Genomic DNA, 489,048 nt, shown 5'->3' with positions numbered 1-489,048 from the left:
TTGTGTCTGTTTCCATGTGTTAGGAATATCAGCTATGTCTCCTGTTCCTGAAAGTAGTGACCTACAGTGCAATGTCACCCATTCCCCAGAACCTGGTGCTTCAGAAGTGTCCCCTATGTTGTGTGCATCCTGCTGTTATGGCTGAGCTGCATTTGCCTTTAGTCCAGTCATTTGCAATATCTCCCTTTCCCTGTTGTGGGCAGTGTTTGGACCCTGTGTCATCAGTGGGCCAGTCTGGGGCTGCCCTGGGCTTCAGTTGCATCAGTCTAGTTAGTAATTTGTCAGAGATGCTGTAGCACCGAACTGCAGGGTGCTTTCCCTTGTTTTCCTCTGAGAAGCTTTTATTGGTAGGGGGCCCACAGTCAGACCAGAAGTCTGCCCCCTTGCTAGGGCTGCAGTTGAAATGGTGGTTATCTTATCCTCTCCCTAGGGCAGGAATCACTTTGGAGAGCTTCTGACCCTTGTTGGGTGCTTGCACACTGCCAGGATCCTTCAGCAACTGATGTAATGGAGGGGGCAGGTCTGCAGGAGATTGCAGGGACAGAGTGCACAATATTAGCAAGGTTTGGACAGATCTGTAGTGGGAGGGGAACTGGAGCTGCTTTAGAAACTCCTGGCACAGGGTTAGAGGGGGCGACTCCACAAGAGAGTGTGGAAGCAGGGTGCACGGTGCCAGCAAGTTATATAGTTTTGCCATGGGAAGGGACCTGCCGCTGTCAGGCAAAACTCTTGCTGGGTTAGAGGGGATGAATCCACAGAAATGTGCAGTGGTGGGGCACACTGTTCATAAGCAAGGTAGAGTGTGTGGACACTATGCTTATTCTTGCAGGCTTCTGTGTATCTAGACTAGGAGTCAGGGGAAGGAAATGGTACCCTCCAGAAATTTTGTTCTCAAAATCTCTCAAAGATCCCTCCCCCTCCAGCACACACACTGAGGATAGTAAACAAATCTCCCTCCTGTATAGCCCAGACTTTTTCACACTGCAGCATCTGTGCAGTATTTCTGTGGGGATATTTGTTGTGCTGTCTCTTTAAGGGTAGGGACTCAGATTCTTATTGCCCTCCTAGCTCGCCCAGAGGCCAGCCTGCTGATTTTTAAAGTTGCAGATTTTAAGCTCCACTGATTGTAAGACTCAGAAAATCTACCCCTCTGGTTTTTCAAAGCCAAACATTATAGGGATTCCTCTTTCTTGTGCAGGTACCCGTGTGTGGTATGCCTAGTGTGAAGTTTTACTCCTCTCCCCCTCCACACCCAGGACATCCCTCCCTCCTGCAGACAGTACTATTACAGGTCTGTTTAGTTCCCAAGGCATCTCTGTCCTTCCTACCCTCTTTGATGTGACCTACATTTGATGTGACTCTACATTTAGTTGTGCAGAGTCTGTTCTGTCAGTCTTTGGGTTCTATTCTGGGTTTTTTATCCTGATGTAGATGTTATCTGGCTGTATCCCTTGGAGGAGGTGAGCTTAGGATCTTCCTACTCTGTCATCTTCCCTGGAACTCTTGATTGCTTTCAAATGTGCCATAATAGTCCCCAGTCTTCCCAGCACAAAAAACATTACAGAAGATATTGCCAGATTCTGTGCTGTTTTAGCTACCTTTTATTCTTGGAAAGTTGTGGAGAAGTTGGCTAATTTGGCCCGAGGGTCCATGACCTTGATGTTATCCTGATGTCCAAGCCTTGTATAATGTGGTACTCAATTTTCATGAATGAATCAATCACATTTGTTTTAGTGAGGGATAGCTTTGTTTTCTGGGAGATGTATAGACTCACAGGGGCCAGAAGTAACTTAGGTCCTCAGAGAAGTCTTCAATATCCATGTTAGTTCTAACAGAAAAAACATGATATATGGACAATTACTTTGGGAAAGTAAATTATTCCTGCTATATTGGTAAGCTATTTATTTTCATCTGTAATTTACTGAATTGTATTCTTATAATCATATAGCTATATTTTAAAAACAAACATTTAAGGATAATATTTGCAAAAAAAAAAAACTGGAAAAAATGTCAAGACACCATTTCATATACCATGGTCTGCAATAATAATTTTAGTTCAATTTTGTCCATCTTATGCCAACAAAGACTGATTTATAAAGCATGTTCCCCAGCCCAGAACCAGATAATACTGGAGATAATTATTGTGCCTGGTTAGAGTTTAAGAGCAATTTCCTGAGGCACCACTTGTAAAAGTGAAAGAACATACATTGGAATGAGTGCTATTCATCTATACAGTAAAAGAAAAATACAGAATTGTTACACAGAGCCCATTTCCAATATTAGTTTAAATAATAACTGCATTTTGCCTGGTGATTCTCCAGAACCTTTAATAGTGTAATTTTAGTGTATGGATTCACAAACTTCTTAAACTTTGTAGGCAACACAGAAAAATCTAATCATAGTCTAGTTTCAAACACTTTAGAAATAGGATCAGTGCTTTATCTTCTAAAAGTAGGAGTTATTAAAATCTAAAGTAGAATTTAGATTTCTTCCAGAAACCAAACTATATTTTTATTTTAAGTTAGTAAGAATCACTAATTGTATTAGCATCTAATTAGATTTGGAACATTTTAAAAGAACACTGAAAACTGCAAGAATATTTTATGTTTCCATTGAAAAAATCCATTAAATTTTAAAGAAAAATTAATTTTGATGATTTAAGATAATTAAAAAACAGATTCTTACACATTTGTTAAGGAAGAGCTGGATGTAAAAGAAAACTTTTAGCTTAAGAGAAGCTATTGATAGGTACACTTAATCTTGTCTTAGAAAACGATTGTTAGTGTTCACATTTTTTAAACCTTCTCTAAATTCATCCCTGCCTTTAAAATGATGAGATTTGCTTCTTCCAATGTTGGTAAAACCAAATGAGGGACTGAGAAAACCTTTGGTAAATTAAAACAAAGACCAACTAATTTAGGCCACTGTTCGGGTTTTAAAAATCCATCTCTTATCCATTTAGTTTTGACCTATTCACTTCATATAAATTATCAGTTTCAGTTATTTGACAATGCACAGCTAGAGAAAAATGGAAATTTTTGAAAATATAAATGTAGTAAAAAAAAAAAAAACCCACAAAACCCTTAGTTGATACAGAGAAGATTCTGTCAGCCTATGGTAGGTTTTAAAAACTAAAGCTTTTCTCATTTTCTAGCTTAAAGAAATAAAAAGACGGGCTTTTTTTTTTTATCTAAATCTTTATTAGAAGAAAAAAAACAGATTTAAAATGATGAGTAACAACAAATTTCATTTAATATTAAACATTTTAGTTATCAAAGATATTTAGACAATATGTTCCTAATATTTCTGCACAGCAGAAGCACACTGATTATAGAACTCAGACTGTCATGTGCTCATGTGAGTTTGTTTTTGGCATAAAAGAATATCTAAAGTCACATTTAAACAAATGTGATCATAGATAAGCTGATAGTAACTTACAGTTGATTCTCAACCCTTTCACAAATTATCATATCTGACTGACATTCCCTTGGGGTGAATACTTTAACACTGAGTAACAAACTGAATTCATTTTCTTTAAAGTTAGTAGTACTAGTAAAATTACTTAAAATTGAATTAGAAATCATGTTCCTGCTTATATTAGCACAATAAAAGTTAATATTATTAATAAACTGATTATTTCATATCAAAAGTTAAAAAATGAAATAACATACATAGACCACTTCTTGATGATAATAAACAATCATTTAAAACACAGCGATTCAGTACATGACACCTGTGAGCACCCTTTCCAGGGGTAAAGTTTCCCTTTGTAATTTCTCAAAATGTCCTTTTCCAAACTGTGTAAAACATTGAGGAATGTAATCTTATACCTATTTTCAAAGATCTACTATAGAAAAGATTAGATTTTTAAACTTTTTACTTTTAGTAAAAAAAACTAACAAGCATCCTTTCACTTTTTTTTTTCTTGCGTGTAGTACACATTCATGAATGTCCACTAGGCGCAAGGGAAATTGTTTATGCTGCAAAACATATTCTATATAGTGAGGATATCAAACATACTGAAATGACAAGTGGTTTCTAACCAGTGAGCTAAGAGGAAAACAAATTCAAGAAGACTTATTTCAATCATTAAACATTGCAGGTTGTTTTTTTTTTTTAAACAACGTTTGTAAACTTGCCCACAAAAGCTGGGTAATATTAAACAGCCAGTAAGGCACTTTGTCAGAGAGGACTAAGTAGTAAAGGCTAGATGATTGGCAATTTGTTTAATAGGAAACATTCTATACTTAAAGAGAGCAAAATCTGGAGCAGGCAGTCCTTTTACCAATTTACTGTCAAACAGGAGTGGGGAAAACTTTAAAATTTTCTATTTCACTTTGTTGACCAATTTTCCCTGCAGAAGTCTTTTAGTTGTAATTTAAAAAATATATTAGGAGCTATCGGTTTAAATAATGTTTCATTTTTCAATGTAATATATAAAGAATATGAACATATTCAGTAGTGTTTTCAAAACATCCAAGCCACTGTATTTAAAAATGAATTACACAACAAAAGATCTTAGTATAAAAATGTACCATGTTGTTAACAATTCCCTTGCGACTTCTGATGGCTTCACATATTACAGTATAAGCTTTGGTATTAAACATGCAAATAAAAGCCAACAAGGTGGTGAATACAGTGTCCCAAATACAAAGCACTTATGAAACAAGTGTTGCGCAGACACAGCAGATGAAGATTAGGTTACACACCACGCTGCAGGATGACCACAGTTTGCGCTTCTAATGCTTCTTAGTTTGTATACTTGGCTCGTTCAGAATCTTCAGCAGAGACTGACTCATGTAATAGGGCCTTTCAGGAGAACCATCGTTTCTTTCTATATCTTCCACTAGGAGGAAGAATGGCACAGAGTAAATATCAAAGCAAAACTGTAAGAGAAGTAACGTCGCCATCTGCTGCACACTTGCTTTACAGCAGTTCAAAACTTTCTCTCTCTCTCTCTCTCTCTCTCTCTCTTTTTTAAATAGCATAGTTTGGCATCATCATTATAAACATACCTATGAGAAAACAAGCAGCCCTTGTTATTATGTTAGTAAAACATCATCTAATTCTGTGTACCAAGTCATAGTCTGCCAATAATGCATGCCTCTCAGGGGCATGATTGAGGAAATAGCTTTTACCTTCTTTTGGATGGCAAACTAACCAAAAATAACAAAAACAAAAAGCCTCATCTGGAATTTCTAAATTCACTTTCAAATTCCTGAAAAGTAGTATGTACTCAATTTACTTTCTAAATTATTGTGTTCGTTCAAAATTGCTTTTGTTTTGCCATCAACAATTTAAGTAGCATAGTTTTAAAGATTTGTAAAGTTTTAATGTATTTCAAAGCCTTAAACTGCAAGTTTTGAAAAATATTGTTTTGCAGTTAATTAATTTAATTGCTTTATAAGATAATAGCTTCTAATTCCTTCCCTCAAAAATAATGCTCATTTTTATTCTCTTCTACACAAAGAAGTAACTAGTGAGGAAAACTTTTTCTGACTAGAACTAAGTCCATAATATAGTTAAAACTTCTGTACTTAGAGATTCTTCCTTTAAGTAGTAAAGAAATTACTTAAAAATATTGAACCAAATAGCATTTCTTTTCTTATGATTTTGTACCCATGGGTTATATCCTTAAATTATAACCAGCTATAGAATGTGCCTCCTTATAATTCAGTGAACACTCTTACTCTAGTGAACTTTTTGGTCTGATCAGCAGATATAATGTTAAACATGTAATACATGGGCCCCACCTAGTCTAAGAATCTAAAATACAGAAGTAGTTATGATTATTCAAAGTCTCCAAATTAATCTTTGTCTTAATTTTCTAACTCCTGAAACAGCCAAAAATATAATACAGGCAACTAGTTTCTTGCGCGTTGATTTGTATTTTATTCAAGTGATTTTCCAACTTTTATGTGTATCAGAATCAACTAGAGAACTTTGTAATAATTTGCAAGCTACCCCATACCCAAACACAACATATCAGAATCTGTTAGGGAAGGAGCACAGACGTCTATTAGAAGTTCTCAGAATGATTCTGATGCCTACCAAAAAGAATTAGAATTGTGTTGTTTCATCATTATGTATCATTCAACTACTCCTGAAGAGGATATATTCTCTATCTTTTTTTAACACTTAAGAGAGAGGTAACTGGGACACCTGGGTAGCTCAGATGGTTAAGCCTCCTACTCTTGATTTTGGCTCAGGTCATAATCTCAGGGTCATGAGGTCCAGCATTGGGCTCTGCACTGGGTATGGAACCTGTTTAAGATTCTCTTCCTCTCCTCTTTCCTGCTGCTCATGTGTACACACGTGTACTTGCACTCTCTCTCTCGTTCTCAAAAAAAAAAAAAAAAAAAGAAAAAGAAAAAAAAAAGAGAAGTAACTATTTACTAGATCTTGGTTGAGACTTCTGTGTTGTTGGATAACAATAACCATCCAGAAAGACAGATTATCACTGTTCTCTGAATTTATACTTCAAGGAGAATGAGAGTGAAGGCCCTTTACCATGAGGTGAAGCCAGGTGATACTTCTGACTCTAATAATCTCAAGAAAATAAGCCAAGAACAAGATGGTAGCCATTATAAAGACCTATTTTGAAAATCTTCCATATTCATTGGCTTCTTGCTATTAAGCTGTCAGAGTCAGTCTAAATCTAGGTTCCCATGCTTCAGGATCATTAAATAAGTTGGTTTTTATATTAATTTGTAACACGATGATACATTTCTGACTCTTCTTAAATACATGGATCATAGTTAGATCACATTTTGACCACAATCTTAGATCAACACACTTCTTTCTATCAATACATAAATAATCCTTATACACAAGCTTAGTGTAAATGCCCAAGGATACTACTTGATTCAGTGTTCCTTTGGGGTAACTGTTAGCCAAATCATACACATGTGCACACAGGAGTAGACAGGCAAAGTACTTGAGTGTCTGATTCATGTTCTGCTCCACCATGCAAAAGACTAAGGTATGAATGCCAGCAACCAGCTTGTTGCTGTGACCAGCAAGGATGGAGTATAAAAATAATTTTCCTACTAAACTCTCAAGGGAGAGATTTCCTAATGCACAGTACACCCCTGTAAAGGTACAAGAAAAGGTAACAGTAGAGTGCTAGTAATATATTTCCTTAGGGTAAAATCTGTAGTGTCTTACTCATCTTTTCTCTTTCCTCATATAAGTTGAGCTACAACTAAACCTTTTGTAGAATGAAGTAAAAAAAATCTCTTTCATCTAGAAAAACAGATATGCTTGTGAAAGATAGAATCACTCTTCTGAAACAAATCCATTCCAATTTTCTGTATGGTGGAAATAGGAAAATAGGAATTGGTCTCCATCTGGGTTAGAGACAAAAGGTATAAGTTACGTATCTATTTCAGTTTTGTTCAGAATATTTTCATGGTGGCTAGATGTTCATATTATTGGAAATGATGTCCCAAAACCCAGATTCAACTTTACTACGAATATAATTGCACTAAAACAAAGTGGGCTATGAGGTTCCCCAGTAATTTTTACCTAGCAGCGTTCTCTATGGAACTTGTATAACATTAACATCTCTGTTTGAAACGGTCTTGAATCACACACTGAAATATACTTCCTAGGAAAACATTTATACAAGTTTAATCACAGTTGAGAAAGCTGTCCACTAGCTGGAGCAGCTATAACCATAGCACCATATTTACAAATTTAGTACCATATGCTGGTTAGCTATATCAATCTTTTTTATGGCTAATTGACTATACATTTATAGTGCTTTCAAAAAATTGCCTGAATATCCTTTACAAATATACATTTATAAAAAGAAAGGCGAGCAAAATGCTGCAACGGGAAACAGCCCTCTGAGTTATAAAAGTCTCATTTAAAACACTTTTGGCTATAGGCTTTAAAAATATGTTTGACATTTACACCTTGCTTACACCTTGCTTTTCAGCTGGGACCACAGTCTATAAAGTATGCTAGTTCACAGAGGCTACTGTCATCAAATGCTCGTCACCTCAGGTGGTACCATGTTCTGGCTTTCCAGGAATAAGCTCAGAAATTTCACATTACTCAAAAGCATCATTTCAAGTTGCAAATGATCTAATTTACAAAAGTTCTATTTAAAAACGAATGTCACTGTTTGGAGCTTTTCTACTCTTTCTGCTTCTGGGGAACTAGTTGCATCTTGTTCAGAGTTCCGTGCAGGGTAGGGGCTATGTAGTAGGGTTTTTCTCTGGATCCATCATTTCTTTCCAGATCTTCACCTGTAATGCAGCAGCCAAAGCAGGCAAAAGCAGCAAGCAGCAGCAGAATTAAAGGTATTTTTATGAATTGGAGAATCAAACAAGGAAAAATCAGAGAAATTAGTGTTAGAAAGTCAAATATAAGACAATTAGTACTGTTAAGTTGCTGGACCAAGTAAGAAACTTCAATCTCTGCCAGGAAGCACTGAAGCTTCCTAAATCCCACCAATGCCCAAAGAGGTTTATTTTGATAGTTTAAAGGTTAATAAGATCCTTCATGTGCTTTCAACAGAATCATCTCTAAATCTGTGACTGTTCATGTCACAAAGGTAAAATGCCACGTCTTCTGAGAGGAAGCTGAATAAAAAGTCTGTGATAAATGTAGAATGATAATTGAATTTCAGAGTCCAAAGTCACTTTTAATGAAAGTCCATACCTGTAACATTACAGATGAAGAAACGGAGACCCACGTATTGAAATGATTCTCCTGACGTCAAAAGCTCTGGAGCAGTCAGAATGAGGTGAGGACCCAGCCTCTTGACACCTAGTTCGGTTCTGGTTCTACTTAACTATAAGTCATCCTGTCTTAAATCTCCTCAGAATTGCATTAGAAAATTAGTGGCAGTGTTTTCTGACTTCACATAACATATGAATTTACCTTCCTGCTTTGCCTAGGCTAATAATAAAATGACGGAGTGTTCACTGAGCACATACTTATCGGGCGATTCAGGGAAAGCCCCAAAATGATGCTGAGGTGTAAGAAGTTGGCACAGAATTAAGCTTCCTAAAGATAGAATTCACAGCCGATAATATCTCTTAATAAGTATACAAGTACAACTTAACTCTATGTTTTCACTAAGTGTATTAAAGATTTTGTTATTCATAGCCTTTATTATGACAAAGGATAAGAAATATTATGTAAAAACATACAAGATAATCATAGATTTATGGAATAATTCTAAATTGTTTTCCATCCTTTTGGGGGAATGGTTGGATTACTGATTTAGATTTTTTATATTGGACCTCGCAGGGACCTTTCTCAGACAAAATGGAAAGCTGAGAAGTGAATATGATGGACACATTTTTTTCTTTCTTCCTTAACCATATTTCTATATCATATATAGTATATCTATATTGTTATTACCCTTGAAGCATTATTAGGAAGCCTGGTGTGAATCACATTAATAATCATCAATAACATTACTTTTTTCTCAAACTGGGACCAAAATTCTCATTGCCTGGTAATATTAAAAAGATGCCATGTTTCTATAAACACAGTGTTTGCAAATGGTTTGCATTTTTAAAAATACCAGCTGTCTGGCAGCCAAGAGAATAAGTATAAAAAGAGATTATAAAAGATTATATAAAAAATTATAAAGATTATATAGGTTCAGTTATACACAATCAGAATTTGGCTTACAGCACCATTTAAGAAGAATGTTTTCCAAAGTAAGATGTTGCCCATAGTGAAAGTTAGGGAGGGAGGAGAAATAGAATTTGGTATCCCTTGTTCTTTATTCTCCAAGACAAGAGTCTCCAGAAGGAAACTGTTCATGTTCAACACACAAGATTGAGTAAAGCTGAAATTATACCTGATTTTCAGAAGTTGGCAATTTTTAACATAAAAAATTGGGAAACAGTTCTTACCACTCAAATTTAAAATCCTTGTCAAATTTAAAATCCGTAAGATTTTTCCAAAGCTTCCAAAGATTGGGAGCTAGTGGCTTCTATGCATTTCCTGAGATACATTTTCAGAAACATTTTCAGTTATAAGAATGGGGAAGATCCTAAAGGGATCTCCCACTGTTGCTATAATTAGTATCCGAGATGAAAAAAGAGATCTTTGAACATTTAAGACCTCTGTCTCAGGCACTACAATTCTGTGCTCCTTCCTCCATCTCCAACCTGAGCTGAAGTTTGTTCATGTGGCATGTTGTAGATGGCTTCTCCTAATAAACCTCTGAGAGTGTCATTAGAAGATGATTAAACATATCTGTTTTGTTCATAGCCAGAGAGAGAACGAACTGCTATGTACAGTTTTCTTGATTTCTGAATTGTCCAGCTACTGAAAATAATTTTTAAATATTAAGGGAAAAAAAGGCAAACCACTTTCTAGGAGGTTTTTCTTTTCCCTTGAATATGTCTCCTTATAAGTATTATCTCCTCCCCTGACCCCTGTGTAAAGTTGGTGCTGTGAGTGATGCCAAGAAATAAACTTAATTTTATACAAGTGGATCACTCAGTAATGACCTATCATAGAATGTTTTCTCTGGGGCGCCTGGGTGACTTAGTGGGTTAAAGCCTCTGCCTTCAGCTCAGGTCATGATCCCAGGGTCCTGGGATCGAGTCCCGAATGGGGCTCTCTGCTCAGCGGGGAGGCTGCTTCCCCATCTCTCTGTTTTCTCTTCTGTTTCTCTGCTTCTCTTAAGAACAAGGTGCCAGAGAAATAATTTCTCTAGGGTATAGCTGGAGGGCTTAACAATTTGTTCTTTCACCTGCTGAGCCTACTTTCTCTAGGCTGAAGGTAAGGGCCAAGTCAAGTTCCTAGGGCACTAGGTTCTCCAAGGCTTTTAAGATGAGATACTAATAGAAAATCTATCCATTATGAGTTACAAATGCCACATAGAGGCACAGCAAATAAGTCAGTGATGAAAGCTCTCAAGAAGTATTTTAACTCTAAGCATCAGAATTGATCGAGCTGTTTCCCAGACATTCCCCTCAGTGAATTTAGTGTGAATTGGCTCTATGTGTCTCTGAAACCATTGCCAGCTTGGCTTTATCAGAATTATGAAAGCGCTCCTCAAAGTTTCATAGTCCGGTCTCAAAGCCCAGTTATGTCCTCAGTTCTGTTAATGATTCGATTCTGTTGTGGTTTATCATTAAAACTTGAAAATACTAAGAAATGAAAAAAACAGTTTCATGCTAACACCATGCAGTAGAGCCTGAGGTTCATTTCCGTAGCTGACTCTCCTGTGCTTTGCCAACTCCATTCTCTCATCTGTTAAGGTTTAAAGAGCATCTACTAAACAGAGTCTCTTTCCAAATAAACAATATTTGGTAGTTGCAGCCAAACCATGGCAAATCCACAAGCCAGCTAAGTACATGGGTCTTAACCTTCTTATCTTTCAGTTACTCTCCAAAGGGAGAAATCGCATATACTGAAAACTTACAGAAGCAGATGAAAATTGTATCAATACACATTGCATAGACGCTGAAGAATCCATGGGCAACTAGGTAAGATCCAATAATGACTGTCTGTAAATGAGTAAAGAACAAAATGAAGATGTCATTAACTTGTCCAGAAGAAAAATAATGCAGCTTTAAATGAAAGTCAGGATGAGAAACATTGAAGTACCCTATGTAGAAAAGATTTCAATATAGAGACCAAAAAAATCCAATAACAATTTTGGGTACTTTGTACTAGGATTTAAATATATTATATTACCTGTTAATTTTCTTACCACTATCCCCAATGCCTACAAAAATACCCCAGATTTAGGATCCTGTACACTAAGGCAGGAAAGCATGCGAGTTAAGAGCACACACTGCCTAGGGGTTGAATCACTTGCCAGGCACTCACTCAACAAGTTACTTAACCTCACTGTGCCTCCTGCCTCCTATAAAAAATTACTGGTGAGTGAGGGGAGAATGTGAATAATAACAGTATTTATGACATATGGATTGAGCGAATGAGTTAATTGCTATAGATGCTGCCAGGCTCCCATGAGGTCCTCTCCAACTGCTACATCTCTCCTCCAGTTGTTAGGAATGTAGGCTGCAGAAGACTGAGAGGCTTCCCTCACTAGGAATTGCCCTTGTTGCCGGGAACTGCCTCATCCCCCATCCAGGGGGCAACCCCTGGCCAACCACGACATACAGAGGCCTAATTCTTCCTTCAGAAGAATTCCTGCCAATATGTCTGAGGCCCCCACTCTAACTGGAGCTTTTTCCTTTGCCCATGCCTGCCCTCCCCACTTCCTTGTTACAAGGGTATCCCAGGAAAACACTTCCTAATAAGCATTCTGCATGCAATCCTGTCTCAGTGGTTGTTTCTAAGGAATCCAATCTGAAACAGAATAAGGCTTGGCACAAAGTAGAACCAATAATGTTAACTATTATTATTTTTCTTGTTCCCTTTTTTTTTTGCCATCTCTGATAAATCAGAGTCAATATTACCCAGTGGCTATGAATGAATTGTGTTCTCTCAAAATGCATATGTTGAACCTAATCCCTCATGTGATGATATCTGGAGGTGAGGTTTGGGGAGGTAAGTAGGTCATGAGGGTGGAGCCCTCATGAATGGGATTAGTGCCCTTAAAAGACGAGATAGGAGAGAGGATGAGATCTCTCTCCACCATGTTAGGATACAGTGAGAAGTAGGGGGAGAGGGGTGTCTCTTTGCAAACCAGGAAGAGAGCTCTCACCAGGAACTGAATCTGTGGGCACCTTAATCTTGGACTTCTCAGCCTTCAGAACCGTGAGGAATAAATTCTTGCTTAAGCCATCCAATCTATGATATTTTTATTATAGACACCTGAACTCAGACACCAGATCTTACCAGCAAAGGTACCCAGTAGTAATTTAAAGATGTCGGTCCTTCTATCATCGTTGGCAATCTGTGTGTGAAGAGTAAAAAGGCCAGCACACCTACATTGGACAGGCAGAACATGCATCTTATGTATTTGCAAAGAAACATAGTTTTTTATAGCAAAGAAGTTTTTCCAAGTACCTTTTAGACTTACTATATTTATTATTATTACTTACCTATACATCCAGCAACTAGAATTTTCCCCAGGATTAGTACAAAGTCTGTAACTTTATCCATAACTGCAACTCTGAGAATCAGAAAAAAAAGAAAGTATAATTTTGTGTTTAAATTACATTTGTCACTTGAAATTTATGAGAGTAAATAATTCATGAGCTCGTTTTGCTATGTCTTTGCTGGAAATTTTATTTGGCCTTTGTTAAATGCAAGAAATGAAGGTAGACCTCCCAAATGAAGTTCTGATTTATTTTTGATGAAGTAAACAGAAGATGGCATTGTAGGGCTATCTGGCATAATTCGATATGTCAGCCTCTGTTTCCAAGCCCAAGACAGACACCCTGAATTTTGAGAAGGTTTCATTTCTTCCCTGCTTTTGCTCACTCAGACTCTGTCAATTTGGGGAGAAGGAAATGGTCAGAGACATGATGTTTGTGTGGAGAATTTCTTGAGCAGAAGGGAGAATAAAAATCAATAAAATGCCAGTGAATGTGAAGATGTAGATGGATGATAGAAGCAACTTTCTAAGATGCAAAAAGAAATAGTGTGAGAGAGATTTAAATCTATCCAATTGAAAGATAATATTCATGTCTAATAAGATCACCATCAATTTAAATCACATGTGAAGTATTTGATGCTCAAGGTTCACCAAATTTTCTTTTGCAAATTCAACCTGATTACTTACTTTAAAACATTTCTCATCAGCAGATTGAAAGCCTCTCTTGCTGACCTGCAGAAGTTTTTGCCATATATTGCAATCTGAGGAAAACAGTTATTATTCTGGAGTCAGTAACATGCCCTAACAAGACCAACAGACAATCCAATGACAGGAAAATGAATTAATTCTCTTATCACCCAGCCTGCTACTGTCATTCCTCTTTCTAGCTGTTGGGTACATGTGAGACCAGAGAACTGTACATCCTCAACTCTGCACAGCTGTCAGGGGCGTTTACAATAAGGTGTGCTCCAGATGCTATATGCCTGTTAACTCCATGGGAATGCACACAGAGGTAGATCTTTTTCTCAAATCCCAGGATATGGTTTCTGTCTTTGAAGTGTCTGGGATATGTAGGGGCTGTTGTGAATAGGAGAAATGTTGCAGCATTCACTTTAAAGATTATTCTCAGGAAACCAACACCTTTCGATATATTGATTTATTGATTAAAAGGCTCAATACAGTATTTTTACTGGAGGTAAATTAATGACTATTTAAATCTTCAGGACTATTTGAATCACCCCTGCAGATTCTGTGTCATGGTGATAATAAGCAAGTATCATAAGGTTGTAGTTACTAAATTTTAGAAGAATTATGGTTTTGGAACCCCTGTTTTTAAAAATCTCCATATTCCCCATTGGAAAGAAGTAACACTTTAGTTAGACCTTATAGATTCCCAAACATTTCAACATAAGATTTACAAGAAGAAATAGACCATTCCCTAGAAATATGTAAATCCCAGAATTAGAAAGACATTTTTTTTTTCTCAGAGTGGAATATAGACTAACCTCTCCTTCCACTAAACAATGTCAAAGACACACAAAATCTTTTCAATCTAGCATATTTAAAAATTTCTAAGGTAAATAATATTTTCCCTCTTTAAAAAATATTAACAGTAATAGTGAGGTACAGTTAAGATGTTATCTCAACTAGGAAAGCATAGCTCTGAATCATACATGGGAATCACAAATCCTTATATCAACATGGTGATAAATTCAACCGCATGAGGTAAAAAGTGTTAGAGATGGAAATGTGCAAATGGGGTTTGGGTTTGCAAAGAAGAAATTAGTAAATAAAAAATAATCTACTTACCATAACATAGGCATTTCTGTTAAAAAACTTTACCATTCTTTCCAAACACCAGAAACAGCATTTTAGGCAGCATTGTAGAAATTTACAAACGTTGTTCTGGGCCTCTATGAAAATGAAATATTCAAATCTATTAATGATTTGTAACTAAACTTTATGATCAAAAAATAAAAATTTAAAAAATAGGCTTTTTAGGGGCGCCTGGGTGGCTCAGTGGGTTGAGCCTCTGCCTTCGGCTCAGATCATGATCCCTGGGTACTGGGATCAAGCCCCACATTGGGCTCTCTGCTCAACGGGGAGCCTGCTTCCTCCTCTCTCTCTGCCTGCCTCTCTGCCTACTTGTGATCTCTGTCTGTCAGTCAAGTAAATAAATAAAATCTTTAAAAAAAATAGGCTTTTAAAAAAAATTTGACAAAATATACAGTTACCATTTTAACCATTTTAAGTGTACTATTCAATTATGTACAATACTGTATAAGTCAATTCAATTCAATCCATTAAGTGCATTCACAGTGTTGCACAATCATCATCACTATCCATTTCTAGAACTTATCATCTCAAATAGAAACTCTGTACCTATTAAACAATAACTTCTCATTCTCCCCTTCCCTAAGCCCCTGATAACTTCTATTGAAGTTTGTATGAATTTGCCTCTTCTGGACACCTCATATAAGTGGAATGATACAATATTTATCCTTTTGTGTCTTATTTCACTTACCAAAGTTTTCAAGGTTCATCATTTCATCCTGTTTTAGAGCTAAACAACATTCCATTGCCTGTATATATCACATTTTGTTTATCCTTTATCTGTTCATGGAAATTTGGGTTGTTGGGTTGTTTCTACCTTTTAGCTACTGAGAATAATGCTAATGTGAATACTTGTATGCAAGTATTTGAGTCCCTGTTTTCAATTCTTTTGAGTTTATCTATGGTAGTGAAATTGCTGGATTATATGGCAATCCTACTTTTAACTTTCTGAAGAATCATCATAATGTTCTCCATAATGGCTATACCATTTTACATTTCTAGCAACAATACACAAAGGTTCCCAGTTTATCCTCATCCTACAAATACTTGTTATTTTACATTTTTAAAAAATAGTAGCCATTCTAATGGATGTGAAGTGGTAACCTTTTTATGATTTTGATTCGCATTTCCTGAATGAATTATATGGAGCATCTTTCCATGTGCTTATTCACCATTTGTATATCTTCTTTGGAGCAATGTATATGCCATTCCTTTGTAGAAGGGACCAAGGTGGTGACATAGGAGGCCCCTGAACTTCCCTCCTTCCACAGATGCACATAAAGTACAGCTACTCATGGAACAATTTCTGCTGCAAAAAAACTGGAAACTAGCTGATTGACTCCTACCACATCAGGCAACTAAAAAAAAATAACCACAGTGAAATGGGTAGGAAAGGATGAGACAAACATATCGTAAACCCATTTCTGGCACAGAACCATACTGTAAGGAAGATACCCCCAACTCTCAGCCTCTTCCTGAGGAGTAAAGCATTTGGACAGGACATATAGGATTCCAACTTTTAAGGCTCCTACCCAAAGGACAGGTCCCCAAAATTCCTAGCTCTGAAAGCCAGTGGAGTTTATAACCACAAGTACCACAGCACCACAGAAAACAAAGCTAGTTCTTTACATGCTAGCACTCCCTGTGACTGTCCTCCAAGAGGCTTAGTACAGAGGAAGCAGGGGGGAAAAAAAGGGTCCATTTTCCAGTCTTTTCCTGGAAGGGAGTGGACTACATCCTTTACAGCCCACTGCCTGAGGGCCTGGCTTATAATTTGCACATATCTAGTTGTTAGTTACAGTCCTTAATGGAGTTGTCCAGGGGAGCTAGTGGGCACTTCTACTACTTTCTCCCTCTAGCTAACTCCAGTTATATAATTAGGCCACCAACATCTCTTTGGAAGGAGATTTTACACATACCTACTGCCCTAGTTTTTACAGTTGCTGCCTGAGGATGGTCCACACCTTCCCTGGCTCTGATTGCCGGTGGGGGTTGCACTGGAAAGTCCTACAGGACTATAACAAACAAAGAAGCAGTTTTTAAGTGGTGCAGGAGCACCCTCCTCCAATCCCAGCATGGATACACACCCTGGCTCAGTGCAGAAGGAACAGGCAAATACCTACTTCTCAGTTTCTCCGTGAAAGAGGCTCACCTACATACTTTCCCACCTACTGCCTGAGGGTCTGGCTTCTAATTTAGCCTGCATATAGGTTCTGACTGTGATCCTTCTCTTTGGAACACTGAGGTCTTGGCACACATTCAGCTGTTGGGGAACATTAAGAATAACTGGTGGGTAGGAGAATCACAAATGCCTGAGAGACCTAGAAGCTTGAGCTTGGCTGACTGATGAAATTCATCTCCTGTATAAGACCAGTCTGTCAAGACTGGGAGAAGTGATTGTTTTATCTAATACAATGAATCCACCATAGAGACTCAAGGAAAAAATGAAGAAAGATGAGAATATATTCGAAATAAAAAACAGGATAAATCTCTAGAAACTGATATTTCAGAAGTAAGTTGTCTACCTGATAGAGTTTGAAATAATGGCCATAAAGATGTTCATCAAGGTCAGGGGAACAATGCATGAACATTGAGAATTTTAACAAAAAATATAAAAAAGCACTAAACAGAATTTATAGAACCAAAGAAAACAATAACGGACTTAAAAAATCCAATAGAGGGTTTTAATAGCAGACCAGATCAAGCAGAGGAAAGGATCAACAAATTCAAAGACAGGGCAGTGGAATTCATCCAATTAGAGAAGCAAAAGGGAAAAAGAATGGAGAGAGGGATGTATTTATTGGACACCAACAAGCAGATCAAATTGGAGGTCCCAGAAGGAGAAGAGAGAGAGAGAAAGGTGCAGAAAGCTTAATTGAAGAAATAATGGCTGAAAATTTCCTTAGTCTGGAGAAACAAACAGACATTCAGATCCAGAAAGTCTAAAGAATCTCAAAAAAAGATGAATCTAAAGAGATCCATATTGAAACACATACAAATAAATTTTCAGAAGCTGAAAGGCAATTAAAGGCAGCAGAAGAAAAGTGATTTCTGCTTTTTTCAGGATAAAAAAGTCACAGAAAAGTGACTTTTTCAGCAGAAATTTTGTAGGCCAGAAGAGAGTGGAATGATATATTCAAAGTGTTGAAGGAAAAAAACTGCCAAGCAAGAAACTCTATGGGGCAAAATTGTCCTTCAGAATTGAAGGATAAAGTTTTCCAGACAAATAAAAGCTAAAGAGTTCATCCTCTCTAGTCAGCCTTACAAGAAATGTTAAAGGGAGTTTTTACAGCTAAAACAAAGGAGCTAATTAGTAACATGAAAATATGTGGAAGTATAAAATTCACTAGTAAAAGGTAGACATATAATTAAATTCAGAATACTATAAAACTAATGGTAGTAGGTAAATCACAATTCTAGTATAAGGATTAAAATACAAAGTATTAAAGATAACTGTAACTACAGCAAGTTGTTAATGGATACACAACATAAAAAGATGTAAATTGTGATCATCAAAAATGTAGCATTAGGGACGCCTGGGTGGCTCAGTTGGTTAAGCGGCTGCCTTCGGCTCAGGTCATGGTCCCGGCATCCTGGGATCGAGTCCCGCATCGGGCTCCTTGCTCGGCGGGGAGCCTGCTTCTCCCTCTACCTCTGCCTGCCTCTCTGTCTGCCTGTGCTCACTCTCTCTGACAAATGGATAAATAAAAAAATCTAAAAAAAAAAAAAAAGTAGCATTAATGTGGGAAAAGTGTGAAAATGCAGAGCTTTTGTACACATTTGAAATTAAGTTATCAGCTTAAAATAGATACAAGATATTTTATTTAAGATATAAAACAGCCAGAAAACAATCAACAAAATAGCAATACTAAGTCCATAGTTATCTATAATATAAATGAATGAAATTCTCCAACCAAAAGACACAAAGTGGCTGAGTGCATTAAAAAAAAACAAAGACCTTCAGTTATAAGCTACCTATAAGTCTCACTTCACCTGTAAAAACACATATAGAATGAAAGTGAAGGACTAGAAAAAAATTTTTCATGCAAATGGAAACCAAAAGGAGAATAGTTAAGTCAAAAACTAACATAAAGGTCATTATACTGTGATAAAGGGGCCTATTCATCAAAAGAATATAAAAATTATAAATATTTATGTACCCAACATTGGAACACCAAAATATACAAAGCAAAATATAAACAGATATTAAGGGGAAAATATATAGCAATATATTTATAGTAGAGGATTTCAATACCCCACTTTCAACAATAGATAATCCATATAGAAGAGCTAAAAGGAAGTACTGGACTTAAACTGTACATTGACCAGACAGATAGACATTTACAATACAGTCCTTCCAAACACAGCAGAATACACATTCTTCTCAAGTGCATATGGAACACTGTCCAGGATAGATCATTGCTAGATCATAAAACAGGTCTTAATAAATGTAAGAAGACTGAAATCGTACCAAAAACCTTTTCTGACCACAGTGGTTTGAAACTAGAAATCAATTACGGGAAGAAAACTGGAAAATTCACCAGTGTGTGGAGATTAAACTACATACTACTGAACAACCAATGAGCCAAAGAGGAAATCAAAAAGGAAATCAAAGAGTATCTTGAGACAAAACTGGAAACACAGCATGCCAACATATGGAATGCAGCAAAGTAATTCAAAAAAGAAAGTTCATAGCAATGAACACCTATATTAAGAAAAACAAAAGATATCAATCTGACTTTACACCTTAAGGAACTAGAAAAAGAAGAACAAACTAGCACAAATTAGTAGAAGGAAAGAGAAGGGAAATTTCAGAGTGGAAATAAATGAAATAGAAATTAAGAAAACCATAGAAAACATCAGTGGAAATAATTGTTGGTTTTTTGAAAAGATAAACAAAATTAACAAACCTTTAGTTAGACCAAGGAACAAAAAGGAACATGCCGTTTCAGAAATGAAAGAACAGGTATTACAATCAATATCACAGAAATACAAAGGATCATAAGAGACTGCTATGAACAATTGTGCAAAAGTTAGATAACCTAGAAGAAATGCATAAATTCCTACAGATATACAACCTAGTAAGACTGAATTATGATGAAATAGAAAATCTGTAAAGACCAATTACTAGTAAGGATTTTGAATCAATAATCAAAAACTTTCCAACAAACAAAAGGCCACAACCAGATGGCTTTACTGGTAAATTCTATCAAACATTTAAAGAATTAATATTAATCCTTCTCAAACTCTTCTAAAAAACTGAATAGGAGAAACATTTCCAAATTCATTTTACAAGGCCAGCATCACTGTGATAATCAAAGCAAGAAAGACACTACCCAAAGAGAAAGTTATAGACCAATATCCCTAATGATCATAAATGTAAAAATTCTTAACAAAATATTAGTGAACTGAATTCAGCAGTACAGTAAAAGGATCATATACCAAGAACAAGTGGATTTATCAAGAGATGCAAGGATGGTTCAGTATATACAAATCAATAAATGTGATGTACCATATTAACAACATGAAGGATCCAAATCATGGTCATCTTGGTAGATGCAGAAAATTCACTTGACAAAATTTAGCCTTCTTTCATTATAAAAACTCTCAATAAATTGATTATAGAATGCCTTAAAATAATGAAAGCCACATATGACAAGGCCACAACTAACATGATACTCAATGGTAAAAAGCTGAAAGCTTTTCTTCTAAAATGAGGAATAAGACAAGGATGTCCACTCTTGCCATTTTTATTCAATATAGTACTAGAAGTCCTAGTCAGAGCAATTAGGCAAGAAAAAGAAATAAAAGGGATTAAAACTCTAAAAGAAGTAAAATTGTCTTTGCAGATCACATGATATTATTTATAGAAAACCCTATAGTCCACCAAAAAAAAAAAAAAAAAAAAACCACCAAAACCCCAACCTATTAGAACTAATAAACGAATTCAGTGAAGTTGCAGGAAAGATAATCAATATACAAACTCAGCTGCATTTCTATATACTAACAACTAACTATTGAAAAGAGAAATTAAGAAGATAATCCCATTTACAACTGTATCAAAAACAAGAAAATACCTAGGGAAAAATTAAGGTAGGGAATTACTTGTGCATTGAAAACTGTGAGTCATTGATGAAATAAAGACAAATAAGTGAAAAATATCCTATGATCATGGCTTGGAAAAAATAATATTGTTAAATGTCCATAATACCCCAAACAATTAACAAAATCAATGCAATACCTATCAAAATTCCAATGGCATTTTCCACAGAAATAGAAAAAACATCCTAAAATTTGTTTGGAATCACAAAAGACTCTGAATAGCCAAAGCAATTGTGAAAGATGAATAAAACTGAAGGTATTACATTTCCTGATTTCAGACTATATTACGAAGCATGATAATCAAAATATTATAGCGTTGGGAAAGAAAGAGACACACAAATGAATGGAACAGAATAGAGAACCCAGAAATACACACACACACACACACACACACACACACACGTACACATACATGCATACATATATGGTCAATTAATTTTCAAAAAAGAAGTAAAGAATATACAATGGAGAAAGGCTAGTCTCTTCAATTCTATGTTCTGGGAAAACTGAATGTCCACATACAAACGAATAAAATTGGACTCTTACATCACACAAAACAATTCAAAATGGATTAAAGATTTGAATGGAGATCTGAAACCATAAAACTCCTAGAAGAAAACAAGACATTGGTCTTAGCAATGATTATCTGGATTTGATGCTAAAAGCAAAGGCAACAAAAGCAAAAATAAACTAGTGAGACTGCATCAAAGTAAAAAGCTTCTGCACAGCAAAGAAAACCATCAACAAAATAAAAAGGCAACCCATGGAATGAGAGAAATTATTTGCAAACCGTATATGTGATGGTGAGTTAATACCCAAAATATACAAGGAACTCATAGAACTCAATAGGGAAAACACCAACAACCCAATTTTTAAAAAAATGAGTAAAGGACCCAAACAGACATTTTTCCAAAGAAGACATACAGATGGCCATATCCTTGGCAACATTGGCTGTTTCCTGTCTTATTAATTTTAGCCATTCTAATTATGGTTTTGATTTGTACTTCCCCCATGACAAGTGATATTTCCTGGTCATCCATATGTCTTCTTTGGAGAAGTGTCTATTCATGTCTTCTGGCCATTTCTTGACTGGATTATTTGGTTTTTGGGTGTTGGGTTTGATAAGTTCTTTCTAGATCTTGGATACCAGCCCTTTGTCATTTGCAAAAATCTTCTCCTATTCTGTAGGTTGCCTTTTAGTTTTGTTGGCTGTTTCCTTTGCTGTGCAGAAGGTTTTTGTCTTGATGAAGTCCTAATAGTTCATTTTTGCCTTTGCTTCCCTTGCCTTTGGAGGAGTGTATTGCAAGAAGTTGCTGCAGCCAAGGTTGAAGAGGTTGTTGCCTGTGCTCTCCTTAAGGATTTTGATGGATTCCTGTCTCACATTAAGTCTTCCATCCATTTTGAGTCTGTTTTTGTATGTGGTGTAAGGAAATGGTCCAGTTTCATTCTTCTGCTTATGGCTGTCCAATTTTCCCAACACCATTTTTTGAAGAGACTGTCTTTTTTCCATTGGACATTCCTTCCTGCTTGTCAAATATTGGTTGACCATTGAGTTGTGGGTCCATTTCTGGGCTTTCTACTCTGTTCCAATGATCTATGTGTCTTTTTTTGTGCCAATATCATACTGTCTTGATGATCATGGCTTTGTAATGTAGCTTGAAGTCCAGCATTGTGATGCTACCAGCTTTGCTTTTCTTTTTCAAGTTTGTTTTGGCTATTTGGGGTCTTTTGTGGTTCCATACAAATTTTAGGACTGTCTGTTCCAGCTTGAACAATATTGATGGTATTTTGATGGGGACTGCATTGAATGTGTAGATTGCTCTGGGCAACAGAGACATTTTAACAATGTTTCTTTTTCCAATCCACGAGCATGGAATCTTTTTCCATCTCTTTGTGTCTCCCTCAATTTCTTTCATAAGTGTCCTGTAGTTTTTAGAGTACAGATCTTTACTTCTTTGGTTAGGTTTATTCCAAGGTATCTTATGGTTTTTGGTTCAACTGTAAATGTAATTGATTGCTTAATTTCTCTTTCTTCAGTCACATCCTTAGTGTATAGAAATGCAACGGATTTCTGTGCATTGATTTTGTATCCTGCCACATTGCTGAATTGCTGCATGAGTTCTACCAATGTTGGGGTGGAGTCTTTTGGGTCTTCCACATAAAATATCATGTCATCTGTGAAGAGTGCGAGTTTGACTTCTTTGCCAATTTGAATGCCTTTTATTTCCTTTTGTTGTCTAACTGCTGAAGCTAGGACTTCTAGTACTATGTTGAACAATAGTGGTGAGAGTGGGCATTCCTGTCGTGTTCCTGACATTAAGGGGAAAGCTATCATTTTTTTTCCCCATTGAGAATGATATTTCTTGTGGGCTCTTCATATATGGCTTTTATGATATTGAGGTATGTACCCTCTATCCCTACACTGTGAGGAGCTTTAATCAAGAAAGGATGCCATATTTTGTCAAAAGCTTTTTCTGCAGCAAATGAGAGGATCATATGGTTCTTACCTTTTCTTTTATTAATGTGGTGTATCACACTGATTGATTTGGGGATATCGAACCACTGTTTAATCCCAGGAATAAATCCTACTTGGTCATGGTGAATAATCCTTTTAATGTACTATTGGATCCTATGGGCTAGTATCTTGCTAAGTATTTTGGCATCCATGTTCATTAGGGATGATGGGATATTGGTCTGTAATTCTCTTTTTGATGGGGTCTTTTTCTGGTTTGGGGATCAAGGTAATGTTGGCCTCATAGAATGAGTTTGGAAGTTTTCCTTCCATTTCAATTTTTTGAAACAGCTTCAGAAGAATAGGTATTATTTCTTCTTTAAATGTTAGGTAGAATTCCTCCTGGGAAGCCATTGGTCCTGGACTCGTGCGTTGGGAGATTTTTGATTACTGCTTCATATTCCTTGCTGGATATTGGTCATTTCAGATTTTCTATTTCTTCCTTTTTCAGTTTTGGTAGTTCAAAAGTTTCCAGGAATACATCCATTTCTTCCTTCCAGATTGCCTAATTTGTTGGAATATAGTTGTTCATAATATGTTCTTATAATTGTCTGTTTCCTTGTGTTGGTTGTGATCTCTCCCCTTTCATTCATGATTTTATTAATTTGGGTTCTTTCTCTTTTCTTTTGGATAAATCTGGCCAGAAGCTTATCTTTATCTTTTAATTCTTTCAAAGAACCAGCTTCTAGTTTCGTTAATCAGTTCTACTGATTTTCTGGTTTCTATTTCATTGTTTTCTGCTCTAATCTTTATTATTTCTCTTCTGTTGGTTTAGGATTTATTTGCTGTTCTTTCTCTAGGTCTTTTGAATGTTAAGGTTAGCTTGTATCTTTGGGATTTTTCTAATTTTTTAAAAAAATATTTTATTTATTTATTCAACAGAGAGAGATCACAAGTAGGCAGAGAGGCAGGCAGAGAGAGAGGGGGAAGTAGGTTCCCCACTGAGCAGAGAGCCCGATGTGGGGCTCAATCCCAGGACCCTGAGATCATGACCTGAGCCGAAGGCAGAGGTTTAACCCACTGAGCCACCCAGGTGCCCCTGGGATTTTTCTAATTTTTTGAGAGAGGCTTGGATGGTTATGTACTCTCCTCCTAGGACTGCCTTTGCATTATCCCATAGGTTTTGATCCGATGTGTTTTCATTTTCACTGGTTTCAATGAATCATTTAAGTTCTTCTTTAATTTCCTGGTTGACCCTTCATGCTTTAGCAGGATGTTCTTTAACCTCCAAGTGTTTGGGTTCCTTCCAAATTTCCTCTTGTGATTGAGTTCAAGTTTCAAAGCACTATGGTCAGAAAATATGCAGGGGATAATCTCAGTCTTTTGGTATCAGTTGAGACCTACTTTATGACCCAGTATGTGATCTGTTCTAGAGAAAGTTCTATGAGAAAGTTCTATTGAGAATAATGAGTATTCTGTTGTTTTAGGATGGAATGTTCCCTATATATCTGTGAAGTCCATCTGGCCTAGTGTGTCATTCAAAGCCCTTGTTTCTTTGTTGATCTTCTGCTTAGATGATCTGACCACCGCTGTGAGTGGGGTGTGCAAGTTCCCTATTATTAATATATTATTATCAATGTGTTTCTTTACTTTGGTTATTAATTGGTTTGTATAATTGGCTACTCCCATGTTGGGGCCATAAATATTTATAACTGTTAGATCTTGTTGGGTAGACCCTTTAAGTATGATATAAGGTCCCTCTTCATCTCTTATTACAGTCTTTGGTTTAAAATCTAATTTGTCTCATTATGAGGATTGCTACCCCAACTTTCTTTTGAGGACCACTAGCATGGTAAATGGCTCTCCAGCCCCTCAGTTTCAGACTGGAGGTGTCTTTAGGTCAAAAATGAGTCTCTTATAGACAGCATATAGCTGGGTCTTGCTTTTTTATCCAGTCTGATACCCTGTATTTTTTGATTGGAGCATTTAACCCATCTGCATTCAGAGTAACAACTGAAAAATATGACTTTAATGCCATTGTATTGCCTGTAAAGGTCCTATTTCTGGGTAGATTGTCTCTGTTTCTTTCTGGTCTATGTTACTCTTGAGGTCTCTTTTCTCTTACAGGATTTCCCTCAATATTTCTTGCAGGGCTGGCTTGGTGGTCACACATATTCTTTCAGTTTCCACCTACCCTGGAAACTCTCTATGTCTCCTTCCCTTCTGAATGACAGCCTTGCTGGAAAAAGAATTCTTGGCTGCATGTTCTTCTCATATCGTACCCTGAATATATCATGCCAGCTCCTTCTGTGGATAGGTCTGATGTTAATCTGATGTTCTTCCCTCTGTAGGCAAGGAACTCCTTTTTCTCAAATTCTCTAAAATTTGCAATTTGCAACTCCTTTTTCTCAAATTCTCTAAAATTGAGCAATTTGGAATTTGCTCAATACCTTCTGGCCCTCTCTCTTTCCCCACAGGTGTATCAATAGTTCTGACATTTGTTCATTTCAAAGCATCATTAAATTCTTGAAGCCTTTTTCATGGGCTCTGAGTTGTCTTTCTTTATTTTCCTCTATTTCCTTCCTTTCTATCAGCCGGTCTTCCAGATCACTTATTCTCTCTTCTGGCCTCGTTCACCCTAGCTGTTAGAACATCCAATTTAGACTGCATCTCAGTTATAGCATTTTAAAATTTGGCCTGATTAGATCTCATTTTGCACTAGGAGATTCTCTATTGTCTTTTAAGCTTTTTTTTTTTTAGCCTATTAACTTGATTTTTTAAAAGATTTTATTTATTTATTTGACAGAGAGAGAGAGACAGAGATCAAAAGTAGGCAGAGAGTCAGAGAGAGAGGGAGAAGCAGGCTCCCCGCTGAGCAGAAAGCCTGATGCGGGGCTCAATCCCAGGACCCAGAGATCATGACCTGAGCTGATGGCAGAGAGACTGAGACACCCAGGCACCCATAGCCTATTAACTTTATAATTGCTTTGTGTTAGAAGACACTACCTCTCAAAATTGCAAAGGAAGCAGAACTTATCTATATATAAAAATAAAATTGAATAGAGTGAAGATAAGGATTAAATGAAGCATATATCTACTAAACATATATGTAAAAAAAAAAGTTAAAAAGTGACTTGATACATTAGGAGGGTGCCTGGGTGGCTCAGTCGTTAAGCATCTGCCTTCGGCTCAGGTCATGATCCCGGGGATCGAGCCCCACATTGGGCTCCCTGCTTGTGGGAAATCTGCTTCTCCCTTTCCCACTCTCCCTGCTTGTGTTTCCTCTCTAACTGTGTCTCTCTCTGTTAAATAAATAAAATCTTAAAAATAAACAAATAAGTTGGTAAAATAAAAAACTTGTTGAAATGGGGAAAAGTTAAAAAAAAATGGAAAATTTTAGACTGAAAGATAACCAAATCATGAGAATGAACCTCAAGCTCAATATACTATTTTCCCCTGGCTCTGGAATTTTACAGTCTTGTGGGATTGGTAACCTAGTTTGTACCTGTTCTTCCAGATTACCTTCTTGGGCGGGGCCTGCTGTGCAGCTTCTCAGGTCTTTGCCTGGTTGGATTTGCATGGCCCTTTGCTAAGGGGCTGGGCTCAGTGTAAGCTGGTCCTCTGTGTGGCTTTTGTTTCCTAGAGGCTTTCTGCACCTCTTTAGATGTGCCCAGATCCCCAGTCCCAGACCTGAAAGACTGTAGCCCCTGCCTTCAATAAACCCTCTGGGACAAATAGTCTTCACTTCTGTGTGTGTCCATCTCACAGTCTCTTGCAGTGCATGCCCACTGTAATCCTCCTGGCAGGCACCCAAATGGCCTGTGTCGCTGCCTTTTGGGTGCCCAGGGACTGAGAGTAGTTGCGGGCTCATGTGCATACCCTGCTCCATTGCTCCCAGGGGACTGCTGGGTGTCACCGTACTGTCCTTTCCAGGGCTGCCACCTTGAGAGCTGTTGTTCAGTCATGGGTGCAGCCTTTTGCCCCCTTCTGGGGTAAGGCAAATGGCCACATGTTCCAGTTCTTTTCAGGGTGCTCAGGCAGAGTGGTCACCCAACCAGCTTGGCTTGCAGTTTATGGTGACCTGGGCTGAAAGTCCCCTCCCTCCTGGGCTCACTGACTATAACCAGTTTCCCCACTCCACTGTTTGGGCACTCTACCAGCTCAGACACCCCATTCATTCTGTGACTCCTGGGATCCTGAGACCACAATGACCCACCTAGAATTCTGCTCTTTTCATCCCCTGAGCCCCCTTCAGACAGGAAATCTGCTCACTGGAGCAGATTTCTAAGGTTTCCGATTTTGTCCTCTGGGGCTGTATCACATTCCAGTAGCTGGCTTATGGAAGCTCCCTCTCCCTCCATTTATCTTCAAATATCTCCCCGCAGATTGACGTCTCCATACCTCCTACCTTGCAAAATACAGTTGCTTTTCTACTTGTAGAGTTCCAGATATATTTTTCTTATATCTCAGGATGAATTCATGGGTGTTCAGCATGGTTTGACAGATATCCAGCTAAATTCACAGGACCAGATGAAATAAGGTCCCCTGTTCCTCCATCATCTTGCTACCGTGGAAGCTCTTTATGTATTCTGAGTATTAGTTGTTTATCTGGTAAATGACTTGCAAATATTTTTTCCTATTTTATGGGTTGTCTTTTCATTCTCTTAATAGTGTCCTTTGATACACAAACTTTGTGCATGTATATAAAGTCTGTTTTTTTTTTCTTTTATTACCTGTGCTAAGAGATCTTCAACAATTCCAAAGTCCTAAAGATTTCCTCCTATGCTTTCTTCTAAGAGTTTTACTTTTATTTTAGCTTTTAAGTCTTTGATCTATTTTTTGAATTAACTTTTGTATATTGTGTAAGGGTCCAACTTTATTCTTTTGCAGGTAGATATCCATTTTTCTAGTAATGTTAGTTGAGAAAACTGTCCTTTCCTCATTGATTGGCCTTATGTATGAGGGTTAATTTTGGGGTTTCTATTCTATTCCAGTTCTACGTGTCTGTCCTTATGCTAGCACCACAATGTTTGATTACTATAGTTTGATATTAATTTTTAAAATCATGTAACAGGGAATGTCCAACTTAGCTATGTTTGAAGACTGCTTTGGCAATTAATAATAAAACAAAGTGCATTCAAAGTAGAGTTTGTAAACTATATGTGTTATGTGTAAAGATTTATGCTGATGACACCCATATTTATATTTTAAGCCTGACTCATCCTGAGCTTCAGACTTAAAACTACCTGACATCTCCACCAAGCTTCTCAATATCAACATGCCCCAAACACTGTTTTTCATCTCTTCTTTGAAATTTGCTTCTCCTGGTTTCTACATCTTACTAAATGGCATCGCACACTTTTTGTCTTTTTTCTTTACCCTGCTTCTCTTCACATCCTCTCCTGTCCCATATCTTATCTCTCAGCAAGTCCTGTTGGCTTTTCCTTCCAAACATATCCCCAATCTGACCACTTCCATCCTTATTCCTTAGTCCAACTTGTAGTCATAATATTTCCCTTAACTCCTTGCCCCAAACCATTATTTTTACAAAAGTCAGGAAGTCTGAGAAAAGATGAATTCTAGAGTCTTACCTTTAAGACGGCGGTCCAGGTATTCTAGGATGAATTTAAACATTTGAACTAATGCAAGAATTAAAGATCCAAATGCTAGGGATCCTGTGTGATATCTGAGCAAAGATAAAATGAGAATCAAAGTTAAAATAATATCTTCATTACTAACTAATAGGATGCTAAATAATTTTAGTAGGTATAAAGGATCTGCAGAAGGATAAGAAAGGGCTTATCCACTTTCTTATTCAGGTTGATAAAGGTCTCCTTAGAGGATTTTAAATGACACACATCTATAATGCCCTTCATCTACAAAAATGATACCAATAGCCTGTCATCATAAAATACAATGTTTGGGCTAAGCAATAGAGAGACAGAGTCCAGTTAATTCTTAATTTTTATTTTGGTGCCCTCCCCTACTATTTGTCTTCAGCAACTTATGGCTTTTAGAAGGATGTTGGCCTGGGTAAGGATTGTAAAACTATGGCTATAAAACCAGACATAAGCAATGGACATCCATGAATCTTAAATCATAACTTTGACCTCATTTGTATTTTGCCACTTGAATTATATAAGCATAAGACTGAATTTTAAGCACACTAAACATAACTGGGATGATAGATGTAGGATTGAACGTGGAACTTACCGTATGGCTCGCCCAAATGCAGTAAAAAGTGGATATGGTGGGATGTCATCAGGTTTTTTCAAGGCCCAGTAATAAGAAGCAAAGGCACCAGCAAGGGCACACTGACCCAGTGCAATGACAAAGTTTATAAGCCAGAGAAAGACAAATAGATTGAAAATCTGGAAGGTAGGGACATATTGATGGTACAGACTCTTTCCACCATAGAAAGCAAAGTTACACTGAGCCCCAGGGCAAGCTTTGGCAATTTCAGTTGTATTAAAAATCTGTACTCAGAAAAAAAAAAAAAATACAGATAAGATAGTATGAAACGCCACTCCAAAATAACACCTTCCCTGCCTTCTCTTCTTTTGTAACCCTCAATTGCATGTCCTACTCTTTTCCCATTAACTTCCACTGTTAGTCCTATTTTTTTTTTAAACATATAGTGTTTTTTTAAGATTTGAGACTGAGTGAGCACAAGAAACAGCAGGAGCACAAGTGGGGAGATGGGCAGAGGGAAAAGGAAAAGCAGACTCCCCGTTCAGCAGGGAACCCAACAAGAGACTCAATCCCAGGACCCTGAAATCATGACCTGAGCCAAAGGCAGATGTTTAATGACAGAGCCACCCAGACACCTCTGTTATTCCTATTTTCTATCCCATCATTTTATATTATTCCTTAATGAGCACTGTAAAGTATTTCATTTTCTGTCATATGTTTACCACTCTGCACCCACTAAAATTTCACATTTATTAATGTTGTTGTTAACCATTCCTGCCTCTTCCATGGGCTCAGGAAATAATAGTGCTTTTCCTCTATTCTGCCTATCATTTCAGTGCTCTCCTGCTAACACCTGATCCACCCTGCCCTTCTTAACAGTTATTCCCATTAAGTTCTCTATTTCTGAATGGTTTTTATAACTGCTAGGTGAAATGTAGTAGAGTGCTATACTGAAGTAAGTAAAAGAGAGAGTTTCTTTGACTTACCTCTGGGTCACAGGTTGTATTTTCGTGTTTACATGTCCTTTCTGGGGATATGACTTTGTATATAGGTACTCCCGATGTAGCCAAGTAACTGGGTTAACCTATTAAGGAAAAACTATTTGCTGGTAGAAGGAAAGTAGATGGACAAGAAAATAATGCAAAAAACTCAAAAGTCTGCAGAGAGATTAACTTTGAAAAACTTCTAATCTTTTAATAATTCATACATTTTTTTCAGACCCGGAATAATATAACATGGGTCAGCTACACTGAGCGGCCCCTTCATAGTCAAATACAAAAGAATTTCCTTAGGTTATTGCCAAAAAGAAGCACCATATGTGAAGACAAAACAAAATCTACTGCATGACCTATCTGGGGGGGAGGGAAATTCAATAAGTAGACAAAGATTTTTTTAGAGCTTAGTAAAAAAACAGACAAATGAAAAACCTTTACAATGTTCCTAGACTTCCTAGGATGGAAAGCACCGGACACAATAGTAGTAGTGTGAATAGTAGTATGGATGTGAGGTTTAAAGATGTCAGTTAACAAAGGATACATTGCTGTCACTGCCCAGTAAGCAATACAGATGGAGAGGAAAATGAAAGTTAAAACTGGATAAATTAACGTAGTAGGGAGGTATCCAATGGCTCTGAAATAAAGCAAAATAGTTGAAATTTAAAATGATTCAGAGATATAATTTCTCAATTAAATCTTTACCTGTTAAAACTAGAAATAAGCTTTAAACTGAATCCATTTAAGAATGATGGTAATAACCATTGCCTCTTTTTTGCTGATTGTTCTGGCATTTTCTTAAACATTTTTAAATTTTTTGATTGGCTTTTAAATTTTACTTAAATATTATTTATTTGTTTTTAGTAATTAGAAGCCTTCCTCATTGTTCATATTTGATTCCTGTCAAAAGTTCTCCAAACTTCCCCCAAGTTTCTGTATGACTCAAAGATTTGATACCCTAAATCTTCTCCTCTTTGGTTATTTCTGTATGACTCATAAAGATTTGATACATTATAATCATAGTTCTTCCTTTTGTTAAGATTCTTAGACTCTCAAAATTGGGGAAGACCTTGAGATCATCTGATCAAATGTGAGAATCCCTTCCTAATTCAGGAAGAATAGAAGGGACTATACTATCTTTTAAATATGTTTATTAGTTTCTGGTGACCATATGGAGTGATAAAAACTTACTTTGTATGACAGCGCTTAACAACAACCAAAATATTAGAAAGTTCTTCCTTATCTGCTAGCCTGCTACTAATATCCACTACCTTTAAGAAAAGAAAGGATCACTTTCCCGTATAGCACTCCTTCAAGGAACTCCTTATTCTTTTATACTCCAGTATAATCATTCCTTTAATATTTCCTCATAAATTGTGGTGGTGTCAAAATGTTCACCATCCTAGTTCCCCCATTCCTACTTTTGAATGGTTTTTTCAGCATATGACATTGGAAGCCCAATACTCTTTGATATAACCACCAAGAACTATGATGGGACTATTTCCAGTTCTAATGTAATGCATTGGCATAGTTTAGATGCCTTTTGCATCCGTTACCTCATTCACCTCACTATTTGAGCTAAGTTCCCTCCTTTCTCCAGATTCTGCTATTAAGTGAAACTGAGCATCTCTATGTTTACCCTGTATTCTCACACCAATTTTTTCCAGCTCTTACTTTCCCTTGAAAAAAAATTGTTAACATGTCACAGTTGTATTGGCACTTTCACACACACACACACACGCATACACACACACGTGTAACAATGGGGCAAGTTACAGTGAATTGTATGGTATCATTTTATTTAAAAAATAAACAGCAAATCAGAGTTTTCAGGGGCTAATGATAGGGTTTCAGTTATGAAAAGGAGAGAGAATTTAAACTGCTTATTAACTAAACCATTGGATTCAAGTGGCACTATTACTATTATAGATGACAATTTTGTTAAAATAATCCTTACAGACTATTTAAAATAATTTTGGCTTTGGTCATTAATAACTTAGTTTTTCATCATTCTAAATAGAAAGAGCATGGTCTGTTGGCTTGATAGTAATGCTTTTTGTTTCTTCCATGCATTATTCAAAGGTTTAAAGTATTACCATCAAGTGACCTTTGGAATAGTTTAGAACCTGTAGGGATCATTATCTTCCAACATGAATTTTGGTGTTTATTTTACAGGATTTTTTAACCAAAAAGTCTCCAGGTATAAAGTGTTCTGAATTAAGAGCTATAGATACAAAATGTATAGTCTGGTGCTCCTAGGATCAATTATTCCATCTATAAGCAAATTTTGTCATTCATATAGAAATGGTAATAGCACATAATTAACTTCATAGAATTATGGTGATTTATGGCAAATGATCTCAATCATCAATATTAACATATGATTCAGCAGGGGAATAATACAATATATAATACAAGTTACCTTTATATAGCACTTTATCATACTTTCACACATTATTCTAATGTGTTCAAAAAGTGCTAATACCTACACTACACAGGTTTGAGCCTTAGTTCATCCTATGATAATTGAGGTGTGGAGACACTGAAGGATTTGTTAGAATGACATTTCTAATAAGTGGCAAAGTCTGAACTTCAGTCTTCTTGAATGGAAAGCAGATTTCTTCAACAAGTCTTAAAGGGGAAGTCATCTGGGGGCATCTACACAATAGGCAGTGACTGATTTGAATGACTGATGAAAGTTATGTGAGTTTCTCCATCAGGGCCTTACTTGCTCCCTTCCTTCAGCAGGGCAATGGAGATGCAGATTCGTTCCCTGAGGAAGATCAGCATGAGGATGATAAACACTTCAAGAAGGCAGAGTATTATCACTTTAAACAGGGAAAAAAAAAAAAAATTAGTGTGTGATTCAAATCAACCCAAAAAACAAACTTCTCTGCAAAAGTCAGGACTGAGTTGCATGACTTTTTCTCCCAATTCTGACACTCTAATTTAAGCAGTGCTATGTCTCCCAAAATGCTAATCTTAGAAATTCACTTTCAAAACCTCCAAGAAATCTAGATTAAAACATCTAGCTAGAGTTTGAGCAACTCAACTGGTCAGGCTTCATTTTATCTATAGAAATATTTCACACCATTTGTAGAAATGAGAGGAGGAAGGACTGCTATAGGCAGCTCTATTTCAGATGTTTTCACTTTCATTTCGTTGAGTAAGAGAGTCATTACAGGAGAAACTTTTTGAATTGCCCACCCCGTTCACAATGCCTCTTCATTAATTGACCTTGCAGACTGACAGGGCAGGCTCTTGGCTGCCGCATTTTTATTTTGTGACTCTACCCTTCATTGCTACCATTGATGGAATCAGGATGTAAACACAATAAAAGTCTCTAATAAAAGTCTCAGGATTAGAACTAAGGGAGTCTACTTCAGTTTTGAATTGAAGGTTATGGACCTCTTGAACTTTGAGTTATACAAACAATGAATGGTGTCACCTTTATGTGAAATAGGTGAATTTGCAAAGAAAGAATAAAGTGTATGTGTGTTAAAGAAACACAGCAGAGAGGCAATCTTGAGTTCTTTTGGCTTTCTGTTTGCTGGATCCAAGTACACTTGAAAGTCCAACTGTTTTTCTGGTTTTTTGACTTCGATGAGCCACTTCCATATTCTTATAATAAGTACCAATCCCTTGCCCCCAGCTTGTTCCAATTTTCTTTTCTTTTTGGCTACCCTCAATTAGCTTCTTTTTACTTTAAGCCAAATGGTCATAATCACCATATTTCCTCAATTTTATGACACATCTTTAATTAAGTATTAACTTTTCAGGAAAGGATTTTATTTTTCATTTTTCATCTTTTCATTGATTATAAGATGCATCCTGACTTCAGATATGTTGAAAAGTGAAAAGTCTGGATCTTAAAATTAAGGAAATACAGCACTGCTAATCATAAAATCTGAAATTATAGAAGAAACTTAATGGAAATTTAAAGTCCCACCTGCAAAAGAATCTGCTCTATTACATCCTTTGCTAGACAGTTATTCTGTTCATGTCTGAGCACTTTGAGTGATAGGCACTCATTATTTCATTCAATTGTTACACCACTAAGATCCTGATGTCACCAAACACATGTCTTCTTTTAGTTAGATTATGTATGTTGTCATGCATATTTGATTCTCTTAAAAAAATAAACTGAGTCCAAAATTATGGGGTATGGCCATATTAAGCTAAAATCATTATCTTCAGACAAACCTGAGAATACAAGATATACCCAGAATCATTTTATATTCTGAAATTGCATTGATGAACAACATTGCATATGAAGCTTATACAAAATTGCATATCCAAAACAATTAGAGAAATTTTATTGTCTTTTGAATTTATGTATTATATCCCTTTCTTGTGTTTGAAATTTATTTTTTGAGACCCTGTAGAAAAGCTGGTATAACTCTAACTCTTCTGAGGAGGAGACTGGGAAAACTCATAGCAGAAATGAGAATAGAACCATGTCCTAACACATCTAAGACTCATAAAAATGATAGTTTTTATATGTATAATTCTGCTTATTTTTTCAGCGTTTCCATCAAAGAGTATAATTTTACATTATGCCCTTCTCTCTGATACCTAGAATTTTGTCCATTCACAGAGTAAGTAATCAATTAATGTCCAGTAAATGGGTTGTGAAAGTGGGGACTAAAGGAAAGACTGGTATTGCCAGACTTAAAAATAAAAGTAAACTCTATATTTTCCTCAAAGGACATTTCTTAACTCCTCCAATGGCAGATTCTCATCATGTCAATAATTTTTGTGTTGAAAGCCCTTAAGAAACAACAGTGGAATGACCACAGAACCTGTAATTAAGAGCCACCTGAGAATAAAACTAGAGGTTTCAATACATAATGGATGAGATTCATCATCTCTAGATATGACAGATAATTGCAAGTGAATTGCTGAGAACGTATGGAATCACTCAAATTCAGGGAAAATGGTGAGAATATGAGTCCCAAGATGCCTGCTCTTTATAATTAAAAACAAATGGCTACAAATGAAATAATCTTTGTGCAACATATTTGAAAAAAAAATTGTTAAATAAAGGAACTAATCTGTACGTGAACTGAAGTGGGAAGCCAAGGAACAAGGCTGTGGCATTTTGATCTAACACTGCCCAAGGGAAAGAGAAAAACTCAATGTGGCAGACAAAAGGAATCTGGTGGGGGGCTTCTGTGCAAGGCTAGGTCATCAAGCTTGCCAAGAACATATAGAATAAAATCTCTTGAAGCAAAAACCTTTGCTAAAAAGGCTACTCATTATTAAGTTTGTTCCTCACATGCCTTGATTCCAGGAAATCAGTGTCCTAGATGGACTAGGTCTGCATTATGGTCAGGAAGGGTATCCTAGTATAGAAACAACTAAAATGGCACACTAGTTACATAACATGAGCCTGTCCTTGAAAGCCTGAAGACTTCTGGGGGAAGTGGTAAAACCAAGTTTTCACATTTATGGAGATGAGACCCATACGTGGACCCGTGATGCCCCCCATCAAAATACTGGTCATCTCTGAGGCAATCTCTGGGCTTCTTATCAGGCCTCCTTGAAGTGCCTTGTTTGGCTCTCTAACTTAAACAATATGAAGAATTCTTTTTTAAAGCAACATGTAATTAGAGATTATTTTAAATCTTGATTAAAGAACATGAAATTGGAGGAATTTTTTTTTTAAAGATTTTATTCATTCGACAGAAATCACAAGTAGGCAGAGAGGCAGGCAGAAGGGGGTGGGGGAAGCAGGCTCCCCACTGAGCAGAGAGCCAGATGCGGGGCTCAATCTCAAGACTCTGGGATCATGACCTGAGCCGAAGCCAGAGGCTTAACCCACTGAGCCACCCAGGCACCCCGAAATTGGAGGAATATTATAATAGAACCATTTTAGGAACAAATTAAAGCTATATAAATAAATGTAAATATAAATATAAATAAATTAAAGCTATCTCTGAAATCATCTTGCTTTAAATTTTTTGTTAATATTACCCTTAACTAATTCAATAATTTGAAATAAACACTTCAAAAATATAAATTTATTACTCATTATTTCAGTTCCTGTAATAGTTTAAAAGTCTTGTGAAAAAAAATTGGTCTTTTTCTGTTTTTAAAACAAGTTTAAAAAATCAAACATTTTTTTCCTTTTAAAACACCTTTCTTGGGTATCGAGTTAATGGCTATAAATGTCCACATCCAAACCATTCTAAGGTGTAAGCAAATAGCATGACATCATTGTCATGTACTATTTTCTTAGATTATATAATAAATTCCCCACAATGACTTTGCCATTTACTCTAGCTATAAAGATTACAGACACATTTACTTTAATGACATTGTGATAAGTGTATCGAACAGGTTACACCAACCCAAGATTTCCTTTAGACAAAGATTCTCTTTCATTATTACTACTTTAACAAAATTAGTTTTTTAAACTCCACTCACTAAATGCGAACCACGTTTGTTTCAGTTGGAAGTACATGCTTATATCAGTCTGAATCCCGATGTCATATATAGTTAAGTGAGAATTTGGCCGTCCCTGAAGATTGCTATATTCCTGGTAACAGTACCATATTCCTTGAAAAGAAAAGAAAAACAGACTAATATAAAATTCCATTTCCTGAAATATAAGCTACACACTTATACATATCTACATGAAATCGAATAGATGGTCATTTCTACGAAGGCAAGATTCATATTTACAAAGTAAACATTTTATATGGCTCTAATATTCTAACTGTATATTCTATATTCAAAATAAATGTTATCAGTATTTACCTGGCTGACTATGGTGACTTCTGGCTTTAAATGTCCTTTTGACTAGAAATAACCTCAATGTCCATCAACAGGGACTGGCTAAATAAATTATGGTATATGTGTACAGTAGAATACTAGCTTTTCATATAAATAAAAGAAAGTATACTGATATTCAATGATCACTAAGTTATTTTGATAAGTGAAAAAAGCAAGGTACAAAATGACATAAAAGTATGCTATAATTCACATAATAAGAATAATCTTTATATATATTTTCTTATATACACATAAAGTATCTCTGGAAGGATACACAGCAATGTATTTTTTTACCTCCAGGGAAGGAAACTTACCGACCAAGGAATAGAACAAGAAGGATATTTCACTGTATAGACTTTATACCTTTTGAAATTTGAAGCGCATAGATATATAATCAATTTAAGAAGCAAATTTGTAAAAATCATGAAGTTGAAAAAATACTTTAGAGTTCAAAAAAAATATTTTTTGGAGGGAGGAGCAAGATGGCAGAGGAGTAGGAGACCTAATATCATCAGATCCCAGGTGTTCAGCTGGATAGTTACCAAACCATTCTGAACACCTATGAACTCAACAGGAGATTGAAGAGAAGAAGAGCAGCAATTCTAGGAACAGAAAAGTGACCACTTTCTGGAAGGTAGGCTGTGCAGAGAAGTGAATCCGAGGTGACATATAAGACGATAGACCAAGGTGGGGAGGGGCCAGCTCCTGGCACGCAGTAGAGCAGCAGAGCACAAAATCAGAACTTTTAGAAGTCTGCTACACTGAGGGACGTTGTTCCAGAGGCTAAGCAGGGGGTGGGACAGTGTGCTCTCAGGACCTGTGGGGGTCACAAAAAGACCAGGGGAGTCTGAGAGTCCCAGGTGTCAGAGCAGGGAAGCCGGCTGCAGACAGAGCCAAGAAGTGGGCTCTCAGCTTGGGGCTTCCTTAAACCATGATCCAAGGCATAGTAGGGCCACTGCTCTTCAAGCAGGGACCCCACAAGTGGCAGATCCGGAGACACACCCTCCTTCCTCTGGGAGAGCAGTGCAGGAGCATGCTGCAGGAATATGCTGGGTTTGGAGACTCCAAAGGGGGCCATGCACCAGAGATACAAAATGCTCAGTCAAAGGCCTCAATCACAGGCCAGGTGAGCATGGAGTGCAGCCAGAGACCAGGGAGACCGGAGTAACTGACTGATTTTCTCTGAGGGTACACTGAACTGTGAGGCTCTGAGCTCTTGGCTGCACTGGGGCCAGAGATGGGAGGCCACCATTTTTATTCCTGTCCTCTAAGGCTATTCTGAAAGTGTTCAGGGAATAAAAGCTCCCAAGAGTGAACCCAAGCAGGTTACTTAGCCTGGCCCTTGGCAAGGGTGGTGCAATTCTGCCACAGGCAATGACATTTGAGAATCACTGCAACAGGCCCCTCCCCCAGAAGATCAGCAAGAACACCCAGCAAAGACCAAGTTTACAAATCAATGAGAACCGCGGAACTCCAGAGCTAGGGGAATGCAACACATAGAGTTCATTTTAAAATTCACTTGGAATTTTTCCCCATGATTCTTTAGTTTTTCAAAGCTAAATTAAAAAAAAAATGTTTAATTCTATTTTTAAAAATTATTCTTCTTTCCTATTTTTTAAACTATTTTATCAATACCTTTTTAAAATTCTTTTTAAATTTTCATTGTTATAGTCATATTCAATCCCTTTATTGTATTTAGCCTTATTTTTTTAATACATATAGGTTTTTCTTTCTTTAAAATTTTGGGAGATAGTTTCTTCTAACAGCTCAAAATATACCCTAAATCTAATATATGGCTTTGTTCTAGTCTCCAGCCTGATCACATTCTTTCCTCTTTTTTTTTTTTTCTTTTTTCAACCAACTTCTTTTCAATTCCTTTCTTAGGATCTTTTTTAAGTTTCACTTTTATAGTCATATTCCATCCCTTCATTGTGCTTACCCTTATTTTTGTATATATGTAAGTTTTTCTTTAAAATTTTGAGAGGCAGTTTCTTCTAATAGACCAAAATACACCCAAAATCTTGTGTGTGGCTCTGTTCTATTCACCAGTCTAATATATATACGTGCGTGTGTGTGTGTGTGTGTGTGTGTATATGTATATATATACACACATATACATATGTATTTTTTCACCTTTCTTCTCCCCTCCTCCCCACCAAAGGTTTCAGGTCTCTTCTGATTTGGTTAGTGTACATTTTTCTGGGGTCATTGCTACCCTTTTAATATTTTGTTCTTTAATTCATCTATTCTTATCTGGATAAAATGACAAGGCAGAAAAATTCACCTCAAAAAAAAAAAAAAAAAGAACAAGAGGCAATACCAACGGCTTGGGACCCCATCAATATGGACATTAGTAAGATGTCAGATCTAGAGTTCCACGTGATGATTATCAAGGTGCTAGCTGGGCTTGAAAAATGCATGACAAATACTAGATAATCCCTTTCTGGAGAAATTAACTAAAATCTAACCAAGTTGAAATTAAAAAGCTATTAATGAGGTGCAAAAAAAAAAAAGGATAAATGCTACTGCTAGGATAAATGAGGCAGAAGAGAGAATTAGTGATACAGAAGACCAAATGATGGAGAATAAAGAAGCTAAGAAAAAGAGAAATAACTACTGAACCATGAGGGGAGAATTCGAGAGATTAGTGATACCATGAGACGAAACAATATTAGAATAATTGGGATCCCAGAAGAAGAAGGGAGAGGAGGCAGAAGGTATATTGAAGCAAATTATAGCAGAGAATTTCTCTAATATGGTGAAGAGAACAAGCATCAAAATCCAGGAGGCACAGAGAACCCCCCTCAAAATCAATAAAAATAAGTCCACACCCCATCATCTAATAGTAAAACTTACAAGTCTCAGTGACAATGAGAAGATTCTGAAAGCAGCTTGGGACAAGAGGTCTGTAGCATACAATGGTAGAAATATTAGATTGGCAGCAGACCTATCTACAGAGACCTGGCAGGCTAGAAAGGACTGGCATGAAATATTCAGAGCACTAAATGAGAAAAATATGCAGCCAAAAATACTACATCCAGCTGGGCTATCACTGAAAATAGAAACAGAGATAAAAAGCTTCCAGGACAAAGACTAAAAAAACTTGCAAACACCAAATCAGCCCTACAGGAAATATTGAAAGAGGTCCTCTAAGCAAAGAGAGAGACAAAAAGTAACAGACCAGAAAGGAACAGAGAAAATATAAACAGTTACCTTACAGGCAATACAACGTCACTAAATTCATATCTTTCAATAGTTACACTGAATGTAAATGGGCTAAGTGCCCCAATAAAAAGACACAGGGTATCAGAATGGATAAAAACCCAAACCCATCAATATGCTGACTACAAGAAACTCATTTTAGACCCAAAGACACCTCCAGATTTAAAGTGAGGGGATGTAAAACAAATTACCATGCTAATGAACATCAAAAGAAAGCTGGGGTGGCAATCCTTATATCAGGTAAATTGGATTTTAAGCCAAAGACTGTAATAAGAGATGAGGAAGGACACTATATCATACTTAAAGGGTCTGTCCAATAAGAAGATCTAACAATTTTAAATATCTATGCCCCTAACATGGGAGCAGTCAATTATATAAACCAATTAATAATAAAATCAAAGAAACACATCAACAATAATACAATAATAGCAGGGGACTTTAACACTCCCCTCACTGAAATGGACAGATCACTTCAGGAAAAGATTAAAAGGAAATAAAGGCTTTAAGTGACACACTGGACAGGATGGACATAACAGATATATTCAGGACATTCCATCCCAAAGCAACAGAACACACATTCTTCTCTAGTACACATGGAACATTCTCCAGAATAGATCACATCCTGGGTCACAAATCAGGTCTCAACTGGTATCAAATGATTGGGATCATTCCCTGCATATTTTCAGACCACAATGCTTTGAAACTAGACCTCAACCACAAGGGGAAAGTTGGAAAGAACTCAAATATGTGGAGGCTAAAGAGCATCCTACTAAAGAATGAATGGGTCAACCAGGAAATTAAAGAAGAACTTTAAAAATTCATGGAAACAAATGAAAATGAAAGCACAACTGTTTAAAATCTTTGGGACACAGCAAAAGCAGTCTTGAAAGGAAAGTATATAGCAATACAAACCTTTCTCAAGAAACAAGGAAGGTCTCAAGTACACAACCTAACCCTACACCTAAAGGGGCTAGAGAAAGAACAGCAAAGAAAGCCTAAACCCAGCAGGAGAAGAGAAATGATAAAGATAAGAGCAGAAATCAATGAAATAGAAACCAAAAGAACAGTAGAACAAATAAACAAAACTAGGAGCTGGTTCATTGAAAGAATTAATAAGATTGATAATCCCCAGGGCAGACTTGTCAAAAAGAAAAGAGGAAGGACCCAAATAAATAAAATCATGAATGAAAGAGGAGAGATCACAACCAACACCAAAGAAATACAAACAATTACAAGAACATATTATGAGCAACTAAACACCAGCAAATTTGACAATCTGGAAGAAATGGATGCATTCCTAGAGACATATAAACTACCAAAACTGAACCAGGAAGACAGAAAACCTGAACAGACCCATAACCAGTAAGGAGATTGAAGCAGTCCTCAAAACTCTCCCAACAAACAAGAGCCCCAAGGCCAGATGGCTTCCCAGGGGAATTCTACCAAATATTTAAAGAAGAATTAATACCTAATCTACTGAAATTGTTCCAAAAAATAGAAATGGAAGGAAAACTTCCCAACTCATTTTATAAGGCCAGCATTACTTTGATCCCCAAAGCAGACAAAGACCCCATCAAAAAGGAGAATTACAGACCAATATTCTTGATGAACACAGATGCAAAAATTCTCACCAAAATACTAGCCAATAGGATCCAACAGCACATTAAAAGGATTATTCACCACAACCAAGTGGGATTTATTCCTGGGCTGCAAGGTTGGTTCAACATCTGCAAATCAATCAATGTGATACAATACATTAATAAAAGAAAGAACAAGAACCATATGATACTCTCAATAGATGCTGAAAAAGCATTTGACAAAGTACAGCATCATTTCTTGATCAAAACTCTTCACAGTGTATAACTTTTTGATGGGGTCTTTGTCTGGTTTTGGGATCAAGGTAATGCTGGCCTCATAAAATGAGTTTGGAAGTTTTCCTTCCATTTCTATTTTTTGGAACAATTTTAAGAAAATAGGTATTAATTCTTCTTTAAATGTTTTGTATATCTCTTAAGCAAATTAAATCCCTTCTATCTCTAATAATGCTTTTTATTTTTAAACCTGTTTTGTCTGGTTAATATGGCAACTGCAGCTTTCTGTTAATGATTTTAAATAAATTTATAACCATTTCACCAATTTCTTCCACCCCCACTCCCCACCTCCTGCCTCCGGCAACTACTCATCTGTTCTCTGTACCTACAAGCTTGGTTTTTAAATTTTATATTCTAAATTTTTAACTGCAATATAGTTAACATACAATATAATATTAGTAGAACAGTGATTTGACAAATTTATACATTACAAAACACTCACTAGAAAAAGTATAGTTACCATCTGTCATCATATAAAGCTATTTTAATATTATTATTATTTTTTAAGATTTTATTTATTTGACAGAGATCACAGGTAAGCAGAGAGGCAGGCAGAGAGAAAGAGGAAGGGAAGCAGGCTCCCTGCTGAGCAGAGAGCCCAATGCGGGGCTCGATCCCAGGACCCTGAGATCATGACCTGAGCCGAAGGCAGAGGCTTTAACCCACTGAGCCACCCAGGCACCCTATTTTAATATTATTGACTATATTTCCTATGCTGTACTTTGCATCCCCATGACTTGATGTACCTCTTAATCTCTTTCACTTATCTCACCCATCTCTTCATTCCCCACCCCTCTGGCAACCACCAATTTGTTCTCTGTATTTATGGGTCTGTTTCTGTGCTTGTTTGTTTTTTAGATTCCACATGTAAGTAAAATCATATGGTATTTTTCTTTATCTGACTTACTTCAGTTAGCATAATACTCTATAGATTCATGTTGTCACAAGTGGCAAGGTTTCATTCTTTTTAATCCATTTTTTTTTTATCAATTTCTTTATCCATTCATCCATTGATGGTTGTTTCCATATCGTGGCTATTGTATATAATGTTGTAATGAACATGGGGGTGCATATATCTTTTCAAGCTAGTGTTTTCATTTTCTTCAGGTAAACATCCCAAAGTGGACTTGTTGAATCAGATGGTATTTCTATTTTTAATTTTTCTTAAAGATTTTATTCACTTATTTGACACACACACACAGAGGGAGAGAGTACAAGCAGAGGGAGTAGCAGAGGGGAAGGGAGAAGTAGGCTCTCCACTGAGCAGCAAGCCCGATGAAGGGCTCGATCCCAGGACTCTAGGATCATCACCTGAGCTGAAGGCAGGCACTTAACCAATGGAGCCACCCAGGTGCCCCTCTATTTATAATTTCTTAAGGAACCTCCATAATGTTTTCCATAGTGGCTGAACCAATTTATATTCCTACCAACTGTGCACAAGTGTTCATTTTTCTCTACATCCTTGTCAACACTTAATCATTTTCTTTTTGATAATAGACATTCTAACAGGTGTGGGGTGCTATCATATCATGGTTTTGATTTGTATTTCCCTGATGAATAGTGATGTTGAGTACCTTTCATGTAACTGTTGGCCATCCTTAGGTTTTCTCTGAGAAAATATCTACTCATATTTTCTACCCATTTTTAAGTTGGGTTGTTTGAATTTTTTAACTTTACCTTTTTTGCTACTAAGTTGTATGAATTCTTTATATTAGCTCCTTATCAGGTATCTGATTTCCAAATATTTTCTCTATCCAATAGTTTATCTTTTCATTTGGTTGAGGGATTTCTTTGCTGTTCAGAAGCTTTGTAGATTACATAGTTCCACTTATTTATCTTTGTTTTTATTGCTTGTGATTTTTAGGTCATATTCAAAAAAATCATTGCCAAGACCTGTATCAAGGAGCTTAATGCCTATGTTTTATTCTAGGAGTTTTATGGTTTCAGGTCTTACATTCAAGTATCTAATCCCATTTTGAGTTAATTTTTGTGTATGCTGTAAGATAGTGGTCCAGTTTTATTCTTTTGTGTGTGCCTGTCCAGTTTTTCCAACACAATTTACTGAAGAGAATGTCCTTTCCATTGTATATCTTGGCTCCTTTGTCATAAATTGATACATGAGTAGGTTTATTTTGGGGCTCTCTATGCTGTTCCATTGATCTATGTGTCTGTTTTTATGCGAATACCATACTGTTTTAATTACTATAGCTTTGTAATATAGTTTGAAATCAGGGCATATGGTACCTCCAGTTTTTTTCCTCCTTTCTCAAGATTGCTTTGGCTTTTTGGTTTTGTGGGTTTGTGGGGTTTTTTGTTGTTGTTGTTGTTGTTGTTTGTTTGTTTGTTTGTTTGTTTTTTGTGGTTCCATACAAATTTTAGGACTATCTGCCCCACTTATTTTATTTATTTATTTATTTATTTATTTGCCCCACTTATTTTAAAAGTGCAGTTTGAATTTTGATAGGGATTGCACTGAATCTGTAGATCCTTTGGGTAGTATGCAGATTTTAACAATATTTATTCTCCCAATCTATGAGCATAGAATATCTTTCCATTTTTTGTGTCTTGTCCAATCTTTTTTTATTAATGTCTTATAGTTTTCAATACATAGGACTTTCACCTCCTTTGTTAAATTTATTACTAGTTATTTTATTCTTCTGATGCAACTGTAAATGGGATTATAAATGGATAGACCACCCACACAGAACATCAGTAAGGAAACACCAGCCTTCAAACAACACATTAGACCAGGTGGATTTAACAGATGTATATAGAATATCCCAACAAAAACAACAGAATACACATTCTTCTCAAGTGCACATAAAGTCTTTTTAAGGGCAGATCATATGTTAGGCCACAAAACAAGTCTTAATAAATTTAAAAGAACAGAAATTATATTGAGTGTCCTCTTTGACTGCACTGGTATGAAACCAGAAATTACATGAGGAAAACTGAAAAATTCACAAATATGTAGAGATTAAACAACATATTACCAAACAACCAATAGGTTAAAGAAGAAATCAAAAGGAAAATAATATCTTGAGACAAATGAAAACAGAAATATACCAAAATCTGTGGTATACGGTAAAAGCAGTTCAAGAGGGAAGTTCATAAGGGCACAGCTTTACCTCAAGAAATAAGAAAAGTCTCAAATAACCTAACGTTATACCTCCCTTGAGGTATAAAGAAAAGAACAAATGAAAGCCAAAGTTAGAAGGAAGGAAAAAGCAAAGATTAGAGCAGAAATAAATAAGACAGAGACTAAAAAGACAATACAAAAGATCAATGAGACTAAGAGATGGTTCTTTGAAAAGATGAGAAAAATGGACAAGTGTTTAGCTAGACTCACCAAGAAAGAGAGGACTCAAAATCAGAAAAGAGGAGAGGCAACTGATATTACAGAAATACAAAGGATCATAAGAGACTCCAGTCAACCCTTAAACAACAGGAGGGTTAGGGGTACCTACCCCAATGCAGTCAAAAACCCATATGTAAATTTTGACTCCCCAAAATCTTAACTATTAATAGCCAACTACTGACCAGAAGCCTTACTGATACCACAAGCAGCTGATTAACAGTTAACATTAACCCCTAACACTTAGTATGCTATATGTATTATGTTTTCTCATAATAAAGTAAGCTACTGAAAAGAAAACATTATTAGGAAAATCATAAGGAAAAGAAAATTCATTTACAGTACTGAGTTTATTAAAAAATCTGCATATAAGTGGACACATGCAGCTCAAATCCATGATATTCAAAGTTCAACTATACTATGAACAATTATATGCCAACAAATTCAACAACTAAGACACGAATGAATTCCTAGAAAGATACAGCCTACCAAGACTGAATCATGATAAAATAGAATACCTAACACACCAATTACTACTAAGAAAATTGAACTGGTAATCAAAAATCTCCCAACAAACAAAAGGCCGGGACCAGATAGCTTCACTGAAGTCTACCAAAATTCAAAGAAGATTTAATACCAACCTACTCAAGCTCTTCCAAAAAAAAAAAAAAAAAAAGTGGAGGGAATATTTCCAAACTCATTTTCCAAGGCCAACATTACACTGATAGCAAAATCAGACAAGCAAACCACAAGAAAAGAGAACTACAGGCCAATATCCCTGATGAACATAGATGTACAAATCCTGAACATATTAGCAAACTGAATTCAACACTACATTAAAAATATCATACATCATGGGATTTATCCCAGAGATGCAAGGATGATTCAGCATCCATAAACAAATAAATGTGATATACCACATTAATAAAATGAAAGATAAAAAATCATATGATAATCTCAATAGATGCAGACAAGCATTCAAGAAAATTCAACACCATTCCTGTGTTAACAACTACAACCGAGACTTTCTACTGAACAATTAGTAAGTACTAAGCCTCTTTCAAAGGGCTTTATGTACATTATTTTTTAAAATATTCACAGAATCCTATTGTATAGTCGAAGAAACTAGTAATTAGACCGTGTACTTGCAGAGCATCACATAGTTCATGTGCAATGAATCTGTGCCTTTTCAAACTCCAAATCCATGTCTGTAACCCCACTGTTCTATGACCTCTCCTGTATAAATCTTAACTAGTTCTGGTCAATAAGAATTGTTCCACTGATGTTCAAGGGCACTTGCCCACAAATAGCCTGGCTTTTTCCTATGTTGCTTGACCTAGGAAACAGGGTGTTGTTTGTAGGAAATGATTGGTTTCCCAAGATACAGAGAAAATCGGTTGCCCCAGGTAGTAGCAAAGGTGAGTCACACAGTGTTACACTTCTCAGTCTAACTGGACATTTCCCCACCCAACGAATGGCTTTAAGCTGACTTGCCACACCATTAACTGCTGAGTTAGAACTACCTAGGGAGTCAACAGGGAGCTGAAATTGGTTGTTTCTCCTGTATTTTTGACATATTGACTCTCTCTCTCCTTCTTGCCACTGTCAAACTTGAACTATAGCCAATCTCAGATTTTTCTCGCTCCCCCTACGACAAGTCACTGAAATAAGTATCAGATTTTACTGTCTTTCCCTTCTTGATGACAATAAGAGTGACTGAATCACATGCCGAGGCTATATAGTAGTAAAGGGCAGAGTTTATTTTGAGCTCCAAGCAGAAACATACACAAAAGACTTTTATACAAAAAGCTTTCTTGGGAGTCTTTGATTAAGGGTAGCAGTTCTTACATTCCTCCACCAGACTGACCCAACCTTTTCACTTGCAGCTGCACAGAGGGAGCAGATAAGGAAACCCTGAGGAGACCTGAAACTGTCTAGAAACCTATTGAGGATAACAAGGAGGATAGTAACAATAAACCAACACATACATACTGAGAGTTTATTGTTTTTCAGATATTGTTCTAAGAGCTTTATATTCATTGTCTCAGTTAATCTTCACAACCTCGTGAGAGGGAGATACATACCATTACTGTGCTGTTATGGATAAGAAAACTGGGTCTTATAATCATTAGGAAGCATTTCCAAAGTGCCTCAGTTATCCGTTATGAAGCTGGGATTAGAACTTGGCTAACTACACAACCCGGGGATTCAACATCATTCTTATATTGATATGTGTAAAGCTCTTCTTCAGGTGACAATAATAGGAAATTTCTCTTTTTGGTGTCTGCTACCATAAAAGTGCATTGTCAATCCAAATGGTGTTGCAGGGGAAATTTCTCCTGAATAGAAACCTTACAAACATTCATATATTGGCCCCATATGTTTATTAGCACTCTGAAGGAAGCTGCCATAAATGCTACACTGCTCCTTGGAAGAAACTTCAGTTCCTTTTTTGGTGTTCACACTGTACCTGTACTGCTTTTGAGGGGATTGGGTGACTGGTTAGATTTCAAACTCGATACAAAGTAATTCTCCACCCAAAGAGTGTAATTCAGAATACCTGCCTCTAGAGGGTGGTGCCTCATTATGGAGTACTGGTCAACTATTAGAAAGTGTGACAGTACCTGGATTAAAATTACTAAATTGAAAGAGAAAACGAGATCACACTTCTATAACTACACAGACCTAGCCTTTGATCAAACAAAAAAGTTAAAGGAATAAAATAAGTTTTCTGAAATGTTTCTCATTAACCTAAATGGTGTTCTTTTTATCTCCATCTTAATAACCATAAGGCATGGGACCAAAGGTCACTAAGGAAAACGTGTAGAACATTGTAATAGCACTTTTTTTTTCAAGATAAAGAAGATGAAAGTTATAGAAATAATATATGCAAAATTAAATAATTTTTCTTGATTTAATACTTTGGGGTGAGAAGTAAATAATTAAACTTACTGCAAGTTAAATGTTTTCTGGTAATTGATAATGGCAACTGGAAAGAAAAGGACTATTTTGATACTTAGTGATTTTTAAGAAGGGCGATACCTACCGTAACCTATAATTCCAATCACACCCACCATGAAGACCCAGAAAAGGAATCCAGCTATGAACCTCAGGAGTATCACAAACATCCAACTAAGGAGCATGGCGATAGTCAGGCCACTAGAGGAAAAAGCATACAACACACAGGGGTCAAATGTGCTAAACATAACATAAACAGCAAGACAACATTTCTATTCAGAATAATCTCAGATTATTCTATTTTAGCTGGCTATAGAAATATTTATAATATTAAAAAGTACAAACAATAGTTTCTATTAAGACTTTCATATGAAAGAGTAGGACCGTCAGGAACTTCACACCTGAGTCAAAATTTGTGTACCTTGCTAAATGGAAGTTCAGTAGCAACCACTGTTCAAAGAAAAACACAATTCCTTCAACCTACAGTTTTGGCCTACCTGCCACGGTTGTCATGCTGTATTTTTTTTCCCCTCCACACGTCTCACTAAGTGACAAATTATAAAACATATCCATGATACTAACAGAAGGAAACCTTATGAAACAGAACTGTCTAGAAGTAAGGAGCAGTCTTAGGGCACAAAAGAGAAGTAATTGCCCACACAGTTCCTGAATTCATGGCTTTGTAGTCATTATTATAGTCTAATTATTTTTAATAATTTGTGATGTTTGACATCACCAGACATCTATTTCAGGTCCCCGGTGATCTGTGGGCCATTATATGGAGCCATGATACAGCTTCTGTATCTCCTGGGCCATATGACTTTATCAAGCAATCAGCAGCATGACTCTGTTTTTCGTTTTAATTTTATCCTGGAGTTTGAAATACTAGAGATACTTCCCCACCCCCCCACCTGCAGCCCATATATCCAGGTTAAATACATATTGAATTCTTCTAGGTAATTTCATTAAACAGAATTCATTAAGATTAGAAATTTGGATGATGTTTCCATTAAGAACTGATATCTCTGATACTCTTTGTAAGTTTCCAAACAGAAACATTGCCTGGTAAATTTACTGAGTTTATGGTCTCTAAGTATTATCTTTAAAAAAAAATCTTAATAAATACTGTCACTGGATAGATGACAGCATTGTATCAAAGTAACTTCTAAGGTCACAATTCTTGCAAAGCCTATGCTTTCAACTCCAGAAGCCATTCCCTATTAAAGTCACAGATACTTTAATGCTTAAATATTCAATATTTAATTGAAAGATTAAATTTTGAAAAGATTATTCTATGGCATAGTCCCAGAGGAATAAGCAAAAAGGTAAGGGGGGAAGAAAAGAAATATAGCTGTTTATTCTCTGTGTTTTTAATTCCTGCATAAAATTGTAACTGAATAAACTAAGCCACAGCATATTAGTCTTTGACTTTATATTTGTGAGATAGATGGAGAACCAGAAGAGTCGAAGATAAGAAGTATTTATGTTCTAGTGGTGTGAGCTGTGCCTGGGTGGAGAGGGTTTCAGTGTATGTTGGGAGTGAGGTAAATAAAAAGGTCTATCATAATGCATACTTTTTCAGATAGTAGTTAAAAAGCCAAAATAAAGAAGAAATGTGCAAATTATCTAATGATATTTGAGTATGACAATAGGGGAACAAGTTTAACTACTGTCAAGTGTAGACTACAATCTCTGCTATGGAAAGAGATCCTGAAATACTGATACACACTGAAAATAATTATTGTGTTTAAGACAAAGCGTCGAAATGAGTAAAATCTCAAAAACACTAGCTAGTTTTACAGCTCTACAAACTAATCACTAGTATTTTACACACAAAACAATTTTGACTTTATTAAGTATTATATATTATATTATATATATTATATCTCTCTTGTTCCCCTCATGGTTTTATAACTGTTCCTTGAACCCACATTTTCTATGCATCTATGTTTCAAGGACCTCACTGGGAGGTAGAAAAATAGAAATGAGTTAGACATAATTATGTAAAGAATTCATAGTTTATCAGAGAGCCAGGTAAATAACATACAATTCTAGGTGCTATTTGGATGATAGGCATGTGTGTATGTATAGGTATGTGTGTGTGTGTGTGTGTGCGTGTGTGCATGTGTGTGGGTAGGAGGAACACAGAGGGGGAAATGTAATTATACCTGGAGAAGTCAAGAAAGACTTCACAATTTACACAAAAGATGATTTTAAATAATTTGACAGAGTTGCCCAGGTCACAGGAAGGATGTGCTAGGAAAGAGAATAGAATGTGCAAAAACAGGGGACTTGACAGTCTAAGAATGGGTGTGTTATTTCATGTGTTTATAGGGTTAATCAAGTAACATGGGTGGAGATGAATCTGGGAAACTAGCTCGACCAGGCTATAAAGGGCCTTATAACTATCTGAAGGAGTTTTCTCTTTGCTCTTTGATCACTAGGGAACCATAGATGCTTTTACAGCATAAGAAGGTGATATAAGCGCCAGAGAGTAACAATAGCCTTAAATATATCAGACACATGCACCTGCTCCAGTAGAGTGATTGCATTTTCCCATACCTTTCAGGGATGTCTAAAAATTTTTAATCTCCTCCTCCTTTCATACATATTTTTCAGCTCTTCATAACTACAGTGACCTTTGGTGATGACGATAACAAACATTATGTGGAAAGGATGTGTTAAAAAATAAAAGTGATCCTTTGGAGGTCAAGGGAAGTACAAATGAGAAAACAGACCCAGAGAAATAAAACTGCATTCACTGTAACGTAACAGTAAGAAGCAAACATACTACAGATGTTGTCCCCGCATGACTTCAAGTATATTTATACAAGTACTTTTATTGGGAATTTAATGAGTAAAGTTCAAATTTTCATTCTCATAACTTTTGTAACACTGGGTATATTTGCAAATATCTTTGCCCCATTTTCAGCCTCTATGAAAAAGAAAATGACAGGAACTGAGTCAAACTTTTATTCACAAATATGAATGGGGAATTTCTTTTTTAAAGATTTATTTAAAGATTTGAGAGAGAAACAGAAAGATCAGGAGCAGAGGGGAAGGGTAGAGAGAGAAGCAGCCTCCCCACTGTGCAGACAGCTGGATGTGGAGCTTGATCCCAGGGCTCTGGGATCATGACCTGAGCTGAAGGCAGACGCTTAACAAGCTGAGCCAACTAGACGCCCCGAATGGGGAGTTTGACAAAAGCGATAAAATAAAAACACAGATAAAATGGGGCTGGAGAAGAAACACCAACATTTGCACTTACATGAGAATCCAATACCAAGTTGTTGCATAGTCTTCAAATACTTTCATTCCAATTGCCCTTGCATCAAGGATTTTATTGACACGACTGAATTCAAAGAAGGAAAAAAATCAATTATTTTGACTGCCACTAAACAGAAATGTTCTTGTTATGATAAAAGGGGTTTTGCAAGATGCTGTTCAAAACATATTTTTAGAAACCATTTATCAAGAGGCACTCCTTCCCCAGCCACCACAATATGTGAGATGTCACTTTGGTATACTACAAAGGCAGCTATAGCTACACACACAGAGAACGGGGCTTTCAAGAATGGTGAACAGATCCCTTTTCAACGTATGTGACATGTCCTCAATACTGCAGAAATCTCACTGTAAGAAATGAATTTAAATAAGATCAGTTTTTAGCTTACAAAATCCATAGAATCAAGAATGAACATCATCCTTAATTCCCTTTTCTAATCCTCTGACAGCTGTTGCAGGAAGGCACCATGGAGCACATACAGAAAAGTGCACAAATCATTACTGTCCAGTTTGACGAATTATCAGAAGTGAATGTACTATGTAACTACAACACTGTTGTCCCTTTCTTTCCCAGTGTGCCCCAGTTACAAACACCTCCTCCTTCCACTAAGGTAACCACAAAACTGACTTTTGTGCTAATAATTCCCTAGTTTTCTTTTTCAGTTTTACCACTTACATATGCATCGCTGGGTAATTCAATTTAGTTGCACTTGGTTTTGAATTTTTCTATCAGTGGAACTGCACTTGTACTATTATTTTGTGATTTGGTTCACATAGATTTATATTCGTGAAATCCATCATGTTGCTATTACATTTGAAATATGCAGGGCCTATAGTATTCTACTTGGACTGCTAAACTCTTTGAAAGAGAAAAACATTTTTAGAGTATCTTTATGTTTCACTTTTAATTCAACAACTGAGCTGTACAATGATACTCTGTTTGTGCACACATGGGACTTTACCCATCCAGGGAATTATATTTCCCTATAACCTGAAACATCATGATGTGTATGCAAAGGGAAAGAGTAAACTGACTTCCTTGTAATTAGTACATAGAAACATTACCATGGTTGTCTTGACTTTCTTAAAGCCCTCTTCCCTTTAAGACATCTGGCAGTTTCATTATTTTAGTCAATTTTTTGAATGGTGATTTAAAAAGCATCTTTTTATTGTGTTCCCTCAACAAGTACATTAAGGTCTTTCAATATGCTTACTGAGATCTCATTTCTGTATCTGTTGATAATGAAAGATTTAGCCATTTAAAAAAACATCCTTGCACTTTCTAATTCACTTTGGTTTCTCCTTTATTGGTTTTTCTTAACAATACACACCAGGTTCTCCAAACCACGGTGACATGTGTATTTCATAATAATGCATATTCTTCCTCTAAACCCTTAACCTAACGGAAGTTTCATTTTTGTGTACAGTAATAGGATTCATCCAAACTGAAAATAAGAATGCAAACAAACATACTTTGCAGCTGTCCTGAGTTCTATAGCATTTCTTGTTTTTCCACTTCCATCTTCAAATGTTGTTTTATTTCCTACTGTCAAAGTGCCATTTTTAGTAGTGAAGTCAGGGAAACATCTCTGGAGAACTGTTAAAAAGATAAAATTATGGTAGTCATTTTTCTACTTCTTCTATGTAATGTTCTCCCTTTCTTAAGCTTTCTGTTATTTATAATCAAATTCTTGCTAGACAATGTATAGGCATATTGCTCAACATAGATAATTGCCCATTACTTTTCTTGATGGTCAGAAGGTTTTCTGATGGTTCTCAGACAGCTGTAGAAAGCAAATATGATCACAATCTGAAGCTACACTCTAAACTTGTTATTTTACACATGGTACATTCATCAAGTCGCTAATAAGATGCACAGCATAGTTTTTTTAAAAAGAGTAATACTGATAACATCTCACATGGTAAAAAATTTTTAATAAAAAGGCTATCTTTACTTGTATGACCAAGTTTATTTCTTTTTTTATAAAAGATTTTATTTATTTAAGAGAGAGAGGGAGGGCACATCAGCAGTGGGGAGGGGGAGTAAAATGGGAGAAACAGACTCCACGCTGAGCAGGAAGCCAGGTGTGTGGGGGGCTTCATCCCAGGACTCTGGGACCATGGCCTGAGCTGAAGGCAGATGCTTATTAGGCTGAGCCCCCCAGATGTCCTGAGTTTACTTTTTCTTTCTTTCTTTTTTTTTTAAGAATTTTTTATTTATTTGACAGAGAGAGACCACAAGTAGGCAGAGCAGCAGGCAGAGGAAGAGGAAGAAACAGACTCCCTGCTGAGCAGGGAGCTCTATATGCGATATGCGGCTCTATCCCAGGATCCTGGGATCGTGACCTGAGCTGAAGGTGGATGCTTAACCGACTGGGCCACCCAGGCACTCCTGAGTTTACTTTTTCTTATATAAGAAAAAAAAATTTTTTTTAGATACTCCTTGACTGAAACCTTGAAAACTGGAGATTAGTTAATAATTTCTTGAAAAATAAGAACTATCTCAAACTTCAGGCCATTAAGACAACTGAATTTTTATTTGTGAAGTCTTAATAATTTGTGTCTTCCAGCTTTCTCATTTACCTGGTTTTTTGGAGGGACTGGAAATAGAAATTCTAAAGCTATCAAAATGGCCCACACTTTGTAGACTAGCATAATTTCTCAGAATAGTTACTTCACTGTTCAATATTCCATATACTTATTTTGATTAAATAGAATCCTTGCTTCTTTACATATCTCTATTACTAAAAATATTTTAAAACTCCAATTTTAAATCAAGAGGGAAGAGAAATCAGAAGTGGATCATTTTCATATTTTTTCTTACAGGAAGCATCACAGATTTGCATGACTTTTCAGGGAATTTAAGCTTGAAAATATTAAAGTAGTTGATATAAGGAATGAAGAAATAGGTCTTTACCAAGCCTTTCCTGACTTTTTGGGCTTAAAATGATCTCCTGTCTACCTACTTTCATCTCCTAGAGCATTTAAAATAAGGCTGAGCCCTTCAGTATCTTCCTCATCTTTTTCTGGTTCTTCCCTGGCAAATTCGGACATAGTAGTCTTTACCAGCTTCTTCTAGTCCCTCTCAAACCAATCACATGCTGCCCCCACCACTCCAAAGAAATTTTCCTCCCAGTGATCCCATTAATCTTTTAATGGCCAAAACCTCCAAATATCTTTTAGTCATTATCCTGCTTGAACTCAACCATTACCTAGCACAGTGTTTGGTACATAGTATAACTCAGTCAATATTTGCTGTTAATTGAGCTAACTTTTCTGAGTCTTCAACATGGTAGACAAACCCTGTCTTTTGAAACTCTCTTCCTTTGGCTTACATACCCAGGCTCTCTCCTGCCTCCCTTTAGTTTTACTGTGCATTCTTTCCTTTGCCACACCTTAAATAGGACTGTTTCCACCCACAGAGTCCTCCAACCCTGTTCTGGGCAATTTTATTCAATCAGTTAACTCCAATGGCTAAATATGTCCATTATATATTTGAAAAGTAGAGAAAATAAGAAGGAAAATACAAAACAATACATAGTCCTACCACCCACAATGAACTCTAACATTTTAGATGAATTTCTAGACTAGAAGTCTTTCTCTACAAGAAAATTTTTTGAGAGTCATAACCATAAAATAAATGCAGGGTTTTCCTTTGTTTCTTTTTAAAAATATTACTTATTTCCTTTCATAAACTATTTAATAAGTGAATTTTATTAGCTGTATACTATTCAATTAAGTAGTATGCTTAATTACCTGTTGGGGGGATGAACACAAGTTGACTGTGATGTTTACTGTAATGTCTCCTTTACTGTACTGTGAGGGACTATGCCTTATTCATTTTTGTATCCCCAGTGTACATTTTATATTGTGTGATTTAACCAAACTATACTTGTAAGGGCAGGGATGTCTTATATTCTTATGCCTATTATATCTTCACTAAGGATTCGTTTTTATCCTTTTGTAACATTATTCTTGGCAACATGAAATTGTTTGAAAGACCTACATCTTTACATCAGGGTCCTCAATGACCCAAAGAAAAGGGAGAGAGGAACGTAAGGCATTGTGTTTGGTGGTAGGTACTTCAATGGTACCTGACTTTCTACTCAAATAGAAAATGGTACGTGACCTTCTACTCCAATTGAAAAAAGAAAGAAGAAAGGAAATGTCCACAGTCTTGCCATCTCCAAAATATCCATACTATTTTGGCATATTTCTTTCTAATATTTTTCTTTGAATAGCTTTTGTTTATTTTAATTTATACATTAAATTATTATAATTTATAATAATTTATATATAATTATATAATAATTATAATTATATAATATATAATTAAAATCATTATAATGTATATAACATATTATTAACATTATATTACATAGAACTTATATTTAATAACTCTAAAATAGTCCATTTAATGAATACATTATAATTTATTTAAGCACTTTCTTGCTCTTGGACATAAGAGTATTTCTTTTTCTTTTTTTTTTTTCTCTTTATTTTTAGTTCTTCTGAATAGCATTGTGATGGTCATCTTTATGTAACATTGTTTCTCTTGGGTAAGGATTATATTTGTAGGAATGGATATTAGTGATTGTGTAACTTTTTAAAAAAGAAAATGAAACAAAGTTTCATTTGTTCATTCATTTCAAACTTTAAATAAAATTTATAAATATTAAAAATATAAAATATCGATTCCTTTAAGAGATACATAAATATTTCAAATTTCAAATTATAGGACAAGTTTATGTCCCACCATCACACCCCAGGCAACTTCAGAATAAACTCTTTGGCTGAATTTGGGGATGAGTATGCAAGATTATGTCTGTGTATGCTTACATGTGCTTATAGAGCACCAAGTAATCAATCTGGGCTTTTAAAATCAGTTTTTAATCTTTTCTGTGTATCTTGATGCAGCAAACCCCCAAAACTAACAGATCTCTGTGGAAATGTCTCTGACTGGAGTCAGGAGAATAGGCTTTGGCTTTGTTTTCCTCCTACTTAATTCTGGGACACTGGGCCAGTCATACAACTATTCTTGGCTTCAATTTTGTCAACAGAGAAATTAAGGAAACTGAATTAAGTAACTTCTTATATGTTATAAGATAAGATAAGTAATAACCACTTACATGGTTTGCTTGGAAAAATTGCTGTTGGACAATCATCATCCAATAAGACTTGTGAGAGAGTCTAAAATGGAAAGAAGAGTATGTTAACATTTCAAAGGCTATGTAATGACAACTTTTATTCTCAGTATAAAAATTGTGTTCTTTGAAAATTTAACTCCATAATTATCTCATTATTTCATGTTACTCCCCTATAAGAATGATTTTAAGATTATTATACACACATACTTATTTGACAAATTCTCTAAAATGTTCTAACTGTAATTCAATCAAATCAGCAATAATAAAACCAGACCCACTAAAGTCAGGACACACTTGAAAGTGTGTATCTATGTCTTAGTCACATTTTGAGTCTCTAATTCTTCATTTTTTTTTTTCTGGAAAAACAGCATCTTCTCTAAGTTAGAAGCCATTAATACTATTTAACATAAAGGGGCTTTAGAATTCCTTCTTAAGCCTCAAACCTAGGTAGGGTTTGAGGATTTTTTTTTAAATGAATAATTATCAAATTGGGTTTGGAAGTAAAATTCTACTTGTTACTAAGTCATGGATCTTCATCACCACATTAATGAAATGATAATATTAATATTACCATTATTTAGCTCCTAGATCTTGATGACAGCGTCCAGCCAAGTAGAGAATTTGTTGGTTTCAGGGAATAATTAAAGCTAAAGGTAACTTACCAGGCTTAAGAGTTTTGCACAATACCCAAAGTCTACAAAATGATATGCTATAAATGGTGCATGTAAATTTGTATGTACACGTGCATTTTTGTCTTAATGGAATAATACATAATCATTTCCTAGATGATTTAGGAGCTTGTCCATTACAAATGCTCATCTTACACTTGAGATTGAAACAAGAGTTAAAGTCTTCTCTAGTTTTAAGCTTAAACACACATACCTTCACAGGCTTAACAAAAGGGGATTTGCAGAATTGGCTGTAGTATGTCCAATAGTGCTTGTTTGTTCTGTATGAAAATTGTATTTCCATGTAGGTTAGAAACTTTTCTGGGCACTTGGAGACACAGATCTGTGAGGAAAAGGAAAACACAGTGGTGGAGACTCAACTGAATTGAATAAACCAAGAAAGTATCTGTAAGATTAGATTTCTAAGCTATCTACCACTACAAGAAGCAAAGCACCATTTTCCTTCAAAGAAACTTACATCAATTTTCTAATTTACGTAAAAAAATAAAATTTCATGTAATAGTTATCAATCTCTACTTCTTGCCTTTTGAAAATGATTTGTGTTAGGACAATAGATGTTGTACAATGACAGGCTTGTTTTTAACATCTGATTTTGGAATAATTGTAGATCTACTTGTAGCTGTAGAAATAACATATTCCACCTAGTTTTAATCAGTGATAATAACTTGTACAATTACAGGACAATATTACAACCAAAAAATTGATATTGTTACCACCCACTAACCTTATTTAGATTTTACCAGTCTTACATCCACTCATTTATTTGTGTGTGTATGTGTGTATGTGCATGCATGCATATACATTCTTATGCAATTTTATCATGTTTAGATTCATGTGACCACTACCACAGGACAGTGATGGATTTTTTAATAAAATATTCCCTTATTAGTTTCTGAGTTAGTAGATAAGAGTATAATGCAAGATTAATTTTTTGCAAGATTAATTTTGCCTGTGTAGTTTATGTATTTTCAGGGTTAGAATCTTGCTTCCTTTTCTGTAGATGAATAAAATGGTCATTAAAAATGCTCCAAATATTGATAACTTATGCCACTAATAGCTATCCATGTCAGTGAATTCTCAACAATTCTCAAAATATAATATTGGACTCATTACTATAAGAAAATAACAAAATTGGGACAGTTTGTGGCAATCATTATTATAGTCTTTTACCAACAACACCAGCCAAATGTGGGCAGAGAGGTCACCAATGCAATTATTTTACATTAATGACCTTAGAGGGCCTATTAATACCAAACCAGATCACTATGCTAGTAGTCCACAGAGCCATTGTGGAGTGACTGAAATCTAAGTAGGAACTCCACAGAGAGAAAGCAGAATCCAAAAAGATACACTCTATTGGTTTTGCTTTTGTTTGTAATTTAAAAAAACAAAAAGCAAAGATCCCATTAAGCCATCAGAGTTGCAGTCTGTAGACATTCTCTCCCCCACCTTTGGTTCTTCCTTATGAAAGCCTTCTCAGCTCTGACTTGCTCCATAAGCCTGCTGTAATTTGTTAACTTCTCAATGGCCAGATTCTAGCTCAATCCATTGGCAGCTAGGTAAAAACAATGCTGCTGAGCTGCATTATTTGTGTCATGTTGCTACTGCACACAAAAACATTTGGTGTCAACTCCACAGCTAAGGTAAGAGGTGGAAAACTAAATGGATATGTTACATCTCACCGTTAATGTTGTTTTGTAGTAGCAGCAGCAACAACCGAATTTCTTCTACAAGTTCTGACATGGCAAACAACCTGTCTCCACATTCACACCTCTGTATGTATTTTCTCTTTGTCAGTTTCTCATATATACATAAGCATTCATGCGCAGGTGTGCGCGCACGCATGCACGCGTGTGCACACACACACACACACACACAGTCCCACACCTCTAGAGGAAATATTTAAATTTCACAGGTATCTTTCTGCAAAAGACAAAGAACTGTTTAGGGACATTCAAAGCCCCCAAGATGCTCACTTTTTTTTTTTTTCTTAAAAGAAGGCTTAGGTTATCATCAATACAAATGTCAAAATTTCACTCTGATTAGAGCTAAGCTGACTGAGTAAACCTTTAACATATTGGAAGATACTTTACATTTAGACTTTGACAATAATATGGTTTGAAACATAACTTCACTAGTTCCCCTATCAGGTAGATTTAAATGGATTTATAAAATGAATACTGAAAGTACTAATGCTTTCACAGGCCTTAAATGACAGTAGGAACTACTGAGTTGGGACCATGCTTTCTATATTCCTAAATATACACACATACAATGTATACTCCATATTAACAGTGCTGTGTAGGCAACGTATACAAGAAACTAATTAAGATGGCAAAAAGTGGTTTGTTAAAGAGAAGCACATCAAATTTCATTCCAGACACAAATGAGCTGTTAAAATACAATATAGCAACTGCTCTTTCCTCTCTCCCTCTAGCAGACCAATTTGTTCATTTCAAATACGATGCTGATTAGTAGCAATCAACATATAATTAGCCAAAAATGAAGGTCACATTGAGGCACAGTATCCTAATTGATCACAGTCTGTCCTCTAAACGCTTGTGACACATGTCTGGACTATGCTGGCAGTTAACAAAAAACATAATGCATAAAAATATGGCTTGGATCAGTAGATACACTAATGCCTGGCAGACTAAAAGCAAGTCTCCATGACTGGCAGCAAAAATACATTCGGACTCAATTCTGCTTCTTTGTGTGACCACAAAGGGGCACTTAAAATGTAGTTCTTCGTCATTATTTTTATATCTGCAATTCATATAGTTTAACATTCTAATACAAATCAGAATTTGGTGAGTAGAAGAGCTATCTGTAGGTTACAACACTATATTTGCTATGAAAAAAAGCATGATCTAGTGGGATACTTTACATAAATGTAAATAAGATGTACATGGGTATATTAAAAAAATATGTACAAAGATATTTTTGTTTCCTCATGGGAATGATGGATCTATACAGTGGAAAATTTCCTAGACTGGGAGTAGGAAGATATTAATTCACTCATTTATTCCTTCAGCAAATACTTATTGATCATCTACTCTGAGCCTGTTCTAGGCACTGGAAACACAGTGAATAAAACAAATAAAATTTTTGCCCTCAAGCTGTTTACTTTCTAATAGAGGAGAGATGGATAACAACAAATAAGTAAAATTGTTCGTTATAAGATGGTAATAAGTGCTATGGAGAAAAATAAGGCTAGAAAGTTTAGAGGCTAAAAGGTAGCTGAGTAAGATTCCAGTTTTATTTTATTTATTTTATTTATTTTCAATATTCCAAAATTCATTGTTTATGTACCACACCCAGTGTTCCATGCAATATGTGCCATCCATAATAACCACCACCAGGCTCACCCAACCCCCACCCTCTTCCCCTCCAAAACCCTCAGTTTGTTTCTCAGAGTCCATAGTCTCTCATGGTTTGTCTCCCCCTCTGGTTTCCCCCATCTCACTTCTCCTCTGCATCTCCCAATGTCCTCTATATTATTCCTTATGCTCCATAAGTAAGTGAAATCATAAGATAATTGACTCTCTCTGCTTGACTTATTTCACTCAGCATAATCTCTTCCAGTCCCATCCATGTTGATACAAAAGTTGGGTATTCATCCTTTCTGATGGAGGCATAATAGTCCATAGTGTATATGACCACATCTTCTTTATCCATTCATCCATTGAAGGGCATTTTGGTTCTTTCCACAGTTTGGTGACTGTGGCCATTGCTGCTATGAACATTGGGGTACAGGTGGCCCTTCTTTTCACTACATCTATATCTTTGGGGTAAATACCCAGTAGTGCAATTTCAGGGTAGAGGGTAGCTCTATTTTTAATTTCTTAAGGAATCTCCACACTGTTTTCCAAAGTGGCTGCAACTACTTGCATTCCCACAACAGTGTAAGAGGGTTCCCCTTTCTCCACATCCCTTCCAACACTTGTTGTTTCCTGTGTTGTTAATTTTGGCCATTCTAACTAGTGTAAGGTGGTATCTCAATGTGGTTTTGATTTGAATCTCCCTGATTTGCTAATGATGATGAACATTTTTTCATGTGTCCATTAGCCATTTGTATGTCTTCTTTGGAGAAGTATCTGTTCATGTCTTCTGCCCATTTTTTGATGTGGTAATCTGTTTTGTGTGTGTTGAGTTTGAAGAGTTCTTTATAGATCTTGGAGATCAGCGCTTTGTCTGTAGTGTCATTTGCAAGTGTCTTCTCCCATTCAGTGGGCTGCCTCTTTGTTTTGCTGACTGTTTACTTTGCTGTGCAGAAGCTTTTGATCTTGATGAAGTCCCAAAAGTTCATTTTCGCTTTTGTTTCCTTTGCCTTTGGAGACATATCTTGAAAGAAGTTGCTGTGGCTGATGTCAGAGGTTACTGCCTATGTTCTCCTCTAGGATTTTGATAGATTTCCTGCCTCACATTGAGGTCTTTTATCCATTTCGAATTTATCTTTGTGTATGGTGTAAGAGAATGTATGAGTTTCATTCTTCTACACAGAGCTGTCCAATTTTCCCAGCACCATTTATTGAAGAGGCTGTCTTTTTTCCACTGTATATTTTTTCCTGCTTTGTCAAAGATTATTTGACCATAGAGTTGAGGGTCCGTATCTGGGCTCTCTATTCTGTTCCACTGGTCCATGTGTCTGTTTTTGTGTTAGTATCATCCTGTCTTGGTGATCATAGCTTTGTAGTAAAGCTTGAAATCAGGAAACGTGATGCCCCCAGTTTTGTTTTACTTTTTCAACATTTCCTTAACAATTCGGGGTCTATTCTGGTTCCATACAAAGTTTAGGATTGTTTCTTCCAGCTCTTTGAAAAATGCCAGTGGAATTTTGATTGGGATGGCATTGAAAGTATAGATGGCTTTAGGCAGTATAGACATTTTAACAATGTTTATTCTTCCGATCCTGAGTATGGAATGCTCTTCCATCTTTTTGTGTCTTCTTCAATTTCTTCATGAGTGTTCTGTAGTTCTTTGAGTATAGATCCTTTACCTCTTTGGTTAGGTTTATTCCCAGGTATCTTATCGTTCTTGGTGCTATAGTAAATGGAACTGATTCTCTAATTTCCCTTACTATTTTTTCATTGTTAGTATATAAGAAAGCAACTGATTTCTGTACATTGATTTTGTATCCTGCCACGTTACTGAATTGCTATATGAGTTCTAGTAGTTTGGGGGTGGAGTCTTTTGGGTTTTCCATATAAAGTATCATGTCATCTGTGAAGAGAGAGAGTTTGACTTCTTCATTACCAATTTGAATATATTTTATTTCTTCTTGTTGTCTGATTGCTGTTGCTAGGACTTCTAGTACTATGTTGAACAACAGTGGTGAGAGTGGGCATCCTTGTCATGTTCCTGATCTCAAAGGGAAGCCTGTCAGCTTTTCCCCATTGAGAATGATACTCTTTGGTTTTTCATAGATAGATTTTATGAAGTTAAGGAATGTTCCCTCTATTCCTATACTTTGAAGCATTTTAATCAGGAACGGATACTGTATCTTGTCAAATGCTTTTTCTGCATCAATTGAGAGGACCATGTGGTTCTTCTCTTTTCTTGATTTGTTCTATCACATTGAGTGATTTGCAAATGTTGAACCACCCTTGCATCCCATGGATAAATCCCACCTGGTCATCGTGGATAATCTTTTTAACGTACTGTTGGATCCTATTAGCTAGGATCTTGTTGAGAATCTTAGCTTCCATATTCATCAGTGATATTGGTCTGAAATTCTCCTTTTTGGGGATCTTTGCCTGGTTTGGGGATCAGGGTAATGCTGGCTTCATAAAAAGAGTCTGGAAGTTTTCTTTCTGTTTCTATTTTTTGAAACAGCTTCAGAAGAATAGATATTATTTCTTCTTTGGATGTTTGGTAGAATTCTCCAGGGAATCTGTCAGATCTTGGGCTCTTGTTTTTTGGACAGTTTTGATCATTGCTTCAATCTTGTTACTAGATATTGGTCTAGTTAGGTTGTCAATTTCTTCCTGGTTCAGTTTTGGAAGCTTATAGGTTTCCAGGAATGCATCCATTTCATCTAGGTTGCTTAACATATTGGCATATAATTGTTGATAATAATTTCTGATGATTGTTTCTATTTCCTTGGTGTTAGTCGTGATCTCTCCCTTTGCATTCATAATTTTGTTAATTTGGGTCCTCTCTCTTTTCTTTTGGATTAGTTTGGCCAGTGGTTTATTGATCTTATTGATTCTTTCAAAAAACCAGCTTCTAGCTTTCTGCCCGTGGACGCCACCGAGTAAGCATCGTTAAAGTCTCCCCTCCCACCACCATCATGTCTAAGCCAGAGTCTCCCAAAGAGCCTGAACAGCTGTGGAAGCTCTTCATCAGAGGTCTGAGCTTTGAAACAACCGATGAGAGTCTGAGGAGCCATTTTGAGCAATGGGGAACACTTACGGACTGTGTGGTAATGAGAGATCCAAACACCAAGTGCTCCAGAGGCTTTGGGTTTGTCACATACACCACTGTGGAGGAGGTGGATGCAGCCATGAATGCAAGGCCACACAAGGTGGATGGAAGAGTTGTGGAACCAAAGAGGGCTGTCTCAAGAGAAGATTCTCAAAGACCTGGTGCCCACTTAACTGTGAAAAAGATTTTTGTTGGTGGCATTAAAGAAGACACTGAAGAACATCATCTAAGAGATTATTTCGAACAGTATGGGAAAATCGAAGTGATCAAGATCATGACTGATCGAGGCAGTGGCAAAAAGAGGGGTTTTGCTTTTGTAACATTTGATGACCATGATTCTGTAGACAAGATTGTCATTCAAAAATACCATACTGTGAATGGCCACAACTGTGAAGTAAGGAAAGCGCTCTCTAAGCAAGAGATGGCTAGTGCTTCATCCAGCCAAAGAGGTTGAAGTGGTTCTGGAAACTTTGGTGGTGGTCGTGGAGGTGGTTTTGGTGGGAATGACAACTTTGGTCGTGGAGGAAACTTTAGTGGTCGAGGTGGCTTTGGTGGCAGTCGAGGTGGTGGTGGATATGGTGGCAGTGGGGATGGCTATAATGGATTTGGTAATGATGGAAGCAACTTTGGAGGTGGCGGAAGCTATAATGATTTTGTAATTATAACAATCAATCCTCAAATTTTGGACCCATGAAAGGAGGCAATTTTGGAGGCAGAAGCTCTGGCCCTTATGGTGGTGGAGGCCAATACTTCGCCAAACCACAAAACCAAGGTGGCTATGGTGGTTCCAGCAGCAGCAGCAGCTACGGCAGTGGCAGAAGGTTTTAATTACTGTCAGGAAACAAAGCTTAGCAGGAGAGGAGAGCCAGAGAAGTGACAGGGAAGCTACAGGTTACAACAGATTTGTGAACTCAGCCAAGCACAGTGGTGGCAGAGCCTAGCTGCTACAAAGAACACATGTTTTAGATAATACTCATGTGTATGGGCAAAAAAAACCCGAGGACTGTATTTGTGACTAATTGTATAACAGGTTATTTTAGTTTCTGTTCTGTGGAAAGTGTAAAGCATTCCAACAAAGGGTTTTAATGTAGATTTTTTTTTTTTTTTGCACCCATGCTGTTGATTGCTAAATGTAATAGTCTGATCATGACACTGAATAAATGTGTCTTTAAAAAAAAAAAAAACAGCTTCTAGTTTCATTGATGTGTTCTTCTGTATCTCTAGTTTCTTTTTTTTTTTTTTTAAGATTTCATTCATTTATTTGACAGACAGAAATCACAAGTAGGCAGAGAGGCAGGCAGAGAGAGAGGAGGAAGCAGGCTCCCCGCCGAGCAGAGAGCCTGATGCAGGGCTCGATCCCAGGACCCTGGGATCACGACCTGAGCCGAAGGCAGAGGCTTTAACCCGCTGAGCCACGCAGGCGCCCCTGTATCTCTAGTTTCTATCTCATTGATCTCTGCGCTAATCTTGATTATTTCCCTTTTTGTGTGTGGGGTTGTCTTAATTTGATTCTCCAGTTGATTCTCTAGTTCTTTAAGGTGTAAAGAGAGTCGGTGTATTCTGGATTTTTCAATTTTTTTGAGGGAGGCCTGGATGGGTATCTATTTCCCCCTTAGGACCACCTTTGCTGTATCCCATAGGTTTTGGACCAAAGTGTCTTCATGCTCATTGGTTTCCATGAATTGTTTAAGTTCTTCTTTGATTTCCTGGTTGACCCAAGCATTCTTAAGCAAGGTGGTCTTTAGCTTCCAGGTGTTTGAGTTCCTTCCAAACTTTTCCTTGTGGTTGAGCTCCAGTTTCAAAGCATTGTGATCTGAGAATATGCAGGGAATAATCTCAATCCTTTGGTATCAGTTGAGCCCTGATTTGTGACCCAGTATGTGGTCTATTCTCGAGAAGAATGAGTATTCTGTTGTTTTAGGGTGGAATGTTCTGTATATATCTATGAGGTCCATCTGGTCCAATGTGTCATTCAATGCTCTTGTTTCTTTATTGATTTTCTGCTTGGATGGTCTGTCTATTAATGAGAGTGGTGTGTTAAGATCCCCTACTATTAATGTATTCATATCAATATGACTCTTTATCTTGATTAACAGTTGTCTTATGTAGTTGGCTGCTTCCATATCGGGGGCATAAATAATTACAATTATTAGATCTTCTTGGTGGATAGACCCTTTAAGAATGATGCAGTGTCCTTCTGTATCTCTGAGTACAGTCTTTAGTTTAAAATCTAATTTATCTGATATGAGAATCCATATCAGATGGATATTTTCTTTCTACCCCCGCTTTTTTTTGAGGCTCATTGGCATAAAAGATGCTTCTCCATCCCTTCACTTTTAGTCTGGGTGTATCCTTAGGTTCAAAATGGGTCTCTTGTAGACAACATGTGGATGGGTCCTGTCATTTTATCCAATTTGGAACCCTGTGCCATTTTATGGGAGCGTTTAGGCTATTCATGTTGAGAGTGGTTTTGAAAGATAAATTTTTGTTGACATCATGTTGCCTGTGAAGTCCTTGTTTCTACAGATTGTCTCTGTAAATTTCTATTCTATGACACTCTTAGGTTCCTTCTTCTTTTATAGAACCCCCCTTAATATTTCTTGTAGTGCCGGCTTGGTGGTCACATACTCTTATAAACCTTGCCAGTCTTGGAAGCTCTTTATCTCTCCATTCATTTTGAATGTCAGCCTTGATGGATAATGTATTCTTGGCTGAATGTTCTTCTCATTTAGTGCCCTGAATATGTCTTGACAGCCCTTTCTGACTTGTCAGGTTTCTTTGGACAGGTCTGATGTTATTCTGATGGACCTGCCTCTGTACATAAGGAATCTCTTCCCCCTAGCTGCTCTCAAGAGATCTTGTCTAAAATTATGATTCATCGGTTTCACAATCAAGTGTCTTGAGGTCTTTCTAGATTCATTGATTTGAGGGGTGATCTTTCTGCCTCTAGGACAGGAACAGTGGTTCCATTCCCCAGATTGGGAAAATTTTCATGGAGAATTTGTTCAGGTATATCTTCTAGTCTTCCTTCTTTCTCCTCCCCCTCAGGGATCCCAATAATTCTGGCATTGGAACATTTCATGGCATCATTTATTTCCCTAATTCTGTTTTCAAGGCTTCTAAGCTTTTTGTACCAGGCCTCCTCCTGATCCTTTTTCTCTATCAGTTTGTCCTCTAGATCACTAATTCTATCTTCTGCCTTGAAGAAGAAGAGAGTTCCGTGTGGGCACTAGCCAGTGGTCTCTAGGACTGGCCGAGAGTCTGAACACTCCCAGCCTGGGCTTGAAAATCTCAGCATGCTATCTCTAGTTGGGATCTCTCAGGAGGTCTGGACCCCAGACAGCAGGCCCAGCAAAGGCTGCCACTGGAAGTGGGATCCCCGGACCAGTATTGCTTATGGTTTTAGTGGCACAGGGGTGCAGAGATAAGCAGGTGCTCTGGGTGACCCCTGAGACAGTGGCTGGGGATGTGCACTGCCTGTGCGAGGTTGCCCGGCTCAGCAGAGTTTGCAAAAGGGGATTCTGTGTGTTCTGGACAACCCAGAGGGAAGCAGACTGAGGCTTCTCTCTGAGATGGAGGTCTGGGTGCAGTTTGCTTTTCATTAAACCTCTGGAAGGCCACAAAAAGCCACCAAAGGGAAAAAAAAAACCTCCAGAGAAGAAAAGCCTGAAAAAAACGGTTTCCACAGAGCCTAGCACCTTGAAAGGGAGCAGGAGGACTCAACCCAAACAAGACTGACTGAAAAGCAGCACAGCAGGCCCCTCCCCCAGAAAGCCAGCCAAAAGAACAAGAGGACAACCACCACAGGGTCCCCATAAAATTGTAAAACCCAAATATCAGGGGAAAACAAGATATTAAGCTCCCAGTATTGCCCTAAAACCTGTTATTTCATAGATACAACTTTTATTTTTAATTTCTTCTCACTATTCTTATTATTTTTAATTTTTTAACCTATTTACCATTACAATGAGAAGTTTAATACAACATATTCCATAATTACCTTTTAACTTGAACTTTTTTCACACATATACCTGTGTTTTTCTTTTGCTTTTCTATTTTTTTAAATATACATATAGGTATAAGCTTCAAGGTAATCCTCTTTCCCTAATCAACACTACCCCTATATATAAACCAGTTTTAATCTCCCTTTATCTCTGGAAAGTTGAGTCCTTTAACAAAGATATCAAGATACACCCAGGAAGAATCAAAATAACCTTCCTTGCCCACATTGAGGATTTATAACCACCCTCTCATCTTTTTCTTCCATCAGTGTTTCTGTGTATTTGTTTTTGTTCTGGTTTGTTTCTGTGTATTTGTTTTTGTTCTGTTCTTATATAAATCTTATCCTAGGGGTTCATTTTGGCTGGGTTCTTTTTCTTTTCTTGTCATTTACTTTTTTTTTTTAAGATTTTATTTATTTATTTGACAGAGATCACAAGTAGGCAGAGAGGCAGGCAGAGAGAGGGGGGAAGCAGGCTCCCCACTGAGCATGGAGCCCAATGCAGGGCTCGATCCCGGGACCCTGGGATCATGACCTGAGCCGAAGGCAGAGGCTTTAACCCACTGAGCCTCCCAGGAGCCCCTTGTCATTTACTTTTGTCGGTCTTTTTGTTTGTCTGTTTTTGTTTGTATACCTTATAAACCTTACCTTTGGGGCCCATTCTGGCTGGGTCTTCTCTTTTTGTTTTCTGTCTGTCTGTCTGTCTGTCTCTCTCTCTCTCTCTTTTTCTTTTTTCTTTCTGTTTGGTAGTGACTTCCGATTGCTCAGAAGCATTCCAGGGTGCACCTTTCCTGGATCATGGTTGATATATTCAGCTACACATCCCCTCAACCATCTCTCACCAAAATGACTAGGAGGAGGAATGCCTAACAGAGGAAAAATTCAGAGACTGTGCCCTCTCCATCAGAGCTATTGGATATGGACATAAACAGTATGTTGGAAAGGGAATTCAGGGTAACAATTATCCAGGCAATGGCTAGGTTGGAGAAAACCATTAATGACAGCATGGAATCGATTAAGGCAGAAGTGAAACTGCCCAGGAAGAAGTGAAAATTGCTATCAATGAGATCCAATCTAATCTAAATTCTCTAACAGCTAAGGTAACCAAGATTCCAGTTTTAAATGGGTAATCAAGGGAGGCCCTAAATAAAAAGGTAACATTTGAGGAAAGATGTGAAGACTATTCATCAAACCATAGTCATTTGGAGAAAGAGTACTCTAGGCAGAGAGAACAGCAAAGTCCAAGCCTCTGAGGCAGGAGCACTCCTGGATCCTTTCATAGACAACAGATGGGTAATATAACCTGAGTGCAGTGAGCAGAGAGTAACAGCAAATGTAGTCAAAGTTGGACAGACCGTGAAGGATCCTGTAAGGCCACTGTTAAGACTTTGCTTTTAATCTCAGTAACCTGGGAAGTTATGGGGACAAGGCCTGAATGAAGGCAAAACATAAATGTGACATATTTAATAGGATCACACTAGCTGCTGAGTAGAAAAGAGACTGTAAGGGGTAGAAATTAGGGCAAGGACAGAGTCAGAGACACCAGTCAGAAGGTCATTGAACTAATGTAGATAAGAGATGATGGTTTTTTTAAAAAAGGAAGAGATGGTGAAAACTAGTTTGGTCTAGACGTATTTTGAATGGAGACCAGAGGAATTAGCTGAAGATTCATACGTGAGTGTGAGAGAAAAAGAGGAATGAAGAATTGATTCCATGGTATCTGGAGCTGGCCTTAACTGAAAGAGGGAAGACAGCTACGATGGGAAAATAGTTTTAAGGATAAAGTCATAGGTTAGGAATTGAGTTTTGGAGATGTTAAATTTGAGATACCAACTAAATGTTGATGTAGAGACATTGCACAGGTGGTTGGATATAAAGATCAGGATTTTAGGGAGCAGATTTATCTGGAGATATAAATTAGGGAGGGCAGCATATAGATGATGTTAAAACCATGAGACTAGATGAGATCACCAAAAGAGTAAATGTAGATTTTGAAAAGGACTAAGCTTGGTGATGGGAGGGAACTCCAACATTTACAAGGTGTTGGAAAGATGAAGAAAAGCCAGCAAAGGAGATTAATGAGGCGTATCTAGAGAGTTGGGAGGAAACCTAGAAGAATGTTGTGTCCTAAAAGCCAAGTCAAGAAAGGGTTTTAAGGAGGACAGCTTGAATGAACAATGCTGTTAGAGCAAGTAAATGTGGAAATGAGAACTAGCCACTCATTTAATAATACAGAGTTCAATGGTATCACTTGGAAAAAATTGGAGTAGGAATAAAAGCCTGAATGAGAATAGAGGATTTAGACTCACTGAATAGAGACTATTGTTCTGAGGACTTTTGCAAAAAAGAGGTACAGAGATGTGAAGCAGTACCTGGAGGGTGGGGTGTGTGGGATCAAGGAGAGAATTCTTTGAGACAGAGAAATAACAGCATGTTTGTATACTGATGGAGATGATTTAGTAGAGAAGGAAAAATGGTAATTAAAAAAACAAACAAACAGAAAATTCTTGGAGTGCTGTTGCTTGAATATGTGAGATATAGTGCACAAATGGATGGGCTGACCTTAGGACCACAGGCAGTTCATCCACATTATGACAAGGAAAGGCTGAACAAATAAATGAACACAAATGATGACAGATAGGCAAGAGGATGTTACTATAGGAGCTTTTAAAAGTTGTCTTCTGAACGCTTACACTTTCTCAGTGAAATAGGAAGAAAAGTCAGAGGCTGACAAAGAGATTGACACAGAGTTCTTAGAGGTTTAAGAGGAAAAGGTGTGAAATTGTTTTCTAGAAGTCTAGGCTAGTGAACAGACACGGGGTTTGTAGCATGGTTGTGGGATAACACTAAGGGCCCACTGAGATTAGTGGTTCTGAATCGAAAGAACTATTATACATGTTTTCTCCAACAATTCACAGCTGCCTGCATTCAGGCATAGAATAGGCAGAGAGTTGCACTTAGCTAGGGATGAAGTTTTGCAGGGAAGTACAACTATGTGGGAGGGGGCAAAGGAATTGAGGGTTTACATAAGGGAGTTAATTTAAAGAGGGGTCATGAAATCTAAGTCAGACAGAGATGGAAATGAAAACATGAGGGAACTAAGGGATACTGTGAAGGGGTTAACATTAGGGATTGGTAGGTCCCAGTGAAGTAGAAGGATTGTAATTGGAATGTTAGATGGACTGAGATATTCAGATATAGGGATGCTTGAAATTGAGATGATGAAGGGTGGTAACTACTGGTATGAAGAGTTCAAAGATTTGATCTTGGGAGTGGGTGGCTGTGATAGAAAACAAAGTCTTGTGGCAGAGGTAGTCACAGAAGTAAGATGCCAATATCTCAAGTTAGCTTTTGTCTCAGCAGGAAATAAGATATCAAAATTCTTTGAGAGAGATGAGGAAAAGAGCAAGCAAGCAGATTTACAACTAGATCAGAGAAGATCTTTGGGTGTGGTTTACTAGTACATGAAGCAAAGAGGAAGCAAATAAGGTAGAAACCTATTACATTTTTGAGGCAGTTATGCTGCCAAAGAATTCATGACCTATTCTGAAAAGGTCTTTGACTATTAAAATAATCTCTGAGGTGCTACATTTGCACAACAGGAAGGGAGCTTCAAAGTTCTATGGCCCTCAAAAGAGCATATATCTCCAATGCTCAGTAATGAGGTGGTCTGAGGATAGCAGAGAGGAAATAACCTTCCACGTAGTTGAGTAAAGGACCATAGGATGAAATGGGGAATATAATGTAGGTTGAATAAGAATGTTTTCTAATGCCATGTACCAGAAACCACTGTGCATTTATCACTCTTCCTTTTCCGATCTGGAGTTTGTATTCTAATAGTCCTAGCCTCATTCCCCATTGTGCATTCAATGTAAAGACCTTATAGAGGACTTATCACCCAGAGATCCTGGACTTTGGGTTAAAGATAGTACTAAGTGGGATGCTGGGTTATCTCCCTTGGGAAGAAGAGTATTCTGGAGGACAGAGGGATAGACTATGGAAGACCCAACTAACTGCCCATTGAAGTCTGTGCTTTATCCCACAGTGGCAGTCCTTTAGTTCTTCCTTCTTGCATATAGGTGTGAACATATAAAAATAATATGCATGTTGTTTAAGTAGAAATGCAATGTGTGAACACTTCTAAACCAAGGCTTTTAGGAGCAGAGATGCTCAAATAGCCAGAGGAATGTTGAAAAAGAAAGCCAAGGTTGGTGGCATCACAATTCTAGGCTTCAAACTCTACTACAAAGCTGTCATCATAAAGACAGTATGGTACTGGCATTAAAACAGACACATAGATCAATGGAACAGAATAGAAAGCCCAGAAATAGACCCTCAACTCTATGGTCAACTAATCTTTGACAAAGCAGGAAAGAATGTCCAATGGAAAAAAGACTGTCTCTGCAACAAATGGTGTTGGGAAAATTGGACAGCCACATGCAGAAGAATGAAACTGGACCATTTCCTTACACTACACACAAAAATTGACTCAAAAGGATGAAGGACCTCAATGTGAGAAAGGAATCTATCAAAGTCCTTGAGAACACAGCATCTCTTTGACCGCAGCTGCAGCAACTTCTTCCTAGGAACATCACCAAAGGCAAGGGAAGCAAGGGCAAAAATGAACTATTGGGACTTCATCAGGATCCAAAGCTTCTGCACAGCAAAGGAAACACTTAACAAAACCAAAAGACATCTGACAGAATGGGGGAAGATATTTGCAAACAACATATCAGATAAAGGGCTAGTATCCAAAATCTATAAAAAGCTTAGCAAATTCAACACCCAAAGAACAAATAATCTAATCAAGAAATGGGCAGAGGACATGAACAGACATTTCTGCAAAGAGGACATCCAGATGACCAACAGACACATGAAAAAGTGCTCCACATCACTCAGCATCAGGGAAATACAAATCAAAACCACAATGAGATACTACCTCACACCAGTCAGAATGGATAAAATTAACAAGTCAGGAAATGACAGATGCTGGTGAGGATGCAGAGAAAGGGAACCCTCCTACACTGTTGGTGGGAATGCAAGCTGGTGCAACCACTCTGGAAAACAGCATGGAGGTTCCTTAAAAAGTTGAAAATAGAGCTACCCTACGACCCAGCAATCACACTACTGGGTATTTACCCTAAAGATACAAATGTAGTTATCCGAAGGGGCACGTGTACCCAAATGTTTATAGCAGCAATGTCCACAATAGCCAAACTATGGAAAGAACCTAGATATCCATCAACAGATGGATGGATAAAGAAGAGGTATATATACACAATGGAATACTATGCAGCCATCAAAGGAAATGAAATCTTGCCATTTGCGACAAGAGGCAACTTGGATGGAACTAGAGGGTATCATGCTTAGTGAAATGAGTCAATCAGAGAAAGATAATTATCATATGATCTCCCTGATATGAAGAAGTTGAGAGGCAACGTTGGGGGTTTGGGGAGTAGGAAGGGAATAAATGAAACAAGATGGGATCGGGAGGGAGACAAACCATAAGAGACTCTTAATCTCACAAAACAAACTGAGGGTTGCTGGGGGAAGGAGGTAGGGAGAGGGTGGTTGGGTTATGGACACTGGGGAAGGTATGTGCTATGGTGAGTACGGTGATGTGTGTAAACCTGGTGATTCACAGACCTGTACCCCTGGGGCTAATAATACATTATATGTTAATAAAAAAATAAAAAATTTAAAGAAAAAAACAGCAGGGATGCTTATTTATCTTCTCTTTCCTTCTGGCAGGTAGATACAGATGGTAAGGACTTAAGGCAGAGCCACCAGGTGAAAGGAGCTTGGAGAAGAGCTGCCCACTGACCATAAACACCAGCCTTATACTGTAACATGACCAGAAATAAACTTTATTGTGTTAAGACACTTAAAAAACTCAAGTTTATTCATTATACTAGCTAGCTTTGCTCTTCCTAATACTGACCTTAAGAAAAAAAAAATGCCATTTCTCATAACAGCAGTTTGTTCATTTTATAAAATCAGGTGGTTCAACAAAATCACTGACAATCTTTAGTGATACTACAATAATTAACCCTGCCTCATTTTGATGGTATATGAACAAACGTGCTCATGCTTAAGTCTTCCCACCTTCCATAAATTTATCATTAACTATACACACTCAGGATTCAAATGGAATTGCTTATTCTTTTATCCAAGAATGTTCAAAATTGAAACACATTTTCTGCCTTACCTGTGTAGTGGGGCACTGTAGGTTTACCACCACGGAAGGACTGGTACAGCTGAACAAGTTAAAGTAAAACAAAATGGTCTTGTTCCTGTTAAGAAAACAGCATAAAATAATCTTTTTAGTGACTGTGGAAATAAATCTATATCATTTCAGACCCTGTACACTTTTAATATAATGACCTTTAAAATTTGGCTTCATTTTCCCCAGATAGCTACAATATAGTCCCCAACTCCCCTTTAAGCTGCTTAACATTCAAAACTTTTTGTAAGAATAAAAAACTGAAATAATGAAATTGTCCATCAACAGTAGATTAGTTACAGAATTTTATGTCCACAAAGAAGACTATATTACCATTGAAAATAATATTGAAGAAAATGTTTAACAGATGGGTAAATTCACAATACATTAATTTTAGGAAGCAGGTCACTAAAAAGTATTAAAATATAATTAGATTTTAGTTTTTCAAAAACAGATAAAAAATATATAGAAACAAATTAATATATATGAATAGTAGGATAATATGTTTAGTTAATTTTTGTACCTTTATGGATTTTCTAAAATAAAGGTATCACTTTGGTAAACTAAAAAAAGATAAATAAATTCAGTGAAATGTTCTGTTTGAAATTGTGGGCAGTAGCATAATAATGAGGCAGGGTGATATTCACTATCACTAGCATTGTGTGGAGTAGTAATCTGCCATTTAGCAATCCATGATTCTCTTTCGAATCTCAATTTAATCTGTACAATGGGGGATAACACCTGCCCTACTAACTTCACAGTTGTGTTGGGAGGACATAAGAGAATATGTAGTGAACTCAAGACAAGTGGCTGTCCAACTCCAATATGTATCTCTAAAATTTGGAAGTCTTTGTTGAAAATCGTGATTCCTGACTCTTCCTCAACCCTTGAGAGCCAAATCTCAGGAATTTGGGGATTCACATTTTTTCCCCTATTCTCTCCAGTGGGTTTATTTTTCTATTTATTTTTATGTAATTTCAAATAGCCAACATATAGTATATCATTAGTTTCAGATGTAGAGTTCAATAATTCATCAGTTGTAATACCCAGTGCTCATCACAACACATGCCATGCCTAATGCCCAACACCTGGTTAGCCCATCTCCTACCCCTTTCCCTCCAGCAACCCTGTTTGTTTCCTATAGGTTAGAGTCTCTCATAGTTTTTCTCCCTCTGATTACTTCCCATTCAGTTTTCCCTCACTTCCTCTATGATCCTCCATGCTCTTTCTTACATTCTACATATGAGTGAAACCATATAATTGTCTTTTCTCTGACTTACTTCACTCAGTCTAACACCCCTCAGTTCCATCCATATCATGTAAATGGAGTATTCATCCTTTCCGATGGCTGAGTAATATTCCTGTGTGTGTGTGTATACACCACATCTTTTTTATCCATTCATCTGTCAATGGACATTCTCAGCTCTTTCCATAGTTCAGCTATTGTGGACTTCTATAAAATTGGGGTACATGTGCCCCTTCAGATCACTACATTTGTATCTCTGGGGTAAATACCTAGTAATGCAATTGCTGGGTCTCAGGTAGATCTATTTTTAACTTCTTGAGGAACCTCCATACTGTTTTCCAGAGTGGCTGTACCAGCATGCATTCCCACCAACAGTGTAAGAGGGTCCCCCTTTCTCCACATCCTTGACAACATTTGTTGTTTCCTGACTTAATTTTAGCCATTCCGAGTGTGACCCAGTATGTGTGAGGTAGTATCTCATTGTGGGTTTGATTTGTTATTCCCTGATGCCAAATCATGTTGAACATTTTTTCATGTGTCTGTTGGCTATTTGTAGGTCTTCTTTGGAGAAATGTCTGTTCAGTCTTCTGCCCATTTTTTGATGGATTATTTGTTCTTTGGGTGTTGAGTTTGATAAGTTCTTTATAGATCTTGGATACTAGCCCTTTGTCTGATTTGTCATTTGCAAATTGATTTTCAAATCAATGATTTGATTTGTCATTTACAAATATCTATATTACTTAATATTAATGTAGTATCCCACACTGATTGATTTGCAGACGTTGAACCACCTTGCAGCCCAGGAATAAATCTCACTTGGTCTTGGTGACCAAGACCTTTTAATGTACTGTTGGATTCTATGGGCTAGTATCTTGGTGAATATTTTGGCATCCATGTTCATCAGGGACATGTCTGTAATTCTTTTTGGAGGGGTCTTTGGTTTTGGGATCAAGGTAATACTGACCTCATAGAATTTGGAAGTTGTCTTTCCTTTTTTTTTTTTTTTTTTTTTTTGAAAAAGCTTCAGAATAATGGGTATTAATTATTCTTTAAATGCTTGGTAGAATTTCCCCTGGGAAGCCATCTGGCCCTGGCCTCTTGTTTGTTGGGAGACTTTTTTTTTTTTTATTACTGCTTCAATTTCCTTACTGGTTATGGGTCTGCTCATGTTTTCTGTTTCTTCCTGGTTCAGTTTTGGTAGTTTAGACATCTCTAGGAATACACCCATTTCTTCCAGGTTTCCTAGTTTGTTGGTGTATAGTTGTTCATAATATGTTCTTATAATTGTCTATTTCCTTGGCGTTGGTCATGATTTCTCCTCTTTGATTCATGATTTTATTAATTTGGGCTTTTTTTCCTTTTTGGTAAGTCTGGCTAGGGGTTTATCAATCTTATTAATTCTTTCAAAAAAACAGCTTCTATTTTCATTAATCAGTTCTATTGCTCCTTTGGTTTTAATTTGATTGATTTCTGTTCTAATCTTTATTATTTCTCATCTCTGGCTAGCTTTAGGCTCTATTTGCTGTTCTTTCTCCAGCTCCTTTAGGTGTAAGGTTAGCTTGTGTATTTCATACTTTTCTAATTTCTTGAGAAAGGTTGTATTGCTATGTACTTCCTCTCTTTGGACCACCTTTGCAGTATTCCAATGATTTTGAGTAGGGTTTTTGTTTGTTTGTTTGTTTAATTTTCACTTGTTTCCATGAATTTTTAAAATTCTTCTTTAATTTCCTGGTTGGCCCATGCATTCTTTGATAGGATGTACTTTAACCTCCAAGTATTTGCGATCCTTCCAAATTTCCTCTTGTGATTGAATTCAAGTTTCAAAGCCCTGTGGCTTAAAAATATGCAAGGAATAATCTCAATCTTTCATTACCTGTTGAGACCTGATTTGTGACCCAGTATGTGATCTATTCTGGAGAATGTTCCATGTGCTCTCAGAAAGAATGTGTATTCTGTTGCTTTAGGATGGAATGCTCTGTATGTATCTGTGAAGTCCATCTGGTCCAGTGTGTCATTCAACGCCATTGTTTCCTTGTTGATCTGCTTAGATGATCTGTCTATTGCTGTGAGTGGGGTGTTAAAAATCCCCTACTATTATTGTATTATTATCAATGTGTTTAATTTTGTTATTAATTGGTTGATAGAATTGGTTGCTCCCACGTTGGGCACATAAATATTTATAGTTATTAGATCTTGTTGTTGGATAGACACTTTAAGTATGATATAGTATCCCTCTTCATGCCTTACTACAGTCTTTGGTTTAAAATCTATATTTGCCTAATATTAGGATTGCAACCTAAGCTTTCTTTTGATGTCCATTATCATAATGAATTGTTCTCCACTCTCTCACTTTCAGTGTGGAGGGGTCTTCGGGTCTAAAATGAGTCTCCTACAGACAGCATATCAACAGGTTTTGCTTTTTTATTCAATCTAATACCCTGTGTTTTTTGATTGGAGCATTTAGCCCATTTACATTCAGAGTATCTATTGAAATATATGAATTTAGTGCCATTGTATTACCTGTAAAATCACTGTTTCTGTGTATTGGCTCTGTTCCTTTCTGGTCAATGTTAATTCTGGGCTCTCTCTTCACTTGAGAGGTCCCTTCTAATATTTCTTACAGGGCTGGTTTAATGATCACAAATTCTTTTAGTTTCTGTTTGTCCTAGAAGCTCTTTAGCTATCCTTCCATTCTGAATAACAGCCTTGCTGGATAAAGTATTCTTGGGTCTATATTTGTCTCATTTAGTACCCTGAACATATCATGTCAGCCCTTTCTAGCCTGCCGGATATCTGTGGATAAGTTTTTTTGCTGGTGTAATGTTTCTACCCTAGTAGGTTAAGGACCTCTTGTCTCAATCTGCTTTCAAGATTTTCTTTATCTCTGAGATTTGCAAACTTCACTGTTATTTGTCAGGGTGCTGATCTATATTTATTGATTTTAAGGGAGATTCTCTGTGCCTCCTGGACATGAATGCCTATATCCTTCCCCAGATTAGAGATGTTCTCAGCTATAATTTGCTCAAAGATATCTACCTTCTGCCCCTCTCTTTCTTCTTCCTCTGGAACACCAATAATTCTAATCCTGTTTTGCTTTATATTATCACTGATCTCTTTAATCCTGCCCTTATGGCCCAGTATTTGGTTATCTCTCTTTTGCTCAGTTTCTTTATTCTCCAAAATTTTATCTTCTATATCACTTATTCTCTCTTCTGCCTTATTTATCCTAGCAGTAAGAGCCTCCATTGTTGACTGCATCTCAGCATCAACCTTTTTAATTTCAATCTGATTAGGTCTTAATTCTTTTATTTCTTCAGAAAGGAATTCTCTTGTGTCTTCTGTGCTTTTTTAAAGCCCAGATAGTGTCCTTATAATCATTGTTCTTAATTCTAGCTCTGACATTTTACCAATATCCATATTTATTAAGTCTATTACAGTGATTACTTCTTCTTGTTCTTTTTTTCTGGGAATTTTTCCTTCTGCTCATTTTTTCCAGAGAAAAAATAGATGAACAAGAGAACAAAAAAGAAATAAAAAATAAAAATATCAACCATGACCCCAGTAAAATATACACTAGGCAAATCAGAAGAGATTAAAAACCAAAAAAGAAAAGAAAAAAAAAGGTAGGAGTAGAGACTATAATCAAACAGGTAGAACAGGGTGCTACCCTTGGTCCTGGATATACTTTTGTTTGTTTGTTAGAAGACACTTGATCCCAAAACTGTAAAGAAAGAAAGAAAAAAAAAATACACATACACACACACACACACACACACACACACACAAATAAAATTGAATACAGTGAAAGGAAGCCAGAAATGAAGAACATATCTATAAAATGTATATGTAAAAATGAAAATTGAAAAAAGACATAAGGAGTTGATAAAAGAAGCTAGTTGAAAAGGAAAAACAGAGAAAGGGCTGGCAAGACGTATTCAGGGCACTAAATGAGAAGAACATGCAGCCAAGAATACTTTATCCACCAAGACTGACATTCAAAATGGATGGAGAGATAAAGAGCTTCCAAGACCAGCAAGGTTTAAAAGAGTATGCGACCACCAAGCCAACACTGCAGGATATATTAAGGGGGGTTCTATAAAAGAGGAAAAATTCTAAGAATATCATTGAACAGAAATATATGAAGACAATCTATAGAAACAAAGACTTCATAGGTAACATGATGTCAATAAAAACGTATCTATCAATAATCACTCTCAATGCGAATGGCCTAAATGTGCCCATAAAATGAGACAGGGTTGCAGATTGGATAAAACGACAGGACCCATCCACATGTTGTCTATAAGAGACCCATTTTGAACCCAAGGATACACCCAGACTGAAAGTGAAGGGATGGAGAAGCATCTTTATGCCAACAGGCCTCAAAAGGAGACCAGGGTAGTGATTCTCGTATCAGATATATTAGATTTTAAACTAAAGACTGTAGCCAGAGATACAGAAGAACACTACATCATTCTTAAACGGGCTATCTACCGAGATGATCTAACAATTGTAAATATTGATGCCCCCAATATGGGAGCAGCCAACTGCATAGGACAACTGTTGATCAAAATAAAAAGTCATACTGATATGAATACATTAACAGTAGGAGACCTTAACACACCCCTCTCAGTAATAGACAGATCATCCAAGCAGAAAATCAATAAAGAAACATGAGAATTGAATGACACAATGGACCAGATGGACCTCATAGATATATACAGAACATTCCACCCTAAAACAACAAAATACTCATTCTTCTCGAGAGCACATGGAACCTTCTCCAGAATAGACCACATACTGGGTCACAAATCAGGGCTCAACTGATACCAAAGGATTGAGATTATTCCCTGCATATTCTCAGATCACAGTGCTTTGAAACTGGAGCTCAACCACAAGGAAAAGTTTGGAAGGAACTCAAACACCTGGAAGCTAAAGACCACCTTGCTTAAGAATGCTTGGATCAACCAGGAAATCAAAGAAGAACTTAAACAATTCACGGAAACCAATGAGCATGAAGACACTTTGGTCCAAAACCTATGGGATACAGCAAAGGTGGTCCTAAGGGGGAAATAGATACCCATCCAGGCCTCCCTCAAAAAAATTGAAAAATCCAGAATACACCAGTTGTCTCTACACCTTAAAGAACTGGAGAATCAACAAAAAATTAAGCCAACTCCAAACACAAGAAGGGAAATAATCAAGATTAGCGCAGAGATCAATGAGATAGAAACTAGAGATACAGTAGAATGCATCAATGAAACTAGAAGCTGGTTTTTTGAAAGAATCAACAGGATCGATAAACCATTGGCCAAATTAATCCAAAAGAAAAGAGAGAAGGCCCAGATTAATAAAATTATGAATGAAAAGGGAGAGATCACAACTAACACCAAGGAAATAGAAACAATCATTAGAAGTTATTATCAACAGTTATATGCCAATAAGTTAAGCAACCTAGATGAAATGGATGCATTCCTGGAAACCTATAAGCTTCCAAAACTGAACCAGGAAGAAATTGACAGCCTGAATAGACCGATATCTAGTAACAAGATTGAAGCAGTGATCAAAAACCTCCCAAAAAACAAGAGCCCAGGACCTGATGGATTCCCTGAGGAATTCTACCAAACCTTCAAAGAAGAAATAACACCTATTATCCTGAAGCTGTTTCAAAAAATTGAAGCAGGAGGAAAACTTCCAGACTCTTTTTATGAAGCCAGGATTACCCTGATCCCCAAACCAGGCAAGGAACCCACCAAAAAGGAGAATTTCAGACCAATATCACTGATGAATATGGATGCTAAGATTCTCAACAAGATCCTAGCAAATAGGATCCAATAGCGCATTAAAAAGATTATCTACCATGACCAGGTGAGATTCATCTCTGGGTTTCAAGGATGGTTCAACATTCTAAAATCAATCAATGTGATAGAACTAATCAATAAGAGAAGAGAGAAGAACCACATGGTCCTCTCAATTGATGCAGAAAAAGCATTTGACAAAATCCAGCATCTGTTCCTGATTAAAATGCTTCAAAGTATAGGGATAGAGGGAACATTCCTCAACTTCATAAAATCTATCTATGAAAAACCCACAGCAAATATCATCCTCAATGGGAAAAAGCTTGGAGCCTTCCCGTTGAGATCAGGAACACGACAAGGATGCCCACTCTCACCACTCTTGTTCAACATAGTATTAGAAGTCCTAGCAACAGCAATCAGACAACAAAGAGAAATAAAAGGTATCCAAATTGACAAGGAACAGGTCAAACTCTCTCTCTTCGCAGATGACATAATACTTTATATGGAAAACCCAAAAGACTCCACCCCCAAACTACTAGAACTCATACAGCAATTCAGTAACACGGCAGGATACAAAATCAATGTACAGAAATCAGTTGCTTTCTTATATACTAACAATGAAAATGCAGAAAGGGAAATTAGAGAATTGATTCCATTTACTATAGCACCAAGAACGATAAGATACCTGGGAATAAACCTAACCAAAGAGGTAAAGGATCTGTACTCGAGGAACTATAGAACACTCATGAAAGAAATTGAAGAAGACACAAAAAGATGGAAGACCATTCCATGCTCTTGGATTGGAAGAATAAACACTGTTAAAATGTCTATACTACCTAGAGAAATCTATACTTTTAATGCCATTCCAATTAAAATTCCACCAGTATTTTTCAAAGAGCTGGAACAAATAATCCTAAAATTTGTATGGAATCAGAAGAGACCCCGGATAGCTAAGGAAATGTTGAAAAACAAAAACAAAACTGGGGGCATCACATTGCCTGATTTCAAGCTTTACTACAAAGCTGTTATCACCAAGACAGCATGGTACTGGCATAAAAACAGACCCATAGACCAGTGGAACAGAGTAGAGAGCCCAGATACGGACCCTCAACTCTATGGTCAAATAATCTTTGACAAAGCAGGAAAAAATATACGGTGGAAAAAAGACAGTCTCTTCAATAAATGGTGCTGGGAAAATTGGACAGCTATATGTAGAAGAATGAAACTCGACCATTCTCTTACACCATACACAAAGATAAACTCAAAATGGATAAAAGACCTCAACGTGAGGCAGGAATCCATCAGAATCCTAGAGGAGAACATATGCAGTAACGTCTTCGATATCAGCCACAGCAACTTCTTTCAAGATATGTCTCCAGGGGCACCTGGGTGGCTCAGTGGTTTAAGCCGCTGCCTTCGGCTCAGGTCATGATCTCAGGGTCCTGGGATCGAGCCCCGCATCGGGCTCTCTGCTCAGCAGGGAGCCTGCTTCACTCTCACTCTCTCTGCCTGCCTCTCTGCCTACTTGTGATCTCTCTCTGTCAAATAAATAAATAAAATCTTTAAAAAAAAAAATTAAAAAAATTAAAAAAAAAAAAAAAAGATATGTCTCCAAAGGCAAAGGAAACAAAAGCGAAAATGAACTTTTGGGACTTCATCAAGATCAAAAGCTTCTGCACACATCGCTTCTTGGCCTTTTGGCTAAGATCAAGTGTAAAAGCTTCTGCACAGCAAACAAAACAGTCAACAAAACAAAGAGGCAATCCACTGAATGGGAGAAGATATTTGCAAATGACACTACAGACAAAGGCTGATTTCCAGGATCTATAAAGAACTTCTCAAACTCAACACACACAAAACAGATAATCATGTCAAAAAAATGGGCAGAAGACATGAACAGACACTTCTCCAATGAAGACATACAAATGGCTGATGCACATGAAAAAATGTTCATCATCACTAGCCATCAGGGAGACTCAAATTAAAACCACATTGAATATCACTTTACATCACCTTACACTAGTTAGAATGGCCAAAATTAGCAAGACAGGAAACAACAAGTGTTGGAAGGGATGTGGAGAAAGGGGAACCCTCTTACACTGTTGGTGGGAATGCACGTTGGTGCAGCCACTTTGGAGAACAGTGTGGAGATTCCTTAAGAAATTAAAAATAGGGCACCTGGGTGGCTCAGTAGGTTAAGCCTCTGCCTTCGGCTCAGGTCATGATCTCAGGGTTCTGGGATCAAGTCCCACATCGGGCTCTCTGCTCAGCAGGGAGCCTGTTTCCCCCTCTCTCTCTGCCTGCCTCTCTGCCTACTTGTGATCTCTCTCTGTGCGTCAAATAAATAAATAAAATCTTTAAAAAAAAATTAAAAATAGAGCTTCCCTATGACCCTGCAATTGCACTACTGGGTATTTACCCCAAAGATATAGATGTAGTGAAAAGAAGGGCCATCTGTACCCCAATGTTCATAGCAGCAATGGCCACGGTCACCAAACTGTGAAAAGAACCAAGATGCCCTTCAATGGATGAATGGATAAGGAAGATGTGGTCCATATACACTATGGAGTATTATGCCTCCATCAGAAAGGATGAATACCCAACTTTTGTATCAACATAGATGGGACTGGAAGAGATTAGGCTGAGTGAAATAAGTCAAGCAGAGAGAGTCAATTACATATGGTTTCACTTATTTGTGGAGCATAAGAAATAACACGGAGGACATGGAAAGATGGAGAGGAGAAGGAAGTTGAGGGAAATTGGAGGCAGAGATGAACCATGAGAGACCATGGACTCTGAAAAACAATCTGAGGGTTTTGAAGGGGTGGGGGGTCGGAGGTTGGGGGAGCCTGGTGGTGGGTATTATGGAGGGCACGTATTGCATGGAGCACTGGGTGTGGTGCACAAACAATGAATTCTGTTACACTGAAAAGAAATTAAATTAAATAAAAGAAAAGGAAAAACAGAAAAACAAAAGAAAAAGAAAATTTTAAATTAAAAGACTAAGGAATTATGAGAAAAAAAAAACCCTTCAAATTCTATATACTATTTTCCCCTAGTGCAGGAGTTTTCCAGTTCTGTGTGATCCATAAACTTGGTATTCGCCTAGTATTCCTGCTGATCTTCCATGGGAGGAGCCTGCTGTGCTGATTCTCAGGTGTCTTTTCCTGGGCAGACTACACCACCCCCTGCCAGGGGGCTGCGCTCAGTATAATCTGCTCTAAGTGGCTTTTGTACCTTGAAGCCTTTTCATGCCATTTTAGATGAAAAAAAAAAATGGTGGCAATCCTATCTCCAGCCCCTGGGCTGAATGATTGTGGCCCCCACTCTTCAGTGTACTCTCAGGGAAAAGCAGGCAATCACTTTTGTGTACATCAAACTCCACAGACTCTTGTGGTGCCCACAGACTCCTGCAGTGCACCAATCTTCCCAGGACTGGCCTCTCACCTAGCTGAGAGGCCACTCAGGGGCTTGCTAATGGTAGCTGGCTTTCCCGCACCAATGCTTGGGAACTCTGCTGCACTCAGGCACCCCCATTCTTTCTGTGACCCTGGGGATCCTGAGACCACACTGTCCTGCCTAGCTTTCTGCTCCACTTCACCACCTGAACACCTTTTAGGCAGAGATGTCACTCACCTGAGAAGACTTCCAAAAGTTCCGATTTTATGCTCTACTGCTATATCACTTTCCAGTTGTCAGTTTATAGAGGCTCCCTCCCCCTACAGTTTTTCTTCCAATATAACGCCCAAGATTCACTTCTCCACACCTCCATAGTTCTCTTTGCAGAAAGCGGCTGATTTTCTATTTGTAGAATTGCAGCCATTCTTTTCTTAGATCTCAGGTTGAGTTTGCAGGCATACAGAATGATTTGATAGATATCTAGCTGAAATCAAGGGACCAGATGAAACAAGGGCCCTACTGTTCTGCCATCTTCCCTTCACTTCCTTCCCAGATTTAGATACAGGTGGTTTATAAACCATACCTTGAGAAACACAGCCCTAAACATTCATGCATTTGTTAAGTCCCCATTAATTAATGTGACTACATACACAGCAGAATGTATAATAGATTGTTGACTCAGAATTGCCAAGTAGGATCCAAATGTAAAAATAAAGAAAGCTCTCCACAATAAATGATGGCTAGATTCTTGCATCATTTCTACCCTCTTCCTCCCCTTGAATGGGTGAATTTTTTCCCAATTTCAAATTGCAGAGGGATCTGAGAGAAGTTCTCATAAAGACTGAGGGTACCTATAGGAAGGGCAGACCAGCATCTCATTTTCAATTGTACGTCTTTTCTGTGGCAGACTTACTTTGTGCCCATTTTAGAAGTGAGAAATGAAACCCAAAGAGACCACAGAGGGTTAGAAAAGCCAAAGGCACAGAAAAAGGGCAGCCCTGAAGCAGCCTCTTAAGGGAGGATGTAGAATCAAGTAAATGGGCTTGTACTTCCCTGGTGATACCTCATCTGACACCAAGAGACAGGAGGTACGTCACCAGAGAAGGAGCTGAAGGGGTTTGGAGGGGGACAAGCCAGAGTTGATCTCTCAAACTAAAGTACTATTTAGTAAGGAGTTTCCCCCAGAGAATCACCATGAGAGAGCCAACTTTTAGATGCTTACTCCAAAGAAGGTGTTGATGTCTATTTAATCATGTCTTAACTGCAGTAGCAACAACCACATGGGACTAGGGCCATGGCCAGACACTCCTCCTCCTTCCATCCCTCATAACACAAAGAAAGAGCCAGAACCAAAAGAGAGGGAAGGGAAGAGAAATATCAGACCAGGCCCTCTCTTCCTCTCTCAGTTCCCTTTCAGAGTTCAAACTTGAGCTGGGGGATTGGAAGAAGAGAGATTCAAAGTTTAAACTGGGCAACACTAAACTCTGTAACAATAGAAAGGGTCTGGAAAAATACAGAATCTACCAGAAATGTTGAAGTAAGAAGACAGACTTGAAAGAACTTTGTTCAAGGCAAGGATAGGGGAAAAATAAACCCATTTCATGTTTATAATCGTATCAAGTTCAGAGACCTCAAGAATATTGCCATCATCTTACACATAGTATGCACACAGGTATTTCATGATTCCACAAGAGCCAACTTTGCTCTTTCACCAAACAGCCCTATCATCTACACAGTCTTGTGGTACAGGTGATTCGAATTTGCATCTATGCAAATGAATAAATTATTGCATGTCATGCATCATTGGAGTTCCTTGGGAGTAATTAAAACTGTGAATGGTAAATCACTAAGTGTCAAGAGTTCCCTATAGGTAAAATTGATTTATAAACGGCAAAATACTACGTAAACTCAAGTTATTCACCAGATTATGCTATTGTTAAGGGTAAGGTTTATACCTATTTCACCTTTATATCCCACTTTTCCAACACTTATCCTAGTACTTGGCCCATTCTAGATATTTATTAAGTGTTGCTGAATGAATGAGAATAACTCCAGAGTAAGTTGTTGTTTCATCTTAGAAACCTCCTTAGATTCCCAGTACAAATCTACATTCAACCCCGGTCTGTCTGACATCTTTAAACATCAGTGAACCTCATGGGGTGCCCCTGACTCTTGATTTCAGCTCAGTGTCATGATCTCAGGGTTCTGGGACAGAACCCCACGTTGAGTTCTGTGCTCTTTCTTTGCAATACCCACCACCCATGTACTCTTTCTCTAAAATAAATCTTAAAAAACAAAAACAAACTTCAGTGAACCTCATATGCCTCAGGTACAGCCTTGGGGATGGTGGTTGCAACTGAGCAATCCCATGGGAGTGAATGAGGGAGTAACTAACTTAAACTGTATTTCCATCAAGAAACAACAAAGTAAAATCAACTGTAAACTACTAGTTCGAAATGATGTACCATGCACTTAAGACTTCTCTCCTCTTTCCTGAGACTCACAGAAATAAAAGAATGGAAGAACAAAAAGGAATAAACCTCACCACACCAGCTGAAGGTGGGAAAGACAGGATCTGTTCACAACTGTATGAGAGTTCAACAATTTCTGGAAGATGGAAAGCATATGAGAGTATGTTGAGTGATGAATGCACCACAGAGGGGTAGGGAAAGGGTGAGATACAACTTGCCTGTTAGAAATCATGAGATGCTGGATTCAGAGTTGAAAATGAAAAATGCAGCTGATGACAAGAGTAACTGAAGGTTTATATACAGAGCTATAGTACAAACCAGCACCTCTCTGTTTTTCCCATATCTCGGCACTTGGAATTCCGGCATCCAAGAAAAACATGCAAAATTGAGGCCTCCGTTGTGGAATAAACCTTCTGGGGTTAGCAAAGGCTTTTATGGAATAAAAGTGTCCCAGCCTACATGCCTTCATATTCTGGCATTTTCGCAAGCACATGCCTAAGAGCCAGCTTCCCATCAGTTCATGCTGCAGTGAAATACAACAGCAAACATGGCTTCATCACCTTCTACAGGGCAGAGGTCTCACAGGAAAACGGACTTACTAACATAGCTGTGGGACCAATTCACACAAGTGACTTAGTTCTTTCTTTAATAATAATGGGTAATCAAGTAGAATCAGAAATGTAAGGAGGAATCAGAATATGAAAGAGAAACACTAAAGTAAAAAAAAAAAACTAAAACTGATGTTGAATGAAACAAAATAATTTAGTGCATAGGATGGATCTTGAAAGAAAATCCAGTATTTTCAAAGTAATTCAAGCAGACTGTCCATAAAATAAAAATATTATATCATTACAGAGGAATAAATGGAGGATAAAGCCTTTAAAGATGAAAAAAATGAGGAAAATGGAAGAGTAGGAAGACTGTAAGGTCACCACATCCCATGGATACAACAAGAGAACACCCCCATCAGTATAAATAACCCAGAAAGTGACCCAAAGACTGGCAGAACAGATTCCCCAGAGCTAAACGTAAAGAAGAGGTCACCCTGAAGAGGGTAGGAAGAACAGAGATACAGAGAGGAGTTAAACAGACCCACGGGACTGTCCCCAGAGGGACAATGCAAGTAAATCAGGTATCCCAGGCATAGAGAATCTGCATGGAGAAGATAAACCACCACAGCATTTGGCTTTGAAAACCAGACAGAACGAGTTTTGTGAGTTTTTACAGTCACTGGGGCTTAATACCTGGAACTTTAAAAGTCAGCAGAATGGACTCTGGAAGAGCTGGGAAAGCCTGGAAAACAGGAGGAAATGGAGTCCCCACCCTTAAAAAGATAGCCCAACAAACAGTCCCACTAAGATACAGTTTAGAAGCAGCAGTTTGAAAAACACCTGGGATACACAGGATGGAGATTTGTTTACTAATCTTGGAGTGAAGGCTGGAAGGGCAAGGATTTGGGAGGATTTCACCAAGAACAAAAGAGGACAGGTGTCATTCCTCCCCTGACAATGCCCCTCAGCTTAGACACAGAGACACCTGTGTCTAACCAACATAGTGCCAACACTTGATATCCTCACTTGCTAACACTGTACCCTTCCCTTGCAGTCTCCAGCAGACATGCCCCTCCACAGCCAAGCCTTTATTCTAGGGCCACTCCCAAGCAGACCTGAGCAAAGCTTCCTGACACCGTGCACCTCACCCCTATGTTCTCCTGTGGACTTGCCCCCTCCAATACAACCATGGAGAGACCATTCAAAGTCCTGCCATGAGCCTGGCAGTGTGCAAGCAGCCCTGAGAGATGCCAGCACAACTTCAAAGTGACTCCTGCCCAGGGGAGAGGGGGTGATAACCACACATACCAGACCGAATTTGGCCACAAAGTTAGGATGGGCAGACATCTGGTCTGACTACTGGCCCTTCCCACCAACAAAAGCTTCTCAAGGGACAGCAGAGAGGAAAGAACCCCACAGTTCAGTGCTACAGCATCTCTGGCAAACGTTTAGTCTGACTCAACTCAAGTGCAAGGTGGCTGCAGACTAGTCCACTAACACAGGGCGCAATGCTGCCCACAAAGAGAGAGCCATTGCAGATAACTGGACTAAAGGCAAATACAGCTCAGCCACCACAGCAGGGCACACGCAACACACAGAGAGACATTCCTAAAGTGCCAGGTTCTGGTAAACAGAGAATATTGCAGGGCAGGGCACTGCAGGACCTCCCCTTTACAAGGCCATTACTTTCAAGAGCAGGAAATATAGCTGACTTTCCTAACACATAAAAATAGACACAGAGTTCCATGAATTAAGGAGACAGACAAACTCGTTCCAAATAAAAGAAGAGGACAAAATTATAACAAGAGCACTAAATGTAATGAAATAATATATATACCTTCTCTTAAAAAGAGAATTTAAAATAATGGACACAAAAATACTCAGTAGACTTGAGAAAAGAGTGGAGGAACTCAATGAGACCTTCAACAAAGAGACAGAAAACAAAAACAAACCAGAGATGAAGAAATAACAAAAATTTAAAAAAAAAACCTAAATGGAATAAATAGTGGACTAGAGGAGACAGAGAAAAAAAATTAAAGATCTGGAGGACAGACTAATAGAAAGCAATCAACCTGAACAGGTGAGAGAAAAAATAATACAAAATGAAAAAGGACTTAGGGACCTCAGTGACACCTTCCAGTGTATCTACATTTGCATTATACAGATCCTAGAAAGAGAAGAAAGAAAAAAGGGAGGTAGAAAGTTTATCTGAAGAAATAATAGGTGAAAACTTCTCAAATCTGGGGAAGGAGACAAAAATCTAGATCCAAAACTCCCGGAGAACCCCCATCAAAATCAACCCAGGAAGGTCCACACCAAGACACATAGTAATTAAAATGGCAAAAAGTAGTGGTAAGGAGAGAATTTTAAAAGCAGCAAAAGAAAACAGGTGCATACATGGAAAATCCCATAAGATTATCAGCTGATTTTTCAGCAGAAATTTTGTAGGCCTGAAGAGGCTGGCGTGATGTATTCAAAATACTGAAAGAAAAAAACCTGCAACTAAGAATGCTCTATCTGGCAAGGCAATCAGAGAGAATAGAAAGAAAAAAAGAATTTCCCAGACAACCAAAAATTAAAGGAATTCATGACCACTACACCAGCCCTACAAAATATGTTAAAGGGGACTCTTTGAGTGGATAGGGAAAACCATAAGCAATGCCATTTACTGGACACTTTCCTACACCATACACAAAAATAAAAATGGATTAAAGACCTAAATGTGAGATAGGAAACCAGCAAAATCCTCTTTGATGATAACCTCTTTGACATCAGTTGTAGCAGCTTCTTACTAGACCTGTCATGGGAGGCAAGGAAAACAAAAGCAAAAATGAACTATTGGTACTTTATCAAGATAAAAATCTTCTGCACAGCAAAGGAAACAATCAACAAAACTATAAGGCATCAATAAAATGGAAGAAGATACTAGCAAATGACACGTCTGATAAAGTGTTGGTATCTAAAATCTAGAAAGAACTTATCAAACTCAACACTCAGAAAACAAATAATCCAGTTAAAAATATGGGCTAAAGACATCATCAGACATTTTTCCAAAGAAGACTTCCAGATGGCCAACAGACGCATGAAAAGTTGCTCAATATCACTGCTCATCAGAAAAATGGAAATAAAACTACAATGAGATATCACCACATTCCTGTCAGAATGGCTAAAAATAACAACACAGGAAACAACAAATATTGGTAAAGATGTAGAGAAAGGGAAACACTCTTACACTGTTGGTGGGAATGCACACTGGTGGAGCCACTCTGGAAAACAGTATGGAGGCTCCTCAGAAAGTTAAAAATAGAACTAGTCTATGTCCCAGCAATGGTACGACTAGGTATTCAGCCAAAAGATACAAAAATACTCATTTGAAGGGATACATGCATCCCGATGTTTATAGCAGCACTATCAACAATAGTCCATTGTGGAAAGAGCCCAAATGCTCCTCAACTGATGAATGGATAAAGAATATTTGGGGTGTGTGTGTACACACACATACACACACACACACACACACAGGAATATTACTCAGCCATTAAAAAGAATGAAATCTTGCCATTTGAAACAAAGTAGATGAAACTAGAGAGTATTATGCTAAGTGAAATAAGTCAGTAAGAGAAAGAAAAATACTGTATGAGTTCAGTCCTATGTGGAATTTAAGAAAACATGAACAGAAGGGGGAAAAAGAGAGGTAACACATAAAACCAACTCTTAACTATAGAGAACAAACTGAGGGTTGCTGGAAAGGAGATGGGTGGGGGGATGGGTTAAATGGGCACTGATTGCGAGCAGCATTGGGTATTATAGAAAGTGATGAATCACTAAACTACACCTGAAATTAACATTACATTGTATGTCAACCAACTGAAATTTAAATTAAAATGTGAAACCAAAAAAAAAAAAAAAAAAAAGAAGAAGAAATTAATCCAGGAAGTCCAAGGTGTGAATAACAGAATTCCAAAGAGACAACCAATAAAATGGAAAGAATGAAAACAGCAAAGAAATAACTGAAGAAAATTTTCCAGGGCTAATAAGAATCCTAGTTTTCCAGAATTAACAGACTCAGGACTGAACAAAAAGAATTTAAGAAGAGAAAAAGTTCTATGTCACATTGTGGGATTTCAAAACACTAAGGATAAAGAAATGATTTTAAATGTCTTTTCCAAAAGGAAAAATGTCACCACAAAGTATGTGAATCAGACTGGCATTAGCCATACTGGACTCCAAAAACACTGAAAAAATGTCTTCAAATCTCTGACAAAAATTGTCTTTCAAAGGAGAAGTGAGTTGGGGGAAATCGGAGAGGGAGACAAACCATGAGAGACTGTGGACTCTGAGAAACAAACTGAGGATTTTGGAGGGGAGGGGGGTGGGGGGTTGGGTGAGCCTGGTAGTGGGTATTAGAGGGCAGGTATTGCATGGAGCACTGGGTGTGGTGCATAAACCATGAATGCTGGAACACTGGAAAGAAATAAAATAAAATAAAATAAAATGAAATGAAAAAAAAGTACAAATCTTTCAGTAGGCCATCAATCAACTATAAAGAGAGAAAAGTATTTCTAGGGACTCGGGAAATATACTTCCTGTGCTTACTTTTCCTAAGAAGATCGAGAATGTTCTCCATCAAAACAAGGGTGTCAGCAAGGAATATGAATTGGCAAACAGGAAACAGTACATGGGACATGTACATACTTTAACAAGTGTCTGTTGTTTATCTGAAATTAAAATTTAAGTGGGCATTCTGTGTTTTTGTTCACTAAATCCGGCAACTCTAGAATCAGGATCCAATCTAATGGGGTAGACAAGTCCCAAAATTAAAGTTAAGCAGTAGATCTAAAATTTACCAGGTCCTGAGTGAAACAAAAGGACAGCGGTTCTGCAGGGTTGTCTTCAGAAAAAAGGGGCCTCTGAAAAATGGGGTGATTGGGTAGCAAAACTTGTGGTCCTGATAAAGGTTGTTCATTAAAAAACTTCACATAATACCTTCTAGTTCCATCCATGTTATTGCAAATGGCAAGATTTCATTCCTTTTTAATGGCTAATATTCCATTATGTTTATATGCCACAAAACAAGTGAACACATGAATACAACAAAAGAGCAACAGACTCATAAATACAGAGAATAAACTTGTTGTTGCCAGAGGGATAGGAGCAGAGAGATAGGCAAAATAGGCAGATGAGGATTAAAAGGTACATACTTTCAATTATAAAATAGATAGGTCACAGGGATGAGAAGCACAGCATAGGGAATAGAGTCAATAATACTGTAATAACTTTCTCTGAGGACAGATGGTAACTACCCTTGACATGGTGAGCATATGGAAATGTATACAGTTGTTGAATCACTACTGTTGCACACCTGAAACATTATGTCAACATTTTTACATATAATTACATATTATATTACATAAAAGGTAACACTATAAGTCAACTATAGGCCAGTTAAAAATTTTTTAAGGAAAAAAACTTGTTGGCAAACAAAATATAATTAAGAATGTTAATACCCTATGTTAAAGCAAACTAAAATGTGAGATGATACTAAGCCACTAATAAAGCAAAAGATTTGACTTTGATATGGCCTGGCATTGAATAAAGTTTATAGAGTTATAATACAGTCAAAGTCTTTTGCTTCCAACTTCTAAAATCAACCTACCAGTGGAACAAGAAAGTTTCTGTTAAAGTCACGGAACTGAACATCATAACAAATTTGATTACGTAAAAGGTAAATATAGAAAGTGGAAGGGGAAGGGAGAGCAGGGTAGCAGGATAATATCCTCCTTTTATATAAAGAGGAATCAAAACACTGACAAAAGTTAATGGAACAAGAAATAGAGGTGTTAGTATACTATTTAAAGTCACAGAAGTAACCATATGAAAATCTAAAGGTAATAATCTAACTGCAAACAAGGGAGGAGGAAAGGATCAGGTGAAGATCCTGAGTTAAATCTTCATTTTTCATAGCAGGCTGACAATGGATACTTTTTTTAATGCATACTTTCTAACATTAATAAAGCACAGAACAAAAGAGTAAGCATATTGCTTAAAGCTATGCAAAAAACCACCAGAGAACTAAGGCCAGTGTTACAGACTGAATGCCTGTGTCCAGCCACAAATTCATATGCTGAAATCCTAACCCCCAATGTGATAATCCTAGGAGGCAGAACTTTTGGGAGGTGAATGGGTCATGTGGGCGGAGCCCCCATGAACAGGATTAGTGCTCTTAGACCCCAGAGAGCTCTCTAGCCCCTTCCTCCATTTGAAGATGCAGAGTGAGGACTTCTGTCTGCACACTGGGGAGCAGGCCCTCACCAAAAGCCTGACCACACTGGCACCCTGATCTTGGACTTCCAGTCCCTAGAACTGTAAGAAATGAATTTCTGTCATTCACAAGCCACCCAGTCTATCGTATTCTGTTATAGCAGCCTGAATTCACTAAGTGAACCAGAGAAAGAAGAGAGGGTCTCTGGAATGAAATTGTCGGTAAGGAGTCATAGGACAGGAGACCATTGCTTTTATTGCCTTTATAAGCTTTTCATAAATATTCAGTTTATCTTTATATGCATATATTATACCTATTATATCAATATAGATTTTTTTAAATTAAATCAAGTAATACATCTGGGCTTGTAGTGTGTTCCAACAAATTGGTGAGAACTTCTTGCTATTTTAGGAGAGGTTCTTCAGTAAACTGAAGACAAGTTTTCTTGCTTGACTTAGATGCCAAAACTGAAACGGAAGAGTTTTGGCCTCTTAATCTTACCTGTGTCTCTAACTGAATCACATACTGGGGATGGTATTTCCCTCTGATTTGGTAACTGCTGCATCCATGTTCAAAACACCTCTATAAGCTGAAGTTTTTGTAGTAGCCAGAAGGTGGCATCAAAATCAATTGAGTGGAAATCCCAAAGAACAGGACCATATGCAAGTATCAGGAATAACTTCCCTGAAACTCAATAGGCAGAGAAAGTTACATCAACAGAGCACTCTGTTTTCCTTTGAGGTCTCTGTCTTATCTGTGTCAACATTTTAGAAAACTCCAGTGCTTCTCCAAGAGTCCTTTTGGTTAGGCATAGGATAAACAAAGCACAAAATGGCCAAATTCTACATCCCAAATATTATCATCATGCCATCTCTAAACACGAAATTTAAGCTTAGTTATAAGGAAGGTCTTTGAGAGCGGAGAATCTAAAAGTTGTTGTAAGTACATCATGACACTAACTTTAGTACAAATACTCTGTTACAATCTAACAAGAATTTCCTGGACTATTTCCTTTGGGGTTCTTAAATTAATTACACATCCTAACATAGATGCATTTCCTTTTACAACAGAAATGTGTGTGTGTGTTATTTTAATATTTTACCAGTTTATGTTCAAGATTTTTAGGACTGGTAAATATGCAACACTTTATCATAGGACTGTACTATAATTTATTTAATTAATCTCTATTGTTGGCCATGTAGGCTGTTCCCACTTTATTACTACTATTTCATAGTACCTGTATCACTGTAACATTAGGAAATTTTATGCAAATTTCCACTAGATAAGTTTCTAGGAGGAAAACTGCTGAATCAGAAATAACATACAAATTTGATGAGTATTTCGTAGAAGCTGCTTTTAGACAATAGGCTTGGGCAATGGAAACTTGATCAAGGCAGAAGGGCCCAAAGTGACCCTGACTGAATGAATACAACAGGCCCATCAGGGGACCCACCTCAAAAGATCCATAGGTTAGATAACCCATGGGCCACTTACAACCAGCCAGTTACCAAAACAGGGAAGTTCATGTTTCCATACCTCCTCACCTTCCCCCTTTAAAAACAGCCCCCACCCACTACCTTCCTTGCAGATCACCTCTCCTCTACTGTCTGGCCTGCCGCTCCCTTGAGGTGTATTCAATAAATAGCTGGGGGAGGGGCAGAAGGAGAGGGGGAAGAAGGCTCCCCACTGATCAGGGAGCCTAAAGCAGGCTCCGTACTGATCAGGAAGCCTGATGCAGGGCTCGATCCCAAGACCTGCAGATCATGACCTGAGCCAAAGGCAGATGCCTAAACATCTGAGCCACCCAAGCGCCCCTGCCTCAGATGAATTCTTGCTACTGCAGCGCCACTGGCTTCCACCTGATAGTAACCCCACACCTGGTGTGTCCCATTCCATCTCCTGAGAGGGAGACACCACATTTAGATACCACAGTTTTGATAAATATTATATTTCATTTCATATATTGTATTTCATTACCACAGTAGAAAATTAGATGCTTTTTCCCCACTTATTCTGATTAGCACTGTAAAATTTTAATGTTTTAAATCTGACAACCTAATAAACAAAAAAAGTATTAATTTGCATTTCTTTAACTGTGGTTGTACAGTGCCTCATATGATTACTGGCCATTATGTTATTTTGTTTATGACTTGTTTATGACTATGTTATTATGTTTATGACTTTTGCCAGCATTGATACTGAATTATTCTTTTCCTCTTTGATTTTGTCATGCAGTTCATATAATAAAGCTATTGACCCATTGTTAGATACATACATTGAAAATATTTTTTTCTGGACTGCCACTTATCTTTTAACTTTGTATACAATGAGTTAAGTGGCAATACAGTGGCAATATATTTTTAGATAGACTTCCTTACCCATAATTCTATAAACATACCTCTATGTTTTCTTCTGTTACTTCTTTTATTGTATATTTTATGTACAAAATCTTCAGTGTTTCAATATTCATTTTGGTGTAAGGTAGGAGATAAATACCTAATTTTTGAATAGTATTTCCATTAATCCAGTACCATATAACAATTCATCTTTGTTACTGATTCAAAATCCCACCTTTATCACATTCCAAATTTATATTTATAAATGTATTTACTTCTTTCTGCCTATTTCTATGATAGTTCCACACTGTTTAAGTGATTGAAATCTGACATTCTCATAAATATTTTCACTTACGATTAAAAACTAACAATCATTTAAACCTTCTTCATAAATTTTCATATTAATATACATTTATTATAAGAATTAAAACAATTGAGAAGCTTAAAAATATAAATTTATTATGTATTATGTAATTATTACATGATAATTATGGTATCAGAAATCAGTGGGGAAAACATATTGCTCAACCAACTATTCTCAGATAATTGCATCTGTAGTTAGAAAAAATTTGGATTCCTACTTCAGTCCATTTACAAAAAAGAAATTCCAAGTAAATTAGAAATTTGAATATAAAATTAAGGGAACCACAAAAATACTAGAGAAATAAAGGTGAATGTTATTTTCAAGAGTAGGAAAGCAGTTCTAGTCATGACACAAAATCCAGAAACTAATCAGTTGCTTTCTTATATACTAGCAATGTAACTGTACAAAGAGAAATTAGAGAATCAATTCCACTTACAATAGCACCAAAAACCATCAGATACCTTGGAATAAACCTCGCCAAAGAGGTAAAGGATCTATACTCTAGGAACTACAGAACACACTCTTGAAAGAAATTGAAGAAGACACAAAAAGATAGAAAAACATTCCATGCTCATGGATCAGAAGAATAAACATTATTAACATGTCTACGCTGCCTAGAGCAATCTATACTTTCAATGCTATCCCAATCAAAATAACAACGGCATTTTTCAAAATGCTGGAACAAACAATCCTAAAATTTGTATGGAACTAGAAAAGACCCCGAATTGCCAAAGAAATGCTGAAAAAGAGAAACAAAGCTGGGGGCATCACACTGCCTGATTTCAAGCTATATTACAAAGCTGTGATCACCAAGACAGTATGGTACTGGCAAAAAACAGACACATAGACCAATGGAACAGAATAGAGAGCCCAGATATGGACTATCAACTCTATGGTCAAATAATCTTCGAAAAAGCGGAAAAAATATCCAATGGGAAAAAGACAGTCTCTTTAATAAATGGTGCTGGAAAAATTGAACAGCTATATACAGAAGACTGAAACTCAATCATTCTCTTACACTCTACACAAAGATAAACTCTAAATGGATGAAAGACCTCAATGTGAAACAGGAATCCATCAAAATCCTGGAGAAGAGCACAGGCAGCAACCTCTTCAACCTTGGCTGCAGCAACTTCTTGCAAGACTCTTCTCCAACGGCAAGGGAAACAAAGGCAAAAATGAACTATTAGGACTTCATCAAGACAAAAACCTTCTGCGCAGCAAAAGAAACAGTCAACAAAACTAAAAGATAACCTACAGAATAGAAGATATTTGGAAATGACACTACAGAGAAAGGGCTGATACCCAAGATCTATAAAGATCTTCTCAAACTCAATACCCCCCCCCACAAAAACACAAAACAAATGATCAAGTCAAAAAATGGGCAGAAGACATGAACATACACTTCTCCAAAGAATACATAAAATAGGCTAATAGACACATGAACAAGTGTTCATCATCCTTAGCCATCAGGGAGATTCAAATCAAAACCACACTGAGATACTACCTTACACCAGTTAGGATCAACAAAAATCAACAAAACAAGAAACAACAAAGGTTGGAGACATTGTGGAGAAAGGGGAACCCTCTTACACTGTTGGTGGGAATGCAAGTTGGTGCAGTCACTTGGGAAAACAGCGTGAAAGTTCCCCAAAAAATTAAAAATACAACTACCCTATGGCCCAGCAATTGCACTACTGGGTATTTACCCCAAAGATACAGATATAGTGAAAAGAAGTGTCACATGCACCTCAATGTTCATAGCAGCAATGTCCACAATAGCTAAATTGTGGAAAGAGCTTAGATGCCTTTCAACAGACGAATGGATAAAGAAGATGCAGTCTATATACACAATGGAATATTAGTTAGCTATCAGAAAGGATGAATACCCAACTTTTGCATCAACATGGATGGGACTGGAGGAGACTATACTGAGTGAAATAAGTTAAACAGAGAAATCCAATTATCATATGGTTTCCCTTACTTGTGGAACATAAGGAATAACATGGAGGCCGTTAGGAGAAGGAAGGGAAAAACAAAGGGAGAGAAATCAGAGCAGAAGATGAACCATGAGAGACTATGTACTCTGGAAAACAAACTGAGGGTTTTAGAAGGGAGGACGTTGAGGAGATGGGTGAGCTGGGTGATGGATATTAATGAGGGCACAGATTGCATGGAGCACTGGGTGTTATATCCAAACAATTTCTCATGGAACTCTACATCAAAAACTAATGATGTACTACTGTATGGTGACCAACATAACAATAAAAAAATCTAAAAACTATAAAGGAAAAAATCAACAGAATTACCTCCTAAAAACATAAACATAATTTTTTTTTAAGATTTTATTTATTTATTTGACAGACAGAGATTACAAGTAGGCGGAGAGGCAGGCAGAGAGAGGAGGAAGCAGGCTCCCCATGGAGCAGAGAGCCCGATGTGGGGCTTGATCCCAGGACCCTGGGATCATGACCGGAGCCGAAGGCAGAAGCTTTAAACCACTGAGCCACCCAGGCACCCCATAAACATAATTTTTAATGGCTCCATTACATTAGAGGCATCATAATTTATCATCATCCACACATTGATGGATATCTGTAGAGTTTCCAATATATTGTTGTTATAAATAACATGTTAACGAACATGTCTGTGTTACACTAGGATTGTCTTTGAATGATCTTTAGGTGCTGCAATTTGTAGTATCCCATTTTTGTTGGAAATAAGTAGGTCATTGGCTTAGATCTAGAAAACTTACTGTTACACAGATCCTTTTAAAAATAGCCTATTTTAAGAACTAGAGATTTAGACATTTGTATGATTTTTTTTTTTTACACCATCTGGTGCTTTCTTTGTCCTTCATAGTGTAAAAGTTTTGTTGGCAATATCTAGGATTTTCTGAGTTACTGAGGTTAAAATAAGAATTACCGCTCTAGATGAGGATTTAGTCCAGTCTCTAATGGGCAACGAGGAAATTTTGTAGGAGTTTGCTCCTCTATCATAAACTCAATCTGATATGATTAAGGATTTGATCCTCACCCACCCGCCCAAATTTCTAGTTTCTCTCGATCATCTGTAATAATTCTACTCTGTGAATTTTAATACTTTCCTGAATCTATTTTTTAAATTTGTATCTCTTGGAATAATAAGCTCCAAAGTTATGGGTGGGCAACATACTGAACACAACAAACATTCACACAAAAGCACACAAAAAATGTTTTGGGACTTACAGTTTTGTTGTTTTTGGTAGAGGTGAGGGCTGCTATTGTTTTTGTATTTTACCTATTCAATGCCAACTTTTATAGAAACAGATTTAGCTATGAAGAACCAGGAGATCTAGTAAAAACCCAGGTATTGCCAGAAAAGAAATGGACCAATGGGAAAGGAGAGGAGAGTTTCTAAAAATGTGAAATTTATGTTATTTTGTTTTTTTAAGGTAAAGAAATAGAAAACTTGCTTTCAGAAATTGGAAACTTTTGTTATGATTAACATTAGAAAGGAATTTGATAGAACATTCTCCTTTATTTCAGCTAGTCAGAGCCATTATCTGTGGTAACCAAGAAGCCCTGAAAAGCCCACCACTCACTGAAGACTTCTGGGTGACACACATTTTCAAAAGCGAAGTGATTTGTCAGTAGGCACTGTGGCAAAAACAATTCTAACTGTATTGTTTAGCTAGTCAGAACTCAGCCTTCCAAAAGCCTATTTCATAAGGCATTTTAAAATATGGCTTCTGATAAAAATCATTCATCCAATTCATCCACTATAATTATACTTTTACTAAGCAGAGTCTTCATGCATTCTAATAAAATGCTGCATAACAATGACAACTTGTCCTAAGTCATATAGTACGAAATTTCCCAATTGCTTATAAAAGGTCTCTAAGAAAAACTGGTGGGAAAAACTCCTTTTCGAATTTCAATCTTCCTACGAAGTCTAGTAGGATTATTGTACAAATTATTTTCTCACCAGCGAGACCCCAAGTCCTGGCCATTACGGCTCACCTGCTTGTACCCACCAACATTTGTCCCACATTTTCCTTAAGCTCTCCTTCCCAACTTAGCTCTTAACTCAGACAAAGGACCTCATGAGCACAATGGCTCATGATGGACATTGAAAATACCTCAAGCAATAATGACTGCCTGAGGAAGAGCTCCGGTGGCCCAGACCACCAAGCCAGTTTGAGCTAAACCCTGACTCACTTCTGCACAGATGGACCATGGAGTGACCTCTGGAATGACCCACAATTAACTTTACTTCATCGTAATACTAAAATCTCTGCCCAAGATGGAGCATGAGCCTTATTTACATACCATATGATACATATCTCAAAAGTATATATATATATATGTGTGTGTGTATATATACATACATATATATATATCTTTAGGCATAGTTCTTTAAGGTTCATGTATGACCTTATACCTACCTCTGCATACGATGACAAGGCTTTCCTATCTAAATATTCATCCTAACCTTAAATAAAAGGAGCCCATTCATCCTTCCTCAGAGAGTTACAACTTTATTTCCTGTGATCAAGTTATTTAGTGCAAATAAAATTCCTTTGTGTGACAACTCACCTGGTGTAGTTTCTACCTGAGACTCACCAAGGAGTGAACTCACGCTGGTTCAGTTACAATTTCTTGGCTCCCCCTTAGACAGTAATATCAGACAAAGGAATGGCAGCCATACTCACTCATTGGGGGTGCCCTTCTGGCCACAAAAGTGACCCTTGCTGTCTGTAGGGTAGGCCACTCTCCTGGGGTCTCCATGTACCCAGGCTGCAGGAACAAGAAAGGACAAAAACTCTATCAGCGACAGCTGACTAAAGGCAGTCTGATTTGAGAAATTAGAATGCATGAGTGCAACACACTAACCTCTCCCCTCAGTCACAGGAGATATTGATTTTCTTCAAAGAGTAATTTCTTAATGAAAAGTAAAATAAAATATGGATGAATCAGTCAGAAAACACATTTCTCTTAATCTCTCAGGACTCATCTGGGTTGTAGCCAAAACCTGAGGTAATGCACTTAGAAAATGACATTTATTAGAATGTGAATTAGAGGGCATACTACAAATGCTTGGTTGGCTAGAAGTCACTTTTTTCCTAGGGCTTAAAACTAAATGACTTCATAGCAGAGCTAATAAATTTACAGTAAATATTATGATGTAATTCTTTTGGATTATATATAAGTGAAAACCATTTAAAAATTCAACCGAATGAAACTGTAGTACCCAATTCACATTGACTAGTTCTTTATGACTTTATGTGCCATTATGAAAGGCAAACATCAGCAACTTTAGCGGCAATATATAATAAAGACTTTTTCTACATCTTGTCAGATAATCTCAAAGCTTAGTATAAATATCAAGTGTTCTCAAACTTAAGGAAAACTGAAGGCTTGATTCTATATTCTCAGAAAATGCTGGGCTTTACATCATATAAATTCATCACCTTTATTTTCCAAGAATCATGAACTTGACCGACAGCGAAAATATAGAATGACAGAAAGTAACAGGCATTAGCTAAATAGTACCACCTAATTCTAACTGAATGTTTCTAACTTTTTCAGTTTGATTTATATAGTTCCTGAAAATCTAGAAAATGCACTAGCCATCTGAAAACATTTGCCTCTGCGTATGGAAAACCTATCTCTTTTTCCTTTTCTTCCTTTAACAGTTGCCCAGCTATCTCCTTACTCACATTTATTGGATTTGACAGTTCATGTAATAATTCAATCACCCTTATGTACATGGCCTGTGTGACTCAGGAAGATAAAAAAAAATCAATTCTGAATGAGAATTTTAATATGGAAGAGAAATTTTTCTCAATAATTTTTCTCATCCATCCAAGTCTTTCCTTTTATTATCTAAGTACCCAGAAAAGTCTTTGTTTCGTTCTTTCTTCAATGTCACAGAGCCAAATAGGTTTCATCTTCTAATACAGTCTTATAAAATCTGACTCACTCAGGCAGTCCTCTGCTGCCTTATCTTCCTGTCTGTATTTCCCAGAACAAAGATAGTGGACTGTAAAGAAAGCATTTAAATGTCATCTAAGCATTCAGTGGCCAATGTCTCTGGATGCTATTTCATTATACTCTGCTTTTATGTCTTTTTTTGGAGTCACATTTTAACTAAAACTAAGAGGTCCACTTTTACCTATTTCCTGCAATATTCTTCTTTTATCCTAAAATATTTTATTCCTTTCCTATACAAATATTAACTCAGAAATGGCATGTAAAGAAGTATTTAGATTGCTAGGTTGGCTTCTTAATGTACTTATGATGTTGAACAAGTCATTTAATTGTTTTAGTTTCAGCTTTCTAATTTGTTGCTACAAAATGGGCATAATAATACCAAATCCCGTAAGAATGTTGAGAATATGAAAAGATAATAAAGTATAATGCCTAACATGGTGCTTTGCATGCAATATAGACTTGGTAACGTTAGTTCCTGTTTTAGGTTTCCCAGATGTAAATCCCGGAGATAAGGACTTTGCTGTGGGTAGGTTAATTTAGGAGATAATTCTAGGAAGCGTAAGTGGGAATGAGACAGGGAAGGAAGCAAAGCCAACAAAAGGCATGTTCACAAGTGGGGTACTGTTGGGGGCAGTGGTGACCCCATCCTGTTAAGGACCTTCTGAGGAACCACATAGAACAAGCTTATTAGGGGGCATGGTGAAATAGCCCACCATAGCTGCAAGCAAACCCAGAAGAAAGGAGGGGCTGTGGGGGGCATTAGCAGAATCTACCATAGTTTCTTTCCCTTTTTCATCAATTAACCAAAGAATTTACTAAGGGACAACTATGTGTCCTTTACTAGAAGTCAATACCAATATAGTTTATATCAGACTTCTCAAGAAAAACAGGGAAAGGAGACAACAAAATTTGCAGAAGCAGGTACCTGAGTGGCTCAGCTGGTTTAGCATCGGACTCAAATTCTGCTCAGGTCATGATCTAGGGTAGTGAGATTGAACCTCAAGTTGGGCTCCACCCTCAACAAGGAGTCTGCTTGAGATTCTCTCTCTCCCCCTCTCCTTTTGCCCCTCCCTCATGCCCATGTGCACTCATGCCCTCTCAAATAAATAAATAAAATCTTTAAAATTTACCGAAGCCATAGAGAAGAGCTGAACCTGGCAAAGACTGAAAAATGACTAGAACTTGGACCAGGTAGCCAGGAGCAGGGAAGAATTTATAGACTGAGGAAACAGTATAATGATAAGAGCTTCAATGTATTAATTACTTACAATGGGTCAAGTTCTATGCTAAATGTATTGTATCCATTGTCTCATTTGAGTCTCGCAATAATTCTATAAGGTAGATGTTATTTCACTCAGATGTTATTTTCACTCAGATTTTGTAGCAGAGCTGCAGTAAAGAGATGGCAGGGAGGGACAGAGAGAGAGAGAATCCTAAGCAGGCTCCATGCCCAGCATGTAAGCCCGACTGCACAATCCCAAGATCATGACCTGAGCCAACATCAAGAGTCGGACATATAACCTACTGAGTCACCCAAGCGCCCCTCAGAATTTTATTTACTTCTCAGGGTCATGGTTTTCAGTGGCATGAACCGTGCTTGAAGTTAGGTTTGTTGCTGTCTAAGGCTTAAGCTTTAACCACCAGGCAGCTGTAATGCTGCCTGCTAGAGGATAAATTAGGAATGAGCTTGTTAGCAGTGGGAAACTACATGGATATTGGCTAGATGAGGATCAGCAGGATGTTGGACACATATGGTAGGAAAGGAGATGTCACAGGTAATTTTGGAACTCTTTCATTTGAAAAGAAAAACTTTGTACTTGGCAGGAGAGGACAAGTATCTGGTTGGGAGGGATCTGGTGCCTGGGGACAAAGAAGAAAGGGACAAAGATTTAATTATCAAGGGAAGAATGCCCTTCCATGGTTCTGTAGTTTTAAACTGAGACAGGTGGCTGTGATATGAAGTCGCTGTTACACCTCTCTTGGCAAACTCTGGCACAGAAGCTGTGTTGCCGACCATCTGTGCTTGAGCTGGAACGTCAAATCTTTGCTAGCAGCTGCAAGGACCAGTTCAACCAAGTCACCTCAGCCAAGTGTATCTGGTTTTATCTCCTCCATCAAGTCCCCATCTTGTCACACCTTCACTGGAGGAATTTGACAGGGGAAAAAAAAGGAGGAAATGGAGACATGCAGCAACAGCATTTTATCTGTTAACAAACTAAGGGACTGCCACATTTTACTCCCTTTCTTAGAATTTCTCTATTCATGGCACTTTTTGGAATCTGCTGTCCAATATGGTAGCCACTAGCCACTTGAGTCCACTGAACACTTAAATGTGTCTTATCTGAACTGAGACATGTTAGAAGTACAAAATACACATCAGATTTTAATGACAGTATGCAGAGAAAAAAGAATTAAAATTTCAATAATTTTTATTTGATCATATCTGAAATAATAGTTATTATTAAATACAATATATTATTAAAGTTAATTTTTCACTTATCTCTCTTTATTCTCTTAACAATGGCTATTGGAAAATTTGACATTACACATGACTCACATTTTTTGCTCCTAGATAGATCTGCTCTAAAATATTTCCCCACAAATGTCAAGGATTTGTTATATAAGCTGATTAATAGTGCCATTACATCAGAGATTTGTTGGGGCACCTGGGTAGCTCATTCGGCTATTGTTCAACTCTTGATTTCAGCTCAGGTCATGATCTTGGGGTCATAAGATTGAGCCCTGCATCATGTTCTGTGCTTGGCAGGGAGTCTGCTTGAGATTCTCTCTTTCCCTCTCCTTCTACCCTTCCCCCAACTCACATCTCTCTCTCTAAAAAATAATTTTTAAAATCTTTAAAAAAAAATAGTGCCATAACTTCAGATTTGCAGGTCAGTCCTTCTCCAACCACATCGTACCCCATGCATCCTTTTTGTAATAAATATTTTGCCATGTTCCTTTTACAATTTTGAAACAATACACATAACAAACTCACCCACGTACATAATTTCTTTTAAAATATCAATATCATGTCCTCATGTAATGTAAATGAGAAATAAAAAATAGTTTATAAAGTATGCATATCAATATGCAAATGCTTAAGTGGCTAAACCAAAAGATAGTGAATGAAGCTAGCTGCACACACCTATAGATAGAATCACTGAATGTAATAGCTATAACTACAAGAATATGTAGGTGTACTTACTATGTAAGAGACTTAAATAATACAAGTGTGTTGTTAATGATATGATTTTCTTAAGTGAATAAATTTTAGTGATTTTTAACAAAAAATTACACTCTTCAAATTCCCTTGGTATTCACTGAAACCATGCAAAAATAACATTTGTAATTTTAAAACAGAAGTTCTAGATTCAAAGACTTAAAAATGAGTAGTCATCTACATGAGGGATATGAGGAAGTCAGGCAGTAAGTGAGACAATTCTTGGTTGTATAGAACTACCCCAGATATTGCAAAACATCTATGTTTCCTGGCTCCCATCCACTAAATGCCAGTAGCAATCCCCCTCAAACACTATGACAATCAAAAAGTCAACCCAAATTTTTTGAAAGACCTCCTAGTCAGTGGTACTGCTTCAGTTGGGGTCCACTGGTTTATATGTTCATTCACACACTCAAAAATATATAAAAAAAAATACATATGTATGTATATCCCAGATTATCTTTTTTGCTTCCATATTTTATGGGGGTGCATATATCATGATGTTCTTTCTTATAACTTGATACCATTTACTTTTATTCAGCTGACCACCACCTATGATGACTTTCAGATAGGTCCATAAATTATTTGATGTTTTTCCTTCTAGAGATGGTGCATAATTCCCCATCTCTTCCGTGTGGACTAGACTTAGTGACTTGCTTCTAATGAACAGAATGTGGCAGAAATTACATTTGGGTGACTTCCAAAATTAGGTCATAAAAGGCATCCACAGCTTCATCTTTGCTCTCCTTCTGATCACTAGCTCTAGGGCTTGAGTTACTCAGAAAGTCCTATAGGAAAGCCCACATGACTGCCAGCTGTCTGTGAGTAGTGAAGCTTCCTGCCAACATTCATGTAAGTGAGCCATCTTAAAGCCTGATCCTCCACTTTAAACAAGCCTTCAGCTGACTGTAGCCTAGGCTTAAATCTTGACTGAAACCTCATGAAGCCATGAACTTGGAGCCAAAGCCACCTGGCGAAGCTGTTCCCAATTCTTGACCACAGACACTGTGAAATAAGAAACATTTGTTGCCTTATGGAGTGATCAGCTATGTAGCAATAAAGAAGCAATTACTATACAGCTTTTAAAAATATTTTATATACTTGAAATATTTAATCATTTTCTCTTCTCCGATCTAAATATTCATAATAATTAAATCCTCTTTTCTATTTGATTTGTTTTGTTATGTTTCTTAACCCATAGCTACAATTGCTAGGATTTTAGTAATTTTTGTTTCTTCACTATATGATTTAATACATGGAGTCCTCAACTTGATATAGATATTCCCTAGGTCCTAACCAATTATATAGCACCTGATACCTATTAACCTTAATTCTTAAAAGAAAGTTAGCATGAAAAGCTTTAAAGTGCCAGTCTAGAATATGATCAAACTCCCATTCACTCATTCATTCACACCGAATTGTCAATTATCACATTTCTATCCATTTAGTCATTCACTCATTGGGCCATACTTACTGTGGTAGGCACATAAAGACTCTGAGGATGTAGAGATGAACACATTCATATTTAGTATATTATTTCATAATTAACACATTCTCCCTAAGGAAACTATATTTCATCATGATTAGCCATTGTAGCAAGAGAATGGCTTCTGAAGAATGCTAAGAATTATCTTTAGCTTAATGAAGTCACAACCTTAATTTTAACTGTTCTTCAGGTTGTAGTCTTTACTAGAACACATCAAAGTGGTCTCCGCTGCCTTGAATGCAGCAGCTGGTCCTTTCCTCCTTTCCCAATAAGTGGAGAACACCAAGGGAATTTGCTTTCACCTGGAAGAGATAGTATTGCATCTCACTATCTTCCTTCAAGGTCCTAGGACATCCTAGCTCTTTGCCACAATTTAGTCTGCCGAGTTTTGATACTCTTATTCCACAGGGCACCACACAAATTCCTTACGTTGGTGACATCCTGAGATCTGGAGAATACTAGAAAGCATGTGATCTCAATGCTTCCAAAAGACTTACGTCTAATGAATGGGAAATAAATCTTAGGAAAATGCAAGCCTTCTAAAACAGATTTGAGGAGTCCAGTAAGACAGCTCCTCTAAGGTGAAAGATAAGTTGCTGCACCTTGCATTCTCTGTTAAGAAAGAGGCACAACTCTAATCACCTACCAGATTTGAGCAAAACCCAGAGGGGAAAAAAATGTTTTTCGACACAATCAATTCTACTGTATATGTAGATCTACCAGTAGGTATGGCATAATGTACTCAATGGTGCTCAAAATATCTGTCAGAACCGGATGCTGTATGCAACCTATGGAAAATGTCTTTTAGAGAATCATAGTTGGGGGTCCCTAGGGTTTTGGAGAAAATTCATGTGGTTTCAAGCAAATAATTGTTCTTTTGAGAAGTTGCTCCTGGACCCTGAATGATCACTCAATGACATAAGAAGCCCAGCATAAACTAGATGTTATCTGATCCATCAAGCCTAAAGTTAGCTGTGCTCAACAGCACTCCATTATTGAGCAGAAGTGGTATATTCATGAGAAAGTCATGAAGGCACGAGAAAGTTACATAAAAATACTGCTTACAATAGTGTGTTGACTCTTGAGGCGCTGTCTTAACATGGACCTGTGACTCATGAAAGGGACCTTATGATAGTTCACTGGGGGAAAAAATTAAACTAGATTTATAGACGGTTACAGAGAAACTGTTGGTACCTATCAGGGGAAATGCTCCTGGTTATCTACTTTGACTGGAAGAAGAAATGACTTGAATTACTTGTTTATTCATAAATGGAAGTCAACAATTTGGCCACATTATCATGGACTTGAAAATAGAAATATTAGACAATCGGTGGCAAGGAAGTTTGAGAAATAACTAGAAGGACTGAACTCAAAATGGACCTAGAATATGAAGATGTTGAGGTTTCATATGGTTACTGAGTAAAGACTCTTTTGTAGAGTATCTTTTTTTTGTAGGTATCTTTTAATGATTAAATGTTAAGACATTCATTTAATGATTTTGTTGAAAAGTAATCATGACAACAGGGATGAAGATTATGTGGGAATTTTGAAAACATAGTTTTATCCAAAAAGGCTGACTTGGCTCCTAACAATGCTTATGTGACAAATTTGCCAGTAGTGGACGACCAACCCTGAACTAGCCAACCTTATGAACAGCTGAATACCCTATCAAAGATCCATTTAAAGCACTACTTAGGAAGCAATACCTTTCAAGTTTGGGTTGTTATTTTTTTAGAGTACAGCAGGATCCTAGCAGGAAATACATGTTATATTCACACAGAAAATTGTAGAGAGTTTAGTAAATAAAGATATGGGTAGAGTTATGGGAAATAAGAGTTGATGCAGAACCCAGAGGCTAGCAACAATTGGGAGCCATTTTCACTTCTATGACTGAACTGGCAAAGGGGGAAGAGGTTACCCGGATCCAGAAAGAGAAGCCAAATGGAAACGCTGACTGACAAGACTGGAAACCTTAGGGAGAGAGGTATAGCTAACCTGAGAGGACTTTCCAGGAAGAGAGCCAGAAAAATACATTTCACAAACTCATTCTCCTACCCTCCAATCTATTATTGATACCTCCCACTGACCAAACCATATCAGAAGCTGCAGGATAAGAGAACTTGTTGATGTAATCCTTAGGGTTATATGTGAGTTTCTCAGAGGACAGAGCAGGCTGAAGAGCAAGTAAAGAAGGAAACTAGAGGGGACAAAGAAAAATACACAGCCTCTATTCTGAATAAGTGACCAGCCTACCCAAGGGTAGAACTTTAGATACAATCAGCAAAACATTTAGACATGGGGTGCCTAGGTGGCTCAGTGGGTAAGGTCTCTGCCTTCAGCTCAGGTCATGATCTCAGGGTCCTGGGATCGAGCCCCGCATTGGGCTCTCTGCTCAGCAGGGAGCCTGCTTCCCTCTCTCCCTCTCTCTCTGCCTGCCTCTCTGCCTAATTGTGATCTCTCTCTCTGTCAAATAAATAAATAAAATCTTTTAAAAAACCCATTTAGAACATTATTAAAAACAAAAGAGTAAACAAAATAACCAGAGGTATAAGATTTCAGATTTTCTTTTGTCAGAATTTAGTGCCACATAGAGGAGCAAGAGAAAAGAGCAGAAAGAAGAAAGACACACATTCTAAACTTCAGAGTCTGAAATGGAAGGGGTGACAGTAGGAGGTAAAAGTGGGAAATGCATATTTTTAAGAAATCTTTGAAAAAAAAATAGACAAAGCATTGAAAGAAAATGGGAAAACAACCAAATACCCAAGAAACTAAATAAATCTTTTTACATCTTTGTTGTTTTCTTTATTAGCAAGTCTGACTCTATGCTGTTTACTTTAATATACTTTTTCTAGTTTTCTAGGTAATGTTGATCTATCACATTCATAACCTGTTTAAAGGTTTTGATTCACATTGGAAAAGGAGGGTTGTTTTTTTTTAAGGTAAGGAAGTAGTTGGAAATAATGACAGAAATTTATTCATTCTTCATTCTTTCTACAGATATTTTTTGAGTGCCTGCTATGTGTCCTTGTTCTCTGAGCCTAAAGTCTATTGGGGGAAAGAGATCTTAATGAGTGAATCACACAAACATAAAATTATAATTCTGACAAGCACTGCAAATGAGCAAAAATGGTACAAAAAGAAGGATTCATAGAAGCCAATGACCAAATGAAAGAGGTCAGGGATGATGTCTTTGAAGAGGTAATGCAGGAGCTGAGACTTGAGAAATGAATGGATGCACAAAGAGGCTTCCGTTAGATGGACACCTGGACGAAGTCCCTAGGAGGGGCGTGATGGGTACTGCAAAGGAAAAGGAAAGCAGTGTGGTGCACACACAGGCTGACTCACGGTTCAGATGTGAATAGACAGGCAGTATCCTAGGTTACTTTCTATATGAACTACAGAGAGATGGTTTTAGCATAATATGTTTATCAGTGCCAGCATACAATCCACAGCAGAAGCTCTGTTCTCTTCCTATTCAAATTTTCCTTGAAAAACCTCAAGGTCATCACATATTCACTCATCTTGGTGTTTGCTTAATTGTAGTTCCATAATTGGCAACACCCCTTGTTTTATATGAAGGAAGAGCTCTCATCATTCTTGAAAATTGGTGTAATTTATTACATCTGAAAATTCTCCATGTAATATTCATTAATGTCTACTAATAAATACATCTTTTTTGAAAGATCCATGAAATCATTTGAGGTCTTCCTGGCCAAAAACCCCCAAAGAATGAGATACTGTCTGACATAATTTTTTTTACTCTATAGGATGAGCATTAACTGAAGGAAAAAAAAAATCAAGCCTATATTAGTAAGTGTCTATTAGCATAAAGACTGTGCTCCCCTTTTTAGTGTATACTTATTAGAGGCTAATTTTGCAAACAACCACGGAATGTAGACAATGACAGCGCAGTGAAGTGAACACACACTCAGTCCCATAGAGTTAAGACCAAATCTATTAGATTATTCATGGCTTTTGCTTGCCGAAGAATACCTGCTTTCCACTTATTCCCCTGACACTTGCTGTTTTAAGCCCAACTCTATGTGTGAAATTAGGAAGGGAAGAGAAGGAGAGAGAGAAAAGCATTAGGAGACTATCATGGGGTTCTGGTCAGTCCCCTTTCTTAGTAACCTTTATTACTTAAAAGATTTCTTATCTTCTTCTTCATTAAATAAAAGTCACTATAGTATGGTGGTTAAGAGCACAGGCTCTAGAATTAAACTCTCTGGGTTGTATTGGTGAATAAAACTAAATGACAAAGTGACACAGCAATTGATACAAATCTAGATCAATTGCCTACTCCCCTTAATTTTCGGCTTTAGAAATAACTTTGAAAGACCACTTTAAGCAAAATTGGTACATTCGTGTGTGTGTGTGTGTGTGTGTGTGTTGCATATAGAGAAAGAGAAGTTATTTGTAAAACACTCCTATTTGGGTAATTCATAGCAGATAAGCAAACACTGGTAAGAGATGGGTAAAAGCTTTATTCAAGTAAATTATCCTTTCACTCCTATCAAGGATATGCATGTTATTGAAGTACCAGGAGCAAGCATTATTATCTAGTATTATCTTTCATTTCCAACATTTGCAAAACATGTGCCTGTTGTGCTCTAGGGTTGAGTCAGAAGTTGCAGCCATTAAAAAGCCCTCTGTCAAGGAGAAAACGTGATTAGACCAACTGCTTGCACTGACACTTAAAAATTAACTACAAATCTGTTTGGGGCAGCTAAGGCATTCCCTAAACACTTGCTGGTTGGGAATGTTGGCTTTCAAATCATTATTTTGTATCCCTTAAAGGTACATTTTAACTGTCTTAATATGTGAGAAACAGGCCTGCCAAATTGTGCTTATGGCTTTTTAACACAAGCAATTTACAAATGCAATGAAGCAGATAATAGGACACATGATACCAAATTTGAAAATCTGTGTTGATGACACTTCTGCTGTAGAAACATTTTTGGAAGCAGCCCTATATTCAGTTGACTGGATAAGAAAAATGTTGTCTACCATTTCACAGGTGGCCTCTTCCACCCAATGGTGAGCTTCAGGTCATGTCCTTGAGCACAAATCAGTCTCTCTCATGCTAACAATATTCTACTTAAAAAGATCGAGAATGCACGCATTCAGCAAAATATAACAAACAGAAAAAAATCTCACCAAAACACTAAAAAAATCTGTTCAAGTAACAAAACTAGGTGCTATCTCTCTTAAAATGAAGAATTCCTAAACAAGAGGAAGTTTAGGTATCTAGTTTAATTTACAAAATATTTACATATTTGTAAAGATTGAAAAAAGACATTTAAAACTGATTTTGGTTAATTATAAATATAATAAATTTTTCCTAATAAAAGATTACTTGACTTTTGGGAAAAAGAATGGGGACGACCCTAAACTCACCTCGTCCCATGTATACAACTAGATAACAACCACAACAGTGTAAACATCCAGAAAACAACCCAGAAACTGGAAGAATAGACTCTCCACAACTACATATAGAGAAGAGACCACATCCAGAGTGTAAGAAGGGTGGAAATGCAGTTGGGAGCTAAACGGACCAACAGGACTGCCCACAGAAGAGAGGGATGCCACAGGCACAAGGAGGGAAAAGAAACAGAACCTTGCACTCCTAGCAGGGGGCCTGCACTTGGAATACAAATACCCATAATATTTGGCTTTGAACACCAAAGGGGCCTAACTTTGCAAGTTCTTATAATCATGGGGCTTAACACCTGGAAATTTAAAATCAGCAACTTGGCTCTAGGAAAGCTGAAGGGCCACAAAACACAGAGTTCCCACCGTTAAAGAGACAGCACAACAAACAACCCTACTGAGATTTAAATTAAAAAAAAAAAAAAAGTGCTGCACCTATGTTGTAAGATTTTTATTTTTAAGTAATATCTACACCCAACATGGGGCTTGAACTCAGAACCTAGAGATCAAGAGTTGTATCCTCTACCAACTAAGTCAGACAGGTGCCCCTAGAAGCAGCATTTTTATAAAATGCCTGGGGCATAGGAAATGGAGATGTATTCACTAATCTTAGAGCTGGTGCTGGAGGGGCAGGGATCTTTGGGAGACTTCAAGAACAAAGGAACTGGCAGGTGCCGTTTTCCTTCTCCAATGCCAACCTAAATACACAGACACCTGCAGGAACCAGTGCAGCCTGAACACTTTTCACCTAAATTGGTAACAGTGTGCCCACCCCTGTGGGTTTCTATAGATCTGCCCCCTCCATCCTCTTTGGCCTCTGCAGAAATTCTCCCAGGCAGTTGCAGGTCCACTCCAGAAGTAGACCAGTGAGGACATTGCTGGCACCACATGCTGTGCCCCCACATTCACCTGTGGACCTGTGCTTTCCCATACACCCTTGGCCAGAGAACATCTAAGGCAGTGCCACAAACCTGGCAGTGTGCAAGTAGCCCTGACAGAGGCCAGTACAATTCAAAGAGTCTCTAAACCAGGAAGAGGGAAAGATAACCACAAGCACCAGACTGACTGGGGCTCCAGTAGGGGGCTGGGGAAAGATACCTGATCTGACTGCAGCCTCCCCCATCCCATTAATAAAAACTTCTCAGGGGACAATACAAGAAAAGCAGACTGCAGTTTGTTGCTACCTCAACTCTAGCAAACACCTTGTCTAACTCAACTCAAGCACAGTGGTCCCAGAATGGCCCATTAACAACACAGGTATCAAATGCTGGTCACAACAAAGAGTCATTGCAGACAAGTAGCCTACAGGTAAATGTAGCTCAGCCACAATAGTAGGGTGCATGCAACACACACAGGAGATACCCTTGAAGCACCAGGTTCTGGTGAACAAGGGACATGACACTGCAAGGCACTATAGGACCTCTTTTTGATAAGGCCGTGGCTGTCAACAGTAGGAGACATAGCTGACTTTCCTAACACAGAAACAGGCAGTTACATAAAATGAGGAGACAGCGGAATTTGTCCCAAATTAAGCAACAGGAAAAAAATCATAGCCAGAGAGCTAAATGTAATGGAGATAATTAATATATACGCCTGATAGTTTAAAGTAATGGTCACAAAAATACTCAGTGGATGTGAGAAAAGACCCACATGTAATGGGGGTAATTATTATATATGCCTGATTGAGAATTTAAAGTAATGGTCACAAAAATGCTCAATGGGCTTTAGACCATTGAGAACTTCAACGAAGAGACAGAAAACATAAAGAACCAATCAGAGACAAAGAAACAATAGTTAAATTTAAAAATATAGAGATAGAATAAATAGTAGAACTAGAGGAAGCAGAGAAACAGATCGGTGACCTGGAGGACAGAGTAATGGAAAGCAATCTGACTGATAGGAGAGAGAGAGAAAAAAATAAAATAAAAAATGAAAATAGACTTGGGGAACTTAGTGACACCACCAAAAATAATATTTACATTATATGGACCCCAGAAAGAGAAGAGACAGAAAAGGGGGCAGAAAATTTATTTGAGGAAATAGGTGAAAACTTCCCAAATCTGGGAAAGAAAGCAGAAATCCAGATGCAAAAGGCAGAGAAGCCCCAATTAAATCAACCCAAGGAGATCCACACCAGGACATATAGTAATTAAAATGGCAAAATAAAAGGGGCACCTGGGTGGTTCAGTTGGTTAAGTGACTGCCTTCGGCTCAGGTCATGATCCTGGAGTCCCGGGATCGAGTCCCACATCGGGCTCCTTGCTCGGCAGGGAGTCTGCTTCTCCCACTGACCTTTCTCCACTCATGCTCTCTCTCTCTCTCTCATTCTCTCTGTCTCTCTGTCAAATAAATAAATAAAATCTTTAAATTAAAAAAAAAGAAAAATGGCAAAAAAAAAGTGATAAAGAATATCAAAAGTTGCAAGAGGAAAAAAAGACAATTACATATTAGTGGAACCCCAGAAGCCTATCAGCTGAGTTTTCAGCAGAAATTTTGCAGGCAAGAAGAGAGTGCCGTGGTATATTCAAAATGCTAAAAGAAAAAGACCTGCAACCAAGAATACTCTATCCAGCTAGGCTATCATTCAGAATAAGAGAGATAAAGGGTTTCCCAGGTGAACAAAAATTTAAGAAATTCATGACCACTAAGCCAGCCCCACAAGAAATGTTAAAGGGGACTCTATGAATGGAAAGGAAAGACCATAAACAGAAGCAAGAAAAGTAGGAAGCACAAAAGCAGTAAAATTAAGTATACCTATAAAAATCAGTAAAGGGATTCACAAAATTAGAGAATATAAAGTATGACACCGTATAATTAAAATGGGGGGGTCAGGGGAAAGGAGAAAATAATTGATTCAAACTTAAGCCATCAACTTAATACAGACTACTATATGCATAAGATGAACCTAATGGCAACCACAAATAAAAACCTGTAATAGAGAAGCAAAAAACAAATAGAAAGGAATCCAAGTATATCACCAAAGACAGCGAATAAACCATGAAAGAGAGTATGAGAAGGAACAGAGAACTACAAAAACAACCATAAAGCAGGTAACAAAATGGCAACAAGTACATAATTTTCAATAATTACTTGGAATGTAAATGGATTAAATACTCTAATCAAAAGACATAGGGTAACAGAATGGATAGAAAAGCGAGACCCATTTATATGCTGCCTACAACTCATTTCAGACCTAAACACACATGCAGACTAAAAGTGAAGAGATAAGAAGCACTGAATATGCTTCCATTGAATATGCAATCACTATGCAACCATAGTGAAAAGAAAGCTGGGGTAGCAATTCTTACATCAGACAAAATAGACTTTAAAACAAAGACTGTTAACAAGAGACAAAGAAGGACAGTATATAATTATAAAAGTAACAATCCAACACAAAGATAGAAAAATTGTAAATATTTATGCACCCAACATGAGAGCACTCAAGTACACAGAGCAGCTAATAACAAAGGAAATGAACAATTGTAATACAATAATAGTAGGGGATTTTAACACCCCATTTATATCAACGGATAGATCACCCTAACAGAAAATCAGCAAGGAACAGTGGCTTTGAACGGCACATTGGACAAGATGGATGGATCTAAATGATACATCAGAACGGTCTGTCCTAAAACAGCAGACTACACATTCTTTTCAAGTGCATATGGAACATTCTCCAGAATAGATCACATATTAGGCCACAAAACAATCCCCAACAAATTCAAAAAGACAGAAGTCATAACATGCTTCTTTCTGACAGCAATGCTGTGGAACTAGAAGTCAACCACAAGAAAAAAGCTGGAAAGAATACAAATTCATAGAGGATAAATAACATGCTACTAAACAATGAACAGGTCAACCAAGAAGTCAAAGAGGACATCAAACAATATACGAAGATGAATGCAGATGAAAACCCAATGGTTCAGTCTTTGGGATGCAGCAAAACTGTTCTAAGAGGCAAGTTTATAACAATCCAGGCCTACCTCCAGAAGAAAGAAAAGTCTCAAACAACCTAACCTTACATCTAAAGGAGCAAGAAAAAGAAAAATAAAGCCCCAAGCCAGAAAGAAAGAATAAAGATTAGATCAGAAATAAACAAAATAGAAACTAAAAAAAAAAAAAAGAACAAATCAGTGAAACCAGGAGCTAGTTCTTTGAAAAGATCAACAAAATGGATAAGATTACACCCAGACTCATCCAAAGGAAGGGAGGGAGGGGGGAGAAAAAGGGAAAAAGAGAGAGAGGACTTAAACATAATCAGAAATGAAAAAGAAATCAACAATCTCACAGAAATGCAAACGATTAAAAGAAAATATTATGAAAAACTATATACCTACAAATTGGACAACCCAGAAGAAATGGGTACATTCCTAGAAACATATAACATCCCAAAACTAAATCAGGAAGAAATATAAAATATGAACAGACTGCTACCATCAATGAAATTGAATCAGTAATCAAAAACCTCCCAATAAACAAAAGTACAGGACCATATGGCTTCATAGGTGAATTCTACCAAACATTTAAAGAGGCAATACTTATTCTTCTCAAACTATTCCAAAAAAACAGAAGAGGAAGGAAAGCTTCCAAATTCATTCAATGAGACCAGATTCACCCTGATACAAAATCAGATAAAGACAATACAAAGAGAACTATCAGCCAATATTTCCGAGGAACATAGATGCAAAATCCTCAACAAAATATTAGCAAACTAAATCCAACAATACATTTTTAAAAAGCCATTCACCATGATCAAAGAGGATTTGTTCCTTGGATGCAGTGTGGTTCATTATTTGCAAATAAATCAACATGATACATACATACATCAAGAAAAGAAAATCCCTATGATCATTTCCATAGATGCAGAAAAAGATGTTATACATCCAACACCCATTCATGTAAAAACTTTCAAAGAAATAGGTTTGGGGGGGAACATACCTCAATGTAATAAAGACCATAAATGAAAAACCCACAGCTAACATCATATTCAATGCTGAAAAACTGAGAGCTTTTCCTCTAACATCAGGAATAAGACAAGGATGTCCACTCACCATTTTTAGTCAACATAGTGCTAGAAGTCCTAGCACAGAAATCAGACAAAGAATAAAAGGCATCCAAAATGGTAAGGAAGCAGCACTATTTGCAGATGATATGATACTATAAATACAGCAAACCATAAAGACTCTGCCAAAAACTACTAGAACTGATTAATAAATTCGGTAAGGTCATGGGTTACAAAATCAATATGGAAATTTGTTGCATTTCTACACACAAATGATGAAGTAAAGAGAAATTAAGAGAATAATCCCATTTATAATTTCACCAACAATAATAAAATACCTAGGAATAAACTTAACCAAGAAGGTGAAAGACCTGTACTCTGAAAACTATAAAATACTGAGGAAAGAAACTAGAGACAGTACAAATGGAAAGAAATTCTATGTTCATGGATTGGAACAACAAATATTGTTAAAATGTCTATACTACCCTAAACAATCTACAGATTAATGCAATCCCTATACAACTACCAACAGATTTTTTTTTTAACAGAACTGGAACAAATAATCCTAAAATTTGTATGGAACCACAAAAGACCCCCAACAGCCAAAACAATCTTGAAAAAGAAAAGGCTGGAGGTATCATAATCCCAGATTACAATATGTACTACAAAGCTGTAGCATCAAAACAGTATGAGACTAGCAAGAAAATAAGCACACAGATCAATGAAATAGAATAGAGCACCCTGAAATAAATCCATGATTACATGGTCAAATCTTTGACAAAGGAGGCAAGAATTTGCAATGGGAAAAGACAGTCTCTTCAACAGATAGCTTGGGAAGACTGGTTAGCCATATGCAAAAGAATGAAACTGGACCACTTTCTTACACCATACACAAAAATAAACTCAAAATGGATTAAGGACCTAAATGTGAAATCTGAAACTGTAAAAATCCTAGAAGAGAGCACAAGCAGTAATTTCTTTGACATTGCCATAGCAACATTTTCCTGGATATGTCTCCTAAAGGAAATAAAAACAAAAACAAACTATTGGGACTATACCAAAATAAAAATCTTCTGCACAGCAAAGGGAAAAATCAACAAGACTAAAAGGCAACTTACTGAATGGGAGAAGATATTTGCAAATGACATATCTAAAAAGGAGTTAGTATCCAAAATATATAAAGATCTCATACAACTCAACACCCCCCCAAAAAAATCTAATTTAAAAATGGGCAGAAGACATGAACAGACTTTTCCCCAAAGAAGATGTACAGATGGCCAACAGACACATGAAAGGATGCTGAATATCACTAATCATCAGGAAAAACGCAAATCAAAACCACAATGAGATATCACCTCACACCTGTCAGAATGGCTAAAATCAAAAACACAAGGAACAACAAGTTTCTTGGCCAGAATATGGAGAAACAGGAAACTTCATGCACTGTTCATGGGAATGTAAACTGGTACAGTCACTGTGGAATGCATGTATGTATGTATGTAGGTAGGTTACACAAAAAATTAAAAATAGAATTACCATATGATCCAGTAATTCCACAACTGGATATTTCATATTTCAAAGAATATGAAAACACTAGTTTGAAAAGATATATGCATCCCTATGTTTACTGCAGCATTATTTCCAATAGCCAAATTATGGAAGCTACCTGTCCATGAATGAATGGATGAAGTGGTATGCGTGCATGCGCGCGCACACAAGCATACACATATATGCTTACACACACAAAATGGAATATTACTGATCCATAAAAAAAAGAAATGTTGCCATTTTTAAAACATGAGTGTTGAGAGTAGACTGCTAAGTGAAGTAAGTCAGTCAGAGAAAAACAAATATAATTTCTCTCACATGGGGAATTTAAGAAAAAAACAAACAAACCAAGAAACAGACTTAACTATAGAGAACAATCTGATGGTTACCAGAGGGGAGGCTGGAGAGAAGATGGGTGAAATAAATGAAAGGGATTAAGAGTACACTTATAATGAGCACTGAGTCATTTATAGAGTTGTTGAATCACTATCTTGTATACCCAAAATTAATATAACTCTGCATGTTAACTATACTGGAACTAACATTTGAAAAAGAAAAACCTTAAAAAAAAAAGATAAAGTTTACTAGAACAATTTTAAAAATAAAGGAACTAGAATTCTTCAAATTTCTTGCTAAAACAATGTTTCCAAGCTGTGATCTGATAGGAAGGCACGTTTTAGTTTTAGGGTAGACTAAAAGCATAGTGGGATATCCTGTCAGAGCCGCTGTCCATCACCAGTTTCCCCTTACCGTGAACATTAGGATCATACCATCAAGATCACAAACTGTAACAGGATGCTTGGTGAGGCATAATTCATATTTATATTACATTTATTTATTAGTAAGATAAACTTCACTATTTCTGTGTATAGACAGAATCAAAGTCACCTCGGAATTACCTCTGCTCTTCAGAAGCTCACCTGAGTGATTTCTCAGTTAGGAAAACATGGTTTCTCCTTTTTTTCCCGCATTCCTTGGGATGGGGAAGATCAACTTTCTTCATGAGAAATGGACAAGAACTCAAACCTTACTGAGATTTCAATTTATGACAGGTAAGAATGATCCTGAACTACGTCTGAAGGCCAAAAGGAATACAAATACTCCAAAAGGGAACTCGTCATGAAGGCAGAGACTGAGTTGGTCCCCTAGGCTGAATACTAGGGTCCAAGAGTAGGGGCTGCATTCAGACACTAGTAGTGCTTCAGGGAGAAATGGCTGAGCACTGTATAAAGACCTATAGGCTCTATTTTTGGATCCTAGCGTAGGAAACCACTATAGTAGTTGAAGGATCCAGATGAGCAATTGACTGAGAAAGGATACCAAATGGCACCAACAGAAATGTTAGCGCTCCAGTAGACTCTAAGGTCTCTCTTTCCACCTAGACACCAGAAGTAAGACTTCACCCTCCTTGGCATTTGGGGTCAGTCCAAGTTAGGGAAGAGAATGATATGCTGGATTTCCTGAAGCAATGAATAGCAAAGTACACATAACACCATATTGTTACCCCATATACTGTAACACCAGAAATGATGGAGTCAAGTTTGACCACATTTAGTTATTAATTTAGCTCCTTTGTTTATTCTCTACGTCATTCTAGGACGGATTTAAGACTGAATGATGCAAAGCCTCCTCCTTTCTTTACTTGGTGCTTTCAGTCTACTGGAGAGTGCAGGGGACCCATGATGGCCTTCCTTTAATCCTTTGCCACCAATCTATAAATCACTTGCACATCAAGGCCCCTAACTAGTCTTATTTGGCTTAGTTCACTTCTCTATTGAAGAAGGAATCCCAAACTTCACCAGCAAATCGAAGCTTGGGATTCCATACCTCTCCGCAGAAATAGGGGCAAAGAAGTCACAGCCATGTGTTAAAACTACCTTAGTCCAGCCTCTGGCAACACATTTGTTACATTCTCTCTGCAATCAAATATGTTTATATTCTCCCAAGATCCCCAGAAGCCTCATCCAATTAAAGCATCCGGCTCGGGTTCCAAGTCTGGATCTCATCACCCAAGTCAGGGCTAGGTGTGGATGAGGCCCTTCAGGGTTGGTTCCTCACACAAGCGCGCTCTTCAGCTAGATCACTGAATTCATTAGGTACATTTCCTACTTCCCACATTACCATCTGCAACAGCGTTGCCAAACTGCCCCTTCCATGTAGTAAAGTGACCTCTCCTGTTTCCAATTGCATTTTTCTCATTTTCTTTCAAACTCTAACTGTTTCCTCCAAACCCATTGGGCTTCTGAACATACCTTGGCTTAAAAACCAATGCCTGTGTTTTAGGTTTTGTTAAGCAGCATCTCACGTCCAGGTACAAAATTTTGTTCTCCTTATCTATTTTTACACCTCCAACCCCCCTGACTTAATACAACCATTTTATTCTGCTAGTGATTTTGGCAGTCAGAAATCTGGAGAAGCCTCCGCTGGGGCCCCTGCAGTCCCATGTTGACAGAGGCTTCAATCATCTTAAAACCCTGTAAAGTGGACAGTAAATACTGTTCCTGGGAGCTCAGCTGAGCCTGATGGTCGGACTCCCACACAGGGCTTCTCCACGTGGTTTGGGCCTCTCACAGCACTGGGAGAGTTCTCAGTTTGTTTACATTATTTTACTTTTGTATAAATGTCCTATCATTTCAACTAATAGGAATAATTATTCTTAAGACTGAAAAGCAAAGCCAAAAAACAAACTTTGGACCCTAACTCCAAGGGCTTCATATGTAAATACAACAATGCACTGACATACTCAACTGAAAATACATTTAAAAAGAAAAAGAAATATGGCAAATGCCATAGAATTTCACTCATACACAGAATTTAAGAAGCAAAACAAACAGGAAAAATGAAGAGACAAACCAAAAAACAGACTCTAACCTATAGAGACAAATGAGGGTGGGGGGATGGGGGAACTAGGTGAAGGGGATAAAGAAGAGTCCACTTTTCTTTTTCTTTTTTTTTTTTTAAAGATTTTATTTGTTTATTTGACAGATCACAAGTAGGAAGAGAGGCAGGCAGAGAGAGAGGGGGGAGGCAGGCTCCCTGCTGAGCAGAGAGCCCGATGCGGGACTCGATCCCAGGACCCTGAGATCATGACCTGAGCCGAAGGCAGCAGCTTAACCCACTGAGCCACCCAGGCGCCCCAAAGAGTCCACTTTTCTTATGAGCACTGAGTCACGTATAGAATTGTTGAATCACTATATTGTACATCTGAAATTCAAATAACACTGTATGTTAACTATACTGAAATTAAAATTCTTTTAAAAAGAGGATATAAGAACTAAAAATTTATTAAATGTTAAAATTGTGCTATTATTGTATAATGTTAGTACAAGGATAACAAAGGACAATTTGCATAATAAATATTCCTATTCATTTTTCTAGTTAGTACAATAATTGGATAGCAACCATCAGCAAAGTGGGATAAAAGATAGCGATTATCATAAACGTTAGTTTGATCTCTCAAGATGTGATTATCTTCTACCCAGACTCCACTTTACTCACTTGAACAGAAGTTCTGCTTTTCATTAGCCGAATGTCAAGTGCCTTTGTTGCATCCAAGTGTTACCCTAGCTGGCCATATTCCACATAAAGGGCACAGAACAGTTTTTTTCCCCCGCAGCAGAATTTGCAAGAAACGTGGCTCTTTTATGGTAAAACTTCTTATAAAAAGAAATGGACAAAAGATATACCTTAGAAGGCCCTGGTCTAACAAAACAGCAAAAGATGTCAAACTACTATGAACCTTAAAAATAAAACTGCCAGTTGTTTCACCAGCAAAAATGGGTTTAACTCGGGAATAACAAGAGCAAGCTACAACAAAACTGAGCAAAGGAGATGAACACGGCTTTATGAAGAGGAAAAGGGAAGCTGAGAGGGCTATTATAAAAAAAAAGAAAAGTCAATTGGAGTAACCTGGAATTTGAAGTTTAGTGGTTTCTCATTGGCTGAGTTATGACTGTCTCTCAGTGGTCATTGCTGGGCTGTTGCTGGGGAAGAGAACATTTCTTCCTCCTTCTGGGATAGTAAAATAGCAGCAAAAGTAGTACTGACCTTGTTGAATCACTATATTGTACATCTGAAACTAAAATAACACTGTATGTTAACTATATGGAAGTTAAAATTTGAAAATAAAATAAAAACACATATATCTTTTTCAATAAATAAATAAATAAAGTAGTACTGACTTGGGGTACCTCTCTTCCTGTTGGATTTGCAATCAATGAGGAGTGGCAGGCAGGAGAGCGACTTAAAACAAGGTTACCTTTCATTGATTTCACACTACTTGCAATACATCAGTGAAACTGAGTTAGCGTCATCTTTCATCAGGTGAGGTATATATTCTTGTCAAAAAATTTTTCACACTCCTAGTAATCTCTGCTAATTGTTTACCTTCATTCTTCTTTTAACCCAACATAGGACATAACTGAAGACTAAAGTTTATCTTAGACTATTTAGGCTATCTGTAGTTCAGGAATGAGGAAGTGTATATATATATATAGAGAGAGTAAATGTGTATATATATACACATATATATGTATATATATAGTAAATGTGTATATATATAACTGTGTGTATATATATATAAGTATATATATAGTAAATGTGTATATATATATAAATGTGTGTATATATGTATATATATAAAGTAAATTTTATGAGTCATTCATTTTAATCAGTGGCATCAGGATTAATTTGGAAGAATCACTAAATCCAATACCGAACACAGTTTTTCATTGAGGAACATTTATCCTTCAATTTCTTTATGTAAATGAAGGTATTTATAAACCAAATCTGGAGATCTTAAACCAAGAGGAAAAATTCTTATCTTGCTCCAGAGGGGATGATGGGGTGCACTCCCATCCTTTTTCTCTACTGTGTCAGAAGGTGAGAGAGTGGCAGTGGCTTTTCCAGCTCTATATAAGGACAGAACACATTTCTCTGTGGACTACAACTTTGTCCTGAGAAATGGAGGAGACAGTATGAGATCCTTACGAAGTTCCTGTGTGCATTCAAACTTTAATAACCCAAATTATGGGCTGCTGTAGAAACAATATAGTACATTACACTTAAAAGCAATTTATTAAAATTCAGAACAACTAGATTACACAATAATAGCAAAAGAAATACTGCCTAGTAATTTGTATGTACCATTATTGGTGTACCTGGATATCATTTCATTTACTCCACACAGCAGCCCTGCAAAGTAGATGGTGTTTATATACTTCACACATGAGAAAACCGAGGTTAAGAAAGTAGCCCCAGTCCACTGAGTAATATGAGAAAACCCTAGAACAACCTGACTCTAGTCTTCTTTCTCTTATGCAACCAAAGTCAGTTCTCTGACAAAAAGTAAAAGTAACCAAAAAAAAAAAAATTAAGGCAAGATGAGTCCCAAAGTTAGAGTCCCAAAGTTAGAGATGAGTCCCAAAGTTAGAGAAGCTAAAATTCTTTTAACTGCATAAGAAAATTTACGATATTATAATATTCAACATACGGACTGTGTATTGTGCTACAACTGCCTTAATGTTGAGAAGTTAAAATGCTTGGAAGAAATAACAAAGGAATCTTCAGAAGGTCTTAGAGAACATTATTTAGTATTGTGGTTTCTTCTCTTTTACTCTTCCCTCCCTACTTTTCTTCTTGCCTTACTTTTTTGAATTCTCCAATTCTGCATAGTTTTTGCATGGTATTACTGAGGTGATCTTTTGAAAATTACTTTCAATTGCTATTCTCAAAGTATTTCTCCTATTGGGAGATAAAACTGAAGAACCGGAAAGAGCATTTTCACTGTTCCTCTGGTAGGCACAGCCTTCTTTCTGCTTATGCATTCTGTCCACACACTCCAGCCCATTCATTATTGGTACTAGAATTACTGAAGTTTTCTAACCCCTGCTCTCATAATAATATGTTAAAGTCTCCTGAGTCAGCATCTAAGGAACAGGACTTCAGTCTCAAAGGGAAAAGTGATACATTCACATGCAATTATGAAAACTTTTTTTACAGAAACTATTCACTACCCTTTGGTAGGTTTTAAAAAATGTTAATAATTTGTATATTTTTCTCTTTATTTTCACTTCAAAGAAAAATCTTTAACCTAACAGTAAATAACAGAATATCTCTTCCTTGTAGTTAAAGACAATAAGACTTCTTAAACATCAATGAATTATGTGGTGAAATTCTTTTTTTTATTATTATTAACATAAATGTATTATTTGTTTCAGGGGTACCGGTCTGTGACTCATCAGTTTTACACAATTCACAGCACTCACCTTAGCACATAACCTCCCCAATGTCTATCACCCAGCCACCCCATCCCTCCTACCCTCTTCACCTCCAGCAACCCTCAGTTTCTTTCCTGAGATTGAGAGTCTCTTTAGGTTTGGCTCCCTCTCTGGTTTCATCTTGTTTAATTTTTTCCCTCCCTTCCCTTATGATCCTCTGTCTTGTTTCTCAAATTCCTCAAATCAGGGAGAACATATGTTAATCATCCCTCTTTGATTGACTTATTGCACTTAGCATAATACCCTCTAGTTCCATCCACGTCATTGCAAATGTCAAGATTTCGGGGGTTTGATGGCTGTATAATATTCCATTGTATATATACAATGTGGTGAAATTCTTAATAATTCTTCCTTCTTTTTAATTTGCTTATAAAAAAAAGTTTATATATTATCTAAAGTAATCTAGGCCTTAGTGCATACTAGTAAATAGCAATGTGAACATAATTAGCTGCTTAAGAGAATTTCATGAGTAAAAATGATTAAAAAGAAACCATAAAAAAAAAAGAAACCATAAGTTTTGGGGTTTTTTAAAGATCTTTTTATTTATCTATTTGAGAGATCAGAGGGAGAGGGAGAAGCAAGCTCCCCGCTGAGTGGGGCCTTGATCCTAGGACCCTGGGATCATGACCCAAGCTGAAGGCAGACACTTAACCAACTGAGCCACCCAGGTGCCCCAAAACCGTAAGATATTTTTCTTCCTTCTTTATAATTGTAGGTACTTAAGTAATATGGACTTGCCTTTGAATAAACTACTTTTTGTTTATTACTGTTTGAGTCTGCTACCCAATGAGTACCTGTGAGGCACAGTCATTCCAGAAGAGACAATAATCAATAATAACAAGGTTTTGGGAAGAAAATGATTAATATTAAAAATGTGACATTGACTTAGTTGTTATTCCATTAGCAAATTTTAAATCTCTTCTATACCTGTATTTACTCACCCACGAATCCTAAAAGAATGTAGGCAATGATAAACAGCACGAAGATGATGCAGCACAGGACATCTGTACAATTCCTAAAGACAAAAAGGAATACAGAATTAAAAGGGGCCCAAAACAACATCTTACCTAGTAAACAAATATAGGAAAGGGGGAAAAGTAGTAATAGTAATTATGTCATTTCATATCCAGTATTTCAAAAAGGTATATCAGATGTATTCCTGTAATCAGAGATTTGGCAGCGATGGAAAGGTCACAGTTCCATGATTAAAGGAGCTCCCTCAGAATTCTTAGTATTTATTTTCTTTTGGTTCTTTATTTGTATGATGTTTTTAGAGACAAGTCTAGCAATATCAAGTAAATTTTTTTTAATTTGAAGTTGTAATTTATTTGATTTTATGGTTTTCCTCATTGTGCCTCCCCACTGTATTGTATAGTTAAAAAAAAAAAAGCCAGTTTCCATTTCTCCCTCCCCCCCCATTATCTTTCTACATACACATTTATAGGGTACTACTTATTGGGGCACCTATATGATTCAGTCAGTTAAGCATTCAACTCTTGATTTCTGCTCAGGCCATAATCTCAGGTTGTGAGATCAAAGCCCGGGCTGGGCATAGAACCTTCTTAAGATTATCTCCCTCCCTCTCTCTCTCTGCCCCTCCCCCACCTCTCTCCTTCTCTTAAAAAAAGGGTACTATTTATTAAGTAAAGGACTGACTACATAAACTTCTACAGGGGGTAGATTTGCAACCAAACTCACAATAATGTATATAATGCATTAAAAAATGAAATGGCTCAAAACTGTAATTTTCCCAGCCATTCCATAAACTAGATATTGTCAGACTTGGTTTGGAGGAAAACTGGCTTGATAGACACTCATTGATTTGCTAAGGATCACAAATCAAGCTCAGATCCAGCAGGGATTCAGGCTCTCTGCTCAGCAGGGAGCCTGCTTCCCACCCCCCCCCACCCCCGCCTCTCTGTCTACTTGTGATCTCTCTCTCTCTCTCTCTGTCAAATAAATAAACAAATAAAATATTAAAAAAAAGATATTGAATTTTGGGCACCTGGGTGGCTCAGTGGGTTATTATCAGCCTCTGCCTTCAGCTCAGGTCATGATCCCAGAGTCCTGGGATCAAGCCCCGCCCCGCCTCCTCGGGCACTCTGCTCAGCAGGGAGCCTGCTTCCTCTTCTCTCTCTGCCTGCCTTTCTGCCTACTTGTGATCTCTGTCTGTCAAATAAATAAATGGAATATTAAAAAAAAAAAAAAAAAGATCCAGCAGGGATACTCAAGGCTTTCAATTAATTTCCTAATCCTAATATTATATCTTGTTCAGCTTGTAAGTGGTCTGGAAGGCCAAAACTGTATCTTGAAAGTGAGAAATAATCCAACAATTCTCTATTTGAAACTTAATGAAAAATTTATTAGTAAAGAAAAAAGATCAAACTATTTGGCAGGATTAAAAGTTGCACATGAGAATTTTCGTAGCAAAAACTTCTTTGTTCCTGAGAGCATAAGGATATATCCTCTAATGTTTTAGCGCAGACTGGATGAAGTTACACACTATTTTTTGTGAAGGTAGTAGGAATAATAATGAATAAGTACAGTAACAGACACCGTAATACCTTCCATTGATAAAGCCCAGCTATACCTTTACTGCTTTCACATACCTTGTGAGTTTCTTAAGAATACCTTTAGGTTTTTAGAGGTAGTAAGGTGAGTTGACTTATTTAAGGTCTATGACAGAGAAGTAGAGAGAGGGTAAAGTAGAACAAATATCTAGATCTCCAATTCTTAACCCTTTCATTTAGCAGTTGTTCTAATATCATTTCAGTTTTCTGTAAAGCCTCAAATTGACCATATCTAAAATGTCACACATATCCCGATTACTCTATCTGGCAATAGGAAATGAATCATTCATGGAGAAAGTTAATCATGCTCAATCCACAAACTATCATTTGCTCAAATCCAATTTCAACCCAGGAATTTAAAATTTTACTTAAAGAATTATGATAATAATAATAATAAAAAGAGAAGAAAACAGGTGCTCTAGCTTTCTTTGGTTAACAATCATTGAAAAGCAAAAACCTGCTTGGAGGTGAGGAGAGTATCTGGTTCACATGCATTCTGACAGACCCTATTCAAGATCAGGTTCTCATCCTACCAGGAGGTTGTTAAATTGATAGCAGTAGTTAAATAGGGTGAAATCTAATAAGAAACGCCTGTAGGTAAAGAACTAAAGGAGAGAAAACTAGAACACTGGTGTGCCTTAATTAGAAATTTTGAAGTTGTTAAAGCCCTTCTGTTTAATCAGAACCACCAAGAAGAGGAAGATCAGGTGTGACCAGAAGAACCAGATTGGCCAGCATCCTATAATTATATACTTATAATATGTTTATACCTATAATATGTTTATACCAATAATTATATACTATATATATAATTATATATAATTATTTATTATATAATTATTTAATTCTTATTTATAATAATCTAATGTTACATAGTATTATAATGTTATATATTTATAACGTTATGTAGCAAGCACAAGGAGAGGTAAACATATACTAGCAATGACTGGAAAAAACTTGCCAATCTCAAAGGACAGGGCACATAGAAAGCAGCAGAGCCCAAAAGGAAATTTTTTAAAACTAAAACCTTACTCCTCAGCTACTAGCACTGATGAATGGGCATCACCTGGAATTTTGGTTCCATATGGGGTTTTACACTATGGTTTCTCTCTCTCTCCCTTTCTCTCTCTCTCTCTATCTCTCTATCTCTCTATCTTCTGGTGCCAGGTATAGGCTACAGCACCAGGGACTACTCCATGCCCACATAACCATCCCCTCAGCAGTCTCCCACCATGGTGGGATAGCATTTCTCAGTAATTCACACTTTGAGGTGTTTAGGGATTATATTCTTGGACCAGGGAGGATAATGTATCCAAATATACTTTGCTTTTCTGGTACATTGCTTTGGAGAAAGTAGACCATACCCTCTGGCCAGACCAGTGAATTTTCCCCCATAAAAAGCAAAGGGATGGAAGATCAGTAAACTGGTTGTCACTTGATACAAGTAAGGAAGGTGAGTTTAAGGTCCCATATACTTTTCTGGTCTGTGTGCAGAGTCATGGTCCAAACTAGTGCTGTGTTCCCAAAGGGTAGTGGTTCAGATTCTCTTTATTCATCTTTATAGCCAGGCATGAAGTGACTTCTAACTCTCCCCAGGAAAAGGGGATTACTATCTCCCCAGGAAAAAGGTCTGGCCCTGATGGGGGTAAGAAACTTGGGTCTCTCATGCTCTCCATGAAGCAACTTGGCATGCTCACTTTCCCACTGAGGAGCACTAGAAGTCAGTGAGTGCCTTCCACATGCAAGCTGAGACCTCCCCCTCATGGGTGCCACTTGACGGCCCCAGCTGCACCCCTAGACCAACCTAGCAGCCCTGAAATCAGCAAGCCAGCTACCCCCACCTTTTTTCACCTGGATCACTCTTTGTTATTTTAGAAACTCCTTCTTAAAAATAGGGGGCAGGGTGGCTGGGTAGCACGATGGTTTAAGGGTGGGATTCTTCGTTTCAGCTCAGGTCATGATCTCAGGGTTGTGAGATATAGCCCCACAGGTTGTGCACTCAATGGGGCTCTGCTTGAAGCTCTCTCCCTCTGCACCCCCATGTGCATCTCCCCCACATGCTCTCTCTTTCATATAATAAATAAGTAAATCTTTTAAGAAATGGGGGATGTGTATGTGTGTGTGTGCTTTCAGTTAATTACAATTACCTGCTATTTTTTCCCCATTAATTCATCTGTTTTTCTCCCTTTCCTCAGACATAATTCCTCCAGAAAGAAAAATATTACTGTTAGGAAACCATTGGAAAATTGAATTTGGACAAAATATCAGATATAACTTGAGCACTGTTTTGTAAGTCAGGGACAAAGCAGAAGCTTAATTCAAATTTTTACAAGTTGTAGCATCTAATTTTCCCTTTCTTTTGGATTTCAGGGCATCTGTCACAATTGCAAGTATTTTGTGGGAAATAGGTTATTTTACTTTTCAAGTTTTTATTTAAATTCCAGTTAGTTAATATACAGTGCTGTATTAGTTTCCAATATAGAATTCAGTGATTCATCACTTACATATAAAAACCCAGTGCTCATCACAAGTGCTCTCCTTAATACCATAGCCCATTTAACCCATCCTACAAGCCCCCTCCCCTCCAGTAACTCTCAGTTTGTTCTCTATAGTTAAGAGTTTGTTTTCTGATTTGCCTCTCTTCCTCCCTTCCCGCCATGTTTATCTGTTTTGTTTTTTAAATTCCACATAGGAGTGAACTCATATGGTATTTGTCTTTCACTGACTGACTTATTTCACTTAGCATAGTACCCTGTAGCTCCATCCACTTCATTGCAAATGGCTAGATTTCATTCTTTTTATGGTTGAGTTATATATATATATCATATCTTCTTTATCCATTCGTCAGTTGAGGAGCATTTGGGCTCTTTCCATAATTTGGCGACTGTTGATAATGCTGCTATGAACATCAGGGTGCATGTATCCCTTCAAATAATGTATGTTCGTATCCTTTTGGTAAATACATAGTAGTGCAACTGTAGGGACATAGACTAGTCCTATTTTTAATTTTTTCAGGAACCTCCATACATTTTTCCAAAACGGTTGTACCAGTTTGCATTCCCACCAATAGTGTAAGAGGGTTCCCTTTCTCCACATCCTTGCCAACACCTGCTGTTTCTTATGTTGTTAATTTAAGCCATTCTGACTGGTATGAGGTTGTATCTCATTGTAGTTTTGATTTGTTTTCTCTCATGATGAGTGATGTTGAGCACATTTTCATGTATCTGTTAGCCATCTGGATTCTTCTTTAGAAAAGTATCTGTTCATGTCTTCTGCCCGTTTTTAACTGGATTATTTGTTCTTTGGGTGTTGAGTTTTAGAAGCTCTTTATGGGTTTGCAAACTAACCCTTTTACTAGGTATGTCATTTATAATATCTTCTCCCATTCTGTAGATTGTCTTTTAGTTTTGTTGATTGTTTCCTTTGTTGTGCAGAAGCTTTTTATCTTGATAAAATCCCAATAGTTCATTTTTGCTTTTGTTTCTCTTGCCTCAAGAGACGTATCTAGTAAGAAGTTGCTATGGCCAATGTCAAAGAGATTACTGCCTGTGTTCTTCTCTAGGATTTTGATGGTTTCCTGTCTCACATTCAGGTCTTTCACCATTTTGAATTTATTTTTGTATATAGTATAGGAAAGTGGTCCTCCAGTTTCATTCCCCTGCATGTGGCTGTCCAGGTTTCCCAACATGATTTGTTGAAGAGATTGTTTTTTTTCCCCCTTCCATTGGATATTCTTTCCTGCTTTGTCAAGATTAGTTGACCACATTGTTGTGGGTTCATTTGTGAGATTTCTGTTCTGTCCCATTGATCTATGGGTCTGCTTTTGTGCCGGTACCATACATACTGTCTTGATGACTACAGCTTTGTAATAGAGCTTGAAGTCCAGAATCCTGATGCCTCCAGTTTGCTTTTCTTTTTCAAGATGACTTCGGCTATTCAGGGTATTTTCTGATTCCATAAAAATTTCAGGATTGTTTGTTATAGCTCCTTTAAAAATGCTGGTGGTATTTTGGTAGGGATTGCATTAAAGTTATACACTTCTTTCAGTATCATAGACATTTTAACAATATTTGTTCTTCCAATCCATGAGCATGGAATGTTTTTCCCATCTTCAATTTCTTTCATCAGTGTTTTATACTTTTCAGAGTACAGGTCTTTTACCTCTTCGGTTAGGTTTATTCCTAAGTATCTTATGGCTTTTGGTGCAACTGTAAATGGGATCAACTCTTTGATTTCTCTTTCTGCTGTTTCATTATTGTTGTACAGAAACGCCACAGATTTCTGTCTGTTAATTTTGTATCCTGAAACACTACTGAATTTGTGTATCAGTTCTAGCAATTTTTGGTGGAGACTTCTGGGTTTTCCATATAGAGTATCATGTTATCTGCAAATAATGAAAGTCTGACTTATTCCTTGCTGATTTTGACGCCTTTCATTTCTTTTTGTTGTCTGATTGCTAAGTCAAGGACTTCCAGGATGATGTTAATTAACAATGGTGAAAGTAGACATCCCGTCTTTTCTTAACCTTAGGGGAAATGTTCTTAGTTTTTCTCCATGGAGGATGATACTAGCTGTGGGTTTTTCATATATGGCTTTTATGATATTCAGGTATATTCTCTCTATCCCTACTTTGTTCAGGGTTTTTATCATGTGTGGATGTTGTACTTTGTCAAATGCTTTTCCTGCATCTATTGAGAGGATCATATGGTTCTTATCCTCTCTTTCATTAATGTGTTATATCATGTTGATTTGCAAATATATAACTACCTTGCAGCCCAGGAATAAATCCCACTCAAATGTGGTGAATGATTCTTTTAATATACTGTTGGATTCTATTTACTTGCATTTTTTGAGAATTTTTATATCATGTTAACCAGGCATATTGGCCTCTAGTTCTCTTTTTAATGGAGTCTTTGTCTGGTTTTGGAATCAAGGTAATGTTGGCCTCATAGAATGAGTTTGGAAGTTTTCCTTCCATTTCATTTTTTTGGAATAGTTTGAGAAAATAGATATTAATTATTCTTTAAATGTTTGGTAGAATTCTCCTGTGAACCCATCTGGTCCTGGATTTTTGTTAATTTTAAGATTTTTGATTACTGATTCAACTTCTTTGTTGCTTATGGGTCTGTTCTAGTTTTCCATTTCTTCCTGTTTTAGTTTTGGTAGTTTATGTATTTCTGGGAATTATTCCATTTCTTCCAGATTGTCCAATTTGTTGGCATATAATTTTTCATAATATCCTCTTATAATTGTTTGCATTTCTGTGTTATTGGTTATTATTTCTCCTCTCTCATTTGTGATCTTATTTGTTTGGGTCCTTTCTCATTTCTTTTTGATAAGTCTGGCAAGGGGTTTATCAAATTTATTATTTTCCTCAAAGAACCAGCTCATGATTTCACTGACCTGTTCTACTGTTTGATTAGTTTATATATCATTTCCAGTCTTGAAACTTGAAGTCAACCACAAGACCAGAAATGGGGTGTGTTTTTTTTTTAATTTAGTTTAGATAAATTTTAAGACTCTTAAGATAGCTATTGTAATACCTGGGTGATACCACCTCATGACTGAAAATCATTCTGAATCATATTCTACCTAGAGGCCTGTCATTGTTGTGCCTTTACCTCAAGTGCATTCATTTTTACTTTCAAAGCAAGCACTATGAGTTACTGTACTAAGTTAAAAATGGGTTGCATCCCACGAGGACCCAGAAAGAAGAAAGAAAGAATAGTTAAACATAAATATGCCCCAACCCTCTCTGTCACCCTCTTTCCAAATCAAAGTCCAACTTTTTCAAAACAAGATTTATCAGAAAGCTATTCAAAACTCTATTCAGATCAAGCCACTCTGATACAAAAGTATTTTCAAAAGTTAAACGACAGAAATTCCATTGCTATCTTATACCTATTTTTCCAAATTACAATATGAAGAATAGGGTCCCAATTATAGATGAATTTGTAGATCGCTCCTTCCTTCCCATCTGGAACCCACAAATATACTATTTGTATAGTAACCTCCACTTAAATCATGGGAGTTTCCTTTGACTTTTCCTTTCTTAGCTTATCTTTTGTATTGAATTGACAAGTTCTCTTGTCTACTTCTCTCTGATGTGTCTTTCATTTACCCCTTCCTTTCTATTCCTGCTGCCTGGACTTAATCCAAATTCTCTTATCCTGTCTTCAAACTAGTGCCATGGTCTCCCAATTGGGCTCCTGTATTTAGTCTCTGCCTGATCTGATTCATTCTGTAGATCACTGATTGTCACTTATATGTGATGATATCATTCGATTGTTGAAAAAAATAGCACTGCCTCTCCACCACCTGCTTCATAATTTCCAAATGTCTTCGCTTTATGTTTAAGAACCTACACGTTCAATCCTAGTTCAAGCCCCAGACTATCTTTCTAGCTTTTTCTCCCATTATTCCTCTCAATGTGCTTCAACCAACTCAGGATTTTTCATTCATTGAATACACCTATGCAGCCTCCCTTAACTACACTCAGGGCACTCTGTTAAATGGCCCCTTTAGATTCCTCCTCCTGGAATAACCCATATGTTTGGATTTGCATGGAACAGCCAGGGTTTAAACCTAGTGTCCTAGTAACCTAGTAACCTAGTAACCATTAGCAATGCTCCATTTTACTCACAAAAGTGCCCCTGTGTGGATCTTCAACCCATCTACAAAATCTCATTCTTCATATGATAGGATTCCCTTCATTTTTTAGGACTGTGTACTACTCCATTGTATGTATATATCACATTATTCATTCATTTGGCAATGGATGTTTCAGTTGTTTGTACATGATGTCTCTTGTGAATAATACTGCAGTGAACATGAGAGTGCAGATACTTGTTTGTGATCCTGACTTCAATTCCTTTGGATGAACATGGCTGAACCTAGAGGATATTGTGCTAGGAGAAATAAGCCAATCACAAAAGAACAAATACTACGGGGCACCTGGGTGGCTCAGTGCATTAAGCCTCTGCCTTCAGCTCAGGTCATGATCCCAAGGTCTTGGGATCGAGCCCCACATCAGGCTCTCTGCTCAGCAGGGAGCCTGCTTCCCCCACCTCTCTCTCTCTGCCTGCCTCTCTACCTACTTGCAATCTCTGTCTGTCAAATAAATAAATTAAAAAAAAAAAAAGAACAAATACTACATGATTCCACTTATGTGAGTTCTAAAGTGGTCACACTTATAGAAACAGAAAGTAGAATTGTGGTGACCAGAGGCTGAAGAAAGGGGCAAATAGGGACCTGCTATTCAATGGTTATCAAATTCAATTACACACAATGAATAAGTTATAGAACTCTGTGGTACAGCATCGTGCCTATATGAAACAATACACATAAAAATTTGGTAAGAGGGTTGATTTCAGGTTTAGTGTTGTTACCATAAAAAATAGAGCATGGAAAAAAATGATAATCATTGGTAGGCTATAATATACAGGAATGTATTTGTTCAGTGTTATATGTTATTTGGTTTTAAAATTTTGCTATGAATAAGCTTAATATGGGTATCAAATGAGTGCATGTAAATGTAAAAGTAATTAAATGTAAATTTTTGTTTGCTTGTTTTTAGAGAAAGAGAGAGCATGTGTGATCAGGGATGGGGGCAGAGGGAGAGGAAGAGAGAGAATCTTAAGCAGGCTCCATGCCCAGCACAGAGTCCATGTGGGGCTCAATCTCACAACCCTGAGATTATGTCCTGAGCTGAAATCAAGTCAGATGCTTAACCAACTGAACTACCCAGGTGTCCTTACATGTAAACTTTGTTTAAATTAAAATTCTATCCTTCAGGTGTGCCTTGGTAAATCAGTCAGTTAAATGTCTGCCTTCAGCTCAGGTCATGACCTCAGGATCTTGGGATCCAGCCCTGCCCTGGGCATCCTGCTCAGCAGAGAGCCTATTTCTCCCTCTATCTACCTGCTGCTCTGCCTACTTGTGCTCTCTGTTTCTCTGCCAAATAAATAAATAAAATCTTTAAAAAAAATTCATCCTTCAAACCAGTTCAAATATCACCTCATTCATGAAGTTTTCAACTAGAAGAGATCCCTTTTATCTCTGTAGACTTACCGACATTTTGTTTGTACATCCCCAAGGCAACTAGCTTCCATTTATTATAATTTAGACCAGGGGGTTAGATTAACTCAAATCTGGCCTACTGCCTGTTTTACATAGCTTGTGAATTAAGAGTGTTTTTTACATTTTTAATGATTAAAAAAATCCAAAAAATAATATTTTGTGCCATACAAATTATACAAAATTCAAATCTCAGTTTCCATAAATAAAGATTTTTGGAAAATAGCCATACTCATTCATATATATTTTTTCTAAGCCTACTTTTGTGCTACAAGGGCTGAGTTGAGTAGTTGCAGTAGAAACCATCTGGCCCATACAACCTAAAATATTTACTACCTGGACCTTTATAGAAATTTTCGCCTAGACCATTAAATACTCTATGGCAGCATTTGATACAGAGCCTTGCATGCTACAGACATACAATCCCATGAATGATCAGTAAGACACACGTCTTACATCTGACAGGCAAATGTATCCTAAGCGGGCTCTTATGAAATTAAAAGTGCTGTGTTTCAAACTTCAGGGTTTTGTGGGAGGAGGAGCCCGACATAGTGAATATGTTGCCTAGGGATTCAATTTTGTGGTCAAGCTTAAGCTTATGACATTACTGTGTCCAGTAAAATAAATCAATCTCTTTTCCCCTCCCCCTCTCTCTCCCTCCCTCCTCCACTTCACACAACCCCCATGAGAGTAAATTAGGAGGTCATAAGAGAGTTTTGTTTGTTAAATGCATATTTCAGTTTCACACTAGTTCTTATTCTCCAGGAACTATCATTCTGCTTCCTTTTCAGGTACAGTTTTGTACCTTCATTCAGAAACTGATTCATTTACAGGTTTTCTTTCTTTGTAGCAGATGAGACCCCACTGATATCAACCATCCTGAAAGGTCATTAATATCAAGCATTAGAGTGAGAATGAAAGTCCTGAAAGTCATTATTCTCTGACAGATCATCCATTTGTGTTTAATGAGTCAGTTTAGAGACTGTCCACTGCTTGTAATTCCAGTCGGATGATCACCTCCCATTCTTAAGTTCTTAGTGTCACCTGGATACATCTGTCAACAACATGGCTGCATTTATAACTCACAGTTTAGAACCACTGCTCCTCTGTGGTTCTGCTGGCACCTGCACAATGACATTAAAGTCATCCGTCACCTCTCAAATTCTCCCTGCAGAAGTCTGTCCCAGGAAATAGAAAGACTGCTTCACTTCCTAGAGACTTTATTATGGAACAATGCACTTTGGGGCCACCCTCCAAGCTTCACTGAGATACACTTGGCACCTATGGAGTGTGGCTTGAATTGGACAGATCATCTGAATCATCTGAATTGATACTAATACATCAGCAAACTCAAAATTTGGGCTATATCAGGGTAAAGTTAAGTATGTTAAATATATTTTATATGTTATATTTTATGTGTTAAATATATTTTACCTTTATTCTTCCACTCTTCACTATTAGTGGAGAATTTGGTAATTTTGTGAGAAACATTCTCTAAGAACTTGTGTTTGAGGGGGTTAATTATATCCTTTCCACTTGTACTTACCACTTCTACAAGGATAATATGAGGTTAAAAGAGTATCTTGAAGAATTCCACTATTCTGAAATCAGAAATTTAACAGGAAGCTGCAAGTGAGTTTTTAATTACATGAACTTGTTTTTTTTCAGGTGTTCAATCTCAATGCAAGTTTTTCAAATCTCAAAAAAGCTTTAAGGATGACTCAAGGTTAACATCTACCTTAAAATTTAATTCCAGCATCCAATCATTAAGGAGTGTTAATTTTGTGAGATTATTATTTTTTAGCACATTTTAAACTTGTTGAAAAATAAAATATACCAAATTACTTGGTATCCTAAGAAATTATAGGATGATGTTGATAATGTCTTTCAAATTTCTTAGATCATATAAGATGATATTTGGATCTAAAAAGCTTCTCTATACTCTATGGTTAGTCTCTTCTTCCATCCCATTTGCATTTGGGTTTCCACTATCTTGAGAGAATAGCTTTAACTGGATGTGGTTTATATTTTCTACTTGTAAAGGGGAAATAAAACCTCATTTTCTTACACAGAGTTTAGTGATGCTTATAAAAATGTCTCTTTTGTTTAAAATGGGACAAGGTCAGACATAATTGGTCTTACTATGTTATTCATCATCGTTGTGAAACTTGCATTCAAGAACCTGTCAGTAGGTGGAAACCACTAAATAAATTGCTAGTAAAGTGAGAGCCAGATCATAGTCATTGCTCGTATTACATGTGGTATTCTGGATAAAAGGTATTATATAGAAGAGGTGCTAGAGTTCCAGCTTAGAACAAACAGCCTTGGAACATTAGTCCAAAGTTATCAACTAATTTTAGAGAGAATCTGTATCAGTTTAGAATGCTCTTTAATCTTCTGAGAATAGGTTAGAGTCCCTTCTGCACAGAAATACAGAGTAGGTGCTCAAAATATTTGTTGAAACAATGAACATTCTCATAACTGGGATGGCTACTGAAATTCAGCTATTAATTTTTTTAAGCTTCATGCCTTCTAATAAATAATAAATAAATGATAAATAAATAAATAAATAATAAGTAGCTGATGTTTTTAGTAACCAAAGGCATGCACATTAAATAGAGAAGATTACTATCTGTCACCAAAACTGTTAATAATAAAAATCATCGCTTATTGATGATAGGAGCCTTAGAAAATTGTATGCTCTTTGAGCTAATTTCTTTTCTAGTAATTTATACCATGGAAACACATATAGAAGAAGTAAGGATTTGTAAGGATTTAAAACACTGTACTCCTTATAATAAAGGAAAGATGGGAGTACTTTTTAGAATAATAATTATAGAAAGACACATTCATAATACATTCAGTAAAAAGTAGATTATAGAACATGTTAGTATGCTTATAAGTGTTTATAAAATCTATATAAATGCTTAACAAGACAAAAATATACAAAATAATTAGTGGTCATTATCTCTGGGTGGTAATCACACACAGTTTTGTGTGATTCTGTTTTCCTCTTTTGCTTTATCTGTTTTTTTCAAAACTTCCACAACCGACACCAATTGCATTTGCAATAGAGACACAAACTACATTTGACAACTATAAATAGATTGTTGACTTATCTCATTATATTAATTTCCTTCTGATCCCATCAAAATATGTTTAAAAATTGATCTTCTGCTTTCACTTTTTTCTTGACCATTATTGATTAAAATTCAAAACACACACCTTTGTGTAATCTTTAAACAAAAATTGCACTACAAGTACGTGAGGGGATGAGGGATTGTTTTCTGGTTAAACTTTCTTAATGCTCAAACATTCATAAGTGAGAATGGAATTGAAAATGTGCATCCATAAATACCTCATTAAGACATCTAACAAGTCACAATTTCATCAACCAGTGAACATAATAATCTCATAAGCTTTCTAAGACATAGTCGTTTGAAGCATGGCATAAAATGAAAACAGAGTTGGCCTTTAAACTTCCATTAATCAAGTCTTTACAATTTGATGTTATGTCTATCTTTTGTCATTTCCTCTATCTATATTTAGCAAAGCTGAATAATAAAAACACCTCTGTTAATTATCTTAAGATGATATTTATTCAGTGGAGATCTTAGAACTTTGCCTCTGCTTAGAATGTTTATTATGTCCACACTAACCTTTAACAGTGTCCTATAATCATCCTTATATTTTCTGAACATGAAATAAAACTTCAGTTTGGAAATTAATTTAGCAGAGCAATCGCCTCAGTTGTAAAACATTTTTATAGATATAATTGTTTGAGTGTCCATTAGGTAAAGGAGTAAATTTAAAATAATTTTAGGTCAGACTACACAAGTAACTGGGAATAATAGATGTCAGAAGAGACCCCAAATTTCTAAGGAAACATCGAAAAAGAGAAACAAAACTGGGGCATCACATTGCCTGATTTGAAGCTTTACTACAAAGCCGTGATCACCAAGACAGCATGGTACTGGCACAAAAACAGACACATAGACCAGTGGAACAGAGTAGAGAGCCCAGATATAGACCCTCAACTCTATGGTCAAATAATCCTCAAGAAAGCAGGAAAAAATATACAATGGAAAAAAGACAGTCTCTTCAATAAATCGTGCTGGGAAAATTGGACAGCTATGTGTAGAAGAATGAAACTTGAACATTCTCTTACACCATACACAAAGATAAACTCGAAATGGATAAAGGACCTCAACGTGAGGCAGGAATCTATCAAAATCCTAGAGAAGAACATAGGCAGTAACCTCTTTGACATCAGCCACAGCAACTTCTTTCAAGATATGTCTCCAAAGGCAAAGGAAATGAAAGCAAAAATGAATTTTTGGGACTTCATCAAGATCAAAAAGCTTCTGCACAGCAAAGGAAACAGTCAACAAAACAAAGAGGCAATCCACGGAATGGGAGAAGATATTTGCAGATGACACTACAGACAAAGGGCTGATATCCAAGATCTATAAGGAACTCCTCAAGCTCAACACACACAAAGCAGATTATCACGTCAAAAAATGGACAGAAGACATGAACCGACACTTCTCCAAAGAAGACATACATATGGCTAACAGGCACATGAAAAAATGTTCATCATCATCTGGGAGATTCAAATCAAAACCATTTTGAGATACCACCTTACACAAGTTAGAATGGCCAAAATCAACAAGACAATAAACAACAAGTGTTGGAGGGGATGCGGAGAAAGGGGAACCCTCTTATACTGTTGGTGGGAATGCAAACTGGTGCAGCCACTTTGGAAAACAGTGTGGAGATTCCTTAAGAAATTAAAAATAGAGCTACGCTATGACCCTGCAATTGCACTACTGGGTATTTACCCCAAAGATACAGATGTAGTGAAAAGAGGGGCCACCGGTACCCCAATGTTCATAGCAGCAATGGCCACAGTTGCCAAACTGTGGAAAGAACCAAGATGCCCTTCAATGGATGAATGGATAAAGAAAATATGATCCGTATATACAATGGAGTATTATGCCTCCATCAGAAAGGATGAATACCCAACTTTGTATCAACATGGATGGGACTGGAAGAGATTATCCTGAGTGAAGTCAGTCAAGCAGATAGAGTCAATTATCATATGGTTTCACTTGTGGAGCATAAGGAATAACACAGAGGATACTGGGAGAGGGAGAGGAGAAGTGAGATGGGGGAAATCGGAGGGGGAGACAAACCATGAGAGACTGTGGACTCTGAGAAACAAACTGAGGGTTTTGGAGGGGAAAGAGGTGGGGTGTTGGGTGAGCCTGGTGGTGCGTATTATGGAGGGCACGTATTGCATGGAGCACTGGGTGTGGTGCATAAACAATGAGTTTTGGAACACTGAAAAGAAATAAAATTAAATTTTAAAAAAAGACAGGGAACTGTGTGTATGGGAAGAAATAAGGAAGACCTACTTTTCACATATGTTCTTTTTAACTTTTAAAGTGGGTATCAAACACAAATTAAAAACCTAATGAAAATAATTAAATTCTAAAACAAAATCATGTGAGCATGAATTTGCTATTATTTTAGAATAGAAACAACCTGAGAAATGTCAACTATTAACCATTAAAAAGAATGGGGGAGAGAAATAAACTTAATAGAAATCAAACTACAAACTATATCTATAAAGTCATCAGGATTATACTCAGTTAAAATCCTTTATTGGGATTATAGATCTACCCATTCATCTTGATTAAGAAATTGAATTTTGGTTATTAATGATTTAAGTCATGCACATAGAAAACAAAGTTTCTTCATCATAAAATTTTTTTACTTGTTTGTTTTGGCAATTATTTCAGTTTTCAGAGGAAAACAAAAAATGCAACATGATAAATTTGGCTTGAGTAATACTGGACATTATACCAGCATGCCATTGGTAAATCCTTACTGTGAAATAGGAGGTCTCTACCAGTTTTAGAAAAAAAATTAACAGATTTGTACAATGCTACAATAAGAAATAGAGAGTTTCCATGACACATCCATAGAAAAGAAGCAGGGGCATCCAACACATGACTTATGAATAAATGAGTCAAAGGGTTGCTTGAACATTAAGCATTAATACATTGTAGGCATTTTCAAAAATGTATAAAAATGTTTCATCCCTCTGTTCTCAACTTGTTCAGCAAAGTGGGAAATTCCAACCATTTGTCTAGAGACTGAAGTGGTATATAAATTGTTCATTCTTTGCTGCAAAGATCTGCTAATACATTTCATTCTAAAAGTTGTGTATACTATTAAAAAAGGAAAGTAAGAATAGGGTCATAGGTATTAATTTTAAAAAGGACTTAACCTTTTTAGGATGTTTAAGATAAAACTAAATGTTTTCTCAATGTTTAGTGGTAATCCAGTTTAAATTTGAGCCTGAGTGTATCAGTTAAGAATGGGTTCAGTTCCAAATAACAGAAAATTTATACTAGAAACAATGGTTTGATTCCAAGGAATTTATCTGTTTCACACAACAAGAAATCCTGTAGTTGGCAGTCCTGAGCTGGTATGGTGTGTCATTTACTGATGCCATTAGAGACCTAATTCATTTCATCTTTCTACTCCTTCATCCTTAGTTTGTAGACATTGAGCTTCATGCTGTACTTCATGTCACAAGTCGACTGCTTCACTGAAGATACCTCAATCTATTCAATAAAACTTTGACTTTTTACATAGAAAAGAAGGTCCTTCCTGACTTCCCTTTTGGTTTCTGGTCTAGAACTGTGTCTCACGGCAATCCCGCCTGGCAGGTGGTAAGGAAAATTGAGTGTTTAGCTTTTTAGCTTCTGTAATAGAAGAACCAAGAGAGAAGATGATTTGGAATGGATGTCCAGGGAGACAAATTACAGAATATGCCACAGCTACTAGTGAGATTTATTTAAACACCATAAAAAAAATAATAAGGGGCACCTGGGTGGCTCAGTAGGTTAAAGCCTCTGCCTTTGGCTCAGGTCATGATCCTGGGGTCCTGGGATCAAGCCCCGTGTGTCTCTCTGCTCGGCAGGGAGCCTGCTTCCTCCTCTCTCTCTTTCTGCCTGCCTCTCTGCCTACTTGTGATCTCTCTCTCTCTCTGTCAAATAAGTAAATCTTAAAAAAAAATTTTTAATAAGATTTTCTCATTCTAATAATTTGTAATCAACCCAATGGATTATGCCAAAGAATGTGTGTTTTCCTCTGCAATTATTATTAAATATTAAACATATTTTATAAGGTTAACAAAGGAAAACTGGATTGTGCATATTCTCGCAGAATTTAAGTCAAACCAATATTAATTTCATAGCAGAGTATATTCTAGAACTGATATTAATAACAGCAAAATAGCAAGTTGTTAGATCTTATCTCTGAATAATTTTATATTTCATATTCAATTAGTTAAGTAATTCTTGACATTCATGTTCAATGGAATAGGGTTTGAAATTTAAATCCAGTTATAGGAAATACATACAAATGCAGTTTTCCTAAGCTGAATATTAAAATACAAACCTTCCTTAAGTTCATATACATCTTCTATTAATCATTGGACATAAAATGTATCACATACTATGCCAGTAAGTCTCTTATTTCAACATAAGACATTCAGAGTAACATCTTAATAGTAAGTCTGGGAGTCATTGGGCAATCTTATACTCAATTTTGTCCAAGAATATTCCCAGTTTTCTTATAACAAAGCACTAAAATGCATCATACATAACAGGTTTCAGTTCCTATTACTATCCTCTTTCCTGGCATTTTGAGATGTAAGTTCATGGAGGACCCATATTTTCCAAGACTTTGCTAACTGTAAGTCCTTCCTCTTTTGTGTTTCACAAAATCTCCCTAGCACCTTTTCTCAATGGCTATTTGTTAAGTGTCTATTATTTGCTACTATGGTGAGAGATATGTATGTGCATGTGTGCACGCACACGTGTGTGTGTGTGTGAGAGAGAGAGAGAGGCAGGATGGAGATGAAGGGAAGCCAAGACTGTTAGGGGGGACGAAATACAAAGCAGAAAAATAATGTGATCCTACCCTTCAAATAGTCTAATTTCATGATTTAAAAATAAAAGAGTAATGCACTTAAAAGATTGACATTAGAAAATAAAGTTTAAAATGTAGAGGTAAAAATAACTACCATGGGTAGAAATGATCTAGATGGTTAAAGTGGAAAAATCTCAGTGTGATTTAGAGTATGTGAGACACTTTAATCACAAGAGATGGGTTACATTTTGAATTATAGAGATTTTGACTGGTGAAGAAGAGCGGTCTCTTTGAGGCAAAAAACAAGTCAAGGAACAAAGATGTGAAATTAAGGATGGCTGATAGGATTAAGAAAACCAGACTGGTTGATACTGGTACTGGTAGAAATTATAAAACAGAATACACTGTATCAGGGAACCAAAAAATATCCTCATTCTTATACTTATGTAATATTTACTTGATACCTATTCTATGCCAGATACTATGGTACATTCTGTAAATACAAGGTGAACCAGACAGACAAGATATCTTCTCTCATGGAATTCACAATTTAGTATGAGAAACAGGTAATACATAAGTAAAGATCAACAAATAAAATGATGATTGATTGCACAGTAAGTCTAGGAAAAAAATAAATATAATACTGTGAAAGAGAATAATAAGGATAGGATGCAAGGGAAAGGGCTCTCTAAAGAGGAAGTGAGTACCATTCTGTTGTGATAAAAATTCATACAGAGCCACAAAAGATGTCAAATAGCCAAAACAGTCTTGAGAAAAAAAAAAACAAAGCTGGAACCATTACACATCCTCATTTCAAGCTATATTACAAAGCTATACTAATCAAAATGATATGGAATTGACACAAAAACAGACTCAGAGATCAGTGGAACAGAATCGAGAATCCAGAAATAAACCCCCTAAGTATATGGTCAAATAATATTTGACAGAGGAATCAAGACAACTCAGTGGGGAAAGGATAGTCTCTGCAAGAAATGGTGTTGGGAAAACTGGATAACCACATACAGAAAAATGAAATTGGACCCCTATTTTGTACCACTTACAAAATTGAATACTCAACTCAAAATGGATTAAAACTAAAATGTAAATGAAACTGTAGAACTCCTAGGAGAAAATATAAGGAAAAACTCCTGTCATTGGTCTTAGCAATATAAATTATATATATATATATATACACACACACACACACACACATACACATATATACATATATATACACATATATATATATTCAAAAGTATAAGCAACAAAGGCAAAAATAAATAAGTGGGACTACATCAAACTAAAAAGTTGCTGCACAGCAAAGGAAACCACCAACTAAGTGAAAAGGCAACTTATAGAGTAGGAGAAAACATTTGCAAATCATGTATCTGATAAGGAGTTAATATTCAAAATATATAATATTCAAAATATATAAAAACCTCAAAACAACTCAATAGCAACAACTTGATTAAAATACACACACACACACACACACACACACACACACACACACCAATGGAACATTATTCAGTTATCAGAAAGAAGGAAATCCTGCCATTTGCAACAACATATAACTTGAAGGCATTATGCTAAATGCAGTAAGTCAGAGAAAGACAAACACTGTATGGTATCACTTATGTGTGGAATCCAAAAAAGCTGAACTTGTGGAAACCAAGTAGAATGGTGGGGGAATGGGGAGATGCAGGTCAAAGTACAAACTTGCAGTAAGAAGATGAATGCACAGTGTAATACAATACTGTATTATATACTTTCAAGTAGCTAGGAAATGAGTCTTAAATGTGCTCACCATACACACACACACACACACACACACACACACACACACACGAAGAAATGGTAAGTATGTGATGGGATGGAGGTGTTAGCTAACACTGCAGTAGTAATCAATTTGCAAGACATGTGTATCAAATGAACACATTGTACATCTTAAACCTATACAATGTTACATGTCAATTACATCTCAGTAAAGCGGGATGGGGAGGTGAAATAAAGGGTGGTGGGGGTGGTGTTTCAGGCACAGGAAACAACAAATGCAAAGGCCCTGAGAACAGGTGAGACCAGGGTTGTCCTGGAGGCTGACAGTCAGTGTGAACACAACGTAGAGGAGAAAGCACATGAGTAGTTTGTTACAACAGAATGACTAAGTAGTCCTCAGTTTGGACTTGTCTAACTGAGGACTCCAGTTACAATATTTTATGCATTAAAGGACTTGACAGTTCAAAGCTCATTTTGACATATATTATTTCATTTGGATGATTACAACAACTCTAACAAGTTGATATGAGAGGCGTTCTAACACATCATTTTATAAACTAGGTAACTCCTGACTACAATTTCAGCTCATTTTCTACTGAAAATTCTTGAATAGAGGAGCAATATGTCAAAAGCAGCATTTTAGTTAGGTTTATTTGGCACCAGGATGAAAAATGAACTGGGATGAAGGGGTGAGTGGATGAAGGGGTGAGAAGGATGAGAACTAGGACGATGAGGGCTGAGCTAGGAGGTGGCAAGACAGAAGAGAATGAGACGAGGGCCCATTCTGCTTCATCAGCATCACCAGCCTCCTATGCACGTCTGTTTTCCTGGGTCACCAGGATATTGTGAAGATAAATGCCACAGCATGGAGACAGTTTACAACTCCACAAAGATGCCTCATAAACTGGAATGGATGTGAATGGATTTCTCCCTCGTGGTTTTTAACACAGAGGGAGAAAGGGAAGCTCACAAATCTTTCAGGACCATCTTCAATTTCTCTCTCCTGTGGTCCTCAAAGCACTCTGTTCCCCTTTTTTATTATATCAACCTGATAAAAATATATTTTGTCTGAGCTTTTGGAGATCAAAGATCTTATTTTTCAGTTTTCTGCTGTGAATGTGGTTAGCTGACATCTGTCTTTTCTGTAATGGACATAAAGCGTTGCTCTTTTGTTGGTTTTAATCCCCAAGGGCCACATCAAAAGAGAGCTGGCCCCGAACGCTCCTGGATGCAGACTGTCCATTACTAACAATACATGTGACAAGTTACTGAATTGTGTTGTTTCTAGTTCTTGTCAACTGTATATAAATGGGCAGAGAGAGGAGAAAGGACAAGAAGGGAAAGAGAAAAGTGACATCTGAAGGCAAGATAAAACCGAGAGAGAAATAAACTGAAAAGAGATTTAAAGAAGAAAAACAAAGAGAAAAAAACTAGGGCTCCTGATGAAAATCAGAAGAACTAGGGTAAAGGCTGAGAAAAAAAAAAAGCAAAAGAGAAGAAATTAGAGAAATGAGATCAAGAAAAAATGCAGAGAAAGACTGATATGGCGTAAGGGGGGAAAATGGAGAGAGGCTGTACATAAGGAAGTTCACTGAAACCTGTTTGGGTTTGGAGAAAAGCTAAAAGCAAGCCCACACATCCAATTATAAGAGTAGTATTTTATATGTGTGCAAAGGAAAAAAATGCAGCAGATCATGGTTATTAAATTACCTGAAAATTAATTTCTCTATTCCTACTTTGTGGTTTTAAGTGATTCTAACAGTCAAATAATAAAGGTTGTACTCTAGATTGAAGTTCAAGGGCATGCGTTCTTTGTAGCCATTGTTCCCCTCCTCAAAACATTTATAGCTAATTCCCTTCTGATACAACTATTATGTGTCAGTGACCAGAAAGACAATCAATGGACCCATTTTCCTGTCTCCCCCATTAATTCACTTGGAAAATCTACCTAAACTTCATGTGTGTGCAGCCTGTTGCCAGAAGGGTCGCTAATTAATGCTGCGTAACAGGAAACATGGCAGCATCTTCTTTCACTTTGGTGTAAAAACTACATGCATTCAGCAGCAGTTTATTATTAAAGCTAGAATACTTGCAGATTCCCCCCCTTACTTTATCTTTTAGTTACATTTAGCCAAATGTGCCCTAGGGGGCAGCGGATCAGCCTGTCTTTAGCTTTTAATTGACTCTGGGGTTGCTGTATCAACAATAACCACAGCTAAGATACTGTCTAAAGACTTAAAGCCAGAATGAAATATGCTGGGTACAGAACGAACTTGAGTTTACTTTAATACCTGCAAGTATTTGGTAGGGTAACTGGGACTCCTAGAACTCTCTTCTCATGGAATCATCAAACAACTGAACCATCCTAGACTCTTGATGAATACTTCTGTTGAGCTTACTGGGAGCTTTTCAGAATTTCAATCCATCAAATTTGATCTTAAATCTAAACAAGCAAATTAATATGATTGTTTCATCTTAGTTTATGTTCACCAAGAGTTTTCCCAGAAGAATAAAGTCTTAATTTTAAGCAGCTGAATTGCATCTTTTAGTCTTTCTTCTCTGCCTCACTCACTGCAAACAGAGGGAAGATACTCAAAATATAATCTCTTCTCAGTCCGGGCTTTCGCCTTGAGATAAAGATTGCCTAGAGGACCATAGTCTGGGAATTTATGCTCTATCTAAAGTTAACACCTGGTGAGTCTCTTAGCACCCCTTTATGAAGCTTTGAGTACACAGTTATTATTTTTTAAAAGATTTTATTTATTTATTTGAAAGAGAGTGGAAAAAATAGCATGAGTCTTACTCTTTCTATCAATAACAGAGAGTGGAGGGGTGGAAATTGAATTATGCAACATCTATAAAGCATGTAGAACTCCCCGTAGAAAAAGGTGAGTTCGGAGTGTGTGCCCATGAATATATGTTTAGAAAAGCACATGGAGGGGTGCTTGGGTGGCTCAGTCGGTTAAGTGTCTGCCTTCAGCTCCGGTTATGATCCCAGGGTCCTGGAATCCAACCGGATGTTAAGCTTCCTGCTCAGTGGGGAAACTGCTTCTCCTGTCCCTCTCCCTGCTCATGCTCTCTCTCTCTCTCAAATAAATAAATAAAATCTTCCAAAAAAAAAAAAATAGAAAAGAACATGGAGAAGCAGAAAATTGAAACTTTGACATAGATTGAATTATTACCACCATTATATATAAATCCATATGCAAATGTTTGAATTAATAAAGATTTAAGGCTGGAAAAAGTTTGTACCAGTCTAAAACATCTTCATTTTTTTTTTAACATCTAAGGTCTGAAACCTCCCAATAAGATTTAATATTGGTTCTCATTTTACTAGGCAGAACATCACAATATATGATTACCTTCAGTGTACTGCCAAACATGAATTTTCCAGGAAACCACAATTATTAACTACTCCACCCTCAAAATCCTCTTATCGGATCTTCCAGAAAAACTCTCTCACATGCATACTTCTTTCATCTCTTATGCTCTTATGCTCCTTCTCAGTCTCCATGGACTGTTCTTTCTCTGTTTGCATCTTTTTGTTGGCATAATCGCAGGATTCTCTTCTGATCCACCTCATCTTCCAACTCTATCTGCTAATCTAAGGTGATCTCATCTATATCTACATGATTTCCAAAGCTTCAGCTATGAAGAGCCCTAATCTTTCTCTTGAATTCCAGACCCTTATTTTTAAACTGAAATGCCCAAAATTGAACTATATGTTGCTCTCAAAGGCCCAAAAGTTTTCTTTCTTTTCGTCTTTTCTATCACCCACTCTTAACTCCAAAATTGTGCCATTCTTGACTCTTTCCTCATCTTCCACATCTAGTTGATTCTAGAATTCTACTGATTCTCCATCTTACAATGCTCTGCTTCCTTTTCTCCAATCTTACTGCCAGTGGCTATGTTGGTGCCTCAACATCTCCTATCAGGACTGATACCACAGCCTCCAAATAGCATCTTGTTCTCTCTGACCCATCATACACACTTTATAAAATGCAGAACCTGACATATAAACCCATTGGTCAAAACCTTTAAGATTCTCAACCTTTTACAAAATAACATCCAAACTTCTTAGTCTGGCTCTCACTACGTTGCTCAAAATTACTTTCTATCTTCTATCTGCTCTCACAAATAACCTATGCTCTCTCAAATCTTAGTGGCTTTGTATTTGATTGAACCATATGAAATTGCTGATATTTAACTGGTTTTGACCTTAAAAATGGTAATTTCATATGGCTCAACTAATAATGTTTTTGCTCTGCCTTGAATGCCCTTTCACCCTTACTTGTCAAAACATCAAGAACCAGCTCAAATGTCTCCTCCTCTGGGAAGAAATTATTGGTCACACTAGGTTAAAGATCAGACCCCTTTTCTGTGCCCCCTTAACACTTTGTCATACCTCTGCCACAGCACTGTGTTTTAGTTATTTGTACATACTTGTCTCTGCCACTAGAATATGGGAAACGTAAGGGTAGAAACTGGGACTTAATTATATCTATATCATTACTTCCAGAACAATGTCTAATTAGGAGTTAATAAATATTTGTTGAATGAATGAATGAATTTGTTATACAAAAAAAAAATGCTAAGTGAAATAAGTCAAGCAAAGAAAGACAATTATATGGTTTCATGTATTTGTGGAACATAAGGAATAGCATGGAGTACATTAGGAGAAGGAAGGGGAAAATGAAGAGGGGGAAGTCAGAGGGGGAGACAAACCATGACAGACTATGGACTCTGGGAATCAAAGTGAGGGGTTTAGACGGGAGGGGGTAGGCAGAGGGGGGATGGGTATTAAGGAGGGCACAGATTGTATGGAGCACTGGGTGTTATATCCAAACAATGAATCATGGAACACTACATCAAAAACTAATGACTAACATAACAAAAAAAAGTTATTAAAAAAAAGCACTAATTAACTGAAAAAAAACTGGTTATATTTTGGTTAAAAATGAGAGGAGAGAGTGATTTAATATATTGTTGAATGCATTTTTCCTCTTTTTATATCATATTCCCATTTTTACTTCTTACTGGACAATGTATTTGTTCTTACCAGATGGATTTTATGTCGCTATGAAAGAAATGATGATACAAAACCAGACCACGTGGTCACAGTGAGTCCTGTTATATGTATGTAATCCACAGGGAAGCAGACATATATGATTCAACCAGCAAAACTCCAGGATGCAGCAAGCAGACTTAAGAAGCAGCTATAATGTGAATACGATTCTTGGGGTGCCTGGGTGGCTCTGTGGGTTAAGCCTCTGCCTTCAGCTCAGGTCATGATCTCAGGGTCCTGGGATCAAGCCCCACATTGGGCTCCCTGCACAGCAGGGAGTCTGCTTCCCTCTCTCTCTGCCTGCCTCTCTGCCTACTTGTGATCTCAGTCTATCAAATAAATCAATAAATAAAAATATCAAATAATGTGAATACAATTCTTAAGCAATTCTAAGATTATTTCTGGTAATACTCAACCAAAGGTGTTTTCTACTCACCAAAAGCTACAGAGATCAATGAAAGTCCTCCCTGAAAATGCATGAAGGACATTCACAGGAGGCATTTTATAGCAGACATTTTTGCAGAGCCTATTTATATTGAAAGAACGTAACCAGCATTTTACAAATCCGTGGAATTAGTAATTAAGAAAAGAAAATCCCAATTAACAATGGAAAAAGAAAAACTGAAGTCTATACTTTAGACTGGACTGCACATATGACTACAATATTAGATCTCAGACCATAGAATATTCTGTATTCAACATGTGTGATTTTAGACTGAGAGCCTGTGAATGCTCCAATTTTTCAATCACCTCCAACAACAAGAAGGTGGCTACTTAGCTTGGACTGATCTAGAAATAGACAGGATGTACAGAACAAAAACAGATCCGTGCAAGACCCAGGAAAGGCCAACACTACAGTCAGATTGAGACTAAGGAAGGACTTAACTGGGACTAGGATAGAGAACCTTCCCCAGCCAGTTTTCCCACATATTAATGAAACAGAATTGGGAATTAATACCAGAATCAGATTGTTCTGATGCCTATGTGTAGCCTATGGCTGAAATTGATAAGATTTGTTGAAAAATTATACACAGCAAATTCCTGAGTTGGGTTCAGATATGTATTCTCAATGTTTCTGTGGTTATCATAAAATTCCTTTCACACACAGCTAAGGAAAGTTTCTTTAACAAAGGGGATCCATACATCATTTAAAAAACACTATCCTAGTTGAGTACTTACTCTGATGATATTTATGCATAGTGTATTCAATACAAGAGAGTTAACAGTCAAAATATAATAAAATAAAAACCCTATCCTAATAGGTAGAGTGAACATCCTATGCATCTTACTCAGCTCAGGCTGTTGTAACAAAATACCATAGATGGAGCGACTTAAATAACAGACATTTATTTCTCACAGTTCTGGAGGTTGGGAAGGCTGGGTTCACAATGCCAGTATGGTCAGGTTCTGGCGAGAGCTCTCTCTTGACTTACAGATGACTGCCAACTTGTAGTACCCTCATATCCCCATATGGTAGAGACAGAGAGACAGCTGGCTTTCTCATCTCTTCTTAGAAGGGCACTAATTCCATTATGAGGACCCCACCCTCATAACCTTCTCCAAACCCAATAACCTCCAAAGTCTCTACCTCCAAATATCACCGGGGGAGTAGGGCTTCAACGTGTGCATTTGGGGGGATATAAATAACCAGTCCATAACAGCAAGTAGCGTCTGCTATAGTGTGGTGTCAGTGTAGAACCTATTCCAGACGGGGTATGCCAGCTATTTCTTTCTTACATTAAAACTTCTCTCTAAAAATAGAGTTGAATGGGGCGCCTGGGTGGCTCAGTGGGTTAAAGCCTCTGCCTTCAGCTCAGGTCATGATCCCAGGGTCTTGGGATCAAGCCCCGCATCGGGCTCTCTGCTCAGCAGGGAGCCTGCTTCCTCCTCTCTCTCTCTCTCTGTGCCTGCATCTCTGCCTACTTGTGACCTCTGTCTGTCAAGTAAATAAATAAAATCTTTAAAAAATAAATAAATAAAAAAAAAATAAAAATAAAAATAGAGTTGAAGAAGATAATTTAAATTTCCACAGAGACCAAAAGTAAAAGTAATATTTAAACATTTGACTTTTGCAAGTATATATTTCATTTTAAGCAAATGATCTTGTCTGTTTTATCCAAAATCACAGATAAATAAGCTATATAAAGTGGAGTTTTATGACATGTACATATGGGTTTCATATACTGACTTCAGGCTTCGTGTCCTTGAATCTTAGGATACATAAAACCCCAGAAGAGGCAAAAGAATGCCAGATACAAATGCCAGGTTAATCCACGTTGTTTTCTGGCTTTCGATGCAGAAGCATCCTCCTTGGCTGGCTCTTTAATATTCTACTCTAAGCTTCATTTTTGGTTCAGAGCTTTTGGCCAGCATCAGTCTTTGTGGCTCCCCTGTTACATGGTCTCCTTGGTATTCTTGGCAGCTGCCTCTTATGGAGAGGTGAGCACTAGAATAAAGTGAAGGGCAAAGCCTGCTTCCTATTCTTCAGAGCCAGTATTCAAAGTTAATCTAGCATTCTTCATTCCAAATATCCAGTCCAAATCTCACATCCAACACACATCTCCCTATTCCATATTTTCAAGGCCTTTCTGGATCTGCAAATCTTCAGAAATGTGTGCTTAGTTAACAAAGGCACATCGAGACTATCAACTAAGAAGGCCCCACAAAATTCTAGCCAAGCTGACATTTAGACACTAGACTGGTAAACAGTGCATTATGTTGATTTTTATTTAGCTCCATGTGATTCTGTAGAGACTTCTGTGTGCTTTGGGATACATTAGTATTTGTACAAAAGAGAAATATAATCTCTCCTTCCCCTCTCCACCCCGAAATCCCAGGCAAATACACCCTCTCCAAGTATATGAGCAGCAGACAAGAAAGAGCATTTGTCCTACATGCCATATCAATTCAGATGATAGAAACATTTATAAACATAACCGCTGGGTCATAGGTTTTTAAAAATTCGTTATGAAGTGTTTTCAGTTTGTTTTCATGCAAACTCAGTAATCCTGAGGGTATTAGTATACTATTCTTTCTCAGAGTTAATACTAAAAGATGAAAAAAAATCTTAGCCCTATTAAAATATTTTTATTATTGGTTTTTTTAAGTCATTACCAATTCTTCTAAGAGCAGTAAAGGAAAAGGATCTTAGTTCCAAGACCCAAGATCTGCCCTTTATTCTCCAGAACTTTATTTTGTAGACCCACAAAGACGTAAGTCTACCAGTGCATTTCTGCCTCCCTGCTATCATCCTTCTTCAAGGAGAGACAGAGCTGTGTCTGTTCAACTCTAGTGTAACAGGTTCAGTTTGAATTGTCTTGGGTCATGCATGTATTAGCTTTCTTAGGTTAGCATGGATCATTGAGAGCAGAACGTAAAATGATTATATATTATAAGCAGCTCAGCTGAAAGCTTCCAAAATAAAATAGGTAACATAATAATATATCCTAGACAAGGAAAGAAGATACACTTCAATAAAGGGAACAAATGATGAAATAAATGACTTAAATTAAGAATACACTGTAAAGTTCTCATTTCATTGTTCCAGGAAGTTATTAAATGCTTGGTTTTTGCACATGAGTTAGAAAACCAATTATCCTTAACTTTCCAAAAATCTTCTTCCCTGCCTCATTATTACCTGGTTCTTTTCAAAGGTTTTAGACCCTTTTAGCATAAAGAAAAGATAATTACTTATAAACAGAAAATGACCATTAATTATTTATAATTCAAATATGCTGGAAAGTATGGCATATAAGTTTCAGGTGAATAGGGTTTACATAAAAGCTCGAATTGAAATTTAGTAAAAGTTACCTACCAGCAGCCTCAAAAAGAAATACATCTTTGAAAACAATAATAGACAATGCTATCAAGCTATAACTGACCAGGAAAAGAAACAAAGCCTAAGAGCAATCAAAGAAATTCGTAGGAAGAAAAATGAACAATAAAAGACGAGGGAATTCTTCACACAAAACCTATAAATGAAAGATATTTTAAAAGCATGATTTTATAACTCATCTGCCCTGTAGCAAATATCAAAATTATGTGAAAAGTCTTTAGAGACTGAATACAACATGACATTAATTTGTATGGAAAGAAATACCAATCTTTTGTGCTCTAAGAGATTTAACATAGCCCAAGAAAAAGCCACAAAAATGTACATAGCTTTTCCTGTAATTTGAGGGAGGTTAAATCCATTCTATATGCCTAAGGATATAAATTCATCTTTAAGTTATAGCCTAAAGGGCTGAATGTTAATTGTTGCCATCATTCCCTAATGGGAGCAATATTTTGAATGACAAATAGATATTCATTAAATAGTATGGATCATTTAATTATATGTGTGTCTTCCTAACTGTTTAATATTAGAGAGGTATGTGACCTAAATAATGGTTTTGGTTAGGTGACCTTGTTCTTAAAGTTCTCTTTCTGTCCAATTACCAAGCAAGCTTTTCAAATGCACTCAGAGATTTAATTCACAAATCCCTGAAGAGCCTTCTGATAAAAGGTTGGGGCAGCACAAATAAGCTAGTGATACATGACCTTGTTTCAGAAAATCAGGCTGGGATTCTAAGTGAGTATGCTTATTTGTCATTGTTGTATTGCTATCAAAGGCAAAAAGCAAAGAAATATGAGTTTTCTATCATAAATATGTAAGAGAAAATACAAATTGGAATTTAGTATCATATTATAATGAGATAATTATTTATTTCTTTATGACATCAGAAAAAAAGCATTTATTTCTCAGAAATTTCTATCTATATATAATTACAGATATCTCAATTTTAATTAAAAAAAAGCCACTTTCCTTTATTTATTGGTATTTTGTCTCTAGTGAATGTATGCTCCATTCTCAACAAGTTTACTATTTTCCATTGCATCATCCTAAGAACTAACAAATCCTATCTCTCTACAAATACTAATTTTATAATTAGATTATTTGAAGGGAAAAAGCCAGAGAGAACCAATACTATATAACCAATATTTGGTGCCTGGGTGACTCAATTGGTTAAGGGACTGCCTTTGGCTCGGGTCATGATCCCAGGATCCTGGGATGGAGCCCCACATCAGGTTCCCTGCTCAGTGGGAAGCCTGCTTCTCCCTCTGCTGCTCCCCCTGCTTGTGCTCTCTCTCTCAAATAAATTAGAAAAAAACCTCCTAAAATTACAGCCCCAAATGTGTGGCAAGTTCCTATCTTCCCAGTGAGAAGATTAAAAACGGGGTGGTGGGGGGAAGCCTGGGTGGCTTAGTCAGTTAAACCTGAAACCTTGGTTTTAGCTCAGGTCATGATCTCAGGGTTGTGAGATCAACCCCACATCAGGCTCCAGGCTCAGCACAGAGTCTGCTTGTCCCTCTACTTCTGGTTCTCCTATTGCGTTCTCTCTCATAAATAAATAAAATCTTAAAAAATGATAATAATAAACAAGTAAGCAATGAAGATGGAGGGAGGGATCAATCAAAGTATAATGAAATAGATAAAGATCCACTTACGTATTTGATTTATATGTTTATTCACACATACATATGTAAAATCATACATTAAATAAATATAAATAATATATTAACTAGGTATTAGTGACTTTTTCTTTTTAAATTTCCCCAAAAAAGAGGTGCATTAAGTGTCTGTCTTCAGCTCAGGTCATGATCCCAGGGTCCTGGGATCGAGTCCTGCATCAGGTTCCCTGCTCAGCAGAAAGCCTGCTTCTCCCTCTCCCACTCCTCCTGCTTGTGTTCCCTCTCTCGCTGTGTTTCTCTCTGTCAAATAAATAAAATCTTTTTAAAATAAATAAATAAACAAATTTCACCAAAAAAGTATTTGATTCATCTTTAATATCCACATTTTTGTCATCACTGGATTTCTTAGTCATACAATCTCGTTGTCCAGACCACACAACACCTTCACCTGTAAGATGTCTAAGATACAAAGTTTTTTCATCTATTGGTGATATTCCACAGGAAATTTAATTCCAAATTTCTCATTTGTGGTCTCCATAATATAACTACTTACTGTACTACTTTACACTTGATCTTAGCCAAAAGGCCGAGAAGCGATTACTACTGTACTACTTTAAAAATTGATTTTTTTTAAACTTTTTTATTTATGTATTTGACAGAGAGAGAGATCGCAAGTAGGCAGAGAGAGGTGGGGAGGAAGCAGGCTCCCCGCTGAGCAGAGAGCCCGATGTGGGGCTCGATCCCAGGACCCTGAGATCATGACCTGAACCGAAGGCAGAGGCTTAATCCACTGAGCCACCCAGGCGCCCCTAAAAATTGATTTTTAATTGAGTGTTTTTATAATAACATCCAAAATTTCTTACAGCCAGAAGTAATAAATCTATATTACTTGTCCACTCTCTTTTTAAAATCTCATTTCATCAGGTGATCTCTAGAGCAATCCCAAAGTAGCTATTACTCACCAGTGTGTCTTCCCCAAATATTACTTAATTCTTCTAAATAAAGTAATTGAGAAATCACTCAGTAATTGGGAGATATTCTTAGGACTCCAGAAGTATTCAGCAACAAGGAAAAATAAGAAATTTGGAGTATTTTTGAGGGAAATCTGGACTTAGAACAATCTTCCTAGTCTGATTAATTGCTTCAATAAAGCATAATATGTTGCAGCCATGAGCTACCCTCCGAAGTAAATTTCAGCTGTTACAGAAAAAAATTATCCTTACTGGGCAGTACAAAAAGACTGTTAGGTTGAGTTGCTATCCTCTTCATAGTTTCTTTGAAAAGCAATAAAATCTTTTATCTCCTAGTGAAATCATTATCCTTATATCCTGTTTTTAGTAAGGCCCTGTCTGTAGGATTTTGAAGAACAAGACTATTTAGAGGAGCATGAGGAAAGACTGACTTTTTTTTTTTAAAGATTTTATTTATTTATTTGATAGAGATCACAAGTAGGCAGAGGCAGGCAGAGAGAGAGGAGGAAGCAGGCTCCCCCTGAGCAAGGAGCCCGATGCAGGGCTCGATCCCAGGACGCTGGGACCATGACCTGAGCCGAAGGCAGAGGTCTAACCCGTTGAGCCACTCAGGTGCCCTGAAAGACTGACTTTTGATGCCAGATAGCCCTACCACTTTCTTGATATACCAGCTTTGCCACTAATGAGTTATATGCCGTTGGATAGTGATTTGCTCTCCCTGAGTCTCAGCTCCTAATCTGTAAGTGGTAGATAGAAATAAAAAACCTTGGGGAGTTGTCCTGAGATTAAATTCTCCTAGGGATCAAGCGTCTGATACATAGCCATCGTGAAGAAGGAATCACCTTATTATATTTGAGTTCTAGCAGATTTCAACAAACTTACTGTGCACAGTAAAAGTATTAAAAGGGGCACCTGGGTGGCTCAGTGGGTTAAGCCTCTGCCTTCAGCTCAGGTCATGATCCCAGGGTCCTGGGATCGAGCCCTGCATCGGGCTCTCTGCTCAGCAGGGAGCCTGCTCCCCCTTCTCTCTGCCTGCCTCCTCTACTGCCTGCCTACTTGTGATCTCTGTCTGTCAAATAAATAAATAAAATCTTTTAAAAAAAAAGTATTAAAGGATACTATATCTTTTAAATTCTATAGTTGAATTCAATGGATAATTAAATATGTCTGGCTAATTCTTCCTGCTCTTACTCTCTTGCTTAACCTATTAACATCTATGTTTATCTGTAAGATTTAGTCTTTCCACAAAATCAGCTAAGTTTAGAGGTGCCTGGGTGGCTCAGTCAGTTAAGCATCTGACTCTGGATTGCAGCTCAGGTCATGATCTCGGGGTCATGAGACTAAGCCCCACGTCAGGCTCTACACTCAGTGGGAAGCCTACTTGGGATTCCCTCTCTCCCTTCTCCCTCTGTCCCTCTTCTGGCTCATGTGCTCACCCCCTTCCCTGCTCCTGCTCTAAATAAATAAATAAATAAATAATTCTTTTTTTTTTTTAAATCAGCTAAGTTTATTTTGGGTAAAAAAAAAAAATGCCTATTGAATCATTCAGCATGCTAGTATTTCAAAGCAACCAGCCAACAACTGCCATTAGCATTGTCTATTTCTCATGTCAGGCTAAGAGGAATGAAATTTACTGATGTTTTCCCAACCCAAGCTTTCCTACTGTGCAAAATGAATAGTTAAGCAGAACATTAGCAGAACAAGTCCATTTGTAACTCTAGCAGTGTAGACTTCTCACTACTGTGACACAGAAGATGCACACTTAAAGACAATACATTTATTTAGTGGATATGAACTTTTTTTTTTACTAGAAAAAGAAATAACAATCATCTGCAGTACTTTAAATAGAAAACATCTGTTTTTCTTAACATATTTCAAATACTCTGAATTTCCTGATTAGTTGTTATATGAGAACTGTATTTCTGAAAGACATAATGAGGCAGTTTAAAGATGAGTCTTAAATGATCTTCGAAGCAATGTGAAGAAAAATGCTCATGCTCTGAGTAAGGATAGTTAGAGCAGACCTATAAGCTCCGTACCATGAACAAATACAAAATAATTCTTTCTCCTATTTGCATTACATCAAACATTCTATTGTATATTGCAAGCAAAGGAGGACGATATAAATGAGTGGCACATAGTGCTATATGAATGAAAATACAGTTCTGTAGTCTTAGAGCATGGCAACAAAATCTAAGATGCTATTAAAGCACTTTTGCTTGACTAAGCCGAACATGACGATTTTCAAAGTAATGACGTGAAGCATCTTTGTGAGCATTACACAAAGTATGTGCATACATCAAGGAGTAGGTTCAAGAAGTATATATATATGCAAACACATCTATGGGTAATTCCTCCAAGCTGGAGGGTGTATATTTGTTTTAGCCACATCAGCCTTTCCTCAGCAATCTGTAACACAAAACGGGGAGGATCATCTATTTTTCTCATAAAAGTTCATAAAAGATGTATTGTATAAATATTTGCAGGTGATTTCTTTGTTTTATTTTTTGTCCATAATTCTTTTCCTGCTCTCTAGAGAATAAACAAACAAGAAAAGTAGTTATCATTGGGGAAATAAGTATTTCAAATCAATGCCAAAGGGTAATAGCAAGAAAACAAAAATATGGACTCTATGAAAAGTGAACGTTAAGGGCCTCATACTTTTTATTGAGCACCTATTATGCACCAGACTCTATACTAGGGAATAAGGATCCAGAGAGAAAAGAAAAGCTTCAAGGCACTCACAATCTGTGCATAGATAAAAACAGACTTTAAAAAGGCAAACAAAAAACCATCAATATGACCAGGGTCCTAAATGGAGTATGTATAATGTATAAAAGATGTAGAGAACACAGATAAGAGAGCAACTGATTCTGCCAGGGAGTAACTAGGGCTAAGAGTTAGACAAGAAACATGTGGATTTGGCCTTTATATGTGATTAGAAGACAAAGAAGAGTACTGAGGAAGTTATTTCTTGAAATCGTATGGATAATAATAAAATTTTAAGAATCTAATACATTTCTTTCAAGACCTCTCTTCAAACCCCTATGACTTCTCTGTATATATTGATGAACTGATTTCCCAGGTGTAGTGTTAGGTTAAAAACAGTAGAAAAAAAAATAAACAGTAGGGAAAGCTATTATGCATGCTATTATTTTTTATATGAAAAAGGGATATATAAGATATATATGTATATATGTGTATGTGTATATATATACACATACACATATATACTTTTACATACATACATTTATTTGAAAGGCTACACAAGTCATTGATAGTATTTGTTGTCTCTGAGACAGGATTCTGAGGTGCTAGGGACTCTATGACTTTTCTGCACTGTTTGAAAATTACCCACATGTATTACCTACTTAAATAAATGAATAAATTCCTTAAAACAAAATACTTTCTATGGCTGTTCCAGCAAGGAAATAACATAATCTTATTTTACTCTGCATATTTTCAGGGGTCTAAACAATTCAGCACTGGTCATACCAGCTTCTCATTTTTAAGGAAATTAAAATTGAACTCTCAAACCATAAGATTGTAGCTAAAGGGCTCCTCATATTTTAGTATATTCAGGCAACAAAAGTTAGAGATAATAAGAGAAAAATATTGTGCTCCTCATTAAAGATTCTGAGACTGTATCTACTCAATATCAAGTCAATTAGTCAATATGACCAATCCAAGGAAAAAACCGGTCTAGTTCAAAGAGGGTACAAGTCAAGTAAATTTCAATAACTGGGCTGAGCTCCTAATGCAAATTGGACTTGAGGATATCTACTAGAGATGAAGCCCTATGTTTAGGATAGTATTCCAAATGATTTTTATAGATTTTTTTTTTTATTTTTTTAACTTGGAATCCTTCATCCTTTTTTTTTTCCCCCCCAAATACTGATCCAATCCATCTTTCCAGGCTCAATTCAAAAGCTCTTTTGTACATTAATTCTGATCTTTATCACTTGACTGAGCTCTTTCTGCTGTAACTGGAAATTCTATTGCCCTTACAATCATCATCATGGTTTAGCACTTAACAACTTGCTAAAATTTATGTGTGTTAGTTTTAACTCCCCTGTGGAGCTGTAAATGATACAGACAGCATATCAGGTTAGAGATGTAGACATGGTCTACTAATCCAAAACAGATCACAGAGTCAATAAATAGCACACCAAAACTATAATAACATAGTTAAGGAACCAAGAACGTTAAATAAATTTATAAATTCAGCACAAATATTACACGTACATATCAAAGCGAGAGTTTTAGGAGGAAGATGAAGGCAGTGGGATGGGAAATCAAACCTCTTCCAGAAAGGAAGAGGTGGAGTTCCATTCCCTCTTTTATTGAACAAAATTAAATTAAATTTTGGATAATGCATATGGAGAAGGTGGATTATGTGGTTGTAACTTTGGTTTCCTAAATCTAAAAAACAAGTTGTGGTATCAAATGCACAAGTGTGAACTAACAGCGCCTTCCACACTTCCTCCATACTTATTGCAGGGCACAAGAGGGACCTATAAAATGTAAATGCACATTCCCATGGAATGTTTTTAGGAGGGAAACATTAAGAATAAGGCACATGGAGACCATCAACTCTAGTGTGAATTTTTTTACTTTAAATTTTGAGCAGGACACCTGGGTGGCTCAGTGGGTTAAAGCCTCTGCCTTCAGCTCAGGTCATGATCTCAGGGTCCTGGGATCGAGCCCCGCATATGGCTCTCTGCTCAGCAGGGAGCCTGCTTCCCTCTCTCTCTCTCTCTCTCTCTCTCTCTGCTTACTTGTGATCTCTCTCTGTCAAATAAATAAAATCTTTAAAAAAACTTTTTTTTGAGCAAACAACACTTTTCTTTCAGTTTTTGACGTTGAGCCTTTTTTTTCTTTTTTTTACATTTCTGACAGAAAGCATCCTATGAAGAATAGATGACAGTTACCAAAAAACATAAGATAAATAATATTTCACAGGACCACAACTTTACCAACATTAAGGAATTAATTCTTGAAGATATTTCACCAAATAGATAGGAGACTTCCAGCTTGAAATAAAGTCTAGAGCACATGAAGTGATATCTATACTTGTAAATCATGAAACACAGTGACATCTTGGATAAATGTTCAACAAGTAACTTAAATCAAAATGACAATATGACATGTGTTGGGAAGTTTTAGCCTAATTTTATCATGTCCTGACTTTTAAAATACACAGCTGTGAGGTTTGTTGTCACTTTGTCCATTTGGGTTTATAACATTAACAGTAAACAGCTGTTGTTTTGTTTTGTTTCTCTGAGAGGCTATATATAGGATTTGGACAAGCTCATATTAAGTGAAGGGCCATGCCTGAGTGACAGTTTCATTACCAAAATAGAAAGGCATTTCAAGTAATGCTTAACTCACATTTATTTAATAATTCCTTACTTAAACAACCAAGCAAAATAATCATCTAAAAAAAGCCTAATGCACAATTTGGAAAAGACTTAAATTAAATACTAATACCTAAATAAAGTTTGATAATACTTCTTCACGGATTTTTCCTCACAGATCTAACTGGAAAATAACCTTCATGTCAAACTGCTGCATAGTCATTACATTAAGAAAAGCAATTAAGGTCAGCTGTTAGTGAGTGGAGAAAATTCTAGTAGGCCTTTCCTTTCTGTCTCCTGATAATGCTCTTTCTACTCCTGGGTTTTCTGGAGTATTTCTGGAGTATAGAACCAGTATTAAGACTGGGGAATCTGGCTCCACACTGCTGGTGTCTGAATGACTCAGAAACTCCATAATGAGATGCTATTACTAGGATTGCCTCCAGAGGTTTCACTTCACAGTCACAGAGTGAGTCCCACAGTCCTGCACCCAAGCCTTTGGAAGCTGCTTGTTGCCTTCGGCCCTACTGGCTTCCCCACTGTGCCCACTCACAGGTCTCCCTAAATGGACACAATGTACTTCCAGTTTTTAAACAGAAAAATAGTTTCTCTCCCCATTGTCCTGCCCAAAGAATTCAAACTTTAAGTGTTATAATGGTGAAGAACAAATGAAAAACAAATTCATTCAGTTGTAAAACAGCCTGAAGACAACAATATTTGAAAAGTATGTGGTAGTAAACTCTTCTGACATAGGGATATAATAATATGGTGTGTGGTATACAGATGAATAGTAATAAAAGCAAGCATTAGCTTCTCCAAGAAAAGAAGCTATGGGTCTATGAGAAACGTTTTAGTTGTCATCATAGTAAAGGTGAAGAGTCAAATGTCTGTGGTGAGTGAAACATCAAAGATACTATTATCCAAGAATAAGAGACCAGATGGAAATAGACACAATATGTAGTCTATCTCTCTCCCCCGCCACACACACAAATTCATTAAGCAGCTGTGTTCTGTGGCAGCTCTTACTTCTAAGAGGTGCTGCTGCCCTAGCTTCACTACCCGGGGTTCTTTCCTGAAAGCAGAGCATTAAATGATCACATAGTCCTACATAACTTCCTTAACAAAGCCCCAAAGGAAAGGGAGTCCTAAATCTTCATCGTGCCCTTTAAACTTCTCCATAATTCCAAACAAGATGTTCAGCTTCATTCCCAAAGTGGGTTTTGCACGAGTGTTTGTTCCAGCCCCTCTGCAACACCATGGAACACACCATGCTCTCACATTCTGTGGTGCCCCTGGAGATGCACCACCCGGGTTCCCTTCAAGAAGGACTTACTGCCTGGTTGGGGCAAGTGTGGTCATAAACAGCCTTTACGTGCCAGGACCTTCACAGTCTGCCTCAGCCATTTCACACCAGGTCATGCCCTCCCAAAATAGCTGACAAACCAGGGACTGAGCCAAGTGGGCTCATAAAGATGTGGCCATTTCAGCGTTACTCCAGACTCCTGGGAGGGACAGTACTCACTCCAAAGCTCCCTGCTGGGTGGGCTGAGGCCTTGTGGTCACAGTTTGACATCTTGCTCTGTGCATTCCCACTTTCCTCCCTTCTTTTCACTGGTGTTGATCCCTAATAAGGAGCTTGCACCCCAAATCCAGCTCACCATCTGTTTCCAGAGAACCTAATCTGCAACATAGGCCTCCATGAGTCTGATTCTGTTCTTCATTCTCTATCAAAATCATTCTCCTCTTCCAAGGTCCAGCTCAAATGATACCTTCAAGAAACTTTTTTCATCCTTTCAATTGGGAATAATTATTCATTTCACTCATTTTACTCTATCCCCCTGAATTATGCCTGTATATCTGTGTATCAAGTCAGTAATTTTTTATATTGAAGTTAGTAGTTTAAGTTTTAAGTTTTAAGTTTTTTGAGAGCATAGTCTATGTCTTATTCATTTCTGAATGCCCACAGTACATAACAGATAAGAGCTATGAATGAAAGAAAAGACTAATGTGTGATCTTCCCCATTATAACTTAAAAAAAAGGGCTGCTGATATTTCATCTCCAATATTTCATACATATGCCGATCTTCTCTATTTTTCAGCTATGTGATATATATATCCCCTGCTTTCCACACTAGCTAAGCACATCTTCCTGGTATGGAACATGCTTATCCTGTCTTTAAGCCATCACATAAAAGAAGCCTCCTTTAATAACATGATTCTTTGTTCAAAATGTTATTCAAGACCTTCCTAGTATGTGAAGTACCCCTAAGGTACTGGTATTCAATTCCAGCTACCTCGGGATCTTCTTTTTAGTTTTTAAGATTTTATTTACTTATTTAAGAGAGAGAGAGAGTGCGAGGGGGAAGGGGCAGAGGGAGAGGGAGAGAATCTTAAGCAGACTCCACATTGAGAACAGAGCCCGATGCGAGGCTCGATCTCACAACCCTGAGATCATGACCTGAGCCAAAACCAAGAGTCAGTCACTTAGTCGAACGAGCCACCCAGGTGCCCCAAGGATATTTTCATTCACAGAATTTAGGTATCTAACATGTGTCTAAAAATCATTATGCTCCATTAGAACGGTGACCAAATTTTGGGTTCCCTTAAATCTTTGTAAGACTAGAATAATAAACTCTATATGGGAAATGCAAAATATATGTATTCTGGATTAATAATATATCATGTTCACCTCTTCACTTTCCGAAATGATTGCTTTATATGTTCTCCTCTCAACCCTCACACACATGGGCTACCACCTCTACTCCCACCATCAGCCTATCCTTGTCTAATGTCTCAATTTCATTGAGAAATTAAAAGCAAGAATTAAGAATCTCCCTCTTTCCATCATCAAAACTATTGACACCTAATTCCCTGCTTACCATCTTGCTATATGGATTAGGAATCTCTCTTCCTACCAAAGCCCACTCTCCAATCACATTCTGGATTTCATCTTCAGACTTTGTTTCTATAATTTCCCCTTTCATTTGCATCAATAGCGCCCTGGATCATCTCTAGCACCATACACTATCATGTTCTAGTATCCTCTATCTTTAGAAACTCTACTTTGATCCCAGATCCCCTCATCCTCCAATAAAACTTATTGAAAGAGTTGTATGTAGTGGGCACCTCCAGGTTTTCACCTCATATTCTTTAATTAACTCTCCCTAGTAAGACTTAAGTGCCCACTACATCACTGAGATTGAGTGGATGAGGTCACTAATGACTTTTGTATCGCCAAATCCAATAGTCACTTCTTAGTTTTTATCTTGCTTGATTTCCCAAAGCAATCAACACAGTTGATCACATCCATCCATCCATCCATCTATCCACCCATCCATCTCTTCTTGTATCACTACTTTTAGCTTCTAAAAAGTTGCAATCTCCTTGCTTTTCTGCTAACCCATGGGTGCCTTTTCTGCCTCCTTTGCTGGCTCCTCTACCTCTGCTTGATCCCCCTCAAATGTGGTCAAGTCCAGAGTTCACCCCTGGGTCTCTTCTTCACCCTCCTAAGTGATATCATCCAGACACTTGGCTTTAAATATTATCTCTATATCAATAATCTCCCCCCACCAACTCTCAATGGCTAGCCCTCACCTTATTCTTCACTGAGCTCCAGGCCCATTTATAGCATCATCACAAGAATATCTATGACTCTACAACTTAAACATAACACAGCCAAAATAGAAGTCCTATGATAGCAAACTTGTTCCTCTCTTACTATTTCCATTCTTCATATAGAGAATTATCATCCACCTAGTTGTTCAACTTACAAATCTAGCAGTTTTCCTTGACTTCTTTCTTTCTCTCATCTCACATTAGTAAGTACTGTCATCTCTACTACCAAAAAATAAATTGAATGTATTCACATCTATTCATCTCCACTACCACCACCCTAGTCTAAGTCTGACTCCTCCACTTAGATGACTGCAAAAGCTTACTATGGATATCCTTGCTGCTGCTTTTGGACTCTTAAAAATCATTCTCTATACAGCAGTAAAATGAGTTTTAAGAACATGTATTAGATTAACTCATTTCCCTAAAACCTTCCCATGGCTCTGCATCACACTTATATACACAAGCTGTAATGTGCTTGCAGGAATCACCTACCAACCCACTCCCAACCCCATCTCCTTTCCATCATACTGCAGTCACACCAGCCTTCATTCTTCTCTTTGAACACAGTAGCTTATTCCTGCTTTAAAGACTTTATATTTTGCTATTCCTCTGTCTGAAGTGCCATGTCCTCAATCTTTGTCTAGCTAGTTCCCCTTACCACTCAATCTCATTTCAATTGTCAGCTTTACAAAGAGGTCTACTGTGGCCACAAAGTCTAAATTAGAGCCCACCCCCATCCTCAGCTATGCATTATCACATCATACTGTTTTGTTTTCTTTCTCATAGTTTTCACTTCGTGATACTGTCAGTTCATTTTTCAGATGTTGTCTGCCCTGTCTCTTCCCTCTTCCAAAAAAACAGGTGCTGTATCTATCTTGCTTATCACTAGGTATTTAATACCTATAAGATATTGGGCAAATAACAGATGACCAATAAATATTTGTTGGATGAAAATAAATCAATACTAGTCTTCGGAATAGCAGCCACACAAGACTTCCACAGCTAAGAGGTTGTTTTCTCCCACCACTTGTACTTCCTACATTGAACCATAAAGTTTTTTTTCAGTTGTCTGTTTCTTCTATTATCTAATTCCTTGAGGACAAGGACATCTTATCTTTGTGTTATCACCAACTAGCATAATTCTTATCACAGAGTTACATGTATTAAAAATATCTGTTCAATGAATAAAGGAAAATGAGGCTGAGGAGGAAACAGAGTGACATAGAACCTATGGAAAAACACAAGAGGCTGCAGAGTAGCCATAGCACTATCATATTTGAGGCAAAACAGTCACCATATATAAGTAAAGCCTTACTAATGGGTTTGAACTCTAGGACTTTAAAGTCATATTTAAAGCTCTTACTGAGAAGCTATCCAAATTCTATACCATTTTCAGATGACATTGGTATGATATGGGAGTTCAAATTCCTAAATTCAACTCTCAGCTAATAAGGAAATAGCATCAGAGTTCTCTGAGCTACTTGCATTACTAGGGCTTTTGGAATATACCTCAGACTAATTTTCAATTCAATTAGCTTTTATGAAGTGTCCACAGAGGGCATGACACTGTATGCAGTGCAGATCCAAGTATTCTAGGTCAAGACAGGTCAAAGATTTATAGGTCCCAGTGTAAGAAGCTCAGTTTATTCTGTTTATCTCATTCATTTTATGTTAGAGCAAAGCCATTAAAATGTTATGACCATTTGCTTGACCTGTGGGTCCAAGTCTGAAAAAATAGAGTCCAAATTGCTACAGTCAGCACCCTATGATAAAGGTCATATGTTATCTTCTCAGGACATGGGGATGGACTTTGTTTATTTTATTTATTTTTTAATGGAAAAGTCTGAAAGGTGCAGATTAGAAGAATATTAACATTTATAAGCACAGCCATGAAAGAAATAACCCCATTCTTTATAATCAGAATGTCTTCAAAGGAACAGATGCTCTAGCTAGTGGTATATTGGGGGTGGGGGGAAAGACAGCACTCATCATTAATTACTCACGTATATACTGAATGCAGATCTCCGTCCTTCAAGAGAATTATAAGTCAAATGACAAAATAATAAATGAGTACAAAAGTTAAAAAGCAATCACAAGTAGAATGTACTGAATATCATTCACACCAAAAACTGCAGGATTTCAGTGGAGGGAAGATACACTGAGACTGGAGTCAGAAGGTGTGGTTCCTGAGCAGGGCCATTAAGCAAGGAACACTACCACTTTATGTAACAGTAAGGTGTTTCCCCAAAACTTGAGAGTACACAAAATAATGCTGCTTTCCAAGAATTAAACAAGAAATCAACACATAATTAAAGCAGAAATGTACATAATCAGTTCAATGATATTATAAGCCTCCTAGTCCAGCAAGCCTGATTTTAAACTTATTGGCTTTATTAACATATCTAAAGAGAATTGCAAATAATGATCAAACAGTTCTGCCCTTCAAGCACACTCAAGGTTAGGGCACCAAATCAAACTCATGTAAGGATCCCACTCCATTGAGAGATACCATAAGCAGCCAGCCCCTGATGCCATTAGAATTCTACTCATGCAATTCCCTTGTTCGAACTATACACTCATCAAGCAACCTTTTAATAATTAGGTTTCTCATGCAGTTTGCCTAAAGGGAGCAATGTGTTGGTCAGGCCAACATGAACACCAGGTCTGCTCAGCAATTAAATTTCTTAATGTAAATTACTGCATTGGTATTCTGGTGTTATACATCAGTCTCTTGTGACTTTGTTAGTGCCAGTTATCATCTCTGAGTTGTAATGCTAGGGCACTGACATAATAAATTTTCGCCCCTGCAGAAGTATACAGGACTGGTTTGATTCAACAGAAAGTTCATTCAAGGGTTTAGAAACTCCATAGAGAAAGAGACAGAGTGAGCGAGAGAGAGAGAGAGAGAAAGAGCATGGGGAGGAAGAGTAAGTAGTTTAGGCAGATACAGTAAGATAAATTTGTGTAGGGAGATGAATATATATTAGGCATGGGAATTAATGTTTAGCAGTGGGAACTCACTGGTGAAATTTGAATAGAGAGTGCAACATGATCAAAACTGTTACTACTTAGCAGAACCCATGGTTTAATTGAAGAATAAGCCAAGCAAACAACTAATTACAATACAGTATTGTAAGTACACAGAGTATTCTGAGAGCACCAAGAAAGTACTTACAGTTTACTCTATGGATGATCAGGGAGTATTTCTCAGAAGAGAAAACTTACACTTTTTTTAAGGTTTTATTTATTTATTTATTTATTTATTTAATATTTCATTTATTTATTTGACAGAGAGAGAGCACAAGCAAGGGGAGTGGAAGAGGGAGAAAGAGGCTCCCCACTGAACAGGGAGCCCAATGTGGGCCTTGATCTCAGGACCCTGGGATCATGACATGAGCCAAATGCAGATGCTTTGAGCCACCCAGGCACACCCAGACCCCTAAAGTTTTTTATTACACTTTAATATTCTTTAAAATTTTCCTCTTTATTTACATACTTTTTTAGTTAAAAGAAATATATCAATATTTCAAAGAGCCTCAGAAGTATATTCCTGACTTTGTACTAAATATTCCTCCCTGGGTATGCCACAGGAATCCCAAACTCAACACTTCTAAATCTAAACTTACTTACAGTTTTCTCTACCCTTCATAACCATCCTTCTTCTCCTTCTGTGTTCCCTGATTTGGTAATCATAACCACAGCCCATCTGACTTTCAGGCCCACTCATGCTAAATTCTCTCTTCTACCCGCAACATACAGTCAGTACGAAAGCCTTAAAGGTTTTGCTTTATCGTTAGCTCTTAAACTTCTCTCCCAGAGCCACTGCCTTAGTCCATGTTTTAATCATTTCTCAGCTGGATTACAGAAATAAGTCTTCTAAATGGTACCCTGCCTTTATTCCAACTAGCTTCCATCCTTCCCAGCACATCTCCAGTTTTGAAGCTGGGGTAATAGTTCACTTAGTTGTACAACAAATACATATGTGTCAGGGACTTTCTAAATCCAGGGGATAGAATGATCAACAAAACAGACAAGGTTCTTGTTTTTCATTGACCTGATATTTTAGACTGGGCATTAACTATGTAAGCAAAGAAAGGACGAAAGCAGTTTTTCAGTAGTGATAAATATTATAAAGTAAATACAATTAAGTGATGTGGCAGAGAGTGACTATGTTCATTAACTAGAATTTAAATAAAAAGTTGAAACTACTAAAAAAAGGTGGGGGGGAGAGTGACTGGGAGCCTGGGTTGTCATTAAGACCTCTTAGGCAATGGCAGTTAGGAGAGGGATGATAAGAGGCAGCCAGCCATATAAAGATCTGGGGGCAAAACATTTCAGGTAGAGGAATAACAATCACAAAGTCTGCAAGATGGATGTAAGTTTAGAATGTTCAAAAATTTCAAAGAATCCAAGTATAGCTACAAAGAGAGGTTAAAGAGAGAAAGAGTGGTGGAGAAAAAAATCAGTGAATTACACAAAGGGCACTCACATAAGGCCCAGTAAGTTTGAGATCTTATCAAAGTGCTATGGGAAGCTATTGAAAATATATAAGTAGAAGAGCTGCATAATTTCATCTATGATTTGAAAGTTCACTCAGGGTCTTGTGTGGATAATGGGTTTAAGAAAAGCAGGAGTGTAAAATGGAAGACCATTCTAGTGTCCAGTGCAAAAGTATAGGCAGGATGAAGGAGACATGGATGAAGGTGGTAGCAGGAAAGATGGAGAAGCCATTGGCCTGGAGGTATATTGTGGAGCTAAAGCCAGTAAGACTTTCTAATGGAGTGAATGTGGGAGATGGAAAAAAAAAAAAAAAGAAACCAAGGATCTGTAACCTAATGGATATTGGTGTTATTTTCTGAAATGGAGAAAACTGAGGGGGGAGGTTTAGAACTTGGGGTGAGAGTAGGAATCAAGAGGTTGGGCCACATTAAGTGTGAGTAAGTATTGAGAATTCAAAGAGACATGTCAAGTAGGCAGAGAAATCCAGAAATACCCAGGTCAATGGAAGAGTCATTGGTAACAATACAAGCTTGGGAGTCAATGACATACAGATAATACTTAAAGTTATTGGCTTAGTCTAAAAATAGACTAGAGAAGGAGAAGAGTAGATGGCCAAGGACTAAGTATTATGTCATTCCAACATTTGGAGATCAAGCAAAGATTGAAAAAACTGAAAAGTAGAGGCCAATAAGGTAAAAGAAGCTTCAGGTGAGTATGAGGTCAAGGAAACCAAGAGAAAAGAATGTTTCAAAAAGTAGAGTGGTCACCTTTGTCAAATGTTGCTGTGAGGTTAAAACAAAAGACAACACCCACTACCCCTGGAAAGATGGAAATCATTGGTAACCTTCACAAAATCAGTCTGAGGAGTGTGTTAGAGAATAAATCACTACTAGAAGAACATGAGGGAAGAGAGGAAGTTACAAGCCATTTTGGCTTGTAAAATAGTTTGAAATAAAAAGCCTACATCCACAGCACTCCCTTTGAAAACTTTAAAATAGTCTCCAAATATAAAAGGAAATGGAAGGAAATAAAAATAATGATGTTATAATTGGTATAACCAAAAAAGCACACCAATTATTTCAACAAGTAGCCAATGAGAACTGCATAAATTTAAGAGAAAGCATTATAGTCTCACAATAACTTGAGACATGTACTTGATAATGGCACTTCAGAATTCACAGGAGGATATCAGTACAGTACTTTACATGTTTATCACTTAGGCCAGAAGCTGGATTCTTCCTTTTATGCTTTGGCATTAATTGAATCAGTCATGAAATTTCAAGTTTGGAAAGGACTTAAGAGGTCATTTAGTCCAACTCCTTTGTGTGAATGAATCCCCTCTACCACAACCCTAATGAATCCTGCTTCTTTCTCTTCTTGAACTCCTTAAATGATTGTGGATTTGCCACATCTTCCCAATGCTTTAGGTAGAAATAAAGGCATCTTATTATATTTCAGACAGATTTTCCACCCTTCATAATAATAGTTATTTTCAGCATTGTGAAACCTACCAATTTGATTAGTATCAGTCATATGTCCTTCATCTGCTTTGTGTATAAAGGGAAAAAAGCAATTATGGAATATATAGGCCTTTTATTTCTATTTACCTGTCTACCTATATGCTGCCTCTTTCCAGAAAAAAAGAAAACTTAAATGAAATGACTTAAAACACCTGGGTGCAACAGTTATTAAAATAGAAATAGAAATTCAAACTTCTGAAAATAAATTCTTGACTCAAAGACTAATGTAGTTGCTGACATTGAAATTAAATTTATCAGCGGGCTTTCTAGAATTCAGTACAAAAGGAGAAATATTGTGGATTACACAGTTCTCCTTATCTAACAGAAGTATACTAATTCTCCATTAAATAAAAATTTTTTCTTGGTTCTAAATCACACGTGGAATTTCTCATGTAGCAGCTTACAAAAGAAACTTATTTCTTTGATTTCTATTTGCATTCATTTCACTGCCACTTCATTTTACCAAGCTCATAATCTCAATCCAATGTTTAAAAAAAAACTTTCTAAAAAAATCTGTTGAATATAGGGGACAAAGCCTGAGCACTGGATAACTACTTTTCAAAAGGGACTGGAAAAACAACTTCAACTATCAAAATCACCCTTCGGTGGAGAGGATCAATCTTATGGGTCATTGGTTCCCATAGGTCCAATTCTTAGTAGATGGGAACAAATGAGAAACTGAGTTAATATCTCCTATGGCCCTACCATCACTCCTTCACCTCTCCTAGAAATAACTACAGTTGGGTGATCACTAGGTACAAATGATATCCTTGTGAACGGAGACAGGTGTACAGAACAGGGTCGACCGACAAGGAGAGAATGCTGGAAAGGCTGGCCTGAATACCTGATAATAATGTGGATCTCTACGAGGGGAAGTGGTATCTGTGAGCAAAAGGTATTATTAAAGGAGGTAATGTGAAGAATCTGGACTTTCTCATTTGCTCATAAAACACCCCAATTACTTTCCCAGGAGGGGCATTATAGAAAAGTTACAAATGGGTCAACTGTGTCTTCGTAGAGTTAAGCCCCTGTGGTTTTACAACACTTTCCCCTGGTCTTGGATTTAAGAATGGGGAAGGTATGCCCAAATAATGACCATTTCACCTTTGAAGGCCTCTGTGGTGCCTAAATCATCCCTTCGTAAAAAATAAATTACCTTCCTCATAGTGATTATCACAGTAGTTTAGACTTTACCTGGATTACCTGCTTCCATCATTAAACTCTAAATAACTAAAGTCAGATCTCAACTCCTTCCCCACACCTAAAGCCAGCCAGGCATAACTCCGCCTTCTTCTCGATGGCTACAGAAGGCACACCTTTAATCTGTATTTTGTCTGTCCAAATGTGGCAGGACGTTATTATTACTATTATTATTATTATTATTATTATTGCTATAACGACTACTACTATTGAATCCGATTCTATCTAGAGGTCCCTTAGGGCCAATAAGCTAGATTCAAATCTCACAAATTAGTTATTGTAAAATCAATGCAAATGCAGTAAAAGTAACCTACATACTGAATGGGGCTGTTTGTATACCAGACAGCAGAATGTACCCATGGTGTTATCACGGAAAGAATGAGAGATTTCAGACTTAATCTAAAGAAGGCACTGGTACACCTTCAAATAAATAATCCCAAACAAATGACTTGGCTTTTTGCAGAATTAGAATACACTGAACGCATATTTGTTTACAGCTGGGATATTGTAGGCACGTAACAGTAAATGCTAATGTACATGCTGATGGTAGCAAGAGCAAACAAGCATGCTGGCCATTATTTCATCTAGCAGTTTATTATGACATACAAATACCAGAAATCAAAGTCAAAGCTAAGCAAAACCCAGCTACCAACAGCATGATTTTCTCCTCATTTTTACCTATTCTACCCTGGAAACCCCTTCCTGATTAGCAGGAAATCTGGGAATAGAGGGTGAAAGTAATAATAAAAGAGGCCTCGAGTTACTGAATAGTTTTTACATGCCACATAACTTTGAGAGAGAAGCACCGGTTGAGATAAGTACCTATTTCCCCAGAGCAGTCTAAAATATCTGAAGCTTACACGATGCAGTGGTGAATGGTGGTCTCTAAGAAAGCTTTCTGCTTTTGGAAACTGGGTAGCAGAAATACCTGGTGTGGAAGAAGTTGGCATAGCAACTCTGCATTGCAGTGGTGAAACACAGAGTAAACAGGTGCACAAAACAACGGCTTCAACGTGCTTGCTTCTCTACAGAGTGATTATGTCTTGTAGAACATTTTTAGGCTTCTCTTTTTGAGCAATAAAAACTCTTTGGTCTAATAATTGAATACGTTTCAGTTCCTGAATAGGAAAGGATATTCATGAGTCATGGAAATATTTATTTTCCATATTTTCTCTATATAAATAAGGTGAAATTTTGGCTAAAAATAAGTCATTTCCCCTTCAGAGCAGATACAATTTTACAGTGACCAGAAAATGGTACCAAAAGTAAGCCTTCTGTGTTTGTTAAAAAATATATTCCAAGGAAAAGAATTGCTTACCTTTTGGCAACAGGCCCCTTGAAATTAGGATCAAATGTCCTTGGATTACCTGCATTTAAAACAAAGACTTTTTAAGCATGTATGCCAATTAAATCACAAATAAATATATATAAAATATTAATAAAGAAAAATCTACATCTGGGCTACCACCCAGCACACTGTTGAATTCATCCTTTGGTCCAGGGAAACATCAGTTATGCCTTGGCTACATCTGCCAATCCTTTCCCTCTCTCCGATAAGAAGCAAGACTGGGAAGACTTATGGACCATAGTCTATGCATAGCGTACACATATCTCCCACTGTTCTATGTGGCAATATATAGACTCCATCCAGGGTAACAAAACTTGCAACCCTTCTGATCTGCAAAGCCATTCTACCATCTGCCATCACCAAGTATTGCTGAGTGCTCACAAGATGCACAGTATAATAGAGACGCCTGCTTATCTAGTTCTCCCCTTTCTCTCAGTAGATAAGACTTTCCTTCAAGAAGTTGAAATACTAGCTGGGTCTGCCACATTGGCTATATGGTATATACTAGTCATTATTATATTATATAAATATTATTTTTAATTGAATTTTTGAAGATCCTATTGGCAGGCTTCATGCCATCTGGGGAGATGTCATTTATTACTGCATCATGAATGTGATATACTATCCCTGTTTTTAAACAGGACAAGGTACACACAGAATGGCCTTTTCCCATGACATGCCTTGTGTAATGAGACCCAGGACACTAAGTTCTGTAAAATCTTCTCTGGTCAGTGACCTGTATTTTGCAATCCCAAACCCCTGATGCTTCTCTCCCAACCTAAGCATTCCCACCACTTCCTCTAGGGATTTGTCCCTGTGAGAAGGACTCATCCTGAAATTAAACAGAGCATTTCAAAAGGGACTGGCAAAAATCCCCATGTGTCAGGAATCCAACTCTGCCTGTAAATGGGGACATGAGTTCTGAGGACTCAGACGCCTCTTCGGTGTAATCACAGGCTGACGAAAAGACAACAGGAAGATAAGGGCACACATGGAACAGAAATCTAAGAGTCAGTGAATATTTATAAAGAACCTATGATATGCCAAGAGCACCAGCACCACAGAAGTTATATAAGGCATTGTCCCTGTCTTGGAGACCTTAATTGGTGGGACAAGATCAACGTTTGAGTCATTCAACAAATACTTCTTGAGAATCCTTATTTACCAGGCCCTGTGTTGTAACATATGAACAGTGAATATACCAAATGAAACAATTAATCAAGAACTCAATTGTGTGGTTATCTGCCTTAAGTGTTACAAGAGTTCTGAGAAAGTCGGTTTCATCAAGGACTAGAACCATCAAGAGGGTCTCATTCAAGGAGTAAGATTATGAAAGATTAGAATAAAACAAGAGCGAAAAGAGAAACACTTTGGGTGGATGAAACTAGAATTCTGTTAAATTCAGTAACTATTTATTGATCACCTGTTATGTGTTCTGCATTAAAATAGACACTGCAGGGGATACAAGATTACTGAAACAGTCTCTGTCTTCAACAAGCTAACGAACTGATGAGCAGGGAGAGAAATAAGAAAAATACAAGAATTGCTACAATACAAAGCAGAACATGATATCATAAGAAGGGTACAAAGAAAGTGTTATGAGAGCTCCAGGGAAGAAAAGGTCACTTTCAGTTGAGATTAGTAAGGAAGGGTTGCTAGAGCCACAACATTTGGGGATGGAAGGGTGTAGTTTAGACCTGTAGCAATGAATGGAGTCATGTAGCAATGAATGAAGGTAGAGATGATTAGTGTGGTTGTGGGGATAGTGAAAAACTCAGTCTGACTGGGGATAATAGGATAAGAGGAGGGGAAAATAAAGCTGAATAGATACTACAGAATCAGACTACAGAAAGCCTGAAAAATTGGGATGGAATTTATTTTATACATCCTAGGCCACTGGGAGCCATACAAGGATTTTGAACAAAGGATGACATGGGAAAAGCAGTGCTTAAAGAGAGCAATCTATCAGCAGTATACAAGTTATAGGGCAAAATGCAGTCAAGGAGATCAACTTTGGAGTCTGTTGTAATAATAGAGGTGAAGTAATGTGAGCCACTGCCCATGTGGTGGCAGAAAGGATGGAAAAAGAGATTCAAGATTCATCACGAAGCAGTTGTGTGGCATAGAAGCAATCATTTCACCTCTGAGTCTTGGTTTCCGTATTTGTAAATGGGAATAACAACATTGCTTATGCCATAAAGTTGTTATAAGGATTCAATGAATTAATACCTGCAAAAGTGCTTAGAACCGTGTCTGGCACTTAGTAAGTCCCCAGTGAATATTCATCATTAGTCAGTGTAATTACATGAAAAAAATAAACAGAACTTCATGAATGACTTGGAGGGTAAAAGAAGTTAAAGATGGCTTCAAATCAAGTGACTACAGACCAAGAACCCATAATTCTCAATCAGTTTTAGTCTTTTGCCTAGACTTAAGGAAAGACTGATGCTACTGAAATAGTTTGGGAACATTAGCAGGTGGAAGAAATTGCAAAGTTGCTATAAGAAAAAGAACATGAGGTTGATTTTGAAGTGACATCTGATTGTAAGTCCATTATTCAACCAGAGTTAAGAAACTGGAATCTTGGGTCAAGTCTTGAGATAAATACGTGGAAGTCACAAAGTTTATATCATGAAGTGATGAACTCCATAAAGGAGAACTTCAGGATCTGTCAGTTATAATGTTATTATAACAACAAGAACAATAGTATTTAACATGTCTTTAGCATTAAATGCTAAGTGCTGTTCCAAGTTCTTATTAACCTTATTATGTAGGTAGACTGAAAACCATTATTAGCCTATTAAGAAAACAAGCCATAGAGAGACTAAGAACCTGTCCCACCTGGGATTACCACTCTGTCTAGTCAGATCCCGCTGGCCATACCTTACAATGCCAATACTTGTTTCTACTTCAAGGGGAAGTGTGTAAAATGTTTCCTGTTTGAGATGGTCTATATATACTTCAGTGTTGAATTCTCTGACACACCGTCAACTTCTCTTTTCCTGACTGCTTGTGTGATTTTGCCCAACTGGCAACTGACTTCTTCACAATTAAGGGTTAAAGGTAAAATTAAACAGTTATAGGAAGGGAAACAGAAAAGTGACATTCAGGAAAGCTAAAGAATTCCAAGAAAGAGGGAAGAGTATAAATTCCACAGAAAAATGATGACTAAATGAATGTTTATTTGTATCTGGGACTACTATAAGTAGTTTGCACATGAATCTGCCATTTTGCACAGAGAAAACAATGTGAATTGTACTCCCTTGCACAGTGTATGTTATTTAATGCCCCATAATTCTGTAAGGTGTGTCATTGTTATCATTCCATTTTACAAGTGAGGAAATTGATGTACAACGGGTGAGCTAATTTGCCCTAGCCCCTCAGCTAACAAGAGGTGGAGGTAGGACTGGAAGATACATGGTCTGACACCAAAGCCTATATTGAGCCACTTGGCAGGAAGTTGCTCACTGGTGATCTCAGAAATTCCACAGATGGTTGGGGAGAGGAGGCAGATGAAAAGGGATTAGCAATTTACATTGATCTTAAATTATTCACTTTTTACATTAAAGATAGGCAAAACTGCTTTAAAAGTATCTAGGCTGAAGGGGCACCTGGCTGGCTCAGTCAGGAGAGCATGTGACTCAATCTCGGGGGTTGTGAGTTCGAGCCCCATGTTGGGTGAAGAGATTACTTAAAAAAAAAAAAAAAAGTATCTAGGCTGGCTTCCAATTTTGGTGTGATTTGTACCTTACAAAGTGAAAAAGTGGATCACAGTGTAAATGAAATGCTGTTGTCAAATCTGTCTGAAAAGCTGACACTTTCTGATTATAAATCCTGGCTGCCTTATATTTCAGCTGAAAATACACTAATGCCACAGTCGAATGATAAGATTTAGCTGATTCCATATAGTAATGACAGCTGGAAAGTGATGACTTCAGCCTGCCCCATGTGCTGGCGGAATTTATATTGTCATGCAAATTTTTTATTTCCTGAAATCAATACAGGCCCTTGCTTTCTCCGAGGCCCTCATGTGCTCTAATTGCATCTCTGGAATAAATAGACTGAAAGGCCAGCTAAGTGAAAAGAGCCACAATGCTGAACTATCACATGGCTTAGCTAGCTGAATATAATTCATATTTCTAACTTACAGAAAAAGTAATTATAATTAGGTAATCATTTTAAGAGCTTCTTGAGTTCATGTGATTTTCAGATCACCAAAACTATTATGACAACAGAGTCACTAAAAAATATTCATTATAGAAGTTATACACTTGTTATTATAGTTGACTGTATTGTACAGTGCAAAAATTACACAATGCAATTTTTGTTACTAGAAATTATTCATGAGGATTAAGGAAAATAGTCCAGGTAATTAATTCAACTCATGGGTGCAGATTTCACATGACTCCGTTGAATGCAAATGGTAGGATAAAGCAGCCAGGCATGCTTGGAAAGACTCTTTTCTTTAAAAGCAATCTGTTTCTGAAAGAAAAATGACAATGTAACTACCACTAATCAGTTATAAAAACCAAAAATCTGAGACCTTTACTTTTATTCCTTCAGGTATATTTTTCAGAGAATGTAGTGTGGTTTAGACAGCAAAAAAGAGAACTCTAAGGTGGGAAAAAGTAGGACTTGAAATTACTATGAATGACCAAGTCAGATAGCTTTCCGAAAAGCAAGGGAAAATGGTATACTATAAAATTAAGTCTTCCCTTAATATTCAACAACAGCTACCGGAAAATTGTGAATAATCAAATACTTGTTTTACACTTGATTTTTACAAACATGTTTATGGTTCTGTCTATAAGTGAGGACCCGCCACTTCATCTAGGGAAAGAAGTCTCTTTCCTCCAAGTCTTAACAAAGGATAAAGAATCATGTTCTTTGCCATTTCTTATAGGGAGATGTTCCTACTTCTCAGCCCAACACACATGGCCTCTCACAAACAGGCTCCTCTTCGCAGCCTCATCTCCTACCATCCCTCACTTCAAACCTGATCTTCTAGCAATTCTGTACTGCTATGATTCCATGCAAATCAGGTGTTTTGCATAGTGCCCTTTGAACAGTGTTCTTTTCCCCTCTTTGTGCTGTTGACAATGGCTAAGGAAATCCTATAGTTCTTAGAAATTCCCACTCACCCTCTAAGAGAAGGACAAGGACAAAAACCTTCTACTGGCTACTGTGCCATTAGAGACCAATGCTGAGAACTTGCATATAAGCCCATCCCAACGTAACTAATTCCATTCATCTCTGAGACACGCATACTTCTGTTACTTGCATTATTGCACTTGGTACACTATGCCTTAAGGCATGTGCTGTGGTAGACAGATGCCCACATCCAAATCCCACAAATTTGTGAATATTTTAATTTACACAGCAAAAGGGACTTTGTGGGTATGATTGAGTTGAAGGCTATGAGATGGGGAGATTCTCTTGGATTATCTGGTTGAGCCCAATATAATTACAACAGTCCATACATGGGAAAGAAGGAGACAAAAACATCAAAGAAGGAGATGTGACTATGGAAACAAGGTCAGACTGATATGATAGGAGAAAAACTCAACTGGCCATGGCTGGCTTTGAAGATGGTGAGAATCATGAGCCAAGGAATGTGGCATCCTCTAGAAGCTGGAAAAAGTATGAAAATGGATTCTTCCCTAGAGCCTCTAGAAAGAAATGCAGCTGGGCCTGTACTTTCATTTTAGCCTACTGAGATCTATATTGGATTTCTGACCGCCAGAATTATAAGATAACAAATTTGTGCGATTATAAGCCACCACATTTGTGGTAACCAGTACAGCAGCAAGAGGAAGCTAACATACATGACTGTTTCTCCTACTAGATGAATAGTCCTTTAAGGCAGACACCAGATCTTGGTTGTTAGTCTAATGCTATTACCTACTTTGGTATCTCATGTATACATATATAACAGGCACTCGATAGATGTTTCTGTAGTAAATTTTTATTAAATTTCAATGTAATTTTGAATTCATATCTTTCATTTAGGTTATGAAAATACAAATAGGAGATAAATCTTGACAATTACCAGCTAATCATTTTAGATGGAATTCAACCTGGATTAAAGGCAAGTTAATAGATTCCCAGAATTGCACTGATGTGAAAAATTACTCCATTAACTCAGCATCCAATTTGTAATGTCTTAGACCAGTAGGAGTTAACAAAGGAAGTAATGGAGATAATATCCCATACTGGTGAATAAAAATTGGGCATCAAATTTCATGGTATCAAATGTCATCTCTGCAATCTATAAACTGTGATCTTGGGAGGATTCCCATTTTTCTCTGTGAACTTCCATTTTGTCATCTATTAAATGATAGATAGTAGCAAAAAATGTTTTAAAAAATAACAAAAGAAGGAAACAATTTCTACCTTTGGGATGATCATTGGAAGCAGCAAAATATGTGTAAATTACCCTCATAACCAAAGTAGGTCATTGTAGAATCAATGCAACCCAACTTAAGTTAAATTGTCACAGTGACTATAAGTGACAATAATTCTAGAAAGGTTTCCATGACTAAGCTGGATGTGACACTTATGGAATAACTTTTTGGAGGAGAGAAATCTTGAGGATGCTTAAAGGGAAGACTGTACCATGTGGGAAAGCTGGAAAAAGCACACGCTCAGCCATAGCAAAGAGTTATTCCTGGGGGAGGAGACATGAGAGCAGTTAGAAGAAAAACACACATCATCCAGAGTTGGAGTAGGATTTACAAAGCTCCTCAAGTCTTCTGAGAAAGTAATACAACTAACATGTGTTTATGTAGCTGTATGATGCAGAAGAAACAGGAAAGTTAAGGCAGAGGGACTGACAAGAAGATTGCTGTCGTATTTCAGAGATAAGAGGGTAGATGCCTGACAGAGGCTGCAGCAGTGAGAGAGGATGAGGCAACCCCAAAAACACTGCAGAGGAACACACTTGGTGGGGGTGAAGGAAAGGGCAGGGCGCCATGCTTCATCGCCTGATGACGGCAGTGCCTCCTGTAGAAAATGATGTGCATTCCAGAAACTCGTCTAGGGCAAAAACATAACCCCACGTGGGACATGGCAAGATTAATGAAAATGCAAATGAGACTCCTTCAGCACTGATTCATGCCAAACAATACTGTGGCACCATGACCTTATAGTGGTTGTTTTTCTCCCAGCCTGAGTAACTTCCTAAACATACAGAATAATAAATCACCCACTGTTACATCAAGAATGTCCAATCTCCTGCTTTAAGAAAGGGTTTTCTAATCTGTGGGGTTGGTTTCTATATAGTTTGCATCATCATTTGAAATAATTCACTCTATATGAACACAAGTCATTAACATTCAGTTAAAATGTCAACCTTAGAAGTAATACCTAGAAGAAACAACCTCCACTTCCACTGAACAGGCAAAAGAAAACGTTCATAAAATACTCAGGCTGCTTCTTCATAGACTGATTTTATAGGCAGTGCTGAAAGATGCACGTTTAGGGGGCATTGGAAATGTATTTCTGAAAAAATGATTTTTCTTGACTACTGTGACAAAGCCGTGAATTTGCGCTATAGAACAGCCATGAATTATTGGATAATCACATATCTTCTCAGAATAAATAAAATTCTGAATCAATATTGATTTAAAAAGAGAGTCTGGAAGCAAACAAGAACATGAATTGAATTTGAAGGTTATCAGCTTGGGGTTTCTAATATTTCTTTCTAGCCATATTTGTATTTATTGCCTAGCATGAGGCACTCAAAAAAAAAAAAAAAGGAGCAACAGCATACTCTAATTATGCTGGAGAAATTCCTTATTTTCTTTCAGTATCATAGGTTATGCGTTTCATTATGACACAGGACACTATTCCCTTGGCTCCTATAAAATATAACAATTTCACAATCAGAGATAGGAAATGAAGAGTATATTTGCTTGCCCTGAATATAAAAATAAGTGACTTCATCTTGCCTTTCCATCTGCAGAATTCAGGCAATAACACAGTAAATGAATAAAGTTTGGGAGAAATGATAGTTTTCATCATTATACAGATACAAAAATGAACTTCTGTAAAGAAGAAGAAAATTTTTTTAAGTTATAGTTGAGTAAAAGACTTTCTGTTGAATTCAGGAATAAAAACTACTAAAGAAAAATAGCAAGAATTTGTCAATTTATCACAAACGCATAAAGCAGTTTGGTAGCTAGCGATAACATTTCTCCTACTTCTTCATATTGTTCACGGGTTATTGATGAGAACAAAATTAAACTGCACATCAACTCTGACTTTTGCCACAACTCAAGATGGTGGAAGATAATAATCACTGGCAAAACATCCCTATCCCTGGGCCTGAATGTAGGGAAGAAAAACACGATTTAGTGCGTACTTTCTACCCACAAGACATCATGATCCAACAAATAAAAACTCAGGTGGAATACACTATTAGAATCTGTGTTAGATGAACGCCTCTACTTACAGGATAATTGGGGAAAAATTGTGGTAAACTATGTTCTTTCACCAATGGGTCAGACTAGTCACTTAGAATGACAAATGGGGGAATAGCAGACAACAGGGATTACATACAACCTACTGGATGACCCACCCTAAATTGTTACATGCATTCAGAAAGAAGAAAGAGAGAGACTAAGATTCTTCTTCCTCAGAGCTGGGATGGGGGGGGGGGTGGATGTGTGTTACAGAACAAGATAATCACTTGGAATGGATGCCTGCGGACTTAGCTCACTTCCTCCTACAGTCCTGTCTCCTTGGATGGAGTAAAAAATAAAATAGCCCAGATTTTATACTTGTAAATTCTATGGAGCATCTGTGAGGAAGAAATGCTCATGAGTATTTTTTCCTCACAAAATGGATTTTCCACAAAGAGACTGAAAATATTGTGAACTCATTGTCAAAAGAAAACTTTGGTCGTACTTCTTTGACCTTCTATATAGATTTGGAGGTGGGAGTGAAAGAATAGGGAAGGAAAATCTAGCCCTCAAGACAAGTGTTTGACTCATAATCTGCCATGATGGTAGTAAAACAAAACTGTGAAGATAAATCTGCAAGTAAAAGTTTGTCAGCTCTAATTCCAGAAGTATGAGACGTTCAACTCTCTCCATATCCAGAATCTATAAGTTATGGATATAAAGCTTAAAGAGTATCTTCTAAAGAGCACTGAAAAGCTGACAAAGCAGTGAAGAAATACCAGGTCAAAATCAAAGTGAAAGTGGGGACCTGGAGAGAGCAAGATACTACCAAAGCTACCATAGTCTCAAAGATATTTACCAACTTAGCAAATTCAAGGAGCAAGGGGAACAGAAGACAGAGACCAGAGGCTGCTCAAGAGAAGAAGTCAAATGGGAAAACATCACTCCATTAAGTTGGAACTCCAAAGGGATACACCCTCAGGATGAAACCTACCTCACCCTTACCAAAATCACCTGACACTGAGCAGAAAGATAGGGGAAAGACCTTCATTTGAATTTGCAGTGTATGTGAAGTAATCTCAAGTAGGTTCAATCTGTAGGTATTCCTAGGCAGCTGACAGACAAACAGACTTCTGATGGACTGTATCTTATTCTAAGAATTCTCACAAATAAATTTCCAAAGAAAATATATAGCAAACAATTAAAAAATAACAAATTACATAAAGAAACAAGATACCGTGAAAGAACTAGATATACACAGACAACAGAAATAGACCCATAAAGTCTTCAGATATTTACATGATTAGTCCCAAATTATAAAACAACTAAGCTTACTGTTTTTTCTTTTTTTTCTTGTCAGCAATAAAATACAAACATGAAAACAAATGTGATGAACTATGTTTTTAAAACTACCTGGCAGATTCAGAAATGAAGCAAATTGAATCTGGAGGTGAAAAACACAATAAATAAAATGTACAACTCCATGGATAAGTTTGATAGCAGATTGGACACAGCTAAAGAGGCAACTGGCAAACAAGAAAGTAAGTCAAAATAAATTATTCAGAATATAGCAGAAAGAAACTAAGAATGGAAATTACCAAAGGCTAGTTGATAAAATGAGCATAGGGTGAAAGTTTTAATATACGTCAAATCAGATTTCTAGATTTATTCAAGTACAATTTGTTCAAGAAAAAAGAATGAAATAAAGAAACTTTCAGGGAAAAAAAAAGATTTGCCATCAGTAGAGTCTCACTAACATATATTAAGTATATATTTCTTTAAAAAAAAAGATTTATTTATTTATTTTAGAAAGAGGGAAAGAGTACATGTGTGTGCAAGTCGGGGGAAGGGCAGAGAGAGAATCTTCAAGCAGACTACCCACTGAGCGTTGTATCCTGACTTGGGGCTCAATCCCATGACCAGTGAGATCATGACCTAAGCTGAAACCAAGAGTCAGATGTTCACCCAACTGAGCCACTCAGGTGCCCCTTAAGTAGTTATTTCTGAGAGAAGAAAAAGTGACCCAGATGGAAGGTCTTTGATGAAAGAAGAAATGAAGAACTCCAGGGGGAAAAAGGAATGATCACTGGCTATATAAAACAATAATAATAAAGTCTTGTGGGGTTAGATAAAATGAGAGAAAATTATTTCAATAATAGAATGTAATCCAAAGATAAGGGTAAAATATTAATAAATTTTAACCTCAAAGTTGTGCATGCAACGGTATGCATGCTGCAGTTTTTAAAAGAGTAGAACCACCATATATTATTTTGAAAACAGTGGAGGAAGGAAAATAGAATAAGAAAAATTAGCCAATCCAAAATCAAAGAAGAAAGAGAAGAAAAATAAACACAGAACAGTCAGAGGAATGAGAAAGCACAGTGTAATGTGATGTATATTGTTACAGAGCAAATGTTTTTGTCTTCCCAAAATTCATATGTTGAAAGTCCTAACCCCCAAAATAATGTTATTTGGAGATAGTGTCTTTGAGCAGTAATTAGATTTAGATGAGAATCCTAAGAGTGGGATTAGTGTCCTTATAAGAAGAGGAAGAGAGATCAGAACTAACTCTCTCTGCCATGTGAGGACCCAGTGAGAGCCAAATGAACTGGTACCTCGATCTTGGACTTCCTAGTCTCCAGAATTGCAAGAAATAAATCTCTGTTGTTTAAGCCACCCAGTCTATGACATTTTATTATAGCAAACTAAGACATACATAAACTTAGATATATTGATACTACATTAACTATAAAGGACTAAACGTGCTTGTGAAAGATAAAAATTGTCATACTGGAAAAATAATTGAACAATATGCTGTATGTATATCCCCCAATAAAGGTTAAAGCAAATGGATGAAAAAGTAAATAGTATGTAAATTTTAACAAAAAGAAAGGAATTATAGGCAAAGTCTGAAACAGAAATTAAGGTAAAAAGCATTAGTAGCAATAAAGAGGATCACTTCTAATGATAAAGTCCAATTAACAAAGAAGAAACAATAATTTTAAATACATGCACTTAACAAAATTTAAAATGTAAATATTTAGAACTACATGGAGAAATAGACAAATCCACAGTCATAGTAGGAAATTTTAACATACTTTGTCAGTATTTCTCACTATTATAAAACATTAAAAAATCAGTAAATGTACATTCTCCTCAATAAATGGTGATAGGACAATGGATATCCATAAAGAAAAAATAATAAGCTTGGAGCCCTACTCACATCAGACACAAACATCAATTCTAGACAGAAAGACCTAAAGTGAAGGATAAAATTATAAAGACTTTATGACCTCAGAGAGAGGATTTATTAAGCAATAGTACAAAAAGTACTAATCATAAAGGATATAAGTGATAAATTTAACTACAATGAGAATAAGAAATTCTGTTCACCAAAAAACTCAATAAAGAGAGGGACATGACATCCATAGAGGGTGGGAGTGACAGGATAACATTTAATTATTAATACCGAGGATATATAAAGAACTATGGATCAAAGAGAAAAAGGCTGGTGGCAATAAAAAAAAGGAGCAAAAGACAGGCAGGAACTTCAGAGGAGGAAATCTAAATGGCAAATAAATAATAAAGTAGCATTCAATCTCATTAATAATTAGGCAGATATAAATGAAAACCACAAAAAGAAGTAACTATAGGCCCTGCAAACACTTGCAAAAAAGGGAAAAGTTTGATAATAGGATGTATTGACGAAGACATGGAATAGTGAGAACTTGTACACTGCCTGTGAAAATAAAATTGGTACGGAAAATACTGCTTTGGAAGTTTGGCCTGATCTCACTCTACGACAGAGCGATTTCAGTCCTATACTTTATCCCAAACTACTGCACGTGTGTATAAAGATACAGAGACAATAATGTTCATGGCAGCATTTTTTGTAATAGCCAAAAATTCAAAACAACTCAATGGCCATTGAAAGTAGAGAAGATAAATTACAGTATAGTCACAATGGAATACTAAGCAGTCACCTCCTTGTTCGAGGTAACAAGTGTCCTGAGTTTTGTGATCATTGTTTCCCTATTTTTATTGTAGTTTATCATCCCTTATGTATTCCTAAATCATATAACTTAGTTTTGGTTATTTTTGATTGTATACAAATGGAATGTGGGCTGGTTTGGGGGTTTGTGGAGTTTTTTGGTCTTTCTCCTTTATCATGGTTTGTGAGATTCATGTGCCTGTATGTGGGCTTTCTCTCTCTTTGTCCAACATGCACAGAAACACACACATACTCATGAACATGGAAGAAAGTAAAATTCTACTTTTTCCAAACAAAAAGTCCCACAAAGGATATTCATATTACTTCAGAGATGCAGGTCATCTAAGTTCAGAGATTCAAAGAGTCCCTCTAGTGAACCAAGTGAGAGACCAGCTATCTAGCATCTTGATTATAGCTGCAAAGCCTGTCTATTTTTAGCAAGTCACTTCTCTGACTCAAAGTACATAATATTTTGACTATATATTAGTCATCAATACAGTTACTTATTTAATCTTCTGTTATCTCCACTAGAACATAAGTTCTAAGAGGACAGGGGCTTTGTTTTGTTTACTACTGTATGTTCCACCACCGGGAACAGCAGTTCTGGTCCAGAGTAGCTGCTGATTCAATATTAGTTATGAACATATAATGGAGTATCTCTTAGAGCTGTCCTTTTAAAGTTATTTGTGCTACTACTTTATACTTTCTGTCCAACGTAGGCTGATGCCAGTTAGACTTTTCATAATGTTGTGCATGCAAGTGTTGGCCAGAATGCGTCATAATATTGCCTTAAGAAATGTGGCGCCTTCGTATTTTAAAAGCCTGACAGCCCTCCAGATTTCCAACTTGCTTTCTGGAGAGAGATAATGAAGATGAGCTTGCAAGGTGGGAGTACTTCTCAAGCACACTTTAGTCACTTGGGTTATTTCAGTGACGTTTCTGCCAATAGACGTTCCCGACTGCTGAGGCAGCCAAGGATGGGTGGCATTCCAGCCTCAGGCTCACAAAGAAGAAACAACATGGGGTAAGATTCTCAGCACTTTCTAAGGGTGATTCTTCTTTCACATTTTATTGACCTCAAAGGCCTGCAAATTAACATTACCTTCCCTCTCACTACTATTTTTTTAAATGAGTAAAATATTTTAGAGGGATTTTAGAGCAGTTTCTACCTCTCAAAAAACACTGATTCTATCTGTAGGATCACTGTAGTTATCTGTTTCTTTAGCCATAGATTCCCCTGTTGATTTCAGTGCCCTAGGAAAAAGTTCTCAGAGGACTGAGGTGGCATCCTTTAGAGGAGCTTTACAGAAAGGTCCACAGGGGCACCTGGGTGGTTCAGTCAGTTAAGCATCTGCCTTCAGCTCAGGTCATGATCCCTGGATCTTGGGATTGAGCCTCTCATTGGGCTCCCTGCTCAGTGGAAAGTCTGCTTCTCCCTCTCCTTCTCCTTCTGCAGTTCTCCCTGCTTGTACTCTCCCACCCCCTGTCAAATAAGTAAATAAATAAAATCTAAGAAAAAATAAATTAAAAAAAAAAAAGAAAGGTCCATACAGCTGTGTACAAGTGGGTATTCTAGGCTGAAGATAACTGAGGTCACAGCCCAAACCCAATCATTCTCACAGCTTCCTAACTGGTGGGATACCTGAATTAAGGTAGCTAGATTAGTTTACAAAATCAGACAATCCAACCAATGCAACCAACCAATCAAGCAGTCCAACCAACACTTGAGCTCTTAACTAAAACTTCCTGGGTCTTCTCATTCTTGCAGGAATCTCCAGAATTTCTGAGACACTTGTTTTTTACTCAGGTCTATTAGGTAGCCCTACGTTCTCAAGTAAAGAGCAGCTCTGGCCATCTTCTCTATGCCAAGATCATACCAATCGAAGGGACTTCACAACTGTTTTCCACTTAGACCAAGATTAGAATCAGAAGACTGAGAAACATTTCTCCATTACCTCTGAAATTTATATCTATTTCCGAATGTTCACTTTTCCCCCAATCTTAGTTAGATGTGCTTATTCATTTAGTAATATATAGTCAAAACTTTTAAATTATGGTATTCCCTGTTTAATACACAAAAATTTCCCATGCACATTCTAATTCATGTAAGTTTTACAACAAAATATAACCAATGATGATGCACATGAAGAAATAAAAATCTCTTAACAGACTAAAAAGATAACTATATAAAATAATTATCAAACTGCATTGTTGGGTATATAACACATAAAGATGTAGTAGAAAGAGAGTGAAACAGATAACAGTTTATATTTGAGTCCTTATGTCTTTGGCTCAATATGTAACATTCAACAAACCATTTTGCCTTTTGATGCTTTAGGTTTCTGTTAAAAGAAGGATATAACCCATACACTACTTTTGTCACAGATGGGAAAATCAAATGAAATCACAATGTGAAATCATTTATAAAAAGGGTATTTCCATGAATGTGAGAAAGTATGCTTATGATCATTATTACTGCTTTACAGTAGATAACATGTGTAAAATGTCTGACACATCATAGGTTCTCAATAAAAATTTTCCCTTCTCCTCCCTATTTTCCTAAGAAGCCAGCTCGGTTTTACTCCCCACACCCATGCCACCCACTCTGTCCTCTTTCATCTTATTAGTGAGAATTTAGAGGAAAGGATCATCTTTACATCTCCTTTCTTGGCTTTAGCTTCTGTTTTCCAGGATCCACCAGGGCTAAAAGTGCTCTCACATGCCCCACCTCCAAGAGCTCTTAAACTTAGAGGCTCAGGCAACCTATGATACTATGTATGGACTGAAAGACCTTAAAATACAAACCAAAACCTCCCCTTTCAGGTGATTTCAACCTCTGAAGTTTTCTCTGAGTATCAAACACGATCAATTTTATTTCACTGAGCACTTACATTGTGAAGCAGGACTAAACACAAAGATGAGTCCGAAACAAGCCCTCTGATGAAGAGCATTGCAGAGTAAAAGTGGGGATGCACATGCGCACGCACACAAACACAGGAAGAACTGAGAGCTTGGGAGTGTAACAAATGCCTCTGGAAATGGGAGGGATTTAGCTGCGGAAACCAGGAAGGCCTTTAAATTGCGGAGGTGCCATTTGATCAGGACTTGGAAAGATAAGAGAAAGACTGGGCCCAGTGGGTGAAGAAAGGAAAATGTGGGATGGGGGAATTCAGTGTCAGGAAATAGTGAATCATACAAGAAGAAAATGAGTAAATGTGGTCATGGCTAGCTTAACTTAAAGACGTGTTCAGATCTGCTAGTTTTACCTTTCTTAATAATTTGAATTTAACCTTGTTCTCACACCTCATTAGAAAAGCCAATGAATAAGAGTCATCAAGTAATATGTCACATATTGCTTCCAGAAAACCTATTCTGAACTTCAGAAATTTTGGATGATAACTTGTCTTTAAAATTTAACATGGCTTACTTTGGAAAACAGTGTGGAGATTCCTCAAAAAATTAAAAGTAGAGCTACCCTATGACCCTGCAATTGCACTACTGGGTATTTACCCCAAAGATACAGATGTAATGAAAAGAAGGGCCATCTGTACCCCAATGTTTAATAGCAGCAATGGCCACAGTCACCAAACTGTGGAAAGAACCAAGATGCCCTTCAACGGATGAAAGGATAAAGAAGATATGGTCCATATATACAATGGACTATTATGCCTCCATCAGAAAGCATGAATACCCAACTTTTGTATCAACATGGATGGGACTGGAGGAGATTATGCTGAGTGAAATAAGTCAAGCAGAGAAATTCAATTATCACATGGTTTCACTTACTTGTGGAGCATAAGGAATAACATGGAGGACATTAGGAGAAGGAAAGGAAAAGTGAATTGGGGAAAACTGGAGGGGGAGACAAAGCATGAGCAACTATGGACTCTGAGAAACAAACTGAGAGTTTTGGAGGGGAGGGATGTGGAAGGATGGGTGACCCTGGTGATGAGTATTAAGGAGGGCTTGTATTGCATGGAGCACTGGGTGTGGTGCATAAACAATGAATCTTGGAACACTGAATAAAATAAAATAAAATTAAGATGTTAAAAAAATAAAATTTAACATGGCTTTTGCACCAATCTGTTTCCAGCCCTCCATTTCTTTGATGTCACTTAAAAAAAAAAAAAAATTCTACACTTTTCCTTAGGAAAGCTTTTTACTCTATAAGTTACTTTATTTCATAATAGAAACTGTACCTGATTTGTAGTTTAAGTATTTTGTAAACATATAAAGAATAGAAAACAGACATGTTTGAGCAGTCAAGTTTCTTCAAAATGTGCTTTAGAAAAAAATGCTTGAAACGATGTAAATCAAGATGCAGTGAATATGTGAGGCACAGGGGCAATGTTATGAATTGCAGAAGCTTGATTGGCATGTGTGCCGTGTTTGGCATATTTAAATCATTGTTAGCAATGTGCTAATGCCATACCTTATATTTTTTAGACTCAGTATAATACGTTCATTATATGAAAAGCCAACTTTTGCATTGCATTTTTACATCATGTTCCCTATGCTTAAGGAATATATTAGTTTGTGTTTTTGCAAAAAAACATTTAGCTATGCTTATAAAAGTTTAACAAATAACTAACAATCTTTTGTCAATATTTATTCAGGCTGGTATCACATCACTAAGCCAAGTATTAGAAAAAAGTATCAGTATCGTCAAGAAATTTTACTTTACCAGAATTATTTGACAGAGCAGCCAATCAAGAAAAACAAAGAGTCTCCTGCTAAATATCACATTTAACAAGATCATCTGACCAATCAAGACAAGGTCCTTGTCACAATCACTTACTTGAGTTTTGTTCTGTAGATCCTAATGGGTTCTGACATAGGTGGCATAAACTCAGTGTTTTTTGAAAGATACATTTGTAAAATCTGCTCTAAGTGGGTACCTTGATATGACAATAAAATCAATTTTGGCTCTTCCTCTCTCTTTCACACTGTACACACACACAATATACTCAGAAGTTCAGAACAAATGCTCAAAATCAAGCATTGGTGTCCTGAAAATGTGTTCCAAAGAATGTCTATTATATTGTCAAAAGGAATTCTGCTCCCTGAGGCATATGCAACTATGAGAATGTTCTGTATGTTTACTGTTTCCACACTCTGCCACAATCTATTACAGGACATGGAAGTTTCTGTATGGAACATTAAATGTACTAACCAGTGAAATGAACATTAAGATTTGTCAACAATACTAAACTATGGTACAACAGAAATTTTCTCTGCAGGCACACATCTTTCTTATTCTTATGGTTTTATGGAAGACATCCAAAGAAAGCAAATGTAATCAATTCCATCCCTTCTTACTACTTAAATATTTTGGCATAAAACAAGTAATCTGTTAAGTATCATCACAGAAATACTTTTAAATAATGTTACTTTTTGTATTCTTGGTTTTAAGGATGCTTAAAACTTTTAGAATTCCTGTGGTAAGGAGAAGATAATTACTTGTTCTTTTCAATGCAATGATTAAAAATGAGATGATAACAGTGATTCACAGAAATCTGTCATGGTAAAACTTTCTATTTTGAGGATATATTATTAATTTATTTTTTAAGACAATTCAAATCAGTCTCCAAACAGAGGTTGATTTTTTAATTTTGTAATAATAACTTCAGCACACAAATTACTACTTAAAATCAACATCAAGGGGCATCAAGGGGCACCTGGGTGGCTCAGTGGGCTAAGCTTCTGCCTTCGGCTCAGGTCATGATTTCAGGGTCCTGGGATGGAGCCCGGCATTGGACTCTCTGCTCAGCAAGGAGCCTGCTTCCCCCTCTCCCTCTGCCTGCCTCTCTGCCTACTTACGATCTCTCTCTCTCTCTGTCAAATAAATAAACAAAATCTTTTTTAAAAAATCAACATCAAAATTTACTCATTCTTTTTTCACATTTCTAATTAAATGCCATTCTGTTGTTTCATCACTACAAAAAATAAATAGCTTTCTTTTTGAATAACTGAAGAAGTTAGATAAGTTTATAAAGAAAGGAAAAAATAAAACTTCACTAGGACAGTAGAAAATAAAAGTGAACCAGGTTAATCAAACACCAGGTTTCTGAGGCACCTGGGTGGCTCAGTGGGTTAAAGCCTCTGCCTTTGGCTTAAGTCATGATCTCAGGGTCCTGGGATCAAGCTCTGCATTGGGTTCTCTACTCAGCAGGGAGCCTGCTTCCTCCTCTCTCTCTCTGCCTGCCTCTCTACCTACTTGTGTTCTCTGTCTGTCAAATAAATAAAATCTTTAAAAAAAACACACACACCAGGTTTCTGGCTAAGCTTTTCCTTTTGTTTGACCATGTTATTGCTTTCAGCTCATAGTCCCAAGCCCCAATCATACTTCCCCACATAAACAATTAAGTTTTCTCAGCAAGCTCTGAGCTGCTAAGAAACCGTCTACGTTTCAAAGTGAAATTGAGTAGGTTAACTATTTTCCACTAAGGGTGGTCCTGACCAGATGAAATGCTTTCTTCAATGAACAGAAAAATCATATTTGTCAATGCTTCACTCTCTGGCTTTACAAGCCAGACCTGGTAACCTGGCAAAGAATGTCAAGTTCCTAAAATTCACATTATAGGCTTTCCTTTGGATCTAGGAGGAAAGAAAGTATTCCTGGGTTCTTTGTATTCAGAACGTTCCCAAGCATTGTTTCCTATTGCAAAGATGGCCAAGGCTTTGTGTCTACAGATGCCTAAAGGTGCATCTTCCACATAATCTATATGGAATAAGTATTCCTGACCTCTTGCCCTGTGCTAATGTGTTCTGTTCCGAACCTAGCCTACAAAAGCATACCGACATATGATAAATATGTAGCTATAGAAGTCGACAGAAATAAATGAATGGGGACTCTTGTTAATACACAAACACATAGGGTGACTGGGTGGCTCAGAGGGTTAAAGCCTCTGCCTTCGGCTCAGGTCATGATCCCAGGGTCCTGGGATCGAGCCCCGCATCGGGCTCTCTACTCAGCAGGGAGTCTGCTTCCTCCTCTCTCTCTGCCTGCCTCTCTGTGATCTCCATCTGTCAAATAAATAAATAAAATCTTTAAAAAAATATGCAAACACGTATCATGAATCTCTGATTGGAAACACAAGAAACATTTCGCATAATAAGGCATACTTGTTATCTGGTTACAAAAGCAAGAGGATATTTGTTAACATTTTTAAGTTTTTAGGGGAAATTTAAGGATATTATGCAAGTCTAGGTACAACCAAAAAACATTTATTTAAAGTATAAACACAAAAAAGCCCAGGTTCTAAGATCCAAACCTAATCCTGGCCCAGCACCAACAATCTTAGTGACATGGGGCAAGTTTTTTAAGTTTTCTGAGGCTCAACCTCCTAACCTTGAAACAAAGGGATCGAGCCAATCCCCAAATTCCTTTGGTTGTTGAATAAAAATACCTATAACTGCCAAAGATCAAGAGATAGAGAATTCAGGATAGAGCCTATCCAGACTGCTCTATTCCAAAGTTGTGTAAGTCGAGAACCAGGACACTTCAGAGTAGGTCTCCTAGGCTGTAGAGAGGGCACAGAAGCAATAAAATTCCTGGAGCAGATACCTGAGCAACTTTAGTAGAGATCATATGCAGGTTGTATTCAGAACATTCAAGGGAGGGGCGCCTGGGTGCCCCAGTCCATTTGGCCACAGACTCTTGGTTTCACTCAGGTTGTGATCTGATGGGTCCCTGGATTGAGCCCGACCTTGGCTCCTCTGTGCTCAGGGGGGAGTCTCCCCCTCACCCACTCAGGCACACACTCTTCCTCTCTCTCTCTCAAATAAATAAATTTTCAGGAAAAAAAAAAAAAAACATTCAAGGGAAATTCAGAGATGTATCTTGGTTTCCTGCAGAGATCAAACAGAAAGTTGAATAGTATTCCAAAGCTCTGATACAAGGTCAGAGTGGGAATGAGGTAGGCTAGTGACAGAGATCAGTGCTTTCAGAGACAGAAAAGCAGGAATGGGAGGGAAAATGTAACTTCCCTGTTTAAGTAACAGGAAACTGAGAATTTAATAAATCTCATCTGAATGTGGTTTGTCTCCACTTGGGGACATTAGTAATATGTCTATCAATAGGACCATTTTTGTTGGTTATATGAAAGACCACACATGTGCTAGAGGGAAGAATTAAACTAAGAAGCCTGTTAGGAAAGAGGAGTGAGTAGGCGGGTTGGGGCTGTGGTCTCAGTCTGAGACGGAGAAATCACTTAAGTTTCCCTGTTGCACATAGTTACCACCCAGCAAGTGGAGTTGTTTTACCAAATACTTTAAACTTCATGCTCTATCTATCTAGGGGCAGCAAGGATATGTAAATGGGAAATCACAGGCTCACCCCATTTCTTAAGGCAGGGAATCGAGTTTCTTTTAATCAAGAAAAAGTCTTTTGAAAAGTAGAAAACTTTATGCAGTTTGTCAGATCTTTATTGCACTTGTTTGCACAACTTACTTAACCTTTCTATGCCTGTTTCCTCATCTATAAAACAGAAACATAGAACCAACATCAAAGAGTTCTTCAGTGGATTGAGTAAATTAGCATAAGTCAAACAATTTAGAATAGTATCCAACAAATAGTAAGTGCCATATACACAAATATTTTGTTATTGTTGCCGTCACATCATCACACTCAACGACCAGATAGCTTTTTACAGTGCCTAACAATCAGACTTCTTGATTCTCAAGAAAATCCAAAAATAAGAAACATTTGGGAAATAAAATGAATTCCATTCCAGAATAACCAACTTTATCTGGTTATTTTCTTTCAAGATTTTATTTAAATTCAAATTAGTTCACATATAATGCAGTATTAGTTTCAGGGGTAGAATTCAATGATTCATCAATTTCATATAACACCCAGTGCTCACTTTATCAAGTGCTCTCCTTAATGCCCATCACCCAGTTAACCCATCCCCCCAACCAACACCCAGTATTTTCCCTATATTTTAGAGTCTCTTATGGTTTGCCCCCCTCTCTGTCTTTATCTTATTTTGTTTTATTTTTCCTTCCCTTTCCTTGTGTTCATTTATTTTGTTCTTAAATTCCACATATGAGTGAAATTATACAGTACTTGTCTTTCTCTGATTGACTTATTTCGCTTAACATAATACCCTCTAGTTCCATCCACATGGTTGTAAATGGCAAGATTTCATTCATTTTGATGGCTGAGTAATATTTCACTGTATGCATATGTGTGTGTGTGTATACACACACACACATATATCTATATCTATATAGATATAGATATAGATATATATACCACCTCTTCTTTATCCATTCATCTGTCGATGGATGTTTGGGTTCTCTTCATTTTTTGGCTATTGTGGATAGTGTTGCTATAAACATAGGGGTTCAGGTGCCCTTTCGAATCACTATTCTTGTACCCTTTGGAAAAATACCTAGTAGTACAATTACTGGGCCTTAGGGTAGTTCTATTTTTAATGTTTTGAGGAACCTCCATACTGTTCTCTAGAGTGGCTGTACTAATTTGCATTCCCATCAAGAGTGTAAGAGGGTTCCCCTTCCTCTGCAACTGTTTCCTGAGTTGTTAATTTTAGCTATTCTGACAGGTGTTAGGTGGCATTTCATTGTGGTTTTGATTTATATTTTCCTGATGATGAGTGATGCTAAGAATTTTTTCATATGTCTGTCAGTCATCTGTATGTCTTCATCAGAGAAATGTCTGTTCATGTCTTCTGCCCATTTCCTAAGTGGATTTTTTATTTTGGGGGTGTTGAGTTTGATAAGTTCTTTATAAATTTTGGATATCAGCCTTTTATCTGATACATCATTTGGAAATATCTTCTCCCATTCCAGGTTGCCTTTTACTTTTGTTGATTATTTCCTTCACTGTGCAGAAACTTTTTATCTTGATAAAGTCCCAGTAGTTCATTTTGCTTTTGTTTTGCTTGCTTACAGAGACTTGACTAGTAAGAAGTTGCTGCAGCCAAGTTCAAAGAGGTTGCTGCCTGTGTTCTTCTCCAGGATTTAGATAGATTCCTGTCTCACATGTAGGTCTTTCATCCATTTTGAATTTATTTTTGTGTAAGCCATAAGAAAGTGGTCCACTTGCATTCATCTGCATATTGCTGGCCGTTTCCCAACACCATTTGTTGAAGAGATGGTCTTTTTTCCATTGGATATTCTTTCTTGCTTTGTAGAAAGCAAGAAAGTTGACCATATAGTAGTGGTTCCATTTCTGGTTTCTCCATTCTGTTCTGTGGATCTATGTGTCTGTTTTTGTGCCTGTACCATACTGTCTTGATGATTACAGCTTTATAATACAGCTTAAAGTCCAGAATTGTGATGCTTCCAAGTTTGTTTTCCTTTTTTAAAGATTACTTTGCCTATTTGGGGTCTTCTCTGGTTTCACACAAATTTTAGAATTTCCTGTTCTAGCTCTATGAAAAATGCCAGTGGTATTACACTAAAGGGGTAGATTTCTCTGGGTAATATAGACATTTTAGCAATATTTGTTCTTCTAATCCACGAGCATGGAATGTTTTTCCATATCTTTGTGACTTCCTCAATTTCTTTCAAGAGAGTTCTATAGTTTTCAGAATATATGTCTTTTACCTCTTTGGTTGGGTTTATTCCCTGGTATATCTTGGTTTTGGTGCAATTGTAAATGGGATTGATTCCTTGGTTTCTATTTCTGCTGCTTCATTATTGGTGTATAGAAATGCAACAGACTTCTGTACATTGATTTTACATCTTGCAACTTTGCTGAATTCCTGTATCAGTTCTAGCAACTTTTTAGTGGAGTCTTTTGGGTTTTCTATATAGATTATCATGTCATTTGCAAAGAGTGAAAGTTTGACTTCCTCCTTGTCAATTTGGATGCCATTTGTTTCTTTTTGTTGTCTGATTGCTGCGGCTAGGACTTCCAGTACTATGTTGAACAACAGTGGTAAGAGTGGATATCTCTGCCTTGTTCCTGACCTTAGGAGAAATGTTCTCAATTTTTTCCCATTAAGGATGATATTAGCTGTGGGTCTTATGTATATAGCCTTTATGATGTTGAGGTATGTCCTTCATATCCCTATTCTTTTGAGGGTTTTTTTCAAGAAACAATGCTGTATTTTGTCAAGTGCTTTTTTTGCATCTATTGAGAAGATCATAGGATTCTTATCCTTTATTTTATTAATATGATGTATCACCTTGATCAACTTGGGTATATCAAACTACCCCTGTAGCCCAAGAATAAATCCCACACAGTTGTGGTGAATAATTCTTTTAATGTACTGTTGGATTCAATTTCCTGGTATCTTGTTGAGAACTTTGGCATCCATGTTCATTAGGGATATTGGTCTATAATTTTCTTTTATAGTGGGGTCTTTGTCTGATTTTGGAATCAGGGTAATGCTGGCCTCATAGAATGAGTTTGGAAGTTTTCCTTCCATGTCTATTTTTTAGAACAGTTTGAGAAGAATAGATATTAACTCTTCTTTAAATGTCTGGTAGAATTCCCCTGGGAAGCCATCTGGCCGTGGACTCTTATTTGTTGGGAGATTTTTGATTACTAATTCAGTTTCTTTGCTGGTTATGGGTCTGTTCAGATTTTCTATTTCTTTCTGATTCAGTTTTGATAGTTTATATGTTTCTAGGAATTTATCCATTTCTTCCAGATTGCCTAATTTGTTGGCATATAATTGCTCATAGCATTCTCTTATAATTGTGTTTCTGCAGTGTTGGTTGTGATCTCTCCTCTGTCATTCATGATTTCATTTGGGTCCTTTCTGTTTTCTTTTCAATAAATCTGGCTAGGGCATTATCAATTTCATTAATTCTTTTGAAGAACCAACTCTTAGTTTCATTGATCCAATTTACTGTGGTTTCTTTATTCCTCTATCATTTATTTCTGCTCTAATCTTTATTACTTCCCTTCTCCTGCTAGATTTAGGTTTTAAGAGTTGGTTGTGTATTTAAGACTTTTTTCTTAATTCTTAAGAAAAACCTGTATTTCTATATACTTCCCTCTTAGGATCACCTTTCCTGCATCTCAAATTTGATGCACTGTTGTGTTTTCATTTTCATCTGCTTTCATGTATTTCTTTTTATTTCTTCTTTAATTTCCTGGTTAACCCATTCATTCTTTAGTAGGATATTCTTTAACCTCCACGTATTTGTGGTCTTTCCAAAGTTTTTCTTGTGATTGACTTCAAGTTTCATAGCACTGTGGTCTGAAAATATGCATGGCATGATCTCAGTCTTTTTGTACCTGTGGAAGCCTAATTTGTGACCCAGTATGTGATCTATTCTGAAGAATGTTCGATGTACACTTGAAAAGAATGTTTTTCTTCTGCTGCTTTAGGATGAAATTCTCTGAACGTATCTGTGAAGTCCATCTGGTCCAGTGTGTCTTTCAAAGCCCTTGTTTCCTTGTTGATCTTCTACATAGATGATCTGTCCATCGCTGTGAGTAGGGTGTTAAAGTCCCCTACTATTACTGTATTATTATCTTTAAATTTATTATTAATTGATTTATATATTTAGCTGCTGCCAAGTTAGGGGCATAGGTATTTATGGTTGTTAAATCTTCCTGTTGGACAAACCCTTTAATTATTAAATAGTGCCCTCCCTCATTTCTTATTACAGTCTTTGGTTTAAAATCTAATTTATCTGATATAAGTATGTCTACTCTAGCTTTCTTTTGATGTCCATTATCATGATAATTTTTTCTCCACCCCCTTACTTTCAACCTAGAGGTGTTTTTGGATCAAAACTGAGGCTCTTGTAAGCAGCATATTGATGGGTTTTGGGTGTTTATTCATTCTGATACCCCATGTGTTTTGATTGGAGCATTTAATCCATTTACATTCACAGTAATTATTGAAAGATATGAATTTAGTACCATTGTATTACCTTTAAAGTTGTTGTTCCTGTAGATCATCTTTGTTCCTTTCTAGTATTTGTTGCTTTTGGTCTCTCTTTCCACTCAAAGGGTCCCTTTTAATATTTCTTGCAAAGCTGGTTTAGTTGTACACAAACTCCTTTAGTTTTTGCTTATCTTGGAAAGTCTGTATATCTCCTCCTATTCTGAATGACAGTCTTGCTGGATAAAGTATTCTTGGCTGCACAATTTTCCCAATTATCATGTTAAAATTCCCTTCCACTCCTTTCTGACCTTCCAGGTCTCTGAGGACAGGACTGCTGCTAACCTTATGTGTCTACCCTTGTGGGTTAGGTATCTTTCATCCCTAGCTGTTTTCAGAATTCTCACCTCATCTTTGTATTTTGTGAGTTTCACTATGATATGCCATGGTGTTGCCTGTTTTAATTGATTTTGATAGGAGTTCCCTGTACTTCTTGGACTTGAATGTCTGTTTCCTTCCCCCAATTAGGGAAGTTCTCAGCTATAATTTGTTCAAATAAACCTTCTGCCCCTTTTTCCTGCTCTTCTTCTGGGACTCTTATGATATGGATATTGCTTTATGGAATCGCTGAGTTCCCTACATCTACCTTCATGATCTAATAGCTTTCTTGCCCTCTTCTTTTCAGCTTCATTATTTTGTATAATTTTATCTTCTATATCACTTACCTTCTCTGCTTCTTCAGTCTTCGTTGTGATTATATCCAGTCAGTTTGCATCTCAGTTATAGCATTTTTAAATTTCAGCCTGACAATTTTTAGGTTCTTTATCTCTGCAACACGTGTTTCTCTGATGTCTCTTATGCTTTTCTTTCTCTCTCTCTCTCTCTCTCTTTTTTAAAAGATCTATTTATTTATTTTAGAGACAGAGAGAGAAAGGGGGGAGAGGCAGAGGAGAAGAGAGAATCTCAAGCAGACTCCCCAATGTGCCGATGCAGGGCCTGTCCCCACAACCTATGAATCATGACCTGAGCCAAAACCAAGAGTCAGATGCTTAACCGACAAAGCCACCCAGGCACCCCAACTTCTATGCTTTTTAAGCCCAGCTAGTAGTCTTATGACTGTTGTTCTAAATTCTTATTCAGATATATTGCTTTTATCTATTTTGAGCAAGTCCCTGGCTGTGATTTCTTCTTGAATGTTCTTTTGAGGAGAGTTCCTCCATCTTGACATTTGGCTAAGTTTTTATCTTTTGCGTATTATGAAAACTTGTTATGTTTCCTGCACCTGAGAGTAATGGTATATTAAAAAGTGGTCATACACTGTCCAGGACCTGGCACTTAAGGAAGTGTCTCTGGTGTATGCTGTGAGCACTCTGCTGATGTATTTTTGCTGCTTTTTCTCACTGGTTACTCCTCTGCAGATTCCCTCCTTTTGTGCAGTGGGGAGTGTCTGGACCTTTAACTAGGTGTGTTTTGCTTTATTTGTTGAAATTAGCCCAGATAGAAAAGAAAAGAAAATGCTGATCCTAAAGAGAGAAAAGGGAAAGGAATGAAAAAAAAAAAAAAAAAAAAAACCCAAAGCTACAGTAAAAAATAATTTTAAAAAACCTATAAGCCTGATTCCAAATAAAAAGGAAAAAAAAAGAAACAAAGAAAACAAAAGAAAAAAAGAAAACTGACCAAAAAAAAGAGAAAAGGAAATGAAAAAATAAGCTAACAAGCAAAGTAAAAACTATAAGCCTGGTCCCAAAGGAAGGAAGAAGGAGGAGGAGGAGCAGGAGAAGAAAAATACAGTTTCATCCCATTTCTATCAGAACTGCAGGTCAGCCTTTGAAGCACTGTATGTTCAGTAGACTTGGTGCATGTAGCACGCTACCTGTGCTGGTCTTCTGAGGGGGAGAGGCCCTCTGTGCTGGCTCAGAGTCAGTTCTGCCCTGGTAAATATGCCCTTCCCAGGCACAGGGTTTGGTGTAAGCAGCTTCCACCTCCACTGGGGGCCACTGTGTTTGCTGTTCTCTGAATTCCTACCATGTTGGTGGTGAAGGGAAAATAGAGCCACCTGACCCTCATCCCTGGACAGGAGATCTCACACCCCCTGCTGTTCAGGAAGCCCTCACAGAAAAGCAAGGGCTGTCTGCACTCATTGCACCACAGCTCTCTTGCATTTTATTTTTGGCATGCAGCTAGGTTTCAAAATTCCATATCCCAAAGGACTGGGCACCACTACTTCTGGAGTAGAGGCTCCCCACCATGCTGTGCCTAGTGCCCTTTGTCCCAAAAAACAGTCCATGTCTGTACAGTGCACAGAATGTATGTTGCAACACCGGGAAAAGCACCAATCAAGTTATTCACCTTGTGCAGGCACCACTGTCCCCTGCCCATGAAAGGCCGTTTGCTAGTGCCTGCAGGGTCTTTTGTCCTTGGAGAGGCTATAGGTAACGTTCTCTCCCAGTGTGACCCAGAAGACCTCTATGCCACTTTGTGCATTCTCCAGCTGGCAACCTCCTCCCCAGGAGCATGAGCCACAGCTCTGCTCCACTGAAAGTCACACACCTCGAAAACCTGTGATACACAGATCTCCTCACTCATCAGTCTGTGGTGTGGAGAGATTTTCTTGTGCAGACCCAACACTGTCCTCTCTCAACCCCTCTCACTTTCTCTCCCTTTTCTCTCCCTGCAGAAAGGGCTCCCTTCCTTCTGCAGCACAAGTTTTTCTCTCCCCCAATTCCCTTCCATGCACTCACACCCATCACACTCTCCCTTCAAATCATGGAGATCCTGCTTCCAAAACTCATATCAATTTCCTGGGTGTTCCAAGTGATCTGACTACAATACAGCTGTGATAGCTGTGTTTGAGGAACAAGGAAAGCCCAGGGTCCCCCACTTCTCTGCCATCTTAACTCTCCCTATGTTGCACCCCAACTTTATCCATTTTTAATAATTTTGAAGAGTAGGCAGGCAAAATCCAAACCATTTCAAGAATTTTTTTTTAAAGATTTTATTTATTTATTTGACAGAGAGAGATCACAAGCAGGCAGAGAGGCAGGCGGGGGCGGGGGGGGAAGCAGACTCCCTGCTCAGCAGAGAGCCCGATGCAGGGCTCGATCCCAGGACCCTGAGATCATGACCTGAGCTGAAGGCAGAGGCTTAACCCACTGAGCCATCCAGGCACCCCCCCATTTCAAGAATTATTAATGAGAGATATACACATTGCACCTACTTACAGCAACCTATCTAAAACTAAAATGAAGGGTGTCCTATTTAACAGTGTAAGGAGACCATATATATATATTTTTTAAAGATTTTATTTATTTATTTGACAGACAGAGATCACAAGCAGGCAGAGAGGCAGGCAGAGAGAGAGAGAGGTGGAAGCAGGCTCCCTGCTGAGCAGAGAGCCCAACGCGGGGCTCGATCCCAGGACCCTGGGATCATGACCTGAGCTGAAGGCAGAAGCTTTAACCCACTGAGCCACCCAAGTGCCCCAGGAGACCATATATTTTAATCAATTCCTTCTTCTAAGAGCTTTTGTTCACACAAATGTGGAATAGTTGATTGCAATATTTTGTGCCAAGAGGCAGTCAACGCTATCCAGAGAGAGAAAGCCAGCTTGGATTGCCAGGGGGAAATAAAAGCTTCAAGGTAAGTAAAGAGCTCTTTCCCAGGGAATGAGAAGCCAACTTTACATGTTTTGCCTAAAAAAGAAATGTGTCCTTTTCCCTTAAGTTTACATTTGTTCCCTTCAAGATCCCTCTAGGCTCTCTGGAATTTGTATTTGGAGTCAACCTTGTTTTAGCAGTAATTTTCAATTGTTACAGCTCTAGCTAACACTGATAGTCTAAAAGAAAAAATAAGGAGCAATTAAGATTATAGCTGGTATTTTAACCCTGGCATTTTGACCCTGAGGACAGTTAGCACAAAATACAACCTGACCCAAGTAAAATTAGATTAAGTAGAAATTATAATGACAAAATAAAACTATCAATGCTAAAAATATATATAGTGAAGCATTTTTCTTTTTTAATAAAAAATAGTTTGGGGGCGCCTGGGTGGCTCAGTGGGTTAAGCCTCTGCCTTTGGCTCAGGTCACGATCAAGCCCCTGGGTCCTGGGATCAAGCCCCACATTGGGCTCTCTGCTCAGCAGGGAGCCTGCTTCCTCCCCTCTCTCTCCACTCTGCCTCTCTGCCTACTTCTGATCTCTCTCTCTCTCTGTCAAATAAATAAATAAATAAATAACCTTTAAAAAAATAGTTTGAAGAATCACATATTACTAATAACAATAAAAACTGCAAAAATTGACCTCAGAAGTAATTTATTTTTTTTTTAAAGATTTTATTTATTTATTTGACAGACAGAGATCACAAGTAGGCAGAGAGGCAGGCAGAGAGAGACGGAGGAAGCAGGCTCCCCACTGAGCAGAGAGCCCGACATGGGGCTCGATCCCAGGACCCTGGGATCATGACCTGAGCCGAAGGCAGAGGCTTTAACCCACTGAGCCACCCAGGCGCCCCACCTCAGAAGTAATTTAATTTTTAGAGTAGTAACTAACAAAAAATAAACTAAGTAAAACTTAAGGTAAAAATGCTATTGACCAAAAATCAATAGAAGAACCATATCATCTTATAAAAATTTGATGTGGAAAAACTGAACTGGAACCACAAAAATATTTAATGAAGTTGATAAACCTTAATGTGGATAAAAACATAATCAATGAATCAAATCTTTATTTTAAAATTGACACAGAAAATATGGTAGTCTAATTAAAATAATCCTAGTAGAATAAAAAAGGATAAAGCCATAAATAGTTTAACACTGTTATACAAAAAAATTAAGGAATCAAGTTAACTAATAGAGTTTACTCTTCCCATCAAATAAAAGAATAGTTTACTGACCCAAATTCATTAATGTTGGTATAAATTGGATTTAAATGTTGGTGTACAGAAACAGCCAAAATATCCTCAGGTTTAAACGGGGTCAAAATGTCAGAAGCAAATTGCAGGAATCAGAAAGGCAAGGCCAAAATAGCCAATATCCAAAATAGTGCACTGTCCACTGGGCTAATATAATATTTGCTCTCATGATTCCTCCTTTTATGTACTAAGAATTCTAAAACTGACTAAATTGGTACATTAAATAAAGTGTAATTTCATATATTATAAACAAATATATATAATATATAAAATTTATCTATTATATAATATATATTATATATTATAAATTATATAAACAGATTCTTCTGTGGAGAATGGATTTATGTTAAAGAAAGCATAACTGTATTTAGGGCAATAACTAAAGCATAAAAACCATTGAGGAGGCTATTGTAAGTATCTAAATGCAAAGCACGGTTGTGAGAATGAAGTCTTGCAGTGGAGACCGTATGACTAGAGAACGAGGGATGGAAGATAGGCAGATGGATTTGGTGGGATGTGAAGCTGAATTAATGAGTCTGGAGCAAGATAGAGCAATCAAGGCCAGCCATATAAATTTAGAAGTAAGCAGTTTGTTTATGGTCTTTAAACTATGGGACAAGATGAAATCACCTAGAAGAATTCAAAAAGAGAAAATGTACCTGGTGTTCTCCAACATTCAGACTCTAAATGCTAGAGACTGGACAAAGGAAGAGGAGATATCAGAGAAAAAGGAGGGAAACCAGAAGAGTGTGGCATCATGGAAGGAGAAGAAAATATTGCAAAAAAGAGAGTGGCAACATGTGCCGAAGGAGAATAAGGTGAGAAAGAGAATAATTCTCCACTGGAGGAGCAAGAGAGATGTTCTCAGAAACGTGGATAAAAAGGCATTTCCCAGAAGTAGCGCAGATACAGTCCCACTTGGTGTCGGGTAATGAGAGGACAGGAGGGAAGAAAGTGGAGTCAGTCCCTAAAGACAACATTAATGGGAAGTTTCCTTCTTTCTTTCCTCTTTCTTTCTTTAAAGATTTTATTTTTTTATTTGACAGAGAGAGAGACAGTGAGAGAGGGAACACAAGTAGGAGGAGTGGGAAAGGAAGAAGCAGGCTTCCCACTGAGCAGAGAGCCTGATGTGGGGCTCGATCCCAGGACCCTGGGATCATGACCTGAGCTGAAGGCAGACACTTAACAACTGAGCTGCCTAGGTGCCCCTCTAATGAGGAGTTTCTATGAGAAAAAGCAAAGAAATAGAATGGTAGGTGGAAGATGGTAAGAGGGTCAATGGAGGCTTCACCAGTTTTTTTCACAGAGCTGGTAATTAGGCATGTTTATACATAGGTGGGAATGGTGGCAGAGGGACAAGGGACGATTTTACAGAAAGGTCCTTGAGGAGCTACTAGCCTTAAGAGGACAAGGGTTCCTCTTCCTTGTGAGATCAGAGCCGGTGGAGCCCTTGGTATAAAGTCACCAACTTCTCTGGCTCCCAGCTTTTTTGGAAGAGGAGGCTGCTGAAGAATATTTCCTGTGGGCTAACCTCAACAGTATTCCAATTCTCCCAAGCTCACTTACATTATTAAATACAGTTAAGCTTTCTTTAACATAAGACTCTTAAAAAGAAGTGTAAATGTTGAGTGAACAGGTCAAAGAGAAAAGACCAAAAATGGCATCCAATTCACCTGCCATTCCTACACAGCCATTTGTACACAGTCTATTGTATCAGAAGTGGAGGCGTATTCTTCTTTGGCCCATTTATCTCAAGAATTTTGTCAAAAAGATTATAATTTCATTATTGTCCCAATTACTATATCCTCATTAATACAAAGTTTATGAATGAAAATACAACTGGTCATATTGAGCAGTAAAACATCATTTTGAATCATGATACATTTTGAGTTAAAATAACTCACTCACAGATTTCTGATGGCCCAAAAGACTTGGCTTCTATTTTTTCCAAAATAGGAAAAAAAAAAATACTTGCTGGTACATTTTCCACCCCAAGTTTAGAAAAACACAAATGGAAATTTATAAAACAGCTTCTACAAATGACTATTTTTTACCTACCTTTCCATCTTACAGGATCATATGTGATCAAATAAAATCTGTGAGAAGGAACTTTGAAGACTAAAAATGCTATTATCTGTCTGAGCAAACCTTAGAATATCTACCTAGGTACAATGAAACCTAACAAGCATCAATAAAGAGGCTTTGAGAATAGAGATAGAAAAGTGCATATGTGATAACTCTTTCAGTTGAGGATTTGGGGTCCAAGTACTGTTGGAAGTCACAGGGGAAAACTACTTATTTATATATCTCAGGAATGAGAGCACATCAAGGAAGAACAACTCTTGAAACCAGTGCCTGCTCAAACTTTCATTTGTACATGAATGATTTGAGGAACTTGTGAAAATGCAGATTCTTATTCTGTAAGACTAGGTTGGGGCCCAAGATTCTGCCTTTCTAGAAGAGCTCAGAGGTAATGCCCCTGCTTTGGTCCACAGACCATATATTGCATAGCAAGACTCAACTCTCTGGGGTTAGCTGAGGAATGAGCCAGGTGTCACAAAAAGAGGACCAGGTAGGATATAGTATCATGAAACAGCCAAGAAGCCTGACAACAGACATCTTTGTTAGAAAGGGGGATTTAAATAAGACACATGTGTTAGGGTCATAAGCTGGGATTCAAGGATGGGAAGAAAGCAAGATATGGGGTTGCCTGGGTTAATGAAGCATCAACAACTATATGATGTTCTTTCTGAAGGATTTTTTTTTTTTAAATAACTCTAAAGAGAAGAAATCCCTTCAGAAAGAAGAAATCAGCCTCTTGAAAGAAAGACTAAACATGCCATCAGCAATTGGTCTTTACCAGCCAAATATTTAAGTGTTCCTAGATTTTGAAAGAATTATGTATTTCTTAAATGATGGACTGTCCTGAAGAATTCTTAGACTAACTTATCACTTAACACTCAAGACTATGACTTACCATAGGTCTCAACGTCTAAGGAAGTGTCTGGTTGTTCTTCTAGGAAAAAACACAAAGGGCAAACAAATCTTTATTTGTAGGGACTGGTGATTCTGAAGCTCCATACCCACCTCTCTCTGACATAAAAATTCTAGTTCTTAGACTTTAATACACAGAATAATATGAGGTCAGTCGGACTAGCTGAACAGATATTCAATACCCAAAGTCACTAATCATGAGCATTTAATCTTAGGAAGTCCAAAAAAAGTTGCACAAAGGTACTGGAGGTAAGAAGTTTGAGGTGGGGGAATAAAACTTCCATCTTCATCCACGCCCTGTACAGGGTGATATGCATAGTCTCAGGAAATTCAGCACCAAGAAATAAGGTGCTTTGTTTACTTTCACTTTATGTTCCTGCTTTGACCTCAGAAGATGTATTAGTCATGAAAAACTTAACATGCATTAAATACTCTCAATTACATGCAGAATTGTAAGTACAGGCTAGAGAAAAAAGATGTAACTGGAATTCTGCAGCCAAATTACATGTGACCTTTTGCTGTAACAGTAGCTTGCACATGGTAACTAGTAACGCAGCCTGTTCAATTTGGAAGATACAATTTATGGGTTTTGTGGGGGAAGGGAGGTGGCTATGGCAAGTTCCATAATGAACAATGATAGCACACTAAGGTTTTACTGCCCAAATAATCCCACACTTATGTGAAACAAAAACATTAATACTTTTTATGAACACTCCACTCTCTGGTACTTTATCACACTTGGGAAGCCTTAAAAAAGAATTCCCACTATAGAGCCAATGAGCAGAAATTACAACACATAGTCTAAGCATGGATGCTTCTCATCAATCTAACAATAGTAAATCATGGAGAGTCAGAATTGAGATAAAAACTCTAGGGAAGGTGAGCATTTGTAAACTGTGTTCCCTTGGGAAAGATAATGATAATTAAAATAGCAGCCAATTTTTGAATACTTATTATGCACTAGGAGCCATGCTTCATTTACATATTTCTTTTAATATTCACAGCATCCCTTGCTGTAGTCATAATAATCAATTCTCCTCTAAAACTGAAAAGCTGAGGTTCCCAGAGGCAATGTGAACCTTAGGGTCTAATCTTTGCATGGAGTCACCACCCTGCTAGTAAGCAATGGATCTGAAATTCAAACAGGTTTGTGTAGCTCTCACGTCCACTCATAACCAGTACAGCTTCCTGCCTCTGATACTAGCAATGTATCACAAAAATAAAGATTATTCATAAAGTTTTTTACACTCCTCTCATCCCCCACCAGATCCCCTTTAAAATAGGAATTCTGGACCAGATTCATTAGAATGATAAGCATTATCTAATATCCCAGATTTGCCTCGGGACATATAGGTTTCAGAGTTAACGTCTGAAAAGCCAAATAAAGCCTCCCAAATGTGGTAAGAACGGCCATCTCTCACTGGTTTTATTAGACTTAAAAGCATGTATGTTCAAGGCTGAGTACTTGAGAGAGAAAATAAAATGTCGACATCCAGGATAAGCTGCTTTATTCCTGTTCCTGGGCCCTAAGTAACTAGAGTTGCCTTTCATATGCCAAAAATAATTTAAAGAACAACAAAATTTGAGGTTTGTAGCCATATTTTTAAAAAATCACGTCACAGTGGTTTTTGTGAATGGCCCAAGACTACACCGTTCTAATCAAGTGCTAGCTCATACGATAAGTGCTTAGCCTCTGCCTCAAGCTCCCTACTGATCTTCCCCAACTCCTCCAGTTATAGACACTAACGAATTCCATCTGCCGGCTCAGGCCTACTGCAATCAGTGCTGGGTAGGGCAGGAAGCAGATCAGTAATCTCAGCCCCAGCAGTTGAAGGAGAAGGAAACTGGCTACTCACTGTAATAAAGGTGCTTTACAGACATAGTTAAATCCTCTGTAGCTGTACACTATGAGTGTAATTACTCCCATTTTATGGAATATGGAAAATCAGAGTGTTGAAAGTAACCAAGTTTGCATAGTCTTATTGTTTAAAAAAAAAAAGCAAACAAACAAAGCAGGACCTAGATGCTGGTCTCCCATTACCCAGACTGAATATCATATAATATAATTTTGACTCCTTCTGAGTTAAAAGATCCAAGTTCTCTCTCTCTCTCTCTCTCTCTCTCTCCGTTTGATCATTTCATAAGATGGCTGAGCCAGCTTTTTATATAACCTTTTATCTTTTTCAAAAGCTGTGAGAAAGTTGTGAGAACACTCATACATCATGAATGTATGTATACATACATATAACTGCCTTATCGTGTATAGACACACAAAAGTAAAATTATTTTGACCCTGGTAATAGTGGGGAAGACAGCAACCTCAAATGAAATGCGCTTCTGGATATGCATGCTGTTGCCTACTTATATCTAGTGTGATAGCATCAGCATATAGCCTGAGAGGGGAACTATTGGCCTATACTTCCCAGTCTGATTGCTGTATCTTTTACCACCTTTATTCCCTTCGGTCTTTCTTGCTTGAAAGGTGCTTAGGGGGATAATGATAAAGTTTGGTTGGAGAAAGGGATGGAGGAGGAAGTAGCAATGAGTGGAGCCAGGCTAGAAGTTGGCGAGAGTCATGTTCCTGCTGTGTCAGAGTCTGGAACATTACTAAAAAGAACTAGGGTGTCTGGGTGGCTCAGTGGGATAAAGGTCCACCTCTTGATTTCATCTCAGGTCATGATCTCAGGGTCATAGGATAGAGCCCTGCATTGGGTTCTGTGCTCAGCAGGGAGTCTACTGGGGACTTTCTCTCTCTCCCTCTCCCTTTACCCCTTCCTGCCCCCGCTCTCGCTCTCTCTCTCTCTCTCTCTCTCTCACACACACACTCTCTCTCTCTCTTTCTCAAATAAAAAATTGATCTGAAGAAGAAGAAGAAGAAAAAGAGGAAGAAAGAAGAAGAAGAACAACAACAACAACAACAACAACCAGGATCCTAGTCCTACATTCAAGCTCAGCATCACTAACAGTGAGTCAACCAGATATTATGTTTCTCCTGACTTGAGGCAATGGAGATCATTACAGTATACCTAGAAGGTATTCTGGTACAAAAATGTTTGACAGGTATCCACCAATCACTTAGCCTTAAAACCTAACCTGCACCTTATAGGAAATATAGGAAATAAAAAAAAAAACAATGTAAATGATACCCCTTGGAAGGAACCAAACATATCCAGAAAGTGAGATATTCAGCAGGACAACTGGCAGGACAGGTCAGTATTAGGAGAGAAGGGGGCCTTGCTAATTAGATTAGAGACTTGAGGGACATAACCACAAGATACAAGGTTTGTCCCTGGATTTGATCCTGATTTGGACAAAATGCTATAAAGACATCTATGGGGGCACAATTGGAGAAATCTGAATATAGAATGAATATTAGATAAAATTGACATTTGTTGAACTGGAAAAGTGGAAACTGTCTGCCAGAAGAAAGCAGGTAGCAAATAACACGTAAAGCAAATTCTTATTAAAAATACTACAGATCTGGAAGGAAATATGAGAAAGGTTGTATACAGGGGTGATTGTATCTATAGTACTTTATTTAATTTTACTTTGATATATTTTTTAACTTTCTACAATGTGCATAAAGCTGCTTTTATAGCAATAAAAATATTTTAATATAAAAAAGAACTAGGTATTTAAATGGAAGTGCATGGTCCCTCCCACAGAGCTGTTTTTTTAATATGCATAAAATACATTTAGTCAGTAGATAATCAAGAATAAAGCCCAAAGGCTGACATTTTTCAGTATGACCTTAATTTCTGTCCATACCCTGGGTTTCAAGTACTAGGAATGAGTCCCAGTATTTATGCAGCCTTAGCATTTCTGCTAGCTGTCTCTGCTTACCCACTATGTCAGGCCCATCAAATGGAGAACTTGGGCTTCTGCCTTGGATTTTTACCCCAAAGCTGCATTTCTTTTCCTGAGCTCACCTGGCTGGCTTTGGCCCTGAAGTTCTGCCTAACTCCTGCCAGCCCCAAAGCCTGGATCCTGTTCTCAGTACTCTTTGGCTTGGATAGGTCTGAATATAAAAAATGCTCAGAGTCACAGTGCTGCCATTTCTCTGAATTACCAACACCTTCTGGTAGCTGAAACCTTCACTACTGTGTCCTGCCTGTCAACCTCTGGTGCTATTGCCTACTCAAACTGTACCCGAACTTGTCATACTCAGTACACAGCAAGGAACAAGGTGGCTGGCCACTGGCCATTCTACTGACATCATTTCTCCCTCTGTCCTGGCTTCACTAATCCCTGCTACAGAGACCTGGCCGTCTGCAAACCCAAGACAGATGTGACACTAAGCCTGCAGCATCTGCTGAAGGGGAGAGCTGGAACCAAGGTGTGTGCACAACTATGCCCGTAGAGTCATTATTTCTTCTTGTCCTTAATTTAGTCATTCTAAATTCACTGACCTCTTATTTGCTATCAAATACTATGCTAGTCACTGAGACTTCCTAGGTGACCAAAGGAATCCCTGCCCTGGAGTTATTTGTAATACATCAGGATGGGAGACTTTAAGCAAATAAGTACACCAATAGTTATTTACTTCCAAATGTGATATGATAGGTGTTATGAAGGAGCAGTACAATGTATGAGGACAAGAAAACAAAAATTTAAAGGATGAGCTAGAGTTGGCATGATGGTCGGCAGTCTTGACAAAGGATACAGCATGGGCAAAGACCGTACGATAGGAAGGATCTTGGCTACTCAGGAGAGAATCAAAGCTGGCACGGCTGGAAGACAATGGGTAAGACGCTGAGTGATGTGAGGTGGAGCTAGAGAAGCAGGAAGGAAGGCAAATGGATACACCTGACTACCATATAAAAGGGCCAGATTGGGTCCCACTTAGACGCCCTTACAGGAATAATACTCGAGGTTGAGTTCACACTCAACTGAGTATCATCTGTAACCTTTTATGTTATCCAAAAGAAGAACTGCAGTTGAGTCTAAAAAGGTAACCATATTCTGGGTATCATGGTCAAGTACTGAAAACAAAAATCATTATCCTATTCATGAGTCACCTTATTTGCAGTTCTAGTAGCCACAATTCAAAGAAAATTATAGGGGATTGACGGAAGGCCCAGGAAAGTCAAGAAAGAAAGGGCCAGAAAATGTGGTCCAGAATCTTTCATAAAAGATGATGGTGCTGAAGAGGACCAGGCCTGGGGGTCTCAGGCATCCCTCATAGGGACAGCCTTGGCAGGACAGGTAGCGCTGAAGTGGTACAGGCTTGGGGATAAAATGATGGAGGTCTATGAAATCAAAAGCAACACAAGGTTACAGAGAAGAGGAAATTAAGCACTTGCAGTAGTTAGAAATGGTATATGATTTTATAGACTGTAAAATGTTTGAAAACTCATAGCCTTAAAAAAAAAATACAATTCAGACCAATGAAATCAAGTTCTGCTTTCTGTTTGGCCACAGCTCAGTCAGAGATACCCTCAGTCCCTCTGTGGCCTGTGTCACATTTGCTGTATCTGTCGTCTCAGCTGTAAAATGGGACAGACTGTCATCACGGGGTTGTTGTGAGAAATAACATAATACTGAAATGCTCACTACAGTGTCTGTCACATAACAGTCTGTGAATGTTAATACCTTTCCTTATAGAAATGAGGGCCCCGAAAGATGCTGGCACATGAAAATAAAATAGGTGGTAAGTTGTGATTAATAAAGAAGAAACTATTTTCCAAATCATTGATATTTCTTGAAATAATCTGAACTACGAAGGAAATGTAGGCACCTCAAAATGCACACAAAAGTATCCCTTCTAAAACCACAGTAATTCATAGATGATCACTGATTTTTTATATTTGGCAGGAGTCTCACACCACTCTTTTAAGAATCATGACCCAGACAATTTTGGCCCAAGGCTGTTTCAATGTTTACCCACTTGATTGTCTAGGGGCTTTTACCACTATGATGGACATCCTTCTCTGCATACATACATATATTTTCCAGGATTCTTGAACTCACTTTTTTTCACCTGTTCCTCCCTTTCAATTTCTCCTCAATTAGCTCAGCCTTGTTCCAGATATTCAGATATAATCTGTCCTACTTTTAAATTCTCTCTTAACAGATGTCTTGAATACTACAGTGTAAATTAGTGTAATGTGCTACATATTTTAGAATAAAACTGGATATTTTATCCATATTTGTAGTAACTACACTTTAAAAGACCAAAAAAAAAAAAAAAAAGAAAGAAACCGGGGCACCTGGGTGGCTCAGTGGGTTAAGCCGCTGCCTTCGGCTCAGGTCATGATCTCAGGGTCCTGGGATCGAGTCCCGCATTGGGCTCTCTGCTCAGCAGGGAGCCTGCTTCCCTCTCTCCCTCTCTCTCTGCCTGCCTCTCTGTCTACTGTGATCTCTCTCTGTCAAATAAATAAATAAAATCTTTAAAAAAAAAAAAAGAAAAGAAGCCTAAAGCACAAATTCCTTGCAAAAGTTGTGGCATCCAAATAATATATCTCAGACAAAGGGAAGTAAAGAATAGATTTGACAATAATTGTGCCATTTCTGAATTCATCATGCAATTACCTGCTATGCCTGTTTATAAGTCATGTCACATTTCCCAACATATACTATTGACTCTTTTTATTTGTGATCTTTTTTTAAAAGCCAATCCCTCTGTGCCCCAAAAAATGACCAAGTTCATTGAATAAAGAAGATCCATATGATATCATCTCAAGCAATGTCATCTTAAGTATATCCCTCCCTCTAGGATTCATCTTTTTCCAGATCAACACTATCCTTTGAATGAGGAAAGGTGCAACCTCTTTCCATATCAGCCTCTAAGATGTCATAGTGATGTGTGGTGGGGCAGGTGAAGAAAGGAAAGGTAAATATTAAGTAGAAGACCGAATCTAAAAGCTGCATATAGAAACACAAATTTGAGGGGTGCTCAGGTGGCTTACTCGGTTAAGTATCCGACTCTTGATTTCAGCTCAGGGTCGTGAGATCGAGCCCTGTGTTGGCCTCCATGGTCAAGGCAGAGTCTGCTGGAGATTCTCTGTCCTCTCCCTCTGCCCCTGCCCCCCCCCACTTGTGCTCTCTCTTACTCTTTCTCTCAAATAAATAAATAAAATCTTAAAAAAAATACAAACTTGAAAATCTCAAGTCTATGAAAAATTAACACCATTGATTTTACAAATTTTTGCACTGTGTTTTGGGAGAGGGAGGTTGTAGAAATGGTGCTTGTAATATTTATATACTATTTTAAAATAAAATTGTTTTGTATGGTTTTTATTCATTCAACCAGAATTTATTGAGCACCTGACCAATGCTAATAGCATAGCAGTAGGGCCACAAAGAAATAGCAAGACCCTGCCTCTGCCTTTGAATAGTTTATGCTTCAGTGGGGATGAGAATTTTACTATATCTCTTCAGGCAGTGACAATATATAAGAGTCTCACCATTGTAAGATATGGGGAAGTTAGAAGTGTCTGAAATATAGAGTCTGGAAGTTAGTAACTTTGGGGATTCAAATTTGACTATTGGCATAATGGTGTAATCCATGTTTGAATGCTAGAATTGTATCCAGGTCCATAAGACTAGAAAGCTTATTAGATAAAGAAATGGCATCCAAAAGAGATGAGATGCCCTTCAACAGACGAATGGATAAAGAAGACGTGGTCCATATATACAATGGGAACATCATGCCTCCATTGGAAAGGATGAATACCCAACTTCTGTATCAACATCAACAGGACTGTAGGAGATTATGCTGAGTGAAATAAGTCAAGCAGAGAAATTAAATTATCATATGGTTTCACTTACTTGTGAAGCATAAGGAATAACATGGAGGACATTAGGAGATGGAAAGGAAAAGTGAATTGTGGAAAATCAGAGGGGAAGATGAACCATGACAGACTGTGGACTCTGAGAAACAAACTCAGGGTTTTGGGGGCGGTGGGGGCTTGGGTGAGCCTGGTGCTGGGTATTAAGGAGGGCACGTATTACATGGAGCACTGGGTGTGGTGCATAAACAATGAATATTGGAACACTGAAAAAATAAAATTGAAAAAAAAGAGAGAGAAAAAAAAAGAAAAATGAAGGGGGGGATGCAGAGGGGGAGATGAACCATGAGAGACTATGGACTCTGGGAAATAAACTGAAGATTTTACAAGGGAGGGGGGTAGAGGGATGGGTGAGCCTGGTGATGGGTATTAAGGAGGGCATGGATTTCATGGGGCACTGGGTGTTATATGCAAACAATGAATCATGGAACACTATATCAAAAACTAATGATATTCTGTATGGTGACTAACATAAAAATAAACAAACAAACAAACAAATAAATGGAATGGCATTCAACAAACCAACTGATTCCATTCTATTACCTTAAGCATCTTTAGAGAGGAAGGAGAAGGGGGTTTCAAGAGTAACAAAGCAGTCAGAGTAAAATCTGCCCACGAAGTAGGTTAAGCAAATTTGTCTGGTACCAAAATACTAGTCAATTCCCCAACCTTCAGGAGACATCTGAAGGTTGGTCTAAAGATCACTTCACATAGACTCATCAGCCCCCGGAGAATACCCAGTGATGCTTCCCCTTGTAAAGGTCAGAAGTAAAAACAAGAGCCATACTTCAGTCCAGAGAGTGGACAAAGAAGGAAAAAAGCACAAGTTGAATAGGCATAAGCTACCGAGGATGTGATATATTGAATACAGGAAAAGACTAAACAGTCACAAAAAGAGAATGTGAGGGGTTCTTTCTTTGACAGTCATTGACCCATAACAGAATCCAATCACCACACACGGAGGGAACAAACCATGATCCTCAATGAGAAACAAGAAAACTCTGGTATGAGCAGTTGGAGGGTGGGGGGGGAGGAAGGAGAAAAATAGAGACAAAGAAATACAGAGAGATCATTATATATGCACAGATATACTCTTAATAAGACTTTTGGGGAATATTTTTCCATCTTTATTCTAAACAGCTGCCACACCACAATGTTATATTTCATTGTTGTTGTTGCCATGGGGTTTAGAGTGTGTGCCAAAATATAATTGTTAGCTCGGTGTAGCCCATATCCTTAGATGGAAATATTCTCTGTTGGATGACAATTCACTATGATTTGTGAATTTTGCAAGATTTTTCATCTCAAATTCCAAATGAGTTCAGAATGACAATTTTCAGCCTACCTTTAGTATTTAACTAAACTGAGCATATTTTATTCACTAGGATTTGATGAGAAAAAAAAAACAGAAAGAAAATGTAGCATTTCACAATACTGTTCAAACACTGAGACATGTCATTTTTTATGCAATAGTATTGTAGTTTTATTTTACTTGACTGTAAGTTCTTTTAGTGCAAAGATTATGTCCTTTTATCTTTGTCTCTCCCATACATAGCATAGTGTTAAGCACATCACATATTCAACAAATAATGAATAAATAAAAGAATTAATTTCAGCTAGGGAAGGGTGGATGAGTTCTGTTGAGAATGGATTCCTAACATGACTGCTTCTGTAACTACATCCGGAGCCCATTTCAAATATTTCAATCACAAGCCTAGACATGCCTCAGAATCCTTCTCAACACAGTCCTCCAGGCAGTTACACTCCACTAAATCAAAGTTGGCTTTTGGAGTTAAATCTATTCCTATCACTGTAATAAAGGTCGCCATCAGCCAAGCCACAAGAAGGAAAGATTTTTTCCAAATTTTCTCCTCTGGTATCAACATACATATTAACAACTCTAATAATTGTTATATTCATGAACATACTTTAGAATCTGTTATTCTGTCTTCTTCTTTCTCTCCTACAAGTTACTATGCACATCCATAAGTCATGAGCAGACCACAGACCCAGCACAAGGCAGCTTTTGTTGGTATCCTTGTTATAAGCAAAATAAATGTGCACACTTAGACTATTACTATATTTAAAATATTTGACATCAATTTTTCTGTTCTCTGAGATCTTACATATTTATTTAATGTCTGTCTAGATCACCATGGAATAACTAGTACCAGGGACATATGAAGTGCTGAAGAGTTATTTATTGATCAACTGCATAATAAAATTTTCAGGTCCTATGTCTTCCTTTCTCCATACTGCAAACATTTACCATGCTGAGCACAAGTATCTGGGACAGTTTCTGCCTATTCTGACCCTCACAGAACAGGCCACAATAAAATGTCCTACCTACAAATTACAAATTTCACTCTAGCCAGGTCTCTAGGTTAATGTGATACAAGCCCAGTAGTACATTTTTTAGGAATTCCTTTTCCACTAGCAAGGTGGCAAGTTGATTGTGAGAATACCTTGTTCCCCATGCTAAAAAAAACAAAAACAAAAACAAAAACCAGGCCAAAAAAACATACAGCTAGGGATAAACAGAGTCCCAGACACCCTTCAGGAGCTGGGTGTACTTTCCTTAGCTTCCTATCTTATGTGGCCAGTCTTACTTTTCTTTCTTTATCTGTTGCCTTAGTGTCTTCTTTGTGCTCAATTTCTCATGCCATCCATTTTGAATATGGATAATGAAACTCCATAATCAGAAGGGAAACCTGATTCTTTCACCTTTTTTCCATCAAGTTCTTTTCTGCAGGGATTAGATCTTGGTTTGTTACCCCCTCATCCCCCTGTCCTTTAACTGAAACTTGAGTTATCAAAAACATCCTGTGCAAAATGTCCATGCTTTGCCTAATTGTCCTTGGTCCCCACTACTATCCTCTCTAAATCAGAGTCACATTGACCAATGACCTGGTCAAGATCAGGTTTGAAACAAAACAAAACAAAAGCTTGGGTTTTTTTGTTTTAGATTGCCTTTTCCTCTCTGTGAAGGCAAGACTACAACAGCAATCCTTTCAAAGGATTTCTCAATCCAAAAGTATTTACTGAGTACCTACTTTATTCAAAACCATGCTAGGTACCGGAGCTAACGAGGGATAAGACGGACACAGGCTTGGCTCTCATGAAGCTTACACTCTAGTGAGTGAAGATCATAATCACCTAATTTACAGTTAGTTATCAAGTTACAGTTGTGTTGAGGTGTCACAAAGAAGAGGTATGAGGTACTATAAAAGCATAAAACAAGAAAACCTGACTTCACTTTGAGAGCCAAGAAAAAAAAAAAGAAAAAAAAAAGCTTAGTTAGGTGTTGAAAGAAAGGCAGGGGTTAAATGGGCCATAGTTCATGGGATTCCATAGTTCAGGGAATTCCCCATAGAATGGGGATTCCAGGCAGAAGGAACAGCATCTATGAATCCTATGAGGAAGAAAAGAGCATGCATTAGAGGACCTGGTAAAAGTCTAGTGTGATTGGAAAAAAGAAAAAAGTAAAAGAGAAAGAGAAGGCCAAAATAACAGGTGGACGGCTTTATGTGGGGCCTTAGAGGCTAGAAGTTTTACCCTTACTCCGACATCAGTGGGAAGCCATTGAAGAGTCCTAGGCAGTGGAATAATGTGTATTTTTCAAAGATTAGTCTGGCAGCAGTGTGGAGAAAAGGAGGGAGGGAAATAAGAATGATGTAAGGAGACCAGTGGAGCAGTATTCTAGGTGAAACAGGTTTACAGATCAGTCAAGAAAATGCCAGTGGAGATGAAGAGACATACACTGACACAAAAGTTATTTGATTGTAAAAGTGATAAAATTTGGCCAGAGTTATAAGTAAGGGGAAAAGAAGAGCTCATGATGATACCTATGTTCTTGGATTAGACAACTAGGCAGATGGTTATACCAGACACTGGGATGGAATATGATAGGCATGGGATGGGTTTGGAAGACTGATGACACATTTATTTCTGGACTTATGTTAGATCACTAAGTAGAGGTATTATGTTGGCATTGGATATATGAGGCTGCAGCACAGAGGAAACATCAGAATTAAAAATGTACATTTGGGGGTGCCTGGGTGGCTCAGTGGGTTAAGCCTCTGCCTTCAGCTCAGGTCATGATCTCAGGGTCCTGGGATCAAGCCCCACACTGGGCTCTCTGCTCGGCGGGGAGCCTGCTTCTCCCTTCTCTCTGCCTGCCTCTCTGTCTACTTGTGATCTCTCTCTCTTTCAAATAAATAAATAAAAATATCTTTAAAAAGTACATTTGACAGAGAAACTGTGGGCAGGGGGATAAAGCAATAAGGAAATAGTCCGAGGAGGACAGAAGAAAGCCAAGGCTAATCTTCAGCCCAGACGGAAAACATGGGCAGAGGGTGATCAACCCATAAAGCAGACTAGGAGATACCAGGAAAACTTTTCTTTATTTTCCAAAGTTTCTGTAATTAGAATGCCTCATAGTAACCAAAAGCAATAGTCATTATTTTGAAGTGAGAAAATAAATTAGAACATTCATGGTAAATCATCTGTGCTATACTTTTAAAACCATAGGATTATAGCAACTAACAGAAGCACAAAAAGCACAAAAAATATCACAAAGTGGCATTTCCCTTTGCTTTTACCCTTCATGCCCATTTTCTTGTAGCACTAAGAATACAGTAGAGGAGCTGTGACATTTAGGTATCTTCTTGGAATTACATGGTTTCCTAATAATGACCCTATTCCTTATCCCATATCCCTCAAATTGTAGAACTCACTATTACACAGCTTGCACAACCATCCACCAGCCAACACTTGCTGTGTGCCTACTATGTTCCAGACCCTAAAATACAAGGACATACAAAATAGCCACAGACCCTGCCTTCTTGGAACTTATAGTCCACCAGGCGGATGGCAATTAAATATAAACACACAAATAAAAATCTAACTATAAATTATGTACAATGCTGTGGGGGAAAACTACAGGGTGCTATGATACAATGTAATAAAGAATCCTAATTTTTTTGCACACATGGATGATGAAGTATCAAGGGAAAGGATCACTCTGAATAAAGGGCATTGAAGCCCAGTACAAAAATGAGTAAGAGGTACCCAAGAAATGATTGAGGGAAGCATGCCAGGCAGAGGCAAGTGCATGCATAGGCAATCTGAGGAATAAAAAGATTTAACTAGTATCACTGGAGGGTTTGAGTGGAGGAAAGAGTAGCAGAGGGTAAGGAAAGAAGGAAAGAAAGGAAGGGCCAGATTACACAGAGCCTCTAAGTCAGGAAAAGGATGGAAGCTTTTTCCTAAATGCAATATACTTGTCCAGGAGATTCATATTTATATTTTGAAATGATCAATTATTTCTTTAAAACTTATGAATTGATTAAAAATAAAGCAGGGGGAATTCTGCTTCTGATCTTGAAGGATTAAATGCTATAGATACTGCGTTCCCACCCACCATAAATAACTAGAACAATAGAAAAGATAAAAAAATAACACAACAGTTTTCAGAGCATGGGCCTGGGATCTCTGAGGGAAGGGAAACAAAGCAGGTGAGTCTTCTAGTTGCCCCTGATTATTACATAGAATCATGTTCAGGCCACAACTCAGAGAAGGAAACCTAGCCAAAGTTCAGTGATTTCCCAAAAGATCAGAGTTTGAAAAGGCAGAGATGCCTAAAAATTGTAGGCAGAATATTAAGAATATCACAATATCAAGTAGTCTGATACTTACATAATTAGAATTCTAGAAAGAGGGAGAGGGGCAGAAAAATATTTGAAGAAATAATGGATAAGATTTTTACAAATTTAATGAAAACTATAAACCCACAGAGCCAAGAATCTCCATAAACCACCAGCAGAATAAACATGAAAAAAACCACACCAGAGAACATCACATTCAAATTGACAAGAAAGAGCAGAATAGAAAATAAAATCTTAAAAGCAGCCAGAGAAAGACAGCATATGTGCAGAAGAAGAAAGAATGAATGACAGTAGACTTTATATCAGAGATCTAAGAAAATGAATGACATCTTTAAAGTACTAAAGGAGAAAAAAGTACTGTTGGTATGAAAGAAAAAGAATCTTTCAAACATGGAGATGAAATAATGACTTTTCTCAAACCAATGAAAGGTAAAAGTATTCACTGCCAAAAGATTTCCATGATATGTTAAAGGAAATTCTTTAGGCAGAAGGAAAATGATACCAGGTAAAAAGTTGAAACTACTCAAAGGAATGAAGAACAGCAGAAATGGTAAATATATAGGTAAACATAAAATCATTTTTCTCAATTTTTAGATCTTTTTAATTCATAATAGACTATCTATAGCAAAATAATAGCACTGGGGTTTATAACACATGAGTAATTTTTTTTAATACATGAGTAATTTAAATAAGCAATATTAATCAGACCAAGGACAGGGGAGGGGGATGGAAGCATACAGTTGTAAGATTCTTATACTGTACAGGGAGTGGCACAAAATTATTTAAAGGTATACTGTTGTAAGTTAAAGATGTGTATTCTAAACCCTAGTGCAACCACTAAAAAATAAAACAAAGAAGGACACCTATTAAATCATTGGTGGCGATAAAATGGAATAACATGAAATAATCAAAAGAAAGAAAGCAAAGAGGAGGAAAAGGAACACAGAACAGATGGGACAAATAAAAATGAACAGCAAGATGCTTCATTAAAACCTAACTCTATTTGTGTAGAGCAAAAGTAAATTGTTTAAACACGCCAATTAAAAGACAGAGAATGTCTTTTATTTCGATAAATAAAAAATAACAAAAAATTAAAAAGCACAAGACTCAACTACCTGGTGTCAACAAATCCCGGGTGTGACTGTTTTTTCAATACGGGATCCTCAATTTCTTAGGCTTTGAGTAGACCCTAGGTCTTCAGATTATTGTGGTGTGTATAGTTTTCTTCACTCAATCAAGGAAAATACTTTTTTGTTGATAAGTTAACACTGTTTTGCTAATAATAACCATATCTTGATAGCTGTACAGACTGGTTTGTAAAGGAATCTACAAAACGCAAGCATATCTGACACTAAAACTCCTCATGCTTAGCTTTCATCTATCATTTTTTGTCAAGTGAAAAAGAGTTTATAGGCCATAGTCGCAGTATTGCTTTCACAATACCCCGCCTTTAAAATTTCTTCCCTGACTCACATGTTATGAGCCCTACTTGATAATGGCTATAGAGTAAATTCATGCATTTCACAAAAATGAAAATAGCCAGCATTTAGACTTCTAAGAAAATATCTTTTTGGCACTTAATATAATTTTACTGTTTCAGAGGGGCAATTGTTTTATTTTACACAAAGGACCATTTTCTAATATAATATAGTCCACTTCAAATATTGTTCTTATAAAACACAATAGTTATTTACCATGAAATGGTTTTTTAAATGGTAACCATATGCTGTTAATATAAAAATATACCTAGGTATTACAAAATCATTCTATATAATTTTAATTAGCATAGAGAGGATGTGATATGTACAACCTATCTGGCACTTGCGACCCTACAAGTGCTTAACACGGCCACCATTTTTGAGATCACTCTGTTTGGCCCAAGGACTGCAAACTTGAGGAGGAAGTAACAGAGCTGCTTCTTATTCTACATGAAGAAGGATAACGACTAGCTAGAAATTTTGTGCATATGTGCAAAAAATTAATGGATGATAGACTAGTTATTCTTCTCATTTTAATTTTTCTTTCAACAGGAAGGGTTTGCCAATGACCACAGCATTGTGGTGTGCAGAGCCCCATTTTGCTGACTGCATGGAGACATTGTTTCAGAATTGTACTCAATAGTGCCCTAGTGATCTCAGAAATTTACGAAGGCTTTCCTCTTCTTTCATTAAGACCACCATTTTGCATATAGCTCTTGAAGGGCCAATTACTAGTTATTCATTTTATATATGTCATTAGTTCATTGCTGCATTGCTAAGAAAGATCAAAACATAATAGGAGAAAGGGAAACATGTAGCTGAAAAGAAGCTTTTGTTATGCAAACTCTGTCTATGACTCATAAAGTCTTGTGGGGTAAGAGGTGGGAAATTTTATTGGCCAGAAACCCTCTTGAGAAGAACAGTGCTATTTGGGGGGGGGGGGAGTAAAATGGTGAGCCATTTTAGTTGTGGAGCACAGATCAAGGACTATCATGGAACCGCTATCTGTGTGACAAGAAGAGGGATTAGAGGAGAAAGATATGATCATACAACATGGTCACCCTGTAGCAACTCCTCAGGTATTCAGTACAATTACTAAACTCAAGAAATAGTTGGTGAAAGACAATTTTGTGTGTGTGTGAGAGAGAGAGAGAGAGAGAGAGGAATAAGAGACTGGGCTTTTGACCAGCGTGATGTGATATAAAGTATGGACAGTATGTGAGGAAAAGTAAGTGCCCTTTCTGGAATAAATACTGCTAGGTGCCAATTATTCCAAGTTAGAGGGACGAAAAGATCTTCTAAGAGCTATGCTTCTTGTATCAGAGTTAGTTAGGGACACACGGAACCCTTCACTAAGCTGCCAGCTCAGTGAGGGCCACGAGAGAGTCTTACTCTTGTCCTCATCCAGTTGCCCAGAGCGCACAGCACTGTTTTGCACTTAGCAGGCCTTTAGTGGTTAGCTGTGCAACAGACAAATGAAAATAGTTGTCTTATGACTAACTAGCTTTGTTTCATCTCAAAATATTTGTAAAAATAGAAACTTAGAAAATAAACTTAAGCTTAGGCAAATAATTCATATCCCCAACTAACTGATCCAACACACAGTAGTAGTGATTAGAGATGCTTTGGCTGGGAGAAATGTCAATGTCACTAATAGAAATAGTAAAACTAGAAATAGAAATTTCAAGTGTGAACAAGTTTTATATGTTAAGATGCTCTTAGGACACTTGGCAGTTGTAGAACGCCTTTAGCGTGAGGGAAGCCTTATTTGTTCCATTTGCCCGCAAGGCCTATGTGAATTTCTCCAGGAGGCAAGATGATTAAATGGCCAGACTGAAACTTGGGCCTACATCTGGGCTCTAGGTCTAGTGCTCTTTCTACTCTAGCAGAAACCAGCCCTCTTCCATTCCTGCTGCCTTTATGTGCCAATTTTAAAATAATAATAATAAAATTTAAATAAATAAAAACAAAGTAAAACCTTCTTTCCATTTTCTCTGCTCCAAAAATTCTCAAAGCACAAGCTACTTCCATTCATTGACACTAAACCTGATTCTTAAATGCGTCTTTTATCAGGATGGGGGAAAAAGCATTCTCTGGGGGGCTGTATTATTCTGACTGTCTGAACGAGAGCAGAAAGCTACAGGTCTCTCTGTGGGATTAACACCGATAGCCATTTCTCATGCACATAGCAATTTCACATACACACCATCAAACCATGCTTACAATCTGCTTAGTAAGGTCAAGCTTCCTCAGCAAACAATGAAACATGAACAGCTCCTACTGCAGTTTCCTCCAGAGAGTAGAATTAAATTAGATAGTTGTCTGCTTGTTATATGACTCTTCTACTAGCTCAGCTGGAGCCAACAGAAACATTGATCTAACATTGTGTAGGGCAGCCAGTATCTTTGAACAATTGCTTGACCCTTGGTTATTTCCTTTAAAATGTGAATTTTTAATAATTTGCTTCTAATATGAAATTCCTAATAAGAGTCTGTGAGTTAGGAATTTTAAGAAATAAAGCATTTTGCATGATGCTTTGCTACATTACTAACATTCAATTAAAGAATGAAGAAGCATAAAAGTTCAGTGTTTGCTGTGTTAATATGTGCCTGGCTCTATTTGTCCTGCCCCCTTTAGGATATTGCTACCAGCTCCATGCCCCCTGCTCTCAAGACAGACTTATCAGGGCACCTGGGTGGCTCAGTTGGTTAAGCATCTGCCTTTGACTCTGGTCATGATCCCAGGGTCTTGGAATCAAGCCCCACATTGGGCCCCCTGCTCCATGGGAAGCCTGCTTCTCCCTCTCCCCCTCCCTCTGCTTGTATTCCCTCTCTCGCTATGTCTCTCTCTGTCAAATAAATAAATAAAATATTTTTTAAAAAGACAGACATCTGTTTACTAGCAGGCAAAGTAAATTTACAGTGCTGAATGACACCATTGAAAGCTTGGGACTGGCCTTGCTGAGCACACACAGACACACTTGCATATCCATTAAGTTGAAATTTTGCCAAGAACCTATTAACCAATCCTAATGAACTGCTGTTTTTCATTTAAAACACCATTAGTTTCCTATGGTTTGTTGCTCACAGCAGAAGCAGCAAACACACCATCAAGTGGTTAGAAAAGGTGTTGCTTTGCTGGAAACCCATATGTCTCTGGAGAATTCAAACTTGGCTTTGCTATGTGTCACCTTCCTTCCACTTCTGGAAATAATCAGGCATTCCAAATCTTTAAGACCACCTCCCAGAATACAGGAGGATTTTTTTTTTTTAAACACATCTCCTTGATTAAAGGTTCTGGATAATTTATTTTGCTGTAAGCTGTGCAGAAGCTTGCTTTGCTTCTAAAAATTATCATATAATACTGACTGTGTAGAACCAACAACTCTCAGTCTAAACCTCTACATCAATAGATTAACAAAGAAACCCTTCTCAGTGTTTCCGAAGGCTTTCCCTAAGGTAGTTTTAAATATTTGATACATTATCATACTTTTTTTTTTTTAAGAGAGAGAGAGAGAGAGCATGCACACTCAAGGGGGAGGGGCAGAGGGGGAGGGAGAGAAAGAATCTTAAGCAGGCTCCATGCTGAGCATAGAGCCCCACACAGGACTGAATCTCACAACCCTGAGATCAAGACCTGAGCTGAAACCAAGTCCAATGTTTAATTGACTGACCCACGCAGATGCCCCCATTATCATACTTTTCAATAACAAAGCCCTTAGTAATAACAAGAGTCTGAGTTTTATTGATAGTGAAAATAATAAGTTAGTAGGAAAAAACTTCTTATTTTCTGAGGTTTGCTTTTGGCTTAAATATCTGAGAAGAGTTGAAATATTAAGATGTCAAGAAAGTTGCTTTTTTGTTTTATTTCAAATAATACATTCTCCGCATCTACTGCAGGGAATGCAATTTTAAGTTACTGTATCTCAGCATAGTTTTTTTCTTACAAAGAAGATGCAAAATGAAGAACTTAGCCAATTATATCTTTAACTCAGCAGATAACAAAAACAATTATAAACAATTCATTTAAAAAGTATAAGCAACACAAGAAATAGTAAATACATTTCTAGAACAACAGGAACCATTTCATGGTAGGAAGCATTAAAAACAATAGCACTGAGGCACCTGGGTGGTTCAGTTGGTTAAGTGTCTGCCTTCAGCTCAGGTCACAATCCCAGGGTCCTGAAGTGGAGACCCCCATTGCGCTCCATGCTCATGCTCTCTCTCGTATCTCTGTCACTACCTCTATCTCTCTCTCTCTCAAATAAATAAAATATTTAAAAATAAATAAATAAAAACAATAGCATTGTTCCATTGAGTTTTGTTTTATTTTGTATCACTTTCAGCTTCTTTTCCAGGTTGTTAAAACTTTTATCTTGTAGCGTTTTCAACACAACTTGTCCAAAAATTGAGATAAGATAGTACACTAATCCAGTGTATTCTCCATGTGGAAGGTGAAAGCAAAAAGGAGGCAGAGCACGTGTGGGCAGAGCCGCCCACCCTGGGCTCGCAGCCCCCTGCAGCTGCCCGCACAGTGGCATTCGGCCCTGGTTGCAGACGTCATTAGGCATTTGGTGGTTGATTGATTGAATAATAAAAGACTTGTGGAGAGTAAAGAACTTCATAAACTGGAACAATTACAATCAGAGAGAAAGGGCCAGACTAATTGTGTGAGAGTGGCAGGTGGTCGATAAAGCTGTAGAGACCTGGAGTGTACAAACTTCAGAAGCATTACATTTTGCAGGAACGCTCTCAGCAATCAAGAGGCTTTGGCCCTAGTGGAAGAGACAGAGGCTTCACAGATGACTATCTTCTCAGGAACCCAGACGCTGTCAGAAATAGGCCAACATAGTAAAGAAAGTTGTTTTAGATCTACAAAGTTTGTCCTAATCTTTCTCCTGGAGACTAAAGACCACAGGGAGTGTGAGCCCTGGTGTGGATTCCCTCTGTAATCATGTTGTCAGATTCAGAATTGTTTGTGGACATGCCATGCTATTGGCCCTTGTCGGCCTTGGACTTCATGGTTCTACCAACGCTGCAGAACATTAGCAGTAGCTTGGATAGAAAATACCAGGACAAGGCTACCCTAGGACCCATCTTGTTGCCAGCACTCCGAGACCCAGCCAACCCTTCCCTCAGTTTTCTGTTTCCTTCGGTGAGCTTCCCCATGCTTTCACCTCTATTTGATTTTATTAGTCTCTAAGAAATGGCCCTTGACTATTCACAAGAAAGGAGGGTGTCTGAGAGATTTGACTGGATTTATTGGCCAGGGATGCCAAGCCACATAACCTCCTCTTGAGTACACCTCCACAAAAAGAAGAAATGCTCCAAGAAGAACAATAAAGGATTGTGAGATTCAGGTGCTCTACACAGGACTACACTGAGAACTACAGAAACTAGGTAGGTTCTGTCCAATAAGCTTTAGCAGTCAAGCCAAACTGTAGCAAGATGAAGTAAATTTAGGGTGGAAAAATCTGACTCTGAAAGTCACCCATGTGTGGACTTGTCATTTTGCTTTCCTTTTTCTTAAATTTTGTCTCTTATATATTTATTTAACCTTCTCTTTTACTTATGTTTTGTTGTGTTAAAGTTCATTGAAAGGCAGCAGAAAGAGCAGAAAAAAACATGGGCTATTGGTGAAAAGATGAGTTTGAAAGCTAGTGCTGCCCACTGCTTCTCTAATCCCCAATTTCTTTATACTGAAAGTGATCCAATGTTTGCCTGGCAAGGTTGTGGTAAAGACTGGAAATGAGGCATGAAAACTGCTTGGTGTATAACAGGCAGTCAAAAATGGTAGCATGTTACTATTTTGGGAAAAAAAAAGAAAGAAGTCCCAATCTTACTTCAGAAGAGCTAATGAAAAAGATTAGTTTTTTAGAGCTAAGCCAAGATAGCAAGGTCCAAAAATGTTGTGTTGAGAAAAGAACTGGTCTAGTTTACCACTCTCTCAATCTCTTTCTCTCTCTTTCTCTCTTAAGACTGTCTATGGCTGGCCCTTATTAGGAACTTCTTTCTCAATACAGTGACCACATACCCAAAAAATTCCTTTCTTGGCTACACTATAATATACAGACTTTTTTTTTTTTAAGATTTTTTGTTTATTTATTTGACAGAGATCACAAGTAGGCAGAGAGGCAGAGGAGAGGAGAGGGGGAAGCAGGCTCCCTGCGGAGCAGAGAGCACAATGCAGGCCTCAATCCCAGAACCCTGGGATCATGACCTGAGCCGAAGGCAGAGGCTTTAACCCACTGAGCCACCCAGGCACCCCCAGACTATTTCTCACATATAGTCCCTTCTCTATTCTCAATTGTACCAACTTCTTTTAGGGCCTTAATATCTTTGCCCTGGATTACATGATTTCTTAAATAATTTTTCTGCCTCTGGTTTCTTTTTCTGACTATTCATCCTATATATTATTGCTAGATTGATTTTCCTAGATCTCAGCCACATTTCTGTCATTCACTCAGCTCAAAAATCCTTAATAGTTCCCTGGTACCTGTGAACTTAAACTCAAGCTTCCCAGTGAATAATTCAAACACATCCATAATGTAGGCCTGATTTATCTTTCCCACTTTATCTCTGTGGTCATCAGTCAAACAACTCTTCCCTCAATACAACCACACTATCGCTTTTCTCATCTTCCCCCCATGTGAAATGTCTGTCCTCCCATCTCTGTAAGCACACTTTTCAATTCGGTTGCCCCTTTTCCTCAAAACCTTTCCTTGAATGCACACACCCCTTCCTCACCCCTCCCTCACTCAATCTGAGCAGTGGAAGAGCAGGGTCTATGTCTTTTGATTTTGTTTTTGTAATTCTCCCAGCGCCTCAGATAAGGCTTCACATGTTACAGGAAGTCAATAACTATTTTTAACTACATAAATAAATGAGCAAATTAAAAGTCTCTTGGAGGCAAGTTTCTACGAAAGAAAATGGCAAAATAGACAAGAGAACAAAGATGCATTTTCCTGATTCATCATGCAAATGAGATTGCAGAAAGTCAAGACCAACAGTTATGGTGAACATTTGCCTTTTTTTTTTTTTTTCCTTACTGGCTACTCAGCATCTGAAGTCCCATCCCAGGTTTAGAGAAGGCCCCACATATGGGGAAGAGTTTACTGCCCACTATAAAGTTGAAAAGGAGACTCACTTTCCCAGTCTCTCTAGCAGCTGGAGAGTGGCACCTGACCTAGGCCTGGCTCAACAGTTAGAGCCACTTGGGACTATGAATGTGGAGCGGATGGCACAGAAAAGCAGGGATGGGGAGAATCCAGCCCGGTGGTGCTGACGGCAGCAACAATGCATGGTTTCCAGCTGTAGCGATGGCTTCTCTGCTAATAAGGCAAACTGCAGCATCTAGTGTTCATGCCCTCACAGGACGGGAGCTCCTGATACTGGCAGTGTTCCTGGGAGCCCCGCTCCACTTCATTCACTCTCTTTTCTACGGTTGGTTCTGCAGCCTCCCCAGCAGCTCTGTCAGCTACACTGATGCCTTTCAATAAATCGATTTCCCACTTAAGTCAACCAGGGTATCAGGTCCTGCTGCTTGTCACCCCTTGCCCTTGACTCATGCCCCAGGCTTGCCAAGTTGTTGAGGGACCTTCTACCCCACAGCCAGATTCTCTCAGCTATGTTTGCACCCTCATTATCTCTCATCAACAAAAGTTAACACCCCTACGGGCTATCTACATTAATTTTTAGGCAAACATGCTTTAAAGTCAGATTGCACGTTGATCTCTGTAAATAACCTATCATTTATTTCTCCTAAACAAATCAGTCTAAATGAGAGCTTGCCATCAGGACACCAGTCATGCACTGAAATTTCAAAGTATACCAGAATCGCAAAATGTCTCCTTGGGATTGGGCTTCTTCTATTTTTGTAGACTTCCAAAATACTAGCAATCGTTAGATTTGACACCTCTGATATGGCTATAAACTCAGAATTTCCCTAACAAATGTGTCATTAATTAAGCATGTCTCAGGGAAACCACGTAATTTATAAATAATTTGTATACAGGACATGGCTTTGTAGTTAAGAGCATGGACTCCCTTGCCTGGGGTCAAATTCTAGTCTGCAGTGGGGATCTTGGACAAATTACTATTAAATCCCTTATGCTTTAGTTTTCTCTTCTTTAAAATGGGAATAACAAAGAGTTGCGAGGATTAAATGAGATATGATACTCGCAAAAGGATGAAAACAGTACCTGATGCAGTGAACACCATTGAAATATATGCTTTTGTTATATCCTGGAATTCTGCCTCTACAGGAAAACTATTAGAATGTATGACAGTCATTTGTGCTATCATCAAGTAAAATCCTCTCTCCTTAGTACAGGACATTCCCTGCCTCCCCATGCTTAGGTGGAGCCATGTTTCTGTCTCCCACCGGTGAACAAGTAGAATAAATTAGAGTGCTTAAATGGCAGGTTGAGATTCTCTAGAGCACTCTTTTCCCTCTGGTGAAGCAACTAGGAACATTTGAGTTTGACACGGCGGAAACTAGGGAACTGGAGTAATTAACATGAGCACAGGGCGCCCTCCTGCCCTGAGGGGGTATGTGTGTGTGAGCACAAGATCAACCTTTGTTGTTTTAAGACACTGGCCTTTTGGAGACTGTTACATAGCATAACTTTTACCCCCTGAGTAATGCAGAAAGAAAGGCAGTTAGCTGGATATTTCAATTAAATATTATTCTCTATTCCAGTGAGTTCCATCCTTAGGAATATACTTTGAGTGGCGTATTACCAGTAAAGAATAAGTGAGGAATGCTGCCTAGCTCAGTGATGTCCCCAAATATCTGCCTTGTCTCTGCCTTTCCTAAAGGCAGTCTAAAATTGCATCCTGAAGATATTTTGGGACTCACTCTCAAGTTGTCCCTTAGAATCAGCATAAAACCCTGGGGTAGGAAATGCATAAATCACCAAATCTTTACGCACTCAAGTGAATGCATTTATCCAATCTATTTCCAGGAAGAATCAGGGCAGGAAAAGAGTTATTTTGGAGATAAACTTGGAAGGTCTTTCTGATATGTAATTCAGAAAAGAATTGTGTGTGTGGGAGAAAAGCATGGCAACTATTTAATTACGGAAATAGTTATCTAAGATCCATGCTCACTTAATATTAAGACAGACCCAGTCAACTACAAGGACGACTGTTAAGTACAGCCTCACAAATGTGCTTAAGGCCACCTTGGTAAGTTATTGCAAAATTCACGTCTGACTCCCCATGTCAAGACTTTAACCACTAAATCCTGCTGTTAATTTGTCAGTTCTAAGGCAAGGGGCCAAGATGGTTGAGAAGAAAGAGGCAACAAACCAGACACATAGGAAGGAGAAGAAATGAGGACAAGAGAAGTGGAGAGTAAATCCCTTCCTGATCTGGAGTCCAGTGCCTCTCAGTGGCTTGCACCAGAGGGCCATGTACAGGCAGGCTGAGGTTGATTTCTTGTACCTACCATCTTTTACCTACCTAACTCACTTATGCACTTCATTACTAGATCCACCACTTACTAGCTATTAGAATCTAGGCAATTTTACCTAATATCTTTGTGCCTTAGGTTTCTCCTCTCTAAAATGATAATAGGAGTTACTGTTAGAATTAAATAAGGCAATGAATGCCAAGCACTTACCCCTGTGCCTAGCATACAGCATGCATGTGAAAAATGTTAGCTGCTATCATTATGTTCATCATCTCATTTTCAACTATAATGGGGTCTTTTTGCGAGAGCACCCCACAAGTACTGACTGCATTGTCTCTAAAAGTGCATGAAAATTAGTCATAGAATTTCCAAGTCAAGCAGACTTGTTTTTTGTAATTCTTTCAGAATGCCAAGGTAACATACCAGTTATTCATCTAAGCAGCTACTAGGTTTTCAGATCTTCCATCCAGTTAACCTCATTCTCTTCTCTGAAAACCGAAGACTGGGCATAAACTGGGCCCAGTGGAGAGGAGCACCTTACCATGTTTCCAATGAGTCTAGAAACCCTGGATTGTTTTCCTCTCTGCATAAACCATATGTGTGCATAGTTAGTGAGCTACTTATGTCCTACAAATCCTCTCAGATGTCCTAGTACCTACATCTCAATGATTTCCAAGTGTAAAATGTAATGAAATGCATGTTTTTCCACATCGTTTCTTTTTTCATTCTGAAACTCACTTCCAAGTCAAAGCCACTTTCTCATGTCCAATCTTCCTTAAAAAACAAGCTGATCTATGTAGTATCTATCCTTCAGAATCTTAGCACCGGATTATAAGATTTGGCTATAGCTGGAGGAAAAACCTAGAAATACAGTGACCTCAGGTGAAAACAAGGAAAGTAAAAGTCTTCTGTTTTCTATTATGGGCAATCACCCTGTTTATACCATCTCTATTTACACATTACCCTTGTTAGCAATTCAAGGACAGTAACTATATCATATTAATCTCTGTATCTCAGAATTTAGCATCTACTTAACTTAGATCTACTAGTTGGAACTCAGGAAATGTTAGTGCACCCAAATTAAACTGTAAGAGTGTAAAATGTGATTCGATCAGATATTCTCATTGTGGAAGTTGTTAGTCCAAGTGACTCGGAAGCTAAATTAGCTTATCCAAGAGGGTACTATTTAGTATGATAAACTAAACCTGACAGGCATTCCCAGTGCAAGAACCAATTTATAATGATTTATTTAGGAAAAAATAAATGATAGCTGTCACATAACTACATATACCACCTGTGCAACTCTGCCATGTCAGTATCTGATCTGACCTGGCTTACAATCGTAAGGATATGGAAGTGTAGAATTATCAAGAATCTGAGAGATTACCTACTCAACCCCTCAGTTTAAAGATAACAGAACAAAGGTCCTGAGCAATAAATAATTGGCCTCAGGCACATAGCTAGTTAGTGCCAGTGATTAAGACTCAGTTTTCCTTTCTTACCACAATGCCAAGTAGTTCACAGAATACACACTTACTAGAGGGTCACTAAGGACATCATTTTGCATGTACTGTAAGCAGAGTGGTTCAACACTGGTTGAATGATAGAATTTTCTCTGCAGCTTTTTTTTTTTTTAAGATTTTATTTATTTATTTGTCAGAGAGAGAGAGAGAGTGAGCACAGGCAGACAGAATGGCAGGCAGAGGCAGAGGAAGAAGCAGGTTCCCTGCTGAGCAAAGAGCCCGATGTGGGACTCGATCCCAGGACACTAGGATCATGACCAGAGCCAAAAGCAGCCACTTAACCAAATGAGCCACCCGGGCATCCCTCTCTGTAGCTTTTAAAGGAATGCATGCCTGGGCCATATCCTTAGAGACTCTGGTAGTGAAGCTGGGGCTTGGTGACAGTGGAATTCACTGCCAATTTCAGCAATAACCATTCCTAATATTGCAAAGCTAAACATGTCTAATAGTATCTTAAATTGTTGTCATTGTTGCTGCTGTTGTTGATGATTGGGAGTAGTTCTCATTAGAGAATATGTTCTAAGCAAAGAGACTGCAGGGTCAGTTGACCTAGATCCTAACTGTCACAAACTAGTTTCATGTTAAAACTAGGTCCAAAAGAAAAGACAGGGCAAAAGAGGATCACATCTTTCTTGAGTGAAGGAGGGATATGATGTCCAAGCACTGATGCATTCTAAGTACTTATTGAGTACCTACTATATGCTGGTACTGTACTAAGGATACAACCGTGGAAATAGACAAGGTAATGGCCTTCACGGAACCTACTGTTTGGTGAATTCTCTGATATAAAGTGTCTATAAGAATTGCCAAGTGACAGGGAGGAGTCAAGATGGCGGAGAAGTAGCAGGCTGAGATGACATCAGGTAGCAGGAGACCAGCTAGATAGCTTATCAAACCATTCCAAACACCTACAAATCCAACAGATCAAAGAGAAGAGGAGCAACAATTCTAGAAACAGAAAATTGACCACTTTCTGAAAGATAGGACCAGCGGAGAAGTGAACCCAAAGTGACAGGAAGATAGACCACGGGGGGAGGGGCTGGCTCCCGGCAAGTGGCGGAGCAACAGAGCACAAAATCAGGAATTTTAAAAGTCTGCTCCACTAAGGGACTTCGCTCCAGAAGCTAAACTGGGGTGAAGCCTGCGCGATGACAGCGTGGCCTCAGGCCCCGCGGGGTCACAGAAGGATTGGGGGTGTCTGAGTGTCACAAAGCTTGCAGGTATTAGAGCGGGGAAGCCGGCTACAGAGACAGAGCTGAGGAGTCAGCTCTCAACTTGGGATTACCTTGAACCGTAATCCATGGCACAGGCCGGTGCTCTGTGAGTGTGGTCCCCACAAGATCCGGGGAGATCCCAACCTGGAAGATCTCAGGGATCTATGGGGTTTGGAGACTCCAGGCGGAGCTGTGTGTCAGAGACAGAGACACTTGATCACAGGCTGGGTGAGCTCGGAGCACAGCTGGAGGCCAGGGAGACTGAAGTGATTGAGCGCTTTTCTCCAAGAGCGGCTGGAGGCCAGGGAGATGAGAGTGATTGAGCACTTTTCTCTGAGGGCGCACTGAAGAGTGGGGCCCCAAGCTCTCAGCTCCTTTGGGCCAGAGATTGGGAGGCCGCCATTTTCCTCCTCGTCCTCTGGAACTCTACGGAAAGCATTCAGGGAACAAAAGCTCCCGAAAACAAACTCTTAGCACAGCCCCTGGTAAGGGCGGTGCAATTCCGCCTCTGGCAAAGACACTTGAGAGTCACTACAACAGGCCCCTCCCCCAGAAGACCAACAAGAAATCTAGCCAAGCCCAAGTTCACTTACCAAGGAGAACAGCAGAATTCCAGAGGAGGAGAAAGCAAAGCATGGAATTCATGGCTTTCTCCCCATGAATCTTTAGTCTTGCAAAGTTAATTAATTTTTAAAATATTTTTCTTCTGCTAACTTTTTTTAACATTTATCCTTTCCTCTTTTAACGTTTTTTTAACTAGTTTATCTTAATACCTTTTATTTTTAAAAAAATCTTTTTTCAACCTTCATTATTATAGTCATATTTTATCCTTCATTGTACCTAACTTTATTTTTTGTATAAACATAGGGTTTTTTCTTCTAAAAAATGTGGGGTATAACTTCTTCTAATAGATCAAAATGCACCCTAAATCTAGCACTGGGCTTGATCTGCTCTCCAGCCGGAGCAAATTCTCTCCACTCTCTTTTTCTTTATTTTCCCAACCAACTTACCTTATCAACTCCTTTGTTAGAAATTTAAAAAAAAATTTTTTTTCAGCTTTATAGTCATATTCCATCCCTTCATTGTGTTCACCCTTATATATGTTTTTCATTCTTTAAAATTTTTGGAGGTAGTTTCTTCTAAGAGATCAAAATACTCCCAAAATTAAGTGGGTGACACTGTTCTAGTCACCAGTCTAATATATATATATTTTTTTCTTTTTTATATTTATTCTTTATTTGTTTTCTTTAAAAAAATTTTTTTTTCTGAACATCTTTTTACCCCCTTTCTCCCCCCCCCACGATTTGGGATCTCTTCTGATTTGGTTAAAGCACATTTTCCTGGGGTCTCTGCCACCCTTTTAGTAGTTCATTTGCTCCTTCATATACTCTTATCTGGACAAAATGACAAGGCAGAAAAACTCACCACAGAAAAAAAGAACAAGAGGCAGTACCGAAGGCTAGGGACCTAATCAATACAGACATTAGTAATATGTCAGATCTAGAGTTCAGAATGATGATTCTCAAGGTTCTAGCTGGGCTCAAAAAAGGCATGGAAGATATTAGAGAAACCCTGTCGGGAGAAATAAAAGCCCTTTCTGGAGAAATAAAAGAACTAAAATCTAAAGAAGTTGAAATCAAAAAAGCTATTAATGAGGTGCAATAAAAAATGGAGGCTCTTACTGCTAGGATAAATGAGGCAGAGGAAAGAATTAGTGATACAGAAGACCAAATGACAGAGAATAAAGAAGCTGAGCAAAAGAGAGACAAACAACTACTGGACCATGAAGGGAGAATTTGAGAGATAAGTGATACCATAAGATGAAACAACATTAGAATAATTGGGATTCCAGCAGAAGAAGATTGAGAGAGGGGAGCAGAAGGTATATTGGAGAGAATTATTGGAGAGAATTTCCCAAATATGGCAAAGGAAACAAGCATCAAAATGCAGGAAGTGCAAAGAACCCCCCACTCAAAATCAATAAGAATAGGTCCACACCCCATCATCTAATAGTAAAATGTACAAGTCTTAGCGACAAAGAGAAAATCCTGAAAGCAGCCTGGGAAAAGAAGTCTGTAACATAAAGGGTAAAAACATTAGATTGGCAGCAGACTTATCCACAGAGACCTGGAAGGCCAGAAAGAACTGGCATGAGATATTCAGAGCACTAAATAAGAAAAACATGCAGCCAAGAATACTGTATCCAGCTAGATTATCACTGAAAATAGAAGGAGAGATTAAAAAGCTTCCAGGACAAACAAAAGCTGAAAGAATTTGTGAACACCAAACCAGCTCTACAGGAAATATTGAAAGGGGTCCTCTAAGCAAAGAGAGACCCTAAAAGTAGTAGATCAGAAAGAAACAGAGACAATATACAGTAACAGTCACCTTACAGGCAATACAATGGCACTAAATTCATATCTCTCATAGTTACCCTGAATGTAATGGGCTAAATGCCCCAATGAAAAGACACAGGGTATCAGAATGGATTAAAAAACAAAACCCATCAATATGCTGCCTACAAGAATCTCATTTAGACCCAAAGACACCTCCAGATTTAAAGTGAGGGGGTGGAAAACAACGTACCATGCTAATGGACATCAGAAGAAAGCTGGGGTGACAATCCTTATATCAGATCCATTAGATTTTAAGCCAAAGACTATAATAAGAGATGAGGAAGGACACTAAATCATACTCAAAGGGTCTGTCCAACAGGAAGATCTAACAATTTTAAATATCTATGCCCCTAACATGGGAGCAGCCAACTATATAAACCAATTAATAACAGAATCAAAGAAACACATTGACCATAATACAATAATAGTAGGGGACTTTAACACCCCATTCATTGAAATGGACAGATCATCCAAGCAAAAGATCAACAAGGAAATAAAGGCCTTAAATGACACACTGGACTAGATGGACATCATAGATAAATTCAGAACATTCCATTCCAAAGCAACAGAATACACATTCTTCTCTACTGCACATGGAATTTACCAGAATAGATCACATCTTGGGTCATAAATCAGGTCTCAACCGGTACCAACAGACTGGGATCATTCCCTGCATATTTTTAGAACACAATGCTCTGAAGCTAGAACTCAATCACAAGAGGAAATCTGGAAAGAACACAAATACATGGAGACTAAACAGCATCCTTCTAAAGAATGAATGGGTCAACCAGGAAATTAAACAAGAATTGAAAAAATTCATGGAAACAAATGATAATGAAAACACAACAGTTCAAAATCTGTGGGACACAACAAAGGCAGTCCTGAGAAGAAAATATAAATCAATACAAGCCTTTCTCAAGAAACAAGAAAGGTCTCAAATACACAACCTAACCCTACACCTAAAGGAGCTAGAGAGAGAACAACAAAGAAAGCCTAAACCCAGCAGGAGAAGAGAAATCATAAAGATCAGAGCAGAAATCAATGAAAGAGAAACCAAAAAAAACAATAGAACAAATCAATGAAACTAGGAGCTGGTTCTTTGAAAGAATTAATAAGATTGATAAACCCCTGGCCAGACTTACCAAAAAGAAAAAAGAAAGGACCCAAGTAAATAAAATCATGAATGAAAGAGGAAAGATCACAACCAACACCAAAGAAATACAAACAATTATAAGAACATACTATGAGCAACACTACGCCAACAAATTTGACAATCTGGAAGAAATGGATGCATTCCTAGAGACATATAAACTAGAGACATACTTCCTAGAGACATACACAACTGAACCAGGAAGAAATAGAAAACTTGAACAGACCCATAACCAGTAAGGAGATTGAAACAGTCATCAAAAATCTCCAAACAAACAAAAGCTCAGGGCCAGACGGCTTCCCAGGGGAATTCTACCAAATATTTAAAGAAGAATTAATTCCTATTCTCCTGAAACTGTTCCAAAAAATAGAAATGGAAGGAAAACTTCCAAACCATTTTATGAGGCCAGCATCACATTGATCCCAAAACCAGACAAGGATCCCATCAAAAAAGAGAATTACAGACCAACACCCTTGATGAACACAAATGCAAAAATTCTCACCAAAATACTAGCCAATAGGATCCAACAGTATATTAAAAGGATTATTCACCATGACCAAGTGGGATTTATTCCAGGGCTGCAAGGTTGGTTCAACATCCGCAAATCAAATCAATGTGATACAATACATTAATAAAAGAAAGAACAGAATCATATGATACTCTCAATAGATGCTGAAAAAGCATTTGACAAAGTACAGCATCCCTTCCTGATCAAAACTCTTCAAAGTGTAGGGATAGAGGGCACATACCTCAATATTATCAAAGCCATCTATGAAAAACCACAAATATCATTCTCAATGGAGAAAAACTGAGAGCTTTTCCTCTAAGGTCAGGAATATGGCAGGGATGCCCCTTATCACCACTGCTATTCAACACAGTACTAGAAGTACTAGTCACAGCAATCAGACAACAAAAAGAAATTAAAGGCATCCAAATCAGCAAAGAAGAAGTCAAACTATCACTCTTTGCAGATGGTATGATATTATATGTGGAAAACCCAAAAGACTCCACTCCAAATCTGCTAGAACTTGTATAGGAATTTAGTAAAGTGTCAGGATATAAAATCAATGCACAGAAATCAGCTGCATTTCTTTACACCAACAACAAGACAGAATAAAGAGAAATTAAGTAGTCAATCCCATTTACAACTGCACCCAAAACCATAAGATATCTAGGAATAAACGTAACCAAAGAGGCTAAGAATCTATACTTAGAAAACTATAAAGTACTCATGAAAGAAATTGAGGAAGACACAAAGAATTGGAAAAATGTTCCATGCTCATGGATTGGAAGAACAAATATTGTGAAAATGTCTATGCTACCTAAAGCTATCTACACATTTAATGCAATCCCTATCAAAATCCCATCAATTTTTTTCAAAGAAATGGAACAAATAATCCTAAAATTTATGTGGAACCAGAAAAGACCTCGAATAGCCAAAAGAATATTGAAAAAGAAAGCCAAAGTTGGGGGCATCACAATTTCGGACTTCAAGCTCTATTACAAAGCTGTCATCATCAAGACAGTATGGTACTAGCACAAAAACAGACACATAGATCAATGGAACAGAATAGAGAACCCAGAAATATATTCTCAACTCTATGGTCAACTAATCTTTGACAAAGCAGGAAAGAATGTCCAATAGAAAAAAGAGAGTCTCTTCAACAAATGGTGCTGGGAAAATTGGACAGCCATATGCAGAAAAATGAAATTGGACCACTTCCTTACACCACGCACGAAAATAGACTCAAAATGGATGAAGGACCTCAATGTGAGAAAGGAATCCATCAAAATCCTTGAGGAGAACACAGGCAGCAACCTCTTCGACCTCAGTCGCAGCAACTTCTTCCTAGGAACAACGCCAAAGGCAAGGGAAGCAAGGGCAAAAATGAACTATTGGGACTTCATCAAGATCAAAAGCTTTTGCACAACAAAGGAAACAGTTAACAAAACCAAAAGACAACTGATAGAATGGGAGAAGATATTTGCAAACAACATATCAGATAAAGGGCTGGTATCCAAAATCTATAAAGAGCTTAGCAAACTCAACACCCAAAGAACAAATAATCTAATCAAGAAATGGGCAGAGGACATGAACAGACATTTCTGCAAAGAAGACATCCAGATGGCCAACAGACACATGAAAAAGTGCTCAGCATCACTCGGCATCAGGGAAATACAAATCAAAACCACAATGAGATAACCACCTCAGACCAGTCAGAATGGCTCAAATTAACAAGTCAGGAAATGACAGATGCTGGCGAGGATGTGGAGAAAGGGGAACCCTCCTACACTGTTGGTGGGAATGCAAGCTGGTGCAACCACTCTGGAAAACAGCATGGAGGTTCCTCAAAAAGTTGAAAATAGAGCTACCCTATGACCCAATAATTGCACCACTGGGTGTTCACCCTAAAGATACAAACGTAGTGATCCGAAGGGGCACGTGCACCCGAATGTTTTAGCAGCAATGTCCACAATAGGCAAACTATGGAAAGAACTTAGATGTCCATCAACAGATGAATGGATAAAGAAGAAGAGGTATCTATATACAATGGAATACTATGCAGCGATCAAAAGAAATGAAATCTTGCCATTTGCGAGGACGTGGATGGAACTAGAGGGTATTATGCTTAGCGAAATAAGTCAATCAGAGAAAAACAACTATCATATGATCTCCCTGATATGCGGAAGTAGAGATGCAATGGGTAGGGGCATTAGGGGGGTAGGAAAAGAATAAAGAAACAAGATGGGATTGGGAAGGAGACAAACCAAAAGAGACTCAATGTCACAAAACAAACTGAGGGTGGCCAGGGGGAGGGGTTTAGGGAGAGGGTGGTGGGGTTATAGACATTGGGGGAGGGTATGTGCTATGGTGAGTGCTGTGAAGTGTGGAAACCTGGCGATTCACAGACCTGTACCCCTGGGGCTAATAATACATTATATGTTTATTTAAAAAAATTTAAAAATTTAAAAAAAAAGAACTGTCAAGTGAGCAATTCTCAGCAAAGTCTCATACAGAGGATCCTAAATTGTGTGATATGAAGAAAAATGCATGCATTTCCCTACTGATAACTGTTAGTATCTGGGAATGGTGAGAGATGATAGGCAACACTTCAGAGAGGGCTGTCTTTATTGTGTGTGTGAAGAAACTAAAAATTTAAGGTCAAGTTCCCAGATTTTAAAGTATGAAATCCATCTGAATCTTGTTAAAAATGCAGATACCATCCCCAGAGAATATGATTCAATAGGTTGAACTGGAGCTCTTGCTTGAATCTGCCTTTTTTAACCAGCACATCGGGAACTCTCAAACAGGTGGTAAGGAACTCTGCTGCAAATGATGCAGGCTGTCTCACTAACAGCTCCCTATTTTAGAAAGACCACTGGTCTTGAGTTCAGGCCTCTAGGCCTCTGCCAGATTCAGCTCCCTCTCTACTGGTCCTCAACGCTTCTCTTGTAATTCTTGTTCAAGCACAGAATTCCATTCAAACACCTTGAACTCATGCCAGTGCGGCAACAGCCACAATAACAAAAATTAGATGAATTCTTACCAGTGATTACAAAGTGGTTTGTCTACACTATGAAGTCAAGTCAGGGGAGAATTGCGGTATAACTGGACAATTCCATGGGGAAAACACCCAGACCTATTTCACTGAATAGGAAAATCCAGTGAAAAGAGTTCACCCAACCACCTTATCTACATACTGGCTTAAATAAAAAGGATTGCAGTTGAATACATTATTTCCTATCAAGGAAGAAACAAAGCAAATACTTGGAAAGCCAATGAAGCCATTAAAAATTCTAGTCACTTCTATGAAACCTCAATGGTGTTTTGTCCCCTCCCCTCCACCCAAGCTATCGTGATTACCACCCAGACCGATGAACTGTGTTTCTAACCATTAGAAAATCAGCAGCCTACAGGGGCATACTGTGTGTGGGATTTTGGGTTATAATATTTTAAAAGAATGTGAGGTACCAAGTCATTATTTCAATATTGTTTAAAAATTAATTAAAACTTTTCAGAATGGTTTCAGAATGTCAAGGTTTAATTAACGTATTTATTTAATAGATCCTTAACGTGACCTTCTTTGCAGAAAGTCTGTGGATTTTTTAGTATTTAATAGTCTAGTGGGGAAGAGGAAGAGTTGGATTTTTGTTTTTATTGGAGAGCTGAAATACACTCATTGTCTTTTTATCACATTAGTAACTCTTTGTGTTGCAGGTAAAGCATTATTAATTCATGTCCAATGAGAAATATAGAAGACTTTTGATGATGTAGCAAAAACTAAATAATAAAACTGCCATCTGAAGGGAAGGGGAGGAACAGACCAGTCCTTTAGATGAAAACATATAATTCAAGTAAATGGTCAAACGGATAGCAGCTTTATTTCCTCACAATCAAAAAGAAATGCCTGTTTTAAATTTCATTCCTTTTGGGGGGAGGAATTAGTTTAAAATGTAGAATTTTTAAAGCATTTCTGCCTTCCTTTTATTCTTGCCTGTGTGCAGACAGTTGCCATTTAGGATATGTGAATGTCAAGGCAGTTCTTGTCAATAATGAAAACAGAATTCCCTCTTAACCCCTCCCCATTCATTTTAGTGAACAGTTTTTATAATGAATTAAACCAAGGTTAAGTCTTTTTGTTGATTCTGATCTCTCTTCAGTTATTCTACACTCTCAGAATCCATTTCTCGCGCTGCTTGGTGAACCTTCCTCATGTGATTCTTTACTAACCAACACCTTAGCAGCAAAAGCGGGTTTGATGCGAAGTGAATTGAAGTGAGAATGTTCTTTACAACAAACCCAGCTTCTTTTCTCCCACAGCTAATCCCCTGCGGACACTTTCTTCAATTCACATAGTGGGAAATAACCACCCCTGTCTCACAACGTAAACAAAGAAACGCTCTCTTTGCTTAGGCTCCTCCTCTGTAAGATTATGATATGCTCCAAACACTGTCCCGTGTTTATGAACAAAAACATAGTTCCTTAAGCTCTCATAAATGTTTAAATATCATGCATATTATCACACATTCAGACACTGACACTGCTATTATTTCTCATGACCATCAGTTGACTCCAACAGGAGTCATTTCCAGAGAACGACCATTATGATCTACATAGTAGTAAATTACTGCTTGGAAGACGCTCTTTCTGTGAGGCTGCACTACTGGAAATTATACCCAGCTTCATCTTGTAATATTGTCTGAAATGACCAGGTGGAGTCTTAACAACACTGTGTCCCCAATGATATTTCAGATGGTGTTCGGAGAACCCTGTTCACCTGATAAAAGTGAAGATCCACCCCAAAGAAAAATACTATTATTATGCCATTTTGCAAACATATCCCAAACAATAACATGCAGCAAAGAAATAATTTTTTAGTGTGGATTAAAAGTGAGGGCTCTCACTGTGGAGCTTTGGTTCAATGTCACCCTGTTTCCCACCCACCTGCACATTCCCTAGGCCACAGTAAAACATCTATCCCTAGGAGCTCATCCCCTCCTACCTGTTAGCATCTTGGCTCTATTACTTCTTTTTCATCTTTTGGCCTCCATCTCTCCCTCTGCACTGCTTGCTTTCCCTCTGCCAGAGACTTTCCCATCAAAAAATAATCTTTCTTTGACCCTGATTTTCTCTTTAAGATGACTAGCCCATCTCCCCTCTTACCCTCACTTCACAAATGAGAGGCAAATGCTCAATAAATATTTATGGATTAAATGAGTGAAAAGAAATCGATTTCCCTACGGCTTCATCTCACATTTACTCCTCATTCTACTGCAATCTAATGAAACTACTGAGCCCACTCCTCTACTAAAACCAGTCCCCAGGGGTAGCCGATAATTTTCTAATTTAAAAAATCCATGAGCTCTCCTTGCCCTTCATTCTATTTGACCTCTACTCACATTGCTAACCAACCTCTATTATTAATATTCCTTTTCTCAAATTTCCTTGCAGTATCATAAGATTCCCCATCCTTATATCACCAATCCTCCCAAACTCATTGATGACCCATTTTTCTAACCCTTCCCTCTGCTTACTCTATGCTCTTGCAACAGGATTTCTTAACCACTGACCCAATTTCAACTACCTCTTCTGTCAGCACCTTTCAGACTTATAATTCTGGTTCTCATTTTTCTTCTATCTCTCAAAATTGCCTTTCTAAATTCCTTTTTTACCTCCCTTCATAGATGTTATGCTGTACCTCAAACTTGGTAGATCCAAAACAGAAGTCAATCTGCCTTCCCTCCCATTCTTAAGCCTACTTTCCTTATTTGTTCTCACTTTAATGAATAGAAGCACCATCTTTAGAATGAATGAATGAACAGAAGCAACAACTTCAGAGTTTTTTTGAGGCTGCTATCTCCCTTCCCTGAAACTTCACTCAGCTTCAAGTCCTGTTGATACTATCTCTGAAATGTTTCTTGATTCTGCTCCATACTCTCCATTCCTCTGGCAACTGTCCTACTTCAAATTTGTATAATCTTTCAACTAACCCATTACAGAAGCCTATTAAGTGATCTCTCCACCACCAATCAATCTCATCCTTTCCTGACTCATTTTTTTCATAGCAATAGACTAAGTTCTCTGAGAGCAAGAGTATCTTTGTCACCTTTTATTTCCCAGCACAAGCACTCAATACATATCTGTGGAACTGAACTCTCACTGCCAACAGTCATCCTCCTAATCTAAAACACATATCTGATCCTGTAAATTCACAGCTCTCAAATCTTCAGTGACTCTTGTAACAGAAAAAGAAAAACTCAGCGTGACATTCAGAGTCCTCTATGGTCTGCTCCGAACCTACTGCTTTATCTGATCTCCTACTACCCTATGTCTCCTCTCTACTTGCCACTCCAGCCACACACACTATGACACTATATACTCTTTCTATTTATTCCAAGAATCCACCCTTTATTACCTACTTCTATTGTTTGGAATACCTCTTTTATTTTATTTTTTTGATTTATCTACTTATTTTAGAGAGACAGAGTGTGAGAGTGAGTTGGGGGGAGGGGCAGAGGGAGAGAATCCTTGAAGCAGACTCCCCACTGAACAAGGAGCTCAATGCTGGGATCAGTCTCACGGTCCATGAGATAATGACCTGAACTGAAACGAAGAGCTGGATGCTCAATGGACTGAGCCACCCAGACAACCCAGGGATATCTGGTTTTTATCTCTGCCTATGGAAATTCTACTCAATTTTTAAGGTCAAACTAAAATTTCACCTCTTCAATAAAGTTTTCTCCAATTCCTCCCAAAAGAAATCATTGTTCCCCACTCTGTATACCCTAGCACTTTGTACTTCTTTCTAACACACAGTGAACTGCAACCTCCATTACAGGTGAGGACATGAAAGTTTCCTCAGCTAGACTGAAGCAAGCTCCTCAAGGTCATCAGGAATCCCCCACTACACTTAGGCCAGTGCATCACAATAGTAATAGTGTCCATGGTACAGAAGGGCCTCTGGGAAAATCACAGCAATGATAAAGTAGGGTGGCACAAAAACACCAAAACAACTACTATTGTCCCTAATACCAGCTGGTATTAATAGGTGGGCCATACTTTTTGTTAGGTTTCTGAAATTTTATCAGAATCACTGCTAGAGAGCAGTAATTTTTTTTCTCACCCCTCTACTTCTGAGGGGAGACTATGAAAAGAATATTGCCTTCCTTGTTAAAAGATCATCTTCACATTCACTTGTGTATGAGTGTAGTGGCTTTTAATTAATGCATGTTTCTTTTTTTAAGATTTATGTATTTATTTTAGAGAGAGAGAGCAGGAGTGGCCTCATGGCTCGTGGCGGGGAGGGGCAGAGGGAGAAGGAGAGAGAATCCCAAGCAGACTCTGCACTGAGCACAGAACCCTTTGTGGAGCTCTATCTCATGACCATGACCTGAGCCAAAACCAAGAGTCCAATGCTTAACTGACTGTGCCACCCAGATGTCCCACTGCATGTTTCTTTTATTTATTGTAAGCACTGTATTTGTTCCTTTGAATTAATGAACTGTGTGCCACAGTGACCCTGAGTAGGATTAGCCTCCAGAGTGGAGCACTGTTGAAGACCCACTTATCTATCTTCTTATTTACTTTAATACAAAGATGCATATCAGGAATCAAGCAATTCAAAGCCCAGCCATTCAACAGGTTATGTTAAGGGATGTTGAAGTTGTCATTCAAGTGCTACTAAGAGATGAAAAGAAATGAGAACTGATCACTGGATTCAGAAATCTGGAGCTCAGTGATAATCTTGATGAGTTTGGTTTTACTGGATAGGAAAAAACGTCTGATTGGAGTGGCTTCAAGACACAATGATGGCTTCCACAGAATGGTAAACCAGATTTTCTAAAAGAGCCTTTTTTGCTACAAACCAAGTAAATCATGAATAATACATACTGTTTTTAAGAAATGCTGGGTTTGCAGGAACTAAGAAAAATATCTAAGCATCCCTACCATCACAACTGAAAATTAAAACCAAAAAAAAAACCAAAAAACAAAAAACAAAAAAAAAAAACCCAGAGCTGAAACCTAAGTGAGCAGCTCTGTGCAATACCAAATAAGAAGAGGAAATGGAATAAGTCAAATGCAAACAAATGCAGGTACCATCATTACTAAGACTAAGCCATGGGTCAGCTGCAAGATATAGCACCCTAGCCTCAAACCCTTCCATCATCCAAATGCCTCAAAGGGACTAAAGTGGTCCCAGGTTTAGAGTATCCTGGACCCTGAGCAGAAGAAAATGTCAATCTTTTCTGGAGAAAAGTCTTCCAATTTAGGCCTGCAGTACTCCCCCAAATTAAGATCAAATTAAATAAGATTAAATTAATAAATCACCAAACACATGAGCAAGAACCAACCAAAACAATAAACAATAGTTTTAGACTTTCCAAAGACTTCATACATTGAAAATAATAGTTAAAAACACAAGGGAAAAATTGTATGTGAAAAAAAGGACATAATAGATGAAAGCATAAAATAAGCAGATAGTAAGAGCTAATAAAAATGACCAAACAGACCGAAAAAATAACTAGCTAAATTTTTAGAAATTAAAAACATTATTGTTCATATTAAAAACTCAAATGGGGGCGCCTAGGTGGCTCAGTGGGTTAAGCCTCTGCCTTCAGCTCGGGTCATGGTCTCAGGGTCCTGGGATCGAGGCCCACATCGGGCTCCCTGCTCAGCAGGGAGTTTGCTTCCCCCTCTCTCTCTGTCTGCCTCTCTGCCTACTTGTGATCTCTCTCTCTCTGTCAAATAAATAAATAAAATCTTAAAAAAAAAAAAAACTCAAATGGATGGGATAACAACATTTTAACAAAACTGAAGAGAGGCCAGTAACTAGAAGACAGACACAAATAGATTATCTGCAGCACAGAAAATGTAGGATGCATAATTGTAAAGAGATATAAGAGAAATAAAAGATAGAATACAAAGATCAAATAATCCTCTATGCAAAGTCCAGAAAAGAATGAGAGAATGGAGGAAAGGCAACACTGGGAGAAATAATGACATAGAATATTCCAAAATTGACAAAAGACATCAGTCCACAGGTATAGGAGGCACAATGTCTACCACACAGGGTGAATGAAACACATCCATGCCAAACTACACTAGAGTAAAAAACCAAAGAAGTGGAAACAAGGAGAGAATCTAAGGCTATTCAGAAAGAACACAGATGTTACCTAAAACTTGATCGCAAGCTTCTTAACAGAAAAATGGAAGTTGAGAAGAGAGAAAGGAAAATGTATTCAAAAAAGCACTGGAAAAAAAATCAACTTAGCTTATTCATCTATTCATTCATTTATATTTACTGAGCAGCTACTCTGTCAGGAACAGACAAAAATCACTGCCTTCATGGAATTTACATTGTACTAGTAGGGACAGATAATAATTTAATTAAATACGTCAGATGATATGGAGGAAAATAGAGCAGGAAGAAGATGGTAGTACCAAGGGAAGGGAGAGTTTGTAATTTTTAATATGATGGTCTGGGAAGGTATCACCAAAAAACTGGTATTTAGACAAAGACCTGAGGATGTCAGAGTGGGGGGAGGTAAGTGGATGGCTATGAAGAAAGCATTAAAGGAAGAAATGGCAAGTTGAAAGGCATTCGGCAGCTCAAAGGCATGTTTAAGGAATAGCAAGAATGCCAACGTGGCTATAGCAGCGGAAGTGAGCGAGAACGGTAGGAAACGAGGTTGGAGAGACAGCAGGGCTAGGGGAAGGATATCACATGGAACTTTCCAGATAACTGTTAGGACTTGGGCTTTCACTCCACATCAAATGGAAAGCTCTTAGGGAGTTTTGAACAGAGCCATCTCATGATTTTGAAAGGCTTGAGTCAAAATGGATTCTAGGAAGGCAAGGGGAATCAGGGAAAACCAGCTGGGAAGCTACTGCAATAATCAAGGTGAAGAGCACAGCGCCACCTACAAAGGTCATAGGAATGCAAATGGTGAGAAGTGGTCAGACCTGAAGAAGGGTCAAACAAGATTTGTTTTGGTTTTGAAGTGGTTTATAATGTAAAGGAGTTGTAGATGGACAACTGGAAGGATGCAGTTGACATTTACTCTCAAGAGAAAAACTGAACAGAGCAGGCTTGGAGGGAAGACCAGGAGATCAGTTTGGGACATGTTAAGTTTGAAATGTGTATTACTCGCATGGAGATGTCAGAGGATACAGGAGTGTGGGATTTTTAAGGTTTGGACTGGAGACATAATTTGGGAGTCAGCAGTAAATAAATAGGGCCAAACAAAGACATTTTCAGATAAATGGCATCTGAGTTTACTGGCAATAGTCCTTCATTAAAGGAATTTCAGGAAGCGAGGAAATAATCCCTGAAGAAAACTCTGAGATTTAAGAAGGAAGAGTAGGCAGTGATATTGGAAATTTTGCTATAAACAATCATCAACATAAAATAATGATAATAATACAAAATCTCTTGGGTTCAAAATTTAAAATGGCAAAGCTAAAATTCTGGACAGTAGCATATATGACATAAGGTTAATTAGACTACAAATGTAGGATCCTTGAATTATTGAAGAGGGAATTAAGATCTTAAATTATTTTAGATTAAGTGTCTGTGGTAACATTTCAAGGGTAAGTAGAAGGGTAGAAATAGTGTATAAGTTTCAAACCAGTAGAGCAAGTTTTCTCAAAGAAAATGCAAATGGGACAATTTCTCACTGAGCAATTTCTTAGCTCAGGTCCAGGACCTGGGATTGATCCCCACATTTGGCTCCCTGCTCAGTCCAGAGACTGCTTCTCCCTCTCCCCTTTCCCCCCACTCATGCTCGCACTCCCTCTCTTCTCAAATGAAAAAATAAAAAATCTTTAAAAAAAAAAAAGATAGAAAAATTTATAAATGAGATTTCTACAATAAGCAATTAAAGGAGAAAATTATATGATCATCTGAATAGATTCTGTAAAATGAACAAAAATAAGCGTGCATTCATAATTTTTTAAAATTTTAGCAAACAAGGAATGAAAGTTGATCTTCTTAATTCAATAATAGCTACCTACTAAAAAATCTCCAGCAAACTCACCCTTTTTTTTTTTTAAAGATTTTATTTATTTATTTGACAGACAGAGATCACAAGTAGGCAGAGAGGCAGGCAGAGAGAGAGGGGGAAGCAGGCTCCCCGCCTAGCAGAGAGCTCAATCCCAGGACCCTGGGATCAGGACCTGAGCTGAAGGCAGAGTCTTTAACCAACTGAGCCACCCAGGCGCCCCCCCACAGCACACTCACCCTTAATGATAAAACCTTAGAAGAATTCCCTTTAAAATAAAGAACAATGGTATCCATTATCACTGCTTATATTGAGCACTTACTGACATCCTACCCAGCAGAGCAAATACAGAAAGGAAATAAAGCCTATGATTATTGCAAAAGAGAAAACAAAATTGTATATATTTGCATATGATGATATTGTCAGTTTAGAAAATAAGAAGAATCTATAGGTAGATGATTACAATCAGAAAGTTTAGCATAGCAATTGAACCTGTGATCATTCCATAAATACCAACTGCATTTCTACCCACAAGCAATAGTTAGAAAATGCTAATTTAAAAAGATAACATTTTTATAAGCAAAGATAAGACATTGGGAAGCCCTAAGTTAATAAAAACATATGATGTTCATAGATAAAGAGACTCAATATTTAGATAAAGTTAGAAGCCCTAAATTAATAAAAACATATGATGTTCATAGATAAAGAGACTCAATATTTAGATAAAGAGACTCAATTTTTATCAATAAATCCAATATAATTTCAATAAGGATCTCAAAAAAGCTTTGGAATGATTCTAAAATTAAGAAAAGAACATGAAGCCCAAGAATATCTCACATACCTGAGAAAGAATAAGTGGAAATTTGTGCTATCATATATCAAGACATTATAAAGCTATAGAAGTTAAGTATGTTTTTTGCAGCTGGTTAAGTATCTGCCTTCAGCCTCAGGTCATGATCCTGGTACCCTGGGATAGAGCCCTGCATAGGGCTCCCTGCTCAGTGGGGAGTCTCTTTACCCCTTCCACTCTGCCCCTCCCCTCTCAAATAAATAAATAAGATCTTTAAAATTTAAAAAAATGTTTTTAAGAAGTATGTTTGCTATTGCAAAAAGATAGATAAGTTGACAGATGGAATAGAATACAATCACCCCAAATAGACTGAGATTCATATATGAATATCGAATAAAGAGTTAGGGGCACCCAGGTAGCTCAGTCAGTTAAGCATCCAACTCTTGACTCAGGTTATGATCTCGTGGTCATGAGGTAAAACTGGGCATGAGGTTCCCTGCTAATTGGAGAGTTTACTTGAGATTCTCTCTCTCCCTTTCCTCTGCCCCTCCCCTTGCTCATGCTCTTTCTCTCTCTCTCTCTCTCTAATAAATAAATAAATCTTTAAAAATAAGAGTTAGTCATACAGAACATTGGGGGGAAAGAGAACTTTCTAACAAATAATACTAAGACAATTAGTTACCCATTAGAAAGAAAAATAATCTCCACCATACATTAATACCAATTACAGATGAATTAAAACTTAAATGTAAAAGGCAAAATCTTAAAAACTTTAGAGGCAAGACAAAAGCATGCTTCATGCATTTGGACAGAAAAGAATTTCTTAGACAAAACAATGTATAGAGATGCCAAATCACTGTGTTGTACACCTGAAACTACTGTAACACTGTGTGTGAACTATATTCAATAAAAAAAAATTTTAAGACATCAGGAAGCATTCTCCCCTTGAAAAGAAATAAAAATTTGCTACTGCACATATAAAAAGTTGATCAATCTTAATAATCAGGAAAATGCAAATTTAGACCACAATGAGATACCATTAAACACTGGCAAAAATAAGATACTTGACAATATAGAATGGCAAAAATTCTCATCTATACTCCTAGCAAGAGGGTAAATTTATACAACTACCTAGAAAAGCAATTTGTCATTTTCAAAAAAAATTAAACTTCCCTTATTCATCCTATAAGCTGGCAATTCTATGACTGGGTTTATAAATCCTAACCTAGAGAAACTCCTCTATTAAGTTTACCGGGAGACATGTACAAATATATTCACAGCAGCATTAATTGTAATAGCAAAAGAAATGGAAACAACCCAAATATTCATCAACAGGGAAACGTATAAATACACTGTTGAAATAGACATGCAATAGAATATTATACATCAGTGAAAACAAATAAACACTGCTACCTTGAAGAATCTAAGAAATATAATCATATAGTGATAAAAAGCAGAGTGCAGAGGACTCCATGCAGTTTGTACCATTTCAAAAAGCTCAAAAATAAGCATATATGGTTTTATATATAATCTTTTATAAAGCTCAAAATAAGCACGACTAAATATATATGTGTATGCATGTAAATATATATGTATAATACATATATATATAAAGTCATATATATGAGATAAAATGGAAAAATGGGGAGACAAATTAAAAACACAAACTATGGATGGGGGTTCCCCAGGGGTGGAGGAAATGGGCAAAATAGGAAAGGTACAAACGTCTAGATCCAACAATATTTAATCATTTTAGTTCTTAAATTGGATGCTAGTTAGTTGGGTGTTCATTATCATGTTTCACATCTTATAGATAGGTTAAAAATTATCTTTTATATATATCAAATATTGCAGCATAAAACCATTTTTTTTTTAAAGAGAGAGAATAGGAGGTAAGGACATAGAAACAGCATATGCAGACATCTTACCTAGGGTCTTAACCTTAAAGAGGGAAAAAAAAATAGGGCTAATGGTGGAAGAGGACAAGGGAGTAAGAAAGGATTCTATTATTTTGCTTTTATTCATTTATTTATTTCTTTAAAATACAGCATGCTTTTATGCTAATAGAGATGATATAAATAACAGAGGAATGATTAATGATGCAAGAGAGAGAAGATAATTACAAGAGGAAAGTTCTTGGTTAGGAAAGAAGAAATGTGAGTGCCTAAGCAGTGTGGTCCATCTTATAATAAGGCAGAGAAAGTTCACTTGTTTTAACAGATGGGTAGACAGAGTAAATGTAGCTAAATCTATTTGTTGATGGGAAGATCATAACATTCTCCTCAAAGCATATAATATATATTATGCAATATAATATAATATGTTGTATATGATAGTGAGGTGGGGTAGGTAAAGGAGGGAAGACTGGAGATTTGGGGGGACAAGAGGAGGGAAATGATTAACTTTGAGGGTAGAGGAGAAATTGGAGCAAGAAAACGTAAGGAGACATCCTCCTTGATGTACACTCTTTTGACATCTCCCACCCGCCCACCCATCTCACTGACCATTCTGTATCAATTCTCCTTTGCTGGATTTCTCACCTGTCCCTGATCTCTGAATATTAGAATGCCTAGATAAGTCCTCAGATATATTCTCTTTGTTATATTCTTATGTGAACCCATCTAGTCCCTGGGCTTTTAATATCATCTACATGCTAAAGACTCACAAATTGGTATGGGCATCTTCTCCCTCTGTCAGCAGCTCCAGACTCATATATCCAACTGTTCATGTGACGTCTACACCTGGACATCTAAAAGATCTCATTTAACATGTCTAAAATAATTTTTTTAATTTTTCCACCCATTCTTCTCTCTGCCCAGTCTTCCACTATTCAGTAGATGGTACCACTATTTTCCAGTTGCCCAGAGTAGAAACCCAGTTTTGCCCTATATTTATCTTTATCTCATACCTCACATCCAACCCATGAACAACTTACATGAGCTTCACCTTCAAAATACACCCCAAATCTAATCCTCACTACCTCCTCCACTACTACCCTGCTCTAAGACGCCATTATTTCCTTTCTATATCACTACAATAGCTTCCCTGCCTCCATACTGGCTCTACCCCCACTCCCAGGACATTCTCCACATGCAGCCACAGTGATCATTTATAAATATAAATCAGATCAGACACTCTCATGCTCAAATCTTTCCATGCTTTCTTTCTATTGCACTAGTATGAAACCCAGAGTCTTCACTCTGGTCTGTTTGGCCCTAGGTGATCTGGCCCCAGCTAGTTCGTTAACCACATTCTCCCCACCACTCCCACTTCACTCATTCTGCTTCAGCTGTGTCAGCATTTTCAGTATTTCTACTAGGTGTCAGGCTTATCTCTACTTTGCACCAATTTCCAATGGTGCCCTAGAAAGTTTTAGGTTATCCATTCCTTTCATTAGAGTTTCAGCTAAATATTACCTCTTGAAGCTGATATTTTTATCCAAAAGTGTTCTCTTCATCTCTTTATTCTGCTTTATGTTTTCTTGACTTCACAGATGGCATTTGGTTTTACACACTTTTTGTGTACCTCTCCCACTAGGAGGAAAGTTCTGTGAAGGCAAACACTTTGTCCTGTTTACCATTGTGAACTTTGGACAGTGGTCGGCCAAAAATACTCGGTTGAATGAGTTCAAGCCCATTTCAAATAACTTTGGAAGTCACAACTGAATGGTCTCTTTCTAATTGGCAAATCTATCTTTTAAGTAATTCTGTTTGCATCAAGTTTATGGATTTATGCATCACTGTACACTCTAAAGTAAGCTTACTTCCTAGAAGAATAATCATGTCTTACATCAACTTTCCAATGTTTAAAAAGACTCTGAAAGATTTGGACATGGAGTGCCTCCAGAAAGTACTATCTAGATGCAATCAGCTCATTCATCAGCATCATTCCAAATAATTTCTCGTACTTCCTAACTTGATAATGAACTTCCACTTCCATAAGAAAGCACAGTCCTGTGGAGATTCATATATATTCATAGATAAGATTTAAGTGAAATATGTCTCCTGAGGTGAGACGGATAGAAAAGCAAAGGAGGAGTGCCTGGAACACTGGGTCTCCTTTAAAGTTTCTGAGCTAAAAGCAGCCAGATCTTTACCGGGGCTCAATGCTCTCACCCACGGATTGGATGTTTAACTTAGATGAGAAACACTCTCACCTTATGGTCACATACTCATCATACCCTTAGCCTGCACACACATCACAACCACTTACTTCAATCATACGTTGCCCCATACGTCTCTGCTTGATTATTAAAGCTTAACACTCCTGTTTTTCCACTCTTACTTGATGTATTGATAAGACTTGCAATAAAAGCGGAAACTAAATCTGGCTCGAGACCTTTCGCCACTAGAGCAACTGGTCCCTTCACCCTCTCCTTTCTCCTATTTGGGTGTCTGGAGTAATCTTTTCATTCGCCACCTCAAGGTTTGCTGCCAAATCCAGCACAGTCCTATAGAGGGTACCCTGGACTGGACATTAGAAAATTCAGAGCAGGGGCACCTGGGTGGCTCAGTGGGTTAAGCCTCTGCCTTCTGCTCAGGTCATGATCTCAGGGTCCTGGGATCGAGCCCCACATCGGGCTCTCTGCTCAGCAGGGAGCCTGCTTCCTCCTCTCTCTCTCTGCCTGCCTCTCTGCATACTTGTGATCTCTGTCAAATAAATAAATAAAATCTTAAAAAAAAAAAAAAGAAAAAGAAAATTCAGAGCAGATTCCTTATTTGGTCTCTGATTGGTATATAGACTTGTTACTTAATAATTCTGTTAACTATAAACAGCTGCCCTAAAGTACGTCCAAAGAATTATCTATAGATAAGTTCTCTATGGGAAATTAGAATTACTAAAACAGGAGTCATAAAAAATATTTTATGAAGATTATTACAGGAACTATTGAGATCTTTCATTGATTTATCTTTGAACTTGGAGGAAAATTTCATAAAATTCCAAGTGAATTTAATATAGATTTTGTAGGGTAGGGATAATTCTCATAATAATTAACCACTTGTTTTACCTCCTACTACTTTATGTATTTTATCTAAGCATAATTCATATGCAATATTATATTACTTTCAGATATACAACATGGTGATTTGAATACCTTCTGATACTTTGATAATGTAATAATTGTATCTCAGGGTAAATAATATAGGAAGTGTTTCGATAGAATGTTTTTTATTCATCTTTGAAGCACTACAGAATACAAGAGATGTTGGAAGTCTGTAAGTGGAGTCGCTGTCTTGATTTTTAAAAGGAAAGAAGATGGATTCTGAATACTGAATGTGGTTTATAATTCCAAACAAAATTATTAAGTAAACTATTAAGTACAGAGTATATAAACCTTTCTTTAAAATGAAGGTGGTTGGAGCGCCTAGGTGGCTCAGTTGTTAAGCGTCTGCCTTTGGCTCGGGTCATGATCCTGGGGTCCTGGGATCATGGCCCGCATTGGGCTCTCTGCTCATTGGGAAGCCTGCTTCTCCTTCTCCAGCTCCCCCTGCTTGTGCTCCCTCTCTATTGCGGTCTCTCTCTGTCAAATAAATAAATAAATAAAATCTTTTTTAAAAAATGGGGGCACCTGAGTGGCTCAGTGGGTTAAAGCCTCTGCCTTTAGCTCAGGCCCTGATCCCAGGGTCCTGGGATCGAACCCCACATCGGGCTCTCTGCTTGGCAAGGAGCCTGCTTCTCTCTCTCTCTGCCTGTCTCTCTGCCTACTTGTGATCTCTGTCTGTGAAATAAATAAATAAAATCTAAAAAAATAAAAATAAAAAATGAAGGTGGTCATCACATCACCCAGTTACCCTCTCCCCTTAAGCTACCTTCAGTTTATTTCCTATAGTTAGAGTCTCTCAGAGTTTGTCTCCCTCTCTGATTTCCTCCCATTCAGTTTTCCCTCCCTTCCCTTATGATACTCTGTGCTGTTTCTTATGTTCCACATATGAGTGAAACCATATGATAATTGTCTTTCTCTGACTGACCACTGGGCCCTATATGTAGCTGATGAATAACTGAACTCTTTAATGGAAACTAATGATGTTCACTATATGTTGGCTAATAGAATTTAAATTAAAAAAAAGAAAAATGAAGGTGGTGATTTCTAGAGGTAAACTAAAAAATAAATTCACACTAAGTTTACCTTATTTTCTCTTCCCTTTCTCTCCTCTTTATTGGAATTTTTCTTGCCTTGTCTGCCTTTGTTGTTTGTTTAACTAGATTGATAAATCAGTTCAAGTGTATCAAAATATATCCAGGGTTCCTGAAGTCAGTTTTGCTTTACATCATCCCTGAATAGTTTGAGAAATATGAGCTGGGTGATAGCACAATTAGATAAAATTATAATTGGCAAAGCTTAACCTTACAAGAAGAATGAATCTGTGATGACCCAGGAAGAGGCATCTAGTTTTGAAATATTTTTATCAATTACTCAAATTAAGATACAAAATAATATTTAATCAAATATGTAAATGACTCAAAGCTGAAAGAGATAATGAATGCTTCTCATCTCAGTGAATGACATTACCATTCATCCAGTTTAGTCCTCTCCCACCACCTGGAATAATTAGGCTAAGTTGCTGAAACAAAGCATTCCAAAAATACAGAGACTCAACGAGGATAGGAAATGATCTCCATCGTGCATAAAAATGCAAAGTGAGTAGAATCGAGCGGAGCCGGGCAGGCGGGGCGGGGGGGGGGGGGGGGGGAGATTCTGCTCCACAAGGTCACTGAAGAACCTAAGTTTTTTCTATCTTCTGCCAGCCCTTAAATTGATGTTTTGGTTTATGTAAATGGAAATAGGACCATCAGCATCACATCCATGTTCGAGTCCAGAGCAAGCAACCTTGTATTTTAGGAAGGAAAGGACCTGGATTTTGGTCCAAATTTAGTCTATAATCACATCTAACTATGAGGGAGCTTGACTAATGCAGACTCGAGTTAGGTGGTCACAAATATGGTTCAAAGTCAGGGTGGGGTCAGTACTATCTCTAGAAGGAAGAAAAGAAACATAGATACTGGGGACAACAAGTAGTTTCTGCCATACATGTCCTAAAAGCCAGTAATTAATTATCAAGTAAGGTCTGTGGGCCACCCATATATATATATACACATATATATGTGTGTGTGTGTGTATATATATATATATGTATGTGTGTGTGTGTGTATATATATGTATATGTATATATATACACAAAAACTCCCATTTGTCCATTTACCTCCATCTTCCCTATCACAGCCCTTGTCTGAAATATGGTCACATCTGACCTGTTTTATTACAATAACCTCCTAACCGGGTTCTCACATTTGCACTCTCCTTTGCTCCCAAATCAACTGTTTTGTTATATTTTAAAATGCAAATCTAATCACGTCACAACTCTGATTAAAATCTTTCAATTGCTTCTCATTGCTTTTAGGATTCACTAAGGAGAACACTAAAGTCCTACATATTTTACCCTCTTTTCCTCTGGTCTCCCCTCTCATTATTCCCTCTCCATCTCACTCCCTCTCTCTGTACGCCAGGCACATTTGCCTTCTCTGTTTCCCACCCACAGAATGCTCTCACCTGCCACAAAGATTTTTGAACTAGTCCCTCTGATAAGAATGTTCTCCTCCCATTTGCCTCCCTGACTCATACATCAGCTCTCAACCCAAACTGCTTTCTCAGGGAAAACTTCCCACAGTCACAGATGATGCTGATCCCTTATTATACACTCTCCTAGCACTCTGTAATTTCATCCCTGTTTGTAATTATACATTTATTTTTGTGATTATTTGATCTAGGGAAATCTGCAGCTTTCAATGGTATCTTTCCATGTCCGCACACAGACATTCACAAGGCTGGTCTGGTTTACAGAGAAAAACCTTAAATTATAGCTTCTGATAATATTAGCTTCCCATTTTTCATTCCTTTATCCAACCCTACCTCTCATAATCTCCCTCAGCTAAGAAACTAGGTGGCAGGTAATTGGGACAGCTAGCCCATGTGGCTCTCCTTTCTGTACCAATCCCGTGGAGTCTTAGGTGTGGAATGGGAACTGAGCTTGAGTATGGAACTTGGACTTCACAGGAACATTCCTCACTTCTATAGCCCTCCCCTGTCCCTGTGTCTATTTACCTGAATCAAAAGATCACTGAATAGGCCGACTGGTCTCTGACACTTTGTTTCTAGAATCTACTTTGCTCAAGGTCTGAGAAAGTTTACTTGGGTTCTCCGTAGTCTCTCATATTTGATCCAAATTTGACTATATTTGACTGATACTTTTTCATCATTCTTTAAAAACAGAGTTTTCTTCTCTGTTTTATATTCTTTGGATACTTGGTAGGGAGGGTGTGGTTTCTGTTTGTTTTATTGTTTTTATGTGTTTCAGGGAGGAAAGTAGCAATCAGATGGCTTTAGGCCACCCTCTTTAACTAGAAGTATCTATAGCTGTGAGTAAATGTTCACATGCCGAGAAGATGTGTTTATTTATTCCGTGGTTTCACACTCCCAAAAGAATGCTTGCCCCAGTTTAAGAAGCACCTTATAGTCTATTTAAATAGAATTTCCTGCAATAAAGCAGAGAATATTGCAAAATAAACTATCTGTGGACATCCCCAATAGGTCCACACACTTCTTAATAAGAGAGACAGACTTTTACAGCACATGGGGGGAAACATGTAGATTCCTGAGCCTATGAGTAAGCACAGATCTAAGATTATGGAATTGCAAATGCTTTGTTTGCCAAGCCTCTTCTAATTGCTCTTCTCCCAAAACGATATAAATATCTGGCATAGTGATAGCACAGACTATGTTCTCAAAATGCTAATTCTTTCTTCTCCTTTTTTTAAGGGGGGGCTGGGAGGACCAAAGGGCAGAAGGAGAGGGAGAGAGAGAATCTTAAGCAGGCTCCATGCCCCACACGGAGCTCAATGTGGGGTTCGATCTCACAACCCTGAGATCATGACCCAAGCCGATATCAAGAGTGGGCACCCAGGCACCCCATTCTTTCTTCTTCTTTTAATGTAAGAAAGAAAAATGCTCTTTTTTTTTTTTGTAAGAAAGCTTTATTAAGTGCCTACTGTAAGTAGGCAGAGTGATAGACACAGAGGTCCTAGTCTAGTGGGGGAGAAAGACAAGTAACTAAAAGGACAATCAGTTCAAATAGTACTATGATAGCAAAGAATGCTTAAAGAACACAAAAGTGGACTTCTAATCTGTCACAAAATGGGAATGCTGGGGAAGAAGCATGGGCACTTCCTAGGGAGGAGATACCTAAGTCTAATGGTCAGACTAAAAGGAATAAATGGTAACAAACTACACAGAGAAGCAGGAGGAAAGGTATTGCAGGCCACGGAACAGCATCATTCCTGTAAATAGCCAAAAAGCTAGACCATGTCATTTCTAAAGAACTCTAAATTCAGTGAAGTGGAAAGAAAACGGCACAAAATGAAGTTGAGAAAGGAGAAAGGAGACACATCATTTGATTCAGTTCCATAAACACAATGAACACTTATTGAACACCTACCTCGTGCCAGACACTGAGAATACAGGACTGAGAGTAATAGGACCCAGTCCCTATTCTCAACAAGCTTGTAATCTAGTGAATGAAAGCTGGCACATAAACAGAGAATCCCAACATTATGTGATAAATGAATCCACAGTGAAGGGAACTTAACTCACCTTCGAAGAGATAAAAAAAGATTCATCTTAACTGAGTCTTAGAGAATAATTAGGGGCACTTGGGTGGCACGGCTGGTTAAGCATGCGACTCTTGGCTTTGGTTCGGGTCATGATCGCAGAGTCGTGAGTGAGATCAAGCCCCACATGTGGCTCCATGCTCAGCACAGAGTCTTCTTGAGATTCTCACGCTCCCTCTGCCCCTCCTGCTCGTGCTCTCTCATTCGCTCGCTCTCTCCCTCTAAAATAACTAAATAAATCTTGAAGAAAAAAAAAATAATAGGAGATAACCAAAACATGGTACCGTGGAGTTAGAAAATGTATTACCAGCAGGAGAAGAAGAAAAGTGCAGGTTTGAGGAAGATAAATGGCACATTATGTATGATAGCAACCAAACATAAGTAGTTCAGTATTTCTGGGATACAAAGCATGAAATAAAGGTCTGGTCATGAGACTGGAGTAAAAAGAAAAGGAACTAATGTCCTGCTAAACCTTAAGTGTTATCGTATAGGGGATGCAGAACGACTGAAGAGTTTCTATCTGGAAAAACATAACATACTCTAATAATAGCACAGATAATGGATTTGAGGGAGGTAGGTCTAGAGGCTTGGAGGCCAACAAAAAGCTATTGCAATAATATAGTAAAGAGATGCTGGAGGCCTGGACTAAGGTAGTTATACTATAGATGGATGAAGAGCTAGAAATAAACTTGAAAGATAGTCAGGAAGGCAGATCGATTGATTGATTGATTGATTGGAAATGTTAAAAAATAGGGGAAAGGAATCAAGGATAGTAACTAGTTTTCCAAAAATTAAGGAAGAAAATACTTATCACATGTTGAAATTACTTGTGTAAAGTATATTTATTTGATGATATTAGTGAAGGAACTATGTTATCATTCCTTTTCCAATGTCTAGCCCAAGGTCTTCATAAAGTGTGCAGTCAGTAAGTGTATGCGGATTCATGAGAAAAAGCAAGGAGTTGGTGGAAATGGTGAGTTTGGTATTGAACATAATGAGTTTGAAAATACCTGTGGAATTTTCAAATAGAAATTTGCAGTTGAAATTAATATAGGTGCAGGGCTCAGGAAAGAAAACCAAGTGAAAGAGAGTAAGATAGGGGCGCCTGGGTGGCTCAGAGGGTTAAAGCCGCTGCCTTCGGCTCAGGTCATGATCCCAGCGTCCTGGGATCGAGTCCCGCATCGGGCTCTCTGCTCAGCAGGGAGCCTGCTTCCTCCCTTCTCTCTCTGCCTGCCTCTCTGCCTACTTGTGATCTGTCTGTCAAATAAATAAACAAAATCTTAAAAAAAAAAAAAAGTATAAAAAAAAAAAAAGAGAGAGTAAGATATCCTCAGAGTAACAGAAGCAATGGGAATGGATGAGCTCAGAGAGTGAGACGAGGTACTGGCAAAAGATAGTGTCCTAGGAATGCCACTTAAAACAAAAGTTCCATTTTATTTGACCCAAAGGTTGGGAAAGATGAACAAATTATGCAGACCAAGATCCAAAAACAATTGGGACCATCCACTCTGCACTCAATTTCCAACAAGGAAATTCAGTAGCTTTCAGAAGTTATGTGACTGGCCCAACACAGCCAGCACCCAGGCCAGATGCTTTGATTCTAAATGGAACACCTCTCCTCCCATACCTGCAACGTCAGATTATCAGCACACCGTCATTAGAATCCGCGATGTCCAACGCAGGGGCAATAGTCATGGTCTGCAACGTGCCTAGAATCTTTTACGTGTTCAACCAGTATCACAGCAATTGAAACTTAAAAACCTTCTTACAAAGAAGCAGTGTTCAAGCATTGCTCTTCAAACCAAGCAATAGAAGTAGTAAATCTTGGGAGAGTTGATTTTATAACTGGATTATTCGGGTAGCAGGTGTTCTTGAGAGTAAGGGCAACTGTGTTAAAATTAACAGCTCTATATGCATAGAACATAAACTACACAAATCGGCCTCACTGAATATACATTCTCTGCTCCGTTCTCTCCATATGAATGAGCTCTCAACACTTGCTCTTGAACCCTGGAACTCTGGCGACAAACGGGGTTTGTAACATTATGATAATGAGAAGCTGTATTTTAAAAGAGATCATTATTAAAGTGCCCTGCCTTAATTTGCGTTGCCTTCCTATTTCCGCCCAACTTTATTTGGAATGAGTTGCAATTTCTAACCTGCTACCAGTCACAGAAGCTCTGTGTGATTAAGACAATAAATATATTCACAAAATGTAAACGCAGCTTTCGGGCCTTTAAACATCTGCTCTGAAAATAAAACTTACAAACATATAGTCATGGGCAAAATGAAACCTTTCTTCCAAGACCCTTTTTTATGGAACTAAAAGGTCTAAAACACAAATACTGTTCTCATCCCAAACCCAGTATGTAGATTTAGCTAATTCACATGTGATGCTGTTCAATTATGAGCCTTTATATAGCTGCAGGGCACTCTCAGCTGGACTACTTTAGATACAGTTGTTCAATGGGGCTAAAACTTTACATTCAAGATTTCGGTTCTAACAAGATCTAGATATTGAAGTGGAAATATCCAAAAGATCTGTTGGTTTTATCACTATTTTATGGCCAGTGTTCTCACAATGGGAACAACCTCATGTAACATTTGGTAAATCTTTGCCCCATTTATCTTTTCTACCCTAGAAATGCAAGACAGATGAGAAACAGCTTATATTCAACTACCTCCTACTTGGATAATTTGTTCAGTTCTAGCCAGGAATTTGAATGGTTTTTCCACCCCTACATAACTCATTATCTACTTCAAAATCAGTTGGACATCCTTAGAAAATTACCCAAAATATAGAAAGAGTTCTACAGATATTTATCACTACAATATTAATAGTGGCGGGGGGGACGACAAGAACAACGCAGTACCCAAAAATAAGGGAATGATTACATAAAGGTTAATGTATCAATTAAATAAAATATCACACACCATTTAAAAGGATGGTTACACAGATTATACAGCTACATACCAATGCTGCTGGCATGACAAGTCTTCACATAAACCAAAAGAAGTCTATTCTCTTATACATTCACTGAACCCATAGAAAACAGAGCACATTACTACTATGTATCATGTTTGAAAATAATTTTTACATTGCTCCCCCATAGTTTTCACCTGCACCCTTCTCTCCACAAGGCAATATTATTTAGGTCACCTCTTTTCACATATTATCTCAAAAAACTCAAAGAGGTAAATCATATTAGTAGTTCACTGGAGTCATTATAATTATTAATAGCATTGTGAGTGGTTTATCCCAAGACATTAGGGATATTTAATTGCCTTTGGGGGATCCCATTTCTACAAATCAACCAGTTACCAAGTTTTAATTGCTATAGTGACTAAATAACCTCCTTTTCTAGCAAAAGAAAACAAAGGTCTTCATTATTTAGACACTGGCTAGATCAGCACTGTAGAATAGAAATATAATGTAAGGCATACATGTAAGCCATGTGTATCATTTTAAGTTTTCTTTGCATTTAAAAAGTAAAAAGAAACAAATGAAATTAATTTTAATAATATCTTTTATTAAGCCTGATATCTAAAATATCATCAGTTTCAACTTATAATCAACATAAAAATTATTCATGAAGTATTTTTATTTTTTTAACTAAGTTTTTGAAATCTAGCCTATGTTTTACATTTATAGCTTATCTCAATTCAAATTAGCCACATTTCAGGTGCTCAATGGCTATACGTGGCTGGGAGCTACTGTCTTGAATAACGCAGATGGAAGAGAGAGGGATTGCTGAGAGTATGTTGAAAATACTTATGTAAGATAAATTCTGATATAATACACATTGTTTTTTAACACTATGTGTCTGCAATTTAAGACAATAAAATGATGCAATTTAGAAGTAGATTTTATTACCATCCTTAGCTGAAAGCTTATTTTTTCCCCCTTTTTCCTCTTGGTATAGCATTCTGAAACCAGTATGAGTACAACTTAGCAAAACATTAAAACTTAAAAACCTTAGCAAATGTTATGGAGTATAACAGAGTAAAAATATTGTGTCATTGGGGTAAGATGCCTGGTTACGAGGCAAATGGAAAGCAGTCAATGTATCTTGCCTCTCACAATGAAAAATTGCAGTTCAAAGGGAGGAGGCCTTCAAGGATGACTTGCATATTTCCTAAGCACCAAACACTTTCTCTAGAGGCAAGTACTAATCACACCCACTTCACTTAATCACATTAGAGGTATTCTCACAGTTCAGGTGTTTTTGCAAGAGCAACTGAGGAATGACCCTGGAAAGATAAAAGCTTTAGATAAAAACCAAGATTTCCAATCAATCCTCAGGACAAGAAGGACTTAACACCACCAGCAAACTCCTGAATGCCAACCACAAATGAAACTAAAACCTCCATTTTTTTCAAAATCCCAGGTTCATACTTCACAACCCCCGTTTAAAAAAAAACAAACCCAAAGATGGAAGGGAGTGGGCACTCAGAGAAAACACATACTGTATAGTTGGTCTCCCCTTAGAAGGGTTCCTTACGTGCTGCCACAACTAAAAGGAAGCCTCCAGGTTTGAAATAATCTTTCCACAAAAGCGAGTTTGTAAGAACTCTTCTGGCACATAACAGTAGAATGTATAGTCCACTGAGGACAACCACAGTGAGTAAACAGGCATCTAAATTATCAAACAGTGTGATGACCAGCAAGATATGGAAGGTGTGGTGGAAGCACCTCCAAGAGGCCATAACTGGAGGAGAAGGGTGTATGATGGGGGTTCAGCCTCCTGCAGAGAGTGAGGCCTAAGCTAAATCTATACCATGGGTAGGTGTTAGCCTAGCGAAAGGAGTTTAAAGAAGAGGAAATGGGATATTCCAAGGCCAGGGAAGGGAGAGGCACAGCATGTCAAAACACAGAGAAGTATGGGTGTGGGGGTAGGGGACTCAGGTAGAGAAATAAAGCTAGAGGATGAAGGAAGAGGTATGAAACTCTGACTCCTTGTAAACTAAAAGCATGGGCCTCATCTTCAGAACAGTGGAGAGCTCCTGAAGTCTCTTGAATGACTGTTTCTGCTTTGACCTCCTCCCTTCTTGGGGCTCTCAGCTCCCTGATTCCTTGAAAACCCTAGAACTAAAGCATTTTACAAGAGTTTCAGGGGACAAGGCAAAAGCTAATTAAGCACTATAGCTTCAGATGCAACAGAGAAAGGGAAAAGAAAAAAGAAAACACAGTCAAATTCATTCACTGAAACTGGAAAGTTAGTATTTTCTCAGTGATTCCTATAAGATCTATTTTCTCCCCTTTTTAATGGCCTGGTTGTGGTTTCTTTGGAGTTTCATAAAATTAATGGCTTGTAACATCTCATTACAGGGCAAGTCTAAAGGCACCTTTCTCATCATTGCTTGAGTCTCTGCCTTTAAAGGGGATCCCCAGGATGGAAATTTTTCTGAGAGAGGGACTGTCATTCTATTTGACACTTTCCTTTCAGCAAGGGAATGTTATTTCAAATCCTTCTCTCAATCTAACACACACACACACACACACACACACACACACACACACATACACACACACTGAACTACATCAGAACAAGGACAAAAGAAAGGGAGGGAGGACTGGCATAAGCAGCTTTCAGAATCATTGTCTCTACCTGACCATATCCTTTGTCCCCGAAAGATGGCTAGGAGAACACAATCCTTCAATCAAGCAATCATCCCCTTGAGAGGATACAGACACAGCTAATGACTCTTTTTCAGATATCACCTTTTTTTTTTTTTTTTTTTTTTGGTTTTCCTTTTCTAATCTTTTCAAGGTGTTTCCTCTCTATGGCATTCCACCACCCTCTAGTTCTTATTAATTTTCTTCTGCTGACTATCTTAGACTGGCAGCTTTTTCTTAGCTCAGTCTCAACCCCTAGAGTCATTGCTTAAGGTCATTTACTCTTATTCTATTCACGGGGAAGATTAAAAAATAAAGCTACTTAACACCCTCTGTCCAAAAATTCTGCACATTCTTAAGAACCATAACCAAGGAGCCACTGAGGGGTTTTTTCCCTGTTCTGTATTTGTAATACCACCTTCTAATAATTCTTATTTTCCAGCCCCTAATCTGTTTTGTGGCATGTCCTGGAGAGTCTGCTAGGATTCCTCAGATCCCCGTGAAGCAGGTTGGGAGAGATTAGGCACCACATTCTAGTAGTGCTCTGGCTAAGCAGGACAACAGGCAGAGCACATATCCCTGGGTTTAAAAAAAAAAAAATAGTGAAACCCAACATAAGGCCAAAGGGAACTGAATCATGAGCCTCATGGGGTATTTATTCTTCATACTCCCATGCCACTGGGAATAGAGCTATCAAAATAAGACCAAAGAGCAAAACTAGAATCTTTGTGGCAAAATTAAGGTATTCTTAGGGTGAGCCATGCAAGAGAAATGTGCTGAGCACCTGCCTCGAGTACATTTCTGGCTCAGTCATGAGTATCAACTTAATTCATTCTTCTAAGAAGAAAGCCAAGACATTTTTAAATGCAGAACTGTTTAGACTTGGTACTCATTCTGCAAAGTTAATAACATTTTTGAGGGTTCATTAATCTCAACAAGGCTGAAAAAAATACATTTTCATGTTCTTGCTCTCCAACTATCATCTCTTTTTTCCAACTATCATCTTTGCAGTACATTTTTACATAAATAATTGGTTATGGCTCAAATTAAAATAACTTTGACAAATTATCAGGCAGGGTAGGGTTTTGAGCTTGTGCTGGGATGTGAGATATCAGCACCCCTGGGTGCCTCAGGACCATGTGTTATCTCACGATAACATTCAACTCATTCAACTCACTTCTTTCTAGGCTCATAAAATGTAAGTTTTCATCTAACAGCTGAAATGACTGTGTTCTGTTTAGATAATACTCCCTCGCTGAAAGGTTACTCTCAATAGAATTCTTCCAATGAAAGTATCAATGTGGTGTGCATGAGGACTAGGATTCGTGTCCCTGGCAACCTGGGTATCCTCAAAAGCATTTCAATCCTGTCCTCATATCGCAATCCCTATAATGCTTTGCAGACCACAGTGTCCTCTATATTAAAATCCTTCTCCTTATAGATTAACAAGTGGCAAGCCCTCATTCCTACACATATTACAATCTTTCTCTGTGACATGCACTAAAGACCTCTGGTGTGATGAATTGTCATCTCCCTCAACCTCAAAGGTAACTGGCTATAAAATTGTTTTATGTTCCTAGTATTCCTAGTCCTCGAGTAAAAATATTAGCTGTAATTCAATGTTGGCAATGTGGTATTATTCATAAAGCATTCAAACTGTACTTTCCGGTTTTAGAATGCCATCAGAACTTCCCAATTGAATTACAGTTGAGCATTCAGCTGGGTGTCCTTTTTTTCTGCCTGAAAATTACCCACAAGCATTTCCCAACATCTCCAGGGCCTACATGGAAGTTCCAAAGCAAGCAGCGTTTTGCATAATCATTCGAAAACTCCTTCAGGGACATTCGAGAGCCAAGAATGGAATAAATTAATGCAGGTTAAAAATTAAAACAAACAGTTTGTAAAACGAAAATGTGTTGGTAGTTTTCCAGAGAGAAGGCGATGTCTGGAGATATAATCCAACTTCACTGGCTGGTTTCCAAAGCAAAATTCCTAAATTGATGGCATGGGTTTAAACCAACTATGTCACACAGTTTTTGGCAAGGTAGAAAGGAGCATGGGGTTTCACTTTTCTGTTTATGAGGGAGAGGGACTCGTTCTGTGCTGTTCTTTGCTAACAACAGTTACCTATATGCCCCGTTCAAAATTCATCCGCATGTACATGTTTCATTAATCTCTCTTCTTTGTTTTGGAAACATCTCTCTGTTTACTTTCAAGAGATGATAATTTAGTATATGAGTATATTCAGCTTCTCTGATTCCAACACATCAACAACTTATTTTAGAAGCTCTTTCTCTTGATCTTAGTCTTATTTTTTTCTCACGTACTTCCAACAACTTTATAAATTACGTTCTCTTTAAATAAGATGATCTTTTTTCTTTGTGGTAGCCCCTTCAGACTTTTTCCAATGACAGTATGTCCAAACCAGCTGTCAGTAGAATATTTAGTATGAAGTAATGGAACCAATCTTCTAAGTACAAGCTCTATGGCTCTGCTATGTGGCTGTCATAGAAAATCAGAGAGGCCAAATAATTTAGTCCATAAAACATGACCTTATTTTATGCTTATCTCTCAGACTCTGTCTTTCCTTTAGACTTGTTTTGTTTCTTCAAAATTATATGCTAATAAAAATGTGAGCGGTTCTGCTGCCTTGTTGAATATTTAACACTCCTTCATTAAATCAGTTCAGTCAATAGCAGATTTTCTTCTAGGATCGGGGGAGAAAAATGGTAACAATCTGGTAAGAGAAAGGCAAAAGCCTCTAACAATATATATTTTTGTTTTATTATCATACATTCTGCACCCACCATTTCCGAGGCACTCATTGTCTATGGTAAATTTGTCCAGTCTAGACCTACTAGATTCATTTGGTATTTTATTATCAAATAAAATCATTTAACATTGCATGATAAAGCTAAGTTAGACATGGCCCAGGATAATTATCCTTATATATATTTAGAGTCATCTATTAGAACAAGTTATTTCAATCTTATAATACTAATCATTTCAAATAGATACCTAACACTAATATTCTCCTCTGACTTTAACATTTCCTAGCTTGGTGATCAGCAAACTAGGCTTACTGTCGTTCATAAAATTAAGATATAGGCCACTAACTAACTTTGATAGTAAGACACTTCTGTGTAACTTTTGGCTACAACGTTCTGTTCTATTATTGCCAACTGGGTGGCCAGCTTAACTGTTTGCTTTCTGGGGTTTAGGATTATGTGTCTGAAGCACACTTTCCAAATGGCAATATAAGAGAGAACCATATACAGTGGAATTTCATACCCTGAATTTCTCTCACTTAAACACATTTAATCCATGATCTTAGTGTGTTTCTTAAAAAAAAAAAATCCAGAAACTTCTGCCTTGTACTAACCTTATGGTAAATAACACTTAAGTTTCCCTTTCATTTTATTTGGTTTATAAGGCACCCCTTAGTAACCAGAATTTGCAAATAGTTCTGAATTCTTCCCGTGCTACTCTACTAAGACAGTCCTACTAAGACCTCCAGTAAGAGATCTCCAGCAATTCAACTGCTGCATGAGCTAACAAATGGTATTAAATAAAAACGCTATGTGCCACCCCTGAATTATTCACACGTCAGCAGGAAACTAAATGAGGAGTCTAAGTTCTTTGTCCTTTCCTACTTGCCCTCTGTGTCATTTATGAAAGAACCCCTCATAAGGCAAAATAACATCAATAGTGATGATTTTACGCCTCATCTCTTAAATATTCACACCTCAGCAAGAAGCCAAATGAAGAGAGTGGCCTTTATGTCCTCTGCCTAGGTGTCCTTCCAATATCATTTGAGGGATCCTTTTAAAAGACAAATAACAATCATAATAGCAAATTCATTTCAGAAGAGGGCAAGACACGATAAGGAAGGTATCTAACAGAGATTCCTACAGATGAGCTTTGCAATTATCTCTTGCTTTGCTCCTCCTCTTGGGAAGGACCACCCATCTAACAGCAAGAAAATCAGTTTAAATTCCTCTGAACATTGGCTACTTGGGAAGATCTATTTTCTTCCAGTAATGTTTTATGATTACTTGCCCCCCTCCCTCAGAATTCCACACCACCATCCCACCTCCTAAGAGATCTCTGGTATCCTCTTCTCATTTCACCAGCTTCCTTTTATTATTCTCCCCCAGTATTTCCACTGCTGCTCTAATATCTCTTCCTCACTAATGACACTCAGCCATCTCTAAACTTTTCAGAGAACAGGAAAACATTAGAGGCTTAGGAATCAGGGTTCAGAACATATTGGCTCTAATAAGAGAGACAATATAGCATATGCAGCATCTGTAAGGCTCAGAGAGGTTAAATACAAAAGTCAACCTCAGAGAGGTTGATCCAAATCCCAGCTTTACCACTTACTAGCCATGTGGGGGTGAGGAGTTCATTTAACCTGCCAGGGCTTCTTTTTCTCATCGACAAACAAAACATACCTCAACGGGGAGTTATGAGGATTAACGAGGTAATACATGAAAAGCATTTAGAATCATACTTAGTAGCCTAAGTGTTGAATACATGTAATTATTATTAGTCCCTGTATACATACACTGTGCAAATGGCAACAACCTCTCATGTTTCCATTGCCTTATCTGAAAAACGAAAAGACTAGATTGGACTATTTCTGAAATTCCCTTTGGTCCTAAAATATCAAGTGTTTGAGTCTAATACAATTTCTTTTCTAAAAAACTCTAAAAGATAGCAATCTTCTCTTTAACTTGAACAGTGGATGAAAATGGGGAGATCATAAAATAAACATACGGCATAGTCCCTGCCTTTAAGAACCATAAAATCTTTTGTTTTGAAGTGTAAGAACAAGTCTCATTTTTCACCTTCAGATATATTTCCTTTTCTTCCTATATTACTTCATCAGATTTTCAGGGAAATCTGATACACTAAAAAATTCATGTATAGAATAAATGGTATGATATGTTACAAGTAATAGAAAGTCACATGAATGTGTTAAGTTTAGCAGCTAGATAAACTTGAAAATTGAATAAATAACATTTATGGGCAAAATATAACCAACTACATTTCCATTCATATTCAATTAATATTTTCTGAGCATCTATTATTTGCTGGGCAGATTAATAAATTAGGAAAGCTCCTAATGCAAACATTTAGAAGAGAGTAAGGAGAGATGAGATGAATGGCTTGCTACCTCAGGACAGAGGGAAAACAGTGCTGGCCACCCTGCCTGAGAGAAAGAGTAGTGTGTGGTCTCAGAGGGAGATTACTCAATCTGAAATTATGAGGTAAAGAGGGTCCTTAAATGTAATTAAAAAGCTAGCAAGCTTTGATCCCAAAATCAACATGTCCTTTGTAACTACTGCTACTCTATTATCAAAATTCTTAACCTCAAAAGAAGCTTAAAGACATCGTGTTCCCTAAACCCACAAATTATCTACTAGCATAGGGACAACTTATTTATCAGAAAGTCCTCACAGATTGAAAAAAGATGAAACAGGTATTCTCTACAAGGGTTTAGAAAATATGAGATGAAACATCTAAATGTGGACATAAGTAAGATCTTAGACTAAAATGTTGCTAAAATGTTCAGGGGATTAAATTCTCTATTCCCTCTCTATTTTAAGAGGAAAGAAAATGTTTAAATATTCTTTATTTAAAGACTCTTATGCACAATAATTTTATTTCAAATACATTTCAAAAAAGCATTATGTAAATAAAAGTTCATTTTGTTACTATAAAATAATAAATGAGGGTATTGGACCAGATTATCTCTAGGGAACCTTCTAATTCTAAAATTATATAAATTGCTTTATCTAGTAATAACATAATAATATGAAAATGCTGGTACATTTTTACAGGTGCCTGGGTGACTCAGTCAGTTAAGCATCCGATTCTTGATTTCATCTCAGGCCATGATTTTAAGATCATGGGATCAAGCGCCGCATGGGAGTCAGAGTTCAGCACAGAGTCTGCTTGTCCCCCTCCCTCAGCTCCTCCCCCCTTCTATGCGCTCGCTCTCTCTCTCTCTCTCTCTCTCTCAATTAGTAAATAAATAAATAATCTTTTTTTTTTAAAAAAGGAAAAGAAAATGCTGGCACATTTTCAAATATGCTATTTCCTCCACAAAGGAAACTTCAGAAGGCTCTACTCAAGATAGCAAAAGAACTGAGTGTTGCTAAGAGAAATCTGAAAAAAAATTTGACATATCTATCCCTGACACAGACAAGAAAATTATTTCACAGCTAAGTCAATCAAGTAAGCCTCCAGGATAATTTGTGCTTGAAAAAAGTGCAGGATGGGCTTCTGTGTCTGTACATGTCTGGGCACATGTGTGTATATATAAGATATGGTGTTGAATAATCAGTTTGAGGGTTTTTTTATGAAAATAAACAGCTTAATAAGGCTGAATTCCATAGAAATAAGGCCTATTTTTATGCTTTTCTTATCAATTTGCCAAAATTCAGAGGAAACCCCCCCCAAAAATAAATGATTTATCTTTCAAGAAGGTAGCTTTTGACTTCAGTGTCAATCAGGCTTTTTGAAAAGCAGAAGATTTAAGCTGTCAAAAGAAACTGTCACTTTTTTGTTCAGCATCCTGCTATTCTTGATGATGTATTACACATCAATAATATACAGAGGGAGGCCTTAATTGCTTGTATCTTTTATGCTTTCCAAATATAACATGGAAATGACATGTTGGTTGAATTTAGGCCATGTGGAGCCTTACTTCGTTTATGGAGAAAGGGCAAAATAATTCAGTATCTTTTGCGGTAGAAGTGCACAGTGGCTGAAGCACAGCAAGTAGAAATTGGGAGATCTAGAGTTCAGTTCCAGCCCTGATACCAGCAACATACATTCAGTCATCAAGTATTTATTGAACACCTACTATATGTGTCTATCCCTCTGGAGTTTATGGTCCCTGAGAGGTCAGAATAGGGACAGGACAGAGATAAAATAAGTCCACAATTATAAGCTATGCCAAGTAAAATGAAGGAAGAGACAAGTATAATCAGAATAACAGAAAAAGGGAATTTGATGGAATAGTCAAAAAAATGGCCTTTCAGAAGTGATGATACTTGGCTGCAACTTGAAGTATGAGAATGGAAAAACCATGGAAATCAGACAAGGAAAATAGCTCTGGGCAGAGAAAAATGTATGGGCAGTGGCCATGAAGCAAGATAAAATTTGGTACTTTCAAAGAATCTGAAGAAGAGAAGTATGAATCACACGTACCGCATAGAAAAGGATGTCGAAGGACTAGGAAATTACCCAGGGCCTCAAGACATAATCCACATCAGCTACCTGAAGAGTTGATTCAGATCTCACTGAACTATGATCACTTCTATGAGGTCCTTGGGTCAAGATACTCCACTGACTTTTGGCCAAATCTAAACAAAAATAACAGAGTATGGAGCAATTTCTATCCGGATTTGGAAATAATCTGGATTTTTAGGGGCACCTGGGTGGCTCAGTGGGTTAAAGCCTCTGCCTTCGGCTCAGGTCATGATCCCAAGGTCCTGGAATTGAGCCCCACATCGGGCTCTCTGCTCGGCAGGGAGCCTGCTTCCCTCCCTCTCTGCCTCTCTCTCTGCCTGCCTCTCTGCCTCCTTGTGATCTCTGTCAAATAAATAAATAAAATCTTAAAAAAAAAAACAACAAATAATCTGGATTTTTAGAAAATCATTCTCATCTCTCATATTTAATCCTCCAGAATCATTTTTATTCAATTATGCATCAGGGTGTTGGCAGTACCCAGAAATACTTGAACTTTATCCTTTTCTTAGAATGAAATTACTTATTTCTCTAAGACAAATTCTGCCATGTGATAATGAGATGCATGTGACATTTCCCTGTAATTATAGGACTAATTTATACGTTCTGTGGTGAAATGCTCTGATGACATATATACAACTTGCTAAAAATGTGTATAATTAAGTCGAACATCAATGATAGCTGAGACCAATCCTAAAACTATGATAGCTATTCCCCAATCCAAAGTGAAAGGAGCCTTCATTAGTGAAAATAAGCCCAAGATCTGTTCTGTGAATTTAGAGAGTGGATATAACAAACAATAAAAATTCATGTGTGTAAGGAAGAGAAGGGTCAGAGAGCTTTAGTGAACTAAAAATAGAGATTCTCCAAATTTCTGCTCCATAACTCTTGCCTCACTGACAAAAGTGTGTTGACACCAAAACAACTGGATGAAAAACAGAAACATGCAGCCAGCTCCCAGATGCTCTATCATTAATGGTGCACAGCGAAGGACCATAGCTATAGAATAAAGGGTCTAGAGCCAGGTTGTTTGCTTTTATTCAGGGCTTCTTCATGCTTAAGCCCTTGAAAAACCAGAAGCAGCATTAAAGAGGCAAGTAGAAGCATCAAACCGAGTGGTCTGTTTGTCCCAGTGGAGTCTGGGTCCCATTGCCTTTTGTGACCGAGTGAATGAATGAATGGACTACACTGGCAAGTCAAGAAAACAAAAGATAACAAAACAATTTTTCAAAGAAGCTGACATAAAATAAGTAGATTTTAATATTCAAGAAAGATTATTTAAGAACCAATAACTTTAGTCACCAGCTTTTGGAACAGCAAATTTACTCACTTTTAATAAGCAAAACAAATTATTTATAAGTACAAAGAAAGAATATTAATTCTTTACTCCATTTCATTATGCACTAACCCATGTGAAAAATTAAGGAAAGAACAAGATGCCACATAAATTATTACATGCTGAATCCCCTTTAGGGTATTTGATTTCTAATAAGGATACTAAAATTCACACCCATTAGAACCTCCACTCCTCATGAAAACATTACATTGCAAAATGATTTTAAAAAAAGAACAATAAAGAAGGTTAATAAAACATCACAAAAAACATATAAACAAATAAACAGTGAGGCAACAATGCCTCCATTGAATATTTATCTAAATAAACTATTCTTCCTATAAATCACCACATAAAACCTATAATCACTCTGATTCTCTCATATCTCAGCCAAAGGAGGAATAACTAATGCACTGGATATCTAAGAATATGAAAAAAGATTATCTAGTAATTACTGATTAAAGTTAACAGAACATTACATTTAAATACTGATTTAATAATCAGTATTAAGTGAACAAACTGTGTTTGTTCACTGTGTTTGTTCACTTAAAATTGGCTATGTCTTTAAGGAAGGCATTTGGGTTATCTTTGTGAATTACATGATTTCTCAGATTTATCACCTATCAGTGACTTCTTTTTTCCTGGTTTTCCATTAAAAACACATTGAGATAAAGGCATTTTTTAAATTAATAGGACTGGTCTCTCTATAGAAGCAATGTTTACTATTTGTGAAAAGAACATTTTTCTCCAAACTATTCCTTGTTATATCACAGGTCAACATCTGAAGGATGATTATTGAGACTATTTACTCAACTTCTGCTTTATTACCACAGCCTTCATCTGATCTTGCCACTATTGCTCTTTAAAGAGAAAACAATTTGAAAGAGGTGTTTTAAAATAATGTTAGAGTTTTATTCTCTCCCAAAACTAAGCTATGTGTCCCCACATGTTAGACACAAACTTTGCAGCCTCTCAGGTTCCATTGTTTTCTATCCACCCTTCAGTACTCCTAACCAGGCTCACTCCGTTATTCCAGCAAACGTTTGCAATAGGCAGAGAGACAGGATGGGACAGCATCTAATATTGATATTTTAGCGGTATATTTTCAAAACAACACAGTATTGTTACTGACATAGGAATGTATCTATAAGGAATCATACTGCAATAGTTTTGAATGCCGGTGTCTGTTTTGGTGTGATGGAACCGTCATTTTGGCCAACAAAGGTAGCATGAATTATAAATGGGGTGTAATATTATGCATAAACTTCAAATGAAATGTTAGTAGTAATTTCTTTTAAGTTCAAATAACAGAAACAAAATGCTCATTCAAGTTTGCACTGGGAGCATAGAGAAGGAAGATTAATTTTACCTAAAGTGGTCAGGGAGAGCAATGTTATAGGTGAGCACAGCCAGCACCAAGGGTGATCTGCCTAGTATCCAATTCTCCTTTCATCCTCATTGGAGAATCCTGATTTTTTCCAGGATCCACCCTTCCCTCTTATTTCCTCAGAAGTTAATTCTGTAAATCCAAGGCAATCGTATTAATCCCTTTCCCTTTTCTAGAGGTTGGTTTAGTCAGGGCATCCGGCCAATCCTGGCAAATGAACTGTGAGAGGAAGTCAGCTAGGGCTTTTAGGGAATTTCCTCACTCTGAAAAACAGACACGTGGGAAAAGATGTACCCTTTTCATCAGGACATTGTGGCTGATGTCCTGTGGTTGCAATTATCTTGCAAAATAAATGTGCCTGATGTCAAAACTGATAACACTGAGAATCAAAAGACTTTTAAAATGGCAAAAACCCAGGTTCTCAGTAATGTTAATAAGATTTGAATTACCCAACCCTGGAAAGGTTAGGTCCCATAATAGATTTTCTTCTTAATTCATGTGAGTTAGGGATTTCCTATTACTTGCAGCTGAAGGAAGAGTATAAATTTGATACATGGAAGGGGGAGGAGCTATACAGGTATAAGAAACAAGATGCATAAAGTAAAAAGAATAGTGAAAAAGAACACTTCTATTGGGGCACCTGGGTGGCTCAGTGGGTTAAAGCCTCTGCCTTCGGCTCAGGTCATAATCCCAGAGTCCTGGATTCGAGCCCCACATCGGGTTCTCTGCGCGGCGGGGAGCCTGCTTCCCTTCCTCTCTCTGTACCTGCCTCTCTGCCTCCTTGTGATCTCTGTCTGTCAAATAAATATATAAAACCTTAAAAAAAAAAAAAAGAACACTTCTATGGGATAAAACTGGATGAATAAGTATATTTTCCACTTTTTAAAGCACTTCCTGGTTCTATGATGCTTTATTCACACACACACACACACACACACACACAAATAACACACAGTTGTTCTCAGAAAACCTCTAGAGTTTAGGGTGCCACAGATTTTAACAAACTCATACACAGGTACATGCATACATACATGAACACATGCACACACACACTGTGTTAATTAGATTTTTAGTAACTTCACAAAGTCTTCAGAAAGATGGGAATAATACTTGCATATTTCTTTTTTTATATTTAATTTATTTATTTACGTATTTATTTGAGAGAGAGAGAAAGAGCATGAGCAGGGGGAGGAGCAGGGGTAGAGGGACAAGTAGACTCCCAGCTGAGTGCAAAGTCCAAGGCAGGGCTTGATCCCACTACCCAATATCACGACCTGAGCCAAAACCAAGAGTCAGAGCTGCTCAACCAACTGAGCCACCCAGGCATCCCTAGTTGCTTATTTCTAAAGAAAAGTGATTTTTGTCTTAGAAAATGAAATGGCTCTAATACGCTTTTTATGATTATGACAAGTATAGTCCAGAAGGTAGAATATGGGGTCTTCATATCTCCATTTTTTTTAATTCTACCCTTTGTTTTATTTGATGCTACCCTGAGAAGCACTGGAATTTATTTTAGTGACTTTATAGTATTAAAAAGTGTCTTCAAATAGCCTGTAGCTGCCTGAGCACTATGGGTATGTTCCCCGTTTTAATGAAAACAGGCTTGTATCAGGCCTGTGGTTCATCTCCTCATGGAGAAGATTTTGGCCTGCTTTGCTCTTTTGCCTCATCCCTGAAGTATCACATCTTAAAATACAGTCAGGAGGTTGGTGTGCCAAGACAAATTTTTTCCCTTGAAATGCACATCATGTGCAACATTTCAAAGGTCATTCCTTAGACTTCGTGCTTTTAAATTACAACCGGAAAATGAAATGAAAGCATCTGGCCTGTCAAAACCTTACTAGCATAACAAATGTTTTTTCAGAATGTACAGAAAGCTTTATTCAAGAAGACATTTATGGAATGTCCACTATTCGCCCAGTGGCTATCATAGCGCCTGGCACAAAGGCGGCACTCCATAAATAGTATTTGAATGAATGAATAAATGAAGATCACGAAAATGAAAAGGAAACATTTCTTACCAGAAAGGGAATAAAGTCTAATAAAGGAGACATATGCAGATATAACCATTTAGCAAAGTGATAAATTCCATAAAGGAAACACAACTTGCTAAGAAGACATCCAAAGAAGTAATTAAATACACATAGTTAAGACAAAGGAAGGCTTAGTCAAAAAGATAGAGATATATTGATAGAACAGGATTAAAATTAAGGATGGGTCATATTCCCAACAAGGAAAAGTAGAAAAACAGGGTGTAATAGCTACTGCTTTCATCTTTTCAGCATCCCTTCCCCTTTCACTTGGTAACAAATCCCACCTCTCCTCTGCCTGACCATAGTGTCAGGCTTTCAGACAGACTGGGTCCATCACGCTACCCATCCACTTGGGCACAGTAGACTAGACAAGGGATAGGCAAATGTCCAAAGCTGGGAGGATCAAAGCCCTTCCCTAGGCCTTCAATAGATAGAGCTCACAAAATACTTCCCTTTGTCATATGACTGCAAAGTAGTTCCCTTTGTCATATGATTGCAAAACTTTCATATACAGGCCCTGAGTTGCCAAAGAGCATGGCTCTATCACAGGAAGAGGTCCATCTACAGTAGAAGAAAATAAATACCAAATGCAGAGAAATGGAAGGAGTGTTATAGAAGCATTTAGGTTCCAATTTCATACACATCCAGCTTCATCCTTGCCCTTCACAATTACTTGAACTAAAAAATTCCTTTTTGTTTAAGCTACTTTGTGTTAGATTTCTAATTTCCAAAACTGAAAGAACAATAATATATAGAGACTACCACAGGCTCTCTGACCTTTGGCTGTGTCTGACAATTTTGCCCCCATAATTAACCCTGGAAAGCATTTAAACTTTATGTTCAAGTCAGCTGTCAACAAGGACAAAGGTATATTTATAGTCCAGTTAGTACACATGCCCTATCAACATATATGCACTTAACAATACAAGCCTCAAAATATATTATGCAGCAGTTGATATAATTATATGAATAAATGATAAATAAGTGACAGAGAGGAAAGCTATCAGAGGGGGAAAAAAAAAACATACTAACCACAAGAGGAGAGTAATTAAATCTACAACAGAATCACTAGCCACAAGAAAGGCCACAAAACAATGTAACAGCATCTTCAAAATCCTGAGGAAATATATGTATAAATAAAGATAAAATAGTGACATCTTCAGATATACCTAATGATTAATAGAATATAAAGCAAACGATCCATTACAAAAATCACTTGAGGATATACTTTATCTGGAAAAAAAAAAAAACACAGAAAGGAGTACAGTTCATAAGAAATAATGATAACCATAGAAATTAAGTTTCTGAGTGTTGCTAAATTATTAATGACTATCAAAAAAGTAACTTACTTACATGTTTAAAAAATGAGAAATGAGAAAAAAAAAACTTAAAAAAAAATGAGAAATGAGGGGCACCTGCATGGCTCAGTCAGGTGGGTGTCTGACTCTTGGGTTCAGCCCAAGTCATGATCTCAGGGTGGTGAGATCAAGCCCACCATTGGGCTCCCTTCTCAGCTGACAGTCTGCTTGAGATCGCTCATGTGAGCTTTCTCTCTCTCAAATAAATAGTAAGATAAATCTTTTAAAAAATGAAAAATTAAAAATTCTAGACAGCAAAAACTAGAGAGAAATATGAGAAGGATACTAATTAATGGCTATTTTAAAAAGCTAAGTTTCTTGTCACGTTTGGACAGTTGGATAAGAATACAATCTAACTTTAAAATTGTTAGAAAAAAAATCATGATTTGGGCGCCCCAAGTGGCTTAGTTGGTTGAGCCTCCACTTTCGGTTTTGGCTCAGGTCATAATCTTGGGGTGGTGGGATCAAGTCCTGCATTGGCCTCTGCACTCAGCTGGGAGTCTGCTCGAAGATTCTCTCCCTCTACCCCTCCATCAACTCATACATGCATGCTTTCCCTCTCTCTGTCTCTCTCAAATAAATAAATCAATCTTTAAAAAAAGAAAAAGAAAAAGTCATGATTATGTATAAATTAAGACTTCTATTTCAGTCAATACGTCGGACCAAACAGCCTGAAAATATACCATTCATTTATTCAACCAATGATTCTTAAAACCTAGTTTCTGGCCCATGGTTCTCAAAAGGTCACATGTGATGGAACACTACAGCACACATGCTCAGTGTCAGCTTTCTGTTTTCCATACATCTAGTCTTAAATATATATATGTCAAGGAACCAGCAATAAATTCTCATAATAAAACTATTGAAATAGAACCATATTACTAAAATTTGATGTTATTTCAGTCAATTTAATTACAATTTCCTCTTTCCTCTTTACAAGTTTGAAACTTATGCCGCATTTTTAAGATATGCATAGGAAAATATAGCACTCATTCTACTATTTTAAATCTCTATTATCCTTCAAATAATAAGTTTTCAAGTTTGATGCTAACATTTGCATGCTATACAGTTATTTTGACTTTAGTCTTAAAAATATTTTGTTTTAATAATAGAGTAGGAGTCACACAATCAGTTTTTCCTCTGCAAAGGGATTAAAGTCAGATATGGTCAGTGGTAGGAAGTACACACTGTTATTAAAATCATATTCTTTAAATCAGCAGGTGTGTAAATTTTCTATGAAATGAATTGGACTAATTTCAAGATGAGAGAACTCATTTATAGTTCTGCAAAAATACTCCTTCTCTCAAATGACAGAATTATATGTAGCACTTTGTAAGTCAAATTTTTACTATCAGCAAATAGAATCAAACCGGTTTGCCTAGTGTTTTGCATATTTGGCAATACAACTTATTTACTCAATTGAGACACAGGAGCTTTCAGCTACAGGTAGGAGGCTTTTTACTGTACTAGTTCTCATTCTCCTTGTATGATGACAGGAATATTTTTCAATACTTGCTCAGTTCGTGTGAACATACTCAGTCCTTTGTCAAATGTATAGAGTTAGCCAATGTAAATATGCTTTAAAAATTATTATCCACTATGGGACAGAATAGCTATTCACCAGACCACTGCAACCTTCTGGCTGGGCACAAGCTATACCAGACTTTACAACCTCCCTCACAGTTAGATGTGGCCATGTGGTTTAATTCTGCCTAATGCAATATGAGCAGAAGTGATGGCCTCCACTACTAGGGCCTCCCATAAAGCATTCCCATCACTATCTTGTTGTCTATGCCCAAGAAGTCTATGTCTATGTCTATGTCTATCTTGGAAGCCATCTGTTAAAAGTGGAAAACCAATGAATGCCAGGATGTTCAAATGACTTGTGTAGAGCACAGTCCCCCTAACCCTGATTTCCCCCACCCCCAACGTACAAATATGGACCCACATTGCTATTATGTGGCCAAGAAATAAACTTCTACTGAATTAAACCATAACAATTCTAAGGTTTACTTGGTACAGAAATTAGTCTATTACAATCAATACAGAAAAACCATTCCTTCAAATGGGGTATTATTGTAAGAAAAACCTACAATATATGCCATTGCTTTGCGGCCGAGCAGTGAATAATAAGTGATTAATGTCAGAGGCTGGAAAGATGGAGGCCCATGGTACACAGTGGCAAAACACGTGGTAAAACTATCACCTACCAAAACCTGTAAGATAGATCCTGTGTCCACGGACCCTATGGCTCTGCTTAGCCAGAGTTACACTTCCCACTCCCCTTGCAATTAAGTAGGGTCATGTGGATAGTTCTCGCCACTACTGGAACGGCAATGATCCCTGACATGACTATTTCCCTCTTTACACCCTTTCTACCAGCAGGTCTTGGAAACCATAAGTTTAAGATGGAGATTCCACCAAATGGAAGGCACTTGGGTGCCTGAGTCACTGCTTAGAAAATAGCCAACACCACCAGTTATAAGTATGGATTTTTTGAATTTTATATGAAGGAAAAATGAACTTCTATCATTTTAAAATCATAAAACACTTTCAGACTTGTTGCCACGACAGCTGTCTTAACTGATAAAACAATCTGAAGCTCATTTGAAAAAATGAACCCAGTATTTCTGCCCATCAACACAACTATTGGTAAAGTCAGAGAAAATTACCTTGGTGAAAGAACCTTGCAAACATCAAATCAATAAGCATTTCATTTCAAAGTCAGTATGCTAGGTACAAGGTTAAAAGCACCGTTAAGGAGTTCTGAGAACATATTCTTGAACGCCAGCTCTACCATTTACTAGCTGTAGAGCCTAGAATAAATAGATTTATCATCTCAGAGCCCCCTTGTTCCCATATATAAATGGAGAGAACCCACCCTACTTTGTAGAGTTGTTTTGACAATATTATAACATATACAACATGTTTAGGGCACAGTTGGGCCTTGAGTAAAGTGCGCAATTACTCTCTTTCTTAATCCTATACTAAGTTCAGGGTATTACGTAAAGCTTAGAAAATTAGTTGTTTGTATGGGTATATTTAATTTAGTTTAGTAAAAGACTCCAATCACTGACTCCAGTGGACATTAGAAAACACAATACAAGTACAGGATAATAGGGTGAAAGAGAGACAAAGAACCAGACTTTCAATCACATCTCAGTGAAAGTCTCTCGGGAAATTATTTCCCTCTTATCTCTTGATTTTTCTGACTCTCCTCAGTTGCATTTTTTTCAAACTCTGAAAGCCTAAAAAGCAATAAAAAAATATATAATATATATAATATATATAATAAATCAGATATCTCTTTGCAAGCTTAGACTTTGTTACTACATTCCGCTAACCAGTACACCACTGAAGATAACAGCTCTTCCTCCTTTTTCAAGGTAATCTTGCATTATTAGGACGGGCATTCTGATAGGCATAACAAATAATAATAACAATACTCAAACGTTCGCTAAGCATTCTATAAAGTCCAAACAACTTTTGCATCCATTTTCTCATTATAATGAAAGAAACATGATCAAGTAGTACCTAGGAGAAGTAAAACCTTGCAGTAATGAATTTCATGAGGAGAGATTATAGTGTTTTTGTTAGTCATCAGTAAGCTGCCACATAACTCCAAAAGACAGATGAAACAGTTTATACTCCAGGTTCTTACACAGAGTATTCTTTTTGAATAGGTGTTCTTCTCTGATGAATTGCTATCTGAATTAAAAGCTTCAGGCAAAGAGAAATGACAGATGTCAATGAATAATACCAAAACCAAATGCCTAATAAAACAGCATTATATAGCAAAATAATTACTCCTGCTGTTCTTTTTAAAAACATACTTTCTCTCTAGGCACAGACATGCTAAAAACGGATTTAACAACACCAAGACACAGATACAAAGGTGTTCACTCAGATACAAGGTGAATAAAATTACTAAAGTTCTTTGTGATGCATAATAGAGATTCAAGTCATAAAAGCCAGTGTAAAATTCGACACATGGTACCAGTGAAGTGCCAACAACAGTTTTTATTAACAAAAGCAACAGAGGAAAAGCAACAATTTCATGCACCAAATAAATGGCCAAATCTCACACTACACATGCACATACATACACACATGTATACAAACCCATGGAGTTTCTCTGAGTACAGAGCTTCTTTTATTTTTTTTTTAAGATTTTATTTATTTATTTGGCAGACAGAGATCACAAGTAGGCAGAGAGGCAGGCAGAAAGAGAGGAGGAAGCAGGCTCCCTGCTGAGCCGAGAGTCCGATATGGGGCTCCATCCCAGGACCCTGGGATCATGACCTGAGCCGAAGGCAGAGGCTTTAACCCACTGAGCCACCCAGGCGCCCCCAGAGCTTCTTTTAATTAAGTGGCAGCTCTGTGCCTACTATGTCTTGCTTGCCTGCAGAGTGAGGCAAAAGTTTAGTTCAATAACCCTAAACAATACTGATCAAAAAACAGAAAAATATTTTTGCCTATATATCTGCCAGCATGTTTTTGGCTAGCACCATTTAACTTTATCATTGCCTCATGGGAAGGCAGAATTCACATGAAAATAGTCAATTGCAGTGCCAACCATCCTGTGCACCCTCAATTAATATTCATGCATGAAGAGGATAAGGAAAAATTTCAAGATCCATACTTTCTAAAATAGAAATTTTTTTGGCCTGTAAACTGACATAAAAGATTTACTATTCTTTAGAAGTGACTCAAATTGGGCTTTAGCATATTTCTGAAACAAATCCAAATGCTGTGATACAACAATCCTGGCACTAGGAGCTCAGGAGGGGAGCTCTAGTCTTTGCTTGGCCAGCAACTTTCTCTGTTCATCCTCAATCCACTTAACCTCTCCTGAGCCCTAATTTCCTTATCAGGCTCATAATCTTCTCGCCTATCTCACAGGGTTATTCTGAGAATTAAATGAGATTAAAGTTATATGTGTTATATGAACATAGGATATCACTGTCTCTACGTCTTATTCAAAGTGACACTCACGGGTGGTGGTCCAAGATGGTGGTATAGGAAGACCCTGAACTCACCACCTCCCATAGACACAGCAAATATACACCTACATCTAGAGCAATTCCTCTGGAAGAACTGAAATTTGATTGAACAGCTTCTGCCCACAAAGAGAAGGGTAGCAGAAACAGAGACATGGTGATGATGTGAACCCCACTCCTGATGCAACTACTTGAAGTAAGGAGGAATATTACTGAGAGACCTGCACACAGATTGGTCTGCCCTGGGGCACAGCAAAACAAAACAAAACAAAATGAAACATCAGTTTAAAGGGCAAGTAGACTATAAGTAAAGGAAATCATTTAATCACCCTGAAGTCTGCCAAATAATGTGGGAACTGCCGGAAATTTCTCCATGGTCAGGGCACCAGCAAACACTATTTATGTCCCACTCCACCTGGATAGCACAGATGGGAGCAGGGTTTTGTTGTTCTAGCTGGTCTGCTAGAGCCACCCCTGTTGAGTCTCAGTCCCCTAGCCCACACAGCTCCAGCCATCCTACGGAGCCATCCCAGCATAGTGAACCCCAGACTACCCCCTCTCTGACCTACACTCAGCCCAACCATGCTGCCAAGATCATCCCAGAGCAGTGTGCCCAGGATCCAGTGGCATGTGCATGTTCTACCCTCACCTGTCCCACCAGGGCAGCCCCAGTGAGGAACACAACAGGACCCTCAGCCCCATGCTCACTCCAGCTGCCAACAACAGTTTTTTTTTTTTTTTAATAAAATAAAATGATAGTTTTATTTTGGCCAGCCAAAGCCACCAGGTACATGCAGTCTACTTTGGGCACATTCCTACATAAGGCCACTTCTTCAAGACTGGGAGAGGTAGCTGTTCTGCCTAATTCATAGATATAAACTCAAACAAAATGAAGAGACAGAAGAATATGCTCCAAATGAAAGAATAAGATAAAACTCCAGGGGGGAAAAAAAACCCTAATGAAACAGAGATAAGTAGTTTAACTGATAAATAGTTCAAAGTAGTGGTCATGAAGATGTTCACTGAACTTGGAAGAAGAATAAAGAAACACAGTGAGAACTTCAACAAAGAGACAGAAAATATAATAACCAAACAGAAGCCACAGAGCTAAAGAATACAATAATTAAGCTGAAGAATACACTACAAGGAATCAACAGCAGATTAGATGATACAGAAAAATGGATCAGTGATCTGGTAGACAAAACAATGGAAATTACCCAATCAGAACAGCAAAAAGAAAAAACAAATTTTTAAAAATAAGAATAGTTCAAGAGACCTCCGGGACAACATCAAACCTACTAATATTTGCCTTACAGAGGTCTCAAAAATAGAAGAGAGATATGGGTAGAAAACTTACTTGAAGAAATAATAACGGCAACCTTTCTTAACCTGAGGAAGGGGACAGACATCCAGGTCCCAGAAGCACAGAGAATTCTAAACATGATGAACCCAAAGAGATCCACTCAAAGTCATATTATAATTAAAATGGTGGAAGTTAAAGAGAAAATCTTAAAGGAAGAGGAAAAACAAATAGTTGCATACAAAGGAAACCCCATAAGGCTATCAGCTAATTTTTTAGCAGACACTATGCAAGTCAGCAGAAAGTGGCAAGACATATTCAAAGTGCTAAAAAGGGAAAACGTGGGACAAGTTCATCACCACTAAACTAGCCTTACAAGAAATACTAAAGGGTCAGGGGTGCCTGGGTGGCTCAGTCATTTAAGTGACCAACTCTTGATTGAAACTCAAGTCATGATCTCAGAATCCTGAGCCCTACATCAGGCTCCAACACATCTGCTTGAGGATTCTCTCTCTCCCTCTCTCTTCCACCCCACCCCCTACTCATGCTCTCTCTTTCTCTCTCTCTCTATAAAGTAAATAAATCTTTAAAAAAAAAAGAAATGCTAAAATATCTTTTTTAAGTTGAAAAAAGTCATAACTGAAATAAGAAAAATACATGAAAGAAAAAAATCTCACTGGTAAAGGCAAATACATTGTAAAGGCAGTAAATCAACCACTTAAAAACTTAGTGTAAAAGACAAAAATAGTAAATCAACTATAACTACAATAATAAGTTAAGGGATAAACACAGAAAAAGATGTAAAATAAAACATCAAAAACATAAAACATGGAGAGGGAGTAGTAAAAATATATTGCTTTTAGAATGCACTTAAATATAACCAATTATCATATTAAAATAGACTGGTTTTATATATATATTTATATATATACATTTATATAAATGGTCATGATCCCAGGGTCCTGGGATCGAGTTCCACATTGGGCTCCCTTCTCAATGGGGGAGTCTGCTTCTCCCTCTACCCTGCTCCCCTGCTCATGATCTCTCACTCTCACTTTCACTCTCTCTGTCAAATAAATAAATAAAATCTTTTTAAAAAGGATGTACCCACCAATAATTACTTTAAATATAAATGGGCTAAATGTTCCAATAGACAAAAAAATAAGGCTTCCTCTAAGAGGCATCTTCAAATCTAAAGACTTCCTCTAGGAGGCATCTTCATATCTAAAGACTTCAATTCATATTTAAAGACATACAGAGACTGAAAATAAAGAAAGAAAAAGATATTCCATGAAAATGGAAACAAAAAGAAAAAGAAAGCTGATGTAACCATAATTATATCAGACAAAGCAAACTTTAAAACAGAGCCTGTAACAAAAGACAAAAAAGGACACTGCATGATGATAAAGGGGTTAATCCAAAAAAAGGATAACATTCTAAATATTTGTGCATTCAACATGAGAGTATGTATATGTATCAAACACTAACAGACATAAAGGGAGAAATTGACAGTAATACCACCATAGGAGAATTTAATAGCCTATTTGCATAAATGGGTAGATCATCCAAACAGAAAATTAATAAGGAAACACTGGCTTTAAACAACACATTAGACCAGATAGACTTAATAGATATACACTAATCATTTCATCCAAAAACTACAGAATGTACATTCTGTTCAAGTGTACATGAAACACTCTCTAGAACAGATCATGTATCAGATCACAAAAAAGCTTCAGTAAATTCAAGAAGATTGAAATCTACCAGGCATTTTTTTCCTGAACACAGCAGTATGAAACCAGGGATGTAAACTGGTGTAGCACTATGGAAAACAATATGAAGTTTCCTCAAAAAAATTAAAAATAGAACTATCATATGACAGCAATTCCACTTCCAGGTGTTTATCCAAAAAATAAAAACACCAATCCAAAGAGATATATGCACCCCTAAACTCAATGCAGCATTATTTATAATAATCAAGATATGAAAGCAACCCAAGTATCCGTTGGTAGATGGACAGATAATGAAAATGTGGTTATATAAATGTGTATATAAGTATATACAGTGGAATATTACTCAGCCATAAAAAGTAATTAAATCTTGTCATTTGTGACAACATGGATGGACTAGAAGATATCATGGTAAGTGAAATAAGTCAGAGAAAGAAAAATACCATATGATTTCATTTAAATGTGGAATCTAGAGAACAAAATAAAAACAGACTCATAGAGGAGATAAATGTTGATTACCAGAATGAAGAGAGGGGCTGGAAGGCAGACAAAATAAGTAAGGGTGATTAAGCGATACCCACTTCCAATTATAAGATAAAGAAGTCACAAAGATACAATGTACAACATAGGAAATGTAGCCAATAATACTGTAATAACTTTGCATGGTGAGGGATGATAACTAGGTTTATCATGGGGATCATTTTATTATATGTAAAAATATTGAATCACTCTGATGTACACCTGAAACTAACAGGATATTGTATGTCAAGCATACCATTATATCTATATATGTAAAAATAAAAAACAAAGTGACACAGCCACTGGATTAGTTATAAAAACATTCAGAATTCCTGAGTAGTTTTACATTATCTCAACCCTTTCTCAACATCTCCTCTCAAGTAATTTCAATTTATTGCTCTCTTTAATAATGTTAGTACACATTAATAATTTGTATTTGTGGACTCAAAATCTCAGTACCTGAATCACATTCCCTAAAAAAAAAAAAAAAAAGTGTTACAAACCTCTGAAGTAATACATGTTGGTTCAAATTATCTATTTGCAATAACAAGTTCTCACATGCTGACAGAATTATTGGCCTGACATAGTATTTAGGTTGCAATGAAAGAGAGACTGTGCCTACATAAAGAGCCATAGGACTACTCCAATAATAATGTTCAGCCAGTCTAATCTATCATGGCCATGGCACAGCAGTACTCTGAGTGACCAAATAAGAGCTGGAAAAGATCTCTTAATGTGTCCACATCAGTAGGCTACAGATGCAAAATCTGAGAGAATGTACAAACTTTAAAAAAAGAAAGAATTTTTTTTAATCCCAGATTTTGTTTCCAGACTGTTACATATTTTTTCCCTGTATGCTGAGGGTAAAATTTTTGTTCTCCTTTTTATTTCTTGTCTCCCAATGATTCATTTTTAATACTTCCATGAGCCAATGGAGCCACACACAACATTTTTATGACCCTAAGTTGATAAAGAGGCTTCATATATGTGTGTGTGTGTGTGTGTGTGTGTGTAATGAAGTTCTCTTAAGGTAAATTAATATGCAAAATTTCCATTTCCCCCAAGGCTTATCTTATTCTACAAATGGGTGTTTCTCACTTTTATAATTTTAATCTTAGTCCATAAAAAATAGGCAAGTAATAACTGGTACTAGAAGTTAAAATAATAGTTACCTTGAGGGGAAGTGGTAGTAATTGGGAGGGGCCACTGAGGGGATTCTAAAGGGGCTGAAAATGCATATTTCTTGATGTTAGTGGGATTACACAAATGTAAGAATCTATATGTTTGCCCAGAAATGTACAGCTTTGACGAAGAAGGCTTTAAGTGGGAAATCTAAGTGGTAAGGTAAAAATGCTCAGTTAAAACTATAAAAATAGAATGGTTACTTTGGAGGACATGAATGATATTGGAAGAAGACTTGCAATGGAGGAAATACTCAATAATTTACATGAGAAATCCATTTTTAATGGAGACGCAGGAGTAAGAGTTATGATCTGAGATGTCTACACTCCAAAGCACAATGGGTAATAAATTGAAGATACTAACACAAGAAAATAAGTGCAACTTTATTTATAGAATCAGCAAATATTTATTGAATGCTGATCACGTGCTAAGCCCTGGGTTACAGAGATAAAATACAGTGGTAAGAACCTCGGTGGCTGAGACCTACAGCCTAGTGGATGAAGCAGATCAGGGAGCCAACAATTACAATATTTTAAATACCAATAGAGATATATATGGGTTTTGATTACATAAGAGATGAGGGTTATCTAAATCAAAGCAGAGGGTTAGGGAAATCTTATTAGAGTAGCTGGTCCTTAAATAAGAGGCTGGAAGAGCCGAAAGAGCAAGGGCGTTTAAGACAGAGGAAATCATGCATTTCCCAAACCTGATAGGATAAATATGCAGCTAGGTTTCAGAGATGACAATGCATATTTCAGTGAAAAGAAACCTGGATTGGAGAAAAAGCAGTGCTATGAATAGAAAACTTGTAAGAGGGGTAAAGGAGAAAGAGACCTGACACAACTGAGGGCATATACCACAGGCCACTTGACCATGTGGAGGATGTGAATGTCGCACACCTGATACAGATGTTTTAAAGGCAAAGGGGGGATGAAAACAGATTTACTGAACATCTATATGTTGCTACCAGATACTGTGTAAAACACATTCACATATAGCATATCTCAAGATACAGTAATTATGGAGGGCTTCAGGTAGCTATGTGTCTCGAAGAAGTCCATTTGCTAAAATCGGTGCATCTGATAAATTCTCGGTGTGCCTTGAGAATACTTGTTTGAGGAGTTAAAAGGAAGAATAAAGATACCTGCTCTCTGAACCCAATTCTGATCAACAAAGATCAGAAAATGAGTTAATGAATCAGAAGTGGTAAAAACACTGGGGAAAATCCAAAATGTTACCTTAAATCTTAAGTCAGGGACAGGAACACTAAATGTAGCCAGACTTGCATTCTATATATAGTCAAACTTGTTATTGGACAGTACTTTCTAAATTTTTCAAGTTATGGGGACTTCTTTTATAACATAAAACGTGTTTTACAGACCTTTACATGGTAATTACATCAGTTAATTTAAAAAATACTTTTTAATTTAAAAAATAAAGACTTTGTGTGGGGGATGGCAGTGAATGAACAAACACTGCTATGACAAAGCAAATATGATTTTTAGAACTTGCTTGAACATTTTTTCCCAAGAAAATAATTAGGAATACAAAATAACATAAATATCAAGTAAGCAGAGTGTTTCCCATTTGAACAAATGTTATCTACCTATAAAATCCACTTTCATCTATTCTCAGTACAATCTCATCATTATTTTTATAAAGTATTTAACAAAGTGATATGACTAATATGCACATCTATGAGACCCACTCCTGCAGAATGATATACAAGCTTGAATGTCTGCTCCTGACTGCAAGAAGGGGACAATTTCTCACTTTGGAGAAGTGCATTACATCTTTGAGGCTAACCTGGGGTCATTTAGTGAATTATCTTTTCCAAGCACTAAATAGCTACTAGCTTCAAAGAGTTAATGAATCCCATAAAAAGCAAGTGATTTACTTCTTTCTCACCAGTAGGGTCAAGCCAGTCTATTCATTAATCCCCTCACCATTCAAGTGAGGCAGGAAAGAGACACATATTATAATCCCAGTTACATGACTGGGACATTAAAGTCCAGAAGTGCTTACCGACTGGCACAAGGCCACAGAGAAGTTATGTGCTGAGTTGTGACAGGAACTAATAAGCCTCTGGGTCCAGTGCTAGGTCCACAATCTTGTTGATGTACTGTGGCTTGGCCTCAATAAATCTGGAAACATGCCCATGTAAATAAGCAGAGCTCAAGTAGAAAAGAAAGCCCTTACGATACAGATTTCTCTCTGAAAATGTGATCCTACTCAAAGGAATTATTTTATAAATGAATAATGAAAAATTGACTCAAAATTTATTTACAACCAGAAGATTTGAACATCTAAGATGACTGAATGCAGTTCAAGAAATAGTACTAAAACCAGAAATTCCTTTCATATGACATTAAAAGAATTGAATTTACTTTGAACCTAGGACCTCAAAGATGGCAATCTGCATCTGGGCTTAAAGCAAACACAATTAATACAAGTTCAAGTAGAATAACTGACTATTCCTACATCTCTGCAGATTACTATATTGACTTTTTGAGCAATCCTGAATCCAATTTTTGGTTAGTGACTCAAATTTAGACAAACATATTAATAGCTGAAACTTTTATCCAACAGTCATGCAATGATGATTTGGTGTTCAGGTATGTGAGCAGAACAAGTTCACACCCTCACAAAGCTTATGACCTAATGGGAGAGATAACCAAATATGCAGAGAAGTAGACATTACAAAGGTGATATATGCTATGTAGAAGTAGTCTAGTGAAAAAAAAAGTAGTCTAGTGAGTGTTGGGTTGTATAATGGGGGTAGTGCATAATTACCCATTGTAACGGGGTGTGAGTGAAGGATAAAGCAGTTGCATAAGATTCTTCTGAGAAAGTCTGAGTAAAGTTAACTAGGCAAAAAGGGGTGAGGAAGGAAATGGACATCCATGGGATCATATTCCATATTTATGTTTCCCTTATGTATTTTATGGCAGAAAAATTTCACTTCGTGTTATTAAAAAATAAGAAAATTTTCTATTAAAAAGTATTTGGTAAGTTTGTCTACCTCATTTTTTTTTAAAGATTTTATTTATTTATCCGACAGAGAGAGATCACAATTAGGCAGAGAGGCAGGCAGAGAGAGAGAGGGAAGCAGGCTCCCTGCTGAGCAGAAAGCCTGATGTGGGACTCGATCCCAGGACCCTGAGACCATGACCTGAGCTGAAGGCAGCGGCTTAACTCACTGAGTCACCCAGGCGCCCCTACCTTATTTTTATTATTAATTTACTTTAGGTGGATTACAGTATTCAGAGCTCTTTAAGCCACTCTCTTACTTAATTCTATTTGATCCTCATATCAACTCTATCAATTCGGTAGGATAATACGGTTAGGCTCATTTCACCTATGAGATCCTTGAGCCCAAGATAAAAAGATTTATTCATTGTCACATGATTAGTCATCAGTGAAGCCAGAATTGGAATCTCAATCTTCTGATTCCAGGTCCAGTGCTATTAGAGGAAGACTCAGGTCTGAACCACACAAATAACATTAAACAGAAGGAAGAAACTCTATAGCGACTTGTGTAGGTGGCCATCATTTATAATTTTGATGCAAATCTCATCTCAGAGCTTGAATTAGATGAATTGGCATAACACATTTCTCAAATGTGCTTGCCAATATATATGATTTTAATGGAGGAATCGTGTTTGTCAGAATACAATCATTTGGCTTCTCAAATTCAGATTATTGTCAGATAATTTATTCATAGAACTCATAATCTAAGGATGTGTAAAGTGCATCTTTGTTCATAACTTTAGTCATTTTTACTAGATAATGAGTGACATAAACCACTCTATAACATAAAAGCTTAAAAATAAATCATGCTGAATTTATAGAAGAAATAAAACAGAGTGCTCTTGGTAAACTTAAAGCTTATCTTAAATGGCATACACAAACAAAAAATGTTTCCTTACATATATCTAAAACAATTCTAGTTAGATGCAAATTCCTAGTTAAAGACTGCCACCCAATCTCTTGAAAATGAATGCTATTCAACCATACTGATCAGTACATAACTGGAAGTGCAGGAGGAGGTCTAATCCCCCATACAAAGGGGAGCCCGTGAAGGGAAATTATACTTTTCCTATTGCCTCTTCCCTTTATTGCATGATGAGTAGACTGAGTCTCACTCTAATTTTTAAATCAATAATACATAAAGGACCACTGACCTATCATTTCCTATTCAAATTATACCTTGCCACTATTAATATGAAAAAAATCTGTTTAACCTGCTGTGGCTCTTGTTTACAGTCTCTTTTGTAACATGTACTAGAACCAAATATCCCTAGCTAAAACTTGGTAATGGCTCTATAATTCTTTGAGTCTAACCTCTGAGTCCTTCAAAGCTAATCCACATTCTTCTACAGTGGGCTTTCACCCAACATTTTTCTGTCACACCCTGATCCTGATGGTGACAACAACTATAAAATTGTGTTACATTTACAGGTGAGTCAATGCCGCTGTCCTGTGAAGGGCCAGATACTCTACATGGGCTAAAGGAAATGCTGACATGGTGTCCAAGTGAAAAATGAGACACAGACACCAAATGAATGAGCTTCTTTTCTATTAGGACTCCTTTCCTCTCTAACCTGAGATAATTGTTTTAATCTTTCTCCTTTACCAACATAAATTTGGAAGAGGATTATTTTTTAGTACTTAATTAGGTAATTAGTATTTTCAAACACACATTGTCGGAAAACATACTGATTGCATCAACCAAGCAGTTTGTTTCAGATCTGCAAAGGCAATGACAGACTTTTTATTTAAATATCCAATTATGAATAAAGGTGAATTATTTTGACATAATTACTCAAGGCCAGCGAATTACATTGATTTATGAAGACAAACCCAGACCTTATATCCAGTACTATCTGAGGGCACCTGTTTTAACCGAAAAGAAAATGTGATGTTTGGGTAGAAAAACTATTTTACCTGGTCTGAGTTACACAAAGGTTTTTCGGGTATATGATTCTTAGATGGAGAGCAATTTATTAATAAAATGTATTATAAAACAGACATGAATAAAATCAGAAAACATGTTTTTTAATAACTGAAAGGGGCCTTAGAAATTATCCAGTCCAACTGCCTAAGTATAATAGGGCCACCATGAAAAGCTCTTGGTTATTTTAAAAATTTTGTATCAATCCAAAATCTGAAATTTGGTATCAATTAAATATTCCATAGCACACTATGCAATGACTTTACATACTTTTTTTTTGTATGTAAAATGTGAGTTCCTTATCTAAAGCATGAGTTCCCATGGACAGTAAGCGACAGTTTGGCTGTGAAATCAAGGTCGAAAACAGTTCATTTATGTGGCATAAATACATGAATGAGCTGAAAGATGACTGTGAGTTCTCTGTTAGACTGTGACCATGACAGGTACTACGTATGCCTGCTCACTCACCTGTCCATTTCCAGCAACCAGAACAAGACATGGCTCACAGTCGCCCCACAGTAAGTTTGGTCATATTGACTCTTTAACCCTTCTTCTTGCAAGCTAGGTTAAGACTTCTGGAATAACCTTTTTGTCATGTGGAGTATTGAAGCATATCATATGTGAATTTTTTTTTTGAAATTTTTAAAACTTATTTCAAAGTGGTTCTAAGAGGCTGCTTCTTAGAATATCTTTCCCATTGCAAGTCTCTAAAATAGTTCTGTTCAAAGGAAGACTCGGGTGCAGCTCCATAAATAATCATATTTGGAGGACCAGCCTATTTTTAGAGATCTTCTTTGAAAAAAATAGACTGAGCAGGGAACATTTTTTATTTTATTTTTTATAATTTTATTAAATAATAATTAATATATAAACTAATTTAACACTATATGCCACAAACTAATATAATGCTATATGTTAACTATACTGGAATTTAAAATAAAAATTTTAAATAAATTTTTAAAAAGAATAACTATACAATATTGTATTATGTTTGACTATATCACACAGTGATTTGATATTTAAATATATCATAAAATGGTCACAACAGTAAGTCTCATCATTGTCTATCACCAAACAAAATTGTTAATAATATTACTGACTATATTCTCCATGCAGTATGATATATTCACATGACTTATTTATTTTATAACTGGACAACTGGACCTCTTATTCCCTTTCACCTATTTCATCCAACCCCTCCCCTCTAGCAACCATCAGTTTATTCTCTGTATCTATAAGTCTGTTTCTTTTTAGTTTTGTTTGTTCCTTTATTATTATTTTTAGATTCCACATATAAGTGAAATTATACAGTATTTATCTTTCTCTAGTTGACTTATTTCACTTAGCATGGCATCCCCAGGCTTACCTGTGTTGTTGCAAATGACAAGAATTCATTCTTTTTATGACTAATATACCATTGTGTATATATGTAGGTCTATATATATATACATACAACATACATATATACACAATCCATTTATCTACCGATGGACACCTAGGTTGCTTCCATATCTTGGCTACTATAAATAAGGCTGCAATGAACATAAGAAATCATATGTCTTTTCAAATTAGTGTTTGTGTCTTCTTTGGTTAAATACTTAGAAGTAGAATTGCTGGGTCATATGGTATTTCTACTCCTTTTTTTTTTAAGATTTTATTTATTTACTTGACAGAGAGAGACACAGTGAAAATGGGAACACTGCAGAGTGGGAGAGGGAGAAGCAAGCTTCCCGTGGAGCAGGGGGCCCAATGCGGGACTCAATCCCAGGACTCTGGGATCATGACCTGAGCCGAAGGCAAACGCTTAACAACTGAGCCACCCAGGCAGCCCTGTACTTCTTTTTTTTTTTTTTTTTTAAGATTTTATTTATTTATTTGTTAGAGAGAGAGAGCGAGCGAGCACAGGCAGACAGAGTGGTAGGCAAAGGCAGAGGGAGAAGCAGGCTCCCCACTGAGCAAGGAGCCCAATGTGGGACTCGATCTCAGGACGCTGGGATCATGACCTGAGCTGAAGGCAGCCACTTAACCAACTGAGCCACCCAGGCATCCCTGCCCCTGTACTTCTAAGTTTACTTCTACTCCATAGTGTTTTCCATACTGGCTTTACCAATTTACATTCCCACCAATACTGTACAAGGGTTCCCTATTCTCCACATCCTTGCCAATACTTGTTATTTCTTGTCTTTTGAAAATAGCCATTCTGATAGGCATAAGATGATATCTTGTTGTGATTTTGATTTGCATTTTCCTGATGGTTAGTGATGTTTAGCCCATTTTCACATCTCTACTGGCCACCTGCATGCCTTCTTTGAAAAAATGTCTATTCAGGTCTTCTGCCCATCTTTTAATTTGATCATTTGCTTTGAGTGTGTGTGTGTGTGTGTGTGTGTGTATGTGATCGAGTTGTATGAGTTCTTTATATATTTTGGATTTTGACCACATACCAGATTTATCATTTGCACATATCTTCTCCCATTCCACAGGCTGTCTTTTTGTTTTGTTGATGGTTTCCCTCACTGTGCAAGAGCTTTTTAGTGGGACACAGCCCCAGCCAGGGAACTTCTTAATAGGAGAAATATATTAGGGAAATTTCCTTCTTCAGTTAGTCCCTTTCCTAAGTGAATCTGCATTTGGAGCTGCTGTTCCATGAGTGACTACAACATCTGTCTTCTCCCTCAGTCTACATAGGATGTGTGAGAAGTGGCTGCAGCAATTCAAAGGCACAAATGAGCAGAGCCGAGGTGAAACACATATGAAATACACTGAGGGAGAGAGAGAGAGGGAGAAAGAGAAAGGCGGCACAGAATATCAAAGCTCAGGGGCGCCTGGGTGGCTCAGTGGGTTAAAGCCTCTGCCTTCGGCTCGGGTCATGATCCCAGGGTCCTGGGATCGACCCCCGCATCAGGCTCTCTGCTCGGCGGGGAGCCTGCTTCCTCCTCTCTCTGCCTGTCTCTCTGCCTACTTGTGATCTCTGTCAAGTTAAATAAATAAAAATCTTAAAAAAAAAAAAAAGAATATCAAAGCACAGTAGAATGAAAAGAAGCAGCTATACCACTGAGTGTAAAAGAGATCTTAGGACCCAAGAAAGTCAAGGAGGAACGGAGGTGGAAATGCAAAACGGAGGAGGAATGCAAAACTGGGGGAGAAAATGACAACACACATAGAGGAGGGGGAAAGCAAGAGAGCAAAAAAGATTTATGTTCAGATGACTCTCACCCAGTGAGACATCTGACAATCGTTCTGACCCACACACAAAAGAAATGATCTCAGATAAACAGAAGGCATGTCATGCAAAACAAGGTGGGAGCACACAGGAACACATTAAAAAGGAGAACAAAAAGTTGGGAAAGGAAAAATAAAAAGCAAGTAAACTCATAAATGAATATCAAAGAAAATGCTTTCCAAACATCAACAATTGTGGAGTCACCATCTCTTTAAAAAGTTTATTTTCAACAATATCTGTTCCTGTTCCTAAGTTCTCCACAATCAGCTAAGTACCTACACTAAGTCCAGAAAGAGCTCTCAGTTTGGAGTCCAGAAGGACCATGAGAGCTCAGTCATCATTTTGTCATCCCTTCTATTTTAATTCTCTGAGATTTCCCAAATATCATAATGCAGTGACAGCGAGGTTGTTAAAGGCAAGAAGTGTTATAACTACCTTCTTATCTCCAGGAGCCATAAATCCTAAGTCCTGATTCTAGAGACCTTTTAAAGCAAAATGTACAAGGCAGACGTAATTAAAGGAAATTAATTAGTAGTTCTTGGTTACAAATTCATATGCTTTCACATATGAACTTTTGTCTTTATAAGCCTCAGGATGAAAGTCACTTGTGAGCAGTCTAAATTCCAGGATATTCGTTTCTAATAAATTTGGTATATACATCCAGTAGAAAATTATGGAGCCTTTAAAAATAGCATTCTATAGGGTGCTTGGGTGGCTCAGTTGGTTAAACATCAGACTCTATTTCGGCTCAGGTCATCATCTCACATGAGACTGAGCCCTGTGTTGGAGGGGGAAAAGTCCACGCTCTGCAGGGAGTCTGTCTGGGATTCTCTCTGTCTCTCTCCCTCCTTCTGCCACTCCCCTCCCCTTCAAATAAATAAATAAATCTTTTAAGAAATATTCTCAAAGAATATTTAAATAAACAGAAAAATCGGGGTGCCTGGGTAGCTCCGTTGTTCAGCATCTGCCTTTGGCTCAGGTCATGATCCCAGCATCCTGCGATCAAGCCTGGCATCGGGCTTCCTGCTCCATGGGAAGTCTGCTTCTCCCTCTCCCACTCCCCCTGCTTGTGTTCCCTCTCTTGCTCTGTGTGTCTGTCTCTCTGTCAAATAAATAAATAAAATCTTCAGAAAAAAAAAATAAAAGGAAAAACATTCATAATATAGTTTTAAGAAAAAATACACTAAACTTTATATATCATATGATCCCAATTATTTAAAACACATATACATAGGCATACATTAAATAATTTCTTTAGAAAAACTAAATTAGGTCCACACTGTACAGTACAGCAGCCTATACTTCTCCTTTGTAGCACTCACTACAATGGTTATTATTACCTATTCTTTTGTTTTTTAAGATGTATTTATTTGAGAGAGAGAGAGAGAGAGAGAGTGAGTGGGACAGAAGGAGAGAATCTCAAGTAGACACCATGTTGATTGCAGAGCCTGACCCAGGGCTTGATCTCAAAACCCTGAAATCATGACCTGAGCTGAAACCAAGAGTCTGATACCTAACCAACTGAGCCACCCACGTTCCCCTATTATTACCTATTCTAGCAACAACTCTTAAGCTGCTTATCTTGTATACCTCAATACGTCCAGCACCCAGCACTGTGATTGATCCATATTATGTACTCAATAAATATTTCTTAAAGAAATTAAGGAATAAAATAACAAATAAACAGAGAAAGACTGAATGATTTAAGGTTGTTAGGAATTATTTGATAGAAGCAGTTCTTTCTTCTTTTAAAAAATCATATGTTAAAAAATAGAAAACAATTATCTTCTATAATAACAAAAAATTATTGGTAAAAGATGTCCATCTCCAAAAAGCACGTATTTATGATTCTTATTTATGTAAGATTTCCAGAATAGGCAAATCAATTAAAAAAAAAAAAAAAACAGATTAGTAGTCGCCTTAGGGTAGGGGATGGGGAGTGAATGCTAAAGTGAGGTGAAAATATTCCAAGATTAGATTATATTGATGATTACACAATTCTGTAAATATGCTAAAACCATTGAGCTGTGTACTTTAAACAGAACTATATAAAATGAAAGTCTATCTCAGTAAAGCTGTTTAAGATAGTCAGGTATTTTAAGTATTAGTAAAGACTATTTCATTACAAGGTTTTTTGTTTTGTTTTGTTTTTTTCAATTTGAACTCACAAACAGGCCTTCAGGGTTGTACCTCTGGATATGTCCTTAAATTTTCTTTTTTCTTTTCTCATATTTCAACAAAAGACAGTAGAGACAACTTTACAACAAAGTGTGAGAATAAGATATATTTCTTAGCTCATAAACTAGGTAGACATTCTTCTGGATTTACTACATTATTATTTGTACCCTCCTCCCCAATGCACACCAAATTTCCTATAATAAAACATAAGTAACCCTATTTTATATTGGAAAATATGCAGCATTTCACAAATAATAAACATGTGGATAATGAAGCTGTTGGTTTTTTCTTACTTTTTAGTTTACACGACTCTGACCTTCATCTCCTAAAAATAATATGTCCTTACAATGTAATAACTTTCCAGTCACTTAGCTCCAAGTTATCTAAATTCATCACAATACCCTTCTTAAGACAGAAATTTATAGATAGAGTTTTCTCTTAGGAAGTAAGACATTTCTTTTAACTGCTGAAACTCTCTGACCACCTGTCAATTTTCTTCAGAGACTGGAGTGTAAGGTAATCTTGAGGTAACTGACGAAAATGCCACAGATTGGGGGTGATGATGCATGATACTAGCAGGACTGGATCCATCCTATGGGGAGGTGGGGCTGCGAGGGCAGTATACAAGGAGGTGGACAGAGACACTGAAATGGCCCAGCCACTGAAATCATAAAGATCAGTTACTGCAACATACGAGGATAGACACTGAAAGCCATTTTTATCTGAACTCTAAATTTCAACTTTAAATTCTATACATTTAGGGGGATCTGGGTGGCTCAGTCATTAAGTGTCTGCCTTCCACTCGGGTCATGATCATGGGGTCCTGGGATGGAGCCCCACATCTGACTCCCTGCTTGGCAGGAAGCCTTCTTCTCCCTTTCCCACTCCCCCTGCTTGTGTTCCCTTTATGGCTGTCTCTCTCTCTCTCTAGCAAATAAATAAAATCTTTAAAAAATAAAAATAAATAAGTGTGATACATTTAAACTCAATAAGTTTAAATTCTTTAAATTCTATACTCTAATTTTGACTTCAAATTTCAACCTCTTCAGCTTCTTAATGTGATGCCACATAAAGTCAATAAATTATGAGCACTTGGTTATATGATTATATTTAAGAGATAATAATATTATCATGATGAAACACTTCCAAAATAGGAGTGAGAAGATAAATTTCAAACTCACACTTGCTTAATTCAAGAATACTTTTTTAAACTAAATTCAGAAATTGTGCTGCTTTGGCTTCTATGCATGCTAACCCTGGGGGCTTCCTCTACTAACAGATACAGATGGACGGATGGACAGATGGATGAATGGATGGATGGATGGATGGATGGATGGATGGATAGGGTATAATAGAAAAGGGAAATAAGAAAAGGGGAAAGAGTAATAAAACTATGAATTTCAGCTGGCTGAAATTGAAGACTATTTAGGACATAAGGTAATTTGGGTCTGAAAGATTTATAAAATAAAATAGTTAAGAGTTAGAAGTTAAAATTACACCATGATCTGAAAAGATATATATGCACCCATATGTTTACTACACCATTATTTCTGATAGCCAAATTATGGAGGCTCCCTGAGTGTCTATGGATAGAAGAATGGATAAGGAAGAAGTGAGATGATAGATAGATAGATAGATAGATAGATATATGAAATAGAATATTATTCAGACACAAAAAAGAATGAAATCTTGCTATTTGTAACAATATGGATGGATGTAGAGGGTATAATGTTAAGTGAAATAAGTGAGTCAGAGAAAGATAAATACCATATGATGTCACTCATACGTGGAATTTAAGAAACAAAACAAAGACAAAGAGACAAACCAGAAAATTAACTCTTAACTATAGAGAATAACCTGATGGTTACCAGAGGGGAGGTGGGTAGGGGGATGGTAAAAAAAGTAGAGAGGATTAAAGTACACGTATCATGATGAGCGCTGAGTTATGTACAAAATTGTTAAATCACTATATTGTACACCCGAAACTAATATAACACTGTGTGTTCACTATACTGGAATTAAAATTTTTTTTAAAGTAACTAAGACATAAGTGCTTGATGTTATTATTTCTAGTAAGCAAGATATAATAAGTTTTTTTTTTTTAAAACAGCACCATGTTAACTAAAAGATCATTTCTTACTTTGTATTATGCTTTCATACATTGTGATCAGTCTGAAAGGGAGAAAGAGGGAGGGAGGGAGAGAGAACACATGCTATTTTAAGCATATGCTGTTTTTCAAATATCCATCGTTTACTGAAAAAGAAATCCTAACTCTGTCCTATTTAAGATAACACCGTTTTATGTCCAAGTTTGTCTGACAGGGAGAAGGGCCAAGGGTTTTAAAATTACAATTCAGCAATATATCCCCAAGCTAAGTTGTCCTTACATAGGGTCACAAGGTTGAAACACAATAATATCCAACCCATTAATAGAAACCTATCATAAATTCAAAATGTGATATATGTACAGCAATAAACTCTGCTCAGCCTTACACTAGGACACAAAAGAGGACAACAAAAACAGAGAGTAGGAGGCAGTACCCACATTTCAGACAACATGGTAGGCATACTCTGAAATGTTGCACTGAAGTTGGAGGAGGCAACCACATAATCATTCCTTTAACAACTATTCACAAATGGAGTAGTTTAAAAAGCCAGCAAAACAATACCAAAAAAAAAAAAAAAAAAGTCTAAGAGCAGAGAAATGGTGTAAGCTCTAGACTACATAAGCATTGGGGTAGAATGCAGACCATACTGATGTAGGCATCAAGGATCCCCTGTCATTTCTAATTCTGTAAAACTGAGGAAAATCACAACTTCTCCCTGTTTCATTTCTTCTTCCAGAATGTGGGTCTGCCTGACTTGCCTCTTGAGGCCGTGTTACAGTAGTCAAAAAGCTATTATTCATGAAAATGTTTGTTGTTGTTGTTGTTTTAAGATTTTATTCATTCATTTGACAGAGACAGAGCGAGAAAGGGAATACAAGCAGAGGGAGTGGGAGAGGGAGAAGTAGCCTCCCCATTGAGCAGGGAGCCCAATGCGGGCTCGATCCCAGGACCATGACCCAAGCCTAAGGAAGATGCTTAACGACTGAGCCACCCAGGCACCCCTCGTGAAAATGTCTTAAAAACCACAGACTACTGTAAAGCCTAAAGTATCACACTTTGAAGTTAAAAATAGGTTAAGAATAGATGAGAACGTCCTGTATCTCACATCCAGTCTCTTTTTTCTTTCCTGGTCTAGTATCTGCTGGAGAAAACGTGATTCTGTCATAGTGTCTCTCTGCTTTTCCTTTCAAAAACCTCCACAGTCAGCAGTGTCCACTATTTAAGAGAAACCTAAATAAAACTAGCTTTAGTTCAGCCATACTTCCTGAAATAATCATAGTTAAGGTTCTAAGTTGAGTTTAGCTGCTGAACTCCAGCCAAACCTCCTTCTCCCGTGTTAAGGAGAGAAGAGTCAGCCAGATTCCTTCTGTCAGCCCGTCATCACTTGGACTTAATTGGCAGTAGTGGTGGAGTGACTCTGGGAAGTATCAGTGGATGATATTCTCCCCAGTCTGTCCTCTTCCCACTCACTAGCCCTATGTTTACATGTTAGAACCTGTCCCCAAACAAGCTGGAATGAAGCCACATATGCAGTGTTCTATTTCCAGAGCTTGAAGACGACCTTCTTATTCTAAACAAACAGCTTTTGAAACAGAAGATTAAAAGAGGGATCAACACCACTTTCAGTGACTTAAATTGTGTTTCCTTCACTTGTCAATGCCCTGGAGTCTGACTCCTGTTCTCTTCTTCAACGTGTAAGCCCTCAACATTGAGGAAAAGCAGAGAGAGCAGCTTTTGAAAGTAGTTAGATGGAAAGGTGATCAGCCCCCCTTCGTTTGCTTTTCCTTTAAGCCCTGTGCAGACCCATTTGCAGATGGTTATGATAACCCAATATAAGTATAGGCGGAAACCAACACATATTGAGCACCCGCTGTGTACCAGGACCTGAACTGCAAATTTCAATACATTGATTTCACACAGCCAATCCAATTTACAGATGATAAAAATAAATAAGAACTATCTTGGTAACAATCAAACAGATCCCAAATGATTACCAAAAACTCACCAGAGACAAAACACTTCTTTTCTCATTGTTGGCCTGTGTAGCAATAGTGGGTACCTGATGAAAGGCAGCAGGACCCAAGGATAAGACTGACAACAGACAGACCTAAGCTCAAATTCCTATTCAATCATTTTCAATCAGGTAACCTTGAACAAGGAACTTTTACCATTTATTATTACCAGTAGGCTAAATAGGCAATTCTTTACCGAAAACTCACAGCTTAGGACAAATAAGCTAGATAAGGGGGAATAGAAACATTTATTATTTCTAAGCCAGTGGGTCTCAATGGAGAGTTATTTTGCCTCCCAGGGGACATCTGGCAATACCTAGAGATTGTGTTGATTGTCACAACTGGGATGGGGGTGCCACTGGCAGGTAGTGGGTAAAGGCCAAAGGTGCCACTACAATGCACAGACAGCCTTCTACAAAAAGAACTTTCTGAGCTAAAATGTTAATAGTGCCAATGTTGATAAACCCTTCCAAAGGGAAGGCAAAGCAGAGAAATTTGTTGAGTCCAGCTTATCAGTACAGCGTTTTACTTATTTAACAGAAATACAAACAAAGCAATACTTAGAACCTCAAAAATATTCATACACATTGATCCAGTCACTTCACTTTTAGAAATTTATCCTGATGAAATAATAAGAAAAGCACCCAAAGATTTATGCAAGAGTAAATAGATGAGAAAATTAAAAACAGCAAATGGCCAATTGCAGGTAGAGTGATGATAGGGTGACTATATAATTTGTCTTCCAAACTGAGATGACTCCGGGAGTAAAAGGGGGTGCTTTAATAATTTTGCAAAGACAACAGTCATAAATAAGAACTGCCCTGGACAAAGCAGAATATATGGCCCCCTGGTTGTAAGGGAATAGGGAAGTAAAGTATGCCACATCCTAATTATGAAATGGCAGACAGCCAGCAAAAAAACACTTTAAAGAATATTTAACAGCATACATAGTAAAGATAATGCTATAATACTAACAATAAAAGGCTGGATATAAAACTTATGTATCAAATTTTGTAATATATATACTTATAGACTTTGAAAGAAGAATGGAAAGAAACACACCGAATTGTTAACACTGGTTTACTATCTGTTGAGATTACAGCTGGGTTTGTTTTTCTCTATATTCAAAATTGCTATAATCACTTTTTAAAATTATGACGGTGTCCTGCTTCTTTAGAAAGAAATACAAGAGCCAGTTGATGAGAGACAGTTATTCTTCACAGAAGAATGCCAGCTAATAAATGTAGAAAAAATTATACATAAATTAGAAAAATCACAACTTTTGCAATTCCTAATGATAAAGTTGTTTCAGGCAAGGAGTTTTGTTGGACACTAAAACCTTTAGGGGAGTGCAGCACATACACTAAAATTGGAACGATAGAGAGATTAGCATGACCTCTGCAGAAGAATGACACAAAAATTTGTGAAGCATTCCATATTTTTTTTAAATAATAAAATAAAATCTTTAGGTAAAAGATTGCTGGTTATTCACAAAGTTTCAGGGTATTATCCCACAGAGTTCTTGCTAATTGTAAAGAGAAAAAAATATGCCTTCACAATGAAGAGATCTGGTGATTTCATATTAACCAAATTATCAAACAACATAATTTTAATGGAAAAACTGGCATTACATGCCTTTTGTAGTAACATAATATGAAATAAGGACATAATCTGCAGAATATTTTGCTAAAAAAATGTTTAGCTTGGGGCACCTGGGTGGCTCAGCGGGTTAAAGCCTCTGCCTTCAGCTCAGGTCATGATCCCAGGGTCCTGGGATCAAGCCCCACATCGGGCTCTCTGCTCAACAGGGAGCCTGCTTCCTCCTCTCTCTCTGCCTGCCTCTCTGCCTACTTGTGATCTCGGTCTGTCAAATAAACAAATAAAATCTTTAAAAAAAAAACGTTTAGCTTGAATCTAATCAACCTAATTAGATCTACTTTTTGATTTTGAAGGAAATCCAGAGAATATAAGAACTAGGAAAACACCACCAAATGAGAGAAATCAGGTAAATGCAGAATGTGGGAAATTCCAAAAGACAACTGTCCTGTAATGTCCTCAAAAAGTAAAAGTTATAAAGAAAGAAATTGAGACTTCCAGATTAAAAGACACTGGAGAGACATAGAAGTCAATTACAATCTCTGAATCCTCTTTGAATACTGGCTTTTAAAAAAGAGATATTTTTTAAAAGATCTGGGTGGCTCAGTTGGTTAAGCATCTGCCTTCAATTCAGGTCATGATCCCAGGGTCCTGGGATCGAGCCGCACATTGGGCTCTCTGCTCAGTGGGGAGTCTGCTTCTCCCTCTCTCTCATCCTTCTCCTCCCTGCCACTCATGCTGTCTCCTGCTCTGTCTCAAATGAATAAATAAAATCTTAAAAAATAATAAATAATAAAAATCATTTGTGGACAATTGAAAAAATTTGAAAATAACCTATTTTCATTATATATATATTTAATTCTCTTAAGCCTGTTGATAATATTGTGGCTATATAAAACATTTATGGTGAATATCACAATGTCTGCAGCTTATTTTTAAGGCATTCAGAAAAAAATATATACTTACAAATAGTTATATAAAGCAAATATGGCAAAATATAAACAACTCTTGAATCAAGGTAATGAGTATGTATTATTGTATTGTATTGTATTGTATTATACTGTATTATTCTTTCAAGTTTTCTGATATTTAGAAAATGTTTAAATATAAAATTATATATATAATTTTATATATGTATAAAATTAAGGGAAAATTTGGAAGTTACATTTGAAGTCATATAATTACATTTAAAGTAATATAATTAGTAATTCCAGAGTTGACCACTGTCCTTCCAGGACCAGATACATGACAGTTGCGTGGAACTGGAGAACCCGAGACAGCCTGCAGAGGATTCAGAATCCTCCACATGGCTTCAGACCAGCTCTTCATGTTCCACTTCCACTGATTCCCTCAGCTCCTGTGATTTATTTCAGCTGCCTTCCTGTCCCTCAGGCGGCACCCTCAGGTGCTACCACCTTCTCTACCTACTCCATCTTTTGTGGTCCTTGTTTCCCCAAGCATAATGAGAAGAGAGCATAAATTAATCAGGCACACCCATGCTTTGAATCCTGCCGCTAACATACAATTTTAAAAGAACAATTGCTCTGTCTTTGGAAAATTTCTATCTCTGAGAATGCTGTGGACTGAATGCTCCTGGTCCTCTCCAAATTCCTATGCTGAAACCCTAATCCCCAAAGTGATGGTATTTGGAGATGAAGCCCTTGAGAGGTAATTAGGTCATGAGGGTGAAGCCTTCATGACGGGATTAGTCTATGTGTCTGTCTGTCTGCCTGCCTGCCTTTCTGTCTGCCTCTCTCTCTCTCTCTCTCTCTCTCTCTCTCTCTCTCTCTCACACACACACACACACACACACACACACAAAACCATAAGGCAGCTGTCCACAAGGCTTCTTGTAGAAGCCAAGAAACACGTGAAATAGGCTTCTGGTAAAGCTAGAAGTTTCTAGCCTCCAGAACTGAGAGGAATAAATCTTGTTTAAGCCACCCAGTCCATGATAGTTTTGTTATAGCAGCCCAAAGGGTTTAAGACAAAGGATTTCCAGAGTGAGCATTCCCATTCCTCCAACTCTCCACTTCACATAATGAGCACATTCTCCCTTCCCACTTCCCCCAAAAGGTTTAATAGGTTTAATAGGTTGGAAGTTCTTTTGCTAGGATTTCTGTACATCCTCTTGATGTTTTCCTTTACCTGGTAAGAGACAGGTGTGTCATACTCTAACACACAGAAAGCCAAGGAAGCCTTAAAAGTGGCCTACGTTGGGTGACTTGGGAAAAAAATACACAAAAGCAACAGTCTTTTTTATAAAGGATTTCTAAAGGCCTTGGACATCACTAATCCTAAAAGCAAGCATATCTGGTCCTATATAAGGATTCAAATTTCTCAATTTCTTTGCTACTTACTGGTTGGTAACATTCCCAAAGAACAATTTTATTTTTTTCATTTTGCACTGATTTCTCTGTTTAGCAAGATTGAGCTTTTTGAAAGTTCTGAGACAAAGAATTCTTTTAATCTTACTTTTTTTAAATCAATGTCTATAAGACCCTCTCAATGATTCACCCTTACTATCCATTAGACACCTTTCAAGGCTGTGTCCTGACCTATTGTGTCCTATGTAATATTGTTGTGATATTTTAGCACTTTTAGTTAGTCTTATATGAAATGTTTTTGTCATTTACCACCTTTGGTCTTTCTGTCATTTTTAAACTCTGAACTTCACTCTGTAATTTCTCAGCTTCTGTTTTGTACTTGACATTTATTATGTGCTTTTTGTGCCCTTAATTACTTTTTGCACTTCGGGGTTGATTCATGTTGGTCTTTTCTAATTCTACTATATTGATTGCTGTACAGCAAGCCTCTTCCCCTCCAAAAACATTATTTGTCTTTAAACTATGTTCTTTCTTTCCAGTGCTGGAAACTGAATTTTTTTCTACTTGTCCTTTTCAGGAAATCTCAGGCTATCCCTAGTTGTGGTAACTGAAATCTATTCACTAGAATCATAATTACTTTTCTCTCATCATTAACTCTATACTCAAGTTCAAAAAAGAAATTAGGAAGGAATGAAAGAAGGAAGGAAGGGAGGAAGGAAGGAAGGGAAAAGAAATCACAATGACAAAAGGTGGAAAATACATGTCAAGAGCAGAAAAGACATTTACAGGAGAATATTCAAGAAGCAACAGACATAATAATTAACAAAGATACAAGAAAGAAGAAATAAGAATGGTTTCTTAAATAAGTATAAAATGGGAAATACAAAGTTAAAAATAACAAACATTATATTCTTTTAAAGTAAGAATAAATAACTTTAATGTCTAGTGTGTCAGAAAGCACCAGCCATTAAGAATGCTGTCATTTGTGGGGCACCTGGGTAGCTCAGTGGGTTAAAGCCTCTGCCTTTGACTCAGGTCATGATCTCAGGGTCCTGGGATCGACCCTGCATCAGGCTCTCTGCTCAGCAGGGAGCCTGCTTCTCCCTCTCTCTCCCCGCCTGCCCCTCTGCCTACTTGTGATCTCTGTCTGTCAAATGAATAAATAAAATATTTAAAAAAAAAGAAGAAGAAGAAGAAGAATGCTATCATTTGTGAAATACAGGCTAGCATCTCCTCACATTTAAACCTTTGCAACAGTCTCCCCATTGGTCTCATTCTCCCCAGTATTCTCTCCCTCCCTCTAGTCTATTCTCTAGAATGCCATCAGAGTCATTGTCCTAAAATGCACATCAAATCATTTCTCTGTTGGAAAACCTTTCAATGGCTCTCTATTCCATCTATAATAAAGCCCAAATGTTTATGAAACCCTATATGCCAGGATTCTGTTTACTTTTCTAACCTCATTTCTACCATTTCTCCTTCTTCCCAAGATTTGTATGCTCTAGACAAAACATTCTTTAAGATCTTCCTCTGAGCTTTTGTGTATGCTTTTTTCCCCTGCCCAGAATGCTTCTTCTGCCCAACTCCTTTTGGTCCACCCAATGATTAATCATCCTTCATGTAGATGCCTCTGCCTCTCTGGCTCCGTAACTAAAAGCCAAGCATCCCCTTCTGTATACTATCATGGTTCCCGGTTATTTCTCCTCTCATGGCATATTACTGTGTTACATCATCTTGTTTACTTATCTGCATCACATGCTAGTCAGCATGCAATGTGATAGCAATGGTAACATGTATCTTTTTCTTGCACTGGCATTCTAGCACTTAGCACAGAACATGACCCCTAATGATACTTGATAAATACTTTATTGGATTGATGTTGTACAAATATTTAAGTAATGGGATTGTCTAGTGACCCAAGGCTTAACTTGAATCCTTGTTTCCAATGCTTGTTGAAAATCTTTCTAGAATAAGTATTGGCAACACTCAGCATGTATATTAAATAAGGATTATTAGTAAATTACCTTTGATATGTGGGACAATTGTTGCCTCTATTATCTCTTTCCTACCAACTTTAAGGGCTTGTAGTTGGGACAAGCCACCCATGCTGTCCAAAGTTCAGCAGCTGGTGTTCTCATAGCACCCATCTAGACCTCTCCACCTATGCAGAAGTAGTCATTCAGCTGTACCATATCCCCTGTCCCACTCCACTGCAGAGGCAGAATTGCCTAGTAAATGGCATCTCCCACCATTGTTATCCTGCCAATAGGACAGCTCAAGCATCTTAGCATTCCTTCCAAAGGCTGGCATTACATAATGCTTCAATCTACTTTTCTGTCTTAGTAAATCTAGTAAAATAAGAAAAGCTAATTTCTTTGGGATGACTTAATAGCTTATAAAATCTCAGATCACCATTCTAGTCATAGTGTTATGGGAACTGTTAATTTTAGACATGGAAAAAAGTGGGCTGAAACTACACCATCTTCTAGAAGTTTCTGAAACCAAAGACTACTTTAATTCAATATATTCTGCTTGATTTTTCAAAAATTTTCTTCCTTTCTCTTTAAAATTTCTTCTGAAAATGCAGGAAATTCTGTTAACCAAGGGTACAGTAAAGAGAAACTGAGTTGAATCAGGTTTAAAATGTTTACATATCCAGAGGCACCTGGGTGGCTCAGTCAGTTAAGCATCCCACTCTTGATTTCAGCTCAGGTCCTGACCTCAGGGTTGTGAGATGGAGCCATGTGTCAACTCCATGTTGGGCATGGAGCCTGCTTTAGAGTCTCTCTCTCCCTCTCTCTCTGCCCCTTCCCTTTCCCTCTCTAAAAACAACAACAAAAAGGTTTATATATCCAAATTTACCCATTAAAGAGAAAAAAATCCTAAGAAAAAGCATACTGGTGTCATAAGTAGAAATAACAGCACTTCCTTGGTTTTGCAAGAAATGACATTTTTTATGTCAGGAAAAGGGAATAAAAAGTAAAGCTTCTGAGGCACCTGGGTGGCTCAGTGGGTTAAGCCTTCGGCCCAGGTCATGATCTCAGGGTACTGGGATCGAGTCCTGCATCTGGGTTCTCTGCTCAGCAGCGAGCCTGCTTCCCCCTCCTCCTCTGCCTGCCTCTCTGCCTACTTGTGATCTCTCTCTCTCTCTCTGTCAAATAAATAAATAAAATCTTAAAAAAAAAAAGTAAAACTTTTGAAAGGACAGACCCAATTCAAAAATACTTTCTATTGCTTTATTAACAGAAAAGAAAAAAAATTAAAAGTGATGTTGCTACTGCCTACAGTAAGGGTATCATTGAGAAAGTATTTTCATTCCTCTTACCATGAAGAGCAGGGAGTATACTGCTACCAAAACAAGAAAGAAAAAGAAAAAGTGAAACTTCATGTCAAGGATACATAAAACAAAGCACTATCCAAAATATAGGTAGTTTATTGGTGAGTGTGATTTAAAATCAAATGCTTTCTGAGTCAAAAAATGCAGGATAATCAACATGTCAGTGTTAAAATGGGCCATAAATTTTCAAAAAAGGCATCAATGGAAATAAACTGTGAAAAACCAATTTTGGACTGTCCTAAGTCCAAAACGACCTTAGTTCTAAAATGTATCTGTTCATCTGCTGCTTTTCATTTTTGACTATAAATTGGCTGAGAGATGTTGTGGCTCATAATTGTCAATCAAATTTCTTTCTATCTTCTTTGTTCACCTAGTAATCACTCACCCCTGATTTCACTGCTACACACAAACTAAAATTCAGTATATTACCAGTGACCCTAAAATTTTCCAGGGTCTCCTCCTCATTTTCATCAAACACCATAACCAGCAACTAACTCTTAAAATTTTCCCCAGACCAGCACTAACAGAACCCACAAATCTATCCTATGATGCCATCCAAATAGGCTTCAGCCAGTGAAAGTGAGTCAGAAGTGAAAGTACCCGGGCCAGTGACAGGAAGGGTGGGCATTTATTAAATTTAGGAGTAAGACCATTTCCTGCCTAGGGGCTAGAATATCTTATGTCTACGACCCTAAATATCACAAAGGCATTTTACAACTTTACCAAGATGTGCTACACAAACTAGTAACATGGAAAGATGCCCCCCAAACTGGCTTCTATGATGTATGTAATATATTCATACATACATTCCATGATGCATGTAATACAGTTTTTCTCTTGGTGACTCAGAAAGTACATTAGCATATTAAAAGATAAAAGAAGTCTGCCCATAAAGAAACTTGTTTAGCATTGTTTAACCTGGGATTTGCTAAATCTTTTTGACCTATTAAGATCCCAGAGAGCCAGTAATCTCAAGGAATAGGCTTAAGGAAAAGCTTACCTGACCAGCCATTCATATTTGCAGGGTTTTTTTGATCCCATGGGGCTCCCCTGTAAGTCCGGCACTGGTCATAGGATGTCCTAGAGCAGTGCTTCTTAAACTTGTATGTGCATGCATCTCACTTGTATGCGCACATATGATCTTGTAAAAATGTAGATGCTGACTCAGTAGGTCTGAGCTGGGGCTGGAGAGTCTGCACTGCTGAGAAGGCTTCAGGTGATGCTGATGCTGCTGGTCTCTATCACATGCTGAGTAGCGAGGCTCTACAGAACCACCGCGGTAGGAAGATCATCACATCTCCAGTCTCTTTATCTCTTCCTTCCTAATAATAAATCCTCCTAAAATATTACTTTCAGGGTGCCTGGCTGGCTCAGTGTGAAGAGCATGGGACTACTGACCTCAGGGCTGTAAGTTTGAGCCCCATGTTGGGTGTAGACACTATTTAAAAGTAAAGTCCTTATGGGGCACCTGGGTGGCCCAGTCAGTTAAGTGTCCAACTTGTGACTTCAGCTCAGGTCATGATCTCATGGGTTGCGAGATGGAGTCTGTCATCAGGCTCCACACACAGGAGGGAGTCTGCTTGAGATTCTCTCTCTCCCTCGTCCTCTGCCCCTCCCCCCACTCACGTACTCTCTCCCCCTCTCTCTGGATATGAATAAATAAATCTTTAAAAAAACAAAAACTTTGGGGCACCTGGGTGGCTCAGTGGGTTAAAGCCTCTGCCTTCAGCTCAGGTCATGATCTCAGCTCTCCGGCTCTCTGCTCAGCGGGGAGCCTGCTTCCTCCTCTCTCTCTGCCTACTGTGATCTCTGTCTGTCAAACAAATAAATAAAATCTTAAAATAAAAATGGTAAATATTAAAAAAAAACTTTATAATAAATAAATAAATAAATAAAATATTACTTCCAATATATATTCTTTTGCTGGTCAAAAAATTTTAGTGGTCCCCCATTCCTTTCAACATTAGCAACTCAACAGTAGACATTCATTGAAATTGTACTGTGTGTTAAATAGATACAGAGCCCCTGATTTTATATGTTGAGTACCAAGTAGGTGAGTAAGAAACAACGTGAAGAATGCTAGGAACCAAAACAAGAAGGGAGGAGCTACTTTTTTGAGACCTCGATTTCCTTATCTATAAAATGAGGGCTTGGGGCACCTGGGTGGCTCAGTGGATTAAAGCCTCTGCCTTCGGCTCAGGTCATGATCCCAGGGTCCTGGGATCGAGCCCCACATCGGGCTCTCTGCTCTGCGGGGAGCCTGCTTTCTCCTCTCTCTCTCTCTCTGCCTGCCTCTCTGCCTACTTGTGATCTCTGTCTGTCAAATAAATAAATAAAATCTTTAAAATGAGGGTTAAACCAGACCAGTGGTATTTAATCCTCCATGTATCTTGCAGTCACGGACATCATCCTATTATAGAGTCTCAGCCCGGACAAATGAAGATACAGGCTGTCAGTACACCTTCAACAGGGAATGGGTCGTTCTCAAAAGCTCCCCAAGTGATTCTAAGGTGCAGCCAAGTTTGAGAACCACTGGACTAATGATTCCCGAAGTGCTGCCCAGGTATGAACATCACCTGGAAACTTGTTAGAATGAGAAGTCTCAGGCCTCGCCCCAGACCTAATGAGTCAGAAACTCTGGGGACAGGGTAAAGAAACCTGGGTTGTGGTTTTTTGGTTTTGGTTTTGGTTTTACATGTTTATTTATTTATTTATTTATTTATTTTTAGAGAGACAGAGGCAATGAGAATAGGGGTAAGGGCACAGGGAGATACTCTTCAAGCAGACTCCCTTGTTGAGCAGGAGCCCTGTGCAGTGTTCAGTTCACTCTCACAGCCCGTGAGATCATGACCTGAGCTGAAACCAAAAGTCAGCTGTCTAACCAACTAAACCACCCAGGCACCCCAAAAACCTGGGTTTTAACCAGCTCTCCAGGTGATTCTGATACACTTTGAAAACCACTGGATTAGACAATCAGTAAATTTCCCTCCGGCTCTAAAATAGAATCATTCTTGGACCTCAAACAGCCTTTTCAAGGACTTTCGTTATCGGGTCTTAAACAGACTAACAGTATAAGCTCTTCCCAGATTTAAATCCTTAATTGCTGTGCACTCTTAAGGAATTATTTTAGCTGTCTGTGTTTCACGTTCTCATCTATAAAATGAGGATAACAATAGTACCTATTCTCACAGAGTTGCTATGAAAATTAAATGATTTTGTGTATGTAACTGACTTAGCAGAATGCCTGAGATGTATTTCAGGTCATTACCCAATTGTCACTCTTGTAGTGAGGACTTCATGGCCACTCTGTCCAAAATCCCAACCCACCTTTACCATTCCCTTTTCCCCCTCTGCTGGTTTATTTTTTGCCTTTGCAATTATTATTCTCTAACATATAACATATATCCACTTATTGCTTTATTATCTGCCTTCTCCCACTAAGATGTAAGTTCAATAAAATCAAGGATTTTTGTCCATTTTGTTGAGAGCTGTATTCCCAGTGACTAGTCAGGGTCTGGTACATTGGATGTACTCAATTGGTGGGATAAAGGAATGAATAAATGTTAATGATTATCAATATTAATATTATAGCAATCCAAATTTTTCTTATTGAAACACAATAGCTTATACTTCCCGTTTACTGTTCCAGATTATGCTTATGTCTTATTACATGCTTTATTCAAATTCTGTCCCATACCTAACAATGCCTTCCTATTTAACTTCTGCTCATTTTAGACCCTGCTCAAGTTCTATTTCTTTAATATTCCCTGACAATTCTGATAACTAACTCTCTGAATGTCTACAGTGTTACCGTCTATACCATACAGTAGCACTTAACTTATCTTAATTAATTACCAATGGAAAGAGTAACTTCACTGAAATTTAAATTTACTGAGAGAGGCCGCATCCATCATACAATAAACATTCATGAAAACTGACAGAGGAAGGAGTCCTCAAAGGAATCACAGGAAAAACTCACCATTAATTAGCCATGTAGTCCTCAAATAACAAAAACAGTGCTCTATGTTTTACAAAGTACCTTTAAATACATCAGTCTTGTTTTGACTAGATGATCTCAAAGACTATGTCTCCTTGCTGTCAAATTTTCAAAATATTTTTAAGTATGGGGAGACCATTTTCTTGAAGTGAAAAATTAAGAATAATGAAAGTCAAAATTGAAGCAGATAATGACCCAAGAAGTTGTTGAGTTCAGGGAATGCAAATTAGTGGCTTTCTTGCCCCCAGTCTTCCTGTCATTTATGTCTGGAACAGGACCACAATCATCCCCAATTTGGCCCTCTAGGCAGCCATTACCAATTGGTCAGACCTAACAGCCAAGTGGACACCTATTTCCATCCTAACTTAGTCTAACCCCCTTGGTTCTAAAAACAAAGAAAACTGATGCTAAGAAATTTTTTTTTTTTAAGATTTTTATTTATTTGCCAGAGAGAGAGAAGAGAGAGAGTACACACAAGCAGGCAGAGAGGCAGGCAGAGAGAGGCAGGCAGAGGCAGCGAGAGAAGCAGGCTCCCTGCCGAGCAAGGAGCCCGATGCGGGACTCGATCCCAGGACTCTGGGATCATGACCTGAGCTGAAGGCAGCGGCCTAACCAACTGAGCCACCCAGGCATCCCTGATGCTAAGAAATTTAAATTGACTTGTCCAGGCACATACATGATAGCAGACCAAGACCAGAACCATCATCCTGACTCCTCTCCAGAATTCTCTCTACTCTCCCTCCTTGTTCATTTCTGAAATGCAGTATTTAAGTTTCCATTTTAAAGCAATCAAAATACAGAGAGCAAACCTTTGACAGAGAGTTTTCATATTAATGCTCATGAATATAACGTTGAAATGAAAAATGACAGTTTTGAGTCAAGTGATAGACAGAGCTGGTTAGTCTGTTATTTTTCAGTTGGGTTTATTTACTTAAGCCTAGAATGTGTCATGACTGGAAATAGACAAAACAGATTATTTTCGTTCCACTGTCCTAGAAAAAGAAAAGGGAATAGTTTTCATTAAAGAACTGGGCTCAAATCCAGTCCCAAAATAACTTATACTACTGAATCAACTTTTAAAAGGTGCTATTTCTCTCATTAATGGCAATCATTATTATGAGTTCAGCTTAATCACTAAATTTAAATTACAAGAAAAATGTATTTAAAGGAATACGAAAAAAGAAAATAATGGAGAGAAATAAACATCTATTTTAATATAAATAATGACCATTTCCTCATCACAGAAAACATGCTCACGTGTTAGAATTATAATTTTCCAGGGGCGCCTGGGTGGCTCAGTGGATCAAAGCCTCTGCCTTCAGCTCAGGTCATGATCCCAGAGTCCTGGGATCGAGCCCCACATCAGGCTCTCTGCCCAGCGGGGAGTCTGCTTCCTCCTCTCTCTCTCTGCCTGCCTCCCTGCCTACTTGTGATCTCTGTCAAAAAAAAAAAAAGAATTACAATTTTCCAGATCCTCTCCCTAAAGCACAGATTCCAAATATTGCCATTGCCTTTGCAACTTAGTTGGAATGAAACTGATGGCAAATTTTTGCCTAGCCATGTGATAATTCTATCTTGATTAACCCTTATTTTTAGGTATACTATAATTGAAGCTGATTTGGGGGGAGAAACCATCATCTAACACAGTTAGAAATTGCCTCTGGCACTGTTTGCTTTACCCAAGGAAACCAGGATGACAACTGGCTGTTCTGTTACTTTGCAGAGTTAATCCATTTTAGCAACTATGTTACTTAGTAGTAAGGTACCAGCAGTTGGTCCCATACTCTATCCTTCTACCCTGAGAAAGTGAGTCTGACTCATATTTAAGGGTAGGATGAGGAAAGGAGCAAATATATGAATCTCTTCTCTTCAACACAGACCCTGCCACCACACCAGAGGAGAAGGAGTCAATGCTGAAATACACAGAGGAAGTTCAAGGCCTGTACTGCCCCTGCTCCACAAAAAAAGGGCAGTCAGTTCGAGGATTCTCCTAAGGTCTAGATATACACAGGAACAATCCCAATGGGTCCCAGAGAAATCTAGCTACAAACTGATGCTTGCTAAGAGCCTCCTGGAAAACTGGAATGATTTTCACCTCAACCCCCTTTGTTGGGATGCCTGGGTGGCTCAGTCAGTTAAGCGTCTGACTTTGGTTCAGGTCAGGATCCCAGCATACTGGGATCAAGTCCCATATCGGGCTCCTTGCTCAGCACTGGTGGTCCATGAATTTGGTCAAAACAAAATGAAACCAAGAGCTCTGGTCAGACCCCATCATGTTAGCCCAGGCATGGATCCTGAAAGCAAACAGAATAGACAAGAGAAATCATGACTTCTAGAAGAACAGTAGTTCCCGAGGCATGTTTGTGAAATACTGGAGCACTCTGATTTCTGGCTTAGGCATTCCAAAAACTCAGAAATCACTTCCCCTGCAGTACATTATTGAATATTTTTTTAATCAAGGGGACAAGTACCCTACCTAACTTAGAAGAAATTAGTTACTAAGACACCATTCACAATATGGAAAATTCAAACACTGTTATTTACGTAATTAAAGCCCATATTTCTTGAAAACTTACTGTATGCTAGTTCATCCAACACAGTAAACAGAGAATAAATTTGAGTTGGAAACACTTGCCTTGTTATTAGTTTTGTCATTCCTAGTGACCATGAGCAGTACTGTCATTAAGCCCTTCTTTTCTCTTTTATAAAATAATCATAATAAAATGTATTTCATAGCTTATTCTGAGATTACATGAAAAACACTGGAAAAGGCATAAAAATGACTGGCTCATAAGAGAAGCTAAGTAAATAATTGTCTTCCCCCATTTCCTTTTTTTCTTATAAAGAAGATATCCATGTTAAAATGTTTTTGGATGCTGTATATGGTTTAAAAAATTAAGTAACAAGAGAGTAGAGGCACCTGGGTGGCTTGGTCAGTAAAGCACCCGACTCCTGATTTCAGCTGATCTCAGGGTGGTGGGTTTGAGCCCCACATCAGGCTCTGCACTCAGCAAGGGGTCTGCTTGAGAGTCTCTCTCCCTCTACCTCTGCCCTTCCCCCTACTCACGTACTCTCATGCACACACTCTCTCTCTCAAATAAATAAACCTTTTTTAAATTTCTTAAAAAATAAAAAATTAAGTAACATGCCAGCATTTAGATAAGTCTATGAATTATAGTTTATATAACTAATCTGAAGCAGCTACTATTCATATATGTAATTATATACAAAATTTCAATGAATAACTCTGCAGTCCTCTAGCTGAACAATTCAAATTGGCAGCATAATCTGGATCCCTTTTCCCAGAAATATATTGCAACTTTATTTTTCTTCCAGTCAATCCCACTCTGTTAGAAAGGAAAGCGGGAGGATCTACCCCTGTTCAGTTGAACAATGGCAATATTTTATGGCCTCTTTTCCATGGAGTCCTCTTCTTTTGTGTTAGATTAACATGCACCTCTCAAAGTATTTCTGCTAATCTGTCTTCCAGAGCCTGCTTGTGGGCCTCTGATACTACAAATGAAGCAAGGCAGTGTTAGGAGCAAATATGTACAGTCCTGCAAAAGAAATTAATAAAAAGAGGGGAAGCACGTCATATTGGATGCATCTAAGAGAATAAGCAGTAACGGTCTCATGGCCAAGAACAGCAGCAGGCTGGTCCATCTGTCCATCATGAAACTGAGCTGTGCCTACTAGTTATCAACAGGAGGTGGCCATGTGGGCCTCACACTAAAATAGAAATTCTGTCATCAGGAAGATACGGTGAGGAGGGAAGAAAAGGATTAACCGCTTCAGAATCAATTTCTGGGTGAGCATGATGAATACAAAGAATTGCCGCCTGTTTCTTATTCACAGACTATGAAATTCTTATTCATCCTGTTATTCTTTCATTAAGGATTTTCTGGGTGCTTTCTAGAAGCCAGACACTATGCTGGCCACTACGGATCCAAAGAATAACTTTCTGGGGTACCGGGCTGGCTCAATTGGTGGAGCTCGTGACTCTTGATTTTGGGGTTGTGAATTTGAAATTTTTTTCATGGGGTGTAAAATTTTTTTAATTAAGAAAGGAATAAGTTCCTTCTTTTAGGAATTCTGTTTCATGAGAGAGACAGAGAAGTACACAAAAAATTATAAAACGGAAAGATGACAGCCAATGTGTATACAATATGGGGTGGGAACCCAAAGAAAGTAGTCATTAACTATGCAAAAATATGCCAACTTCACAAATTTGTGAGTCTGCCTGGCACAGGAGCTCTGCTAATCTCTGTAATATTTCAGTGTTGTTATGTGTGCTATAGGAGTGAGGTCAACCAGAGAGATAGAACAGAAAATCTAAGAACAAACAGATGGGTCTCAATCAACTTGTTTGCCTTAGGGTGGAAGAAAAAGTGTTACTGCCTTTACCTTCACTGTCGCAGTCCTTTTTTCTTAAGTATGTGTGTTTGCTAATTTTTATATGATTTTTAATCTTATCAACTCTATCTAACCATGTCCATTTCTCTTTTCTCTAAGTATGTTTGAGAGTGTGACCACTGGGCAACAAATAGATACAGATATGGATATACATGTAGATCTAGATACATTTGTCAACATTAGAGATAAAACCAGAAATAGCATCTTGGCTTCAGGAAATATGAGTTACAGTATAATTCTTAAGTTTTACAGTAAAACATTTTCATTAAGGGCACTTTCTAACAGAAGAGTGTCTCTAAGGCATAGCATTTATTGACATTTAGCCAAATTAAGATGTTCATACAAATAAATCCTCAGTGTGCTTTAAGGTCTACTATAAAAAGCTTCCTTTCAAATGCAGAATTGAATAAGGAGTGAATTGAGCCATTCCCATTTAAGCTAACGTGGACATTCTGAGTCAACTAGCAGCTTGAAAATCCAATTTAAATATTTGCTGGTTTTGTTGCTAACATGTGCACTTGAAAATACAAAATTCACATCAGTTTCAAATCAGGTGAAATTTATTATTCGTCTCTGAGGCCATTTTTGGTGCTAGATTATTTGGCCTTTGATTATCTCTGGCATTGGCATTCCTCTTTGTTGTCCCTGAAGCCATGCACCACCCAGCGCTACATGCATAAAAATACTGGTGTTCCCCTCTCTAATCCCTCCCCCAGTCACAGGAACCAATGGCACATTCTGGAAATGAAGCACGAGCCATCAGCAACCAGGTACTAGCACCAGGCTCACCCAGAGTCAGGGTCCTCCTTGAAGAACCCCCTCCAAAGAATAACAGCCATCACTCTCCATGCCTCTCTCCTGATATCCTGTCCTGGTGGCCACCAAAACTGAAATGCCCTATCCCCTGACAGACTCAAAAGAACAAAATCACACTGTTACCGATAGAGATCAACCTGACAAACACAAAAGCCTTAAATTTTATCTCTAATCTCGACTTCAGTCACCTAATTGGCCTTTGGGACCTGCCAAAATTTCATTTGTACCTTACTTGAATATCGTGAAAACTACAGTGCCCATTTCGAGATACTTGTTTAACATCTATCAATTCTGTGTAAGTAATTCTTAGTCACTTGTTCTCAATGTGCTTCTCTTATGGTGACGCCTAGCACAGCTTCACAGGTCATTTTGTTTACGGGCTGTTTTGTACTGATGGCAGTGGTGTTGGTGATGCTGCAGCTTCTCTCCTCTACTCTAGCAAGTGGACAAGTATTATCCTCTAAATGGACAAGTTTTTGCCAGGATCTATGCTTTCCCCTACAGACTTTTGCTACAGATGTCTAATCATCATTGCTTGTATTCATTTATTACATTAAAACCTCCCCCAAAATGAGATTAAAAAATAAAAAGTAAGTGTCCTTACAGAGTGATTTGAGTAATGACCCAAGCCCAAGGAGTTTGGCTTAAAAATGCTATAGAGAAAGTCATTTATTAATTTACAGACTAAGGCCTGGAGATGGAGGCCGACAGAAGCATTGATTAGTGGAAGTGAAAAAAGTGGGTGTTACGGTGAATGAAATGGTTTCTTTCTGGTGGTGGAAGTTGTGATGCCTCTTCCAGATCATCGGTAGCCCATATTCAGAGAAGAGAGGTCAATATTAAATGAGCAACAGGCAAAAGGGCTAGGTAACACTCAGCGTACGTGTGCAGCATGGCTCCAAAGGTCCAGGAGAATACTAATGGTATAGCTTTGAGAAATTATTTTCCTAGAGCACTGTTACACATGGCAGCAATGCTTTGCTCTTTGCTCATATAAACCAATCTAAACTATAGTGTTGTTGAAGTAAAATGCAGCCCTAGTAATTCGATTTCAAACACACTCAACCTTTTGTACACACTTCTGAATTACAATTAGTGGACAATCGTAAAAACCACCATTTCTTCAGCATATACATACTACCTCTCAGGCCTTGGTCAATGTGATAATTACTGATGAGCAAACTGGCCTAAAAGACTAATGTCATCTGCCCGAGACATGAGTATGTTAGTAACACTGTATGTCTGCATAAAAGAAAATGTCCTGTAAGTTGGCTATTCCCCAGTTCTAATACTCGAGGAACAGCTGTCATCCCCACTTACAGGGCCGATCTCTCGACATGCAACCCCCAGGAACACATTCATAGGAGCAGGCATTCCTGTCGGTGGCCAGCCACATACTACAGTGCATTTACAACCTTCAGGAACCTACACACATTTAGACACATTCTTGGACCCCTTTTAAGCATCTTGTTAGATCTTTAGATCCTATTTTTAATAACCCTTTTAATCTTTTCAAAATGCTCAGCCAAAGGTCAGAGCCGCGGCTTAGCTAGCTTTAAGCTACACATCCTAGATCTTCCATTTTAATTTGTACTCGGGCAACATTGTGCTTTTTCTTCATAGCTAGGAATAGATTTTCCTTCATGAAGGAATAAAATGTGCTCTTAAGGAAAACAGTATTCATTTTCAATAAACATTTACTAAGTAACTACCTTTTCGAAAGTAAAAGGCTAGGCCTGAAGAGGGTAAAAAAGATGGATGAGACGGGGTCTGTGACTGCCAGGAGCTTAAAACCTAATTACCGAGACAGAAATAGTAGGAATCGGGGTTAAAATGTGAAGTGGCGCCCCGTGGTCCCTCTCCAAGGAACAAGTGACAGCATGTTGCTTCTTAAGGAGCAAAGCTCTGGCGGTGTCACAATGCGAGAAAGGGGGCTGAAAATAATCATCCTCTGAAATAAAGGTTAACGATTTCAGTTCTAGCAATAACTCTTCAGGTAGGGGGGACGACGCAGGAAAAAAGGGAGCCATTTCAGAAGTGACTTGAGTATGCTTGGGGGTGGGCTTTTACAAACCACGTAGCCCCTGCTCCCCACACCTGCCCCAGCACCCCTGCTCTCAGGAGGTCCCAGGCACAGAAGAGAGGGTACCTTGCGTCCCAGAGGTCTTGAGCTAGGAAGAGACGGAGAACCATAACGTCTAACATGCTGCAGGCTTTCAGGTGTGGCTCCTCATGACACCGCAATGTATATTCATTTCCCTACTGTCCTTATTTAATAGTGAACAAATAATATTTACGCAGAAGTCTTGAGTCCGCAAGAGGGACTTAACTGGAGTAGGTGATTACCTTTGTCACTCATTAAGAGGCTGTCTCTTCGGGGGATGCCTGAGTCACTGCCAGGTTGAGTTGTTTAGAAAAGAGTCTGTGATAAAAACAAGTATGAAGATGATTATCTAAAGCAAATGGTTTTAACTTATTAAAAACCTACATGTGGGGAATACTCTCACAATCCTAATTTATACTTCCTAAAAACCGGGAGAATTAGCCTAATGCTCTTCTAACACATAGAATACTGCCAGTATCTACTCTCTTTGAAGGAAACTGTGTTCTCCTCTTTACTAGTGGAATAAAATTCTCTCTGCCACAGCCTCCTAAATCTCGGTCCTTATTTTTATTATCTACTCTCACACCTCACACCACCTGTAACACGCATCCCTAACCAGCTGATTTCTCTATCCTGTCTTCCACTTTTATGCACCTTTTTTTCAACACTCCCATCAATGTTTTTCTGTTTAGCTGACACGCTGATCAACAAAGGGGTTGTAGTAGGTGGCATTTTTCTTCTGCGTTTTGTTCTTCCTTCCCTAACTTTAGGCTAAGTATTTTAAATGATTATACAACACATAACTTGTTGTGAAAAGTTATTACAAAAAATATTTTTTTAATGAAAGGGAAAAGCTAATTTTACCAGGTAGAAAATCACCACTAAAATTTGGTCATTTTTCCTGTCCATCCTTTTTCTATGTATGTCTCTTAACTTTTTATTTTGAAAAAATTTTAGACCTACAGAAAAGTTGCAAAAATAGTACAGACAGTTGTGTATACTCTTCACCCAGCTTCCCCTCTGCTAAGGTTGTCCATTATACTACAGTATAATTATCAAAATCTTCTATGTATACTCTGACAAGATCTATATACCATTTTTATCTAATATATGGTCATCTTTCTCCAGTCGTCTCAATAATGTCCTTTACAGAATTTCTCTCTCGTCCAGATCCAAGACCACAGCCTACATGTAGTTGGCATATCTTGTTGGTCCCCTTCATCGGGAACAGGTCTTCACACTTCTCTTTTCATGACAATTTTCCAGAAGTACCAGAGTAATTATTCTGAAGAATATGCCTTTGGGTCTGTCTAACCTGTTTCCACATGACTAGACTCAGGTTATGCCTTTTGGGCAAGAATACTACATAAGCCATGTTTTAATGTTCTCAGTGCATCACAACAGGAATCAAATCTCAGTGTTTTCTGTCATGGGTGATATTAACTTTGATCCCCCAGTAAGGCGGTGTCAGTGAGGTTTCTCCTCTATAGACTACCATTTCTCATTTTGCAATTAATACGTATTCTCTGCAGAGGTATTCTGTTTATACATATCATATATGCCGTTCTTCCTCAGACTTTTATCATCCACTAATCATTCTTCTGAGTCAGTTGTTTCCACAGTGGTACCAAAATAGTGGTTTTTTTCTACTTCCATTATTTCTTCTACATCTATTAGTTGATGTTACCATTCCTTTCTCTTAAAGTTCTTGATTCGTATTTGTATTCCTATAAGTATGTCCCAATTCAAGACTTTTCAAGTTGTTTTTAAATCTTTTTTGTTAAATGTTATCACGCTTTAAAAATTTTTACATTCTCAACGTTACACGTTAAGAAGCCCAGAACTGACATTTCATATTGCTCCATTTAACCCTCTTCCTACCTCATAAAACTGAAATTTCTAAGTCTTGCTTCAAACTTCCAATTATAATCCAAGACTAATTCTGCCTCGGGACAGTGCTACTTAATTAGTCCTGGAAAACGTCTAACTCCTATCCAAGAATCTTGTTAATATATCTCTGGTTTGTACAAACTAATTCTCATTTTTATCACATTTCATTCATCACATGGTGGAGAATAAGGAAGGCTTAGCCCAATCCTATAATTTAAGGACCAGGAACCTTCTATCCCCCTAGTTCAATTTTGTGTTCAGACAAAAATCAAAATGTAATCCTCAGAAAATGCATTGATTCAATAACCTCAGTGAAAAAAATACTTGGGATGTTAACAGTCTGAAATTCAATAATCTTTTAAAATGTATTTACTATTAAGCAACTGAACAATTAAAAATAATTAAAAGTTCATTTCTATTTCTAAAACGCAACTTCGGGTTTGTCAATCCCTGCCAAGTTCCCCCGTCTTTTGCATCCTTCCTCTCCCAAAAACTATGGTTGCAATCTTAGTCCCAGCCTGATTTCTAGAAGCAATCCTGATTTTAGACATGAAACTTAGCCAGCCTCTCTACAACTGACATCAAATTAAACATGCTCTTTTCTCTTAACTTTCTTTCACTTCAGCTCTTGACTCCTTGGCCAGATTTCCCCATTTTGAACCAACAACTGTCCTTCCCTATCTGTCTAGATCTTTAAATATCAGTGTAACTAAAAATTCTCCACCAGCTTGCTCTTCCTTCTTGTTCGTATATCTCTGCCACTACATGTTGAATTACTCTATCTCACTTCCCACACCTGTGATCTTTCTCATTTATTCAACAAACATTTATGAAGTACCTCTTCTATGTCTAATATTTTGCTAAACTCATGTGCAGAGAGTAGTGATTTAAAAGGAGGGGGAGGGATACTTTAACTCCTGAGCTTAAGAAACTGTATTCCTCTGAGGGCAACAGACAGTAGGTGGGTACACAAAGAAACAGCCATGTAATTACATGGTATGAAAAGTATTAGGAAACAAATAGGAAATAATGGAGTTTAATCAGGGAAAGCATTTCTGACTAACATTGAGGATGGAGATTTGGAGGATGAGTATGATCTAGCCATGAAAAGCACTGGAAAGAGGAGCATTTCTGGCTGAACTGTAGCAAGTGTGAATACCCTAAAAAGCTTAGGGAGTTGGAGGAGCTAAATGGAAGCCAGTGAGGTTGGAATATATTGAGGGAAGAGGAAAAATGCTTATGCATTAAAGGAGAGGCAGATCATGCAAACCCTTGGGAGCTACAGAAAGGAATTTTGATTATAATTCTAACGAGAAGCTATTGAAGGCTGTGAGTAGGAAAACCACATGACGTTCATTTTTAAAAGATTACCCTGGCAGGTTGAAAACAGGCTTTCAAACAAAACCATGTACACAAACAAGCATAGCACCATTTTTCATAATAGTCAAAAGTGGAAGCAACCTAAATGTCCATCAACAGATGAATGAATAAACAACATATGATATCCATACAAGGGAATATTATTCAGCCATAAAAAATGAAGCACCAATCCATGCTACATAATGGATGAACCATAATGAAAACATTATGCCTAGTGAAAGAAGCCAGACACAAAAGGTTACCTATGTACAATCCCATGTATATGAAATATCTAGAATAGGCAAATTCATAGAAAGGAAAAGTAGACCAGTGGTTTCCATAACTGCACTAGAGCAGTGACAGTAGAGATTGGAAAGGGGAAAGATCCACTGTGTATTTTGGAAGTAAAATTTAGAGGGTTTGCTGATGTCAGGAACAGAGGTGGAGAGAGGGAGGCAGGGAAGGCAGGAAGAAGGGAGAGAGGGATATTCAGAAGCTTCCGACCTGGAGGATGAACACGTTTTAAGAAGAAATGAAGAACTCAACTTTGGACCTGTTAACCCTGAGATGCCCCAACACCATCTGGATGACCCTACATTAAGAAATGTTTACTTTCTAGTATTATTACTTAAACTTTTCTAGACTTCAGTTTCTTCATCTATAAAACAGGAACACGAATGGTATTTACCTTGGATGGTTGCTCTGAGAATTAAATTAGGTAACTGATATAAAGTTCTTAGCACAATTTCTAACATATAATAAATCTTCAGTCGTTGTTAGAGATTACTATTATTGTTACAATCTTTGGCCTGATTACTATACTTACTCCATATGTTGCCTCTCTGCTCCTCCTTCCAGCACCTGCAGGAGCCTGGCCTGCTCTATTATGAGCAATCTCAGACTCTCCCAATCTGCTCTGTCTTGCTGCAGCTGAGGCTACAACTGGCCATTTTCAGAGATGTATTGAGAGAGGGATCTGACTGACTGAAAATTATATTCAGATCCCTGAGCTAGACAAGTACATTCCTACGGTGGAGAAGGCATGCTGGGCTCAAATAATGGCACAATTTCCTTATTAAAAGCATCCAGGGGCACCTGGGTGGCTCAGTCGTTAAGCGTCTGCCTTCGGCTCAGGTCATGATCCCAGCCTCCTGGGATCAAGCCCCGCAAGGGGCTCCCTGCTTGGAGGGAAGCCTGGTTCTTGGTTCTCCCTCTCCCACTACCCCTACTTCTGTTCCCTTTCTCTCTCTGTGTCTCTGTCAAATAAATAAATAAAATTTAAAAAAAAAAGCATCCAACTCATTTTCTTCTAATTTTATACTTCCTTTGCATCTTTCTGTCCTTAATTTTATTTTCCAAGCTTCCTTTTCCACAGGGAATAAAATGTGCTGACAACTCACATGAGTATTCTAGACTACTTGGCAGTTAATTTCTTCATAGAGACGTAAATTGATGTTCTGGTTTATAATCAGACTCTTGTAAGTTTAGCTAGAAGGAATCAATTTGCCTGGGCCTATTAACTTCTGGGTGACCGCATAGTAACCCAGTTTCCAAACCTGAAAGCTGTGTGTCAGACTCTGGGCAACGACAATCACTTTTTTTTTTTTTTAGATTTTTATTCATTTATTTGACAGACAGAGATCACAACTAGGCAGAGAGGCAGGCAGAGAGAGAAAGGGGGAAGCAGGCTCCCCGCTGAGCAGAGAGCCCGAAGCAGGGCTCCATCCCAGGACCCTGAGATCATGACCTGAGCCGAAGGCAGAGGCTTTAACCCACTGAGCCACCCAGGCGCCCCACGACAATCACTTTTGACATGTACACTGTAATACCAGGTTGAAATGGCCATCCAGATATAAGAATACAATATTTCACAGATACTGGTAATTATTAAGTGTGTTAATAAATATTATAGTGCCTGGCACATGTTAGGCTGTCAATAAACATTAGTTTATGTTTTATTTTTATATGCAATATATTGCATATTTTTTAATATGCAAACCATATGTAATCCAGTAGGGGGGAAATCCAAGTCTCAAAAATTTCCAGATGAACTGAAATAATTTTTTTTTCCTACTTCACTCCAATCTATTCCTAAATCTCCCCATTCTAGTTCCCTTTTTCGTGTTCTCTCATTTGTGTAATGACTTTTGCAACTGGCTGTTATCATAGTTTATCACTTGGTAATGCTTGAAGGCTTAATGCCAGTAAAAGTGGCATATGAAAATAATCTTATATATTCTGAGGAATAATTTATTCACAAGCTCTGTTATCTTGGGCAAGTCATTTAGCCTATGTATATATATGACTATGTCTCATTAATCAGTAACTGTGCCATGTCTAACTATATTCACTATTGAATCCTCAGAACTTAGCACAAAGTAGGTGTGATTGACATTTAGGTCGATAACTAGACAAACAGATGTTAAGATTATATTTTGTTCAAAAATCTGATAAATAAGCCCATTTTTTCCAATAAAGAAGATGGAAATCAGGTACTAGTTACCCGTAAAAGTTTAAATTTCCTGTATAAAGAAAAATTATTGCCAAAAAATCCATTGACTGAAGATAAAGAACAGACTCTCATGTAGGCTTTCTATGTTCCAGCCTCAACATCATGATGATGAATGAATGAACGAGGGAGTGGACTGATGGGTCAGTCAACAAGCAAAATGCTTTATACAAAATACATTCAGAAGTATACTTTTAAAATATACCTTTTTAATGCATAAATTTCCTGCCCAGCTTTTTTCATTTGGGTTTTTTCCCCATCTCAGAATGCCCAGAAAACCTTGCTCATGATAGCTATTCTTCTGGAGTTTATCACTTTTAGGAAATGATGGCACAATTCAGTATTGATTATAATAACAGGATATAAGAGGAGCTTCCAAGTCTTCAATTCTGTAGTGGCATATTTACTTTCTAGAAATTATCTTTAGTTCTCTACCTCACCTGTTCCACATTTGTGACTATGAAGTAATTATAAATGATAACTTGCCCATCCCTTTCACCTTTGTTAATAAATAATTTAAATAATGTAGGGAAATTTTATTTAAATTCAGTTAGCATATATATAGCACATCATTAGTTTCTGATATAGTGTTCAATGATTCATCACTTGTGTATAACACTCAGTGCTCATCACATCACACACCCTTCTTAATGCCCATCACCCAGTTACCCCAACACTCACCCACCTCCCCTTCCACAGCCCTCAGTTTTTCCCAGAATCAAGAGTCTCTCATGGTTTGTCTCCCTCTCTGATTTCTTCCCATTCAGTTTTCCCTCCCTTCCCCCATGGTCCTCCGTGCTATTCCTTATGTTCCACATATAAGTGAAACCATATGATAACTGTCTTTCTCTCACTTACTTATTTCACTTAGCATAATCTCCTCCAGTTCCAAACACGTTGATGTAAATGGTAGGTATTCAACCTCTCTGCTGGGTAATATTCCATTGTATATACATAGGGGATTTTTAAAAACTCAATTTAAATCTATTACTGCTGGTATATAGCAAAAACAAAAAACAAAAACAGGACAACAATTTGAAAATTAGCACACCAAGTCAAGAATGAGAAAACACACTTGCAGAAGAAGTTTTATTGTCTTTTTTAATAAACCTTTCACGTTTCCAGGAAAAGTATTAGAACTATACTTCTGTTTTCTTTCTTCTTTTATCCATAATCATTGTAGCCTAAATAAAATCATATTTTCTAGACTTCAGTTCCCCTCAGTTCAATTTAGATCAATTTAACAAACATTTCTGACTACCTGCTGGGGACCAGACACTATACCAGGTTCTTAGGAGTCAAAGTTTAACAAGACATATTTTCTAATTCATGAAGTTCACAGCTTAATTAGTACATTATTTTTTGTTGTTTTTCAAAGCTTCTGTCCCATTCTACTATCAACCAGAATTGCTCTCCTTTCACCAGTTCTGTGTTTTGGGGGTTGATATAAGATATTATTGTTTTGAGATATTTAAAAAGTCACTGGTCTAGAGGAAGCAACAGACACTTAAATAAATATCATACAGTGTTCTACAAGTAATAATTGTATTTTCTCAACCTGGGTTTCCCAGAATACAGAGTCTAAAACAAAGGAGTGTGATTCAGGGTATAAGAGTTAGAAAAGAGGGAGCAAACCAGAGAAGGAAGGAGAGTCAAAAGAAGATTCATTATCCAGTTGACTAGTTACCCATACAGATGGCTGGGTACTCAGTCTCATAGAACACCCTGATAACCTCCCTGGAGCGGGGGTGGGGGGAGCAGAAAGCATGTATACATGACTCTGCTCTTCCCTAGTCCAGGGTGTACCCCTAGGGCATTAACTCCCCATCACTCCTGAATCACACATGCATGAGTACCGGGAAAAATCTCAGAGGTATCCCATGCTACTTCACCATCAAGTAAAGAATCCCTGGGGGACAGCAGGGAAGCAGGGGTGGGGGTGGGGGGAGCGGGGTGGGGGGAACCAGTGAGAGTGAAAACTGAAAATCCCTCAGGCGCGGCACTGTCAGACTGTTCCTGCATGAAGATGGACAGCATCTTCCTAGAAGTTGTCACTGCGGTCATGGACTGGAATTAAAGGGCCAAGAAAATTTGAAGTGGTGCACAAGAAGGCTCTGAACAAGCATATATGAGGCACAGAAGTAGAGCAGAGAACGATTAATTCTGCCTGGAAGGAGAAGGGCCAGGAAAATTTCACAGACATAAAGTTCCTCAGAAAAATTCTCCCAATGGCAAAAGGGGATAAGTATTCCAAACAGAAGGAACAATACGTGTAAGACACAGAGGTCGGAAACAGCAAGCTGTGTCTGAAGAATTGTAAGAAAAGTCAGTATTACTGGAGGTAAAGTGGCAGCAAAGGTCATTAGAGATGTGGACAAGGCCCGAAATATTATGGATTTGGTAAGCCATGTGAAGAGCTTAAATTTTGTAACAGAAAAGAATGGGACAGCAGTCATTTGAGTGATTTTAAAGGAAAAAGTGAATTTGGGAGAGGGTATAAATGAAATAATAATAATTAACATTTTATATTTGTGAAATGAGAAGTGGGATGTGTGAAAAGGAAGTAGGAAATATGAAAAGGTAGAATATTGCCTTTAAATAGACTATGCCATATTAAGGATATATACTATAAGCCCTTAAACAAGCATTTAAAAAATAATAATAAAGGTGCCAGGTAGGGGGTGTTAAGCGTCTGACTCTTGATTTTGGCTCAGGTTATTATTTCAGGGTCATGAGATTGAGCCCCACATCAGGGCCTGACTGGGCATGGAATCTGCTTAAGATTCTCTGTCTCCCTCTGCCCCTCCCCACTTCTGAAATAAGAAGAAGAAGAAGAAGAAGAAGAAGAAGAAGAAGAAGAAGAAGAAGGAGAAGTAGTAGTAGTAGTAGTAGTAGTAGTAGTAGTAGTAGTAGTAGTATAGTTAAGAAGCCAATAGAGGAAATAAAATGGAACACACACACAAATTCGTTTAACCCAAAGAAATCAAGAAAAGAAAACACGGAAGAAACAGAATGAAAAAAATAGCAATATAGTATACTTAAACCCAATTATTTCAATAATCATAGTAAATATAAACAGACTAAACATCCCCAATTTAAAGGACAAATCAGTGCAATATGGTTGAACCACACAAACATTATGCTGGGTGAAAGAAATGAACCAAAAGAGTACATGCTGAATAACTGAAGTTGTATGAAAAGTTTAAATCAGACAAAAACATTTCATATTGATAGATATCAAATCAGTGGTTGCCTAGAACAGAGTTAGTACAAGAGACTGACCATTTGAGTCAGTCTTACATAGTCAAAGGTACAAAAGTAAACCTTTGAGATGAAATGTTCCATATCAAATAAATGGCTTGGTGGTTATATAGGTCTATACATTTTTCAAATAAACTGATCCGTATACTTAGAATGGATGAGTATTATTGTATATAACATATCTAAACAAAGTAGATTTTTTTAAAAATAGGAAGCAAATAGCTCTCAGGTTTCTGACTTGAACAAATCAGTAAGTGGCAATAATGGAGACAGTATAGGAGGAAGAAAAAGTTTGGGCTTCACCTAAGAAAGTTGTTTATATGGAGAGCCAATCTGCAGCTATACCACTCACTATGCAAGAGGCTGGAGGAGCAAGGAAAAATAAGATACTGTTCCCTAACCTTGAAGGGTAAGCACAAGTCTAATGAAGGATATATGAAAATAACTTAGTTTAACATACTCTGAGGGATGCCTGCGTAGATCGGTCGGTTAAGCATCTAACTTCAGCTAAGGTCATGATCCCAGGGTCCCGGGATTGACTCCCACATCAGGGTCCTTGCTCAGCAGGTAGGGAGCCTGCTTCTCCCTCTGCCTGCTCTGCCTGCTCTGCCTGTAGCTCTCCCTACTTCTGCTCTCTCTCTCTCTCTCTGACAAATAAATAAATATCTTTAAATATATATATATATTTAAAGATATTAAATATATATATTTATATATATTTATATATATTTATATATATATTTTTTATATATGTATACACACACACACACACAAACATACATACTCTGAGATATGTTCTACTGGCATTATGAACAATGTATTCTGAGAAAGATGCTTAAAAAGTTAAAAATACTGCAAATTTCCCATCAACAGGTGAAAACCAAATGCTTGTATATCCACACAATGGAATATTATTCAACAATTTTTTTAAAAAACTATTGAACATGTAAAAACATGGATGAATTTCAAAATAACTATGTTGAACGAAAAGAAGCCAGACCCATCTTCCTCTAAAAAGATGACATACTGTATTGATTCCATTCACATAAAACTCCAGAAAATGAAAACTTATCTTTAGAGACAGGAAGCAGATGAGGGGGGTGGCCATATGGAGAAGGAGATGAGAACTGATGGAATGGAGAGATTACAAAGGGAAATGAAGAAATCATTGCATATATCCATTATCTTAATGATAGTGAGAGTTTCAGACCTTTTCTGACCCCTCTTCTTCCAGGCAGAATGAATCATGCTCTATCCTAGTTCTACTTCTATGCCTTATATTGGTTTCACAGGTAATACATCCGTCAAAACTTATCAAACTGACTAAATATGTGCAGTTTATGTAGTCACTTATATCTCAACAAAACTGCAATAAAAAATACTAAAAACAATCTTGGGAGAGGAGATAGATAAAATGTTATAGCTATACCAAGTAACATATGATCCGTATTTACAGCATACATTTCTAACACTAAAGATAATGAAAAAAAAAATATTTAAGTTGGAATAGTCACATTGGCTAATGCTTATTGAGGGTTTGCAATGAACCAGGCACTTTGTTCTGTCTCTCACTTCATCCTCACATCAATCCTATGGAGTAGATAGTATTAATATCCCCAAGTTATAAATGAAGAAACTGAAGGCACAGAATTATGAATGTGTTCAACTGTGAGTAGCAGAAAAACCAGCTTTAATGGCTTAGAAAGAAATAGTTGCCACTGTTACTAAAAAAAAAAAAAAAAAAAAAAACAAGCAAAAATACCAAAAGAGAGGAGGGAGAAAGCAAGATGGCAGAGGAGTAGGCGACTGGAATATCATTGGATCCCAGGAGTTCAGCTAGACAGTTATCAAACCATCTGAACACCTACAAACTCAACAGGAGAAAAAAGAGAAGAGCAGCAATTCTAGGAACAGAAAATCGACCACTTTCTGGAAGTTAGGACGTACAGAGAAGTGACTCCGAAGCGACAGGAAGATAGACTGCATGGGGAGGGGCTGGCTCCCCGAAAGTGAGAGAGCAGCAGAACACAAAATCAAAACTTTTAGAAGTCTGCTCCACTGAGGGATGTTTCTCCAGAGGCTAAGCGGGAAACAGTGCCCTCGCTGGGACACTGTGGTCTCAGGACCCAAGGGGTCATAGAAAGACCAGGGGTGTCTGAATGTGGCAGAGCTCCCAGGTATTGGAACAGGGAAGCAGGCAACAGAGATGGAACCAAGGAGTGTGCTCTCAGCTCAGGTTACCTTAAACCATGATCCAAGGCACCATTGAGCCACTTCTATTCAGGCAGGGACCCAACAAGCAGCATATCCAGGAAGACTCACCTTCCTCCTCTGGGAGGAGAGGCGTAGGAGCACACTGCAGAAATCTGCTGGGTTTGAAGACACCAAATGGGGCTGTGCGCCAGAGATAGAAACGCTGGGTCACAGGCTGAGTGACCTCAGAGTATAGCTGGAGACCAGGGAGACAGAAAGGATTGACTACTTTTCTCTCAGGGTGTGCTGGGGAGTGGGGCCCCAAACTTCCGGCTACTACAGGGACAGAGATTTGAGGCTGCCATCCTCATTCCCCTCCTCCAAAGCTGTACAGTAAGTGTTCAGGGAACAAAAGCTATGGAGACCAAACCTGAGCAGATTACTTAGCCCGGCCCCTAGCAAGGGCAGTGCAATTATGCCTCAGGCAAAAACATTTGAGAATCACTACAACAGGCCCCTCCCCCAGAAGATCAACAAGAAATCCAGTCAAGACCAAGTTCACCGATTAATCAGAATAGCAAACTCCAAAGCTAGGGGAAAGCAACACATAGAATTCATGGATTTTTTCCCATGATCCCACAGTCCTGTAAATTTTTTTAATTTTATTTTTTCTTATTTTTTAACTTTCCTCCTTCCTATTTAAACTTTTTAAACTATTTTATCAATATATTTTTCAAAAAATCTTTTAAATTTTCACTGTTATAGTCGAATTGTATCCCTTCATTGTATTTAACCTTATTTTTTGTATACATATAGGTTTTTTTTTTTCTTTAAAACTTTGGGATACAATTTCCTTTAATAGATCAAAATATACCCTAAATCTAGTGCATGGCTTTGTTCTAGTCTTGAGCCTGATCACATTCTCTCCTCTTTTCTTTTTTCTTTCTTTCTTTTTCCAAATAACTTCTTACCTTATCAATTCCTATTCCAGAATTGTTTTTAATTTTCATCTTTAATATTTCATCCCTTCATCACCCTTATTTTTGTATATATATAAGTTGTTCTTTCTTTAAAATTTTGGGAGGTACTTTCTTCTCAGACACCAGAATACAACCAAAATCAAGTGTGTGGCTCTGTTCTATTCACCAGTCTAATTTATATATATATATATATATATTTATTTATTTATTTATTTATTTCCCTCCTTTCTTCTCCCCCCAGTTTCAGGTCTCTTCTGATTTGGTTGGCGTATATTTTTCTGGGGTCTTTGCCACCCTTTTAGTATTCTCTTCTCTCTTTCATCTATTCTTACCTGAATAAAATGACAAGGTGGAAAAACTCACCACAAAAAAAAAGAATAAGTGGCAGTACTGATGGCTAGGGACCTAATCATATGGACATTAGTAATATGTCAAAACTAGAGTTCAGAATGATGATTATCAAGGTGCTAGCTGGGCTTGAAAAAAGCATGGAAAATATTAGAGAATCCCTTTCTGGATTAAGAAAAAAAATCCCTTCCTGGAGAAATAAAAGTACTAAAATCTAACCAAGTTGAAATCAAAAAAGCTATTAATGAGGTGCAATAAAAAATGGAGGTTCATACTGCTAGGATAAATAAGGCAGAAGAGAGAATTAGTGATACAGAGGACCAAATGATGGAGAATAGAGAAGATGACCAAAAGAGAGACAAACAACTACTGGACCACAAGGAAAGAATTCAAGAGTTAAGTGATACCATAAGATGAAACAATATTAGAATAATTGGGATCCCAGAAAAGAAGAGAGAGAGAGAGGGGCAGAAGGTATACTGGAGCAAATTATAGTACAGAATTTCCCTCATATGGCAAAGGGAACAAGCATCAAAATCCAGGAGGCACAGAGAACCCCCCTCAAAATTAATAAAAATAGGTCCACACCCCATCATCTAGTAATGAAACTTATAAGTCTTAGTGACAAAGAGAAAATCCTAAAAGCAGCTTGAGATTAGAGATTAGGCACATACAATGGTAGAAATATTAGATTGGCAGCAGACCTATCCACAGAGACCTGGAGGGCAGACACTAAACAAAAAAAATATGCAGCCAAGAATACTATATATTCACACTATATATGACAGACTATATATAGACTGTCACTGAAAATAGAAGAAGAGATAAAAAGTTTCCAGGACAAACAAAAATTAAACGAGTTAGCACATACCAAACCAGCCCTACAGGAAATATCGAAATGGGTGCTCTAAGCAAAGAGAAAGCCTAAAATTAACAAACCAGAAAGGAACAGAGAAAATATACAGTAACAGTCACCTTACAGGTAATACAATGACAATAAATTCATATCATTCAATAGTGAACCTGAATGTAAATGAGCTAAATGCCCCAATCAAAAGACATAGGGTATCAGAATGGATTAAAAAAAAAAGATCGATATGCTGTCTACAAAAAATTAATTTTAGACCCAAAGACACCTCCAGATTTAAAGTGAGGGGATGGAAAACAATTTACCATGCTAATGGACATCAAAAGAAAGCTGGGAAGGCAATCCTTATATCAGGTAAATTGGATTTTAAGCCAAACACTATAATAAGAGATGAGGAAGGACACCATATCATACTCAAAGGGTCTGTCCAAGAAGATCTAACAATTTTAAATATCTATGCCCCTAAAATAAGAGCAGCCAATTATATAAACCAGTTAATAACAAAATCAAAGAAACACATCACAATAATCCAGTAATAGTGGGGGACTTTAAAACCCCCCTCACTGAAATGGACAGATCATCTAAGCAAAAGATCCATAAGGAAATAAAGGCTTTAAATTACATACTGGACCAGATGGCCATCACAGATATATTCAGAACATTCCATCCCAAAGCAACAGAATACACATGCTTCTCTAGTGCACATGGAACATTCTCCAGAATAGATCACATCCTGGGTCACCGATCAGGTCTCAACTAGTACCAAAAGATTGGGATCCTTCCCTGCATATTTTCAGACCACAATGCTTTGAAACTAAAACTCAACCACAAAAGGAAAGTTGGAAAGAACTCAAACATATGGAGGCTAAAGAGCATCCTACTAAAGAATGAATGGGTCACCAGGAAATTAAAGAAGAATTTTAAAAATTCATGGAAACAAATGAAAATGAAAGCACAACTATTTAAAATCTTTGGGACACAGCAAAAGCAGTCCTCAAAGGAAAGTATATAGCAATACAAGCCTTTCTCAAGTAACAAGAAAGGTCTCAAGTACACAACCTAACCCTATACATAAAGGAGCTACAGAAAGAACAGCAAAGAAAGCCTAAGCCCATGAGGAGAAGAGAAATAATAAATATCAGAGCAGAAATCAATGAAATAGAAACCAAGAGAACAGTAGAATAGATCAATGAAACTAGGAGCTAGTTCTTCAAAAAAATTAATAAGATGGATAAACACCTGGGCAGACTTGTCAAAAAGAAAAGAGAAAGGACCCAAATTAATAAAATCATGAGTGAAAGAGGAGAGATCACAACCAACACCAAAGAAATACAAACAATTACAAGAACATATTATGAGCAACTATACACCAGCAAATTTGACAATCTGGAAGAAATGGATGCATTCCTAGAGACATATAAACTCCCAAAACTGAGCCAGGAAGAAATAGAAAACTTGAACACACCCATAACAAATAAATACATTGAAGCAGTCCTCGAAACTCTCCCTGCAAACAAGAGCCCAGGGCCAAACGGCTTCCAAGGGGAATTCTACCAAATATTTAAAGAAGAATTAATACCTAGTCTCCTGAAACTGTTCCAAAAAATAGAAATGGAAGGAAAACTTCCAAACTCATTTGATGAGGCCAGCATTACTTTGATCCCAAAAGCAGACAAAGGCCCCATCAAAAAGGAGAATTACAGACCAATATCCTTGATGAACACAGATGTGAAAATTCTCAGCAAAATACTAGCCAATAGGATACAACAGTATATTAAAAAGATTATTCACCATGACCAAGTGGGATTTATTCCTGGGCTGCAAGGTTGGTGCAACATTTGCAAATCAATCAATGTGATACAATACATTAATAAAAGAAAGGACAAGAAACATATGATACTCTCAATAGATGCTGAAAAAGCATTTGACAAAGTACAGCATCTTTTCTTTTTTAAGATTTTTTTTATTTATTTATTAGACAGAGATTACAACTAGTCAGAGAGGCAGGCAGGGAGAGAGAGGAGGAAGCAGGCCCCCCGCTGAGCAGAGAGCCAGATGTGGGGCTCGATCCCAGGACCCCAAGACCATGATCTGAGCCGAAGGCAGAGGCCTTAATCCACTGAGCCACCCAGGCGCCCCCAGCATCTTTTCTTGATTAAAACTGTTCAAAATGTAGGGACAGAGGGTACACACCTCAACATCATAAAAGCCATCTATGAAAATCCCACAGCGAATACCATTCTCAATGGGGAAAAACTGAGAGCTTTCCTCTGAAGGTCAGGAATACAGCAGGGATGTCCACTATCACCACCGCTATTCAACATAGTACTAGAAGTCCTAGCCTCAGCAATCAGACAACAAAAAGAAATTAAAGGCATCCGAATCAGCAAAGTCAAACTTTCACTCTTTGCAGATGATATGATATTTTATGTGGAAAACCCAAAAGACTCCACCCCAAAACTGCTAGAACTCATACAGGAATTCAGTAAAAAAAAAAAAATGAATGCACAGAAATTAGTTGCATTTCTATACACCAACAGCAAGACAGAAGAAAGAGAAATTAAGGAGTTGATCCCATTTACAATTGCACCCAGAATCATAAGATATCTAGGAATAAACCTAACCAACAAGGCAAAGAATCTATACTCAGAAAACTGTGAAGTACTCATTAAAGAAATTGAGGAAGACACAAAGAAATGGAAAAACATTCCATGCTCATGGATTGGAAGAACAAATATTGTGAATATGTCTACACTACCTAAAGCAATCTACACATTTGATGCAATCAAAGAAATGGAACAAATAATCCTAAAATTTATATGGAACCAGAAAAGACCCCGAGTAGCCAGAGGAATGTTGAAAAAGAAAACCAAAACTGGTGGCATCACAATTCCAGACTTCAAGCTCTATTACAAAACTGTAATCATCAAGATAGTATGGTACTGGCACAAAAACAGACACATAGATCAATGGTACAAAATAAAGAGCCCAGTAATGATTACCATCAACTCTATGGTCAACTAATCTTTGACAAAGCAGGAAAGAATGTCCAATGGAAAAAAGAGAGTCTCTTCAACAAATGGTGTTGGGAGAATTGGACAGCCACATGCAGAAGAATGAAACTGGACCATTTCCTTACACCACACACGAAAATAGACTCAAAATGGATGAAAGACCTCAATGTGAGACAGGAATCCATCAAAATCCTTGAGGAGAACACAGGTAGCGACCACTTTAAGCTCAGCTGCAGCAACTTCTTCCTAGACACATTGCCAAAGGCAAGGGAAGCAAGGGCAAAAATGAACTATTGTGATGTCATCAAAATCAAAAGCTTTTGCACACCAAAGGAAACAGTCAACAAAACCAAAAGACAACTGACAGAATGGGAGAAGATATTCACATATCAGATAAAGGGCTAGTATCCAAAATCCAAAACTTACCAAACTCAACACCCAAAGAACCAATAATCCAATCAAGAAAAGAGCAGAGGACATGAACAGACATTTCTGCAAAGAAGACATCCAGATGGCCAACAGACACATGAAAAAGTGCTCCACATCACTCGGCATCAGGGAAATACAAATCAAAACCACAATGAGATACCACCTCACACTAGTTGGAATGGCTAATATTAAAAAGTCAGGAAGTGACAGATGTTGGCGAGGATGCAGAGAAAGGGGAAAGGGGAACCCTCCTACACTGTTGGTGGGAGTGCAAGCTGATGCAGCCGCTCTGGAAAACAGTATGGAGGGTCCTCAAAAAGTTGAAAATAGAGCTACCCTGCTACCCAGCAATTGCACTACTGGGTATTTACCCTAAAGATACAAATGTAGTGATCCAAAGGGGCACATGCACCTGAATGTTTATACCAGCAATGTCCACAACATCAAAATTATGGAAAGAACCTAGATGTCCATCAACGGATGAATGGATAAAGAAGATGTAGTATTCATAGTAAATGGAATAATATGCAGCCATCAAAAAAGTCAAAAAAAAAACACAAAATCTTGCCATTTGCAATGATGTAGATGGCACTAGAGGGTATTATGTTGAGCGAAATGAAATAAGTCAATCGGAGAAAGACAATCATCATATGATCTCTATGATATGAGGAATTTGAGAGATAGGGCAGGGGGTTGTGGGGGGTAGGGATGGAAAAAATGAAACAAGATGGGATTGGGAGGGAGACAAACCATAAGAGACTCTTAATCTCATGAAAAACAAACTGAGGTTGTTGCCGGGGTTGGGGGGTAGGGATAGGGTGGCTGGGTTATGGACATTGGAGAAGGTATGTGCTATGGTGGGTGCTGTGAAATGTATAAGCCTGATGATTCACAGACCTGTACCCCTGGGGTAAATAATACGTTACATGTTTTATAATTTAAAAAATTTTTTTAAAAGATTAGACCATAAAGGGAAAAAAAAAAAAAAAAACTTAAAAGGCCAGAGTTCCAAGAGTTTCCAGGTTAGTGAACACATGGAGGTGCTGGGAGAGTGGTGCACCTGGTTGGCTTGGAAACTCCTTGCTCTCTCTCCATACCTGCCCTTTTTATTTATCACCTGGCTGTAGATCTGTACTCTTTAACATCTTGTGTAATAAACTGGTAATCGACTGAGTAAACACAAAAGAAAAAAATAAAAATACCGAAAGAGGGGCACCTGGGTGATTCAGTTAAGTATCCGCATTCAGCTCAGGTCATGATCTCAGGGAACCGGGATCAAGTTCCGCATGGAGCTCCCTGCTCAGTGGAAAGCCTGATTCTCCCTCTCCCTCTGCTGCTCCCCTCCTTGTACACACACTCCTCTCTCTGTCAGATAAATAAATAAAATCTTTAAAAAAAAAAAAAAAAAACCCAAGAGGGCTATAGGTAGGCAATACATGTTTGTTTTCATTGCTAAACAATGTGGCCAAAGATAAGAAGGCTCTCTGTTCCAGCAAGGGGGCACACTAATTGCCTCATAGTCATAGTAGGTGCTGTGCCTTCAGGCATCACAAGACTCCAAGCAGAAAGAATGGAAAAAGAGTGATATTAGCTCAATCTCCTAGCTTTCCCAGCAGCCTCACCCAGCAAGCTTTTGCTTATATACAATTGGCTAGAATTATCTCACAGGGTCGCCCCTAACTGGAAGGTCGCTAAGAAGAAAAGGATTGTAGATGTAGGCCAGAGGAGCAAACCAGTAATTTCTGCCACAACTACTAACAGGTAAAGTCAGGATTTGACCTCGATTTATTTCCCAAACCTGGGCTATTAACCATGATGCTATATGAATAAAGTTTTCCATAAATTCTTCTAAAGTCATCTTAATATGCCAAACATATGGAAGAAATTTAATCCTGAGAAACATGGATTTGATACACTTTGAGTGCTACAGGGAACATACAAGTATTTGTTAAGTGACAGATTAGTTTCTTATCTATGGGGAAAGTAAGCATAATTAACGAAAAAGCAGAAGAGAAAGGAAGAAGTGAATATGACAGAGGGGACTGGTGGGAAGTGATGATCTATGGCTTAACTTCACACATTTTCTATCCAATAGCTTTGCCTTTTTTTTTTTTTTTTAAAGATTTTGTTAGGCAGAGGAGCGCCTGGGTGGCTCCGTGGGTTAAAGCCTCTGTCTTCAGCTTAGGTCATGATCCCAGAGTCCTGGGATCGAGCCCCACATCAGGCTTTCTGCTCAGCAGGGAGCCTGCTTCCCTTCCTCTCTCTCTCCCTGCCTCTCTATCGACTTGTGATCTCTGTCAAATAAATAAATAAAATCTTTAAAAAAAAAAAAAGATTTTATTGACAGAGCACAAGTCCGGGGGCGGGGGGCCGGCAGGCAGAGGGAGAGGGGAACGTAGGCTCCCCACTGAGCAGGGAGCCCGACATGGGACTCGATCCCAGGACCCTGGGATCATGACTAGAGCCGAAGGCAGACACTTAACCAACTGAGTCACCCAGGGTGCCCCCAATAGCTTTGCTTCTTGTGTTGCCCTATGATACAGTATCAGTTCCTGAATGTTTCATATCTAGATAGTTCTCTGATGTTCTCTCAGGGCAATTTTTACAAGTGTGAAAGTTCCACAAGTGTAATCTGGGTGTGAAGAAGCAAGATAGGCAGAACATCATATCTAAGAAAATGAATTTTTTTAATGAGCTAAGAGAAAAAACATGGTTCATGTTTAGAAGGCTTAAATGTTTCCACAGTGACTGAAATACAAGCAAATCTCTATTCATTTCTAACTATGATATCAAGCCTGGATATTTTATGTCTACAGAGTTAGTACCCAGTATTCTGCTCAATTGGAATGGATGTCATTCATTTGCTCAAGAATTCAGTAGACATGAAGAGCATTTTTTCAAGTACAAAATAAGAGTGAGTGTTGCTTTTTATGAATCTATTAATATATAATATTTGGTCGGTGAGTCAAACATTAAGAATTCACTTTTTCAGTCTAAATTATTAAAGATTATATATTATATATTAGCTCACTCCAAAAACATATGGAAAAATTCAGCAAACATCTGTTACTAAAGATTTCCAGTGAGCTATGCATTGTTCTAGGTTCAGAAATCAAATAAAGCATAGTCCCTGCCTCAAAAAAAGAAAAAAAAAATCACAATCTAATAACAGTTTGATACATGGTAGAGCCGGTGTATGTAACTGACACAGCAAATGTCCCTCTAATTCTGATTTCTGTTGCCTTCACATTTTTCATTTTTAACATTTCTTTAGAAGAAACAACAGCAAGATAGCTGAGCAAGAACATCAAGTAATAAGAGCACTGTGGAGTTCATGCCTGAGAGATCTTAAAAACATCCTACCTAAAACTTTTAGCACTTGATAAAATGTAACACAAATTTTCACATTATTTTGCCAAAGATCAAGTGTGTTGGTTACAGATACATATCAGTTCTTTTCCGTTGGAGATGCTGCCAAGAAATTAGCACAGAAAATTACATTGTACTAAAAGTGGGTATTCAAAACATGCACAGTTTCCTGCCCTTTGTCATCTGTGAGCATGGCAGTTGCATATTGGTGATTTGCTATTCCACTCAGAGAAAAGGAAACATTCATATATAAATGCTGCCTTAATACTGTTGATTGGTTGGCTGCTTTTTAAAAAGACAGAAGAAAATAAAGATCATATTCAGAAAATCCCAAAACTTTCATGTAGAACTATAGGACATGAGCTGTATATAATTTTCTTCTATTATGATCAATGATTTTGTGATATTTTGATGGAGGTCTTGAGACCTCAATATTGAGTCACTATCATAAAACCAACACTGTCTGATCTGAGAAACACATATTCACCTGAAATCAACTCACCCAAAGGGAAGAATAGTGCAGAGTGATCTCAGTCACACATTTATACCCCAAAATCAACAAAAAATAAAATAGCTTCTCCTCCCCTTCTTCCCTCCCTTCATCTCCTCATCTTCCTCCAACCTCTCCTTCTCCTCCTCTTCCTCTTTCTCCTTCTTCTTGTTCTTCTTCCTATTATTATTGTTACTTATTGTAATTATTATTAATTAAAACTCATCATCTCACTGACAGAGAGTCAAGATTCCCAAAGGGATCAGGGAGTCAGTATATAAACATTAGGTGCTTACTGACCATCTGCCAAACTACCATGGGATAGACGTGTAGACACTGACTTGCTCACAAGAAGCCAGCTCTCTACTGAAAAGAAGTCTTACAAGCACAACACCATGAGGAAATAAGACTGTACTATTCTTAAAATGTTAAACTGAACTGTACAGAATATTAGAAACTAGAATAAATAAATAGCTCCTAATAAGTATTAATTGTCTGGCTCAAACAACAGTAACAGGAAATAGTAATGGGCAGTCAAGGAAAATAAAGCCAAACTGGAATAGGGTTTTTAAATGACGGACAAAATATGAATCAGAAGTCAAAATATGAATCTAAATGCTAGGAATTGCACGAGCCAAAGTACAAGCTAGAAGCACACACAGGTGGTAGGAGTGTCTGGGTCACAAAAAAGATAACACTGGCTTTCACAGTCAGTTGGCACCAAGCACTGGGTACAATACTGTGGGATAGTTGAGTTAGGAGCACTGAGTATTACATGGAGAGGTATGAATCTGATCTAATGAACAGTAGGAATCGACTAGATGCTATAAAGAAGGAATAAGTGGTCAATAACAGATGAAGACGCCCACCCAGAATATTGGTAAGTCTCAAGTTGGAGGGGAAAGCTGCAAACAAAATGCTAAAGCCTTGATGGGCATGAGAGAGTAACCAGTGTGCCAGTAAATTATAGTTAACAGAAGAGACGGGGAGTGACTTCCAGATAGCGTGCAACTCAAATGAGATTTCTGGGATCTGTGATACCCGGACCATGCAAGAATGAGCAGCACCTGCTCCAGGAAGCTCCATGGAAGAATTAGTTTCCTGAATATTAGTTTCCTGAGGAATTGGAGAAGTTGGTCATGGGATCTAATGAAAATTAAATGGCTAATTTAGATAAAGTGCATGACACATAAATGATTTAATGACACATCCAGACCCAGTGTCAAACCTCACCCTCTCAATCTTAAAGGGAAGGGAATCTTCTTAGTACTCTTAAAAATACTACCTTCATTGCATTTCCCATCCATACTTCTACTGAGTGGTTTAATCAGGCCACTTCAAATCACAGCACTTTCATAAACATTTTGCTCCTTACCACAAAACATCCTCTGAAATATAATGAAATTATTCATGATTATTTATGATGTAACTTCAGAAAAGTTGCCAATCCCTGGAATCACCCATGCTTAGCACTTTTTATAGTGCCTAGCATAAATAGGTGCTTATTGACTACACTATTCAAATGTTTTTTACATGAAATCAAAAGCACAAGCAAAAAAGAAAAAAACTAGATAAATTAGATTTCATCTAATTTTATTTATTTACTTATTTATTTTTAGAGAACGAGAGGGAGAGGGAGAGGGCAGAAGGAGAGAGGAGAGGGAGACAATCATAAGCAGGCTCCAAGCCCAGCGTGGAGCCTGACACAGGGCTCAAGCTCAGAACCCTGAGGTCATGACCCAAGCCCAAATCAAGAGTTGTTGCTTAACTGACTGAGCCGCCCAGGTGCCCTTCAACTAAATTTAATTTTTTGTGTTGCAAATGATACAATCAAGGAAGTGAGAAGACCTTGTAGTTCAACTATACTTCAATTTAAAAAAAGAAGAAAGTGAAAAGACAACCCACAGAATGGGAGAAAATATTTGCAAATCATATATCTGATAAAGGATTTGTATCCAGAATACATAAAGACCTTTACAACTCTACAATAAAAAGGCAGCCCAATTTAAAATAAATGGACAAATACTTGAATAGATATTTATCCAAGGAAGATATATATATGGCCAATAAGCACATGAAAAGGTATTCAACATTACTAGTAGTTAGGGAAATGTAAATCAAAAAAAATGAGATATCATTTCATTATATATATATACACACACACACATACATACATACATATATAGCCATTTTGGGTGGCTATAATAAAAAAGAGAATAACAAGAGCTAGTGCGGATATGGAGAAATTGGAACCCTTTTACATTGCTGATAAGAATGTAAAATGGGAGGCACCTGGCTAGCTCAGTTAGTAGAGCATGCAAATCTTGATCTCAGGGTGATGAGTTCAAGCCCCACATTTAGAAAAAAAGAAAAAAGATTATAAAATGGTGCAGACATTTTGGAAAACATTTTGAAAGTCCTCAAAAAGGTAAATGTAGAGTTATCACATGACCCCCCAATTCCACTCCTAGTTACGGTTTAAATGTATACTGACAGCGTACACTGTCAAAACCTAAACCAGGTTGATAATTAAATACTCAATTCTATTTAGCTACATCTAATGAAAAGAATCTGATAGGGTTAAAGATCACCTCTAATTAAAACTATTTCAAGAGTCCTGTACATTCGTCCATAGGCTAATTCAGCACTCAGCTAGCTATTTGATTGTGGCTTCTGGCAGCAAGCAAGACGTCAGTCTATATTTTCACGGACCACTTTTATCTGAAATCTTTTCTCTGCATGATCCAAATTTCTTAGAATCATAATCTGTTCTTTGCAACATATGAAAAAGTAGAGAAATCAATTATGTGTAATTAGACATGGAGTTTCAGAAACCCTATACTGTAGTCTGAAACTCTATACTATTAGAATTTATTAGTAGTAAATTTCTTGGCAATAGAAAAGGCAAATAAAGAAATTTATTTTATTACAGTGAAGATAACTTCACTTATTTAGAAACTATTCTGTAAAAGAAGTCTTTTAGCTGTTCTATGTAGTCTGGACTCCAAAATCTTGAATGAAATGTTCTACTGTCATTCCAGCTCAGATACTATCTTTAATACTATTTAGAAAAAATATTTTTTAAAAGATTTTATTTATTTATTTGACAGAGAGAGAGATCACATGTAGGCAGAAAGCCAGGCGGGGGTGGGGAGGAGCAGGCCCCCTGCTGAGCAGAGAGCCCAATGTGGGGGTCGATCTCAGGACCCTGAGATCATGACCTGAGCCGAAGGCAGAGGCTCTAACCCACTGGGCCACCCAGGTGCCCCTAGAAAAAATATTTTTTTTAATATTTTAAATGATAGCCAAAAGGATTAGTTAAGAATAGTTAAATCCTGCAAGATGAATTATGGGTATATATTCAATTTAGAGCACAATATCTATATATAGATATAGATATAAATATAAATAATTTAGAGCATGGTTGCATATATGGGTCTGAAGGAATTTTAAAGTCTCCCCTAATAAGCAAGAGTTATGATCTTGGTTTCAAATGTAAGAGAAATAATTACATTTATGTGAACTCATCATCCTATACTACATAATAACTGAAAATAGCATAACTGTCCCATTATATTATTTATCTAGGCATTTGACCATTCAGATTAATAATAGAGAACATAAGACAAAAACCTGAATTATACTGCTCAAATTTAGAATCTGTACTCTATAATATATAGAAAAAAAAAAAGAGAGAGACAGGTTTATACCCCCGTCTCTACAAATTCAAATAGTATAAATTTATATTTAAAGACTGTTGCCATCAAAGACATCAAAACATATTTTCATCTCTTACATCGAAATACTATCTAAATACATGCTAGCTCCTTGTTATAAGTTGTAATACACCAGGAGACGATCTTGACCCAGGAGCAATATGGGAAGTACTGTAATCGACTCACCCTAGACCGAGAGAAGTACGGATGGCCTCGACAGGAAAATTAGACCTGTTTCTCCTCTGGGGAGAATTAGTTTCAAATTACGCATTCTAATTTTATGCTGAAGTGATCCACTGGGATGGGAGGAAGAGCAAATTTGATTTTCAAGCATCAACAGATACTATCGGAAGCTTATCAGTTTGGCTATGAGGATTTTGTGAATCCTCACCTTCCTCTCATAATAACCCCAGGGGAATTTCTGTATCTGCAATTGACCTGGAACCATTAATTTTGAGAGTGAGAGAATAAATGACTAGTAAGTATTTATAAATTGTTGCCCACTACAAACATTTATCTAAAACCTCTACTCCAGGTTAAATCTTAATGAGGTCACCTACTCACCAGCATCACTAAGCCAGCCCATTTTCCCAGACCATAACTAGTGAGAGCATCTTTCCATCTATTTCCATCTGAATAGTCTCACATTAAATTATGCCAAAAAAACAAGCATTCACATTATTGAAAGGATGCAAAACACTGATTAGCTCATCCTCAAAATGTTTAACAAGATCTCAGCAGGAGATTAAGGGAAGTCTAGAGAGAACAATCAAGCTCATGCTAAATAGGAAAATTCATCTAGTCTTACAAAATCACCATCCATGTACAAAGTTACAACAGCAATAATTATGGCCATTGCTGTACCTTCATGTATGGGAACAAAACTCAGAACTAAAATTCGTATCAGAGTGTTTCATAGGAATTGGGATCATTCTGTAAATGGGTACAACTTTATGTTAATGTTTGCCATAAAAGGTCCAGCACTTTTCGTATTAGAACTTGGCAGAACTATCCTCCCAGATGGTCAAAGCCATTTGCATTTTCGCTATACACATTTCTTTCTCCTTCACTCAAGGCAGTAGAGTGGAAAGGTGTCAGATCCAAGTTCAAGTCCTAGCTTTGCACTTACTACATTTGCAAATCATTTTACCTCTGTGACTCTCAGTTTCCTCCTCCATAAAATGAGGGTAATGATTCCTACCTCTAGGAGCTATTATGAGAATAAAATGATATAATTTATCCAAAGTGCTTGGCACTGGAAAGCTACTAAATAAATATGAGCTGCTTTCCCTACCAGGTATGGAGAGAGCTTTATAAGAAGTAAGGTAGCATTTGAGACACAAACTTCTGAAATTTTGTACAATTCAATTTTTCTTCCAAAACTTAATATTGAAGGTGCTATTTTCCACACTGATGCATTATTCAAATGTAAAAAAGAAAAAGAAAAACACCACTATCTTTAAATAGCATGCATTCCACTTCAGGCTATCTGTTCATGACAATGATCCAGGAACATTATTGCAGTAATGAGGCACTTCTGAAGTAAGTGTTTGGGGCCTGTGAGAACTGGGAAAAAACAGAATGTCACCAGCAGTTATTGAGACTCGGTGCCTGGTGATTAGAGCACCAACTCACACAAAATTAAAAGGGGCAGGAGTTATTCCTGTTATTTCTAGTTACATTAGGATAAAAATACATGTGACAATCATCTCGACTCTACTTTTAACAACTAAAGTTCTATGAGATTCAGAAATCATTTGATAGAATCAAATAATCAATAAAAATGTCTTCATTTTTCAAAGGTCTGAGGCTGAGTCTATGGGGAAAAGGTCAATGCCAGGTATAGTAAAAGCAGTTTTTCTCATTGTGATTTTAAGCAGTCATAGAAAATAGCACTGGTAAAAAAAAAAAAAAAAGAAAGAAAATAGCACTGGTGCAGAGCCCTAACAATAGCATGAAAATAAACTGTGCCACTAAAAGATAAATATTTTATCATCTCTAACACCCTTTTTATTAAAACTTTGTGAAAACATAGCTAGACTTTAAAAAATAACTCAAAGATGTATATACATGTGAATATGTAAATTATGTTATTAAGTTAGTTTGATACAATGCAGAACAGAGCACAAAAGATTTCATTCAAAAAGTTGCACTGACGGTGCATTTCTTTAATGAGAGCCATAAAAGATTTTAGCACAAACTTAAGGAAATGGCCCTTACACATTCTGAAAGAAACAAATAACAACAACTAACACTTTATTTAATATTTAAGATATTATAGGTCCCTCACTTAATCTCTACAATTCAATGATGTACGTATTATTAATGACTGTAGTCTACTGTTGAGGGGATTAAGGCTTTTGAGGTTAATTTGAGATTAATCAACCCACCCAAAATTATATAATTGTAAGTGAAAGGTCTGGATTTCATGTCTGACTCCAGAACTCACACTTCAGCTACTATGTTATGTTGTCCCAACTTTGCCTCCTATTTTCACTGGCCAAGTACTGGATAGGAATGTTGAGTGGAAGCAAAGGTGAGTACTCAAATCTACATGGTCTCTTCTTTCAAGTTCCTTAGCCTAATGATAATATGATCTTGGAAGCAGATAAGCTCAGGCAGTCACACAACTACTGCAAGTACTCAGATATCCCTGGTTCCTTCAGGATGTTGCACTCTCCAAAGCTAAAGGTGGAACAGAAATATGATACCTTGTTAAGCACAGCTCTACACCATATATATGACAACCTCAGAAGTTTCCCAGATGTACCTTCTGCCCTAGTATTTGAACCTTCCTCATACCGTGCGACTCTTAGTCTTAGGGTTGTGAGTTCAAGCCCTATGTTGTGCTTGAATCCTACTTAAATAAATAAATATTTTAAAAGAACCTTTCTCATAATTTGCTAAGCAGAAATATCTGACAGTAACTAAGCAGCAATATTCTATCACAGTAGATTAGAAGCAATGATACATTTGTTAAAAGAATATGCCCAGATGGCTCAGTTGGTTGAGCATCAGACTCTTAATTTCTGCTTGGTCGTGATCTCAGAATCTTGGAATCAAGCCCCTCTAGGGGCTCTGTGCTGAGCAAGGAGTTTTCTTGTCCCTCTCCCTCCCCATATACCCTTCCACTTCTGCTGCTTCCCGCTCATGCTATCTAGCTAGCTAGCTAGCTAGCTATCCATCCACCTAAAATAAATGAATAGAATCTTAAAAAAAAAAAAAAAAAAAATGAGGGGCACCTGGGTGGCTCAGTGGGTTAAGCCTCTGCCTTTGGCTCAGGTCATGGATCGAGGCCCACATGGGGCTCTCTGCTCTGCAGGGAGCCTGCTCCCCCCCACTCTCTCTCTCTGCCTGCCTCTCTGCCTACTTACGACCTTTCTCTCTCTGTCAAATAAATAAATAAAATCTTTAAAAAAAAAAAAAGTGAAATTGGAAGAAAAGTGTTCATGGAGTACCCAGGGGCTTTTAAGGAATTGCTCATTCCAAAGTCCTAAGAAAAGAGCTGAATTCCTAGAGGATAGTCAGCTTTCATGTTGATGGATGTAAGAAGAAAGGAAAAGAATCTTCAGAGTAAATGACTGATAGGTAAAAAAGAAAACTAGGAGAGTGTGATAACACTTCGACCAGTTGCAAACAGAAGTAGTACTGGGAGGTAACCTTGAAGGTACATATGAACTAAAACAAATACTTACAGTTTAGGGTCTGAAAGAGCAACTAATAGTCTAGAATAATTCCAAATGCAGCTTAGTAAGATTGGAGAAGGGAAGCAAAAGTGGGTTTGGGGATGATTTAAGCTTTCCTACTTCTCTGAGATTGTTTTCTGAATTAATTTTATTCCATGCAGATATTCAAGGGAGAAGGAAAATAGAATAAAGGCTACTTATTATTGGTGGAGCAATTTCTTTGACATAGCAGCTCATAATTTATTAATGTGTAGCTAGATCTACCCTATAGCTGCAATAATGAGCACATCTTTTCAGCATATGATTAAATACATGTAGCTAGACAGAGGGTGTCCTTCCCCACTAATAACTCTAATTCATGGATTGATAATATAAGAAATTAACATTGTGGGAAAGCAGCAGATTCTGTTTTGTACTTTTTCTGTCTACAGGAAGGCTTCACATGGAAATCAGCAAAGTAAATGTTGTGACTACAGCAGTGAACAAGTTTAAATAGAAACTCACATGTTCAATTTAAAGACTCTAGGAGTATTTCACTTGGGCTCAAGACTTTATTATCAGTGAAGAATATATTACTTTCTATTTTTAAAAATTGTCCTCAATGAAACTCCTTTAGAGGACAGGTACCAACAACAACAACAACAACAAAAAAAAAAAAAAAAAATTTTTTTTTTTTTTTTTTTTAATAAACCCAAAGCTGAAACCTCAGTTGGTTTATACAGTTCCTCACCAACTCTTCTGGAGGGCATAATGGTTAGAAATAGTAACAGGGCAAATGGAAGGTAAAGGAGAAAGAGCTCCATCCAGCTCCCAGATACAAGTCTTCCTCTCTTCTGCTCTAGTATCCTTACCACTTTGAGGGATTCCTCTTCCTCTCAACGGAAGAGCTTGACCTCTTCCTTTGACTTTTCCTTGCTTTCCTATTCTCCATGCTTCTGTCTTCTTTTTCTCCCTTTGGCAATTCAGATTTCTCCTCCATATTTCTCAAATTAGCCCTTAGTTCCTAGTCTCACAGTCCCCCACAATGATGCGGATTGAAAAATCAGCACCTGCCTACAATAGTCTCCTCCTCACCTCCACTCAATCTATTCCTCACAGGAATAAAACATCTCGTATCACAACACTCTCCCTTAAAGGATATTTTTAATTTCCCTTCACAGACGAATCTGATGGCTCCCATTTTTTCCCACATCATACCCAAACTCCTAATCATATAAATCATTTACCACCAATCTTCAGGAATATTCATATGAGCATATCCCTACAATTTTAATTAATTTTAATGTGTGTGTGTGTGTGTTTATATGTACTCATGTTTGTTTTACATGATTTTGTCCTCTTCTCAGAAATGGAAAGTTTCTCTTGAGTCAACCATTCATCTTTACATGCATCGTGAAAAGGATTTGTGTTCATTCTGTTTTCTTCCTGAGGAATGCCCAGTCCCATCATTCTCTTTTTTCAAGTAAAATCTCTACCCCCAACATAGGGCTCCAACTCATGACCCCAAGATCAAGAGCTACATGCTCTACCAACTGACCCAGTCATCATTCTGTTTTTTAAATCAATTTCCTCTTTACCGAATTCATCAGCAAATAACTACTCATGCTTGTGAAACCCCATGATACATACATCTTAACCTTTCTTAACAACACATAAAACATTCTGTGTGGATTATCTCCTCAGTAGAACACAAGCTCCCTATAGGTAGAATTCATGCCGAATTTATTTGTTTTACCCCATGAATAATTCCTGGTCCATAGTAAATGTTGAATATAATATTAGATCATTGGATTCAGATTCAATATAAAAAATAAGTACTTGGGACACCTGGGTGGCTCAGTTGGTTAAGCAGCTGCCTTCGGCTCAGGTCATGATCCCAGCATCCTGGGATCGAGTCCCACATCGGGCTCCTTGCTCCGCAGGGAGCCTGCTTCTCCCTCTGCCACTCTCTCTGCCTGTGCTCACTCTCTCTCTCTCTCTCTCTCTGGCAAATAAATAAATAAAATCTTTAAAAAAAAAAATAAGTACTCAAAGTTATCTGCTTTTCTGAGATCTCATTAAAATTATAATAATCATTTAAAAAACTAGCCCACGGTATCTCCATCTAGGTTCCTCAGAAGCAGATTCTAGATAAGGATTTGAATCAAGAATTTTTTTAAGATCTTATTTATTCATTTAACAGAGAGGGAGAGTATAAGCAGGGAGAGCAGTAGGCAGAGTGGGAGGGAGTAGCAAGCTCTCTGCTGAGCCAGGAGCCAGGTGTGGGACTTGATCCCAGGACCCTGGGATCACGACCTGAGCCAAAGGCAGCCGCTTAACAAACTGAGCCACCCAGGCGTCCCTTGAATCAAGAATTTATGTGAGAGGTAATCCCAAGAAATTTAGGGAGAGGGGAAAATGAGTCATGGCATAGAGAAGAGCCAACAAAGGGTTCATTATCAAGCAAGAGATTAGAACCTGTATACAGCATGCACCTTAGAGTTATCCCAGCAGTAATGTGAGGGAGCTGGTATTTACTCATGCATTCTTGTTAGACATCAGTTGAGGGCTGGTGGGAGCAGACAGTCTCTGGCTCCTCCAGCCTACCCCATGAGCAGACAAAGGAAGCTCCTACAGCCAGACAGAACTCTCTGAGTTGAAGATGCTGACAGTTGAAAATGGGATAAGTGCTGGGAAACTGGAAGTGAAGAGGGGATATAGGTACCAACAGCATCTACCACACACAATAACAAGAGAATGGTGAGGGAGCCATAAGAGGGCATGAATTTTCAACAGATTCTTGGGAGACAGAAAGAAGATGGAAAGCTAGTGACTGAAAAGTAAACACAGCCCAGAATACACAGGGAGAAAGGTTTAAGTTTAAGCCCAGGAAAAGTGAGGAGGAAATCTCAGTCTGGGGCGCAATCTACTTTGTGGAATCCCAGTCTCGGGATCAAGACTCAGAAGTTGAGAATGAAACATAGGGCGGGAAATGAATTAACTGTAAGTCTGTTTTGCAGGGAGTAGCAAACTATAGCCTACCACCTGTTTTTGTATATTCAGTGAGCTAAGATAGTTTTTACATTTTTAAAGCATTGCTTAAAAAAAAAAAAAAAGACTATCTGACAGAAACTGTATGTAATCCATAAGTCTAAATATTACCACCAGGTCATTACAGAACACACTTACAGACCCTCAGTTTATAAGACAGTCAATAGTCATACAAGCCCTTCCCCAACCTCAGGAATTAAGACTGCCTGAAGTCAGACACTTAACCCTGCACAAAAAATCTCAGCTATCTTCTCTGATCATTTTAGCTTCTGAGTGCCCTTCCTCAAGAAGTTAACTTGAGGATGTAAGCCAGAAAGAAAACATACTACCCAAGAAACAGAATGTTATTTGGAGAGAAAGAAAATAAGTCTCAGGACCCTAGAGAGGAGTCAGTATAGACAGGACCCAAAAGACACAGTGTCCCAGGAGGGATGAAAAAGAGGGAACTGAATGGATTGAGAACTCTGAAAAAGATAAGGATATGATAAAGTCTAATGGTAGAATGTTTAAAGAGTTCATTCTCCCTGGGATTTGAAACTAAGAACATTCTGCCCTGAGTGGCAGAGAAGTCCCAACATTAGACCCACAGGGAAGGAAGTGTTAATACCATCTCACTATAAAGACTCCATACTAAATAATATTTATCTGGTCATACTAATGAAAATTATTTATTGACTTGAAAGATTGGGAAGTAGAAGGTGAAAAGAAATGGGAGTATGTTCATCTTATAAAGTGGGTAGTTAAGAGCACTGTCTACAGTTAATGGAATAGGAAAGGAAGATTTAATTATGCTTTTCAAGTACCAAAGGTGATCTGTATGGAAACAGACTACTGATTATTATATGTACAAAAAGGACAATGAGGAGGTGAAGAGCAGTTCAGTCCTAATCTAGCACATCGAGAAGGAAACAAAATTTGTAAAAAATTAAATAAATCAACTATCACATGGTTTCACTGGTAAGTGGAGCATAAGGAATAACATGGAGGACAGCAGGAGAAGGAAAGGAAAATTGAATTGGGGGAAATCAGAGGGGGAGACGAACCATGAAGAACTGTGGACTCTGAGAAACAAACTAAACAAACTGAAGGTCTTGGAGCGGAAGGGGTAGGGTAGCAGGTTAGGTGAGCCTGGTTGTGGGTATTAAGGAAGGCACGTATTGCATTGAGCACTGGGTGTGGTGCATAAACAATGAATCTTGGAACATTGAAAAAATAAAATAAAATTTTTTTTAAAAGTCAGTGAGAGAAAGAAAAAAAATAAATCGATAGTGGTTTGTGTATCTACTTACAAAACATATTTCTTCATATATATGTGTGTGTGTGTGTGTGTGTGTGTGTATATATACATATATATATATATATATCTCCACAATATTGAGCCACCTTACTTACTTACTTACTTACAAAACATATTTCTTCATATATATATATGTGTGTTCTTCATATATATATGTGTGTGTGTGTATGTATATATATATACATATATATATGTATATATATATATCTCCACAATATTGAGCCACCTCCTTCCCTACCCACAGGGATGACCAGCTTTAAAACATTTCTGTTTTGACCCTTCTAGTAGTTACTTACCACTGCATCTCTGAGATATTGTAACTTTTCGTAAATTCTTCTGTATTGTTGGACTTTCTTTAACCACATGAATTTATTATTTCAATAAAATCTAATGTTTGTCAATGTATGGAGAAATGACAATATTCCTCACAGTGTTCCCCTCACAGATAATGTAAAATGAATGTGTTTAAAGGTTGCTGGGTCTCATTCTGACAACTAAAGGTGACACGAGAGGAGTGGCCCCACCCCCAAAAGAGCCCTATGGCTACAAATGATGCAGGTTAATTTTGTGAAACAAACAGGGGCCACCCTAATAAGTATTATGTAAATTAGCACAAAACAAAATGAAATGAGGTATCAATTAAGCAATGAAGCCAGGAAAAAAGTTTCCTTCCACTTCCTTTGAGAATACTTGCTGCTTTGAGAACCATGTCCATGTTGTCCCTACATTGAGGTTCAAACAGAGTGCCTACATCTTCTATCTAGGTTCAATATTTACGGTAAAGATAATTACGTACCCCATGCACTGGTGCACCCAACGCATCAGCAAACATGGCAAATCGAGACAATGTCAGCAAAAGTCTCAACTCATTTCAGTCTCAGCTGAATAAGCTTCATGAGGCGGCATTTGGAAAAAGCTAACAAGCAGAGAAAGCAGAACACGTCAAAACTAGCACCCTGATTACACCTAGAAGTAAACAGCGGAACTATAGGACAAGAACAATGTTCTCCTGGTAAGAAGTCGGGCTTCACTCATTTTCTGAGTTGCGTTTTCAAAAGTTGTCCCAGGTGGACTGTGTTGCAGCAAACTAATCTCAAGGAAGCCTGGACAGAAAATATACATTGATATTGTTTAGTAAGTGATCTAAACGGTGCCACTTGGCTTTGGTGTACCTGACTGAAGCAAGAATATCCTAAAAGTAAGTTACTATCTGTGACTGAATTCGAGAAATTTTCTTCTTCTGTACAACCTGAAATTTATGCAGTTTTAAGTAACAGATAAACAGATAAATCTTGATGAAATATTGCAAATAATAAATATTCCTGATATCAAACTCTGACCTAGCAATGCTGATAAAGCGAACTGCTTAATAACAGTAAGAGCAGAAACAGATCTGGCTCTTAGGCAAAACCGTGGGATAAGTAACCTTCAGTGACCCAGCTCTACCGGAGCTCCTCACTCCCACAAACACCCCATAAACCAATACCTGCACCCTTCTAAATCAGCCCAGTGCTGCTACTACCTTGTAAAACACAACTCACCTGGATGTGGCTCTGTCCTCTCCTAGACCCAGGCATTAGCAGAAGCATTAAGCCCACAGTGTGGGAATCTATGTAATACAGGAAAATTACTTAAACAATAAAAACTACAGAAGGAGGGGTGCCTGTGTGGCACAGTCAGTTAAGTATCTGACTCTTGGTTTCTGGTTCAGGTAGTGATCTCAGGGTCATGAGACAGAGTCCCACATCCACTCCATGTGCAGGGCAGAGTCTACTTGAGTGTCTCTCTCCCTCTCCCTCTGCCTCTCCCCGCTCTCTCTAAAATAAACTTTAAAATCTTAAAAAGAAAAAAAAAAGATACAGAAGGAGAAGGACTGATTATGCTTTTATGAATATTTATGGGAACATGTCTGAGAACTAATAGGAGTCAAACACAAAATGCAGCACTACACATGCCTTTGGGGTAATAAACAAGGACAGTGAAGAATGAGGGAAGTCTTAGGGAAAGGGACTCCAAAAAGTGTAGTCCAGGGAAGAAAGATGCTATTACTCCCATTTTCTAGAGGAAATTTATGACACATTAAAATGCATATTAAAGTTTACACAAGTAAAAATCCAAAAATCATATTCTTTCCCTAAAACTAGTTCATTTCTGCACCCAACACATTTTTAATAATTAATCAAGCTTAACTCCAAGCCATACATAGCTTCAATACAGTATAAACTTAAATTCCCTCAATTATTTACATTGTTTCACTAAGTGCTTCCAGACACATGTATTTTTATTTGTAGCTGTGAAATATCATGAGTTCAGACTTTAATGCTTTGGTTTAATCATGCAATAACACAGCATACTATGTAGGAAAGAAAAAATTTAGCTTTTTATAATATTGTACTTACTCTGATGGGACCAACTGCCAAGTGACAAATGATTCATATTATTGACTACGCACTACATTTGTATTGATTAGTGAATGTATTGCTGAATAGTTAGCGGCATGTCAGCCATTCATTTACAAATACATATTTCCAGGGATATCATGCCAAGATATAAAACATTTCCTAAGAGCTAGTACAAAACTTAGCCGACAACATAAGTAATCCTTTAAAAACTAAAATTTTTCCACTCCACTAATTTTTGTACAAATTATATAGAGTATAGTCCACATTAATGCTATCTTACTTAATACAGAGGGTATATTAAAATGATAATAATTTGTTTTGCTGAATTATGCACAACGCAACACAATTTGGGCTTGTGTAGAGAGATTAACTTACAAAAGGATACCTAAACAACTGCCATGGGGTAAGCTGGACAATGATGATCACATTGCACCAAATGGAACCATAAGGATATACTACACCTGAACAATGCCATTAGCTATGGACGTCTAGGCAATCAGAACGTTGGGTCAACCAACATTCAAGAGGTAATCAGGAATCACGGGAGTTTCTCTGAAGCTAAGATCTGGAAAGCTTGAGATTAAGAGTCATGATACAAACAGTACCAGAAATAGAGTAATCAAAATAGGAACTGTTGCCACATTTATTTACAGTTATGTAATATGGAAAACCCTTTCCCACTCCAGCTAAACAGATACAGAGAACTAGCTCTCTAGGATAAAGATTAAGAGAGAGAGAGATAGATATAGACCCAGACACAGACATAGATAGAGCAAACCACTTAAGTTTTTATAAACGGTTCTTTAAAAAGAGCCATCTATTCTGCCAGATGCCCTGGATCTCATGGGTGGTAGGACTTTTTTTTTTTTTTAAGATTTTATTTAGTTCCATCCACATTGTTGCAAATGGCAAGATTTCATTTCTTTTGATGGCTGCATAGTATTCCATTGTATATATATAAATCACATCTTCTTTATCCATTCATCTGTTGATGGACATCTAGGTTCTTTCCATAGTTTGGCTATTGTGGACATTGCTGCTATAAACATTCGGGTGCATGTGCCCCTTTGGATCACTACATTCGTGTCTTTAGGGTAAATATGCTGAGTGAAATAAGTCAATCAGAGAAAGACAATTATCATATGATCTCCCTGATATGAGGAATTTGAGAGGCAAAGTGGGAGGTTTGGGGGGTTGGGAAGGAAAAAATGAAACAAGATGGGATCAGGAGGGAGACAAACTATAAGAGACTCTTAATCTCACAAAACAAACTGAAGGTTCTCAGGGAGAGAGGGGTAGGGAGAGGGTGGTTGGGTTTTGGACATTGGGGAGGGTATGTGCTATAATGAGTGCTGGGAAGTGTTTAAGCCTAACGATTCACAAACCTGTACCCCTGGGGCTAATGATACATTATATGTGAATTTTAAAAAAGTAATAAAGATATTTATTTATTTACTTCAGAAAGAGAAAGAGCACATGGGAGCAGGAGGAGGAGCAGAGGGAGAAGCAGACTCCCTGCTGAGAGGAGAGCCTGATGCAGGACCCCAGGATCATGACCTGAACCGAAGGCAGATGCTTAACCGCCTGAACCACCCAGGCGCCCTAATGGTAGGACTTCATCATGTCATGATTTTATAGAACTCAACATGATGATCCTCATTTCTAAATTCTTTAGATGTAGACACCTCAGTGTTTAAAATCAAGAGCTGTGGTGTCAGACTGCCTGGATTTCAATCCTACCCCTGTCACTTCCTGTGTGAATAAAGAGAAGTTAACCTTTCTAGACTGATGCTTTGTCTGCAGAAAAGGGACAACAATACTAAATACCTCACAGAACTGTAGTAGTGAGGATTCATTTCTACTTGCATAGCTAGCAAGCATCTCAAATTCACTATGTCCAATATGAATCACTGATCTTCCTCTTCCAAACCAGCTCTTTCCATAGTCTTCATATCTCCACCATAGTTTTCTTTTTCCATTGTGCAGGACAAAAGACTTGAGTCATAATTGATGCTTCTTTTCCTCTCAGGCACCACATCCTATTGGCTCTATCTTCCAAACACATCCAGAATCCAGCCCCTTCTCACTTCACTCCACATTACAGAATTCCATTCCAAGAACCATAATCTCTGCTTAGATGCCTCCAACAGCTTCCCAATTGACTTCCTCTTCTGATTTTTGCTCCCCACAGTCTATTCTCATCACAGCAGTTAGAGGAATCTTGTTAGAATGTAAGCCAGGTTGTATCACTTCACTGCTCAAACCTTTCATATAGCCCCCAAAATAAAAGCCTAAGCCAGGGCTCCAGTTGGGCAACCCTCTTGGTTTCTGCTCAGGTCGTTATCTCAGGGTCATGGACAGAGCTCTGTGCTCAGTGCAGAGTCAGCTTACGTTTCTCTCTTCCCCTCCCTCTGTCCCTCTCTCCACCTCTAAAATAAACAAATCCTTAAAAGAAAATAAAATGAAAGTGCAAGTCTAAATGATCAGTTCCGTCATTTCTCCTTAACTTCGTCTCCTGTTAGTCTCCTCCTTGCTTGCTCTGTTCCCACTTTATGGGCTTCTCTGATATACTGGGAATGAACGTGCAAAACTACTCCCACCTCTAGGCTTTGCACCTGTTCCTCTTTCTCGGCCTTTCTTCTTCCAACTATCCAGATATCTTCAGCACCTATTTCAAGTCTTTGCTCAAATGTCACGGTTTTAGTGGGGATCTTTCCTCACTAAACTTCTTAAAATTAAAGAATTCCCAGGACGCCTGGGTGGCTCAGTCGGTTAAGCTGCTGCCCTCAGCTCAGGTCATGATCCCAGGGTCCTGAGATCGAGTCCCACATTGGGCTCCTTGCTCAGCAGGGAGCCTGCTTCTCTCTCTGCCTCTGCCTGCCACTCTGCCTGCTTGTGCGTGCGCGCTCTCTCTCTCTCTGACAAATAAATAAACAAAATCTTTAAAAAAAAATTCCCACATTCACTTACACACCCTTTCTTCCTTTACTCCTTTTTTTTAAACCACAAAACTTATCACCATATAACACATGATGTTTTACTTATTAATTTTAATTATTGCGTGTCTTCTCCCACTACAATATAAATCCCCAGAGGGCAGAGGATTTTTTTTTTTAATTATCTGGTGGTATATATCCCCCAGAGTCTAAACTAATACCCATCACAGAGACATTTCCCAATAAATATTTATTAAATAATTTAATAAGTTAATAAGTACAAAACATCTAAAAATGTCTGATACATATTGAGTATATACTAAGTATTAGCTATTATTTATTCAGTGTATTCATTTATATAATGACTTCTAGTTTCTTAAGTCTCCTCAGTATATACTTTGATCATAGATTATTTTAACTTCAAAGCATTTTATTGTTCCTTAATGTTTGGGGTGTTTTTTTTGTCTTCAATATGCAATTAATCTAACATTAAAAACTCGTGATCACAAAGGTCCAAAGACATTCCCTACATGGATGATCGGTTAAAAATTAGCTTTTAATAGCAATTAAATACATATTTTATCTCTTTTAAACAGTCTCTAAATACATTTTCCCTAAGTATATTTTATGTAAGGAGAATTACAAAAAGTCCTAGTGATACATAATTTGTATATATTTCTCTATTCATTTTCTATGATTTCTTAAGTGTTATCAGCTAAATGAATTTGAACAATTAGTTAAAAGAATTTTACAGAAGCACTAAAATAAATTACATAAAGAGCAAATAAAACAATCTAGCATACCATTATCTTCATCTATCATTCTCATTGCTTCTTTTTAAATTCCATACAAAATAGGATCATAAGTCAAAAATATGAATAGTACTCAGGTGGCTGTTTGGAAACCAACACAGCTAGAGCTCTCTCAGTTAGCATCTCTCCATAGCAACAGCACAAGGATAGCAAGTGTTCATAGTAGTTATTCTGGCTTACTATTAGAAAACCTTGATTGTTTTGCATAACTTTGCTGGCATAGGCATTTTGTTGTAATATAATTTTTGCCAAATCACTTACTAGTTTATAATATATATAGGTGCCTAGCTGGCTCTGTTGGTAGAGCATGTAACTTTTGATCTCAGGGTTGGAGTTCAAGCTCCACATTGGGCATGGAAACTTTTCACCAAAGGAAAAAAAAAAAAAAGGAAGGAGCGCCTGGGTGGTTCAGTGGGTTAAACCCTCTGCCTTCGGCTCAGGTCATGATCTCAGGGTCCTGGGATTGAGCCCCACATCCGGTTCTCTGCTCTGCAGGGAGCTTGCTTCCTCCTCTCTCTCTCTGCCTGCTTCTCTGCCTACTTGTGATCTCTGTCTGTCAAATAAATAAATAAAATCTAAAAAGAAAAAGAAAAGAAAAGAAAAAGAAATAAATAAATCCCAACTTATGTTATATATATAGATATATAATAATCTTTAATTAACCCAAGATTTTAAATATTAAATGTCTCATTCTTTCTCCCTCCTAACCAATAATATGGGTATATTGTGCCATATATATTTTTACAAAGTACTTTAAGTTTAAAAAAAAACTATGTTGCCAAATTTCAGCACTTGAAATATAAAAACATTGGCATACAAAATCTACCCTGTGAACTAAAATTATACATATTATCATAAGTACTCTCATCAATAACAGTATTCTTGATTAAAAACTGGGATCTCTGGGCTTTAAATGCTTATTATAAACCAGAGTTAAAATCTGCAGTTCAAACTCTGAAGGTAGGGATTTCAGTCAGGAAATGAAATGGACTCTGAATTATGACCATTAATTTACCAGGAAAGAGGTGGTTGTAATCAGGAAAGTGTCACACTTGGAAAACTACCGAAAGTAATTCAGACTTTGCAATTGTACTCACATTACATAAGCATCTATTGCTAAAACGTTAAAAGTAGAGTCTTATTCAGGCACTTCCCAAAATAATACACAACAACAACAACAAAAATACCCACAGCACAGAGTAAAGTGATTATATTTCTAGGGTCAAAAGATGCAAATCTAAGTCCCAGATATACTACTTTTATTATAAGATGCAAAAAAAAAGCAAAATCTGAAGTTAAGCTTTAAAGAACATTTATGGACAGTTGTAGGATCTATGAGCCTAGACAATAAGAAGCAAAATTTGCAGCATCTTAAACAATAAATTATCATCCTATAAAATAGAGAGGGTGAGCTTCTCATATGACTGGCTCTAAAACTTGCAATTTGAGGGGCGCCTGGGTGACTCAGTGGGTTAAAGCCTCTGCCTTCAGCTCAGGTCATGATCTCAGGGTCCTGGGATCGAGCCCCGCATCGGGCTCTCTGTCCAGCGGGGAGCCTGCTTCCCCCCCCCCCGCCTGTCTCTCTGCCTGCCTCTCTGCCTATTTGTGATCTCTCTCTCTCTGTCAAATAAATAAATAAATAAATCTTAAAACTTGCAATTTGAAAGTCAGATGCAAGTATTTGTGTTTTCTTACATTGTCTCTATAGTCTATAGTCTCTATAGTCTCTATAGTCTCTATAGTCTCTAGAGTCTATAGTCTTCTGTTCATGGAGAAGAAACAGGGTAAGCACTAGATAACCAGGCTTATTAGAAGAAAGGACCATGACACCCTAGAGTTATACTGCTTAAGGATTCATTGGCTCTAGAGAGAATAACGTGTTAGGATCAGTAACTTAATATATTTCAGAGACTACTTTTTTTTAATCAAAATCTAAAATACAGGATTAGTGCCTAAGGGGAGAAAAAAGTTTTTCTCAGATACCTACTACCTGTGATGCCTAGCTCTGGGTACAAAAAGTTAGAAATAACCTAAGGCACTGGAAGTTTTAAAAACAAAACTTTGCCCATTTAAAACTTAGACAGGCCAGACCCTGAAGGCTGATGAAAACAGCCACATTCAACATATAATGACTCTAATGATTTAATTGTCTCATTACCTAGAAAGACCATTAGCATTAGTAGTAGACAGAGGCTTAAAACAGAAATTGGAGGGGAAAGTAGCACTTTATATTACAATGTATGATCAAGTTTTTCAAAAACCGAAGTTCATTGTCTAAAAATTGGTCATGAAATCTACCTGTTAAAATTGTTCCATGGTGTATCTTGACTTTAAAGAAATGGAACTAGCTGAATGAACGAACTGGCCTATATTCAAAAGGCTTGAGTCATTTTGGTCCACTTGCACAAAATAATAAAAATGCCAACTAGTTAATACCACTATTAGGACCAATAATTTAAAAGCTGCATTGTCAGCAATGAAGAATGTAATTTCAGAATTTGTAATGAAAACTCTCCTCTAATAACTCATAAAAATGATGTATATGGGATATAATCATACAGGAAAGGTAGACAGTATTCCAAAAATAATATTTGCTCTCCACTTATATACAAAAGCATACTTGGAGCTGAGAAATTATTCTTGGCCACAACCCATTAAAAAGTCACACAGACACACACACACAAAACACAACACACCAAAAAGGTATGGATTTTTGAAGATTGAAGGTATCATGGAAATGATCTAATTCCACCTCTCATTTAAATGAAGTGTTCCTATACATTCTAAATTGTTTATAATTCAGAAAGCAGAATCCTCTTCCATCTTTTTCTCTTCCTTATAAGCTATCAGTTAGAGAAAGAGGACCTTCATTATCCATTATTTCATGAACTAGATGGAACAGTGATCAAGAAAGAGCTTCAGTTTTCTCTCATCACTTCATCCAAACACTCTCCATCAGGTCTCCCTTCCTCTACTCTTGACAGCATCTCTTTCAGAAATCTTTTCATAATAGTTTCGCTATCAGGTATTTTTAAAAAGATTGGTCTTGTCTAAAACAAAGCATTAATCTCATAGAAGAGTTAGAGCTTCTCCCTTCCCTCCAATTCAGAAATGGCTCCTGGTGCGTGGGAAGGGAAGCAGTAGGAAGATAAGGAAGAGGGCTCTGCTCTGTTCTTTGATGCTCCTTTCTTCCTTCCTCACCTCACCCCCACCCTTGCCCCATTCATTTCCAGATCCTGAGAGATGCAGCATCAAAAACTAAAGTATTGGCTGCAGTTATTATTTGACTATTAAATGCATCCTGCATGATTGTCTTCCAAATATAGGATCTCACAAAACACGTCTGTGGACTTGGGAGATACTCAACAAGGTTTTATGGTCTACATGTTTCCTGCAACCGTGAACTCTTCAACTGACCTGTTATATCCAGCCCTTCTCTCTGCTTTGCCACTGTACGCAGCCCTCTTTGATGGGGTTCGCTTGGCTCACAGGAATTATAATATTAGTGCAGTTTTAGAAACTGCTGACCCCTTCCTCCTGGCCCTTCAGTTAAGGGCAGCTCTATTTTGTTTCCTATCTTTAGTCTTCCCTAGAGGAGAAGCAGAAAGCTGTTATGATCATACTTTGCCCCAAATTATGGGGGTCCACATGTCAGATTCTGCTAATGTAGAAGCGTGGGAAAAGACCTCTAGTCTCTACCATTTTGCAAACATCCAGTCAGAGCCTGAGATGTCAACCCACCATTTCATAGATAACTCTGAGAAAGAAAAAGCACAAGCAAGGGGGAACAGCAGAGCGAGAGGGAGAAGCAGGCTCCCCACCAAACTGGAAGCCCCAGCCTGGGATCATGACCTGAACCAAAGGCAGATGCTTAACCAACTGAGCTGCCCAGGACCCACTCCCCCACCGTAACTTTTAAAAGCAATACTCTTGCATTCCCCAACACTTGACTCGGGGCTGAGGGAAACATCTTCCTTCCCTCCCTGTAAGAGAAGAAAAAGAGGGCACCTGGGTGGCTCAGTTGGTTAAGCGACTGCCTTCAGCTCAGGTCATGATCCCAGAGTCCTGGGATCGAGTCCCACATCAGGCTCCCAGCTCCATGGGGAGTCTGCTTCTCCCTCTGACCTCTCCTCTCATGCCCTCTCACTCTGTCTCTTTCTCGAATAAATAAATAAATAAATAAATAATATTTAAAAAAAAAATTTTCTAAAAAAAGAGAAGAAAAAGAAATGCCACATTGCTTTCAATTCCTATGAGTTCCCTTCCAAGGATCTTAAATGAATCTCTCTTCTGAATAGACCGGAGACAGATACCCAAATTGTTGATCTGACCCCTTTTCAGTAACTCCTATGGGGTTGTGTCTAGCACCTCTTTTTTGAAGTATGGAGGTAACTGTCGCCCAGTGTCCTAAGTTTTGCATTCTCAAGTATTTAAAACAAACAACAGAACATCTACCATTCCTTATGTTGTTATAGATGTAATATGATTTTTAATAAAACTATGTTTTGACGTTGTCTTTCCGAATTGCCACCCAACTGCCTCAAAAGGAGAAATCCAAAATAAGAGGCTGAAGGCCCTCCCTCGAAAGGGCTCTGTTCCTTTAGAAACTGTCCTTTTATTGAACTGCTTTGTGATTCAGCCCAGGTGGAAAGGGCATAAGGCAACGGTAATTAAAAGGTCAACAGAAAGAGCAGCACATTATCCTAATTACATTCTTCCTGGTGTAAATAAACCCATCTGCTTCAGTCGCTACATTAATAAACTAGCCCAGGCATCTATCAACTAAAATAAAAAATCTGGACCATAATAAAATTGACAAATGTATCCTGCATTAGCAATGAATTAGGACACTATCAGTATATCTATTAGTAAACTTAAAAAGCTACAGTCTTCATATGTAGAAGATGGTTGATTCACAAATGTTTTCTTTAAGATTTGGGAAAATAAAATCCAACTATAAACACTACATTAGTTTTATTTTGTTTACAATTTCTAAGTAAACTTCCTTAATCAGGAAAGTAAACTATCCTGTAAATATCATGTAATTAGCTTCCTTATTCTAATTTTGTACATAAAAATGCCATTAAGTAGAATTGGGGAAAAGCTGAAATCCAGACTCAGAAAATCCACATTCACACTGTTGGCCCCGAGACTTACTGGCTGTGTGATTTTAGGCAAATCACTTACTCTCACTCAGCCTTGGTTTCCAATTTATAACAGCAATGATAACAACGGTGGGATGCTTTGTCATGGAACTGTAAATCACTTTGCAAATATTAGCTTTCTCTCTCTCAAAAAAAAATTTTTTTTTTCTGTTAGATCACATAAGAAGAATTTACTTGAATGACTAGGAGCACAGTCCTTGGAGTCAGACAGTCTCAGCAATCATTCAAGGTCAGTAGGTATTTGCTGAGCAAATAATGAAATATTTGTTCAGCCTCATCCTATGTCAGAATTCCAGTCAAATTGTGTATCATCTCCAAACCTCAATTTTCATGTATGTAAAATATATAGTAAGAATACCTACTTCAGTGATTCTCAATCACAGCACAAATGAGGAACTCTAGTCTCTGACTCAGTAGGTCTGAGGCAAGGTCTAGACAAATAGTACTTGTATGCTTCACATGTATTTGGAAGGTAACCCAGAAGTGAGAGCCACTAAGCATCTTCTCAGAGCTACTGTGAAGATTAAATGAGGAGATGCATACAGATACTGAGCACGTACTTAATTCATGTAAGTATGTAGAGCATATCCTGCTTTTAAAAACATTATTTTATGCATATTTATAAAAATATTTTATATAACATATAAGAGATAATCAGTGAATTATTAAAGCAGTGCTTCTCAAACTTTGGCGTGAGTCTAGTGGGATGTCAGGGAATATGTAAGAACAGATTGCTGGGCCCTACCCCCAGAGTTTCCAATTCAGTAGGCTTGAGGTGGGACCCAATAATTTGCATTTCTAGCTAGTTCCCAGATGCCCCTGATGCAGCTGTTCCAGGTCATGACACTTGGAGAAAATACTGCATTAGAGAAACATTAATCACATCCAAAAATTATGTCCATATAAAATGAAAACAAACAATAGGAAATACAGTATCAAAATTTTATAGTTTCAACATCAGCAAATTTAACTCTGTTTGATGATCTGAAATACAGTCTTATATGATGACACCTTTCTCAACGAAGCCTCAGAAGACTCCTAGGGTGAATGGGAAGGTAACATCTTTGCAATTTGTATCAATTTGCCAAGTGTCATTGCACTTAGCTTTGTATGGAAATGAACTGGTAAAGCATTACTTTTTCCATTTAGTAGACGGCAAGGTCCTTGGAGGTAGAGATCAGGTCATACTTAACTATGTACCCTCAGAGCCCAGCACAGTGCCTGCAGACACTCAATAAAATGCTTAATGAATGAATGGAAACTCATTTGGAATAGAGTAATTTTGTGATTTTTTTTTTTTAATTGTAGTCTCATGGTAACCCCACGGGAAAGTATAGAGGTATATAGACAACCATCTCCCTGTCATACCTCTTTCATTAGAGCAGAGGTTCTCAAAGGAGGTAAACTCTCCTACCACCCTCCTAAACAAAAGTTTGGCCTTAAACCAAAGAAATAATACCAATAGCAACAATTGGCAAGCATATAACAGTTTGTTTTACCAACAGACTTTGTAACCTGGGGCTCTATCACAAAGTTAGTCAGTGGTAGATTAGAAAAAAAAAAAAAATAGTCTCACTCTGAGCCAAACACACTTTAAGATTTCCTTCTTTACTCTTTGCCACCTGGTCTATTATCTAATCTGAACCTCTTCAGTAGTTGCTTCACCTCTGATAGCTCACTTTCTGTACTGAGGCAAGATGATGGCCTGTGTCGGGAGAGCCCATCCCTTCAGATGGTATTTTGATAATTAACTTATTTTTATGACTTTTTTCTTCATTCAGCTATGTGGCTCAGTTCTTTTTTTTTTTTTTTTAAGATTTTATTTATTTATTTAAGAGAGAGACAGTGAGAGACAGCATGAGAGGGGAGAAGGTCAGAGGGAGAAGCAGACTCTCTGTGGAGCTGGGAGCCTGACATGGGGCTTGATCCCAAGACCCTGAGATGCGGGATTGTTCTTTCTAGAATAAGATATCTGATCCCCATATCTAATCCATAATGTTTTTCTTATTTAAATATATATATATATATATATTCATTTATTTCCTCAACAATACATACAATTAAAATGGTTTGATAAATGCTGTAACAAGTGAAAGCCTAAGGAGGTATAGAAAGACTTAAAGCATGAGTAAGCAGAATTAAAGCACCTCTTTTCTACTTTCTTGTATCGTGTGTACATGTACACGCACACACACACCACTCTAATTCCAGTCCATAAATGAAAGACCTCTGTTGCCCCACCTGTCATGTCATCTACAGACAATAGAGCCAATTCCAGAGCACATGGTGAAAGCAACATTGAACTAAACTCATTTTAATCTAGACTTGCCTAAATTCTGGCTGTGTAACTTGGGAAAGTAATCTTAACCTCTCTGAGCTAAGTTTATTTATCTGAAAAGAAGTTAAGCTAACCCATTGGTAAAATCTTCCATTTTTAACACAGCCTGGAGTTTTAACTCTAATGACCTCTAACTACATATCATAACTTGCTAATCAGAAATTGATTGAAAACTATCTTAAAATTTTAGACTTTAATATTGATGAGTATTTCAAGGTACATTATTTTTAAAATATGTTGAGCCCCAGTCACATGAATTTCACAATCAATATTAAAGAAGGTAAGAAAAACTGACATCACAAATGGAAATACATCAGCTTTTAAAAAATTGAAATGAAAAATGAAGTTCTAAAAGGGAAAAAAAGAACATGTTTAAATATAGCACAAGAGTGTCTAAGTCAGATCCAAATGTCATTAGTGTCTTCAAATGAAAAGAAATGTTAAAAGAATTCTCATCTGTATCATAATATCTGACTATCTACAGAGGAGAAAAATAACAAGATTAAAAGTTAGGAAAGCTGAACCTCAGTTTTAATAATATCCCATTTGCAGGTCAACCTTTTTAAAAACTGTCCATATGTCACAAGTAAACTGACATGCAAAGTTATAATGAAATCATCCAGTGATATGTAAATTGATAATAAGCAACAAAAATTCTTTGGTGAAGGTGCTTTCTTATCTTTAGAAATGGGGAAAATACTATCTACAAATTTTCTCTCCCTCCTGAAGATTAATGAGTTAACAATTAAAAAGGTTTCATACCTTGGAAGAAAGCTAACAAGGCAACGGAGATAGGCAGGGCATATGGTACCTTTTTCTTTTAAATCATATTAATAAGAAAAGAAAGATTAAAATCACAATGTTAAATAATAACAACCTTCATATCAAGTTAGTTTTTCAAGATATAATATTTAGCTCCAGATCTTACCAAAACATATATAGTTAAATACAAATAGATAAATTAATTTGCTAATCCTTAAAATTATACTTGGTATTAAATAGCTGTGGCTTTTAATGGAACCATTTTCAATAAATTACTTTTTATTAACCAAGACTAACCCAAAATAAGAAAATAATTATACCAAAGGAAGGAAGGAAAGAAGGGAGGGAGGATGAGAGGGAGGAAAGAGAAAAAAACATCTCTCTAGGTATTTCAGAAATAATTCCAGAGTAATGGGATTTAAAGACTCCAAATGTGGAAAAGTCATTTATTAGAAACTAAAGAGTATCTCTAGGTGACAGTGATATATCCTTTGGAAAAGATACTGCCTAAGGGCAGCCTTTCATGCCCTGTTCACCACTCTCATCCCACTGCCTATATTTTTAAATCAGAATTTTTCTGTCTAAACATACCTGACTTCAGTGTTTCAAAAACATCTCAAAGGCCCTGACCCAGAAGTTATTTATTCCCTGTAGATCATGAAACCAACCTTTTCTGCAATAAGTTTTTCTGCAGATGAGTTCAACGGTTCCCTCTTTTAAGTCTTAAAGGAATAAAAAGAGTAGGGGCGCCTGGGTGGCTCAGTCGATTAAGCATCTGCCTTTGGCTCAGGTCATGATCTGAGGGGTCCTGGGATGAGCCCCTCATAGGGCTCCATGCTCAACAAAGGAGTCTGCTTCTCCCTCTGCCTCTGCCCCTCCCCCTGCTCATGTCCTCTCTTTCTCTCTCAAATAAATTAGAAAGAAAGACAGACAGACAAACAGTAACAGCTCCCTATTATCCAGAAATAGATTCACATTATGGATTATTCAGACATGGTCTGGGGAACTCTTCCTACTATGGGAAGAAGGAACACCTGCTCTGAGCTCTTGTCTATGGGTCTCAGTTTAGGAGCAGGCATAAGTACTCTATTTCATTCACTGCAAAAGAACCACATCCTAAAATTCACTCATATATTCATTCAACTGATTATTATTGAACAATTACTAAGTGTTAGGCACCAAAATAAAAATTTAATAGTCTCTACTTTAAGAAGTTTATACTTTAGGGGCGCCTGGGTGGCTCAGTTGGTTGAGCGGCTGCCTTTGGCTTGGGTCATGATCCCAGGATCCTGGGATCGAGTCCCTCACTGGGCTCCCTGCTCCGCAGAGAGCCCGCTTCTCCCTCTCCCTCTGCCTGCCTCTCTGCCTACTTGTGCTCTCTCTCTCTCTGTCAAATAAATAAATAAAAATCTTTTTTTAAAAAAATGAGCATATGCTGGGCAGCATGCTTTGAAAGTAAAAAAGTTTACAGTTTAATTTCATTTTCATGTGAAAATGTACTGTCAATACAGGAAGAATAGGACAAAAAGAAAAATGAATATAAAAACCATAGGAGTTCTAGTTTAAGGAAGATGATTTAGCATCACTTTCTTCTATACCTTTTTCTTAGAACTTGAGCTATTATTTCATATCAGACCTTGGAACAATTTTCTAGCTAACTTTCTAATTTATAACATTATTACAAGATAATACTGTCACAATTTGGAGCTAACATCGGATTTTGTACTAACCAATCAGTACAATTCCCTAGATACATCAATAACAAATTCACTTTCCCTTTAATAGGCCACATTAACTTTTAGACTCAGATGCTACTGAGTCTCTTTAATCTAAAGAGATAGTTCAACATGGTAAATGCACACACACATACACACACAGACAGATGTTTATTAAAACATTGTATACACAGAGAAAACCTGGAAAATTCAGTTATATATGTTATATATATATATATCCAGTTATATATGTTATATATATATTCAGTTATATATGTTATATATGTTAGTAATGCTACTGATTATCATTAAACCATCAATATTATGAAGACTGTGTAAAAATATAGAGAAATATGTATGTTTGATTTATTCAGTGTTATAGTCATTTAGTATCTGTGACATGCCCAGAGTTATACCAGACATTTTGGATTACAGGATAAATATCACACAATCAGAACCCTCAAGGAGCTCACAGCCTAGTCGTGGACATCTATGGAGGGCCCTAAAGAAGTGGATAGCAAACAGGCACATGTAAACCCCAAGCAGTTCTTTGCTGCAATCCAGTAAAATGCAGATCCAAATTGGGGCACATGGCAACCTACACAAAGCCAGGTTTGATCCAAGAGAACTAAGTCAAGATACAGAAAGACAGAAAGCACCCCTAGGAAAGAGCAGAACGCTTCTAGACAACTGGCTTGGGAAAGGGTGCTGTTCTCTCAGGCACCAAGCACACACTGGCTGGCCTGAAACTGCCTGATTGTGTCACCAGAACAGTGGGAGGCAGGGGCCAGCTATAGTGTGGGTGCTATTTGGACCCTGGGTTGTTAAGGCGCTGACCGATTTTGTCAGATTTTTTGGTTCCTTTTGCTTCAGGGCAGTGGCAAAACTGAAGACCCACAGAAGGACTGAGAAAGGAGAGGGACTCTACTATTTAAATCATCTAGGAGCACTAATAGGAGCATGTACAAGTCCAGGAGCCCCAAAGAGGGAGTGCTTTAACTGGGCCTGTAGGGTAGGGGCAGGGCGGGAGTGTCAGAGGGGAAGATGGGGAAAGTTTCACAGAGACTGTAGGGACATTCGTGTTGAGGCTTGAAAGATAAAAAGGGATTTTCACCATAACCAAAAAATCCAGTATCAGAAAGACAGAGAAGCTTAAAAGAATGTGTGTGGTCCCCAGTGTTAGAATGGCAGGATCATTAAACTTAGGATAGATGTGGGAGGTGGTAGGAGATGAAGCAGAAAAGGTAATTATGGATCAGATCCTAGAGAGCCTTGTGTGCGTTGTGAAATTTTGATTTTTACACTGGTGTGGTAATGGAGAGCCATTATTGGATTTTAAGGATGTGAAGTGATCAGATTTGCCTTGTAGGAGTACAAGATTTGCAATAGAGTGAAAAAATTAATTGTAGGTGATGAAAGTCTAATGCAAGAAGACCTGTTAGTGTACAGGTGGTTCAATCCATACTAGAAATGATGAGTGCTCAATTATACCTTGGAATTAGAGAGAAGTAGATGCTTAGGATCAATAGTAGTAACTGACTGGATCAGGGCTAAGCAGAGGCATGGAAAAAGAATCAACGATAACTTCAGATTCTCAGCTTGTGAAACCAAATGGATAAAAATGCCACAAAATAAAATCACAGCTATGGAGAACTATATATGAACAAAGACTAGATGAAAAAAAAATGGGGGTTAGGACAGTAGGATGGTTTCCCAAAACCTTTTCAGTGTTCTATTGTATGTACAAAATTATTTGGGACTACATCTAGCTTTAAATGCAAGCTCTGCAAATTACTAGTTTATAACTAAATAGATTTATTAACTTCCATGGATTTAGTTTCAGCCAATATTAATTTGTTTATAATTCCTCTCATTTTGAAGACAATTTAAAATAGTTTCAGAAATACCTACAATTCAACAAAACAAAGTATATAGAAACAATGAGAAACAAAATAGGGGCACCTGGGTGGCTCAGTGGGTTAAAGCCTCTGCCTTCGGCTCAGGTCATGATCCCAGGGTCTTGGGATCGAGCCCCGCATCAGGCTCTCTGCTCAGCAGGGAGCCTGCTTCCCACTCTCTCTGCCTGCCACTCTGCCTGCTTGTGATCTCTGTCTGTCAAATAAATAAATAAAATCTTTAAAAGAAAAAAAAAAAAGAAACAAAATAAATCCACAAATGTCTGATTTACAAGACTTGAGTGAAATCTCAGACTCAATTCTGAGCTTCCTAGCTGTCTACCCATAGTAGGAGACCCCATGAATTCTGTTTATCCACTGTTAGCTAGTGACTTCTCTGAGAAACTTCTCCATCAGGTATTCATAACACAGATACTTTGTGAAATAGTGATCAGCACAAGAAATAACACCTGCGAACTTAATATGATGTCAAGTATCTCAATGTCAGTCAATGTTACAACAGCTAAGCACAAATCAGCAAAAGCACGTCTGTGGGGGCCAAAATAGCCCAAGCTGGGTAAAGAGCTATTTCAGGGTCTGGCTGACTCCAAGAAAAAGTTTTAGCATATCTAAAGGAATCAAAGGACTGCATGTTTATTCAGGAAATCCTTCATAAAGAGCCCTCCAATAATCAAAGACTTGATTATTGAACCGCTAGTTTAACAATGGCAATTTTCTAGAGATTTTTCTGCTTTAATACATTAAAAACCCCATTTTTCAGAAATACAGGATACAGCATAAAACCTCATTAAACAGGACCAACTACAGGAAAGGAAGTCTAGACTCACAAAAATTCTAAATACTCAAAAGATAGTTCAATCTTTTTTTTTTTTTCAGCATAACAGTATTCATTGTTTTTGCATCACACCCAGTGCTCCATGCAATACATGTCCTCCCTAATACCCACCACCTGGTTCCCCCAACCTCCCACCCCCCGCCCCTTCAAAACCCTCGGGTTTTTTTTCAGAGTCCATAGTCAATCTTTTTAATATAAGCAATTAGCTTTAAAAATGCCCATTAGAATTCCTCGAAGACTTCCTTTAGAAAGTTGTTTCAGGGCACCTGGGTGGCTCAGTGGTTGAGCATCTGCCTCCGGCTTGGGTCATGATCCCAGGGTCCTGGGATCAAGCCCCGCATCAGGCTCTCTGCTCAGCGGGAGGTCTGCTTCTCCCTCTCCCACTCCCCCTGCTTGTGTTCCCTCTCTCACTGTCTCTCTCAGTCGAATAAATAAAATCTTAAAAAAAAGAAAGTTGTTTCTAACTTAAATGATTTTCTAACATTTAGTGCTACCAAAAACTTGAAAACTGTGCTTCCCAAGTAGGTTAAACAGGTTACATGCCTCTCTTGACCCACATAAACTTGTGTATAATCTATTACTTTGCTTACTCTTCATCATACCTAGGGCATTAATTCAGAATCAAGCAGTGAGAATCTACAGAGGTTAAAACATAAGGAGTGTTGATTTTAGAATTAGGCATGTGAAGTATATGCCCTCCTTTTGTCTTCACGTTGTTTCTATAGATTACTAAATAAAAGTTTAATGTGTGGGAAGTGTGATAATTATTCAATGCAGAGTTTCCATGAAGTTTCACTAAGTATACATTTCAATGTAAGGCTTTTGTAGTGGTTAAGAAGGATGAGGGAAGAGGTAGATTCCAATCCTATTCTTTATAACTACAAGTCTGTCCTACCCCATACAGCTAAGATACCTCTGGACACATTTACTTATGACCAAAAAAAATTTTTTCACAACGTAATGGTTCTTCTTTAGTCACCGATACTCTTGTACTACAGTAAAGGTGTTAGGTCAGCAGAATCAATGTCATTGCCATGGGAAAAGAATGTGATGACTTTCTTGTGCAGCCAAACAAAAGAACTGTGAATAAGAGGCTGAAAACAGTGAATAAAAGAGGGATGCCTGGGTGGCTCAGTTGGTTGAGTGGCTGCCTTCGGCTCAGGTCATGATCCCGGCGTCCTGGGATCAAGTCCCGCATCGGGCTCCTTGCTCAGCAGGGAGCCTGCTTCTCCCTCTGCCTCTACCTGCCACTCTGCCTGCCTGTGCTCGGGCTCCTTGCTCAGCAGGGAGCCTGCTTCTCCCTCTGCCTCTACCTGCCACTCTGCCTGCCTGTGCTCGTTTGCGCTCTCTCTCTGACAAATAAATAAATAAAATCTTTAAAAAAAAAAAAAAAAAAAGAACTTAATTCAAACTGAAAAATACTGTTAATACTTGAATTTGTGTAGTATTAATGTCCATTAAGGATGTTTTATGGTATTTTTTTCATTTTGTGACTTTGAGTATTTTTCAACTAATATTTACAAAATGTACACGATCATAGCCTAACTTTAAAATGACTTTTGAGTTCTTTGTAAGGCAAACCTGGAGTGATAATAAATTTTTAATTTTTACTGTCGGAATGCCTGGGTGGCTCAGTCGGTTAAGCCGCTGCCTTCAGCTCAGGTCATGATCCCAGGTGCAGGGAGCCTGCTTCTCTCTCTGCCTTTGCCTGCTACTCTGCCTGCTTGTCCTTGTGTTCTCTATCTCTCTCCAACAAATAAATAAATAAATATGATCTTTTTTAAAAAATAATAAAATAAAATTTTTCTGTCAATTACAAAATCTTTTTTTTTGTCTCTTGATTTGAATACTGAAACACAGGCAAATGATCTACAAAATACACCAAAAAATCCATCCTTTAAGTTTTTAAAATGCACAAATTTTAAATTGCTTCTTATAAAACTGGATTTTGAAAAAATTGCACTGAATATGGCAATTCTTTTTTTTAATCTTTTTATTTTTATTTTATTATTTTTTAAAATTCCAGTATAATTAACATATAGTATTGTATTAGTTTTGTTCCTACAGGAAAATTGCTCAAGCACTTAGGACCAGTCCTGACTGGTGTTCCTTACATGATGGGGTTAGTAAGAGTACAGCTCTCCGCTAAAGTCCTAATGGCCCAAAGAAGCCACAGAAAAGTAGTTTGGGGGCTATTCACCCTTTCACATTAAAGAGAGATAGAGCCAGAGCTTAACAAAACATTGTGTTCTTGATCCTTTCTTTCACAAAATATTCAGACAGATGCAGAACAGGAATCAACAATGTGAAATTGTGGTACCTCAACTGAACTAGGGATTTTTAACTGTGACTTTAATGTTCCTCTAATATCACGAACCCTAATGAGAAACTACGTAAGTTTATTAAAAAACCGTAAGAGCCAATGGCAACCAACAGACAGAGGGAGAAAGGAGGGGGCAAAGAGAAAGCAAAGCAAAAAGAGAAATGTTCTTATTTTGAACCCTAATTGTTAAAAAGTTGTGCCTCATCTAAACAGAATAATGGGATAGGTAAAGCCAGCTGTTTTGGATTCCTTTTTCAGAAACAGCTTCCCAGCTCGCCTCTGGAAGAATGGAAAAATAACGGGGCTTGCCTGGAACTTCTCAACCTCCGTGCTATTGACAATTCAAACCAGGTCATTCTTTGCTGTAGGGACTTTCCTGAGCATCCTGGAATGTTTACTAGCCTCTCTGGACTCACTAGATCCCAATACCACTACCCCAGTCATGACACTACAAGACGGCCTCCAGACACTACAAAAGTGACTCCAGTGTATTTTTTATTTTTTCTTTAGTTCTTTTGAGCTTTTCACCTGAGAGAATGGACTACTACAGCCAGAAACATGATGTCTAGTAAACCGTTCTCTCCTGGCAGCTTTCTCCTATTGTGGCATATTTTATCAAATAGTTTGCCCAGAGGTCCATTTATATACCTCTTTTAGTGCTATATTTACTATATTTAAAGAAATAAAGATAAAAAGAAACATAACTCAGTGATAGAAAGTCATTCTACACGAACTCTTCCTTACCTCCCCAGGAAACTGTCAAAAAAGCAGCCAAAATGTAAAATAGTAAAAGAGAGGTTAAAGACCATCTCAAAAAGCAAAGAGTAACACACAACAAGGAACGAAACCTATTATTTCTCCCATCTCAAAAAAATCAAATTCTCTTCTCCACGGCTCCTCCCACTCCCAACCGCAGCACCTCTGCTTTGCCCCTTTTGCAACAACACCCTTCAAAAGAGAGAACGAAGCTTCTCTAATCCTCCTCCCATCTCTCGTAACCTGGTCCCTTCAGACCATCACTGCCACCACAGTGAAACCACCCTTGTCAGGGTTTGCAGTCACCTTCACGTTAATAAATCCAGTGGCCATTTCTAAGTCCACCTCATCTTACTTCACCTTTGGGCAGCATTTAACGCAGGTGATTATTTCTCTTCTTTCCCACGCTTCCCCCCTTAGCCCCAGGACCCCACACTCTCTTGATTTCCCCCCTTACTCACTAGTTAACTGATTTTCAATCTCCTTTACTGGTTTCCTCCTCTTCTCCCCTTCCTCTTCATAACGCAGCAAGCCTGGGCTCAGGTCATTTATCTCAGTCTGCACTCCTTTCCCGGTGAGTCATCTAGTCTGTGGCCTTAAATACCACCTATGTGCTGATGACTCCCAAACTGCTTCTCTCCCAGACTCCAGACTCATATATCCAACTTCCTACTTGTCACCTCCACTTGAATATCAAATAAATGTTTCAAACCCAGATATGTCTAAAAGTGAACCCCCAATCCTTCCCCCTAACCTTGCCCCATCCACAATTTTCTAATACCACTGATGGCAACTCCACCCTATTAGTCACTCAGGCCAAAAACCGTGCAGTCATCCGTGATGCCTATCTTTCTCTCACCCTCCACACACCGTTAGTTCAGAAAGCCATATTAGCTTCACCTTCAGAATACATTTGGTTATCCTTGCGTTTCTCATGTCTCATGCTTTCACCCTAATGGATGCCACCAGCATCTCTCAACTGAAATACTGCAAACATCTTACTAGTCTTCCGGTTTCTCTCCTTGCACCTATAGGACACTCTCAACACAGCAGCCACAACAATTCTTTTAAGAGGTAAGTCATGGGACAGCTGGGTGGTGCAGTTGGTTGGGCAGCAGTTTCTTGGTTTTGGCTCAGGTCATGATCTTGGCATCCTGAGACTGAGCCCCACAGTGGTGGTGGGTACTCCACTGGACATGGAGACTGCTCAAGATTCTCTCTTCCTCGCCCAGTCATGCTCACACTCTCTCTCTCTAAAATAAATAAATCTTTAAAAAAATAAAATAAAATATAATTCATATCGTATTACTCTTCTGCTAAAAACCTGTTAAAAACCTTCAAGGTTAAAGTCAAAGTCCTTTATTTCACTTTATTAATAAGCTAGTGATTGTTTTTAAGTAATCTCTGTACCCAGTGTGGGGCTTGAACTCATGACCCCAAGATCAAGAGGGCTCCACTGACTGAACCAACCAGGCACCCCCAAAGTAAAGTCCTTTAAAGTGTCTAAAGGGCCTAATGGAAGCTGGTCCTCCCTCATCTTCTTGATCCTCTTTCCTATTTCTATTCTCCTTTCTAAATTCACCCAGGCTGCTCTCTGTTTATCTAGAGGGTCATTCCCCTGCCTTCTCCAACATTACCTCTCAATTAGGTCTACCCTAAGCATCCTATTACTACCCACAGCTGATCTTCTCCATCATCCCATAACAGTGTTCCAAATCCTCCTCCCCGTGCTCTACATTTTTTCACAACATTTTTCAATTTTTAATATCAACAATTTGCTTATTGTGTTTATTATTCATTATCTGTCTTCCCTATGTAGAATGGAAACTTCAAAAAAGCCTCCATTTTCTTCTCTGGTAAGTCCCTCAGAATTGTACCTAGCACAGAGTACGTCTTCAGCTAATATTTGTCAAATGAATGAGTGAAATAAAATGGATGAATATCCCACCCTGAAATAGAAGGGATTGCAGCCTTCTTTTTTTTTTTTTTTTTTCTTTTTCTCACTTCCCTGGTTACACATCAAAGCACTAGCTGGGCTGGGAGGGAGAAGGGATTCTTTGGTAGGAAGGAGTAGACAAATATAACTGGAGACCTTTTTACTGGTAGATTATAGGTTTTAAGAGACTTTTTGTCTTTTCAGTTTCAGCTGTGAAGTCTCAGGCTGTCTGGGGGATTTTAGGACTTCTATGTTCTCTTTACCACTATGATTTTTAGTTCAGTGGGGCTTCCGGTTGGAAGGTACCTTCTAAACTGAGAGAAACAAAGGGGCTAGGGATGAGGATCAAAAAATATGGGAAAGTGACAGGCTGCTAAAAGAAACTACAGGAAAACAGGAAAAGAGAATTTTAGGTTTTCAGTCCAATTCACTACAGTAGGAAAGACGGCTAAAATTCAAGGACATGGCTGAGATTAGTAAGGAAGATTGTGAACTAGAGTGTTCCTTTTATTCTTAGGAGACTGAAAGTGACAGGGTTCAAGATAACTGTAAAAATAAGTAAAGTAATCCCATTGTAGCGGAAGGTTTTTTAAAAAAAAATATTCTTCTACACGCATCTCCCCTAATATTTATATACCCCTGATAGGGTCTCGATCTCCCAAGATAGAGATGCAAAAATAATAAATTACAAATCTATTATTATCTAAAGTTATGCAGCAAATTACTCCAAAATTTAGTGGCCTAACACAATAGTAACCGTTTATTATCTCTCACAGTTTCTGTGATACAGGAATCCAGAAGCAGCTTAGTGGGCATTTCTGGGTTAGGGTTTCTTGCGAAATTTAGTCAGATGTTGACTGAGGCAATGGACAACTGAAGGCTTAACTGGAATGGAGGGTATGTTTGCAAGGTTGATCGCTCATATGGCTGGCAAGCTGGTGCTGGTTCTTAGCAGGAGAGCTCAGCTCCTTCCCACAGTGGGCCTTTCTACAGGGATATTTGAATGTTTTCACAATATAACAGCTAGTTTTCCCCGAAGTAAGCAAGATAGGAAAGCAAAAGATACACAAGAACAAGGCAGAAGCTACAATGCCTTTATGTATAATGTAGCTTTCTACTATACTTTACTGGTCACACAAGTCAGCCCAGATTCAGTGTGAGAGGGAAGAATGTAAGGGAGTGAATACCAGTAGACAAAGGACATAGAGGCCATCCTCAAGGCTGGCTACCACAACAGTCATATCGTTTGTCACATGAACAGCAAAATAACCTCAATTCAGAGGTGCCTGGGTGGCTCAATGGGTTAAGCCTCTGTCTTCAGCTCGGGTCACAATCTCAGGGTCCTGGGATGGAGCCCCACATCGGGCTCTCTGCTCAGCAAGGAGCCTGCTTCCCGTCTCTCTGCCTACCTCTCTGCCTACTTGTGATCTCTCTCTCTGTCAGATAAATAAATAAAATCTTTAAAAAATAAAAAAATAATCTCAATTCATCTTAGAGTTGACTTGGATGCATCTTTTCCTGCTTATACCACTTCAAAAAGTGTGATCATTTATTCACCTTGTTTTGCCTCTCCATCTCTAGTGACGGAGAGGCAAAATATAATGTAATATATATATAATACATAATATAATATAAAACCATTATACAATATCACCCTACATCTGTGAGCATGTTTTTTAATTAACAATGTATTTTTAATTTTAAAAGCTATAAAGTTGTGAGACTTCTGAGGAAAGTATAAGAAGATATAACATCCTCTTGATTCAGAAGGAAAAAAACATGATCTACCTTTCTACATTAGATTTGATAAACCTTGAGGGAAATGAACAGATATTAAAATACTGGATGTAGACAAAGTAAAAAGAGTCACTGGACTTGGTTATGTCTCTATCCACAGTACACAATTTACTCCTAGACCTCAGGAAAGCACCTAATGTCTCTGTATCTCAATTTCCTCATATGTAAAATGCAAATAATATTCATTCACATGTGTAAAGAGTGAAGTATGAATATAAATTGGGAACTGAGCTCTATCATACATATGTAAATATATATAACATATAAAGATAGAGATATAAATAGAGCTAGATATAGATCTGTCTTACACAGAATATGTTTTTACAAAGAGTAAACTTGGAGCACCTGGGTGGCTCAGTTGGCTAAGCATCTGATTTTGGCTCAGGTCATGATCTTAGGGTCCTGGGATCCAGCCCTCAGTGGGAAGTCTACTTTTCCCTCTCCATATGCCCCTCCCCAACTCATGCTCACAAGCTCACTCTCTTGCTCTCTTTCTCCCCAAATAAATACATGAAAAATCCTTTTTTAAAAAAAGAGAATAAACTTGACCAAATTTGAAATAGATATTATAAATTATATACACGTATACATGTACATATAATACATAATATGCATGCATGTATACATATATACTTGTGCACACAAATACACACATACATACAATCAAGACATAAATCTTGGCTTATACAGAATATATATTTATCAATAATAATCTTGATCAAATTCCTTACAGACCTACACTATTCATATGTGGCAGCATCACTCACCTCTTTATCATTCTTCTAATAACTCTGTGGACACTGAGCATTTCTTCTAACTGAAACATATTGTGATTCTCAATAGTATGAAAAAGAGCTGATGTCACAAACACATTATGTTGCAGTATCACTAAGGGCCAGATCCATTCTTAGTTACATAATTCCTGAGGTCCTACCAGCCTTGCTAGGCTCAAAAGAGAGACTTGGAGTTCAAAGAAAGAGACAGAGGGGACTAAACAAAGCCCTGACCCAACAAAAATTCTTAGTATATTCTCGGTATTCATCTTTGGCAAAGAAGCAGACATTTTGGAGTTGGAAAAAGGCAACAGAGAGCTTTAAAATGTTTATCATTTATATCTTCCCTAAACACCATAGCACTTTCTAATCACAAATGCTTAGGGAGTAGAAAATCATCCAAAACACCCCATACTCCCCCACCCCCTGCCAATATCTCCACAACAAGATCAGAGACCCAAGGGTAAACTTTCCCTGCTAACTAGCTGTCAAGCAGCTCCCTCCAACAAATGACAGTTTTTATCATTAATTCTTTCATGCTGCTTTCATCTGTGAGATCTGTAATCCATAAGAACAACCTAATAATGATTAAGTAAAATCAAAGTGATCTTTTAAAAGCCTGTATGCTTTGTTATAAATGCTTCACAAGTAAAAGATCAGTCAAAAGCATAAAGGTACCCTGATTTGAACTTCCTTTGTGTTTGAATTAGAATGTTTCTTTTGGAACACTCTCACATCAAGCTTCCGCTTCTCTTGGCAAAAATCATGAATTGGCTGATGTTGTTGTAGAGGTTTTCCTATGTCCCCTTTCCCCAATCACTCTTCTTTCATGGACTCCTTTCTGTTACCTAGGAGTCCCTCCTGCTGCCTTCCACATTCCACCTACCACACACTCATGTTCCAGACTCTTTATAATCCTCCCTTCTAACATTACAGTATGTTTGTCCAAAGATTCGGCTTCTTTGTGAGTCTTGCTAAGTGGCTAACTAACCCAAGAATCATTACCACGATTTTGAACTAGTACTCGTTTTCTTTAGAATTGTTTTTCAAGCAGAAATTTTTAGAAATTCTATCAACATCTCTGCCCAAAATATTGTAGGTATTTTGGTAAGCAGTAGGAGAGGACACTTGACTATAACTAGGTCTTTTAGAAAAGTGAAGTCCATTGGGTTGCTTTACTTGGCCTAAAGAGTTGATATATGTGTAGGGGTTCTGGACAGACCCCAACAACCGCCCCCCCACACACACACAATGTGCCACTTTGCCATATGGATTGATTTGAGCTGAAGGCACCTGCAAGCTCAAGAGAAACTCTGTCCTTCCCTTAGCCACAGAGAAGAACCAAATTGGCGGTCTTTCCCAGAATAAGGGTTATTAACAGAGATCAATTTTATCTGAATGATCTATCTGTATGGTAGGCCAAACATCTAATTACAAACATCTGCTCTCCTTATTGCCTTGTGAAATGCGTTCCTTTCCTCTGGAATTCCAGACCCCTAACTCCTTCTCCTTAGATCAGAATGACATATATACCTCATCTTGCCTGTCTTTGGAATGTCCATATCTATGTGGAATCTCTGTATGTATACTTAATAAATTTCATTTTATCCTGTTAATGTGCTTCATGTCAACTTTTTTTTTTTTGAAGAGTTTATTTATTTGACAGAGAGAGACACAGCGAGAGAGCGGACACAAGCAGGGGTGGGAGAGGGAGAAGTAGGCTTCCCACTGAGTGGGAAGCCTGATGTGGGGCTTGATCCCAGGACCCTGGGATCATGACCTGAGCCCAAGGCAGCCACTTAATGACTGAGCCACCCAGATGTTCCTCTTTCTTTCTTTCTTTCTTTCTTTCTTTCTTTCTTTTTCACTTTTAAGTAAACTCTACACCAACATGGGACTTGAACCCACAACCTTGAGATCAAGAGTTGCATGTTCCACCAAGTGAGCCAGCCGGGCGCCCCCATGTCAATAACCTCTTAGTCCTGCTAGAAGGACCTTTGAGGTTTAACAGGAATTCTTGCTCCCCGACATACGAAAGCTGTTCTTTCTGAAATCAGCCTCAAGGATAAGAAAGTAACCTCAACCATCCAGTTGGCTTCCCACTGCACCTAAAATAAAATCTATACCCCTGTTTAGGGTCAAAAACCACTCCCTACTTGTCTCTACCTCATACACTACACTCCAGCTAAACTGCCCTTCCTTTCATACTTGAACATGCCAAGCTGCAACATCATTCCACCTTAAGACCTGCATTGCTACGTTCCAGCTTTTGGCATGTAAATTACTCTTCATTTGGTTCCCACCTCAAATGTCACCTCTTCAGACAACCTAAAGTAATCCTACAATCACTTTTTAGCACATCAGTCTATTTTCCTTTTTTTTTCCACAAAAAGTGTACTCTTTAATTCCCATCACCTATTTCCACCATCCACTCCCCTCTTATAATCATCAGTTTGCTCTCTATAGTTAAGAGTCTGTTTCTGGGTTTGTCTCTCTTTTTTTTTCTTCTCCTTTGCCTCTTTGTCCTATTTTGTTTTCTTCATGGTATCATAACTGTGACTTTTTTTGTTCGTGTGATTGTTTACCTGCTCCTTTCAGGCCCCCTACAGATGCACTTACTCTTCGTTGCCTATCATGCTCATCACTGTGTCCCTCATGTTTTGCACAGAACCTGATATGTGTTCAGTGCTCAGTAAATATGTGCTGAATGAACACATGAAGATGAATCCAAGCATAACTTAACATTTAAATTTAAATAACGGAGAAATCCTCCACTAATATTGGAAGGGGGGCACAGTGGTTAAGGTCACCATAACTAGTGGAACTAACTTGTGTTTATAAGACTTTTATTGATCATGGACTACAGCATTTTTTCAATAAAATATTATAAATATTGGATTGATAAATATTCCACTTGCATTTCTGTTTTTTTTTTTTAAAGATTTCATTTATTTATTTAACAGAGAGAGAGATCACAAGCAGGCAGAGAGGCAGGCAGAGAGAGAGGGAGAAGCAGGCTCCTTGCTAAGCAGGGAGCCTGATGTGGAGCTAGATCCCAGGACTCTGAGATCAGGATCTGATCCAAAGGCAGAGACCTAACCCACTGAGCCACCCAGGCGCCCCTCCACTTGTGTTTTTGAAAAGCTGTACTTTTGATGAGGTATCACAAATGAATGCCAGGATTCCTTGAGAAATGCTGCCAACTCATCCTATTCTTCTGTCAGTGTTAAGAAACTACATTTCCCTTTGGCCAATTTCTAGCTATTCTAGGTATGTAGTATCCATTGCTAGGACTTCAGAAGCCAATGAGCAACTTGCTTGTCACATGCCCCAACAAATGATCTCTGGCCCTATGCAGTGTATCTAAGCAGAGAAGCAGCTCTCCTAAGATGATAACCAACACAGCACAGAATACTGTTAAACTTACAGTTTATTATCCTGCAAAGTCTACCCTAGCAGGCTGCCAAAAGAAAAAAAAAATAAAAATAAAAGCCCAGAAATTGAGCAATTTGGTTTTCTACCAGTCAGTCTCCATTTAGCTAGTTGTAGCTTACAAGCAGATGTCTGAAAGCAAGCAGTTCTGCAAGCCTGCAGTCAGATGCTTTTGTAGAGCTGTTTTTTTTTTTTTTTAAAGGAAAAAACTGAGGCAGGTCAATGGATTACAACTTACTGGGCTTGCTTTTGTTATCTATAAAGTATCACCACTAAACCTGCTTTGCCAAAGTGAAACTCCAAGGCTTAAAAAAGAAAAACAAGCATCTTTCCTTTTAAGAATTAAATAAGCTGGTTTTTAAAAAAAGAAAGAAATTAACTCAGCATTAGCAGAGAGGGAAAAAATGCCTACAAGTCAGTAAGAGCAAAATAACATACCTTTCCCTTTAAGGAAAACATGTAGCATAAGAAAACCTTATTTTTTAAAAACTGCAATGAAATTTCTTGAAGCTACAAATCTTAGGAAAGCTTGATTATTAATTCTTCCAAAAGAACTGTTAACACTTAAATGACAAAACTCTTATTAACCACTATTCTTCACTTATTTCACTATCAACTTAAATTTAAGGAAATACACACAATCCTATCTTGGCATCCAAAGCAAAAATTTCTTGGTGTTTTTTGGTGGGTTGGAGAGAATTAAAAGGAGGTGTCTTTACATCAAACCTCTTATATTGGTTCAGTTCTCATTAATTTGGTCTCTTTGGATTTGTGTGTGTGTGTATGCTTTTGCCCAGGTTAACTTCAAGAGTAAGGTTGTCTCTAAGCACGTACTGCAAAACTGTAAAATTTTTTCCACTGTTCATGGACCATTTACAGTCTGCAAGGTTTGGAGTGGGTATGAAATGTATTCCTGCCAATGGATAGCCACATCAGCAGTGCTGAAAAACAATCCTTCTGTTTTGCTCATCATCAGGCCATATGGTTCCATAAAAAAGGAGCTAAACAAAAGTGCAACTAATGCACCTTGTCAATCTGGGTATAGAGGAATTATCTGATATTACCATAAAGAAACTTAAGATGAATATATCCTCTCATTCTTCAAGTCATCTACCACTTTAAACATATACTAATTCATTGGAAGAACAAAAAATCAGGTTTAAGGCCTCTTTTTTACAGGAACTATATTTTAAAGAAAATACATTGAGATAGATAGATATAGATATAGATATATAGAGATATATAGATATCTCTCTATATATATATATCAGTTTCAAACAGAATCCCAGGTGTTTTGTAGTAACATCTTCCAAAAATCTTCCAAAAGATTAAGGATCATGGTTTAAAACCCTTTCTAGTAAGTGATTTGAGTACCCCAGAGCAATTAACAAGAAAGCTGAATCACCAAGATAAAGTTGTGTCCCGCTAAGTGACCTCTAGAGTGGTGCTAAGCCCACAAGCAGGACTTGGGGGAAAAGCAAGAAGCATGTCAAAGCTGAGCGCGCTGCTGTAACCTAGCCGTTATATTCAATAATATACGGGTTCCCATCTCAGAGTGGTGGTCCTATTTTATATAACCCTAAGGCACAGTATGTCTCCGCCTACCGGTCCAAGAGGCCCATTGGGTCGAAATCCAACTTCAAGCACCAGCCCTTTCTCCTCCCCAAGTTACTGAGGTCCGGCCCCACACCCCCAGGCGCACAGCGGTCCTCCGCGTGCGCGGTTCTCCGCGTGCGCGATTACCAAGCTGACTTCCACCTTTCTGCAGCTCTGCATACAACCTCTCCGCCACCGCCGGTTCCCCAGCGACGGCGCGGGAGTGGGAGGGAGCCAGCGACCTGCGACCTCTACGAGTCCCCGCTTCAGGCGGCTGAGGCCGGTACACGAGCTCCCGCTGCGCAGCGCTCTGCGAGTCCCGGAGACGCACCCCTCCGCCCCCCGCCCCGCCAAGCCGGATGCTGCCCACGAGGCTCCCTCCCGGGTGCAGCCCTGGACCACCCCAGCAACAAGCTCTTCCTTGTCCTTTCTGCCATCGCTTCTCCTCCCCTGAACTTCCCAACTTTGGAAACCCGGTTCCAAAGGAGCAACAGGGGGCACTGCTCGCCTGCCCAGGTCGGGAAGGGGGAACTAGTAGCGTTCAGGGACCCAGCCGGTAGCAACTCCTCTTGACCACTGGGCGAAAGGAGAGGCAGACAGCTACCACCTCCCCAGGCTGGAGGTTGGGAAAATGGATGCAGAACTTGTCACCCTAGGGATGAAGGGGCTGTGAGAGAGGGGAGGTTGGGAGGAGGGAATAGGAAAGACCAAGGGAAAAACTCACTCTCTCTCTGGCATATACAATCGCGCGCGCACGCGCGCGCACACACACACGCACACACGCACACACATGCAGCCTGTTTCCTAAAAGGACGAGACGCTACGAGCCAGGAGTCTCTTTTCTCCCCAGTGCCCTCAGGGGGGAACGCGCAACAGATACCCAAGCTCTCGGAGTAGGAAAGGGGTGGGGTGAGAGAAAGAATCTCCAGGTTTCCCCAGGTTAGAAAAAGGAGACAAACTCCTGTCAGAGTCTCCCCGGAGGCAAAGGGAGGTGCAGCAGTGCTGAGGTCCCTCCACCTCCCAGAGAAGGCAAACTCTTCCCCTGCAGGCAACCTTCCACCTGGCGGAGTCTGGATGTAAACAGGCAGGACCCCGGGGCGGACCGCGGGTGGGAGGTGGGCTGGGCCGAGGTGAGAACGAAACGGAACTCACCCTTGATGCTGGGGGGCCCTCTCTTCTTAGCCATCTTCTGCCCCCGCCCCTCCCCCAGACCCCCCGCGCGTTTCCTCCGGCTGCCGCCGGGCTACCGCAGCCCGCTCGGCGGTTTCCAGGCGAGCTCTCGCCGCGGCTCTCTGCTCAGCAAGCCCTTTGTTGCTGTGATGGCATCTGCGAGGCGGCGGCGGCGGCGGCCAGGCTGCGCGCTCGGCTCGGCTCGGCTCGGCTGGCGCGGGCGCCGCCGCCCCTCCGCTCTCGGCCGCGCAGCGCTGCGAGCCTCGCGCTAGCGCTGCTGTGGCCGCTGTGGCTGCGGCGGCGACTGTTGATGCTGCTGTGCCGCTCCAGCTGCTGGAGGGGGCAGCGCAGGGTCCCTGGAGCGCCCGCCCAGAGCTGACCTCCCCTTTGCCCACACCCTCCCTCCCCCACTCCCCCACCCCGGTGTCCCGTCTGAACCGCCACCTCCAATCCAACCAGTGACGACGCCGTCATCTAGCAGCCGCTGCTGGGGAAGGCGGCGGTGGCGGCAGCGGGGGGCTGCTGGGGGAAGCTGGGAGCCCTCGGCTCTCTGGGGCCAGGAAGTGGAAAGCCAGGCAGCCCGACTCCGGTGAGGCCCGCATTCTGCCTGCCTGCTTTCCTTCGGGTCTGCGAAACCCCTTCCCAGGCGGCTGGACGTGGTGTGGGGGCTGGGGGGCGGGCGCGAAAGACACCCGTCTCCATAGGCCAACAAGAACTCGCTAACTGCAAGAGAACGAGCACGGGCTCTAGCAACTCGGCCCAGCCACCGACTTCCCCAAAATCCTTCTCAGGGGCACCAGTTCCGAATGAGGCCCGGGGCGCGCGAATGCCTCTGCCCCTCCAGAACCAAGAAGGGAAGAGGAAAACTGAAAGACAGTGGAGATGGGAAATCTAATTCCAGAGGCAGCCCTCGCCCAGACACTTGGGAGGAATGACCTAGTTCACGCCCTAAACCTCTTTAAAACGAGGACTCAAGACAGTTCCCTTGGGGCTGTAGGAATAGAGGGAAGAAAGTTCAAGCTCTCAGATGTTGGAGGGACTGGGGTGGGGGGTGGAGTGATTTCTTTCTTGGTCTCCGGTACAAATTTTGTCCCGGTGGTTGCATTCTTTCTGATTGGGGGTTTGGAAAGTTTTCATTTTCCTAGAGGAGCTGTCCTCTTCTGGCGTGCTGATCAGAGAAGGAATCTCACCAGGGACCCAGGACTGCAAGGGCATGCAAAAGTTTAAGATCCGTCTGAGAATGTGAAAGTAGTAACCAGGCTTCAAAAGAAGGGCAGAAGGGGTAGAGTGGTGAGGGGGTTACCAGTGTACAAAAAGAATACAAAATCTTTTTTTTTTTTTCCTTTACAGGAGCTGACTTTTCCCTTAAACTCACAACAGTGATCTTACTAACACTTCTTTCCCTTCCCTCCCTCCATTTCCATCCTAATCTGATTATCTAAATATCCAGCGATTCCATTCAGTACCACTAGCCAGAAGTAGCCCCAGCATCACTGGTGTGTAGCAGAAAGAACACTGGAGTTCAAACGCCTGGTTTTGAATTCTGCCTCTGAAAACTTGTAGAAGTCCTCTATTCTTCTGTTTTCTGGTCTGTAAAATATCATCTCAAAGATTCCATCCAGCTCTAATAAATGTCCTGAGATTTTTTTTTTTGTATCCCAAAATCATAACACGTTTTTTGCACTCTTTCTGTATCATGTATTGTATTGAGCTAAGTCATCTAAAGAACATGTGAAATACCCAATCCCTCTCACAACAAAAGTATGCATTGGATATAAAATACAAATAACAAGCTTATTTTAATTAGCAAAATAGGCCCAGTCTCTGATTTAATTCGGAACTTCTCTGTCTGGATGCCCAGCTGGCTCAGTCAGTAAAAGCATGCCATCCTTGATGTCAAGGGTGGTGAGTCTGAGTCCCACCTTGGGCGTAGAGTTTCCTTTAAAAACTAACAACAGGGGCGCCTGGGTGGCTCAGTGGGTTAAAGCCTCTGCCTTCGGCTTGGTCGTGATCTCAGGGTCCTGGGATCGAGCCCCACATCGGGCTCTCTGCTCAGCAGGGAGCCTGCTTCCCTTCCTCTCTCTCTGCCTGCCTTTCTGCCTCCTTGTGATCTCTGTCTGTCAAATAAATAAATAAATAAAAAATAAAAACAAACAACAACAAAACTACTGTGTCATCTCTTCAAACTCTTAAGGTGTACAAGTATTAGGCTTGTAAATATTCTGAGTCCATTTTATGTGTTTCATATGTTATCATTAAGTACTAATTATTGCCTTCCTTAGAATAATGTCTTCTCATTTATTAATTACTTTTGCATCCTTTATTTCATTTAATCCCGACCACATGCCTGTGAGTTTAGACTGCAGGTCCTGTCTTCCATATTTTATAGGTAAGAAAATGAGATTCATGAAGGTTCACTGACTTGTACACAGCTTCCAGTGCTCTGATGCAGCCCTTCAAACTCCATACCAGGCTCTTCCCATGATACCAACCTATGAAATAAAATCCTCCTGCTTCAGACCAGAGAGAGGTTCCTTTTTTTTCTACTTACTCCTTCCATAGTGTCAATACTATTCTCAGCAGAGGGAGCTCAAAGATTAAGTTGACAAATTATGTCATATATATATATACACACACACACATATATGGATGTAATTAACAAGTTTTTATACTTGTAGCACTTCAAAGTGTTTTTACACATGTTTTCTCAGTTGGAGGTCACAATGATCACAGGAGATCATCAAGAGGTTCATTTAGCCCTACTAAACAGATGAGGAAACAGACTCAGAGACTTCAAAGTCACAACACCTCCCAGGCCACGTGTTGCCTGACTAGCCCACACTGCATATTTGTGATTAATGGCTGCAAGTAGAATGCCTATTAAAATACATAACAAGCAGTGTAAATGCATATACTGTACCTGAGTGAAGGATAGGGACTGTGCAACACTCCCAGGTTACCTTGTAGGAATGGAAACCTAGAGATGTCAGGATTTTGGTTTTTCAATAGGAGTCAGGAATCTAGAACAAACCTTTGTTCATGTTGATTAACACATAAAACAAAGCAAAACATGGCAGGCCTAACGAGCCACATCTATCAGTAACATTGCAGCCTTATGGGCTGTGTCTGTGGGTCTGTTTTTACATCTCATCAATTGAGTTTTAACATCAGAGAGCAGGGATGGAACTGAATCCTTGGGTATAGTTCTGGTTCTGATGTTATCTACATGCCCTCAGAACTAAAGATCAAGATTTTGACTCCAATCAATCATGATTTCTAAAGAGAGATATTAAGAGATTGGTGTTTCTACATTTCTGGCTGCTCTTGGAGCCACCAATGAGAATAACTACAGTAAATCTAGTAATTTTTAAGTCACATGTGATTCTGCTGGGCATAAGGAAACTTACAAATTTTTTTTGATGATGATGATGAAGAAGAAGAAAAGAAGGATAAAATTGGCCTAATCTCTATTTCCCTCACAGAAATGTTCTGAATGAATACTTTGAATAAATAGTCATGGTGCTAAAATGGCAACTTTAGTTAGACATAGTATAATCATTCCTCTTAGATCATTCTAGCCCTGTCAAGGTTCCCTATAGAGTAAAAGATAATCGGAATAGAGGAAAGGAATACATGTTCCTCATCTGAAAGTAGCAAGTGAGCTCAACAGGGAAAATGAGCTTGTCATACATATTATACTGAAGACCAAAATGAAAATATAATTCATACTACACAAGGCATAATTGGTATTAATTATGTTACTGCAATTGCAGTAAAAAGGTTGAAAAATAATCATCAGAAGAGTGTTTCTTGCTGAAATATTCTATATTGAATGTCTAACTACAAATTAACTACTATAGGGGAAATGAAAAGGGAAAACAAAAGCCCCAATGATTTTAATCATGTTAATACCAAATGGTGTCAAAAGAATCCACTTTTGAAAAAAAAAGTCTTTTATTTTTAAAATTGACATGCAAAAAGAAAAAAAATAATACCTCAGCAGAGGTTTTAAGGGAACCTATAATTCTGTGATTAGAACTAAAAAAGTTAAAAAAAAAAAAAAGAAAAGGAAAGGAAAGAAAGGACGGTATGTGGGAAGAGAGTGGGATAGTCAACAAGTGCATTTAAAAAAAAAAAACAAACAAACAACAACAAAAAAAAAAACCTGAGACTTTACTGGTCAAAATCCAATATGTGAAGGAGTGGGGAAACTGAGTCTGTCTTCCTTCCCCTTCCTGCATACCGCAATGGATGCATGAAGCCTTAAATGAAGCCTTAAATAACACTTCTTCCTTTTATCTCTGGTAACCAGGCTGACACAGATTCATTATAATGAAATTTCACCTGAATTTAAATGAAGGGTCCCTGGAATGAGAGTTTATAGAGTCTTTGTCTCTTCATTCTAATTCTCCCATGACCACAAGAAGTATAATTTGACTTATGCACATTTGAATTGCACAGAAAGACATCAAATTCAGAGACATTATTTAGGGGGCTTAAATGTAAATTCTAGGTTTCTTGGGAAAACCTTCACAAAAAGATTCCCTAACACCGCTAATTTCAGAGCAAACCTCTCCTACAGAGATAACTGATTTACCCATGACACCACTATCAGTACTAGCAATTGAAAATATCATGTTGAATCTGTGCAGAAGAAAATTTCATTTAATTTTGCTAAATTCATTTTACTGTCACCTAACTTCTAGAACCATGCCCCTCTAAAAGGAAGTTAACAGAGAGCATTTTTGCACTCACAGTGAGATGTATGCCTATTATAATTTAATCTCACAGAAAACCAAAAGAAACAAAAAAAAAAAAAAAAAGAATTTGGGAGAGCCAAGAAACCCTAAAGCTAAGCCTTTACTCAAATTACCCAGAAATTCCTCTACGGGAAGTGCCACAAAACTGGCCTAAATAAGGCAGAGTACAGATGCAAGAACAGAGATAGTCCGTTATGTAAGAAACACAGCTAAACCATCAAGATTTTATGGAGTATATATAAAACACTAAAATAGTTTTGATACTCCAGTTGGCCTACTCAAGGACAGAATGTTCAATGTGACCTCTTCTAGTTTCTAATTAATCTATTTACCCCTAAATGTTTTAAAACTGCAGTAACTCCATGGTACTTCCTGTTTATTACAATATTCTTTTATTCAGTCTACCAGTTACCTACCAACTGGTTCCCTCATATGTGAGTGAGCAATTCACATGTGAAATAAATGGCATGAAAAATAATTAAATGTTTCTGCAATATTTTTGTCAATGGGCCGAATTGTGTTTCCCATCCTTTTTTCTATTTATTCTATTGAACATGCATCCAACAATTATTTATTGAATAATACTATGTGCTAGTCACTATTCTAGGTGATTGGTTATACAATGAAGTAAAACATGATCCATACATACATGGTATTCATAATTTTATAGGACAGACAAAATTAACCTGTAAATTCCTTATGGAAACAGCAAAGGCCCCCAGTAGAGAATTTTTTTTTTTAAGACTTTATTTATTCATTTGACAGAGAGAGAGGTCACAAATAGGCAGAGAGGCAGGCAGAGAGAGTGGGGGAAGCAGGCTCCCTGCCAAGCAGAGAGCCCGATGCAGGGCTCAATCTCAGGACCCTGAGATCATGACCTGAGCTGAAGGCAGGGGCTTAACCCACTGAGCCACCCAGGTGCCCCCCCAGTAGAGAATTTAGAATGAGAGCAGTGGTTTCCAAATTCCAAAGTGATTGGGCATGTCATCAATTAAAATTTTTTTTTGCTTGCACAACTCCAACTATATTTGTTTGGTTATATTTACATTGTGTGTACTATGTATTAACATAATGTCCATTGTAAAATATAAACAAAAAGTTGAAAGTTTTAAAGAATAACGTTTTTAAAAATGGACTATTTTGAACACTTTCAGAGACTATTGCTTTAGAGGAACTTAAGGAAGACCAATATGGCTGAAATGTAGTATGTGATGATTTTAAGCAGGAAAATCTTTAAAAATACCACTCTGATCACTGTATGAGTCATTGGAATAAGCCTAATAAATATAATTTGGGGGTTGGGTGAGAGTTAAATTTTCACGCTAAGACTCAGGTGTGCTCTGGAGCCCATCTAGGCTTAGAAGCAATGCACTCCACAGCAATGAACACAACTAGCACCCAGATCTTGGTTTCTAAATACTATTGTCCACAAAAAGGAGACAACGATCCTTGGAGAAATGATTCCAGGTCTGGGCACCCAAAGTACTGGGTCAATCTGGAACATCTTGATATGCCAGAAACAAGGAAATGCTCAAAGACTAATGAGATCAAACCAAGAGGATAAAAGAGCCAGCTTGAAGTGGTTGCCTACTGATCAAATATATGAAAATTTGAGCCAGGTGCACCTGGGTGGCTCAGCTGGTAAAGCATCTACCTTTGGCTCCCAGAGTCCTGGGATCAAGTGCCACACATGAGGTTCCTGCTCAGCAGGGAGTCTGTTTTTCCCTCTGTCTGCTACTGACCCTGCTTGTGTTCTCTCTGACATATAAATAAATAAAATCTTTAAAAAAAAGAAAAGAAAAAGAAAATTTGGACCTCAGAAAGAATGATGATAATAGATTATAATATGTTGAACAAAATAAAATGAATGAATCCACAGTGATATTCAAAAGAGAGAGATAGAATTTGGGTTATTTCCTCCTTTTTTAAAGGATTGGACTAATAAGTATAGAAGAAATGAAAGAATTTGAAAAATCATCATTTGGCAATTCAATATAATAGCTAAGGATCATCAACAGATGCTAAAGCCTTTGGATAAAAGGTTGTTGGAACATGATATTCATATGGTCTCAAAATATTTTTCCATATATCAGGGTTCTGTTTTTGTTTTTTTTAAGATTTCATTTGTCCATTTGACAGAGAGAGACAGCAAGAGAAGGAACACAAGCAGGGGGAGTGGGAGAGGGAGAAGCAGGCTTCTCGCTGAGCAGGGAGCCGGATGCTGGGCTCAATCCCAGGACACTGGGATCATGACCTGAGCGGAAGGCAGATGCTTAACAACTGAGCCACCCAGGCACCCCTCCATATATTAGCTACTAATTGAAAAGGGGAAAATGTGTCTGTATAATGGAAAATCTGTGTGGTCACCACCTTAACTAAACAAACAAATTTACCATCACCAGTAGTTGAACAATGTGTCATGTGTCTGGTTAATGAGACAGTAAGTATGCAATTGTCACCTATGTAGTTTTCTTATCAAAAATATTTTTTTAAGATTTTATTTTATTTATGTGAGAGCCAATGAGAGAGATAACAAGCACCTGGGATCATGACCTGAGCCAAAGACAGAAGCTTAACCACTGAGCCACTCAGGTGCCTCTCTTATCAAAAATATTTGACCTAAAACTATGGGGCACCTGGTCGGATCAGTCAGAAGTTGGAGTCCGACGTCAGAGTTGGAGCCCCATGTTGGGTACAGAGATTAGTTAGAAAAATAATAAATAAACTTAAAAATGTATTTAACCTAAAACTAGTCACAAGGAAATGACTCAAATAAATCCAAAATGTGCAATTCTATAAGACACTGGCCTGGACTTTTATTTTTTTTAATCAATATCATGAAAACAGACAAAGACCTGTTCTATAGACTAAAGACATATAAACACCGAATGCAATGGATGAACCTCAGCTGGATTCTGGACCAGAGTGGGCAAGGCTAATCACTTCTAAAAGACATTTTGGACAACTGGAAAAAGTTAAAATATGGGCTGTATGCTAGATATTACAGAATTAATTGAATTTTCTTACATGCATTGGTAGTATTATTGTTGTGTGGGAGAATGTCCTTATTCTTAGGAGATGGACACTGAAGTATTAAGTTGAACATACAAAAATGACTAAACATAAGCAATTTCACACAGTTAAACATAATATTAAGACATGAATGTCATGATGTCTGCAACTTGCTTTCAATGGATAGGCAAAAAAAAAAATTAATAGATGATATATAAGTAGGTAGGTAGCTAGCTAGCTAAATAAGACAATCAAATAAGGCAAAATGTTAAAAATTGATGCATGCTGGTGAAAAATAGGAAAGTTCATTGTAAAAACCTTTCAACTTTATTGATTTAGTTTGAAAATTTTCAAAATATAAAGTTGAAAAATGGGCAGAAAAAGTGAAAAACTCACTTTCTCAATTAAAGGTAAAACAGTTTACTTAGGAGGCACCTGGCTGGCTCAGTCAGTAGAGCATGTGACTCTTGATCTCAGGGATGTGAGTTCAAGCCCCACATTGGTTGTAGAGATTAGGTTAAAATCTTTTAAAAAAAAATTTATTTAGGATAAGTTCAGTCTCTTACAGAAGACTAATGCTCAATTTTCCTTTTTTTAAATTGGTGATTGGCTTTAGTTTTTTTTTTCATTATGTTCAATTAGCCAGCCAATTAGTACATCACAAAGAGTCTCTTCAATAAATGGTGCTGGGAAAATTGGACAACCACAAGCAGAAGAATGAACTGGACCATTCTCTTACACCACACACAAATATAAACTCACTATGGATGAAAGACCTAAATGTGAGATAGGAATCCATCAATATCCTAGAGGAGAACATAAGCAATAGCCTCTTTGACATTGGCCACAGCGACCTCTTTCAAGACATGTCTGTAAAGGCAAGGGAAACAGAAGCAAAAATGAACTTTTGGGACTTCATCAAGATAAAAAGCTTTTTTTTTTAAGATTTTTTTTTTATTTATTTGACAGACAGGGATCACAAGCAGGCAGAGAGGCAGGCAGAGAGAGAGGAAGGGAAGCAGGCTCCCTGCTGAGCAGAGAGCCCTATGCGGGGTGATATCCCAGGACCCTGAGATCATGACCCAAGCAGAAGGCAGAGACTTTAACCCACTGAGCCACTCAGGCACCCCAAGATAAAAAGCTTTTGTACAGCAAAGGAAATAGTCAACAAAACTAAGAGGCAACTTACAGAATGGGAGAAGATATTTGCAAACGCCATTACAGATAAAAGGCTGGTATCAAGATCTATAAAGAATTCAAACTCAACACTCCAAAAACAAATAATCCAGTCAAGAAATGGGCCAAAGAATGTCTCCAAAGAAGACATACACTTGATCTTAGCCTAAAGGCCGAGAAGTGATTCCAAAGAAGACAGGCAAATGGCTAACAGACACATGAAAGAATGTTCAACATCACTAGCCATTAGGGAAATACAAATCAAAACCACAATGAGATACTACCTTATACCAGTTAGAATGGCAAAAATTAACAAGACAGGAAACAACAGGTATGGTAAGGATGTGGAGAAAGGTGGAAATGAAAGCTGGTACAGCCACTCTGGAAAACAGTGTGAAGTTTCTTTAATGTTAAAAATAGAATCACCCGGGGCACCTGGGTGGCTCAGTGGGTTAAGCCTCTGCCTTCAGCTCAGGTCATGATCTCAGGGTCTGGGGAACTGATTGAGTCCTGCATCGGGCTCTCTGCTCAGCAGGGAGCCTTGCTTCCTGCTCTCTCTCTGCCTGCCTCTCTGCCTACTTCTGATCTCTCTCTGTCAAAATAAATTAAAACTTAGAAAAAAAATTATAAAAAAATAAAAAATTTTAAAAAATTAAAAAAAAAAAAAGAACCACCCTACAACCCAGCAGTCACACTACAAGGCATTTATTCCAAAGATACAGACATAATGAAAAGGGGCACATGCACCCCAATGTTCATAGCTGCAATGTCCAAGATAGCCAAACTGTAGAATGAGCCGAGATGCTCTTCAACAGATAAATGGATAGAGAGGATGTGGTCCATATAGACAATGGAATATTACTCAACCATCAGAAAGGATGAATACCCACAATTTATCAACATGTAAGGGCCTACTTAGCCAGAGCGACTCCCATCTCAGTTAAACCGCCATTTTGTTGTTTGTGCAGTAAACTTAAATTAATCCTCCCCCCAAGAGAAACTTACTTAGAAGCAAGTCCGGGAAACCAGTAAAATGTAGTCGGCCAGTTTCTAATAACAGAGCCCAAAATACAAGGATGAGTCAGGCCAGGTCGGCCAGTTCCTGATAACAGAGCCCAGAATACAAGGACGAGTCAGGCCAGGTGGAGACATCCAATCAGTAAAAAGCACACATACTATCTAACCACCAAAGAATGTAAACCCCGTCTTTTGGGCACCAAACTTGGGTGCCAATTCTGACCAGAGTGATAGGCTAGTTCAAACAGCTGCTATAGGGTGAATTGTAATTCACTTGGCCACCTGCATATAGATTAACATGACTATGCAACTTTCTGTGTGTGTTACAATCTCATTGGCCACCTGTGTGGCCAGGCTTAACCACATGGCCTTTGCTCTATAAAAGTTGTCTGTGAGGCTGGGAGGGGTTGCTCTCTTTAGAGGTGGCCCTGACAGGTCAGTCGATTCTTGAGACTGTAAGATTGGGAGTCATCCCTCTCTTCGGAGGCGGCCCTGGCCGGTCAGTCTGACTTCTAGTGCTTGACATAAAATAAAGCTTTGCATAACTTTCATTTTGTCTCAGTCTCGTTCCTTTGATAACGGACCCCAACAAACATGGATGAAACTTGGAGTGGATTATGCTAAGTGAAATAAGTCAAACAGAGAAAGACAATTATCATACGGTTTTGCTCATATGTGGCACATAAGCAATAGCATGGAAGACCATGGGGAAGGGAGGGAAAACTGAATGGAATGCTCAGTTTTTCAAAGATCCCCCCTGCCCATTCTTTTTCTTAACCCTCTCATCTTTTGAGATGTGGTTACAGAAGTTTATAATATTTTAGCAATAGCACACTGTGACGGGGGTGGGGGGCTTGTCTGGTTTTCATGTTGTCCTCTCTAGGCATGCATATGATGTCTGGCTGGTGCATAGCTTGCCTCACCTGGGCTCTGGGAGTTGGACTATATGTTCACTGTGACCTCTGCTAAAAAGACCAAGAGTCTGATCTCTTGGTACAGACAATGCATGGTGATTGCTCTCAAGAAACTCCACCATCTCCTGCAGCCCAGGCTGTCTACATTGATTTTCACTGCTGAAGATGCTGCTGATGATGCTACTGATCTTCTGAGACTTCTCAATATCCTCCATATGGACCTCAACTCGGAGCTGCCTACTCATAGTTACTGCTATGATGTTCCTTTGAACAGAGACCTCTACTGAGATCTCCTCCGCTGTGACTTTCTGGAAAATATGTTAATGTTTATTTCTAAATTACCCTTTATATCTCTGCAGAATTGCTTAAGAACCTCTAAATTTTTTCTGCAATGTGCACCAGCTGTAAGAAACCAGCTACTGGGGGTGCCTGGGTGGCTCAGTCATTAAGCATCTGCCTTGCACTCAGGTCATGATCCCAGTGTCCTGGGATTGAGCCCCAGATCAGGCTCCCTGCTCAGTGGGGAGCCTGCTTCTCCCTCTCCAGCCATCCCATGTTTATGTTCCCTCTCTAGCCATCTCTCTGTCATAAATAAATAAAATCTTAAAAAAAGAAAGAAACTAGCTACTCTTCCACCTAACATACCATACCAATTTTTTATTTGTTTGTTTCTGTAGCCACCCCATGTTAGCAAAGGGCTTCTCTCAGAGGCTTCTAACCTCTCCAACAGTGGTGCTCCCAGGTTTCCCCCAAAACTATCAACCCACTGAGTTCCATTGTGAGTAAAGGACACTGTGTCATCTCTTCCTGCCTTGTCTCTCACACACACTCCTTAACTCTTTCTCTAGTGCTTTCTACTTTTCATATGGTGGGACTTTTTGGATACCATCCTCCATCTTTTCTCCATAATGGCTTATTGTAAAACTCTACTTTCAAATAACTAAATTCTCCTTTTGATTTGTAAAGGAACACTTTTGGAATTCAGATGCCTCTTTTACCTTTCAAAAAGCCTGGATTTGAAAACAATTGCTTCACAAGGGACTTCAGAAAGTTGACTTTGTGGTTCAAGACTAAGCAAAGAGCACTTTTCTTTTTCTCTAGGTGGATTATTCCCTCCCAGAAGCCATAAATGTAACAGATTCAGTGTGTAAGGAGCCACAGGGCAAATACTTTACAAAGAATTAAATATGCATTGGTTTCCTAGGTCAAAAACATTATCCTCATTAGGGTTACCAAAAGACATTAAATTGGGATTGGGAACCTGACTGGTTTAGTTGGGAGAGCATGCTACTCTTGATTTTAGGGTCCTGAGTTTGAACCCAGTGTAGACATTACTTAAACACACACATACACACACACACACACACACACACACACACACACACACACACGAAAACAAAGTACATTGAATTGACAAATCTGGTCTAGTCACAACTTGTCTACTGATATGATTTGTGACTTTGGATAACTAACATGGTAGAAAAAATAAAAGCAGTAGCCATTAACTGATCTTCTGTTATGATGGCCAGTGATGCTGGGTCTTTCATTCCTTTTATTTTCAGTACACCTGTCCCAGTCCCCCAGTTACTATTCTAAGTCTTCACCATTCCCCTCTAGTCTCCGGCCCCAACATTTTTATGTGAGAAAACATGAACTCTTAAAGTTTAAACTGCTGATATGCTTCCTGATATATACAGTCACTTTCCTAACTGATACAGGTGGGTATAGATGCTGTTTGCAGACATAGTTGTAGAAAGTTGGAAAAGTTTCTAATGGCTTCTACTTTTTCTTTGAAGTAGAAAATAAAGTCACCCACTGAGTGAGTAAGTAAATTGTAGGGAAGAACATCTGAGAAGAATATTATGATATGACATACCTATTGTGGAGAATAGGAGAAAGGGATAATCAAGGAAACACTGAAAGAATCTTAAGCATTGTTGAGGACAAGATGATTTTTTTTTATTCTTCCAAATTTTTATTTAAATTCTAGTTAGTTAACACATAGTGTAATATTGGTTTCAGGAGTAGAATTTAGTGATTCATCACTTACAAATAACACCCAGTGCTCATCTAAACAAATACCCTCCTTAAAGCATATCACCCATTTAGCCCAATGCCTACCTACCTCTCTCCATTAACCCTGTTTATTCTCTGTCCTTAGGAGTCTCTTATGGTTTGCCGCCCCCTCTCTCCTCTCTTTTTTCCCCTTCTACACATTTATCTGTTTTGTTTCCTAAATTCCACACATGAGTGAAATCATATGGTATCTGTCATTCTCTGACTTACTTCGCTTAGTGTAATATATTCTAGCTCCATCCACATCGTTGCAAATGGCAAGATTTCATTCTTTTTGATGGCTGAGAAATCTTCCAGTGTGTGTGTGTGTACACCGTTCCTCTTTATCCATTAATCAGCTGATGAACACTTGAGTTCTTTCCATAATTTGGCTATTGTTGATAATGCTGCTTTCAACATTGGGGGTGCATGTATCCATTTGAATCAGTATTTTTGTACCCTTTGAGTAAATACTTAATAGTGCAATTGCTGGGTTGTAGTGTAGTTCTATTTTTAATTTTTTGAGGAACTTCCATACTGTTTTCCAGAGAGGCTGCATCAGTTTGCATTCTCACCAATAGTGTAAAAGTGTTCTCTTTTCTCCACATCCTTGCCAACACCTGTTGTTTCCTGTGTTGTTAATTTTACCCATTCTGACAGGTGTGAGGTGATATCTCATTGTAGTTTTGATTTGTACTTCCCTGATGATGAGTGATGTTGAACATCTTTTCACATGTTTGCTAGCCATCTGGACATGTTTGGAAAAATGTCTATCTGATGAGGGAGCAGGAGGCTGGCTGAGGACAAAGCAAAAGCTGGCACCTTGCACCCCCTCTCCACCCGCTCCCCTCCCCTCAGTAATATATATGACATTCCTCAGGCACCCCTGACTGCCATAAATGAGAAACAAATAGTTAACTTGCAGAGATCACAATCCTGCAAGGCAGGAGTCTCCCCTGGTTTATAAATGTCCTTGAGATTTACAACAAAGAAGTTACCTTACCAATAGCCCAATTTCCAGAGGCACATAACTCAGTTCCTCAAGCCCTAACATCACCCTCTCCTCCATAAAAACTGAAGGAGGCTGAGGTAGAAGGATAAGTAAATAAAGTTAAATTTCTTCTAAACCTAAATCTCACTAACAAGGACGCTTGATAGCAGGAATGCGACATTCCACCAGGAGACTCCCAATTGTCTTTATGTTAGTGTCTCATTAGAGGGAAAATGGCCTTGGCTTGATAGTAACCAGGCCTTCAATATCCTGACAGTCTTCTTTACCCTGATAGCCCTTCTGAACACCCGCTTTGTCCTCACCTACCTAACTCCTGTGTATATAACCAGCCACTCCTCACATCCCCGGGGCAGCAGCTCTTCCTGCCCATGGGTCCTGTCCCCGTGCTTTAATAAACCACTATTTTGCACCAAAGATGTCTCAAGAATTCTTTCTTGGTCATCGACTCTGGTCATCAGCCCACCGAACCTCACCTAGGTTCAAGAATTTCATCATATCCATGTCTTCTGATCATTTGTTAACTGGATTATTTGTGTTTTGGGTGTTGAGTCTGATAAGTTCTTTATGGATTTTGGATCATAACCCCTCATCAGATATAAGGACAAGATGATGTTGAAGAAAATTGATTTAAGTAGAACTAAGCTATTTTTCTTGGTCGATGTATAGGACTAGAAAATGTAGACAACAGGATTAAGGTTTAGTGTATGATTTGTAGGAGTGATTTAAGAGATAGGTAACAAGTTGAAGGGATTGACAAGGATTTGAGAACAGGATAACAAATTGAAGAGGAAATAATGTATTTTGGAATCTAGCCAGAATAGGGATAGTTGTGACAAAAAGAGGAGCCTGATCATCTCACTCTCCAGCTAAGATCACTGCAATGCAACTCTACTGCTTATAAAAAAATTGTCCTGAATCCTCAATGTGCCTACATGGGAATGAGCTGCCCCATGACTATCTCCTGCGCCCTCTTCTTATGTCATTTTTCCCTCTGCTCTTTACACTCAGGCCATGCACAGACTGGGCTGCAAGAAAGTAATCCAAATATAGAGTTTCAATGAACACTATTTTCTTTCTTTCCTGTGCATGTCCCTAGCATGACTTCTAACCAAATCTTTTTGGCTTCTGTGAGCTTATTTTTTCATTATATTGGCCCCTTTCCTCTATTACTAGCAACCCCACTATTGACTTGTCTTCTTTTCTTTTCTTCTTGAAGCTGCCTCCATTCTCTCACTTCTCTGATCCATGTTCACAGTCACAGATATCTTGGTCTTCTTCTTATTACAGGTAGCAAAGCACATTACTCTTCTACTCTGAAACTGTATATAATAGAGGCACAAGCTCGTTGTGTCATGCAAAGTTTTCAACTGTTTGGCCTCTGCTTAGCTTACCAGCTTCCTTTCTTTTAACTTTTGCCCTTAACATTTTATGTTCTAGTCCAAACTGAACTCTTCACAATTCCTTAAATATGTCAGGTATGTTCATATCTTCACTTTTGCTCACATTGCTCCTTCTACAATTTTTTTTTTCACTATCACTACCTGTTAAAGTCTGATTCATACTTAAAGCCTTGGAATATATGATATTCACTGCAATCTTCTGCTAAGAAGTAGTTGCTCCTTTGGTTCACTACATAGCATGTTGTTTATGCCTTTATCATTAATATTTATCTTATTTATCTTACATCTTAGTAAATTGTGTGGATGTCTACCTCCTTATTGACTAGATGGTTGACATTTTTGTCTTAGCCATTATAACAGTACCTTAGCTCTAATTTACTGATAAGTAGCTGTTTGGCTAGAGCAGTGGTGGACAGTATGGAAAGATAGAGTAATCTGGGACTAAGTCAGGGAATCTCTGAATGTCAAGTTATGAAGAAGAAAGGACATTAGGATATAATACATATTTAATGAATTCCTTTTAATTAAGTGGTTAATAATCCAAATATCTTCCTTTTCATTACACAGATTCTAATGAGTTTTCCCATCTATATAGGGAAAGACATTTTCCTTTATTCTTTAGAATGTCGTTTATTCATTCTACTTTTCTTGAATGTCTGCTATGCTGAATAAGAGTGGGTATTCTTGTCTTATTCCTGATCTTAAAGGAAAAGCTTTCGGTCTTTCATCACTAGGTATGACATGAGCTGTGGATTTTTCAGAACAAGGTATTTATTATGTTAAGGTATATTTCTTCTATGCCAAATTTGTTGAGGGTTTTTATCATGAAATGATGTTGTATTTTGTCAAATTTTTTTCAGCATCTATTGAGAAGATCATATTATTTTTATCTTCTATTCTATTAATGTGGTATATTACATTTATTGATATGCATATATTGAACCATCCTTGCTTTCCAGGGATAAATCCCCCTTGATCATGGTGTATGATATTTTTATTTTTATTCTTTTTTTTTTAAAGGATTTTATTTATTTACTTAACAGAGAGAGTGATCACAAGGAGGCAGAGAGGCAGGCAGAGAAAGAGGGGGAAGAAGGCTCCCCGCTGAGCAGAGAGCCCGAAGAGAAGCTCAATCCCAGGACCTTGAGACCATGACCTGAGCAGAAGGCAGAAGCTTAACCTACTGAGTCACCCAGGCACCCCAAATGTATGATATTTTTAATGTGTTGTTGAATTTGGGTTGATCACATTTCATTGAGAATTTCATACAGATAGTGGTCCATAGTTTTCTTTCCTTATAATATCTTTATATAGTTTATATATAAAGATATATATATCCTTATATAATTTTTGCCTCATAAAAAGAGTTTGGGAGTGCTTTCTCCTCTTCAATTTTTGGAAGAGTTTGAGGTTGGCATCAATTCTTTAAATATTTGGTAGAATTCACAAGTAAAGCCCTCTGCTCCTGTTTTCTGCATTGAGAGGTTTTTGTTTACTGATTTAATCTCCTTACTTGCTATATGTCTGTTCAGGTTTTCTATTTCTTCATGATTCAGTCTTAGTAGATTGCATGTTTCTAGTAATGTATCCATTTCTTCTAGGTTATCCAATTTGTTGGCATATAATTATTCAGAGTAGTCTCTTATGATGCTATATAGTGCTATGGTACCCTTTCATTTCTGATTTTGAGTTTTCTCTTCTTAGTTAGCTTATCAATTTTGTGTGTCTTTTTTTTTTAAGATTTTATTTTTAAGTAAACTCTACACCCAACATGGGGCTCAAACTCACAACCCCAAAATCAAGAGTCACGTGCTCTACTGACTGGGCCAGCCAGAGTTCTTTTTATATATCCTTTCAAAAAACCAGCTCTTAGTTTCGTTGATCTTTTCAATTGTGTGTCTGGTCACTATTTCATTTACTTCCACTCTGATCTCTGTTATTTTCTTCCTTCTGCTAACTTTAAGCTTAGTTTGTTCTTCCTTTTCTATTTCCTGGAGGTATAAAGTTATGTTACTTATTGGAGATCTTTCTATTTAATATATGCAGTTATCACTATGAACTTTCCTTTCAGAATTGCCTTTGCATTGTCTATAGGTTTGGGTATGTTGTGTTTCCATTTTCATTTGTTTCTAGTTTTGCCTTTTATTTAAAATTTCCCTTTTAATTTCCTCTTGGACCCATAGGTTGTTCAGGAGTGTGTTGTTTAGTTTTCATATGCTTATTGATTGTCCAACTCTCCCTTGTTGATTTCTGCTTTCATACTATTGTGGTTGAAAAAGATACTTGGTATGATTTCAGTTTTTTTAAATTTGCAAAGACTTGTTTTGTGGCCTATCATATGGTTTATCCTGAAGAACGTCCTCTGTGTACTTGAGAAAACTGTATTCTGCTGCTGTTGGATGAAATGCTCTCTATATGACTGTTAGGTCCATTCAGTCTAATATAAGGTAGAAATCAATGTCACCTTGCTGATTTTCTGTCTGGATGATCTATCCCTTGCTGAAAGTAGGATACTGAACTCGCATCTTATTATTGTATTGTTGTCCATTTCTCCCTTCAGATCTGTTAATATTAGTTTAATATATCCAGGTGTTCCAATGTCAGAATGTATATATTTACCATTGTTTCATCTTTTTGATGAATTGACCCCTTAACATTATATAATGATCTTCTTTCTCTCGTTATTATTTTTGTCCTAAAGTCTATTTTGTCTGATATAAATATAGCTACTCCCACTTTCTTTTGATTTCCACTTCCCTGAAATATCCTTTTCCATCCCTTCATTTTGAGCCTATGTTCTCAAATCTGAAGTGACTCTCTTGTAGGTTGCATTCAGCTGCTTGTTCTTTTATCTATCCAGCCATTCTGTGCCTTTTGATTGGTGAATTCAACCATTTACATTTATTTATTCATGATTATTAATTATTGGTATGCAAGGACTAATACCATCTTATTATTTTCTAGTTATTTTGTATTTTAATTTTTTCTCTTTCCTCTCTTTCTTCATACCTTTGAGAACTGGTCATTTTCTGTGGTGGAAAACTCCCCTCTTTACCTTTTGTTCATCTACTACAGGTTTTTGCGTTGTGGTTATCATGAAGCTTACGTCATAAAACATCTCAGGGATAAAAAGTGCCTGTTAAGCCAATAGCAACTTAACTTTGATTGCATAGAAAGGCTCCACTCCTTAACTCCCCTCTTTTATGTTTCTGATGTCACAATTTACCTCTTTTTATACTGTGCATGTGTTCAATTGTAGGGGCTATAGTTATTTTAATAATCATCTGTTTAACCTTTATACTAGAGTTAAATGGTTCACACAGTCTCATATTAAAAAACTAGAGCTTCTAAGTCTGACTGTGTATTTATTTACCTTTTCCAGTGTGTTGTATATTTTCATATGTTTTCATGTTACTAATCAGCTTCTTTTCATTTCTGCTTGAAGAACTCCTTATAGCATTTCTTGTAAAGCAGATCTAGTAGTAATGAACTCTCTCAGCATTTTGTTTGTTTTTTGGTTTTTTTTCCTGAGGAAGATTTTATATCTCCTTCAGATCTGAAGGATATCTTTACCAAATAGAGTATTCTTGGCTGGAATTTTTTTTTCTTTTAAAACTTTTGAGCATAGCATTCCACTCTCTCCTGGCCTATAGGGTTTCTGCTGAAAGGTCTATTGATACCCTAATAGGGATTCTTTGTTAAGTTACAATCTTTTTTTCTCTTGTTGCTTTTAGATTCTCCCTTTGTCTTTGATTTTTGACAGTTTCACTATAACGTGTCTGGGAGATGGTCATTTTACATTGAGGTAATGGAGTGATCTATTCGCTTAGTGAACTAGGATGTCCAAATCTCTCCCCAGGTTTGGACAATTCTCAGCTATTATTTCTTAAAATAGACTCTCTGCCCTGTTCCCTCCTTTTCCCTTTTTGGAACTCCAGCTATCCTACTATATGTACATTTAAAGCTGTCTAATAGATCAGGTAAGCTATCTTTACTCTTTTTCCTTTTTTTTTTTCTTTGCTCTGTTCTGACTGGATTATTTCAAAGTTCTTATCCTATAGATCCCTGTTTCTATCATCTGTTTGATCTATTCTGCTCTGTGTATTGCACTTTTCATTTCATTCACTGAATTTTTCAGTTCCAGAATTTCTCTTTGGTTCTTTTTTATGATTTCTATCTCTTTGTTAAAGTTCTCATTTTGCTCATGAATTGTTTTCCTGATTTCATTGAATTGACTTCCTGTGTTTTCTTGTATCTCATTGAGTTTCCTCAATACAGCTATTTTGAAGTCTTTATCAGCATTTCAAACCTTTGAATTTAGACATTGTAGGATCATTGTTATCTTTTGGTGATGACGTTTCCTTGATTCCTCATGTTCCTTGGAGTTTTGCGTTGCTATCTTAGCATTTGAACAGCAGACAACTCCCCAAATATTTACTTAATATGGCAGATTTTTTTGTTGCTTCACCTTATATCTGGTCATTTCTCCAGTCTTGTATGGATACACCTGCTCCACACTTCTTGCTCCCTCTTGTGGCATAATTATTAAGACTACATGTTTTACCTGGTTCTTCTTTTTTTTTTTTTAAGATTTTATTTATTTATTTGACAGAGAGGTAGCCAGAGAAGGATCACAAGCAGGGGGAGAGGGAAAAGAAGAAGCAGGCTTCCTGCTGAGCAGGGAGCCTGCCACGGAGCTGGATCCCAGGACCCGAAGGCAGACACTTAAGGACTGAGCCTCTCAGGCACCCCGTTTTACTTGGTTCTTACAACTCACCAGACTAACTACTAGAAATCTCTCTTTTGTCTTCCAGAAGACGAAGCCACAGCTCAAATTTGTGGTTTCTCCCTGGCCATGGACACTGATAGATGAACTGACAGCACCCTAGAAACATATGAGGAAAAGGGCCCTGATTACCAAAATCAAAATTCTAAAATATGAAAGAGGTTTCTATTTCAGGTCCTCATTACTTTATATCTGACTTTATAAAAACTTCCTAACCATTTCATTGCTTTCATAGTTCCCTCTCTGAAAATTCGTATCTCTCTCAGACCTCATGCCACCTTCCAAACCTAAAATGAATGTTTTATTTCATTAGCCACCTTTTTAAAAGTCCTGACAGTTCTCCATTGATTATAGAAGAGTACTGATTGCAGGATAAAAGACAGGATAAAAGACAGGATAAAAAGATTCAAATCATGACTCTTCCCTGCCACTTTCTTTGATAAGCCATGTTTCAAGCAAATCAAATATTATGACCTTTAGTTTCTACAACTAATAAATAGGAATAACAGAGCTCAAGGTTTAGGGGCACCTGGCTGGCTCAGTCGGAGGAGCATGTGACATGATCTCATGGTCATGAGTTTCAGCTCCATGTTGGGTATAAAGATTACTAAAAAGATTAGCTCTTTGAAGAGAAAGAGTTTTGCATGGGAGGAAAGTCCCATCCCAGCTACCTTTGTGTCTTCAGAAAAGGAAGCTATTGGGACCTTCTATTTTAGGATCTTCCAGCTGTGAGAAAAATGGGCAGGATAGCAGAACAATCATAAACATCCAGAGTTAATTATCACCAACAATAAATAGTGACTTAGCAGATGGGAAGAAAAAGGAGAGAATAATTAGGACGAGAGTCTCTGAGGAAAAGAAAGGGGAGAAGAAGCATGTTTAATGCCTGAAGGGAAGTAACCTACACATGTATTATTGATACGGGGCAAAACTCTCCATTTATTATTTATGTTTTCCCCAGGAAGAAAGAGCCAGGGCTGGGAGGAAGAGAAATTGCTGTTGGGGAGAAATAGGTGACTATAGAAAGGGAAAATTGGTAACATTGAAGTAGAAAACCCAATAAACAAAATCAAAGTTTAGATTACTTGCTCTAAAGGAAGGAAAGAACCCAGGGCTTGATGATCATTAGAGGGTATAATCCAAAGCTCAATGATATTTCTTAGTGTGATGAAGGCAAAACTCAACAAATGTACTGAGTTTAGCACAACACATTTAATAAACCCAGGAAAGCAGAGCCACAGGTCCTCCAACCTAAACAGTATACAGCCACATTTGAGTTCTTCCCTTCTCCCTGAACTTAAGGTGATAGAAAAGCAAGTGGAAAAAAAAAAAAAAAAAGGCAAGTGGAATTCACCCACAATATAGGAAAGCAAACAGAAGGTGTAAACAACATTGCTCATTTGCAATATGAAAAATATAAAAAGGGCACAACTTTGTAAGTATATATCAGCAAAAATAAATAAATATGAGAAAGGAGAGTACAGATAAATAAAACATTCTAGAAGTTAGCTGAGCACCCCCCCCCCACAAAACTCCTGCAAGTGCTTCATGATGTTAAAGGAAACATAAAATCAGCTTTTAAAAAATAAGATGTAATACACTATTTTTTAAAAAAAGGGAGGGGAAATGCAAAGCTAAGAAAACAAAGAACCATGCAAAACTATTATAGAACTAAAAAAAAATTTAAAAGCACAGAAAAAGCTCTATCAAATATAATTTCAAACTCGAAACCCATTCAAATTTAAATCCTCTATCCCCTAACCTATGTGGGATAGTGGGTCAAAATTAACCTCTTTCTTTCTGGTTACATCTCTCCAATTTGCCAGTCACTGTTTCTGATATCTGGGGTGAAGGAGGGTAGGTGTTGAGCAAATGGAGCATTTCTTTTTCCAGCAGATTCAGTTGCAATCCACCCCCCAGGGACCTCTAGGTGACCATGTACAAGTGTTGACTTTATAAGGTATCTTTGTGGCTCCCTCATGAATATCTTGTCGTGGCCTGGTCTACCTCTTTTCTGTCTGGCTTCTGGATTTCTGGGACCCAATCTCTGTTCATCCAGTCAGCACACCTGGTTAGAATCATTTCCACAGGGTCCTTATCAAGACTCAAAAACATGCACATTTATCCTGCCGTGGGAGGAAGCACAGCCCAGTCCCAAATCACCTGTGTGTTTTGCCACAAGACAGGGCAATTCCAGCCACCATCTCACCTCTAGAATGTTCACTGGTAAGACCTTCAAGTCCCTGGAGACAAGCATAAAGCTTTCCAAGTGGCTCCCTAGAAAAGCTTCCCCTTGACTTGAAAGGGGGGGCATCTATCATACTCTGCCTTATCATCATCATCATCACCACCACTAGGAGCTATCTGTCAGGTTCAAGTTCAAGGACAGGTGAAAAGATAACCTGACCTCTATACAAGGTTGCTTTTACTTCTACTTATTCCCAAAGCAGTAAATAAACGGCCATTGGCAAAAAATAAAATAAGAAGAGCTCAGTGGATGCAGCTCCCCATGCTTTGTGTACATTCCACAGAAGCCCACCTGAAGTTCAGTGGAACTGGCTCCCTGCCAGTTTTCCAGGTCAAAGAAGGATATGGACTCACTGTCTTTCACACCAGCTACATCAATACTCAGAAATAACTTAGAGCACCAACAGAAGGCTTTAACTCTGCGAGGCAAGGAGCCATATTCCCCAGGCTCTGAAATTCTTGCTGTCTCCACACCGGGGCAATCTCCTCTTCGATGAGCAAAATATGCAGGACCTAGGAGTTTCCATTTCTGTCTGTTTAGGGGACAGACATAGAGGAACACATCCTCCTCCTTCCACATCAGAGGGGGGTAGTAGGGTGAGTGAAATGCCAGTGCTCTGTCATCTCCTCTTTAAAAAAAAATCTCTTTCTCTTCATCTTCAGCTTCATAAATGGGCTGGAGATGAGTGAAGAGCTAAAGCGGGCAGAACTACTTTCCGACCATGAACTTGGAAAGTTCTATGTGACTGGTTTGGTAACTTTGTTTAGAATGAGAGGCACATATTACTCTACTGTTAGCTTTTGGGAACTCCATTAGAGCATCCAGTTATTTGTCTACCATATTGTGACTTACAGTATAACTTGCGTGGTATTTGTGACTTCCTTCAGGCAGAAACTCTATCACGATCTTCATTTTTCTTTTTTCAGGATTTTATTTATTATTTACTTGACGGACAGAGATCACAAGTAGGCAAAGGGTAGGCAGGCAGAGAGAGGGAGAAGCAGGCTCCCCGCTGAGCAGAGAGCTCGATGCCCGGCTTGATCCCAGGACCCTTGAGCCAAAGGCAGAGGCTTAACCCACTGAGCCACCCAGAAGCCCCATGATCTTCATTTTTTCTGAAGTGCCTGAGATGGCACCCTCTCACTCGAGACAGTTCATAAGTGCTTGGGAAATTGAATTTAATTTTAAAGAAAAAACAATTTTCCCCTTCCATTATACCTTATACATGTACTACCACTCCCCACCCTGGGTTTGGTACTGGAACAATTTTACCTTTTCCATGAAATAGTCCTGTTCCATTTCAGCCCCATTAATGTCTCCTTATCTGTGAAATCCTCCAAAGCTTTATTAATATACTGTTTTATATCACTATTTAAATTTTTATTTATCTTGCCACATCAGTAAGACCCTGAACTCTTTAAGAATATGGGCCATCTTGGGGCGCCTGGGTGGCTCAGTGGGTTAAAGCCTCTGCCTTCAGCTCAGGTCATGATCCCAGGGTTCTGGGATCGAGCCCCGCATCGGGCTCTCTGCTCGGTGGAGAGTCTGCTTCCCCCTCTCTCTCTGCCTGCCTCTCTGCCTACTTGTGATCTCTGTCTGTCAAATGAATAAATAAAATCTTTAAAAAAAAAAAAGAATATGGGCCATCTTGTACCTAGTTCTTTGAGAAGTTCTTAGCATTCAATAAATATTGATATGGATACCATGTTAAATCAGATAAAAAGCATCTCTCCTACACATATTTGAGAAGGAACAGCTTCGTTTTTTCGCTTGTGTTTTATATTGCAGTGAACTAATGAAATTCAGACAAGTATCATCATAGCTTGTTAGAGCAAGGGGTCTGCAGAGATAATTCTGCAGCTCACCTCATTTTAATGTAGCAGTGCAACAGGAATGCTGCCTCCTTTCACCCTCTGCTGATCATTCTAGTAACTGCAACTTCTTGAATCTCATTTCAGAATGAATACCATTTTTCCAAGTTCCTAATATTGTCTAAAGCCAGTTTTTTAATGTACTATATATAATACTACTTGTTCACACTCCAGGAAAATTGAAATTCTATTACTCACAGGTAATATTCATTTAGGTACTTGGGTTCTGGAGCCAGAATGCCTGTATTCCTAAGTCAATTCTCCCACTTTGTAGCTTAGACAACATCGCTGCCACCCAGCTTCCTGATCTGAAAATGAGAATAATAAGAATGATGAACTTATCAAGTTGTTGTGAGCCTAAATGAATTAATGCCTACAAAATACTTAAAATAGCACCTGGAAAATATCCGTTATTCATTATTCGTAGTTTGGTCGTGGTGGTAGTTGCATTCAATAACTTTCATACTAATGACAAGATTTTTTTATTTGGTTCTTTCTAGTAGATGAAGCCCCTAGAAAAGACTGCTCTATTTATCTTTAAATCCCTAGCACCGTACACAGTGCCTGGCACATAATCACTCAGCAGAAGTTGGTTAAATTTATTTATAAATTTATAAATAATACGATTACTAATGTTGGGTCCCCCAAAAATGGGTACCCCAATAATGGGTCCGTGATTAAAGGAGCGAGACTGATACAAAGCGAAAGTCAAGCAAAGCTTTATTTCGCGCCAAGCATCAAGAATCAGACCGACCAGCAAACAGACCAGTCTGGGCTGCCCCTTACAGAGAGGACAACCCCTCCCTGCTTTCCAGACTAACTTTTATAGAGCAAAGGCCATGTGGTTGGGCCTAGCCACACACAGGTGGCCAATGAAATTGTAACACACAGAGAAAGCTGCACAGTCATGCTAGGTGACCAATTGAATTACAATTTACCCTAGTAGACATTTGAACCAGCCTATCACCTAGTTCAGAATTGGCGCCCGAAATGTGCCCAAAGGGCGGGGCCCATACTCCTTGGTAGCTAGGAGACAGTATGCGCCCCCCACTGATTGAATACCTCCACCTGGCCTGACCCACCCTTGTATTTGGACTTTGTTACCTGGGACTGGTTTCCGGGACTTGTTTTTAAGTAAGTTCCCCTGGGGGGAGTGGGCAGCGTCAATTTAAGTTTTACAACAAAATGGTAGTTCTAACCGGGGTGGGGCCGCTCTGGCTGGATAGGCCCTTACACTAAGAATATAAGCTCTAGACTCAGACTACTTCAGTTCAAATCCTGGCTCTGCCATTTACAAGCTAACTTAACTCGAACTTCACTTTCCTGTACCTTTCATTATCATCTACATAAAATGATTGTGATAACAACTGTTACTTCATAAGATTGTTGAAAGAACTAAGTTATTATATACCTGAAAATTATTTTATTATAAATATTATAAACCTGAAACACCTCTTGCTACTCATCCCCCTGGGGACACCTGAAGTAGACTTAATGATAAGATCTGGCACATAGTAAACAATCAATATATGTTACGTTATATTATTTGTAAGGATTTCCCAAGGCAATGTTGATAAAATAATGTAAGCAGACCTGTAAGAGGACCTGACAGAGCGGAGTTTGAATTCCGCCGCAGGCCCGGCCCAGCAACGCAAGAGCACCTGGTTGGGGGAGGGGGGCAGTGTCCAAACAGGCCAGCTTCAGCCACTCACTCACCTTTTGGGTAAAACCCAAAGGCAGAGAGACAAGTGGTGGTAAAACAAGAAGGGAATTTTTTTCAGTGAGTCCATCACTGGGAAGACAGTAGACTAGTATCTCAAAGACTGTCTCCAAAATGCTGCAGACTTCCAGGTTTACATAAGCAAAATGCAGGACACGCGGGTTGGCAGTGAAAGTTAGACTGATCGTTGCCTTGGAGTCCATCAAGGAAGTTGCTGGCTTAGTGCAGTCCTTACTGCTTGGGGGGTATTTCCATTCCCAGAACGGGATGCTTTGCCTCAGAGTTTTCCACCTGAGCTGAGACCAGCTGGAAAGAAGAACCCAAAAGTTTGACGTTGGGTGCCTGGTAGCTCAGTTGATTAAGCAACTGCCTTTGGCTCAGGTCATGATCCTGGAGTCTGGGATTGAGTCCTGCTTCCGGCTCCCTGCTCAGCAGGGTGTCTGCTTCTCCCTCTGACTCTACCCCTTCTCGTGCTTTCTCTCTCTCAAATAAATAAATAAAATCTTTTAAAAAATAGTAAAAATAAAAAGTTTGAAGTCAAAATGAGGCAGCTGAACCGCACGGTCAAAACACCATTTCATTCCTATGGAAGGAAAACAAACCATGGTCATTTCTTCCGTAGCTACTTCCTGCTGACCAGGTATAATGTAGAGATTTTGCAATGGAAGTTTGACAGAGTGGGAGAATTTTGTTTCTTGTGTTCCCACTGCAGAGAACAGTAAGGGCATCTCAAAGCTAGTTTAAATAATGCGGGACTCCTGTTTGATAGATAAAAAGTCAAACAACCAAAGAGGAGGAGAACAACAAATAAAGGAAGGCTTAGCAAAGTATATTTACATTTGAAAGGAATCAAATGTACCTAACAGCCAAAAGGATCTAGAGCTAAGGCATCTATAGCAGTGATGTGTTTGTTTAAATCCTTCATGGCTTCAGTTAAATATTTTTTGAATAATGTGGAATATATATGCAACATTCTGGGGTTCATTTGTTTTTCAAGATTTTATTCTTAAGTAATCTCTACATCCAACATGGGTCTTGAACTTACTGCCCTGAGGTCAAGAGTTGCATGCTCCACCAACTGAGCCAGCCAGGCACCTTGCAACATTCTCTTTTAATGAGAGGATAGGTCCCTCCTTGTCAAGATATCAAAGGCCATTCAGTTTTGAAGGCTCACCTTTTGGATTTGTGCAGTCTTACCATATAGCGGGGATATTAACAAGACCCCATGGGCATGTGATTTTTTCAACAACTGAACAGTAGGTTGGCCTTGAATATGATAACAGCAGGCAAGGAAGAACTTGTGTCTTTTTTCCACCCAAAGTGGTTCTTCATATTTTTTTTTACAAGTTTTTATTTAAATTCCAGTTAGTTAACATACAGAGTGATTAGTTTCAGGGGTGGAATTTAGTGATTCATCACTTACATAAAACAACCAGTGCTCATCACAAGTGCCCTCATCACCCATTTAGCCCCTCCCCCCACCCACCTCCTATCTGGTAACCATCAGTTTGTTCTGTATAGTTAAGAGTCTATTTATGGTTTACCTCTCTTTTAGTTCACCCATTTTCTTTTTTTTTCTTTTTTTTTTTAAGATTTTATTTATTTATTTGACAGACAGAGATCACAAGTAGGCAGAGAGGCAGGAAGAGAGAGAGAAGGGGAAGCAGGCTCCCTGCCAAGCAGAGATCCTGATGTGGGGCTCGATCCCAGGACTCTGGGATCATGACCTGAGCTGAAGGCAGAGGCTCTAACCCACTGAGCCACCCAGGTGCCCCTCGAGACCATATTTCTAATGAATGGTAGCATCAGTGATAGTAGGCTGGTTGGGTCCAAGGACTCAGGGGTTCCTGCAGAACCAGCCAAGAGGGTTCTTGGCATTGCGCAGGATTGAAATCAAACATGAGTTGGGAGGGAGTGAGAGCAGAGTATATTGAAGATATGAAGAGGGTGCAGATACAGACAAAATGTCTGGGAGACTCAAAAAGGAAAGAAGAGTCAGCCTCTTCTTTTCTCAGGCTTTGGGGTTTTTACTGATGATTGTGGTCTGGAGTACATGTCTTCTCAGACATCCAGAAACTGGTTAAAACAAAAGCGAGTATTTAGATATCCTCCATAAGTCACTTATGCTCTGTAGTCAGGAGTTTTGCTGAATCAGTGGTCTGGAAAACATACTTGATGACCTCACTCGGTCACTCCTTAGACGTTCCTCTATTGTGGTAGGAGAGTCTGAAGAAATCATTAATTACTTGACCTTCACAAGTATAGGTCCTGCTAGGTGTAGATCCTAGCAGGAGAAGAAGCAAAAGAAGCAGTCCTTAAAAAAAAAAAAAATCAGTCCTTCACAAGGTTCCTCCAGTTTCCCTGTTTCATCTTCTTGCTACAGGATTTTTATATTTCCAACAACACAAGAAACAAGATATGCTGGCGGGGATTCAGAGAAAGGAGAAGTCTCTTACACTGTTGTTGGGACTGCTGGGACTGTTGGGACTTAAATAAATGAAATCTTAAAAAAATATATGGTCCAGAACATGCTATGTTACCCCTAACCCTTAAACCCTAATCTTGAATTCAGATAACACTACCTCCTTTCCTAAATCTATTTAAAGGATTAAATGGAGGGTATAAAATGATTAACACTATCCCTGAGGTGTTGTAATCATTTAACAAATGGTCAGCATTGTTTTGCTGATGTAGTTCTTGTTTTTATGATTAATACCTTTGCCACTAGGAATTTAAAATCTAGATAACTAAGAAATAGGGGTGGCTGGGTGGCTCAGTGGGTTAAGCCTCTGCCTTGGGCTCAGGTCATGCAGGGAGCCTGCTTCCCCAACCCACCCCCCACTCGGGCTGCTTCTCTGCCTACTTGTGATCTTTCTCTCTCAGTCAAATAAATAAATAAAATCTTAAAAAAAAGAAACTAAGAAACATTAAATAACTATAATGCAAAATAAAAGTCATAGAAATGAGAAGTTAACAAATGCTTTGATAATTTATGAGGAGAAGAGATCAGTGTGGGCTGCAGTGATAATTCCTAAAAGAGATAACATTTCCAAAGGGAAAATAGGGCACAGGTAGATATTCCAGGCAAAAAGGAGTATGACGCTGAGAAAGGTGAACAAAAGCACAAAAGCAGGAAGCATAAAGCTTATTGGGCAGTAGAGAGAGAGAGGCAGAGTTGGTAGATTCGTTGTAAAGTTCTTTACCAAACTATTGAGTGTTTGTAATGTTCTAATCCAGACCTGCACAGTCTAATGGGGTGGTCACTAGCCATATGTGTTAAGTTCTTGAAATATGGTAATATGGTTAGTGACTAAGAAGAACAATTTTTAATATAATATAATTTTAATTAATTTAGAATTTAAAACTGAAGGGGCCTCTGGCTGGCCCAGTCAGTAGAACATGGGACTCTTGATCTTGGGGATTGTGAGTCTGAGCCTTATGTTGGGTACAGAGATTACTTAAAAATAAAATGTTAAACAAAATTAAAAATTGAAGCATTCCATATGAGCCACCAATTCCACCCCAGATATATACCCCAAAAGACTAAAGACAGGAACTCAGATACTTGTAGGAAAATGTTTGTTACAGCATCATTCTCAACAGTTAAAGGGTAAAAGCAACCTAAGTGTACTTGGAATGTGTTTATTTCAATATTTTATCAACAAATGAATAGATATTGTCAGGGAGCAAGAATGCCTCCTCCCCTTCATAGGAAGCAAGAACTCTTGTGCCCTTCTAGCTGGACTAAGAATCAAGTCAACTCTGAGACAGATAAACAGGAGAAAATAAAATTTGATAGGCATACATGTGGGGACTCCAAAGAGCCACGGAAATTCCAAAGTCAGGCAAAATGAGATATATATGTTATTCTGAACTAAGGAGAAGGGGGTAGGAGTCTGGGATTTCACAGAACAGGAATGCATTTCACAGGATGAGAAAAAGAGCAGATGTTTGGTAATTAGATGTTTGCCCAACCATACAGATGGATCACTCAGTTAAAATCTATCTCTGTTAATAACACTTATTCTGGGAAAGACCCCTAATTTAGATTCTTTTGTGTGGCTAAGGGAGGGACAAAAGTTTCTTTTGAGCCTGCAGGGTTTCAAGTGCCTTCAGCTCAGATTAATCAATGTGCCAAAGTGGTACATTGTGGGGATGGGTTCTGTTCTGAATCCCTTCAGTATCAACAAATGAATAAACAAAATGTGGTATATACATGCAATGGAATATGAATCAGCTATAAAAAAGAAATGGTTCTGATACAACACGAGTGGACTTTGAAAACATTAGGCTAAGTGAAATAAGCCAGACCCAAAGGAAAAATGTTTGAGGATTCCACCTATATGAAATAGCAAAAATAGGCAAATTCATAGAGACTGAAACTAGATTGGGTTGCCAGGAGCTAAAGGGAGTAATGAATGAGAAGTTATTGCTTAAGAGGTACTGAGTTCTGTGTGCAGGAAGAAAAGTTTGGATATAGAGAGGGGTAGGGTTATACAACACTGTAAATGTAATTAAGTGCCATTGAATTGCACCCTTAAAATGGTGAAAATAGCATATTTTATGTTATATATATATTACATTAAAAAATTTAACTGTAAAATATTTTACTGTTAAACATCTTTATTGTTTTGGTAGCTCCATGCTTCTCTTTAACTGTCAGATTGTGTAAAATGGTATTATAATCAGAAAAAACTACATGTCCCTAAACAAAAAGACAAGGCATAGCTTTCTTGACGTAAGAAAAGTCCTTTCAGGCCCCCGGCCATTTTGTTTTCTGTTTTTTGTTTGTTTTTTTTTAAGATTTTATTTTATTATTTATTTGACAGACAGAGATCTCAAGTAGGCAGAGAGGCAGACAGAGAGAGGAGGAAGCAGGCTCCCTGCTGAGCAGAGAGCCCGATGCGGGGCTTGATCCCAGCACCTGGGATCATGACCCCAGCTGAAGGCAGAGGCTTTAACCCACCGAGCCACCCAGGCCCCCCCCGCCCCGGCCTTTTTGTGACCTATGCCTGACCTGCACTACTTGCACAAAGCACATTTCTTTCTTTTTTTTTTTTTAAAGATTTTATTTATTTGACAGGAAGAGACATAGGGAGAGATGAAACACAAGCAGGAGGAATGGGAGAGGGAGAAGCAGGCCTCCTGCTGAGCAGGGAGCCCCATATGGCTTGACCCCAGGATCCTGGGACCATGACCTGAGCAGAAGGCTGCCGCTTACTGACTGAGCCACCGAGGTGCCCCACAAAGCACATTTCTTGCAGAATTTCCTAGGATATGTTGAAACTGCAGAAGAATAGACCTCAGAAGATAATGATTTTAAGGGAACAAAAGAATGTAAGCACAAACAGTCACTATCAGGTCAGGAGATAGCCTAATCATATCACTGATGATAAATCAGTGATAAAACTCCCAGCACTGATTCAGAAGTAAAGATTGGCCCGACACACATTCTTGTGTTATCATTGCAGGATCTAAACTCCTTGAGCACTCAATACTGGACCACCTAGAGCCAGAGAACTGATGATGCTGACCCTACTGACCTGTGACTTTGACCTGGAATTAAGCACTTACAGATGACTTTTGCCCCAATTCCATGTTGTATTTCCCACTGTGCAAGCCCCTTCATGAATAGTATGCATCTTTACCTTAAAGCTTCCCTAATTTTTTTGTTGGGGAGACATTGCTTTGGGAAAGATCCCTGGTGTTTTCCTTTTCTTGTTAGAAGTAAAACCCTTCCTTCTCCTATTCTTTGCCTTGGTTATGTCTTTTAGCTTGACACTAACCAAAAGGTGAACCCAAGTTCTGGTAACACTCTCAACAGTGAAAAAAAAGAAAGAAAAATCAATGAAATCAAACCACATTTGACATCAATCAAATGTTCAACAAATATTGTTTTAATGATTTATAACAGGACCTGAGCTTTTAACTTTGGCCAGTCATACACTGGATTGGATTTTTGTAAACACAAATGAAATTTAAATAGAAAGATAATGAAGGAATACTTGTTTCAGTCATGAAAATTAGATTGGAAAGTTTTAAGGAAAAGACTAAAAATGAAAATGGTATTTCACAAAGAGTGGAAAATCTTCAGTTAAGTCACCAAACAATTGGTTCTAGAAGACAAGACATCTCAAACAATATCAAAGACCAGTAAGTTCCAAATATGGAAAAATTATGAACTTTTTTTTTGCTTTCGATTTCTCATATATAAAATGAGATACTGTCACAACTGTATATCCATGCAAAAGAATGAAGTTGGACTCCCATCTCACACCACACACAAAAGTAATTCAAGATGGATCATAGACTTAAACGCAAGACATAAAAATATAAAACTCTTAAAGGAAAACATAAGAGTACATTTTTATAACTGTGGGTTAGGCAAAGCCTTCTTAGATATGATAACAAATGCATAAGCAACAAGAGAAAAGCAAATAAATCAGACTTCACCAAAATTAAAACTTCTTTGCTTCAAAAGACACCATCATAAAAGAGAAAAAAATAACCCACAAAAAGGGAGAAAATATTTGCAAATAGTACATCTAATGAGGGAATTATAAGATATAAAGAACTCTAACAATTCAGTAATAAAAAGATATAAATAGCCAAATTTTAAAATGGGCAAAGGCTCTGGGTGGCCATTTCTCCAAAGAACATATACCAATGTTCAATATGCACATGAAAAGATGCTTGACATCTTTAGTCACCAGAGAAATGAAAATCCAAACCACAATGAAATATTTCACATCCCCTAGAATGGTAATCATTGAAAAGACAGATAACAAGTGTTGGGGAGGATGTAGAGAAATTAGACCCTTCATACATTGCTGGCGGGATGTAAAATGATGCAGCTTCTTTGGAAAGCAGTTTGAGAGCTCCTCAGATGTTAAACATATTTACCATATGACCCCACAATTCCAATCCTAGATATATCCCCAAGCAAAATTAACATATACATCCATGTAAAAATTGTATGTTGATATTTATAACAGCATTATTTCTAATAGCTAAAAAGAAACAAACCAAGTGTCCATCAACTGATGAGCACATAAATAAAATGTGGTACATATCCACATACTGGAATATCCAACCATTAAAAAGAATGAAGTACTGATACATACAACAACATGGATAAGCCTTGAAAACATGTTAACTGAAAGAAGCCAGTCACAAAAGAACATGTATTCTATTATTCCATTTATATGACATGAACAGTTTAGGCAAATCTATAGAAAAAAATTAGATTATGTAGTCAGGGCCTGGGAGGAGGTGAGAATGTGGAGTGACTACTAATGAGTATGAGGTTTCTTTTGGCGGATGATGAAATGCTCAGCATTACATCAATCAGATATTTGTGAGGATTGCATAGTTCTGTAAATATACTAAAAACCATTACATTGTGCATTTTAAAAGTGTGAATTTGAAGGTACATGAATTATATGTTTATAAAGCCATAAAGGAAAAGAGGAGGAGAAGAAAGGGGATGGAAGAGAGTAAGGGAGTGTAGAGAAGAAGAGAGGAAAGAGGATGAGAAAATGAGAAGAACAAGAGCTGCACATGTGGGTTTCCCCCTTGATAATGAATAAAGAATAAAGGGAGGAATAGAGAGCGACTTGAACACAGCTTCAGAATCAAAGACAAAGCATCAACAGAAAAAAAGAGAGGGAGGGGTTTACACAGACCGTGGTGTGGCCATCGGTTATAAACTGAATCTAAAGCTTTTTTGGAGAGATGAAAGCAAAATACTACAATTTCTCCTATTGAATAATTTTTTTTTACCATATGATGATTTCTATTATATAGCTGTGTAGAAACTGGGCCATGTAGGGCCACAGCCTTTTATTGAGTTTATATTATAAAAGAGGTTTGTACAAAGAACACAAAGGAGAAAATACTTGATTTCATGAGCAGTTTTGGGAATTTCACCAAGGGCGACATCTCAGCTGCCTCTCCCAGGATTAGTAATAATCAGATGGGGGATCCAAGAGGCAGGGTATTATATGTAGAGGGATCAGTTTGTGGAGAGACATGTTGGTATGAAAGAGCATGACACCAAAGAGAAATGTGAGGGAAAGGGGCAGAGAAGTCTCATGGGCTTAGAAAGTAAATGTTCTTTTCTATAATGGAATGAAGTTTTGCATTTATCTTATAAATAACAAGCCAGGGTAGGTATAATTAATACTGGGGAGCTCTGTCCAGATTTCCTCTTCCAGGCCCATGCACCTACTTCCACACTGTTATGATATCAGCTCATGATTGGTCTCAACTGTCCCTCTCAAAATTGATTTAGATGGAAGGAACTGCCTCACTCTGTAAGAGTGACAGGCTCTTACAGAGATATACACTCAACTCTCTTGCCTCAATTTGGGATAACTCTGAAGGGCCATCCCAGCTCCAGAGTTTCCTGTAGAATTGGCTGGGGTCTCAGTTCCAACGACCTTGAGTCAGCTTCTTCCACCCAATACTATCCTCCTTATTTCCTTAGAACTGTTATCTCCTAAGCATGCTCTCCAAAAAACAATATGCATACAATTCCCCATTTCCAGAGAGCCCAATCCAAGATATGGTGTACATTATGTGCCATCAACAGTTAGTAGGCAACAGAGAAAAATCAACCAGGAAAGGAAACTTAAGAATATCACAGCAAGGGGAGGAGTCAAGATGGCGGAGAAGTAGCAGGCTGAGACGACATCAGGTAGCAGGAGATCAGCTAGACAGCTTATCTAACCATTGTGAACACCTACAAATCCAATGGGAAATTGAAGAGAAGAAGAGCAACAATTCTAGAAACAGAAAATAGACCACTTTCTGAAAGGTAGGACCTGCAGAGAAGTGAATCCAAAGCTACGGGAAGATAGACCCTGGGGGGAGGAGCCAGCTCCCGGCAAGCGGCGGAGCAATGGAGCACAAAATCGGGACTTTTAAAAGTCTGCTCCATGGAGGGACATTGCTCCAGAGGCTAAACTGGGGGGAAACACAGGTGGGGTCAGCATAACCCCAGGACCCGCGGGGTCACAGAAGGACCGGGGGTGTCTGAGTGCCACAGAGCTTGCAGGTATTAGAGCAGGGAAGCCAGCTACAGCGACAAAGCCGAGGAGTGAGCTCTCAGCCCAGGGTTACCTTATGCCGGTCGCAGGCTGGGTGGGCTCAGAGCGCAGCCAGAGGCCACGGAGACGGAAGCGACTAGGCGCATTTCTCCAAGTGCCAGCAATTGACCGCTTTCCTACCAGCGCGACCGCAGGCCAGGGAGGCGGGGCAGTTGGGCACTTTTCTCTGAAGGCGCACTGAGGAGGGAAACCCCAAGCTCTCGGCTCCTCCGGGCAGAGAGATTGGGAGGCCGCCATCTTCATTCCCATCCTCCGGAACTCTACGGAAAGCGCTCAGGGAACAAAAGCTCCCGAAAGCAAACCCCAGCGGATTACTTAGCCCGGCCCCTGGCAAGGGCGGTGCAATTCCGCCTGCGGCAAAGACACTTGAGAACCACAACAACAGGGCCCTCCCCCAGAAGATCAACAAGAAACCCATCCAAAACCAACTTCACTCACCAAGAACAGCAGATTTCTATAGGAGGAGAAAGCAAATCTTATCTGGACAAAATGACAAGGCGAAAAACTCACCATAAAAAAAAGAACAAGAGGCAGTACCGAAGGCTGGAGACCTAATCAATACGGACATTGGTAACATGACAGATCTAGAATTCAGAATGATGATTCTCAAGGTTCTAGCTGGGCTCAAAAAAGGCAAAGAAGATATTAGAGAAACCCTCTCCGAAGAGATAAAAGCCCTTTCTGGAGAAATAAAAGAACTAAAATCTAACCAAGTTGAAATAAAAAAAGCTATTAATGAGGTGCAATCAAAAATGGAAGCTCTCGCTGCTAGGATAAATGAGGCAGAAGAAAGAATTAGTGACATAGAAGACCAAATGACAGAGAATAAAGAAGCTGAGCAAAAGAGAGACAAACAAATACTGGACCACAAGGAGAGAATTCGAGCAATAAGCGACACCATAAGATGACACAACATTAGAATAATTGGGATTCCAGAAGAAGAAGAAAGAGAGAGGGGAGCAGAAGGTATATTGGAGACAATTCTTGGAGAGAATTTCCCTAATATGGCAAAGGGAACAAACATCAAAATCCAGGAGATGCTAAGAACGCCCCTCAAAATCAATAAAAATAGGTCCACACCCCGTCACCTGATAGTAAAATTTACAAGTCTTAGCAACAAAGAGAAAATCCTGAAAGCAGCCCGGGAAAAGAAGCCTGTAACATACAAGGGTAAAAACATTAGACTGGCAGTGGACCTATCCAGAGAGACCTGGCAGGCCAGAAAGAACTGGCATGTTATATTCAGAGCACTAAACGAGAAAAACATGCAGCCAAGAATACTATATCCGGCTAGGCTATCATTGAAAATAGAAGGAGAGATAAAGAGCTTCCAGGACAAACAAAAGCTGAAAGAATTTGCAAACACCAAACCAGCTCTACAGGAAATATTGAAAGGGGTCCTCTAAGCAAAGAGAGACCCTAAAAGTAGTAGATCAGAAAGAAACAGAAACAATATACAGTAACAATCATCTTACAGGCAATACAATGGCACTAAATTCATATCTCTCAATAGTTACCCTGAATGTTAATGGGCTAAATGCCCCAATCAAAAGACACAGGGTATCAGAATGGATAAAAAAACAAAACCCATCCATATGCTGCCTACAAGAAACTCATTTTAGACCCGAAGACACCTCCAGATTTAAAGTGAGGGGGTGGAAAACAATGTACCATGCTAATGGACATCAGAAGAAAGCTGGGGTGGCAATCCTTATATCAGATCAATTAGATTTTAAGCCAAAGACTATAATAGGAGATGAGGAAGGACACTATATCAAACTCAAAGGGTCTGTCCAACAAGAAGACCTAACAATCTTAAATATCTATGCCCCTAACATGGGAGCAGCCAAATATATAAACCAATTAATAACAAAATCAAAGAAATACATTGACAGTAACACAATAATAGCAGAGGACTTTAACACTCCCCTCACTGAAATGGACGGATCGTCTAAGCAAAAGATCACCAAGGAAATAAAGTCCTTAAATGACACACTGGACCAGATGGACATCACAGATATATTCAAAACATTCCATCCCAAAGCAACAGAATATACATTATTCTCTATACATGGAACATTCTCCAGAATAGACCACATCCTGGGTCATAAGTCAGGTCTCAACCAATATCAAAAGATTGGGATCATTCCCTGCATATTTTCAGACCAATGCTCTGAAGCTAGAACTCAATCACAAGAGGAAATTTGGAAAGAACGCAAATACATGGGGACTAAACAGCATCCTTCTAAAAAATGAATGGGTCAACCAGGAAATTAAAGAAGAATTGAAAAAATTCATGGAAACAAATGATAAGGAAAACACAACGGTTCAAAATCTGTGGGACACAACAAAGGCAGTCCTGAGAGGAAAATATATAGCGGTAAAAGCCTTTCTCAAGAAAGAAAGGTCTCAAATACACAACCTAACCCTACACCTAAAGGACCTGGAGAAAGAACAACAAAGAAAGCCTAAACCCAGCAGGAGAAGAGAAATCATAAAGATCAGAGCAGAAATCAATGAAATAGAAACTAAAAAAACAATAGAACAAATCAACGAAACTAGGAGCTGGTTCTTTGAAAGAATTAATAAGATTGACAAACCCCTGGCCAGACTTATCAAAAAGAAAAGAGAAAGGATGCAAATAAATAAAATCATGAATGAAAGAGGAGAGATCACAACCAACACCAAAGAAATACAAACAATTATAAGAACATACTACAAGCAACTCTACGCCAACAAATTTGACAACCTGGAAGAAATGGATACATTTCTAGAGACATATAAACTACCACAACTGAACCAGGAAGAAATAAATAACCTGAACAGACCCATAACCAGTAAGGAGATTGAAACAGTCATCAAAAACCTCCAAACAAACAAAAGTCCAGGACCAGACGGCTTCCCAGGGGAATTCTACCAAACATTTAAAGAAGAATTAATTCCTATTCTCCTGAAACTGTTCCAAAATATAGAAATAGAAGGAAAACTTCCAAACTCATTCTATGAGGCCAGCATCACCTTGATCCCAAAACCAGACAAGGATCCCACCAAAAAAGAGAATACAGACCAATATCCTTGATGAACACAGATGCGAAAATTCTCACCAAAATACTGGCCAACGGGATCCAACAGTACATTAAAAGGATTATTCACCATGACCAAGTGGGATTTATTCCAGGGCTGCAAGGTTGGTTCAACATCTGCAAATCCATCAATGTGATACAATAACATTAATAAAAGAAAGAATAAGAACCATATGATACTCTCAATAGATGACGAAAAAGCATTTGACAAAGTGCAGCATCCCTTCCTGATTAAAACTCTTCAAAGTGTAGGGATAGAGGGCACATACCTCAATATTATCAAAGCCATCTATGAAAAACCCACTGCAAATATCATTCTCAATAGAGAAAAACTGAAAACTTTTCCGCTAAGGTCAGGAACACGGCAAGGATGTCCGTTATCACCACTGCTGTTCAACATTGTACTAGAAGTCCTAGCCTCAGCAATCAGACAACAAAAAGAAATTAAAGGCATCCAAATTAGCAAAGAAGAAGTCAAACTATCACTCTTTGCAGATGATATGATACTGTATGTGGAAAACCCAAAAGGCTCCACTCCAAAACTGCTAGAACTTGTATAGGAATTCAGTAAAGTGTCAGGATATAAAGTCAATGCACAGAAATCAGTTGCATTTCTTTACACTAACAACAAGACAGAAGAAAGAGAAATTGAGGAGTCAGTCCCATTTACAATCACACCCAAAACCATATGATACCTAGGAATAAATCTAACCAAAGAGGCAAAGAATCTGTACTCAGAAAACTATAAAGTACTCATGAAAGAAATTGAGGAAGACAGAAAGAGGTGGAAAAATATTCCATGCTCATGGATTGGAAGAACAAATATTGTGAAAATGTCTATTCTACCTAAAGCAATCTACACATTTAATGCAATCCCTATCAAAATCCCATCCACCTTTTTTAAAGAAATAGAACAAATAATCCTAAAATTTATATGGAACCAGAAAAGACCTAGAATAGCCAAAGGAATATTGAAAAAGAAAGCCAAAGTCGGTGGCATCACAATTCCAGACCTCAAGCTCTATTACAAAGCTGTCATCATCAAGACAGTATGGTACTGGCACAAAAACAGACATATAGATCAATGGAACAGAATAGAGAGCCCAGAAATAGAGCCTCAACTCTATGGTCAACTAATCTTCGACCAAGCAGGAAAGAATATCCAATGGAAAAAAGACAGCCTCTTCAACAAATGGTGCTGGGAGAATTGGACAGCCATATGCAGAAAAATGAAATTGGACTATTTCCTTACACCACACACAAAAATAGACTCAAAATGGATGAAGGACCTCAATGTGAGAAAGGAATCCATCAAAATCCTTGAGGAGAATGCAGGCAGCAACCTCTTTGACCTCAACCACAGCAACTTCTTCCTAGGAACATCGCCAAAGGCAACAGAAGCAAGGGCAAAAATGAACTATTGGGATTTCATCAAGATCGAAAGCTTTTGCACAGCAAAGGAAACAGTTAACAAAACCAAAAGACAACTGACAGAATGGGAGAAGATATTTGCAAACGACATATCAGATAAAGGGCTAGTATCCAAAATCTATAAAGAGCTTATCAAACTCAACACCCAAAGAACAAATAATCCAATCAAGAAATGGGCAGAGGACATGAACAGACATTTCTGCAAAGAAGACATCCAGATGGCCAACAGACACATGAAAAAGTGCTCCACATCACTCGGCATCAGGGAAATACAAATCAAAACCACAATGAGATACCACCTCACACCAGTCAGAATGGCTAAAATGAACAAGTCAAGAAATGACAGATGCTGGCGAGGATGCGGAGAGAGGGGAACCCTCCTACACTGTTGGTGGGAATGCAAGCTGGTGCAACCACTCTGGAAAACAGTGTGGAGGTTCCTCAAAAATCTGAAAATAGAGCTACCCTATGACCCAGCAATTGCACTACTGGGTATATATCCTAAAGATACAAACGTGGTGCTCCGAAGGGGCACGTGCACCCGAATGTTTATAGCAGCAATGTCCACAATAGCCAAACTGTGGAAAGAGCCTAGATGTCCATCAACAGATGAATGGATAAAGAAGAGGTGGTATATATACACAATGGAATACTATGCAGCCATCAAAAGACATGAAATCTTGCCATTTGCAATGGCGTGAATGGAACTAGAGGGTATCATGCTTAGTGAAATAAGTCAATCAGAGAAAAACAATTATCATATGATCTCTTTGATATGAGGAAGTGGAGATGCAATGTGGGGGGGTTGGGGGGAGCTAGGAAAAGAAAAAATGAAAAGATGGGATTGGGAGGGAGACAAACCATAAAAGACTCAATCTCAAAAAACAGACTGAGGGTTGCTGGGGGGAGGGGGGACGGGAGAGGGTGGTGGGGATATGGACATTGGGGAGGGTATGTGCTATGATGAGTGCTGTGAAATGTGTAAACCTAGCGATTCACAGACCTGTACCCCTGGGGATAAAAATACATTATATGTTTATTAAAATAAAAAGTAAAAAAAAAAAAAAAGAATATCACTGCAAGAGATAATGGAGAGCAAGAAAAGAATTATAATGTCAAAGACAATGGAAAAATCAATTTAAAAGGAAGGAGTGGTCACCAGTGTTGAGTGTTACTGAAAATAAAATAAGAACTCATCAATCAGGATTATTAACTTCTCAATTGCCTTCCAATTTTTAAAGATTTTATTTATTTATTTATGAGAGAGAGGAGAGCCATGCGAGCAGGGGGAGGGGCAGAGGGGGAGGGAAAAGCAAACTCCCTGCTGAGAACCAAGCCCACTGAGCCCCAGGGTGGATCCTGAGATCACCACCTGGGCTGAAATCAACACCCATGCTGAAATCAAGAGTTGAAAGCCCAACCAACTGAGCCAACAAGGCATCATCCCTCCCTCTTGATTTTTAGATTGATTTTAGATTTTAGATTTTAGATTGATTTTAGATTTTATACATGTCTTAGTGATTTTTTTCTCCTATAAAGTTAAAATATAAATAAGCCTGCTCCTATAGTTATTACAAACAAGAAATTAAAATTGGTCATAAAGATAATGAACAACTGACTTAAGATTTAGGAAAAAGAATTATATTAAGAAAGGGTAAAGCTAACAACAACAACAACAACAACAAAGCGTAAAAGCAAATGAATTGGATCTTAAGTGTTTGGCATAGAATAAGCACTTTGTGTATTAGTTTTATTTTTATTTGTCTTTCCTAACTGTGTTCATCTTAGAGCGTTTTCCACTTGACAGCATCAATTGATGTTTTAAAGCTGAAAAAAATGTGAACAGATGGATTAGGATTATATATGGAAAAATTTCTCTTGATTTTCTTTTATTCATCAATTCCCTTGACATGTATGGTGATTTTGAAAAATGATTCTAAAGTCGGAATGTCTGGATCTAAAACTCAGTACTGGCACTTACTAATTGTGTATCTAGGGACATATACAATTGCTCTAAATCTCAGTATCTTCACCTATAAAATTGGAATACTAAGAGTACCTATTTTGTAGAACTGTTGTGAAGGATACCTTACATGTGAAAGAAATTCTGAACAGTGCCCAGTACACAGTAAGAGTTCAATGAATATTTGTTAGAATTATTATTTATAAAGCTAATGAACTTCAACTATGAGTGCCAGGTACTCTGTTAGGTTATGGCAGTATAAAATTAAATAAATCATAGTGCTTTTTTTTTTTAAAGATTTTATTTACTTATTTGACAGAGAGAGATTTTACAAGGAGGCAGAGAGGCAGGCAGAGAGAGAGGGGGACGCCCGCTCCCCTCGGAGCAGAGAGCCGGATGCAGGGCTCGATCCCAGGACCCTGAGACCATGACCTGAGCCAAAGTCAGAGGCTTAACCCACTGAGCCACCCAGGCACCCCTTATAGTGCTTACTTTTAAGGAAATGCTTATCTTTAGATGAAGAACAGATAAGTAAATAATCATGGTAATACAGACTACTAAGTACTAATATAGATAACGAAAACTTGCCTTGAGATACAAATAAAAAGGGAATTTAGGACACCATAAGGTTTTGTGTTTTGCTTTTTTTTTTTTTTTAAATAATCTTTCTATCCACAATGTGTGGCTCCAACCCCCAACCCTGAGATCAAGACCCGAATGCTCCACTAACTGAGCCCTACTCCATGAGAAGGCATTTTAACTTGATTTATAAGGGACTAGGAAACTTGGAAGGTTTCAAGCAAGGAGGCAGATTTTAGACCTATGTTTGAGAGAGATAACTCTAGAAGCAAGGTAGAGAAAGGAGAAGACATGAGTTTTGTCATTATTGTAGTACAGCAGGCAAAAAAGGCTTACAGACCTAAATCAACACAGAGGAAATAGGAATGGAGAAGAAACGTGCTAGAGAGCACAACCAGTGCACCCTCCTAATGGCTGTTAGATGAGGTTGTAAGCGAGAATTGTGAATCAACGAGGGTGACAAGGTCTCTGGGTTTGGGTGTCATCCCAGATAATGGTACCATTAATCAATAGGAGTATGAAAGAAAAACATGCTTATAGGAGAAGGTTCTGTAGCACTTCCAGGTGTTTTAATTGAGGTGCTTATGATATATTTAGGCAAGTATTTGAAGTACAATTCCAGAGAACAGAAGACCATTATGTATTTAAGATTTATCAGTAGTCGGGCACCTGGGTAGCACATTTGGTTAAACAGCTGCCTTCAACTCAGGTCATGATCCCAGGATCCTGGGATCAAGCCCCGCATCAGGCGCCCTGCCCAGGAGGAGAGTCTGCTTCTCCTTTTCCCTCTGCCTCCACCATCCTCCCACCTCCCTCCCCACCACTTGTGCTCTATCTCAAATATATAAATAAATAAAACCTTTAAAAAAAGGATTTATCAGTGTTGTCTAAAATCGAGGGAGCAGATGAGACTCCTCAAAAAAAAAAAAAAAGGGATTTGGTGGGGAAATTTTATAGGAATTAAAACATGACAAGGTACACGGGCTTGCCTTTAAATTAACAAACCATTAGATCCTCTTGAATTAGTTTTTCCCAAAAAGACATTAGAATAGTGTTGGCACTTTTATTCAAGGCATAGAGAATTACCTTTCTTCCATTATTTAGTACCACAGTGGTATACTTATAATTCAGCCTAAGTACTGGATATGGTCTTGTCAAATTATTGTACATGCTCTTGACCTTCTTTTTATAATGTTTATTACAATGATATAATAACAGCTAACACATAGCAATTATTCTACTAACTCAATTATTACAAGTCAGTAAATTATTTTTTTTAATTTTTTATTTTTTTATAAACATGTAATATATTATTATCCCCAGGGATACATACAAGTCACTAAATTATTACAATTTATGTCTCTATGATGTAAATATAATTAAAAAAATGAAGGAGTTCTTAAAGACTATGACACCATATTTATTATCTTATTTCATCATGATATTAGAGGTCCAAGTTGTAAATAAAGCAATTTTTATGTGACAGGTATAATGACTATGATATCCACCATTTTTTCAAAACCACAGAAGCACAAAGTACCTATGATTGAAAGATAGCAAGTGGACTCTGCTCTAATCATGATTGTAGAAACTTGAAGAATATTTGATGATGAAGAAAGCACTGAAGTGGGTTCCCAAGAACTATAAAACTTTAACCAAAATTCACTCTATCAACTTATCAATCAAACATGCAAAGAATACTGATCATGTGAAGATAATCACTAGACAGGATGATAGAAATAAATACAGTGGTGGGGGTGTCTGGATGGTTCAGTGGGTTAAGCCTCTGCCTTCGGCTCAGGTCATGATCCCAGGGTCCTGGGATGGAGCCCCGCATCAGGCTCTCTGCTCAGCAGGGAGCCTGCTTCCCCCTTTCTCTCTGCCTGCTGCTCTGCCTACTTGTGATCTCTGTCTGTCAAATAAATAAATAAAATCTTTAAAAAAAGAGAAAGAAAGAAAGAAACAGATACAGTGGAGTCACATCGAATCAGCCTGACCTCAATACAACTGCCTCAACTTTTATGTCCATGGTATTTCTAATTTTTGTCCTTATAATTACAAACAAGCGATTACCATGTAATGTAAACTCTGATATGTATATAGAGTCTTAATATGAAAACAAAATGAAATAAAACCTGCAGACAGCAGGAAAACTTCAGAATTCTCCCTTGTGGATTTATGGTGCAGGAAATGGAGGCTTACCTAAGGTGGAAAAGCTGAAGAAAGATCTAACCTCTTTGACAGAGAGACAGCAATCAAATACACTCCACGGCTGAAATCATAAGTTTTCTCAGATAACCCATAAGTAACTGAATTTGCTTTCCTAATACTAATCTTGCTATCCTGCTCCACGGCAAATTCTTCTTTAGCTAGTTGTTAGCCGATCAACTTGTCCAAGGACAACAAAGAAGAGCCTTGTTCTATCGCTAGTCTATGGTTCTTGTTTTAATAAACTCTGCCTTATTTTTTTCGGTGACAACCTAGAGTCTACGGTTGATTATCTCCCTCACACCTAAGTAAACTCAGCTGTTTGTTTGTTGTTTGTTTCCTAGGTCTTCTTTTTTTTTTTAAAGATTGTATTTATTTATTTATTTATTTGACAGAGAGAGGCACAGTGAGAGAGGGAACACAAGCCTCCTACCTCCCTGATTTAACTTTCCAGCCACTGCTAGAACATCATGTTGTTTGTCTTATGCTCTGTATTTTCTTTTGTCAGCTCTTTGTAGGTCTTTGCATTGAAAGAAAGAGAAAAGCCATTTCCCCTCTTTAGAAAAGAAAGTTATGTCAATTATCTACTACTGTATAACAAACCACACAAAACAACAATTTGTTATTTCTCCTCATTTTTGTTGAGGTTCTTCTACTAATCTCACTAAGGCTCACTCATGCATTTGCAATCATCTGTGACTTCAGCTAGGGCTGGATGGTCTAAGACAACTTCTTAATCATGTCTAGGATCTCGGTGGAGATGACTGGACTCCCAGGCCAGCTGGGCCTCTCTCCACGTGTTTCATGCTGGCTTCTTTGTACTGTGGCAGGAATGTTCAGAGAGGGTAAGACTCAATGCACAAATGCTTATCAAGCCACTGCTTGTGTGGATTTGCTCATATCTATCAGACACAAGTCACACAGCCAAGTCCAGGGTCAATGTGGAAGAGATAAGTAAGACATACAGAGAAGTGTGATACAGGAGAATAAGACAACGAAGTAAGTCTTTTATAATACTCCACTTTCATTAGTAGCTCTTCCTGGAGCTGGACTGATTCCATCTCATCATCTCCCTTTCTCTTTTGGGAACCTTTTCAAGATTAGTTGATGATAAGGATCTATTGCTTATGCACACTATAGGGATATTCAGTACAAAAAGATCCATCTTCAAAGGGAAGAAAACATGGAAAAATTAAAACTCATTTTGTATAGCTTGTAAAATAGAGCTGGGCTTCTAAAATAGCTTTGCTTGTTGTGCCTTTCAATTTTGTGAACAAGCTTGAATGTCACTGGAATAAGAATGACTGCTTGTGGTTTCTCTGGGGCATTGTGACATTCTGAGAAAACTCAAGGATATAATGCGCATGGCTTTTGTTTTATTTTGTTTTGTTTTGTTTTGATTCCTTCCTCTCAGAAAAGAAATAAGAAAGTCCCATGAAAATATACACAAATGAGCCAGGTAAAGATGTGAGGGAGAGCTTTGTGTAAACTACAATGAGGTGTCACAAAATTCTACAGTAGAACTTATATGTTGACCCTGTCTGGAAAGTACTCTCCAAAAACCACATAATAAAATATGAGGAAAAGCAACCTTACATTCTTTCTCTTCCTTGCCCAGGGGTTTATAAGATTTGTCTATTAAATATGAAATATTTTCTAAACAAACAAATGGCACATTTTTGTCTATTTCTCAAGAAAATTTTAAAATTTAATTACAAAGTCTTAAATTTAAAGGAACTCATGTTCTGGTTGATTTATAAAGACTAATAAGACATTCAGTAATCTTTAAGAAGTAGATTAATCCCTGTCAGTGTGCTGACAATTTATAAAAGCTTCAGAGGCTTACTGATACTCTGTAACACAATTAAAGAGAAGAAAAAAGTATAAAGTAGAGGAAGAAAAGGAGGAGAAGAAATTGGAGGAGAAGGAATAGAAGGAGGAGTTGCTTAATCATAAATTAAATTAATGGTCTTAGTTACAGAAGAGAAAAGCCAGAGAAATACCAGTGGTTATCAGGCTGGAAAACAGTGGGGAGAAATTATTTTAAAACATAATACATTTATTTATTTATTTATTTTAAAGATTTTATTTAGTTGACAGAGAGAGACACAGCAAGAGAGGGAACATAGGAGTGGGAGAGGGAGAAGCAGGCTTCCCGCTAAGCAGGGAGCCTGATGCGGGGCTCGATCCTAGGACCTGAGCCGAAGGCAGACACTTAACGACTGAGCTACCCAGGCATCCCAAAAAACACAGTATTTTTAAACAAATGTTTTAAAGTTTAAATAGCCATATAAATACAGGAGAAATTATGTAAGGATAAGTTTAGGTTATATTTCTATCAAGGTGAATCCTTGAAGAAATTAATGGGTTTGGTAATTTGGGTTTAAAAATAGTTGTATGGTCTCCCTGATTTTAATATAGTGTGAAACATTTTAGCATAATATTATTTTCTCATGGAAAGCCTAATCAGTTCTAACTTCCTAGATTTCCTGTACTGGTTTTTTACTTCCATTAAATGTTTAAAGTTATAAACCTATAAAAATTATGGTCCGACTATCTTTTGAAAGATTTACTCTTATGAACTTCAGACAACCACAAATCATACAGTCTAGAATGTCTGCTCTACACTACCTATAAAAATTTTTAAATATCGTAGTTCTCTGAAGAATTAAACTGTGTTTAAGTTCAACCTCGAACAAGATTTCCAAAATCCCTGAGAACATAGACTAGTGTATAAATTAAAATAATCGTAGACTACCTAGATAATTCCTAACTAGATCTAAATTCATAAAACATAGAAAACAAAAACAAACAAACATAGTTTTATCATACATATGTATATCTCTTATTTGTATACATTCTACATCGGTCATTAGTTAATAGTTTAAAAGAGATATGCAAATAACTTTAGGTCATGCTAGTATACATGGTCATGTTTGCACTTACACTTTACAAATATAAAAGAGATGTAGAAGGGTACTCATAAAATACAAGCAACTTTCACTGGAGTCCCGCCAGGGAAATGTTGGTTTATGATAGATCATTCTCAGTTACCTAACTCCTAGTTTTTCTGTGACTGAGAATTCAGAAGTTAGTTGCTTTGGTTAAAGATGTAGCTAAAATGGGTGGTATACTCATTACAAAGAGATATGAATATAAAGAGGATGAACATGTTTTATCCATTTGTTTATCAAGAGAACTGTTAAAATTTTATTAAGATGATGAATTAAACATAGTGTATACAATATCTTACATATTAATAAGGCAAATATATTTTAAGGCTAAACATTTTAAATTTGTCATTTAACCATATGTGTATTAAAGTATGTTTCAAAAATGTACATAAAAAGGTAATAAATTAGTAAACAAAAATACTTCATTAAAGATTGCATTTACTTTTTTTTTTTTAATTTATTTACTTGACAGACAGAGATCACAAGTAGGCACAGAGGCAGGCAGAGAGAGGGGGAAGCAGGCTCCCTGCTGAGCAGAGAGCCTAATGCACAGCTCGATCCCAGGACCCCGGGATCATGACCTGAGCCGAAGGCAGAGGCTTTAACCCACTGAGTCACCCAGACGCCTCTGCATTTACTTATTTGAGAGAGAGAGATGAATGAGGGTGAGAGAGCACAAGCCGGGTGAGGAGGCGGCAGAGAAGCAGAGAAGCAGGAAGCCTGACTCAATCCCAGAACCGTGGGATCACAACCTGAGCCAAAGGCAGATGCTTAACCCACTGAGCCACCCAAGTGCCCTAAATAAAAATATTTTTTAAAGTGGCAATAATTCAGATACTTGGTCTCTGACTATATTTTCTGGTTTTCCCCCATCTTCAACTAAGCTATAATTGACCGACATTATTGTATAATTTTAAGGTATGCAATGTGTTGATTTTGTAAACGCACTGCAAAACGATTATCACCAAATTGTTAGCTAATTTCTCCATCATGTCAAATATTACAAATTTCTTTTTGTAGTGAGAACATTTAAGATCAACTCTCTTAGCAACTTTCGAGTATCTAATAAAGTATTACTAACTCTTAACACTAAGTTATACATTAGACCCTCAAAACATATTCATCTTATAACTGGAAGTCTGTACTCTTTAAACAATATTTCCCCCATTTCCTCCAACCCCCAGGCCCTGTAGTCTCTGTAGAAAAAGACGCTGTAGTCTCTGTTTCTGTGAGTTCACCTTTTCTAGATCCCGCATTTAAGTGTTATCATGCAATATGTACCTTTCTATGATAACTTCACTTAGAATAATACCTTCAAGTTCTACCCCCGTTATTACAAATGGTAGGATTTCCTTCTTTTTCATGGCTAAAAAATATTCATTTATATATATGTGAATATGTCTTTTATATCCATTCACCTGTTGACAGGTACTTAAGTTATTTCCACATCTAGGCTATTGTGAGTAATGCTGCAATGAACATGGGAGTACAGACATGTGTTTGAGAACCTGTTTTCACTAAATTGGACATACATCCAGAAGTGGGATTACTGGATCTTGTGGCAGTCTTATTTTTAATTTTTTGAAAAACCTCAATACTGTTTCCCATAGTGGCTGCATCAATTTACAATCTTACCAATAGTACACAAGATTTCCCTTTTCTTCACATTCCCTCTTCACAATACTTAACTCTTGTCTTTGAAATGATAGCCATTCTAACAGGTGTGAGGGGACACCTCACTGTGGTTTTGAGTTGCATTTCCCTGATGATTAGTGATGTTTGGCACCTTTTCATGTACCCACTGGGCATTTGTGTGGCTTCTTTGGGAAAATGTTTACTCAGTTTCTATGCCTGTTTTTTAATCAAAATGGTATTTTAATGAGTTGTATAGGTTCTTTTTATATTTTGGATATTAACCCCTTATCATATTTATGGTTTCTAGATATTTTCTCCCATCCCATAGTTTGCCTTTTTGTTTTGTTTATGGTTTCCTTCACTGTGTACAAGTTTTTTAGTTTGATGTAGTAACATTATTTTTGCTTTCGTCACTTTAGGTTTTAGTGTCAAATCCAAACACAGTGCTAAGGAGCTTACCAACTATGTTTTGTTCTAGGATTTTATGGTTTCAGATCTTATTTTCAAATATTACTCCACTTTGGATTGATTTTTGTATATGGTGTGAGGGCTCCAGTTTCATTCTTTTACATATGACTATCCAGTTTTCCAAATACCATTTGTTGAAGAGACTATCTTTTCCCCATTGTGTATTTTCTTTTGTTGTAGATTAATTGACCATATAAGTGTGGGTTTATTTCCAGAATCTCCATTCTGTTCCATAGATCGTGTCTGTTTTTATGCCAATGCCATATTGTTCTGATTATTTGATTATAGTTTTATTATAATTTTGTAATATATTTGAAATCAGGAATCACCTCCAGCTCTGTTCTTCTTTCTTAAGATTGCTTTGGCTTTTCAGAGTCTGGTGGTGGCATACAAATTTGAGTATTGTTTGTTTTATTTCTGTGCAAAAATGAATTCCTTTGGAATTTCAGTAGGGATTGTGTTGAATCTATAGATCACTTTGCATTGTATGGATACTTTAATAATATTAATTTTCCAGTACAGGAAAACAGAATTATCTTTTGATTTATTTGTGTCTTCTTCAACTTCTTTCATCAGTGTCTCATAGTTTTCATTGTATAAGCCTTTTGCCTCCTTGGTTAAATTTATTCCTAAGTATTTTATTCTTTTTGATGCTTTGTAAATGGGTTTATTTTTTTTTTAAGGTTTTATTTTTTTTTATTTTTTGGGGGGGAGATTCCAGCTTTTTTTATTTTCCCCCTTTTACACAAAACAAAGTAGAAGAAATAATACAAGATTAAAACTGCAAAAGTAGTTAATTGGTAGATCACAAAAAAATCCAGAGAGCAAGACAGGCTTATCTACAATGAGGAAACACATGTAAAAATTAAGGTAGTTTGTAGTTTTCATATGAAACGTTAAAAAAAAAATCAAACATATGCTAGAAAGGGTGCTACCGTTTACAGTCAGATTGAAGGGGAGGAAACACTTATTTAGGGACAGATACACCACAAGGTCCAGCATCAGTGCAATAAATTCACAAAACTATATTACAGCTAGTTATTCAGAGTTTAAGAACTGTTCCCAAATGTCACATTTTCGGCCCTCAGAGGTTCATTCCTACAGATTTCAGCTATTCTAAATTTCTAGCTACCGAGAGGGAGAATGATTCTAAGACACGTTCCAAGCATTTACAAACTCTCTGTAGACCAGAGGCCACCTATCGTCGCCAAAAGTCCGCTTTCCCCAGCAGCCCTTGTGTTCTTCAGAGAGAGAGATCAAGGAAGAAAGTCAGACACCAGTGCACCACCTCCTATGCCAAATCTCTAGGGACCAAAGCAGCCAGTAATTACCTTCAAATGAGAATCTTGAGGCTTACCTTTAAAGGCTTAGTCTGGTCTCGAAAAATTAGTAGGCTAAGATTATTTTCTACTGAAATAAGTCTTGACTAAGTACAGGAAGACTTCTGTCCTTTATTGGCTGGTGTTGGAGTGAAGGTCATAGACCTGAGGCTTAACCTATCACAGACTTTAGTTTCAGTCAGCTGAAAATCTATGCTCAAAATCCTAAACACAAGTTTTTGGAAGCCTGCTGAAAAAAAAGCTTCTAAGGATCTACTAACTTGAAGTCTAAGAGCAAGGAGAAGACGAGCTCGAAGCCTGTCCTGTTCCCCATTTGGGAGGAAAGATCAATGTTTCTTACAAATTACTAAGTTTTGCACAGGGCAGAAACCAACATATACGAGGGCATGGAATTGGTTTCATTTTATTCCAGAGGATTCTTCTTCTACAGTTTAGAAACAGCATGAGGAATGAATCTTAACTGGTCTCTTAATTGGAAATGGTGAACTTGGTCTCTGTATTCATGAAGCCAGACAGTGCAAGCAGACAGTAGAACCAGCTTCTTGTAGCCACAGACCACTAGCTTGTATCTAGCTAAAGCAAAGATCACCTGGAACAATTATCCAAAGTCACAGTTAACAGTTAACAGTTAAAAGGTGAAGTTCATCACTATATTATTTTAAAGGAAGTTGCCTAAAAGTAAGAATTCAATTAACCTGGATGAGAAAAATCAAAACAAGTACTCACGAATGAGTTGTCCATAAAAGGCCAACTGATGAGAAAGCATCTGCTACACTTCACACGAAGACATAAAGCCTGCCTTGGCAAGTCTGAATTTCTACAAACTAAGGGCAGAACGAGGGAGAGCAAAGAGCTACTTCTCTAACATTTTAGTATCCAGACAGCGTAATAGAAACTGTTCCCAAGGACAATGTATATGCCATTCATTACACTGAATAAAGCAGATGCATTATTCATTTTTCTTTTCTTTTTGTTTGAGAAGCTTATTTATCTCCCTTTTGGCCATTCCAATGTACTTCAAAATGATTCCATGCTGATTTAATCCAGGAAGCAACAGTAAGAAAGTCACTATCAGATAGGTGAGCGGCAGGTCGTGGACTTGCTGTCCCACCCAAGCAACCGCAGCAAGAGAAATGATCACCGTCATGAAGTACATTTTAGGCTTTTCTTCCTTCAGTGTAAAGAGACGTTTCCACCAGCCCATAGTTCTACGTCGAGTCTTTACCAGATTGCTACAAATTTCATGGAATCTTTGCCGTTGCTCAGTGGTCCATTTATTGGAGCCAAAAATTCTAGGAGCTAGAATGGGAACAAGGTAGTCGGCCAAGCACAAAAACATAACAAAACAGGAAACACTGGACAGAACAGATGGATCTAGATAGTAGATAGTCAGAAACACCAAAGAAACCACACCCATGATGGCAGGTGGAAACCAGGCTCTTTCCCATCTGAGGACTTTATCAGCCATCAGCATCACTTCTCCCCATCCCTGCAGCTGCTCTTCCAGACTTGCAGTCTCTACAGCCAGCAGGTTGGTGCTGCGATTATCTCCTTCCGCCATCGTCCCTGAGGTGTTTCCTTAGTGGGCACAAGCCGCCCCCCAAACAAACCTCCCACCGGCACCCACACAGCCACCCTGGCGCTTATTTATTTATTTGACAGAGAGAGAGATCACAAGTAGGCAGAGAGGCAGGCAGAGAGAAAGGGGGAAGCAGGCTCCCTGCTGAGCAGAGAGCCAGACACGGGGCTCGATCCCAGGACCCTGAGATCATGACCTGAGCCGAAGGCAGAGGCTTAACCCACTGAGCCACCCAGGTGCCCCAATGGGTTTATTTTCTTAATTTCTCTTTCCAATAGATCGTTGTTAGTGTATAAAAACACCACTGACTTCCATGTATTGATTTTGCATCCTGAATCTTTACTGAATTCTGGTAGAGTTTTTAAGATTTTCTATATATAATTGTATCAGTTTATGTTCACACAAAACACTCACACTTCCAGTCACAAATATATATATATATTTGGTAAATCTAGCTGAAGTTTTGTCAATTTTGATCATCTTTTCAAAAAAAGAACAGCTTTTGGGACTCCTGGGTGGCTCAGTCATGTAAGCATCTGCCTTTGACTCAGGTCATTATCTCGGGGTCCTGGGATGGAGTCCCTCATCAGGCTCTTTGATCAGTGGGGAGCCTGCTACTACCTCTGCCTGCCACTCTCCCTGCTTGTGTTCTCTCCCTCTCTCTCCTCTCTCTCTGACAAATAAATAAAGGAAATCTTTAAATATAAAATAAAATGAAAAGAGCTCTTAATTTCATTGATCCTTTCTATTATCTTTTTTGTCTCTCTTCCATTTATTTCTACTATGTCTTTGCTATTCCCCTCCTTCTACCAACTTGGGCTTAATTTTTTCTTTTCTATTCCTTGAGGTGTAAAGCTAGGTTGCTTATTTAAAATTTTTCTTTTGTCTTTATGTATTTATTGCCACGAACTTATCTCTTAACAACTGCTTTTGCCACATCCCCTAATTTTGGTATGTTCTGTTTGCATTGTCATTTGCCTCAATATATTTCTGGGGATTTTTCTTGATTTATTCTTTGATTGACTGGTTGTTCAGTAGCATGTTTTTCTTATAACTGATTTCTAGTTTCATACCATTTGGACAAAATGCTTGATTTGGTTTCAATCTTCTTAAATTTACTCAGTATTCTTTTGTGGCCTAATGTATAATCCACCCTGGAGAATGTTCCATGTGCTCTTGAGAAGAATGTGCTCTTGAATGTTCTGTAAACATCCATTAAGTCCACCTGGTCTAACATGTAATTTAAGACCTATTATGTTTCTTCATCAATTTGCTGTCTGGATGATCTATCCATTCTTGAAACTGGGACACTGATTTCCCCTACTATTGTTATATTGCTATTTCTCCATTCAGATCTGTTTTATTTGCTTTACATTTTTAAGTGCACCTATGCTGTGTGCATAATTATTTACAAATGTTATATCCTCTTGATGAATTAACCCATTTATCATTATATAATGGCCTGTTTTGTCTTGTCTGACTTAAGTATAGCTACCCTTGCTTTCTTTTAGTTTCCACTCACATGGAATATCTTTTTCTGTTCTTTCAATTTCAGTCTATGTGTGTTCTTAAAGGTGAAATGTGTCTTACTTTTTTAATCCATCAGCCACTAAACTGGAGAATTTCATCCATTTACATTTAAAGTAATTACTGATATAGATTTTTTTAAAAGGTCTTATTTTTATATAATCTCTACACCCAATGTGGGGCTCAAACTTACAACCCCAAGATCAAGAGTTGAACACTCTACCAACTGAGTATTGGTTTACTATTGCCATTTTGTTCATAGATTTCTGGTTGTTTTATAATCCCTTTGTTTATTTCTTTCTCTCTTTATGATTTGATGATTTTCTGAGTGGTGTGTTTGGATTTCTTACTCTTTATCTTTTGTGTGTACACTATAGGTTGTAGTTTTGTGGTTACCATAAAGCTTACATAAAGCATCTAACATAATAGTCTATTTTAAGCCAGTAACTACTAAACTTTGAACACACACAAAGTCTCATTTTTATGGTCTACATTTTTACAGTCTATACTCCTCCACATTTTATGCTTTTGATGTCACAATTTAATCTTTTTACCTTGTGTGTCTACTAACAAATTATTGTAGCTATTTTTAATGTTTCTGTTTTAAACTTCATTCTAAAGTTATAAGTCATTTACCCACCATGAGCAAATTAGGGTATTCTGAATATAACTATATATTTACCTTACCGGTTTTCTACTTTCACCTGTTACTAATTAGCATCCTTTCATTTCACCTTGAAGAACTCACTTTAGCATTTCTTATGAGGCTGGTATGTGGTGATGAACTCCTTCAGCTTTTGCATGTCTGGAAAACTTTTCCTCTCCTTCAATTTTTAAGGACATTTTTTTTTTAAGATTTTATTTATTTATTTGACAGACAGAGATCACAAGTAGGCAGAGAGGCAGGCAGAGAGAGGGGGGGAAGCAGGCTCCCCATCAAGCAGAGAGCTCGAGGCAGGGCTCCATCCCAGAACCCTGGGATCATGACCTGAGCTGAAGACAGAGGCTTTAACCCACTGAGCCAACCAGGCACCCCCAATTTTGAAGGACATCTTTGCCAGAGTATTTTTGGTTGACACTTTAGTTTCTCTTCTTAGCAGTTTGAATATATCATACCACTTCTTTAAATTTTGCAAAATTACAGCCAAAAAATTTACTGCTATATATATATACATATATTTTTAAATTATTATTATTTTTTTATGATTATAATGTGTCTCAGTGTGGTTTTCTTTTGATTAGCCTTTTTGAAACCCCTATGCTTGAGTCTTAAAAGTTGGGGTATTGGATGTGGGGTTCCAACTCATTACTCCTCAGGGAGAAACTAAGACTTCCTTCCTAATGTCTGGCATTGTGCCAGGGGTATGATTTATGGAGTATGTCTCAATCTTTCCTGTTTTGATATGGGTATTTTCTTGCTCACCTGAAGTGTGGGCATCACTTTGCTAGTTTCTGGATTTCTCTTCAGAGACAATTGCTCTATGTGTAGCTGTTCATTCAGTATGCCTGTGGGATGAGGGGAATTCAGAGCCTCCTATGTTGCCTTCTTTAAAAGCTGTCCCATGATTTTCTGTGCTTTTGTCATACTCCTGAATGACTTTCAAGCAAAAGTTCATCTCTGAAAAAGCTAATGTTTCTAACAATTATGATTTGCTTTTAATATTTGTACTGTGAGCTGAGAGTTTTAAGGAATCTGAAATTTAATGTGTCTTTGCCTTATGAACATATGCAAATCAATTAATAACACTGTAAGATTTGCAATGCCTGTGATGTTGTCTTAAATAGAAACCACAGATATTTCACAACATACTAAATTGTTGTAGAGAGCTCGACATATTTAGGTTCATGCTATTTTGGAAGTACAGTAGTTATTCGATCTGGAGCTGTATCAAAAGTGACTGTAGTCTTTCTGTCAAAAGATGTCCCTGAAATGTTGCTGAGATCTATTGAGCAACTTTGTGGCTCATACTTGCTCAGCAACAAAGCAGTGAAATCACATGTTTGTACAATGGAGACTCTGATATCTCCATAACTGCCCACTGATTAATGGCATAAAATGTTGGGCACCTGGGTGGCTCAGTGGGTTAAGGCCTCTGCCTTTGGCTTGGGTCGTGATCCTGGGGTCCTGAGATTGAGCCCTGCATCGGGCTCTCTGCTCAGCGGGGAGCCTGCCCACCCCCTCACCTGCCTCTCTGCCTACATGTGATCTCTGTCAAATAAATAAATAAATAATCTAAAAAAAAAAAAAGGTTGCTTTGGCAAAGATGGGTGGTTCAAATGAGTGATTCCCTAATTAATCCCTAATCCCTAAGACAACATAGCTTTATTTAGCCATAATAGGTGTGCAGCCTATATGGATAGACCAGACAAGTTCGAACACATCTGGCAGGTGAGGTAAGTTTTTATTTATTTTTTAAAGATTTTATTTATTTATGGCAGAGAGAGATAGTGAGAGAGGGAACAAAAGCACTAGGGAGCTGGAGAGGGAGAAGCAGGCTCCCCACTGAGCAGGGAGCCTGATGTGGGGCTCGATCCCAGGACTCTGGGATCATGACCCAAGCCAAAGGCAGATGCTTAACAACTGAGCCACCCAGGCGCACCTCTATTTCTATTCATTACTTAGAATAACGTGACTGATAAGAGATTATATAGTGTCACAGATCATACAAGGTGCTGAATTTCTATGAATAACTGAAAGGAAGTATTAAAGCAGCTAGTCAGCCTTCCATTCATTCCTTCAGAAAGCGGGTAAGGAATGGAGATCCACAGGGGAAATAAAAGAAAGCTGGTGATATAATCTGATCTGTCAACTGGTCCTCCATGTCAATAGATTAACGATATTTGCTGGAAGAGAATTTGTCCCTAGCAGAATGTATCTGATAAGGCCTAAAGTAAACAGAATCAGGATCTGTGAGGCATGTCTTCTTGGAGAATGTCACATAAACTATACAACTCAGTAACATATAAAATTGAGGTGCTTCAAAACTGAAACACCAACCATGAGAAACCCCACAAACTTCATTTAGGGCCCTTCTCTATTCTGAGGAAGAGCTGCATATTTCAAGTGGGAAGGAAAGACATGGGGAGCCTTGGGGAATCTTAGTGTCCCCAAATCTCTCTGCTTCTTTGGAACCTCTAGATTGTATCCTTGAAATTATTTGGTAAAACTTAATACTAAGTAACATCTATGGCTGTGTAAGTCTTATTTATCAATTAAATCCTGTATGTTAGCTCAGTTGCAGAGGTTCTTTCTTTTTTTCTCCAATTTTTAAAATTTAAATTCAGTTAATTTACATATAATGTATTATGGTTTCAGAGGGACAGGTCTGTGATTCATAAATCTTTTATAATACCTTGTGTTCATTACATCACATGTCCTCCTTAATGTCTGTCACCCAGTTACCTTTCCCCTCCAACAACCCTCAGTTTTTTCCTATGATTAAGAATCTCTTACGGTTTGTCTCCCTCTCCGGTTTCATCTTGTTTCATTTTTTCTCTCTTGCCCTGTGATCTTCTGTCTTGTTTCTTTCTTTCTCTTTCTTCTTCTTTGACAGACAGAGATCACAAGCAGGCAGAGAAGCAGGCAGAGAGAGAGAGAAGCAGGCTCCCTGCCCAGCAGAGAGCCCAATGCGGGGCTCGATCCCAGGACCCTGAGATCATGACCTGAGCCGAAGGCAGAGGCTTAACCCACTGAGCCATCCAGGCGCCCCTTCTGTCTTGTTTCTTAAATTCCACACGTCAGTGAGGTCATATGGTAATTATCTTTTTCTTTTTTTTCTTCTAAAGAGATTTTGTTTATTTATTTGACAGAGAGAGAGACATCACAAGTAAGCAGAGAAGCAGGCAGAGAGGGAGGGGAAAGCAGGCTCCCCGCTGAGCAGAGAGCCGGATGCAGGGCTTGATCCCAGGACCCTGAGATCATGACCTGAGCTGAAGGCAGAGGCTTAACCCACTGAGCCACCCAGGTGCCCCTGGTAATTGTCATTTTCTGATTGACTTATTTTGCTTAGCATAAGACCCTCTATCCACATCGTTGCAAATGGCAAGGATTTTGGTTTTTGACAGTTGCATAGTATTCCATCTTGTATATTTACACCACATCTTCTTTATCCATTCATCTGTTGATGGACATCTGGGCTCCTTCTATAGTTTGGCTATTGAGGACATTGCTGCTATAAACACTGGGGTGCAGGTACCCCTTCGGTTCACTACATTAGTATCTTTGGGGTAAATACCCAGTAGTGCAATTTTTGGGTCATAGGGTAGTGCAGAGGTTTTTTCTTTTCTTTTTTGTATTCTTTTTTTTTTTTTGTATTGTCTATATCATAATATAAGGGACACACATGTGTGTTATACAAATAGTGCTTATGGATTTTTAGTCATGAGAATGTTATAAATTTTTTTTAATTATGTAAGTGAATGCTGTCAGACATGAAACCCATTATTTTAGGAAAACACAGAATACCACGAGACAACACATGAAACAACAGTCAAATTCCAGGAGGACATTTGAATATAACTGGTTTTCTTTTAAATTCCATGCATTTCATGTATGCATTTAAACATATTCTTGTTAGAAAAGGTGTGGAGACTTTGTTGAGTTGCCACAAAAGGTCTATGACTCAAAAAAAGTTGAGAATTCCTGCTTTCAGTCAAGACTAATTATTTCTTCCCTTATCTTACTGTAATGAAAATTCCTCTGACAACTCTTTTAAACACTCCATTTGCCAAATTCAAACCACAAATTGAAATAAAAAAATTGTCAAGATGTCTTTTATACTTAAACTATCTTTGATGTCTCCCAGATAGCTATTGATAACATCAAAATTTGTTCTTTCGCCATATAAAAGGCATAATATTAAAATAATTCAATACATTTACCATATTTTAATTAACTCAATCACTATAAAGTAACTATAACAAATAACCCAGACACACCCTTTCTTGGGAGACAGGTGCCAACAAGGTATTTGCCATCTTAAAATATTTAGCCCCTAAGTATTTGAGTATTCCTCAGTATGCTAAACTCTGTACTTAAAGACACGGTTGTGTTTCAGGGATATTTTTTCAAAAACTAGGAATTCATTATAAGCACATTATCTACCTGAGCATTTCCCTGGTCCCTATAGCTAAGGATCACCCACCTTATTTATATGTTGTTGCAAGGGTACCTAATTTAATTGAAACCTCTACAGATGTTGATCTAGGTTAACCTCTCACCCTAGGGGTCTCTTGTGGGAGAAGACTTTTCACTCTAAACAATATTCAACTTTTGTTGGCTAGCCAAAGTACTACTTAGAAATCTTTTTTTGTCTGCTTCCCTCATAGCTGATAAACATTATCCAAATCTAAATCCAGTTGCTTTATTTTCCCTTCCTGAAAAAAGGTAAATCTCATGGCTAACAGTTATTAAAAATCTAAGCATGCAATGTCCTGACTCCACTAATGCTTCTCCAGAAAAAGATATGATACTTTTGGTGATGGCTCCTAACTTAGAATTTATAAACGTGTATGTTATGCTGCATATGCTATTCCTTCTAACATTCTGTGATTAAAACTTCTTTATACCATAGTTCATTCTGCTCAGACAGCTGAACACAACTATGCCAACTCGTTAAAGGTTTAATAGTTAACATCTATGCTAATAAATATGCCTTCAAGTTCTTTTGGTACGATTTTGGTAGGCCACTGAAACAAACTCAGAAAGCTCATCCAAAAATGGAAAATAAATTAATAAGTTACTGGAGTCAATCCAATATCTGAAGGGAATGTCAGTTGTTAAGGCTGAAGTTCACACATAAGGTAATTTTTAGGCTAAAGGTAATGACCTAAGCCTCTACTCTGAGAAACCAGCAGCCCACACTGATTTGTACATTATTAACATCTAAAAGATGGTTAACCAACCTGACTTATTGCACTCAGAAGGATTTATGCAAATCAAACAATGATTCTGTCACCACAGGAAAAAGAAAGATATGGGGTGTATCAGTCTCTATCCTGCATGGCAAGATGGAATTGGCATTTCACAGACGGCAACTTGGTGATGCCTAAGTCCACCATCAGAACTTCTGTCTTCCTGTTAAATGAAAGGACGCACACAGTAGGATGACCTGGACAAAACATTACAAAAATATTAGAATATACTACCTGACAGGCTGAACTAGTGACAAAACCTTGTTTTCTTTGCAATTCTAACCCAAGAAACAACTATAAAGATAGGATAAACCTCAAGGACCATCTGAACATTTAAAAATGGATAACATCCAGGTGCCTAAATTAAAACTTTAAGTATATTTTAGAAATATGGGGCGCCTGGGTGGCTCAGTGGGTTAAAGCCTCTGCCTTCGGCTCAGGTCATGATCTCAGGGTCCTGGGATCGAGCCCCGCATCGGGCTCTCTGCTCAGCGGGGAGCCTGCTTCCCTCCTCTCTCTCTCTGCCTGCCTCTCTGCCTACTTGTGATCTCTGTCTGTCAAATAAATAAATAAAATCTTTAAAAAAAAAAAAAAAAAAAGAAATAATCTGAAATTTTCTCATAGGTTTGGTTTATATTTTCTCTTGCCAAAAGATTAATCCTGCAGTTGCTGCAATAAAAATGTTCATGGGGAAAAAAAATGTTCATGGGATCTGTGTTTCTCACATAAGGAATATATTCAATGCCCTGTAGAAATACAGGAACTCACTTTACAAGTTGAAAACTTAAGGAATTACATAAAGTTCTCCCTTTTAAACAGAACTTTGGGGCACCTGGGTGGCTCTGTTGGTTAAGAATCTGCCTTCAGCTCAGGTCATGATCCCAGGGTCCTGGAATTGAGCCCCACATTGGGCTCCCTGCTCAGTGGGGAGTCTGCTTCTCCCTCTAACTGCTGCTCCCCCTTCCTGTTCTCTTTTTCTCCCTCTGTCAAATAAATAAAATCTTTTAAAAAAAAGAAAATAAAAAAACAATTTATTTGCCTGTATAAGACAAGATAAGCTAATGTTGTCTTCAAATCAAAATTGTTCAAATTTTCAGAGGAATTAAATATTCCATATTACATTCTAATTGTTGGACACTGTCAAAAACCAATATCACACACACAATTATATAACCAATAGACACAAGCCACTCATTCCAGGAGACACCATAAGACACAACCCTTTGTAGAGTATGCTTTCATTTGTGGCACACCTGCCTCCCCCCCCCCAAAGAAAATACTAACTCCAAACTCCATTTTACAGATCAGGATACTGAGAAACAGATATGTGTTAAATATCTGCAAGGATACACAAGAAACTGTGGTAATGGTGGCTGCTTCAGGGGAATGGAAATAAGTGCTTACATAAAAGGAAAAATTACTTTTCTCTGTTGTACTGTTTGAAGTTTTTTACCATGTGAATGTATCACTGTATGATTATCACATAGAAAACATGATATAACTGATGGAAAGACCCAATGGTCACTGTCAGAAGATGGAAGATGGGAGCACATGGAGATGTTTCCACAAAGCAGAAGATAAACAAGCATGGTTCCAGACCAAAGTCCCTCCCAAAGCCTGGAAGCATCATGGTTGTCTCTTGTTTTGGATAATGGCAAGAGGGAGGGAGGGAGGGAGAGAGAGAGAGAGAGAGAATTCCAAGCAGATCCTTAAGCAACTGTGCCAACCAGGCTCCCCTTAAACATAATCTATTAAGTTAAATCTCCTATCCAATTTGTTCCTCTGTTTTCTCTTGAGTGCTTGCACACTGGCAGGTAAAATACTGTCAGTCAGGTGATGCTTCCTTAAATTTCATTTCTATTGGGGCACCTGGGTGGCTCAGTCAATTGAGCGTCCAACTCTTGATCTTGGCTCAGGTCATTATCTCAGAGTTGTGAGAGGGAGCTTGGAGTCCGGACTCCAGGCTCAGTGGGGAATCTGCTTGAGATTCCCTCTCTCTCCCTCTCCCTCTGCCCCTCCACCCACTCTCTCTTTCAAATAAATAAAATATTTTAAAATTTTTCATTTCTATGGATGTCCCAGTCCTTAATCTTGACCCAGTCTCCTTTTTGAATCCCAAACCTGGTAGTTGGATTCCCTACACCTTAGGGCACTGTACTGATTACCTGCTTATGGTCTATTCTCTCTGCTTTTAGTTTCCCATCTGGCTTTTCATACACACTCCAACAAACTTTGCTCTAAGACCTGCTACTCTACCTGTCTCCTGGGGCAGCCCCTAGTCTCTCACCTTTAACTAGATAGCCTTATCCAATGTAGGACAAAAATGAAATCCTATGTCAAACCATCATTGCTGTCCCAATTTAGGAGGTGGTGGCTGATATAGATAGAATCCTTTAATCCCCGGAAGCTAGTATTTGGGAAATCTTGTCAATCTAAATAATGAAAGTTTCTCTCTCCTGCTTTCAAAATCCCCATGTCATTATAAATACTCCCCACTATATTCCCCACAGCCCAAGACACACACACACACACACACACACCCCTTTTGCTGACATTCAGCCTTAACTGAGCAGTTTCTTCGCTATCTTGAGAACAGAAATAGAATCTCAAACATACCAGGAACTTTCCTACACTCGCCCTCTACCTTCACAGATGAGCAAAAGGGTCTATGCTGCACCTTAGTAAATAGTAAAAGCTACAGATCTCTTTATTGAAGGTTAAACTATCAGGAGAAAAAAAAAAAAACACCAGCAACTCTATATAAAAGCTATATAAAAATGTACAATAAGAGATGAGAGCAATATTCCGATGACTAAAAAGGAAAAGGATAAAATTTCACACAACTAATTTTCTGACAAAAACAAAAGAAATCTTAGGAAATATTTACTTTGTGTTCTCAAGAATATTTAGAGGACACTGGATTAATTAAACAAGAGAAACTGGATAAGAAGATGCCAGGGCAATCAAGTTTCTGTTAACCCACGGAGTATATTTATGCAAATTACAAAAAGAAAAAAAGTGTCCCTTCCTTCCCTGTACCAAGCCACAGATCTTAACAAGCAGAATGCAGATGGAATTTTAGCCTCCAGACCCACTTTTAGCTAGAGGCATTTTTGCAAAGAAAAATTTTTGCACTGGGATGGCAACCAATGGTATTTGGAGGTGGGGCCTTTGGGAGATAATTAGATTTGGATGAGGTCCTGGTACCCCCATAATGGGATTAGTGTCCTTATAAGAGGAGAAAAGGGGGCACCTGGGTGGCTCGGTTGGTTAAGGATTTGGCTCTTGATTTCAGCTCAGGTCATGATGTTAGGGTCCTGGGATCGAGACCTGAGTTGGGCTCTGCGCTCAGTGCCTACTTGAAATTCTCTCCCACTCCTTCTCCCTCTCCCTCTGAGCCTCACCCTACATGCTCTCTTGTTCTCTCTTTCAAATAAATAAATCAATCTTAAAAAAAAAAAAAAAGAGGAGAAAAGATCACATGCTGGGACATAACAAGGTGGTTATCTGCAAGTGAGGAGGTATCATCAAAACCCAACCGTGCTGACACCCTGATCTCAGACTTCCTAGGCTCCAGCACTCTGAGAAAACAAATGTCTGTTATTTAAGCCACTCGATCCGTGGTGTTTTGTTATAGCAACCTGAGCTAAAACAGTTTATAGCCATCTAGTTGAGGATTAGAACTGGTCTCTAGTTTTCTCAGGGAAAAAACACTGAGGGGATGGTCAAACACTAGGGATTCAAAGTGAAAGTAACAAATTCAGCTCTAGGGACAGAGGAGGACATGTTAGATAGGATTTCTACCCATACACAATGAAAGCAATTAGGAGGCCATATTTCAATGCCAACCTCTAGACATTTAGAGACAAGGTATAGACATAATATCTTTAGTCTCCCTAATCAGGCAGAGGGATAACTCCAAATATATCTCTAGGCTTTGTTCTCATTTTTTAAAAAATATTTTATTTATTTACTTGAGAGAAAGGGAAAGCACGCATTGGGGGTAAGGGCACAGGGAAAGGAAGAAGCAGACTCCCCGCTGAGCTGGGAGCCTGATGTGGGGCTTGATTCCAGGACCCTGGGACTATGACCTGAGCAGAAGGCAGACGCTTATCCAACTGAGCCACCCAGGCAGCCCCCATGTGCACTTTAATACAAACATTTATTTTCTCTATTTGTTGTACACAAATGTATATATGATCATATCACTTCCTTTCCCTCTACCCTCTATTAGTTTGTTATAGCTAATGACAAACTAATAAAAGGTCCTTTCTGCTTTAACTTGATAATCATCTACAATTTTATTATGAAAGACCTATCCTCTTGCCATTGTTCTGAAACCTGAAAAGTACTCCATGTGAGGGGTTTCCAAATAAATGCCAGGAGAACAGAACAGAAATATCAAAAGAGGGGCGCCTGGGTGGCTCAGTGGGTTAAGCCTCTGCCTTCGGCTCACGTCATGATCTCAGGGTCCTGGGATGGAGCCCTGCATCGGGCTCTCTGCTCTGCAGGGAGCATGCTTCCTCCTCTCTCTGCCTGCCTCTCTGCCTACTTGTGATCTCTGTCAAATAAATAAATAAAATTTTAAAAAAATATATCAAAAGAAAGATATTACTCCAAAGGAAAAATTTTCAAAAGTTTGGACAGATTAATTAATACACACAGAAATCCAATGTAATCATTAATCAAAACATGCAAATTAAAACCAGGTACAAATTTTCACCTATTAATTTGTCAAAGACTAAAAATAAGTAAGGCTGGGAAGAAATTGCTATTGATTAAATTTAGTAACAAATTATTTGACATGTGGCTGGCACATAGTAATTATCTAATAGATGTTTGCTATTATTATTCTCAATAATATTTTTGTTTCTGACAAGGTTAGTGGGAATGTAAACCGATAAAACATGATATACATGTGAAATTATATCAAAATTCTTAAAAATGTTCATTATTCCCTTTGACCCAGGAAGTACATGAATTCCAGTAATAGGTACTAAGGAAATAATTGGACAAGTACGTAGTGATGCCAGTTTAAAATGGCTATTATGCCAGGGCTTACAAAAGTAAAACCTTTAATGTACATTTCCAAAAATATGAAATTGGAAAATTAAGTTATATTTAGTACATAGGTTATGGAAACTTTTAAAATGATGACAATTATATATCCATATAGAAATATTAATTTTTTAAAATGCAGATACAAAATTATATATGTAAGAAAATCCAAGTTTGTAAAAGAAAAGATTATGAATATAAATGTGTTGCGTGCACAGAGAAAAATCTAAAAGCCATATACCAAAATATTAACTTTAACTACTGCTTATTTTCTTCCTTATATTTACCTTTGTAAGATTTTTTTAAAATTAGCATTTATAATGAGATGAATCATTCTTATTTCAAAAATAACTGGCCATCATGCCAGTTCCACTATCTTCCTTGTTCTTAGGTACTATGCCTATGCCTGCCTAAACTTGCCTTTGTTAACCCTCCACTTTGAGGTTTTCTTACACTGATTTTGACATACTAGTAACTCAATCACTTATAACCTCAATCTCAGAGTTTTAACTTTGAATCTATGAGACTTTTCTGGTTATAGTCAATGACTTCATAACCAAATACACATAGCTCTCTGGGAAGTAAAACTATTCTCAGCTGAAGATTCTGGTTACAGTTCTACAATTGCTGTGTCAGCTACATCCAGTTCATTCACTGATAATCACCTTGACAGGTAATCTCCTAATACAATTTTCTAAAATATATATTTAGAAATACTAGACTTATGGGAACCACATGTTGAATCATATGTTGAATTAGAGACTCTGCTCTTATTTGGGAAAAACTGATCATTTTAAATTTCTGGGCCAGCAAGTTAAAACACACACACACCCATGAATATACAAATTAATCCTTCCCATATAAAAGAGGTCTTTAGGAGAAAAACTCACCATAAAGATTAGTTCCTGGGATCTAAGCCAAATAGCTACATCTAGTGTTTAAAGTGGGATCAACACTTTTTAAGTATGGTCTTTGCTTTAAAAACAAAAGTGTCACAGAAAGAGAGACTGGTTTTTCAATGTCAAGACTAACAAAGCCTTAAGTGATTCCCAGAGGCTTGGCAGAGGTATTACCATAAATTCCTTTTCTAGGGTGCCTGGATGGCTCAGTCAATTGAGCGTCCAACTCCTGATCTCTGATGAGGTTGTGATCTCAGGGTCATGAGGTCCTGCTCCGGGCTGGGCATGGAGTGTGCTTAAGATTCTCCCCCACTCCCTCTGTCCCTCCACCCCTCTAAAAAAATCCCTTTTCTTTTTCTTTTTTTTTTTTTTTAAGATTTTATTTATTTATTTGACAGACAGAGATCACAAGTAGGCAGAGAGGCAGGCAGAGAGAGAGGGAGAAGCAGGCTCCCCACTGAGCAGAGAGCCCGATGCGGGGCTTGATCCCAGGACCCTGGGATCATGACCTAAGCCGAAGGCAGAGGCTTTAACCCACTGAGCCACCCAGGCGCCCCCAAAAATCCCTTTTCTATTAAATAATTCCTCCGGCTAATATAATGCAGTATGTGTGACATTATTACTATTGCTAGAAAAAGAGAGTAAAAGTTCAAATTGAAAAAGCAAAGAGAAAAAAATATCAGATACCAAAAGCTTAATGTTGTTGTTTTCCACCAAACATATAAGGTTACTATTATAGTTCTATCACTGTTTTTTTAATTTACTGAGAAAGAAAGAAAAATATAAATACTACCAAGAGTTTTGCACTTGTCTCAAAGTCACTGTATCTCAAACTTTGGTCATAACTCTTAATAATGTATTTTATTTTTTAAAGTAACCTCTATCCTCAATGTGGGGCTTGAACTCATGACCCTGAGACCAAGAGTTGCAAGCTGTATCAACTGAGCCAGCCAGACACCCCAAGTCTTAATAATTTCAATACCCATACAGATGATCCTTCCATTAAGTTGGCCTCTTAGCTGACTTGTCTTTCTACAATAAATTTGTTCTCTGCTCTGCTTCAACTGCTTACTCCCATGATGATAACCTAGACCTTGTCTTTACTGTCATTGCACTCCTCTACCTGACAACCCTTAATCTTTTTAGCTCATTCTCTCCAATGTTTGTTTCGTTAATTTTTCAAACCCACTAGGCATGCCAATGCATTGAACCTACCACCTCTACACTGTCCCTCATCCCCTCAGATCCTCATTTCCAGAAACTCTAAGCAAAGAGGAGCCTGTATCATAATTTTTCACTTTCCTCTTTCCTCAAATTTCCAACATTTCCTCACTTTCTACCAATAACTTCTTCCTATTTCATTGAGAAACAAAAACAATCTGAAGAAAACCTCCAACTACTCCCACCATCACATCTACCACACTATTAACATCTGAACTCATATACTTACTCTCCTACCTCTGCAAGGATTTTCTCCTCAGAAATATATCCACACATAGCAAATTTTTCATTTAACACCAAAGGATTTTCACATCTGCCTAAAGCTGATTGAAGGGTCCCAGATTAACAATGACCTAACGAGGGGCACCTGGGTGGCTCAGTGGGTTAAGCCTCTGCCTTTGGCTCAGGTCATGATCTCAGGGTCCTGGGATTGAGCCCCGCATCAGGCTCTCTGCTTGGCAGGGTGCCTGCTTTCCTCTCTCTCTCTGCCTGCCTCTCTGCCTACTTGCAATCTCTATCTCTCTGTCAAATAAATAAATAAATAAATAAATATTTTTAAAAACCCACAATGACCTATCATTACATCATATTCCCATTAGTTAGGGGGAAAGGAAAGGGATGAAATAACATCGGGGAACTATTTGAATTATTTCACCTAAAAATAGAGTAAAAATTTTGTGGAACAGTGTCCAACTAAAAAAGTGTTTATTGAGAGCTGATTCCATGTCTACCACTGAGCAACATTTAGAAATACAGTTCGACATGAGATCACCCTATACATTACTTAATTGCAAAGAGAAAACTATGCCTTTACAATAGAACAGCCTGTTAGCACCTTAATCAAATGATCAAATTTACAGTAACAGTATTTCGTCAAATGGCCAAATTTAACCTAACAGTATGACCTGAGGAAGAAGCTTCCTTGCGCAATACATTTGATGTAAACTACTCAAGCCTCCAGGAACTTGTAGTTTATAGGAGATACAAGGTTTAGAAGCAAAAATAAATACAATCAGACAACTCAGTAATACAGTATTCTCCAGGACAACTGGCTTTGTTTCTTAAAAAAAAAAAAAAAATCAAAATTGTTGGGAGGGGGGTGAGTAAAGAGATTAGATTAAAAATTTATGGTTAAAAGAGACCAAAGAAAGTGAAAACCCAACTGCAATACATAATTATTGATAGGACCCTAGTTCAAAAACAAATTACATACAAAAGGCATTTGGGGGGGCAGCTGGGTGGCTCAGTGGATTAAAGCCTCTGCCTTCGGCTCAGGTCATGATCTCAGGGTCCTGGGATGGAGCCCCATATGGGGCTCTCTGCTCAGTGGGGAGCCTGCTTCCCCCTCTCTCTCTGCCTGCCTCTCTCCCTACTTGTGATCTCTGTCTGTCAAATAAATAAAGAAAATCTTTAAAAAAAAAAAAAAGGCATTTAAGGGACTACTGGGGAAATCTAAATATTGACTGGATATTAAATGATATTAGAGAATAATAGTTCATTTTCTTAAATGTGTTAAAAGTTTTGTAGTTATATAGGACAATGTCCTCACAGGAGATGTACAGCTGTAGTATGTAATAGTGTTCTCTCTTTTCTGAATTTCCCTGGTACTTCAATTTTGAATTTAGCACAATAATTAATATTCTGTCTTGTGCCCAGTCTCAATAAATACATTATAAATTCCCAGAGGACAAAGTGGAAGGTTCCTGTAGGAGGCTACAATAACAGGATATAGGATTTAAAAAGCTAAATTAGAATGAGATTATGGCTGGTCTTCCCCAGGCAAAAGAATTATTTAGCAAGTTAACAAGATTTAGTGGTGAGGAGAGCCTAAAGTAGGATGGTAGCAAAAAAAAATGAAAAGTCCTAGGGTACCTGGGTGGCTCAGTGGGTTAAGGTTAAGCCTCTGCCTCCAGCTGGGATCATGATCCCGGATCCTGGGATTGAGCCTCACATCCGGCTCTGCCACTTTCTCCCTATCCCTGTCGCTCCCCCAGCTTGGCCTGTCAGAAATAAATAAAAATATTTTTAAAAAAGAAAGGGAGGGAGGGAGGAAGTAGGGATGGAAGGAAGAAAAGTCCTGGTAATTACGGGGAACATTTACACTCCCCTTGCATTGGGGCTCTTACTAGCTTCCACAAAAAGCTAGCCAAACCTGTAGAGTTTATAAAGCCCCCAGCACTGTTAACATTACAGCTTCCGTCTCCCAACCCAAGGTCTAACTGGAAGAGAAGGTGACCTTAAGTAGAATTCTTCACGTGGACGTTCACTTCCAACATTCATTCGCTGAACCAGGAGCTTTAAATAGGCGCATCTTATTTTCAAGAACACTGCACATCCACGCACGTGGGTAGTAATAAGTAGCCTCGGGAATATTAGAAAAAGTCGATTTTACCTAAGTGATTCAATTCCCCTGTTTTCTGAAGTACAGTCCAGCCTTTAGTCTTTGGACCAGAGTCCGACAATAAAGTGTTCTCGGACTACTTAGAGCACAAACGATGTGGGTCCAACCGGTTTCCCGGACAAAGGTCAAGGCTGCGGGCCAGGAAAGTATCTTTCCGCCAGGCGCGGGCGCACACCGCGCAGAGGTCGCTGGCCATGCCCTCTCACCCAGATTCCTGGCTTGCCCCGCGCCGCCAGCGGACTCCAGCCATGGAACGCGAATCCCGGGTTCCTTTCAGCATGACCCTTCGCTACCCCCCGAGAGGTCGCGTCGTCTGAACTCAGGGCTCGAGGGAAACGAAGCCTTTTCGTGGACCACCCCTGGGGACCCATTAGGCCCCAGGAGATCATCGAACACCCTTCTCCCACTCCCCCAAGGTCGTACGGACGCCGCCCCACAGGCGTCCAGAACGGCGCGCACGCAACTCCTCCCCCTCTCGCCTCTTCCCCTTCCGCCCCCCTTTCTGTGCAATCCGCTCCCCCTCCCTCCCCTCCGACCTCAACGCCGGTGGGCGGGACCAGGGTGTAGGCGGGGCCAGAGGGGTCAAGCGCCCCGCGCCGGGGACAACCCTCGCAGTGTCAACGCGGCGGATTGAGTTAGCGTTTGAGTATCCGGACCGGGAGTCAACATGGCAGCGGTGTTTAGGCGTAGCTGCAGGGTGAGAGGGAGCAAGGGGCGGGGGGTTGGGAAATGGAGGTTATGGTGTTTGGAAGGGTTGGGAGGAAGGGAAGCCTGGGATGAAAATAGATGGTGTCCGGGGGTGGGGAGAGGAGGGACTCCCTCGGACCAATATAGGCGCTGGTCACTTTCAGAATGTCCTTTTATTTTTTATTTTTTTTCCTCCCTCTGGCCGGGGGAACTTTCCAAATATTTACCCAAGGAGTCTCACCCTGTCCCGTACGTGAACCTCTGAACTGGGCGGGGATCTCAGAAAGAGCAAAGGCCTTGTTTTTGCAGTATGTTTTTGAGAAAACTCTACTGACTTGCTATCTCTAGCCCAAGAAGAAATCATAAAAGTAAATTTCACAGTGCATTTGATAATGCTAGAAAGTGTAGATTTCAGACATTCTTGTCTTGGGCGGCTGCAAAGTCACCGGGAAAAGGAAAACGAAGCAGCCGCTTCTCAGGATACTTAATATGTTTAATACTCTTTGGTTTTGGACTGTGGAAGAGAACGCTTCTGTTCCGTACATTACAAAGTAAAAAGAAGATCCTACCGCAGAATTTTGCTTGAAGCTTGTCTATTCTAGTGTTGTGGCTCACAGATTCTAATTTGTCTCGGTCAGTAGATGCTTTATACCTTAAATATTATTGATACATTAACACAAAACTGCAATTTAAATGTCATTTATAATTGAGTTAAGAAATTCATGTTCTTGACCCAAAAAGAGTAAAAATTTTAGAATTTGTAAGAATTCTAACGGATTGTTGTCCAATATTTGTTATTGCTATACAAGTTAAGGGGCCCTGAGGGGAGAAATCGGGGGATTTTAAAAATGAATTTTAACTCTGACACCAGGAAAAAAAAAAAAAAGACTGATTTCTCAATTTGCAAGGAAAAATGTAGAAAAACCTGATCCAGAAAACTTACACCTCTGTATCTCTTCTTTGACATTCCCATAAAATTTAAGGATTCTTATATTCCTAAGAAATACACAAAAGCATTTAATTATAGTTGTGCTGTTATTGCAGAATTGAGGCTTGATTGAAGATGCTGTCTTTTGGAGATTTGGAATTGGATTATTCTGGGCAGAGCGCCCAAAGTAATAAAATCAATATTTATATGGCATGCGTCCAAGACACATTATTTAATTATCTCAACAAGTTATCCAGTAAGAAAGGCCTTATTTTCTAGGTTTTAAAAGAAGGTACAGGAAGTTTGTAATTGGCGCAAGCTCTGAGAAATACTTGTGGAATGTAGACTTAAACCATCCTAAATCCAAACAGTCTACAGTTTCTATATTCTGTGTCCACTGACCCACCTCTCTAAATGGCTAACATTATATATAATTAGCAGATCGATGGGGATTGTTCCCTGGCTGTAGCTACTTTTGTATTTTGTTTTATATAACATTTTCCTGAAAAATAATATATAAACTTTTTATAAATTATTTTAAATCCAGTAATAATTCCCTATTTAAAGTCTTGCAGACTATTTTACCTGTTTGTAAGGTCTGATTTTTGTGCACTGGTATCTAAACACACATTTAGAAGAGCCGAGTTTATTTGGTCTGATTTTTGTGGGATGACGTTTTTCTTTATTCAGTGTAATAACCAATTAATTAGGAGACTTAAATTGAAAGAGCAGTATAGCAAGGTGGTTGATGGTATGAGTTCTCTATAGTAAATGTTAGAATTAGAATCCTGGTTCCATTTGAACTTTCTGAGTCTCAGTTTCTTCATATGCAAAATAGGAATAAAAGTAGTGCCTTAATATTAGGTTTGACTTGGAGATTCAGTGAATTAATACGTGGAATGTGACTGTAAACAAGTATAGGTTTGGTCTATGATGACTGAACAGTAAGGATTAGAGAAACCATGTTTTACTTCCAAAGTAAATTTAATGAAAATTGCAAAGAAAATGTGAATTTTCATGCTCTGTAGTTTTTTTTCCCCAAAATTATAAAGTGTTATTTTGAAAGAGCTATTTAAAATATTTGACAATCTTGGGGCACCTAGATGGCTCAGTGGGTTAAGCCTCTGCCTTCGGCTCAGGTCATGATCTCAGGGTTCTGGGATTGAGCCCCGCATCGGGCTCTCTGATCAGCAGGGACCCTCATTCCCCCTCTCTCTCTGCCTGTCTCTCTGCCTACTTGTGATCTCTCTCTGTCAAATAAATAAATAAAATCTTTTAAAAAAATAAATACTAAAAAAAATACTTGACGATCTTTATTGTAACTTCAAATGTAGGTGATTCTCTGAATAAGCTGAAGTAGTCACCTACAAAATGGACAGTTTCTTTTTACAATTTTCAAGAAACATAAGCAACATATGTATACTTATGTTTCAAACATAAGTATATTGTTCAGTTTCTCTTTTCTTTGGAATATTAGAATTGCATAGGGATATTTCCATCAAATCCTTTGAAGTGTAAACTATGTTTTGCTGTCCTCAAACGTTTTCAGGAAGGAGTAAGGGTATGGTTTCCATTAACTTTAATAAATGCAAATGGTTATTTTTGTGTACATTAAATTGTCATGAGTATAATAATGGACTGCAAGGGAACAATATATACATCTGATACTTTTTTATACATATTTTAAAAGAAATGGTATATTGCAGATATTAAGAAATGTAGCATAGCAATAGTTTAGAACAGGTTGGCAAACGTTTTTGTAAAGGGACAGTAAATATTTTCAGCTTTGTGGACCGCATGGTTTCTGATAACTGTACAACTCTGCTGGAAAAGCAGCAATAGACAGTATGTTGTTCTAATAAAATTTTATTTACAAAACCGGTGGCTGCTGTAGTGTGCTGACCACTGCCTTAGAATATTCTAAGAATGCCTATAGACAGCAGCAGAAAATATAGAACTTAGTTTTAGGCTAATTTGTTTTGTCAAATAAAGTGAGATATCTTAGAAAATGGAATCCTCCAAGGGGAAGATTCCCACACCTGTGAGGCTCACCAGACAGAGTATCAAAGTTGATAGACTAGGGAACTCTTGAACATAGTACTATTCCGTCCTGTTTTTGTCCCCACCCCAACTTCTCAATCACAAATGACCTAAAGCTTGTGAGATTTCCAGGATAGCAGTCCTATGTCTGCTAATACCCCTGATTATTGTTTGCCTCAGAGACAGTCCACTTGAGTAGTACAAATACTGCTGATTAGTGTTATTTACTGTTTTTTTAAAAAATTTCTTTTGTAGTAAGTGTTCACACATCTAATACTTGGCTTATTTAATATAGAAATCAAGTTATAGTTGGAGGCATTTAAGTAATGACTTAAAAAACTATGCTCTTGAGTATAGTCAAACAAGTAGCTGTACTCGTAATTGCCAGTATTCTCTTATTTGATGTTTAATTTATCAAATTTATTTTAATAAAATTATCCTTTACAGGTCCTAAAAAGTGTTTCTCGTTTTGACTGGAGATCACAACATACAAAAGCTGCCCTACAGCATGAACCAAAATTGGGATTTAATTTTGGTATGTTTTGTTCTGTCTTTTGACTTTAAACATACTTGTTATATATATGCATTTTTTATTGCATTGTATATGTATTTGTCTGGAATATATTTGTAAATCATCTTAGTATTGTCTGTCAATAAATAGAACCAATTACCATCCACAGATTTCCAGTCACACCCATTCTTCCTGACCTCTTTTTTTTTTCAGCATAATCTATGTAGAGACCTGTGTTAGCAGCAGACATAAATATCTGTGCCCTTTTTCCTAAGTATGTAACCCTAAAATAACAAATTTACTGATACATACAGTCTTCAAGTTAGAAATTTGAATGCAAAAGATATCTTTTGAACACTAAGATACACAGTGCTAGGAACCTGCTAAGAAGCCAAAGCCTGTTTTGACCCTAATATATCTGAACTGCAGTTTTGTTGCTCATGGGTAGGGTTTAAAGTCCTGGGATCAGGGAGTCATGTGGTTTGGGAAGGAAAAGGCATGAGATCTCCCTTTCCCTTTGCTCTCTATTTTAGTACATGTGCTGCTGAAGCGAGCACGCCCTTCGCTCTCTAAAATGCAGATCCTGAGCAAAAAAAATTGAAATAATAATCCCTATTTTTAGCATCCATCACCTCCTAAAGTGCTTCTTGCTTTAAAATTGTTACCTTTTCTTTAGTTAAAAATCCATTTTCTCTGGTTTCTTGGTCTCAGAAAATAATTACAAGGCAGCTCAGATAATTAACTCATACCGCGATACAAATGACAAGCTCAGAGCTCACCAGGGTTATCATTTTTGGTTTTCATTTTATTTTTTAAGATTGTTAGCATCTTTACAGTTTTTGAAAGAGAATTAAACGGGAAATTTCAGGCCATGTGAGGATAGCAGCTTGGGGCATTGGATTTTCTCTTACAGTGTTATTAACATAGGTATCGTTGCTATTTAGTTTCAGTTTGTCACTTACAGATTCATATTTAGTAGTAAGAAACCAGCTGGAGAAATCTGGTGGTTTGTTGAGTAACAAGATGGGACAGATACAGGTGTTCAGGAGTGAGGTCATTAAACTTAAGGACCAGGGGTAGCATCTGTGGGCAGTTGTATCAGGCTCTTTCTAAAGTGGAGATAATATCTACAACATGGGATTTATCTGAAGGTTAATATACTGCATATGTAAAGTCCATAGTACACAGTGACCAGATTTAAGTAGATTCTCAATAAATAATAGAAACTAGATCCCTGCCTTCCCTGTCCTTTACTCACCTACAACCTTGGTATCTGATGGTTCCAATATTAGAAGTAATTGTGATATAGAGAACAGTGACTGAAACTCTGAAGTATACTTTTACTGCTAATTCATGGTAAGACTATGAGGCTATCATGTCCTCATTCGAGCTTTTGTTTCCTTATCTATAAAATGAGAGATTTGATTTTAGGCTATTTGATCCAACACCAAAATTCTCATGTCTTTTACGTTTTATTTCTCATATCCCTATACAAAATGATTATTATAGTCTTGAATATGCTGGCTCATTCTTATCTCTTTGTTTTTGTTCTTATTGTTCTTACTGAAATACCCTATATCTCTTTTAAATCTTACCTATCCTTTGATGTTTGACACAACCACATTAAAACCCTATGATAGTGTGGATTTGAAAAAATCCAAATGATCAGCTCCTGTCCTCAGTCCAACCACCACATTCATTTCATTAGTTTTATAACAACAGAACCTCATATATTTGCAGTTGAATTAGAGTTCTATCTTACTGTTAACTTTTGGGAAACCCTCCCACCACTTTTACCAGTTGCTTTGTGCTAATTTATAACCTTAAATTATCTGAGTTTAAAGGAAGAGTGAAATTGTAGTATTGGTAGTCTTTTTAAAAATTTTCCTTTTTTTCTTTTTTTAAAAAAAATTTTATTTATTAGAGAGAGCATGAGCGGGGTGAGGGACAGAGAGAGAAGCAGAGTCCCTGCCTAGCAGGGAGCTCCATGCGGGGCTCCATGCAGGGCTCAATTCCAGCACTCCCAGATTATGACCTGAGCCGAAGGCGGATGCTTAACTTACTGAGCCATGCAGGCATCCCACATATTGGTATTCTTAAATGATACTTTGGAACAAGTTTTATTGGTTTATGGTCACTGAGCATGTCTCATCTCCCTGGTTAGACTAATTCTTGAGATCAGGGAGTATCTTATATTTAGTTTCATCTCAGGATTACTAAACATTTGATAAATCTGCTTAGGAACTAGTAACAAGTAAAAACAAATTTTTTTTTTATTTTCACCAATTAGAAGAGAAAAACAAATTTATGTCTGTTACTGATTTGTAAAAGCTAGAAATCTTACCTGTGTCCTTTGGTACTTGTATTGACGTAGGTTTGTTTATATAACATAGTGAAATCTTTCTAGTCCAAAAGTGTGTTGTGGTCTTTGTAGTTTATTTGTGGACTTTTCTGGTTAATCAAGAGTTAAAGACTCCATCATAAATTTTCACATACTGAGTTCATAGGACTTTTCTCCTCAGCTCATTATCTTGTTTTAATATTTTTTAAATGATTTACTCTTAGAGCTCACTGAACAGCAAAAAGAGTTTCAAGCTACTGCTCGTAAATTTGCCAGGGAAGAAATAATCCCAGTTGCTGCAGAATACGATAAAAGTGGCGAGGTAGGTATATGCATTTTAAGGAGAAAAAAGTTTTTTACATTTTTCTTAAGATTATATAATTGAACTATTTAGATTTTTAATATAATTGGTTTTTTTTGTAAAGGTCTTTTTTACCTTTTTCTTTCCTTTTAGTACCCTGTCCCCCTAATTAAAAGAGCATGGGAACTTGGCTTAATGAATACACACATTCCAGAGAGTTGTGGTAAGTTTTCTTCACATTTTTAATCCTTATAATGCATATGAACAGGGAAAATGGTAAAACTCTGCTCGTTCTTTCAAATATTAACTGCCATTTATCTTAAGTCATTTATGATAAATGGCTTTCTACCTTTATCTTTCTGTTCAGACTTCAGTATTTGCCTGTTTTGAGAAACCTTGTATTAACACTTAAAGGCATTTTTCCTTTATAACTCACTTCAGCCTTAACTTCATCCTAGACACTGGTAATTTCTCTTTAGAGTTGGTCAATTTGTTGCATTTTGGTTCTACCTTTGATTTTACATTTTGTTCAGATTTTTTTCTGTGAGATAGTCACTCCTTCAGGTGAAAGAGTCAAAGTTTTAGCACAGTTGAATCAAATTTTTACAAACTCAAGTTGAAACAGGAAGGCAGGTCCAGATTACAAATAGAAAATTTTTTGAAATATTTAAAACTTATTTTAGAGAAGTGTAATTTGTTACTGTGCTAACCAGAACATTTTTTTAGTTTCTTGGTAATTAAAATAGTTCACCTTTATTTCTAATAAGATCTACTACATATTATAATGGGTCTTAAAATATTTTGATTCTATAGGAGGTCTTGGACTTGGAATTTTTGATGCTTGTTTAATTACTGAAGAATTGGCTTATGGATGCACCGGGGTTCAGACTGCTATTGAAGCAAATTCTTTGGGGGTAAGTTTCTTAGAAAATTAATTGCCTAAGTGAAACCGTACTGCTAGGTTAGGTTAGTTGGCCAACACAATTCTCTTTAAAAGGAATACAGGAGGGGCACCTGGGTGGCTCAGTGGGTTAAAGCCCTCTGCCTTCAGCTCAGGTCATGATCCCAGGGTCCTGGGATCGAGCCCCACATCGGGCTTTCTGCTCAGCGGGGAACCTACTTCCTCCTCTCTCTCTGCCTGCTTCTCTGCCTGCTTGTGATCAAATAAAAAAATAAAATCTTAAAAAAAAAAAAAAAAGTAATACAGGAGGGGCACCTGGATGGATCAGTTGGGCTCTGGTCATGATCCCAGAGTCCTGGGATCCAGCCAGGCATCACATCAGGCTCCCTGCTCAGCGGGGAACCTGCTTCTCCCTCTGCGTGCTGCTCTCCCCGACTTATGCACTCTTTCTGTCAAATAAATAAAATCTTCTAAAAATAAATGAATAAAAGGAACACAAGATTGTGCAGTGAAGCCTAGAGTTCTTACTGCATAAGTTGATCATTCTGTTCCTGTTGTCCCCAGTAATTGGAGTCCTAGCTGTCCTTGTAGGGAAACTGTCTACTTTGGCTGCTGTGTCAGTGGCAGTTCTTAGGTAAGGGCAAGGCCAAAGACTAGCATTCCGGAGAGAAGGATCAGGAAGGCTTGCTGCCACTGCTGGCAGTGCTGAATTTAGTGAGCAGTTCTTAAGATGTCTGATCATATATAGCACATTATTTATCCCAAATTTAATTCTTTGTGTATGTTACTATAGTGGATTTTTACATATTACCAACAAGCCCAGTGTAACTTAATTTTTGAAAATACTAGATTCACAGATTTATTTCCTCTTGGTTTTAACTCTCTTAAAGGAAGAATAAAGGCTAGCCAGTTCTTTGGACTTATCCCTTGGGAGAAAGTAGTACTCTCACTTTGAATTATATATCTCTGAATTTACGTACCTAATAAGAATATCTTGCTTTTTTCAATGTCACGTTTCTTTGATAGCAAATGCCTCTTCTTATTGCTGGAAATGACCAACAACAAAAGAAGTATTTGGGGAGGCTGACTGAGGAGCCACTGATGTGTGTGAGTATGTGCAGCTGTTGCTTGGGAACAAGGGTGCTGTTTCTTCTTTCCAATACATATGTGTACACTGGAATGTAACACATGAAGATAAAAGTTAGCAACATATTTAGGTATAATGGTGTTTCTGGGGTACAAGACAAGTGTCATAATCTCCTAGCTTATTGCCAAGAAAGAAATACTTGCTGTTTAATGCAGCACTGTGCAGTTCAGGACCTGAGTGAGTGTGTCAGAAAGTTCAGACTGAATGCATGACAGTAGGTGTTTGAACTAATAGTCTTTTGAACTAAGAAGAAATTAACGTGACTGAAAAGTTATTCTATTTGTTGAGCAAGTGGCTTGGAAAGAATATAGATTTTATTTAATTCCCTGAGCACTACATAACAAATATTTAAATTGGATTTTTAAAAGATAGTTATAGGGGCCCCCACCTGGCTCATTCAGTAGAACAGGTGACTCTTGATCACAGGATCATGAGTTCAAGCCCCACACTGTGCATGGAGCCTACTTAAAAAAAAAAAAAAAAGATATTTATACATACATACATACACACACACACACACACACACACACACACTGAGGACCTATTCTGAAAGTGTTTTTACATAAGGATTTTGAATTTTGTTTATCAGCTGAACAGATTTCAATTTAGGGTGTGATTGTGATACCAAAATATAGTAAATTGTTACCAGTTTTGAACTAATTGTGAAAATAGGTCTGAAAGACTAGAAAGTTAAAAATCAAGGTTTCTCTCTTCAGGTACCTTAATTTTAGGCAAACTGCTTAATAAAAACATTTATACAGATTTTTTAATTAATTGGTAACTCTTAAATCAGTTTAGTAGGCTAATTCTCAATATTGTCTTAAGATTGTGTGACACATTTAGATTGTTTTTCTGTATCCTATATAATACTAGAAATAAGCTAAAAAAATTTTAGCATAGAGTTGCTTAGGAAAACCTACATTAATGCACTGATAAGAATATTTAAAATTATTGCTTATAAATACGTATTTCTAAGATAAAAGTCTTTAAAAATAGTTCAGGTATTTTAAATATTTTTTGGCTGTTTTGTGTGTTATCAATACTTCAGTATATATAAAAACAAATTTACTGTAGTCCCTATGTTATTCTAACTTCTGAATTAATAAAGGTTTACTATACATTTTTCCCCTGCTAGTGCATAATGGCAGTAAATGTACCCAGAATATGAAATCAAGGGTGAAAATGAAAATAGTCAATTCCCTTACATGCATAGAATTTACATGTTATGGGACTTTGGTACTTTGGATTTACAAACTCTGGGTAACCCTGCATTTATCTCAGTATCATTTGCATTTGTTATTCTGCCTGGAATACACATTCCTTCTTTATCCCCAAAGAATACCTTTTCCTTTTTGAGACTTGATGTGAGCATCACCTTTGGAAAGCTTTTCCTGACATCCTAAAGCTAAACTAGTTTCACAAGACCATTGTGTATGACTGTAGTACTTAGATATGTAATTACAATATAGTTAGTATTTATCTCCACTATTGTGGAAATCTTGAAGACCAGTCTTTTATCTCTAGTTTTTCCATCTCCTGGTTCATAACCTGGTACATAGTAGATACTAAAGAAACATTTGAATGAATGATTACATGTGAATGGATTAACTTGAAGTTATCTAACATTTTGATTTATATGGTTTATTGATATCCTATATCTAGTTTTAAGTTATATATTAAATGTTGCTACATTTGAGCAGTTTATTTGATTCTCTGAGAACATTTTATTTTTAGGTATTTAAAAATATTTAAAATACTGGCTTCAAAAATAAAATACGCTCCTGTTTCTAAACATTCATAATTTAATAATTAAATTTAAATTATTTTTATTGCTTCCGTATATTTAAGGCTTACTGCGTAACAGAACCTGTAGCTGGCTCTGATGTAGCTGGTATAAAAACCAAAGCAGAAAGGAAAGGAGATGAATATATTATTAATGGTCAGAAGATGTGGATAACCAATGGAGGAAAAGCTAATTGGTATGTTGTTTAAAACATCTCTATATATTGCTTGTTAATTACTTCATATCAGAATCTTCTCTCTCTTCTTTATTATTAAAGCACCACAATTAAGGTAAGTTTTAGGGGTGCCTGGGGTGGGTCAGGGTTAAGCACCTGCCTCTGCCTCAGGTTGTGATCCCAGGGTCCTGGTATCCCAGCTGTGGCGCCCTGCTTAGTAGGGAGCCTGCTACTCCCTCTCCTGCTCTGCCTACTTATGTGCTCACTCATAGTCTCTCTCTCTGTCAAATAAATAAATAAAATATTTAGAAAAAGTAAGTTTTATTCATGGAACTGGAGTGTCCATAAAAGATCATAAATAGTTCAGTTATTTTTAAAAACTATTTTTAAGCCCTGAATTATTTCTTCAACCTGACTCTTCAGAAGTTTAATTTGTGAAAGAAAATAAAACAAAAACACCTGCTCTGGTTGAACGTGAATCCATCTACGTGGCTTAATATCTCCACTGGCTATACTAGCATCTTCTTGGAACTGTTCTCTGAAGACTGTGGAAAAAGGAAAGCCATTGGTATAGTACACTTCTCTGATTCTGAACAACAGGCGAAGACATCTTAAAACTCAGATTATCTTTTAGAAAAGACGGAATGTTACTTTAGTAAAATCTAAAGGTCAAAGTGTATAGGTCTAAAAACAACGACGTGAAGTTCAAGAAAGGATCATAAAATCACCTGCATAAATAAAAACAGTGATGAACCTATTTATACCATTATTTGTGGAAAAAATATGACAGTAAAATGGATACCTGTAGATTCAGTAGGAATCAACACTGTGATGTCTAAGAAGGTAATGTAATTTCTGGCTGAAATGATAGAAGTACAACACAAATGAGGGAAAAAGTGGTAATAGTTCTGTATGACACATTTTAAGACTTGCATTGACAAAATGGAATAAGTTAAGAAGCAAGTAAGTATCCCTCATTAAGAAGAGTCTAGAAAACATGTCCAGTGAAGAGTAAAGGAATTAAGTTAGTTTAGAAGAATTTTAAAAGTTTTGGAATAACATCACACAGAATAAAGAGCAGTGTTGTACATTTGCTTCAGGAAGCCAGTGGAATTAATGGGTCAAAGTTAGAAAAATGGGGCACCTGGATGGCTCCGTTGTTAAGCATCTGCCTTCTGCGCAGGTCATGATCCCAGGCTTCTAGGATTGAGCCCTGCATCAGGCCCCCTGCTCAGCGGGAAACCTGCTTCTCCCCCTCTAACTCCCCCTGCTTGTGTTCCTCTCTTCGCTATGTCTCTCTCTGTCAAATAAATAAATAAAAGTCTTAAGAAAAAAAGTTAGAAAACTGAAGACATAAAAACAAGCTTTCCAACAACGGTGCTGTCCAATGTTGTTGAGTTGTCATGGGAAATAATGTTTTTACCCATCACTGCAAGTATATAGATAGAGACTTCCTAGGATAAGGGTTTACTGGTGATTGGAATAATGAACTAAATGGGCTGTTCCTCCGTGTCTGCAAAATTCTTATTCAGTATATGTGTGTGCTCTGTAGTGCAGTTTTCTAGCAGGTAAAGCATTATTCCTGGGAGTAAGCCTACCAGGAAATTATTTATTTTAAATAGTACCTATCAACCCCTATATCACTGTCCAGTATTAAGGAGGGCTAGATGATTATCTTTAAGTAAATCATCATGATATCAGAAAGTAATAGAAAAATGAAGGAACTATTAAAATTTAACAAGTTGAGAGAAATCTAACAGTGCAATTAGAAGTTTTCATAATTTGGGATTCCTGGGTGGCTCATTCGGTTAAGCCACTGCTTTCGGCTCAGGTCATCATCCCAGCGTCCTGGGATTGAGTCCTGCATCAGGCTCCTTGCTCGGCAGGGAGCCTGCTTCTCTCTCCGCCTCTGTCAGCCACTCTGCCTGCTTGTGCACATGAGTTCTCTCTCTCTCTTTCTCACAAATAAATAAAATCTTAAAAAAAAAAGTTTTCATAATTTTAAGAATTCATTAGGTAATAATTCTCATGTAGTAAGACAAATTAGGTAATATAAGAAACTAGAAGATAATTTTTACTATTTTTTACTACTATCAAGTAAAATTGTAGAGTAAATGATAACTTATTAGTGTTAAGCATAGGATATAAATTTGTTTAAGGAATTTTTTTTTTAAGATTTTATTTATTTGTTTGATAGAGAGATCACAAATAGGCAGAGAGAGAGGGGGAAGCAGGATCCCTATTGAGCAGAGAGCCCGATGCAGGGCTCAATCCCAGGACCCTGAGATCATGACCAAGCCGAAGGCAGACGCTTAACCCACTGAGCCACCCAGGTGTCCCTGTTTAAGGAATTTTTTTTTTTTAAAGATTTTATTTTTTTGACAGAGATCACAAGCAGGCAGAGAGAGAGGAGGAAGCAGGCTCCCTGCTGAGCAGAGAGCCTGATGCGGGACTTGATCCCAGGACCCTGAGACCATGACCTGATCCGAAGGCAGAGGCTTTAACCCACTGAGCCACCCAGGCGCCCCATTTAAGGAATTTTTAAAAAATTCTCCTATGTCAGGCTGTTTAGAACATAGGTTACATTTAGATGTTTTTACATACCTCATGTTTCACTTTAAAATCAATTTTGGGAGCTGTCACCATGTGTTGTCTATTGATGTCACCATATCCATATTATATATATATTAGGTATTTCTTATTGGCTCGTTCTGATCCGGATCCAAAGACTCCTGCTAATAGAGCCTTTACTGGATTTATTGTGGAAGCAGATACCCCAGGAGTGCAGATTGGAAGAAAGGTAAAGTGTGTATTTATTCGTGATTAAGGCCTCAAATACTATTTTAACTATAAATTTCAAAATTACTCTTTTAGCTTCCTTTATTGAAAACATTTTCTTTGTACTAAGTTGCAATAAAAATAAAGCTTCCCCCCCTTTTTTTTCTTTTAAGTTTTTGTTTTAATTCCAAACCTGAACACTATGTTCTGTACACCTGTAGTGTACAGTGTTTCAGGTGTACAGGATTCATAGTGATTCAACACTTCCATACATCACCCCTGTGTTCATCAAGATAGGTTTGCTCTGTAACCCCCATCACATATTTAACCCTTCCCTTAAAAGCTATGTCTTGATATTATCAGGTGGAATAGTCTATGTATTGTAGCTGAATATTTTAAGTTGAGAATAATCCTTTTGATTCATTATTTGGAAAACTGGTTGTTCCTGGTGCCAGTCTGTAATAGCTGTGAGGTAGAATGAAGCAGAAATGCAGCTGCCATTTATGTGGCCTGCCCAATAACGGAGTTTTAGATTTCAGAAGATTTCCCCCCTCTTTTCCCTTCCTCACAGCAGCCTTTTTGGTAGGATAACTAGCATTATGCCCACTGTAGTGATTAAAACAATATCCCAGATCATATAACACCAGTAAGAGAAAATTCTGTGCCTGAGGAAAGTATGGGGATGGTAAAGAGCCGAATGTTTATAGCAGCAATGTCCACAATAGCCAAACTGTGGAAAGAGCCTAGATGTCCATCAACAGATGAATGGATAAAGAAGATGTGGTGTATATATACACAATGGAATACTATGCAGCCATCAAAAGACATGAAATCTTGCCATTTGCGACGATGTGAATGGAACTAGAGGGTATCATGCTTAGCGAAATAAGTCAATCGGAGAAAGACAACTATCATATGATCTCTTTGATATGAGGAAGTGGAGATGCAATGCGGGGGGGGGGTTGGGGGGAGGTAGGAAAAGAAAAAATGAAAAGATGGGATTGGGAGGGAGACAAACCATAAAAGACTCAATCTCAAAAAACAGACTGAGGGTTGCTGGGGGGAGGGGGAACGGGAGAGGGTGGTGGGGAAACGGACATTGGGGAGGGTATGTGCTATGATGAGTGCTGTGAAATGTGTAAACCTGGCAATTCACAGACCTGGGGATAAAAATACATTATATGTTTATTAAAATAAAAAAGAAATTCTCAACATAGGTTCAAAATAAAAAAATAAAAAAAAAAGAAAAGATAATGTAACACATTTGAGAACTGTTGTAATTTGAATGTGTGGAGATAATTTAGCACTAACATTTAAAGTAGACTAAAGAGAAAAATTTAAAATTTAGCAAATCAAAGAAGGAAGAAATGAAGTCATTAAAATCATTTTAGTGAGAGCTAAGATTATAACTTTGAGACTAGGAAGAGGAGACTTAATTTTACAACTGTAAAACTCTCCTCTGCAAAATGAATTTGTAAAAAAGAAAACCTAATGATGATCAAATGATGTCTATATTGAAGGGAAAGGAGAAATTTTGGAAGTTTATTAATAGTTACCAAAGGTTACGTAATCCTGTTTTAGTAAAAGCCATCAGAATCTCTCTGTTGTACTCAAGCCTCTTGAAAATGGAAGCATTTACTAGAATATGGAAGAGGGGCAACTTCTCTCAGAGGCCACAGAATATTAAAGGTGGAAAATATACACATTATTTCAGTCTGTTCACTGAATGTTGAAACTGAGACCCAAGTAAATGATTTACATGGTTAAAGGTAGAGTTGAGATCACTACTAAAGTATCCTAGGAACTCACCCAATGTGGCTTCTAACCCTGTTTTTCTATATTCTCTTTTAAGAATAGATATTAAAGGTAGACTGTTACTTCACCAGTGAAATTATAGTGAGGTTGTTGTGTATAACAAAGTATAAGTTGTAAGAATGGATGTGCTTCTTCCAAGTAAATGGTTTGTTTTTATTTATGTTCTATTCGTGTTTTCTTTTTAAGGATGGTTGCGAGAAAACTTAAGGCCAAATTTGTGGCCATTTTTAGAAAGTGCAAAGGACCTAACAACTTATACTGTTTTTAGTAGTAAACCCAATTGTGGATTTTATCATGCTATTTCTAGTCTCTTTTTTCCCAATTTTCTCACTTATAATTCAATAAATATTTTTTTTAAATATTTTTATTTATTTATTTATTTGACGGACAGAGATCACAAGTAGGCAGAGAGAGAGAGGGGAGGAAGCAGGCTCCCTGCGGAGCAGAGAGCCCGATGCGGGGCTCGATCCCAGGACCCTGGGATCATGACCCAAGCAGAAGGCAGAGGCTTTAACCCACTGAGCCACCCAGGGGCCCCTCAATAAATATTTATTACTGAGTTCATCCTATATATGAGGCACTATTATGTTATTGGGGATACCATATGGATCAATACAGACAAAAATCCCTGCCTTTGAGGAGCTCACTTTGTAGTGAGAAAAACAGATAATTATATTATATATATTTAAACCTACTTAAATCTTTTTTTGAAATATATGGGCATTTTATAGATTTGTGAAATTTAATGTTTTTAAAAATGCTTTGTGTTTAATATGTCATCTGGTTTGAGAGGAGTACAGGAAGCATTTTGGGTTTAAATGTTTTAGTGTTTGGAGGTGCCTGGGTAACTCAGTCAGTTGAGCGTCAGAGTCTTGGTTTCAGCTCAGGTCATGATCTCAGGGTCCTAGGATTGAGCCCCACCACCTCTGTATTCAGAGGGAGTCTGCTTGGGATTCTTTCTCTCCCTCTTCATCTACCCCTTCCCCCCACCTTGCTCACAGGAGGACAGGTGCTCTCTCTCTCCCTCTCTCTTTAAAATAAACCTTTTTAAAAAAATGTTCTAGGGGCACCTGGGTGGCTCAGTAGGTTAAAGCCTCTGCCTTCGGCTCAGGTCATGATCCCAGGGTCCTGGGATCGAGCCCCACATCTGGCTCTTTGCTCGGCACGGAGCCTGCTTCCTCCTCTCTCTCTCTCTCTCTGCCTCTCCGCTACTTGTGATCTCTGTCAAATAAATAAATAAAAATATTTTTTTAAAAAGTCCTAGTGTTTGGAGTGAGTCTGGGAAACAGGCTAGAGTAAACCATTTTTGTAAACAGTGTTTTCTCATTATGTTGAGTGAGGGTCTGAGTTATTGATTTATAAAGAACAAAAAGACCAAAAAAAAAAAAAAGAAATGTTGGTTTCTTTCTTGGTAAAACTATATATCTGGTTGTTACCATTTCTTCAAGCCTAGAAGCAGACTAATACTATTAAGGCAAGCAAGTTAAAGAGTTTATTTACAGCTCTGTGCTCCCATTTTCTTTGCTTCTTACGATGTTGATTAAAAAATGAGATTAAAATTTTTTTCCTTAAGGATAAGAGTCACCATATCTGCAACTTCCTCTCAGATAGTTCAGCAAATAATGCTACTAGTTACACACACAAAACATAGAAATAAAGCAAATGTGACAAAATGATATTGGTGAATTGAAATAAAGGGTACATAGGTATTTGTTAGATTACTCTTATGGCTTTTCTGTTTGACATTTTTCAATTAAAAAGTTGAGGGAATATAGTTACTTTGGCAGTTTATTGTAAAATTAAATATGCACTTACCACATACCCAGCACTCCTAGGTATTTATCCAAGAGAAATGAAAACAAAGGCCTATACACAAATGTTTATAGCAACTTTATATAATTGCTAAAAACTGGAGTGAGGGGAATGTCTATCACTGGTGAATAGATAATGGATATATGATACATCCCCGTAGTGGAATACTACTCAGTAAAAGAAATAAATTACTGAGCAGCAGCAATATAGGTAGATCTCAAAAGCACTTTGTTAGGTGAAAGGTTAGACACAAAAGCCACTTATTACTTGTTATTATCATTCTACTTAACATGACATTCTGGAAAAAGAAAAATTATATGAACAGAAGTCAGATCAGTCATTGCTTCAGGTTGGGAGTAAAGTAAGGGAATCGACTTAAAAGAAGCACAAGGGAGTTTTGGGGGGTGCTGAAGTATTCTGTATCTTGATTGTGGTAGTGGTTCCACATACACATTTGTCAAAACTGTTAGAGATTTATATGTAAAGAGGGTGAATTTTTCTGTATGTAAATTCCACTTCAGTAAACCTAATTTTAAAAAAGAGTCGATACATTATTTTGCTAGCTCCATTAAGCTAAATTAAGCATCCTAAATCAGAGTATGTTTGCTAAATGCTTTTCCAGACATTCATGGTAAAAAAGATAGCTTTCAAACATATGAAATTTGCCTTTGTAGTGTAATATGTTCATGTAGATCTTTAGACTATTGTTGGTTTCAAAGTTTGTGAAACATTGTTTTAAATTAGGGGTTGACAAACTTATTTTGTAAACTTCCAGTTTATAACTATTTTAGATTTTGAGATCCACAAGATTTCTGTCCCAGACTACTCTGTTCTGTTATTGTAGCAAGAAAGTAGCAATAGATAATATGTAAACAAATAGGTAGTGATTCTAGTCCAATAAAGCTTTTTTTTTTTTTTACAAAATAGATATTACAACCCATCGTTTGTTAACCCCTGTTTTAGATAATTGCAGAAAGTCCTAAAACAGAGGTTAAAGCAAAAATTCATGCTAGCTCAAAAAGTGTTCCTTAATACATATTATCTTCCTTATTAGGAATTGAATATGGGTCAGCGATGTTCAGATACAAGAGGAATTGTGTTTGAGGATGTGAGAGTGCCTAAAGAAAATGTTTTAATTGGTGAAGGAGCTGGTTTCAAAATTGCAATGGGAGCTTTTGATAAAACTAGACCTCCAGTAAGTAATATCAGTGACTTGACAGTCTTTAGAGGATCTTTTATTTATTACATTGAGTAGTTTTATTTTAACATGGTATATTTTGTATGTATTTCTCTTTTATTTATTTATTTATTTTTTTGGTGTGTATTTCCTTTTTAATATCTAATTAAGGATGGAGAGATACTATCATTTTTCTTTCTTTTTTAGAATTCTTCAACTGTCTTACTGCCTGTTACAGAAATTACTTTAGCAAATAACAGAATTACTGTAGTCACTGCTAAGTTGTTACAGAGAGGCAGTCCATACTTAATCATTCCTGCTGATTGTGCTCATTTCCTGTTTACTCATTAGGAATAAGTTCCCTAAGAAGCTTTCCCTTGTTAAACAGAAGGAATGACTTTCTAGGCTGTGATCCTCTGCCTCACAAATGCTTTAATTCATAAAAAATATAAATCGAAATGCTTGTTCTCCCCTACCCCTTCTTTTGTTGCCTAAAGGTATAGATCATCTTCTCTTTATATAGTCCTTAACTTAGAATTATAGGCAAATAGTCATTGAACTGTGTTTTAAAAACAACAGGAACTTACGCTTTGTAAAATGTTAAAATATTAGGTAGCAGCTGGTGCTGTGGGACTAGCACAAAGAGCTTTGGATGAAGCTACCAAGTATGCCCTGGAGAGGAAAACTTTTGGAAAGCTGCTTGTAGAGGTAATTTTGATACTGAACTTGCTGTGTTCAAAGCACTCAGATTAAAATCCAGAGTTTTTACAGTGGACTTCTGTCAGCCACACTGGCCCTTTGCTGTTGTCTTTACCTTTCCTCTTTCCCCCCAAATACCCACTTCCTCATTCATTTTACTAACGAATCTATCTTCGTCATCCAATGTAAAACAACACCTCCCAACACTCTATATACTAATCCCACTTGGGTTTGTTTTCCCCGTAGTTCTTGACACCACTCAACATTATATCATGTTTGTGTTTGTTTATTATAAGTCTCTCCTTACTCTCTCATTTGAATGTAAGCACCATATAGGCTATGAATTTCTGTTCTGGTAACCCTTAAACTTCTAGCATTTAGAATACATTTCCACTATGAACTTCTATTTCATCCATTCAACAAATAGTAACTGAACACCTACTATATTAAAATACTAGTAATCGGATATTTTCTCTGTTCCAAGCACTGTTCTAGGGGTTTTACATGTATTAACTCATTTAATCTTCACATTACTGTGGAGTGGGTACTCTTGGTCCCATTTATTGTATGTAAAACTTTAGGTTCACCTAATACGTAATGAAACCAAGATTTGAACACAGTCACTTAAAGAGTCTGTCCTTTTGCACGTTACATGAGCTATTTCTGGGAATAGAAAAGAAGTTTGACACAGACTCTGTACTCAGGAACCTTTAACTTTACTATAGAGATATGATACATGTCTTAAAACAAATATTAAGGAACAATATAGAGCTGTATAAGAATAAGTCCTGAGTGAAGGCTTATAGACTGGGTTAGAGAGACCAAAAGGCGAAACTGTCATGGATGGGCCAGAGACATTACAGGGATTCTGAGACATTACAGGGATTATGTTTAGAACAGGATTTCTCAAAGCATGGGCTGAAAAGAAACTGGGTGAGACTCACTGGGATTTTTTCATTAACATCTCACAGGAGAAGCATGGGTATCTTATACCAGGTTGCCAAAGTTGTGGTGATATAGGGCTTCTGTTTATTGCCAGTGGGAATATAATTCACTATACCTTTTATGAACAACGTTTTGGCATTATATATCAAAAGTGGTTATTCTGCACCTGTATTTCATATGTATCTTTCAGGTTTACTCCAGTATGTGCAATGTGACATGTCTATAGCTTATTCGTTTCAGCATTGTGTAGAAACAGCCAAATATAGAAACAACCAAAATGTTGATCCACCATACAGTGAAATAGTTCACAGCTATTAAAAAAAAGGTGTAAAGAAGTTCTTTATATATTACTATAGAAAGCACTCAGCTTTATTGATAAGCAAAGCAAAATGAAGAACCATCAACATGGTAGGCCAACATATGTGTAAAAAAGGGAGAGACTGTAGATGTATTTGCTTACATGTGTTTATAAGATCTCTGAGAAGATGAAAAAATAGCCTGGTTACCTCCAGGAAGGGGAATTAAATGGGGTTGGAGATGGCAGGGATGATAGAAAGAGGAAAGTTTGAACTTCAAACTGATAGATGTATTACCTATTAAAAAAAAAAAGTGAAAACTGAAACAAAACAACTTGAAAGAATCATTGGCTTAGAAGAATGGGCACAATCAGGCAGAAGGAAATAAGGGAAGATATTACTCTTCTTGTTCTACGTAGGAATTATTTATATTGGTTAATAATTGCCTCCTCTTAAGACATATGTACTATGCTACTCTCAAGCAACTTGTCACATTCTGGAATAGTTTTTTTTAAAAACTAAAACTAAAAATAGTGTTTTTTAAAAACAGTAAGTATATGAACTTGAACAGCTCAGGTTTTTGTTTTATGTACATTTGGTGCATATTAGTCTGTACAGTCATAACTTTTGTGGTTTTTATAACCTCTTAGTCTTCAAAACCCATTTTGGTGTTGCCTATGATACAAAGCATCTTTTTAATAATTTTAGTATTCTCGTTTCTAAATGCCTATAGGCCTTCTTTAATGTGTATTATTTTAAAGCATATGTTCCATTCCATGTTCATTGTAGAATAACTTATGTGATACAGTATAAGCAAATTAAGTAATAAAACTGCTCCATAATCCCATTGTCCAGAGATTATTACAGTGATCATTTTGCTCTGTATTCTTTTTTTCTACGAATATATTTTTCCAAAGCTGTAACCATACTGTATATTTGAAATTTTCACTTACCTATACATGGTGAACATATTTCTATCCTATAATAGTTTGGCTGTACACCTAATACAATACTTACTGTCTTTTATTGAAGGTGTTTGTCTTGTGTCTCCTCTTTGATTATGAACTTCTAGAGGGGGGATAAGAAGCATTTTTTATTTGTCCTTTTCTTGGTGCTTACTTTCTTCCATCAGCATCTGATAAAGTATCTCATCATTTTTCACTGTGTCTATAATAATTTTCCTTAAAAAAAAATCCCAGCAAGGGCTTCTGGCAGTAGAGCATGTAGAGCATATAACTCCTTGCATGCGGTTGTGAGTTCAAGCCCCACGCTAGGTGTAGAGTTTACTTAAAAATACATATATACATTTAAAAAAAAAAAAAAAGTCCCAGCAGATACCCAGGAGGAGAATACATATAATTTTTACGGTATTTTTGCCAAAAATACATAACTTATTCTAGCTCAGAGAAAACATCACAAAAACCTGAATTGGGGGACATTCTACAAAAAAAATAACCACTCAGTATTATTCAGAAGTGCCAAGGTCATAAAAGACAAGGAGAAACTGAAGAATCTAACAGTCTGGGGAAAACTAAGAAGAAATAACAGTTGAAATTCTGGATGGGATCTTTGAACGGAAAAGGACATTAGTGGAAAACTTGCCCTAATTTGAATAAAGTATATAATTTAGTTGATAATACTATAGTAATGTTAATATTCTGTTCTTGATCTTTATACTGTGGTTATGTGATATGTTAACATTAGAGGAAGCAGAGTGTAATTTTTTAAGTCTAAAATTAGTTTTAAAGTTAAAAAAAAGTTCTAGGAGAAAAACGTTTAAATAGTTATTATCCTTAAACTTTTTTCTTTCTAATTCTAGCACCAAGGAATATCATTTTTGCTGGCTGAAATGGCAATGAAAGTTGAACTAGCTAGATTGAGTTACCAGAGAGCAGCTTGGGAGGTTGATTCGGGTCGCCGAAATACCTACTATGCCTCTATAGCAAAGGCCTTTGCTGCAGATATTGCAAATCAGTTAGCTACTGATGCTGTGCAGATTTTTGGAGGCAATGGATTTAATACAGAATATCCTGTAGAAAAACTAATGAGGGATGCTAAGATCTATCAGGTAAGGTTAAAAATGATTTTTTGTTGTTTCTTAGGTAAAAGAATATTCACAGATGACAAATTTCTAATTATTTAGGGATTTTATGCCATTAGAAATAATAAATTATCATGGGGGTGCCTGGATACTTCAGTCAGTTAAGCGTCCGACTCTTGATTTCAGCCCAGGTCACCATCTCGGGGTCCTGGGATCAAGCTCCGCATTGGGCTCTGCACAGGGTGTGGAGTCTACTTGAGATTCTCTCTCTTCCTCTCTCTCTCTCTGCACCCCCCCCATGTGCTCTCTCGCTCTCTCTCTAAATAAATAAAATCTTTTTTTTTTTTTAAAGATTTTATTTATTTATCTGACAGGCAGAGATCACAAGTAGGCAGAGAGGCAGGCAGAGAGTGGGGGAAGCAGGCTCCTCGCTGAGCAGAGATCCCGATGCGGGGCTCGATCCCAGGACCCTGAGACCATGACCTGAGCCAAAGGCAGAGGCTTTAACCCACTGAGCCACCCAGGCGTCCCTAAATAAATAAAATCTTAAAAAAATAATAAGCTATCATAGATGGCTATAAACCAAAGCTTTAAAAACTAATTAACACAGAAGAATGTTACCTTTAAGTATATGGCTGAGAGACTAGGCTAACAAAGTAAATGGTATAGATATGTATGTATATGTCTGGATCAGCCATCTTGAATCTTAACATCCTACCTAATCGTAATCTACCCTTTGCTCTCCTAAAAGTAAGCATATCATTTAAAATAAACTATTTTATTTTGAATCTTTCTCAACAATTATTGTATCAATTGAAGCCTTATTTGGGAGCAAAACAACTTGAAGAGATAGTGATAAAGTGATATTAACCATTTGATAGAGGTTCATCTGAGACGATGAACCATATATAACAAATTGCTGGGGGTAGATGTTTAAACTGGAAGTAAGGACTGGCTACTTAGGAATATCTAAGTTAAAACCAAGTCCTTCCAGCATCTTTTTCTTTAGAAACTCTGTTCCTTAGTCAGCAAGAGAGAAAATCTGGTGTAAGAGTAAAAATGGAAAATAACTAAAGATGACAGCTAGCTAAAAACAGTTCAGAAAAGTTGGATAAATATTTTAGCAACATTAAACTTCAGATTTCCCAAACTTTTTGAAATATTGTTATCCTTTGATTTTTAAGATACTCCCAAAATTTTGGTAAATGACTTTTTATAAGAGAATTATATTTTCATGGTTTCACAAAATCAGGTTTCAGAATCTCTATGGATTACAGACCCTATATATGGTTTGATTCAATTTGGTATTACGATGGAACTTATGGTACTGCCCAAAATATTGAGTAAGTTGAAGTATTATGTACTGAAGATATTTCACCTATGTGTATTCTTTTTTCTTGCAGATTTATGAAGGTACAGCACAAATTCAAAGACTTATTATAGCCCGTGAACACATTGGCAGGTATAAAAATTAAAGAGATAGCTATAGAAACATGATTAACTGTTGAGTGATTAGAACACAACCTTCTGTTTAAGCTCCAAAGAAGAGAATGAGCTTCAAGATGTTTTCTGCTAAAACTTTAAAATAAGTACTCTTACACTAAACTCATGCAGCTGATTCTAATACTAGTTTTCCACTTTTGTTTAACTTTATGACTTGCTTTTTCACAAAAAGATTAGGTTTCATTAAAGTTACGTGTTATCTTTAGTACTACTGTACTTGAATTACATTAACCTAGAAAAGCACATTTGTTTTGTTACATTAAGCACTTAAAGTAACAGAAGTTCTTTTGATTTCAATATTTTTCCAGTGACATTTTTGAAAAATGGGCTTATAAAAGTATTCAGAATGTTTCAAAATTTACGTTGAGAAAGCATTATAGGATTTGGATGCCATCAGATAACTTGATAGTGTCTTTGTAGACTTAATGGTATTGGGGGAGTTCATTTTGCTACAATTTGGAAAGCATTTGTTTTCAGTTTTGTACAATAACACTCAAAAATTTGATGTTCATAATTCTCTCACCATATAATAACCAAAAGTTATTGAAAACCTTGTTTAATTCTAAATCTGCATTTTACTTGCCTTATTTAGAAATAAATAAAATCTGCCTTAAAATATTTTTATATGAGTCCTGGTATCTGGGTAGGCTTTGATCTATTGTATACAATCTCATTTCATGTGCATACATTATAAAAAGAAATAAAATTGTTAAGTGCCTACTATATATCTGTTTGTATTCTTTCCAGGACGTTTTATTACTTCATGTAATAATGTATGCTTGATTTATTTACTGTAATGGAAAAAAGTCATGTTCTGATTTTGAACTCCATAAAGTTACCTCCTCATTTTTCTCTAGATGATATTATTAGACATGTCGAAAAATATAAAATAATGTAAGAAACAAAGTTTGTGAATTTAATATTTCTTTGTAATCTTAAACATCAAATACTGACAAAATGTTATACCAACTGCTATTTCTGACACCATTTTGATTCTGACACCCAGCTGGGCATCCTATGGCTCAATCCTATTCTGACATTAACTCCAGATAGTTAGCATCAGATTCCATGGGTTTAAGGGCTCAGTCCCACCAGCAACACTCACTTCAGTACCACTCACACATCCTGGGCCCCGGGGCTGTCCCAAAACAACAATCATAAGGACACTAGTTGGACTTGAGAAAAACAAGACACTAGAGTATCCCTTAATGTAGAGATAAAAGAACTAAAAACTAGTCAGGCCAAAATAAAAAATTCCATAACTGAGATGCAAAACTGACTGGATACAATGATGAGGATGAATGAATCATTGATGTAGAAGATAAAATTATGGAAAATAATGAGGCTGAAAAGAAGAGGGAAAGAAAGATTGGATCACAAATGTTGACTTAGGAAATTCAGTGACTCTTTAAAGCATAACAACATTCATATCATAGGAATCCCAGAAAAGGAAGAGAAAAAAGGGCAGATTTATTTGGGCAAATGATAGCTGAAAACCTCCCAACCTGGGGAAGGAAACAGACATTGAAATCCAAGAAGCACAGGGAATGCCCATGAAGTTCAGCAAAAACCAACCATCCCCAAGACATAGTCAACTTCATAAAATACACAGACAAGTTAAGAATCCTGAAAGCAGCAAGGGAAAAGAAATCCCTAACCTGCAAGGGAAGATAGATCAGATTGGCAGCAGATTGGTCCACAGAAACTTGGCAGACCAGAAGAGAATGGCAGGATATATTCAAAGTACTGACTGGGAAAAATATGCGATCAATAATACTTTACCCAGCAAAGCTGTCATTCAGAATAGAGGGGGAGAGACAAAAAGTTTCCCAGACAAAAACTAAAGGAGTTCATGACCACTAAACCAACCCTGCAAGAAATATTAAAGAGGACTCCTTGAGTGTGTGTGTGTATGTGAGGGGGAACCACCAAAAGCAACAAAGACTAGAAAGCAACAGAGAACACCAACAGAAATACCACATTTACAGGTAACACATGGCACTAAATTCATATCTCTCAGTCATCACTCTGAATGTTAATGGACTAAATGCTCCAGTCAAAAGAAATAGGGTATCACAAAATTAAAAAAAAAAAAAAACATCTACATGTGGCCTAAAAGAGACTCGTTTTAGACATAAAGATACCTACATATTAAAAAAAGGGAGCAGATGGAAAAAACTCATCATGTAAATGGACATTAAAAGAAAGCCAGAGTAGCTATACTTATTTCAGACAAACTAGATTTTTAACCCAAAGACCTTAGCAAGAGATGAAGGACATTATATAATGGTTAAGGGGTCAATACATCAAGAATATTTAACAATGGTAAATATCCCCCAACTTGGGAGTGCTCAAATATATAAATCAATAACAAATATAAAGAAACTCATTGATAATAATACAATAGTACCCCTACATGTCTTCTAAGCAAAAAAAAAAAAAAAAAATCAAAAAGGAAACAATGGCTTTGAATGACACACAAGACCAAATGAACTTAACAAATATATTCAGAACATTTCATCCTAAAGCAGCAGAATATACATTATTTTCAAGTCCAGTTGGCACATTCTCCAGAATAGATCACAAACTAGTCACAAATCAGCACTCAACCATTACAAAAGGATTGAGATCATTACCATGTGTATTTTCAGACTACAACACTATGAAACTTGAAGTCAATGACAAAAATTTAGAAAGACCACAAACACATGGCGATTAAAGACCATCCTACTAAAGAATGGATGGGTTAACCAGGAAACTAAAGACAAAATGAAAAAATACATGGAAACAAATGAAAATTAAAACATACCAGTCCAAAAACCTTTGGGATGGAGCAAAGGCGATCCTAAGAGGGAAGTATATTGTGATACAAGCCTACCTCAAGACACAAGAAAAGTATCAAATATACAACCTTACCTTACACGTAAAAGGAGCTAGAAAAGGAATAACAAATAGAGCCTAAAACCAGCTGAAGAAGGGAAATAATAAAAATTAGAGTAGAAATGAACAATATAGAAAAAAAAAAAACGCAAAAACAGTAGAACAATGAATGAAACTAAGATCAATGAAACTAAGAGCTGGTTCTTTGAAAAATTAATAAAACTGTTAAAATATTAGTCAGGCTTATCAAAAAGAAAAGATCATAAATGAATAGGAGAGATAAATCAGAAAAAGGAGAGATTACAACCAACACCACAGAAATACAATTACAGGAGAGTATGAAAAACTGTATGCCAACAAACTGAGCAATCTTGAGGAAATGGACTAATTTCTAGAAACATATGAACTACCAAAACTGAAACAGGAAGAAATAGAAAATTTGAACAGACCCATAACCAGCAACAATATCAAAACTGTAAACAAAATTCTCCCAACAAGCAGAAGTCTGGGGCCAGAGGGCTTCCAAGGGGAATTTTATCAGACCTTTTTCTTTAGTAGTTTCATCTAGTGTACATCCCAATGCATGGCTCAAACTCACAACCCTGAGATGAAGACCTGAGCCAAGATCAAGAGTCAGACACCCAACTGGGTGAGCCACTTGGGTCTTCCTCTACCATACATTTAAAGAAGTTAATACTTATTCTCAAAGTGTCCCCAAAATAGAAATGGAAGGAAAACTTCCAAACTTATTCTAGAATGCCAGCATTACCTTGATTCCAAAACCGGACAGACCCCACTATAAAAGAGAATTACCAATATCCCTGATGAACATGGATGCAAAAATTCTCAACAAGATACTAGCAAATCAAATTCAACAGTACATCGAAAGAGTTATTCACCATGATCAAGTGGGATTTATTCCTGGCTACAGGGGTGATTCCATATTCACAAATCAATCAACATGATATACCACATTAATAAAGGAAAGAATAAGAACCATATGATCCTCTCAATAGATACAGAAAAAGCACTTGACAAAATAATCATCCTTTCTTAATAAAAACCCTCAACCCAGTAGATATAGTTGGAACACACCTCAACATCATAAAGGCCATATATGAAAACTAATATTCTCAATGGACAAAATGGACAAAAACAGAGCTTTTCCTCAATGGTCAGGAACAAGACAGCAATGTCCACTATATTACTATTTAGCATAGTACTGGAAGTCTTAGCATCAACAATTAGACAACAAAAAGAAATAAAAGTCATCCAAATCAGCAAGGAAGAAGTCAAACTTTCACCATTTGCAGACATGATGCTCTGTAGAAAATCTGAAAGACTCCACAAAAAAAAAAAAAAAAAAAAAAAAAAAAAAAAAAAAAGCTAGAAGTAATACATAAATTCGGCAAAGTCACAGGATATAAAATCAGCATACAGAAGAAATAGGTTGCTTGTCTATACACCAATAATGAAGCAGCAGAAAAAGAAACCAAGGAATCAATCCCATTTACAATTGCAACAAACCCCATAAGTTACTTAGGAATAAACCTAACCAAAGTAATCTGTACTCTGAAAACTATAGAAAACATAAAAAATTGAAGAGGACACACACAAAAATGGAATAACAAACATTCCATGCTCACAGAGTGGAAGAACGATTATTGTTAAAATGACTATAGCACCCAAAGCAAACTATGCATTTAAGGCAATCCCTATCAAAATACCATCAGCAATTTTCACACAGCTAGAACAAACAACCCTAAAATTTTCATGGAATCACAAAAAAACCCAAATAGCCAAAGTAATCCTAAAAAAGAAAAGCAAAGCTAGAGGCATCACAATTCCAGACTTGAAGGTACATTACAAAGCTACAATTATTGAGTACCATCCTGATGGTACTGGTGGTACTGGCACAAAAACAGACACATAGATCAATGGAACAGAAAAGAAAACCCAGAAGTGGACCTACAGCTATATGGTCAACTAATCATTAACAAAGTGGAACAAAATCCAATGGAAAAGGACAATCTCTTCAACAAATGGCAAATGGTGTTGGGAAAACAGAAACATGCAGAAGAATGAAACTGAACCACTTTCTTAGACCATACACAAAAATAAATTCAAATTGGATGAAAGACCTAAATGTGAAACATGAAAACATAAAAATCCTAGAGGAGAACATAGGCAGCAATGTCTTTGACCTCGGCTGTAGCAACTTCTTCCTAGATACATCTCCGAAGGCCAGGGAAACGAAAGGAAGAATGAACTATTGGGACTTAATCAAAATGAAAAACGTTGCACAGCAAAAGAAATAATCAACAAAACTAAAAGGAAGTTTATGATTGGGATTTGCCAATGACATGTCTGATAAAGGGTTAGTATCCAGAATCTATAAAGAATTTATCAAACTCAACACCCAAAAACCAATCCAATTAAGAAATGGGCAGAAGACATGATAGATATTTATCCAAAGAAGATATCCAGATGGCTAACAGATACATGAAGAAATTCTTAACACCACTCATCATCAAGGAAATACAAATCAAGACCACAATGAGATACCACTGTACACATGTCAGAATGGCTAAAATTAACAACACAGGAAACAACAGATGTTGGCAAGGATGCAGAGAAAGGGGAACCCTCTTGCACTGATGGTGGGAATGCAATCTGGTACAGCCACTGTGGAAAACAGTATGGGGTGTCCTCAAAAATTTAAAAATAGAACTTCCCTACAATCCAACAATTACATTACTAGGTATTTACCCAAGGATACAAAAAGAGATTCAAATGGCTACGTTCACCCTGAAGTTTATAGCAGCATTATCAAAAAGAGCCAAACTATGGAATGATCCCAAGTGTCCATCAACAGAGGAATGGATAAAGAGGTAGTGTGTGTGTGTGTGTGTGTGTATACACACACACACATAAAGAGGTAGTGTGTGTGTGTATATATATACACACACAATGGAATATAATGACATATATATATATATATATATATATACACACAATATATCCATTGTATATATTATATAAAAAAGAATGAAGTCTTGCCATTTGCAAGGATGTGGATGGAACTAAAATGTTTTATGCTAAGCAATATAAGTCAGTCAGAGAAAGAAAAATACCATATGACTTCAGTCATATGTGGAATTTAAGAAACAAAAAGAGATGAACATTTATGGGAAGGAGAAAAAAAAGAGATAATGGGCAGCAAACCATAAAAGACTCATAAGTATAGAGAACAAACTGAGGGTTGATGGAGGTGAGTGGGGATGAGAGAAGTGGGTGATGGGTATTAAGGGCACTTGTTATGATGAGCACTGGGTGTTGTATGTAAGTGATGAATCACTAAATTCTACTCCTGAAACCACTATTACATGATATGTTAACTAATTAGAATTTAAATAAAATTTAAACTAAATGCAGAGTATTACACAGAAATTATAAATTAAATAGAATATATTCCAAATGTACATTTGAACTTACAATATGTAACTCCAAAAATTCACCTACGAATTCTAAACATAAGGCTTTTAGACATATAAATGTATTCCAAAGTCATATGATGGTGAAAATAATTATTATAGTACCCTTGATAGTATTAAGCAATTTTATAACTATCAAATAAGACTTTTTGATTACAAGGAACACAAGTGAACTTAAGCTACTTTATGAAAAAAGTGAGCAAGTATCTTTTAAGTGTATTGAAGTGCTTCATGGATCCTAGGGGCAGGAATGGAGTCAGTTTTAGGAAGTGTCTAGGACCCAAACAGTCCTTAGAAATCCATGAAAATACTGTTTTTCTACCTTTCACTCTACTTCTCTCTGTTATGTTTCATTTTTTCTCATTCTGTAGCCTAGCTTTCTCTGCTTCTTTGATTCATGATAGAATAAGACTTAGTATTTATGTATTTGATTTCTTGTGACTTATATAAAGTGACTGGCTAGGGCCATTACAGCCAGCATGGGGAGAATCCTAGACTACAAACATGATTCTTAGTTGCCTACATCTGTGAATTGATGGTTTATAACATAGCTGGTATCTTTCTAGTAATTTTAATGAACATTTAAGGAATGTGCCATATCATCAAATTGCATAAAAGGGAAAAGATTATTCCAAGACATTTCAGGATTTTAAAAATAGCTGTTTATATGACCTCTGGAGTGATGTCCAATAACACGAATGCATTACCCATGATCAAATACTACAAAAGGTCTTTGGAGACTGAAGATTAAATCCTATAGGAAGCACTTTTTTTTTTTTAAGTGTTAAAGATTTCATTCAACTCATTAATGAATGAGGGAACAAATAAGATGTTAAAACTGATGTAAGGGAGAATTTGGAGAACAGACATATATGCAGTTGGAAATGCTTAAAAGAATTTTCTAATAGATATAAAACTTTAATTACTTACAGGGCAAAAAAGTCTAAGGGGGCATTTTTCCTGGAGCAGAAATCAACTGTAGTTCATTGTTCATTTGCATTACTATCCATTTTCTATAATTAGACTTTTAAGTTTACAGAATTGTAAAACAGCCTAGCCAATAGAAAGACAATCACAGGTATATAGCCCTTCAGATAATGCCATAAGGATCCATTAGATAATACCTAACACTCCACTGAAAGGACACTCAGTCATTCCTTTTATCCATTTCAATGCTTTTTTAAAAAAAATTAACATAGAATTCATTATTTGTTTCAGGGATACAGGTCTGTGATTCATCAGTCTTAAACAATTCATAGCACTCACCATAGCACATACCCTCCCCAATGTCCATCACCCAACCATGCCTCCTCCCACCCTCTTCCACTCCAGCAAATCTCAGTTTGTTTTCAGATTAAGAGTCTTATGGTTTGTCTCCCTCTCTGGTTTCATCCTGTTTCATTTTTTTCCTCTCTTTCCCCATGATCCTCTGCCTGTTTTCTCAAATTCTACATATCAGTGAGATCTTTTGATAATTGTCTTTCTCTGACTAACTTATTTCTTTTAGCATAATACCCTCTAGTTCCAACTATGTCATTGCAAAAGGCAAGATATCATTTTTTGATGACTGCATAATATTCAATTACATATATAT

General features: G+C 37.7%; 3 protein-coding genes and 1 pseudogene across 5 annotated transcripts; 2 read left to right on the top strand and 2 right to left on the bottom strand.

Moving 5' to 3' along the window:
* Nucleotides 1–8,142: 8,142 nt before the first annotated feature.
* Nucleotides 8,143–387,876, bottom strand: SLC44A5 (solute carrier family 44 member 5; the record flags this gene model as incomplete). The annotated part of the gene is made up of 22 exons (XM_080802269.1): nucleotides 8,143–8,255; nucleotides 11,405–11,489; nucleotides 12,793–12,881; nucleotides 12,999–13,069; nucleotides 13,682–13,755; nucleotides 14,804–14,907; nucleotides 28,973–29,067; nucleotides 29,595–29,857; nucleotides 30,560–30,647; nucleotides 31,110–31,202; nucleotides 33,294–33,393; nucleotides 36,995–37,126; nucleotides 48,837–48,949; nucleotides 52,017–52,100; nucleotides 53,507–53,630; nucleotides 57,163–57,223; nucleotides 58,063–58,191; nucleotides 74,504–74,588; nucleotides 101,636–101,720; nucleotides 126,823–126,896; nucleotides 175,248–175,296; nucleotides 387,843–387,876. 22 exons carry the CDS (start codon nucleotides 387,874–387,876, stop codon nucleotides 8,143–8,145), a joined length of 2,145 nt encoding a protein of 714 aa, XP_080658395.1.
* LOC308342076 (heterogeneous nuclear ribonucleoprotein A1-like) lies at nucleotides 64,162–65,171 on the top strand (annotated as a pseudogene). The gene has a single exon. The product of its transcript is annotated as a heterogeneous nuclear ribonucleoprotein A1-like (transcript).
* A 50,097-nt stretch (nucleotides 387,877–437,973) lies between the features above and the next one.
* On the bottom strand, nucleotides 437,974–440,201 carry LOC308341062 (ADP-ribosylation factor-like protein 6-interacting protein 1). The gene has a single exon (XM_080800703.1). The coding sequence runs from the start codon at nucleotides 440,161–440,163 to the stop codon at nucleotides 439,552–439,554; it is 612 nt and encodes a 203-aa protein (XP_080656829.1). The 5' UTR covers nucleotides 440,164–440,201; the 3' UTR covers nucleotides 437,974–439,551.
* Nucleotides 440,202–457,510: 17,309 nt separating this feature from the next.
* ACADM (acyl-CoA dehydrogenase medium chain) lies at nucleotides 457,511–481,805 on the top strand. 2 transcript variants are annotated; one of them, XM_080801918.1, is made up of 12 exons: nucleotides 457,511–457,897; nucleotides 461,303–461,390; nucleotides 463,932–464,029; nucleotides 464,162–464,231; nucleotides 464,822–464,922; nucleotides 465,936–466,016; nucleotides 467,905–468,035; nucleotides 470,706–470,814; nucleotides 475,474–475,614; nucleotides 476,209–476,304; nucleotides 479,356–479,604; nucleotides 480,981–481,805. In XM_080801918.1, exons 1-12 carry the CDS (start codon nucleotides 457,868–457,870, stop codon nucleotides 481,050–481,052), a joined length of 1,266 nt encoding a protein of 421 aa, XP_080658044.1. In that variant the 5' UTR covers nucleotides 457,511–457,867; the 3' UTR covers nucleotides 481,053–481,805. The 2 variants fall into 2 exon arrangements, with proteins under 2 accessions (XP_080658044.1, XP_080658045.1); XM_080801919.1 differs by lacking the exon at nucleotides 457,511–457,897 and adding an exon at nucleotides 458,416–458,520.
* Nucleotides 481,806–489,048: the final 7,243 nt, after the last annotated feature.

Source organism: Martes martes (assembly GCF_963455335.1).
Source record: "Martes martes genome assembly, chromosome: 4".
In the NCBI taxonomy this organism is placed as follows: domain Eukaryota; kingdom Metazoa; phylum Chordata; class Mammalia; order Carnivora; family Mustelidae; genus Martes; species Martes martes.
This window is presented reverse-complemented; position numbering and strand designations above follow the sequence as displayed.

Bases quoted from the DNA above. Each gene is read 5' to 3' on its own strand.
- LOC308341062 (XM_080800703.1), bottom strand. From the start codon at position 440,163: ATGGCGGAAGGAGATAATCGCAGCACCAACCTGCTGGCTGTAGAGACT.
- ACADM (XM_080801918.1), top strand. From the start codon at position 457,868: ATGGCAGCGGTGTTTAGGCGTAGCTGCAGG. The intron at 464,030-464,161 runs GTAGGTATATGC...CTTTCCTTTTAG, and splicing joins AATACGATAAAAGTGGCGAG to TACCCTGTCCCCCTAATTAA. The intron at 468,036-470,705 runs GTATGTTGTTTA...TATATATATTAG, and splicing joins AATGGAGGAAAAGCTAATTG to GTATTTCTTATTGGCTCGTT.